This window comes from Megascapheus bottae, chromosome 21 (assembly GCF_031878675.1).
Source record: "Megascapheus bottae isolate mThoBot1 chromosome 21, mThoBot2.hap1, whole genome shotgun sequence".
Classification (NCBI taxonomy): Eukaryota; Metazoa; Chordata; class Mammalia; order Rodentia; family Geomyidae; genus Megascapheus; species Megascapheus bottae.
This window is the reverse complement of record NC_143529.1, coordinates 29,832,008-30,391,677: the sequence shown is the minus strand read 5'-3', so window position 1 is coordinate 30,391,677 and position 559,670 is coordinate 29,832,008. Positions and strand designations below refer to the sequence as shown.

The following is a 559,670-nucleotide window of genomic DNA, read 5'->3' as shown; positions in this document are numbered from 1 at the left end:
CTTTTAGGCCTTGGGTGCATCTGGTGGGCGTTCATTAAAATGTCAAAATACGGGACAGCAGGAAGGGAGGCTGTGTTGGCAGGATGCATTTGAAAGTCTGACTCTGAACAGAAAAAAACACATTTGTAGGACACTTCATAAGGATTCCTGCACAGAGTCCACGATCCAGACTGCAAATGCTTCGACTAAAAGGCTCAGTTGAGATGGGTAGCTACTTTTACAGACTGCTGATTTGTAATTATTTACAAGTACTGTTTTGCTTATTAAAAAAAAGTGAAAATCAGTTTGATGATAGATGAAGTGATACTTCCTATCCTGGTCCATCCATCAGCTAATTCCCAGAGGTCTGCACATGTAAAACAAGACTTACTTCAAATCAAAAATTATTTTTTGTTGTGTGGAAGAGGAGGACTGTAGGAAGATTAAATCCACAGAAAGAATACTCTGGAACATGGGTAGACACTATGCTTGCAAAATGATTTAATCTCTAAGTTTCACAAATGGTTTAGCAAAAGATTTCCTAAGAAAATTGGGAAATGGTCCCACCCCTTTTTGGAATATTTTAAAAACTCTTGCTTTTCTTGAAAAAATATGACTTACTTTTAAAAAATCTCAAGATTATATTTGTAAGAAAATTTTAGCTATGGGTCATTTTACCACATATAAAATCCTATGGGCTTATACTTGAGATACAATCACTGGGAACAAATGACATTTAGTGTTCTTGGACCTATCCAGATAAAACCATTTGTAATACACACTTATCTTCTGTGTTACACTTGTGACAAAATACATACATGATTGCATATGGAGTGCTATTAGTGTCTGAAGACAAAAGATTATCAAATTTGATGAACATCTGCACAATAAATATTTCAGAAATTTCCAGAAGTACTGAAAGATCGCAGTATTTAAGTATTTATTTGTTCTTATGTGCAACTGAGAAATGTGTGGGAGCATGCATACAACACACACATATTCATGTGTGTTTGTGAATTAACTTTACATAAGAGAAAGATATCTAATGTCAATACTAATTTTTTTCATATATTTTTATTGTAATTAATAGAAGGGTTACATGATATTTGCCAGATAGATGGTGCATTAATTCAAAAAAATATTTCATCTGTTTTTCTTTGTCTGATAACTAGCTTGATCAATTAAAAGATAAAACTGATGATGCTTCATGTTCTTAAGTGATACAGCATAAATATATTTCAATAATTTCTTAATGATTTTCTCTGTGTTGAAAAGGGCTGAATGAAAATATTAAAATGTTGAAAGTGCACAGACCAGAGCAAAATTGAATCTGTTTTCTAAAAGCAAGCACTTTGTTTCAACTATGCACATCAGATTTACTATGGAGTTAGCTGTACATATTTTGCTTTAACGTCTTATCTGATCAGAAATATACTCAGATTTTTCTGAGTTCCCACTTCACTGAAAACTTACTTTCTCTATAAAATGTTAACTATACTTTCAAAGAAAAATCCACAAAATAATAAAACACAATCAACTATGATAGCAACTCATGACTTTACTTATATAATTATTCATGTCCAAGTTATGCTATTTTCTTTACCTTTTGAACAAACACATGGAGCTGCTAATCACCTGAATCTTTATGGCTTTATCAAGTCAAGTGCTCATAAGAAATGTCAAGTAAATTATGTTAGTCATTAGCATATTTTCTATGTTCACAGATCTTCCTGTGACAGAATTAAATCAGATTATACAGGACATCAAATCCATGAGCATGTGACCATTACAAAGCAAAATATTTCACAATGCTTCTCTCTACCTATTTGTCAACTAACTTAATGAATTATTCTCCCATAAGATTTTAGTTTGTTTGTGTAACTGTGTCCTTTGTCATCTTCTTCTTCCAAGTTTGTACCATTAATTATGAAATCTATGGCAGAGCTTGTCTGACACACATAAAATTGATGGTTTTCCTTTCTTATATTAACATGATCTACCAATTTATTAGGAAAAAATAAATGAGACAGTTGTGATTAGAAATGGTCACCTCAGGTCACTTGAGTAATTATTAATGAAGGTAGTAACTGAGACATGCCTTTTAATTAAAATAAAGGAGTATGTTCACCAGCCAAATATCAATTTCTTCCTTACTTGTTTCATTCACTGAGTCATGCATTTGTGTTTTTTAATATTATTTTAAATTAGCAATGATGAGTCAAGTTAATATACAACATGTATGCCGTATTGGGGAAGAAATAAAAGAATATGTCTTTCTACTTTAAGTAAAAAGCACCTCGATAAATATTGAAACTGATAACCTCACTGGGGTAAATGTTTATCGAGTTTACCAGTCCTTTTGAAAGCTCATTCCTGTGCAGTTTACTAAACAGTCAATTGTTTTAACCAAGATCGGTCACCTCACTTTCACCCTCTTCCTTTCACCAAGTTGTAGTTTAAGCAACCAATTCCCAACCCCCAGTTGCACAATAGCGTCAGTGTTACTGTGATATCCAAGACTGTTATGAAACTCTCCAAGCCAAATTAATTGCAAGGAAACTTCATTTTGTGCTTTAAAGTGTCCCGTGTGCCATCAAGCCTTCTAAGAGGAGGTTCAGTTAATAGAGAGGGAGATTATGACTCCAGAAGACAATTACAGGGTGTCAGGACTGCTGGACCAGAGTGGCTTGCAATGACTTCTACTTTCATCTCCAGGCATCTGTGGGTGAGGGCACTAGATGAAAAGCTAGGCATCGTGTCTATAATTTATATTGCCACAGCATTCCATCCTGGCCACATGCTTCAGTCGTAGGGCACACACACTTCTTTTGTTTGTTCAGATGAGTTTCCGAAGCCTTCAAATATGTACTCTTCTTACTATGAAAGAGAGTTTTCATGCTTTTTTTTTTTTTAATGAAAATTGTGACTTAGTATGTGGCTCGGTGTTGGCTTTTACTTGTTTTTTTGTTTGCTTTGGAATATAATCTCTGATTTTCAAGCACACTCTTATTTTTTGACTTGACACATTCTGGTTTAAATCTGTTTTTTTTCTCATGTTTTTGACATTTTTTAAGGAAAATGCTCGTGTATAAAACGGGCCAGTGCTTCTCTCCCAAGGCCATTGCAGGACATAGTTTTAAATACATTGGCAGAATGCTTTTTTTGGAAAGAAGTGACTGCATTGAGGTTACTAACTGACTTTTCTTTATTAGAACATTTCAACTACAACTATTACTACTCTTGTTTTTGTCCACCCTAACCCTGATTATTCTTTTTCTATTTTCATTGTAGGTTCTATGTCATTAGGAAATGGAGTCTTCCATTTATTTGTCATCTCTGAACACATTTTGTCATCTTACTCTGTGTGTGTGTGTGTGTGTGTGTGTGTGTGTGTGTGTGTGTGTGTGATACTGGGAGTTGTATTCAGATCCTTCTCTTCACTAGACAAATGTCTACCAGCCATGCTCCCAGTCCTTCTGGTTTATTTTGTTTTTGAGGTATGGTTTCCCTAAATTATCTTTATTCCCCTGGAAACTGTGATCATCCTATCTTTACCTCCCAAGTAGCTAAGATTACAGATATATGTTACTTACTATATCTATTCTTTACTTTGTTTTCACAGAAGAAAAATCTTGGAAATTTCCTTTTAGATAATCTAATTCAGTATCCCATATTTTTGACTCAAAGAAATGGACTCACCAAAAGTTCACATCCTTTAAAGGAAGAGCTAGGGAAGTAGATGAGACAAACATCTCATTCTTTAGGCTGGATTAATTCTTAAGACTTTTTACTGCATAACCACTCCCTCATTTGTCTAACCAGTATCCTAACAGAATATCCTAAACAGATTATGGGATAAGGGTCTATGCAGCCATAAAATCTTTAGTTCATTACTAAAACCAATTTTGAAATCTTTTTTCTTACAGTAACTGTAAAGAGTTAAAACTTCATATGAAAACACAGCAGATACTTTGATACTATAGTTTGTGATCTGTAAATGTATAGCTTAAAGTTGGAGGCTAAGTAGACAAGGCTAATTGAGTCATTAACAACTCAGAAACTAAACATACTCATTAATAAAACAAACAAAAATTAGAGTTGTATTTTTCCCCACTCTGTTCTTTTTTGTTTTTTTTGCCAGTCCTGGGCTTGAGCTCAGGGCATGAGCCCTGTCCTTGGACTTTCTCAAGACTAGAGCTCTACCACTTGAGCCTCAGCACCACTTCCGGCTTTTTTCTATCTATGTGGTACCGAGGAATTGAACCCTGGTCTTCGTGTATGCTAGGCAAGCACTCTACCACTAGGCCAAACTCCTGGCCCCTCCCCACTCTGTTCTAATCTTTGGTTTATTTTAGATTTAGTGGAACAATTGTTTCCTGAAAAAAGCTCAAAACAAAGCTTTTATGTAGAGTAAAATACATGTAAATTTCCAAGTGTGATCTGAGTACGAAATACTCTCTTGGAAATCATTAAAACAGTAAGGAATAGATTGGAGCTATGTGATAAGATAGGATGGTAGCTAATGTGGCATAGAAATGTTTCTTCAAAAACCCATGTCTCTGTGCTCTGGGTCTGGGTTAGAAATTAGAATAGCCTTCTTGGATGCTCCAAGTGCAATCCTTTATGATTATACCATATCCTGCATGTTATTACCCTCAGTTCAGTACATCCTACATGGCCTAACTGTAAAGGTGTGTCAAGAAAATGAATCTAATAGCTCACCAAGCTCAATCCATTAGAAATAGACAAAGCATGCTCAGGTAATCTGATTCTGTCCCACCGGGACAGTTACTCCTTGGCTTGTCCAGATATAATGAAACCTAAGTCAAGCTCTCCTCTGCACTCTTCCTTATACATAGGGCTGAGAAAATGATTTGTGCATTATGATTTGTGAGTATGTTTGTAATGAATTTTGGCTTTGCTTTACTGCAATTGAGCTATTTTCAACTGAAGGGAATTATAAGTGTGTGTGTGTGTGTGTGTGTGTGTGTGTGTGTGTGTGTGTGTGTGCCGGTCTTAACTAATGTCCTGGGGACTATTACTGAGTTTATTTTCTCACGGTTATCACTACCACTTGAGCCACTGCTCCACTTACGGCATTTTTGGTAGTTTCACAAAGACAAGCGTCTCCTAAATTGTTTGGAATATGAGATGAAATACTTTATTATCCTGTTCCATTCCTTGTTCAGCCAGAAAACGTATTTCTACTGTTAAAAAGGCACAGACAAGACTTTCCTTGGAAGACTTGTTCTCCATTTTGACCTGCCAGAGATTGGTAATGTTACTTTGACTGCAATCACTGCCTTTGTTTAATGGTAGTGGAAAGAGACATGAGGTACAAGCAAAACCAAGCATATCAAAAGAATGAAGCTATAAGTGTGTGTGTGCACAATATTCTCTTTGAACGTAGTGATTGGAAGTTTGGCCTGGTAGGCAAGTAGCCCAATTGATTAACCGTGACTCTATTAGAACACTGACTCATGACATATTCAACCACACAGCAGATAATTTCCTTGGGCCAGCCCTGCTTCACTCATCTATGGTTTAACATGAAGATCCTATCTTCCTTTGATCTTCTTGCAAGCATTTCAAAGAAGATAATACCCCATGAACCAGCAGAGCCAGCTAGTCTGCTATCAAAATATGTCCCCAGTTGCCATGATTTATTGTGAAGCCATTCTAACAATACTGTACCAACAGGGTCTGAGATATCACTTTGTAATTTGCACCTTGGCCTACAGAAGACAATAGAATGTAGTCCCCATTCAGTACAATTGAAGGAGGAAGTTCTCGGGAGCAAGCCACAGACTTCAGTCAATGATCAACACCCTCACAAACATAGCTAAGGAGAACTCGATGTGATTGCCAGTTTCCACTTCTGATTTTAATGTAGACATAGATTGCTATCTTTAGAAACAGAAGTTGAACAGAGTTCGAGATGGAGAATTCTTGTCTGTGATTCACACTTGTAAAGGGAGATACCTGCTGGAGGAGTGGGAAAAGTAGAACCCAACTTGTGGCGAGGTCAGCGAAGCCTTGCTCACATAATGAGAGCATGTAAGACCGTGCAGACTGGTCCTTACTCAGTAAGTCAAAATGAGTGAGCAGGGTCGGGAGTTTGGCCTAGTGGTAGAGTGCTTGCCTAGCATGCACGAAGACCTGGGTTCAATTCCTCGGTACCACATACATAGAAAAAAAGCCAGAAGTGCTGTGGAGGCTCAAGTGGTAGAACTTTAGCTTTGAGAAAGTCCAAGGACAGTGGTCAGGCCCTGAGCTCAAGCCCAGGACTGGCAAAAAAAAATGAGTGAGCGTGCTTTGGCATTGCCTAGGTATGGGTGACATGGGAAGGAGCATCTCAGGAAATGATTGTGGCTTGGAAGGACCCAGAAAAGGTAGAGGGGACATGAGATCAGCACAACCAAGAGAGGACACAGCCTTCTCTAAGGAGATATATAATCAACATTGTTCTGCATTGGTATTCATTTTAGAGTCACTAAATTCAATGTCCATAAAAATCAATGTCTAATTTCATAGAGTGAGTGCTAAAGTATAGGTCCTGCTTTGAATTTAAACCATCCTGTGCCTTAGTGGACTCATTTCTCTTGCATATATTTCTTTGTATGTATGTCTCATGTTATCAGATGAGATCATGTAACTTGCTTGATTTGTCTTCATCATCAAGTCAAAAATTTAAATTTTCTCATATTTTATAAATATGTAGCTCTTCAGAGAATCCTCACATGACCTGTGCAGTAATGGAATTTATGCAGTATCTGCAAGTTTGTTATCAAAATTAATTGCCGGTACTTTTTCCTTTTCTCTTTTTCTGCAGGTTCTGGACTTGAATTCAGGGTCTGGGCACTGTCCCTGAGACTTTTCCGCTCTCGAGGATGTCTGATTATTAATAGTTCAATACATTTTCATCAACAAATACTTTCCTCTTCCATTTTGCATACATTCATCTATTTTTATCCCTACATTCTCGATGCTTGATCTTCTTTCCTCTGATCACAGGGCATTTAGAGGTAGTACTAAGGTTTGAACTCAGGGCTTTGCCCTTACTCTGCTTATTTTGGGGGAATGGTGTACTACTCTTCCTAGGCCAGATTGGACTACAATACTTGTATTTAGTCTTCCTTCCACAGTTGGAAAGACAGATGTTGCCACCACACCCAATGCTTTTCTATGAAGCTGAAAACTCAGAAACAGTTTGTCTAGGTTGACATGGAATTAGGATCCTTTTAGTGTCAGCCTTCTGGGTAGATGGATGACATAAGTAAACCACTGTACCCTGCCAGGCACAAGTGCTTTGGCACCAAATTCTCTGGCTTTCTTTCATTTTCACTATTATTGATCTCAGCCTTTGCTCTGAAATTTGGGAGCTCTATCGAAGTTACCCTTTCATGTCTCTCGTTTGCAGGCAATATCAAGAAGAGCTGCATTCTGCTTCAATCCCCCAATTTAATTATAGTGTACTTTTGCTTTTTGTTTAAGTTATTTTATTATGTTTACTTTCATATGAAAAATTTGTGAGTCTAAATTTTTATAGCATCTTTTTTTCTCTTGATTTTAGCAAGCATAACTTCTAGTAATATGTGGGGACTGTTCTGAAAATGATTTAGGCATTATAGTTCATAATTTTCTAAAGGTTTCATTTCCTATGAGTATTGTAGGTATAGTATATTTTGTCTTGTTCTGTGGGTTTTCAAAATGAACTGTAAATACAAATTAGATATAAATATAGATGTGGATCTTTGCTTTAAGGAAAGTCTAGATAAAGGTTCAGATTTGACCTGGACAAGGAATCATATCACAAAGACTGGTCATTTTTGGTGGCTTTGATTCATGCCACATGTTTAGGCAAGTTTTTTCCTCAGCTGTTCGTTTTCAGGATATTTTCATGGGCTTTGTTATTCCTTCCAGGCTGCTTCTTCCTTCCAATTCTATTCTCTTTGCTCTTTTATGCAAGTCTTGACAGAAAACACAAACAAAGCCTTACTCCTCTATGTGCTGGGCATTGAATGTTTTCTCCTCTTCCATTTATTCTTGGGTTCTCCAAACAGTATCCATCTCCTGAAGTGTTTTCCCATAGGAAAGAGAATCTGTGAAAATAGTGCTCTGTTATTCATCCGCTTCCCTAACTGCAAAATTTGCAGCTGCATATTAGATATCTGAAAGGCAGGGTGGTATAATGTGAGTCAATAGAAACTGCAGAAACAACATAAATTCAAGAATGGCAAAGATCTATTCCGTTTTCTGCCTACCATAAACATTTGCATTCCAAGCCACAGGACAGAATGGAAAGAGTAAAAAAATACCATTCTATTATTTCCTGTTTCCATTTTTATTTGTTTGAAAACCAGTATATTCTCTCAATTATGTTTATCTGCCTTATAATTAGTGTGAGGTCCTTAAAAATCCTAACAGTGGCCTCACTGGCACTTTTTCATGGCCTTGTTGGCAGTTGAATTGTCAGGGAAAGATCACTTTGTAGAACTGGACGTCTATACTTCAATAACAATCCTTCACAAGCTAAGTAGACACTTGGAATATGTGTTCTCCAAGACAAAGGAGCAGGAAAGCAAGTGATGACTTTGGAACTAATATTTCACTACCCCCCAGCTCTTCTTCCTGAATAAGCAACAGCTACCTGAATGAGATAGAGACTGCTACCTCACAGTGGAGCTAGGTGGCATAATAAAATGCACGTGACTCTATTTAAACGAGACCCTAGAAGCTCCAATTAAGAAGGTGCTACTCTGTCCGTCTCCTCCCCTGAGTCTTAACCTGCATCCCTGGGCTGAAGAACTGATGAAGAAGCGCTAACAAGACTGAGCAAGACAGAAAGCCCTGCACATTTAACAGTCAGTGGAGACTCAGACACACAGCATGAACAGGTATATTGCCAGTCAGCTGTTCATAAAGGGTTTGGAAGGCCATTATTATCCTGCTGCTAGGAGTGAGCCTAGGTGTTAGAGGAAGAAGAGTGACATTTGGAAAAATCCATTGACTGAAAAGTGACAAAAGAGGGAGCTCAATGCCTGGGAAAATTCCCAAGACACAAAAGAATCATAGAGTAATCAGTCACTGTATCAATTGTTTCAATAAGAAAGAATCCAAGATAAAATAGGGTTTTCATTATTTTTCCCCCAGTGAAATTATTCACAGATAATACAAACACATTGGCATATAGCTTGATTTTACTCAGAGGATATTATTTTAAAAATTCACCAGAAGAGTGTTTCAAGAAGCACAAATATTATAATGAAGCTTTTAGCTATGAAACATTATTTAGTACAGTAACCAAAGATTTTCATATTGTTCATATGTCAACAAATTGTGCATTGTACAGATAGTGAATAGTGAGACATCATATAAAACACCATGAGGAAATTATATACATATGTATCTTTTATAAATTAAATACAAAAGCATATTTCAAAAGAAATTATGATATGCTATTCATAAAGTATAAATATGTATTCTCTACATATACTTCTATATATACTCACACATATAAACATATACATGCCTACATTTGAATGAGTATTTGGCAGGTACAAAATAGTATTTTCAATATATTATTGCTAGCCTAGGATTTGGGATCGTTGGAAGCATAATTATAGTGGCTTAATTTAGCATTATCTACAGTTTCCTTGCTAAGCGTTATACATGAGAAAATAAATAGGAATACATAGTCCTTTGTAAATAAATAAAATGGATTTGTGCCTTTGAGTGTCTCATAATGTGTAAGAGCAAAAGGCATTTCTTATTATTTTTTACACAACATTCTGGCTATTTATCCTTTATATTTTCATATGACATTCATATGCCTTTGCATTTTCTGAAAATTCTCTTGTTTTTTTAATTAAAAAAATAATAATCATTTTCCTCATTTAGGAAAAATTAGATTTTTTTGTCTTTTTATGTGTACTCAAAAAACCAAAGCTCTCCACACAAGTTTAACATAAAACTGTGTTAATTATGTTAAATTTATTCCATTAGCATTTTTATGTTCATTTATTTCGTTTGCTTTTACAATGAAAACTTATTTTCCTTATGCTCTGGAGACTGTGGGTTATTAGATCAGAATATTAGCAGATCTTTCTCCATTCTTTTATTTTTCTCCTCCCTCCTCTCCCCACCTCAGCTTCTAGATGATCACTATCTCTCTGTATTCTCTTTGGTAAGTAACCTTGGTGTCTCTCTGTATACCTACATTTCTTTTGTATTTTTTTTCAAAACTCAACTATGTTGATTACCTGCATAGAAATTGCATATATTTCCATATATTTAAGGTATCCTACTTTACAACCTGATATTTTGATATCTGCATATTGTGAAGTGAATATGACATACCAATTAATATGTCTATCACTTTACATGTTTACCATTTGCTCTTATTTTGTGTGTGTGTGTGTGTGTGTGTGTGTGTGTGTGTGTGTGTGTCTGTCTGTCTGTCTATCTGTTAGGAATATTTAAGATCTACTTTCTTAACAAAAATAAAGATTCCCATTTTATTATTTTGTTTATTATGTCTAAATTTTTGGTTATCAGAACAGAATTTTAAATGTTGAAAATATGTTTCTGACATCTGTTCAAATAATTTTTAAAGTAGTATCAAAATGCCATAACTGTTTTACAGTTGCATTGATTGATTCTTTAAATAGTAACTACGTGCAATAATATATTTCATTCTATTACCTTATAGGAGAATGCTCAATGAAGGATGTAAGAAAGCATACATTTACTTTTTCTGACTTTAGTGAAAATATATGTATATTATTTTAGATTTGGTGGCTGGAAGCCTTTTACAGAGTCTCATCAGTTTATTCTTTGTAATTTACTCTTTCTTTTTTGAACATTGAACCATTACTATGCCTGGAAAGTTATCTGAGGTTTAACTGTACTCGCTGCATTGATTACAATGTAGGTGCTAGAAAGTGAGTATATGTGCTGGTCACCAGAGGCTCCCATTGAAAAGGCTTGGTCCTTGGGTCAGGAGGTGCTGTTGGATGGACCTTTACCAGATGAGGCTTTATGGGAGAGACCACTGTGAGTTTGCCTTTCAAAGGGATTGCAGGGCCAGCTAATCCTCTCTCACTTCTGTTTTTTGGATCGTGATGATGTGAGTTGTGAGTCCTGTGCAGCATCATGTGTTCTTGGAATGTTGTGTCTTCTGTACCAAAGGCCCCAAATAAGGAGCATGCTGTATTGGTTTACTAAAGGCTCAATAACAATTCCTAGAAACTGGTTGAGTTTAACAAGAAAAATGTATTGTCTCACTGTTGTGGAAACTAGAAAGATATCAGCAGGATCATGGCTCACTGAAGACACTAGAAAAAAAAAGTTTTCTAGTTTTAGTTCCTAGCTCTAGTATGTCATTTCCTTTTAGAAGTGTAACTCTTGTACTCATGTGTTGTGAGAGTGTGTGTGTGTGTGTGTGTGTGTGTGTGTGTGTTCTAGTGCTCCTGATTTATAAGGATATGAATTATGCTGGATTGAGCCCACCCTAAGCATTCCAGTTCTTTTTTTTAATGATTCTGTAGGAAGGCATGTCAAAATCCCATGACATTCCACAGGTCTAGGCTACAACATCACTTATCTAAGAGCGAGCAAAGACACAATTCAACCCATGACATTTATTTCTCATTTTAGAAAAGAACTTTTGTTGATAAACAAAATGCCATTAAAAATCACAATGAATGTAGATAGCTTTTCAGTTACTAAGAGATAATTTTTGCTTTGAAACTTTTTTGAGTAAGCTTCTCTAGAGTTCACACACCTTGTGACCTTATAGTTCTTGCTTATGATGTGATAATTTTACTCAAAAACATAATTGAACTCTATCTCACCTTATACCAGCTCTCAGTTGATGGAAACCATTTGTGGACTAAAACTACATTTTACACTTTAACACATCACATTTTTATCAGGAACTCATATAAATTAGAAATTGCTCTCTCCTTTTCTTAAGATGGAAGCTCACTTGGTAAAGAGCACATTTTTAAGTTTTTTTTCAAGATGAACTTTTTATCTTCATATATTTTTATTGTAATTAATAGAAAGGTTACATTATATTCACCAGATAGAAGGTGCATTACTTCACAAACATTGATACCCTTTCTCATGTCTTGGTTCTCATTTCCCTCCCCCTCCCCCCACTATCTTGATTTCCCCCTTCTCTTTCCTATTTCCTAATTAAGCATATATAAAATATATCAGATAACAAGGTGAAACACTGTAGCAATATGAGATAATCAAGGGATAGCAAAAGAGATGAGAGATAACACAGTACATTAAGGACAATACTCGCTCATTATATGGCTTTTGTTTCTATATCTTGGAGGTCCTTTTATTTAGTGTCATACTATATGGCCTTATGTATCTACATTTTGTTCTATTGTGAATCTCTGCTAGGAGAGCCCAAAGTTTCTACTGATTATGACAAATGAGGAAAACCATTGAGCCTAAGTTCCTTTGAGTCTGGCTTACTTCACTTAATATGATTTTTTCTAAGTCTTTCCATTTCCTAACAAATGGGGTGATGTCATTCTTTCTGACAGCAGCATAGAATTCCATTGTGTATTAATACCACAACTTGTTGATCCACTCATCAACTGAGGGACATCTAGGTTGGTTCCATATCTTTACTATGGTAAATAGTGCTGCAATGAACATCATTGTGCTAGTGGATTTAGTGTGTCCTTGTTTCTGGACAATTGGGTAAATGCCCAGTAGTGGAATTGCTAGGTCATAGGGGAGCTCTATGTTTAGTCTTTTGAGGAACTGTCATACTGCTTTCCATAGTGGTTGAAGGAGTTTGCACTCCCACCAACAGTATAGTAATGATCCCTCCTGGCCACATCCCCTCCAGCATCTGTTATTTTTAGATTTTTAAGTTTTTAAATTCACTTCTTCCTTATTATTTGCAGTGAGAAAAATTCCTATGTATTTAATTATTTATTTAGGTGAGCATGGGACTTGAACTCTAGACCTGAGCACTATCCCTAAGCTCTTCAGCTCGAGGCTAGTACTCTACTACTTGAGCCACAGTGCCAATACTGATTTCCTAGTAGTTCATTGGAGATAACAGTCTCACAGTCTTTTGGTCCTGGGCTGGCACTGAACCATCATCCTCAGATCTCAGCCTCCTGAGTAGCTAGGTTTACAGGCATGAGTCACCAGCACCCGATTTAGAAGCATTTCTTTTTATGAGCTACAATGGCACCTTCTCCTTTATCCTCATTGCAAAAGAAAAGGATAAATTGAAATATGTAAGTAAGCAGTCTCCTATTTTCTCTCAGATTCTATGCTTCAACCTACAAAGCTTGATTTAATTCTTTCAAGAAAATTGCTCATAAACAATCTTGGGTCATGTTTTCCTTTGAAGACGTGAGACAACTTGATGATTCAGCCCATCTTTCACATATTTGGAAATCATTATTATTGAACATCACCTTTGTGATGGGCAATCAGTAATTTCTGTATAAAGTGAACTAAGTTCCTTCTGTCATCCTACTGGAAAATTGACATAAGAGATGATGAACCACGTACATACAATAATGGGCATCATGGAAAATACTAAAAAGGATCCTGGGAAAGGGTGTCACTAATTCAGAGATAAGATTTTGCGTCTTTGACATGAAATTTGAAGAGTCAAGTTAAGATCCTGACACCTTCACATTAAAATAACAATGTAGTCAATGGATTTGACTAAGCATGCACTAGATTCTGCTTTGCTTTCTCTGCTTGTCATGATCCTCTTTCCCAGAGTAAAATACACAAGAGTCTATACACACAGACACTTGTGCATGCAAGTGTCTTTTTTAGTGATGCAATGTTAATAACCAGATGATGCCATGAATTATTGTCATTGTGTGTGCTTGTGGCAGAAAATTCCTTACATAAATGTGTGTATAATGATGTACTGCTCATACTTTAAAAGAAAATTATGGGCATCAAAATAAAGGAGTCTGATATTTAAAATCAGCTGTATATTTTTCAGCATTTGACCCTTAAGAAGATCAGTCTTGATCTCAATGTTTCAGATGATAAAATACTGCCTGCATGCCTTTGATGGATTCTGGAAACAAACATGAATATCAGTGTGTTTTGAAACAAATGCACAAAGGCATACTCACAATCACAATAACCAAGCTCCTTGAAGCAGCAACTCCTGCATAAGCTGTTTGTGGCTGATCAATTCTGCCCTCAGTCTCAACAGACAGAATGCCCTGGCAAGCCAAAAACATCCAGGGAGCAAGAAGCACGAACCAAAATCTACTGATTTATTCCAGGAGAGAATAACTTAATTTGTCATCATGCCTTTCAGTCTCTCAAGGCGCCCACAGATCACAGTAGGAGACAAATACAGCTCTCCACAACATTATGCCCTTAGGATCACTCAAAGGAGAGCAAGTCTCTCCCACACCCTCAGCTTCCGGGCCAATGTATTTAAGGAATATTATGGGTATGAATAATGTCCTCCCTCAGATCTCAAAGCCAGTACGTTGGATTTGAATCTCTAGAACTTGTCATGCGTTTACTTCTAACTATAGGGAAGTTGATCCAACTCTCTTTTTAAGAAAGATCTAAAAGTGTTCATGGTCTTAGTAATAATTGTTAATTCCCTCTCCAAAGTGAGCTGTTCTCCGCAGTGGGTCCTGAGGAAACCAGGCTATATTTAGGTAACAGTGAGTCATCATTTCTGGCTTCCCCTGGCTTCTGAAATGGAATATGCTAGAAAGAGCAGGCAAATCTTAGGCTTGAACTCAGCTAGGTTCTGCTCAGTCTTTTTTGGTTTTATGTTTTGTCAGCCCTGGGGCTTGAACTTGGGGCCTGAGTGCTGTCCTTGTGCTTCAAAGCTCAAGATTAGCACACTACCACTTTGATCCACAGTACAACTGCTGATTTTCTGATCGTTAATTGGAGAGAAGAGCTCTTTCTCTCAAGGCTAGTACTCTACCATTTCTCTGTTGGTTAATGCGAGTTAAGAATCTTAAAGATTTTTTTCTGCCCAGGCTGGCTTTGAACCACAATCTTTGGATCTCATTCTCCTGAGCAGATAGAATTACACATATGAGCCACTGGTATATTTTTTTTTCCTAGGGCCTGGACTCTGTCCTTGAGCTTTCTCAAGGATAGAGCTCTACCACCTGAGCAATAGCATCACTTCCGGCTTTTTTTTCTGTATATGTGGTACTGAGGAACTGAACCCAGGGCTTCATGCATGCTAAGAAAGCAATCTACCATTAGGTCATCCTCCCAGCCCCTGTGCCGAGTCTTTTTAATGTCAAGAAACGGGCAATTCCATCTTCAGTAGGCTATTTGAAGGTTCTCCTTCACCTTGTTAATCACGTATCTAAATTTTACTGAATTTTTGAATGTCTCTATTCCATCTAGAGGAACAGATACTGTTGTTATTCTTGTTTTAGGTGAAAAGTAGTGCATGCCCTGTGCAAGTCTTATGTGAAGGGAACACAAGAGGTCCAACAGCAGACCAGGTGGACTAAGCTATGATTAGCACAGGGATGGAGGCAATAAATGAGCTACAAAATCCAGGTTAGTTTTAAGAGGGCCTGAATGAACAGACAAGGCAACCCTCATAAAGAAGAAAGGAAACATGTTCTCCAACTATAATAGTCAAACGGTCACATGGCAAGATGCTACCGATGTCATTGAGTAATATAAACAAGATGAATCCAACAACATGAATCTGTAGTTTGGGTGACTTAAAAAACAGACTACTTTGTCAGGCCAGAATTAGGAAATAGTCCTTTCGATAGAAAAGAACAAAGACTGGAGTTGTGACAGAGGATTCAATGAAAAGAAGGAAAGTAGACACTAGCCATGTAAAGAAATATGGCTCAGCATAAAAAAGGGTCACTTAACTGCAGGAAAACAGAACTTTGCCTTGGTTTAAGTGTGCTGCTGTGTAGACAAGCGATGACATAGGAGCCTAATTATTTCCCTCACGGCCAAAGCTTAAGCTCTAGGAAGAAGTTTGTCTTCCAGATTTAAGTGTAGATAATCCCAGATTTTGGCTTGTAGCTTATAGTATAATTATTTTTTAAGGTCGAGAGTAAATATCTTTAGGATAGAGTATTCATCACAACATGCCATAACATGTGGCTTAAATAATACCAAATTACATTCTCTCAATTCTGGAGGCCAAAAGTCAGAACTCAGGGTGTTGGCAGAGAGAGCTAGTCTCTTTTGAGATGGGTAGATTTTCATCTTCTGTCTGTGATGTCTTTACATGGTCCTAATCTCTGTGTTTGTCTGTCTTAAAGTCTTCTTTAAAGAACACCAGTCTGCTTATAGTTTATTCTACTAAGATAATTTTAAGTCAACTTATCTATGAAAGGCCTTTCCTCTAAACTCAATCACATTTTAAAGTACTGGAGTTACTTCTTTGGCCATAATACCTTGAACATGTCCAATCTCACTTGAGGAACTGAAACGCGGATATCAGCATGAGAAGTTTAGATGGAAACAGAGCTGTCCATAACATCTGATATAAGTTTATTAAAAACCAAAGATGGTTGAGGATTAAAGGCTGTAATAGAATAACTCAAGTATAATTAACCATGAAATAATTTCTTCTTTGGGTAGGAGTAGCTAGCTCCAAACTATTTACTAGTCTGACTTGTTCAAGAAAGTTAATTTCCAAGGGAATTTTTCAGTAACTTAGCCAAAATCAGATAGTGATATATTACTGAGATGATGCACTTTAAGCAAAACCTTTTTTAGGACTATTTTGAAATTTCCTTTATAGAATGTAAACATTGATATAGAAGAGTATGCAAGTCTTAGCAAATGCACCAAACTTTATTCTCCATTTTATGAAGGCAATGAAGTAGAATACAAAGCAGAAAGAGCAGGGAAAATTATTGAAATAAGAACTGAATGGTGTTGGTGGCCCTGAGGGTATAGATGCACCTTTTCCTAGGTATATATGGGTGATCACATCACTTTGAAGTCTGCTTGTTACAACTTGACTCTTTTTCTCCCTGAAGAACAAGAATAATTTCCTTTACACGAAGTATTTCCTAAGAAGAAAGGCTAAATCTCCAGTGTTTGAGATGGGACATAAGGTATCTCAAAACAAGTTTGGAAAAAAATTAACTACATTTTGGCTTTTATCGATTCTAAGTATAACTTACCAGCATTCTCTTCAGCGTATGTTTAAGCCCATGTGTATCTCAATGAAAATCGAATCCATATGTTTCTGATTCATTTACACTTAGCTCATCAAAATATTGTTTTGCAAGAGCTATTTGAAGTCCAAAAAAGCTTTGAAAAGCTTTTTTTCTTAGAAATAGGAAATCAGTTTTTGCCAAGTGTAAACAAACACATTCCTCTACTCCCTGTGCTCATGTTTTAATTGGAAATTTAGAAGACAGAAGGTTACAGAGCTCTCTAAACCTGTCCAAAAGCAAATCCATTTGTTAGACAGTATTGCTCTGAACTAAACTCCTATTTTTATCATTTCTTAAACACATTTCTGTTCATTTCTCCTATAACTGGTCTTAATGTACTATGTGAAGTTATTTCTTTTCTCTTTCTTTTTCCCAAGGGTAAGTGGTACAAAAACATGAGAAGGGGTATCAATGTTCAAGAAGTAATGCAGCCAGTACTTGTAACTGCAACTCCTTTATACGTTACCCTGACAACAAAATACACTTAAAAAGATTTACCACATTTCAAACTTAGTTTTTGTTTAATTTTCTTTCTGAATGTTTATTAGTTTCTAAAGAAATAGTTTCTGCAAAGAGAACATTGTACATAGGCATTTTCTCAACAGTGTTAAAGAGAATTGTACTCACTTTTGTTTTTCTCATAAACCTGTGAATCAGGTACATAACAATGTCCCTGTCATGTACATTTAATTTAAACATGTCTATATGAATGCCATTTAGTTGATTATTTACTTGTTAATGTTCTCTTTATAATTAGCTAAATCATGGTGACAGACTCCAAATCAAACTAGAGTATGAAGAACCTGAGACTTCAGCCTAAAATAAGATTCCTGCATCATGAACACATGATCTATTACTATTCAGCTTTCAGAAACATCACATCTGAGCCACACCAATAAAATTTGTTTTCAGAGGGAGTACTACCTAGCTATCATCTTAAATATTTAAGTTACACCTGGTAATAATTCTCCTGCCAGAAATGTTTTAAGTTTATCCCCAATTTCTTCGCTATTTCACCATTTCTTAATGCTTCTACCTTTCTTTTCATCTGAACCATGGCAAGACTTGAGGGGACATACCAAGTCTTTATGATACTCCCAAAATTTATATAATTTCCAATATTCCTCTGCATATTGGAGAGAGAGGTCTTATTCAATATCCACTACTTTCCAAGTAGTTTTCTGCAACACAATCTACCTGATAAATCATCTTTCTCTGTCTGTCTCTCCCTCTCTCCTCTGAATATGTTATATATCCATTGTGGTTTTACACACACACACACACACACACACACACACACACACATACACAAATACAATGTGTATATCTTTCTAGAAAATCTTGACTAATACAGATCTGTTCAAGACAACTTAGAAATATTTTTTGAAATTCACATTACTGCTTAGAGTAACATGTCACTGAGACAGCAGAGACGATTTTATGTTTAAAACAACTCAGTAATTGCCTATTAATCCCAAGCAATGATGTAACAATGTCTACAAAGACTATATGCGTCAGTAGTTGTATGTGGCCATACGTTGTTCTTCCAGGCAGTGTGCTGTGGATAGGCTCTGGAAAGGTTATAATATTTTTCCATTATCACATTGTCACACAAAACATGTCAGACTCTAATTACACAGAAATAACAGACTAAAGGTCTGGGAGATAATATATAAAGAAGGGATATTTGACCCCTCTCATATTTTGATATTTTGGTAAACATTACCTGTGACTGGTTATGAATAATTTTTCTTTCTCCCCTTCCACCGCCACTACCGCCTCCTCCTCTTCTTCCTCCTCCTCCTCCATATTGGTACTGGGGCTTGAACTCAGGACTGGGCACTATTAGGTTTTTAGCTCAAGGATAGTACTCTATCATTCAATGAGCTGCTCCACTTCATCTTTTTGGTGGTTCATTGGAGATAAGAATCTCATGGAAGGGGCTGGGAGTTTGGCCTAGTGGTAAGAGTGCTTGCCTAGCATGCACGAAGACCAGGGTTCAATTCCTCAGCATTCCACATACATAGAAAAAGCCAGAAGTGGTGCTGTGGCTCAAGTGGTAGAGTGCTAGCCTTGAGAAAGCCCAAGTACAGCGCTCAGGCCCTGAGCTCAAGCCACAGGACTGGCAAAAAAAAAAAAAAAAGAATCTCATGGAAATTTTAGCCTAGGCTGCTTTTAAACAGCATTCCTCATATTTCAGTCTCCTGTGTAGAAAGGCTCACAGGCTAGGATCATGAGTTACTGGCCTGCCTACAAATGATCAATTGGTTGTAATGTGTCAGGGATTTTAGTCCTCAGTCCCTCCCGACCCACAGGAAGGTTAGAGAGAACACACCCGGACCAGGACAACCCAGGAAAGGAGAGGGCCGACTGACCACCCACACCCAGCCCTCCCTTGCCGGAAGTCAACCAGACACGTCATGGAGACCGGTTAAGGCAGGAACTCATTTATTGAGGAAGTCCATTCAGCTAATATAGGATGCAGGAGCCTATCAGCACAAAGGTGGGCAGGGCCAGGGAGGTCCATGTGTTTACTCTCACTATAGGTCTCAGGAGAGACTGATAAAACAATAACACATTTGTACCCAATGGTAATCAAGTCTCAGTAGAAAGTTATTCACAATACTGACAATATAGCTCAAAGTTCATAGGCATTGTGTCATACAACAACTTATTTCTTTGTGTGGTTATCTTACTCAGTGATGCAGATTCATGGGCTAGCCTGACCCTGCACTTGGCTCCCAACATCTCCCCTGTCTTTATTTTGAAAGAAGCCAATCAGCCTGTCTTAGGTTGGGTGGACTGCTGACTCTGCCTTACCTGTCATGGGGAATTCCTTTAGATCTAGCTGAAGGCCCTGTCTTAGGTTGGTCAGAGCAGCATCCTCTCATACCCGTCCTTGGCGGCGATTCCTCTCAAAGGAAACTCATTTATCTGGAGCCTGATTTTATGGAGTTGATCTGCAAGGTTTAATAACGAATTTTGCAAGATTTCCATCACAAAGGTAGGCAAATAATAATTATAAACAACATTCCCATACCAACAAAGGCCATCAGCATGCCTTTGAAGTTGTTCAAGGAAGCAACATAGTGCTGAGACTGTTCAAACAGCTTTTTGGCGGTCTGTATTATCACAACGTCAAGTGATGGCACCTGTTCAAATCCAATGATTTGCCTATGGAGCTGAACACAAATCTAGAGATACGTTTGTATGATGCCAAATTCCATTTCTCTGGGGATCTGAAAGTAAATGAGGCTAGGATTTTCTAGGCAGGCATAGAAGACTTGAACCTGTAATCATTCTCCACAAGTGCAGTCTCTAGTCTTATATATCTGTTACTACTGTTTCTTATGTCTCTAATTTATCCTGTCTCACTTTCCAAAATATGACTCTGGTCCCTTCATTTTATGGGGTTGATGGGTGAAGATCCATCTTCTGTAACTTCTTCAAGCTGATTCAGGGGCATTGTATCTATAGTTAGCTAGGGACCCTAAAAAGCTAAGCCTATTTTACCAAAGGGTTGCCAGGATTACATATCATGAGCAAAATTTTACTCCAAACTGGAGAGCATAAAAACATTTAACAACTGTGAGACACTGGAAACATTCAAACCTAATCACTTTATTGAAGTTTAGACTTACTTAGATTTACCCAATTGCCTTTGTGTTTCACGTATAAATTTATCCATTATTTTACATAGCATGCTGACAATTTAACCTTGAGCATGTTCACTCACACCCATTCACACACACATTCATACTCAAAGATCTTAAAGCTTGCAAAATTAATATCGGCTGATCATGTTCAGGAAGTTTTAATGTGAAGAGAGTTTTGCCCATCTTATTCTTGCAGGTGAGAACCAAGTTTTAAAACAAAGCTTTCTAACAAGTCAACTTAACTGAAATTTATTTTTCCAGAGTTTGTTCAGACATTGGAGGCTGGGCTCTGCTCTTTCTATAAAGGTGGCAAGATCCTTGGTAGCCTTTTGAGTAATTCCTGCTACTGGAGGCTCGGAGGGGCCTTCTTCCAATTTTTTCCATGCAGCCAGTCCCAAAGCCTGCACCTGTTCTTGGTAGGGAGCAGGAATAGTAGCCTGCTGGGGGCCTGTGGAAAATGCATCACTGGATCCTGATAGCATCCCATAAGTCACAGGGACCAGGGCATCAACAGCTTGGTTCCTCTCCGCCTGGGCATGGCACTGGTCATTAAAAAAAAAGCACACCATTTGAGGTTCAGGGGGCCAGGGAGCACAGCCTTGGTTAGATTTTCCCAGTCCTGGGTAGTACACTGCTGAGAGTGGAGAAGGTCGGGTAGATGCCGAGGGAGGGTCCTCTCCCAGGTTAATCTCGGTCCTTCTCACCAGGTGCTCTCTGCAGTCCCAGGCGGTTGAATTAAAAAAGATTGGCCGCCATTAACCAGGGAGTGGAGCGCATTAAGGCCTCCCAGACCTTCTGAGCCTGAGGAGGCGAGATCTCCAAACCTCGGCTTTTAAGCATATATCTCGATGCCTTGAGCGCCGGGTCCTCATCTTGGTGTGAGATTGCCCCATCTTTTCGGGGAGACCCTTCCTCATAACTCGCTTGGCTCAACTTGCTGACGGTTTCACCACGTTGGGAGCCAGATATTGGGGTTTTTAGTCCTGGGTTCCTCCAGACCTGCAGGAGGGAGAGAGAGAACATGCCCGACCAGGACGAGCCAAGAAAGGAGAGGGAGGACTGAACACCCGCACCCAGCTCCCCCCCCCCCCCCCCCCCCCCCCCCCCCCCCCCCCGCACACAATCAGACATGTCAGAAAGACCCATCAAGGCAGGAGCTCCATTCAGCTAATGTAGTGTGCAGGATCCTATCAGCACAAAGGTGGGCAGGGCGGGGGAGGTCCACGTGTTTACTCTCACTAAAGGTCTCAGCAGAGAGTGATGAAGCAATAACACATTATTCATACCCAATGGTAATCAAGTCTCAGCAGAAAGTGATTCACAATACCGAGGATATAGCTCAAAGTTCATAGGCATTGTGTCATACAACAGCTTATTTCTTTGTGTCTTACTCAGTGAGTCTCCAAAGGACCAGGTGACCATAGAAATAAGGAGGAAGACATATTTCAAAAGGTTAGCATCATATCCCACTGAGAGGGAAGATTCCTGAATTCATCATCAATGTACATTTTGTCATTTAAGCTTGCACAGTATCAGCATCGTCGGGATCTCGGCATGAGAACATGAACAGTTTATGACTGGAGATGGGCTGTTATTTTGTCTACCGCAGGGTCGAAAGAAGGAAGGAAGGAAGGAAGGAAGGAAGGAAGGAAGGAAGGAAGAGAGGAAGGGAGGAAGGGAGGGAGGGAGGGAGGAAGGAAGGAAGGGAGGGAGGTAGAGAGAGGGAGGGGAAAGAAAAAAGGAATCACATTTGCCTAAAATAATAAGCAGAGAGGAGGGACAAATGAACGGATTGTGGAAATCTTTGTAAAGTAGTGCAGACATGCATCACTTGGATTGCTTTGGTATGGAGAGCGTGGCAGTGGACTTTTCAAACACGATGCTAAAATTTCCATGTTGGGCCACTGAAGGATTCAGGAGGACTCAGGAGGATAGTGAAGGGATCCTCTGCCTTCTTTGCTCTTGAAGCCCAGAGTTTGATTGATTCTACCACTCTTCTCACAATTGTCTTTCTTTGGAATACACACATTTGCAGGGAACTCTTGATGTCTACAAGGATAGAGTTCTACACCACCTTGTGTCAAGGAAAAGCCCAACATGCAATGGTCAGTATTCTTCTCTACATGCTTTGTCCCATAACACCTCCATCAATTTCTGATCTAAACTGGGGCATTTCTCTATATGCCTTGACATAGTAATCCTAGCTAATGCCAATATCTGTCACCAAGTCAACATCTATTTCAGAAGTCCCCTTGGCTCCTAAATTCATTTGTGATCTAAATTATATTCATCCTGTTTTTGTCTGATTCTCAAATATGATATATATCATAGAGAATGTGATATAAAAACTATTATTCCCATGAAATATATAGTCATTCATCTATGAATATATACATACACATACATGTGTTTAAGTGGATATATACTACATAAATCAGGATAATGTATTAGAATGTGGTTGCTGCAAATAACAGTGACAATATGCTATTAACATAAGAAGTGACTCGAAAACAGTATAGTGGTGTGAATGTGAACATGAGGAGGACGGCGACCCACTCAGAATGGAAGGAAATGATGGTCTGAGAATCAACTTATCTCTAACAATCTCTCCAATTCAATTATGTATTTAAACTAAACAAAAATGTTCCTCTTCTGGGTGACTGCTTTTCTAAATCTTAGGCCATTTGCTTGTAGCATAGTTTCCTTCAACTTTGTGTCCCCGAGTATTAACCTCATTCACCAGATTTGTAATTACCAGTGAAATACCAGTGTAAGGCATGGTGAATATGACTATTTTATGTACATGTGTATGTATTTGTGTATGTACCTATATGTTCTCATACATATGAATGTATGAGAGATAGTGTGTGCATTATGTATGGCTGTCACAAAGACTCTTAAGTATATAGATAATGGAAGTTTGTACTTCAACCTACACTCTAACTTGAACTCTGTTAAGGAAATACATACGCCGGCTGGAAGTTAAAATTCTTCATTCCTGGTAGATTGTCTACCCTCTTTCACCTCTTACATCCTGCTGAATCAACACTTGAGTTTCTGTTAAAGAGTCTAGGTGAGGATCAAGGATCTTGACAGGTGTCAACATGAAAAGGATTGAGAAAGTGCAAAGGCATCAAGGTATCACTTAATAATGGATGAGGAGTAGGAATGAAGGACAGAGCAATTGTAGTCAGCTTATTTTAGTTACAGATTTTAACTGTCTGCGGTCCTCATGAGAAGAAACCCTGGGCGATCAGTCAGTCCATCCCTCTGCCTCTGGCCAGCAGAGCCACACCTCAGTAATTCCAGACAGATGAAACTGGGCGGCAGTCAGAATGACTCCAACACTGAAGACTTTCCAAACACTAACACTTGAATCACAAGTGACTCACTCGTGGCCTTCAGAGTCAGGGTGCTATTGCCACGCGTGGCTTCATTAGCACCTTTTAAACCAAGTTCTATTTTACGGTATTTCCCACTGCTGCTTAAAGGAATGGGGAAAGCCTGAGCTATAAATGATTTTGTTTTTTAAGATATTTAAAGGAATAACGGAGACACACGATGCTGGCAGAAATGACAAGAGTGAGACTACAAATTAAGAGATGAACAATATAAAAAATACCCAGCTGTTGAATAAAACCCATGTTATTTTTAAAAAATGAATGAAGTACATTTCTGTTAGTAAGCCTTGAAAGAGCCTAATAAATAATATTCTTGTTTTTAAGACAAAAGAACATGAAAAATGAGATAATTTAAGCCAAGGAGGAAGCAATATTTCTCATTTGTTTTTTCTTGTTTCTTATATATGCTCGTGGCATTTAGTCTTACTATTTAAATAAATGGGTATTGTCTTTCACAAGCAGTTTCTTCTTTTTAGAGAAATCGATCAGAAAGTTCAGAGTGCAGAGATTTCTCTTGTAACCAGTCACAGCTTCCAGAATGGCATTGTCAGTGTTGGGATTTAAGTTTTAGGTAGTGGCATGTCACTATTATTCTAATTTGAAATTAATTCTTCAATTACACTTGATATGGAGCATCTTCTCATTCAAATATTTGCTCTCTGTATGTCTTTTTTGGTGCAATGTGCATTCAGGATAACTTTCTCAATCATTTATCCTTTATTTTCTCACGGATAACAGTGGTATGTAGGTCTTTTCTGTTTCCTAAGGTATTAGGCTGAGAAGCTTTCTATAGTTAAGGTATCATCTATGGGTATGTTTTTCTGGACTTTTTCAGCCTATCTCTTTTTTAGCAGGAATAGACTGTCCAGAAGGATGGATTTAATTTTTTTCCCCTTCATGTATCAGTCTTAGATTAAATCCAGTAAATTAACTTTGGTAAAGTAACTTCTCTTGTAGGTGTTGTTAAGAAAACTAGTAAAACTTTTGCTTGAAAAAGAAAGGAATGTGAATGGAAAATTTTCCCTTTTTGTCTTACTTAATAAATTAATATATTTTATTCACTCTGTTTTTCCTTCCTGAGTACTTTTAGATTTGCAACAAAAAGCTTCATATTGTGTATAGTATTGTAGTCATCTAATGCCAACACTCTGGTATCTCAAAGCAGAGGGATCATAAGTTCAGGTTAACCTGGGTTACCTAGCAAGACTTTGCCTAAAGAAAAATATAAGGGAAACTCATTTATTAAATAATAAAGAAACTTCTATTTTCAGAAGGATTTAAACAAAAACTCTGTTCTGTGGTTTATGTTCATTTAAATCTGTTCCAGACATTTTGATACGCTAACTTTTGTGCCTTGGTTAACCGAAATAATTTCCCAAAAGTGAGTATAACTGGATAAAAATAAAAAGATGTTGTGTTGCATTATGCAAAAAAAAAAAACTTTTGCTTGAGAGGTAGTCCCTGAGTTGATGATTTGACATGAAGTTTTTAAACTTCATCGAGTGGTGTGAAAGTGATAATTTTTAGAAGAAACAATGATGCAGATTTGGGATCTCTTCCCAGGCCAGGGATGTGATGAAGGGTACTTTGCTTGTCCTGGTCAGTGGCAGAGCCAGCACTGTGCCCAGGGCACTGAACCAAAGGCAATGTCCCACACTCCCGTGTGCTGTGGTGCCAAGCTAGGATTTCTGGTATGTTACAGGGTTGTACTTGAATCTTAATTTAAGACAGTTTTTCATTTATGATGGCTTTATTGGGTGATAGTTCTATCATAAACCCAGGACCATACAATTTCAAAGAATTCCTTTTCCTCAAACCCTGCAGGAAGCCTAAGATTTTTCTCGGATCTTCTCTGTAGGGTTCCTGGAGGTACAACTCACACAGTAGTAGAGACCCAATAAGATAGCTCCTCTCTGTTTTCGGGTTTTTTTTTTTTTTTTTTTTTTTGCCATTGGGGCTTCAACTCCAGTCCTGAGTGCTGTCCTTGGACTTTCTCAAGGCTAGAGCTCTACCACTTGAGCCACAGCACCACTTTTGCCTTTTTCTATGTATGTGGTACCGAGGAATTGAACCCAGGTCTTAGTGCATGCTTGGCAAGCGCTCTACCACTAGGCAAAACTCCTGGCCCACCTCTTTGTTATTTTTAACTCTCAGACTTATCCACATCAAGATATCAGCAATGTGCCAATTACAGGTGAGGTTATCTGGCCTTAAAACTGATTCCCTCAATGTTTCTGTTTCTGGGAAAGCCAGGGTGCTGTGTATCTGCCTTTCTCCACTTATAAGGGCAACACTTTGCTCTGAGACCTCACTTCTTGGACAGATCTTAACCTAGATTTTAGTTCTCAGTGTGTTCAATCATCTTTTTGCTTGAGAATAAGTATGGTGACCACTTTGTCATGATAAGTCTGGAATCTGGATTGTCCAAAATATTTGTTTGCAGTGTTCATGATATACACTCTCTTTGGTGATCCACTGCTTTTGTTTATGCTCTCCAACTCATTCTAGTTGTTTTTTAAAATCATTTTATCAAATTTACTATTTTGGTCTTTAATTACTTGTCTTTAAATTGTTTTAAAAGTGATACACAAAACATAAAGTCTATATTTACTTACAAACTATATCACACTTATATGTTCTTTTGATGCTTGTATGCATTGGGTAATATGCAACCCAGATTTAATACATGTAAATTCAAACCTTTTTAATTTCTATGTGGTAAAAGCACTCAAAGGCTCTTCTGGTAGCTTTTAAAAATCCACAAGATGTTATGTTTATCTATAGTCATAAAGACTATATTATCATCATTTGGCATTGCACTTTGTCAGTCAACATTGTCAAAATATAATTAAATCAAATCCCCAGACCATCTCACAATAATATACTTTCTGAGTACACTTTAATATCATCAGATGTTAATAAATTTATCTGTGCTTCAAATCCTTTCAGAAATAGACGCTCAAACCACACAGGACATTAAAACTAAGTATACTAAGGAAACTGAATTATTGAATTTGTAAGTTTTAGTAACATCGTAATGATAAGGTAGAGAAATGGGTAAATTATACTAATTTCCTGTCCAGTTATAATCTTAATATTTCTATAGTTGATCACTTGATTATTTTTCTACTAGTTGAATTATGTTTTCAAAGATTTGCCCTTGACTGGAACTAGCAGAAAGTGCTTATGAATCATGTCCACGATGACATACTTGTCTACCCCTGTTGCCACTTGTAAATGGCTTTAAATTTTCAGCAATCACATCTTTCTTTTGGTCTAACTGTCACTTGTACATCAGCACTGTATCTTCCTGCAACCTGTTTTCTGCCCTGGAATTTCACAGTTCTACAGGAGCTTATACACTTCACCAGGGACTATCACCATTATGACAAGGATTTTCCCTCTCCTGGCTTGTCTTTCCATTTGTAATGAGAAAGAAGTACTCCACCTTGAGGAAAAAAGAAAAGAAAAAGCACATAATAAGGAAATTAAAAGTTACTAATTAGATGATTTAAGAAACAAATAAATGTAAATGAAGTATTTCATCATTCATTGTCCCCTATTTAAGCTGTTAACAGTTCCCATTTAAGCCTTCAAAGTGACAAAAACATCTTTTATCAAAATGACTAACAGCATGTTTTAGACTATGCAAAATGTATGCTACTATAAAGCAATCACTGACTTTTGAATGATGTGAATATGTCAGGAGCTGAGATGTTACAGGGGTATTTCAAATGGATTTATGAATTAGTACAAATTATTTACACTACAGGTTTTAAAAGCTGATGCAATAATATTTGAACCTGTGATTTCTCTTAATTATTATATGGAGATTAAATAAGCCAAGAGCTGAATTATAGGACAACTGAAGTTGGAGAAATATGTACATGCTACGGTAAAAGAAAAAATTAAAAGATAATACCATCAGTTAAAACTTGAATGCCGGGTGCTGGTAGTTCGTGCCTGTATTCCTAGTTAGTTAAGAGGCTGAGAGCTGAGAGTAGCAGTTCAATATCAGCCCGAGCAGCAATGTGTGGTTCTTATCTCCAATTAACCACCAGAAAATCAGAAGTAGCAATGTGACTCAAAATGGTAAGGCGCTAGCCTTGAGTTCAAAGAGCTCAGGAAAAGCACCCAGGCCACAAGGTCAAGCTCAACCACCACCACCAACAACAACAACAAAAAGTAAGCAAATGAAAAAAAATCACTGGATTAATAGAAATATTCATTTTCTACAGTTTAAGAAATAGTATTGAATATGACTCTAATATTGGAAAAAAGCTATTGGGGTGTGTGTGTATGTGTGTGTGTGTGTGTGTGTGTGAGAGAGAGAGAGAGAGAGAGAGAGAGAGAGAGAGAGAGAGAGAGAGAGAGAGAGAGAGAGAGAGAGAGAGAGAGGAACATCTATAAGACAGGCATTTGATTTTAAACAAATTAGGGATCATGAAGATAAAGTTTGTACCCTAGAGTTTTGCCGCAGAGGAACTGACACAATGATCCCATTGATTGCTGAATCTAACTGCTGTGTAGGGATCACTTTGGTCTGCAGAAGTTCAAAGGCTCCCCGTAAATGAAAACTTCATTCTTGAAGTGAACAAATAAGTCTTTCTACTAAGACAGACTCCATCAGAAGCATTTGGCACTGCTAACTTGGAGTCATTTGGTTCAGCACTGAGTAAGTGGTAAGCCAGATCTCCCCAGGAGCTATGGTTTGGACTTTTAGAAAAGCAAAATGAAATGACTCTGCCTCCCTGTTAGCACGTTTTGTTGTCCTGACCCACACACATACCACACACTCAACAGTCTGTAAAGGCGAGTGAAAGGTCCCTCTGTCCCACTTAGACTATGCCCATTGTCTAAATCACCTCAGCTTGCTCCGCATACATCTGAAATGCCACTGCACCATTCAGTCTTTTTGATAATAATAGTGTTAGTGCTTACTCAATACTCACTCCATATCAGTATTTCCAGTGCTTTGTAGATATTGGCTCTTTAATTCCTTAGTAGACAGTTCTATGAGGTCAGAGCTATTATTCTCACCCTTTCATTGAGGGGACATGTCCTGTTACCTACACTATACAGATAGGTTCACCACTGCAGCAAGAAGTTATGTAGATCCCACTGCAAGTATGAGAACAGAGAAGTGACAGAGGTAAGCTTTGATACTGGTGTTTTGTCTTTAGAGTAACTCTTCTGACCACTGCAACCATAAATCTTCATGATCTTGATACTAATCTCTGCTGGTTGGTGACCTCTCTATGAGTTCCAATTTTGCTTTAAAGCAATTGATTTGGCTGAAATGTTCTTTTCTTGTTTGAAGTTCCATTCAAAAATCTTTCTCATGGAATCATTCTGGCATTTTTTTTTACATTGACAATCACTTGAGTATGAAAGTGTGTGTGTGTGTGTGTGTGTGTGTGTGTGTATTTTACCATGGTAGATACATGTGAGGCTGTGAACATTGGATCTTGAGAAGTTACCTTTATTTTTATTTTGCTAGCCCTAGGGGCTTGAATTGGGCTTTCTCAAGGCTAGCACTCTACCACTTGAGCCAATCACCACTTCTGGCTTTTTCTGTTTATGTAGCACCAAGGAATGAAACCCAGGGTTTCATGCATGCTAGGCAAGCATTCTACCACTAAGTCATACTCTTGGCCTAAGAAGTTATCTTTAAAAATACTAAGAACTAATAAACAGCAAACAAAAATATCAATGTAAATCCATCCTTCCAAAGTCTCTAGAGTAAGAGAAGGTAAGCATTTCAGTTCTATTTTGACAGTGTTTACCTGTCAATGCAAGAAAACTGCCAATTTCATCTGTGTCTGTAGTCAAAGATTAAGCAGAAATTGTGGAAGAAAGTTTTTCCCTGGTGTGATAGTTTGGAAAGTGTGCACCTCTAGCATTCACATTGAAACTGCATGATCACTGACTGTGACAGTATTAGTAGGTGAGGTTTTTAGGAGGTGATTCAATTATGGATGAGATTGTTGACCTTGGAAAAGAAGTGTCAGATAGCTGTTGATCCCTTCCTCATAGGAGGCTACAGCATCACCCCTTTCTGAGACTCAGCATAAAGGCTCTATTTTTTAATGCATTTCGGGTTCTCATCAGACACCCACATGTGCCAGCACCATGGTCCTGGCCTTCTAGTCTTTAGGACTTGAAAAATAAATTTCTGTTCTTCATAAAGGATCTAGTCATAGGTATTTTGTTACAGCTGCATGAATGGACTGAGGAACAGAGAGAAAGTGATTTGAGACTCTGAATAGTTGACTAGGAGTACATGATAGGAAATTTGTTAACTACTATCAACTGCAAGAATTACATTGCTTTATATTTGTAATTCACTAGACATGTGGAAATTCAAATCCTAATAGAAGGAAGAAAATGCTAGAAAAATTGTATCAACCAGCTAGAGCATGTTATATCCACCATATCTATTTCCTTCTTTGAGCTTAAGTGACGATAAAACAAAGGAAACCATATGATGATATAGATCATGTAAAATGTTGAAAACAGGATGCTAGTATTTGTAATTAATTGTTATAAGTGATTCAAAGCCAGAATATACATAGAGAATTTTCATTTGGCATTGGATGGGTGTAATTAGCCATTTATTAAACTATCTTGACACATAGTTAAGGTACTATTCTAGGTATTTTGTGTTTCATTACAAATTTAGTTTTTATATGAGCTTGATAGTCTTGATTACCTTCATCTTAAAGGAGACAAAATAGTAAATGGGTGGAAAATCAAGATTTGCATCCAGGTAGCACAATGGTCATTCTTTACTTTTAAATTTGTTTTCCTGATGAGAGCTGACACTGATAGTGAAGGGAATAATTTTTTCTCCATGCTTTATGTTTGCATAGAAAAGGCAATGTGTGCATTTGTTATCAGCATTTCCAAATTTTTTGCGCTTCTCCACCTCCAGTTGAGGGATGGCATTGCACAGTTGCTTATTGCTGAGAATGTCAGTGGTACTGGATTGTAAAAGCAGGGCCTTTTTCTTACTTGGTTTTGATGGTTGATGCTCTACCTCTGGAGCCATGGCTCCGTCCTGGCTTTTGGGTGGTTAATTGGAAATGGTTCTCATGGACTTTTCTATCCAGGCTGGATTCAAATTGCCCTCCTTAGATCTCAGTCTCTTGAATAGACTGCATTGCAACCCAGTGGCATGAGCCATTGGCTTCTGGCTTGACAATCTCATCTGTCAAAAAAATGTAACTTGCCCCAGATGCTAACTGCTTTGGTTTTGGCTACATGGATTACCATATGAAGGTTTGTATGCACGTACACCATGAGTGTGACTGGGAAGTCTTACTTCGACATGGAATCACTTGTCTATTTTTTTTTTTTTGCCAGTCCTGGGCTTGAGCTCAGGGCCTGAGCACTGTCCTTGGACTTTCTCAAGGCTAGAGCTCTACCACTTGAGCCTCAGCACCACTTCTGGCTTTTATCTATGTATGTGGTACCGAGGAATCGAACCCGGGTCTTCATGCATGCTAGGCAAGCACTTTAACCACTAGGCCAAACTCCCGGCCCAACAAGTGGTACTTCTGAATAAGAACTTGAATGCAAGAAAACACACTGCCTTTCTAGTTCCTCGTGTAAGTACTCAGCATGTTAAATATGACCAGCTTGCTCCACAAACTTACTTGTTTACTTCTCTTGACTGTTTTTCTGATTTGAGATTCTTCTAGTTCTCTCATGGAGATTTTAGATTTAGAGTTTTAGGATTTTTATCCTCTTATAGGCAAAGGTTTTGTAGGGCTTTCTTCTACAAAGATCCCTTTCACAAAATTGCATCTTTAGCATGGAGCTGCCATGAAGAAAGAATTTTTGTCCAAGACTGGGCAAGAATTCTGGAGGATATGGCACTATGGTCAAGAAACCTAAAACATCCCACAATGCTTCCATTTTCACTGTTTATCAGATATACACTAGTAGATACCTTATTCTTCTACAATATAAACAAAAATGTTATAACTCAGCTATCAAACCATTTATCCATGTTTTCCTTACGTTCTTTTATAAGGGAGGCTTGAGTCTTGATTCAGTGAATAAAACAGAATTCAAGGAATCATGGTATCTGATTCTAGAGAAGCTCCAACTAGAGGTCCCTCTAGGAGAAGCATCATTGTAGACATGAACTTGAGCTATCGCACACAGCCTTGTTTAATGCTCCATTGTCACCATCTTGAATTTATCAATTCTTTTTGAACAGAGTCTCAGTATTTTCCTTGTGTAGTTGGCCCTAAAATCTGTCCTGCAGTTTCTGAGTGCAGTCTCTGACTCCTTGTATTCAAGAGGAAACAGCATTCCTGCTATGATAAGTGGATTTTCCAGTGGCTGTATAGGTGATACAGAGAGTAATTGCCTTGATAGGCCATTTGATGATGGAGTTTCTCAATGGACTCTTTTGTGATTTATATAAATGATATTTATCTTTTCACTACACATCTGAGTCACGATTAATTGCAATTCTAAGTTAATACAAAGAAGTATAACTGATGTTTTAAAGAAGATAAAAGCAATAAAAGTTTTCATGAAATTTAATTAAATGTCATTTTTAGGAACTGTAAGAATACTACATAATCTGATATTGAATCTGGACTTTAGCACTTTAGTACTTGAGAGTAAAATGGCTGGTGCTGAAATAGTACCTAGGCCCAGTACACAATTTTCAGCTCTTGAAATAAATTGCAAAGTTCTATTTTCTCTATGCTGTTTTCTGAGACAGAAAATTTTGGGTTTTTTTTGAGAATGTATAGTATAAATCAATATTAATAATTTTATAGAAGCCCTCCGTGTCTTGGTTGCTCCAGTATTTTAAAGAATTTCAAGTATTAATACAATCTATTGTATTATGCTCTTTTAAAATAAAACTTTAGGGAATCATGATTAATATGAAAAGTGTGAAAGAATCAGTTAGACATTTTCACAGTTCTCTTCTAAGATTCCTTCCAAACCATCAAGTTAAAGATAAACTATGAATAATACCATATTGCCTTGTGTATGTACTCTATAGGTGTTTTCTTTGTTAGTTTTCCAGTCCTGGTTCTTGAACTAAGAGCCTGAGTACTGTACCTAAGATTTTTGCTCAAGGGTAGTACTCTACCACTTGAACCACAGATCCACTTCCGGCCTTTTGGTTGTAAATTAGCCTCATTGACTTTCCTTTCTCACCTAGTGTCAAATGGTGCTCCTCCAATCTCAGCCTCTAGGATTACAGATATGAGCAAGGGGCACCTAGCTCATTCTATAGTATTTTTAAGATTTTATATATATATATATATATAGTTTTGGTTGCTTTGTATTATATATTTCTCTCTCTCTCTCTCTCTCTCTCTCTCTCTCTCTCTCTCTCTCTCTCTCTCTCTCTCTCTCTCTCTGTGTGTGTGTGTGTGTGTGTGTGTGGTACTAGGGTTGGAATTCAAGCCAGTTTGATAAGCTGCCATTCTGGCAATTCTATTATGAGAGCCACATCCCCAGCACTTGTTGGTATGAATTATTTTTCTGAATACATATTTCATTCTTCCCCCAAACCTTTCTACCTATGCTTTTCTCATAGCTGGGATTATAATCAGGAAACCACCCAGCTCAGACCCCCAGTGACTCCTTTTCAGCTCATTCTATTTCTAGTCTCTATGTATGACAAATGTTTATTTTTTTAAATTGTTTCCTTCTTTCTTCTCTTCCAGTGAGCCTTATCCTTTTGGCAAATTCTTCTCCCAACCATGTTTCTAAGACTTAATTTTGGTCTCCCAGAAAGAAGAAGAAGGTTTGACTTTCACTGGATGCTTGCACTTGTAATCCTGGTCACTTTGAAGGCTGAGAGCAGAGAATCGTGGTTCAGACCTAGCCAACATCCTGGCATGAGTGTGTGTGTGTGGGGGGGGTGTATCCCTGTCCCTGTGGTATTTTTTATCTTTATTTGCTCAAAACTAGCATTCTACCATTTGAATTACAACTCAGTTTTTTCGGTGGTTAATTGGAGATAAGAGTCTCATGGACTTTTTCTGCCCAGGCAGATTTGAACCGGGATCCTCAGATCTTAGCCTCCTGAGCAGGTAGGATTACAGATAGGATCTGCTGCCCCTGGTTTCCAAACTTTTAGTGAATAACACATCACTGCCTATGCTTTCTATTCCAACGTCTCCTAAGCTTTTTTTCTCACCTAGCTGAATAAAATGATTGGTTTGAATTATTAGCTTCTCATTATAAATTAGATAAAGATTGTCCCAGTAAACGTTCTTTACAGTGCCTTTTATTTTAGATGCATTTGATTTAAGAGTTGTTAGTTGCTTTCTGTCATTTTAGATAACATGGTTATATACAGCTCTGGGGCATTATATATTTCTTATTAAATATAGTTTGAGATCAAATTATTACTTTACTTGCTTTGAGTGTCTTATTTTTCACACATGGTGCTTTTCAACAGTGCTAATGCAAGATTTGTATGACGATGCTCTTGTCAAAGTCTGGTGCTTACATCTTTCATCATCCCTTAGCTGGCTCTATGGGGAGGCATTAGAGGGAAGTACAGCATTGGGTTAATTTACCTCACTCCACTTAGAAGGTCGAAGTATTTCTGCAAGAAATGTTCATTCAATTGGCATACTGAAGACCCATAGCCCAGAGACTCATAGCATCGAGTGTTGTTATGGATATTGCCATGGAAACCACTGGAGGAAAGCTGAAGTGTCTTGTATCTCTTCCCAAGTCCACAGGAGTGAAGCATGTCTGAGGTTGTGATGTTCTCTTAATTCTTGCCATGGATGCTGTGTGGTAGGGTTTCCAACAGGGCCCGGGCCCTTTGGCAGCTAGAACACCCATGCTCACCATGCTCTTGCAGAGTTGCATTTTGCATCTTCCTCCAGAAAGAAGTTAAGGGCAAGTTGAAAAATCTCATAAACCTGAATGTTATTTCAAAAAAGAAGAGACAAACAAAAAGAAAATATTGTGTTTGGGGAAGTGTTGAACACAAATTATTTTCCCCAATCTGCACAGTACTAGAATATCCATCTCCCCCCAAAATAAATAACAAGTGTGCAGTAGGGATATTTAGAAGATTGTCTGAGATAGACCCGATCAGGTTGATCTAATAAGTGCTTAAAGGAGTATACAAGATGAGATGGACTTACTACTTTGTGATTCCTTTTGTTTTTAAAAGTTTGTAAGTAATATTGGTTGTTATATTATCCTGTTAAAACTGTAAAAAGTGAACTCACAAAGATTCCTGAACTAATAACCAGACTTGATTTAAAATATTCTCCACAGCTAAATACTTCAGCAAAATAAGTCTCCTCAGCTGGCACGGTGGCTCACACCTGTAATCCTAGCTATTCAGGAGGCTGGGTACAAAAGGACCTGAAACTCTTATCTCCAATTAATCTCCAGAAAACCAGAAGTGGGGCATGGCTCAAGGGTAGGGTGGTAGTCTTGAGCTGAAGAGCACAGAAACAATGCCCAGGCCAAGTTCAAGCCCAATGAGCCACAAAAAAAAAAAAAAAGTCTCCTCAAAACGGTAACATTTTGAAGCTTGGGAAGAGATCAACTTTATTTTCACTCACATGCCACAGGAAGAAAAAAAAAAACCTAATCAATTCTGTTCTTTTCTTATTCTTCCTCAAAACATATGCACATATATACACACATATATACTTTTAGGTATATATACATACATATATATTCATATATATACATGAAAGTTTTTAAATATATATACATGTATATATATTTAACATTTGAAATTATCCAGGCTCACACAAACAAGTAAATATTTCTATTTTATCTGGATACAACATTTAACCAAGTTTAATCACACATATTTGACATTATTAAATAATTACAAAGATAAGTAAGTTTAGAGTAAGGTTTAAAGCTACTTAATTCTGAGAAAGAAGTATAGTTATTTTATTTTATAATTACATATTATATCTTGCTTTAGTCTAACATCTTACATACTGAATATTACATAAATGTCTATAGATAAGGGGCAGATCCATTTAAATGGATATTTGTATGATCTCACACGGTATCTCTAGTGAGGTTGATTAATCATTGATCATTATGTTCTTTATTTAAAGCCTGGTCAAAATTTTTGGAGAAGTAAGAAACAATTTAATCAGATATTGATTGTGTATTTGCCCTCAGCCGTTGGTGTTAGAATGAATTTTCTGAGCTTTTCCTCAGGACTGCATTCTTATAGATAACCTGGCTCATTACTTTTTCTTATGACTCCAATGATACTGCTCTGTTCTTGAGGAACGTGTTTTGAATGGTATATTTCTTTTGCTTACATTTTAGCTGTTTGATCTAAATAAATAACTTCTGGCAACCTTGAGCCTCTTAATAAATTTAATAGGAATTTATACAATGGTTTCCTGCTTCTAAATGTCACATAAAAAGTTAGGCCTCCTAGTAAATTTTTCAACTTTTAATGTGTAATAAAAGAGTGTCAAGCTTCTTGAACATAGATCCAGTGTTGTGCTAATGGTGTAAAATAGGGAGAGTGAGCTCATGTCAGTTGTCCCGAATGGAGGTATGAGTAGTTATGGTGGTTTGTATCAGGAATCAGTTGCTTAAAACACCTTTAAAAGTAGTGCTTTCTTTAAAAAAATTAGAGGTTTATAGCAGAAATTATAGTGGTGCCAACCAGAAGCTCAGTGAATATAGCTTAGGAAATCTGTTAGATTATACAGCCAAAGTCAACTTAGAAACATTCTCAAGCAAACTGAGCTCTTTCCGTAGAAGCAAACATTTTCCTATCTGTGTTTTTGCTCTTGGAGCATTCACTCTGTTTGTAAACATTAATTAATACAAACAAAAAATCTTTCTGAATTTGATTTATGGCTCTATTTCTTTATGATGTTTAAACTAGTGAAAGTGAAATGGTATTTTCCATAAGTTTCACTGGTGTGGGCTACTATAGAAGAGATTGCCAAGTGAAGAAATAACCAAAAGGCCAATAAATTATAAATCAAAAAAACTATGGCACAGTTTTTCCAGCTTTTCTGTCTGAACTGAAGTGTTGTTTTTGTTTCATTTTGTTTTGTTTTACAGGCTAGTTTTCCATTGTAGTTAGCAAGGATACAAATTAATAGAATTTACTAGAGAACCTAACTGAAAAGCTTTCTGGCGTCTGGAATTTAGATAAGTATTGCAGAGCACACTTTTTTCTATTGCAGTATCTATTCACTTCTTCTCAGTAAGTATTGGATATCTTTATACCTGCTATTGTTCTATACGAAGAGGATTCAAAAAGAGTAGAATAAGCAAAGGTCAATTTTCGAGAAATTTGTCTTCTGGTGAGTTTAGTCAGAAACAAGTAAGTCAGTGAACCATTATAATCTGTGATTAATGCAGTGACAACACTGAAAAGGAGAGATAGAAGAGATAGAAGCATAAGAAGCAATAGGGAAAACCCATCTGGAGATGAAGCATTTCAAGTGAAGCTTGAAAGCCAATGCAAGTCAAAAGAAGTCAGGTAAGAAAAGATAATAATAGGGCAGAAATCCAAGGGAAAAGTTTTGTAGAAGAGCAAACAGCAAGTGCAAAGGCCCAGTGGTAAACAGGTCCTGACCACATTTCTCAAAGAAGGAAGCTAGGGTTGTTGGGACAGAGTGAACACTGAAGAGTGGATTACGAGATGAGGTTGGCTGATTTGACTTAGATCAGGGCCTACTGGGCTCCTCACAAACACGAAAAGAGATTTTTATATTATTCTAAGTGTTTTGAAAAGCCTTTGATGGTTTTGAAGCTAAGGGAAAAGAGGAGTAAAAGAGCATTGACTGAACACTTAAAAAATTGAATTACCAGCTAGGCAATGGTGGTTAATGCCTGTAATTCTAGCTATGCAGAAGGCTGAGATCTCAGGATTGTGGTTCAAAGCCAACAAGTTATCTCCAATTAACTACCACAAAACATGGAAATGGCCCTGTGGATCAATGTGGTAGAGCTTTAGCCTTGAGGTGAAGAGCTCAGGGATAGTGCCCAGACTCAGAGTCCAATCCCCATGAGCAACAATAAATAAATAAATGAATAATTTTACCCTAGTAGTGGTGTGTTCTGGTTTACATTTGTGATCCTAGTTATTCTGGGCTCTGAAGTTTTAAAGGGCAAGTACTGATGACTAATTATCCCTGTGGGACCTTGCTTCATTTACTACCTGTTAACAGGTTCACAGCAGAGTTGTTTCTGGTCCAGAACAAAGATCCATAGAATTCCTGAAATCTTTCTTCTTATCCCTCGAACTTTGCATGTAGTTTTCTTCAGTTGCATGGGAACAGACAAGTAAGATGCATAGCTAATTTTTAATACTTTCTGTATGAATTTTCATAATAGTATTGGATAGAGCTACAGTGTATGTAACACAAATGTTTATCAGCTGATGAATGGTTAAAGTGTGGTATGTCCATACAATATGAAAGGTATTTAGTACTAATGAAAGTTGTCAAACATATACACACAGACATTTTATGATACTATGTAGATGAAATATCTAAAACTGGCAAATACACAGTGAAAAGCTAGATTTGCGTATCTTCAGAACTGGAGGTAGGAATTGATATGATGCTGAAAAAGATGATAGAGGGAGAAATGTTTTAAAATAAAATTATACTGTTAGGTGTACATCTTGTGTATAATATAAGAACCATTGAGTTGAACATGCAACACAAGCAAATCTTATGGCATATGGCTTATATTAAAATAAAACTTTAAAACAATTCTACATAAGTAGGTTATTTCTAAGAACAGAAAAGCACATTTACATCCTAAATGTATAATGATTAACTCATATTGTTATCTATTAACTATCATATTAACTTAATAATTGGTAATTATTGCCCTAAGTTAGATATCAAATTCCATGTATAAATTTCAGGGTTCAAGCTCTTTTGCAATGCTGATATACATATCAAAGTAAATTCAGTATTATAGGAATATTGGAATTATATAAGATATCGTGGTTTGTTCTTTAGGTTTGTCATTAGATGAGAGTTTGACCACATAAATTCAGTCACATGTATTTTCTAATTCAGATAGAATGGCCAATAGTTTTCAGAACATGCTTTTGATACAATTCAACAGTCATTGAATTGTTAGATTATTATGGATCTGTATTTTAAAAGGACCACCCCAACATGCCAAACATGTACAAATGCATGCATGGATGCATACATACATATACACATATACCAGTGCCATAAAAGTAAATTAGCCTGCTTTAATGATTTAGCATAATATGGACCTGGTAAAAGTTCAATGCAACAAATAAAGGCCCTTTGAGCTGGGGGGTTGGTGATTCATACCTGTAATGGTAGCTACTCAAAAGGCGAGGATCTGGATCACAGTTCAAAGTCAGCCTGGGCAGGAAAGTCCTTGGGGCTCTTATCTCTAATTAACCACCAAAACACAGAGAGTCTTATGGCTCAAGTAATAAGAGTATTAGCCTTAAAACAAGAAAAGCTCAGAGACGGTTCCCAGGTTCTGAGTTCAAACCGCAGGAGCAGCCACACACACACACACACACACACACACACACACACACACACACACACACACACACACACTCAGAGAGTTTCCTATTACACTCTGTTTTCCATCCAGGTATGTTTAGGTGACACAGCATGGTAACTGATCTTCCTGTTCCACATTATAAAATCATGACCTTCCCAGTCGGGGAGATTCTCTCTTCATAGTGGAGGAGTCTGTACTACACAGGAGACACTGTCCCCAGAGGAAATCCCACTTACTTCCCACAGAGATCTCCCTGGCAGGAAAGTCTGAAGACCCTGTCTCAGGATTCAAATCCTAAGGCTTTCCTTCTAATAGAGATCCTCTAGCATGAGGCAAAACCTGTTCCAGGGCTCAGCACATGAAGGAACCCTTGCCCCAAACACAAGAAGCCACTGGAGGAGTGCATTCCTGCTTGCTGCAGGCTCTACCCAGCCAGCCTGGCTTCTCTGTCTGTGCCAGTGACTGGAACATCCCCCCTTTCAACCCCCCTTCCCCACGCAAGGCCCCAGGGCCTCAATGGAGAGAGCCCAGATTTCAGTCTTCCTGGACCTAGTCCTGTATCAGGAACAAGCCACTTGACGAATATTGTACGTTGTCTAAAACTATTTGTTTATATAATTTTTCAGAGTTCAATGAGGTCGTTTTTGTCATCCTCACTGTGCTTTCTGTATTTTCCAAAGATCTGCCAGCTTTCAACAACACCCTCTTTCTTCCAGTTGGAAATGGAAACAAGTTCTCTGTAGGAATTTTCCACTTAGCAGTTCTCACTTCCCTGGTGGAGGCCTCAGCACTCCAGCTTGCAATGCAGTATTTCTTTCCACTGTATTTTAACATTTTTCAGCCAGCACAATGAGTTGTATTCAGTCATTTCAGTTCCCCACACACACTCCATATGCATTTTCTCCTCTTTCTCTCTCTCTCTCTCTCTCTGTCTTGCTCTCTCTCTCCCTCACCCTGCCTCCTTCCTATCTTTCTCTACAACTTTCTCTTTCTGTCTCTCTACTCCTCTATCTGCCTCTCTCTCCCTTTCCCTCTGTCCTTCTCCTGCCTTGTCTTCCTTCCATTTCTTTTTCCCTCTTCCTCCCTCTCTCCTCCCTCCTTACCTCTCAGTCTCTTTCCTCCTATCTTTCTTTTCCCTCCTTGTCTGTTTCTGAAGCTCTGTCTCTCCCTCCTTCAACTCCTGTCTCTTTCTTCTCCTGTCTTACTCCTTGTGTCCTCCCTCTCCTATGTCTTTCTCTTACAATGCCTACTTTTGAGCAGTTTCAGGAAAACAACAAAAGCTTCTAAGTGACATTACATTTTATTAGATTTGTTACTGTCAGGGAATCATCACAATCCTTGGGGTTTACCCCCGATTATCCTGTCCCATCACATAATTTTCCCATTTTTTTAGTTTCCTTCATAGCCCTGATAAACAAGTGAAAGACGAAAACCGCATGCTCCATATACTTGGCTGCCAATGGTTTGCTTTTTTGCAAATTATTTCCTTTGAACAGTATTTACAAACTATACATCACCGCCTGACACGATGATAAGAGGGAACCCAGATTGCTCATAATCTCCACTGTAAACAAGGAAGAAGACGAGCTTGCACATGTGTTCTGAGCCCAGTCTGCAAGCAGCCACGTGTACACATGTACACAGTCCTGGATGCTGAGCTGGGAGACACTCCCAACAACAGACTGCAGCCCCATCCCAATTTAATGCAAGTGCTGGGGAACCCACAGGCCTATCCCAAATCCCTAATGCTTGAAGGAGAATGGAGAAATTTGGGAGGGGGTTTATTCCACAAAGGATTGCATCCACAGTCAAACAATGCTTGCCTTCTCTAAAGTAAAGGGCAGATACTGGGAGTAACTCTTCTTGGCCAGCAGAGGCAGAGGGTGGAGGGGGAGGGGAGGAGCCTCCCCCTTCTGGCTGGGTGGTAGCTTTTCAGACAGTGAAGGCCCAGGGGGTCACACGAGCACAGGAGGGGGTGTCTCCAAAGGAAGTGAGATTCTGCAGAGAGGGAGGGAGGAGGAAGAGAGGGGCTTGCTCTAGCTGGATGGGTGGGCCACAGGGGGGTGGATGCAAAAGAAGAAATAGATTGATGCACTGCAGGACACCTAGGGTATTTCTTTCAGGGGGCATTACTTCCACTTTTAGGCAGGAACAAGAGCTGGGAGGGAAAAAAACGGCAGCAAGGGCTGACAGCTCTGGGTGATCAAAGGGACAGCATGAATGTCTTGCTCTGCCAGCCATTTATTACAAAGGGTGGCCATGCTGGTGGGGGAGAAGGATTAAGATCAAATGGAAAGAGGCCAGCCTGGTTTCTTTAGGCAGGGGAAGAAAACAGGCACGTTTCTCTTCTCACGTGTGTTTTAATGTGTTCTTGTGTTTAAAAAATACTGTTCCCTCCAAGATCCACTAATTCCCCTAGAAGTCCCTCTCTCTCTCTCTCTCTCTCTCTCACACACACACACACACACACACACACACACACACAATCTGTGTGCTAACCTTGCACATAGAATGGAAGGAGATATGACACTTTCTGAATGTGGCTGCTCTTCTTTGCTTAGTGAACGTTCACAGTTCTCACCGGACAATGGCACAGACACTGGAGGACTCCGGGGCATTGTTATGAGCCCATGGCCCCCAAGGTCGACAGAGCTAACTTTGGTGGTTCTGATTGTCCTCAGAAAACATGCTTACAGCACTGCAGGAATCTGGAGAGTGCTTCCTTTTCTATGCCTATCAGGCAAGATGAGATGATGCTCCTCATTAGTGCAGGAGATAGGTGTTGGGGTCCAAGCATGGAGCAGGTCTGATTGTGGGGAAAGAATTGAAGTACTTTGCCATCATTTCCACAGGTGTTGGTCTGATGTGAGAAAGGTTGGAAGGTGCTGACCAGGGTAGACAGGGCAGTCTCTTCAGTTAATGAGCTAGGATTCTTGTGTTTAGAAACACAATGAAGCCTAATGGGTTTGAGATCCTTTCCTGGGATCACAAACTCCTCTTAACTAGGAATCAGTTACACATACATGCATACATACATACATACATACATACATACATACATGCATGCATGCATGCATGCATACATACATACATACATACATACATACATACATACATAGTACTCATGTACCCACACCCAGACAACTCAATCAACTTTTATTTTTGTTAGTTGTAGAGCTTGAACTTGGGGCCTAGGTGTTGACCCTGAACTAGTTTCCCCTCAAGGCTAGTGCTGTACCACTTCCAGCCATAGCTCCACTTCCTAAATCAACTTTTACCACCTTGGGAGGGGAGGGGTTTGGGTGGAAGGGAAAGTGGGAGAAAAACTTGGAAGGGGTAACAATGTCCAAGAAGAAATGTACTCATTACTGTCACTACTGTATGTAATCCTAATAATAAAATTAAATTTTAGAAAGTTGTAGGACAGTAAGAACAGCAAGCAAATGATATTACCCATATTCACCGTTTGAAATGAACCATGAAAATTACCTATGAGTTCGTATTTCACTAGTGATCTCTTTATGCTATCTTTGTTTGCATGGATATATACGCGCAAGAAATGTATGTAAACTCAATCATGCCATACACATCGACACATGCACCTGTATCATTCTATGAGTTAATTGTTTTGCACTTTTGTGAGTAGACATCTTTAGATCTTTAGGACCTAGGTATCTATTACATTCTTTTGACTAAGGCAAACTTCTTGTTCTCTTACTATTTTATTGATAGATACTTAGGCAAGTTCTAGTTTCTACTGGTATTGTAAGTAATGCTGAAGCTAACAATCGTAGATACACTGTTTTCATTGGCACATTATAGTAATTTTTATAAGTTAGATTGGATCAGAATTGACAGGCAAATGAGCATATATAAGTTTATTAAATTATTTTAAAAGGAAACCATTTTTATTCGTATAAACCTTATCATCATTTGGAAAAGGTGTTGACATCTGGGGAAATAAATTCCAATTTTGTACACTAATTTTCAATAACTACTACTGAGGTTAAACAAATTTTACTAATCTTGGCTTTTAATTTTTCTGCCTGATCATACCTTTGTTCCATTCTTGTTTAGGATTTCTGTTTTTCTTTATGATTCCAGTGACTACTTTATGTGCAATGAGAATATTTGTCTTTTGTTCTCTTGAAGCCAGGTGCTAGTGGCTCATGCCTATAGTTCTCGATACTCAGGAGGCTGAGATCTGAGAAGCTGTGGCTCAAGTGGAAGAACATGAACGTTGAACAATGAAAGCTCAGAGACAGGCCTTGAGTTCAAGCCCAGTACTGTCACCATCCAAGAACAAACAGATGAAAACAACTTCTGGATGCTTACATTTAACATGGAGGATGGACATTTCACCAAAGGTACACTTATCCATTCATCTATCCATCCATCCACATCTGTCTTCTTATCTCTCTGCCTACTTGCCTGCCTGTCTGTCTATGGTGCTAGTCCTGAGGCTTGGACTCAGTGTTGCATTGTCCTTTAGCTTTTTCACTCAAGGCTGGTTTTCTGTTCCTTGAGCCAAACTTCTACATCTAGCTTTGGCTTTTTGCTTGTTAATTAGAGATAAGAGTCTCATGATCTTTCCTGCCTGGGCTTTTTCCAACTTGGAATATTTAGATCTCAGCCTCCTCAATAAAACACCAAAACCTGGCCTATATTTAAAATTTTGTGCACACAAATCAGTCAATTTATTTTTGGTACTTAGATTGTGTCCTAATTAAAACTAAATAGAAAACATGCATTTTTGTATCCTAGAGAAATAATTAGTCTTCCAGGTGAGGTTTGATCTTTATGACTGGAATTCACTCCTTAAGACTCTCTAAACTATCAACTAAGTTATTAACTGTCCAAAAATGATTTGATGGCTTTAAAAGTATTGTATAATAAAGGAAATACACACTCTGTATTCTTTTGTCCCCTTTGTTAAACCACTTTCATTATATTGGCCTTTTGCATGAGCGCGTGCATGTGTGTGTGTGTGTGTGTGTGTGTGCATATGTGTGTGTGCATATATGCACACGTGCATGCCAGTACTAGGGCTTTAAATGAGAGCCAGATCGCCACATCTGACTTTTTACTGGTTAGAGTCATGGGTTCTTTTCTGCTTCGAATGGCTTTCAACCAGACACCATGTAGCTAAGATTACAGGTCTGAGCCACAAGCACCTATCTCTCTCCCCACTCTATTAACACAAGATTTTGGCTGTAGATTGGCCCCAACTCTATGAATGACATTTAGGACAAGAAAAGTATCAAAATAATGGCTGATCAAATAGAAGTCTGCAAGCTTTCTTGTGTTTTGGGAAAAGTAAAAGCATTCAAAGCTTCTTTACTCTTGGGGTTCTGTGAGATAAGCCATTCATGAAAATTATGAATGATGGTGTCATCTTTCTAGGAAGAGATCAGACACTGGCCTCCCCCATAAAATGGAAAACAAAGTATCTTTGATGGGAACAATGTCTCCTTTGAGGAAGAGTTCCATGTTCACAACATGGTTTGTTTCCTCTCCTGCAGTCTATCTGCTGCTGGCCAGGGATAATTAGTCAGAAAATATTTTAGCCATGAAATTTTGCTTTCTACATAAAATGAACATTTTTAGACTCTTTGTAGACAATGTGAGTAACATGCTCAAGACTACAACTTGGAGGTTATTCTTTTGGGGGCCTTTCTGAGAGTAGTGCTAGAAGTCAGCATATCTTACTTAACCAGGGACTGCTGTGTACTTTGGTTTCTTTCTGCCTTTTTCTCTCTTTCCTTCTCATATGGGACAAATGAATAAATGAACGCATCATTAGACATGGATCCCATTTCTATACTTTAGACCTCTATAATCTTCCTAAACACAATACTGTAATTTCCAAATCTTTTTTGTTTCCCCTCCTAATTTGCTCTAAATATTCTTGTCAGAGTGTGTCATTTTACCTCTACCCAAACGTCGCATCTCCATATCCACACTTGGTGTTGGATTTTATAACATTTGTTGCCTACCTACCTTTGCCAGACCATCATTTTCTAATCTGCTCTCCTTTTCCTCTTCTGTGGTCTGCCCAACCTTCCATATCCCTATCATATGTTCTTCACACAGTAAATTAAATTCTCTCTTCCTTTCACTCTTGCTTTTAATTCCTTTAAAAATTAACTCTCAGAGATGAGAGATATATTATCTGCTGTCCCTTGGTTATCTCATATTGTCACAGTATCTCACTTTGTTACCTGATATATCGGATATATTTGTATTTGGTTATTTGAAATTGGATAGGGAAGGGGGGAAAACAAGATGAGGGGTGGGAGGGAGGGAAATGGGGACCAAGACATGTGAAAGGGTATCAATGTATGGGAATTAATGCACCTTCTATCTGGCAAATATCATGTAACCCTTCTATTAATTACAATAAAAAATATATGAAAAAAATTAACTCTAAGGAATTGTACAAAGGAGTTTCCTGTCAACAAATCAGTGTATGAATATAATGCATCATGATCAATTTCACCCTTTCAGCATTCTTATCCATTCTTCCCCTAGCTACTCCTTCCTTCACTTTTCTAAATTTCATAGGATATAAATTGAAATTTTTACTGCATTCCCTCTCCCTTTTCTACTCTTCAAAATTCAAATTAGCAGTCTTTCTTCCACGAATTCCTCTCTTCAATATCAACCCAAGTAATGGCTCCCTCTTCCAGTTGTTGCAAGCTTTTGGTTTCATCTGTGATTTTTGGGGGGTCTTCAGTGTTCCCCCAAAGGCCTATCCATTAAAGATTTGATCCCGCTGGGCATTATTACAAGGTAGTGCAGACTTGTGGAGGTGGAGTGGAGTGAGGAGCTTGAACCACTGAGAGCTTATCTTCTGGGGATTGTGGGTTGAGAACCTCTCGCTCTCTTCTCTGTTTCTGGTCCCTGGCCATGACCTGACCAGTTCTCCTTTACTATGTGAGCTTGTGAAAACATGTCATTCTACAGGCCCAAAATAACTGGGCAATCCAGTTATCATCTGAAACTTCATAAACTGTGAGATAGCATGAACTTTTAAGTTTTGTTTCATTTTTTAAATCTCAGGTATTTTTTTGTATAGTAACACAAAGCTGACTACCATACCATGTCAAATATTAGATCAGACTTACTGAAACTAACATGTCTACTATTAGATAAATAATGATAATAATTATTATTATTCTATAGTGTTAAGTATTAGCCAGGCACTTGTGATTCAAATCTATAATGTTAGTTCTTCATGAAGCTGAGATCAAAGTTCAAAGACAGCTCAAGAGTCCATGAAACTCTTATCTACAAATAACTCATAAAAAGGATGAAATAATAGTAGGAGTTACTCAAGTATTAGAGCACTGAATGGGAGTAAGCAAGCTGAGCCAGAGCAGGAGTCCCTGAGACCAAGCTTAGTAGTGTCATGCACATGTGCGCACACACACACACACACACACACACACACACACACATATACACACAGAATTACATACATAAAGGAATATAAAAAGCCAATGCTTTTTAATATTGTGACACTAGACACTTGAATAATTGATAATATTCACTCAAATGAATGTTTCTTTTAAAAAGAACCTCATTTCTCCATCTACTAAGTACAAGTTTAGAGAAGAGAAATACAAATTCAGTTTTCTGTCTTAAAACTAAATTGCAAGATTTCTTAGTGGAAATAGAATTCTAGAACAAACGATCTTCTAACTGACGCAAACGATATACTGGAGAGGAAACCTGAAGATCTGAGGTTAAACCTCTGGTTGGTATTTTATGAGATCTAGGCAGCGTACAGACCTATTTTCTCAGTCTCAATCACCTCATCAGTAAATAGCAGGCCTTATACCATACAACTTTATTTTTATCATTAAATGAAGTAGTGTGTTTAAAATTGCTTCACAAACTATAAATAACAGGCAAATAGGAAACAGCTGTCTTGATTTAAGTCAGAAACTAAAACCAAAAATGAGAATGGGGCAGCCTCCAACCCTGCACCAATCCAGCGCAGCTTTGATTGTCTCATGGATAATTTCCTATTGTACTAGTCTCATGATAGATGCTTTGAGCAACTCAGGGACAGTGTCATAGAGAAAAACAGAATCGTGAGTCCTTCTGAAAGTTTCATGAGGAACAACAACAAGAAGATATCAATTCAGAGAGAAGAATTAAGGCACAAATTGAGTTTTGAGGTCTTAGTGTCTTGGTGGAAAGGACAGAAGTCTTAAAAGAGAAAGCCTGTAAAGATTACATATAAAGAAGTCTAGGAACAGACAGATGAGGGCAGAGTATCTCTGATTTCAATGTGGGCTCCCAGGCCCCTCTGAATTTTATTAATACTTTATTTCTAACTCAGTAGCTCTGGAGGAGTTTCTGATTCCCCTCCCTCCCATTCTCAGAGGATTCTATCATTGCTGGTGTGTGCATCACACTTGCCTTGTGAAGAGAATGGATATGGAATCACTCTGGATGGTGTCAGCATGTTGAGAAATGACATCTTGTGCCAGAATTGTGAGTTAGTGTTAAGGATTTCATTACCTAGTAGAAAGTGTACATGATAAAATATCCAGTTATCAGAAATGTCCCAAAAGTGAAGAATAATGAAGGTGGCTCAACAAGTACAGGGTCAGCCTTGAGTCAAAAAGCCAAGTGAAAGTTGAGACCATGAGTTCCAGTGTCAGTACACACACACACACACACACACACACACACACACACACACACACACACACACACACACACAGAGTCAAGAAAGCAAGCTCTGGTGGTGATGATAAAAGAGAAATTTGGTCCATCAGAAATGAACATATACTCACTTGATAAAGGCACAGTCATTAAAGAAAGTTTCCTTCTACGGGTGGGTTAGGTTTCAGGTTAAGCAAACAAAATTTTAGAATATTGGATAGAGTTTTGAGAACTTTGGAAAGTTTGTGGAGAGAGGTAATATGGTATAGGTGTCTTAGATGAAGAAAGCTGCAATAAAATGTTCATAAAAGAGTGACAGAAGATATGGAATCACCTAACTAGACTTCTGGAGTGGGTACAGAGGTGGGGACAGAGATGTATCTCCACCTAATACTCACGCCACAGCTGCTAGGGTTCTTGGGTGTTGACTGATCTCAGTTGACTCCTTTTTGGGCAATTTTCCTAATTTGGTGAAAAGTTACTTTGTCACTGGTGAGTGTGTTTGTGTGTGTGTGTGTGTGTGTGTGTGTGCATGAGCATGTGGGTGAATGTGTGAATATGCGGAGAGTGAGAAAAACAGAGAGAGAAAGCAAGAGAGAGCATTACAAAGACTATTCTTTCCATAAACCTTCCTGAATGTGGATTTATCTCCTTGCTAAGTATCATGATTTACTTCATTTTCCATTGATACCTGATAAATTGCCTCATTTTTTTTATCAAAATCGTCTAATGCAGGTAACTAGATCGTAGATGCAAAGGAAAATGTAAAATGTCTAAAATTAAGTGTAGATGCAATGAGACAACAAATATAAAATGACACTCTCTATGCTTGTAATATAACTTTTGCCATATTTGTTGTTGGAAAGTTAGTTTAAATTTAAACAAGTGCTTTGACATTCTGATACATGTATCTTAAATGATAATATAAGAAAAACGTATTTATTGTGAATATATGCATGCATGCTATATGACTACTATTATATATAATGTATATGTGTGCATGCACATGTATACACACATGTATATATGCACATGCACACATATAAAGGCCCATCTATGGGCATGACTGGTGGCAGTTGACCTAAAGAACTTCAGTGATGTGCATTTGCCCTTCCTAATACAAATGCTCCTCAGAAGAAGTTTTGGAAGATTCTACAACCCTCCGGTGCCTTTCGCAGGATCCAAAGAGCCTACTAGAGGATAACCTATATTCACAGAATTCAAAGGTTTGTTAAATCTTTGCAAGATTAAATAAAATACATGGAGATGACTTCAAGCTTCCTGGGAAAGTAAATGATATATAAACCGGTATGGAATCATGAGCAGGCACTGACTGAGCAGAGAGAGATGTAAGAAGTAGTGGACCAGATGTGTCATGCATCCAAGGTGCTAATATTTACTGTAATACTTAATATTGCTTAATCTCACTGCATCTTAATAAAAATATTTTGTGATATGTTAATAAAAATGTTTTGTGATAAGTTTAGGTCATTGAAGTAACCTGCATATATGTTGCTTCCCTAACTGGAGGGACCCAGAATCTCACTCCGCCATGGTGACTGAGATGGCATTCTTTTCTCTTTATCTTAAAGTAATCCAAAGGACAAGCAAATAAACCATTAGTGTAGGAGCAATGACAAGTTGTCACCATCACCAAGATGGCAAATTCTCAGGAGAAGAAAATGGTCATTATGAGAGAGACATGATTTTTAAAGTATATCAAGAATACTCTGTCACAGGAGATAGCATCTGTTCAGAAACTTGAGTGGAAAACAAAACACGAGTCTTGTTGATTTCTGGGAAAGTATACCTAGAAGGTACCAACAGGTTCAGTTTTCTGAGGCTAGTGATGCCTTGTCTCTGAGGAACAAGTCGAAAGGCTTTGGAACTCATGAAGATGAAGATAAAGGGAAGCTGAGGCAGATACTTGCGAGTGATTGTCAACTCTCATGAAGTAGAAGTCTACTGCAGGGGTCTCAACACAGAAGACCCTTTATCTGTGTTGGGTGTTCATGAAGTCCTTCAATTCTCAAGTGAGAAAAATCATTAGGGGAAAGAGTGGGAGCAGGGAGGATAATGAGAAACAATGGAGTAACCCACATGAAAGATGCTGGCAGGAAGAGTGGTAATGGGGTGATGCGACCTGGGACTTGAGGAGAAGAAAGCCTGCTTGAGGCAGTAGAGAAACAGATTGGTCATTTTAGTGACTTCTTTCTGAATTGGATCTGTTCAGGCGACAAATGAGGGGAAATTCTTATTCCCCTGCAGAACTGCAGACACGTGTACTAGTGCTGAGCATAAACCAGGTGTGCAACAAATAATTTAGGTATGAGTAGATGAATCAGTGCTGGGTTTGGGTGTGTGATAATTATTAGTGACAGTCAGCTGGGGCACAGTGGCTCATGCCTGTAGACTTAGCTACTCAGGAGGCTGAGATCGGAGGATCGAGGTTCAAAGCCATCCCGGGCAGTAGTGTCCTTGAGACTCTGATCTCCAATTAACCACTAGGAAACCAGGAGTGGCTCTGTGGCTCAAGGGCTAAGGCGGTAGCCTTAAGCTGAAGAGCTCAGGGACAAGGCCCAGGCCCAGTGTTCAAGTCCCACGATGGACAAAAAAAAAATAGTGTTATTTATTTATTTATTTATTTGGTATTTTTTAACGTATTTATTTTTTTTAATTTTTTTTCATTGTAATTAGTAAAAGGGTTACATGATTTTTGCCAGACAGAAGGTGCATTAATTCACATACATTGATACCCTTTCACATGTCTTGGTACCCATTACCCTCCCCCCCACACCCCCCACCCGTCTTGGTTTTCCCCCCTTCCCTATCAAATTTCAAACAACCAAATACAAATAAATTCAATATGTCAGATAACAAAGTGAGATACTATAACAATATGAGATAACCAAGGGACAGCAAAGGAGATGAGAGACAACATAGTACATATTTATTTATAAGTGGAAGATACAACCTATCTTACTTGTAAATGTACTTTGAAATTAAAAGAAATTCAAGTATTCTTACACTTGTCAATATACCAAAGTTATTAGAATAAAGCTATATAGATAGAAATCTGAACAATATGTATGCATAACTGTATGCTGACATTTTAGTATTATCCATAGCAAATGTACAAGTGTTAAAATATCTTTAAATCAATATTAACCGCAGTAGATTTCTGCTAAAATCTCTCAGGACAGTCTTTTCTTTTTATTCATTCTAGATTGAGAAGTTGTCTTTTGATTCTCCTGTTTCTGCTTCTTTGGGTTTTGGGTTTTTTTTGCTTTTTGTTTTCTTTTTTGCCAGTCCTGGGCCTTGAACTCAGGGCCTGGGCACTGTCGTTGGGCTTTTTCAAAGCTAGAGCTCTACCACTTGAGCCACAGCACCATTTATGCTTTTTTCTATGTATGTGGTACCAAGGAATCAAACCGAGGTCCTTGTGCATGCTAGGCAAGCACTCTACCACTAGACCAAACTCCCAGCCTTTTTTTTTTTTTTTTACTGTTGATGTTTGTTTATTTTTAAATATAGTATTGAGAATGGAACTCAGGGCCTTTCACATGCTAGACCAGTACTCTACCTCTGAGCTACATCCTTACTCTTCTTCTGATATTTTATATTTTCATATTGCAAAAGAATATCTATATTTCTATGGTCACATAAACAGCATTAATTTAAATTGAGACAATATTTTTTCTCAATATGTATGGGTATATAGTCTTATTTCAAGGCATTATATATATATATATATCTTTACTTGCTATTTTAAATGGTATTTTATATACACTTGTATATATTTTTGAGTTAGTGAAGGGTGAAGGTTCTGGACTTATGAATATTTACAAATATATTTTGATTCACCTCACATATCTTTTAGATAAAGAGAAATCATTAAGATTGTATGGAAGTCTATTGTCTTTAAAACCTGCTGAATAGTTGTCTTTATTCTGGAATCTATAGCTTCCTCAGCCTCTACAGTGGAGATAACTGCTACATGTTTTCAGTTCTACTGGGCTTTTATGTGATGATGATATTTAATATCCATGTGCAATTTGAGTACATATGAAGACTTTTGTACTTTCCCCCATCTTTTTGTAATGAAAAGCATAGTTACTCAGGGAAATTCAAATAAAGCATTGCAGTTCTCTCTAGAAGAACAAATCATGCCAGATATTAGTAAAGATTACCTACAAAAGTCCATAATAGTGATTTGGGCTGGGAAGTAAATGTGGGGCCTACCATGATTTCTCAGCTCTTCCAATGGGTAGGGAAAGCAGACAGCAAACCTATATGAAATGAGAGTGATTATGCTGTAGATGAATGTGATTATATTTAGTATGTAAACCAGATTTATCCCATGAGCCATAATTTGTTGATCCATAAGTCACACAGTTTATTGGTAACACATACATAATTTTAGTACAGCTATTTGAATTTATGTAAATTAATATATACATAAATATATGTATTTGTGATTTCCATTTCCACAAAGATCTTTATATAATTATTTTTCTTTAATTTTGATTAATCATCTATGACACAAAAACATTTGAATTCGAGTAAGTTGTGATTATACACTTGGTGATAGATTTCTTAAGCGAGAGATGGAAAGAAAGAGAGAAAGAGGAGAGGGGGGAGAGGGAGAGAGAGAGAGAACACTCAATGGAAATCAATTATCCAGGGGTGCTGTCCCTAAAAGTCACAAAGGTAACTCAACAGGACTTCGTGCAGGACATAGACAGACCAGCTGGACTTCTGTTGAGTTAAAAATCTATTTTGTGGCAGGAGTTTCCTGATGTACTGACTTAGAACATATCCCTGAGAATAATTAACATTACAAATAACAGTGAGAATTTCTCTGCGTCTTCTGTTTTACTTTATATCTCAGGAGATAAAGAATCCCATAGATGACTTGTTTTCCTGTCCTTGCTTCCGATTTGGAATAATCTTATTATGAGCCCACATGTAGTGAAGTTGAATTGAATTACGTATGTTACAGTTTGTATAATGTCAAAGGCATTCCAATTTGTATCAGTGAAAAAGAAAGCGTCATCTCCATGTTGCCCACAGTGGAAGAGAAGAAATAAGAGACTGAGAGGACCTTGTATAGTGGTGGTAAGTCATCAACCTGGAGACCGTGCATCATTGGTCAGCCACGGATAAGTTGAAACACATTCATCACTCTTCCATAGCTCCTGCATGCTTCTACAGTATCTTTCAAACTCTTCAGGCTTGTACTTTCTATAACAATGACTTCTACTAGTCTTACAGAGCTACTGCTATTTGCAACCACATCATAGTATGAGTCAAAGACATGCAAGACAGGCATCACTGCTGAAAATGAACCCAGCGGGATGACCCTTTTGTGCTCCTTAAAAGGTACTGATTCAAGAAAGGCATGTCTTAAAGATCTTTATACTTGAATGCAGATGACATTCCATCTGCCCCCACCCCTTCCACTTTCTCCCTTTACTCTTCACTGTAATTTTCTTGTGGCAAAATAAAAGAACTTGATTCCTCTTGTAAACTGCATAATTGGGTTTAATATAGAGATGTGCTATTTTTAGGGTTGCATGGTAACCAGAGTTATACACGGAGTGCTTAGAAATTGTCTGTGGATAGGCTCGTTAATGGACAGAATCAGGACCCTATTTCATTCCATTTAAACCAGAGTAATTAAAATCAAAATAATCACCACAGCAGTACCAAGCATTGTTACCTTTTTAAGGTTATTTTGGCAATAGTGTTCTCTGGTGAGCTTCTCAGTAAACGCTTGTAGTGACTTCCTCTATGTCTGGACTTCTCTTAGATCTGTTCCCTTATGGTATGCCTTTTATCATGATCACATTAGTTTAAAATAGTTAAGAAGAGTCTGTGTCAAAGAGACTCCTAAACCTAATCCAGTTTGCTAGGTGTTTAGAAAAGAAAACAGAAGATTAAGTTGAGTTAATCTCCAAGGTAGGTCATAAAATATGCATTTAAAAACAATGTTTTAAACCTGAATTTTATAATAAATAGATACTAATACATGTGTGGTTTCTGCAGAGTGGGTAATCTAGAATACTTATCTATAATTTAAAGAGTATTATTCTTTTTTGTAAGTCTGAAAGTGAATATTACTAGTCTCAATAGAACAAACACCTGATATCATCATTATTATTATTTTTAAGAAAAGAGTTGAATGTTTCAATCATGATCTATATTTTGTTAGGTAAAATTCCCTATTTCTAAATATGAGTTTCCTTTTACTTAAATTCCTTACTGCAAATTTCTAGGATTAGAATATAAACTGCAGACTAATACAATGACTCTGTCCCATTGATTTATAATATTTTCACTTACCAGATCGCCATTAAAATGGTTCAATTAGTTTTCTTTGTTTTACTATTTTTTATGATTGAAATTAAGAAAAACATAACATTACAAGAGTAGCATGACAAGAAGAATGTATGCTGTGTGTTTGGTCACTTAGCTTCAAATATTTAGTTCCTTTCCATTTATTCTGTATCTATAGTTACTTTTTTTGTGTGTGGGAGTTGTACTCTGGGCCTAGACACTGTCCCTAAGTTCTTCAGCTCAAGGCTACTGCCCTACTCCTTAAGCCATGGCATCACTTCCTGTTTTTTAGTAGTTAATTGGAGATAAGAGTATCATGGTTTTTAGTGCCCGGGCTGGCTTTGAACCGCAACCCTCACATCTCAGCCTCCTGAGTAGCTAGGATTACAGGTGTGAGCCACTGTGGTTGGCCATAGTGACATATTTCTGAAAATAAATTGCATCAACAGTATATTTATTTAGGGAACATATTTCCTTCTTGACATGTTCACAAGGTTACATATGCCTCGTTCTGCATAGAGGATAATTCTTAGGGGATTTGTTTTGCACTTTACTATGGAAATTTCTATATATATATGCCTCTGTTTAGAATGGTTTGAATTGACTTTTGGAAGGATAAATGCTTGGAAGACACTAGAAATTTATTTATCTTCATCTGTTTGCATACTCCATCCAAAGGTTGTGTAATAACAATTGATATTTACATGTATATGTTATATTGGATGCATATCTATGCATATATACAAACAAACATTTCTTAGTGGCTCGATAAATTTTACTTTAACATGAATCTTATATCTATGAATGATCAAATGTTTATTTATAGAGCAAGAATGAGAGAGAGATAAAGAAGGAAGAGGAAGAACACGAAAAATAAGAACACGAAGAAGGAAGAGGAGGTTCTTTCATATTAATGATAAGTTAAGTTCACTCTATCAGTGCAAATAAATTAACATTAAGAAGCAGGTCTTCCAATATCTTTTATGCTGTTCTAACTAGGAGAATGACAATAAACCACTTGAGCATTCCTAGGTAATACTACCCTGTGAATATCCCCAAACACACTTTTGTTCATAGTCTATCCTGATTTTGTAATCTTCATGTAGAGAAAGTGACCATTTTATTGCAGAACAATTTTCTTGTAAATTATACAAGAAAATATTTGATACATATTAAAATCAAATGGATTTACAATGACTATGATTATGAATGACTGTAATTCATTCTTCCCCAGCTAATTCCAAAAGACTGCATAGCAATCTTAGCAATTTCCCATCTCTAATTTTCTCATAATGGTATTTAGCAAGATAAAGAACTCTAAGTATGTGTTCAGTATGAGGCCCTTGTCTGATACATAACTGGTAAAATTCTTTTTCCATTCTGTGAGCTTTATATTATCTTGTTAGCTATATCAGTTACCATTCAGAAACTTTTCAGTTTGATGCAGTACCATTTATGCAGTCTTTTGATTGATTGTGATTCTGATTTTTACTTAGTAAGTTTGAACCGAGGATTAGGAGCCCAAGTGTTTGCCCTGCTACTTCCTATAATATTTTTATGGTATCCTGCCTTACATTGAAGTCTTTGATCTATATAGAATCGGGTGCAGGGTGATATATAAGCATCTGATTTCAGTTTTCTGCATGTGGGTAGCCAATTTTGCCAGCACCATTTGTTGAAAAGGCTTTTCTTCCAATCTGTGTGGGTGACTTATCAAATAGTAGGTATCTATAGGATTGTGAATGTATTTTTGGATCTTCTGTTCAGTTGGACCTCAGTCTTGTGGCAGTATCAAGCTTTTTTTTTTTTTAAATTTCTACAGCTTTCTAATAGAATTTAAATTTGATATTGATATTCTTCCAACACTATTCTTCCTACTAAGGATATTTTTTTTTCCATTCTGGATCTTTTTCTCATTCCATATGAATTTGTGGTCTACTTTCTCTATTTCAGTGAAGGGTATTGTTGGGTTTTTGATGGGTAGTACATTGAATTTGTAAATTACTTCGGGCAATATTCCCATTTTGGTGACATTAACTCTTCTATTCCAGGAACATAGGCTAACAGTTTCTATAATTCACCTGCCACTTGGTGTTTTGTTGAATTTACTGTGCTTTCATCTGTATGAGAATATCTGAAATAATTTTAAATCTTGAAACTTGATATGTTGTTCATCCTAACATCTAGATATTTAATAATGATTTTTACCTATGATCTGGCTATGAAGAAAAAAGTGAACTTCAAATTGTTCTTTATTTACATGTCCTCTCTTATTTTTCCCTTGATTACCCCAAGAATTCCTTTGTTCTTGGTAAAGTATCTTTGATACTTATGAATCTTTTAGATATGAGCTTCACCAACCCAGGTAAGATCTCCTGATACTTATTCTCTACATTTTCAGATTATACCTTGAAGGATTCACAAGTCAAATCTCATTACAGCAATTACTATAGAAATGAAGTTATATATCAGCATATATGTCATCCATTTACTGTATGATTTTATACAATGCTAAAAGTATTATCAAGTTATGAGGGCCAGATTTATATATGAACAAGTAACAAAGTATACATTGAATTCATGGAAGTTTCTCTGTTCTATATTTCTCAACACTTTATGATTTAAAAAAACATCAATCAATTCTTGAGAAATGTCCATGAATTAACTTTGTACTTTGTTATCTTTAAGTAATTATGAATTAACTTTGTTATCTTTAAGCAATTATACAAAGTAACTTGTCATTTAATAAAGCAGATTATGAATATAATATATCTTGACTGACATCTATATTCTACTCTACCCTGAATATTCCTGATCTGTTTTATCTTGGGGACTAAGCAGGTCATGCCTGGTGGGTAGATGGATGGGGGGGAATTCTTCATTGGTTATTATTGGCTGTTTTGAATGAGCTACGTAAGAAGCAGAAAATCTAATCTTAAGAAAATCGAGGAAATAAACAGTGGGAAAGAGTAGTGATTAGTCCAGTGAGAGCAGAACTCTAAACATGAAACTTTAAGTGTGACCTTAGAAATTAGCAGAATCCTCCAGAAGAGCATTGGTCTTCCCAAAGTGTACATTGGAGTGTGCATCCAATATGCTTAAATATTCCCGGCCAGAGTAATTTAGTGGCGGGAATTAACTGCTGTGTGACAAAGAGTGACTCTGGGGTAAGATAGCCTGGGGCTACTCGAGTTTTCATGGGTCTTCATGTGTATCCATGTTTGTGAGCTATTTGTCCACCAGGATCCACCCAGTAACCCAGGACTCTTAGAAATGAAGACCAATAGATACGAATATGGGTTATAGGTTATATTGATGAAGGAAAAAGGGAGAAACCAAATTGGTGGCAATATGGAATCAAGATGTTAACAAAAATTTCCAAGCTTTCTGTATCTCAGACCAGGGTAGATTCACTTTTATATTACCTCTCCATATTGAACTATGAGGTAGAATTTACTATTTATTACCTGTGGCTTAATGGAGCACAGCAAGAAACAGGGATTTGCAACACTTAGAACTTGAGGCCCTGTGTCAAGAGCTGGACTTGGGCACAGGAAATGTGATTGTTGTGGGCCTATCTGTTGGAAACTAGAGCCATGGAAAAGGAAAGACAGCTGTCTGTAACTCTGCCTCAAAAAAGCAATACTCTACTGATAGATAACTCCTTCAGCTAAATATAGCCATGAAGAAGAAATAAAAGAAAAAGTCCCAACTATTTAGGAGGAAGATATTGTTAAATAGTAAATTTGAAGCAAGTCTAGGCAGTAGTAGAATGGGATCCCCCCAAACAAAATACAAATAAAATGCACTCAGATGTTAAGACTGCTTGGTATTAAGTATGAAGCCTGGCGTTTAACCACCAAAAAAAATGAACAAACGAACAAATGAATAAAAGAGAGAGAGAGGAAGGAATGAGATAAGAAAGGAAGAATAAAATGAAAAGACATATTAGAGAGGAGAAAGGAAGGTAAAGAAAGGGCTACCGAGAAGAAGAATATTAAGGAAAAAGAAAGGAAAAAGAAACAAGGAGAGTGAGAAAAAGGAAGAAAGAAACAAATGAAGAGAAGTAAATTCAATGTGTGAGCTTAATACATTTGTTTGCAGGCTATCAAATATGCTTTCACATGTACATGCAAGCAAATATATCATAAAACCAAAAGGAATTCTCATGCACAGACATTACAACCTGATTTAATACTTAATACACAATGGATACTCTCCAATGACACCAGAAAATAATTAAAACAAATTCATATATCTTTTTGCATGGCTACATCCTGATTATTAATAAAACTTTTATTGCAGTGGCATATTATCCTTTTCCCTTGTTTAAGTCATTTCCCCCCTCTTTTTTTTGCTTTCTACTGAGAGAAGCAGAGAGGTAAAATCATTTTTAAGTTCTCAGCATTTAATCACTGGTGAATGTATGAAATATCTATAACATCTGCTTTCCCTTTTATTGAAAGCTTCCAAGTACTGAATTTTTTTCCCAGCAAACATCTTTACAACTAGATTGCATAATGTACACTGTGATGTTCAAACAAATAATTAGCATCGGCATAGGGCCTTCATCACTTAGCACTTGGAATCTTGATTCCTTTGTAGTTTCCTGTTGAAAATGATACACGGCATTAGGACAAGTTAGCAATCAGAGCACGACCAAGGTCACTTGAAGGTTTCTTTGATGCGGATGTTCCTCATCTGAAGCTAAAATAATTCTGACCCTTCTAAGTGTGTATTACTTTTCTCACAAGTGGAGGGAACACGTTGATGTCTTTAATTCATAGAATCTTTTGTACTGATGGGAAATTTAGAGGCTAACAGGGAAATGTGTATGCAAAAAGAGAGCACATCTCAGTCTGTTTAATGTCTTTGAACTCCTTTTGCTGTCTTTTTTGTATTTTCATCTTCTCATTTAAAATTATTTCTCTCCAAAAATGTTTCTATATTTTTTCTAACTATTTCTATTATAAAATTATGCTTTGTACAGATTTGCAAGTGTTTTAGCTCTGTCTAATGCTACCTTTGTGAAAGGGTAAAGACCCCCAAATTTGTATCCTTTTTTGTATCCTTTGGTATCTTTTTTTGTATCCTTATCATACATATATATTATCATATATATGTATATATATGAAGCTCATTAAAAAAGAAAGAAAATCACAGCTACATTTACAGAAACATTTACCTTAAATAAAATGAAGGAGCTGGTGAAGTACCATGTATAAAATGATATAGAAGGCACTATCATATATGTTATTATCTGACCATATTAGTGTGTAACACATGTATGTATATGCTTTTCAATTTGCCAGAGCTGAAGTCATAACCAGAAGAGTTGCACTGAAAATATAGACACATCAATTTTTTAAATGATGATTTCTGCAGGCAACATTTCATCTCCCTCTCTTCCTAAAAGTCAGACATTCAGAGAGCAACACATCTGGGGAATGCAGAAATAACCCCACAGAAGTAGGCTGTGGTCAAAGTGTTAATGCAAAAGACAATAGCTTTCCAGGCTTATTTATTTTGCCAAGGAACTGTTCTCAGAGACTTCATCCATCTGGTTTCTGGAAGTCAAATTGCTTACAGTAAGTTTGGAGCCGGCAGAAGGAAGCAGCAAATGGAACACTAAGTAGAACAGATTTCCCGAAACACCTCATTAGGTATCCTGGGAGTCTGTACAATGTCTAGGCACTAAGTCCCAGAGATCAGGATGATAGTGCCACCAAGGAAGGTGCCAGGAAGCCCTGTGGAATATGTCATCAGGAGTCCTGGATATCTAAAACATGTTTTATTGAAAGGTGAGGGAAGTAGGGGAAAGAACTGGAAACATTGGCTCCTGGCTACAGTGAGAATGTTTGCTTTTTCCTTGGGGAATCAGTAAAGAGAAGAAAGTAACTTTATTTTTTTTCCAGGCAACAAATCTGAACGTAGCATACGCCTCTCAGTCATTTTATTCTCAAGTATCGTTCCCCTAATTATTCTTCAAGAAGGCTACTGTGTGGAGCCATAAAACCCACAGTCAGTTTTTATGTCTTGTTTTGCCTGTGCCTGTGTAGTGAGCGGCAGCCGGCCCCTCGGCAGCAAAGCTGGGCTCTCTGGGTCTGCATCTCATCTGGGTCAGCAGTCCTCCAGAGGAGGGATGTTCAACCAGAGCATGCTGCTTGCTTTTTAATGAGAATGTAGATCAATGTTGTCCTTGTATAAAGAAAGTGTTTTCATACAAGGACTTGGACTCCAAGATAGGACAAGATTGAAGTTTTCAGGGACTTCTTGTCTTTAGATAGCTAAACTGAATTTGAATTTTAGGTTAAATGTTTGATTTTGTTAAGTGGTTACTGCTTATCCTACTCTAGTTGAAGATACAATAAAAATGTAATGTTACATTTCTCTGAGAGAGAAAGGCATTGAGATCCTCTGCTCAAACTGTATTACTGGGTTTAGGGTAATGGCAGTCATGGATGGTGGAGTTAGAATTGCTGGTAGCTTTGTTGCATTCACCATTCTTTGGTAGCAGACGGAAGCAGAGAACCTGTTAACTGTGGATGCTGCCGTTACCTTGGTGATACCATGACAGCTCCACTCAGTCACTGCCAGAAACTAAGTTTATGTTCAAAGGAACAATTATTGTACCAACTGCAAAGGCTTACATATGTGATTGAGTCATCATTCAGTGTCTTACCACGTGAGAACAGAAATGAACATTATACACTGCTACCTATTGGGAGCATGGAAGGTCCACAAATTCTAGAGATGAAGGGAACAAAAAGAACAGTTTAGTGCACTGACTTATTTATGGATGAGAGAGGCCCACAGGCTAAATAATTTCTGAAAATTTGAATTGCATTCTAATATCATTCATTAGTGCATTCTAATAAGATTCCTGGGATCTTGAGCTCCGGGATGGCATTCAGCCAAGTCTTTTGTTCCTTCATTTTTTGGTAAACTATTTAGTAATATTATAATATTGATAAAGTGAAATAAAATAAATGCAGATCAATTATAGCATACCATCTTTTCTGAAACTGTTCTCATTATAAAATTATTCACAGTATGTTTTAGAGAAAATATAAGACATTACAGTAGCTTTAGCTGGGGTAATTAGGCTATTTCATTTCTCCTTCAGACATTTTTCTGAATCTCCAAATACTTTCAGTGATAGTATTTGGAGTCATGATTTCTTCATAAAGTTCAGGCCCTCTGAGTTTTTCTATCTAAATAAAAATGACTCTTGACAAGCCTACTGTCTAAAGTTTTATGGCTTCATTTTCAATGAATATCTTATTTATTATTCCAAATCCTTGGCCCTGAATATCCAGTTTTAATCCCTTAAAGATACTAACCAAATCATATTTTCTCTGAACTTTTTTGTAAAGATGACCTTGATACTAATAAAAAAATCCCCATCTTTTAATTTCATCCTGATTGTGATCTTTGATGACAGATGAGTTCATTGCATTCTTCAATGTGTGAATGAAAAAAAATAATACTACCAAGATACTGTGAAATTTGCCACGATTTTTTAGTCAGTGGGGTTATTTAACAACTGACACAGTAAAAGCTTGATATCTTAATCCAGCCTCCTCCATTTTAACATACGGATGAAGATCTATTTTACTGTGCATCATTTTCTGGGTAGTAGGGGATCATCTTTGTGACCCAGGTCTGACCAGGGATCCCAGTCGCCATCCATGCTGACTTTACGAGAGCACCACCCTCTCTGGAGATGCCCTTACTTGCTAAGAAAAGCAATCCTGACTACTGGTTAGGTGTTGTTTACTTTACAGCCCAAAGCTATATGGTTCATCAGCCAAAGGAAATGCCTACCTTATTTTACTACATCTCACTCATTCTTGCTTTGAGGCTACTTTGAAAATCCCTTAGTTCTAACCTGATTGGAAACCAGGAGGGGGTGGGCATATTTCAATATGAGAGGGCTTTAAAAGTCAGCAGATTAATTTGTTTCTCTTATCCAGCTGTGCAATTCACCCCCTACTTCTGCTTTGAGCTGTAATTAAATACATGTTTTTATAATAAAAGTAATCTTTTCCTGGTGCATCCCCAGCTGCAAATGGTGACCCAGTTTCCCTTGATGAATCACGATGGTCACATGCACATGAAATGAGCTTCACTCCCGCTTCCCACTCCCAGATGCTGGAGAGAATCTCGCCACTGAATTTAAGTCTAGCCCTTGTGAAGAACTGGAGGGAGGGTTTAATTTGTTAGCACTCTTTGAAATGCTTGCTTCCTTGGTTTATAGAAAGGAATAACATGCAAACTGCCACCAAAGACAGGGATGAAGTCATTCTCACTTGATATGGTGATGTGAAACTGAACCTAGGAGAATAGCTGGCTACTGAGTGGATGAAACTTGTTTAACAGGTGTGAGCACACAATTCCGCTAAGAAAATACTGGCTAATGAGATTGTGTGTGATGTGTTTTCAAATTGTCTGAAGACCCACCAAGAAGTGTTCTTCATCCTCTTTGTCGCCACTAGAAATTATACTTTAGTTCAAATCTTCATTAAGTCACCACCATACTTTACTTACAAAGTCCCTCTAAATGACACCCCAAATTCTTTGTAGAGTCCTCCCCTGCCCCGTTATTTTCCAGAGAAATCTTTGAAACATGTAAATAATAGCATCTTATTCCAAAGACTTATTCCAAACAATGACATCTTATTCTAAAGACTTTACACCAGCTCTCTTTTTCTTTTTTCTTTCATTCTTATTTTCTTTTTCCTTTTCTTTCTTTCTTTTCTTTTCTATTTTTTTTTTTTTTGTGGTTCATGGGGCTTGAACTCAGCCTGGGCATTGTCCCTGAGCAATTCAACTCAAGGCTACCACCCTAACCCTGGGCCTGGGTGTTGTTTCTGAGCTTTTCAGCTCAAGACTACCACCTTACCCTTGAGCCAAGTCCCACTTCCTGTTTTCTACAGATTAATTGGAGAGGAGTCTCAGGTCCTTTTGAACCTTGATCCTCAGATCTCAGCCTCCTGAATAGCTAGGATTACAGGTACGATCCACCTTGCCCAGGATCTCTTTTTCTTTCTTTCTTATTTCTTTTTTTTTTTTTCATAAACTGCAAGAAGATAGCTCTTAGGAAACAATGTCCTTGATTTGATGGTGTTCAATACTGATTGTCTTAATGAGCATGGTGTAGTTAATTCCTAGGTGGTTTCTCAATCTCTCTTGTAGCTGGAGAAGGGAGTTGGGTAACTACAAGCTTGCATATGAGTCAATGGGATTCAACAGAGGATGCCCTCCAATCTGGATCCTCCATCATCTTTGGCTAGAATTTGGGAGCCACGTGATGAATACGACAGAATTAGCATCAGCCTGATCTTTAAATGATGGTGTGAGGTACAGTGCCTCTGCCTATTGTACATTGGAACCCTATTGGACCATTATGTAAATGAAAGATGCTGAAATTTGAAAGCTTATTTGTCACAGCCAGTGATGCTATGCTATGATAAATAATACAAACCCTGTGTTGCCATAAACAAATCACTCCCTTTCTTTCTCTGTAGATCATGCATCCCTCCACTGTATTTCCTGTTACTCTTTCTGTTGCTTTGCCTACACACTCAAGTAGAATATGAACTCCAGGCCACAAAGCACTTGACAGCACGTTGACAACTATATATTCAGAAAACGAGGGTAGTGCTTGGTTAGAAAATTTGAGTGTATCATTTTTCTAGTGAATTTCTACTGCATATATGAAATGCATCTTATTTCTGTAGGAAAACTGATTCGCTCAATGTATTAATTTTATTTGTTAAAATTATTTATCTTCATTTATCATTAAAAATTCTTACAAAGTTTTGAACATGTCATTTGAAATATGATATAAAATCAATGTTAAAAAATTCATTAATAAAAAAATTCTTACAAAGATGTTGGATGCTGGTTGCTCAAGTCTGTAATCACAGCTAATCTGGAGGAAGAGAACTGAGGATCATGGTCTGAAGCTGGCCCAGGGAGAAAATTTTGTGAGACTCTTACCTCCAACTAGACTCAAATATCAGAGGGGAGGTACAGGTCAAGTGGGTTCCATCCTTGAGTGTAAAAGTGAAGGAACAATTACCTTGGCCCTGAATTCATGCCCTCAACCCCAAAATTCTTATAAAGAGATCCCTGTGCACAAAATTATCTTTTAAACTTTACCTTTTACTTCTACTATGTCAGCACAAGAATGCTTTATGACTTGCCCAGGTTTTCTTAAAATATATTATTAATTTTTGCATATTCTGAGAAGATACAGTGACACCTCATGGTAACTTTCCTAATAATTAAAATGATGCTGATTATACTTTCAGGTACTTATTTGATCTTTGTATGCCTTTTTTGAGATTAAGTCCTTCTCATGGTGTTGGGTTTGTTGTTGTTGTTGTCCATGTTCCATTTTAAATTTGCCTTTATATTGTTAGACCTTAAGAACTATTTTTAAATTCTGGATTGTGGACCACTTTCAGATATGTGGTTTGTAAATATTTCATCCCTTTCTGTAATTAGTTCTTCAATTCCATGGCCATGTCTTCCCATATACAGAGAAGTTAAATTTTACTGAAGTGAGTCTTTGGATTGCTCATGCAGTTTGTGTCACATCTAAGAAATAATTTCCTGATCAAGATCATGAGATACACATTGTTTCTAATTCTTTTAAAATTCTAGATTTTTCCATTAAACTATTTGATCCTTTTTGGAGTGAATCATATATGGTATGAGGAAGTTGACCCAAATTCATTCTTCAGCATATAGTTATTTAATTTCCTGGAACCATTTGTTGAAAAGGCTAGTCTTTCTCCATTGAATCATCCGGGTGCCTTTTGTGTTCTCTCAAAAATGGTATGTTGAAATCCAAACTTCCCAGTACTTCAGAATTTTACTGGAAATATCCTTTATTGCCACATCAAACACTCAGGTATTTGCTGAACAAATATTCCATAGTATTCTTTGACTATTTACTGTTATAACTGTACTCTCCCCCTCATGGTGCTAACATCATGTGCCTTTATCTTCATCTGACATTTTCTTGTAGGGACACCAGCCACATTGGCTTAAGGGTTGTCCAATGTTCTTGTAATCTTGTTTTAACTAATTGCATGTCATATAACCACTTTTCCAAAATAGGAGGTACAAATTTCATTATAAGCGCCACTTGGCTGGTATCTTATGGGCTTTACTCATTTCAAATTATGGAATTTCCCTTGTTATTTCTTCTTTGCCCATTTTCTTGTCCCTTGTTTTTTTTAACCAGTGTGTAATTTAATTTCTACATAATTAGTGAAGATTCATTTCATTATGGTTTAGAGGACACATTGTGGTTTAAAGTACACTTTGTACATTTTCATGTCTTTAAAATGCATTCTGACACATGGTCAATTCTGAAAAAAAATGTTACATATGTACTTGAAAACAATGTCTGAAAAACACATCTTTGCATTCTATTTTGTCTATTGAATATTATGTACATTGTCTACTTGTTACTTTAAAATTTATTTGTTGATTTACCAAATGTAGTTATTCTGTCCCTTATAGAAAGTAGAATGGTCAAACCAATGATTTCAGTGGAATTCTCTACTTCTCCCTTTCATTTTTCCATTATAAAATGTTCTTACTTCAGTACTTCACTTTATTTTGCAAAGTGCATTTTGCATGAAGTTATAGTCCCTTCATTTTGGTTATCATTTGCCTGGTGCATATTTTATTCTTTTGCTTTCAACTAGCTTATGTGCTGAAGTTTAAGGAATATCTTAGACACAGCATATTGTGGGATCCAATTTATTTAAATCCATTCTACCAACTTCTGTCATAATTGAAGAATTTAGTTAAATAACAGTTCATTGGAGTTATGTTTTGAACATGTCATTTTTTTGTTATCTTTTTTTCATTTTTGACTGTTCAGTTTCCCCTCTTTCTTGGTTCTATAATTCTTTCCTATCATATTATTTTAATTTTCTTACTTTATGATATAGCATTTAATTACTAGTGGTTGGGATAAGCTTTAACATCTGATTAAGAATTTTATTTAAAAAATCATATTAAGTGAAGTAAGTCAGACTCAAAGGAACATAGGCTCAAGGTTTCCCTTTTTGTCATAATTAGTACAAACCTTGGTCCTAGCAGAAGATTACTCTGGGCAAAACCTATATACATAAAGCCATATAGGATGAAGCTAAATGAAAGGACCTCTAGGATATGGAAACAAGAGCCATATAATGTGTGATTGTTGTTCTTAATGTACATGTTATTTCTTATCTCTTTTGTTGTCCCTTGGTTATTCTCATATTGTTACAGTATCTTTCCTTGTTATGTGATATATTGTACATGTGCTTGTTTGTTTATTTGAAATAGGATAGGAAAGGGGGAAAAACAAGATGAGGAGACGGAGTTGCAGAAGGGAAATAGGGACAAAAACATGAGAAGGGGTATCAAGATTTGTGAAGTAATACACCTTCTATCTGGCAAATATAATGTAACCATTCTATTAATTACAATAAAATAAATAAATAAAAGAATTTTATTCCAAAGGGAAACAAAATATTGATATTTTTCATCTTACTTTATATAATAGCACAAATAACATCATTATATACGACATTTAGAGTTATGATACAATTGTCATGTTACATTTAGTAACCATTTACTAAAAAGCAGAAAACACAAAGATACACATATATTGCATTCTATATCCATATAATTACAATTTTAACTGTGGTTTACTCCTTTATGTCAATGTAGTTGTGTGTTATAGTCTCATGTTCTTTTTTTTGACTTCAAGGACAGCCAAATATGAAAGTTCAAGCCTTTGAGGGGCCGGGAGTTTGGCCTAGTGGTTAAAGTGCTTGCCTAGCATGCATGAAGACCCGGGTTCGATTCCTCAGTACCACATATATAGAAAAAAGCCGGAAGTGGTGCTGAGGCTCCAGTGGTAGAGCTCTAGCCTTGAGAAAGTCCAAGGACAGTGCTCAGGCCCTAAGCTCAAGCCCCGGATTGGCAAAAAAAAAAAAAAAAAAAAAAAGAAAGTTCAAGCCTTTGAGACCGTGCTCAGAGATACACGTGGCCTGTATCTGAACCTAGCTCTCCAGACTTCTAGGAATATGTCTGAACTTTTCATAGACTTTATAGGCATCTCAATCTGTAGCTCTCCCTTTAAAGGTTTTTGCTTATGTTTTTAACATTTTTATTGTTATTATAAAGGGGTTATTACAGAGGGGTTATAGTTACATGTCAGGCAATGAACACATTTCCTTTTGGACAATGCCACCCCATCCCTCACTCTCTCCCAGTTTTTCTCTCTTGCGCCTACACACAAGTTATATAGTTCATTTTCAACATAGTATCCAGTGAGTACCATCCTTTGTCTTTCCTTTGTAAGATTTTTTTTTTGCTTTGATATATCATTTACCTTAACTTTCATCCATTGCCTTTGGCAGTCAATTTAAAAGAAATGATAAATACCCCATCCTCAGAAACAGTTAACAGTGTAGGAATTCATGTTTTTACTAGACACAAACTTTCTCAATGGAGATTTCTCAGAAGCTACTGATAGTAACCATTGTTTGGGAATAAGGTCTGTTCTCTCTAACATGTCAGGAATATAGACTGTTTATTTTCAAGACCACTGCTGAACTAGGGAACAGGGAGAAAGCTAGGGTTATGAGGGGAGTGACAGTCTGTGGCTGTTATTGATTTTCATCTGGTCCTTTTGTTTTGTTTTCACTAAACTGTGCCCTGGTTGCTGTAAGCCTTCAGTTAATTCCGGGAGTCCTCCAACAAAAAAACAAAAAACAAAAATCAATGCTTGGCAACTTTTGCTAGTTTATTTCACTGTTTTCAGGAAGCAATGAAGTTTCACAGATCCTTACTCTTCTATTTTCACCAACCTTCCGATGACATCCTGTGTTTTATAGAACACAGACCTATTGTGTTATGTTGCTTGTGGTCATTATATTAATAACAAAAGCTGTCCACAATGTAAAAAGTAAGTCTTTACATTATATGCATAAGCTTAGCTGTCACAATTATTACCTTTCTTGTTAAAAAGGATTTTAAGTATGTTCCAGTTTCTCATAGCTACTTTATCATTTATACACTACTTACACTTTTGTTACAAATAGTGAAAATTGTGTAATGCTGTTTACTAGTTTATGAACTATGATTTCATTTGAGCCCATTGATTGGGATATATTCTAGAAATATCAAAACAATATTACTGTTGGGAACATTTCAATTAATTTAAATGTCAAGCTAATCTTATGGTAATGGATGAAAAGTCCCAGGATGATAATCATAGTTAAAATTAACTCACGCTGTTATGTTAAGATTCAACTAGAACAAAAACTACTGCCAATACCTTAGGAATAAAGTAAGTATATAAATAGGTATAGAATGATAGTGGAAAGAACTAAAATGCATAGAACGTTTGCTTATGTCCACCTAATTTTTTTTAATTGTATTGCTTAACTAGCCAGCTGCATATTCAACAGCTCTCATTTTTTTTCTGGGGCATAATATTTCAAATAGCTAGGGACAAAACTAATTGCTTGCTCTCAGTGAATACAATAGAGTCTGAAGGGCAAATTGAGAGTGACACTATGAAAAATGGAGAACACTAGTAAGCTTCAGAGTGAAACTGGGGTGCAACATAGACTCATTCTCAATCCCATACTCCAAGAATTCTGTATGATTTCTACCAGTTTAGTCAATTCTTTATGTAGTGGAACATAATCTTGCTTTTAAGATACCCACAAATAAAAGCACTTTTCAGTAAGGAGGAAAAGATTTGCAAATTTCAATAGCAGTTCCTTCAGTGATCAAGATATGTCTCACCTAAATTCAGAGTCACTCAGAAACATATGACTAAATCATTTACACTGTCAAGTTATTTTTTTATGCCTCCAATTGGTAGATCACTTCACTTTCTTGCATAACCATATATATATATCCATTATAGTACAATCACATTATAATATGTCATATATGTGTATATATGTATGTATATACATATATATGCATACACTATAATATACATATATGTATACACACATATGTGCGTGTATATACCATGTGTGTATATGTACTTTTAAATTCAAATTCATAAAAAGTAGAAATATTATTTCATGATCCTGACTCAATGAATTTTCACAGGGTTAGGATGGAAAGGAACAGAATTTGGTAAAAGAAGTACTAGAGATACTTGAGCAAAACTGTGGATGGAAAAACTGAAGTCATGTATTTAATGTGATTCCTCAGAAATAAAATTGAGATGATCTACTGATTGAGCTGAAGTAATGGAGGGTCTGAGGAGAAACAAAATAAGTAGAAGCCAAGTTGAATATGAAAATATTAATGGGTTCCTTGGAAATAATAATATACGAAGTTATCATTCACTTACCTAAAAACAACTTCTCACATGATCGTAAACATCAGTGATTATTTGATTTAGATTTTCTCAGGAATATGAGATAGGCAGCTTACTTTATTATAGAACAAGCAATTTCAATTTCACTATCATATTACTAACTATCATTTTATATGGGATTTTTGTTATACATTAGATAAACATTTATTGTTTTTAAGAGAAGGTCAAGATTTTTTAGTGACAAAAGGGAAGCAGAGGGAAACTAGCAAGATTTAAAGAAAAAAATGAAGGACAGTCTTAGAAAAATTTCTCAAATATTTAATTTCTAGTTTAACATGGTAAGAGAGTATATGTATAGAAATTAACATTCAAAGATCTGCATACCACCTCTCAGACACAGGACCAGATGCAGGGTGGACTCTTTCTGGATGTTGTAGTCAGAAAGAATGTGGATCTTCTAGCTGCTTGCCAGCAAAGATCAGCCTCTGCTGGTTAGGAGGGATGCCCTCTTATAAGGCCATAATAATATGACGCTAAATATAAGGACCTCCAGGATAAAGAAACAAAAGCCATATAATGTTATTGTTGTCCTTAACTACTATATTATCTCTCATCTCTTTTACTGTCCCTTGGTTATCTCATATTGCTACAACATTTCACCTTGTTATCTGATATATTTTATATATGCTTAATTGGTTATTTGAAATAGGAGAGGGAAGGGGGGAAATCAAGTTGTGCGGGGGTGGGGGGGTGAGGGAGGGAAATGGGGACCATGACATGAGAAAGGGTATCAATATTTGTGAAGTAATGTACCTTCTATCTGGTGAATATAATGTAACCCTTCTAGTAATTACAATAAAAATACATGCAAAAAAGAAATTAACATTCAATTAAATATTGACACAGCTAAAACTCTCTCATTTGGGGCTACCTATTAAAAGTGTATATTATATAATTGTTCTTCATTTATTTGCTTGTGTAGCTAAGATACACATTTCTAATTTTTTGACTCTGCAATTTCAGTGTCTCTAATTACTGTTTTTGCCATATCAGTCTTGATGTTTGTAGCTATTAACTCTAGACGAACAGTATCAAGGAGATAACTGTTAGGAAATTCTTAGTTTAGTAACTTCCTAGTGATTAAAATAGAAGGAATGGCATATCAGCTAATCACTCATTTATATAGACATTAGCAAAGATTTCTCATTCTGGACACAGCATGTTGATCTCTTGAGGTCCTATTTATTTGTTTTGAGGCATCTTCTTCCTTCATTGTTCCTTTTTCTGTTTATCCTCATATGTCTTCTATATAGAGGAGACATGGCTACCACAGACAATTTTCTTTTTTTCTTTTTTGCGAATTTTCTTCTCTTTTTTCCTATAATGCAGATATCCATCCAAATAACCTTTTATAAACGGTGTGTAGTATATTTACTTTCAGTTTAGAGAACGCAAAGCCTCTCAAATCCTTCTACAGTGCCTTGTTTCCATTCAAGTATTTCCATTAAGGGTATCAATGTTTGTGAAGTAATGCACCTTCTATTGGGTGAATATAGTATAACTGTTCTATTCTTTACAATAAAAATATGAAAAAAGAATATAATAAAGTAATGTAATAAATCAAAGATTTTTTAAAATATTCAATTGGAGACTAAAATTTAGATATAGCCGAGGGAAAGAACTGAGAAAGCACCTATTTTATCCTGTCACCAAATGTATATTAGTCTAGTGGAAAGGCTTAACCATCAATAACTTCAGTCAATTTTATATTATTTCCCTATGCTTTTTCTAATGAAACATTCTCAAAGAACTACCATGTCAATCCTCTTGGGATTATGTCATATCTTCATCATTCTGCCTTGATTTCTTAGTCTATTTTATTTTATTCTACAGTCTTGCATCCTCCCTCACTTTCCCAATTCCATCTCCTTTTCAAAGTAATTACTTTTCAGAATCATTGTTGCAATATGTTATCCCTCAAGAAAATCATCCATGTGATGATGGTGGTAATAACTGTATAAGTAATGTTGGTAATTATATTAGTATCTAGTGTTGCATAAAATGTCTGAAAACAACAGACATTTAGTATACCACTTTCTGTAGATTAGTGATACAAGCACAGGTTGTAATCAAAGAACCACCAATGGCTTCAATCTCATATAAAATTTTGACTAGGGAAGATGGTTTGTTTCTAAGCTAAAGCCACATTATTAGTGATAGGATTTAACACATGCGCTGTGGATTTCCTAAGTCTTAATCATTCAGTTTCTCACTAACTTGAACCTCTCCAAAGAACCGTTTGTAACTTGGAACCTGATTTGTTCAAAGCTAGCAAAAGGGAAGCAATAATTATGCTTCTCTGTATACCTCCAAACCAGTATTTGAATTGCAGAAATAGTTGCTATCTGTTTTTTAATGGAGTTGGTATGAGGATTCATACATTAACATATGCACACACAAGATATTACCTATTGTCTCTTGGAAGTATCTTAGGATCTATAAAATATTTCAGTCATTTAGAAAATCACTTCTTTAACTCTCTTGAGTTTTGGTAGCTTTTGAAAATCAGTTATAAATAAAATTTGACTTATTGTGCCATTTTAGTCCACAAACTTATTTACTGGGTTCATAATTTATAGCTTCTTATTCTGAATAACATGATAGAATCCTGTAGCAGAGAGGTCATAGTGAGTAGATAGTAGCTGGAAAGGCCACATTTCTGCACACCAAACCAAACTAACTAAATTCAACAAGTCAGCATGATCTCTGTTATGATTTAGTGTTGTTATTTTTGCTTAGCCAAGTATCTCAGCAGAGACCATACCACCAATATCCTGGCATTAATTTTGACCTTTCTTATTGGTCATCAGTGTTTACTCTATTAGGCTCTGATAGCAGAATGTAGCTGGAGATGTTACATATGTTGCAATATGGGGAATGGGAAACATGGCAAATTTAAGGTTGCACCTGCTATGAAATATTTAGTCACCACTGACTACTAATTTAGTTGCAGTTACACAGCTGTACTTCTATTTGTGAATATGTATATAGTAAAATGAGATGAGGCAATGGACAAAACTTAGATAAAATATATCATGTATCATTTCCTATTTCCTGTTTGCATTATTACATGCCTCCAAATATAAATAACATCCATCAAAACACAAGTGGATATGATTTGATTCTTAGAACCGTGACATTCTCTGAAACTATCAAAAGATAAGAGAAAACACTGACTACAGTGTAATGGATGGACAAATGTCAATAATATTGCATAAATTTTCACATCAATACTATTGGCTCAATAGATGCATGGAAAAATAAGCATAAATCAATAAATAACCTATGCAGAAAGATTAGAATCTGTGTATGCTGAGATTAATTTTATATCATTTTTAAATTCGGAAAGCTTAATTTTTAACAACTTCTAACATCATAAAATGATATCTAAGAGATTTGAGATTTGAGGATCCTTGTTGGAAGCTAGCCCAAGGAGACAAATCTGAGACATTCATCTCCAATTACCCACCAAAAAGCTGGAAGTGAAAATGTGACTGAAATGGCAGGAAACCAGTCTTGAGCAAAAAAGCTAAGAAAGAACAAGAGGCTTGAATCAAGCCCCAGCAACAGAAAAGGAGAGAGAGGGGAGAGAGACAGTGAGAAGAGAGACAGAGACAGAGACAGAGAGAGAATTCCATTAATTACTGGCTGCAATATGCTAGAGATTGTCAAAGAATAAAATATTAAAAATACAATTATAGTTTACAAAAACCAGTTCTAACTCACCCAGTAACAACAACAGCAGCCTCAATTATGAATGTCATTTTCTTCCTTGTCATAGCCAATAACACGTTGAACTTATTTATGGGCCTCAAAGTTCTGAGTTTTCCTATTCTTTTCCCCTGCAATGAGCTGTAATGAATTGGCTCAAGCAGATGCCATGTGCTTGATACATCTCATGACCAGACTTGAAGGATAATTATGAAAACAAGGGAGATAATAGTTTAGTAATCTAGTCATGGGTAATGAGTCTACACTGGATTTGAGTAGTGGAACTCTGTTATTTTCACTTCAGGAATTTACTTAATAACTATTTATTTTTCACTAACCATAGATCAAGGAAGATCTGAGGTGCTAAATTCCAGCAACATGTAAATCATTCTTCATTGTCCAGATTTTTACATGCCAGGACATAAAGAAGAGAAAAAATTACAGCTTATTGTGCAAACATAAATGCTCTGAGCCATTAGAAATAATAATGGAATAGGTGGAGTTACCTGTATACATATATATATATATATATATATATATATATACATATAGTTACTTTCTGATAGCATGACTAGTACCTTCCTCCATGAGAAGGAGATTCTTGAACAGACTGTAACCATGTGAGAACCTGGCTCATGTGGTTATACGAAAGAGAACTCTCAGAGGAAGGGAGAATAAGTATGACTTCTAGTGGAGGTGGAAAGAAGCATGTCAGGTAGAGTAGGAGACTGTGCATGAAAGAACATGACTAAGATTTACTGGTCTGTGATTTTGTGAAGTAGACTTATCAGGTTATTTTAAGAGTTTAAGATCTCATTCACTGGCCTGGGTCACCTTGGAGCAGAGATGTGGATCTTCTTTTTATTTGCTTGAAAAGAAACAGAAATATGAAAAGTGCTAAAAAGAGAGGGTGGAAAGTTAAGAAGAAAACACAAGGCTGTGACATTCCAAACTTTTCTCACACTAACAATTCCAAACTTCCTCTAAATATGTAAGATATGCAAAGATATGGCACTTACAGTCTAGTTTAATAGAGTCAGACAATACTTTTCTGCGTAAGGAAAGGGATTAGTCAGTTAGTAGTCCAAACTCAAAGATTTAGAATTTAGAATTTAGCTCTACCTCTTTGGAATAAATTCTGGAATTTATAAATAGATTTGTAGGAATCATATCATATGGGAAGTATCTATGTGGATTGTAGAATTTATAATTCAATTTTTGTGTGCTCAGAAATTTCCCATATTCTTAGGAGAATGCCTACTTCGTTACTCAGTGCAGGTTTCAAAAATTTTACCATCACATTTTATGTCTTCTTATTTGGATTAGGCCACTAAAAGTTCCATATGTTCCTAGATTTTTTTTTTTACAAGATTGGCATAAACTCTAAGATATGGCCAGTCTTCAAATTTCTGTTGGGTTGAAAAACAACAAGATTTTTGTGTACAAGTTTATAGACTTTTATCTTGAAACTATAATGTACCTTTTCAGTCTCTGTAGGTCCCAGAAATAAGATAGGAGAAAAATGAATAAAAGAAGGCTATTATTTACAATTTAATTCTTAGATAACTTCAAGATAATCAGGACTTGAATTTTTGGTTATTTGAGGCAACATTTATTTATTTTTTCTTATAGTTTAACTTGACTAAATTTAGATTCTATCAGTTTAATGAAAATCACTGAGCAAATACAGAAAAACAGAACAAAATGCTGAAATATTTCTTAGGAGATTCAGAGCTAGAGAGAAATACATTTGAAACAGCCTTGGAGCCACAAGACTATTGTAAAAGCAGTTTTTGTCAACCATGTTAAAGTACATTAACCATTAGCAAATGAAGCAAATGATACCCAGATCTACCCTACAGACATTTGATAATAAAAAAAAATCATTCTCGGAGAGTTAGAGGCAAGACTCCTTAGAAAAGTAAAGTAGAATTTATTCCACTAGAGATTAAGTAGTATTATCTATTCATGACATCGAGACAGGTTAGTCAATGGTGTTCATAGGAAGAAATGGTGGCTGAAATAAAGGATAGGCACCTTTCCAAGATGCTGTAGGATCTCACAAGGAGGAGCAAAATGGACTATTCTTTGTTAGTAGTAGGGTTTGTGGAACATAACGCCAGAAATGAGAGCGAGAATAACTAGAAAAAACGGAAAAGTAGAGTGATGGGAATGAATTAAACATATGAAGCATAAGAAAAAATGATTTACTAATATGGATGTGAGATGGAAGAAAAATAAAAATACATACAGAAAAAAGTAATGGACAAGCTAAGAGAAGGTTAGTGGTGCTATAACACATACACACAGAGATACGAGTAAGAAAGAGAGAGAAGGAGAAGAAAACAAAAGTTCTGACAGAGTAATGTTCAGACATTTTAAAATCTAGTCTACTTATAGGACAACTCTTTCTTTATATCTGCCATCCAAGCATAATTACAGCTTCTTCTGTAAGAGCATTGGAAAAAGAAACATTTTGAGCTTGGGATATAGCTCAAGGTCTTGGTTCAAAAGCAGGCATTAAAACTAAACTAACAGAAAAAAAACACTAAGGAATAGAAATACTTCCAATGAGCACTTTTTAGAATGAATATCATTTGGTTTAAAACTTGAATTTGTAAGTGAGAACTTTCTTACAAATATCTAGAGTCTATCATAAAGTATACTTAAAAAGTGAAAGTCTTAGCTAGGTGCCAGTGGCTCACATGTGTAATCCTAGCTACTCAGGAGGCTAAGATCTGAGGATATTGGCTCAAAGCCAGCTTGGGCACAAAAGTCTGTGAGACTCTTATCTCCAATTAACCACCAGAAAACCAGAAGTGATACTGTGGCTTATGGGGTAGAGCACTAGTCTTTAGGTGAAGAGTACAGGGACAGCATCCAGGCCCAGAGTTCAAGCCCATGAAAAAAACAAAAACAAAAAAAAAAAAAAAGAAAAAAGAAAGAAAAGTGAAAGGATTTTAAAATGCATGGCATTAATAAATGTATTATTTTATCAATTTTAATTATTTTGAACTCAGTGTACTACAAGGGTTTTGATTTTTTGAATATAATTGCTTCTTAAAATAGTTTTTATTTGCCAATAATCTGAGTATTTATTCCTTTAAGACTATGCTATGATACTTTTCATCTTAAGAACTTTAATCTTAAAATACCATATATAATCAAATTTATAGGTAATTGGTATAATTTTCCCAATATAAAACTGCTTTCAGGGGCCGGGAGTTTGGCCTAGTGGTTAAAGTGCTTGCCTAGCATGCACGAAGACCCCAATTCAATTCCTTGGTACCACATACATAGAAAAAAGCCAGAAGTGGTGCTACGGCTCAAGTGGTAGAGCTCTAGCCTTGAGAAAGTCCAAGGGCAGTGCTCAGGCCCTTAGCTCAAACCCAGGACTGGCAAAAAATAAATAAATAAATAAATAAATAAAACTGCTTTCATATTTTGTTTCAATTGTTCATAGGAGAAAGATAAGCTCTATTAAGTGTATTCTACTTAATTCTGCATTTCATTTACATGTACAAGAAGCCAAAACCAGTCTAAATATTTTTTTCTTAATTGCTGTAAGAATAGAGTTTTATTATATACTCAAGAAAACTGAGGTCCAGAAAGCTGAAAAATTAGCTTAATATTAACACTACTTAATGTAAAAATGATGAGATTTCAACTCATTGATTCAATATAATTCTCCATTTCCAGTTGCCTCTTCTCACCTAGGTAAAATAAATAATAGACAGATCAATAAATAAGACCCAAAGCCAAGAATATGAAAAGTAACTAACTTCATGTGTGGCTTCCAACTAAATATCTATTTTAATTAAAATTAATTCTCTTTATTTGGACCTTTCCTCTGCTATACCAAGCACGTAGTTATTTCCAGATGTTAATTGGTATAGTTTGAACATTGAAGAAAATCAAAATTAAATGCTTAATAATGCATTATGATCTATCCCAATTAACTAATTGAACAATAAACATAATCTCAAATGACTAATTAAATGAAATTTTATACTAAGCCCTGCTTTCCATTGCTTAGCTCCCTACCAGGGGTTTTATGACTTTTACATTTGTCCAGTAGGCTTCTTGTTCTTAAAAATCTTTTGAGACATAATAGGCTATTTTGCCTTGTTAAATATTGTTTTCCCTACAGATTTCTTAGCAGGCTTGCAAGGAATCTGTCTTCACTGTCCTTCCTAAGTATTTGGGCTCAATACAGTGAATAAAGAATTTCTGCTGGCAGTTTGCTGAGTGTGACTGCTCCACAAAATAAACTGAAGAATGCTTGCTGTAGTAAAGCTTTTTCATGACTGTTTGTCATCCTTAGATATGTGGAAGGCTCTTTAAGCTTTGGTGACTGAGGTTGTTATTCTTGACACAGTGTTAGAATGTTGTAAACATGAAATTTTATACAATAATGGAGCTGAAATTGGACCCAAGTGATGGTGAAAGCTTACTGGTTGGCTTGAGCTAAAGCATTACCCAATATACAACACAGAAGTACCAATTCCAAGAATTTCATAGTGTAGGATAAAAGAAAGTATATGAGAAAAATAAACATAAAATGCCATAAACCTGAGCCTACATAGCAAAAGGCCTAACACTAAAGTAGAGCCCTGCTTGGAGTGTCACATTTACAATCTGAGTCAGTATTAAATAACATTCTCGTCCCGTGACCCACTCCATCTACGTGGCAAACTTTATGCTTTGAAGTTTCAAAAAACTTGCTTTCCATGATTTGTTTGTCTTCAATTAGAGATTTGTGAGTTTGGAAGGACCTCACAGGAGAATGCAGTTTATTTTTCAGGTACCCAGCAGAGTTGCTTCTAAGCAAACCTGAGCATGGGGAGCTTGAGGTATGTTCTATTTCATTATGGACTTATACCCTGTTTTCACAAAATACAATCCGCAAAGGAATCTCATTTCCAATAAAAATTTCCCTTATACCCCATGCTTACATTTCCACTGCCATTTACCTTTTGCTAGGAGTTAAAACCAGTTGGTTATTTGTGTTCCTTGTAGCACTTTCTTAGCCACTTCAGAAATAGTTCCCGATTATTTTATTCTAATACAGCCATTACAGACATGTTAGTATTCTATTACAGCACTCACAAGTGAGCTCATCCATCCAGATGGAGACAGAAATTTATTATCTTCCTGTTTTGCAAGTTAGAAATTTGACATGGGTCTCACTGGGCTAAAATCATGGCGTCAGGAGGGCTGCATTCCTCTCTGGAGCCTCTGAGAATGAGTTCACTTCCTTGCCATTTACAGCTTCTAAAGTCCATTTGCATTCCTTGGCTTAAGGCTGGATGTTGAGTTCTCTCTTCAGTGTCATCAATGGCAAGTGGAGTCTTTTTCACATAGTATCCATGTCATACCGAGTCTCATATGTCTGACTTTCCCATGGTTAATTATCCTTGTGAATGCATAAGAACATCAGGAATATCAGGACAATTACTGTTTTAAGATCATCAGATTAGCAACTTGAATTCCATGTGCAATCTTAATTCCTTTTTGCAGCATAATGTAATATATTTACAGGTTTATAAGGCTTAGGATATGAACACCTCTTTTTTTCTTTTTTTTTGTTAGGTAAGGCATTATTTTACCTTATAAGATGACTAGAAATGCATTCTAGCTTCATAAAATGCCATATAAGCATGCATACAAACACACATACATACTCAGCCATAAGCTTAAAATATGATTTTAAAAAGTATATATTCCACAGGTTTTTATTTGTTCAGTTTTAGAATGACAATATTCCCATTCAGGGGAGATTTGACACCAAAAATAGAAAGCACTAAGGATTTTGCTATGTGAATGTGTCCCCATTTATGCCATTAACTCAAAGCTTTCCAATGAGAGAACATGACAAGATATCAAGAGATCAACACACATCTCTTCATACTCAAAGCAAAGCAACTCAGAGTGACAAATACAAATTCAAACTTCCTCTTTAACTTTTCTATAGCTCATACAAATAAAAAAGTTTCCTAAATGATTTTTTTCCTCAAAAAATTATTCTCACAAGAGGAAAATATATTTTCAAAATGCACTACTTTTAACTTTGCTGATAGAATATAGTGGTGTTACTATAAAAATTTAATTCTGTTAGAGTCCCCAGGGACTGCTAGCATGGTGGATTTCTCTTGGCTGTATTTGTCATTTCCTGTGATTCAGAAATGGGACACTCAGATGTTACAAAGGGTTCTCTTTGTATTCCTGACAATTATAATACCCTGTAAATCAGAAAATACAGGCTGCTATAAAATGTGGACAAAAGAAGCCTGTTTATACAGGTCAAGAGATTCTTTCTATGGGACAACAAACTTCCTATGGCCAACAAATATTTGAAGTACTTACTTTGGAGAGTTATCTATTTGAACCTTCGATGGTCATATTCTTCCTTTTCCCTTCTTGGGTTTTATATCAGCTTCTTAAAAGTTTTCTGAATTAAATTTAGTGCCATGCCAAAGCATAAATACTCAGATATTAGAAGTCAGTGATGGGGATTTTTGTAAAGCTAAACATATATATAGTTATATTCAATAATTGTAGATTGTGATGAAATAAAAATAATTGCAAAGATCTAAGAGGCTTAAAACCCTATCAGTTTATTTTGTGGTCATATAAAGTCCTTGATTTATACCCCAGGCAATTGCCTATGCCAGGATTTGAGGACTGGTTTTCATTCGAAGGAAATCTCCCCATTACAGTCTCAATCTTCCACAGTAGTCCTAGAGAGAGAATGCTGGAAGATATACACTGAAATAAACAGAGCCCTGGTCACAAGCATTCCATCAAACAGTTGTGCACTATTACAGAGTGAAGACAGAAAAAAAGCAGTACTTGTGGGAACCTGAAAAGGAATAAGAAGTGTATATTCCGTAGCTCTGCCACACTTGTCAGAAAGATAAATTTAGTAAGTTCATCTATATTTCCTATGTTTTTAAAAAGTTTTATATTTCATCACATATGATAAAATTGCTGTCTTAAAGAACAAATTTCAATATATCCATTGCATCTATTTTCCTTCCTAAAAATGTCATAGGCCATTCTTCTATGATTTGTAGAAATATATCTCAGTGTAATTTATAACCTATAAAGAATTTTATCGATTTAGTGAATTGTCTATTCACTGCTCATTTAATATATCAAAACAACAACTGGCAGGATTTATACATACACACACACACACACACACACACACACACACACACACTCACACCACTACTAATCCCAGTAACCATGTGAGCAAACAAATGTGACATTTATATCTGAATATCGTCTTTAATAAAACAATACCAATTGAGGTTTTCAGATCAGGTTCATATTGAATGCAACATGAATGTCTGTGTATAGGAATGGGAATTACGTTTTTCTGAAACATCTTTTCTATTTATACTTTTTTATTGTAATTGATAGGAAGGATAGAAAGTGCATTACTTAACAATTATTGCTGCCCCTTTCTATTTATACTTACAATCATTCACAAAACAAAAATGTACTGAGGGTGATTCTAAGTTCTACCATTAAATTATTTTATTCTTAGGTTGTTTCTTTCCAATTAAAGTTATATGTTTTATCCCAGAAAATGAGTTAAAATAATTTATCTTATCTTATGTTTGGGTTTAGCCGCAAACAGGTCTCTTGAGACTAACAATGTAAATTACCACACATGGAGTACATATCATGCATAGTGATTTGTTGGTCAGGGTTCCAAATCATTTATCTTTTCAAATTTCAAATGTTTTCAAATTTAAAATTGCTCTTCTCTGAGATGTACAGTCTCACAGTTTCCTTCATGGCCTATACTGAAGTAGAATACTGGACCCAAGGCCTCTTTGTGTTCAAATGCTCTGGGATATTGGTGCCATAAGCCTGGGGGTCTCGAGAATTTTCCTGGGTAGCATGAAGAGCAGGCCTGGGAACCCTGTGTTCCAATTATCCCTTCCAATCTCTAAGCATTACTAATCTCTCAACATTATTTTAACCGTATTTTCTTGCTGGGGTAACATATAGAGGGATTATAGTTGCGGTCATCTGGTAATGTGTACATTCCTTCTTGAACATTGATACCCCTTCACATGTTTTTCTCCTACTTCCACTTCCCTCAAACCTCCCCATCAACTTCAGCATTATTTCATAGCAGCACCTTTTGAGTCTATTTTCCTTAAGACTTCTCCAAGGCTATGTCGCAATAGTGAGTATAAGGCGGTTCTCTCAAGTTAACACTGCAATACTCTTTATTCTCTTTTCCCCGGGTTCTCTCTAGTGAACACTGCAATACTTTTTACTCTCCTTTTCCTGATTTTCATCTCTCTTGAGTGTTTCCTAATTCCAGATCGATATTGTAACTTAGAAAAACACTATCAGATTTCCACCCCTTGGTCTCCACTTGTCTATCTAACCACTAAGTAATGCCTATTAGAGTATTACCAGAGAAGCCTTTTCCTCTCTAACATGCATGTTTTGTGAACACGTTTAATCATCTTCGCCATGAAAAAGAAATAGACATAGAGTAACAAAATACTTACTTGTCTCCTTAAGTGCTTGTCTGTAATTTAGTTTAATGACTGCTATACTTTCTTGTGGTTTCTCCAGACCTCTTAGATCATTTGTATTGATTTAACCATTTGGTTTGTCTCAGTAACAAACAACCACATAAAACACAGAGTGGAGAAAGGAACTTTCCTGAAGTGGAAAAATCACATTTATCAGTGTAACAGCACTTTTGATTCTGGGTAACATCTAGGAAACTATTTTTCCTTGACGAACACATAAAAGAAAGGCAAGCTTTATCATTGCTTATTTAATTTTTTTAGTATCACCTAAAACATTTATTTACGATAAAACTTGTTTGAAGTTATTTACCCTAGTAATTCACTGTTTGCTCAAAGTGGCTTGTTATTTTTAGTTGCAATATAAAAGAGTAAAGGAAAAGCAAGTAAATAGATGAATGTGAGAAACTGGTTAACAGAAGGAACCTGCAGATTACCAGGTGTTCTGGAATAAATGCTTTTGTAAATAAGACAAATATTTGCTTATTCTGATATAAAAAATAACTGTCTTAGTTCTTAGTGTTGACCATGATATTGATTGAACTTATTTCCTTTTTTGACACATTTGCCATTTTAGCTTAATTAACTAGGTAACTCAAATCCAGGGGAACTGGAATTGCAAATCACAGAGAGCTTGTCATTTAATGTACTCAAGCGCTTCGTTGCAACTTATTACCCATGACAGGTTTTTCATTACATTTTTAAGGGGTTGAAATATTAAAGCATTCATTTGGATCCAGGTATCTAGTTGAAAAATGAAGCTGACTATCAATCATGAATAATCCCCACAGGACTGTAAGGAGAAGATAGGGTCAGAAAATAGGATTCGGGGGAAATTTAGAGTATTTTATGCATATTGAGTACATGCAAAAATAACAGGGAAACATGAGGTTAAAAAATTATCCCGTGTTTATTGAAGTTAGATAGGAAACTATTGGTGGTCAATGGAAATCATTAGGGCCATTTGTGATATTTTGAGTTAAAGATCTATGGCTAGAAGGATCACTATGTTTTGCCAGACACGTACCAAGAATTCTGTTAGGAAGTGAAAATGAGTGAAATTTAGGACTTAGATTCAGAGGACAAAAACTTCCATTAGGGGAGAAAGAGATAGAGAGAACTCCCCAGGTTTGAACAAATAGGGCCCTTTATTTTTACCAAATCGGGATTTTGTTGGTCTCACTAAAATCCAATTGGTTACTATTGTCCTAATCAAAATTTTAGTAGAAAGGCAATTTTGTGTACTTGAAAAAATCTATCAAAAAAAAATCAGTTTGCAAGAAGTTTTGTAGATTGGCCGAAAATTTAGGTACAATACAAGTGAGTTTATCATCCAGGAAATACGGTTCTTTTGTTGTATATCCTGGTAAATTATTGTTTTGAAACTGTAAGTCCTACTGACAAAAGCAACACATTCTTCCCCCAACCCCAAAGGAAAAACATCAGAGAAGAAGGAATTGTTATTACTTTAATGACAGTTTTCTGTACACTGATGAGGATATTGTATACTATTTATCCTTAATTAGACCAAGGAAAGTCAATCTTTTTATTTCCGCTTTTGGAGCTAATATAGATGTGTGATGAGTTCATTAAAATATTCAGAAACTAACCTGGTAGAATCACTCAAGTCAGGCACCAGAAAGGAGGCAATGCAACAGATATAACTAATGCCATCTAGCACAATGGGCGGTTCTGAGCTTTCCTGGGAGATGGACGCTGGGCAGCAGAACATCACCCTTGAGAATGACTTAAGATAGCTCTCTGTCACAGATGTCATAAGGTGCTTTGAACTCTAACATATCCCTCTGTGGAACTATGTCAATTGAAAGTAAAATATACAAATGTTTATGTCTTTGTTGTGTGCGGGAGTGCTTTTGGGATATAATCCCCCTGCCTTCAGCTTAAGTAGCTTCGATATTAGTAGTCCTGCACTATTATTAGCTAAACATTTCTTTCAAAGTGATTAAATTAAGAAGTTGGCTTAAGGTTTATTGGTAGGGATAGTTCATTCTCTATATAGTATTTAAATGTAATAATAGCATTTAGAGTGTTACACAAAGAGAAGTTGAATGAGACAACTAGCTTCAAGGTCTATGTAATTTCTTCCTGCCTTTCTTTTCTTCTCTCCAGTCTTAGTGGACAAATTTTGTCCACTTTGGCTGAAAATCATCATTTCACTTCTGCTCAGCTATTGACCACTTTCTTCCTATGATTGCTCTATACTTTAGCTTTGTAATCTTTCCCTGAAGTTTATGAAGAGATGATTCCTCCAGCAAAATTCATCATCTCAATTTTACTTCTTTTTCTTAAAAGGCAAATCTATAAAGAAAAGGAATCTCAGAAGCAGATGAGATTTGCTTTGCTATCTATATCACAAAGGAAAGAGCTGACATTCTGGGATTGTATATCTAGCAACACACACACACACACACACACACACACACACACACACCAGAAATAAAATGGAAATCAAGACATTTCTAGTAAGTAAACCTAAGAATATTTTGCCAGTAAATCAATCCTTAAGAAATGTCTAAAAAAAAGGTTCCTTAGAGCCTGGACCAAAGCCTTGAGAAAGCCCAAGGGAAGTGCTCAGACCCTGAGTTCAAGCCCTAGGACTGACAAAAAATTTCCCTAAATAGAACATAAATGATAGCAGAGAACATTTGGAACTTCAGAAATGAAAGAAGAACATGAGGATATGTAAAACAGGATGATCGTATTTTCACAACATATAACAGTGTGGTTTACTACACAAAATCATTACCACCAGAAATGAAACAAAAAGGAACTTCATTGTAGAAATAGTTAATAAAAGTTTACTGTATTCACTGAATAGTGAAGAATATTAAAAGTGTAGAAGACATTACATTTAAAAGTAGAACAACTGAATTAGAATGACCTGAGCACCTTTAAAAAATGAAAATACATTAGCCAAAAGTACCAGAGCAAAAGGAAATCGGAGTACATATTGTGTCAACTACATGTCTGGATTCTAGAGAAAAAAAATCCCACTTTTGCTTAAAGTTTGAATTCTAAGAAGTGAGCGTATAAATCTATCTTGTTTTCAGTGTAAATTGTTTAAATATTTCAATGAAAAGACAATTACTTCATTTGATTTCAGCATAGGACTCACAATCTACCAAGGACTGGTAGGTATGAAAGGAAGAAAAATCTATTTGTGGTTAAAGCAAAGGGCAGATAGGGTGGTGGTTTGGGTTATTGCTGAAATGAATATTTGATCATAATCAACATATTTCTAGCCAGAGAAGAGGGCAGTGATAAGCAAATGGGTGGCCTAAGCAGAAGGAAAAAAAATAAGATTTCCCCCAGGGACCTTGGGAACAGATTGCATGGAGGATTCTTTATGGGGAAGACCACCCATGAGCAGAATGATGGAAATTGCAAAAGAACAGGTGTCCCATTGCTTTATCTTTCTGCCCCTCTGTGATCAAGCATGACAGTATTGCTAATAACTCAGACTGGCACAGAATCAGGACAGCAGGGTAGCAGAGTGCCTCCCACCTGAAAAGTTAGCAGTTTGCAAGATGTATCAAACACCATCACCAGAGCTACAGCAGTGGAGAGGACATCAAGAGACAATCTCTGGCAGAGAAATCTCCTGAGAACGGGCAGGAGAAATTCCAAATTTCTACAGGAACAAAGGAATAATTACACCCTTAGTGGTATGAAGAGTTTATGTGTGGGTCCAAATTTTCATGTGATGTAAATGGGGCTAAAAAGTAAATTGTGGATATCTTGTCAATGTGAGCTATGTCTATTACCAAAGACAAACATTTACCTTCAAATGGCTGCAAATACAATACTAAATCCAATGTAAATGGCTTGCATACTTACATTGCATCTTATACAATGAGCTCTGCACTGTACTCTGAATAATGATGCTTAAAAATTCAGCAAATTCAGCCAACCATTCACCATGGAAAGTCAGTCCTCTTCCTCAATGAATAAAGAACAAACTGTATTTTTAAAAGTATACCAAGGTGTCAACAAAATGTTATTTTGCACTGCTGTTAAAAATCAGTCTGCAGTTTAAAAAAAGGTCTAAAATTATAAAATAGAGTGTGCCTCTCAAGCTCATTTTAAGATTCTTATTCAGCAATAGCAGAAATTCCCTAAAAATACCAAGAATTAAAAACAAAAACACCAAAAGAGGAATAAATATACTCTGAGGCTTTAGAATTATAGTTAGTCTGGGTGTTACTGGATAAGCTTTGATTCTCAAAGCGTGTCCATTTGTTTGAAATACACAGTCCAGAACTGACACCTGAAATAACAGATAGTGACACTCTTCAGTATAAACCTCTGGAAGCAAAGAATTGCTGAGAGAGGATAGGAAGACAGCTTTGGGTGACCTACTCCCAGCAGCCCCGAATGCCTGGCAGCTTGCAGAGTAGGAAATTTCTGCTTGTTTTTTTTTTCATATATTTTTATTGTAATTAATATAAGGGTTACGTTATATTTGCCATATAGAAGGTTCATTAATTCACATATATTAATACCATTTCTCATGTCTTGGTCCCCATTTCCCTCCCCCAACCCCCACCCCTCATCTTGTTTTCCCCCCTTCCCTATCCAATTTCAAATAACCAAATACAAATATATCCAATATATCAGATAACAAAGTGAGATACTGTAACAATATGAGATAACCAAGGGACAGCAAAAGAGATGAGAGACAACATAGTACATTAAGGACAACAATCACTCATTATATGGCTTTCGTTTCTATATCCTAGAGATCCTTTCATTTAGCATCACACTATATGGCCTTATGCATCTAGGTTTTGCTGTACTGCAAATCTCTGCTAGGAGAGCCCAAGGTTTCTACTGATTATGACAAATGAGGGAAACCATTGATCCTATGTTCCTTTGAGTCTGGCTTACTTCACTTAATATGATTTTTTTCTAAGTCTTTCCATTTCCTTACAAATCGGTGATGTTGTTCTTTCTGACAGCAGCATAGAATTCCATTGTGTACAAATACCACAACTTGTTGATCCACTCATCAACTGAGGGACATCTGGGTTGGTTCCCTATCTTTGCTATGGTAAATAGTGCTGCAATGAACATCATTGTGCTAGTGGATTTAGTATGTCCTTGTTTCAGGACAATTGGGTAAATGCCCAGTAGTGGAATTGCTGGGTCATAGGGGAGCTCTATGTTTAGTCTTTTGAGGAACTGTCATACTGCTTTCCATAGTGGTTGAATGAGTTTGCACTCACACCAACAGTGTAGTAGTGATCCCTCTTGGCCATATCCCCTCCAGCATCTGTTGTCATTAGTTTTCTTGATCCTGGCCATTCTAACTGGAGTGAGGTGGAATCTTAGAATTGTTTTGATTTGCATTTCTTTTATGACCAGAGATGTTGAGCATTTCTTCATGTGTCTATAGGCCATTTTTGTTTCTTCTTCAGAGAAGACTCTTTTTATGTCTTTGGCCCATCTTTGAATGGGATGGTTGTTACTTTGGAGATTAGTTTTGGAGTGATTCAATTTTTTGAGCTATTGATATATTTTAGATACGAGGCCTTTGTCCGTTGTATGGTTGGTGAAGATCTTTAAAGAAATAGAAGAGGCAATCCAAAATTTCATATGGAATAATTAAAGACCCCGTATAGCAAAAACACATCTTAGCAGAGAGAACAATGCAAGAGGAATTTCAATACCAAACTTTAGACTCTATTACATAGCTATAATTATCTAAACAGCTTGGTACTGGCACAAGAACAGTCCTGAAGACCAATGGAATAGAACTGAGGACCCAGATATTAAACCACAGACCTATGGCCACCTAATCTTTGACAAGGGAGCCAAAAAAAGTAGAATGGAAGAATGACAGCCTCTTCAACAAGTGGTGCTGGCAGAACTGGTTTATCACCTGCAGAAAACTAATGTTGGATCCTTCTTTGTCACCCTGCACTAGAATTAACTCCGAATGGATCAAAGACCTGGAGGTAAAAGCTGACACACTGAAAACTTTACAAGAAGGAATAGGAGATACACTAGGCCTCCTTGGCACAGGTAGAAACTTTCTTAATAAGGCCCAAGAATCACAGCAAATCAGAGAAAGGCTGGATAAGTGGGACTGCATTAAACTGCAGAACTTTTGTATGGCAAAGGACATAGCTAGTAAATTAATTAGGAAGCCTACAGAATGGGAGAAGATCTGCTTGCTTTACTGTATACGATTTCCAAAGCTCTTGAAGAACTTCTAGCAGTAAGATGGAGATTAAAATTAGAGAAAAGCCATTTTATTGTCAATGTAGGAAAGTTTTACGATATAATTCTTGGTAGGTTTGAGTTGGTTGTACAGTTGAGTTGAGTTTATTAATGTACAAAGTATCTTATTCTGAGTTTCCATCATGGAAACTCAGATAGATGAGTTATTCCTCATATTTCTAAAGGCTGAGCAATACAGGATTCATCAAGGAATTGACAGATTTAGTCTCTGGTGAAGCCTGTTCTTTACAGATGAAACTTTCTAGCTGTATCCACACATAAAGCAAAAGGAGCAAATGAATTACCTTGGGCTTCTTCTGATGGTGCTCATTCAACTCACGATGGCTCTGTCTGGAGGTCATAACAACCTCCCCCAGAGTTCTCACCTCTTAATATAACCGACTTGTGAGCCCATGTTTCAACATAGGAATTTGACAGGAACTGAGCACTAATATAGCTCAAGGCCTAAGTGCAAAGGTATATTTAAAGAAGTGAAGTAAGTACCCTTCTAGTGAAAGAGTTTTGGGGCAGTGCCCTGTATGCCCTGAGCAGGGCCTAAAGTCCAGATATGTTATTATGGGTAGATGACACTCAGAGAATGGTTATGTCAGGACATAAGCAAGTTCAGGAAATTCTCAGGTCACTTCTGGAAGATTCGTCTAGCATCTGGAAAGACCAACTGTTGTAAAGCATGGAAACAATTTAAAAACAGAGCTATGCGCAGATAAATCCTTTAAGTGTTTTGTTTTGTTTGAAGGACCTCAAAAATTCAGGACCATAACTCAAGACAATGAAGACAGAGTAGCTTTGCTAAGCACCTCTTTCTAACTCCAGGAATTTGGGTACTCTTTAATACACAAATGAATAATATTAAAAAACTCTACACTTTTCCCACATTTCAAGGAAAATATACTGAAATATACTGACAATATAGCATTGTGTACACAAAAGAAAAGTTAATGTTTTGGTAAACACATAATATGTCCACCTTTGTTTTTCAGTAGGAAGGAGCAGTTGAGTTCAGATATGGGCTCTACTAGGGGTGAGTATAAACCACCAAAGTCCCTTCTGATCATTAGGTATATCGCACAAAACACATATAATGCTTCTGATTATCTGCTCACAACTCATCTGCCTGTATTGATAATTTTGTATGGCACATGATAATTAAATAAATAATAAATAAATAAATAAATAAATTTCCAAATGGCACTAGGTATAAAAAATGCTTCAAGTTTTTCATTTCTTCACTTCAGGTGATGTGAGTGGTTCTCTTCATGAATGAGAATGAATAGGTACAAAAAAAGGTGTTACCAGTTCTCGGCTTGAACTCAGGGCCTGGGCACTTTCCTTGGACACTTTTGCTCAAAGCTAGAGCTCTGCCACTTGAGCCACAGTGCTACTTCGGGCTTTTTCTGTGTATGTGGTACCAAGAAATCAAACCCAGGGCTTCGTGCTTGCAAAGCAAGCACTCCTCTTCCAATCTACAAACACTTTGAGATGGGAAAAGATGGGAATATTATTAGACTTCCAGAACGATCCAGCAGAAGTAGTAAGCCCAATAGAAAATGACTTTGAATATTTTGCCTTTTTCCCTTTGATGAGAATTTATGTCCCAAGGAACTCTTTGCTGGATGTGTGACAAGTTTCCAACGGGATGAATCTTTAAAATAGAGCTCTTTTGAATAATCACACAATTAAACATTCCTAAAAAAGCCATTTTTACAGTTTTACCATCTCATTTTTCTTGTCTGCCAACACACACACACACACACACACACACACACACACACACACACACTGATACACACCCATAACAGTTTCATTCCAAGCAAGGAATTAAATTGGAAATTAAGTGTCTAAGCATATTTTTCCAGTATATTTATATATTAAGCCATGAAATCTGGTCTGTGACATTCACACTACACGTGTGAGTGGTTACTCCACTCGCTATAAATCAGTCTCACGCTGTCTGCTGTTTGATTCGAAGCCGCATGATGGAAGGTATATTGTTCTGCTAGGGATGCCATAAGAGAATACCATACTGGGTGGTTTGAACAGTAGGAATTTATTTTCTTAACAGTTTTAGAAGTCAAAGATGGATGTGGCAGAAACTAGTTTGTAAAGGAAGCTTCTTGTCCTGGATTGCAGACAAATTCCTGTGTCCTCCTATGACCTTTTCTCTCTCCATGTGTGTATGTAGGGAGAGAGGCAGGGAGCCCACAATTGTGACTTCACTTAAAGTAAGTTATTGCCTAAAAGGCATTATCTTCAAATGTAGTTACGATGAGTCATTCTGACTAAACCTAAATTTAGGGGAGACAATTCAATTCATACCAAACAACAACACACCTCTCTGGAGACAGGTTGCTGTAAACTCAGTAAGTTCCACAGAGCCAGGCTCCCAAGAAACTCAGAAAGCTATCAGAAAAATGGAGATTCTATCTCAGAAACTCCTCAGTAGGTATTTAGTATGAAATACAGTCTCAGAGAGATGGGGAACAGCTATTATTTAGAGAAAACTACTAAACAATTTTTTAGTTCTGTATTTTTCTCATTTTTATGAGCATAGATGAATTCCACAATAAAGCATCATTGTGATCTTTCTATGAATGCATGTAAGGTGCACTTTTCCATGACCACAGAATAGTGAGACAGATACCACATGGACCAAAGTCTACATCGCTGAGAGGAGAAATAAATACTGTGAATCAACTTTTATACAGAAAGAAAGAGAAATCATTTTAATTAAACAAGACAAGTATTTTGCTATTAGAAATACAGAACTATGTAAACTTGTAGAGCTGGTTATAAAAAAAGAATGTATTGGTTCTGCTGTTGGATCCCCTAAAATCTGATCTGTGTTTAGTCTAGTGGATTTAAACTGGAGACTTTGTCCATATGGGGCTACATCATTGTACTGTAATCACCTCAGAAGGAAGGGACAGAATCTTAATATTGCTTAATATTAAGTCTCTCAAAGCATTCTTTTTAAGGTGAATATTTCTATTGTAGAATTATATCAAATTTTATTTCAGTTTGTTTGAGGTGATAACCATTAGGAGCTACATTCAGTTAGACTTGAAGTTGATGTAATTGTGTCATACAAGAATTGGAGTCCTAAATCCATGTTAAGTGTGAAACTCTTTCAGTCCTTAACTGTTTCACATATCCTTTCTTTCTGTCTGTCTTTCTGTCTTTCTTTCTTTCTGTCTTTCTGTCTTTCTTTCTTTCTTTCTTTCTTTCTTTCTTTCTTTCTTTCTTTCTTTCTTTCTTTCTTGTCAGTCATGGGACTTAAACTCTGGACCTGGACATTTCAGGGCATTTCAGCTCAAGGCTAATGCCACAGTGCCACTTTCGGTTTTCTGGTGATTAATTGGAGATAAGAGTCTCTCAGACTTTTTAGTGCACCAACTAGCTTTGAGTTGTGATCCTCAGATCTCAGCCTCCTGAGTTACTAGGATTACAGGCTGAGCCACCACACCCAGCCTCATTATTTATTTTTAAAGAGGCAATCTAGTTATCATTAAACAGATTCTTCTATGTATATTAATAATTTTATCTCCGAGACTTTATCTTTAGTCTTATGAGCTATGGCAATAATTTCAAATCACCCTTTCCAGTAAGATTTATTTGGATTGGGAATGGGGCTTATTGGTAGAGTGCTTGCCTGGCATGCATGAAGCCCTGCCTTCTATTCCTCAGTACCACATAAACAGAAAAGGCCAGAAGTGGTGTTGTGGTTCATGTGGTAGAAGGCTACCCTTGAACCAAAGAAGCTCAAGGCCAGTGCTCAGACCCTGAGTTCAAGTCCCAGGACTGGAAACAGAAAAAATGATGATTTATAAGCTAATTTTATGGAGCATGTAAAGAAATATGTCAAATAATGAAAATGGTAAGATTTTATTTCTAAGGATTTTCTATTGCATAGAAGGTATACACTGACATATGCGAGCAGTTTCTCTTTGAACTCGACTTAACAAAATCCCAGAGATGGACTGATAAACAATAGGAATTTATTTCTTGCCATCTGGAGGCCGAAGTGGAAGTGCTGATTGGATCCTAATGTGAGCCTCTTCATGGATGCAGTCAGGAAAGTTCTTCTACATGGCTGTAACAGGCAAGATGGTTTCTTGTACTTTCATGGCAAAGGCAGTGATTCTCTTTATCATAACCATCCTCATGATCTCAGCACCTCACAAACGTCCCACCTTTTGATTTTGTTATGTTGGTAGTAGTGATTTCAACATACAAACTTAAGGAAAGTAAGTATTTTCCCTATTTCAAGTAACAGCACTTTTTTTCTGACACTTTGCTTTGACGTAGCTCAGTTAGCTTATTGGCCAGACCACTTCATTTACTGTAAGTAGGCCAGTCATACTAATATCTAAGCCTAGGTACTATTGCACTATTCTGTATTTACCAAGGCTTTTCCATGCTTGATGATACAGCTCTGATGACAGATTCATTGAAAATTCCAAATAAAACTCAGGCACTTTTCTTCAAACATATGTAAAATCACCTATTTGAGAGTAAAAAACATGTCACAAGAAGAATCTTTGTAAGAACAGATGCCAACTGTGCATTTTCCTCTGTCAAACTCATACAGTAAATGAAACTTTCAGAATTATTTGTAAGGAAGCTATGCCTCATACCGTAGGTGATCTCCACCCAGATTTTGTGGCCTTACTTGAAATCAGAGGTGGGCATGGGAGAGAACTGTGAGAGAAAAGGAGCATTTATTTGCCTCCATAAACACACGTTCATTTAGTGTGTATGCTTGAGCTGCCTCCATTCCCACCTCTGAAGATGTGATCAAACACAACAGATTGCATGTTTTACAAAAACCACGCACATTTGAAGCCATTTCTTACTAGCAGTTGGTGAAAGTTGTTCAGCTTTCATGTGTAATGTATTATCTGATTCACTTCACTGACAGGCCCATCCAGTCTCTGTATCAGATTTATAGGAATCGTGAGGAAATACTCAGAATGAATCGATTTAAATGCAATGTGGAAGAAAAAGCCATCTTTGTGTGAAATCCAGATTTTTATGAATGTGCTTTGTTTCCTGTGAGCTGAAATCCCACTGATAAATATATCATTAAGCATACAGAAGTCACAGAGAACATTCAAAGCTTTAACAGGAAGACCGCCTGAAATAATTCTGTGCTGATAAACAACACTGCAGGCAAGTTTGTGGCAAATTTTGATAAACCACAATGTTTTTAAAGACTCACAGAAAACCTTGTAAACGGTATGACGCCGGTAGTGGCTATGAGTTCTTGGGGGGTATGAGGAGAGTATTTTCAGAGTTGGACATTTTGCCATGGTTAACAAAGTTGTCTCAGTAAGCAGTGAGAAGGTGCACACTTGAAGAATGTTCCCGTTCTGGTGGGTGGCAAGCCAAGGCAGATAGGAACTGCTCAGTCAAACAAGGTTGTGATTCTTCCTCATGGCTACTTTCACAGATTGGATTGTTAGGGGAGAACTTCAGGGGAAAAATGTTTGAAAGAATGATAAATGTGGTCTCCAATTAAGTGGAATAGACTTTCTCATCAATCCTGTTCTTTTACACATCTTACTTTACCAGTAACATGGAAGTAAATCCAAGGTATACATTGATTGTATTTCAGTTGACATATAAAATATTCTTAAGATAATCTAACTCCCAAAAAGGGAAGAAAAACTTATATTGAGAATTTAAGTTTAGAGAAGATGTAGGTTGGATGGGAGAGACAAAGCAAATAGAGGAATGTGCTTAGTTTCCTATGGTCATTGGAATGATTGAAAAAAAAATCACGTCGTAAGTTTTGGCATTCAGAATGCAGAGCCCGATGAGGATCAGTGACCTATGACAAACAACATTGTCTCCTTTGGTCACTAAGTAGAAATTTGGGGGGGGGGGGCGGAAAAATGAGTAAGTTCTGGCCGGGAGTTTGGCCTTATAGTTGAGTGCTTGCCTAGCATGCATGAAGACCTGGGTTGGATTCCATGGTACCACATACATAGAAAGGGCCAAAAATGGTGCTGTGGCTCAAATGGTAGAACCCAAGCATTGAGAAAGCCCAAGGACAGTGCTCAAGCCCTGAGTTCAAACCCCATGACAAGCAAAAAAAGAACAAAAGAAAAATGAGCGAGTTCCTTAATAATTGTTATTCTTTGTAATTACACCAAGATCCTTTAGATTTCCTCTACAAAATCTTTCATGAAGTCTGTATTTCTTAAAGGCAATTTTATTGTATGGGGCTCTCAGATGCTGGAAATGGAGGAAGACTGACATTCACTCCAAGTTTGGGGCAGGACCAGTGCACAAGGGCCCAGGCGCCCACTTGGGAACAGTGAACATCCTTTTCTCTAGTAGACAGGTTCTCACAACCAGCTAACTTCAATCCTTACCTCCAGTTGTGGTTGTCAAACAATGGCAGGTAAAATATGCATGATGAACACATGTACCTGTAGATGTATGAAAAGGAAGGACATGCTGTGAGAACAGAGATGTCACCAGGAAAACATGGTGGCATTTGGCATTTACTTTAAAGAATTCTCCAGAGCTCAGGATAGGAAGTCTGCTTTCATCTCAGATGCTTTATGTATTCTGCTGATAAGTGGGGATGCATCTCCAGAGAACCACATGGGAAAGATATATGGAGTAATTAAGCTTCCTGGAAATATATTTACACAAGAATGCAAATTTACAGTGAGAAATAAAATGATAAGCACATTGACAAGGCACTTATGTTAGTATTCTTTTCCCATGAGCACATCTTTGCAGAAATTCATATGGAAAGGGAAGGGATTTTATGTTTGAAAGCAAAGTCAAGAGGTCTTGCTGGTATTTCCAATGTTGAATAGCCTCTGACTCAAACATTCTCAGGGGGCCATCTTGACATCTCAGATGCACTTGCCATTCAACCCTGGAGTTCAGCTTTCTTTTCTAAGCAGTTCCTATGCTATGTTTTCTAGGTAAATAAATGTTGACTGGCATAAAGACTCTTCCTCTGCTCTGACACTGTTGTAATGCATCTAGTGCAGTGTTTAACACACTGCGACCTATTATGTTTACTTAAACTGTAGACAATTTGAAACAGTGACCAAACATGTCTAGTTTCCATGATCCTAGCAGGTGGCAGAGTCCCTAACGCATTTGCAGGTATTTAACTAATGATTTTGAATGAACTGAGAATGAAATGACTAAATAATAATATACATATACAGGTATCTTTTATGCATTTCTATTTTTCATTTTCCTGTGCTATTGAGAGATTTGCATGCCTTGTTTGCATGCTGAGAAAGTTTGTGTCTATCAGATTCTGCAAACATGCATAGTGCCTTCTTCAAAGAACATTCTGCGTTAGTAGAGTGAATTTTTCTTTCAAAACAAACCCACTACAACCTATATATCCTAGTTATATGATAGATTTTTAATGATTTAAAATGAACCATGGCTCATTAGAAATCTATTTTGTAGATCTATTTAAAAATACCAATGCTAGTTGAGAATCTTTCTTTTTTTCTCCATATAGTTTTATTGTAATTAAAAGAAAGGTCACATTATATTCACCAGGTAGGAAGTGTATTACTTCACATACATTGATACCCTTTCTTATGCCCTGGTCCCCATTTTCCTCCTCAACCACCGCCCCTCATCTTGTTTTCCCCCCTTCACTAGCCAATTTCAAATAACCAACTAAGCATATATATGACATATCCGATAGCAAGGTGAAATCGTGTAACAATATCAGAGAATATTTCTTTTTATATATCCTAAGTTTCTTAACATTTCAAAGTTTGCATACAGTAATTATTTTGCTTCTGACTCCTTGTAGCTTTGCAGAGTATTTGTTAGTCACAACTTATAAAATAAAAACTGAGGGAAAACAGTTTCTCTGTTGTCTTTTACTATTGTTTGTATAAAACATTCAGTTCTGTAATACCTATATTATACCGCATAAAATATACGTAAATGTAAGATTCATATATCTACATAACACACAAATACACACATATAATCATGCTAGCTTGATCATATTATAAGGAGAACTTAGAATAACCAAGCAGTATACAAAGTTACAGTCCAAGTCTCTAAATGGAGCCTTGAAAGTTTTGTTTTCTTTTTTTTTTTTAATCTATGGTCACAAGCAAATGAGGTATATACAGTCACTGACTTTAAGATGAATTTTATCTAAGACACTACCCTTCACATGAGAGGTGCTGCCTTGCCATGCTATGTTAAGTGTGGCACCTGAAAATGCCTCAAATATTATTTTTTCTTTTTTTGCCAGTCCTGGGCTTGAGCTCAGGGCCTGAGCACTGTCCTTGGACTTTCTCAAGGCTAGAACTCTACCACTTGAGCCTCAGCACCACTTCCAGCTTCTTTTTATTCTATGTATGTGGTACCGAGGAATTGAACCCAGGTCTTCGTGCATGCTAGGCAAACACTTTACCACTAGGCCAAACTCCGGCCCTCATATATTATTTTTCTAAAAAGAGACATATTTTAGAAAAGGGAGATGTGTTTGCATAAATAAGTAAAAATTTACCTGAGTGCAGTTGGGATGAACATGCTTTGAGGTAGATTACCATTCAAGGTAGTGAAAAATTAAGGCAATTTCAGATTAATACAAAGAGCTTAGGACTCACAGACCTTCACTGCGAAAAACCACTAAAGACACAAAAATTGAATGATGAGTGTGATGTAAGAATGTGAAATAAAGATGATAAGAAAATTGCTAATCTAAATGAGAATTTTCCAGAGCAGAAACAGTAACTAAAATCAAATAGTTAAAAATAAACTAGTGGTAATAATGGACTTAAATAAAAGTGTCTGAATAAATCAAATAAAGGTTGAAAGACGAACTTATCTTTTATAAAAATGAAATGCTCTTTTTGATTTGAAAAATCTAGCTATAAATTTTATAGAATATACAGCAGATGGAACATTTTCCAAAATAGACCACATTTAGGGCATAAAACAAACCTGGGAAGATTCAGAAACACTGAAATTATTCCCTGCAATCTCTCATACCACAGGGCATCAAATTAGAACTGAATACCCACCTCTACCAACGAAAACCCTGTAACTCATGGAGATTGAACAACACATGTTGAATCACCAATGGGTCATCGAAGAGATCAGAACAGAAATCCAACAGTTTATGAAATTTAACAAAAAGTAGCACACAAAATACCAGCCCCTTTGGGACATGGCAAAGGCAGTACTCAGAGGAAAATTTATAGCTCTGAGTGCCTACAATAACAAATTGGAAAAATCGCAAACCAAAAATTTAATGTGTCACCTTAAGGTCCTGGAAAAAGAGCAACAAACCAACCCTAATCCAAGTAGAAGGAAGTAAAATATTAAAAAGCAAAGCAGAATTAAATGAATTGGAGGTAAAAAAAAAACTACAGAAAGAACAACAAAACAAGGAGTTGGTTCTTTGAAAAAATTAATAAAATTGACAGACCCTTAGCAAATCTTACCAAAAAGAGAAGAGAGCATACTGAAATAAACAAAATCACAGACGAAAATGGTAATATCACAACAGAAATTACCAAGATCCAGAGTATCATGAGGGAATACTTCTCAAAACTTTACACCAACAAATTTGAGAATCTAGAAGAAATGGATGAATTCATAGCCAATATTAACCTACCCACACTGAACCAATAAGAACTAACACAACTAAACAGGCCTATTTCAAGCCCTGAAATAAAAATGGCAATAAGAGACCTTCCACCTTAGAAAAGCCCAGGGCCAGATGGATTCACAGCTGAATTCTATAAGGTCTTCCAAGTAGAGCTCATGCCAATACTCAAACTCTTCAACGAAATTGAAAATTAAGGCTCTTTACCAAACTCATTCTATGAAGCCAGTATAACCCTCATCCCCAAACCAGACAGAGATTCATCAAAGAAAGAAAACTATAGAACCATTTCTTTGATGAACATCGTTGCAAAACTTCTCAACAAAATACTGGCCAACTGTCTACAACAACTCATCAAAAAAAATTATACACTATGATCAAACAGGATTCATCACAGGGAGGCAAAGCTGGTTCAACATACGCAAATCAAATAATATAATTCAACACATCAGCAGGAGCAAGGACAAAAATCACATGATTGTCTCAATAGATGCAGAAAAGGCATTTGACAAGATCCAACACACCATTATGCAAAAAGATCTGGAGAAACTATGAATCCATGGAACATTCCACAGTATAATAAAGGCTGTGTATGACAAACCCACAGCTAGTATTATACTTAATGGTGAAAAGCTAAAGCCATTCCCTCTAAAATCAGGAATGAAAAAAGAATGCCCACTCCTCTTTAACATAGTATTAGAATTCCTAGCCAGAGCAATAAGGCAAGAAGCAAGCATAAAGGGGATCCAAATAGGGAAAGAGGAAGTAAAACTTTCCCTCTTTGCAGATGACATGATCCTGTATTTAAAGAATCCTATAGACTCCAATCCCAAGCTCCTTGAGCTGATTCAAAACTTTGGAAGGGTAGCAGGGTATAAAATTAACCCTCCAAAATCAACTGCCTTCCTCTATGCCAACAGTGAGAGAAATGAAGCAACAATCAGGAAAGCAACTCCATTTGCAATAGCCTCAAAGAAAATAAAGTACCTAGGAATTAACTAAGGATGTAAAGGACCTTTTTGATGAAAACTTTAAAATCCTGAAAAAGGAAATTAAAGCAGAACTGAGAAAATTGCAAAACTCCCCATGCTCCTGGATTGGAAGAATCAACATTGTGAAAATGACAATCTTGCCAAGGGCTATCTACAAATTTAACACAATGCCCATCAATATCCCAATGTCATTCTTTAAAGAAATAGAAGAGGCAATCCAAAATTTCATATGGAATAATAAAAGACCCCGTATAGCAAAAACACTTCTTAGCAGAAAGAACAGAGCAGGAGGAATTTCAATACCAAACTTTAGACTCTATTACAGAGCTATGATTATCAAAACAGTTTGGTACTGGCACAAGAACAGGCCTGAAGACCAATGGAATAGAACTGAGGACCCAGATATTAAACCACAGACTTATGGCCACCTAATCTTTGACAAGGGAGCCAAAAAAAGTAGAATGGAAAAAAGACAGCCTCTTCAACCAGTGGTGCTGGCAGAACTGGTTAAGAACATGGAGAAAACTAATGTTAGATCCTTTATCACCCTGCACTAGAATTAACTGCAAATGGATCAAAGACCTGGAGGTAAAAGCTGACACACTGAAAACTCTACAGGAAGGAATAGGAGATACACTAGGACTCCTTGGCACAGGTCCAAACTTTCTTAATAAGGACCAAGAATCACAACAAATCAGAGAAAGACTGGATAAGTGGGACTGCATTAAACTGCAGAGCTTTTGTATAGCAAAGTACATAGCTAGTAAATTAATTAGGAAGCCTACAGAATGGGAGAAGATCTTCACCAACCGTACAACAGACAAAGGCCTCATATCTAAAATATATCAACAGCTCAAAAACTTGAATCACTCCAAAACTAATCTCCAAAGTAACAACTATCCCATTAAAAGAGGGGCCTATAGACACATGAAGAAATGCTCAACATCTCTGGTCATAAAAGAAATGCAAATCAAGACAACTCTAAGATTCCACCTCACTCCAGTTAGAATGGCCAGGATCAAGAAAACTAATAAGAACAGATGCTGGAGGGGATGTGGCAAGGAGGGATCACTACTACACTGTTGGTGGGAGTGCAAACTCATTCAACCACTGTGGAAAGCAGTATGACAGTTCCTCAAAAGACTAAACATAGAGCTCCTCTATGATCCACCAATTCCACTACCCAATCATCCAGAAACAAGGACATACTAAATCCACCAGCACAACAATGTCCATTGCAGCACTATTTACCATAGCAAAGATATGGAACCAACCCAGATGTCCCTCAGTTGATGAGTAGATCAAGAAGATGTGGTATTTGTACACAATGGAATTCTCTGCTGCTGTCAGAAAGAATGACATTTGTTAGGAAATGGAAAGACTTAGAAAAAATCATTTTAAATGAAGTAAGCCAGACTCTAAGGAACATAGGCTCAATGGTTTCCCTCATTTGTCATAATCAGTAGAAGCCTTGGTCTCTCCCAGCAGAGATTTGCAATAGAGCAAAACCTTGATACATAAGGCCATATAGTGTGATGCTAAATGAAAGGGCATCTAGGATACAGAAACAAAAGCCATATAATGAGTGATTGTTTTCTTTAATGTACTATGTTATCTCTCATCTCTTTTGCTGTCCCTTGGTTATGTAATATTGTTACAGTATCTCACTTTGATATCTGATATATTTGATATATTTGCATTTGGTTATTTGAAATTGGATAGGGAAGGGGGAAAACAAGATGAGGGGTGGGGGTTGGGGGAGGGAAATGGGGACCAAGACATGTGAAAGTGTATCAATGTATGGGAATTAATGCACCTTCTATCTGGCAAATATAATGTAACCCCTCTATTAATTACAATAAAAATATATGAAAAAAAGAATGTACATTTAAGTAAATTAACCTACAAAGATAAATTGCAAAATGGTGAAAGGAATATATAAAACAGAGCTCATGAACTAATATTAATGATGCATAAAATAAACTTCATTATGGATGAAAATCTTAATGATAATAGGAATAACTTGCCAGAAAAATATAGCTTTTGAATTTGTACACAAGTTGAATCTAAAATTTTCAAATCTAAATTAACAGAGCTAGAAAAAAAATAAAATATTTAATGTCAGCAGAGATAATGATGTAAATGTCAAAATCTTAGGAGATTATATAGGGAATTATTAATATAGATCATTAGTTCAAAGCACTACAATGAGTTTTATTTGAAGGAAACATCAAATTTATGTGTAAGTTTAAAGAGAAAATGCCCCCATACATGTATGGAATATCTACCATGATACTTTAAAATATCATTTGCAGAGACATAGTAATGAAACATCAAGGTTCATAAGGATGTAGAAGCTTGGAAAGGCATGATAAATATGTCTGATTTAAAAGAATATTAAAGCTAACTCACCTAAACATTAGACAGCACATTATTCTTAAATCTATATAACACCTTTGCAAAATTCAGATGAGTCCTAGATTCTGAAATTAGTCTCAATGAAATGTATTGAATTTTATTAGAAGAAAGACTTTTTTCAATGAGTGAAGAAAGTGAGGGGGGTCTAAGATACTTCAAGTTTCCCTTGAAGGAAATATTGGGCAATGAATAAATGTCAGTTAGAGCATTGGTCACGTTATGTGTTTTATGAAGCCATGGTGGCGTGGCTCATTTCTGTACTTTTGCATCTGCAGTGAGGGATTATCACAGTCTCTTCTGTTCACTCCTCATCCTTTTGGGAATTTGCAGAGGCTAGCAGTCATCTGTACAAAGGCCATTCAATACATATTCATCAAGGCAGGTGGCATGTTTGAAGAGAACAGGCATTGACAGGCACTGGAGATCACACTCGATGCTGTAACTTTGGAAAGAGCCTAGATCCCAAGATTCTTCTCTCATAACATTAGATTTTTTTTTACATATAGTAAGAGATCAGAAAGGTCCTGGATACCTCTGAAACAATATTCTTTTTGGATGAGCCAAATGCTTATCTTCACCTCCGCTCTAGATGAGAAAAATGAAGGGCGAATACATGAAAAATGAATCAGAGAAAGAAAAGAATCACAGATAATAGAAGTCATTAAAACTGAAATTATTAAGTATTTATTCAATGATTTTTCTTTAGATGATCCTTTCTTCCTATGGAGACTTTTAGAAGGGGACCTGCTATAAGAACAGGTAATTTTGAGCCAGGAGTGGTGACTTATATCTGTAATCCTAGCTATTCAGGCGTCTGAGTTCTGAGGATCCCAGTTCAAAGATAGCCCGGGCACTAAAAATTACAAGAGACTCTTCTTTCTAATTAATCACTAGAAAACCGGAAGTGGATCTGTGACTCAAGGGGTAGGGCAATAGCTTTGAGCTGAAGAGCACAGGGACAACACCCAGGTCCAGAGTTCAAACTCCATGACCTCCCCCCCCCACACAAAGGACAGATCTCTTTTTTTTAATTTAATAATTCAGATGATATCTGATCTCTAGTATGATCCAATATTGGTTATTACACAGCATGCCGCACTTTTCATCATCAACACTTGCCAACAGCAGTTGTTGGTGATTCAACCACTCTACTAAGAAGCCTACGCAATTTGCTCCAGATCTCATTGGAAATAAGTTCAATGAACATCTTCTGATAAGATGGCAGTGAAAAGACTTAGTCATCATCGAGATTTCTTTACTACAAGGTCTCAGGTTGGAATGACTCTGACAGTTATGGGTAAAACCAGCTAGATGGTATTTGAACAAACACCTTGCTGTCTATGAACTTCTCCATATCATATATCCAACATGAGAGCATCAGGATGCTTGAACCTCCTATACGGATCCAAAACTTCAACTATGAGGGGACAGAGGAGAGTGGAGAGAGGAGATTAAAGACCAGATAAAAGTTGGCAGAAACTAAAATCCCAAATCACATGCCATCTCTTCTGTAAATCCTTCTCATGATCAAATGGAGAAAATTTGGGCTCCACAGGCTGAGGACTGTGAATGTCATATTTTAAGAGCTGAGTTTTGAGACTGTCAACTGCTGTATTCATAATTCATTTATCTTAACTGGACACCCAGCTTTGGTCACCAGAGAGGCTAGAAACGAGGAGAACCAAACATCTGGGTTGAGTCAAACTGTCCATTACATCAATACGACCTAAGAAAAACTTCTGAAGAGATCAATTCTCTTCATTCAAGAACTAGCAGGCTCCATACAATCTATGGTGAGAGATATGCCATTTTGTCATGTTTGTATTTTACTCTGGCTGCCAGGAAGTCCATAGCCAACTCTGAAACTTAACCACAGTGGCCATGTTACTCCATCACAAACATTAGCATACTATGTTTCTCTGTTTTTGAGATTCCTCATTCATGTTTTTTAGCTACATTCCACACTCTGGTAAAAGCTTCCTGAAAGCCTTTGGAATGGCATACAGATAAGAAATGGCAAGTAAATAAGTTCAATAGATAAACCAATGTAAATTGGAGTATTATTCACTAACAGAACAAAGCACAACTTAGATAAATTTTCAGGGTGTTATTTTGCATGGCAAAGGCCACTGAGCTCATGGTCCATCCCATTGCATTTGTATGTAAGTGTTTCTGTTAGAAGGAGAGGTAAGAGGCTGTTAGGGACTAAGACTGTAGAGAGAAAGGCTGCCATGGGGGTAATTCCTAAGGGGTAGAGGAGGGAGACCTTTGGGGTGTTAGGACAACTCTACTTTGTAATTTTGGTGGTTGTTATAATTATCTGCATATCATAGGTAACATAGAAACACCTAGTTTATATAAATCTCATTTTATCAGTTTCTATAATATACTATCATTACATAAGGTATAATAATGTGTATATAAGATACCAATATTAATGACAAGGACATGAAGGATACATAAGCTGCTCTTTATTAACCTTGCATTTTTATATAAATCTATAAATATTACACAATTAAGAAATGTTAAAAATTCCTGAGTCCTTCCTATACTCACACATGTTCTGCCTCCCTCCTTAGCAAAGACCCCAGTGGAGAAATACAGTAGTTAATTACACTTGAGAGTATAAAGGATATATCCACCCCTTCTGGTCTACTTTTCTGTGAAGAAAAGAAAAATCTATCCTAAACATTCTATTTAAAGTCACTAGAAACCAGGTGCAGGTGGCTCACACCAACTCTAATCCTAGTTATTCAGGAAGCTGAGATATGAGATATCAAGGTTCGAAGCCAGCCGGGGAAGGAAACTCTGTGAGACTCTTATCTCCAATAAGCTACTCAAAAAAGCCAGAAGTGATGCAGGTATGGTTCGAGTGGTAGACCACTGGTTTAGAGCAAAAGAAGATCAGAGAGAGTGGACAGGGCCAGAGTCTAACCCCCAGGAGAGGCAAATAATAAATTAATTAATTTATTAAAAATTTTAAAGGTCACTGGGGTAAATATTGCGAGCTTCATGTACATGACTAAGCTTCATCTCCACAAGCAAGCTAGATGTGTTGTTACATCTGTAGTCCCAGCTACTTGAGAGGTGGAAGTAAGAGAACTATAGTCTGAGAGCTAGTCTGGGCTAACCTGAAAAGCAAACTAAGTGCAAAAAGGCTTGACATTGCAAAAGGAGGGGCACAATATTTGCCTAGCAAGCAGGATGCCCTGACAGTCCCAGTACCACCAAATAAAATCAAATATCCACCCACAAAACATTCAGGACACATATGTGAAAGCAGAATCAGAAAAGCTGAGGGGAGGAGTGGGTTCGCACAGATGGAAGAGAAGGATGAGAGGGGTGACACCAAGATGCAGTGCACGCGCAAACGAGCCTGCAGATTTGAAATCCAACTAAGTTAATCAAGTGAGGGGAAAAGGCCACCCTGGGAATTCAGGGACAATTCATATCCTTTCAATGACACCTCAAATAGTGGTAACTTCTTAAAAACTAGTCATTAATGAACAAATGACCACTTATCCAACACTGGAGAGATTCTAGTATGCACATGAACAGCTGGAAGCCTCCAAGGGAGCTCAGAATGCTTGTTTCATCCAGGCAGCAGCACCAAGCCCAGGCCCCTGGCAAGAAGGACAACAGGTACATGTAGACATGGATGCTTCTGAAATAAGACAGAGGCTGGGGTGAAACCTTATTCCCCACTTGAGAAAGTTGAAATGATGGGCAGGGTAGAATGATCAGTTTGTCTCTCATTGGGCTCCCATGGTTTCAATGACTGGAATTACTTCAAACCAGAATTTCATCTCCATTAGGACAGGTGACATGAGGGTACGGCATCACCATATCACTGTGAAGCTGCCCTGACTATGCCCAACAACTCTCCTGACAGTTTGGCACCACAACTCAAAGTTTCTGAGGACAGCAGGTAGAGCAGAGGACTGACTCACCAGTTTCAGAGCAACAGATTCTTTTAGAAACTGCTCAGTGGCACAGCAAAGCAGATGTTAGCCAGTTTCCATTTCAAAAGATCAGGCTTCAAAGACAGAACTGTGTTTCTCAAAATGCAGCCCTCAGGCCCCAGAGATTCCCCAGTATTAAATATAAATCCTGGAAGTGGAAACCAGAAAGCTGCATTATTGCTCTTATCAAGGAATCACTGATTGATGATAGGGGAAAATAACAGATGGGTCTCAAACCTGTCTGGATTGAATCAAAGTTATCTGGTAGCACAAACCTAGGAGAGATTTGAGGTCCTTACCCCCATCCTGCAGAAATCAGAAGTCTAGAAAGAGCTAGAAGGGAGGGACACAGAGAAGAAGGGGCAAGGGTGATGAAACTTCTAAAAGGTCATTGGTTTTTGTGTGGCATGGTGTGTGTGGCATTGCTAGATTTTGAAAAATCTCTGAAGTCCACATGGCTCAAAAAATTAATAATGTAATTCTAGAAGTCCACATTTGTTTCCTTAGATACAAAACATTGCACAAACAAATTGGTTGCAATTTTGAGGCTATGATTTCACAATGTCTTGATTAAACTATGGGGCCTTTTAAGAAGAAGAAAGTGGGCTGGTAGCATTTGTAGGTTTTTCCAAGTACCACACGTAAAAATGATAAGGTAGCCTGAGTGTTATGATCTTTACCACTGATTCTTCCGATTCTGAAAATATTTGCATATTTAATTTGCATAACTTTCTCCTCATGATCTCAGAGCCTTCTTTTTTAGCTTTCCAGAGACCCAAACCTAAACAAAACAAAAAGGAAAAGAAAAAAAAATCAAGCAATAAGCATTAACATTTAGCTTTTGAGTAAAGTAAGCCTTTGGCAAAGTTGAGGCAAGTTCCAAGGCCAAATCAGTGACAAGAATTACTTTCATAAACAATGAGGTTTTCTTAAATAGACCATCCTTGCCAAACTCTTCCCACTTTGAATTGAGTGAGCTAACTTTGAGGCTCAAAGGGAAAGATAACTGAGCTGAAAGACTCAAAGCAAGCAAGCAAACAAGCAAGCAAGCAAGAAAGCAAGCAAGCAGGAAAGTGCCAGTGATTCACTGGGTATTCTCAAAGGGTGAGGTCATATATTTTCCCCAGGAATAGTTATCTCCATTTTCACCGTGACTACATCATCCATTTTATTTGGGATTATTTTGTTTGGGTGTCAGGGATATTTGCTCCTGTGACCACCCTCCTCCCTACATAGAAACATCTATGAAATCATCTACAAACAGGAGACACTGCCTGCTTTGAAGCAGAGATCCTCAGAGTTGTTCTGCTGTGTCCTTGACTTGAAGGGAACTTTCATTTGTTTCTCTACTTGTTGTCTTAGATTCTGTTTTCATAAGGAGGCCACATGATATTGTGGTCTTTATTTGGTATGTAGTTAATAAATACTGTGTTGAACTCTAAGGAACTGCTTCTCCTGAAATACATTGGCCATGCCTGAGATGACAATTTGTTCTAAGCCAAATGTTTATAGTGGGGTGTGTGTGTGTGTGTATGTGTGTGTGTGTGTGTGTTTGTGTATTTATATTGATATTAAAAAACTGAAAATATTAGTATACTAAAAAGTATTGGCATGCTTATTTTGTTAGCTATTTTTTAAACTTATAGAGCACTTGTAGTTTTTTCCCTTTCTTAATATGGAATAAGGAAAATGAGAAAAATGTAAACGATCATAATGATCTGTTCCAAAGAAGAAATTTAGATCCTGGAATCCTCCAGTGTCAACTGGATGTTAGCACTAGAGCCACTCCTATTATTTTATAGGTCTGAATTCCTAATATTATAAAGATTAAAGTATCTGATTTATTACCCTAGATGAAACATCAAAAATATTCGATGACAAAATCTGTACCTAAATGCACTTCCTTCTTTCCTTACTTTTTTTCAATATATTTTCAGGGATTTATTGCATTTTATTTAGCTGTGAAATCCTGAGAAACATCTCCATTGTCATTAAGTAATTACAAAAGTGAATTTTTTTGTAGAGAGGTAATATTTATTTCTCTACCATTCATACCAAAACATAGAATTTCTAAGCCGTGTATTTCCAGATCTTTTTCCCAAGTGATAGTCGAATATATGTATGTATATGTGTATATATATTTATTATTAATGTGTTATGTAAAGGAAATACCATTTCAGAAGTAATGAGTATATATGTATATATATGTGTGTGTGTATGTATTCACACACACACACACACACACACACACACATATATGGACAGTATCACTCCTTACTTTACTTTCCCAGTTTCCCCTTTCCATCCCTGCCCACAAGTAACATTGGTCATTTTCCACATCCTGAATCATATGATTGCATTTGTTCACCCTTCCTCCCTCGCTTTCTGCACCCCATTTTACCACCTTCCAAAACAAAAGAAAAAAACCTAAAACAAAACCTAACACTATCACCAATAACAACAATAACAACAACAACAAAAAGATGTATCTTTTAGGATATTGTTTCAATAAATGGGATTATAAAAGTCCATAGAAGATACACCTTGGTGTTCCTCTCCTAAGGGTAACTTTATTTTATTCTGAGTGAGAGTGAGTGAATGCCTAGTGTCCTGTACAGTTTACCATGTGAAGTTTTGAACTATGTTTTTAGATACACTATCTCCTTGTACTGTATAATTGCTGTTTAGGGAGATGGCTTTAGATATTTTCAAAAATGGATGGCTTAAACTAATTGAATTTAAGGGAACTGGTTTTCCCACATCTGTGCACCAGCCTTTTTGCTTTACTCCATGATCCATGTAGAAACCTACCTAAGAACACCTAAGGGACATCGCCACTGTTTACCCTTTCTTCTTTGTTTTCCCCCAGGGGCATGGCAAAGAACATACAATAGCTCAAATTGGCAATGTTGGACATGCTGGCTCACATCTGTAATCCTAGCTACTCTGGAGTTGAAGATCAGCAAGATCCCTTCTGAGGCCTTCACATGAAAAATGTTAGCAAGATCTCATCTCAGCAAGTATAAATAAGTTGGTGTGATAGTGAATGTCTATGAGTTCAACTATTCAGAAAGCATAAATGGGAGAATCCTGTCTAGCCAGGCCCAAACACAAAGAACAAGAATGTGTTTGACAAATAATTGGAGCACAAAGGATTGAGGCATATGGCTAAAGTTGTAGAGTGCTTGGCTCTCTCCTCAAATTCCAGCATTGCCAGAGAGAAACGGAGAGCAGGAAGAAGAAGAAGAAGAAGAAGAAGAAGAAGAAGAAGAAGAAGAAGAAGAAGAAGAAGAAGAAGAAGAAGAAGAAGAGGAGGAGGAGGAGGAGGAGGAGGAGGAGGAGGAGGAGGAGGAGGAGGAGGAGGAGGAGGAGGAGGAGGAGGAGGAGGAAGAAGAAGAAGAGGAAGAAGAAGAGGAAGAAGAAGAAGAAGAAGAAGAAGAAGAAGAAGAAGAAGAAGAAGAAGAGGAGGAGGAGGAGGAGGAGAGGAGGAGGAGGAGGAGGAGGAGGAGGAGGAGGAGGAGGAGGAAGAAGAAGAGGAAGAAGAAGAAGAAGAAGAAGAAGAAGAAGAAGAAGAAGAAGAAGAAGAAGAAGAAGAAGAGGAGGAGGAGGAGGAGGAAGAGGAGGAGGAGGAGGAGGAGGAGGAGGAAGAAGAAGAAGAAGAAGAAGAAGAAGAAGAAGAAGAAGAAGAAGAAGGAGAAGGAGAAGGAGAAGGAGAAGGAGAAGGAGAAGGAGAAGGAGAAGGAGAAGGAGAAGGAGGAGAAGAGGAGGAGGAGGAGAAGGAGGAGAAGAGGAGGAGGGAGGAGAGGGGGGAAGAGGAGTAGAGGGGGAAGAGGAGGGGGAGGGGGATGATATGATGGGGAGGAGTGGGGACAGAGTGGGAGGAGGGGGAGTAAGAGGAGGTGGCAGCAACAGCAGGTATTATCTTTATCAAATTACCAAGTCATGGGTAGTGTATATTATGCTTTCTTGCCCAGAAATCTACCTTCTCTAACTGATGATAGTCTATATTGATCTATATGTGTACATATATGTATATGTATGAAAGAGGAATATATCATATTTAATATAGATAAATATATTTATGAAATAGAAATTGACTATTAGAATTAGAATTATATCTGAGCACCCTTCTTGGATCCTACTTTGTACAGCCAAATAATAAATACTTCACCATACCAATTTATTTTTCTCTATTATCTACAACTTAAGTATACTTATATATACACACATAAATACCTAGCGATTTTTATATTTAATGTTTTTAAAACATAGTCAAGATGCTTGAGAAGGAGTGAGGGGAGGGAAACGGGGACAAAACATGAGAAGGGGTATCAATGTGGGAGAAGTAACATATTCACCACCTGACCAATGTAACTGTGATCCCTCTATACGTTACTCTGATAATAAAAAATAGAGCCATTGTAATGTGTAGTACTTTTAAGCTTTCTTTGAATATGTTTACCATCTTTAAGTAGTTGTTCAAAGGAGTTGCCATTCACCAAGGTAGTTTATGAGTACAGTGATCTTGATCAATGTCATCCTTTCAACATGCTTACCCACTGCTCCCAACTTATCTTAATTACCTCATATTGATGGTGATACATAGAGGGATTACAGTTACATCAGTAAGGTAATGAGTACAGTATGTATTAGGATTGTTTTTACCGTTTAACAAAACACTGTATGTATGTAATGCATCTTCATCAGTGTCCTCACTTTAACATCTTCAATCCCTGCAGCCTATCTTTTTCCTTTTATTTCTTAATTATGTGTATACCATGGATTCTTACTTGCAATCTCTCCCTCTCCCCCTTCATGCTTCTATTCCTCCCTCCAGCCCCACAGTACATGCGATGTGCAGTTTTAAGAAGGAGATTTTATTATGTCAAAGAGAATGTGATGACAGAGTGGTAAAATCAGTGGCGTTGCAAAATGCCAGTGATCTCAACAGACTCATACACAACAAAATTCGTTTTAGAATCTTTAGTTGTTAGTCAGTTCAAGCCAATCTTACTTCATGTAGAGAGCAAGCAGTGCTTTCCTCATTGTTCTACTCATTTTTGATCCAATGAGTTTAATTTAATGTCTCTCTTAAATTTCAGATTGTATCTGTGGTATAAATATATCTATTAACATTTATTATTGTGATTATGATTGCATTTGCAATACATAGAAGTTTAATTGACCCAACATGATTTACTATTCTATTGATTTTCCAAGTACAATAATAGCACCTCCTATTTAAAAAGTGTTCTGCAAGGACTAAATCTGAAAATTGAAACTAAGAGAAGGTAAGTAAATTATCCAAAATCATAATGTATTCAAAATTTAGTCCTTTCTGCTTTTAATGGCAAATACATTCTCCTGCATTTTTGTATATGACATCTCCTTGGGTTATTCCAGTTGCCCTGTTAACAGGATGTGAGAAGTGAGAAGTAAATGTGAATGGAAGAACATGGCCTCTGAAGCTACAAGAACAGATTGTATCGTGGGAGAGAAGGAGCACAGGGTGGGGACATGTTTATCCTGCTTACATCTCAGATCTACACTGCACATACTCATGTTTGATGGACACATCAAGACAGCAAAGATGGATACATTTTCACTGAACTATAAAGTTGGGCATTTCCAGATGAGATGGAGTTAAGATAAAGGATACCAAATTCGGCATCAGGATGAACAAGTTATCCTTGTAAGGTAGCAATTTTAAGAAGCACTGCTTTCCTTTTGCATCATTCTAATCTCTCTCTCCCTGGCCCGTCTCTCTCTCTCTCCTCTCTCTCTCTCTCTCTCTCTCTCTCTCTCTCTCTCTCTCTCTCTCTCTCTCTCTCTCTCTCTCTCTGTCTGTCTCACCATTGACTTCTTTCACTGACTCATTGAACATTTTTACGCTAGTGCCTTATTTCTCTTTTTTTTTCTTATTTCTCTTAAGTCATCATATCAGATAGATCTTTACCATCTTTTCATCTTTTTGTCCCCCCACTCCCATGGATGTGACCCATACTGCTATACCTATTCCTTGAACTGGCTAGTTGTCAGTCAAACTCAATTCAGTCAAATGATGTTGAAGTTGCAATCACTAATTACAATAACTTTAACATTTCATTGGGTATCTGAGATCAGTAAACTAAGAACTGTTCTGAATGTCCTCAAATATCAAGAGTTGGTCTTTCCTACTGACATAAACTAGACATCCTCAAGTAAAATAAGAACCATTCCAATGGGACACTGCTCTCCCACAGTGGATGACGATGAAATTGCTTTTACAATAGTTAGAGGAAGAGGAAGCTGGACAAGGAGGATGACTTCATCTTAAGAAGATCCTTTTAAGCTTGGTCCACAACTTCACAGATAATTAAATAGTGATGATTCTTCATAAAATACTTTAAAACATGAATGTGAACATTTTAATGTATGTAACTTATATTACCTAAACTGATCAAGTCAGATGAACTAAAAGTCAATTGGTCAAAAATTAAATAAAAGCAGATGCAATATGAACCATACAAGGTTTTCACTTTGATTTTGTTTTGATTTTTTTCCAAGTGATTCATTACACAATGGATTTGAGGTTCTTACATTCTCCAAGCTATACTGGTGCCATATCAAGATGATTGGAAAAAGTCATAAAATAAATACACTAAAGTTTAGCACAACAAGGGCAAAAATAACTTTTAAAGAAGCAAGAGAAAAGGCAGAGTCTGCTCATCTTTCATTCGTATGCCAACTCAACACATTAGTACCAACTACCTGCCTTCACCAAAACAATAAGAATCAGAAGGGAATAAGAGGTATTTTTTGTTCCAACTTTTTGTTGTATTAGAGCTCAAATTCAGATCCTTGTGTGAGTGTTGTACCTATAGATCTTTTGCTTTTTAGTTCAATTTTACAGAATATTTCCCTTTCCCTAAACTTGTCTTCTCAGACCACATTCCTCCCATATTTGTTTTTATAAGTATATGGGGCTACAGATAGGGGCCGCCACACCCAGATTTCATAATCTTTTGAGTAGAAAGAAGCTCAGCAGACCTAATGTACTCCATTCACTACATTCTATAGCATCTGAAGTAGTTTGAATAACACTTGAATTAGGGTATTAATTCTGGGGCTGGTGTGTAGCTCCCTGGCAAAATACTTGTTTAACAAGTGCAATATCCTGGGCTTGATTCCCTGTAACAAAAATAAAAAGAGAAAAAAAATTATAGTTAGAATATTATTTCTAAACTATTTCCATAGTTTCTTTTCTCACATTCCCACATAAACTAAATAGTATTAGAGTGCATGCATATATAATACATATGATACGGTATAATTTTAGAGTGGGGAAAACTTTTACTAAGAAGAACATTTCTGATAGAATTATTTCTCCTTATTTATGCTCAAAAATGTTTACACGCCTTATTTTTTAGCCCTCTGTAAAAATATTTCCTGTCCCTCCAAGATATCAAACTGTTACTTTTGTTTTTGGTTTAGCTCATGAAATCTTTCCCCTCTCCCCAGGGATACATCTTCATTATTTTTCTCGCATAAACCATATCCAAAAGAAAAAGCAATACGTTGAATTCCAGACTTCACTTACTGGAATATAAGGAATAGGAATTATTTTTGAAGTGGAAAAAGCTGTTAAGATGAGCTGATGACTATTATCTTTAAAGACCACTTTCCCAACATCAAGGGTCACACCTGGAAGCTGTACATCATCACCACAAAGGTGGGACTCCTTGCAATGTGGCTCTTCAGGATGACTAATACAAAGTTGCTTTTCTCATAAATCTGCCTATTCTACCACCATCTGTTATTTGCATTTTTCCAGAGAAGTAAAAAAAAAAAAAAAACACTGCTGGAATGTTTTGATCCAACTGCAGCTAAATCCACATGATTTACTCTCAGTTCCCAAGATGACATGCTAGCCAAACCTATAGTTTGCATCAGAATGTCTTCTACAATGAGAATTCTAGGTGAGACATCTAGAGGCCAAAGGTGGAACTGCTTGAGAATCCAATTACAGGAAAATTTCTGCTTTTCATCCATTTTGAGCTAAAGGAAATGCATTCCAACAGTCTGCATAGTCTCACGGAATGACCAACTTGTGCTCAACTCATGAAAACTTACGTAGTTGAATTTCTGGTAATGCAATCCTTTGAACTGAACATTTTGAGGAGTTTTCAATGCACTATTTGAATGATTTATGTATTTTGCACAGCAGCAGTACAAAAGAAGATGCCTTTTACTGTCCCAATGAAAATACATATGCGCTTAAAGAACATATAACACATTATATCTGCACATGGACAGATATTTGCATTTGGAAGAATGCAAGGTAACACCCAGTGACAATATAGAAAATGTGTTTGCATTAAAAAGCAACATAAATAAAAAAATAAGCAACAAAATTATCCAACCTACAGTAAATAAAGCATTCTAACAAACCCTATACAGTATTGAAAAGTCCTCATGAACTTAAAATCCTAGCACAAAGACAGAAATTTTTAAAACAATGATTACAAGGTAATACATGTGCTAAAATATGGGATGTGCTATGAAGAAAATCAAAATATACACATAAGAAACCACATATATTCACTGACTGGGTGTTTTTGCAAGGTATCATTCAATAAAAGCAATACCTCACAAACAAAGTCTAAGGAGATAAAGAATTTTGTTCTGTATAACCGGTAAGTATGTGGTAAAGATCACATTAGTCAGAATGGAATGTAAGTCAGTTCATTTTTATCAAATTCAGTGGGCTTTGATTAAGATTAGGAAATAAGCAAAGGAAAATATTCTACCTGGTTTACAAATGCTAAGAGGGAAATGAAGTTACTGATTTTTTTTCAGGAACTTGTACCTCTAAGGTTAAATAAAGTAATATTGTAATCATAAACAATTGAATCTTTTGATACTCTAAAATCAATAAAGCACTATCTCTCTCACATGTTCTTTGTGCTCTCAATGTTGTTCATGATTCTATTTCATTTCATATCTTCATTTGTCAATACCAAATTAATAGAAACTTCTTGCTAATGAGCTTCTAAAAAAAAAGGAGAAAAAACTGTTAGGCAAGCTACAGACTGGTGTTTGAGTCTTTGCTCAAACACTATTATACATCATCTCTTCTTCAAGGGATGCCTTTACTTATCTGAAGAGTCCCAGTAAGAATGGGCATTCAATTTGAGAATGCAGTAAGAATCATCTGCCACAAATGTAGATTTCATGTTTCAGATATGGTGACTTATAGGGCAAGAGTATTTTAATGAATGGAACACAAGAGCTCCTGGCAATTTCTCAGACTTAATTCTTGACTTATAGTTGTTTATTCATCTGGCTTGCATTTACTTTCTCCTAATAATTTCACACGCACACATTTTCATCACGGGGGAATCTTTGCTGTCCATACGTTGTATATGGGTCCTAGCTCTATCTTAGAGCCAAATGCCCATGTATAAAAGGAATATATCTCAACACAGTAAAGAATAAAGACCAGAATCAGTAGCAGACATGCAGCTAATATCCAACTGAAAGGGGAAAAGATCTGGATCAGGACATGAATACCACTTTCACTACCCCAATTAAACATGGTGCTGGAGGTCCTAGACAGAACAATGGGGCTGACAATGAAGAAATCCGAGTTGAACTTATGTGTTGATAGCAACGATGTTAGAAAAATCTAACAAATATATATACAAATTAGAACCAATAAATGTAGTAACATTGCAGGGTTAAAAAATCAATATCCAAAATAATATTTCTTCACACTAATTAAAAGTAACTGAACAAGAAATATAGTCATCACATTCACAAGAGTACCAAAAAATACCTGGGAAAAAATGCAATCAAGGCAGCAAAAATCTCTACAATGAAATCTATAAGCCATTGGTTAATTAAATTGGAAAAGACATACACACACACACACACACACACACAAATGGAAGGACATTTCAGATACATGGATCAGAAGAATCATTTTTTATGAGACTGTCCATATTCTGCAGTATTTTCTACTGTATCATTGTCATTCTTATCAAATAACAAAGAGATTCTTTATGAAAACAATTCTGTCTGAAATTCATATGGAAACAAAACCAATGCTGGACATAAAATCCAAGTTTAGAGACAAAAATACATGACTTTAAAACATAATACCCCTGGGCCAGGAGTTTGGCTTAGTGGTAGAGTGCTTGCCTAGCATGCATGAAGACCCGGGTTTGATTCCTTGGTACCACATACATAGAAAAAAAAGCTGGAAGTGGTGTTGAGGCTAAAGTGGTAGAGCTTTAGCTTTGAGAAAGCCCAAGGACAGTGCTCAAACCCTGAGTTGAAGGTCCAAGACTGGCAAAAAAAAACAAACACAAACAAACAAACAAATGAAAGCATACTACCCCTGAGTGTAGTGATATGCACTTATAACCAGCACTTGAGTGGCTGAAGCTAAAGGACTAAATGTTTGGGGCCAGCATGGCTACATAAAAACTTGAAGGCTAGCTGAGCTACACAGGGGCATCCTGTGTCATGAAGCCAAAACCTGAAAGCAGCAACAACAGCCATAACAACTTACCCTACATTCACCCACATGTTATCACACACACACACACACACACACACACACACACACACACACACACACACATTTCATAAGACTATAACATCCAAACATCATATCTTGGCACATAAGCAGGCCAACACAGACTGAAGAACCAAGAATAAATATCCATATTTATAGTCAACTAATTGTTAATAAAGATACCACAATATTACATTGGAGAAGGTGAAGTTGTGGGTGTTTTTGTTCAATAAATAGAACTGGGAAAATTGATGTCCCAAAGAGAAGAATGAAACTAGGCCATTGTCATTTACCATATATCAAAGTCAACTCAAAATGGCTTAAAACTTAAGAGCAATAGCTGAAACTTTGAAACAAGAAGAAAGCACAAAAACAACATAGAAAAAAGAAGATTCAGGATGATGTGACAGGAAATGTTTTGGTTTTATTTTATATAAGACTGAAACTCTTAATCATCTTACTAAAAATAGATTTATGTGTAGCCACAAAGTTCCTTCACAGCAAAGTAAGTAATCAGAATAAAGAAAAAACCTAGGGAATGTATCTACAAAGCATTCATCTGGCAAGAAAGCAATATTCCTAACAGATGAGAAAGCCAACAACCTTAGTAACAACAACAAACTGGGGTAACAGTGTTCGAGAAGTAATGTACTCACTACCTTACAAATATAACTGTAACCCCTCTAGATAGCACCCTGACAATATTTTTTAAAAGTGAGAAAATTATCTGAACAGATTTTTTTTCTCTAAGAAATGTATAAACAACCAACACATGTAAGACAAAATGTTCAGCAATATTACCAGAGAACTGCAAACCGAAGTCACAGAGAAATACCATTTTACCCAGGTAAATGATGAATATTAGAAAAAATGGGCAATAGATGGAAAAGACAAAAAAATGCCGATAAAGATCTGGAGAGTGTGGAGCTCTTGCATGGACTATGAGAATATAAATTAGTGTAGCTACTATGAGAAATGTTATGGACATTGCTCAAATATTTAAAATACAGCATAGCTAGGTGCGGCAGCTCACACCTGTAATCCTAGCTACTGAGGAGGCTGACATCTGAGGGTCAAGGTTCAAAAGGACCTAAGACTCTTATCTCCAATTAACCTCTAGAAAATGGGAAGTGGAGGTTGGCTTAAGGGTAGGTCAGTAGCCTTGATCTGAAGAACTCAGGGACAACCCCCAGGCCCAGGGATAGGGTGGCAGCCTTAAGCTGAAGAGCTCAGGGACAGCTCCCTAGCTGAGTTCAAGCCTCTTGACCCTCCCTGCCCCAAAATAAAACATAAAATATTACAACCATATGATCTAATAATTACACCACTGGCTATCTATCCATAGGAAAATGGCAGAGATGCCTGCCTTCTCGTGGTTATTGAAGCACTATTCACAAAAAAAAAAAATAAGGTGTGGAATACACTTAACTGACTACCCATGGATGAACAGGAAATACAACTAGAAGCTTTGATACACATTGGAATATTATTTGGCCATAAAAAGAGTGTCAGTTTGCCATTTGTGGCAACGTGATTAAGCTCATGGAACATTATGTTGAGACTCAGAAAGACAAGTAGCACATGTTTTCTCTCAGATGTGTGTGTTTCTCTCAAGGAATTAGAGCAGATAGTGGTGAGTATTCTAGAAATCATAGATTGAGGCATAGAAAGAGATTGGGTGTTGGGTGCAGAAATTCCATTGGGAAGGAGGAAATCCATTCTACAGATCTGTATTATATTAGTGCGACTGTTGTTAACACTAAACTATCGCAGGCTTCAAAGGAGCTAAACCAAAACATTGTGAATATCATCAACAGTAAAAAACAGTAAATATTTGAGATGAGCTAAATGACCTTTATTTGCTCATTGCTCATTATACATATGTATTGAAACAGTAGTGTACCTCATGATATGCATATAATTTTTGTGTTGATTAAAAGTAAAAATTACTTAAAGAGAATGTCACATTTAATGATGCTTCAGCCAAGCATCACTCTCATTGTCTTGGCCACAAAATTCAGGATAAAAGTGGGTCTAATCAGAGCAACTCTCCATGGTTTTGGGGAGCCTTGATTAGACAGAAATAAAAGAGGCCTTATCTTTCTTTTTAGATTTGGATCTTAAAGAAAATAAAGCAAAAGGTGCTGTAGTTGGGGTGATGATGATAACAGTAGTGATAATGGTGGTGGTGGTGGGGACAATGGTAATGGAATTGGTGGTGACAATTACGGTGGTGGTGATGATGATAATGATGACCACAGTCACAAGCAAAGAAAACCATTCAAAATAATGAGGGCTGTATAGTAATGTGACACTCAAAAATAGGATTAATCATGTCATGAAAATTATGTTTCCCCCTCACTGACAATCACATTTGTTATCACAATGTTGGTGTGGTGGAATAAGGATTCAGATTTAGGTTTACTCCATTCTAGAGTGTGAGCCCTAGAGTTTGGGCTCCTCACCTTTGCCTAATAAGGCTTCTTTTTCTCCTTCTCCTTCTCCTCCTTCTCCTTCCCCTTCCCCTTCCCTCCCTTCCCCTCCCCTCCCCTCTCTCTCCCCTCCTCCTCCTCCTCCTCTTTCTCCTCCTTCTTCTTGCATTTCACACATGCACTACTTTAGGACAGCACTTTGAGCAAAAGGAAGGAGCCTGGCCCAGCTGTCTCTTCCCTGGGAATTCTGTACCTATGGTCTTCAGGGAATTATGATAATTCTCATGAGCAGAGGGACCAATATCTTACCCAAACTATTCAGCGCAACTGCGAAGCCAAGAGTAGTTCCAGGGCAATCTAAACCCCATAGTAGGTGGGAAACTTCTCCCACGGGTGGCAGACAGCCTTATTAATGACCCTGGATCCACTTACCTACAGCTGTTAGTTATGGCTTCCACTCTGAGCCAGATGAATTAGAAACTAACTAGCAGTGGATGCTCTACCAAAGAATCCGGACTCAATTTTTGTTTCCTACAACCTAAGGAAAATGACTGGCAAAATATCTCCATGTTCTCTGAAGTGATAAAAGTGGGATTAGAATACCTGTTCCATTGTATGCTACCTAAGAATTTGTTGTTGACATTCTTTCCAGTGTCTGATGCACTGACGGTAAGATATTCCAAGGGTAGAGAGAGTGCACGGAGAGTTTGGAATTTAGTATTTCTCTTTTGATATATTGTCTTAAAAAATCCTGATAAATGTAACTTTAGCCCTTCTCTATAGCACCCTGACAATAAAATACAATAAAAAAATTAAAAAGAATCCAATACATATCCTACAAAATGAAGAGTGAGGGAAAGGGTGGGTAGGGGAGGAGTGGGTAACAATGTTGAAAGGGGTGACAATTAACAAAATGCATTGCATTCATAAACTCTCATTAAATGGCATCTCTGCTACACAACTAATGATAGTAGTAACATACATTTAATATAAAAAAACCCTTGAAATAATCTTGTGTTATTTGCATCATAGCATTCTAGTTAGCATTTTGAAAGAAAAAGTGCATTTGTTAGCTTAAGAATCTTGTCAAGATTTACTATCAGTGCTGTCATGGAGACTTGCAGTGTTTGCTTTTCTCTGAGAAGATAGTGATGGCAAACAAACCCCATCTTTTTGGTGATCATTTCTCACAAGGAGTCACCTTGTACATTAATTGCAGAAACATGGCGTCTTTGAAATTTGAGTGTTCTTATTTTTATATGATCCTGCTTTGCTATTATGGAATTGTTTCAGCTCAGTGTTGGCCTGTGGGCTTTTTGAGTGGTGATGGAACAGCTGGTACATGACAAGTTGCCAGAGTTAACAGCCGCCCGTCACACTCCATTGCTCATGGAGACACCAATGATGAACGCAATCTCAGCTTTAAATGCACCCATTTTTTTTCCACTTCGAAAATTGTCCTCATGACTTAGAGCTGTTGGACAGAAAAGCAGATATTCACAGTAACCTGTACCTGCGTCTCCATTTCTTCAATGCTTTGCTTATATCAGCTTTTTGTCATAACCAAATTTCAAAAGTGAATCAAAAATGTAGATTTCCTAGAGTAGCATATAGTGGATGAAGCATACTTCGGGAAAATAAGGCAAATTTACAGACAGTTTCCAAGGAAATGAACATTTGATAAGTCAAAAAGTACTATATTTCTGCTTAATGAAGGAGACATAATGTCAGGAGTTTGAGAAGAGAAATAAAAATTCCAATGATGAGTTGTACTATTACATTTGTCATCACAATTAAATCAAATATGCCTATACGTTATAGCTTAAATCAAATCACCAAATATGACTTGTTCATAATTTTAATTTAAGATTGAAGTTGATGGTTTGGAGAGGGTGAATTAATGGTTTTATTTCAAGAAACAACACATAAATATGTCATGTGAAGCAAAGCATCCTTTTAATCAACTTGCTTATATTATTATTTTTTCATATGTGTATACAAAGTTTCATAATCATATTTACCCCAGTCCACTTTCTTTAAATTTGTCTTATGAAAAGTTAAAATGTGTCGTATTCAGTGATTTAGCAATCTCTCAGTTACTTCTTAAGGAAATGTAGCTATTCCAAAAGTATACATAGTTAGGAAGGAAGAGGAAATCAACTCATATCCAACAAGCACAGGAAAAGACAGCACAAGCAAAAGTAGCACACCAAGAATCACAGGAGTGTGTGCTTAAACTAATAAAAAGCAAACTCTCCCCAGAGGACATAATAGCCAGGGTCATTACAATGCTTAGTAACAGAGCGTCAAAATGAGAGGTTGTCCAAGATCACAGAGTATATAAATCAAAGCACAAGAAAGCAGACCACATTTCCTGTAGCTAACCCAGTGCTCTTTCCACGTTAATCAAAACTTCAAAACATGACCAACACAGTGCACCCTCATTAGGTAAATTCCATTCGCATGAAGTCATGTGAGCCTCGCTTTAATAGTGCTTCATGCATACCAGGTATGGAAATATGAGATCGTTTTCAGAGATTAAAAACACTGATCTCTCCGGCAAGGTCTAGAGGAAAATATAGAAATGTATCTTCTGAGACAGATCCTTTCCTTTCTTTCCCTCTCTCTCTAAACCATTTCTACAGAACCCAGCTAATAAATCCTTCCTCAGTGTCCCTAACTTTCACTGTACGATTTAGAACCACATTCTCCTCTCTCCTTTCCCCAAGAAGACATTTTTTTTCTTTTTTGGTCATCTGTGGGGCTTGAACTCAGGACATAAGCACTGCCCCTAAGATTTTTTGTGCTCAAAGCTCATGCCCTATCAATTGGGCCACTGCACCAATTCTGGTTTTTGAGTGGTTAATTGAGGAGTCTTATGGGGACTTTTCTGCCCAGGCTGGTTTCGAACTTTGATCCTCAGATATCAGCCTCCTGAGTAGCTAGGATTATAGGTTTGAACCACAGGGCCTGGTGAAGAGATCTTTTCTGAAAACCAATTTTTTTTTTGCCAGTCCTGGATTTGAGCTCAGGGCCTGAGCACTGTCCTTGGACTTTCTCAAGGCTAGAGCTCTACCACTTGAGCCACAGCACCACTTGCAGCTTTTTTCTATGTATGTGGTACCAAGGAATCAAACCCGGATCTTCGTGCATGATAGGCAAGCACTCTACCACTAGGCCAAACTCCTGGCCCTGCAAACCTATTTATTATTACTAAGTAGTTGTGCAAAGGGTTTTAGTTCCAGGAATTAGGCTATGAGCACAGTGCATTTTGGTCAGTGTCTCTCCTTCCATCATTTACCTCCTTTTGATAAAACCTATCCCATCCCTACCCCAAGTTACAGAGTTCCATTTTACACAGCTCATGGATCTAAGCTATCATTTAACATTTTGCTCTACTCTGGCATCCCTAGTCACAGATAGAAGCAGAAATTCATCAACTAGTGCTTCTGTACAGCCCCAGTCAGGCACAGCATCATGAAACCCACCGAAGAACTAGTTGAAGAAGAAGGAATGGGAATACCATGTAAGAGGGGAATGTATTCCAAGTTCACTGTGCACACATACAACAACATCCCAATGAAATGCCCTCATATTCCGTAGGTGCATGAACTCAAATAAAAATGAAACACAATAGCACAATATAAAATAAATGAAATCAAAGCTTCTTATTCCAATCAGAATGAGCAAAGGAGAAGAGAAAGTCACTGCAGTGACTGTCCTTAGTATAGGCAAGAGAGGGTTCAACATGTTAAAAAAAAAAAAGAGAAAAAAAGGAGGTTAGCAATTTACGGGAGATCTTTATTCTATCCTAATAATTTTTTGTTAGCCCACAGAAGTGCAAAGTAAGTCTTATACACTAGACTGCCAATTGTTTTCTTTTGGTTCTTTATTTTTACAAAATTTTGTGTTTATTGTTTTTAATTGGATCCCCCAATGGAATATTTAATTATGTAGGAGCAGATTTCATGGAAGGAAGGATAAAAGGAGGGAAAAAAGGAAAGAAGGAAGGAGGAGAGAGAGAAAGAGATAGGAGGAAGGGAGGGCAATGGGAGGAAGCACATCAAAATCCCAAAGTAAGTCTGCTGGAGCTATATTTCTAGAGAAAATCCTGTGTTCCACTATAAAACTAGCGTTTTCCATCATGTTTTATTAAATGATTAAATGTTTTCATACTGAAGAATATTCTGGATAGTCACGTGAAGAGAAATCAAAACCAAGTTACATCTCTAGTTGGAGGTGCCTATCCTTACTGAGAAATAAGTTCCTTGTCATGTGTCTAGGTGTAATGCCAAAGGAATTTCAACAAGAATCAAGTACTCTTAAGCACCATGATTACTGACATTTTCTGCCAAATGCTTAAACAAATCATATTTTCATATACATTCCCACACTCACACATCCTTTGGAGATAGTAATCATGTCATCTGGGTTTACATAAAGTACATTGCATCTTTTGAAGGGTCAGGTAAGCACGTCACATTTGATAAATAGATATGAAAACAGTATACTACCCATCCGTAAAATAGGAATGCTTCAAATTTTTATTCATTACGAAAGAGAGTAAAATTAAGGTCAACTGTTAAGATTCATGTAACAGAATATCTTACAAATTATGCCAAAGTTATTATTCTTTGTTTATTTATTCATTTGCTCCTGTTTTGGACTCGGGGTGTTGAGGCTAGAGTTAGCCTCCTTGCAAGGCTAACACTCTACCGCTTGAGCAACACATCCAGACTAGCTTTTTTGCTGCTTATTTTGAAGATGGAGATTTGTGGTTTTTACTGCTTGAGCTAATGCTGAGCTATGATCCTCTGGACCCCATGCCCCTGAAATCCCTGTAGCTAAGATGTACAGACATGAGTCACCCATGTCTGGACTAAAACCATGCAGTTATTTTTTTAACCCACAGTAATGTTTTCAGAAATAATTCCATCAGCTTTCCTAGCATCTTTATAAAACAGACAATGTTTTATATAGGAAATGGTTAGGTTCTGCTTTTATTTGTTTAATGACTATGACTTACCTAAGTAACGTAGGCCAAATAATATAGTATCACCCACTAAAATCATACAAACTCTTTTCAACCCATAGACGATGAATACAAAGCTATTGTAGGTCAAATGGATTCTTAAGTTAATGCTTGGTGAAGAAAACACATTGATATAATTAACTGGGGTTGGGCCGGGAGTTTAACCTAGTGGTAGAATGTTTGTCTAGCATGTATGAAGACCCGGGTTCAATTCCTTGGCACAACACACATAATAAAAAGCCAGAAGTGGTGCTGTGGCTCAAGTGGTAGAGCTCTAGCCTTGAGAAAACCCAAGAACTGTGCTCAGCCACTGAGTTCAAGGCCCAGGGCTAGCAAAAAAATAAATAAATAACTGGGGTTCTGATCAGGTGCACACTCAGGTGTGATGGAAGGGGGGAGAGAGCTGTGATGATACACTCAGGTGTGATGGGACACACGAAGGTGGTTATTGTTTATAGGGTACTGTGTATAGTCCATTGAAACTTTCTTCCCCTGGGAGAAAAGTATGTGGACTGAATTAAATTTTAGGTTATAGGAAAACATTTTCTAAGCATGTAACTTTTTAGTCTTTTCCTGTCCACCCATGTAGTGCTCTCTTATCCATGAACTACCATTCATTCAGTTATTCACCCAGTAGTTATGAAATATCCACCCAAACTACAAAGCTGATATTGTAGTTGGGAATAGAAAGAGGAAATAGGTTTAGAGATGAGTAGAGGGGCTGGGAGTTTGGCCTAGTGGTAAGAGTGCTTGCCTAGCATGCATGAAGACCAGGGTTCGATTCCTCAGCACTCCACATACATAGAAAAAGCCAGAAGTGGTGCTGTGGCTCAAGTGGTAGAGTGCTAGCCTTGAGAAAGCCCAAGGACAACACTCGGGCCCTGAGCTCAAGCCACAGGACTGGCAAAAAAAAAAATAGAGATGAGTAGAATGTCAGATTTCAATGAGAAAGGGGGAAAACCACCACTCCCTATACTAAGTATTTCCAGAAGTGGGGGGTGGGGGAAAGAGGGCTTTGCATTTTAAATCACGTGCTGGAAAAGCTGGCTTAAGGAGTGATATTAGCACAGAGGTCTGAAGCACATAAATACTCTCCTCTTCAAGAGGAAAGACTTTCAGTCGGAGAAGAAACACAATACAAGTTCCTGGGGCAATTATGAAATCCGAAAATTTAAGGAGCTATGTCCATTGCAGCATTGTTTACCATAACCAGATGCCCTTCAGTGGATGAATGGATCAAAAAATGTGGTATATATACACAAAGGAATTGTACTCAATTTCATTAAAAATAACATTGTAAGGAAACAAAGATTGAGAGAAAATTATATTAAGTGAAGTAATACAGGCCCAGAGAAACACAGGTTGCATGATATCCCTCACTTACGGTAACTAGAATGTGTCTATAAATCTACAAGTAAACACACCGGATGATAAAAGAAAAAGTATTCACTGAAGAATGACTTTGTGAATGAAGCATTCACAAAGTGAGTCCACAGGAGGATTTTCTAAGGAAAGGATCTAGAAGGCACAATAATATGTGTGTCTGACCATATAAAATGATATTTATTGAAATGAACTTCAGGAAATGTAAACAAGGGATTATATTTTCCGTGTTGCTGCCTTTGTTTTCTTTTCCTTTTGTCTTGTTTGTTAAGTTTTCTGTCTTTGGAAGGGTCAGGAGAGCACAGAAATGGAGGGACAAGGGATGAACAAAGGCAGCAGTGGTCCTCTGTGGACACATTGTAAAATAAATGATACAATTGTGGGGTGGGAAATGGAGGGAAAAACTGGGAGAGTGGAGAAGGGTGACACAGTTAAAAATATATTCATTCTCTGAGTTATGTAACTGTAATCCCTTTGTGCATCACCTCTATAGTAACAACAAAATATATTAATTCAATAAAGAAAATAAAGAAAATAGAAAATTGAAGGAGCTCCAGAGAAGTCCAAGAGTGTGGCTAGGATATGAGGGTAATGGAATAGTGAACAAACTGGAGTGTGTGTGTGTGTGTGTGTGTGTGTGTGTGTGTGTGTGTGCGAGAGAGAGAGAGAGAGAGAGAGAGAGAGAGAGAGAGAGAGAGAGAGAGAGAGAGAGAGAGAGAGAATCCACATGCAAGTAGACATGTGCATACATGCACAGTAAGACCATGTCTCTATCAAGGGAAACACCAGCAAAATTTAGTCTAGGTCATTTCCTTCTTAGTCACATTTTTGCTGCTGTTTGAAATTTATTGTACATTTGAGTCCCGAGAATATAGTAAAGTATTTCTGCACTTCCAGCTTTGTTCCAATAATCTATCTAATCTGAAAGATTACTCCTCTCTGTAGTATGCGTATGTGCAAAATGGGAGAGAGAAGACAAATGTTTGTAAGAGTTTTTCCATTCCAAACCCACTATTAAGACATTTTTCATGCTTTTACCTTCCACAAATTACAGTCATTACTAGGCCAGCATGACATTCCTGCTTAATGACCTGGGTGTCTGAAAGATACAATGGCATAGTGATACATATTTATGGAGGGAAATTACAAACTCATATTGCTCTACATCTAAGTTCATGAAGCTACAATGTTTGGAAAAGAAACCAGTCAATAAAGAAAATGAAAGGTATATACTTATAAAGGTTAACTTTATCTCACCTAAGCCTCAAAATAGTAATAAAGTTACACATTTGAATGTGAATGCATAAAAGTGCATTCGATTGAAATGGGCTTTGTGCAAGCCCAAGTAGACACCTCTTAGACTGTAGTGACTCTGTTAAGAACAACTCACTTGTCCTCAGAATTGCTCAACCCAGAATCTCAGTGGTGGCATGCTTGCTGGTCACTGACTGCCTGCAACACACAGTATTCTCTCAACTACACACCTGCTGCTCTGTCCGTCACAGGGTTAACATGGGGATATTTTCCCTCCTCCTTTGATGAATAAAATTAATATATTTTCATAATATTTTATTAGCATAACTTAATTGTTCAAAAGGATTTTATGGTGATGATACATGCATAGGTATTACCTATCGATATCATGTTTTTAAAGATAGATATCCACTTCATTTAAAAAGTTTTCATGACTTTGTTATGTTTTCATATATACAATTATTGTTTTAATTATTCAATTTTCAAATGTATGTAATGAGCAATAATATTTACCCTAATAGCCTGCTCCTTTCTGTTTCACTGCCTCCCTGCATTCCTTCTAAAATCACATTTCACTATTACAATTTATTCATTTATCTGTTTCTAGTACTAGCATTTGAACTCGAGTCCTCATGCTTGCTTGGCTTACTTGATAAACGGGCACTTTACCATTTGAACAATTCCTCCAGCACTGTTTTTTTGCTAATTATTTTGGGAGGAGTCTTCTAGATTTTCTGCCCCCTCTGGCTTTCCGCTATGGAAATCAAAGTTCTCAGATTTCTGAGTTGCTAGTTACATTCATGAGCCACAAACACCAATTAGTCTTACTAAGCTTGGCTTATTTAGGTTAATATGATTATTTCTCTTCCATACATTTTCTGCACACGGTGTAAGTTCAATTTCCTTTCTTGCTGAATAATATATGTAGTATGCACATACCAACTTTTATTTATCTGATTACCAGTGGTTGGTATCTTGGCTGATTTCTCATTTTGGCTTTATGATGAATAGTGCTATAAACATGGATGTGAAGATTTCTTTATTATATGTTGACTTACATTCTTTTGATACAAGCTCATGAATAGTTTATCAAGGTTGTATGGTAGTTCAGTTCTGACTTTTCTAAGTGACCTCCACACTGATTTCTATAGTGGTTACACTAGTTTACATTTGTATATGAGATTTCCTTTTCCTAACATCAGTATATTAGAGTTCACGTTTTTCTACATCGTCACTAGCATTTGTTGTTATTTTCAGACTGATATACATCGGACTGGGTTGAGCTGGAATCTCAGTGGCATCTTATTTGTGTTCCCTTTATAACTAATGATATTGAAATTTTATTCCTTATTTATTTTCCAGTTGTACTAGTTGAGAAACCGTGAATCTTGACAAAAGACAATGTTATGCATGTACGCACACATCCACAGACCCACAAATAAGTGCATGAAAAATTGCCATGCTTATTTCAATGCTAACTTCTATGGTATGAAATTGGTATCAGTACTGGAAAAACTAAGTGAAGGTATAGAGGTTTCTCAGTATTATAATCTCATGTAAATCTACAACCACTCTCAAAGAAAATTTTAATAAAACTTAAATGTTAGAACGAAATATTGACAAATATTGTTGAATCAGGTAGATATGACAGAGCCCAATTTAGATGATACATTTTAGCATTCTATGTAGATATCTTTTAATTTGCCAGCCAATGTGTCTTAAATTTAAGCAGAAATACTATTTGCATAATAAGAGGTAGTATTTTCCTTTTCCTTGTCCATATATTACATGAAGGAAATGGGTTTACTTGCAATAAATATTTTCTTATTGACTTTTGAACTGTTTGGTCTAGATCACTAATTAGACATTTATACTTTGGAGTTTTATTTTTCAATATATCCTCACAGGGAGAAATGATGAGTACAAATAAAAACTATGTTTACAAGCTTGATTTGAGTTCACCTCCTCAAAAGCAGAACATATCAGTGACCTAAAAGGATGAAAAACAATGCATTTTTACATGCTAAAGCCACACACAAAGTGCTCATCATCTGATTTCAGGAAAGGGGGCCTACTGATAGAGAAATAATTTGTAAATCATAATGATTCATTTTATGTGCCAACATAACTGGAGCACAGGATTCCCAGATCGTTAGATAACATCAGTCAGATAATATACTGTTTACAAACATTCTGGGTAAGGTTAGCATTTGGTTTAAGAGATCAAAGCTGTTTTTCCTTCACTGTTCATGAATGTGTACCAAATAATAAAACAAACAAGAGGGCTGGACTAGAAAGGTCAAAAGAAAGCAGAAAATAGATGTCCTTGATGCCTGAAAGGATGGGTGCTGCAAGGATGCACAGGAGAGGAATGAAACAATAGGACCAGAGGCTTCCAAAGCAGATTCACTGCGGCTCTGGGGTTTCAAGAGGCCGCAAGTCAGTAGAGGGGTCCAAAGAAGGCACGGAGGGAGAGCTGACAACAAGAAGAAGAGTGCAATGGAGAGCTAAATGTCACAGCATAAGGCATTCCCATTCCCTGTACTCAGCCTGCAGAATGGTTTCACCACAGAGTCCCGCCAGGGAAGGTTGCTCCATCTGTGCCTGAATATCATGATCTTTCTAAGTGAGTGTCAGGTGCCAGGGGATTTCTTTCTGCTGAGCATCACATCTGGATTGGAGGATTAGCATGTGCTTATCTGTCACCATGAAGGGATGTGAGTACCAACAGATCCTTTGTGACTTCTTAGCCTTTCAGTTGGGATGTTTACGCTGCCAGGGGAGAAAGCTCCTTCAGGTCCACCTGTAGCACACTAAGAGGTGAGAAGTGCCTTTATCAGTCTCCTTGAGTACTGAGAACCTGGCAGGGGTTTTGCAGAAAATGGAAGGAACACCGGCTTGGAAAGACGAGGGGAGAATGCTCTGATACGTGGCCACAAAGCATACTTCCTTTGTTCATTTAAGGAAAATTAAACTTTCCTATTGTGCTCCTATGTCTGAAGAGTGACTGGGATGCAGGCAACAGCAAAAAGTGTCCAAGGACAGTGCCCAGGGTCTGAGTTCAAGCCCCAGGGCTGGCCAAAAAAAATCAATTTCTATGTCAGAGTGTGACTTCATCTTTTATTTTTAAAATTCTCTTTTACTGTAAAAGTTATACACAGAGGGATTACACTTACGTAAATAAGGTGATGAGTACATTTCTCATTGAACATTGTTACCAACTCCCTCATTTTTCTCATTCCCGCCCCCAAGTTGTAAAATTCATTTCCAACATAGTATCCTGTGAATATCTCTGTTGCACTGATTCACTTTTGGTCTTTTGTCTCACAATTTTGTTATTTACCTTTCCTACTCTAAATCAGTTAAATTTATACAAGTTTGGGTACAAAAATTAAAAAAATATTGACAACAGGGAATAAATTTCACAGGTTACTTGAAAAAGAAAAAAGGAAAAGAACCTCTTGTTTCCATATCTTGGAGTTCATGTAGCATAGCATTCTTTTATATGGTCATATGTATATAGCTATTGAGCTATTGTGATCCTCTACCAGAACTATACTAGACATATACTAATTATTACCAATGAGGGAAGCCATGGAACCTGGGTTTCTTTGGGTTTGGCTTACTTTGCTTAATATGCTTTTTTCCAAGTGTTTCCATTTCCTTGAAAATGGAGCAATGTCATTCTTTCTGATGGAAGCATGGAATTTTATTCTGCATATATACCATATTTACTTATCCATTCATGTCAGGGCGTGGTTTCATCTTCTATTTGTACTTTAAGTTCCAAGTTCCAGAATAACTTTCTTGAGAAAAGTGCTAGTTATATAGAATCAATGGCTCCTTGCTTTTTAGTGTATGCTGGAAGTACTGGCACCCTTCTTTCAGCAGCAAAATGCACAAAGGGAAAACCTGCATTTTGTTTATCTTCTGATCCTTGTGTTATAACAACAGTGCATACACAAAATCACCCAGTGCAATGTGTAGTTGTAAAGATGTGATTGATTTTGTATATATGCATATATGCATGTTTACTAAGAATTCTTTCATAACCCTTCCTTGGTGGAGCACATCACTTCATTTAATTCATAAATCTTACTCTAGAAATGTGTCTCCACTGAAAAATATTAATCTCAGGACATAAATTGAAACTTCCAGTTTTTTATATAGATTAAAAATACTCTTAACAAGTTTATAAACCAACTGTATTTCCCATTGCTGATTTTTTTTTTTGAGGAGTAGGGATGGTTCCAGGAACAGAACTCAGTGCCTTATGCTCTTCTTAAGAATTTTGCCTGCCAGCTGGCCTTGTATCATTTGAGCCATGGCAATTGTTAGGTATTTTGATGGTTAACTACAGATAGGTCTCCTGGACTTTTCTGCCTTGTCTGGTTTCAAACTTGGACCTTCAGATATCAGCCTACTACTAGTTACTCAATAGCTGAAGTGAATCCTGTTTCTGAGACAACCATTACCACCTCCTCCTCTTCTTCCACCTCCTCCTCCTCTTCCACCTCCTCTTCCTCTTCCTCCTCTTCTTCTTCCTCCTCCTCCTCCTGCTTTCCCACCTCCGCCTCCTTCTTCTTCTGTTGTCTTTCTTCTTTTGTCTTCTCTTTCTTCTTCTCCCTTTCTTCTCTTATTTTCTTCCATTCCCCCTTCTCCTCATCCTTCTTTTTCTGATCTTTCATCTTATCCCTTGCAATTTTTTTAAACTAGTCTTCATCTTTCTGTTGTACAAAAGGAATCTAACACTTGATGAAGTAGAGAAGATTACTTTGGCTCATGGATCTAAAACTAAAAGTCCAGGAACATGTGTGAGCATCTGAATAGCTTTTAGTGAGGACCTCAGAGAAAAAGTGTAGCAAGATCCTGGGGAAGAGCAGCATAAGGGACAGACTCAATACTAACCAACTCCAACTGCAATAGCTAATTCACTTCAGAGAGAACTTCCATAATTATCTCAATGGCTTAATCATCTTTTGAAGGACCCATTTCTAAAATACCATTATGAGTCAGATTTCCACATGAATTTTAATGGATACAAGCTATGCCCAATCTATAGCAGAAACCACATAGATTATTTTAAGTGGTCAAGTTATATTGTCTTATTCTTAGAAAAAAATGTGGATTACTTTACAGGATATAATGGGAAATGTTGATGACTGAGAAAAACATAAAGTTATCAAATGACAATCCATTCTACCAAAAAAAAATAAAGAGCAAAACTGGGACTTTCTGAGAAATAGCTTGTAATATTCACCTTAGAATAAATCAGTATTACAACCAGGACACAGACAAGGCCAAACCATAACCACACACAGGACTATTCTTCACCAGCTAGAGTAATTGGTTGCTGTTTTTCTTTTTTTTATTATTTAGAAAATACTTTATTAGTTTCTGTACTCAAACCCATGTAAATAAGACCTTATATATTTAATATAGTGTGTTTACCCCCGTATAAATGAAAAGAATTAAGTTTAATGTTCCTAGACCAATATGGCTCTTAATTTCTGTACAATGCCAACTCAATATGGTAAACTGGGATACTTTTTCCAAAGTTGAGAGCACAGCTAAAGTTTCCAAAAATTCAAATTATATATGTATATATATTTGTGTTTATATAAAAGATCAATAATAGCAGTATGTTTTGCATTGATAGCAGCAACAGCTTTTCCAGGTTCTGCAGTCATCGGAACAAAATTAGACATTGAGCACACTCCATTAACAAAAAGAAAAAGATAAAAAACAAAACCCCAGAAAAATGTGAAGTTCTGTTACTGTTGTGGTACCTAGCACCATTTTTTATTAGCTTCTCAATCATCATCTGAAAAGAAAACATTCTGATAAAGCACAGTCAAGGACTCTGACATGGCTTTATGCCATTTTAGTATATATTTATTAAGACAACCAGTTACAAACTAGGCCCATTACTTGGCAATTCCTAATTGGATGTGCTTCTCCCACCCCTAATTCCTCCCTAAAATCATCCAATATTATGATTCTCAAACCCATAAAGCTTCTCCCCATAATCCATGTTAGTTCTGTCAAGTTTCTTCTGAAATGTCCTCTTCATGGCTTTGGCCAGAAAATTATAGGAAGGATCCTGGTGGACACAGATGGTATGTGACTAGACGCACAGAGAAAATTTTTTTGTGAGTCATGGGGTTGAAATCGGCCTGGGAGGTGTCCTTGAGCTCTTCAGCTCAAGGCTATCACCTAATTCCTGGACCTGGGCATTGTCCCTGAACTCTTCAGATCAAGGCTACTGCCCTGTTCTTGAGCCAACATCCACTTCCCATTTTCTAGAGGTTAATTGGAGATAAGAGCCTCTGGTTGCTTTGTTTCTGGGCTGGCCTTGAACCTTGATCCTCTGATCTCAGCCTCCTGATTAGCTAGGATTACAGGCATGAGCCACCATAGCCGACCACACAAAGAAATTCCTGATCATAGAGAATAATAACCATCTTTTTCATTAAGTTAATTCTTGTCACTACTGTATCTCTTTGATGATGGCATGATAATCATGGATATTGTTTGGAAGTAAAACAAGAAGCAGATCAAAGAAATAGTACATGAGATATTTAAGAGACATTGTCATCTTTCCAAAATACAGCTTTATATCTATTTTTTGACCATTTATCTTTGTAAATCTCAATTCCCCAAAAATCTGTTTCCCTAATACTTCCTCTCTCTCTCCTCTCTCCTCTCTCTCTCTCCTCTCTCCTCTCTCTCTCTCCTCTCTCCTCTCTCTCCTCTCTCCCCTCTCTCTCTCTCTCCTCTCTCCTCTCCTCTCTCCTCTCTCTCCTCTCTCTCTCTCTCTCTCTCTCTCTCTCTCTCTCTCTCCTCTCCTCTCTCCTCTCTCTCTCTCTCTCTCTCTCACTCTCTCTCTCTGTCTCTCTCTCTCTGTCTGTCTGTCTCTCTCTCTCTGTCTGTCTGTCTGTCTCTCTCTCTCTCTCTCTCTCTCTCTCTCTCTCTCTCTCTCTCTCTCTCTCTCTCTCTTTCTTCCTCCATCTCCTCCTCTTCCTCCTCCTATTCCTCCTCTTCCTTCTCCACTTCTTTCTTTTTGGTGTCAGTTTTAGGGCTTGAACTCATGCCTGAGTGCTGTTCCTGACCTCTTTTTCTCAAGGATAGCAGTCTACTATTTTGAGCGCGCGCGCTCTCTCTCTCTGTCTCTCTCTGTCTCTGTCTCTGTCTCTGTCTCTCTCTGTATGCGTGTGTGTCTGTCTCTCTGTCTCTTTCTCTCTGTCTCTCTCTCTGTCTCTCTTTCTCTCTCTCTCTGCTCCATTGGAGATTTAAGTCTCACAGACTTTCCTTTCCAGATTGCTTTCAGACCAATCCTCAGATCTCACCTCCTGAATAGCTAGATTTACAGGCATAAGCCACCAATACTTGGCTATATACTTTCTTCTTGGGTGATATAAAGCATTCTCTAACTTCCAATTTCATTACCACTTCCTTGTATGTTGAATGTTTCATTACATCTATAATTCATATAAACTGGGAAACCAACTCCAGTTAGAACATTCATAGAACTCATGTTTTTATGTTCTCTTCTACACATTCACAGATATGAATGAAATCAAGTATTAAATGAAGTATGAATTAACTCATATTACTTTTTGAATTAGGAGCCTTTGCATTTGCAAGTCAGTACAATTTTTATGATTCTTTCTTTTCCCATATGTATGTAGTACCAAAGAATCAAACCCGGGTCTTCATGCATGCTAGGCAAGTACTCTACCACTAGGCCAAACTCCCGGTCCTAATTTTTATGATTCTTTCTCAATGCAATTTCTTGAACACAGGACTGATCAATATATATTTATATAGAGAAAATATATATTTATGTATATTATGGAATATTTTTCCATGAGGCCAAGCTCTCAACTCAAGTAGCAAATAATCTAGGGTTCCCGGTTACCATTTGGACATTAGATTCATTACTAGACTATTGTAGGTTCCCAAGTATTTCAAGGAGGGAAATCTGCTTAATCAGGCTGAATTACAAACCTAATACCACATTACAAAGGAAAACTTTCTAAAAAAAAAAAGCAGTTCCAACGGTCTAAAGAATATCTAATATGCAGTATTTTGTTTGTATGGGTTTTTTTTAATTCAGGAATATTAGTAGAGAAAGAACTGCTGGGTCAACAAAAATCTACAGTATCTGTTTTCTTGAGAAAATTAGGAAAGCCAAAATGTTCTTTCTCTTTTCACCCTAACCACTCTGTTAGCTTGAAATAAGTGACACTGAAACACAGAAAATTTCCATTATCTTTGGTCAAACTCCAGCAACTCTCATCAAAACCACATGGCCCAGAACAAAGCAAACCTCCTAATTCTAAATTGTTCTGTGACTGTGAAGTTGCAGCTTCCTTTTGTGTCATTCCACTGTGGATGATGCTCACATCATGAAGATTGGCCTGGGTAGCTCCCTAGCTCCTTAGCAACAGATACACACCACAGTGTATGAGGGAACTCATCCTGCAGATGGTGAATCCTAACTATTTGTTTATTTTTACTGGTTTCAAACTGAGAGTCAAGAGATATTTTTTGACCTTGATCAGAAAGGAAAGAATAAAACCTAAAGAAATCAGACTGACCAGTATATAATTACTATCATTTGAGACCCTTAACCTATCATTTTTGATCCAGGGATCTATTTTTAAAGTGTACAAATTAGATCAAATCATGGTGCAATGTGTACTTGGATATGGTGAGGAGATACAAGATCCCTTTTCAAGGTAACACAGTCTTTTTTATATAACTTTATCAAATAGGGCTTGTTCCGATTATGAATCATTTTAAAAATTTGGTGATCTCATAGCATGGACACTCTGCAAGGAGTTGTAGACAGCTTTACATAGACAAATCCAACATGGTTTATGACATCAATATTTGAAAAATACCTCTAAGTAGTATACACGGCAACACTCATAGCATCAAGTTGTAAATTTTAACTGGTGTTGCCGATTGAGTATTCCAAATTGTATCACCTAGGGTATCATCCCATAGAAAAACCTTTAGATTTTATGATTATTGAAGCATTAACACTTGGCTATCTTAACACAGATTTTCTTTATATCTTTTGTTTTGTTTTATTTTTCCCCTCTCTTCTTTTTTGTTTTAAGTATCTTTGGCACAGGCATTTCAGTTTACTATCATGCTGGGAATAACTTCAAGTTGAAAGACAACCTCAGCAAAGTTTACAAAGGCAAAGAGATGGTTCAAAGAACAGAGAGTCCTAAGTCACGTGCTAATAGGAAACGAGCAAGACATCTTTGCACAGTGCAAAAATAAAAGGTGAGTCTTAAACATGGTGCATGGGGGAGATGAGTGTGTGGGTATGTCTATGCGTGCGTGCGTGTGTATGTGTGTGTATTTGTTGTATGCAGACTTGAGGCTTGAACTCAAGACGGGTGCTGTCCTTGATCTTTTATATTTAAGGCTAATATACTGCTACTAGAGCCACAGCTATTCTTCCAACTTCTTTGGAAGGTGAAAGAGTCTCATGGACTTTCCTTCCCTGTATGGAAATGAACTGCAGTCCCCACATCTTAGCCTCCTGAATAGCTAGGACTCCAAGAATGTGCCACTGTTGCCTGACTTGGACTTAACTTTTTTGACAAATAATGTCATTAAAAACTTTTAAAGAATACTTTCACATGTTCAGAAAACTTGAGAACACCAAGATACCACATATTTACACTCCATTTTCCATTTTATTAACATCTAAAGTTAGTAAAATACATTTCACAAGTATGGCAATCATACTGATATACAGATATGAACCAAAGATCTTACTCTATTCAAATCGTTCCATTTTTGGCTGATGTCAGTTTTCTATGAAATGCTATCTATAATACCAGACACTAATACTTGATTGGCCCATCTTCTCAACTTCTCCTTTTCACCAATAATGTCTAGGACTTTCTTTGTTTCTGATGACCTTGTCAGTTTAGGGGGAGCATTGTCCAGTTACTTTCTGTGTAGGATACTCAGGTGGGATTGGTCTGTTGTTTTGCTCATGATTAGACTGGAGCCTTGGAGAACAAAGACCATTAAGACAAAGTGATCACTGAATAGCAACTTGAGTGTTAATCTTAGTCACTGTCTGAGGCAGAGAAGGTCAAGTTTTAGTTGCGCTACTCATAGGAGACTAGAGAATTACAAGTAGTAAATGGAAGTTATGGATTTCTAGTTGTTGAGTTTGGAAGTCTGAGATCAGAGGGTCAGCTCTGGGTTTCTTCCTGCATCATCACCAGAGGACAAGTGTATATTTGTGTGTGTTTGTATACGTGTACGTGTTACAGAGAGAGAATGACAGAGGGAGGGAAGAGAGAATCTTAGACCAACTTATCCTTATCTAAGAACCCACTGCTACATTAATGGTATTGTCTCCTGGCCTAAGCAATTTTTTTGTCATTATTGAAGCTTGAACTCAGGAGTTTGTACTTCCTAGGAAGAAAATTCTCCTACTTCAGTCATGTTTCTAGCCTTTTACATGTGGATTCTTTTTTGAGATAGGATGGTATCTTCCTATCAGTGCATCCCTTTGTAGCCAGGATGAAAGGAATGTACCTCCATCCAGCTTTCCCCAAAATGCATGATATCCTGTGAACTCTTGTGCCCAGGGCTAGGCTAGAATGTGAACTATCTAGATCTCAGCTTCCCACATACCTGGATGACATTCATGAACCATCATGTCTTGGCTGAGAGGTGGGCTCATACAATTTTGGCCTGACCTACAAACATAATCTTAGTTATTTTAGCTTCATATGTGGCTAGAATTATATATAAACCAGATCCACCCGTATCCAGATGCCTAATCACTTCTGAAATGCCCCTTGGAAACAAATTTCTACCACATGAGTTTAAGAGGATACATTTAATCCATAACATGCTTATCTTTTTACATTTATTCTCCCTGCATTCTGGGAAGTCACTATGTGCAGATTTATTTAAAAGACATGTAGAAAAATCTGCATTAATTATTTGTAATTATTTTGCACAGCTTTATTTTTTTCCTATCTATCTATCTATCTATCTATCTATCTATCCATATGTAATATACTCCAGGTCAATATTGTATACTTTCAGACCAATATTAAGTATTTCCAGACTCATTCCTGGAATCAATGCCTTCTCTAAAAGGCCCTGAGTCTTTTTGTCAGACTCCAACATATGAGCAATAAGGTATGTCTATTTCAATTGAGATGAAATCTAGGTCCTCTTATTTAGAAGGGCAAAGGAATATATAAATGTATCCTAACTCATATATTTAAAATATATTTTACTTCTGCTTTTCAATATTCCAACATACACAGATATTGTAACTTATCCATGGGTTCTATGTAAAATGGATTTCAGTATACTGAAATACGCTTCCATAAATAGTATACACTTTTATATCTCTGTATTTATATTAAGTTAATCATATGTTTGACTAGTGTTTCAAATTTCAACTAATAACCACATGCATCATGGAAGTTTTTGCTTCCCATGAAGCACTCTGAAAGAGTAAATATTTAGGTATGGTAATGCACCCTGTCACTCCAGCTACATGAGACCTGGAAATATGAGACTTGCAATCTAGGCAAGGTGACTTGGAGAGTAAACATGAGACTCTATTTCCAAAATAACAGAAGCAAAGTGACTCCAGAATATAGTGCAAGTGATAGGTGCTTACCTAGCAAACACAAGCCCTGAGTTCAACCTTGACTATTTCCATATTTAAAAAAGTTACTGAATATCTAAACATTTGATCATTTTGGAATTACCTAAGTCTTACAAAATTCTACTGTGATCTAGCAACATTTCTGTGTACTGTTCTTGCACTGTTTTAGAGGTGTGTGTATGGTCAGGAATGGAGCCTATATAAATATCCCAGGGAACATGGACTCATCCCATGTGAGCCTGAGAAAAAGCAGGTAATTTGTAATCGTTGGAATGCTCAATAAATGTGAATTGAATGAGAGTAATTTTTATCTACCTGTTTTTCACAGAGGACTGTTGAACTCTCCAAGACTACCATTGTATGGATCTAGCACTCCTGTTCTATCCATTTTTTTGTCATACTATTTGATTTTTCTCTTTCAGATTTAGCTTTATATGTTTAAAATTGCTATGGTCCATTTGGAAAATTAACAAGTTTGTCATTATCCCTAAAAGGTACTTAAGCCTGCTTGTATTTGTTGCTCTGAAGATGGTTTTACTAAATTTAATATTGCTACTAGACCTTCTGTTTGATTATCATTAGCAAAAAGATATTTTTTAATCTGTGACTACACACTAAACAGCCTGTGTTTTAGGTATTGTAAGTCTGCTTCTCCAATCTCTGCCCTTTGTTTCCAATCTCTCCCTTCATTAACATAGAATGTCTGTTAATAGAGCATACTAACTATGTCAATGCAGCTATTGATCCTGATGTGTACTGGAGGAAGACCCATTACACATAAAGGTAGCATAATTCATCTCTTTTTCATGTAGTAGTTGAAAACAAGTATAATTTAGAATGTAAATAGGCTAAAAGATTTTTGAAGCAGGTAATATTATCAGATGCCTCAAAGTTTAAAAAATTCAGTAATTATTCATATAAAATGAGAGAACATTTTTGAGCTGTTGATATATTTTAGATATGGGGCCTTTGTCCATTGTATGGTTGGTGAAGATCTTCTCCCACTCTGTAGGCTTCCTAATTAGTTTACTAGCTATGTCCTTTGCCGTACAAAAGCTCTGCAGTTTAATGCAGTCCCACTTATCCAGCCTTTCTCTGATTTGTTGTGATTCTTGGTCCTTATTAAGAAAGTTTCGACCTGTGCCAAGGAGGCCTAGTGTATCTCCTATTCCTTCCTGTAAAGTTTTCAGTGTGTCAGCTTTTACCTCCAGGTCTTTGATCCATTTGGAGTTAATTCTAGTGCAAGGTGACAAAGAAGGATCCAGCTTCAGTTTTCTGCAGGTGCTTAACCAGTTCTGCCAGCACCACTTGTTGAAGAGGCTGTCTTTCTTCCACTCTATTTTTTTGGCTCCCTTGTCAAAGGTTAGGTGGCCATAGGTCTGTGGTTTACTAATCTCCAAAGTAACAACCATTCCATTAAAAGATGGGCCAAAGACTTAAAGAGAGTCTTCTCTGACGAAGAAACAAAAATGGCTCAACATCTCTGGCCAGAAAAGAAATGCAAATTAAAACACCTCTAAGATTCCACCTCACTCCAGTTAGAATGGCCAGGATCAAGAAAACTAATAACAACAGATTCTGGAGGGGATGTGGCCAGGAGGGATCACTACTACACTGTTGGTGGGAGTGCAAACTCGTTCAACCACTATGGAAAGCAGTTTATCAATTCCTCAAAAGACTAAACATAGAGCTCCCCTATGACCCAGCAATTCCACTACTTGGCATTTACCCAATCATCCAGAAACAAAGACATACTAAATCCACTAGCACAATGATGTTCACTGCAGCACCATTTAACATAGCAAAGACATGGAACCAACCCAGATGTCTCTCAGTTGATGAGTGGATCAACAAGATGTGGTATTTGTACTCAATGGAATTCTCTGCTGCTGTCAGAAAGAATGACATCGACCCATTTGTTAGGAAATGGAAAGACTTAGAAAAAATCATTTTAAATGAAGTAAGCCAGACTCAAAGGAACATAGGCTCAATGGTTTCCCTCATTTGTCATAATCAGTAGAAGCCTTGGTCTCTCCTAGCAGAGATTTGCAATAGAGCAAAACCTAGATACATAAGGCCATAGTGTGACACTAAATGAAAGGGCCTCTAGGATACAGAAACAAAAACCATATAATGAGTGATTGTTGTCCTTAATGTACTATGTTATTGCTCATCTCTTTTGCTATCCATTAGTAATCTCATATTGTTACAGTATCTCACTTTGCTATCTGATATATCGGATATATTTGTATTTGGTTATTTGAAATTGGATAGGCAAGGGGGAAAACAAGATGAGAGGTGGGGGTGGGGGTGAGGGAAATGGGGATCAAGACATGAGAAAGGGTATCAATGTATGCGAATTAATGCACCTCCTCTGGCAAATATAATGTAACCCTTCTATTAATTACAATCAAAATATATGAAAAAAATGAGAAAATAGAAAATTAATTTGACTGGATAAAGATTAACCCTACCCCAAACCTGGGAAATCCAATCATTATGTTTGATGCTTTCCCTGTCATCTGAGAAGCAGGGAATTTGTAGTAGTCACTCTCATAACAGCTGTTGAGCACAGTAAAAGATATGCTAGTCAAAAAAAAAGAAAGAAATGTAGTTAAGCAAGGAATAAATAAAAGACTGCATGTGCAGATTGTCTATGTTAAAAAAAATAAAAAAACTAACAAAAAATATTCTACCACTAACCAGTCTAGCACATTTCCAAGAACAATATAAACATTTAAAAAGTCTGTATTCTGATGTTCTAGCAGACTATGTAGTAAGCAAAAAATAAAATATAATACTATTTATAATACTTTAGCATAAACCTAATGATGGGACTGTATAGGAATTCTATGATGAAAATTACAAAACACTGCTGAGAAAATCAAACATAATAAATAAGTGAAAGAAATTTCATTTTTATGTATGCTGGTAGTTAATTTTCCTCAAGCCTTTACAGAAATTTAAAGTAAATCCTATAAAATCTCAGCTGTCTTACAAATATAAAAGAGTTGGTTCACAAATTTATATAGATAAGGTGAAAAGAATAAATATGGTCAAAATACTTTATGTCTCAGTGTGAAGAATAGAACAATAAAGCTTGTTGAGATTGGTTTGGGAAGGAGGAGGGTTAATGGGAAGGGGCAAAGGATGGGATGAGCCCAATCCAGCTACCTCATATGCATATGTGAACATACAAAAATAAAACCCCTTTGTTCAGTCACTTGATGTTAATAGGAATGTGGGGAAACTTTACAAAGAATTTAAATAGCAAACAAGATTTCTAACACGAAAAATAATAAAACTCATCATTTTACCCAAATTAAAACTTAATATATTGCTAGTTATCAAAATTGTACATTTGTGGGAAGGTAGACATATGGATCAACAGAACAGAAGAGCACATCCAAAAATAGTTTTATGCAAACATGCCCAATTAATTTTTGACAAAAAAGGAAAAGCAAATCAACAAAAGATGGGTAGTTTCTCAGATCAACAATGTTGGAGGGAATTGGTGATTATAGATAAATGTGGACTTCATTCATTATACAAATTTAAAGGTCAATCTTTTGAATAAAAATTAGCTATATTGTGGCATTAAGTTAAAATTTTAAACTAAAACTACAAGAATATCACTGTTCTAAAACAATATTTTCATATCCTAAAGTGTGGTGAAATGTTCTTAGAAACTAGCAGAATTACCACACATAAAAGAAAAATAATTAATATGATTTCACTTAATCTGATTTAGTGAAGTAAGCCAGACCCAAAGGAACATAGGCTCAATGATGTCCCTCAGTTGTCATAATTAGTATAAACTTTGGATTCTCCTAGCAGAGGTTTACAATAGGGCAAAATCTAGATACATAAGGCCATCTAGGATGAGGCTAAATGAAAGGACCTCCAAGATATAGAAAGAAGAGCCACATAAAGTGTGACAAGGTGTTCTTAATGTACTATGTTATTTCTGATCACTTCCGTTGTCCCTTGGTTATCTCATATTGTTACAGTATCTTACCTTGTTATCTGATATTGTCTATATGTTTATTTGAAACAGGATAAGGAAGGGGGAAAACAAGATGGGGGAGGTGATGGGGTAGGGAAATGGCGACAAAATCATGAGAAGGGTAGCAATGATTGTTAAGGAATGCACATTCTTCTAGCAAATATAATGTAAGCCTTCTATTAATTACAATAAAAATTTTAAAAAAGAAAAACAATTAGCAAAATTTATCATATTCAAAATATTATTTTGTGAAAGAAGTAAAAGACAAGCAACAGCTGGTAAGAAAAAAGTATTTGTCCACTATAAAACTGGCATATGACTAGTATCTAGGGTAAGTAAAAAAACAAAAAATATTAACAAAAATTTTTAAAAATCCAATTAGAAAACAGGTAATGGTTACAGTGAAAAAAAAAGCACACAAGGAAATATTTAGCCATTTGGGAAATGAGAGATCATAATATACCTAATAGGAGGCATAGATGGAGAGAGAGAGAAGAAAGAAAGAGAGAGAAAGAGAGAGCGGGGGACAGGAAAGGAGGGAAGGAGGGAGGGAATTATTTTGGAAATTATTTGAAAGCCACTCAATTCACACAAACACTTTGCAAGTATTTGTCAGTTGTTTTTATCTGGTCATGGGGCTTGAACTCTGGGCCTGAACATGATGGTCCCTGGGCTCTTTAGCTCTAGGCCAGCACTCTACCTTTTGAGCCACACAAACACTTCAGGTTTTTCTGGTAGTTAATTGGAGATAAGAAGTCTCTCGGACTTGGAACAGTGATCCTCAGATCTCAGGCTCCTGAGTAGCTAGAATTACAGGCATTAGCTATGGACACCCAGCTTGAAAGTCTTTATTCGAAGAAGTTGACAGCAGGAGCATCTAAATCTAAAATGTCTTTTACAAGATGAACATTTAAATCATGGTTGCACTTCATACCACAGAAAAAAGAGCAGAATATGGATCCTAACACTATTTGCATGAGCTAGACCTCAAGGTTGATTTGCTGTGTGACAATGGAGAGTCCCAGAATGTCACCTGCTCCGTGATTCCAGTAACACAATAATCACGGTATGCAATGAAGTTGTAGACACCTTTGTACGGATTGCTTATGCTTGCAGAACACATTTATTCATGAGCATTAAATGCTTCATTAGCCAATAGTCTGCTGAGAAAAGGAAAGAAAAAAACAGTTATTAAAGCAGAATTCCCATTCATAAACGTCATCCATTCTAGCTGGTCATACATAAAATGAGCTAATGTAGCTACATATAATATGTGCACTAGAGAAAGGTGCCATGAGTGATGTAAAATAGAGGGAGGGTTAAAGTTGAGGAGCACCTTATAGGTAATGTAACTGGAGAAAGCTTATTTGATAAAAGAAGAAAAATAATTGACCTGAGCCTTGAAAGAAATGGTCAGGATAATTTTCAGGGATGAGCTGTTTGGGGCAATGTGTGTGGAAAGACCCTGGACACAGAAAGGAGTAAAGAAAATTATTTGCCCAAACTGTGAGCATACATTTTGATATTAAAGCTAAAAACGAGTGTAATGAGCACTTGGATTCTGGCTACCTCATAAGGACTTTGGATTCACACAAAGTTGGAATTGCCTCAAAGATTTGAGAAAAAATGGAAAGAGTTAAGCTGAGAAAAGCAAGAAAAAATACGTCATCCACAAGTCTATATCATTTTGGGTGAAGGAGAATATAAAAATTTGATTTTTAAATTCCTCATAATTTGAGTATTATTAATATTATCCCCATCAAATGTCATGCTGTATCAATATTTAAGGAATTTGGCAGAAAGTTTCTTTGCAAGAATATTAGTGTGTAAATAGTTCTAACCTTTCATAGTCATCCACTCATCAAATATTTTATATATATATATATATATCCCTCATTTTCCCTGTACTATAACTCTTTGATTCATCTGTTTGTTATGTATTCATGAAGCCTGTCCTATTAGATTTCACCCTACTCCTCCCCCCCCCACCGCCATGCATTGTATAGCTTGAACTCAGGGCCTGGGTCATATCCCTGATCTTTTAAACTCAAGGCCAGTATTCTACCGCTTTGGGCCACAGTGCCACTTCTTGTGGGATTAATTGCAGACAAGACTCTCATACATTGTTTCCCGGGGTGGCTTGGATCTCAGCCTCCTTGGTAGCTGGGATTGTAGACCTGAGCCACCAGAGTCCAGCAGCTTCATTCGTGTTTACTTAATCCTTTTGTAACAGGTTGGGACTCAGTTTTTCAAGGGGCAGGCTGTGATGTGTGGGTCACAGACGAGCCCTTGTATGCATGAGCCAGCATCTCATGCATCTAATTCATAGGTATTCCTTCTGGGCTACATGCATTGAAAAGGAAGGTTCCCCTTGAAGCTGGGACTTCTTTTGTCTACATCAAAATGTATATTACTCTCTGATTGCTGTCCTACCAGCTCCCTTCACATTACTCTTACATTTGAACGCACTGGAAAGAGTCCATCATTTAAACAGGACCTCCACCCCTTTTTTTTTGCTAGTCCTGGGCTATGAACTCAGGGCCTGGGAACTATCCTTGGACAATTTTGCTCAAGGCTAGCACTCTGCCATTTGAGCCACAACACCACTTCCGGCTTTTTCTGATTCGATGATACTGAGGAATTGAACCTAGTGCTTCATGCATGCTCTTGGCCCCATAAACAGCCATTATAACTAGTTTTTCCTCACACTTAGCTTTTCACATAGTCTGGTTACTCAAAACATGCAAGGATTTAGCCTACTGCTAAATAAAATTAAAACTGAATTGAAAAATTGCCAATTAAATATTCCAAGAGTGTATATTCTGTGCAAACTTGATATCATGTTAAGAAATATAAACTTCACATTTCAGAAAAAAATGTATGCATATGTGTATAACTTATATATATATATATATAAGCCATATACACATTTATATGGACATACATGTAACTTTGTAATAACTAAGTTAGTGAAATAACTTATTTAATAGTTGTATCTTAGAGTCCCCTATAAAACTTATTTACATCTTACTATTTCATTGTATTGCATTGTATTGTATTTTTTGCCAGTCCTGGAGCTTAAAATTAGGGCCTGGACACTGTCCTTGGGCTTTTTCAAGGCTATCACTCTACCACTTGAGCCACAACACCACTCCCAGCTTTTTCTGTGTATATGGTACTGAGGAATCAAACCCAGGGCTTTGTGCATGATAGGCAAGCACTCTATCACTAGGCCATGCTCCCGGCCCCACATCTTGCTATCTTTTAGTAATTAAGTAGGATATATACCTGTACATCAGGCACGGTGGCTCACATGTGTATTCATAGCTACTCAGGTGGCTGACATATAAGGATTGCAGTTTGAAGCCAGCTCAGGCAGGAAAGTCCATGAGACACTTATCTCTAATAAACTACTCAGAAAAAGCCAGAAGTGGCTCTGTGGCTCAAGTGGAAGAGTGCTAGCCTTGAGCACATACACACTCTGGGACTGTACCCAGGCCCTGAGTTCAAGCCCCCCAGAACTGGCAAAATAAATGTACCTGTAATGAGAAAGTGGCTGGCCAGTTGTTCATCAACCTAACCCTTCCTCTTTCTCTTACTTAATTACAGTGCATACTACATATAAAGTAGGTGCTGTGGTCTTTAAATGAGATAGTGCATACAAAATGCATTAACCTTTAATAAATTTCAAATAGCTAAACCAAGAGAATCCAGTTTAGTTGTAGAGAAAGAAAACACATTATATCCATGTCTTTCCCAAAAAATTATTAGGATTTCCTTGTCTAAATAAATTTGACTAATTGGTTTTTCTGATTTTCCATTTGCAATCAAGTGTTGAGCTTAAGACTGTTTCTACAAGTTGGATAGTCGATGTATCAAATAAACAGACTTATTCATGCTTTTCAAATGTGTATAAGAATTGTAGGATCTATTCTCAAAACTTTCGGTATTTTCAAAAGCAGTGATAACCAATCTTTACATTTTTCCTAGGCAACAAACAGGTCCATGTAGAGATAGATAACATCATTACTAGGATAATAATAGATTTGAAAATAAATCCTAAGTATGTAATCCTGAACTTTTACTCTTTAAATTTACATCATGATTATTGAATTTTAAAGAGAAAATAAATTCTAGTACAACCACTCTGGAAGGCAATTTGGAGGTTCCTCAAAAAACTAAAAATAGTCCTTTTCCTACAATCCAGCCATACTACACCTAGGCGTCTACCCTGAGCATCAAAATCCAGGATATGATAAGGACACCTGCAAAGCCATGTTCATCGCTGCACTATTCACAATAGCCAAGTGATGGAAACAACCCAGATGCCCCGCTACAGATGAATGGATACAAAAAATGTCGTACATATATTCAATGGAATTCTACATAGCCACAAGACAAGATAAGATAATGGCATTCCCTGGGAAGTGGATGAAATTAGAATGAATCATGTTGAGTGAGAGAAGTCAAGACCAAAGGAACAAAAGGCACATGGTCTCCTTGATATATGAATATTAGAGCCAAACAGTACAAGAGGGATGACTCAGTACTCAGGTACTCAAGGTCATTGGCATGAACTTGGAGATTTAAATATAACTATATAGACATATAAATCTATGATGGGATATATATTCTATAGACATATTGATTATTATATAGATAAGTATGTATCTGTGACATACAAACTCTCAGCTTAATTCTAATTTTGTTCTTAAATTTATGTGCCCGTGATTGCATATAGAGATTCCGTTCCTGAATAATTGTTTGTTAAACTTGACATTTGAGATATGAAGTAAAAGAAGTCAGTGTCGGTCGCTGCCTGCCGCAATAACGTGTCACTTCGGAGGCAGACTGGGAATGATCACAGACTCAAACAGCTATAAGCAGAGGATTTTTTTCTCTCTCCTTCCTTCTCACTCTGCCTTTCTTCCTGTTTTTCCTCTCCCATAAATCCTCCACTATTTATATCCTTAAGCAGCCAATCACAATAAAGGTCATCTGCACACCCAGCAAGCATACATGGAAAAATCTAGAGATCACGCTCTATCCACGAGCACGGAAGGAACAAATCAACCAATGCAAAGAGACTTCCTGGTAAGCAAGTACTGACTCATTGGTGAGCTGCCAGGTGCCATCTTATAATCTTACTTCCTCTGGAGGCTGAAAGCAATGTCTCCAACAAGTGTCAATAAAATCTTTTAATAAAAACAAAAGAAGATAAATCATGCCCTCTCCAAATTTTAACTTGCATCTTTGTTCAGATTTAAAATGAAAAGTACTAGAATGTTCATATCTTTTAATAAAAGATAAACCTTTATATAGAATACAGTTGTGAATTCAGTGTGCTTTATGAGGGTCACACAGGGTACTATTTGATTCCTTAAGGACAGTGCATTCCTCCAAAGGTCACAGTGACATGGACAAAGCGTCCTGAATGACTAATAGAGAAATCGTGGGTTCCTCGTGAAGATTCTTCAGTGTAAACTGCTAGATCTGACACTGAAATTCAAAACAAAATCTCTTTCTGTTTGGGAACAATTAAAAATATTTGCTTTGTTTCCCCACAATCCGTCACCCCAGACCCACCCTAACCTATGCTTTCTAGAACTACTAAGAGCTAATCTCTCATCTTTGAGAGTTGCATTAAAACATTCAGTCATTTGTGCTGTAATTTTCTGGATAATTAAGCAAACAAGTAAACAAACCTAAGAAAGAATGAAGTCAAAATTATTTTAACTGTTAATGGATTTCATTTTAAAGAGAACAATATTTTAAAATTTAGACTTCACAGGAGAGTAAGAAGCCTTTGGTCTTTTTCCTTATTCTCAGGTAATTATAATATGTTTGAAAGTATATAACTATACTCTGTATACATGATAGCTGTGTTTGTATAAATAGGCATATAGGTCTAGGGTTTGATAATCATTTTAAAGGAAAGTAGGACAATTTGGTAGACCTACTTAGGATTTTTCTCATTCAATAATATCTATGAAAGTCTCTCAAAGTTAGCAAGCATCTATTAGGATACCAAAAGGAAGGGAGAGGTAAAGGAGATTCAGATTGATAGGAAGAAATGATCAATTAAATTATTTAGAGTTACTGAGTGAATAGCCATAGAGAACAGCCTCTAGGTGGGTGAGGGAATGAATGAATAAGTGACTGAATGAGGTATTAAAGTCAGAGTCTTAATATTTGGTGGGCAAATGATCTAACACGAGCTACATGCCTACACCTTGTTGCTTTAGTTTGCCTTTGAGTCTTGCAGTTTTGCCCCAGTTGGCCTCTTACCATGATCTTTGTACCTCTGCCCAGTTATGTTTAGCCATGCTTACCTCATTTTTTTCTTTGTTGCTGTTGTTGTTTTATGAGACAAGATATTGCTCATGGTTTGTCCAGCTGGTCTTGAATTGTGATTCTCCTCACTGGGCCTCCTAAGTGGTTGAGATCCAGCACACTGGACCAGGGGTGGACTGCTACAAACAACAAGCCTCCCCCAGTGAATTGTCCTTACTGTCTCTCCCACTATCCATTAGTATACTGAGGAACTAGTAGCTTCAATTGTTTGTGCTTTCAGTATTTGCATAACTTTCTGGAATATGCATGTCTCAGAACATCTCTCTCTACAAGCTCCAATCTGTTCTTAGAGAGAATTTGCTCATAGGTAGTTTGAGTGGTTTTCTCTTGATAATTTTTGAATCCTGAACAAACCAGCCTCCCCTGCAATTATCTGAGTATCCTTTGAGTATCCTTGTTACAGAATTTATTTTTTAGACTGGCAGATGTCTTTTCTAGCTATTATTTTGTCTGAGTTTAGTTCACTGTCCAAGAAACACATTTGGTTTTGAGTATGTCTATGGGGTAAGACACAGAGCATAGGACACACCAGAACAGAAAGAGGAAGGCAGTGTGTCACTCACAGATGCATGGAAATGGAGAATACTAGCTCTTGGGAGACTCAGCCAGCTAGTAGAAAACCAGAAAGAGGGGGAGAGCTAGAGGTTGAGGAGGGGGGAGGAGGGAGGAAGACAAGAACGAGTAAAAAGGAGATGGAATGAGAAAGCAGGCAAAGACCTTCATTGGCTTGTAGGATATTAATAAACAGTTTCCTAAAAATCTTGTAATCCCAGTCACTCAAGAGGCTAAGACCTAGAGGATTACAGTTTGAAAACAGCCAGCCAGAAAAGTCTATGACACTCCACCTCCAATTATTCAGAGAAAAAGAAAGAAAAAAAGGCCAGTCTGGGACTATAACTCAAAGGATCGACCATTCACAAACAAGTAAGTAAAGTGAGCTCAAGACTCTTAGTTCAAGCTGTAGTTCTAGTAAAAACTAAAAAGATTAACAAATGTCAAGTTGGAGTCAGGGCTCAAGTAGTAGAACATAAGCTGAGCAAGAAAGATCAACAGGCCAGCTGAGCAAGCACAAATACTGCCCCCAAAATTTTTAAAAAGCATAAGAAGGAAAAGAAATAAAAGTTGTGTTCATAAGCCAGGTGGTAGTGGCTCACACCTGTAAACCTACTTGGTCAGGAAGCTTAGCCCTGGACTATTTTGATTTGAATGTAAACTATGCAGAAAGGTCCTTGAGACTCCATTTCTAATTAGCCAGCAAAATACCAGACTAGAGTTATGGCTCAACTAGTAGAGCACCAGCTAGAGTAAGAAAGCCGACTAGGAACATGAAGCCCTGAGTTGGCACTGGAACAAAAAAAGAGCAGTTTTCACACAGAAGAATTTTAATTATATTAATATGTTTGCATCTTAAAATATTTTCTGGTTTTCCAAATAAAATATATTTGTAGTGCATTAAAATTTATAAAATAATTACAATGGGGAAATCGTTATTTTGGAAAGGATTTCCATTTTCTTACTATTATAATTATCCATTTAACAAATCCTATATCAGTTTCATGTAGCTATTAGGTAATATTTCTTTGAATTTTATTTATTTTTTATTATCTTTATGTAGTTGTATGCATGGATTTCTATTTAACAAGATTCTAAGTACAATGTAAGGAATGATGTGTGTGTGTGTGTGTGTGTGTGTGTGTGTGTGTGTGTGTGTGTACACATGTGTGTGCTGGTCCTGCTGATTGAACTCAGGGCCTGGGTGCTATTCCTGAGCTTTTCCCACTTGAGACTTGTGCTGTACTACTTGAGACACAGATCTACTCATGGCTTTTTGATGGCTAATTGAAGATAAGGCTAATTGAAGCCCAGGCTGGCTTTGAACAACAATCCTCAGATTTAAGCCTTCTTAGTGGGTAGAAATACAGTTGTGCTCCACCAGTACCCAGCTTAATTTTTCACTATTTTTTTTCTTTCTGTTTTAATTTTCAGCTCGGGGCACTGAGTTTGCTTCCTTGGCTACTGCTATATCACTTGAGCTCCAGATTTTTCTGCCGAGATTGGGTTCAAGCTGTGATCTTCTGAATCTCAGCTTCCAAGTGGCTAGGAATACAGGTAATAACCACCAGTGCCTGGTTTACTAGGCAGTAACATTTTGGTATGTTCACATACATGACTATACATATGCTGGATGTACATTATTAATGTGTTTTATAAAATATAAACTCTTCATTACCGTTACACACATATATGTACACAATTACATATGATAAAGTAAAAAAGCAGGTTATATTTTCTCCCATTGCTTTTGACATTTTTTTCCGTGGGTCATGGGGCTTGAACTCTGGGCCTGGGCACTGTCCCTGAGCTCCTCTGCTCAAGACTGCTTCCCTATCCTTAGCCACAGCTCCACTTCCCTCTGCCATTGCTTTTGAAGATTATTAGTAAACACATCTCCTTAACATTGAAGTATAATATCTCAGTCAGATCTCGGTCCTTTTTAATATTATCCAATACTTTCCTGTTTCAGGCTCAATTTATCACCAAGAGTTTTAAAAGAATTCTAATTTAGAGCATTCTGTGTTCATCTCCCTGAATTCGTTTAGTCGTTTTATCAACCCATGATTTTAATGTTGTATCTTTATTCATTTCCGCTTTGAAAATACTGCGATGCATAGAAACATACACCTGATTAGGCACTTGCAGAAGTAAACAAGGTTGAACTAATTATCACTTGAGAGGTGCCCCCGTGGTAGTGATCCTGGGACTCCTTCAGCATGAGGAAGCTGACTGACTGCTACTTTCTTGCCTATGACATGGACCTCGTTGGAAGGATGCACTGTGAAATGCAAACAGGAACTGTAGTCCAGCACCATCCTTACATGCTCTGCTAGGTTTGATCCTGGGTATAGTCATCAAAAAAGCAAGTTAATTGACGAAAAGAACTTTTCATTACCAAATTTTAAACACAATGACTTTTCTATGTACCTTTTTATTATTTTTTCTAAGTATAACATGAACCTTTTTAAAAAATGATAACAATTAAGAGCAGCAGAACTGGGCCAGGAGTGTGACCTAGCAGTAGAGTGCTTGCCTAACATACACAAAGCCCTGGGTTCGATTCTTTGGTACCACATACATAGAAAAAGCTGGAGGTGGGGCTGTGGCTCTGGTGGTATAGTACTAACCTTGAGGAAGCCCAAGGACAGTCCTCAGGCCTGGAGTTCAAGGCCAGGACTGGCTGAGAAAAGAAGATAAGAGAACACCAGTATCAAATGTTTGGGGGAAAGGAAGAAGGTGTGGAAAAGAGAAAGAAACAGAGTGCGTTGATTTGACCAAAGTACTATATATATGACTGTGTGAAAATCCTTTGAAAAATTACTATACACTTAAAATAAAGACCATCAGCTTCAACAGTATTTCAAAATATAAATATTTGAATTTGATGATACACTATTGAATAGACAATGTAAATTCTTACAGTTCATCTAGAGGAAAAAATTCATACATAACCACATCTATCTGTAATTTGTAAGTCAAACATCAGTGTCCCATGCATGTAATCCTAGCTACTCAGGAGGCTGAGATCTGAAGAAACACTTCAAAATTAGCCCTAGCAGATAAGACCCTGTGAGATTCTTATCTCCAATTAACCACTCAAACACTAAGTGAAGCAGCAGCTCCAAATGGTAGAGCACTAGCCTTGAGCAAAAGATCTCAGGGACAGAGCGCAGGCCCCCAATTGAAACACCACAATTGAAATAAATAAGTAAATGAATAAAATTTAAAATATATCTACAGAAAAAATAGTCTAATAGCCTAGAGAAGATATCCATACTTCATTAACTGAACAAATACGTACTGTCAGTGATAATGCCTCAATCTATTATTCTTCCCTTTGCCAAGCATTTTTAAAAATTTCTCTCAGTGAGGTAAAACCTCCAATTATCCACTGCTTGCTGTCAGGAAAATACAGTATGTTAATGATCCTGCAGGCTGCCATATGTGGTAAGAAGAATTTTTTCATAGGATTTAGACCATAGAAGAGAACCTCTTTGTGAAAATATCCATGAAATAGGGGAAAATCTTCTTGGTGGGAAGCTGGGCTATTCGAGAAGACTGGGTAATAGGTACTAAGAGATAGTAAGAGAGTGGAAATATGTGTCTCATGATCAGAAGAGGTACCTGGGGTATTATAAATTGATGCAGTAAAATCTTTTTGGAAAGCAATTTGGCAACTTGTCTGAAAGGCTATAAAAAGCTTTATACCTTTTGACCCAGTAATATCTCCCTTGAGAATTGGTTCTAAGAACATAATTCAAAAAAGAACATGTGTTTTTGCAAAAATTATTAATTATATGATTAATTTTACCAATGAAAACATAGAAACAAAGAAAACATCCAACAATAGGGTAGTAAATTATGAGATAATGAATAAAATTATTGGCTAACTGTTTCCATTATAACTATGAAGACTAAAACCACATGGAAATACATACAATGGATTTAAGAAAAATAAAATCTATGAAATTGAAAGAATTGAATGATTAAGTGTTTTAAAAAGGGAATTGAACTTGGTTTAAAATTTCACAAGACTTGGAAGAAAATAGAGTTGAATGATGATAGAATTTGGGATGATACTGGGTTTCTTATGACATACTGAGTCTTAATACTATTAGAATGCTACCATCAATTAGAAAAGAAGTCTTTACATAGTCTTACTAATTTTAGTTCTTGTCAGTATTCATGGCATTATTTTAAAACTTGCCATCTCTTGTTAGGTCACTTTAAATTATACTTGGGGCTCATGCCTGTAATTCTACCTACTCAGGAGGCTGAGATCTGAGGATCTCGGTTCAAAACCAGCCCAGATACTAAAAAGTCTATCAGACTCTTATCTCCAATTAATCACCTAAAAATAGAAAGTGGCACTGTGGCTCAAGAGGTAGGGTGGTAGCCTTTAGCTGAATAGCTCAGAGACAATACTCAGGCCAAGGGGTAGGGTGGTGGTCTTGAGCTGAAGAGCTCCGGGACAGTGCTCAGGCCCCCCAGAGTTCAAGTCCCATGACTGACCAAACATATATACATATATGTATATATGTATATATGTATATATGTGTGTATTTCAATTTAGAATGCACCTATTAGGTTTTTTTCTTACTGCATATATAAAACTAATAGCTTAAATTGTTCCTTATTTTTTTTTCTGTTGGATAATTTGTTTAAGTTCCTTACTGGATAACTGGATAAAGATTTTAGCACTTTTCATTTTCAAAATGCATTCTGTGAGCCAGGTGGCTAATGACTGTAATTCTAGATGCTAAGGAGGCTGAGATCTGAGGAAAGCAGTTCAAAACCAGCCAGGGCAAGAAAGTTCATATGAGGCTTATCTACAATTAACCACCAAAAAGCTGGAAATGAAGCTGTGGCTCATGTGGTTCATGTGGTAAAACACTACCCTGGAGCAAAATACACTCAGGGACAGCATCTGGGCCCTGAGTTCAAGCCCCAAGAACGGCACAAAAAATTCATTCTATGCTATCATGAATAGTGTGTGTGTGTGTGTGTGTGTGTGTGTGTGTGTGTGTGTGTGTGTGTGTGTGCATGTGCGAGTATACATATGTAATGTTTTTATGGAATTTTTTGAACATATAATATTGAACATATAGTGCACATAATATAAATTTTAAAGAAAGAAAGAGATGTCAAAGCTGCTTATGTTGTAGAGGCTAACACCTCTTTCGTATGTCTAAGGTACAGGTAGTCATCTTCGGTAATCATCAAACATCTTAAGCACACTGAGCTTACCTTTCCATTGTATTCTGGGCACAAAGATTCTGTATACACACTTCTCATCAATGGATTTCTTGGGGGAGAATTCTTGAAGGCTCTTTGAATCTTCTCTGTGATTTCTTTTTCTAAAACTTAAAATTCAGTTCAAAAATTAAAATCTTAAACCCTTTATCTCTCTTATAATCTTATGATGAAATTTTCTTCAGAAAAGAAACCTAGCATTTTTATTTCCCCTTAGTATGGGAACTTACCCTTGTGTTAATTCATACTTTTAATGAGGTGGATATATAAGGCATTGTTATTCTGAGTGTATGAAAGTGTGCTGGTTCACCATGTTAATAAAGCAAAAACAGAAAGCAAAAGGAAAACAAAAAGTCTTCCAAATACTTTCTAAAGTAAGCAGTACACTTACAAATTTTTCAAAATGGGTTTCAAGGAAAACCCAACAAAACACGTATTTAAAATAATCTGTGCCGTCAGCATCCTGAACCAGAAGCAATATGGTAAGTCAAAGGATGCTGAAATTCTGTTCTCATTCCAGTCACAATGACAGTTACAAGAAAGGAAGTCACAAAAGTACTGACCAGGATGAGGGACAGAAAGAAGCCTTAACATACTGTTGGTGGAAATGTAAATTAATATCAATTGCAATGATAATAATATGAGATGACTGTGAAAGGGAGACTGTAGAGGACAGACCACCAGAGAAAGAAAGGAGGAAAGTATGCTGGGAGTGATAACAAATGAAGCAAAATGTTAAGGAAACCCACTAAAACTTAGTAAAACAAAGGTATGGGAGGGGGAGACCTTTTAGGAAAGACTAACATAGATGAAGTGAATTTGGCCAATTTCTCCTGAAAAAAGGAAAGCATATAAAGAAAAGGAAATATTAATATAGAGCATGAAAAAGTACAATGTAAGCTCTACACAGGATTAGAGTCAAGTGGGGATAGATCATGCCCACACTATCGTTACAACACTCTGTGTGTGTGTGTGTGTGTGTGTGTGTGTGTGTGTTTAGGGGTGTGAAAAGATGTTTTATCCTCACAATAGATTAGGAGATTAAAAATATCCAGTCTAATTAGTGGTATTTAATTCTGTTCAGTGACTGGTTCAGAGGCTCAATATCTTTCTCCTTCTCTTAAGAAGCTTCTTAGAAGTAATAGTAATCTCAGTCTCACAAGAGCATATTGTTTATTAGGACTTCATCAAGGGTTCATGAGTAGGACCTAGAGATACATTGTTAAAGGAAAATATAGAAATACATTAAAAACTAGAAAAACAATGGGGAGAAATATTAGAGGTTGTTTTATGTAAGGAGAAAATTTCCACTGCAATCAGAATGGGCTGATAATGTCAGAATTTTGCATTTTATGAAAGCTCCAGAAATCTAGATTGTGGAACACATTTCATATAGTAGTCTAACACCTCAGCAAATCCTGTCAAATCTATCTCTAAAATACCTGTCAAGTATCCTCCCACACATTTTAATACACTGACAGATTCTTTGATCGACATGCCAGTTGATTCCAAATCTTGGCTATTGTGGATGGTTCTGCAATAAACATTTATGTGCAGCACTTTATTGATAGAACGATTTCATCGCCCTGGATATATACCCAGCAGTGCTACTGTTGTGTCATAAGCATTTTATGCTGATCAAAAATGAAAAATAGTTTAATTATGCAAAACAAAGTAAATGATATGCGGTTGGAGGCATGGCTTAGTTGGTAGAGTGCTAGCCAATGAGAGAAAGCAGCATGTACTGAGTTTAAGTTCAGCTGGAAGCTTCCTTCTACTTCATTTAATACCTGTCTGAGTCATCTCACAGCTTCGAGTAGTATCCTTTCATATATAATTCAGACAGCCTCCAGAGTAACTTTTAAACTAAAGTTATTATTCCTCCCTACACTCCACACAGCAATTAATGAGGACTCAATCATGGAAACTGAGGCATTCTAGCATTATAAGAGTAATGAACATATTGGAAATAGACTTTCCTAAATGTCTAAGGGGGTGTAGTGTGAAGGCATCTAGAAACTAAAAGAAAAGAAAAAAAATATCACTGGATTATGACCTCAAACCCTGATGAAACTAAATTAAAATCCAGTATGTGTGTGTGTGTGTGTTTGAAGTTTTTATTTTTAGATGAAGTCTCAAGTTATATACTTCCCATTATACATTTATTAACATAGTTAAATATATTGGCATGGCTTGAGTCAGTATAATAGTTATTCACAGAAGAAACTTCAGTCCTGAGACCAAGTCAAATGATATTGTAACTCTGGCCTGCTAGATAAGCAGCACCCTTTCCAGACTTCAGCACCCACACAGTCCGTTTCCAGCAGGGAGTATGTTTCACATCTCAAGACAAGTGACCAGAGTATTCATTATCTTCTGAAAGCATTATCTCTTGACAGAGACATTCAGAGCATTAATGTAGAAAATAAGTTGAAACTAGAAAATTAATTTCAAACACGGAACACATCAAGCCATAGCCCCTTTGTCAGAAACATGCTTATCCTATTGTATCTACTTAGATTTTATGAAACTCTCTTATTAATAAACTACAAAGTGTCACACCATCTAACCTCAAGCAGTCCACACTGAAGAAAACGTATTCTCCCTTGTTTTTATGACTTATTTCTTAACGTTACTCATGAGTAAGAAATCCCACCCAATCCTTAGAGGCCAAGATTATAACTTGTTGAAGAGCAGAGATCATAATGAGGCAAACTTTGAAACAACTAGAGTGGATAGAAATTCATACCATTTACAGCTGCCGTTCCTTGTTCTATATTCAGCGGGGAGGCTCCTGATGCAAAATGTGTACACGATACATATTTGTTGAATAATCGATCAATTGGAACGAAAGAGAAATAACCGGATGACTATGTGGATAAAGTAGTGCATGGAATTTGGAGCTCTGCTGCCTGATCTGAGAGGGCCGTGATAGAACACCGGAGCAGGGCACTTTCCATCCCTAAGACAACAATGGAGTGCTATCTCAGGAAGCACGATCCATCTGGCAGAGGACTCATTAGCCATTTTCACCGAAGTATACTAGATTCAGGCAGTTTCCTTTTTGTATATTCTAATTCTTGCAATGTTCGATGCTTGGTCTGAACACATACACTTTCTTTTCAACCGAAGGGCCATAACAAACAAAGCTCAGGATGCTGCACATGATCTGTTGTCTTGCTTTCCATGATAGCAGTGGTGGTTGCTTCCTGCAGTTGAGAACAGCCCTGTCCATCAGACGCACAAACAGCTCGTGTTCGAGGCAGTTATTTTTCTTAATGCTTATCCTCAGCAAAAAAAAAAAAAAAATCAAGAGCAAGGAAAATAGTTGTGATGCAAGAACAAAGGTTGGTACCTCTCAGATTGGTGAGAACTAAATTAAGTTCTCATCTTGTCTCTATCACCACTGCAAATAGAAAACATATCGGGGAGATCTAATGTCTTTGGACATTAAATTACAAGCATGTCAGATTTTATAACTGATTATAATTCATTTCAAAACAACACAGGGATTTCTCCACCACTAAATAATTGGTGCTGTTTATTGTGAATGAGAAATGGAAAGACAAAGGAAATGTCAATCGTAGAGATAATGTGGAACACACACACACACACACACACACACACACACACATTTATGTGTGCCAAGCTGTATAACTACATCAGAAGTTCTTTGTAGACAAAATTGCAATGAAGTCAAGATAAGAGCATAGTAAAAAAAAAAAAAAACCTGTCTCCTGGTGTTCCTCAGAATAAAGAAAATAGCAATGCGAATAACAGGTATTCTATGTTTTTATTTTAATGTAGAAACCTTTGTCTTCTTTCTCCTTGTCCCCTTGTCCTTCCTTTGCTTTATCTCTTCTCTCCTCTTCCCCTTATATCATTTTCTTCAGCTATAAGCTGTATAACTGGTTACTTTCTGTCTCAATCCACTTTTTTCTCCACTGCTAATAATCTTGCCTTATATTTTCCAACAGAGATCCCTTAACTTGCTTTTCTTATTATCTAGAATTTTCCTCCCCAAGATATTTGTCTCATCAACAATATGATAAATGATTCTTCATTATATTTAACACAAAACTAGGGGCAATTGTCAACTAGACTGGGATGAAGACTGATTTCTCTAGTTTTGCAATATGTTGGCTTGGTACTTAACTTAAAACTTAATGTGCTACTCATTAGATACTGTGTAAAATGTGCATCTTGTGTGGAGGGATGGAGGGAAAACCTGAGAGAAAGCAGGGGAAGGGGAGATATGGTTCAAAAAGAATTGGACTCATTACCTGACTCGTGTAACTACAACCCCTTTGTATATCACCTCTATAATAACAATACAAAATTTTTCTTTTATATATTGTATATACCTTTATGTGTTTATTTGGAACAGAGAAGGGAGGGGATGGGAATGTGGCTTAGTGGTACAGTGCTTGCCTAGCATGCGTGAAGCCCGGGGTTCAATCCCTCAGAACTGCATTAACAGAGACAGAAGTAGTGCTGTGGTTCAAGTGGTAGAGTGCTATCCTTGAGCAAAAAAGCTCATAGACAGTGCCCAGGCCCTGAGTTTAAGTCACAGGACTAACAAAACAAAAATAAACAAAAAAAGAAATAGAGAAGGGAAAGGGAAAAACAAGATGATTGGGAGGGAGTGAGGGGAGCGAAAGTGGTAGAAAAACACGGGAAATGTATCAATGTTCAAGAAGAAATGTACCCACTACCCGATGAATGTAATCGTAAGCCCTTTGTACATCACCCTGATAATAAAATACAATAAAAACTTTAAAATATTTATTTAAAAAGAACTTAATGTATAGGTACTGATCTATATATCTATCTATAATAAAGATATACTATCTATGTAACTATTATCTATAATGTCTAATATTATCTATAACATTATACATAGTATCTATAACATCTATAAGGTTTATAGATTTATAGATAAGATAGATGCAAACAATATATCTATATGTTTAAGAGGCCAGTTCTACAATTATATCTTTATCCTTATTAGCCACTACACCATACATAGTAATTCTTGATGCTATTCATCTTCCTCATATTAACTCCAGAGTCTGTAATTTTGATATTAATTTATTTGATACATATCCATTGTATATCTTCTCTTGTAGGCCAAAGTTTACTATGCTGGTACTGAACCTGAAATCAGGGCATGGATACTGTCCAATAAATCTTTTGCTTAAGGCTCCCTCCACCACTTGTGCCCCACCTCCACTTCTAGATTTTTAGGTGGAACATTGGAGTTAGTTTCTCACAGATGTTCCTGCCCAAGGCTGTCTTCGAACCAAGGTCTTATGATCTCAGCCTCCCAAATAACTCTCATTTCAGGTATAAGTCACTGATTCCCGTTTAGGCCAAAGTTTCTTAAGTGATGTGTGTATTTCTGCCTTGTCCTAAGCATCTAATTCAATGTCTGTGAACATGTTTAGTGGCTGATTCATAGAAAGCTTTCTATTAATCCCTGCTGGACAAACAAAAACAGCATATGGCTAAATCACCATAGGCAATTTCCCTGAACATGTTCACTTGCCTTGTACATTATCAGAGCCCTCATTATTATTGGGTAAAATAGCAACCAGTCCTTAAATACCAGTCTAACCATCTTTTCTGTCATATGACATTTTCTTAGTTATTCTCTCTGTCCCTCTTTGTCTCTGTCTGTCTCTGTCTCTGTCTGTCTCTCTGTCTCTCTGTCTCTCTCTGTCTCTCTCTGTCTCTGTCTCTCTCTCTCTCTCTCTCTCTCTCTCTCTCTCTCTCTCTCTCTCTCTCTCTCTCTCTCTCTCTCTCTCTCTCTCTCTCTCTCTCTCTCTCTCTCTCTCTCTGTCTCGCAGGTAATGGGGCTTGAACTCAGCCTGGGTGCTGTCCCTGAACTCTTCAGGTCAAGGCTACTGCCTTACCCTTGAGTCAAGCTCTACTTCCCATTTCCTAGAGGTTACTTGGAGGTAAAAGTCTCAGGTCCTTTTGAGCCTGGGCTGGCTTTGAACCTTGATCCTCAGATCTCAGCCTCCTGAGTAGCTAGGATTACAGGCATGAGCCACTGTGCCCAGCAGACATTTTCTTAGTTCTATGATTGAATCTATTCTTTACTTTTAGGTTTTTGATGAAAATTCAAATGTGTCAATAAAATACAGCTTACCAACTACCACCTTGTATCATTGACATAATGATGAGGCCATAATGGACATGTGAAAGGTGGGTAAACAGGTGAGTAGACACAGCCAAAGCTGCAGCAAAATTGTGGCTAGATAGAAGATCCTTATAGACTGTTTTCAATAAGATTAATAAGAGTGGAGTTCAAGTGGACTTTGACATAATTTCTGTTCTGCCTCCTCAGTGCCTCCCTTATTCTAGACAATTGTGTTGGACATTTTTGAACAATTTGCAGTCTCCTGTTGAAGTGTTCTCTACTCTCTCTGATGACCTAAAAGGCCTCTCAAATACTCATAGACATAACCCAGAAGTGAAGAATGGATGGGAACTACTAATACTCCTGAGAGCAATTTCTAACATTTAAGGAATGAAACTCTCTGAGAAAGTACTCTAGATTTTCCTCTATCATTATAGGGACAATTGTGAAGCATTATGCTATAATATCTGGACCATAATTACCCTTCTGTAAACATTAATTAATTAAGTTAATAAGTAACTTAATATATGCCTGATTGCATACAATTTTTATAGCTCTTATCTCTATGTGAGGCTTATTAACCATGTAGTTGTCTAGCAACAGGAAATCCAATATAATTTAATACATTCAGATAAACAACCTTGGTGAAATTCCTGGAAATTTGCTTTTACTTTCTGTTTTATTTCCAACTGCACTTTTCTAAGAATGTTAAAAAAAGAGATGGTGTGATATGTATTGACTCCCAATTGGGATGTTGAATTTCTTTCCCAGAATACTTAAGGAATTTTAACTATATAATTTTCCAACATGCTTTCATGAAAACTATTTAGAAAAAACAAATTTATTTCTGTGAAGTATCTTTATATGAGTGTAAGTCTGAATCAATGGCTGTGACTACAAAACGGCTGAAGTACACAGCTACCAGTGACTAATTGGATAAGGCTCAGCTTTATATTTCCAAGCTTTCAACTTTTGGGCTTCTCCACATGATTAACTGTTCAGTTTATCTATCGATTCTTCTCTTCTTTCTTGACCTATCTAATATTTACTACCGGGGAAAGAAAGAAAGAAAACAAACAATGAACCAATCACATCACTGTCATGCACGTGGTAATCTATGATAGAGTCAAAAATTGAAGCCAAGTATATAAGTTTCAATCCAATACATTTCATTAAGATTTTAAAAATTCAACATTCTTCAAATTAGATAAAGCTTAAAACATTCAATAAGAATCTACTTTAATTAGATTACTAGAAGTAACTCACCTCTCTGTAGCTTTACAGTATCATTCATGACACATATTCAAAAGATGAAAACATTAATTATATATCAAAAGGACAGTGTTATGAAATACTGTGCCTTTTTAATGCTTTTTGTTGTTGTTGCTTCTTTTTCTTTTCTTTTTTGTCAGTTTTGGGTATAAATTCACAGCCTGGGCACTGTCCCTTAGCTATTCTCTCTCTCAAGCCTAGGGTTCTACCATTTTGAGCCACAGCTCCACTTTCCAGTTTTTGAGTGATTACTTAGAGAAAAGAGTCTGACAAGGACTTTCATTCCCAGGCCCACTTGAAACCACAATCCTCAGATCCCAGCATCCTGAGGAGTCAGGGTTACAGGCCTAAGCCACTGGTGCCCAGCCAACACTGAACTTTCTAACACAGCGTTCAGTGCAAAACATGAGAGAGCTTGAGGTAGCATCTTCCTAGATGGACTCACTCAATATCCACTACCTGTGTCTCCTGAAGACACAAGAGGTGGTTAAGACCCCACCTCCAATTAAGAAGTTGGTGACTTCAAGGAAGAAGTGAGGAGCATATTTTCTTTGTAATTTGGTCTTCGATAGGCTTCTTGGTGAAACTCACTCTGGTGAGTTTTTCTTAAATTCCTCTTTACATTTCCAATTATTCATGCTGTATTTTATCGTGTGTTATTAGATGGTCTTCCAACACACCAATACATCTTTCCTTCCAAGTTTACCAACTACCTAAAGGCAGAAAATCAGTCTTAATATTCTGTATAACTGCAGACCCTAGACCCATCACACTCTGTTAGTGGAAGTTCAACTTCAGAAATGTGTGTCAAATAAGTACAGTGATTAATTTGGTAAATAATGAAAGGTTAATGTCAGCAAACACACTCAGTGTTTTCCAGTACTGTAATATCCTCACAGAACTTTATTAAATTTCAAAATTTCTACAGGTAAAATAAGAACATAATAGGATCAACTTCCCTTTTGCAAATCTTCCTGAGAAATGAAGACTGAGCTATATATGTGTATATATGTCTATATATATATATATAAAACATTTTACAATTTTTCTATTGTTTCTTTAGTCTTGCCATTTAGTTTCTCTGGTAACATGCAGGAAGCATATGATCAGATATCTAGAAGTCTTTGCAGGAAAGACTGAATGGTAAGCATTTGCATTACCTTTTAGAAAAACTATCACCCCCATCCAGGCTGAAGCTGGCAGGCTTTCTCATGTGGTCAACATATGACTAGGCTATCAGAAACAAAAGAAACAGCTGTGTTCAAATCTCCCCATATTGAGAGTTCTTTGATCTTTATTTGGATGAATGTAATATCCCCAGAGGAACTAAAAAAATTCTGCTTCATAAATACCTGGAACATCTGGTGTAAGCCACCTTCTTTTAAACCACTTAAGTAAAATCGTGCAGAAAAACTAGAATGAATATCATTTATCATCTAGATTGTGTGGGGAAATCTTTACACGACCATTAAATTATTGCATTCTAGTTTCAACATTCATTATAATAAAAACTGCAAAATGTTATGAATATATTTATCTATTCACATTTACTTTTGCCTCTTAGATAAAATCATTACACCCAATTCTCAACTTGAATTTGCAGAAATATTTTGTGCTTATAAAATTGGCTTTGGACAGTACAATAAAAGACTTGCTTGTTTTATAATACTTATGTATCATAATATTACACTGTACAAATGCCAATTTCATATTATTTATGTACTTGATACTATCTACCAAAATTTTGGTCCTTTATATTATTCATATCTCTCTGTACAGTGTGAATCAAAGTATAAAATCTTTGCTTTTCTGTATATTAATCTGTGTAAAACTTGAATATCAGATCTAGGCACCAGTGGCTCATGCCTATAATTTTAACTACTTAGGAGGCTGTGATCTTAGGAATGAGGTTGAAGTCAACCTAGGGAGTAAAGTCCATGAGACTCTTATCTACCAAAAAATCAGAAGTGGAGCTGTGGTATGAAGTGATATTGTCCTAGCCTTAGGCAAAAGAAATCCCAAAGACAGGGTCATGTCTTGAATTAAAGCTCCAGAGCTGACAAGAAAGAAAGAAAGTGCCAGTATTTAACAATGCTATTAAACTAAGCATGTTGAGACAAGATATTTTCACAATTGTCAACAATAGATTGTAAGGGCAAAATTCCACTGGCTACAGCTTGAGCAGTAAGGATCCTTGAGTCAGAATCATAGAAATGACTCATATAATGTAGGTACTGAATAAATTATCTGTAGAAAGACTAAATATGAGTACATGTTCCTATGTTTGCTAAGGTATAGTTTCCACAAAGTTATTATTGCACAAAATATGAAATGTGACCAAACAGATGAATAGAAAATCACTTCTGATTATAATTGGATTCTTTTCATTTTGCATTAGATGGGAATGATAGATAGTAAATTGCTCTCATTAAGCATTTTGAAAAGGTTAGTAATGTATTATTTAAGCTTTCCAAATATGCTAACTCAAAAGCCTGGTTTGTCAAAACACCAGACAGGATTTAGCTTTGTGAATACAGTCCATGCAGGGTATCTTGCCATGGAGGAAACATGCAACAGAGCAGATGAGACTGGTGAGTATTCTGGGGGTTAGAACATGGAAGGCCTCTCTCTTCTTCCTTCTCCATATCAGACTGTCTGGCCATGTGTCTCTGCCTGGTCATTATCTCCCAAGTACTTTTTGAAACATATCCATTGTATACATGACGGTTTCCAGGAAGCCATATGGTATAAATTGTGTCTTTATTGATTATACACAGTGTTTAAACAGGGATAGCCTATTAAAACATTCCATAGATATGGACTCTAGGAAATATTATTGCTCTGTTTACCTGGAGGTCTAGTTTTCATACTGAGAAGGCAATTGGATAGATTATCTGAATACTTTCTTTTCTCAGTGCTTTCCCCCCACCAAACAGAATAAATAGATTGTGGACTGGTTCCTTCCTATATGTAGACTAAAACTCAATAAAATGTACCTATCAAATACTAAAAATCTGTATAAATGGTATGGCCATGGCCATTGAGATACATAAGCATTTCCCAATTCTTGGAAGAGTGATTTCCTACTGGTTTAACTTTTATGCTGTACCTTTTGGTAGAGTGCCATCCCACAGTAAACCTGGTTCTGGCCATGTCACCTGCTTTATAGTGAGAACACCTATGGCAGACTGAGGCTTAAGGGTCCATCGTTTTTCCATTCTCATGGATCCCTGTCATATGAACTTGTTTTGACTATTTTTCTAATGATGATGACACCACATGAAGAAAAAAACATTTCATCATCTCTGAGGCCATCTTAAATCAGCAATGAAAGTCAAGAACAAGGTATTTAGTCGAGATCAAGAGAACTACGTGACCAGAGAAAGGGAGAAAGGAGAGACAGAGGAAGAGAGAGAAAGTGAGGGAAGAGGAGAATGGACAGAAAGAGAGACATCTCAGAGTTGTTTTGATTTGCATTTCTTTTATGGCCAGAGATGTCGAGCATTTTTTCATGTGTCTACAGGCCATTCCTATTTCCTCTTCAGAGAAGTCTCTCTTTAAGGCTTTGGCCAGTCTTTTAATGGGATGTTGTTTCTTAGAAGACTTGTTTTGGAGAGATTCAATTTTTTAACTGTAGATCTATTTTAGATATGAGGCTTTTGTTGTATGGCTACTGAAGATCTTCTCCCACTCTGGGCTTTCTATTTAGCTTGCTAGCTATGTCCTTTGCCATATGCACACTCTACAGTTTAATACAGTCCTATTTGTCCAAATTATCTTTAATTTGTTGTTCTGGGTCTTTTTAAAGAAATTTTTGACCTGTGCCAAGAAGATCTACTGTATCTCCTATTCCTTCTTGTAAAATTTTCATGGTATTTGCTTTTATCTCGAGGTCTTTGATCCATTTGGAATTAATCCTGGTGCAGGGTGACATAGAAGGGTCTAACTTTATTTTTCTGTGGGTGCTTAACCAGTTCTGCCAGCACCACTTGTTGAAGAGGCTGTCTTTCTTCCATTCTATTTTTTTAGCTCCCTTATCAAAAATTAAGTGGCCATAGGCCCGTGGGTTGATTTGTGGGTCTTAGGTTCTATTTCATTGGTCCTCAGACCTGTTCTTGTGCCTGTACCAAGCTGTTTTGGTTACTATAGCTCTGCAATAGAGTCTAAAGTTTGGTATTGAAATTCCTCCTGTGCTGTTCTTTCTGCTAAGGATTGTTTTGCTATGCAGGGTCTTTTATTATTTCATATAAAATTTTGGATTGCTTCTTCTATTTCCTTAAAGAATGGCATTGGGATATTGATGACTATTGCATTGAATTTGTAGATAGCCCTTGGCAAGATTATCATTTTCACAATGTTAATTCTTCCAATCCAGGAACATGGGAGGTTTTTCCATTTCTTCAGGTGTGCTTTAATTTCCCTTTTCAGGTTTTTAAAGTTTTCATCATAAAGATCCTTTACATTCTTAGTTAAGTTAATTCCTTGGTACTTTATTTTCTTTGAGGTTATTGCAAAAGGAGTTGTTTTCTTGACTTCTTGTTCCTCCCGTTATTGGCTTACAGGAAAGCAATTGATTTTTGAGGGTTAATTTTATACTCTGCCACTTTGCCAAAGTTTCAAATCAGCTCAAGTAATGTGGAAACAGAGTCTATAGGGATTTTTTTTTTAAAGACAGAATCATGTCATCTGCAAAGAGGGAAAGTTTTCACTTCCTCTTTCCCTATTTGGATCCCTTTATGCCTGCTTCTTGCCTTATTGCTCTGGCTAGGAATTCTAATACTATATTAAAGAGGAATAAAGCGAGTGGATAACCTTGTCTTGCTCCTATTTTAGAGGAAATTGCTTTAGCATTTCGCCATTCAGTATAATGCTAGTTGTAGATTTCTTATGCACTGCCTTTATTTATTTTTAAGAATACTCTCCTTTGGTCTCACTGGATGTGAATGCCTGTAGTCTTATATAATTTATCATGTTCCAGTGTATTTTAGATCTAGCTTCTGCAGAGAAGACATGTGATATTTTCTCCTGAGCTTAGTTACTTCAGTTAACATGATTTGTTGAAAGTCCATCCATGTCCCTGCAAATGACATATTATTCTTTCTAATGACTGTATAAAATTCCATTGTGCATATGTAGCACTTTTTTTTTAGATCCAGTCATCTATTTAGGGCATGTGGACTGCTTCTATAACTTGAATGTTGTGACTAGTACAGCACTGGTCAGGGATGTGCAAGTGTCCTGGCTTGATGTTCTGAGTGGATGGCCACAGTGGGATGGCTGGGTCAAAAGGCACACTTATGCTTAGTTTTTTTTTTGAGGTACCTCCAAGACTGTACAGAGTGGTTGTGCTAGTTTACATTGAGTTTTACTTTTGTGTGAAAGTGGGGTATATGTGTATGTGCTTGTCTCAAGCCTTGGTGCTATACTTGAGCATTTTTTCTTGTTCTTCTCAAGGCTCTTCAACTTGAATCACAACTCCATTTATGATTCTTTTTGGTCATTATTTGGAGATAAGAGTCTCATGGATTTTCCTTCCAGGATGGCTTCAAGCTGTAATCCTCAGAGCTCAGCCTCCTGAGTATATAGAATATAAGTAGCTGGTCAGCTAACACATATTGGTTTATTTTTAATTGACGTACATGTACCTGATTATGGTACAAATCATACTCCCATAAATATATACACTATGCAATGATCAAATCAGAGTTACTATATACATTATACTACCTTAACATGAACATTCCCTTAGAAGATACATAATGCTTCTGTCTGTACTTCCTGTCCTCTGTTGATCAAATTATTTTTGCAACATCTCCACTAATGTTAAATATGTATCTCAGAATGAATGTGTGCAGCATTCCTCTCCTTATTTATCATCGAAAGTTAACTCAGTAAAGCTTCCATCTTTCAACAATGGAATTCCCATGTTCTCATCTTATCATCCTCTTTTTCTCTCCTCCTCTTCATTTTTTTCTCATTCTTTTCCTTCTTCTCTTCTTCCTTCTTTTTTCCTCCTATTCATCATTTTTCACTCTTTTGAGATTTTATTTTTATATTCTTTCAGTTAAGTGTTATTTCTGCAGTTATTCTCACAGTTGCTTCTTTCTTTTCTTCATGTTATTAGTTCAGCTGTTAACCTCCACTATAACTTTTCTTCCAAATTTTAAAATTAAACTCCTCAGTATAGCCCATTGCTTTCTTTTATGCAAAGATTTTATTTCTTTCATTCCCTTTGGTGTCTTAAAATTACAATATTCAAAGTCAATTATTTATAATTGGTCCCAGACAAGAAAGCCTAGAAACATTTGAAAAGATTTTATATGATTTCTGACCAAGTAGTTCCTAGGTCTAAACCCAATACTTTTCTAAAGAAGGTAGTTTGTGATTTCTATGCCATTTTAATTTTTTTTTTTACAAAAAATGAAGTTATTTCATTCTATTTTTAAAAAATATCACTGGATAGTAAATTTGGAATTTTTAAAATAATATAAAACTGTTCTTTGATCCTTGGATGGTTTCATAGTTACTGCCCAGAAACCTTAGCAGCCTGAATCACAATACAGATGGGATAAACCACAGGAGATTTCTAAGGCAAAGTACAGTTAGCATAAAAAAGAATAATAAAATGATAAGAAGAAAAATAAAAAGATGATTATATTGGAAACTGATGTCATTATTAATAGACTAATATAATAAAATGTCAATAAAATTTGGATCTTAAAAATGTCAGTTTATAGAAATGCATCCTTTGATGTGATTCAATTTTGGTCCTCTGTGCATTCATTGATAGGCATCTGGGCTGATTTCATATGTTGGCTGTGGTGAACTGTGCTACAATGGACATGGTTGTGTTGGTGGCATTACTTATTGGACAAATGCCCAGGAATGGAACTGCTGGATCACAGGGTAGTTTTGTTTAGGTCTTTGAGGAACCTCCATACTGCTTTCAGCGTGATTGAACTAGTTTACATTCCCCTCAACAGGTATTAGAGCTAACTTTTAATAGTTAAAGCTTTTTGCCCATATGATTTGAATCTCATCTCTCTTCAGTAATTACTTATTATTCCTGGTCTTGTATTTTCCAACTATACTGATATTCCTTAGTTCTATGAAAAATCTCAATCATTAGCTACTCCAGATCCACCAGTCAGCTACTCTCTCTTCCCTCTTCTCATACTCTTATTCAAAGGTCCCTTTTCCAGAAGACCATGAACTGCTCAGATACTTTTACACATCCAGAAAAAAAATGGTTTCTGGTGATTAACGATGAAGCACTTTATAATCTTTCTTTGTTAGCACTTATTTAATATGAATACAATTATTTTTAAAGACTGCAGTTCCTTCTTCACTGAAAATTTCATAATGATAGTAATGACTATATATATTCACTCCTTCATTGTTGGTATCTAATAAACAGTATAGCATAATAGTCATGAAGATCAAGCAAAAAAATTTAATTCTGAACTTATTTGAAAATCTATACCTTAGTGAAAAGCTATGCCTTAGTGATTTAATTATGGAAACATTGAATCATTTATATATATATATTATAATATCTAAATGGACATATTTTTCCCAACTATAATTAAAATTTTTATGTATGACCATATGGATTCTTGAGTTTCCATGCAAGCACCATGGTCCAGAGATGCAGTTTCCTTTCTGTGTTAGTTCTTATTGTTGTGATGTAACAACTGAAGACAGAAATCTATTTATTTACTTGCTTGTTATATTTTTGTGCTAGTACTGGGGCTTAAACAATCTATTGAAATTAGAATGACTCCTGATTTCCAAATATTCTTCTCAATTATTTTTCAAAATGTTTAACTTATTCTCAAATTTTTGTTCTCTCATATCCGGCACCAATGGCTCCTATCCATAATCTTAGTTACTCAAGAGGCTGAAATGTAATATCAGAAATGTGTAGATTTATATTCAAAGCTAGCACAGGCATACAAATACCAGGCTTTTATCTCCACCCACAGGCCAAAAAGCTGGAGGCCGTGGCTTACTTAATGAAGTGTCACTTCTGAGCAAAGAATAAAGCAAAAATACAAAGTCCTGAACAGTAAACCAGTGTTGGCATCGAAAAAAAGTGTTCTATTTTCTTCTGTATCACTCTCCTTTCAGTAATTTGTTTATTTTCACTGTTCTTTATCTCGCTTCAGTATCAGATGAATGGGAACCAGTGGAGGAATTTAAATTTGAGTTCTGATTTTAATGCACCTTCTGATTTACTGGTGACATTCTAATTAATCACTATTTTCTCCATCCCAAATTTAGCTACTTGAAGATAGAGATGCTAAGGAAGTAGAGAGCATGTCATCTCACTAGACGACAGAGCATATCAACTGTGGGACAGTTGTGTCTTTGATGTGAAATTAGTGTCCTTTCTGTAACTGCCTCAGCAAGTCTATAAACTGGAAAATACTTTTGTTACCAACAGCCTGTGTCCCCAAATGGATCACGTTATTATCAATCTGAAATGGAGGTTAGCTGCTACGAGAAAGGAAATATCACAAAGTAGCCTTGCCTATGCCTCTCTATGTAATCCAAGATCTCAGCTGTAACTTATAGGTCATGGAGAAGAGATAGTCAATGGTCCTTTCATTTGGTGTACACAACTCCCAAGATGGATATAGAGATTGATCCATTCTGGTCGTGGAAGCAGCGATGAATAAATCCATCTATGTCCTCAAGGTAAATATGAGTGAAAGGTTTTTCTCTAGCAATTCAGAGAAAGTTGAGGTACTGGTAGAGTTTGTTTCTTTCATAGGCTAGTTGGTGAAGGATAGGGATTTGCTCACCTAGAGGAAGAAAGAAGTTTATATCTTGGTCTTAAAATGAAAAAGATAAAGTGCTCTTAAGCAGAAATGTAAAAGGAGGTAAGTGAGCAACTTAAATGCACCATGAATGGATCTCCAGGATATGGAAAATAGAGCTTTGTTTTGTGTGATTGTTGTTCTTAATGTACTCTTCTCTTTGGTTGCACTTTTGTTAATCTCATATTGTTACTGTATCTGACTTTCTTACCTGGCATTATTGTATATATGTTTATTTGTTTATTTGAAATAGGAAAGGGAAGGCAGAAAGAAAGATGATTGGGAGGGTGTGGGGGAATGGAAATGGGGACAAAAACATGAGAAAGTGTATCAATGTGTGAGAAGTAATGTATCTACTATCTGTCGAATATAACTGTAACCCCACTATACATTACAATTTAAAAAATGCAGCTAATGTAATTGTAAAAAAAAAATACAACATGGAAGGGCCAGGAGTTTGGCCTAGTGGTTAAAGTGCTTGCCTAGCATGCACGAAGACCCGGGTTCGATTCCTTGGTGCCACATACATAGAAAAAAGCCGGAAATGGTGCTGAGGCTCAAGTGGTAGAGCTCTAGCCTTGAGAAAGTCCAAGGACATTGCTCAGGCCCTGAGCTCAAGCCCAGGACTGGCAAACAAAAAACAAAACAAACAAAAAAAAACAAGAAGCTCTGGTCCTTGGCCTAGTGGTAGAGTGCTTACCTAGCAAGCATAAAGACCAGGGTTTGATTCCTCTGTACCACATACATAGAAAAAAGCCAGAAGTGATGCTGAGACTCAAGTGGTAGAGCTTTAGCCTTGAGAAAGTCCAAGGACAGTGCTTAGACCCTGAGGTCAAGCCCAGGACTGGCAAAAAAAAAAAAAAGAATCTTCGGTCCTTTTGTGCCTGGGTTGACTCCATCTGAGTAGCTAGGATTATAGGCATGAGCCTTTGTGCCCGGCTTCCCTTGAGGTTTTTTTTTATTTTTTTTCTCAAGGCTACTGTATACCACTTGAGCCCCAGGTCCACTTCAGTTTTCTTTTTTTAATTTACTTTATTGTTATTATATAGGTGATGTACAGCGGGATTGCAATTACATGAGTCAGCTACTGAGCACGTTTCTTTCAATGGTGTCCAATAAGCTCTACAGCTGCAGTTATTCTAGTTTTTTCTTTGAGGTCTAGGCCCTAACCCCACACCCTCCCAAAAATATATTCATGAATACACATTTCTTTCCATTATGTTTTGTGCATTATGCTTTTATTTTTTTCTATTTTTGTCAATTGGAGATCAGATTTCCATGGACTTTCCTGTCCAGACAGGATCTGAACCATGATGCAAGATCTCAGCCTCCTGAGTAGCTAGGATTATAGGCATGAGCTGTCTATACCTGCCAATAATTATTATTTAATTATAAACCATTTTTGGTTAACGATTTCTTTAGAATGTGTGAGAATACATTTGCTGAGATTTGGTGATGACAGTCGTTACTCTCACGGTTGCTAAATACAGAAAACAGGTGTTCTTCATGCAAGTGTCGCTGCTGTCTAAAGATCTTCACTCTTTCTACTAAAATAACAACCTCAATTCTGAAACTATAATTCATATTTACAAAGTTATTATTTGAACTTCTTTGTCTTTTTGTTAACACTGCTTTGGAAAAAATGATGTGTGCCTGAATCAACATGAATGAATCAATAAATAGTTCAGTGGAAAAATATCAGAACAAATATTGTGTGATTTTTAAACAGATAGCATTATGTAAGTCAATATTTTAATATGAATGAAACCTCAAATCATGCCACTTTGCTCAAAGCTCTTTCAACAGATGGTTAGCATTTCCACCATTTCTGAATAGAGCACACAGAAGGTTCTTTGGTTTCTATGTTATGTAGGGCATGTACATGGGCGTGGGATGGTTGTAACTTAGTCCTCAAATAATAATAACCTAAGCATATAGTTTATCTGTCTCTCAAAAAATTGTCCTGCCATGAGTGTGATCTTACATGGTAACTCCATGATGCATATTTCAATCCAGTTAATTATCCCCCCAAATCTTGGGTAGTATCACATTTCCCACAAACCAAAGCTGTACACAGATACATCACCAGGAAACCAAAGTTAAAGGAAGACTGTGTACTTCCTTGAAATAGTGTGATTATGGTGTCCTAGTTAAGAATTGACTAAAGCAGACTTACCATTCTCTGAGAGAGGTGGTCAAGTGTTTTCTTCTCTCAACAGTCATCAGAACCAAAAAGAATCTGAGGCCTGGGTCTCAAGTGAGGGCATTCCAGATTTGTGACCCACTGTTAACACTGAGTGCAGGACAAGGTGTTGGGAGACACTAGTCAATCTCAAGCCCACACATCAGCATGGAAACACAATGAACTACTAAATCACAATGTAGGAATACGCCATATATTCAGTATATTAAATACCTGTACTCGAGTAGAAAGCCTATCAGCACATCTAGGGCCCTCAGAGATGCTGTACTTGTACCTCTATCAGACAAGTTGTTAAATGGATGGCACTAGGCTATTTTATAACATCATTTACTATGTGGAGAAGTCGATTCATCGTCTAGCAGGCAACATTTGTGTCTGCCACGTGCTGAACTCTTTATGCATGGGTCGTATTAGCACAGAGAAGTGATAACCTTTAAAAGTAAGAGACTTAGCTGATCTGACAACTGTAGCAAGCTGCCCCCACAGTGAAGTAAAAATATTTTAATGGAAAGCACAATAATTGATCAAAGAGACATGCAGCCCTCCTGGGTCTGTAGTGAGGCTTTTCCAAGATTTTAAATCTGCTATAAAACTCTAATGGACACGCAGTGGGGGCACTTTGAACAATTTATTTCACTTTAAGTGAATTCCAGAACTTTAGATTACCAGTGAAACCTAGTCATTTGCTGCATTGCCCGGAATTTTCTGGTTCTGATTACTTTATGGAGTATATTCAAGTTTGTCGTCATTAGTGATTTCACAATAAGCAGCAAATAGCTAACAGATATATCTTTGAAGAACTCCACCTACAAGTAAAGGTCATTTTCTGGAAGGGTCTGAATCGTATCACCTACACACATTTTTAATTTTTGGTTTAACTTCTTAATACTGTCTTTTTCTGCTCTAAGAGAGACTCAAAACATCCTTTATGTTTGTACAGATCTGTATGTTACCTAGATACTAATAATGCTTATGCACACTGATACCCAGTGACAAATATCTACCAACTGAATAGAATCTTGCAATGATAAGAGATCTCTAGGGCCGGGAGTTTGGCCTAGTGGTTAAAGTGCTTGCCTAGCATGCATGAAGACCTGGGTTCGATTCCTCGGTACCACATACATAGAAAAAAAAAAGCTGGAAGTGGTGCTGAGGCTCAAGTGGTAGAGTTCTAGCCTTGAGAAAGTCCAAGGACAGTGATCAGGCCCTGAGCTCAAGCCCAGGACTGGCATAATATAACTTCTGCCAATTAGCCTTCTTAAATATGCAGCAGTTCCTAATTGAATCTTGTCCAGATTGTGGAATAGAGCTGCCATTGTTGTTGTTTTTCTAAATGCTGCTTGCTAAATAGAAAAAGTATAATTTTGTTAAAAATGAAATTAGAAGCCCAATCATCAAGCATTTGGGGGCATTTTAGGTCTAAAAATTGCATTGCGCCAATAAGAAATGACACTTTGCCTTGCGTATTTAAATTTCAGAAGCATTCAGTTTCTTAAGGACAATCTATTGAACTTTTATATAAAATGAATATTCCAGTGATACCTGCTCTGTTAAATCCATGTCTAACATCTGATAGACACAAAGGACCTTTAATCATTTTAAATTTCAATCATGGATGCCCATAAATTCACTTTCTGTTTTGTTTGTTTGTTTGTTTTTGCTGTTGTTATTCCTGGGACATGAACTCAGGGCCTGGGCACTGTCTCTGAACTTCTTTTGCTCAAGGATGTGCTCTACCACTTGAGCCACGGGGCCATTTCAGGCTTTTTTGTTTCGGTGGTACTGAGGAATCAAACCCAGGGCTTCATACATGCGAGGCAAACACTCTACCACTAAGCTACCTTACCATCTACCATGAACTCACTTATTTATTTTAAGATTACATTGATAAATTCAGTAAGCTGCTGCTAGGGATTATAAGCTACGAGTAGAATATTTGCTTTTCAAGTAGGAGGCCTAAATATGGCTCCCAAAGAAAATAAAAAGATTTACAATAGAGCAAAGCACAGATACATACGGCCATAAAGTATGATGCTAAATGAAAGGACCTTCAGGATATAGAAACAAAAGTCATATAATGGGTGGTTGTTGTCCTTAATGTACTACGTTATCTCTCATCTCTTTTGCTGTCCCTTGGTTATCATATATTGTTACAGCATTTCACCTTGTTATTTGATATATTATATATATGTGTGTGTGTGTTTTTCAATTTATTTTTTATTGTAAATAATAAAAGGGTTACATGATATTTGCCAGATAGAAGGTGCATTAATTCACATATGTTGATACCCTTTCACATGTCTTGGTCCCCATTACCCTCCCCTCCACCTCCCCACCCCCCGTCTTGGTTTTCCCCCCTTCCCTATCCAATTTCAAATAACCAAATACAAATAAATCCAATATATCAGATAACAAAGTGAGATACTGTAACAATATGAGATAACCAAGGGCCAGCAAAAGAGATGAGAGCTAGCATAGTACATTAAGGACAACAATCATTCATTGTATGGCTTTTGTTTCAATATCCTGGAGGTCTTTTCAATTAGCTTCATACTATATGGCCTTATGTATCAAGGTTTTGCTCTATTGCAGATCTCTGCTAGTAGAGCCCAAGGTTTCTAATGATTATGACAAATGAGGGGAACCATTGAGCCTAATTTCCTTTGAGTCTGGCTTCCTTCACTTAATATGATTTTTTCTAAGACTTTCCATTTCCTAACAAATGGGGCGATGTCGTTTTTTCTGACAGCAGCATAGAATTCCATTGTGTACAAATACCACATCTTGTTGATCCACTCATCAACTGAGGGACATCTAGGTTAGTTCCCTATTTTTGCTATGGTGAATAGTGCTGCAATGAACATTGTTGTGGTAGTGGATTTAGTATGCCTTTGTTTCTGGATGGTTGGGTAAATGCCAAGTAGTGGAATTGTTGGGTCAGGAGAGCCCAAGGTTCCTACTGATTATGACAAATGAGAGAAACCTTTGAGCCTATGTTCCTTTGAGTCTGGCTCACTTCACTTAATATGATTTTTTCTAAGTTTTTCCATTTCTTAACAAATGGGACAATGTCGTTCTTTCTGACAGCCGCATAGAATTCCATTGTGTATAAATACCACATCTTGTTGATCCACTCATCAATTGAGGGGCATCTGGGTTGGTTCCATATATTTGCTATGATGTACTATGTTATCTCTCATCTCTTTTACTGTCCCTTGGCTATCTCATCTTGCTACAGTATTTCACATTGTTATCTGATATATTGTATATATGCCTATTTGGTTATTTGAAATCAGACAGGGTAGGGGGTAAAACAAGATGAGGGGTGGGGATGGTGGGAGGGAAATGGGGACCAAGTCATGAGAAAGGGTATCAATGTATGTAATACACCCTCTATCTGGTGAATATAATGTAACCTTTCCATTAATTACAATAAAAATATATGAAAAAAGAAAAAAGAAAATAAAAAGAAAAAATGTATATGGTAAAATTTGGTCACTGAAAAAATATTCAGTGTGCTGGAATGCAATGAATGTACATAATTTTGTAATTATTCTCAGGATCAAAGTTTTGAACCACTCCCAGAAACTTTCTTACCTACAATCAGAATTAAACTGCCCCTGTTCATACTCAGTATCTGAAAAATATGGATGTATGTTCTGTCACAGACATTTTGCTATTTGTCTGGCTTCTTTTGCATAGCATAAAATTGGTTCTTACACTTGATATGTTATTGGAAAAGCCAATTTTATTTTTCAAGAGTTAAAAACGTAAAGCAGTCTTCCTTTTGCAAACTTAACAAACATAATGAATCCTTTTAGTAGTATCATATTTAACATTAAATTTGGAAACAGAAAAACCATGAAAGACTCAGAAAAATTTAAAGATGGCTCATTCATGAAGTAAGACGAATTTTATCCTTTTTTGGGAAGCTCTATTTCTTTAGCTGCTTGTAGTTTGCTTCTAAGCTTTATCCTACCAATAACTCTGATTTCGTCACTTATTTCATTTTCAGAGACTATTGATGATTTGTGTTAACACATTTGACAAATGAGGAAAGAGAATTTGGGTAGTGATATACTTACTAAATAAATCCAGTAGCTACTAAAGAGTAGAATATAGTCAAGAATGTAGCTCCTTATGAGTATTTCATCAATGTTGTCTGACTCTCCAATTTGTTGATGTTTGTAACTCACAGGGTAAAATAACCATCATTCTGCAGCATGGCATAACAAAACATATTCCCTATCTGGTTACAAAAGTATTGCTGATATCCTTAATTTACATTAATATCTAATGAACTTCAAAGGCATCAAACACTTATCAGTAACAGATAATTAACAAAATTATGCTCTCTAGTTCTAGCAATATTTCACAAATAACCTTCAACAAAATTATTTCAATAAATTGTTTTAATTTGATGTGAGCTAGAAGCAATTATAATTCTGACTTCACCTTAAACATCTTTGGGAAACATATTAAAATCCAATCATGAAATAATAATTCAAGGACCATGAAAGAGACTGAAATGAACATCAAAGTAAGGGTGAATTTTAGAAGAATAAGGAGATCTTTCAGCACTTCAAAACAGGTTTGAATAATCAAAGTAATTTTTACCTTAGTTTTTACCCTCAACTATTTTTTCTTTGGTAATATTTTAAAACGTTAAAAATGTCAGCAATATAAATACTAAAAAATTGTGGTAACTTAGAAAATTAAATAATAGGACACAACTAAACAGTGAGCATGGCAACTAAACAGTGAGCATGGCAACTAAACAGTGAAAACAGCAATCTTTCCAAGGGCTATCTACAAATTCAACACAATACCCATCAATATCCCAATGTCATTCTTTAAGGAAATAGAAGAGGCAATCTAAAATTTCAGATGGAATAATAAAAGAACCAATATAGCAAAAAAACAATTCTTAGCAGAAAGAACAGCACAGGAGGAATTTCAATACCAAACTTTAGACTCTATTACAGAGCTATAGTGACCAAAACAGCTTGGTACTGGCACAAGAACAGGCCTAAAGACCAATGGAATAAAACTGAGGGCCCAGATATAAATCCACAAATGGCCACCTAATCTTTGATAAGGGAGCCAAAAAAATAGAATGGAAGAAAGACAGCCTCTTCAACAAGTGGTGCTGGCAGAACTGGTTAGGCACATGCAGAAAACTAAAGTTGGGTCCTTCTTTGTAAAACTGCACCAGGATTAATTTCAAATGGATCCAAGGCCTCGAGGTAAAAGCAGATACACTGGAAACTTTACAAGAAGGAATAGGAGATACACTAGGTCTCGTTTGCACAGGTCAAAAGTTTCTTAATAAACTCCCAGAAACACAGCAGATTAAAGAAAATTTGGACAAATAGGACTGCAATAAATTGTAGAGCATCCATATGGCAAAGAACATAGCAAGCAAGTTAAATAGAAAGCCCACAGAGAGGGAGAAGATCTTCACTTGCCATACAACAAGGCCTCATAACTAAAAGATATCAACAGCTAAAAAAATCACAATAAGTGTAAATAAATTATAACTTTATTTAACTCTTTATGTAGTAGTCATATAATTATATATAATTATTAAATATACATATATATTCAAATCTATAATTGTGAATACACTTTTATAATAGAGTTATTTCTCTTGAATTAACATTACCTGTTATAGGATGTATATAATTATATATTAATTGTATGTAGTTAAAGATATAATTTTATGTTTAAATTATGAAAAGTGAAAGAAATATTATGAAAGAAGGAAAAATAGATATGTAGATTGATAGAATGATAAAAAAATGGATAGGGTTATGATAAGTTAAGTATAGAAACAGTAAGAAAAAATGAAAATTTGGTGTGTATGAGAGCACTCAAAACTCTTTTCTCAGCTTCTCTGTAAATTTAAATATATTTTAAAATTAAAAGCTCATTTTAAAGCTTCCAAAATGTAATTTTAAAAGAAATGATTACATGTGCTTTATGCACATTATTTATGTAAATAGCACTACACAATAGGATTATTTTTGGTGAGGAAATAGATCTGATGATCTATCAAGTAAACACATTTTTAAACTGTGTCCTCTGATATTGAGAAGCGTTTGTTATTATCTTCTTGGTTCATTCTTTGATAAATATTTCAGAGGAAAAATGATATATGGTTTATATTTTACTGCAAACCTTTTAATGTCTGTTAGTTTAGTTTGAGAAATGTTATTCAAAGACATCCCTTGCACTAAAGTCTGTGAGACTCTTATCTCTTATTAACCACCAGAAAACTGGAAGTGGCACTTTGACTCAAGTGGAAGAGCTTCTACCCTTGAACTAGGCCTAGAGTTCAAGTTCCATGACCAACCACATTTTTTTTTTAAAAAGGTGCTAAATTCATGGACTGTACGAAAAGTTGCTCTAAACTTGGCACTGTGGCTCATGCCTGTAATTCTAGCTACTCGAGAGGCTGAGATGTGAGGATCAGGGTTCAAAAACCAGCCTGGGCACAGAAGGACCTGAGACTCTTATTGCCAATTAACCTGTAGAAAATGGGAAGTGGGGTAGGGGGTTAGCCTTGAGCTGAAGAGCTCAGGGACGGCACCCAGGCAGAGTTCAAGCCCCATCACACACACACACACATACACACACACACACACACACACACACACACACACACACGCACTGCTCTAGAATTCTACTTTTAAAAAAGACATGGAAAAAATCATATTAAGTGAAGTAAGCCATTCCCAAAAGAGAATAGACCCTATGGTTTCCCTCTTTTGTAATAATTAGTACTCATTTAGGCTTCTTCTAGCAGAGGGCCACAATAGCTCAAAAGCTATGTACATAAGGTCATACAGGATGAGACTAAACAAAATGAATTCTAGGTTAATGAAACAAGAGGTTTATCTTTGTGATTGCTGTTCTTAATATACTATTAAAGTTATTTCTTTTCTCTCTTTTTTTTTCACATGGCTAATATCATGAGGTTACCGTATCTGAATTTCTATACTGATATACTGTATACACACTTGTTTGTTTATTTGAAGTAGGAAAAGGAAGAGGGGATAAAAAGATGACTGGGAAGGTGGGGAGAGGACAAAAACATGAGAAGGGGTATCAAGTTTTGAGCAATAATATACCCACCAGCTGACAAATGTAACTGTAATGTAACCCCTCTGTACATTATCCTGACAGTAAAATACAATGAAAAATTCAAAATAACCCCCCCCAAAATTAAATAAAATTAACTATTGGGTTTTAAACTGATCTTGCTGGGCAAACACCTTACCACTTGACCTATGCAATCAGTATAATAATTTTGTAGATTGTCTACATAAAAAAATCAATACTCAGGCCATTGTATCTATGGTTATTTGTAACTTTTATAGTTAACAACTTTACAACCCTACAACTTTTTATAACTTACACTGGTTTAAATTCCCCCTTGTTTCTTTAAAGCTTATTCTTTTATTTGAAATGATGTTGGGATATTTTATAATTAATACATAGAAAAGCAAGCATTTTATTAAAGTGTAACTTCCATATAGTTAATGCACCTTCGATATACAGAAAAATATTTCCATTTTTAAAAATGTGAACACATTCATTTTTCAAACATGCCGTAATAACAAGTCCACATATATACTGACTAATATGACAGATATTAAAATCAGCTCCTTTAAACTAAAAACTTATGTATAATGAAATTACATAGTTTATATTATGAACTACAATGATTTTTTGCTTTATCCCAAAGTTTCAGATCATACGTAAGTGTGTATGTATAGCTTACTTGCAAACATTTCATTGCAAAAGAAAAAGAGATTAAAGAAAGAAATTCTAGGCAAGCCTGAATATTTGCCTATTTTAGAGTATGTACAGTATATTTTTTGTCTCACAGGGCTATTCTATTGTGGGCTAATGAGAAAATATGAGCCACAAATATCTACTTGCAACCAGTTGTAGTGATCTGTGCACAGTGGGGTACCTTTTCAAATTGAGAATAAATACAAAAAAAACTTTTTGTAATCTCAGGAAGCAGATAAGGAAGTATTAAAATAGCTCTGGAAATAATGTATTACTAGAATTCCAAATAACAATTTCTATACTGTCAAATGAAAATCGTTTATTTCAGGAATTAACAAGCTGAAGAGACATTTCAATAATTTTAATGGCTATGCCTAAGAATAACCAAAGCAATTGTTGATCTCATTTTAGGAAGTACTGGAACATATCTCTGGCATAGAGAAATTTTCTTCCTATTAAAATTGATGAACTAAGTAAGTTCCAAAATTCAGAAGGCGCAGATGCTGCTCTTTTTAGGTCATAATGGAAGGTGTGAAAATTAACTAAAAAACTATAACTTCTATGTGGATGCATTGTGTGTGTGTGTGTGTGTGTGTGTGTGTGTGTGTGTGTGTGTGTGTGATGGGGCTTGAACTCGGCCTAGATGCTGTCCCTGAGCTCTTCAGCTCAAGGCTACTGCCCTACCTTTGAGCCAAGCCCCACTTCCCTTTTCCTAGAAGTTAATTGATGATAAGAGTCTCAGGTTCTTTTGTGCCTGGGCTAGCTTTGAACCTTGATCCTCAGATGTCAGCCTCGTGAGTAGCTAGGTTTACAGGTGTGAGCCACCACGCCCAGCATGTATTTTTTACTATTTCAGAAAACTGACCATACAGCATGTTTTTTCTAAGTAGCATAGATATGGTAAATTTAGTGTGAATTATTTATTTTCCTCTAAAGGAAAGGAGGAAGGGAGGAAGGAAGAAAGAAAGAGAGGGGAGAGAGAGAAAAGAAGGAAAGAAAGGAGGAAGAGAAGGGTAGAAAGAAGGAAAGATACAATGAACATTTTCTGTAACAGATATATACTACTATCTGTGTGTAAACATCAGTAACTAAAAGTAGAACATCAGCCTGAAATTCAGCAGTGAGCACAGCTCTCTGCTATGGAAACCTGGCTGTCATTCTCTATCTTGAATGAAAGAATTCTGGTGCTCTAGAGATGCACAGATTCCTTCAGTAACATGATCTGCTTTGCCTGAAAGCTTATGACCCTCAATTAAGAGCAGACTCTGCTATGGCTCACAAATATATTCAAAAATAAGATCATCTCAAAATGAAGACTAGAAAGATACAGAGAAATGATGGACAGTCCTTTGAAATCTTAAAAATATATTTTGAGCCAGGTGCAAGTGACTCACACCTGTAATCCTAGCTACTCAGGAGGCTGAGATCTGAGGGTCACATTTCAAAGCTAGCCTGGGCAAGAAAATCCATGATACTCATCTCCAATTAATCTCCCAAAATGCCAGAGGTGGATCTGTGGGTCAAGTAGTCGAGTGCTAGCTTTGGGCAACAGAATTCAGTAACAACACCTGAGACCTGAGTTCAAGCTCCAGGAACAGCATCTAAGAAAAAGAAAGGAAGGAAGGGAGGGAGAATTTTTGAAAGGAAGGAAAGAGAGGAAGGAAGGAAGGAAGGAAGGAAGGAAGGAAGGAAGGAAGGAAGGAAGGAAGGAAGGAAGGAAGGTTTTTCACATAGACATCACAAAAGCTATTCATGTCCGCATTATTACCATTCAGGAAGTATGAATTTGAGCTTGGAGAACCAGAGGACTTGTCCATAGGCATTGTAGTCAAGGGAGACATGCATGGAATTCTTTGTTTCTGACTGCAAATTCTGCATTCATTCAGTTCTCCAAATCGGATCTTCCAAAAATTGAGATAATACATAGAAACAGCACTGAAAGCGACTGTGCTCCTCCTGAGTCTCTTCTGGCAGCTACTGTATGACTCTCTTATCTCTGCTTTGTGGTGCAGATGGATGTACCTGGGCAGATGTGTGCTGAACACTTTAGTCACAAAGCCAACACTATGTTCTGGAAGAGACAGTCTGTGCATCACACAGAGTAAAACGTGTGAGGGAGTTAGGAGAGAAATGGAGTGATAAATCAAAGGAGTGGTTGACCAAAACATGTAAAGAAAGATTTTAGTGTGTTGATGTTTAGGTGAAAGGAAGAGAAATTTCAACTTCTGTCACCATGCACACAGTACATCCTGTAGCACTCAGCAGACAAAGTGGCGGATGGGGCACTGTGAATGTACACAGTAGTCAGTGAATAACGGTCATTTATCAGATGCTTTGAGCTAGAATCCCACCTCAGCCATTCTGCCCGATGATCTGAGGCAAGTCATTTACCTCCTCTAATCCTCAGAACCTGTATCCATATAACTGGGGGTGATTGTAAAATCTGATTTACCTAAGACATTGAAGTTCTATGAAAATTAAATATGAGATTGTTTCTGTAAACACTGCATGTTCCATAGAGTTGATTTATTTCTGATGGATGTGGAAGATACTCAGCATTGACTAGTAATTATAATACCATTTCAAGTGAGAGTGGTTCAGATTTCCAATGTTCAGCCAAAACCTATTTTTACAGAGTTTATCTGCTGAATTATAAAAAGAGATTTTTATACATAGACATATATACAAACTTACTATAAAAAATCAGTTCTCAAAGAACATTATGTGAGGTATAAATTCTTGTACTGATCATTTTCTGTCAAGCTTATATTGATAACCTTTTATTACTTTCCATGTTCCTACTTTCTTTTTTTTATACTGCTGCTTTTATTTTTTTCATATATTTTTATTGTAATTAATAGAAGGGTTACATGATATTTGCCAGATAGATGGTGCATTAATTCCCACACATTGATACCCTTTCACATGTCTTGGTCCCCATTTCCCTCCCCCCTACCCCCACCCCTCGTCTTGTTTTCCCCCCTTCCCTATCCAATTTCAAGTAACCAAATACAAATATATCCAATATATCAGGTAACAAAGTGAGATACTGTAACAATATGAGATAACCAAGGGACAGCAAAAGAGATGAGAGATAACATAGTACCTTAAGAACAACAATCATTCATTATATGGCTTATGTTTCTATATTCTAGAGATCCTTTCATTTAGCATCCTACTATATGGCCTTTTGTATCAAGGTTTTGGTCTATTGCAAACCTCTGCTAGGAGAGACCAAGATTTCTACTGATTATGACAAATGAGGGAAACCATTGAGCCTAAGTTCCTTTGAGTCTGGCTTACTTCACTTAATATGATCTTTTCTAAGTCTTTCCATTTCCTAACAAATGGGGCCTACTTTCTTAATTTCTAATATGATGATTAAGATCACAAATTGGGATTATTGGAATTTCACGTAAATAATTCTAACTAGGAATTAATGGACTTGAAGGAGTTTGTCAACAGTGAGAAATTAGGCAAATAATCAAAACAAATCATATCTAATTTAGAAGCTGGGAGGCTGGTTTTAAAAATCAATTCTTTAGGCAGGACATGGTAGTATACACATATCTGTAATCTCAACGTTCAGAGGGTTGGTGCCAAATAGAAAGTTTGTTGGCTACTATAACTTTATATCATGTCTGAAGTCAGCCTGACCTATATATTGAGATCTTTAAAAAGAAAAAGAAAAAAAATGAGTTGTATTCTGATGGATAGACTGCCAGTGCTGATTTTCAGGCTGAAAGATCATCACCATCATAAATATTATTCCATTTATATGACGCACTGCCTCTTCAAACTGGCAACACAAAGTGCTAACACATCTAGGACCGAGTTGTGATGTGTATTAAGGAAGACAAGGGACATGTGGTCTGATAGGTCAAGAAGCACTAACAGGGGAATACAAGACTTTTCTGAAGGAGATTCTATGCCAAAGTATGCTATTCAGTTTGAGGGCAGCAGTCCTATGCTATTTACCTTCATGAACCAACACCTCATGTGCACAGGAAAAGATGACAGACCTGTAACTCACAGAGCAGAACAATGTGAAACTTATGGCCTTTGGCAAAACTGGTGATACACACACACACACACACACACACACACACACACACACACCACATAGTCTCACCCATGGCATTTTTCCCTGGATTTGTAAATAAGGTCAAGGAAGGATTATGACAGAAACTACTACACAAGGAGAAGGAACTTCCCAACAAAGGAATTATTTTTATTTCCTATTCCTTCATATAGTAGAGTAATGTCCCCCTCACACTCCAAAGAGAGATCAGTATCCTAGCTCAAGAATCATGAGTGTAGTAGTCTTAATTGATAAACAAGAGTCTTCAGTTTAAATAAGTAAGAGTAGTGACATGAAGTGTCAACCTCAGTTATCTTCATGGTCTTCAATCAAATGACAAGTGTTCTCAGAAGAGAAAAAATGGATCAAACAGGCCATAGACAGCTTCAGAGGAGGCGATGTGACCACAGAGGCAGAGACTGGAGTGACACAGCCACAACTGAAGGAGTGGCAACAACCACCACAACCTGGAAAAGACAAGGAAATGATTTTTTCCCCTAGAGGCTCAAGTGGGAGGTCAGCTGTTCTGGCATGGTGAACTTGCATTCCTGGCCTCCAGAGCTCTGAGGGAATGCATTTCTGTTTCTTTGAGCCATCCAGTGTATGGTACTTAGTTCCAGTAACCACAGGAAACTAACACAGGGGCTCATTCAATGGCAGTGTCAATGCATTCTTGTGCTTAAAGAAGAGCTTCACTCCCAGAGTTTACCATTCCCTTATTCTATAGCAGGAGAATTGTAAACCGGTGTTGGTTTTGCTCTTTTGTTTTGCTTAGGACATGGCTGCTTGATTCACGAAGGTGACATTTGAAAAGGAGACATTTGAAATGACTGTCATAATCATAGTGCCCACACACACAAACACACACACTCCACATTTATTTCTGAATCCATTCCTACTGACATTGTGGATACTTTATGCCTCAAAATCTGTCAGTGTAAAGTACTAGCCTTAATACTCCACCTGGTAGATATGGAATCACATGGTCTTGCAACCACTGAGACTATACAAGTTATTTTTCATCAGTAATGAGTTCTTAACCTTTCTCCCATCTCATCTCTTCTCCTTTTTGAGAACATGCTAGTTACTGAAGAAGTAATGTTTCTGGCTCATCATTTTTATCCCTCTTAATAGTATTATGGCTCCATTCACTTTTTGAATACAGTTAGGGATAGGTAGCTAACTTGGCTAGGATATTAGATGTAGAAAATAGTGACTGGGATGAAGGTGAAGATACTGGGAACAAGGACTCAGCCCCAATCACCGCTCCTGTACCACTCAGACCCTACAGCAAGGCAGAAGTCAAACCCTCCCACTTGGTGTTTGTGTTCTGAGGTGGGAGTTGAGGTAACCAACCACAATGGAACTTATCTTCCAAGGAGAACGACCCAATCAGGTCTTTGATGGCTCATGGCCACCATGGAGCTCATCAAACCAAAGCTGTGATTCACCAGGAGGGAGAGAAAGGGGCACCACGAAACTGGTGGGGCTCAGAAGGGATTGCAAATGCCTGGCTCTAGTTTTCCCTTCTCCTCAGAGAATCCTGCTTTTCTCTCTTTCCTTTAAATAAACTTAACTCTGTTTAGTTTCCTGCCCTTGTAATTCTTTAACTGGGAGGAAAAAAGCAAACTTGACTCTATTGATTACATTCATTTTTTTTCTACGAAGAGGGGTTAAGTAATGATTCTGGGAAATCACTCTCTCTTCCTGGGCTTTTAAAAGGGAACAGAGAGTAGTGTACATTTGCCAGGTTTAGTCCTTGACTGTGTACCAAAAAAGTGAGTTGGGATTGATGTGGAAATACTTTGAAGTAACACAGAATAGCTTGGATGCCATGATTAAAGAGGACTTGTTTACAAAACAAACTTCCAGATTATAGGAACATGTCCTCCGTGATTCTTTAGGCCTTTGATTCAATGCACTGGGACCTTTTCTTCCTCCCATAGGGGAAGCTGTCCCAGACCACAATAGAGAGAGTTTAGCAGATAATCTTGCCAACAAGCCATCCAGGATACAATTAGTGGGAAACAAACTTCATTCTTTAAAGAGCAGGTGGAGAATTGAATGCGAACAAAATCAGGTTTTGGCCCTATCTCCCTTTTCTCTGACCATTCATAACTTTTGAAAACATCTAATTAAAGAGAAGACTTCCTATTTTTCATCTTAGGTCTATAAATATGACAGTACCAATCAGAGATTTTTTTGAGCAGGTGATGAAAGTACATTTTCTAACCAAAGAAAAGAGCCTTTGCGTGTTAGGGAGTTAAGACTTCCTCCTTGACTTCTGTTATTTTGAGGATTTTACTTTTTGAAGAATATACTTATGACAACCACACTCTTCATTCTTGAGGTACACAATTTTTCAAATTTGTTCTTAGATAGCACCAAGAAGGCTGCTGAGCTCAGCCTGTGTATCCAGCCCTTCACTCTGCTGCAGTATGAAATTGTAGAAGCACCTGATTTAAAAGCTGATAAATTAATGAAACGAAGACTTTAGGCTTTTTTTTCCCACCTGACTTGCTTTTTTGTTCCATCTTGGTTCCTCCTCACAGCTTAACCAAAATGGAATTTGGCAAAAGCTATGAAGAAGTGAATGGCCATAATTCCTATCATCACATATGAAATGATTGTCGAAGCTGTCACATCCTGTCTTTCCTCTTCCTTTAAACCTAAACACACCCCTGTACTTATTCTCCATTGAATTAATATTTTCCTTCCCTTTTGACCATGGAACATTTTACCTGCCTAGGGCTCTTTCGAACTCTAGAACACAGGGTGTTCAAAGTGACCATTCTCTTTGCAGCCCCCACCCTGAAAAACTTATAGCTGGAATGCCATAAGTGGTTGTCAAAAGTAAATCAATATGTTAAGTTTAAATGTTAAATAATAACAGTATTCATGAATGATAGGCAAGCAAAATTTACTGAAATACATTGTATACAATAAAAATCTCTCTTGTATAGTTAATGTATGCTAATAAAAGTCTATCTTTATTCAAATATATATATGTGTATATACATGAGACTGTTTACTTATAATTTTAGAAAATTTAGAAAGAAATTTTAGTTTTGTTAAGGTTCCATGACAATTAAGGTGTTGCTAACCTGACCTATTCTGAGCCTGATTTGTCATTTCTTTCAATATGCATAGCCTGACAATTTTCTAAACTTTTAACTTCAATTTCATTTTATTTAACAGTAGCATCCTTTTGTCCTATTTGACACCATTTCTCCAGGACCAACTCCAGTAGTTGGCATCTTAATTTCAGCTACATATCCAATTTTATGGCTTAGAAGTTTCATCTCCCACAAAACACTTGAGCATCTTCACAATTCAGTCGACTCCCTTGGGAGTTCTTAACAGCAATCTCCCTTCCTGCAGTCTTTAACTGCACTAGCCTCCTCCTATTCTTCTATCAATATTCTGTTCATAATCCTTAGATATTTTCTTAGAAGACTGTGGTTTTCTACTTGGCCTTCTTCTTCTGTGACATGAAGAGGTAGAGGTGGAATACTATCAGAAAATGTTCTCATCTCCCCCAAATTCCTGTTAAACTCCCAGTGGGATGACATTAAGTAATGGAGACATTGGTTTGTGATTAAGTTATGAAGAGTCTGCTTCATCTTCATCTTTCTTTTCTGTGAGAATGAGCAAGAACAGGCTATGGGTGGGTCAGGAAGTAAATCTTTCTTGCACATTGTATCATCCAGCACCTTGATCTAATTCTTTCCAAGCTTTAGAACTGTAAAAATAAAATAAAAAAACTCTGCTGTTTTTTTGTAATATAGTATTCTCTTGTAGCAGCCAGAAATTATTAAGATAGTGCTTTCTGATATATTAAAATTGACTCTGCCCCTACATATGTTTTTATTTCAAATAATTGCCAAAATAAGAATTTCTGTAAGGAATGAAGTTTCAATATATTCTTATTTCTTTTCTCTCCAGAATTAAAAGTATATTTCTCAAGCATCTTATTAACTAGAATTTTTAGAAGTTATAGAAACAAATGAGATAAAGTATTGTTAATACTGGAGGAATTGTGGTGAGAATAGTAGCAAATCTTTCAATATATTTCTGTTTTTCTTTTTATAATTTGCACATAGGTGCATAAAATAATAGGACTATTTTGCCTGCTCTTCCTATCTCCTCTCTTCCTTTCTCTAATTTGCCTTTAGTTTAGTTATACTCCCCCATATTATTCTGCTTTTTTAAATGACATGCATAATCATAATTAATATAATGCAAACAAAAGTATGCATTTTGGTTACATAAAGGTCATTGCTATACAAAAACCATCGGAGGTAGTGGAGAAAGTTTAATATTTTGTGCACATCTATGGTAACAACTGGCAACTCTGAAACACTTAAACTGCCATTTGAGAAACCATGGAAGTAATGCTTAATTGTATTTTATGTTTTTCATTTTAATTTAAAAACACATGGCTCATGAATATATAGGATATGACCAGTGTAAATAAGGAAATTCATTTTCATTTTCTCTATTTAAATTTAACTGGATACACATGAACATTAGTTACCATATCGGATATATGGCTTGGAGCTCTCTTCCCAGCTTTTTTTCTTTTTCTGCCAAGCTGACAATAGATCAGTCACTCAAAGGCCAGTGTAATGGCAGCTTATCAATTTGTCAGTCACCTCAATTCATCTGGTAAGAGGACTAAAAATACCTCCCACCAAGTTACAAAGCAAAGATTTCTTACACAAAATTTTGCCCAGAATCTCTCTTTTCCTAATTTTCACACCAAAATTCTGACTGCAATGAGAACTTCAAAGGTCAAAGAAGGGCTAATTTCTCACGATTGCAGCTGTGAGAGGAAATACCGATATGAATGCCAGATATTACATGCCTGCAACCAGATGAGAAGAGACAGGGAATCAAAGTAACACTAATAGAAAAACTTTGTTTAGCTAGATATGGAAAAAAGAATTAATGTCAAATGGATACTCCAAAGTAGGTAGGAATCTTACCATATAGCCAACAGATATGTTTTTAATCCTTCACTGGTGATTATTTTTCTACAAGAAAATAATATGGGAAATTCAATATTTTTAAGGATGTTAACTTTTTTTGTTTTCTTTCTTTCCAGAAGACAAATCTAATATTTGAGCTTTCTGTAAGTCATAAGGCTTTGGAACGGGACCTATTACATTTGAAATCTCAAAGACTTTCCAGATTTCCTATTTTCTTTGATATCATTAATCATTTATTTAAACCAAAACTGAAATTAAATTTGTAGGCTTTCCATAAGTATAAAGAAATGATTTGATTATAAAAGAATGCAACTCACCACAGAGGATACAGCCCTCAGACCAATTAGTTTTCAATCCATTCTATCCTATCTTAGCAGATGTGACCCAGCTGTGAACTATGCTTCAGAGATTTGTTTTGCGAAATGCAAACATATTTTGCAAAAATAAATACCTTTGTAAATCATTTTTATGATGACTACCTTTTCTTTCAGTTGATCTTCAGAACAGCAAGTAATAGAAATGGAGCCTCTAGCTATCATAGAATATAATGAATCTCTAGGGGCAAACAGTGAAATCATAACCACAGAGGCCTGCTCCCTCCACTCTGAATTGTGTGTAATCTATGTAATAGAATCCTGTGGGATCAAGACAAATAGCGTGTGTGTATATGTGTGTGTCTCATTTTCAAATGTTTAGTTATATTATAAATAACACAGTATGAGAAATTTTTTAAAGACCTAAAATACAAACCAAGAAAAGATAGGAATCCCAAAAGTTCTAGAACTGTTACAGCATGTGAAGGAGTCTCTCCTAAATCCGCATCTGCCTAATTGATCTCCCAAGCTGAGACACTTGTATTGAAAAATGAATGTTGGTGTAATACTTTAGTGATCCTTCCACATGATGGAAGCAATGGAAGTTTCCCTTCTTCCATCCACAGTTAACTCCTGCTCATGATCCTCTAGTACCCAATCATCATTATTTTTTCAAAGATTGTTCAATGTCTCTGGGTTTTGAGACTACAACTCTTGAGTGGTCTTTGACTTTTCTTCTTTACATTCCTGAAATATTTACAATCATTCTCATTACACTTATTGACCACTATTATTCATAGTATACTTATTCATCACTATTATTTCCTATGTATTAGTTTTATTTCTATAATTAGACTACAAGTTCCTATCAACACATAGAAATCTCTCTAGGGCCTAAAACAAAACCTTGTTACTGTACAAGAGTTACTGAATAAGCCATACACTTTTTATTTAGGTAATATAATTTCACAGCTCCATTTAGATATTTCTTTTCTAATCAAAGCAAAGATGTTGATATAGATATTAGTAGATCAATTGACCAGTCATAAAGTTTTATTTATTGACACTAATTGAAATGCACAGTACATAATCTTTCTAGCTGGAAAAGATGCCATGAAGATGGCAGAAGACTGGAGAGAAACATGATGGGCACATGAGATGTGGCTACCAGCTACTAAGTACCTAGTACCAATTATCTCATGATAGAACATGGTCTCGGAGAGTTGGCTATGTTCCATTACTATTACCTCTTCTGTCAGATTTTCTTTATTGATTGCCGTTCTTCTGCTTGTTACTTCAGTCTTCTGACCACTATTACTCTGATCTATAAAAAGGAAGTAATGACATCTCTCTTTTCTATTTTCCATCCGATAGCTGCTGTAAAAATTCAATTACTTAACGTTTAGCACATTATCTGACAAGTTTCAAAAGCTGAAAACAATGTTAGCTATAATTATTTTTGTGCAGATTTTGGTGTTTCAGCACTAATGTGAAAGGTCCATGAGGATTCTATCAGCCTTTCATCTCTGGGATCTACCAGCATGATTGCTCATGCATGGGCCAAAGTAGCTGTTAATACAATGTCATGTCTGCCTTCCAGATTTAGGTTCTAATGACAGTAAAGAACCTTTCCTACCAAAATATTACCTTCAAATTTGGGGGCCTTTTTTTACCCACAAGCTATATTTGACATGTATAGGGACATATGTGGACTTGATTTAGATGCTAATGTGTGAGCTAAAAACACAATTCTATTTTAAGGAATAGATAGAAGGCTTGGGTGTTACATTTAACCTTATCCATCACAGAGGAAAATCCAACCATCAACCATTTAATAAGTTATAATGCTCTTCTAATTGCCTGAGATAAAAGGTCAAACTCATGTTAGGTAATACAATAATGCGATACTCAAGTACTTACATTGTAATTTTTAATTTATGGGCTTATTCACTTTTATAAGAATTTACATTGATGATAATTGTAATTTATTCAGTGAAATCTGCTATTACAAAAATCACATAACATAGTAAAAACAGCTACACAGTCTCATTTTTGCAAATGTTGTAAAAAAAAACATAAAATTAGACAAAAACTTTGATTAAAGAAACCCAAAGCTGAAGATACAAACTTTTTTTCATATATTTTTTATTGTAATTAATAGAAGGGTTACATGGTATTTGCCAGATAGATGGTGCATTAATTCCCATACATTGATACCCTTTCACATGTCTTGGTCCCCATTTCCCTCCCCGCCACCCCTACCCCTCATCTTGTTTTCCCCCCTTCCCTATCCAATTTCAAATAACCAAATACAAATATATCCGATATATCAGGTAATAAAATGAGATACTGTAACAATATGAGGTAACCAAGGGACAGCAAAAGAGATGAGAGATAACATAGTACCTTAAGAACAACAATCATTCATTATATGACTTATGTTTCTATATCCTAGAGATCCTTTCATTTAGCATCCTACTATATGGCCTTTTGTATCAAGGTTTTGCTCTATTGCAAATCTGTGCTAGGAGAGCCCAAGGTTTCTACTGATTATGACAAATGAGGGAAACCATTGAGCCTAAGTTCCTTTGAGTCTGGCTTACTTCACTTAATATGATTTTTTCAAAGTCTTTCCATTTCCTAACAAATGGGGCAATGTTGTTCTTTCTGACAGCAGCATAGAATTCCATTGTGTACAAATACCACAACTTGTTGATCCACTCATCAACTGAAGGACATCTGGGTTGGTTCCATATCTTTGCTATGGTAAATAGTGCTTCAATGGACATTGTTGTGCTGGTGGATTTAGTATGTCCTTGTTTCTGGATGATTGGGTAAATGCCTAGTAGTGGAATTGCTGGGTCATAGGGGAGCTCTATGTTTAGTCTTTTGAGGAACTGCCATACTGCTTTCCATAGTGGTTGAACGAGTTTGCGCTCCCACCAACAGTGTAGTAGTAGTCCCGCCTGGCCACATCCCCTCCAGTATCTGTTGTTATTAGTTTTCTTGATCTTGGCCATTCTAACTGGAGTGAGGTGGAATCTTAGAATTGTTTTGATTTGCATTTCTTTTATGACCAGAGATGTTGAGCATTTCTTCATGTGTCTATAGGCCATTTTTATTTCTTCTTCAGAGAAGACTCTCTTTAAGTCTTTGGCCCATTTTTTAATGGGATTGTTGTTACTTTTGAGATTAGTTTTGGACTGATTCAATTTTTTGAGCTGTTGATATATTTTAGATATGAGGCCCTCAAAAGCCATATAATGAATGATTGTTGTCCTTAATGTACTATGTTATCTTTCATCTCCTTTGCTGTCTCTTGGGTATCTCATATTGTTACAGTATCTCACTCTGTTATCTGGTATATTGAATTTATTTGTATTTGGTTATTTTAAATATGATAGGGAAGGGGGGAAAACCAAGATGGGGGGGTGGGTGGTGGGTGGGGGGGGAGGGTGATGGGTACAAGACATGTGAAAGGGTATCAATGTATGTGAGTTAATGCACCTTCTATCTGGCAAATATCATGTAACCCTTTTATTAATTACAATAAAAAATTATAAAAAAAAAGATATGAGGCCCCTGTCTGTTGTGTGGTTGGTGAAGATCTTCTCTCACTCTGTTATCTGGTATATTGAATTTATTTGTATTTGGTTATTTTAAATATGATAGGGAAGGGGGGAAAACCAAGATGGGGGGGTGGGTGGTGGGTGGGGGGGAGGGTGATGGGTACAAGACATGTGAAAGGGTATCAATGTATGTGAATTAATGCACCTTCTATCTGGCAAATATCATGTAACCCTTTTATTAATTACAATAAAAAATTATAAAAAAAAGATATGAGGCCCTTGTCTGTTGTGTGGTTGGTGAAGATCTTCTCCCACTCTGTAGGTTTCCTAATTAGTTTACTAGGAGATACACTAGACCTCCTTGATACACAAACTTTTTGTACAAAAATACACTGAAGTACCATTTATTGGAAAAATCAGATGCAAGACACATAAATAAGATATTTGAACATACAGGACAAGCCTTTTGATATCTAGAGTCAAGAGATCAAGGGGTAACTGTATGTAATAGTTTTAAATATAGTATTATTGTTACTATTAAAGTGTTTTATGGAGGGACTATCATATCACAATTCAGGTAATGCAAGCATTCCTCTTTTTTGACAATGTCACCACTTCCTTTGTTTAACCTCAGCCTCCTCCTCCCATCCATTCCTGCAAGTTGCATGGTTCATTTTCAACATATTTGTACTGGATACCATGACTGCATTTGTTCACAAGGAGCACAAAGTAACAGACTTGAAATCATTTAGGAAATCTACAACTAACTGCTTGCTGAGCTCATTGTTTCTGCTCACCACAAAGACAGGTACCAGATCCTAAAACAAAGATTTTACTATTAAAAAGGAACCTACAGAGCAATTGAACCAAACTCCTTATAATAAAGCAAATCTCATCACATGAAAGGGAATGTGTCACTGTAGTATGAGGAATTATTTTATTCCCTTCTACAAATATGTTAGAGAGGATACCACCTACAGTTTACTACAGTTTTTCTAACCCGACTTCTCTATGAAGCTGGCCAGTCAAAACACAAAGTTATGGGAATGCGACTTTCAGACACACCACTAGTGTGGAGAGACAAACACTATTCTTGATGTACTATCATAACATAGACAAGGTTTCCATAACAGAAAACATCCAGTTGGTCTGGTTTATTATCAATGAGGTTCTATTATTGAGGGATAAGTTTGACTAAATTCATGTTCGGCTCAGTAACCAAATGTGTTCCTGACCATTCCATTAGATTCCAAAGAAAACAACTCAAGGCAGAAAATTACTCTGAACTGCAGTTACAGATTTCCAAAATTTTAAACATAAGAATTGCATGAAGAAAATTTTGACTTTTTGAGAAACTGAGTATTTGGCTTTATGAAAACCTGAAAATCATTCATGGCTGATTATCTTCCCTTAGAGTTAGGAGATGTAAACTATTCCTGACCTCCAGATCCTCTGATTCTCCTCTGAAATTTTTGGCATTAAATTAGAAGTGCTGGCTAGTGGTTGGTCTTCAATTCCTATTTTACTGGGCTCACTGAGGTACCAATTGAAGAGAAGGTAAGAATGATGGATTCTAGAATATTTTTTTAGTAAAAAGAGCTCTGTGTCTTTTGACTTTAGTTAAAATTTAAGAGACATAAAACTAGAATGTTTTTGTACATCTTCCATCAAATATAAAACTGTTAATACAGTTAAGAAAAATTTTAAATCTTAAAAGATGCATTTTGGGCTGGGAGTTTGGCCTGTTGGTAGAGTGCTTGCCTAGCATGCACTAAGACCTGGGTTTGATTCCTCAATACCCCATACATAGAAAACCCTAAAGTAGCAGAATCTTTAACTTTCACTTCTTAATCCCATCATTTTCTATTGTAACATGCATTCTCCTCAGTTACTTAAGGTTCTACAGTCAGCACAAAGGTTCAAAATTCTAATCTACCATGGACAGTTTTTCTTTATAACTGCCTGTACTGCAGTAGAGCATAGTTTGTACTCTACAGGAGTAATAAACACATTGAGATCCATTAAAGTTCTTTGAGAGAGTTCCTCCACAATTCCACAGGACCTGTTAATATAAATTTACCTTAATGGAGTTTTGGACATAAAAAAAATTTAATTTTCAGAGACAGACTTCAGGGCATAGCCTACATTACAGAATATTGATCACACAATTTCCCCTTAAAATGTGTTATCTATAAGCCAAGTGCCCATCGCTTATGCCTGTAATCCTAGCTATTCAGGAGGCTATGATCTGAAGATCACAGTTCAAAGCAAATTCAAGTATGGAAGTCTATGAGATTCTTTTTTTTTTTTTTTTTACCAGTCCTGGGCTTGAGCTCAGGGCCTGAACATTGTCCTTGGACTTTCTCAAGGCTAGAGCTCTACCACTTGAACCTCAGCACCACTTCCGGCTTTTTTCTATGTATGTGGTGCCGAGGAATCGAACCCGGGTCTTCATGCATGCTAGGCAAGCACTTTAACCACTAGGCCAAACTCCCGGCCCCTCTATGAGATTCTTATCTCCAATTAACCACTAGAAAACTGAAAGTGGTGCTGTGGCTCAAAGTGGTATAGCACTATCCTTGAGCTGAACTGCTCAGGGACAGTGCCTAGGAACAGAGTTCAAGCCCCACAACCAACCAAAAAAACCAAAAAATTGTGTTATCTATGATTCCTGTATAGCGGTGAGTTCTTCCAAGTATGTACTAAATAAATGTCATGCAATTGAAAACATGAATACCTGAGTAAATGAAAAAAACATCTACTTCAATGATTATTGACTGAAAAGTTAAATTTGCTGAGGTTCAGAAAAGTTGATAATAGAGATGAGAGAAAAAAATGTCTGTTTCTGAATTGTTTTTTTCCCCAGAGTCTGTCTCAACAAAGATTTTCATAGTGAATGCGTATTTATGTCATCACATTCAGAGCTCAGCTTCCTCAATCTAAACCTCAAATAGGCAAGAGAATCCCATTGTTTGCTGATTGAAGTTCTGACTCATTTCATTCACCCTAAGATATTATCATTCAGAAAACCACATAACTATCCCAGAAATCTATTTTTCTTAACAGGACAGAGAATTCTGATGGATGTGCACTTGCATCACACTCTAACACTATTAGAGACACATACACTAAGCTAAGCAAGTTATTGCCCTAATGTCTATAATAAAAGTCCTTCCCCTTCAAATCAGATACATTTATATACAAGACAAAACACACAGTAATTGAACAGTGGCATTAGGAAATTAACCAAACTAAGGAGGAAAGAAAAGTAAAAGAAATAACTGCAAAAGACTACACTACAATAACCTCTTGTTTGTACTTCTTGAAGTCCATTTGTTAAGTGTCATTTACACGGTTATATGTACATATCTATTGAGCTATTGTGATTCTCTGCTGAGTACTTTCTAAACATAAGCTAGTTATGACAAATGAGACAGACCATGGCAGCCTGTTTTTTGGGGTCTGGCTTACTTCACTTAATATGATTTTCTCCAAGTCTTCAATTTCCTTATGAATGGGGCAATGTCATTCTTTCTGGTGGAAGCATAGAATTCCATTAGATATATGTATATGTATATATATATACCACCTTTTCTTGATTCATGCTTCTAATGAGGAGCATCTGGATTGATTCTATATCTTTGCTATGGTAAATAATGCTGCAATGAACACTTTGCATTATATATATATATGTTTATCTGAATTGAGGAAGGAAAGGGGAATTACTGAAATGGTGAAACAACATATGAAACAAGTGACTGTGTTACTCATTGTATATAATACTAGAAATGAACTTTACAGCTAGGGGCCAGGGAGAGAAGTTGGGGGTGAGGAGGGAGACGGGAGAAAATGAAGGTGGGGTAGCATTGTTCAAAAAGAAATGAACTCATTACCTTACTTTTGTAGCTCTAACCCCTTACAATAAAAATAGATAGATAGATAGATAGATAGATAGATAGATAGATAGATAGATAAATGTCTTACCCTTACACTGTTAAATCATGTGCTGCTCTTATGAACCTTAGGAATGGCTGTCACTGTCCAGTGAAACTACTAGTTGACTAGTAGTTCAGCCAGTTAGCAATGATAGCTTCACCCTAGCAAGTTTTTCGAAACATATTTTGTCGCATAGATATCCACAAAATGTAATACTCCCAATTTTTGCAGTGACTTTCTGCCATAATAAATCTTGAACAAAACTTGCCAGGCCTAGGAAAGTCGAGATGAGTTGGGAAGGAATAGATACCATTTGAAATATTCTCCCTGTTGATTCTAATGACCATTAAAATTTTACTTGGATTCTTGCTCTGAATTAAGATTTAGCATATGCTTTTAATATTCATAGGAGTTTTCCTCTTTTCAAGCTTTTCTATTCCCTTCAATGCCCTACTTAAATTATGCTGCTTCTGCAAACTCATTTCTTATTCATACCTCTGAAATTATTCTAGCCATTTATGCTCCTAAGCACTCTGTTCAAAACCCTGAACAGCATAGTGTATATCGGAATCTTTTGTTTACATGGACATTTCCTACACTAGCAGAAATCCTATTGTATTCATCTTCACATCATCAGTTTGTCTCTCTTTGCATCGCCCAAAATAAACTGTCAATAAATATTCATGGAGAAGTGGAAAGCAAAAAAGCAGGTGCAGGCAAATGTCTTGTTACTGATGTGAAGAAATCAAAATACACTTTTTACCAAACATATACATACACACACGTGCACGTACACACACACACACACGCACACACACACACACACACATACACACCTACATAACTGGATGGAAGATTTCTTCTGACTCTAGTCATCAAGAACTTTGTCTTTTACTAAACTTAAATATTTGTTTGTCTTTTATGTTTTCCATTTTGAACATTACATTTTTAAAATTATAGCAGCTTTGAATTAAAATGAAATTCAGATACATTATATATTTTTAATGATCTGAGGCATCCAACACATAATGACATTTGGCAAAAGAAATATAGTTTCAGGGGCCGGGAGTTTGGCCTAGTGGTAGAGTGCTTGCCTAGCATGCACGTAGGCCTGGGTTCGATTCCTCCATACACCATACATAGTGGTGCTAAAGCTCAAGTGGTAGAGCTCTAGCTTTGAGAAAGTCCAAGGGCAGTACTCAGGCCCTGAGCTCAAGCCCAGGACTGGCAAAAAAAACAAACAAACCAAAAAACCCCAGAAATATAGTTTCAGAGTGTTATTTTAAACCAGGAGATGTGGGAGTATTATTCTGTGTGTATATATGTGGTATAGGGGATGGAACTTAGGCCCTTGCTCTGGTTAGCAGCCCTACAGAATATTTTACAAATAACATCAAAAAATAAAAATAAAACCTTCTCGAACTCATTCACTTGTGGGTACTTTCCTGCTCACCATATAAGAGGTTTGCAAATCTGTATTGATTAAAGCCGGCAAATGAAGGGTGTTTATTTTGATTGATTTTGATCTGGCTATGGTAATGGAATACTGAAGTAACCACTTGTTTCTCTATTGGCCCTTAAAATCAATTGCAGGGCACTGAGGCCATTATTCCCCCCCTTGTAAACAAAGATCCTTTGATTTTAAAAGGATGTCCTATATGTTAAAGATGAAGAACAATGCCAGTGCACTTAAAGAGAATATGACAGCATTTGACTGTTTTGATTGGCTGATTGCTATGCAATTGACACTGGCTCAGCTGTACTTGTTTTAGGAGAGCAATAAGAACAGTTCAATTCCTATATCCACAATGGTTCCTGCTGAGACATCAGGTCATGATATATGAGTTTAAACTCATTTCAAAGAAATGTGAATTCTGTGAATTATCATCACCCGAGTGTCTTGGACTTCTATAATCCTTTTCCCTCCCTGTGTGCTCCTTGGCAGAAGTTAAAGAATGTCATGGTTTTGAGGAATCCGGTTTTAGCCTCTTACAGTCTAACCAACCTTCAATCACCCAGGTTCAGTGGTACTTACTAGGTTCTTGCAAAACAGGGTTGTTCTTTTTCTGGGGAGATCGTTTATAATTATATCCAAAGAACAATGCTCAGAGTCTATTTTAAAAAAAGAAAAAAAGGAAGTACAGGTCAAGATTAAAGCTTATAACTCCCATGAAGTCTCCACTCAAAATGTTCTAAGTTTAAAGCCTTTTCATTATATCTCAGAAAGTAAAGGCCAATGGTTTCTGCTCTTCAACAAATAATGAAGAATTCAGGGCTGAAAACTGAAAATTCAAACATGAATATGTTAAACTCTACATTTTTAAATAGGGATAAAAACCAATCTCAACAATAAGTCATGTGTTTGTGAGAAGAGTTGTCAATAAGTGATGTATTTGCATATTAGTGTGTGACCTACCCATTAATAAAAATAAAAAAAACAAGGCAGGCCTGGAGTGTGGCCTAATGGTAGAGTGCTTGCCTAGCATACACAAAGCTCTGGGTTCTCTTCCTCAGCACTACATATACAGAAAAAGTCCGAAGTGCTGCTATGGCTCAAGTGATAGAGTACTAGCTTTGAGAAAGTTCATAGATAGTACCCAGGCCCTAAGTTCAAGTCCAGGACTGGAAAAAAATAAAAATGCTCTTAAATACTACAGAGATGTTCCTTTCCAATTGTTTAAGGAACTATCTCATTCATTGTTGCATTTTATTTTGCCAATGGCCTTAGGATACAGGTACTTAATTGATTTTGTTGTCTCTGAATTTCCCATTCATCATTTATATACCAATACTTTGCATTGTAGAAATTAACAAATTTAATTTATGTAACAGATACATAAAGAAATTAAATTTAAAATTAAAATTAAATTTAAGATTTGTCCTCAATATAAAATAACAATTTGGATTTTCAAATTATTTGTGACTATATATATACATACATACATGCATGTATATATGCATATATGTATATATATACATACAGATGTATATATATGCATTTGTTTCATGTTTACCCTTACATTTTTTTTTTGCCAGTCCTGGGCTTGAGCTCAGAGCCTGAGCACTGTCCTTGGGCTTTCTTAAGACTAGTGCTCTATCACTTGAGCCTCAGCACCACTTCAGCTTTTTTTTTTTTCTATGTATGTGGTACTGAGGAATCGAACTAGGGTCTTCATGAATGCTAGGCAAGCACTTTACCACCAGGTCAAACTCCCAGCCCCTACCCTTACATTTTTAATTGCTTGAAAAACATTTGAATAAATGAATGGAGAAAAGGCCACAATCCCACTCAAACAAGACCAAGTAGATCTAGATAAATGTGATGGGTAAACCCAGGCTGCAGGCAAACAAAACTGAACAGGCTGATGGTACACCAAACACCAGTATGCACAAAAGAAGGCCTTACAAGATCCTGAGAAGCCACAGTTCCAGTCAGGAATCATAATTTGCAGAAACCGTGAGGTTGTCAGTGTGCGTTGCTATAAATGGCTCCATTTGTGGTATCTTCTGCAGAACATGGAACACTTATTCAGAGATCTCACATTGTTTTTTTGCTTTTGTTTCTTACGTTATGTTCATTCACCACATAAGATTTCAATAAAGTCTCATTGATGAATATTAACTGCACATGACATTCTGCATACATGGAATATGTTTTCGGAGTATATTTCCAGAAGCAAGACCTTGTATTAAATATGTACTCAGTATGTTGTGAAGATAAAAATACCTGTCTCAAAGTACATAATTCTATGCACCTTCTAACACTATGTGAGATTTTTCTTTCCCCAGTAGCATTTTATTGTTCTTATTTCTGTTTTTACAAATGTTATTCTATTTTACAATTTTATTCTTTTTACAGTGTGAATATCCTAACATCCTGACAAATCCAATTTATATTGATAAATGGTATAAATTATATTGACAAATTGATATCTCAAATTACATACATAAGGCCATACAGTCACTCAAAAGATCTAAAATAGCTAAGTGACTGACATACCATTCTGTTCTTGACAGATATGAGTAAATCTATCTGGTCTGTTGGATCCTGCATGCCTTCAAATGAGAGCCTTACTATTTTATGAAACTATTGTCACTTTTAATAGCAATATAAGGAGAAATACCAAGCAATGTGTTTCATGTTGGACAAAAAAACAATTTTAGTGAGCCTTTTCGCTAAGAATGTAAAAATGCAGTGTATTTTCAGTGCACTTATCTTTTAAACTCCCAGAAAAGAGAGAACAAAAGATTTTTGGGTAAACTCCCAGAATTACTAATATGATAAGAATCTTGAGCACAAAGATAACATCTGTTATAACACATCACCCTGCACACAAAGTATTTCTTCCCCTTTCATGCTATTTTTAATTGTATAAATCGCATTTTTTTCTGATTTAAGTGAGAGAAGATCTTCTGTTTGCAAAACAGAAGAAAATATGTCTGGACCACATGTATCTTTTTTCATAATAGAGAAAATGATTGAAAAATTATTAGAAGAGAGATAAGATGGCAGTGCAAAAACATTACCCGTTACACTTTATAAGACAATAGTGTAATAGAAGAGGCCCTGTTGTTGGAAAAGTAGAATTGAGGAAGAGCAATGACCCCCCTGATATGACAGAACAGAATCAGACAAGAGAGCCTTTAAGTCCATATATTCAGAGAACTGCATCCACGTTTTATCTTGAGAGAGGGGCTTCTTGATCAAGACAGAGGTGCTCAAGGTGTCACATGAAATTAGTGACAAGCAAGCAGGTATTGGGATGCAAGCACAAACAGGTGCTTGGAAGCCAAGGAAAAACCTGTAACAAGGAAGCTCTGAGGTGCTCAGAAAGTATAAAGGTAGGAAACTGCCACGGGAGCTGTGCATAGGGAGGGTCAGGTCTCAACTCAAATGAGCTGAGAGAACTCTGTGGAGGCTTAAGAAGCATCTAGATGATCTCAATGAGTCAGCAGCCCATTCCTCCATGTAGGGGCATCATCAAGATAGGAGGGTTATCTCTAGAAACTGAGCAGCTATTCTCTGCTCGTAACTCAGATTACACAGCGATTAGTTCATATTACCAGGCAACAAGCAGCCTGAAGCCAAAGAGACTGAAATTGAGCCACTGCTTCAGGTGCTTGGAAATCAAGGAAAAGTCAATTCTACAAAGTAAAGCCATTTGTGACCACTAAATCAGTATTAGTCAAAGATATATTGCAGAGAGAAGTGAAAGATAAACATAATTGTTGAAGTACAGAAGAAAATAAATCTTACAAGTTGATAAGCAAGTAAAGAACAGGAAAGAATCAAATGCAACCAAACAACAAACTGGCAGGAAATTCTCCATAATTTTCATTGATAACACTAAATAGCCTTGATTTTTACTGTCTATTCCAAAGACAGAATGATGAGTTTGAGCACAAAACAACTTGTGACTGACCATTTTTGCCTACTAGAAATACATCTTAATATTGATTTTAAGTAAAAAAAAAGTGGGAAATTATGTACACACACATCAAGCAAACTGACTACCACACCGAGCAAATGTAGCTATACTTATATCTGAAAAAGTAAACTTCAAACCAAAATTTAGGAAGGAAAGCCCTTTAGGTTCTCTCCATTGTGTTGAATTCTGGTGTGGGAAGGAGTACATGGGTTCTTAGGTGTACAGAGGCATGCAAATTCGTGAATCAAGGACTGCTCCTCTCCCTCAAAATATAATTAACTTCCACACTATATTTGTTACTTTGGGTGATAGGATTTAAACTCAGAGCCTGGGCCTTGTCCTTGAGCTCTTTTGGCTCAAGGCTTGTACTCACTCTATTACTTTGAGCCTGAATACCACTGCTGGTTTTCTGGTAGTTAATTGAAGATGAGTTTCACAGGCTTTCCTGTTTGGATTGGCTTTGAACTGTGATCTTCATATCTGGGTGTCCTGAATAGCTAGGACTGCAGGCGGGTACCACCAATGTCTATCTCCTCCACACTTTTCATAAATTAAGAACATATGTAAGTTAAAAACATATATTGTTAAAACATATATTGTTTTCAGAGAAGGGATCATTTTTCAATTTTTCAGCCTCTTTTATAGCTGGTTCATGATTTTAGACATAGAATTAGGTAGGTTGTTCCTCTTCATTTATTCTTCCTTAATTAAGGTAGAAATAAAAAAGTGAGACTTGAAGCAATTTTTAACTCGCAGAAGTTAATTGAAATAGTTATACTGTTATATTGCAATCCTTATTGTAATTACTTAGCTTAATACAGAAATGTGAGGTATGAGAGGGTAAGAAAATGTATAATGATGATAATGATGATGAGGATGAAGACAGCATACCATGAACTGAAGCCTCTGATGGAAAGTTTTACAAGATAAAATGAAAGATAAATACATGATTTCATGTGTTTATTATGAATAAGCAAATTTTACAGCCAGCTTCTTGATTATATACAGTATATATATACATTATAAAATCAAGTTTTAGCAAATAAATAATATATATTTAAAAAAAATTATCTCAGGAAAGCAAGGATGGCTGAATCTCAAGTGATTGATGAATGACCATATATTGAAAAATCTGAAAAACAAAGATTTTAAAAAGATATGTTATGTTAGGGCTGGGAGTTTAGCCGAGTGGTAGAGTGCTTACCTAGCTTGCACGAAGACCTGGGTTAGATTCCTCGGTACCACATACATAGAAAGAAAAGCCAGAAATGGTGCTGTGGCTCAAGTGGTAGAGCTCTAGCCTTGCGAAAGCTCAAGGGCAGTGCGCAGGCTCTGAGTTCAAGGCCCAGGACTGCCAAACAAAGAAAAGACATGTAAAAGAAGAGCAAGATAAGAAGTTAGAGGCATCCCCTGATGTGACTTCACTAGAGGGGACATAGAGGATACTGTTCTACCTCAAAAAAAGAGAGTGAGAGGATTTGGAATCATGAAATCAGTAGCCTGGATAGCAAAAAGCATGGAGAACACAGGTAACAGAGAAAGGTAGCAAACACTGGTAACAGAAAGGTAGCAAACATTGGAAACAGAGAAAGGTAGCAGACACTTCAGTTTCTGAGAGGGAAAGCTAAAGGCACACTCCTAGGCAAAATTAGATCACTATAATAAACTTGCAATTTAGTTGCTTGCATGCATATTATTGTGGACTCACCAACTGGTGAATTAGGAGATAGCAGGACTAAGGCTTGGCCACTTAAATCCTGTGACTACCTAAAACTTGTCTCTGCCATCTCCCAGCTCACAATTTGGTGAAGTGATGACTAGGATCTAAAAAAAAAAAAATGAGGCTTGTAGGGTGTCTCTGTCTCTCCATCCTCCCCTAGCCTGTGTAGAACTCTGGGCTCCGTTTGCTTCTCTCATCCTCATATGTTCAGTGGTCACTCCTAGGCTTGATTGAATGTTTTCTACCCCTTACGTCAAAAACACAGATGCCTGTGGAGCAAGTGGAAACTGGACCAGCTCACAGATTTTTGAGACCCGAATGGATCAATATATACAAAGAAGGAAATTTCTATACTTTAAGTGGCTCAGTAGATCCAATCCCTTCCATAAAAAACTCCAGCTAACTTTCCTTGGACTGTGCAGTTACAGAGATTAGGCCTAGTGCCAGGAACATATGGGGAAATATTTGACTATTTAACCATGTGTTATTGGATGTTATTCAGACACAGTATATAATTCTGTCCGCTGCTTTGTTCTACCTGACCACAGAGAATATTTTAACTGAAGATTGTAGTTTAAACTTAAATAACATGGCTTAATATGCATAATCTCAAAGAAATATGGAAAAAGGCAACATGCCTCTTCCAAATCACAACAAATATATAGTAACAAGTTCTAATGATAGTAATGTGGGATAAGTTACAAAGAATTCAAAACAATTACCATGAGAATTATCAATTAAATCAAAGAGAAAATAAATTCATGAATAAATTGCCAAGAAATACCGAAATACTAAAGAAAGGGCCAAATGAAAGAAATCAATGCAGGATATAATAGAGGAATTCAATACAGATACAAATTCTGGGGGGAAAAAAACGCTGAAATTCCAACATAAGTAGTTTAAGTCAAAAAGAAACCTCCAGTCTCTATACTAGAATAGTACAAAGTGATAAAAGTACAAAGACTCAAAGAAAAAGTAGATTCAATAGAACATGCTAGTGTAGTTAAAGACTTATGGATCATCCAGGGGCCAGTGGATCACACCTGTAATCCTAGCTACCCAGGAGACTGAGAGCTCAGAGTTGTGGGATGGAAGCCAGCTTAGACAAGAAAAGTCTTTTTTTTTTTTTGCCAGTCCTGGGCTTGAGCTCAGGGCCTGAGCACTGTCCTTGGACTTTCTTAAGGCTAGAGCTCTACCAACAGAGCCTCGGCACCACTTCTGGCTTTTTTCTATATACTTGGTACCAAGGAATCGAACCCCGGTCTTTGTGCATGCTAGGCAAGCACTCTACCACTAGGCCAAACTCCCAGCCAAGAAAAGTATTTTTCCCAATTAACCAGTAAAAACTCAGGAGTGGAGCTGTGGCTCATGCAGCTGGTAGAACAACTGGCTTGAGGAAGAAAAGCTCAGGGGCAGTGCCCATGTCCTTACTTCAAGCCCCAGGACAAGCAAAACACACACACACACACACACACACACACACACACACACACACACACACACAAATCATGATTATGAAAGCTCTTAAGAGATCTGTAAAATACCAAACTATGAATGATAGGCATAGAAGAATAATTAATAATAGGCATAGAAGAATAGATCTATGCTAGGTATACAGAGAATTTTTTAAGTTATTTTAAACATATATTTCATTTTTTTGTAGAGGTAATATAAAAGGTTACAGTTACATGAGTACATTTCATTTAACCATGTCTCCCCTTCCCTTGCTCTCTCCCAATTTTCCCTCCCATCTCCACCCACAATATGTATAGCTTATTTTTTACAGTGTCTAGTGAGTACCATTATTGTATTTGTACATCCATTGTTATACCTTTTAAGAACCCTCCTTTGAATAAACAGACAAGACAAAAGAGTTTTGAACAAGTTTACATTCCCACCAACAGTGTAGTAGAATGTAGTAGAGTTCCCTTTTGGCCACATCCACGCCAACATCTGTTATTGTTAGTTTTTCTTGATAATGGCCATTTTAACAGGGGTGAGGTAGACTCTCGATGCTGTTTTGCATTACATTTCTTTTATGGCCAGAGTTTCTCAAAATAGAAAAAGTAATCCTACCATTAATTGGAAATAAAAAAGATCAGGAATAGCAGAAATCATTCCGAATAAGAAGGGCCATACTAACATAATCACAATATCTTTGTTTCAATAATTTTTATTTTATTGTTAGCATGATGTATAGATGGGTTACAGTTATATTCGTAAGGTAGTGAGTACATTACTTCTTGAACATTGTTACCCTTCCCATGTTTTTCTCCCACTCTCCCTTCCCCTCAAACTCTCTCTACCTCCCAGACTAGAAAGTTCATTTCCAACATATCTTGTTAAATAGCTATTAAATTGGTTCACCCATTGTCCTATTTCTCAGGAACTTTTTTCCCTTTTCCCTTCCACAATTCAAACAAATAAATGTATATACAATCATAATATCTTATTTCAAGCTATACTACAGAGCCATAGTATTAGACCAGCATGACAGTGGCCACATACACACATACAAAGGGCAATGAAATAGAATTGAATAGCTATGATTTTCAGCAAAGATTCTCACCCCCCAAAAATGTTAGAAAAATATGGTGTACTATTGACTCTAGCTCTGTCATATATAATCTTCAGTATACTGAGACATAAATGTTCTATTCCTGATTACTTCATGTATCCTGACCAAAGTAATATTTATCTGCTGAGTTGACTATATTGTTTTTATCTTTGTTCTTATTTTTATTAGTCATTTCCTTTACTGATGTTGAACCATTCTTTTGTTCCTGAAATGTAGCCAATCTGAACATCCTGTGGTAAATTCAGTTTACAATATTTTATTAGACTTTTATTTTACCTATGTTCATCAAGAAAACTGTCCTATAAGTTGCTTTCTTAAGGCCAGGCTTTTCCCACCTAAGCCACAACATCATTTCCAGTTTTTTCAGTGTATGTTGTACCCTGGGCTTTGTGCATGCTAGGCAAGCACTCTACTGTTAAGCCACATTCCCAGATCTTTTTCTTTTTTAATTCTGGCATAATAAGCCATCTTGGGCTTTTCTTGGGCTTTTCTTATTGTCTGGGAGACTTGTCTTAATGAGAGTCTGTATCCTGGGTGATTTGCTGATGCTCTCTGATGTTTGGTTTTAGATTAGCCACATTTACAGATCTCAGTGTAGGATTGAGACCTTTGATGACTTTCAGTGACCTGGTGGATTTTTGTTACTGGTGATAATCAATTGAGTTCTGTATAATTCCAGGATTTTAGGGTTCTTACAAATAGAAACAAAAGGCAGATTCCTTAACTCTAACCACCTATGGGTTTTAAACCAACAGGGTTGGCTCTAGGTAGGAAATCTGCCTTTGAAGAAGCTGGGATAGTTCTGATATGAACAGTTTGAAGATAACTGATAGCATGTCCTTGAGAAGGAAGCCATGACAGTGCAGAATGGAATACTGTTTCCTTCATTGGTCCTGAAATCATTCTGTAATGTTCCTCGTAAGATGGTGACTTCTAACCCTCATGTTGTCCCAACAAATCAGTCAAGCCAGATTTGTATCTTAAGCAAGGAAAAGGAAATGCAACTATTAGGTAGTTAGGGACAGAATGTGGCAGACATGTGGCTCATCTTGATGCTTCTTGTTGTTCTAGTACCTGGGTTCCTGCTCAAATGTGTTTGTGTTGTCTTTTTTTTTTTCTATCAGGATCTTTCAACCAATAAAGAGAGCCAGGATGATACAGGCACAAGACTCCAAGCTATCAATATAATGCCCAAGGAAGGAGATAGGATATCCCCAGGCTAATAAAAACAAACAACACTAACTAAAACTAAGAGATTTCTATTGGACCCTTTCGTCTACTTTTCCTTCTAGGCTTTTTAAATAAACTTTCTCTCTCTGCTTTAAACAGTTTCCTGCCTTCTAATTCTTTAATGGGTGGAGAACAAAGTGAAATCATACCCCTGGATGAAATCACTAGTGCCATCATAACTAAGTGCCAGACACTGGGAATTTTACAAAGCACAAGTTTATTCTCTAATGCTAGTTGTGAAGGCTAAAGTTCACAATCAGGATGTTTTCAAGGTCCTGATCCTTCCTAAGTAAGCATCTAGGGCAGGGAGGATGCTTCCTGCCTATTCCAGTTTCGACAGACCCACACATCTCTGGCTTGTGGTGACATGAAACCACCTCAACTTCAGTCTTCACTGAATGGTATTCCTCTTTGTCTGTTTCTGAGCTCCTGCTCTTCTGAGGACAGCAATCACAGTCACAGTGGATTAAGGGCCCACCCTGGTAGATAGAGTATGACCTCATCTTAAGTAATTATTATCTGCAATGATAACCATTTCCAAATAAGGTCATATTCTGAGGTTCCTAGAAGCACATGGAGTTTGGAAGGGACACTATTTAATCTAGTATACAAGAATTGAAATATTTTATGAAGTATTACACTGAAATAACAGTCATTTGTTCATAAAGAAAATGAGCAAAAGTCCCATCTCCCCAAAATGTTTTGACTTCACTATAGTTATCTTTAATTCCTGTGATGTTTCTTTTTTAAAAAGTTGTTTTCCCATTGTCTGTTTGTCAGGACACATGGCCATCATTCACTTTGGAATTACCTCATTACTCTGCAAGATTTGGCATGTCCTCATGAACAGGAGATTGTTTCAATAACATGTCTGTGTGTACTTGTACATGGGGAAAACAGAATAAAAATCCTCTGGGGAACCAACGCTCTTTTATTGTTTGGTTGCCAAAAGCAAACAAAAAAATCTTTTGCAATTGAGAGAAATGACCTATGAGGGGCTGAGAAATAAATCTCCATGATCTCTACTTTTTTAAAAAAATCATTCAAGGCAGAGAATTATTACTTGTTGGCCCTCACAAAGTAAGAAACTGATTTGCAAAAATACACAAAAAAGTAATTTTTGCTTTATGTCACAAAAGGAGACTTGAGATTCCAGACCAGTTTCATGTCTTGTAGCAAACATATTGCATTGGCTATGGATAACACCAGTCTCAAAGGTTCAAATTCTCAGTGACACAATTTTTAAGGAAGAAAGATGTATCATGCTGCAGAATACCAGTAACAAATAAAGGCTCTGATCCTCCACCTTGTCTCACTCCCACATAACCTTATACATTTCCTTTAAAACAATAAAGTTGATTTTATGTTTGTTTACTTGTTAGAATGACTGCAGTGGTTTTAGATTTCCATAAAACAAACTGATGCTTTTGCTCTCCAAGCATGTATCTCTTGTGTAAACTTCGGTAGAGTTCTCAGGACCTCAGCTCACTCAGAATATCTCAGTTGTTCTGTGTATCCAACATCACCATAATAAATTCAGCCACAGAAGCCTAAAACAATTGCCCAGAAAGTAATTTGGGAGGAAGAGGAGGAGTGCTCTCTTTGCAGAGATAGGAGAAGCACAGCCACGATTCAAAATTTATAGGAAAAGGGCTATGCCCATACAAATTAGTCTCAACTATAATTGATCAACCTGAAATATCATCATAATGTTTTCCATGTTAGGTTTAATAGTCATGATTCCTGAAACTATCTCTTCATAGGCAAGTATTTTCCATTTGTGAGTAAGAGAAGGTGACTCAAAATGTGAATGATTGCTTTCATAAATCTTCTGCCAAGATTTTGAAAATGTCGTTGGATATGGGTTATATTAATTTACCCTGCCATTGAAATTATGTACATATTTAGTTATAGTCAAAGAGAAAATAATCGTTGAGCAGATATGAATATGTTCCATGTACCTTAGTGTGGTCTACAAAAGAGTCTCTGCCAATTCTAACTTTATACATTTAGTACATTAAATTCATGAGTGCATGTATGAAAACTGAGATATATTAAAACGCTTTGGTACAATTTAATGGGATAGTCATATTTGTTTCTAGAATAGGGGGTTCTTAAGCCTTGTTGTATCCTAAAATCAACTGTGGATACTGCTCAGAATTGCTAATGGATTCCTTTATAGGAATAGGTTATTGATAGAATAAGATGGATACATGAGATACCCAGTTCCAGAGATTCTAGTTCAGTTGTGAACCAGGTGAGTCAAGGAAAACCTTAGACTCTCCTTAGGTAAGTCCAATGCTAGAAAAAAAACCATAACAATGTACTATGTGAAGTTATTTATTTTTTTCTCTATATGTTGGAAATGAATTTTGCAACTTGGGAGAGGAGGATTGGGCAGAGGAAAAGTGGGAGAAAAATAAGGGAGAGGGAACAATGTTTGAGAAGAATATACTCACTGCCTTACATATGTAAATGTCACCCCTCTGTACATCACCCTGACAATAAAATTAAATGCACATATTATATATGCATTTACATGTATATAACTTCAGTTGGGCACTGGTGTCCTACATGTTTAATCCTAGCTATTCGAGAGGTAAGATCTGAGGCTCACAGTTCATAAACAAACAGGCAAGGATATCTATGAGACTGTTATCTCCAATTAACCACCCAAAACAGGTGAAAGTGGAGCTGTGGCTCAAGCAATAGTGTCTTAGCCTTGAGCAAAAACAGCTCAAAGATAGTGGTTAGACCCTGAGTGCAAGCCCCATTACCAATACACACACACACACACACACACACACACACACACACACACACACACACATTTTACTATGTTCATTTCAAATCCTTCTTGATTTATGGTGGTCTCTGGGTAATGACAATGGTACTCTACAAAACTCGTGTACTCCATGATAATATGCTTTTGGTATAATTGACACAAACTTGTGGTAAGTTTGATGTAATTAATCCAAATAACAGGAATTTTCAGTAAAGAGGAAAGATATATTATCTACTATTTTAAACATACTACTACTCCCTTCATTTCCCTTTCACTGTAGTATGAGACATGGAATACATTTTTCTCTCAGGACTAGAGCACAGTGCAGGCATCAGCTGATACATCATTATGTAATGACATAATTCTTCTTCATAGATGAGGAGCATAAAAATGTAACTTCTGTGCATCATCTTACATCAGCTTTTTTCTACTAAGGCCTAACCCCCTGCCTCCTCCATTTACCTTAGTCTTCATTTAAGGTTAGCTATTAACATTGCAGGGTGAATGGGATGGAAAATGATGGTTGGTTAATCCCACATTATGTATTGAAAATCTTGTTGGTGTGTTGACCTCACAGACAGGAAACCTGTGTTGTCACCTAGATATTCTCTGAGAAAAGACTTATTTTGCCCTTATTTTACTTGACACTCTACTAATTGGATCTGAATTTTTTTTCAGGGAGTGTCTCACTATGAAGTTGAGGCTGGTGTCAAACTTTCAACATAGCCTACCCCTGCATTGAACTTAATGATCTTCCTTCCTCAGCCTCCTGAGTACTGGGATTTTAAGTGACACTATACCTGGCTTTTGAAGTTCTTCATAATTTTATCTTAACTTTGTATTCTATAAATAATATCCAATAGGATAGACATAGAACATATATACAAACCAATGAAAAAACAGACTCTGTACCTATATACTTGGAAGTGAAGACTTACAGGCTCCAACCCAGGAGCTGAACCAGCTTTGGTGGTTCTGCCATGCTGCTGTTATTTCTGCTTATAATATCCTTTACATTAGCCAATTGATCTTCCATTTCCAAATTACTGGAAGAAATGAACCAGGACTTAAATAAACTACTATCTCTTCAATGAAGACTTTTCCAAGTCTTGCAACCAAACTCTTGGAATTACCTTCAGTTCCAACACTAACCTCTCTCCCAACGTGGATCATAGATAGCATGATTAGTCACCGATACCTTAGACCTTATGAAACCATAAATCCCTGTAGGAAAGGATTCCTCTACTCCTGACATTTAGTCGGCATAGGGCTTACCATGTTATTCCCTCCTGGTCAGTGTTTATCTGATGAAAGCAGCCAGCACTTACTAGCAGCATGTTTCCAGCTAACTGGAGGTGAAAGTGGTCATGCCCGCATCTGTACTCAGAACAGCTCAGTGTATTGGGGGATTCTTAGCCTTTCCAGCTGTCCACCAACACACAGCCTTAGCCACAACAATGAACCCTTCCTTTTCATCTTCCATCTTCTTTTTTTCTTCCTTGAACCTTATTCTCATTTTCTTTTATAAAAACTTAAATTCTCTAAAATCCACTGGGGAGTTGGTTTGTAGCAGTTGATTGAGTTTAATATTGCAATGTTTACTTTCTGGATTTTTGTTGAGTGTTTAAATCCAGGTGTTTACAATCTGGGTTTCTTCTTTTGTAATTCTGTTTTTGTTCACAAGTGTGTTTTCTGAGGCAGCTGGTGGCACATATATAAACAAAATCAAAATATTTGTTTAAATTTTTCTAAGGTTGTGCATCTACTGGACCTACTGACAGAATATGTTTATCCTAAGACTGACTGTGAATGATGCAATCAAGATTGTATTGCTTGGGAAATTTTAAACAATTGAAGTAGGAGATACTGAATGGCATTAGCCATTAGGGGTATTTGCTACACTTATTGTACAAATCACGGGGGTTGTCACTGAATAAAGTTTGAATTGTATTGATAAGAGATAGTCCACTTTATTAGGAACCTATTACATATTACACATCTCATAAAATATACTTTTTAGTTTTGGATGTTTATAAAACCAAGTACAAATTTGAGGACCAAACTGTAAATTATTTAGACATAGAACATCTAGTATATTCTCTAACTGATTTATCTTATGTGAGTTAAAACTTAAATTTTTAAGTTAGTTAAAATTTCAATCCTCCTTTAAGGAAAAAATATTTGGCTCAATAGACAGATGGGGAAGGGCACAAACTCAGAGAAAGGGTATGTGCAGGCCCGAGTGAGCATGGAGGAGTGTTTCTTGACCACTGTCTGAACTCAGCACACCCATTAACTTCATGTATCATGAGCCAAAGCAGTCTGGTGCAGAATGAAAGGGACATGGCTTGTGTCTGTGAGAGGGTCTCGACATTTAATAAACAATTGCAAAGCTCTGCCAAAAATTTGCATCTGGGAATAAAGATATGAAGAAAAGTTTTGAAATGACATGGAAATCTGGGCTGGAAGGAGTTGATGTAATATGGAAATCTAAATGAGGGTAGCAGATAAAGAAAATAAAGAGAGGGGTGTGTGTGTGTGTGTGTGTGTGTGTGTGTGTGTGTGTGTGTGTGTAAAGCAAGTTTGTAGATTAGAAACAGAGGATTGGGGGAATATACAAGATTGGACCTAAGGCAGAGGCTGAGGCCCATGGGTCAGTTATTATGTGACACATCATAGAAAGCCCTTAATTCTCAGTGTTCATGTAGGCTAGGCCATGCAATTAGCCAGAACTGGAAAAGTTTCTGTGGCTACAGAATGAGAAAGAGCACGGAGAAAAGAGGACAAAAGAGGTCTCTCTACCACCATTGTTCCTCTAAAGGGCAGAAGAGACTCTGAACACATCCAAATGTATTTTGTCAACACTATCACTAAATATATCACGTTTATTTCTTTATGTACATACAATATCAACATTTCCCTTCTAATGTTCTAGAAATGGTCTGCACTCACTAGTTATTGGTGAGAAAATGTCCGCACCTACAGTCTAAATGCAACTCTAGGGACTTCAAGGCCAAGGTTTTGTAAGGTCACACAGCTGTTTAGCAGAAGGTCTTTGTCCTATAGGCCATGGCCCCAGAATAAAAACAAAATAACTTAGATCTTCGTGTTCCTTTGTTAGCCTGTGGAGTCTGGCAACAGTGCACAAGGGTAGGGCAGTCAGGTTCAAGAAGCATCCTTATGTGTCAAGGAATGTATGGAGATAGAAGCCAGCTAAGAACTTGATGAGCCTTTGTAGATTCTCACTGTGGGAGTGCATATCTCTGGGACTGCGTATTTGTGCTTCTTGCTAATGAAAACCACCTGAGTGGAAGAAACACAGAAGTCCTTTCCTAATTGAAAGCAGTTTTGGAATCTAAACACTGTGATTGATCCACTCCCACCATCCCTAATGAAGTACATGGCGTTTTCCCAGCATATGGAACAAATAGAGGATGCATGATAAGGTTCTGCTAAGCTAACGGTCAATGTCAGGCTGATCAGGAAGGAAGCAACTCAGCCCTTATTCTGGATGGTGTGGATAGGAAGCCAGCCTGCCTGTGATTAATTACTAAAAATGCTGATAATTTTAACATAGGGACTCTTACCGTAGCATGATTGAGTTTTGTGGCATTAACATTCTACACCCAGAAAATAATTGCCAGATAACATTCTACACTCACAAAATAATTGCCAGATTTTTCTACTGGGCTGTTTCTTTCTGCTTGTATCATGTGTGGCACATGAAAAGCCTCTATCTTTGTGAGGTCTGGAGACATCAAGATAAGTGACACGTGGATCTTGTCTTTAAAGTGCTCTGGAAATAATAGCAAACACAAACTGGAAAGAGAGTAGGGAATTTGTTAAACTGAGGTACAGAAGAAAGATTTGAATACTCTGGCTCAACAAAGTAGGCATCTATTATCTTCTCCGTGTCACTCTCCTTGGATAAATGGCCTTATTTGAAATAGCTGTCCTTGCACTTCGTCTAGGCTCCATTTGCAAGAATCAGAAGAGTTTAGAGAAAAGGAATAGAACAAAAGTCTATATTTCTTTTCTTCTAGTGCACAGCTATCAGTACTGTTAGAATCCCTGAGCTTCTACATCTAATCCAGCAGGCTTCAATTCCTTTCATTCTTAAAAACTGAAGAGTAGCATTCATAAACTAAACTGGAAAAAAGTTATGCCAACAGAAAGTAAATTTAAATTGTTGTCTTAACATATCATTGACTGCAAGACTTTTGCTCAACGTTGGAGCAACCTTAATCCCTAATTTAACTCTTTACAGAACTTTATTTGTATATTTATATTGATCACTATATATACACAGAACAAGCAAATGAAATGATAGTCTTCTACTTAAATCAATATGTGTATGTATTAATCACCATGGGAACAAAATTGGAAATGAGTATCCACTCACAACAGTAAAGGAAATGTGCAAATATGGCTTATATACATTACTTAGAAGTTTCATATAAATGAAAATATTGATGTGCAAGTCCACATTAATATGTAGCATATGGGTATGTGTGTTATGTGTTTATTCTATTTTTTAATTAATGCCACAATTCTCTTGGCCCCCTGACCTTATGTAAACACCACGTCCTATACACATAAATAAATATGAAGCATTTATCATTACTTCAGTCATAGCATCTTGTTTAAATCTAATTGTCTATTTAGGTACAACCTATGTGTGCCTACATTTATCTCCTGTTTTAATCCCAAATCTGTCCTACTGAGTCATGTCCTTATGTTTTGGGACCTAGGAAATGGAAGATATAAGAACTGATCAATGCTTTTCCTGTACTCTTCACATTAGGAAGGTTCCCCCTTAAAAATAACCCCTATCTTCAAGGAAAGAGCTTTTAGTGCATGTCTCTCTTCAGCTAATTCAAGAAGTGCTCCTGAAGGAAGCTAATACAGAGATTGACCAAAAGCAAAGCTGACGAAGATGCTAGCAGGTCATTGTATTAGACATCTGCCCTGCGGTCTGTCTTATTTTGTATAACTGTCTGCCTGATTTGTGCCAATATGATTAATTTCCACAACATTCCCTCTGTTACAAACTGTCTTCCTTTCTTTCCTTTAATTTTTACCCGTCAGTGCTTACCCAGGAAAGCACCAGCATTTTCCATGCCAGTGACAGAATGATTCATTTCCCAGAGATGTTTAGACCTCATTTATCACAAAGAAAAGAAAGCTTTGGAATTACTTCTACACACTCACCTCTTTTCCCATTCCCAACGTTTAATTGCTCATTGACAGTTTCAGAGAACTATCCTTCACCAAAGATTAGGTTGAGGGAAGACAGGGGAGTTAAAAGGAACATATATGACTTATCCTTTATTAAGGAATAATAAACTAATGTAACAATGCAAATGTATACGCCTCTGTGTGTGTGTGTGTGTGTGTGTGTGTGTGTGTGTGTGTGTGTGTGGTGATGGAGATAAACAGGCAACTATTTTCTTGGATAAGGGGAATCCAAATTGAATTAATTATCTTAAAAAGCATTGTTCACCCAACAGACCTTGTGGTGTTAAATTGACCCTGATGGTGCTGGAATAAACTCTGTCTTTAGAATATGCTAACATTAAAGTAGCCAATTCCTCCCTGCTATTGACTCTTGAAGTAAAAACATGTGGGAAAGTTATGTTTCAAACTTTTTTTATTGACACTTATCACATCCTCCCTGTAAACCAAGCTTTCTCCAACCAAGGAGTAAATCAAATTTCCTAAAGGATTAGAAGCACTTTTTCTATTTTAGATCTTAAATGTCCCCTAAAGGCCCAGTTAATCAAGCTAAATTCAAGGTTTACCTTCTAAAGCAACCCTTATAGAAACTGCGAAAATTATTTGTTGAGTCAGCATTCTTGGGTTTATGTGGAGAAATGGACACTTGAATGTAATTCCTATACCTGGTAAGTCCTAAAACTCCTGCCTTATAAATCTTGACTAAAATTCTCAATCCCATTTCATTTGTCCTTCTCTAATTCCTCATTCATTCTGGTTAATAAGTGTAGAAAATGAGTGTCATTATCTTCTGTTATTTGTTCGAAACCATATTTTCATTTGAATGACCTTCTTCCTCCAAGGCAAGAAAATGATAGAGGTCAATGGTCAGTGTGATAGAAGCCTCTCTCTAAGTACCAGATGAATCGAACTGTATGTGTCAGAGAAATCGATGAGGGTGGCCTTGCTGTAAGCCTTCGTCTCCTTGGCAGCAATCCCATCAGTTTATCTGTGCTTATATTTTAATGACTCATATTCTCCTTCTGCCTTGTCCCATGAATCATTTGGAAGAATTTCTGCTGATTTGAAACATCACATAGCAAAAGGGGCAGGTATGAGGTTGCACGCATGGGCATTTTGACAGGAGCAGATGCAAAGTCCCATCTATTCAATTTTTCTTAAGGCCTTTCAGAATGACAAAATGCTGCAATGTCTTCCATTTAAAGTTACAGCACTGAGTTTTTTCTTCATTATTTAATATCAGTGGTAACTTTTAAAATTTCCAAAGAACAAAATGATAGAATAACAAATATAGACAGGTAAACTAGGATTATAAGATGTTGTACTTTGGGGAGAGAAAGAGCAGAAGGCAAAATGGGAGAAAAACATGAGGAGGGGTAACACTGTTCAAGAAGTAATGTGCTCACTACCTTATGAATGTAACTGTAACCCTCTATACATCAACCTGACAATGAAAACATATTCTCTGGATATGAAACCTATTAAAGGTATATGCAAAGAATGCAAGATATGAATACCTTTGATCAAGGAGTCACGGAAAAGGTAAAAAGATAGAATTCTTCAGATAAATGTAAGACTAAATTACAGACATGTTATTATTTGTCAAGTCCTTTTGCTTGAAACATGAAATATTTTATCTTCCCACACTAAAACCCTAATTATAACCCAAACAGTCCCTCACAACCCCAGATGGAGGGGCAAGGTCTAGAAGAGAGGCAGAAAAATACATATAAAATGCAGAATTTTTCAACCCACCAGGTATAGAATCGTTCAATGTAAAGAAGTATACCTTTCGAAAGTTCTTTTTTTTTTTTTTTTTGAGCGGGTGAAGGTGTCATGGGGCTTGAACTCTGGGCCTGGGTGCTGTCCATGACCTCTTCAGCTCAAGGCTACCACCTTCCCCTTGAGCCACAGCCTTACTTCCTGTTTCCTAGTGGTTAATTGGAGATAAGAGTCTCTCAGTCTTTAGTGCCTGGGCTGGCTTTGAACCCTGATCCTCAGATCTTAGTCTTCTGAGTAACAAGGATTACAGGCTTGAGCCACTGTGCCCAGATACCTTTTGAAAGTTCTATGTTAAATGCAACAAAGCCAGATTTTTCTCCTGCTGGGAGAGTAAAATTGAGACTATCTGCCTTTGTGCTTATTACTTCAGCATGACTGGTCATCAGAATCAGATGGCTCTTAGTTGGCAGCGCTGTCTGAGCACTGTAAGATGTCTGGCAACCTCTCTAGCCTCTATCTACTGATGTCAGCACTGCTCTGTACATCCTCACTTTGAACAATGTGTCATTGTAATGTCAAATCTTACCAGAAGATTCTCCCTCCTGAGAATCATGGGTCTCAGTGGACTGCATCTGCCCATGTGTGACCCTCTGTGAGAAGTTACTCAGCTTCTCTCTAGTGCCTATTGCCGCCCTGTGGAAACCTGCTTTCCAACACACTTGTCACTTCAGTATTCATGGCTGTGGAACCACAGCTTGTATCTCTCATCTCCTTTTTTAAGCAAAATTTCTCATGAAAAGTTAGACAGTGTGGCAAAACACCACTAATCCTGTTTACTCACGAGGCTGAGAACTGGTAGAACAAATTTCTGCCAGGGAAAATCTCTGTGAGATCTCCATCTCCGATCAACCAGAAAAAATGCCAGACTGAGGGTATGGTTCAAGTGGTTAAGTGCCAATTAAGAGCATAAAAACCAAGTGACAGTATGAGGCCCTTGGTAAGGTTATGTGCTTGATACCAGGACAGACAGAAACATACACACACACACACACACACACACAAACACACACACACACACACTCAAACACACACACACACACACACACACACTCGTGCATGCACATTAGACATTTGTAGCTATAATTCAACACAATATGTAGAACATATTAATATTGAAAACCTGATATCACAATAAATTCAGTGTATAGATCAACTTCTCCATTGAGAACTCCTCATATTCTATCTTCCTCCTTTGTCTCTGATACTGCGTTGTGGTATGGGTTTTTATTTCAATCTCTTCTTTGGCTCACTCTTCTCAGACTCCCAGTGATGTGTTATCTCTGTGTTTTCTTGGTACCACTATGCAGGCCATTTCAAGCTGCTGTATCTACCTTTATGAGATGTACACAGATGACAGGTGATAGGTGGTGAGTCTATCAATAGACAATAGATAGATGATACACATACATACATAATAGGAATCTATTTGAAAATATTCATGGCTGCTTATCACATTCAAAGCAAACCAATTTTATTGAAAACAAATAAGTAAAGGGAATGCCTCCAAATTTGTATTGTGCCAATAAAATTATCACAATGTTTTCTCAACATATCTTAGGCAAATATTCTAGAAGACATCCATTTTCCTTCAAGGAAAGCCCAGGATTTAAGGAACCAGGGGCAGTTGATCTTTGTATATAATGGAATAAATAGGTAAGCTTTTCTTCCTTTCTTTTCTTTCTGTGTTGAATGTGAACCCACAATATTTCCAGTTTAAGTCAACAATAAAAACAAAGGCAATTTTAATGAGGCAATTCAAGGAAACAAGAAGAAGATATGGTTGTCGATGTAATAAAGGCAAAACCACTATAGGTACTGAGATTAATCCTCACTGTGCAAAAGTCTAGTTGGCATTTAGACCCCTTGCACATAAATCAGGCCATGAGACCATATGAATGCTTTCCAATACTTTCCTTCTTCTTGCCAGTATCCAAAAGCATCTCCTCTGTCCCTGTCTGTTGGACCTCAGCTTTAGACTACACTAGGAAAACAGGGCAGAACCTCATACAGGAGAACTACTGAGAAAATGCAAATAACTGAGAAAATGCAAATAACTTGTCCTTCTGAATCACAGAATAGATGCTACGGATGTTTCCATCTACGAAGAAGTTTTCCTACTCAGATGAAGTATCGCAGAACACAAAGCATTGTTGGGCTAGAATTCATTGCCTGAACTTGAAGGAACGTGCTGATGAATGAGACTGTGCATTTTCACCAGCAGTACTGCACCATTTCATTGAGAAACATGAAACTGCTCCTTTTCATAACTGGGGTTTTATTTCTGGACTCACATCACAAACTTTATATTACATCGAGAAAATATTGGGAAACTTCTGGTACTATAATAAAACGTTCAAGAACTGAGGTCTGGTTGGCAATGTGTGATATGGCATGTGACAAATGAAACTGAAAATTAAATGGCTTTATTTTGCACTACACCTATGATAAATCTTTTAAGGCTAGGTTTAATGAGATTACTCAGGTTTTATTGCATCTTAAGTATTGTTTTATTTGAAAGGCTGCAGGACCAGACTGGAAGAACTCCCTGTTCAAAATGACAAAATGCATTCCCAACCTGAGTCTAGAAGGATGCCAGGGGAGGGATTAGTAGGTGAAGATCTGCAGGATGGTCTCATAACTATGCTCATTTTATACTTATCTTCCCATTGGCAGATTACTTGAGTTGAAAGCCCAGATGTTCTCTTATCACTGTTGGAGAGAAGTCAAAACTATACCCAAGAGAATGTCACAAGCAAGCTTTATCTCAAAATAGTTCACAATTCAGCCAAACATTTTTCCATATATGATTGTGCATACGTGCATTTATGTGTATGCAACATACATGCACAATTATATATGCCTATGTATATATGTATGTACATCTATTTATGTATACGTATTGCATACTTACTTCACTCTTGTAGACATAACATTGTTTAGATTATGTGAAATCTGGGAAAGGAACACAAATCAATATCCTGTTCATCTTTATATCAGAAGTCAAGCCTTCCTGCTCCTAATAATTTCCCCCAATGCTCCTATCCACCTGTAACACATGATCACACCAGAGTATTAAGTGTTGCCAAAATGTATTCATGGTAGCTCTCATGGTGCAGGGTTGGGCACACACCTTTGCCTCCTGTACTCCTCTTCCTGCATAGTTCCACATCCCAATGACCACTGACTGAAGATCTTTCTCTTCGCGCATCTCCTGTTCTCATCCTCTAATATGTGCCATCAGATCCCAGTATTGAACTTACTATGTTTAATGGGAGGAATAAGAAAACTGAATATGCTCTATAAATCCTTCATCATCTCCTAGATATCCTGACACTTTTACCTTTTTTCCCTCAGTAGGCTTTCCTGCCATGAAGAAAATTGCTTCATTAATTTTTCAAGAACATTACTATTGTCCTCTCACCCATCTCTCGTGTAGCTCACAAACGCCATCTTAAAAGTAAAACAAAAATTTAAAATCCAAGTATGTAGTTATTCTTCTAAGTAAACCTTTCCATGAATAGAACCTAGAATCAGAGCCTTGGCTTTCTCATGTCCACATTATTTCTCTACATGCAAACGACACATGAATTATTTTCCTAGTTAAGCCATGGAAAAATCTAAATCATGGAATGACTTCTGTGTGGCTTCTAACAGCAGAGATGGGAATCAAATCTTTTGCCAAAACAGTTTCTAGCTTGTACTATAGTCAATGTGGACTAGGTAAAAGATTCTTGATTTGCCCTGATTTCTTTGCTCTATCTTGTATGGTTCAACCATTGTTTTGTAGTTCAGTTGATTCCCTGCAGGAATGTTTCACACTTTTTCCTCAGGCTGAATATGTTGTTTTATGCTACTGGTGCCTCAATATGTTACATTATATTATAATAGAAAGTTATATGGAGATGCATTTATTCCATTTAATATGTTGTTTGTTTCTCAGGTAACTATATGCTATATCTTTGATGTGTTCCTTTCATTGCACAGTGGAAGCAAATCATGTTCTTGTTTTATTCAATTTTGTGTTTTTCCCTGGCTAAAAATTAGTGAGCATTCCTTATCAATGAAGTATGAATTATAGGCTAAATGCAGGGAATATTTTCCCAGGGCCACAGAATCCTTTCATGTTGCAGATCCACATTTCAGACAATGTGAATCTTGGAGAAAAAGCCACTTTGAGTGTTTTTCAAACAATCCCCATCCAAGGCCAGAATATCCTGACATGTTCACACTTGGAATTTTGTCAAACACGTACTCATAACTGGATTTTTGCCATACCTGTCTCATTTGTTATCTGGAGGATGATTTAAATTATTTGATATTCTACAAATCAAATGTAAGTGAAATTATGAAATGTGTACCCAGTGAATTCCAATAAACATTTTTTCTCAAACAGGTACAGGCAAGATCTTTATTCTCAAAACCTATGGAAACTGAACAATCAGGGTGTTCTGTGGAAACTAACAAAGTTTTAATCATATTTCTTTTTATCTAAATATCTTCATGGAGAAAAAAGTGTATTCTAACATGTGATCCTAACACCAAGAATTTTCCCCCTAATATATGTCACAAGCACATCTCCAATTATCAAATATGTAAGTATCCTAAAGTGAATAATTATAGGTATAATTATATTTATTGTTTCATTTTATGATGAACTTAGGTCATTTTAATAATAGATCTTATTCTAATCCTATTATTAATATTCAGCTGTCTTATAATGGCATAGTTTTCCTGAATCCATTATCATACTGAAGTAGCTACATAATCCATCTTTACATCATTTGCATATTTTTAAATTAGAAATGGATAGTCAATTTAAACTATTATAAGTCAAATGGGAAAGGAAACAGCATAATATTAGAAGGAACATATAACATTAGAAGGAGAGGATATGGAACCAAGAGAAACCTGGATGCTGACTGAGTTGACAATCTAGAGCAGATAGACGAAGACTTTCAATGCACTGAGTTATGAATTGCTTCTGATTACTATCAAGATCTACATATACCTTTTATTATGGGAAGCAGAAGCTAAAGAATTTATAAAGTCTTAGTCCATAGACAATTTATCCTACTTTGGCTTGAATTTTGCCCATTTGGAAATCATTGACTCTCAGTAATTGTCCTGTTCTTTCTTTCTTTCTTTCTTCCTTCCTTCCTTCCTTCCTTCCTTCCTTCCTTCCTTCCTTCCTTCCTTTCTTTCTTTCTTTCTTCATTTTTTCTTTATGTTGTCGGTTGTGGGGATTTTTAAAAATTGTAATGTATAGAGGGGTTACAGTCACATTCACCAGATAGTAGGTGCATTACTTCTCACACATTGATACCCCTTCTCATGTTTTTTCCCTGTTGTGGGGGAAGGGTGCTTTAACTTGGGTTTGGATACTGTCCCTGAGCTTTTTTGACAGGCTAGCTCTCTATCATTTTGAGTGCCAGTACCACTTCTGATTTTCGAGTGGTTGACTAGAGTTAAGAGTCTGGTGGGTACTTTTCTACCCAGGCTGGCTTCCGAGCACAATCCTTAGATCTCAGCCTCCTGAGTGACTAGGATTGCAAGTGTGAGCTACCATCACTCAGCTCTAATGATTTCTTCTATCAGCCAGTAAGCCTTCAAATTCATATAATTTATCTTTTGTCCAACAACAATTAACTATGCACCAGTTACTCCAAAGAATATGACATATGCTCAGGACATATAAATTTTCTCTTTGTAAACATGGAGTATCAAAAATACATGTGAATTAAAGATATGATTATTGCTCTCAATGTAGAATACAGTCTACTTAATTGTCAAGATTAAGTTAAACTATTCTCTAAATTTAAAAAAGCCCAAAGATTCTTGTTCACTTATACTGGAGAACCTGTGAGAATTTTTAGAACCTAAACCAATTCCTAAACCTGCTTTAGTGTACAGTCATTCCTCAATTTCTATAGAGATTTGAAGATAACCTATACATATCTTTCCATATGCTTGATGACCACTCCAGATTAGTTAATTATACAACCTAGTACAAAGCAAATGGAAGTACATACCTGTCATACTGCATGTCTAAGAAACAGTGACAAAAGTCTGTAGAGACATGAGTTTTGCTAAGTATTTTCCCTTCAGAGTTAGTTGAATCCTTGATTCCCAACCCAAAGATACTGAGAAACAAACTGTAAAAAAAAACGTTATGGTCTAGGTAGAATAGACCTAAAATATTAACTGCCATATACCTCAGAAACAAGAAATAAATGTTAAAATTCTTTTTGACATTGTAATCTTATGTATGCATGGGGACTATTGGTTTTGACAGATTTAATCACTCAGTCTTTGACGTATTCTTCTTCAATTGACTTAGAGAAGGTATCTGGTTTTTAATACTATTAAAATGTCACAATTTTCCTGTTCTAGCAATTAAATTGCTATAGTATTTCCTTATATGAGAGGCTCTTTAATTGAAATGAGCTGAACTCATTTCCATTTCTAAGCAGAAGCTACTTTCCACAGCATCAACCCCATTCCAGTGTTCTCAGTCTCAAGCTGGAAGACACTGATCCACAACTGAAGCTTCTGGTGAATTACTACCAATATCATTTTTATTTTGAAAAATGGAGGGAGAAAATAAAAGAAAAACCAGAAACCAGAGCCACTTCATATATTCTTCAAACTTGTGTTTAATTTTCCTGGTTGGTCCTGAAGTTACAATCCAACCCATTTATTGAGGTTTTCCCTACGGAGATTTGTTCCTGCTCTTGTTGTATTCCAGCCAGTATTATTCAACGCAGTCACATACCTGCTTCAGATTGTCTTAGACAGAGTGTACATTGCTCTCTAATGATCTGCCTTTCCAGCATCCATGTAAAAGTGATGAGACTAAAGGCTTTTTGCAGCTCCTGGGGAGCTGGGAACTTTTGTACTGTTACTCAAATAACAACATCCGAAGACTATTCTGGAGATGAATGCCTTTAATAAAATAAATAAGCTTTCCATGGTGAATTATAATTGATAAAATACAGCACACAGTTTGTAATCTCAAACTTTGTATATAAATCTCATCTAATCTAAGAATGCCCAGAAGTTTTAATTCCAAAGTGAGACAGCTGGCAGTTAAATAGGAGTTAAATCTCTGTGTTAAATATGAGTTCTTGAGTTTGGAAACAACTTGTATTAATTAATCCATTCTTTTAGCCATTCATATATGAAGTCACTCCACAAATAGGTAAGTAGGAACAATTCTGGGTTAAACTATATTTTAATCAGAGTGAAAAATAGGAAGGAAAAGATTAGTCTTTGTTTCAACATATTAGCCTTACATATCAAAGATTATAGATAAATACATAGATAACCGGGTTTTAATTTTTAATGGTAATGTTTCTATAAAGCTGCTTTTGAGGCTGGGAACATGGATTAGTGGTAGAGCACTTTTCTAATAAGCATAAGGCCCTGGGTTTGATTCCTTGGTACCACATACATAGAAAAAGCTGAAGTGGTGCCATGGTTCAAGTGGTAGAATGCTAGCCTTGAGAAAGCTCAAGGGCAGTCCTCAGGACCTGAATTCAAGCCCCAGGACAGGCCAAATAAATAAATAAATAAATAAATTTCTTTTTTATTTCAGGTAATGTCTTCCAGAGATACTTAAAAAGAACCCATTATGACAGCTTCCTTCATTTTAGATAACCTATAGTAAATGTTGTTCATTATAATTCTAATTTCTCCACTCAGAAAGCATTCCCATCTGCCATTTTTTTGTGCCAGTCCTGGGCTTGAGGTCAGGGCCTAAGCACTGTGCTTGGACTTTCTCAAGGCTAGAGTTCTACCACTTGAGCCTCAGCACCAATTCCAGCTTTTTTCTATACATGTGGTATCAAGGAATCAAACCCAGACCTTTGTGCATGCTAGGCAAGCACTCTACCACTAAGCCAAACTCCCAACCCCCACCTGCCATTTTTAACAACTGACTCATAGCCTCAAACTGACCATGAGAAGGAACTGCCCACCATAATGTATATGAATACATATAAATTTTTCAAGTTCAAGAGTTCCTTGCATTCTTTGTTTATGAGGCACTACTTGGAGAATTCTCTTCACTTTGCTCTTTATTTGTTCCTCTTCTATCTCCTGTTTTTTTTCCCTGGCTTTATACTCACCCTGAGGGGAACCCATTGCATACTGTTACACAAGCTTTCATTCTGATTCCCTTTAGATAGTGGAATATAGTGGTATGTTCCTCCATGGGTTTAGATAATGGGCTTATTGTTACTCTTCAATAAAACAATGTCTACTTTCTTCTCACACTCAAAGTGGGTGATTTAGTAAAGATTTCCACAACTTCTGCAAGATTAAATCTAAGCATTATGCAGAGAACCTATATTAAAACCAGTGAAAAATCAGGGTAACCAGTTAAGTAACATGGTGCATGCATGTAATTTGAGTAATTAACAATGGAGAATTTTATGCATCACTTTGATTGGATCATAAGGTACCCACATAAGAGATCAAATATTATTCTTGGTGTTCCTTTGAGGTTAGTTTTAGATGGCATTAAATATATTAAAATATATTTTCCTTGTTATGGTTGGGGCCTTAAGTAAAACAACTCCAAACTTATTTCAAATAAAAGGGAATTCTTCCACTTCATTTGTTTTCAAGCTGAAACTTCTTTCCTCCTTTCTTTGGACTCATGTAGAACATGAGTTTTCACGGTGTCTCTCCTGCCTGACTTTGGATTAGGGTTGCAAACATGGCATTCTTGTGTCTGTCATCTTAACTTGGGCATGAAAAAACTCACTGGCTCCTTATACAGATAGACTGTTGGTTTTGTCACACTGGAGGATCTTGGCTAATTGAGTTTCTACTCAAAGGGTTTTCCACACAAAAATGTACATCCTTATCATTTTCAGCATGACGCCCTGTGCCATCAGATATACTAAAATGACACCTCGGTATGGGAAAAAATGAGTTACAGAAAATGAATGGGTTTTACAACTGGATATGAATGCAAATCCTAACTCTGCTAGTAAGTATAGGGGGCTGTTAATACCAAACCAACAGCAGACGAGTTAAGACTTATTTATTTTAACCTTTAGTAGCTGTTCCAAGAGTTTTCAATGTAACATAGCAAGTGTATGAGAACAAATAATTTTGTGCTTTCATAATTTTGTGCCTTCATAATTCTACTTCATCTTTCCCAAAGCCTTTATCTCCTCAAAGAAGTTCTTAAGAATGGAGAAATGATCCTATTATTGTTAACACCCATGAGTATGTGTGTGTGTGAGTGTGTGTGTGTGCATTTGCATGTATGTGCATGCGCATATAATGAATGCTCCTGAGAAGAATCAGTCCAAAATGGTTACATTCCTAATTCATTTTAAGAAGTGAGAAGGCCATAGGGGAAAAACAAAAACAAAACTAACTGCTAAAGTTCTGTAGAAAATTACATTTTGGTCTGATAAGGCTAAAAGATTATATGTCGTTCATCTGGGAACAGCTAATCCCACCTGGACTTCTTCAGGGAAACATAAATATTTCATGTTCCATATAGGGTACAGATAGGAATCTACACAAATATTTCTTATGAAGAGAAAGACACAGGTACCTTTTTTTTTATTATGTTATTCAGGTCTTAACAAAATGTTCCATGTCTGAAGGTGTAACAAAATTGAGAATTTGAGGTGCTTTTTTTTTTTTTTTTTTTTTTTTTTTTTGCTAGTCCTGGGCTTGAGCTCAGTGCCCGAGCACTGTCCTTGGGCTTTCTCAAGGCTAGAGCTCTACCACTTGAGCCTTAGCACCACTTCCGGCTTTTTTCTATGTATGTGGCACAGAGGCAACAAACCCAGGTCTTCGTGCATGCTAGGCAAGCACTCTACCACTAGGCCAAACTCCCGGCCCTTGAGGTGATTTTAAAAGCAGTTTTTAATCAACTAAATAATATATTGATATACTTCTTCTCTCTCTCTCTCTCTCTCTCTCTATATATATATATATAGTGGTTGTTGTTGCTGGTGGTGGTGGTCATGGGTCTTGGTCTTTGGGCCTGGGCGCTGTCCCTGAGCTCTTCAGCTCAAGGCTAGCACTCTACCACTTGAGCCATAGCGTCACTTTCAGTTTTCTGGGAGATAACTGGAGCTAAGAGTCTCATGGACTTTCATGCCTGGGCTGGCTTTGAAATGAAAGCCTCAGATCCTACCCCAAGTAGATAGGATTACAGGTGTGAGCCACTGGCACCTGGCTATTTTTTATTATATTTAGGTAGTTGTACCAATGGTGCTTCCATTCAACAAAATAGTTTAAAATGTATCTTGATCAGTGCCACCTTTTCCATTGTTCTCCTCTAATGTCCCAACCCTCAAGTTGCAAGGCTCCATTTTCACCTATGTTGATTGAACAGAATACTTGCATTCATCCACCCGCCTCCATTTTTTTTTTTAACTTATCCAGGAAATACAGGCTTTCCACCCTGGACTTCCCAGTGGAGAGTCCTTTCCCAAGCTGGTCTCTATCCTTTCTTCGGCCCCAGTACTTCTGTATTGCCCTTGCCTTTAAGTTCCCAGTACCATTTTTCCTCCTCTTCCTCCCCCTCCGTTTATTTACTCTACTTCATTTCCCCACACATACTGACAAAACATGTTTTGGCTTCCTGCTTGATGTTTAGCATGAACGGTTTTTGTTCTTCTATCCATTACGAGGGATGGCTTTGTTGGATACAGTGGTCTACTTCGGCAGTTGTTGTCCCTCAGACCTTCGATTGTCTTTTCCAGGGCCCTACTGTGGACTTAGTGTTTGCTTTGAGAAATCTGTGTTCTCCTGGGCCTTGTAAATCACTTCCCTATTTAAGTTTGCTGTCTATTATTTCCTTGCTTGTGCATTTACTGTGTTAACAACAATGTGTCTCAGAGTAGTTTTTCTCTAGTCTTGTCTGTTTGGGTTTTTGAAAGAGCCAGTGAATATAACTCTACTGAGTTGGAGGAAATTTTCTGCTATTATTTGATTGAATGGATTCTGAGTGCATTTAGCTTTTATTTTCTCTTCTTCATCTATTCTCATCATACTTAGAGTTGATCTTTTGGCAGACCCACAAGACTTGCCACTCCTTTGGTAACTTCTGAGTAATTGTGCAATGACTTTGACTATTTGATCTAGTTCTTTTGCTTTATCCTCTAGGCTCTTCAATTTCTAGGCTCTCAATTGAGCATTTTATTGGGTGGTTTAGTATTTCACAGTTCCCATTTCCTTACTGAATACGTCTCTGATATCTGGCATTTACATCTTTAGTTCAATTAGCTGTTTTACAACTACATTTTAATCTGAATTAATGGTATATTAAGTAAAAATAACAGAATATCTCTCAAAGAAACAGCATACTTTCTTGTGAGTAGTTTCTATGTCTCAAAATATGTCTACATACATGAATATATATGCATATAAAATTGCATATCTTTGGTAGACTATCAAGTAAACTATTAAATATACATAGATCCATGTAACTTTTCAATTACAATGTGATTAAATAGAAATACCAGAATCCCATGGAAACTGTGAATAAATACGCAAAGAAGGAATGTCGCCAGTGGAAAACCCTGGTCATGTGACTGCTTAGAATTAGTGTGTTTGACCTTCGGTGTAATTCTGTCAAAAGAGAGGAATGATTGTATGACGGTACTTGGCTTATTGCTGCCTCATATCCCAAATATGTTGCCAAAAGGATTTACCTTACTGCTTCCCATTATCCTGCTATCTACCTCTTAGAAGGTGCCCTTCTGACCTACGAAGGGTATTTAAGATGTTTAGGCTTTATCATGTCTGTGGATTAAACTCATTTCTTGCCATGTTGTTTGTCTTTAAAGGTTAAGTATTTAATATAAAAATACTAGACATGAAAGATCACTACAGAGACATTTCCTTGTCCGTCACCCCAGTGTCTACTGGATGGACCTGTAATGAATACATAGCCACCTATTTTTCCTGGAAAACTTCGTATTCCACATGTTCCTTCATTTCTAGTATTTCAAAAAATCTTCCATTTGCATTGCTTTTGAGGCTATGCATGGCCTTATCAATTAAAGATGCATTGAGTGGAAGTCAACATTGGAATATTTTACCTGTCATTTTCAGATAGGATCTATAGGAGCTGTATGGAAATCTCTGCACTGTCTCTTCTGGTGGTGACACAGTATAACGCTTTATACTGTTGAATTTTCCTAAGGGAAAACACAAAGTAGACAGCTCAGCTGGTTTCTGAGAGCTTTGTGTTCTTCTCCAAGAGTTTCCTAGGTCCTATATAAACATAACATGCATTTCCCAGCTCATATAAATATTGTTTGTGCATATTTTTCAGTGCATCCTTTCCCCTAAGTAATTTCTTCTTTTTCACATATACGATACGGTGGAAATATATCCACTTGCAAATGTATTTTACAAATATACTCATGATAAATTTTATGTTATGTCAGTTTTTACAATCGCTGCCAAACTGGTCCTTTACCAATACTGAAACAATATATAGGTCTCACATACACACTGACTCATAATGTAGCCAATATGGCATATGAAAATCAGTCATTTAAATTAGGCATTATTTGATGAGATGTAAAGAACCAAGTGATGTTGGATTTACATATTTTAATATTTAATTTGACCCTCCTTTTGTGTGTGTTGTTTGAATCTACTCTATTGAATTGCCTAGTGATATTGTGAATGCAAGTCCTCTTACTTTGCCTTTTACCCTTATATGTTCAATGTTCTCACATTGGGTATGTTATACATGGTGCCAGTAATTTCTATTGGACAATCTTTTGCTTTTTAATTTGTTGTGTCTTTGATTACATATTTTTCATATTCTTACAATAAAATATCAATTTTCTTCACAGATATGTACTGAAGAACTAGTTTCCTTTAATAACTCTTCCTCCAGTCAGAATAGTATTAAAATGAATTCCAACTTGTGATAACTTGTCTGTTAAAAAATCATACTGTTTGAGGGGGGAAGCTTATTCTATGTTACCGTTAAATACACTATTATTTATTTCAGTAGCTAGGATCAACTCAGGTTAAAATTAGATTTCTGATTTTAATGACTCAGAAATTACACACACATTCTTTTTTGTATAATCTTTTCCTTCCAATAGATTGGCATATAACATTCATTCCTTGTGTATTCCTGGTACTTTCTGTGCTATATTGTTATTTTGCTGTCTCTTAACCTGTCATTTCTATATACACACATAAGCACTTGAACAGTAACCTCAAGTCAACTGACTTCTCTTGCTGTGTTTAAGGAATCTTTGGAAACTATTTGCCTGAGCACCATTACTCAAAGCAGAATGCATGGAATTATTGCTATCATTTGGGGAAATTTTAGAAGTGTAAAACTAGGAGCTATACTTCTGGTGATTTTAGGAGTGGAAGACCATGAATTTGTTTCAACAGATATTCTGATGACTTGTGTTCCTTGAAGTGTTAAAGAAACTTTGCTTTGGGCCAAAATGTTTTCAACAGGCAGCACATTTAATTCTTATTGGAAGAACCTTATTCACCACTAACATCTAGATCTTAGTCTTAGACATTCTGAGCTTATCAGCTGAGGATGAGGATCAACTTTCCCTTTTGCCTTCTCATCTTACTCTTTGATCTTCCTCTTTTATTTCCCTGAACTCTCAAGAGTTTAAAATATGAAACTGGCACTGAGAGATCTAGAGCAGGAAACCAACTCTGTATTGTATATTGAAAGTTACATCATTTCTCCCAGCAATAACATTTTATACACAAAGAAAAATATAAGTACTCCCCTTTTCATCTTTCTCTTTAGCAAAATTACTTGATGTTTAAAAGTAAATGACTGGAGAAAGAAAGATTTTCATTAAATCAATTCCCTGTGATTGGTCACTATTTGCATATCATAGAATCTGTCTGGAGATGCCAAATTCCAGACTTTACCGAACCAGAATCTCTATGCTAACAAGATCATCATATTTTGAGATACAAAGAAAAAAACACATTGTGTTTATTTTCCAATGTGGTTCCATCTGGAATCCTCTAGGATATGTGGGAACACTGCTGAGGCCTTTATACTTACCTCAGGTTGCTTTCTATACCAGAGTACATTTTGTAATTGTTCACACGATGTTTCTGGACTTCTCTAAAGGAAATTCATTGATTGGTGTGATGCAGAGTTTCTTTTCTAAAATTTTCTTCTAATCTCCTGGTCTGTCACATTGCCTGCTGGCCACACCTGCAAATTAGGGAGAATCCCCCAAAACACTCCTTGTAGTAACAGGATGGACATTGTTCTGTCATCACCTCTGGAGGGTTTTACTAGAGTCTGAGATCACAAAACTGAAATCAGTGAGGGTTTAGATGGGGAGGGAGACAATAATTTAATATATGGTGATGAACCTGACATGTATAGATGTTCAAAGTCTTAACACCAGGGGGATGGTAATTGGTTATTTGTCCACCTATGCAGCAAGTAACATATTGAACATGTAGGTTGCTAGAGGACTGAGGTCAAACAGTGACTCATTTCATATCGGTTCACTTTAAGAAGTAAACATGAGAGAGAACATAGTACATTAAGGACAACAATCACTCATTATATGGCTTTTGTCTCTGTATCCTAGAGGCCCTTTCATTTAGAATCATACTATATGGCCTTATGTATCTAGGTTTTGCTCTATTGCAAATCTCTGCTAGGAGAGCCCAAGGTTTCTACTGATATGACAAATGAGGGAAACCATTGAGCCTATGTTGCTTTGAGTCTGGCTTACTTCACTTAATATGAGTTTTCTAAGTCTTTCCATTGTTATCTGATATATTGGATATATTTGTATTTGGTTACTTGAAACTGGATAGAGAAGGGGGGAAAACAAGATGAGGGGTGGGGGTTGGGGGGAGGGAAATGGGGACCAAGACATGAGAAATGGTATTAATGTATGTGAATTAATGCACCTTCTATCTGGCTAATATAATGTAACCCTTCTACTAATTACAATAAAAATATATGAAAAAGAGAAGTAAACATGAAAATAATTAGTGAAAATTATGCTTTTCTAATTGGTTATCTTGAAATTGAATATTTGTATGAAGATATAAGTGGTTGATAAGTCATTAAGGCATACTATATTCTTATATACATGTATGGATATATAATAAGATCACTGACTTCCTAATTCTTCTCATGTATTTCAGATGCTCAATATACATTATGTATTGCTATCCCAGTAGCATTAAGCATACTGACTCCTTATTTATTTTAATCAAGGTTAATGCTAAAATATGAAAGAATAAATGATTATATTTTTAATAGGATTCCATTAAGTGTCATGCTTATATAAATAGCTTTAGGATTGTTGGATTTTATCCTTTAATATTTCCAGCATACAAAAAAATACACTGAGTTTTTTTTACTAGGATTAAATGGATACAGAAAAAAAGATAAAAGCTTCCTCTTACATGGACTATTTTGAGGGAGATATTAAGTAGGTGTTAAAGACAATTGGGGGTACATAGTTAAGAGTCCAGTATCTCAGTATGAACTAGAACCTACTCTCCATCATACAAGTACCCTGATAGAACCATAGAAGCTGTAAAAGATGCAGATATCTTTTGAAAAAGAGTTCCTTTACATTTGTTTCTTGATGACTATATATATGGAACAACAGTCAATGAGTTTAAACTATTGCTTTTATTATAAGTACACGGGAGCACAAATAAATAAGCACAAAAGTATCATAAAATATTGTCAATGCACTAAAGAAATCAATCTGTTTTCAAACAACATCTGGTTACTTCAGTAGTATCAAAGTACATATATAATTACATGTTACCTAAAAAATCAAGTACAAAAATTAAGAGACATTAAAACATCAATGTTTATATTATTATGTATATAGAAATGGCTAATAACACATGAAGAGAGAAATCTGTTACCTAATGCTTATTTTCGCAACTTTTCAGGCACATACCTGACATTTCTAATGAGTAATGAAAATTCAATATGACATTCAGATTTTCAGATACAGTAAACATGTTATGGTGGAATGAATGTTGAATGGATTTTCTTTAAAAACCCTGTCTTTGAAAAATTAGTGCCATTATTCACTAGAAAACATATTATTTTATAACATTTTTCATAGCTATTTGTTTCAATTGTTTGAAAGAGCAAGAAAGTAAACATATAATTGCTAAATACGTAAACACATTTTTAGTGCAAGATAACAAGACCTGTGACTTTACTGTGCTTTGTCTTTTAATAATCACAGGGCACTTTACACAAATTGCTACACTATGAATGTGAAGGAATTCCAAACAAAAGAAGTGCATACCAAACACTTTCATATATATTATATACAGTATGTGTTTTGTGTGAGGGTGTTTACATGTGTCCATGACGAAGCTTTCAGGGTGAGCAAACCCAGTAATAATCAGAAACAATCAAACATGAGGATCTTCACATATGCTTGGTTGACGTAAATCAAACAATAGTTCTTTAACATTATTTCCCCTTCAATTTGAAACAATGTAATATTTAAAGAGAAATGGAGTTAAACACTTTAATTTTCAATATTGCACAGATTTTGCTAATAGATCCACATATTGTTGAATTCGCTAATTACATATACTGATAATTGATTCAAATATTGAAGGGCTTTAGATCATCCAATCCTCAAGCCATAATATTCAAGTGTTATCATCATGATTTCTGTAGTTAGCAGTGTGTGTACATACGGAGTTTTCATATAAACATATTTTATGCTTAGTCATTAAAATTGACGTCTTTCACTATTTTATATTGATTGTAAACTTAATCCAAAAAAAGGAAAATGCTGTGTTTAATGCTGTAAGAGCTGTCAGACTTAGGGAATTGTTTTTCTTCCTAAAAACAATTGGCTAGGGGCCGGAGTTTGGCCCAGTGGTATAATGCCTATCTAGTATGCACAAAGACTTGGGTTTGATTCTTCGATACCACATGCAAAGAAAAAAGCCGGAAACGGTGCTGTGGCTCAGGTAGTAGAGATCTAGCCTTGAGAAAGCCCAACCAAGGACAGTGCTCAGGCCCTGATCCTAAGCCCAGGACTGGCAAAAAAAAAAAAATTGGCTATATTTTGAATGGAGTAGTGATTGCATAATTTAGCTCCTTGAAGACAAGAACTACACATCAATGTTTCATTTCAAATTCATTAGAAATTTTGTTAAATGACTGATACACTAGTTGTTCAGTGATGAACTATTAAAGAAAGGATAGGTTGGGAACTCTTTGTCCACTTTCTACAGTCAGTAATCCAGTCTCCCCTACTAGGAAAGATGCAGTGAGAAAACCATATATAATATGTGCACCATATTAATTGTATTTCCATTTAAATTTAGGTCAGAATTAATAATAAACTGCTAGTCTATTCTAATTATGCTATTGGCAACTGTGAATTATCTCATCTCAGATTATTTACTGCTTAAGAGGGATTCTTTTCTTATTTCACATGTATTCTTAGTTGATTTATAAGCACTGCTTTAGGAAACTCTAACATGTAAGTGATGTAGGAATTATATTTATAGGTGAACTCTTCTGGTGTCCTGATTTATTCATTAGAACAATAATCCAATAGAGTAACCTGGTTTTATTAATTTTGTCTGAAACTTGTTAAAAGTTGTCAAGCTGAATTCTGTGTGTAGGCAAGAATTAATCCTACACAAAAAAAGTGGTGAGAGAAAATTTTCATAACTTTTTTTTTCTAGAGACAGTCAAAAAAACCTTTATCACTATTTTGAAAAGTGAAATGGTATCCAGTTGTAGCCCAATAATCTCTCTGTATTAGAATTAGTCCTCATTAAATTACAATTATAATTACAGAATGTTTTGTTGCATGCTTCCAGTTATTTTAATTGGATGATGCAAATCCATTGCTTCTTCTACTTAACAGGGTAGAAATTCTGTGTCTAGATCAAGTCCAACTATAATGCCTCAGATGATGCTGCCTTCTGAGGCATTGGAGAAAATGTGGTATCTCATTCTTCCATAATACCCAAATAAATTTGTTTCTTCTCTGCTAAGAAGTATAAAAGTTGTGCTGACAGCCAGTAAAGCTCTGTTTCTAGAAGTTTTGCTCTGAAAAGACCATTTTAATAGGTATGTGCTCTTTTGACCAGATAACCATGTCACTGTATGATTTGTTCTTTGGCACTGTTGGAAATATGAGCTTTATGTCCTGACTAAATTCATACATCGTACATCATAGTGTCCTGATTTATTACTGACAGAGAGACAACTAAAGTTCCTTATTCTCCAGATAGGGAAATACTACAAAAAAGAGGATAGTGACTATTGCCAAAGTGGACAATTTTATAATAGACAGGCACAGAGTAACAGTTCCCAAATCATATCTAAGAGCAGCCACCTGTTCGGGTATGATAAATATTTCCTTTGTAGGAAAACATTTGCAGGAACAAATGAAAATGGTTGCTAAAGGTCAAGCTTTTTGATCCATTACTACCTCAAAATATAGTACACCTGCAAAAAAAGAAACACAATAAGTAATTGCATGAACTGTGGCAGTCACAAAATAAGAAGTAAGAATTCAACATGCCATTTCAGTGCCTCTGTTTCCTCCTAGAAAAGTGGCCAGGATGAAAACTTAATTTCTGCCTACTTCAGAGACAAGTAAGGAAGATAGCATCTGAGAAACACACTTGTTACTTAGGTGACATATAGAGATGTGACCAAAATATGAATTTCTAGAGAGGGCTGTCATTACCCCCTGCTGAGCCTGCAGACAAATCTTGGTAACAAGATCATAAAGATGTAGAGAATCCATGACTTGTGTTCGATTGACTGGCTTGAGTTTATCTGGTCATGGTAGCTTCAATAAGGAAAACACCATTTATTTTAAATAAGATTTGATCTTAGAATGCTTTCATGTCTCCATTATGCTCCATTGATTGTTGTGTTTGAAATGTTATCACTTGCTGGTGAATTAGGGCAATAGAAGTGACTTAATTTACTTAAGATCCCTCTGTGGTCTCCTGTGTTTTAGACTTCTGCTTTTTCACCAACTTGTTATACAAGCAAGTTCTAAAACATCAGTAAGCAATTTTGTGTAAATTCTTCCACTGTGTATTCACTCACACATACACACCACATACCACACACCACACACACACACACACACACACACACACACACACACACACACGTACACATGCTCCCACTTATCTTTTCCTTATTTTTTTCAGAATTACAACTGGACATCAAAATATACATCAATTATAAAACATTAAAAAATTACATTATAACATTTTAAAGGCTCTTGAAAGGAACTATTATCGATAAAGCATTGCTAAGTTCTTTTTTATTAATATAGATTACAAAAATTCCCTAACTCCTGTAATATTTGGTTTTATTGAGCAGCAGAGAACTATTGCTGTCAATACCCTTACAAGGACAACTACTATGACAAGAACTTCAATCACACACGTTGTCTCTCAGAAATATAATACTAAATCCATTATTAATGAAGAACCACATACTGTCAGTTTTAGGAAGCATAAATAGTCATTTCAATATACAAAATATATGTGATAGTTTCCTTTTCATTTATCCGTGGCAATCTTTATATTCAACTACCAAGTTACTTTTTAAAAGATATATAGGATTCTTTAAAAACTTAAATTTCACCACCACATAAAGTTAATTCCACCCTCTTCCATCTATCCCCTGCATTTCCTGTTTCTTCCTTAAAACAATATAAAATAAAGAAATGGTCATAATTCTTTGGTCATGGTGTCATAATTAGTAAGAATGGATGGGATGGTCATACACAGAAGATTATGACCCCAAAATATCATGTGTAGCTCGATGAAAATGAATGATCAATAAGATTCCATCACATGGACTGCACATTGTGAGAAAAACTGGCATGTAGTCTACTGAGATATGCAAGCTGGTCTAGTTGAAGGTTGATTTGTCATTTTTTAAGGAAAAAAATTCATACACATGAAATGTTTCTGGGAACAAATCAAACATGATGGTGGTGGCTGCCATGCCATGGGTCTCACGTTTGTGAAGCAGTCACACTCTTGGAGCTTCTGATTCCTTATTCTTCCCTTTGTCACAGTGAACCCTGGTCTCCTCCAATCAGGTCCGTGATACAAGGACACACCTCCCCAAGTCATTTCTAAAAGAAATGGGCTGGGCTGAGCAGTCCAACACCCTACTGGTTCTCCCTCTCTGGTCTCAGACTAACCATGATTAAGTATAAACATGAAGCTATTGAAGACAAATTCTTACAAATCCTCTGTAGCAAAAATATTGGTGTGGATGCAAGAGCATCCAAAGAAATGTTACGCTTGCATTCATTTCCTGGCAAATCCTTGAAAACTTAGAAAATACAGCAGAATCTTTTAAATGATATTTAACTTACAATGCTAGCACCAGATCATATCATATGTGGCTGAATATGAACTCTTGTACAGGTACCAAATGTGGTCAGAAAGAAACAAACAAAACTACAACAAGAAAAAAACCATTTTAAATCCAAAAAGTAACAATAAAAGGCATCCAAGGATTACATATAAAAGAGATAACATATTGGCTGTATCGTAAACACTTGATATTTCTAGAACTTAAATACGTAAAAGTATGTATTATGTCAGTTACCCACTCATAAACTCATAAAATATGTACAAAGTTAATATCTTCTGGATTCAAAATAATCCGAGATAGATAGTTTACCCTCGTGGCAAGAACATACACGTTGTCTTGAAGTGCTGCAGGAAGGTCAGTTTCCTGCAGCTTTCTACTCTGGCAGAGAAAATACGTCACAATGAATTACCATTGGATGGACTCAGCTTCCTACTTCGTCTTGGGCAATGAGGAGCTGGAAGCCATGCTGTGTGTACTCATATGGCCGTATCCCAGAACACCGTGTGCTGTTTAGAATATGGTGGAGGGCTGCACTTCTTGGCACCTGCATTCTTCTTCCAGCTGGGCAGGATAGGCATGCTTTCCTGTTTGCAAAGGCCCTTTTCCGTTTTCTGTCTAGCCTTTATTTCCTGGCACAAGCAACGCTTTTTCTCAATCATCTCAAGCATTGTATGGTCTCCATGAAACCACGGCATGCATGCCACCTAGCAGAAAAGAAAGAGTGAATACAGAAGGGAAAAAATGGAACAAAAGTGTATGTTTGCACTCCTACTACTCATTTAGAAGTCAGCTACTTCACTTACTTTGGACTTTCCTAGAATGTACTGAGAAACAGTAATTCTTACAAAGCAAAACTGAGAGCATAAAAACTCTAATTAAACTTTGTAGTTAATGAATGTCTTTGATAAGCCTTTGAGAGTAAACCCATCTGATTATAAAATCTACAATGTGAAAACAAAAATGTTTGTCTTTGTAAATAGCTTATCAAATAGTCACCCTTTATTTTCATGTTAGTCAACCAATTGGTCTTAATATGTCTCCATTCCATTTCTTTCAGTGTGGACTCACATCGATGTGGAAGCTTGTATTTAATCATTTGAACAAATTTGCTCTATGAGTTAAAGGTTTACAATCGTTCACATGAAGTCACAAATTTGGATGTGACAAATTTTTAAGATGGACAGTCAAAGCAAATATTTATTAAATTCTCACTCTATAATGAGCCTCATTGTAAGCAGTTTGCAAAGTTTAACTTGTTACAACAGTGATGCTCAAAAAAAAAGATAGAGCATTGCCCATGGTGATAGATAAAAGATTTAAGGAAATTTTATAATTTCTACAAATACATAGAGACAACAAACAACAGAGTCAATATTTAAGCATGAACTGATTTGTAATATTTTCTCTTGATGCAAATAACTGGGATAGACTGGAAAGACAAATGAATCCAAACACTTGTAACAGACAGACAAGGAAACTAAGACGCCAACAAGCTATCTCACTTCAAGACAAACAGGGAGGTTTTGATAAGTAGAGTTATTTTGATTCTGAGACATTTTAGCTAACCATCAAGATCAAAAGCTAGGAAGCATTAATTAACATCCTAGATGTGTCAAATTTCCATTTTCACTCAAATTCTTTGTCTCATTTTCATAAAGGATTTAATTGATAATACCTTGCATTTAACAGTTCATATGAGATTGAAATGGGCTAGTGTAAGTCAGCTCATTTCAAAATAAGAAAAACACTGTCCAACAACACTGTTCTAATACTGAAAAACATCTATACTCTGCCAGATATGTGCAAAGAGCTACATCCAGTGGTGATTAATCCTCTCAGATGCACTTAGAATTACGAGTTACCTCCCCAGTAAAAGTAGAAAAACATGTTTCAAGAAAAAGTACATGCCATTCACAGGAAACAAGTGATGCTGGGTCCCTCTGACTCTCAAATCAGACAACCTTTTCACTACAGCCCACTCTGTCTTCTGAATTTCACTCTGAAATTGTAGTACTATTTATTTTTACATGCATTGCTATTCATTTTATTTTATTTTTTGTCAGTCCTGGGCTTTGAACTCAGGGCCTGAGCACTGTCATTGGGCTTTCTCAAGGCTAGAGCTCTTCACTTGAGCCACAGCACCACTTCTGGCTTTTTCTATGTGTGTGGTACCGAGGAATCAAACCTGGGTCTTTGTGCATGCTAGGCAAGCACTCTACCACTAGGCCAAACTCCCGGCTTTGCATTGCTATTTCTATATTCTATGCAAATCCACATATATGTATGATTCTTACCCTTGATCATATTTAATTTGTATTTGGTTATGGTATCAAAACATAAGATCTTGGACAACTAACTTGTACATGCTTCACTTGTACAAAATACCTTAAAAATGGGCAGTTTATAGATAGGTGCCTTGTTATGTGATCTAGTCCCTATCTTAAGACCTTGGCTCAGGATGTTCATATTTTCAATAAAATTTCAGCTGTTTGTTGAAGTAATCCATTGAGCAGATTTGGGTCACAAAAGGAGAGCACCAGCTGCTTAGCCGTATTTCCAAAGGCTTACGATATTTTATAACATAATAATCAATGCAATAAAAATACATTAACTCTCTTTTGGTAGGAATATAAGCAAAATTTATTGAGTGACCGTAAACTCTCATAATGCACTTTATAACACATAATCCCCACAAGGAAGTCCTTATTCTCGTTTATCTCAGGAGAGCAAACATAGAGAACAGAGTGAAGGCTCTTAGCAAAAGTTGTCTGAATTTTCTGAATTGAGCAGATTTAGTCGATACTGTAAAAAGCCCTCCAGTTTGCTTCTAAGGCTTTTGCTTTTTACACAACTCATTTTAGTTGGGAAATCTCCAATCTTCTTTAGGGCATAAACATTTCTTATAGATTTATTTGCACATTTGCTTTTGATTTACTTGTCTACATAAACATTGAATCATTTATTACCTAATTTTCCTTGATGTATTTATGATGTGAACCAGTATGTCCAACTACAAAAGTTGTTCAGGAATGTTTCAACAGCAGTCACTAGTATCAGCAATGTATTTGGCAGTGGCCATAACATTTTCTTGTATTATCTAAGATTAACTTGTGTTATATAGAAAGTAAGAAATGTGTGTCCTAGGTCTATGTGCTAATTGATTATAAATTAATGAATTATTTTTAACTTAAAAATAGAGGCAAAAGAACAAAGGATATGCATGCTTCTCACATTTTTCTTTTAAAACAGTTTTATGTCCATTTGATGGATAAAATGCTTTGTAACCTCACTAGAAAATCATCATCTTTTATTTGGACTAATTGCAGGTTAACTCTCTCATTTCAGTTCCCAGATGCATCATCAATAACAAGGCATTGCCCAATACATGAAATCCCACGAGAATACATTTCCCAGTGCACAAAAGAGCACTAGATAATGGGAGATAGTTGAAGTACAGACTGTTGGAAGGTTGCCAATTAAACTTTTAGAAAGAATTGAATATATTCACTAAAATGTGGAACATACAATATTTTCATATTATGTCTGCCGGTTTTTTTCCTTATGGAATTATCCAAGTAAATTATTTCTACATAAATGTAAAATGAATAAATAAATACAGAACGTGGTTCATTCATGAAAAGATAAATCTACTTGCATATATAGTCTAAAGAGGATATGTTTGGGTGTAGATCTTTTTTTTTAGTGCTCAAATTGGAATTCAGTGTTACTACTATGTTAATATGTGTGCTCCAATCTCCCCAAAATGTGACTTAATATTATTTTCAGGCTGATATGGAGACATCATGTGTTCATTCAATGTGTTCATTCAATATTTTGGCAATTATATGTAGTGTGTTAAAACACCTTCCATAAAGATTTCATCATTTTTCTTATTTCTATTTTATTAGAAGATTCTCCATACCTCACTCAATGAAAAAGTCCATTCCATCTTCCCCAATAGTTAAAATAAATTTGATGATAAACTATTACAAGGAATTTTAAACAAACTAGGACATATATTCTTCTAGTTCTCTTATCAAGTGATTTGTTATTAAGTAGTCCAGATGCTATATACTACAAATTGAAAACTCATTATAAAACATTTATTCAGTTATCATGAATACATATCTCTTGGATAAGATTTTTCTAGTAGCATGATTCATCAGACACAACTGAATTGAATAGTAAGTTCATGGAAATAAAATCAAATGAAGGAGTTGGATCATATGTCTCCATGTCTGTGTGCCCCACAGTCACTCCCAGTCAGTACATACAGAAAAGGAGGGAACAGGCTTACAGAGGAGAATCCTCTAGGACCTGATCCAGTGTAGTCTTTTAAGTCAATAGCAATAAGAGACCTTCTGTATTCAGATTATCCTGTTTCACAATAAATTACTGTTTTCCTGTACAGATTTACTCTCAACAAAAAGGAAGTGGGGGCCGGAAGTTTGGCCTAGAGTGCTTGTCTAGCATGCACAAAGGCTCAGGTTCGATTCCTTGGTATCACAAACATAGAAAACAGCAGGAAGTGGAGCTGAGGCTCAAGTGGTAGAGCTCTAGCCTTGAGAAAGTCCAAGGACAGTGATCAGGCTCTGAGTTCAAGCCCAGGACTGGCAAAAAAAAAAAAAGAAGAAGTGGAAGTTGCAAATGATCTCTGGACTTCCTTTTGAATTCACAGCAAGATTTTTAGTAGGAGAAGAATTGTGATCATGAAAAAAAAGACAGTCGATGAAAAGGCAAGAAGGTATCATTCCAAACTGTCTTCTTCATGGAAGGAGCAAGAGACCTAGACTCATGTCCTACCTAGCCTTCCAGGCCCTGAGTTCAGCTATCTGTTGTTGCTACTGATCAAATTCTTCCTCTCCCAAATGAGTGGGTAAAGATGCTGATTTTTATTCATGACACATAGTGGAAATAATAGACTTGCATGTAAGCTCTATGATTTTTAATACATAATTTCAAAATGGTAATGATAAGCAAGGGTTAGCCACTATCAGCCTCTTTCCAGATAAAACCAACCGCCTATCTTGTATAGCTGATAAGCAAGATAGTTTGTGATGTTTTTTGGACAATTCAAAAAATCGAATGGAAAACAGTTGATAACAGACACACAAAAATTGTATGAAATCTAAATGGCAGTGTATATAAATAAAAATTTGTTGGCACACAAACATGCTTATTTGTTGGCATACTGTCTATGATCTGGAGGTCAGGAGTTGAGATAGAAATCTTGAGAGTCACAAAGCCTAAAATCTTTATAATCTGGTACTTTACAGAAAAAGGAAAGAATAATATGAGGACTCTGAGATACCATGAGACATAAAAATTCCACTACCTGAGCTGGTCATACAGGTGCATGCCTACAACCCTAGTTACACAGACATGAAATCTGGAGAAAGAGGGACAAGATCAACCCAGGTAAAAGTACACAGAGACCCTATCTGACAAACAATTGCAAAGCAGAATTACTAGAGACCAGTATTCTGCTTGAGTTGTAGAATATTAGCCTTGAAAATGTGAGGCCTAGTACAGAAAAATATTGTAACTCATTATTAGGATGGATGTAATATCTAAAGTTGAAGTATATTGCATGCGAAGTCCATAAATACCGGAAAATTTCTTGCATTTTTAGTAGCCCAAGTTAACGGTGAACTTTGTAATATTATCATTTTTATGTACATGTTCTGGTAGTGGGGCTTGAATGCCGGGCCTTGTTCTCTCAGCATGGCTGGTGCTGTAACCATTTAAGGCAGGCCTCTGCTTTCAACTTTTTGCTGACTAATGATAAAAGTGGCACAGTTTGATCTACCTGGACTGATTTCAAACCACAATCCTGTAACCTAGTATTGCATCATCATCCTCATCATCATCATCATCATCATCATCATCACCATCATATTGTATGTGTTAGTCCTTGAAATCAGAACCTGAGCACTGTTCCTGAGCTTTCTTGCTCAAATGCTAATGCTTCTATTAGTTGAGACACAGCTCCACTTCTGGCTTTTTGATGGTTAATTGAGGAATTATATGGACTTTCTATCCAAGGCTGGCAGTAATTGAACTACAACCCACACATCTCAGCCTCCTGAGTAGCTAGGATTACAGGTGTGAGCCACCAGCTACCAGCTTAAAAACACTATTTTGTGTGGAGGAATTAAAAAAGAAAACTTGTAAACTTGTAAACCTATTTTTATCATCATACATGGTTATTTAATCAAAGTCTTGCTGTTTTGGCCTCATACTTTCTGAAATATGCATTCAACTAAGCAATTGGTCATTTGACTCTTTAAATAAATGTCTATTAGAATCCTTTAGCAGAATATGGAAAAGGAATAATGTCATTTCTGGCACTATAAAATATCTATAAAAACAAAATTAAGGGGGCCGGGAGTTTGGCCTAGTGGTAGACTGCTTGCCTAGCATGCATGAAGACCCGGGTTCGATTCCTCGGTACCACATACATAGAAAAAAGCCGGAAGTGGTGCTGAGGCTCAAGTGCTAGAGCTCTAGCCTTGAGAAAGTCCAAGGACAGTGCTCAGGCCCTGAACTCAAGCTCAGGACTGGCAAAAAAAAAATTAAGAACATTGATTCACACGAATTTATAATATTTTTCTATACATGTTATATAAAGGTTGACCTATTAGGTAGACTGTAAATTATGAGAACCAGATTACTTTAGAGGTATTAGTTGGGCATAGTGACACTATATTTTGAAACTCCATCCTTAAGAAAAAAAGTAGAGTATTGGAGCCAAAGGTATATAATCTGATTGATATTCTCCAGATAAGATATTTCATACTAGTCCAATCTCTTTTTAAACTACCCTTAATAGTTTCTTAGTTTCCTGGGATGTGTACAGCACTCAAATGATTCTATCTGAAAACTTTGTCTTGAAATGTTCTCTCCAAATTCTAGTGAGTTATATTTCTTGTGTCTTTTTCTTTCCTATAATTTGAAACAAAGTTATCAACTTCTCAAAGTATAGATGGGAATGTAACTCCAAAATAATTATTGGAATTGGTCTAGGGAAGGAAGAGTTTTATATTGCCTGATTGTAAATACTCATTCAAATATTCACCTATAAAATTGCTTAGTTCTCAAAACATGTGATATTCTCCTCAGAGTGAAGAAAAAAAGGTTTTCTTTGAATGTCTACAGCTAGCTCTGTTTCTGTTATATAATAATTTACATTTTAGAAGTATTTAAAGTTGGCTCAACATCACAATAGTTTTACTCTGTGTTTAAAAGATACAATCAAGGCTGGGTACTGATACCTCTAATTCGAGCTACTCAGGACACAGACATCTGAGGACTGAGGTTTGAAGTCAGTCCAGGTAAAAGAGTCTGTGTAATTTTTAACTTCAATAAACCAAAATGCCAGAAATGGAGCTGTGGATCAAGAAGTAGAGCACCAGTTTTGAGCAAAACAAACCTGGAGGGACAGCTCCCAGGCCCCGAGTTCAAAAACCAGTATCAGCACCAAAAATAAATTAAATAAAACACAATCTAACAAGCGGTTTTTCAGTTATTTCTAAGCACAACTTTATATTAATGCAAGCAGAGAAAAATTTCAATATCATTGGCTTGAATTTGATCCTGAGCCTCTAATTTTTTTTGATGATGTCCAACATATAAGAGCTTTCTCTTTTGTGTTTTAGAAAAGCAAGAATCAAACATTTTACAGAAAGATGAATCTAACCTTTCAGTTTCCTGGGGTTGTTCACTTGAGATTTTTTTAAAAATTTCAACTTTAATTCTGATCTACCTACTGTATGTTTCTTTAATTATTCCCCTATAATTTTCTTTCATTTATCATCATGTTGACTCAGAATATGAATTTTATGAGAGAATTAGGCAAGTCTTCACCTGAGGAGTGTACTGGAATTTCTGTAGTTTTTCCCATGTCTAAGATTAGATTTGATATATGGACATGTTGACAAAATGAAAGCTGCTTTCCAGTGGAAAAAAAAATCAAAGGTCTGAATTACCTTCTACCTAGTGGTAGACTGCTTGCCTAGCATGTAGGAAGACACAGGTTCAATTCTTCGGTACCACATATATAGAAAAAAAAAGCCAGAAATGGCTTGAGCTGTGGCTCCAGTGGAAGAGTAAAAAGCCTAAGGACAGTGCTCAGGCCCTGAGTTCAAGCCCCAGGACTGGTAAAAAAAATATATATATATAATATATACATAATATATATTATATATACAAGATTATATAAGTGTGTATATATACATATATATATATATAAATCTCCTAGGATTTATAAATCACAGAAGGCACCTAACCTGGAAGTCACTCTCAACTCCATACGTGTCATTCATTACGTGTTGTTCTATAGCCAAGAACAACAGGCTCTGGGGCTCATTAGTGACCCTTTGGCTTATGTTGAATGAAAACCCAAGGTTCTATAAGCCTTCACCTGGCTCTAGGTTTGGATGATGTCAGGCAAAGACAGCCATGGTTTTGTCAGGTTTCCCTGGGCACTCTTATGAAGAGAGAGTCAAATGGATTATGGGATGAAAGATCATAAAAAGTTTTCTCCAGTCAAGAAAAAAAAAATAAAGTCACCCATTTCCACTCTGTTCATTCATACCAAGGTTAGCACATAAATAATAAATAGAAATTTGGGAAAAAGAATTAGACAGATCATTTTTGAGCTATTTATTGCAAATATATTTCACTCATGCATTTATGCATGTACATGTATGTATATTTACACATATGTATAGCTATCACACACTTGTGACTCATTGTGGCCTACTTTTTCTCATAAGGATGGAGTTGCAAAATGATGTGTCACCATGCCCAACTAATTGCTCTAAAGTAATACTAGAACCTGGTTCTCATAATTTACAGTCTACCTAATGAGTCAATTAGTTATGTTTTTTGAAAACTAAAATTACAAGAACATTACAGAAGAACCTGTGTGTTTACAGAATCACCTAAGAAAATATAGTGAAAAAGTTACTATGTTCCATAGATAGAGATCCTTGATTTAGGTAAAGTTATGTGCACCAAATGTTATTCAATAATTTTGGAAAAGTTCTAGAACAAGTTGGAAAATTATATTCACATTTGGTCATGCGACTTCAGAGTGGAAGTTTGTTACCATCTAAATAATAGTTATGACAACATCAATAATAGAGCAGTGCTGCTAATCCTGATTTATTTCATATAACCATATTTCAGGCGCTCTTTGGTCACAAGGCATGAAACAATTTTTTAAGCTTAATAACTCTTATAAATGCTTTATTGCTATTTTTAGATAATAAAGTAAGAGTTAAAATTGTCACAAGACTGATGTAACATAATATGTCTATTATAAGGCAAAGTTAGGATGAGAATTTACAGCACTAAGTTTACAAATGCTAAAATTTTATCACACTAAATTCACTATCAGTTATTAAAGTCTATGAGTTATTAAAGTTGTCGATACTGGCAAAACTCTCACACATACAAAAAACGATACAGAAATTAGATTAAGTAAAAATCAGTAAAATCTATAGGATTTAAGACCTATCAGAACTTTGAAGAAGAGACAAAACTTTGTGGCTTTATTTTAAAGTTTCTTAATTGTCACTGCTCTCATATTTTCAGTTTAGCAAGGTACTGTGCGCCTGAACTACTGTACTTCATTGGGGCAAAGTACTGCGCTGTCCTGTGCAAGATGGTAAATCTCACTGGCACCTAGCTCATGAGAGAAAGTTTGCTCACAAAGAAATTCATTTTATGTTACCTAAGTATAGCTCCTTTTCAACTCATTTCCAATATACTTACTCACTGGCAGTACCTCTAAGTACTCAGGTATTGAAAAGGAAGACGCTCTGAAAGTGGTTTTCTTATGCTCCACTTCACTCATTTCAACGACCCCTTTCTCCCAGTCTCATGGTGGTGATACTTGTATGTACACTTACACTAATCCATATGGACTCACAATTATGGTGAGATATTAGTGTCTCAATGTACCCAAACATACAAGCAGATGCACTGGCATGCTCTGGGCGAGTGACATCACAAGGACAGAAGTCCAGGGACGGATGTCTTACTGCCTCAAGCCATCATTTACACACTGAGGACTAGGAGAAAACGGGAATGAGGAAGTTACCTGGCCAATTTAGGTGATCTACCCCAAATTACAATTAAATAAAAGAAGTTCTAGGATGCTATTGGACAATAAGGTGAAATAGAGACAGCAATTATTTACTATATCTTTCAAAAGCCTAGAAGGAAGGCTAGTGCATGCTTCAAATGTCACGAGAAACATCATAAGTGACCGAAGGTATAGATAAGTTCAATGGACCTAATATTATAAATTGCATGTATATATTGAGATGGGATAGCAATCCATTATTATTGTGTGCCTTTTGTTTTCCTAGCAATCATTTTAAAAATAAGTTAAAAACAAAATTTAGAAAACAATAAAATGTCCAAGTGTAGGAAATGCATCACATTTTCATCTAACAAGATGGCAAGTAAATGCAAAGCCAGTGTGCACGAAGAGATTGCACATGCAATATCTCAGAACAAATGCAAAGTGCAAATTGTTAAGTGTGCGTATTTGCATGGTTGGCCTCTTGTCTCCAGTGGAAGATGATGGTCAGACACACAGCAGACTAAGCTATCCTGTGGTCAAAAATGAGTAGCAGGCGTGAGCATGTCATACACATCCATGAAGCAATCATGCAGGTGAGATGCAGGCAAGCATGTTGTTCTTTGAGGAACATTTCAAGTACATAACTATATAAATCAAGAATGCCCACATAAGGGAAAGACCATGGCTTTCAGTAATGGTAGCACATGAGAAGTAATTTAATTTCTAACTGTCTAGAAATGGTTTTGAAGTTCTGATGCACTGAAATCTGCATAAAGTTGTGAAGGACATCTAATGTAAACATCAACAGTCTTGGAGAAAATAGATTCACATGTGCCAATGTGAGATGAGGCTTTTTTTTGCCACATCAACAGAGAACCATGTGATAACCTTTTAAGATACACAATATGTGATTTTCTAATTTTATTATTACAAACTGTTTGGTCTCAGAAAGTAAACATGGTTATAGACAAACTATGAGGTAGGTTTTCCAAACATGCAGACACAAAATATGTCTCAGCAATTAAACTTGATCATGACTACAGAGATGTCAGCTGTCAATTGATAAAGCTAATGGCTTATAACAAAAACAGCAAAACTCTGAGGGTTCAGAGTTAATTTATATGTTTCTAAATGAGCAAAGAAAGCATGTAAGAGATATTCTCCCAAGTTACAAGTAGAATTACAAAGGGAAATGTAATCACAACCAATTATTGATATTTTCATTAAGTGTAATCCTGTCATCACTTACATTAGATTACAAGTTTCATTTCAATATAAAATATTGCATTTAATGAACATGGACAACCACAGACACATGGGTTTATCTAAAAAAAAGAATATCAAGGCTAGATATAGACCCTGAAGTAACAAACAATTAATATTAATAGTCACCACAATGACTGCATTGTTAATTCTTATAATTTTGAATTGAGGGAGGAAATACATGTATTTTTTCTCTCCCTAGAATGTAATGCCCCACACTGGAGAGCATTTGTGGGGAAAATCACTATATTTGTTTGTACTGCAGGCTAGAAAGGATTGAAAAGTCCAAATTGTGAAATTTAAGAGTCAAAGAAAAGTTTTATATTAACTCAACATATTTAAAACAATGTTGAGCTAACGTAGAAAATAAATGACTAAATCAAAAGACTATAGAGTGAACAGAGTTCAGCATGAGTTAATAACCTAGCTTGTCTTCACACTCCCTAATATTTTCCTTCTTCCTTTCTTTTCCTATATCTCTTCTGCTCTATGTTCCCTTTGCTTACTGTCTAGAAGACAAGCATCTATCTAGTAGACATTCTTCAAAGCAGCTGAATATGAGATTCACTCAATATGAGAAAGACATCAAGACAGGGACTGCCACTCAAACTTTGTTTGGAAGTCTTCACGTCCAATTCAACAACTGACAGTTATTAGTTACTGACCTGGTTGTCATAAGGGTAATGTGTTTGCTTGAGTACACATGAACGTTCCTTATTAAATGGTGATTAAGGTTTTTGGTACTAAGCCTGCTAGTTTAAAATAGTCCCTAAATTAATACTTACAGACAACTTCTAAAGTTTTGACAGAAACTCTTTTAGCCTGAACATTGCTGAAAGTTTTACAAAGAAAAAAAAACCCTCTGTGATCCAGGCCCCCTCTCAGTAACAATTCTCAAAGGATTGCCTACAATGATATTCTGTTCCATATATCAGGCCCAGAAGATGATTCAAAGCTGAAATGCAACCGTGAACTAATGCTGAAAAGTATTCAGGGATCTTCCTTTTATACAGCACTGCTATTCTAGTTCAAAATCCACCTCTGCTTTTCATGGCACCCAGTCCTGAATCCTTCAGAAAGAGGAGCATGACAATAATACTGGAAGCCACAGGAAGAGAACAGTTTTCATCAAGTATACATGATGTATTTATATACACCAATGTATATACTTATGACATCTATGGAACACACACACACACACACATACACATTCATGCTTAACCATGCCAATGGCATTCACAGTCAAGTCATTGAATCTACATATCCTAGACTGCTATTCAAACCTATGGGCCTTTTGAATACATCTTCCTTTCTGATTTCATTCTCTAAAAGAAAGCTATTTCTCTGCTAGGAGGAGTGTGTGCTCTCTATAGCTCATGGAAGTTCACATCACTTCTGACCCAAATTGAATGATCAATGCTTTTGAGCAAGACTGGTACAACTCCTTTCAAGATGAACCCTTCTTGACTCTCTTCCCATTTCTAAGCATTTGAAAAGGTGGCCAATGAAAGTTTGCAATGTCATGCTTTCATAAACTTGATGATGAGAAATCTGTCCCTTCAGAGCGCACCAAGACCCAGGCTCATCGACTAGTCTAGAATGAAATAAGTGGGGAGAATGGACAATCAGGACAAGGGAGTAGACAGAGCTTGTGGATGGATTCCTCCTCGATCGGCTTTATGTGGCCAATATTATGATGCTCACAAGAGAGATGAAGAATGGAGGATCTGAAAGCAAGAACTGGCCAAGTTTGAGCAAAAAAAAAATAATAATGGGATGAAAATCTGAACCCAATGACATTAACTGTCCAGCCCATAGTCTGAAGCATCCCATCAGGGGCTTTCGCAGCTGTGTGAGGATTATGAGGTCAGGAACATGTTCCACTGGGCACACGTCTCCCACCGTTCCTGAGAGAGGTCATGTAGAGTTTTGATTTGCTTCTCTGCTGTTTGTCAGGGTTTGTTCCTTGCTTTGTTTTGTTTCTTTCTTACCACCTCACAAGTTAATAAGAAACTCACATGGAATAGTTACATTATTTGAATAAAATAATATAATAAGAACTCCACTACAGAGTCTGCCTCACTCATGTCCCTCTCTGAAGATTAGAGCTCACAGGCAAAGCAGAAAATTCTAGATACTTCAAGAACTCCCCCCGTCTCTGCACCACTGCTGAAATCTTTATGAGTGAGTGTGTATATATATATATATATATGTAAATAATAATGATAGCTTTCTAATGACATACTTCTTGAAAATATATGTGGTCTCAAAGCAATTTTAGCTGTGTGCCTATCTTGAAAAGTCAGATAAAAAAATCACCCATGTGTCATTTTCTTTTTTTACCCCTAGCCTTAACTAATTTTCTTATATGGTTATGTCCAGATTTAAATGATTTAAAAATGATATTAAAAAGGTATTTTTCAATGATCTATACACTATTTAAAAATGTGCAGATGGAATGACACACAAAATAATTGAAGAACTCTATATATGTGTATAACATATTATATACTAAATGTAAAACAAATATAATAAAATGTACAATAAGCATATTACATGTTTGCTATATGCTAGGTATAATGTATTATATAAGAAATAATAAATAACGTATGCTATATGTATAAATGCGCATGAATAGGGGTTTTGGAATTCACAATAGCCCACTCTTTGTGATATCTAATTCTCAGGGAATACAATTCTAGTGCAGAAGATATTGAGGAAGATGTAGACTGCATCATTGCTCCATTTTATTAGACAGATATATTTGTCTTGATCACAATTTGGCTGTATGAGTTCTCTAAGAATATCACAGCTGTATAATAAGGCTATAGAAATATCAGATGTCATATCTGTCATTTTAAGATTACTTTAAGGTACCATGATGAAAAAACACTTTAGTGAACATCTTATATGGTTTTTTGAAAAATCAAGGTACTATCTGTACCATATACCTATATATATAATTGGCCTGTATTGTACATTTAGCTATATGAAACAAAACATCTCACTTGCTAGTGTCAATTTCTTCTAGGACCATGATTTCTTATTAAATGCTGATATAAATATTTTCTTTCCTACCTCTTTCTCAGAAATAAAGCATTGTTCAAGAGTGAGGAAAAGCAACTATAATTGTGTCCATACTTGCTATGCTAAACTATTTTTTTCCTGAGCAACAATTTGTCGAGTTTCTCATGCAGTACATTTAATAACTTTTTCTTTTCTGGAACAGGCATAAAATAATGTATTCATTGCCCTTTGAGGATTGAACAATGATACGAAACCCAATGACGTTGTCAGTGCATTTTATCTCTAGTTACCATTATCCTCTACTCTGTAGGACTATAATTACAGCTCTTTTTAATTGCTACCATTTTTCAGATAAGGCACCTGAGTCAGAGAGGTTAAATAATTTGTCCATGGAACTCAGCAAAGAGATAATTGAGCCAGGATTAAGCCCACAGCCTTCACACATCTGCACATTTCCATTTAATCTTACTACTTGGTGAGCAATGTATTTCATAAATTAAAACGCTCTAACCAGAATTCCTCTGGGCCCCCTCAAGAGTCTATCTTACACCTCCTCATGAAATTCTAACAAATATCACATGTGGGGGGAGAAGCACACTGAAATTTCTCTCCTCCCTAGAAAATTGTAGAAAAAGATCAGAAAGTTGACTTCCAAAGATCTGAGAATTAATTTTTTCTAAATTTTGAAGAGAGCAAAAGGAACTTTTTCAATATCAAAAAGAAATGAATTGCAAAAAATCACTAATATGATATGCATTATGAAATAATGTTTTGCAATGATTAGAGAAGGTAGTAAAATACAGTTTGCTATTCATTTTGCTACAAAAAATCCTATCATTTCTTTCATCTGAGCACATAAAACTGGATTTCTGCCTCTCACTTTTCTGACCCATAATCTCTATTGGGAATATAGTTTCTAAATTGTGCCCTGTTTTTGAGTTCCCTGAATTCTGTTGACCTTTTCACACTTGGCAAACTTCAGCCAATCTTCCTCACACCCCTAAGTGACCTTCTCTCCTACCTCATCCAGGAAACCCCATGAGAACGCGCCAATACATCAGATTCCAGGCAAGTAATGAAATGTATGTTCTGCTTTTCAACTGACTAGTGACAGATACTGAGAGGCCTTCTGATCTCAAATTGCCTAAGGAGAAAACCCAGAAGAGTTCACGATCATAGGATCATGCTGCGAGGCTAAAGAAGCCTGGCCTTGATTCACTTTTTTCTGCATTTCTGGTGTACGTAATGCACCACAGAGCACACAGCCACTTTTAAACACAAACTCATCACAGCTCCAAACAGCAATACAAACATAGCTGTTTCTTGTCAATTATCCAGTCACACTGGCCCTTTCCGCAACCCAAAAGAGCTCCTAGGTCAAACTATACTAAATTCATCAAAGAGCAACTAACAAAACTCAAACTAATTTTAAGTTAGCTTCACCAAGCAATTCATTTGCGAAAGCCAGAATATATATATATATATATATATATGTATATATATATATCTTCTTCAATGTGGCATGACACCACAACACATTTTAGACACTCCAAAAAAGAACAACACCCTCTCACAGCAAACTCTCTGTGCGTTAGACTCTTGAAAAGGCCATATTGCTTCATCAAAATCTTGCAACGAGAAGGGAAAGGTTTTCATTTACCTTTTTTTTTTTAACTTCTTTTCTCTGCCCAGCTGCTCTCCTGGAAGAAAGCTAATGACTGCAACTCTCTTACAGATCCACTGAGGAGAATTGGGACTGTAAGCTGTGCAGGTTCACCTGACTTCCTCAGCTCTGAATGGAAATGCTACTCACCACGTGCAGAATTGTTGAGCTTCAGTCTCTCAGCCCAGCTGGGCCAGGAGAGAGAGTTTACTTGCAATTGTGCCCAACACAAAGGGGAAACAGAAGTGTTGGTGGTGACAACAGAGAAGCCCAAAGCTCTTTTCAACCTCCTGCTAGAGAGCAGTGGGTAGGAGGCTGGACTGTGGAGCCACTCTTCTTGATGTATTTTTCAAAGGAGACTTAGCCTTTTGAATGTCCTGCAGGTCTCATAATGGCTCATTAGTGCTCAAATCCTATTGCTCCATGGGATCCATGATCACTAATTCGATTCACCGGTTGCCAAAATAAGGAGCCCATCAACTATCACTGTCTGCAACAAAAGCCTGCTTCATCGTGGATGCACAGAATAATGCAAGGGTTGCATCTGCTTTTCCGGAAAAAAAAATAGTCAAAAGGAATGTGAAGAGATTGATTTTAATCCGAATCTGTATCATTCCCAAAGGAAGATATAAATTATGGCTATTGCTTCCAAAATGAGTGCTAAAAATCTATTTTTTAAAATAACATACTGAGAGCATTTAATGTCCCAGGAAGGAAATAAAGTGAGGCAATACTACCACTTAGTGGACATATCCATGTATTACAACTAGCAAGGCTTTTTTTTTTTTTAACTAGAAGGGCTTCTTATAAAAATATACTTAAATTCAACAAGAAATGTACTCAAATACACTTTACATCACCTTTACAATAAAACAAAATGAAAGCTAAGTAAAATGTACTTAGAGCTTAAAAATTAACTCCCACCTCCCCTTCAAAAAAAAATCCTTCAAGAAGACAACAACCTCATCAATAAGTAGGCTAAAGACTTAGAGAGAGACTTCTCTGAAGAGGCAATTAGAGTGGCCAATAGACATATGAAGAAACACTTGATATCTCTGGCCATAAAGGAAATGTAAATCAAAACAACATTGAGATTCCACCTTAAACCAGTTAGACTGGCCATGATCAACATAATAACAACAACAGATACTGGCAGGGATGTGACCAAAAGGGAACACTATTACACTGATGCTGGGAGTGAAAACTTGTTCAACCACTCTGGAAAACACTACAGGTGTTCCTCAAAAGACTAAATATAAGAGCATCCCTATGACCTAGGAATCCCACTCCTGGGCATTAACCCAAATGATCACAAACAAGGCTACCCCAAAGTTACCAGTACAACCATGCTCATTGCAGCACTGTTCACCCTAGCTAAGATATGGAGTCAACCCAGATGCCCCTCAGTGAATGAATCGATCAAGAAAAGAATTTAGGGAATCCCGTTGTACAGCCTAGCCATCCCCCATTTCCCCTTTGATGGACATGAGAGATACATACTGTCATCTTTCTTCTTTAGGCTCTATGTACAAGATCAAGGTCATGGTGGCTAAACCATAGTTTGGGGCAGAGGAATCTGTGACCTATCCATAATTTTTCTCCACATAGGAACAGCCAATGCTGAGTCTAATTCTTTGATCAAATTATACAAAGCCAGTTTCTTCATTTGAAGAAAATGAGGAAAATCTCTGTGTCCTTTGGATAGTTTCATACTAATTCAACTTTTTTTTATTGTTCCAGTCTTGGAGGTTGCACTCAGGGCCTAAGCACTACCCCTGACCTTTGTTACTCAAGGCTAGTGCTCTGTCCTTTGAGCAAAAGCCCACATCTGGATTGTTGGTGGCTATTTAAGAGTTAAAAGTCTCACAGACTTTCTGTCAGGGCTGACTTTGAGCCACAAGCCTCAGATGTTGGCCTTCTGAGTAGCTAGGTTTACAAGTATGATTCACAGTTTTTTTGTTTTTTGTATTGTAAAAGAACATTCTAAAGCAAATAGAGAATTTTGAATAATATTATCTGTCAATATAATCCATTCATCCTGTGCATGCCATGGGTCTATTACACAGAAATGAAATAAAAAATTTTCTTTTATTCTTTACCAGCCTTGGTTTAGCACTGTTATGCCTTGTTGAAGTTTCTGATTTGATGACTACATTAGCATTTTCTCTATTTTGACACACTATTTGTTGCTTTTGTGTTTACTCTACCACTTCCCAATGGCTCTAGCTCCAAAATACAAACAAATGGAGTTCTTTCCAGTACCTTCTCTATGTTTCTTTCCTTTACCCATTAAATGATTATCATTTTGTTATGACTGTTAATGGCAATTAAAATATGGACTTCTATTTTTATTTTGGAATCTGGTTTACATTTTAGAATATTTAGTCAGTGGGAATGTTTGTTCTCATTTGTCCATGAGAGTGACCTCCTGAAGGATGAAATAGACCTTAAGAAGTTTCATTTGTGGTAAGTAAAGATGCAGTGTGAAGACACTTATTTTAGGGTCTTTAACTACAAAGCATCACAGCTTCATTTGCAATCTGCATTTCACAATGACTTCTCACCTCTTCTCTAAATAGGAAGAGATAGACTCATGGGAAGTAATAACAGCAGCCACTCCATAAGTGTATGTGCCACATGCTGTATCACAGCAGGGAGACAACAAAATGATCATTTCTCTAAGACCTTACTAGGAATCAAAGCTGGGCCAGGCACTTGTTCTATAATTGATTAGTGTTTATATTTATCCTCAATGTTTATGCACTATATCTATGATTACTATATACATAACTAATAAATACATAACCTATTGTAAATCAGAATCTGGAAACCAAAATCATTTAGAGCAGAAGATGGTTTCCATTTTGGTGGTTGTTGTTGTTTCTTTATCTGTGTATAAGCATTCCTTTGAACTCGTGGGATGGTTGCTGGTCCACGGTTTCTAGCCATCCTTGTCAGCTTTGGAGACTGTCTGCTAGTGCTGATGGGCTGCCTGGGAAATTGGCATCCTGCGAGCACCTGCTGCTTCAGATCTAGCCACTTCCCTCAAATGTATAGATTTAGATGTGAGGGAAGAGGAGGGGGAGAGTCAGGATGAGGGAAGGGGTTCTTGAGGTCCCCAACTCCTGGCCAGTCCTGTGCTCCACACAGGACTTTATGCCCAGCTATGAAATTCTGTATAGTTCCCTCATCCTTGCTAATAAAAGAAACAAGAGCCAGGCTTGATGGTATGTGTCCACAATCACAGGTATTCTATGTTTACATAGGATAATTGCAGTTCAAAGCCAGGCCAGGCAAAAGGTCATAGTGAGAAATGAATGGGCTGGGATGGTAGCCTAACAGTACAGTGCATACGCAGAAAAAGTCGGAAGCTCAGGTGGGAGAACGCTAACCTGGAGCAGAAAGTGTCCAAGGGCAGTGCCTAGGTTCTGAGGTTAAGCCTCAGGACTGGCAAAACAAATACATAAATAAGGAAAAAATAAATAAATAATTCTCCGCACAGCTCTGACCTTCAAGGAGCCACACTGAGAAAGCTGATAGTGCTACAGAGAGGCAGACATTATTTCAGTTTAGTAGACTCACAGCTAGCATTTGTTGGTGACTTAGAGTTCAAGTTTTGCCTATGTATTGGGAATTGACTGTAGAAAAGTATGTTTAGAAATACTAAAGGCATGTAATAAGTGGAAAGAAATGTAATAAACTCCATCTAGTAGTAAGTGCTCAGTCTGGTGGTCAATGCCAAATCATGTAATAAATGCTAATTCATGTAATAAATGCTAAGCCGTGTAATGAGTGCTAAGTAACATATAATAAGTGCTAAGCCATGTAATAAGTGCTAAGCCATGCAATAAATGGTAAGTCATGTAATAAAAGCTAAGACAGCCAACAGGCAGGTTGCCATGTATTTGAGGCAACTTCTCAGCAAATCTAGGTTAGAGTAGAAAAACATGAAAGAAAAGAATGAAGTTTTTATAACTGTGTCTAAGATTCTCTAAACAGGAAATCTAAATAAAGCTTAGTAGAGTTTAATATTGTGTGAATTTGTGAGAATTTTTAAGGGTAAAAATGCAATATTGATGCTTTATTCAGTGGAAAAGGCTTTACAGTCATATCTGCTCTCAGGGACACTGAAGGTCTTAGTTCATGCCAACAGGGTCAATATCCTATCCCAAATCTATAATTATATCATGTAAATATATAATATCCTTCTAGAATGGCTCCCATGATATATATTTTCTCCTTAAAAAATACCCGCTTTAACAATAACCCAGTGTTTTGGAATAGGCTTAAAAAATATTTTAGCGTGGTGCAGTAGCTCATGCCTGTAATCTTAGCTACTCAGGAGGATGAGATCTGAGAATCAGGGCTCAAAGCCAGCCTGGCTCACTAAAATCCATAAGACTCTTATCTCCAATTAACCACTAGAAAACTGGAAGTGGCACTGTGGCTCAAGGGGTAAGGAGGTAGCTGAAGAGCTCAGGGACAGCGCCCAGACCCAGAAACTATTCAGAAAAGACCAAAGCAATGCTGTGACTCAAGTGGTAGAGCACTAGGCTTGAGTAAAAGAAGCTTACGAACAAGCACGGAGACCTAGAGTTCAAGCCCCAGGACTGGCAAAAAAAAAAAAAAAAAGGCAGGGGGGGGGCGAGGGAGGATTCTAGTGTGGAGTGAACCTGAAGGCTGCTTGCATTTTGTTCTCTAACTTTTCTTTTTTAATTTTTTTGTGGTCATAGGGCTTGAACTCGGCCTGGGCATTATCCCTGAGCTCTTCAGCTCAAGGCTAGTGCCCTACTCTTAAGCCAAGCCCCACTTCCCATTTTCTAGAGGTAAACTGGAGATAGCAATAGCAGGTCTTTTTGTACCCGGGCTGGCTTTGAACCTTGATCACAGATCTCATCCTCCTGAGTAGCTAGGATTATAGGTGTGAGGCCACTGTGCCCAGGTTCTCTAGCTTTTCTTATCCATGACAAGCAACATATTGAGTTATTAACTAATTAACTGTATTAAGGCACCATTCGTGATAACTAGAAGCCCAACTGTAGAGCCAAAAGGTCTCTATCCATTGTGGCTGCTTTACAGGAACATGTTTATCTGCTATTTAGTCATTCAGTGTGCACTGAGATAACCAGAGATTTCTAAGTTGCAAAGACTAAAAGAAATATTTCTTGGAAAAAAATGAAGACATTAGAGCCACAGTGAAATACAAAAACCTCTCACTTTCTCTAATGTTCAGTGCAAATCTACAATTAAAAATCTCTGATAGGAAAGGAAATTACTTCACCTGACTCTTCCCAGATTTATTTTCCAGATAAGAAAACAGAGGACAGCATCTCTCAATGTCCCTCCTTGATACAGAAAAAAGATCCATTTATAATTATGATCTGTAAGTCAGAGAGGAGAGGGCAGAAGTGTGTCGGGGACAGCACACTTGATTCCAGACTGAAAGGGTGAGTCAGAATTTGCCAATGGCTCAGCTCCAGGGTGGAGATGCCAAGAAGAAAGAGATGGGGAAGTTCTGGAGGCATTCCTGGAAAATTCCACCATGAGCAGGAGCTTAGTCAGTGCTGGGCACAAGAAGTCGGTAGATAGATGTGGCCAGGGATGGGAAATGAAAGCTAAGCCCAAAGACCTGCTTGCACAGAACCTTAGTATTCACATCGTTCTTTTTTCCATCCACTCTGCAGGCCATGCATAGTCCTTCCAGAATTTTCTACAAGGCAGGTCCATACACCATAATATTGTTGTTGGTTGAAGTACAGGCTGGAAGTGAAAGATGTACCCAAGACTGGGGCTGAAGAAATTGCATGGTGTTCTTGCGCAACAGATTGGGATTAAAGGGAAAGAAAGACACATGAAAAAGCTTTGGTGTGACCTCTGGTTCTCAGAAGTCCTTAAAAGCAAGAGACAGTGCCCTACTGTGTACAAACAAGGAGAGGTGGTATTCTACTGCATACAAACAGAGTGTTGAAAAGAAGCTACCTGTGGAACAAGTGACTGAAAGAAGCATTTGCATTTGACTACAAGGATGTGGAAATCAAAGCTCCCAGGAGTCTCGCAAGGCCTGGAGAGGTACGGCAGCTCGTGGGAGGACCTTTTGTGTTACACAAGTCGTAGCTCTAATAGGCTCCTCTCTACAGTGCTCCCTCACTGACATATGACTTAAGCTCCCTGGGCTTCTTCAGAAAAGCTTTCTGCCTTTCATAGGCCAAAGTGACAGGGTGTGTAGGATTATTCTTGATACATATATATACATATATATATATATAATATAGTCATTCAAATTAAGTCCTCACTTTCTAAGAACAAAGTCAGTCAATATAGCATGCCAAATATTAAATATTTTCTCTGTCAAACTATCTGACCACCAGGTATTCTTTGTAAGGCAACGTTTGCTTTTGAAAACAAATGCTTTGGGCCAGAAGTTTGGCCTAGTGGTAGAGTGCTTTCTTAGCATGCACGAAGCCCTGGGTTCAATTCTATTGAACCACATACATAGAAAAGGCCAAAAATGAGGCTGTGGCTTAAGTAGTGGAGATCTAGCCTTGAGAAAGCCCAAGGACAGTGCCCAGGCTTTGAGTTCAAGCACCAGGACTGGCAAAAAAAAAAAGTTGAAAACAAATGCTTTGAACTAATAATACAGCAGAAAGAGTCTATCCTAGCACTTTGTCCAGTCATAGGATTTCTGGGGACAGCAAGAAATCGATAAGCCTTAGTTTTATATGTGGTTGGCTAAATCTGCATACTCTAGCAGCTGGCATTTCCTAGTCCAGGTATGTAATTGTATTTTCTTCCTTTCTTTCTCTTTCTCCTCCTCCTCCTCCTCCTCCTCCTCCTCCTCCTCCTCCTCCTCCTCCTCCTCCTCCTCTTCCTCCTCCTCCTCCTCCTTCTTCTTCTTCTTCTTCTCTCTCTCTCTCTCTCTCTCTCTCTCTCTCTCTCTCTCTCTCTCTCTCTCTCTCTCTCCCCTTCCTTCCTTCCTTTCTTCCTTCCTTCCTTCCTTCCTTCCTTCCTTGATTACGGGGCTTGAACTCAGGGCCTGGTCACTGTCCCTGAGCTCTTCAGCTCAAAGCTACGGCTCTACCACTTGGAGGCACAGCACCATTTCTGTTTTTTTCTGTGATAAGTTTGAGGTAAGAATCTCATCAACTTTCCTGCTCAGGCTGGCTTTGAACTCTGATCCTCAGAATTCAGCCTCCTAAATAGCTAGGATTACAGATGTTAGCCACCAGCACTAGGCAGTATTTCCTCCTTCACATAGGGAAAGGGTTTGTAGTGCTCAAGGATTTGTTTTCAAAAGCACAAACACTCACATATTTGTGCACACACACTTGAGACACTCTTATCAGTACATTCCCTTTCTCAAAATGAGCCAGTCCACAATCTGCAAGAGAATTGTACAGCTATCAAAGGAGGTTCTTCCATTCTTCTCATTCATTCTTGAATATTTCATCATGAGGTTACTTTCTGTTTAGTTGAAATCCTAGCTAAAGCCACTATTTCCTAGAAAATTCTTAGTCTAGAAAAGTCAGAAAGCAACAAAATCTGGGCAATGAGAGTAAATAAGTAATTAGAGGAATGGAAGGGAAGGAAGGAAGTGAATCCAGAGAGGAAATAAATACTTCAGGAGAGAGCTGTGTCTGAGGCAGAAATTCAGTGGATTGTTGCCTAGGTTTGTACCACATTCATATGCCACTTACCAGCTTAAAACATTCATCAAGTAACAGAAACCCTTTAGCCTCAGTTTCCCCATGAATAGAAATACTATGTTCGATGCATATGATAATTCAACCTACTGACAGTGTGGCAAGCACATGAAAAGCCCTGGAAATACAGCATTTTGGAAGTTTATTCTATGTGAGTGAGATGCCTTAAACCCGAAACTTGATGTTTGCTGTCAACACACACACACACACACACACACACACACACACACACACACACACACACACAGTGTTGCCCCACACAAAGGCTAGGTAGTAAAATTAAGATCTCTAATGCTTCCGTAGTAAGACACACATCATTTGGAAGAATTTTCTATTATTCTGAGTGAAATGTCATGTAGCGGTAAGCCTATATGCACCCAGTGTAAACTCTTCCATACAACCACCTGTAACTTTTTTACCCATAAAGTAGAAAGATGGCTTGCTTCGGGTAGAAATAATAATCCGTATGTTTTAAACTGTTAAGGAAAAACACAACAAAAATCAAGAAGGGATTATTCCTTTGGACAATAAATCTGTTTCTTCTCTTTTTATTTCTAATTTACAATAGAAGAGTCATGATCTTCCCTGGGGACTGAAGCAAGGAAAGTTATTCAGAACTCATGTAAGATGTCCTCAATCCTAATGAACAGTTATAGAGCTCAGAGATCACTGGATAGAACTCACCATTTTTCCTCCAAAATACGTCCAAAGGACGTATTTAAAGGGGAGATAAACAGTACATCTTCTCTGTCTTAAACTAGTTTGTTTAATAATTTTGAAAAATGCCAGTTACAGCTTGCAATCTGCACTTCTGGCACTAGGGGGCGAAATGAACTCATTTACTATATTACTCTCTCCCAGCTGAATTGGCCAGACTCCTCCGGAGTCTTAACATTCACTCTGACAGTTAAATCCACATATATTTACAATGCACATGCTTACAGTTAAGAAAACAAGACATTTAAAACGGCCACCTGGGGAGGCTGTACGTAAACGCTGATGTTGGCAGAATAAAAGATGTCCTGCGTCCCTGGCTCTTTTCTTCTGATGATTATAGATGATTATGCCCTCCTGTTTAGAGACAGTATTTCCTTGCACGTGTTCATACTTCAGTTCAAATAGGAGAGTCATGGCATTTGAGGCAGATGAGTTGGGATTTCTAAGGTATACGTAGTTGGTTTCTCCTTGCTTTGAATGAAAATCACACGTAGAACTTACAAGGTAAGAAGAAGCAGGGGAAAAACTCAGCCAGACACGTGATCCCTTTTGTATGGTACAAATGCTGAGTATCTGATTTCTCATCTGACAGAGAAGAGATAATGGATAAAATCAGATCCAGCGATCACCGAAGTCAGAGTGGGAAAAGCCCATCTTCTCCATAGGCAAAATGGAAAGGCATTGTCTATAGAGAATTTAAAGTCAGTAATATAATTAATCATAAATCTGTCTCCTTTCATTTTGAACCATCAATTCCATACAAGATTTTTTTTTATAACCACAATAGACTGAATTACAAGCCAGACCCTCTGGGGTCTGTCTTTTTTGAAGCATCACAGACTAGAATTTTTCTCCTCAGAATTTTCAAACATGTTAAAAACTTGGATTATTATTTTATTTAAAGAAAAATCTATATGGAAAAGGGAAAGGAATGAATATTTTTCAGCAAGTCATGTATGACGAAATCTTTACATGAAACAACCTAGTGTCTCATTAACCCCTAAGAAATATAATACAAGGCAAATAATCCCCCCTCCCTGAAATTGTACAGATAAGAAAAAAATGTAAAGTCACTAATTTGTAGAATTAGGTTTTAAAATAAATTTTGGCCTTCTCTAAATGTTCGGTTTTTATCCAGCTGAGTAGATTATAGTCACTGACATCTAGTAAGCAGAATAACAAGGAGTACAACACTCTAGCTCCTCAGGTGTCAGCGTGTGAGGGGGGCAGGGAGAATAATTGGATCCTATATATGATGAAGCAGGAGCAATCCCAGCATGCCCGTGCCAAGCCTGCACTCAACCTACCACATGAGAGAAGACAATTAATGGCTCCTCATTGTCATTGCCCCAACCATGCCCTAAGACTCTTGAATGACTTTCTGCCTTGTTCAGCATTAGAGAGTGCTGGAGTTACACTTGGTGCTTCTTTACATAGCCCTAGGTTTCCTTGAGGGCCTTGGCCTCTTAGGCTAATGATGTAAAAAGGATAAATAAGAATGGAGGGAGGCAATGTCAGGTGGTGGACACCTGCAGAACCCATGGACCTAATCTCTTTCCCTACTTGTCAGTCAGTTCAGCAATTCCTAGGGAACTCTCTTGTTTATTCTTTTGTATTCAAGAGAATGGATCTGAGACGTCTAGTCTTTAGGTGATGCCCACACATGCTATTGCTTGAACTGTACTGAATTTCACTCACACACCGGCGGCTCACACCTGTAACTCTAACTACCCAGGAGGCTGAGATCTGAGGATCCAGGTTTGAAGTCAGTCCCAGGAGAAAGTCTATGAGACTTTTTATCTCCAATTAACCTGCAAACCCAGGAGTGAAGATGTGGCTCAACTGGCAAAATGCCAACTGTGTGAAAAAGTTATAGGAAAGCTGTCTAGGCCTAAGTTCAAACTCTAGTACTGTCACAAAAAAGTACAGAATCTAATAGACATACAGTGGATAAATAATATACCAAATATTCTCAAGCCATATGACAGTTTTTTGTAAACATTATCTGAATTACTGCTTCCTGAATTCCTTGTAGAAATGTAGAAATCAAACAATCCTAGCATTCATTTAGATTTAGCTGTTGCTTGCAAGTAATATCAAATCTTTGGCTTTCTCTAAATATGACATTAATCAAAGTACATGAAGAGCTACACCAAAAATGTAAAGTCTCACATTTGTATAAACCAGTCTGGCAGGACTGTGAATTAACAGCTAATAAAGGCTTTTCTTACCTGCATTGCTTTGAAATAGCCAAAGCAGAGCCTGTGGCAATATGGTTACTGGAATTCTTATTTATAATATGTACTTATTCCTCATTCCATATAGAACTTAGATCTAATTTTCAATAATATTATAATAAACTGGGCACCAGTGGTTCATGCCTATAATCTTAGTTATTTAGGAAGCTGAGATCTGAGGATGATTGTTCAGGCCTTACAGGACAGGGAAATCTGTAAGATTCTTAACAAAGTTAAGAGGAACATAGACGTTCAATATTATCCCTGATTTGGTTTGTCTCTTTCTACCAGTTGGATTGGAGATTTAACTAAATGAGTTCACACTCAACAAGCTCATGTTATCTGGGGTTCCCATAAGTACAGAGTGGATGAGTTGGATTTATCTTCCATGTCCTAATTTTTTGTTTCATTTTGTATTCATTCTTCTGTGGATTGAACTTATGGTTTGGGTGCTGTCCCTGAGCATTTAGGATAGAGATCTACCACTTGAGCCACAGTTTCACTTTATAGCCCCAAATATCCATCTATTTGATTTTTCATTGTTTTTACCTTCCTGCTCTCTAGGTATCTACAGATGTTTAGGAGGCAATATCCTGACTATCAGCCATATACAGTGAAGCCCAGAAGCCAAAGAGATGCTGAGAAAGCAGAGGGGATCTCCTCAAAGCTTTCAGGGAAAGTGCTATAAGGGCTTTGTGACAAGTTGGCACAGACTGCTGACCTGAAGGCACTAAGGACAGAAAAACAGGAGCAAAATCAGATTAAGGCTACAAGGAGAAAGACAAGTATAGCTGGAGCTATTATGTCAATAGAAGGTTAATGAGACTACCTCACTGTGCCAGACACTGGAAGAATGTCTTCGAACTAGACACCCTCCATGTCAAGGAACTCAAACTTAAGTTTTTGACCTTGGACTTCTTCTCTCTTGACCTCTAATCTCTATTTAGAGTGCTTATCCTTCTTTAAAACAAAGCAAGATGACTTAGAAAACAATTTTGACAGATGCAGAAACACAAGCTAGATGCACATCAAGCTATAGTGAGACCAAATAGTGTATTGCTGTTGCTGGTTTTTTTTTTTACTATCCACAATGGCTGGCTGAATGCTGATGTACACTGAGCCCTGGAGCTCCCAAAGGGTGTGGGAGAATCATTTTTCCCTAGAGCAGCTGGTCAAGGGGGGTGGTCACGTTGATCATGCTCAGGTCATCATCCAAAATCTGGATTCGCAGAGCTTGAGGGAGAGGCTAGAGGGCTGCTGGCACGAACAATATTTGATAAGTAACCCTGAGGGGACATATAGAGAGATCCTGGGCTTACCATGAATAGCAGATCTGAAGGATTCAGAAGAGACTGGGTAAGTTCTTTCCTGTGGGGTAAGGACACAGGTATCATGGCACCAGATGGCAACAGAACAAAAGAGGGTGACTCAAAAAGTCCAGATGCTGCTTGGGTATTTCTGAGGAAAATGAAGGCTGTGAGGGTGTGAAATATCTGTTGAGAGGAAATGATGCATAATCTTCACTGACCCAATGTCTAATCAAATGTGATCAGAGATCCTCCAAGAGGAATGGAAGAATAATAAAGGAAGGTTTCTATGAAACAACTGAGCAATTTCTGAGGTGTGTGTATTCATGAGTGAGTGAAAGTGTGAGTGTGAGACTCTGTGTGTATGTGTGTGTGTGTGTACATGTGCAGTGGGGTATGTTGTTTGTTTCTTTTTTCTCCTGCTTTCCAAGAAAAACTAACTCAAATAAACATTTCCTAGGAACACGCTTCCAAGGAGATATTCTCTATCTACAGACATGTCCTGGGTGCTACACTCCAGTTTTAGTTTTTGGTGCCTCTACTGGGGCCTGAACACAGGGCTACGTGTTCTTGCTTGGTTACTTTGGTCAAGCCTGGTGTCTACCACTTGAGCCATACCCCTACTTCCTAGCTGCTCCAATATTCGAGGAAGAAGCTTGGCTTGGGCAACAGTTGCTACTTTGCCACCAGTCCTAGCAAGAGTCTAGCTGGTCCTATCCACTGAAGAGGAATCCAAGGCTCAGCCAGAGATAGGACACACAGGAACCCCCTCCTGTTGTCCCCAAAGCACTCACAGCTCTGTCTTGCAAGTACTCTCTTCTCCTTTTCAAGCCCAGACGGAACAAAGGGGAAGTGGCATATGCCTTCATTGGAGACTCAGTTCTATATCTAGGAAATTAACTCTCTAAGGTAGGCACATTAATCTGATTTCCAATGATTTACATTATGATAAGTGTTGAGGCATGTGATTGCTCACTATAAATTTACAGATAAAAAAGGTGTTCCTTACATGTCATTTATTTTACTCATGTAAATTAAGAAAGGGTTAAACCTAACCTTTCTCTTGATGTGTCATGGAATAATAGGAACTGTGGAATAAAGCCTATGTGCTTAAAGACTTGGGCCTTTCTCCATAGTTTCCCACTGTGAAGTTCCAGTCAGAGAAAAGGGTCGATGTATACATATCTTAGCCCTGTGACAGTTACCTGAAGCCAAAAGAAAGTAAAACTGTACCAACTCAGTCAAACATTATCTTTGCCTTCTTTTTCTCTGACACAAGTGGTGCAGGTGGGCTGTCAATTGGCCTCAGAATAGTTGAGGGTGGTCAGTGACTACTGATTCTTGGCTCTCAGGATAGGAGCAGCCAGCAGAGTAGCCTCCTCTCTACTGAAGCATTGTCTAACTCTTCTGGCTGCCTCCACAAGTATCACTTCTCAGAAAGCTGAGCTATGGTACCATGCAGTAAATGAATAGGAGCTGAAAAAATAGAAATGTAGGATATGGGCAAGACTACAGAAACACATGGGCCCTCCTGTTAGCAGTGGAATGTCCTTTCAATGTGGCTGGAAAGGTCAAAGTCTTCTTAAATAAGGTTCCTCAACAGACAAGTACTCCAGAAATTGTTCTAGAGGTTAGTGACTGTTTCTGTTTGTTTGAAACAGATTACAATGTTGTTCTAATATCTCTCTGTCTTCTAGTGAGAAGTATGGGTTTTCATAACTCAGGAGTCTAAACAATGGGGAAATGGCTTCAGAACTGAGCAGGATAGTTGTTTGATACTAATGTTCGATAAGGCTGAACATTCCCTGTCCTAGCTGGCATCTGAGTGTCCACTCCCTTATTCAGGAGCGAATGTCCTCATTAGCTTACATTTCCAGGCTCAACATGGCACCGTGCTGGTTGTAAATGAAAGAGTCAGCTTGCTCAAGAGGCATGGATATCAGGAGCCTTCACAAAGCTCTGTTCTCTTACAGAGAGCATCCAAGCCATGCTCACCCCTTCATCTGCAGGGCACAGGAATAAAGCGTGCTCTACAACTCCTCAAAAACCACCAAGACGAAGTCTAGAAAGCCACAATGTAATTAACGTTCTCTGGCACATGCCCAACTATGATCTGCTGTGAGGTAGAATTTTTATCCATAGGTAAGGAAACACATACAAATGGTGTGAGAGATTTTTCATTTGTTTTTGCACATTGCCATCTTTTGAAGAAGTACAACCCTCCAAGTTAGCAAAGAGTAGGTAGGAAGGAGGAAGTCTTAAATCTGGAAGTTCACACTAGAGCTCAGCTTTCACAGAGAGTTGAAAGATCTTAGAAGAACTAGACATAAAGTTAATTAGGAAAAACCTCAAAGGAGGGTACCATAACCAAACCATTTCTGAGATACTGAGAGGAATGTAATGTGCAAGCGATGGTATGAATATAATCCTCTGACAACAAACAAACAAACAAAAAACTTTCTCCTTCCTGAAGCACTTGATTTTGTCACTAACAGGGTCCAAATTCAGGTCTTGAATTTGTCTGGCGGTGTGCTGACATTTGAATCACCCCTCTAGTCCAGCCTTATCTGGTTATCTTGTAAATGGGTTCTCCAGGACATTTCACCCCAGGATAGCTTTGAACTTTAAGCTGCCAACTCTCAGGTACAGTTCTAAGCCAGGTGTGAGCCACTGGCACTCAGTTCTCCCAGTATTTTCAACCTCTATACTTACTAATACAATGTTCTGGAATTGCTAGGATGGTGGGTTATTTCAGTGCTTGATTTATCAGTGTCTTACTCTTTATATGACTTTATCTCCTAAGTGTTTAAGATGGCCCTTGTTAGATAGAAAGGCCATTCCTGTTTAAATGAAGACATAAGAAATCCTAAAGGACACGAGAGGTGCCCTTGAGAGAAACTACTGTGTGTGTACATGCCTCATTTATTCATAAATCAAACAGTGCATATTTAAGCCAGGTAAAACTACCAAGAACAACGTCCCTCATTATTTAAAAAAGTGCCATTATTCTGCTTAGTTATGTTTTAAAAATAGCCTGACATTTAAAATAATTGATGAATATGTAATTTGCTAATCAGTAATAGGCAGTTCCCAGGGAGACAATCATCATTAGTTTTATAATTTGCTGTTTCAGAGGAGTTTCTTGAATGCAAAGATTAAAGCCAGGAGGCAGAGAGAAATCACTCTAAAATGACATTATCCTATTAAACACCCATAATACTAAACAGCAACAACATTTAAACCTCAAAAATGAAGCCAATGTATTGACAAGCCATTGGGCGAGTTACAGATAGGACACTTACATGTAGTGATTTTCTCCATACTAAATTCCACATTCACAATCATGTACTCAGATGAACATAGCATAACATACTATACTGTAAAGAACTAAATTATATTTTAGCTTTTGCTTTTATTTCTTGTCACCTTTCTCCAAGTGTTAATAGAGATCCCATTCACCATGCACGAACACTCACATTCTCTTTCCGAGAACATTTCTGATTTTGTTGGTATATAGAGAAAAGTCATTTATTAAAAAATTGCCTTATTAACCTACAACTTTTGGTAAATATCTAGATTATCTAGTCAGTCAAGTTGTCTCTATGGCCTAAGGAGGAAAAGTAAGAAATGCTAGCTGCCTTATTCAATCCAAATGAGTTGATATTTGAATATTTATAAGGATATCAATATTCACAGTATCTTACAAACATGCTCCAAGCTAAATAAAAATAAACTGCCAGAAATGTTACAGTACCATAGGAGAAGAGCTAAAAGATATGTACAAATTCATTGACAACATCTTTGTAAGTAATATGGACAACACATTTAAAAATAAATTTACATAAAACACAGTAGATAAATTTATCAAATGTTGATAAATTTTTAGAGACAGTATAAAAGTACACAAAATATGGAAGAGAGAAAGGAGGGCTTTTTTTAAGAAAAAATAGCCACTATGCCGATACGGAGAATACATTGCTATGTTCATATTACACAATGATGGAAACCAGACAAAACAATTTGGTAACAAACAGCAAAGAAAGTTTTGCCAGTCAGAAGAAGGAAAGACATTCCTTTGGGGATGGAAACACACAGACTGGACTCATCCCCCACCCATAAACACAGAGAAAAAAAAACAAAAGCAAATGCAAGAGTTGTCTACAGCAACACATGACAGACAGAGGTGAGAAGCGATTGGCACGTAGCATCACAGGGAGTCAATCACGATTGGCTAACGATGGTGGTACCTGGCTCTGTTGCAGGTCGCTGGCTTGCCGGAAGGGAGGACCCGATGGAGGAGGCACACCAGATGTAGAAGCAGATCGACCCAGCTTGCAGCTGACTTTAGGTTCTGTGGACAAGGCAGGAAGACAAGGCATTTGCTGAGCAACTTCGACAATGAGGAAAGGACTGTGGGTCTCCATCATTGCTGTGTAATGTATTCTGGGAACATGTAAAATGCTTCTGGTGCTTGCTAATAATTTACTCATAAATAAACATTGTAACAACTGACTTTTTTTCATTTTTATTCTTCATTGTAATGTATAGAGGGGTTAAAGTTACATTCGCCAGATAGTAGGTGCATTACTTCTCACACATTGATCCCCTTCTCATGTTTTTCCCCATTTCCCTCCCCCCCCCAAGCCCCTCCCAATCATCTGGTGTCCCTCCCTTCCCTTCTGACTATTTCAAAGGTATTTCTTCATAGAGTAGGCTCTGGGGAATGCAAATGCATACCCTTGTCATTTTACCCACTTCAGGGTTCGTTTCTATGTTATGATTATTGGAACAATCATGTTCCATTAGGGCAGAAAGCAAGTAAACCAAATCAGTTTGATATTTTATCTTCATCTGTGGTACATAGATTCCTACATCCTAAAGTGTCTTATCTAAGCTTCTTCAAATTTGTTCCTTCTTCCCTCCCTCCCTCCCTTCAGTCACTCCTTCTTTCCCTCCCTCCTATTTCCCCTCCACCATTCCTGTTTCTTTCCCTCCCTCACTCCCTCTCTGCCTTCCTCCCCTTATGTTCTTTTCTTTCTCTTCCCTTCTCCCTTCCTTCCTTCCTTCCTTCCTTCCTTCCTTCCATTCCTTCCTACCTTCCTATTTTCTTCCTTCCATGACTACACCCATCAGGTTTTCAATGTAACATGTTTTAGTTTATGTTTAATGGATTTAAATATGGCAAACATTTTAAGACCATTGTTGTGTTGCAAATATTGACAGTACACATATTATTTTCCAAGGACTTGCTTTAAGAGAGCACATCGTCTATCAGAAATACACATCTCAAACAATAAATAAGCTGTCTGTACACTGGGCTCTCCTCACTTTCTAACACTGAAAATCCAGATGCAGCTCCTTTCCAGTGTCTTAGATCCTCCTCTGCTTTCCTCACAGACAGCAGACATATATGCACCACTTCCAGAACAAATCTGGTGCATTTCTGAGTCCTTCCGCTATTAAGTTAGACCTACTCACAGTTTGCTTACTCATTGTGATGGCTATTATATTCACATCAGCCATGTTTCAGAAACTTCCTGGACGTTCTCTCACAATCTCCCTGCTTAAAACCAACCAAACAAATTCCAGTTGTTCCATATCTAATATCATAAAAAAGTTTAAACTCTGCAATCATGCACCCTTGGGTTAGGTATAATCTGCAAGGTAAACAATCAAATCTCTGCTCTCAGAATCCATCACTCCAAGTTATTCTCTTGATCAACTTTTGGCATGCTGAAACTTCCTTGTATACTAATATGCAATTCAGGGTTGATTTCTACTATGAAGCCTCTCATCTTTTTTTAAAGATTTTATTAACATTGATTTTTACATCATATTTCAAATGTCATGTTTAACAAACAAGTATGCAATCTATATACAATCACTGGCACATAGATTTTGGAACATAATTAAAATTAAGCTGAAGGTTTGTATGTCACAGATATATATCAATCTATATAACATGTCTATAGAGTATATATCCCATTATATATTTTTATGTCTATGTAGTTATGTTTATATCTCTAAGACCAGCAGCCTCTCATCTTCATGTCCTCTTTCTCTATTCCCCCACACTGCTGTGGTGTGTGTGTAGTGCTTACTCAATTTCCTGTGGTTCTGAACGTGTTTTTGTTTGTTTGTTTTTGTTTTTCTGGAACCACACAGCAGTGCTTTACTTTCACTAAAGACATTCACAGTAATCTAGCATAGGTCAACACAACTTATACAAGCAGAGGCAATCAAGCAACCTCATCTGGATTCAAGTTCTGGCTTTCCTTCTTCTTGAAGGACTGTTTCTTATCTAGGCGCTCACTTTAGAAAGCCCTCCCTTACTTCTGTATAAGTGATGCAACAATCTGCACACCCATTCCCAAAACTACCACTGGATTCTCTCTGAGGCTGTTTATATATGATATGATGACATAGATCCAGTACAGCATTTGGCAATTAACCTTATTCATCAGTAGAAAAGAAAGGCATAAAGGCCTAAAGGCCTCTCATTATATAGAGTAGTAGTGTTCATTGGAATCGTGGTGGACAAGTGTTTGGGATGAGCAAGTACTTCCACAGATCCTAGCTTAGATTAATGCCTTTAACCACACAGAGGGAGACAGTTCAGTTCCTTTGCTTATCAGAAGATGCCACATCATGTTCATAGACTGTAAGGTTTTTATCAAATTTATGCAGAAGTTTTTATCTGATGAAAAGAGGTTATCAGACAAACTCACGGGCTTTTTATGTGGCCTGTTGTGCCTAAGGATTAAGTCCACTTGCTGAGTTTTCAGGGAGACCCTGACTCTCTAAGTATCACCTTTCAAATGCAGCCAGGGGTATTTCAAGATGTGCAGACTGAGCCTCAGGGAAAGCCAAACAAACTCACAATGTTGTCATGACTTGGGAAGCTTGTGCTGTCTTCCTGGATGCCAGTCCAGATAAATCTCTAGGCTTGTGAGGCTCCTCAGCATTGTCAGATAAACCATGAGCTAAAAGCACTCATGGACCAGCTCTACTGTCAATCACAGAGAACCTGGAAATTCCATACTAGCATGCTCACACAGGCAAGTTATAGACCTAGATTATTGCCATATTATATATATATAACATATACATACACGGGGAGATATGTGTCTACACACAGACACAGAGAACACAGTAACATTTATGTGTAATAGGGTCATACAGTCGGAACATCCTTTTTTAATTGTGGGATTTTTTTCTTTCTTTTTGACTTTTGCAGTGCCATAGGACATATACCTCAAATGCATTTGGAATTTATTGTGGTGTTTGAGTGACCAGGATGAAGTTTATACAAATTCTCATGTAGTTGCATCCACTAAAGTTTCTTTGGCCAAAAGGACTCTAGGGAGGAAAAGCCAATGAACCTTAAGAAAAGATCCAAAGGAGGACTGAGCTCCCTGATGAGTCCCTAGACATGTGACATCAAAGTTTAACTCCCTAGCTCACAATGTAGTCTTCTCTCAGACTCAAACAGTGAGATGTTTTAGGACCATGACACGGAATTCATAAGTGAATTTTAATACAAAATTTTCCTAGGCATGTGGAGGGCCCCAAATCAATAATGAACCAAGAATCTGTCTATCCATTCCTGAGACTGTCTAGAAAGAAATACAAGGTAAATCTTTCCTTCCTTAAGAAAAACCCATTTCATCAAGAGGTGATTATGAAGCTATAAAACACCTGCTCTTCATATAGCTAAGAAAGTTTTCTTGTGAATACTAACAATAATATTCTAGAAACAAAATATGCTGCAGTGAAGATCTCAGTGTATAAATATTAATAAAAAGAAAAAACAAGAGCAATAGTTGATATGGAAACAGACAGAGAAATGGAGACAGGGAGGAAGTAAGACAAAAGTAAAATGGAAATAGGAAGAGAGGGAAGATGGAAGAGAGGGAAAGAGGGAAGGAAAGTCATTTCTTTTTTTTTTGCCAGTCCTAGGCTTGGTCTCAGGGCCTGAGCACTCTCCTTGGACTTTCTCAAGGCTAGCACTCTACCACTTGAGCCTCAGCACCACTTCCGGCTTTTTGCTATGTATATGGTACCAAGGAATTGAACCTGGGTCTTCGTGCATGCTAGGCAAGCACTCTACCACTAGGCCAAACTCCCAGCCCAAGTCATTTCTTTTGACTCCTGTGATGTTTCTAGATTCATGTCTAGTCATCATTCTTTTTATTAATTGTGTGTTCATTGAGCTATGTTTACTTATGACTTCTATTTCATTTTTAATGGATGCAACCATTCAGTTCTTTGTTTATGATATGTTTTTTTTAACATAGCCATGTCCCGTCTGTCCTTAGTGGTTATAGTGAATGTCTGTTTATGTTTATGTTCCTCCTATTGTTATAGGGTGGCCTCCAAGGTGACTGCTATTTTGCTAGGCTCTCTGCTTTTGGAAAGCACATGAATGACTTTTTTATCTTAGTATCTGCACAGTCATAAGAGATCAGTGCATTTTCACCAGAAACAAAATAACCCACTTTCATCCTGCATCACAGAAACAAATCAGTCAAAATTGGGGTAGATCTAGCTGTACTTCACCCATTTGTTTTTGTTTTGAATGCAACATATGTTTTTAGTGTATTATCGGAGGTAGAGAATGTTTCTCTTGGTGAGTCATAGTGTCGACAGCTTCTAAATAATGACTCAGAGCTGCACAGGAATAAGGGTGGCCCACATATGACAAACTTTAATCTGCAGAAAGGCATTTTTCAAAATGACACATATATAAGTTAAGATGAAATGGTACCTGATTAAAAAGCAGAGGAGTAGTTATGTATACTTTAGACCCAATTAAACAAATTTTTGTTCCAAAAACTTGTTACTCACAAATTTCCAAAAACAAAATCCTTCTATACCTACTGAGCTAGCACCTAGGTCAAGAAAGAAGTTAAATCATGAGAACCTGACATTATCAGACATTTCTGTGGAGGTTTTAGAGATGTTTCTTACCCTGTGCCTTCCTTTTAAATGCTCTTTCTGAACAAATTTTGAGAAGCCTCTGAAATTTAAGAACAGCAAAAAAAGTGAACCCAAGTTCTGACTTCAAGCTAGGACCCATTCCTTGACAATGGGCAAGGAGGAAAACAACTATTCCAAATGCCTTGTCGCCACCTAAGCTAATATCCTGCCTATCTTAAGGATTGGAACTCCTAGGTAATCATTTAGGCACATTAATAAAAATATTCTAGCCACAGTTGGAGACAAATGCCCTGTAAGAAACAAAGAAGGAAAACTAATTATCACAAATATAACTAACATGTTAAGATAGTCTCATACACTATACTAAATGCTTTTTTTCTTTTGCTTTATAGACATGGAAGGTACTTCTTTTATTTTTACCATTTTGCTTGGAAATCATTGAAATATGACTAATTCCATTAATTCATCATCAGCTATGAGTTCTGCAAGATAATCATATGCACACTGAGACATTCTTTCATTTTTCTTCCCTGTTTCATTGGTGCAGAATCTCTGTGCAGCCCAGGGTGAGCTTAAACTCACAAGCCCTCTGCTTCAGCTCCTCATTAGCCTGGATTACAGACATGCACCACTGTATCTGGCCCTCAGAAATTCTTAAAGTATTGACAATCTAGTCTAGAAAGGATTCTCAATTGCTGCGGCATGATTGAGACCATAAACCATTAAGTCCACCTGATCAGACCAATTCCTACTAATGTTTAACGTTAGTATAGTAATTTCTAGATATTTTTGCTATTCTTTTACTGTGAAATATTTTATAGAATTTTGAGTAGATGATAGGATTATATATGATGAGTATAGTACAAAAGTGATACATCGATTGGGCACTGGTGGCTCACTGCTGTAATCTTAGCTACTCAGGAGGCTGAGATCTGAGGTTCAAAGCCAGCCCAGGCAGGAAAGATCATGAGATTCTTCAATTAATCATCAGAAAACAGGAGGTGGTGCTGTGGCTCAAGGGATAGGGTGCTAACCTTGAACCAAAGAGCTCAGGGACAGCATCCAGGCCCAGAGTTCAAACCCTATGACTGATAAAAGACCCCGTATAGCAAAAACACTTCTTAGCAGAAAGAACAGTGCAGGAGGAATTTCAATACCAAACTTTAGACTCTATTACAGAGCAATAATTATCAAACCAGCTTGGTATTGGCACAAGAACAGGCATGAAGACCAATGGAATAGAACTGAGGACCCAGATATTAAACCACAGACCTATGGCCACCTAATCTTTGACAGGGGAGCCAAAAAAATAGAATGGAAGAAAGACAGCCTCTTCAACAAGTTGTGCTGGCAGAACTGGTTAAGCACCTGCAGAAAACTAAAGTTGGATCCTTCTTTGTCACCCTGCACTAGAATTAACTCCAAATGGATCAAAGACCTGGAGGTAAAAGCTGACACACTGAAAACTTTACAAGAAGGAGTAGGAGATACACTAGGCCTCCTTGGCACAGGTCGAAACTTTGTTAATAAAGACCAAGAAACACAACAAATCAGAGAAAGGCTGGATAAGTGGGACTGCATTAAACTGCAGAGCTTTTGTATGGCAAAGGACATAGCTAGTAAATTAGTTAGGAAGCCTACAGAGTGGGAGAAGATCTTCCCAACCATACAACAGACAAAGGCCTCATAGCTAAAATATATCAACAGCTCAAAAAATTAAATCACTCCAAAACTAATCTCCAAAGTAACAACCATCCCATTAAAAAATGGGCCAAAGACTTAAAGAGAGTCTTCTCTGAAGAAGAAACAAAAATGGCCTATAGACACATGAAGAAATGCTCGACATCTCTGGTCATAAAAGAAATGCAAATCAAAACAATGCTAAGATTCCACCTCACTCCAGCTAGAATGGCCAGGATCAGGAAAACTAATAACAACAGATGCTGGAGGGGATGTGGCCAGGAGGGATCACTGCTACACTGCTGGTGGGAGTGCAAACTCGTTCAACCACTATGGAAAGCAGTATGGCACTGCCTCAAAAGGCTAAACATAGAGCTTCCCTATGACCCAACAATTCCACTACTTGGCATTTACCCAACCATCCAGAAACTAGGGCATACTAAATCCACTAGCACATCAATGTTCATCGCAGCATTATTCACCATTGCAAAGATATGGAACCAACCTAGATGTCCCTCAGTTGATGAATGGATCCACAAGATGTGGTATTTGTACACAATGGAATTCTATGCTGCTGTCAGAAAAAACGACGTCGCCCCATTTGTTAGGAAATAGAAAGACTTAGAAAAAATCATATTAAGCGAAGTAAGCCAGACTCAAAGGAACTTAGGCTCAATGGTTTCCCTCATTCATCATAACCAGTAGAAACCTTGGGCTCTAATAGCAAAGATTTGCAATAGAGCAAAAACTTGATACATAAGGCCATATAGTATGAAGCTAATTGAATGGACCTCTAGGATATTGAAACAAAAGCCATATAATGAATGATTGCTGTCCTTAAGGTGCTATGTTATCTCTCATCTCTTTTGCTGTTCCTTTGTTATCTCATATTGTCACAATATCTCACTTTGTTATCTGATATATTGGATACATTTGTATTTGGTTACTTGAAATTGGACAGGGAAGGGGGGAAAATCAAGAGGGGGGGTGGGAGGGAGGGTAATGGGGACCAAGACATGTGGAAGGGTATCAATGAATGTGAATTAATGCACCTTCTATCTGGCAAATATCATGTAACCCTTTTATTAAATACAATAAAAAATACTTAAAAAAAGAAAGTGATATATTGGATCTGATAATCATTGATCACCTTGTGACTATTGAGAAAGGAATGAAAGAAAAAAAAAAAAGCCATGAGGACTGGAATCTATCCTAGCACAGAAGCTTTGAATGACTTCCCTCTCCTGTAGCTAGGAGCTGAAGTCCTAACGGAGAGATGATGGAGCTCACCTCTTCCGGGGATTCTGGGACAACAGCTTAGACACTGTCACCACACTGTTAAAAACAAGCTTTCACTACACCTTCCACCTGTTCTCCCTCCCATCCCCTTATCTTTTGGTATGCCGGTTCTGGGCCTTGAATTCAGGGCCTGAGCTCTGCCTCTGAGCTTCTGTGCTCAAGGCTAATGCTTTACTCCTTGAGCCACAACTCCACTTCCGGCATCTCAGTAGAGATAAAAGTCTCATTGGCTTTCCTGACCTGGCTAGCTTTGAACTGCGATCCTCAGATCTCAGCTTCCCGAGTGGCTAGAATTATAGGTGGAAGTAGCCCTGCTCCCAGTAGATGTCTATTTCTATGATTACTTTTTCTTTTTGTTAAATGTGCTGAGATGTTGAGGACTGGGAGAATTAACTGCCTGGTGGACAAAGGTCAGTTTTTCTAGGAACCTGGTTGGCCTTGAATGAAGGAGAGTGAGCCACCCAGCTAGCCAATTGGGCTAGCCACAGCAGCAACAGCTGCTCTGAACACTGCCTGGGTACCCTGAAGAAAGCTGTGTGCAAACCACCACTTCCTGGTGCAGCACAACTCTGGTTCCTGAAGGCACCATCTCGGCAGACAACTTTGCACCAGACCCTTGGTCATGAAGGTCTGGGTGGACTCTTAATAATCGGGGAGCCATTGTCACCTGGGGCTAGAGAGAGAAGCACTTCCCTGCTGGGCCAGCAGAAATCCTGTGGCCTATGCAAACTCAATCCATCACTTTTGTAAGTGCTTTGGTTAGCAGAAGGTGTCTGCCACCCCATTTCCAACTTTACAAGCAGATTTACAAGATGTGAGCAGCTGGGAGATGTCCTCTAGGATTGTTCTCTGGTATTACTCCAGTGCTGTTATTACTTTTATTGTTATTATTATTACTACTGTTAGCAGAGGAGCTGAATTGGTAACACAAAGTAAATCAAGAGAAACAGCAGTGATGGATGGCAACAGCAGCAGCTAGAGCCAGTCCTGTGGCACCTGCAGGTGAGGGTGGGAGGCCATGAGAGACTTGCTGCTACCGATCCCAACCCCAAAACATGAGAAGGCTCTGTGACTTCCCATTGCAGTCCCATCCTTTGGGAGAGGGGAGCAACAGTACTTGTCAATACAGGGTGTCATCTGTCATCTGCCATGGATCACTCAGGGTTACAAAACAAAACAAAGTAACATGAAAGGCCCAGAATAACTGGAGGAATTTCTCCTGGACTACCCACAATTTCTATCTGAATAGAACAATTGGGACCCCTACAAATGATGTTTGACAATAGCATTTCTGAAGGGTCACATAATAAAACCAATGAGTAATTCCTCTGCTGGGAGCTGGTGGTTCACATCTGTATGTTCTAACTGCTGAGGAGGCTGAGATCTGAGGATCATGGTTCAAAGTCAATCCTAGAAGGAAACGTCTAAAGATTCTTATCTCTAATTGACCAGCAAAAAGCCAGAGGTGGAGCTCATGTGGAGAAACGATAGCTTTGAACAAAAGAAGCTCAGAGACAATGTCCAGGCCCTGAGTTCAAGCCTCATGATTGGCACACAGAAATAAATAAATAAAAGATTAATTCTTCTTGGAATTCTGATGAGGACCTAAAGTTCAGAGTAATGTAGAGGGCAGTTTGTGATCCCGTGAAGGACTAAGAAAATGATAGAAGCAATTGATGGAGAAAAAAAAATCATACACATTCTGGGTTGGGAGTTCCCACTGTTACCCTTCTTATGATCTGAAAGGAGAGATTATCTCTTGTGGGCCTCGTTCTTCTGTGGGGAGAATGCACATCACACTTCCTGTTAAGGATACTCTTCAATGCATGCCTAGCTTCTTATATATCCCTATAATGTAGTGCACCATTCATTTAAAAAAAATTGAAAGTCTCTTTTATGGTAATATAAAATTTCTAAAATGCATTTAGGTTCTCTATTCCTTTAGCTGAATCTAAAACATACTTTTATTTTCAAAAGGTATTTATTTCACATTAAAAGTAAACGAAGTACTATCATGCCAAATAAGGTACTTCATCTATTTAACAAGTAAAATACAATCTTTGGTTGTCTTCAAAATTGCTACATAAGGAAAATCTATCAACCAACATGTCAAAAACTCAAAACAGGTATATGAAGATGTGTATATGGATTGAATGAATATTACTGCAGCAGGAACTGTACTTTGTGTGATAGCAGAGATGCAGTAATGAAACTAAGGAGACAAAACCTGATGTTAGAAAGTAACACACAGCAATAATCATTTGAACTGCTTAAAATTGTGGTGTGTTTCACTAAGAAATCACAAAATCAGAAGGAAGTAGCAGACAAATTATGTATGGCATTCAGTTTGCTCATGTTGGGGAGGGAAATGGAGACAAAAACATGAGAAGGGGTATCAATTTGTGAGAAGGAATGTACCTACTACCTGGCAAATGTAACTGTAACCTTCTATACATTACCCCAACAATAAAAAATAAATTAATAAATACTATTGAACTTAGAAAAAAACTAGTCATAATGGAAATGGGCAACACTTGCTCTCATGTCACTAGTTTCTGTACTTTCCTAAGGTGAAATCACCTTGAATGAAAGTACAAGCATTCAGAAAGATGGCAGTCCTCATTGAGCGTATGTCTTGTTTCCATGACCACATTCTACCTGTTGCCACTTGACACACAAATATACTAAAGAAGGCCTGGCTAGGAATTTGACTAATCCAAGACCATATGATCAAATCCCTCATGGCAAAAACTTCAGACCATTCTCCAATGATGGCTCTTCTTTTGTAATAGAAGTTCTGGGGTTTCTAAGACTCTTTGGGATAAAAACTCCATTATAAAATACTGAAAATGATAAGATGCCATTTACCTTTTCTCATTATGTTGACCAATGAACTGCAAGTCTCAGAGCAGTGGCTGCCTCCCTCCGCTGTAACCTCAGCACATTACTCAGTGGTCACAATATTTCCACCATCCTGTTCACGTGGGAGGTTGACAGACACTTTCCTGAGAATTAATGAAATAATCTGTCCTTTCAATGAAGATAACTAACACCAGTTGTTGTCAATTAAAAATATATATTAGGCCTCAACACAAAGTTAAAGTTTTGAAAACTCGTCTCTATCACTATGAGCCTGTGAGCATCCCAATGCTTAAGGCTTTCCTTAGAAGCACTCACTGGTAAATAGCATCAGGGAATGGGATATATTGGTTTTTACAACGACACGTGTCAAGATATGTAAGATCTTCATGACTCAGTGAATCGATATATTTTTTTCTAACTGCATATTATAAACCATGCCAGTGTAAATTACATTTGATTTTTCAAGATAAATCAATGGATTTAATATAACAAAGTGTGGTGAAATTATTGATAGGCAACTAGGATTGAAATTAACCTTTATAGACTACTATTTTCTGAGATTTTGAAAGATTAAAGAAGAGACACCATTATATAAAAACTCATTTAATACTTCTCTGTATATATTCATATTTCATATATGTATTAGCCAAATCATCACATAGCAATTGATTTCATTTGAAGCAGATGAGAGAAGCTATTTTTGTTTTCTGAAACTAGTTATCCATGAAAGTTTCCAACCATAGAACAACTTCAATTTGCTCATTATTTGTTACAGCTTTGAAAAGTATAGTTATTTGTGTTGACATATAATGCATTTATTATTATTATTATTATTAATGGACAAGTATATTTTAACTTTTATAATTTTAATTTCAGATAACCTGAATAATTTTAGAGTTACTTCATAAAAAGTATTTTGGAGTTTGCAATAATTTTAAGAAGAATATAAGTTGTAAATCTAGAGTTGAGAATTGCAGTTTATATACACTAACTCTATTTTAAATTTATGAAGTTCTCTTAAAGTAATAAATTGTATACACTTGTTGATTGAATATTTTATAAATAATCAGAACAAAAGAATATTTCACACTAATGCATAACACACATGGCAAAACCTGTGCAAAACTTTAAGGATTTTAGGAGCTACTATCTGAGAGTGAGGCTGTAGATATTTTTATTATATAAAGTACAGGGAAGTTAATACCTTGCAGGGAGACTAAAGGAAATTTTCAAGGCATCTTTCAATCACCTGAAAGAAGCAAGCTCTAAGTCTGTTGCTGATACTTCAGTACTAATAAGTGAAATATCTTGAACTAATTCAGTAAACTCTTGAAAACACATTTTATTGACCACAAGCAAGTTTACTGAGGTCATTGTTTTATTCTTCATTGTTAATTGGCATTTTGTGTTTTGTTTTTGTAAGCACTGTGACAGAGAAAGCAAAATACAAATTTGATACTTTCCAAAGGTTCCTAAAACCATTGAGGGATGTGTCAGTGGTAGGTAATTTCAGAAGCACAGAATTTATTTAGAAATAAACTTCAGGAGTATTAATGGTCATGTGTCATATTGGCCTATCCAAAAATAATCACCTGTCACACTTGCTATCCAGAATCCATTGTTAAAAAGTAATTTTGGAAATAAGTTGGCAATTCCCTGGAGAAAGGAATCTCTATCCACTGCAGGCCCTAAGAGCCAGTGCTCTGTGCTACCACGTGACTCCAGTGTGGCCTCTCCCTCTCACTCATTGGTCCATTTGCTTGGACCTCTGTGACCTTCTGTGTGTTCACAAGTGAAATAGGAAGAATCGAGGCGGTGGGTTCATAAAATGACTGTAGTCATTAAATCAAATAATCATTGCAATGACTTTGCCGTGGCAATCAACATGTAATAAGACCTCAAGTCACATTTTCTATCTGTATTATTGAAAAGTAAATTTTACACCTCAATTATTTTGCTTGTAAATCCAAACGTGTCCCTTGCAGGGGCACACACGGCCATCTTCACAGACACTCCCACCTAGAGCTGCCTTTGATGGACAGTCTCACTATTTGTAGATCTCTCTCTCACCGAGGGAGTCTGGTATCACCCCACCACATAGTCCCACAGCTCCTTCCTTCCATCCTCCCGTTCCTTCCTTATTAAACTCTAGGCTCTTACAGTACAGAAGCTGTGCCCACGGCTTCTTCCTTTGATTTCCTAAGTAACATGATAATTACTGATTTCTCACAAAGACTCATTAAGTATCTGCTGAATGGATTCTTTTGAAACAGATTTTAAAGAACAGTCAGTCTGGAGGATGACTTTGTAGTACATATTTATAATGAAATATATATATATATATATATAATTTTTTTGCCAGCCCTGGGCTTGAGCTCAGGGCCTGAGCACTGTCCTTGGACTTTCTCAAAGCTAGAGCTCTACCACTTGAGCCTCAGCACCACTTCTGGCTTTTTTTTTCCATGTATGTGATACTGAGGAAATGAACCCAGTTCTTCGTGCATGCAAGACAAGCACTCTACCACTAGGCCAAACTCCCTGCCCGTGAAATATTTTTTAAAAATAATTTTTACAATAGTTTTAAACATAAGCATTTCTTGATCTTCCCTATGTGTTATGCAAGGGAAAAAAAGTACTGAAGTACATTCATCAGTCTTTAGGGGGAGAAGAGAGGGAAGGGAGAGAATGAGAAAGAGAGAGAGAGAGAGGAAGAGACATGCACAGAGTTGGGATTGCAGCAATTGCATTTCATGTCCTAGACAGTAGATGGCAGTAAAAACATTGATAGTATTCCAGAGGGTTACAAAGCTCCCAGAACCAGTCTCTGTAAATGCCTAGCATGTCAGGCAGGGCCTTCTGTTTTGTAATGTCTTCAGTGGCTTTTCACAGGAACAGTAAAGGGCATTCTCTGTAAGTGAAGTCAATCCACAGGGACTTCCCATCGAAAGCCAACAGCTACACAACAGTAGTGTCAAAAGCTGAGCCCCCAGAGAGCCCAGGGAGAAACCAGGACATCATGGATGGCACACAGCATTAATGATTTATACAGAGACAAGATGAAGCCACTTCTGCTTATACCTGCCTGCCTAATTATTCTCTAAAGGATCAAATAAGTAGAGGTAGCTGGAAATTCAGATGCTTCTTAATAAGAATAAAACTACTGACAATTTGATTTTTTATAAAAGCATTCAAAATATTTATATAGGATGCACTATCATGTTTTGTGCTTGTGTTTAACAGAAATTAACTTATATATGCAAACACACGTAAGAGGGAGAGAAATTTCTCTTAAATAATTAACTGACTGGAGATCTGATGTAATAAAACTCTATTTTAAAACCCATAAACAGCTCTGCACACACGTACACACACACACACACACACACACACACACACACACACACACAGAGTTAATATGACCCACTTACTTGATTTCAATCTGCTTCCATAACTGTGGTTTTCTACAAAATAATGGGAATAGGAATTGAAATGGTTTGAGGGAAATTCAGCAAAATTATTGGGAAACAAAGATCACTGTCTGTTTTTACTGCATCAGATACAGTAATATTCCTTGAAGTATCAAATCCCTGGTGTCGCTGTCCTGGAAGAGAGTGTATCATTCATCACCACATTGCCCGCTGTTCCCACAGTGGGATTCCAGGAGTAAATGATACAATTAAGAGAAGCCTACCTAATGTCAGTTTGTGTGTGTGCGTGTGTGTGTGTGTGAAGAAAATAACCAAAACACATGTGAGGCATAGCTTCCCAGATACCCAAGAGCAAATTTTGGCTACACTAACACAACCCAGTTATAAATATCTTCCTATTAGTTATAGAAACACAGACACTGTATAAGCCAAAGAGCAAGGAACACATTTCTTTGGATTTATGCAGCCTGTTATTTAGGGCAGTGTACTTATCTCCATAATTCTGTTTCCTCTGGTTTAAGAGGATAATAAATTAGCTGTTTCTGATTGCATAAGCTCTGGGTTTAAATCCATAAAAGGCTTCCTATCACTTTAGGTAACATTCAAATGACACATGCCTCAGCTCCATGCTGGCTTCCTTTAGCTCCTCTCCAGTGTGTGTCCTCATATCCCAGGGACATGACCTTAATACTGCTTCCTTTGCTGTATCCTGAGATCTCCAGATCATTAGATGGCCAGGTATCACCTTTGAAATAGAAGTTTTATGTCCTCTCTTTAGTGACTTTTTTCAGATTGTAATTACAGCTTTACTTACACTGATCTAAAGAAGACTGGTGACTATGTGAATGGATGAACACTGAAGAATTCTAAGGGCATAGAGTTGGAAATTGGGGAACACAACCTAATAAAATAATGGAACAAGAGCTATGCTGAGGTGGAGTGGAGCCAGGGCAGATGCTTGAAATCCATTCCTTGGTTTGAAGGTACTACTTAACAGATTTTGGATGATATGCTTGACTTCTTGTCTTGAACCTTGAGTTACCACTGGAAAATTTCACAAAGGGACAGCTATCCATCACTGCTGACATGGTGAAATACAAATGTAACACTCTTAAATAGTTAATACATGATTTTCATGTGTAATGCCTTATTCCCAGTGGTTCATCTATAATGTCAAATTCAGTTTAAAAAATTATCTCAGGGCCAGGAGTTTGGCCTAGTGGTAGAGTGCTTGCCTAACATGCATGAAAACCTGGGTTCGATTCTTTGGTACCACATGCATAGAAAAAAGATGGAAGTGGTGCTGTGATTCAAGTGGTAGAGTGCCCAAGGACAGTGCTCAGGCCCTGAGTTCAAGCCCCAGAATGGGCAAAAAAAATTATCTCAATCAGATTGCATATTTTCAATAAGCTTAGAGCAAATTTTGCCACTATCCCAGGTTCTGTTAATTTTTTAACGTCCCAAGTCTTTATTTATTTGCGTAGTTGTTTTTGTTTTAATTTTTGCTTTTTATTTTGGTGGAACTGAGTTTTGAACTCAGGATCTGTGCTTGCTAGACAGGAGCTCTAACATTGATTTTTACAACATATTTCAAATGTCATGTATAACAAACAAGTATTCAAGAAGGAAATGTCATGTATAACAAACAAGTATTCAAGAAGGAAGTCTCTATATACAATCACTGACACATAAGGTTCTCTTTTCTTTAAACTGGAATATTATGTTTTCACTTGAATACATATGACCTTACATGCAATCAGAAAACTGTTATTCTTCTCTCTCCAGAAATGAAGTCTTACCCTCTCTGGTAACTAGATCCTTCTTTTGTCTGTTTGTTTTAGTTTTTACTTTTGTTCTTTACATAAATCTTAGGATTTTTTTCTTTTTTACTATTAATAAGTATTATTCTTTTTTCTTTTTTTTACTATTCAGTTTCTACAATTAACATTAATCAAACCTTTGGGCATTATTTCAAGAAAATGCTTTTCTCTGGCCCAGTTTGAGTACATGCTTGGAACAGAGAGCTGGACTTTGCTTTCATCTCCTGTCCTTGTTCTTCCTGCTCTGAATCCAGTCCGCCTCGATGATGATGTCTTACACCAGGGCAGAAGGAGAAAGGACAAAAAGAGATGAGACCCAGGAAATGTTTTTGACAGACCAAGGTTGAGATGACATCTCTGATTCTCTCTGTCTGTCCTACAGGTTTGGCAATGAAATTCTCCCTTCTTGGGATGTTTTCCGAGTGCCTGACTCTCACTGGAGAGTTCATGTCTTTTTTTTTTTAAAGTAGTTCCATCCACAATACATTGAATTGCAAATCAGATCAGTTAGATGTTATGATAGTTAAGAACAATCTCTGCAAAGTATTTGGGGAGAGGAGTGGTTCTTAAATGTCAGAGATTTCATGTCTTTGACACGAATTCGGTCTTTCCTTGATTGCCCTCTGGGAACAGGGAAATTTGTTCCATGAAAAATTGCCACATGCACATACCATGAGCAAGTATGCAATCATGCATACACACAGCCATGTGTGTGCACATGTACGCATACACATACACACAATCTATCCAAAATCCCTCATAATATCTACTCTCTGCTTCAAGCCTAGGCTAGAGATGAGGGTTCAGTTAAGGACCCCAGTATTTGTTTCGTTCACCACTTTTGCAAGTTCTCTTTCTGTGGTCTTGGCTTTTGGGCTTGGGTGTGAGAGTAATTATCTCTTGGCATTTTGTAATGAGCCTTTTGCATTTTATACCATTTATTTACATTCAAACTCTATTAAGACACACTTCTGCTACTGAAATGGATAATTCACTCCCAGTGTTTCCTTTATGGTTCATACTCAAAACTGTACCACCAGAGTCATGAGAAATACAAAGCGTGTCGTTTCTTTGGTGGGTACAAATTCCAGCTAGCAGAAGCCACAGATTTCCTCTGAGAAATAAGTGGGGCCATTGGGAATAGAATGTCTCCAAATGAGAAGCTCTCTAAATGAGACTCCTGTTCTGTGTTTGCTACTCGATTTCAAAAAGGGAGAGAATTAAACTCTACAGTGGGAAAACAGTGAGCAGAACCAAGCGGCGGGATCTGACAAATGTTCCCGTAGGAAGTAATCAGGCACCCGATCAGAACTGGGAAGCAAAGCAGTAGAGCAGCCTGGAGGGCCATAGACACCATGCTCCCAAATGTCTGGGACTCAAGTGCAACCAGACAGGAAGTCAGTCAAACACCCTACAGGGAAATGCAAATTACAGCAAGCACTTGAACTCTTCCAGCCTGGTCTGGTGTTCTCAATCCCTATCAATATACTGGCTGTAACTGATAAAAATTGATAATTCAACACAAAGCTCTGAAAAATGAGATAAGGATGACAAGGTCATGGCCCTGGACTTTCATTCTTAAGTATACTTTTAGCAAGGCATGTGCATGTGTTCAACTAATCTGTTATTATTCTGCATCATTACTTATTTGAAGGAAATGCAAAATTCAAATAAAGCATGATACCTTTGTCTGTTACTCATGTTCAAACTACGTTCTAGCCCCGAACCTTATTTCTAACTTTGCTTATAGGTCAACTGGATGGTTTTATCCTCTCTTAGCTAGACTCACTGTACATTTGAAGTCAGCTACCATTCCATTAATTGGTCTGTTAATTGTTATAATAATATCATTATTATTTATATTTAAGTAGTAGCACAAAGGGGTTCAATTCAACACAGTAATGCAGGAATACAATGTGTCTTGACCATTGTTTTCTCTGCATTTCTTGCTGTGCTTTCTCATGTGTGTCCAGGCTGCCTGGCTGTAGTCTGGGCCCGCTCAGGGATCTCCATGTGTGTTTCTTCCTCTCATACCCTAAGCAGCCACTGCTTATGCAGAAGTAGCAGCATTGAAAGAAGTGAGAGCACTCATCCCACCGAGGCTAGAGCTCAGCCTGTACAGTCTCTTCTCTCCCATTTGTCAATCACAAGTGACAAGGCCAATCTAGATTCGAGGGATGGAAAGCGAACCTTACTACTTGATGAGGAACTAGGAAAATACTCTGCTGAGGACTGGAATATAGGGAGGGGAGATTACTTGGGAACCTGAAGCTCCAGCATCCTAGACGAGTCTATCCACATGAAGGAAAGAAAGAAAACAATATATAGCTTGTAAATTATGAAGATGTGTTAAATGCTATAACAAACTCTTTCGAAAAGGATATATTTTCCCCATATTTTTACACATGAGCTACAGTCATAATCTTTTCCCTCCTACTTTTCTGGCTACTATTTTTCATGCCCGTTTCCAATTGCACACTACATGTTTGTCTCAAGAAGCCTCTTATATTACCTTCTCCTTTCCTAGAGGATGATACAGTTGTGTTCATTTACTTTTTACACCCAGAACTTTCCTCAATGTCCTTCAGAAGAAATTCAGTTTTTCAGAATTAGCATAATATAAGGGAGTTTCACTGTGATGATTTCATATATGCATAGCATATTCTCCAAGAAGCTCACAACTCCCTTTATATTTCCATTGAACCCACTCCACCCAGTTTTTCAGTGTTTATATATAGATATATAAATATGTTTATGTAATATACACATATATACACATAGATAACAAATATCACAGAATTAATATACAATATATTACAGAATATATTATATATGTACATATATTATATGAAATATGTGCTATATTATATACGCAACTATTTTTACTTTTTGCCTCACTATTGCTTCCAATTAATGCTTCCTATATCCCTCATGGTCTGTCATATTTCTCTGTGCTTCCTCCATCTCTTGAACTATCCTTGGACAGAGCAGTTGCTAAACAAATTTTTGTTTTTTAAGAAAGAATGAATGGAAAGTAAACGCATTGGGTGGTAAGCACAGGGTTACAAGTACATTAACTGAAGTTTAGTGGAATCTACGGAAAGCACAAAAAGTACAATTCTTTAAGAAGACTAAATCAAACTCCCACAAAATAAATACCAAAAAAATGGGTATCTGCAAGAGTGGAGGTAATGCCAAGGGAAGAGGGGTAGGAGAATGGAGCATGTGAGGGAGAGAATGCAGACAAAAATACATTGTGCAAACCACAAGGGAGGGATTGAGTGGAAAGGGGTTGAATCTGCTGGAGTGATGGTCAGATAAAGATGCATTGTACACATACTTTGTTAAATGGCCAAAACAATTCAATGCAAAACTGAAAGTTAAATAAGGGAAAGGGTGGGTTGGGAGAAATGGGAGAAATGAGAATGTTGAAAATGGTGGCATTGTTCAAGACACACTGTGTTTATAAACTGCTTTGTTGAAAGGCAACCCTTTGTGCAAGTATTTAGAGAATACAAATATTTTTTTAAATGAGCTATAGCTAGGTGAAAGTCAAATTTAGGTATTTCTTTTAAAAGATGGTTATGTTGTGGCCATCAGTATTCTTACCTGATTCCCATACTGATATCAATTTAGGTTTAGATCTCATTCACTGCTGCCAATCAAAACAGAAGCCATCAGAGATTAAGATTACCATTGTCTCATTGTGTATAATGCAGCAACCAAATGTTAAAGTTGGGCCCCTAGAAATGTTTCCAGATTCTCCTACAAATTCAGATTGAAGAAAATCCAAAAATGGTCATCAATGTTGCCTACAGTTTTTGCAGAGAAATTCACAAAGACTGCTACACTAAAACAGATCATCAGAGCTGTCACCTGGGCAAAGATCTTGTGTGCCATTTGCTTTTTGCCAATCTTTCCAAACAGAAGGCAAAACAGAGACCTCCAGTTAAATTAATCAATCAGAGAATCTCATCTCCCAACCATTTTATACAGTGGATATATGAGAAATATCTATACCTTTTAAAAATGTGTTCTCGTAGTGACTTGTGCCTTTGACCTTAGCGAGTTTAGGTAACAGTTGTCTTGTATAGTTTAAGTTGTTACCATCAAGGTATCCATTCATGGCTATTGTTGCCAAGCATGGCACGCACACACACACACACACACACACACACACCTGTGTGTATATATATGTATATATATTAGATATATATATGTATATATATTAAAGTTTACTGGGAATTATTCTAGGTGCTGATATGCAGCTCAAGGCCACCGTTTGACTCTCTGTTGCTGGCCTCTTCCATGCTTCTGTAAATTCAAGACTCTTCTTGAGTCAGAAGTCTAGATAATGAATGGGAGCTTCAGAAAGTATATCAGCCCTTAGCCAGTTGTGCTAGCATTAACAAGGACAGTATGTTTCAATTATTTTAAAGTATCTTTCTTCTAGTGACATTGCTTACAAACATGGTATTCAAACATACTCAGATTCAGTATAGTTACATTCCTAAATTTAATGTTGTTACTTATATTAAATGTCTTCCTTATCTCCACATCTTAACAGTAATATCCTGGTCATTTTCTCTAGTGTCCAGTAGAACAAGTAGAACAAGACTCATGAGTACAAATACATTTTGAATCATAGTTTGGAGAAGTGGATAAAGTGTGTATTAGACAAGAGATCAAAATTTTGTTTCCCTCCAAACAAGCTATTCTGGTGTTTGTTGCTGTTCTGTTGTTTTACAGGAGTTGATTTGCTTCACATTGCTTTGCTTTGATTTGAGGTACTGAGGTTTGAACCTGAGGTTTTCACACTTTCGAATCACACACTATACCACTTGAGCCACATCTCTGACATTTATTTATCTGGTTATTTCTGAAACTGGACTTCATTATTTGCCCAGGTCCGCTGATTCTACAATTGTCTTATTTATGCTGTCTCCCATAGCCTAAATGACAGGCATATATCACCATGCTCAGCTTGATCTGTTGAGTCAGGGACTCTCACAGACTCTTTATGCTGGGACAATGCAGAAACCATAATCTTGCCAGATTCAGCCCCCCATGCCACTGGGATTGACAGGCACAAGTCACTGATGTTTTGCATATATTGAGGATTTTTTTTTGTATTGGTGGTTGTAGGGAATTTTGTTGTTTATAGTGTTATATTTCTGGCCTTATTTCTAATTATTTCAAGGCCAAGTTCAAAGATCACTTCTCCTGAAAATCTTTACCACCCTAAACTCCTGATTTTCTTTGCTCTATTGTAAAGACAACTGGAAATATCCCAAGAATCATAGGAATAAGTAGTACGTATTTGAAATGTATTTTTCCCAAACCACATACAGTAGTTCAAACATACCTATGAGTTAGATATTACTATCAATATATTTATAAAAATACTCTTTCCATCCAGATGTGATTGTAGATGTTATTAGTAATATTTTTTATCACATAGCTTGAAGACACGAAAGGACTTGCCCAATATTTTCACTAAAAATTTACAAAATCATAATTTTTCCCAGATTTGCTGATTGCCCAAACCCCATACCTAATCCTTGTATTATACATACATGTATTTTTAATTATCATAAAATTTATGCTACAAATGAAATATACAGGAAATATCATTTTCCTTAAAATAAAGTTAACCCTATATCCAATTTTTACTTGCCTGAACTTGTGAGCACATAATTCCCCCCGTTGAATATGCATGACAAAAATCATAAGAAGTGGTAGAAAATGCTTGCTGGCAACAGGGCACAAAAAAATCCAGAACTCTACAGCAGAGTAGCATATACAAGAATATATAAGTAGACATTTCCCACAAGGCACAAAGATCCCCTTGAAGCACAAAATTTCCTATTTCCCAACATGCAACCATAATTCCTCAAGTGCAGCCTCATTAGAAGCCACAAGCAAACTCTATCTAACTGTCTTCTCTCCATCCAGAGAGCTTAACGTTTGCCAAGATGCTGTGAAGGATTCAGCTGTGGGTATTCAAGTTTCATGGAATTCAATCCTCTGTTCTGTTGTAAAATCAAAAATGTCCTTCTCTGCCTGGTCCTGTAAGATGAGACACCTCTCTCTCTTATTCACTCCTCCCCAAGTAGAGGTTTCTCAGATGACCTTAACTTCTAGAAAGCAAAAGTTAGGTGAATGAAGTCTCTTGTCAATCCTGATGATTTCTTTGAAACTCAGCTTGGCTCTGCTCAGAATCAAATCCATATCTATACCTAAAGTCATGACTGAGTTAGAAATCTTGAAGTAAAAAAGGTTGACCCCAGAAAAGCTGAGGACATTTTGAAGATTCTTTTTCCTCCCTTACTTGTAGGGTTTTAATTTTAACCTATACTTTTCTTTCCCCTTTCTCTTTCTCTCTCTCTCCTCTTTTCCTTTCCCTCTCTGCCATCTTCCCTCACCTATTCCTCTCTCATTCTCTTTCTCTCACTACCACTTTGCTGATAATCAAACATGGAAGTATTTCCACAAATGCTTTATCACTAAGGCTAGTCATTGTGATTTTCTTGCCAGAAGAAATCTGTTTATTTTCTTTGTCCCCTACGAAAAGCTGTTACTTATCCTCGTCTGATAACAGCTACGGTTTCTAAGAACAAATGACAACCTTGATTTAAGATGAAATGTTTTCTATTAACCCCTCCATCATTTTGTGCCAGCACCAACATTTTGTTGTTAGGATGATTTGAAATGTAAACAATATTATAGTGAAAATAATATATTTAATTATAGCCTGTTTGATGTGTTTTCAATATAGCTATTGCATAATGAGTGCAAGGAATATCTCCCAGAGGTAGACTACATTTTATTCATTCTACTGTGCAAATGTGTGTGTATGATTGTGCATCCTCACCTAAGAAATCATAACAGAGTTTGGTTTGGTAAGAGCTGTGAAGGAATTAATTGATTCAGTCATTGAAATCTGAGGTTTTGTTATTACCACCTGTACTTGCATAATTTCCCTAGCTTCTGCTATTATTTCCACAAGTGTTTAGGTCCCAGTTCTCCACTGTCTCCAGGAATCACCCTCTGGAGAATCTCTGATTTACTAAATAACCGTAACTTTAATAAACCACAGCAGCCACCAAATGGCAATGTTAATTAGAACTGAGATCTCCTGACATGCGTGCTCCACTCCAGCAATCTCTCCATCCCTCAAAAGAGCCATTACCAGCAACCATTGCAAGTGACTCAACTGCTTTTGGTAAAGAGTTGCCTGTGACTGGCTAAAGATTTTATGTGAATGTGTGTGTGTGAGGGTGTGTGTGTGTGTGTGTATTTGATAGGAGAAAGAGGAAGAGGGAAACCAAGAGAGAAACCCAACAAGCAAAGCCAGCTAGTCAGAGAAAGCGGGGGGGGGGGGAGAGGGGGGAGGGAGAGGGGGGAGCAGGGAAGGATGGAGGGAGTGGGGAGAGAGAAGGAGAGGGAGAGGTTCCTTGAGTAGGGAAGATGACAAAAGGAAAGGGACATATACATGGTAGAACATTCATCTCTGTATATGTGGTGATGGAGTAGGGCTACAGATGACTTATCTGGGGGTTGGGGGGAATTGCTAGATCCAAGGCCCAGAAACAAAGACACAATAATGAAGTTTGAAGATGAAGGAGACACCATCAATATTGATTCTTTCTCTTCTGTTCTAAAACAGCAGATCTAGAATGTTCTATTCATAAACTGTTTTGTTAAATGGCAACTCCTTTGCACAACTATTCAAATATAACATTTTTGTGTTTTTGGCCAGTCCTGGGGCTTGAACCCAGGACCTGAGCACTTCCCCTGGGCTTTCTCAAGACTATACCTCTACCACTTGAGCACCACTTTGAGGTTTTTCTTTGTATATGCTACTGAGGAATCAAACCGGGGTCTTCTTGCATGGTATGCAAGCACTCTACCCGTAGGCCAAACTCTCAGCCCTCAAAGATAATATCTTTTTGAAACGCTACCCACAATAAAAAATATTAAAAAAGCAAAAAAACGTATATTCTCTAACCTTGAGTGAATTCAGATCCTCAAATTTATAAATATTTACCCTAAGGGCCTATGGTATACCTTCAAGGTATTTTTCTTCAGAAAAATAAGAACTGATAACAGAACAGGTTTTCCTTTTCTTTTTTCCCCATGAAAAAGTGAGGGAATGACAAACTCAAGGCCCAAGTAATAGCATCGCTCATGTGAATTACATTACCAGCTAAGAAAGCCTGATTTGCACTGGTAATGTGACCCTCTAGTTGCCTCTAAAATTGGGTTTTCTTTTAATATTGCTATAAAAATTCCAGGACCAAATTGTTGACCAAAATCCTCTCTTCTTCCACTTTCATATAATACTCTTTCAAAACCTAAACTGGAGACTCTGAGTCTAAAAATATTTATGTCATTCCTTCTGGTCAGCAGGCAATTGTGTCATCTCCATTAATCTCCCCGAATCCTCTGAATTTGATCCACATTGTGGAATATCTCTATTCCCCAAAGTCCCATCTCAATTTTCTTCTCCTTTTGCTTTTAAAATTTGCTCTTGTTGTTATTGGTTGTGGGACTTGAACTCAGAGGCTGCACACTGTCCCTGAACTCTTCAGCTCAAGGTTACAGCCCTACCCCTAGAGCCACAGCACCACTTCCAGTTTTTTTGGTGGTTAATTGGAGAGAAGAGTCTCACGGGCTTTTGTTCCTGGGCTGGCTCAGATCTCAGCTTCCTAAGTAGCTAGGATTACAGATGTGAGCCACTGACACCCCACTAGATTTTTTTTAGGCTCATTTAGTCTACAGTTGTTTCTATTCCAAAGACCTCTACACTCTCAATCTCCAGTTCCACAAAATTTCATTAATGCCAGACCTAAAATTCCAGATAGTCTACTGGCTTCTCAATTAGATGTGGCAGAGAACTTCCAGTGAAACAAAGACAAAATTTAAGTCTCAACTTTCCCTGGTAATCCTTACTCCATGTCTCATATGCACGATCAGCATTGGATTTCCTGGCCCTCAAGCTTAGCACCTTTGACAAAGTTATCTTTAAGTTACCTAGGATGTAAGCCAAATAAATATTTCTCCAGATTTAAAGAAATGAGTATGAAATGTTCACCTCATCATGTTCAAAATTTACCCAAGATAGAGCTGCTAATGCTGATTGTTCCCTGAAATATCACTGCACTCTCATTTCTGCAAATCTATAGTTTTCTTTGGTGGACAGAAGGCCATCTTTTTGATTTATAGGCAAGGATACCTCTTGATAAATCCATAGAAACCCCATCCCTCTTTGTTCAGTGGTTTGCTACAGAGACATGTTTCCAGTGAGATGAAGGGAGAAAAAATACTGGATCACTGTGTACCTAACTGGTTGGCTGCAGGTCACGGCATCATATTCACTGCTAGTACAGAAGAATTAGAAGCAGAAGAGACTCACTGGACCTTGGGGACCTCTGTGAGCATCTACAAAACACCTAAAGCTGCCTTCTTCTAGACTTGATGGAGAGAAGTAATAAATGTCATCATTGTGTCAGACAGCATCAATCACAGCTTTTAGCTGTAGTTATTTCTAGTTAATATACAAGGCCTCACATTTGATCACCCCTAACACTTGCAACTTCTCTCCTCAGTTCCCCCCACCCTTCACACCAAACATACTGAGTTGCCTCCTGTAGATGTTGAGGATTCATTCATCCAGAAAGCAGATGTTTTTCTTCTCAGTTTTCCTACTTAGAAATTTACTATGCTTCAAATTGTAGTTCAAAAGTTATCCCTTCTCACAATGATTAGTTTATTGACCAAAAGTCCCTAGTTCCTCATTTAAAAAACTCATAATCTTTCAGGCAGCATTCACTGATTTCTCTTTTATGTATGTCATACTTTTTGTATGACATGGATAATTTTATGTGCCAACTTAACTGGGAGAAGGGATATACAGATAGCAAAGTATTATTTTAGGTGTGTCTATGAAGGTATTTCTGAAAGAGACCAATATTTAATTAAATAGATTACAGGAAGAAAATTACTCTCACCAGTATGAGTGAGAAACATCTGGAACAGTGAGGCCTCGCCAGAACCTAGAGGAGGACAGAGAAGGAATTCACTATCTCTTCTTGAGCTTGCACATTTATCTTCTACTGCCCTTGGTACTGGTGGTTGATCCTACTGAACTAAGACTATGACTTGTGTCACTAAACATGAACATGGAATAAATTCAATCACTGGATTCCCTGATCTTGTAAACAGCAGATCATAGAGTTTTGAAGTTCTCAAACCTATTTTAAACTACTCACAATGAATCTCTATGTGCAAATAGTTCTCCCCCCGTCTCTTTCTCTCTTTCTCTCTCTCTCCCCCATCTATCTATATTCTATCCCACTACTTTTATTTCTTGATGGTACCTTGACTAAAGCACACAATGTATTTTATTAACTGTCTCTCCTGTGCTAATTTTATGCCAAAAACATGGATATTTTATTCCTCATTAAATTCAAACACCACTAAAATGTGTGTTACAGGCACCTAACTAATACCTCTAATTCTTATAAATATACCCATGGTCACCATTTATAACATTACCCAGAGATCTTATATAGAACTTGTACAAATTCATATTAGAAACTACTAAGAAGCCCAAAACTAATATGACATTAACAATCAAGTGATTGGTATGTGTGTGGGTTAGCTATATCTTCTGATGGATAGAATAAATATTTCCTTTATATATGCCTATAGGAAATTATGCTAGAGCATAATGTGTCTTCTAAAATTTCTGCTAAATGCACTTAATGTTTCTTCTGCTGGACTGAAATGTATGCTGTAAGATTGGGTCGGCCTAGGCTACATGATACAAATCTATCACCAGAGGGTTAAGTTGCAGTTGAACTCTGTGGATACTTTCCTAGAAAAGTATCTTCCATGCTTCCTCTCTCCAATTGAAGTCACTCATTCTGTTAAAATTCCCCCTCCCCACCCTTGTTTCTGCCAGTAAAGTGAGTACAGGTTAAAATGTTGTAAACTGCTTTCCAACATGACTATCAATGGTGAGAACACTACAGGACTGGTCTTTTTCCTCAGAGCCCTCACAATAGTGCAGAATAGGAGGTTTCTCAATTCTTGGTTGTTTATTTCAATTGACAGCTCTCTATGAGTTCAGCCTGTAGACTAATCAGTTCAAAACAAACATGCTGATGTTAAACATGATGCTTAATAATATTTATCTATTGCCTATATGAAATTGCATGGCATATTTTAATTTCAAGATGTGAAATTTAGAGGTGCATTCATTATGTTTTTCTCCTTTGATGATAAGAAACTTAGCATGAGAAACAGGATGCTACCTGATGCTCAGTAACTGATATCTCAGTTTACTACTTCAGATGATTCAAATTACTCAAACTGTCTTTTTTCTCTACTACCTTCAGACCATCTTTGATATATTTTGGTTTCCCATTTGAAATTTTACCAACTGCCTGAAATATTTTGTAAAAATTCAACCAGCATAAACATAAAGTCTGCCAAATGAATAAATGAATATGGCCTTATCTGAGGTTGCTGATACTTTTGAAAGCCCTCAGTACAAAAATCTTCAAAATTATCACGTTATCTCACTGCTCCAAGAAGTGCACAGTCATACCAGAGTACAGTCCAAAATATTGTTGCACTTATGTGAAGAGCTAGTTATGTACTTTCTCTAAGCGGAGACAGATTCATCAGAGAGGTCTGCTCTCTTAAGGGTTCCCGGCATGAAACCAATTTCTAGATTTCCAAGGCAATCCTACTTACCAGAACCATGGTTCCCTGCCAACAAGGTGGGGCTCACTGAGCATCTTCCCATCCTGCTGGTGACCACGGGCGGCCCCGGAGTCCCGTCCCATTCCTGAGCTTTGGCAGGCTCTCTGGAGGAAGATGTCCCATGGTGCACTCTCTCTTTGCTGTCCAACTTTGGTAAGGGCTCCGTGCTGTGGCTGCGGATTTTCAGTTCCTCTGTGGATTCTGCATATGAAACAAATTACTTTGTGTTAAATGAAAGTCACAAGAGTCAAATTGTTTCCAAATGCCTTTTAGAAAATTAGAACAATTATTTTTTCTAAAACATTTTCAATGGATAGCTTAACATCTAGGCTTGGGTTAGAGAGGGTAATGTTTAAACATACTAGGGACACAAATCCCATGAGAGCATTTTGTTTTTGTCCCCTGCAATGTTGAGGTCAATGGAAACACTGTTTTCTCTTTAGAAAAGGAATAACTCAGTAAGTCTTGAGCCTTGTTTGATTTTTTCTGTGTTTATCTTTAAAGGATTTGTTGTTAAGATATAGTTCACCTTTATCCTCTCTGAACATCTTTCATTGACTTTATTCCCCACACCAAATGAATGATACTGTATGTGCTAAAATCACCTCATACTTCTAGTCAGCTAATTTAACGACATATTTTAGCCCTTGACAATGTATCCATTACTCACTTATCTTATGTTCAGTTCTTTTATTTGACTGATCATTAACCTTCTTGTGTTTTATTCTAGGTCTAAGTTCATATCTGTGTCATTTATGCCTTTTGTTCCTTTGTGCATGCCTTGCATATTGCTCATGTCCAAGACTTACCTTTCTTGTTTGCTTTCCACTTTTTCTGTAATTTTACGATTCAGGATTCATGTTGTAGTGATTTCTAAACATTTTATCTGAAGTGTAAACTGTTCTTGTCGGCCTTAAATTCATTACCCAGTGGATGTCCCGTAATGGCATCAATTTAACATTTCAGATACTGAACTGATAACAATTCCTCCTAAAGTAACGGTTTGTTAAACCAACAACCCATCCTAGAACTTCATTTCTCCCTTTGACTTGATACTTCCTAAGGCCATCAGTCAGAAGACAGTACTTCTGAAAATCCTAACTCTCCTTCCTTTCTCTTCTACGTTGGACCATGTTTCCTTTAATTCAATCAAATTCCTTTAGTTCAATGAAATCATGCCCTTTGAATTTTTGCAGTATGTCCTCAGGCTTCTGTTTTTGAGGTCCCCAAACTGCAAGGTGTTTGTATATCAATGTCATCTATTTAATGTAAGTGTGATTGTTGTATACCAATGGAAAAAGTACTTCCAGAAGCCTCTTGTTACAGAGTAACACAAGCTTCACACTATTGTTCCCATCTTGCTTTTTTTTCTTCTCTAGTTTCATCCCTTTCTAATGACTGCTGTACTCACAGGATAGTGCCAGTACCTTGACTTTCTACCTCTTACCTTACCCAAGGTAAACAATGCTGTCTTCAACTACTACCTTCTCTGTTGTTCACCTTAAGACTTCTTTGCACACACAACTAACTGTATCCAATTCTGATTACCGAACAGAGTGACCCTAGAAACTACCCAATTGTAGGCACTTGATAATTCTTACTTATTAAATATGTAAATTGACATTTTCCCTTTCTTTCTGTCTGCCATTCTAGGGAGTCTAAAATTAACCCCTTTCTAACCAAGCTGGTCATCCCTCCCATCTCCTATCTTTCTCTGAAGCAGAAGGTGGAGCTGTCTGTCTAACAAAACAGAGCTGTGGCACTAGTCAATGTAGATTAAGCAGCTGAGACCACCAATAGTCTTCAGAGCACAGGTCCTTAGCATTTCTCCCAAAGGGAGACACACTCACTAAGGAGGCAGACAGTATAATCTTGAGTCTGGATGAACATGATCTTCTCATGTATGTGGCAAACTAGATAAAAATTTCCTATTTCCCTTTCCTCAAAATCCTACTTTCATTGTTTGTGAATTGGGAACATGTACAGAGATAACATTTCCTCACAGTAACTCGATATAAGTGGCCCCTAAGGGTTCTCTGCTGTCTCATGACTGTTAGGTAAAGGTCACCTCTTCAATGCCCTTGACTCAGAGCATCTGTATGTGTGTATGCTACATCCTTAACAACTCTGAGTTCCTTGAAGGCAAGCTCTGCTTTGTTGTTGGTGTTCTTGTTCTTTTTAACAATTTGATTTCCTAGCATCTAGTATATTGTTACAAAGGTATTTTGCTTTATTTATTTATTCAATAGCTTTCTCTGTTCCCCTAGCATCTTCCTGGAATGTACAGGAAATACAAAGGAATCACATCCTTACTTGCTTTTGCTTATTCTAGCTATTCCTTCCTCGGGGGCACAGTCCCTTCCATCTCTTGGATGCCATGCACTTATAGAAATACCTGCCATGATAATAGCATATCATGAGGTGATCTGAGGCCAAGAAGACAGCCAGATCACAGTCTCAGAAACATCTCAACTTCCTGAGTGACCCTGTTCATAAACTGAAATTCAAATGACTCTCAAATATGAGAACTAAAGATATTTTTAAGGTAATACATTCTAGCTTAATTGTGAGATTGGCAGGATTTAATGTCTTTCAGTGCACTGAGCCAAATGAAACGAAATCAGTATCAGAAAATAACAGCATAGCAATATATCCAAAATTTCAAAGAAAATGCAGCAATAGGTCTTCAAAGTCATGGTCTCACAACCTAAGGGTTCGTCTGCTTCACCTACTTTGTCTTCCATATTTTAACCAAAACTGAAATAGTGCTTGCTTTAGAACCTGCATTTATATTTTTTTCTTCCATGATATAAATTAAGAATTTCCTTCTGTTTTCTTTGTTCATTTGTCAAACACAGAAAATTCTTTTCTATTGAAATTGTAACTAACTAAAAAGAAGCTCTCAAACTTAAGCTGGACCCCAATTTTTTATATATATATAAATTGTTTTGAGGGGTTTTTTGCATATCTGAAATGCAGGGATACATGTCAAAGCAGCTCACCCAAGTCAGTGTTTTTATTCTCATTCAAATTACAAGGATGTACAAGTCAGAAATTAGTAGAGTGTCATTTAGACCTCAAAACTCAACTACATAAAAGCCCAAAAAACTCTGAAAATAAAAAGAAGCATTGTTTTCTTTTTTTTCTTGTTTCTTTGTTTTCAAGTGTCTTCCCCCATTTGGCAGGTATACTTAGAGAAACATGAACAAAAGAATTGAGGAAATTGTAGGACTCAGACTTGTGCCTTTGGCATTGATGTCTAGCTCTTTAATAGAGGAATAGATGAAAAACTGGAAAGCCTATCATAAATGTATTGCTGGACATTTTATTTGTAAATTATTCATGTTTACCCACATAGATGTTCAAGAACTGCATCACAATCAAATTTTTTTTCTATCTCAAATAAATGCAAAAGTTCACAAAACAGTGGTTGAAAGGACCATGGAGAATCATATAAAGTGAAGTAAACCAGACCCAAAGAAGCATAGGCTCCATGGTTTCTCTCATTTGCAACAATTAGTAAAAATGTAGGATTCTTCTAACAGAGGATCATAATAGTTCAAAGACTATGTACATAGACCCATATAGGAGGAGGCTAAGCGAAATGAACTCCAAGATATGGAAACAAGAAGTTTATCTTTGTGATTGTTATTCTTAATGTACCTAGTGAAGCTATTTCCTTTCTCTTCTTTTTGCCTTATCTCATGTTGTTACTGTATCTGAATGTGATACCAGGTATATTGCATATATATTTATTTGTTTATTTGAAAAAGGGAACTTAGGGGAAAATAAGATGTGTGGGAGGGGTGGAGGAGGGAAATTGGAAGAAAAACATAGGAAGGAGTAATAATATTAAAGAAGTAATGTACCCAATACTTGATGAAGGTAACTGTAACCCCTCTGTATATCACCATAATAATAAGTAAAGGACCATGGGGATGAGAAAGATGCCATTAAGAAATGCTAAATTTGGGTGCCAGTGGCTCATACCAGTGATTCTATCTAGTCTTGAGGCTGATACCTGGAAATTGTGGTTAAAAGCCAGCTCAAGCAGAAAAACAATGGAGGTTTTTTTTATTTCCTCCAACAGGACAGTGAAGTACTGGACTAGAGACATACATCAGGTGGTAGAGTGCCAACAGAGTCAGAAAGCCAAGTTCCTTAGTACTACAACACACACACACACACACACACACACACACACACACACCAACTGAAAGCTCAAAGAAATCTTATCCATTTCTATATAGCTCAATGTTGCTTTAAAGTGAGCTGAAAAGAAAACTGATCTTAGTAGCACTCAAAATAAGATGTCCACAAGATTAATCTCACACAATAGGTAGCAGTTAGCTAAGAGTCACTGAGAAATGTAAAAGGAACCTAAAATATCAGATGAGATCTTACAGTCTCTGGGGATAAACTTTGCAAGGAATGGCATAATGATGACATTTTTGAGCATCTCATCCATCTAGGAATTAAAAACCTCAGGAGGGCCAACAACAGATCTCAGAACAATAGATTTTTACCTTACCCGCCTAGACCAGTACACCATGACTTAGAGGTTAAGCATAATTCAGTAAAGCTCCTTTGCTCTTTGACTTTTCTCCATGGGATAGTCCTGGGAAGGACTTAATGCTCTGAGTCCCTTACATCCCAATAAAAACTACAGCCAGGGTAAAATCAATGTCATCCTAACAGCCTTTCTTTGCACTTCCACTACATTGTGATCTTGTCTGCATTCTTCTCTCATTGGACACAGGACTAAGGGGACAGGGCGGCTGACTTCCTCATAATATTACACAGGGGAGTGCATTTTTGTATGGAATCTCAGCTTCTCAGTTTTCCAAGTTACAGCACTGGCTGATTGGCTGATTTCTCACAGTACTGCATGTGTAAACTATGCTTCTCACGCTCTTTTTATCAAATCCATGAGCACACATTGACTATTGCTGTAAAATCAGATTCCCTCATTAAAATTTGATCTCAAAGGTCTTGTGAACAAACACACACACACACATATATATAATATCTATTGTATGTATATAATATGTATATGTTATATACTTATATGTCTATCATGTATATTATCTGTATATAGTACATACAGCTCAAAGTACTGTTCAAGTGGTAGAGTGCCAACCATGAGTAAAAAATCTGATCAAGTGAGTGAGGGTCTAACTTCAAGACACAACACACATCAGCATACATACACAGACACAGACACAGACACAGACACAGACACAGCCTTTGGATATCACTAACTGCACCAGCTCCTCCAAATCCAAGGTTGTGTCGATGTGAACATGATGGTCTTCCTCACTGCGTGAGAAACTCTAGGATGTGGGTGTTCTAACCTCATTGAGAAAATTATCTCAATGTTGAACCTCTCTAATCATTGAAAAGCACTTAAGTAGCTCCCTGCCAACTATCATTTCTTAGTTGCTGATACATATGTTAGTCTATTTATATCCAGCACGTTCGACTTTAGATTATCTTTAAGATAGGGTCTCATTCTTGTTCCACATCCTCTTCCACAGGAGGGCCTGGATCCTCCTGTGTTTCCCCTCCACAGAGCAGGAGCTACAGACAGGGACCTCCCAATATATTTTTTTTATACAGGGCTGGCCTTGAAATGTGATAATTCCCATCTCTACCAGCTAAGATTACAAGCATAAGCCATTAAATCTGCAACTGAAATTCATTCCTTATAGTGAACCATAAGGAATGCGGTGCCACATTTTCACAGGATAGAAGGTGAAGGAGGAAGAGCTCACAGAGGAGTTCAAGTCCCACAACCGACAGAAAAAAAACATAATAAATAATGTAAAAAGTGAAAGTATCTAAATAAACTGGCATTCCTTACTGAGTGTTCAATTCAGTATTTGAAAATATGATGATTCCAGGAACTATCTACCAAATATAAAATTGATGACCTTCTGGGTGATCATTCAATTAGTTTATATATTTTGTTCATGTTAATTTAATTATGATAGTACAACTCAATCCTTTTCCAATTACTTCCTGTAGGAACAGGGTTGGAATATAAGAGGAAAGAAGGGTCAAAGATGACTTTATATAGAACAGGGGCACAGTTGTATTTATCACCTTTAATTCTCTAGTCACCTTTCATTATTTCTTTCTTTCTTCCTCTTTCTTTCTTCCTCCCTTCCTTTCTTTCTTCCTTTTTAAATCTGGGCCTGGGTGCTGTCCCTGAGCTCTTCAGCTCAAGGGTACCACTCTACCAGTCAAGCCACAGTAACGCTTCCAGTTTTCTGGTGTGTAACTGGAGATAAGAGTCTCATGAGTTTCCCTGCCTGGGCTGGTTTTGAACTTCAACCCTCTGATCTCAGCCTCCTTCGTAGTTGGGATTACAGGTGTAAGCCACTGGAAGCTGGCTTCTAGTTGTAGTTCTTTAAATGCATAACACTGTGCCCACAACTAAGAACAATGTAAACAAAATGTAAAACACAGTCTATCCTTCCCAGAAAACGCTAGCCAAGTTATGTGCTAACAGATAATATATGAATCAAATGCAGAAACATCTAACACAATCAAAGAGCACAGCCAATTATTTCAATTGAGAGATAAAGAAAAGCACACTTTTAAGCTCCTGACTAAGGTTATTCTCATGTTGAAAGGAAAGCTTTATGAGAGAAAGAATGAGATCTGAATTCATATAGAAAGGAAGAGACACTTATTCTGAGTTGAGGCTCATTTTCCAAACTCACTTATTTCTAGTCTCATGAATTCCACAGAACTCAAGGTACTACCATGTCCCCTTTGAACTGTTATGAAGACCAAAACCCATCATTTTCAAAGTCATACAGACCTGGATACTAAAATATGGAAGAATGAAGTATTTGTTAGTATATTTTCATTCTCAATACTTTTTTAGAATTTACATCCAATGTAGGCAGACATAGCAAGTGAGGATTATTTTTATATAAAATTCAAAAGCAATCAACTGTTCAATGACAGGATAATCTGTTTTTTTGTTAAGGAACTTCATTGTGTGGTATTAATCTGATTCAGTGAGAGAAAGCAAGGTTATCTTGAAAATTCATTAACAAACTATTTTGAACCTAGAGTCAATTCCCTGCATATTAAAAATGGAACATAATTATGGAAAGTGTCCTTATTGTTCAATAATCCTTTATACTTGAAAATAGTGCATAAAAATGCAAATTTAAGCCTATAATTTGCCACATTAAATATTTATGCCCACTGTTTTTAGAGGCCTGTCATGGAAATGGTGGGCTTTTAGTCCTTTTCCACTGAAGACCTGACAGTTCTCAAGTTCAGTCACATCCTCCTCACTTCAACTCTTCCCATTGATAGAAAAAAAAATGGATACAAATCTCCTATGGGGAAAATAGAATTTATTTCACTGTACAAACAGGATTATAGGGTGGAAAACTCTTAATAACTTCATCAGACCTGAATGATCCCTGCACGTGTATGGTGTTGATCTTTGGACAAATTTCACAATTATACACCAAAATCTATACAAGATCGGCCACTAAAATCAACCTAAAATAAGGCACAAGGAAGAAAAATAGCATAAAGTCAGCATCGCTAGAAAAGCTAGAGCCTCTTCTCTTGAAAAAGGAAGGCTTCAAGGACTCAAGCCAAGGTAACCTGAGATTTCCTCTCTCCATTGTTCAGTCATTGTAATGCCAACTAGAATCTGTCAAAATACAATTGTGTGTGTGTGTGTGTATGTGTGTGTGTGTGTGTGTGTGTGTTGGTCCTAGGACTTGAACTCAGCGTGAAGGCACTGTCCCAGAGATTCTTTTGCTCAAAACTAGCATTCTACCATTTGATCCACAACTCCACTGTCTTTTTGGTGGCTAACTGAACATTAGAGTCTAACGGAGTTTTTTGCCCAGGCTAGCTACACACATAGATCCTCAGATCTGAGCATCCTGAGTAGCTAGAATTATAGGCATGAGCCTTTGGTGCCTAGACTAAGGTCTTAGGTTTTCACTATTCATGGTTCTGCCATTATCTGTGACAATGAATAGCTGTGGTGCTTTCTCTGCCTTTCTATATCTTGAATGAAGGATTTAGACCATATAATATCCTAGATGTTTTCTAGAGATGAAATTTATGGGAAAAAGACAAAGAAGAAAATATTTAAATGTAAAATTCTTAATTTCCTTCTCTTCAAATGAAATTCTTGTCAGCTTATATATATATTATGGAAGTTAGGTCTCATCTAAGTTTTTTCCTCTTTAACTCCAATGCGCTTAATGTTACAAAACTGGCTTCTTGGGCTTTTTTCAAAGCAGTTAATGATATCTTGCCAGAGAACAGAAAAGGGGTGTTTTTCCATATTGAGTATCTTTAGGTAATGCTAATACCAGAGACAGTGGCACACCCAAACAAAGCACAGAAGAAACCATGCCAAGTCTTAAGAGGGGTAACAATGGTACAATCAGAATAAAGTCCTAAGGTTTTAATTTGAGTTGCCCTTTTATGAGAAATTCAAAAGGATTTGGCTCCAAGAGAGGAAGCTCTGCTTACTAAAGCTATGGGGAGAATGAAGATCAATTATCTATGAATGCCAGGACTTCGAATTTACCCTTTTCTCCTATAAGAAAAAAAAGTGGAATTCTATCAACTCTTAACCATTTCTCTTTCCATCTAGTTTTTAAGTGATGATGTTAGAATAACCCTTTCAACTATAGAAGAGAAACAATGACTAGAAAAGTTGGGAAAGTAGTGTATGAAAATGACATTTTATAGACTACGAAGACTTTCATCATATAGAATATTTTTGTGTATCCTCAAGATAGAGTTACAACATGTAGGAAATCATTAGTAAATATTTGTGGATCTAATTTCTCATTGCATATCTTCCTTTGATTAGAAATGATCTAGATACTTGAAGATGTAAAATGGGCACTAATAATACAGTATATGTTTTATATCAGCAGCTTGGAAAACAAGGAACGCTAGTCCATATATCTGAGCCATAGCATAAGATGGTAGAATAATTATGTACAGTTGTCTTTGGAGTCATCAGCCCCCGGCTACCAGCAAAAAGTTTTCTGCTAATTAATTCTGAGACCTTAAGAAAATCCTTTCCCTTTGAAGTAGACATTTTTGTGTATCTGTAAATGAATCAGTTAAGACTAAAATCTTCAATTCTCGGATTCTAATAAGTGCAATAATCAATTTGGTATTAGATGTACTTGTTCCTGATTGTATAATCTTCACTTGGAAAGCATTCAAGAAAAGTAATCATGTTCAAATCACAATTAAAGGAGATTGCTCAAAACTGGGCTTTGGTATCAACTTATAAATGCTTCTGTTGTTTCTAAAGTATCAGAAACATTATTGTGAAACATTACTATGAAAAATTATGGTTTGAATTATTAATTTTGTAGTTCACCCAAATCTTTTCTTACTGTGAATTTCCTAATTTTTAGATGAAATTATCTTATTACCCTCTTGCCCTAAAGAAAATTAAAAAATAAAAATAATATAGGGCTTATTATCACATATAATATGTATGTATGTTAAAATGCATTGAACTGAAAACCTATGTTACAAGTGGAAAAATGAGTAATTCTTGTATGTTTGCACATGATCTCATTGTTTATTTCAGTCATGATCCCCCACACCTCCCCTAATTTATGACTAAGGAAGGATTAGGCTGCTAAAACTAAGAAGCAACCAGTGTTGAATTTTGATTCCTTCCAGTTACATTCTTTAACAAGGCTGTCTTACAAATGAAAACAACAATCTGTACTTTAGGAAAGATATTAATTTCTGCTTTATCAATAGCAGTCATTAGATAGTAAGAAGTCATTGACCTTAGATAGCCAAAAAAAATCTAACATTTTTCAACATATTCTGTCTTGTATACATGGGATAATTTTAAAGGTCAAAGTTCCCTCTTTTAATTGTTGAAGTGGGAGGTGTGTGAGTAGGTGGGTTTATGCACAGGTGCAAACAACTTTAATTAAGACTCAAATCATTTTAGCAGACAGATGAAAATATGCTTCAATGTCTAAAAGAATGAAGAGACATTCAGGCACTAAAAATATTAATGCATGAGCAGAAAAAATATAATTTCCATCCTTCCTGAAAGATGTCATTTTGAAAATACATTCATAAATGTTTTTGAGCCAAATACAAAGTGCTAGGAAGAATAACTCTTTCTTTATTCAGGGTAATAAGAATATTTTAGTTTCTATCAAAGCAAATTTAAAATGTCACACTATTGGAATCACAGTTAGTAATAGCCACATTTGAGCAGGATAAAGATGTCATACGTATTAAAATTTCATAAGAAAACCAAGGCAAAGGTATTAACCTTTTTAGTATAATATATTGATGAGTGCAGTCATAAATACACAATTCTATATTTCTTACGGATTACACTTTACTGACTTTCCAGAAAATACAGCTAGAGAGAGTAATATTTGTGAACAATTGAAGCTAAAATAGAATTTGTCATAATATTTCAGGTGGGGAAATAAACACAAATAATTTGAAGGGAGGTGCACTACATTTTACTTTTGTCTGCAAAATGACATTTTAAAAGGAATTATTTAAGAAGAGAAAATCAAGTTAGGCAAAAAAATCATTAGGAATACACTTCAGATTATAATGGTCTTTTGTTGTTCTTGCTTTCATTTTTTACCTCTTGTTTTTTGCCAGTCCAGGGCTTGAGCTCAGGGCCTAAGCACTGTCCTTGGAATTTCTCAAGGCTAGAGCTCTACCACTTGAGCCTCAGCACCACTTCTGGCTTTTTTCTATGTATGTGGTACCAAGGAATTGAACCCAGGTCTTCGTGCATGCTACGCAAAGCACTCTACCACTAGGCCAAACTCCCGGGCCTGCTTTTATTTTTAATGTGACATTTTTCTCAAGCAATCAGGCATCTTGTATTTAAGTTTGTATGTGACTCAAGGGAATTATAATTATTAGTATATGATTATTTCTAATACCAAGTAAAGTGTTTACTTGTCTCTAACTATAATTCATAGTCTAAGAATGAATAGTGAGGAAGACTCTGGTCTTATTCTTGACTTGTTCTCATGGAGGTCAGCGGAAATAACAGAGTTCTGCTGGACCATTTTCATTTTTGCAACATCTTTTCTACTTTTCTTCTATTTTTTTTGTAAAATTTTTCTTTCTGGGTTAATGACTGTTATCTATTGTCTGAATGATTGTCATCATTTTTCATTAAAACTATGACTTTCACATGCAAACAAAATACATGAAACCTGTGGTACAACACACACCAGGAACAATCATTGTTTACTTGTTATATGATGTTTATATGAGTTGCACTTTTTAAAATAAAAACCCAGAATCTAGATTAGGTGTTACTTCAGATTTCTAATATTGTTACTTTTTAATTCCTGGTGTATACTGTTTAATAAATCATCTGATTGATATCAGACTTGCTTGTGGCAACATTTTCTGACTGATAAGACTTTAGAGGGTTCCAACACCTATTTTATGTTATGCTCACAGGCTAAGAAAGGCTAGCAAAAAAAGGAAGAAAAATCAAAAAGAAAAGTGAATGAGTGAAAAGAGAGTAAAATATAAGCAATGTTTGCAATGCAAATTTTTCAAAGTGGGGTTATAATAAAGCCCCAAATGGCAAACATCCATTTCCTGAGAACCACTAGATGCAGCCTGCTGGAACCGAGGTGCAAACATCTAGAACTCAGTGTGTGTCAGTCTAAATGACTGTTGAACCAGAAATGTTCACTGTTGGGCCTCTTTCTGAAATGGTCCATTCTATGTTTTCCTGTCTCCTTTAATACTGATGTCTTCATAACAGTTCTTTTGGTTGTCATGTATTTCTTTAGAAAGTACTTTTGAGGGACCGGGAGTTTGGCCTAGTGGTTAAAGTGCTTGCCTAGCATGCATGAATACCCGGGTTCGATTCCTCGGTACCACATACATACAAAAAAGCCGGAAGTGGTGCTGAGGCTCAAGTGGTAGAGCTCTAGCCTTGAGAAAGTCCAAGGACAGTGCTCTGGCCCTGAGCTCAAGCCCAGGACTGGCAAAAAAAAAAAAAAAAAAAAGAAAGTACTTTTGACATTATTGATTAACACTGATCTTCACTACAAGTTTTAGCTTTTATTGTCTGAAACTTCAAAATAAGGATTTCAGCGCCTAGAATAGGGCCAGAAACAGTAAATGTTCTCTAAATATTCATTGACTCAAGATCTGAAAGGGTTTATAAACATCCTTAAAGTGCTTGTGTAATTTTTTTTTCAGTCCTGTGGCTTCAATTCAGGGTCTGGGCTCAAGAAGAATTCTTGACTTTATTTGAGATGCTTGAGTCTCTTTTCCTTGTGATGAACAGATGGCTCGCTTATATGTCAACCTGCACCAGAATTAATTCCAAATGGATCAAAGACCCTAGGGTAAAGCAGATAGCCTCAAAACTCTGCAGGAAGGAATAGGAGATACACTAGGACACAAATAATAATAATAATAATAATAATAATAGGAAATGAAAATGGCCTATAGACACATGCAGAAATGCTCAACATCTCTGGCTATAAAAGAAATGCAAATCAAAACAACTTTGAGATTCTACCTAACTCCAGTTAGAATGGCCTTGACCAAGAAATCTAATAAGAGATGCTGGCAGGAATGTGGCCAGGAGGGATCACTACTACACTTCTGGTGGGAATGTAAACTCATTCAACCTCTCTGGAAAGAAGTTTGGCCATTCCCCTAAACATAGAGCTCCCCTGTGATCCAGCAATCCCACTCCTCAGCATTTACCCAAATGTCCAGAAATAAGGACAGCACAAAGATGTTCATTTCACCATTATTTACCATAACTAAGACATGGCATCAACTTAGGTGTCCCTCAGTGGATGAATGGATCAAGAAGATGTGATATTTATACACAACAGAATTCTATGCTGCCATCAGAAAGAATGACATTGCCCCATTTGGAAGGAAATGGAAAGACTTGGAAAAAATTGTATTAAGTGAAATAAGCCAGTCCCAAAGGAACAAAGGCTCCATGGTTTCCCTCATTTGTAATAATTAGCACACATTTAGGATTCTACTAACAAAGGATAACAGTAGCTCAAAAGCTGTGGAAATAAGGTCATACAGGATGAGTCTAAACAAAATGAACTCTAGGTTAATGATTTGTGATTGCTGTTCTTAATGTACTATGTCATTTCTTTTCTCTTTTTTTCCCATTTATGGTTAATCTCATGAGGTTACTGTCTCTGAATTTGTCTACTAGTATACTATATATACACTAATTTGTTTATTTGAAATAAGGAAGGGAAGGGGGAAAACAAGATGACTGGGGGAGGAAAGGGGGCCAAAACTTGAAGAGGGTATCAAGGTTTGAGAAGTAATGTATCCACTACCTGACGAATGTAACTGTAACCCCTCTTTTATTAGATTTCTTGATAAATTATATTTTATTGTCAGGATGAAGTGAAAGTGGCACTGTGGCTCAAGGGATAGGGCCTTGAGCCAAAGAGTTCAGGGACAATACCCAGGCCCGGAGTTCAAGCCCCAGGATAGAAGGAGGGAGGAATGGAGATAGAATAGAGGCAGGGATAGGAGACAGACAGACAGGGAGGGAGGGAAGAAAGAATACTTGAAGCCCTGGAAAGCACATTTCACATCAACATGGCTTATGAACTGACTTTCTTAAATGTCAGCTACTCGAGTTTTTGAAGTTCACCATTGATTTCATGGGAAGTAGGTCAGAAATGCTTTTAACTGGAGAAGCCTCATGCCACACGTTTCATTTAACTGTGAAGAGTGAACATTAAAAATGGATGTGCAAAGCAAACCTCTGCTCAATTAGCATCGGGATAAAGACTTACTAGAAAGCCATGGAAGTAACACAAAGATAAGAAAATTAGCCAAATATTTCCATACTGCTCACATATCTCTGGTCTTTCCCTTACAATATTCTAGTTATTCTAGATGGCTACTTGTCATCTGGCTGTTTGTGCCAGCGAATCTGTTTTTAGAAGATGTATATCATTTCTTCTGTCTTTGTGTGGTTGCACACATGTCTTTTGTTGTTGTGGTGGTGGTGGTGGTTTTTTTTTTTTTTTTGCTCCTGGGGTTTGAACACTGGGCCTGGGCATTATCCCTGAGCTCTTCAGCTCAAGGCTACCATCCTATCCCTTGAGCCACAGGCCCACTTCCCATTTTCTAGTGATTAACTGGAGATAAGCATCTCATGTTATTTAGGGCCTGTGTTCACTTTGAACCATGATCCTCAGATCTGAGCCTCCTGAGTAGCTTGGATTATAGGCATGAGCTACCTCTCTCTGCATAGTGTATGTGTGTGTGTCTGTGTGTGTGTATATACATGCTTTCAAGTAAAAGTTCAGTGACTATGATTTTTTTATTATTCTACTTTTTACTCATGCTAATGGTAACTTTTGTTTTGTTTTGTTTTTTTACATCTTAAGTAATCATGTTAATGGGAAATAAGATCCTATTTTTCTTTTAAACCTCTTCCCTCTATATACTAAGTACTTACTGTACAAAGTGTTCAAGTTGTTTTGGCTTCCACCTAATAATTAGGATATTACTTAATATTGTCTCAAAAGCAAATGTTTTATTTTAAAGGCTAAATCATCTGTAACCAGAAAATCAAAATATTCAGTACATGAGAGAAAAGCATCAACAATAGGGTGGTAATCATTTTCTCTCCTTTGTGAGTAAATCACATTTCCCACTCACGTTGTCAGGGTGCTCTGCACGTGGTGTAATGCGTCTCGTTTCTCAAAGTGATTCTTTGCAGGGAAAAGGGGATTCATCTGTATAATCACGATCAGCCTTCACGTATTAGATTTTGTTCAGCAACCTCAAAGCAGCTTCCTCACAGAGGAACAGAAAGAGAGAGGGCTAAGTCTGCCCCAGTTCTTTATGCTGCTATCTGGCATATGGAAGATTTACTTAACATGTAGGAGCCTTCATCCAACCTCCACTGAAAAGAAAGTTGTGCAAAAACACAACATGGACTCTCTGAAAATGCAGCTTATTTTTTATTTTTGCCTTCTTCAAGTTAAATATTTATTCTTTCCACATGTACCATTAGAGTTGTGTTGCACTTAATATTTAACAAGATATGCTCCTGCATATGATTGCTTTCTGCTTTAAAACACATTGTGAGGTAAATATTTTAAAAGTTAGCCTCAGACAGTCTGGCTGTCCCTAAAAGAATAATTGGTAGATGACCAGTATTTTCTGCTCTAAGATGTTAGACTTCATTTTTCTATTGTATTTTTATCTCTTTCTATTTATGTATGTATGTATGTACATATCTATCTATCTATCTATCTATCTCCCATGGCTGTCTTGATCTATCATCCATTGCTATAATGCATTTGTTTTAAAGCTGACTAAACTAAGAAAAGTTTGAAAACAAACATAGGTGTGGAAAACCGGATAGTTATCACTCTTATTTTCCTGTTTTTAATATTTTATCCTGTGAAAACTAAACTCGGTATCATGTTAGCTGATAATTTTACCACTGACACCATGCAATGTTGATCTTGTGTGCAACATTCATCAGTGAAAATCTGTGTTCTGCTTTTTTTTTCATGTATGGGAATCTAATCCTTTAGATATTTATATTAAACTGTTAACTGCTTTCTCTAATCTGTAATTGTACTAATACTTCTTTTGACTATTAGGCATAAAAATGACCTAAGCTTTCATTTTCTGTTAATAATTCCTGGAACCGATGTTTCTTAACTATCTGAAGCATGGCTGAGCTTGACATGCTGTGCAATACTCACGTTATTATTAATATGTGGTAAACATCATTAATTCTAATGAAGTTTGCTACTTAAAAACTTTGTTGAAAAAGCCAGGGACTAATAGTTCTTGCCTATAACCCTAGCTAATCAGGAGGCTGAGATCTGAGGATCATGGTTCAAAACCCGAGTGGGCAGGAAAGTCTTTTAGCTGTCATTTCCAGTTAACCACGGATAAGCTTAAAGCGGAGCTGTGCTGCAAGTGAGGGGGCACTGGTCTTGAGCAAAGGTAGAGTATGTAAGCCCTGAATTCAAGCCCCAGGATCAGCACAAACAAACATACTATAACAACCAAGTGATGAATGATGAAAGAAAATAGGGTACATATACACCAGAGATTGTTATTCAGCCATAAAGAAAAAGGAACAAATGTCATCTGTAGGAGAAAGGATTGAAGGGGCAATCATGATAATAAACAACACAACCCAAGCTCAAAAAACCAAATATCACATGGTTTTGCTCTCGATCTAAAAGAGGAAGAAGTTTATGATAATGTGATGGTAATGATAGAACATGTAAAAGAGGGGCTATCTGGTAGGAAGTGATCAATGGAAGGGGTAGGGGAAAAGGAAGGGATATTGAACCAATAAAGAGGATGTGATGTTACCCACACACACACACACACACACACACACACCAATACATGAAGCCCACCAAGCCAATACACACACTGACTAATGTATGGTATACACAGGGCTTCCCCTCCACTTTGAGTACTGTTAATTCTTCTGACCAAGCAAATTGCAATTCAAAAAAAATGAATACCAGGAACTTGGAAAATACACAGTCTATGAGGGTGTCCATGAGAGGGGTGCCAATTTAAGAAGAGAAGAAGGGCTGAAACATTCATAATATTCAGTGTGAAAATGACACCAGATAACATATGGGTGGGAATGAGTGGGGTTGGGAGAGGTGGAGAATACTAGAATGAAGACTGACATTGCTCAAGAGGCACTGGGCTCAGAAACTGACATACTGGGTTAAAACCGGGAGTTTGGCCTAGTGGTAGAGTACTTGCTTAGCATGCACAAAGACCAGAGTAAATTTCCTTGCTCCTACGTACTTATAGAAAAAGTCAGAAGTGGTGCTGAAGTGGTAGAGCTCTAGCCTTGAGAAAGCCAAGGACTCAGAGCCGTCACCTGGCTGTGGCGCAGACCTGCCAGCTTCACCCAAGTACCTCCGTGGAGAAGTTTCCACTTCTGCTCCCTGAACAGCATTGGGAAGGAATCCCCACCACCACCAACTGAGAGAAGCGCCATCTTGACTGCTGGCAAAGACCCTGCCAACTAGAACCTGAGAAGTGGTGCTGGCAGTGCCATCATTCAAAAGGGCAAAGGTTTTCCCAGAGGCAGTTTAGCCAGATGTCCACCTCCAGTGCTAGGGGAAGTTCCTCTCCCTGGGTGGGGCCAGCTCCAGGGCTCTTTTTTCTCTGCCCAATCCAGCAAACTGATCAGAAAAATCGCAAAGCCAAAGCACAAGAGAAAAAGACTTTTTGAAGTGTTTGGATCCTGAATTTAGTGGAGACACAAGTTTCATACCCCGTCCCCCCCCCCCCCCACACACAAAAACCAAACTAAAGAATACCCCCCTTTTTTTCCTACCTTTTTTCATTTGCATTTTTTTAGTGTTCTTATTTTTATTTTTTTGCCATTTGAACTCCACCCATTTTTAAATATTATGATTATATCTAGTCCTCTGTTCATCCTTCAACTTTTACAATGCATGAATCTACAGTTAATGGTTGTTGAGCAATACTGTATATCTAGGTGTTCAATTATACTGTAGGTCCAGATGGACTTAAATACAATAAAGATTGGACTGGTAGTGGTATTAGATTAGTCTGTAAGTACACAAAAAGAAAGAGAGAGTGATAATACCAATCAAAATTGTGAACATCTATTGTCTGGCCAGCTGAAGAGCTCTAGGTTGGTTATATCTTAAAAACTGTAATCTTGTGCAATATTAATCTTGATTCCATTTTCAAATGGGCAGAACAAGAAACTCAAGAAAAATGACAAATCAAGGACTAGCATCTCCCACCCAATATAAACAGGCAAAGGAGCAGTCAATGGCAAAACTAGAGGAGAGTCTTCTAAATGCTATACAAATGCAACTGATAGACATGATCGATTAAAAGAAAATATACTGAAAGAGATACGTGAGGAAGCCATATCTAAATGAGATAAAACCATAAAGAAGGTGATATGTGAATGTGAGGAAGCCATAATGGAGGCCATAATAAATGATTTATGTGAACATGAGGAAGGTAGAGAAAGAAAAATGGTCGAATCCATAGAAGCCACAAACAAAAAGCTGAGCGAACTCCAACAAATGTCCAATGAGGTTAAAGCTGCTGAGATAACCACTCAAATGGAAATCAAGGAGTTAAAGAAGTTCATACATGATCTAAAACAAGAGATGCAAGGCATCAAAAATGATCAATTGGAAGGAAGAGAGTTGAAAAATAAAGTAGCAAGTATTGATACTTGGTTAGACAATGCAGAAGACAGAATCTCCGGGGTTGAAGATAATCTAGTTGGTATAGAGAAAAAACAGAAAATGAGTCAAACCAAATCTAGGAAATATGAGAGAATGCTTCAGGAAGTCCAAGATACAATTAGGAGGCCTAATTTAATGCTAATTGGTAGTAAGGAGGGCCTGGAGAAAGAGGTCAATGGTATTGGAAATATACTTTAAGGAACTATCTCAGAGAATTTCCCAAATATCCAGAAGGGCAGACCCATCCAGGTACAAGAAGCTTTTAGTACCCCAAACAGACCTGAGCAGAAAAGGACATCCCATTATAATCCATACAAGATCAAAAGAAACCAAAGGGGGGGTTTAAAAAAAAGAGAGAGACCAAAGAAAGGATACTAAAAGCAGCCAGGGAAAGAAAACAATCACCTACAAAGGAATACCAATCAAGAATAACCACAGATTTCTCAGCAGAGACCATGCAAGCAAGAAGAGATTGGAAGCATATATGTCATGCCCCTAAGACAAATAACTACCAACCAAGAATACTGTACCCAGCTAAGCTCTCATTTATAACTGAAGACACAATAAAAAACCATTCCAAGGAAAAGTTGCAACATTATATAGCAACCAAACCAGTATTACAGAAAATTCTCAAGATGTTCTACACATTGAAAACCAACACAAACCTGATACTGACAAAAAAAAATGGAACCTAAAAATCATACCAGCTAAGTCCTGCAAGAATTGTCAAGCCACAGGCTCTAATGAAAGCTTTTAAAAATGTTAAGAACTTGTAAATACTTTTCAATCCTAACCCTCAATATCAATAGACTTAACTCTCCAATTAATGGCACAGATTGTCTAGTTGGGTCAAAAAGCAAGATCCATCCTTCTGCTCTCTTTAAGAAACACATCTTGCCCAAAAAATCCAACAATTTTTGAAGGTGAGAGACTAGAATAAAGTTTATAAAGCTAACGGCCTCCATAAACAGGCTGGAGTTGCCATTCTCATATCAGATAAAATAGACTTCAAACTAAAATTAGTGAGAAAAGAAAAAGAAGGTCATTACATACTAATAAAGGGATCTCTCCTCCAGGAGGAAATAACCATCCTAAATATCTACACACTTAATCCCAGAGCACCGAACTTCATCAAGAAAACTTTACCTTAACTAACACCAAACATAGATCAAAATACAGTGATTGTTGGTGACTTTAACACACCACTCTCACCTATGACAGATCAACCAGACAAAAACTCAACAGAGAAACCTCAAAATTGAACAAAACTGTATAGACCAACTAGATCTAACAGACATCTGCAAATTACTTCACCCGGCGCCTTCACAATATATGTTTATTTCAGTAGCACATGGAACATTTTCCAAAATAGACCACATTTTAGGGAATAAAACAAACCAGGGCAGATTCAGAAACACTGAAATTATTCCCTGCATTCTCTTAGACCACATGGGCATCAAATTGGAACTGAACACCAGTCTCCACCAAGGAAAACCCTGTAACTCATGGAAATTGAACCACACATTGCTAAATCACCAATGGGTCATCAAGGAGATCAGAATAGAAATTCAACAGTTTATAAAATTTAACAAAAAGGAGCACAAAAATACCAGCTCCTTGGGGACGCAGGAAAGGTAGTACTCAGAGGAAAATTTATAGCTCTGAGTGCTTACATTAATAAAATGGTAAAAGCCCAAACCAACAATTTAATGTCACAACTTGAGCTCTTGGAAAAAGAGCAATAAACCAACCCTAATTTCAGTAGAAGGAAGCAAATTATTAAAATCAAACAGAATTAAATGAATTGGAGTGAAAAAAACCTATAGAAAGAATCAACAAAACAAGGAGTTGGTTCTTTGAAAAAATTAACAAAATTGACAGACCCTTAGCAAATCCTACGAAAAAAGAAGGGAGCACACTCAAATAAACAAAAACAAAGATAAGAATGGTAATATCACGACTGAAATTACCAAGATCCAGAGCATCACGAGGGAATATTTTTCAAATCTTTATGCCAACAAATTTGAGAATCTTGAAGAAATGGATAAATTTCTAGCCAATATTAGCATACCCACACTGAACATGCCTATTTCAAGCACTGAAATAGAAATGGCAATAACATTCCTTACACCCAAGAAAAGCCCAGGGCCAGATGGATTCACAGCTGAATTCTATAAGGTCTTCAAAGCAGAGCTCATACCAATACTCCTCAAGCTCTTCAACGAAATTAAAAACGAAGGCTCTTTGCCAAACTCATTCTACAAAGCCATTATAACCCTCATCCCAAAACCAGACAAAGATTCATAGAAAAAGAGAACTATAGACCTGTTTCTTTGACGAATATTGATGCAAACTTTCTCAACAAAATACTGGCCAACCTCCTTCAACAAGTCATCAATAAAATTATACACTATGATCAAACAAGATTCATCGCAGGGATGCAAAGCTGGTTCAACATACGCAAATCAATTAATATAATTCATCACTTCAACAGGAGCAAGGACAAGAATCACATGATTGTCTCAATAGATGCAGAAAAGGCATTTGACAAGATCCAACACCGGTTCATGCTAAAGCTCTGGAGAAACTAGGAATCCATGGAACATTCCTCAATATAATAAAGGCTGTGTACGACAAACCTACAGCTAGCATTTTACTTAATGGCGAAAAGCTAAAGCCATTCCCTCTAAAATCAGGAACAAGGATGCCCACTCTCTTCACTCCTCTTTAACATAGTATTAGAATTCCTAACCAGAGCAATAAGGCAAGTAGCAAGCATAAAGGGGATCCAAATAAGGAAAGAGGAAGTGAAACTTTCCCTCTTTGCTGATGACATCATTCTGTATTCAAAGAACCCTATAGACTCCACTCCCAAGCTCCTTGAGCTGATTCAAAACTTTGGCAGGTAGCAGGATATAAAATTAATCCTCAAAAACCAAATTCCTTCCTATATGCCAACAATGAGAGGAACAAAGCAATATTCAGGAAAGCAACTCCTTTTGTAATAGCCTCAAAGAAAATAAAGGACCTAGGAATTAACTAAGATTGTAAAGGACCTTTTTGATGAAAACTTTAAAACCCTGAAAAAGGAATTAATTCAGAACCGGAAATGGAAAAACTTTCCATACTCTTGGATTGGAGAAAATAACATCGTGAAAATTACAATCTTAGCAAGGGTTATCTACAAATTCAATGCAATATCCATCAATAACCCAATGTCATTCTTTAAAGAAATAGAAGAGGCAATCCAAAATTTCATGTATAATAATAAATGACCCCATATAGCAAAAACAATTCTTAGTAAAAAGAACAGTGCAGGAGGAATTGCAATACCAAACATTAAATTATTACAGAGCTATAGTGACCAAAACAGCTTGATACTGGCACAAGAACAGGCATGAAGACCAATGGAATAGAACTGAGGACCCAGATATTAACCCACAGACCTATAGCCACCTAATCTTTGATAAGGGAGACAAAAAAAAAATAGAACGGAAGAAAGACAGCCTCTTCAACAAGTGGTGCTGGCAGAACTGGTTAAGCACCAGCAGAAAACTGAAGTTGGATCCTTCTTTGTCACCCTGCACCAGGATTAACTCCAAATGGATCAAAGACATCGACGTAAAAGCAGATACACTCAAAACTTAAGAAGAAGGAATAGGATATATACTAGGTCTCCTTGGAACAGGTCAAAACTTTGTTAATAAGGACCCAGAAACAGAACAAATCAGAGAATGTCTGGATAAGTGGGACATAGCTAGCAAATTAACTAGAAAGCCTACAGAGTGGGAGAATATCTTCATTAACCTTACAGTGGACAAAGGCCTCATATCTAAAATATATCAACAGCTCAAAAAATTGAATCACTCCAAAACTTATCTCTGAAGAAATAATCATCCCATTAAAAGATGGGCCAAAGACTTAAAAAGAGTCTTCTCTGAAGAAGAAATAAGAATGGCCTACAGACACATGAAGAAATGCTCAACATCTCTGGCCATAAAAGAAATGCAACAAAACCTAGATACATAAGGCCTGATAGTATGATCCTTAATGAAAGGACCTCCAGGATATAGAAACAAAAGCCATATAATGAGTGATTGTTGTCCTTATTCTACTACATTATCGCTCATCTTTTTTGCTGTCCCTTGCTTATCTCATATAGTTACAGTATTTCACTTTGTTATCTGATACATTGTATATATGCTTATTGGTTATTTGACACTGGATAGGGAAGAGGGTAAAACAACATGAGTTGTGGGGGGGGGGGGAAATGGGGACCATGACATAAGAAAGGGTATTAATGTATGTGAAGTAATGCACCTTCTATCTGGTGAATATAAGATAACCCTTCTATCAATTACAATAAAAATAATATGGGAAAAAATAAAATAAAATAATAGAATATTGAGGATATCATTGAGGTTGGGAGAGTTGGGGGCACAGAAAGGTTGTAAACAATCAAAATGCATGTTTCTCACAAACATATGTTGAACTGTAACCTCTTGGTACAACAAATAATAATAATCATAATAAAGAAACCAGTGAACAACTAACAAAAAAAAGAAATGCAAATCAAAACTCTAAGATTCCACCTCACTCCAGCTAGAATGGCCATGATCATGAAATCTAATAACAACATATGCTGGAGGGGATGTGGCCAGGAGAGATCACTACTACACTGATGGTGGGAGTGCAATCTCTTTCAACCACTAAGGAAAGCAGTATATCAGTGTTGGTGCCTTATCTCCATCTCTGTGGCCAGTTCATCATGCTGGCTCAGGAGAAAGGGCTTTGGCCAGGCATTCCTCACGTTCCTTGCATACCTCTCTTATCTCTGTGCAGGTGATTTGACTGAGCCCACCCCCCCCCCCCCACACACACACAAAACACAGGTCCTGTCTGCTTTCCTGCACTTGTCCTGCCCAGTACCTAAAATTTTGCCTGGAACCTTAGTGATAGCACCATTGCTCTCTTCCTATTGGCTCGCTTCCCAGGTCCCACCTTCTCTTTCCCCAACAGTATATAACTATGTGCCTGACACAATAAATGAGAGATCTGCTGGGCTCTCATGGCTGACACAGCTCCTGGCTCAGTATGGTTTCTTCCCAGGTAATTGGGGGAGGGCTGGGTCATCAATACTTATCATCTCACTTGGCTCCGGGGGACTTCGGGCTGGCCCTTGGTGTCCCTCCCCACACCCGTATTGCTCCACAGTAGCAACATGGCAGTTCCTCAAAAGTCTAAACATAGAGCTCCCCCATGACCCAGCAATTCCACTCCTTGGCATTTACCCAATCATCCAGAAACAAGGACATATTAAATCCACTAGCACAACAATGTTCATTGCAGCACTATTTACCATAGCAAAGATATGGAACCAAACCAGATGCCCCTCAGTTGATGAGTGGATCAACAAGATGTGGTGTTTATACACAATAGAATTCTATGCAGCTGTCAGAAAGAACTACATCGCTCCATTTGTTAGGAAATGCAAAGACTTAGAAAAGATCATATTAAATGAAGTAAGCCAGACTCAAAGGAACATAGGCTCAATGGTTTCCCTCATTTGTCATAATCAGTAGAAACCTTGGGCTCTCCTAGCAGAGATTTACAATAGAACAAAACCTGTATTCATAAGGCCATATAGTATGATGCTAAATGAAAGGACGTCCAGGATATAGAAACAAAAGCCATATAATGAGTGATTATTGTCCTTAATGTACTATGTTATCTCTCATCTCTTTTGCTGTATAACTTAGTTATCGCATATTGTTACAGTATTTCACCTTATTATCTGATATATTGCATATATGCTTATTTGGTTATTTGAAATAGGATAGGGAAGGGGGAAAACAAGATGAAGGGTGGGGGTGGGGGGAAGGAAATGGGGACCAAGTCATGAGAAAGGGTATCAATGTTTGTGAAGTAATGCACCTTCTATCTGGTGAACATAATGTAACCCTCCTATTAATTACAATAAAAAATATATGGAAAACACAAAAAAGAAAAAAAAACAGGATGAACTTGATCAGAGTATCCTATATACAAGTGAAGAATACCATAATAAAATTTCCTTATACTATTAATGCATGCTAATTTTTTAAATGTTAAATTTAAATCTACAAATAGAAACCTACAGAAAATATATTCATGAGATTCACAGCGATTCATGACAAAATACATAGTCCTTACCCTCAAAAATATCATGAACTTGAATTTAGATGCACCATCATGAACTTAGTGATTTGTTTATGAACCAAACACCGATTAAATGCACAGTTTACACTAGAAAATATTTTAATTGGTGCCCTTAAAAAGACTTCCTAGTTTGGGCTTCTGGGGCACATAACTGTAATTCCAGTTACTCAAATGGTGAAGCTCTGAAAAATCATACTTAGAGACAGCTTGGGGAAAAATACACGAATCCCTTTCCAAAATAACCAGCAAAAACCCAGGCTGGAGGCATCGCTCAATTAGTAGAAAACCGTTTGTTTGACAATGATGAGCAAGTTGAAGGTTTCTAAGTTAAAGGAAAGAAATACTAAGTTGGGGCAGGGACTTTGGCCTAGTGGTAGAGTACTTACACTGCATGTACAAAGCCCTTGGTTTGATTCCTTTTTAACACATACACAAAAAAAGCTAGAAGTGATGGTATGGCTCAAGTCGTAGAGACAGTAGCCTTGACAACACCCAGGCCCAAAGTTCAAGCTCCACTACCATCTAAATTAAAAAAAAAAAAAAGAAAAGAAAAAAATGGAAATATTCACTTGGTGGAATAGGTTTGCATTCTAGCAATTATTTCAGTTCACAAATGCATAATGGTAAACAGATATAATTACTTTTATAAAGGAGTTAGTTTCTTACTTTCTTTTAAAACTACTGTACGCATAGGGATAAGTTTTGAGAGCTAATTCATTTACATAGAAACTAATGATGATTTGACCTCTGTGAAAAGGTCTATGTTTAAATGCTTGATGGCCATATCCTTTATCTTTTCTCTAATGAATGTATATGAAACAGTATGGCCACAGAAATGCAGACAGACAATTCTTCATGCAGCGTAGCTGCTGTATGTTCCAGGACTATATTGATTTCAATGGACAATTTTCTGATTCACAAAAGCTGGCCTTTCTTTATCTAATGGTCAAACATGTCTCCTAGGACTTTCTTCCTCTCACTCTCAGTTGGGGTCCCAAAGCGCTATGTGAATTAAGTCAAGAAGTCCAATACCTGTTTATCTGGTTTCCACTTTGAGAAAGACTGTTACAGGAACCAACATAATGGGAGGGTCCTGCCTTTGTCTTTCTTGTTCTTTTGTCTTGATGAGAAAGCAATGTTTACATCATGATAGAAGAACAAAGAAAGACTGTAAAGAAGAACCATCTGGACAATTGAATTAGGTCTTCAGTAACAGGCTGTCATTTTTTTTATATGATTTTTTTTGTCAGGATGGAGGGAGTCATTTTAGCATCATAGAGAAAAACTCAAAAGCTGGAAGTTGTTTGAGGATTTCCACATCCAGTTATTTACAGGAGCATCAAACAAGAAAGTTGAAGAAGTTAAGTACTTGAATACCTAATATTTTATTTAGAAAAGCAAGAAAGCTAAGTTATTGAAAAGTGATCAGAAACTGTGTGCGATGGTACATATTTGTGTTCCCAGCTGTTCCAGAGATTGAGGATAGAGGTTGGAAGTTGATAGTTAAGCCCTTTCAAACAATAGAGCAACCATACCAAAAACCAAATAAAAGCAAAAGGCTGGTGATCAGGGCTTAAATGTTATGAGTGATTGCCTAGTAAAAACAATGAAGCCACTGAGTGTATTCCCCTATACTAAGAAAATAATAATAATAATTCATCACCTTGCCCATTATTTAATAAACTAATTTATCATAAGTATCAAAGCTTAGTTATTTATGCTAGATCCAAGATAAAAATCATTTGCATGCCATCCAGATTTGCGCTAAACTTCTAGATTTTATATGGATAGAATATAAGCCCCACCAAAAAGAAAATGACCATGACATGACTGATAGGAATCTGCTGGCTTAAACGTAATATTTAATGAATCACAGTTAGCAAAGTGTTGAGAATCTATTACAGCAAACAGAAGTCAGAAAGTCAATCGTCTCTTCCAACTAACCCAAAAGGAAGGAAAGAAATCATTTCTAGTGTATTTCATGTGTGTAAAATTAAATACGATTGAGAGAAGCTTCTTTGTTTTGTTTGGCTTTTTGTTTTCCTCAACAGACCAGTGTAGTTCTCTTTCTGAATTAAAAATGTCTCTATATTTTATAAATCTAAAGCAAGGAAGTTTTAATGGAATGAAGCGCTGATTAAATTGCTGACAAGAAATTGCACTTAAAGATCTAGAAGCTAGACAGTGTAAACACAGGGGATAAACACGTCTGCGTGCATCCATCAAAGACAGCTGTGGTGTGCCCCAGAAAGGTAAGCAATTATTAATGAAATTATGTCTCTTTCAGTGGTTCTACATTACAGTTCTAGGAGCCCCTGAATGAGAAACTGTGTCACATGGATCTTCAAAACCAAGGGATTTTTACTTAGGCTGGATGTAACCTCATTATTCTGAATGGATATTTCTTTAGAATGGATACTCTTTAGAATAATTAAAATGCATTAGGTCATCTATAAATATATATGATTTTAAATGTGTATCAAATCCTGTCAATCATATACAGACACAAGTCTAAAATGGTGCTTAGAAACATAAAGGGAATACCTTTTTAAAAAAATCAGTTTAGTCAGTTTCTAAATCAGTGTGGCAAAAATCCTCATTTCCATTCTGCATACGCTGGGGGTTTACATTGGTGGGTTTTGTTTAGACTTTTGCTAGCCATGGCCATGGAGTTACTACATACAATCTACATATGACCAAGATGCAAGCACGGCTGAAAATAAAAAGTCCATTCACAAGGTGGACTTTTCTAGGTGGCACGTCAGTATTGAGAGTTGGATAGACAGACAAAAGACACCTGTACCTTTAAGTTTTTTGAGGCAATGTGTTCTGCTCTCACATTCTTTAGTTTACATCATTTCATACTACAGAAACCCACTGGGCAGAGGCCCATCACATACCTTTAGACACAGCTCAGTCCCAGTAATCAGAATCCACTGACGCAATGGATGCATTCCAAAGACAGCATGGGAGAATACTGCATATATCTGATGGCTCCTTTCTCAACCAATGACCACTATTAGGTCATCCATGTCATTCAAGCAGTTTTGACCTAATAAAGCAGATATCCTAGAAATGATGGCATGACTTCTTGGAATTTAGAAAACAGATTATAAATTCTAAATCAATAGAGTAGGTCTTGCTTCTTTCAAGCATTTTTGAATCTTTATACACTCTATGAGATATTTTCAGGTGAAATATATGTGTGTGCACATACACAATACATGTATGTATATATACATTTACATATATGCCAACTCCTAAATCATTTTTGTTAGTATCTACATTAACTGTAAGAAGTTATACAAAGCAGTTTACAAGATATAATGCATCTTGTTCGATCCCACCTTTGAACATTCTCACCTATCCTTCTCAAGCCATCCTTCCCTCACTTTTTTTTAGTTTTCTAGTACACACATTGAATTTTTACTGCATTTCCCTCACTTCTCTTCAGTCCTTCAGTTCTCTCCCCTTGACCCCATCCCACCCCTGTCAAGTCATTTCACATGTAATTCCTTAGAAAGGCAAAATCACAATCATCATGCATCCAGGATTCCTGCCCCAAGTCAACATGCTTTTCAGTTATAGGCTGTGATGTCAGATAGTATCTTTAAAATAAGAAATTCAAAATTGTGGACTCTCTTCTCCCTGTTGTTTTTAGCCTACCTAATCCTTGGCAGCACCTGTTTCCAGAGGGAAAAATAAGGTGTTTTAAGTAGCTTAAACACAACATGTTTATTTTTCTAAAAATAGGAAAATAATTATTTCATAGTTCCTAAGACAGTTATGTTTCAAGAAGATGCATTCCAGACATCTTAAATAAAAATCAAAGTACTCTATCCATGTCATAAATAGTAAGTTAAAGTGGCTTTTGGAAGCTAAGTACAGGAAGTTCTTCTATTGAATGTAATACACTTGATTTAGATGAAACACTCGTGACATGTTTGAGTATTTGGTCTGCTGGCCCACAATTGATTGCCAACTTAATATTACAAAGAACAAAAGAATAAAAAAGAGGGTTTCATGGGGCTAGATGCACTTGTCAAAATCGCCTCTAAGAAAGGGAAAAGAGAAGAAGAAACAGACATAGGAATATAAGTGAATTTAAACAGCAGAAGCAGACTGCTTAGCTCTGCTTCCTCAAGCTACCCTGGAGACTATCCCTGCAAAGGTAATAAGAAATTAATGCTGCATCACTGTCATTACAAATGCCCTGGAACACTGATGGCCCTTCCAGGAAGGCCTTTTCTGTCTGGACCACCATTTTACTCCCTGCACTTGTACATAGACATCAGTGAAAATCACAGCGATGATCCTGAATTATTCAGATAGCCAGGGCATATAATAACAGACTCTTCATTTTTTCCTAGAAATTGGAAATTGGCCTGACCACTGTCCATAAACTCTTTCTTTGTTTGAGGCTAGTGTTCTGGCACATTTCCAGCTTTTTGGTGATTAATTGCCAATGCAAGGATCATGGACGTATTTGTCCTTATTAGCTTTGAACCACAATCCTTAGATCTTAGCTTCCTGAGTAGATAAGGTTTAAGGTGTGAGCTATAAGTGCTTGGCTCTAAATCATTTTGAGCCTGTAAAAAGGAGTTTGGCCCCCTGTTGCTCTGTTGTTTTCATGTTGCCTTGGATTATCCACCTTCTGCCACTGGTAAGATGTAGTAGTATGAAGGCCTGGCCAGATGCCAGTGGCATGCTCTAAGACTTCCTAACTTCTAGTAGCATGATCTAAATAAATGTGATTTAAAAAACAAATTTCCCAGTCTCAAGAATTCTAATTTAGCAGTATAAAGTGAATTAAGTTGGAGGAAAGTCATTTTCCCTGTTTACTTTTGTTCTGGAAAGTAATTTCTATGATTCATAACTAGTGATTTATAATAAAATAGCTCCTTCATGGGCCTAGAGTATGGCCTAGTGGCAAAGAGCTCGCCTAGCATGCATGAAGCCCTGAGTTTGATTCCTCAGAATCACATACACAGAAAAGCTAAAAATTATGTTGTGGCTCAAGTAGAAGAGGATTGGCCTTGAGAAAGCTCAAGGACAGTGTCTAGGCCCTCAGTACATAACCTAGATGTTCTACTGTTTCAAGTCAAAAACATAAAGAATAGGTAAAACAAGAACATGTCAAAATAAGAAAAACGAAGATGCTAAGTAGAAAACTGCAATCATTTGCATGTCCAGAGTTTGCTATATACACAAAAAACTCATTAGCATTAACCCATAAGTTGATCATTTCTTGTATGGCTCACATAATCTATCTCTGCACAAATTTCAAAATATTCATAACAAAATAAAAGAAACTTTTAGAGTTACAATCTATAAAATGTCACCATTTACCCATAGGTAATATATAATTAGCATGTTGTAGCAACTGGGGAAAATTTCCTTCATACCAGTTATGTGAGGGCCATATTTAAAATCGAGTGATGCAAAAATGAACTTTATTCACAACCTACGTTTTTATATAAAAGCTCCTTCCTGATAGACTCATTCAGATACAAAAAGCCTTTATAACTCCAAACAGACCAGAACAGAACAGAGCATCCCACCACCAGATTATAATCCACACATGATCAATAAAGACAAAGGAAAGGATCCTAAAAACTGTCAGGGAGAAAAGATTAATTACCTATAAACCAATCAGAGTAACTACAACTTTATCAGCAGAGATCAAGAAAGCAAGAAAAGCCTAGAATGAAGTATGCTACACCCTAAAAACCAACAATTATCAACCAAGAATAGAGAAGAATAGTGTACTCAGTGAAACTCTCCTTCAAAGAAAAATTGAAATATCCTCCATCGAACCAGCCATATCCCACACACATAAAAACAACAAGATAAGGGTAGAAAAACAGCCCCAGATAAATATAGTAAGAAGTGAAGATTCACAGCCCCTAGAAGGTGGGTAACATGGCAGAAACTACCAAACCCTCCTAAGTCCTAACTATCAATATTAAAGGACATAGATAAACTAGTTGGATCAGAAAGCAAGGTCCATATTTCTCCTGTCTTCAAGAGACACATCTTGCCCACAAAAACAAACATTTTCCGAAAGTGAAAGGCTGGAATAAAATCTATCAAGCAAATGGACCCCATAAACAGGTCAGAGTTGTATACAAATATCAGATAAAATGGACTTTAAAGTTAATACGAAGAGACAAAGAAGATATTACATACTAATAAAGGGATCTCTTCTACAGGAAGGATATAACATTTGTAAATAGCTATACACCAAATCCAGAGCACCCAACTTCATCAAGCAAATACTATTTACCCTAAAAATACACACAGATACAAATACATTGATTGGTGTCATTTTTTTTTTTTTGCCAGTCCTGGGCTTGAGCTCAGGGCCTGAACACTGTCCTTGGACTTTCTCAAGGCTAGAGCTCTACCACTTGAGCCTCAGCACCACTTCCGGCTTTTTTCTATGTATGTGGTTCCAAGGAATCGAACCCGGGTCTTCATGCATGCTAGGCAAGCACTTTAACCACTAGGCCAAACTCCCGGCCGATTGGTGGCATTTTTAACACACCATCATTCCTCTGGGTAGTTCAACCTGACAAAACAGAGAAACCTCAGAAATAAACAATTGTGCAGACCAACAAGGTTTAAGAAACATCTACAGATTATTCCACCAGCAGCATCAGAATACATGTTCTCAGCAGTGCATGGAACATTATCCCAAATAGACAACATTTTAGGTCAGAAAGCAAATCATCATAATTAACATCATGAAAACGGCAATACTGCTAAAAGCTATCCACAAATCAGTGCTATACACACCAAAAGCCCAACAACATTCTTCAGTGATACAGAAGAAGCAATCCAAAAATTCATATGGAATAAAAGAAAATCCTGAATAGCAAAAACACTCATTAGCAAGAAGAACAGTACTGGAGGAATATCAGTAACACACTTCAAACAAAGCCATTCAAAGCCACAGTTATGAAAACAGCTTGGTACTGGCACATGAACAGGCCTGAGGACCAATAGAATAAAATTGAAGACCCAGAAATGAACCTACAGACCTATAGGTAGTCAAAAGCACAGGATGGAAGAAAGACAGCCTCTTCAACAAGTGGTACTGGCAGAATTGGCTATACACATGCAGAAACTGAAGTTAGATCCTTTTATAATACCCTGTACCAAAATCAATTCCAAATGGATTAAATACCTCAAAGTAAGACAAGATACCCCAGAAATATTACAGGAAGGGACACTGGAAACTCTAGGGTTCGATGGCACAGGTCAAAACTTCCTAAATAAAGATTCAGAAAACAACATATCAAAGAAAGGCTGGATAAATGGACTTAACTTTCCAATTAAATGGCATTAAATTGAAGAGTTTCTGCACGGCAAAGGCATAGCTTAGCAAGATAAGTGGAAAGCCCATAGACTGGGAGGAGATCTCTACTAGCTATACATCAGGCAAGGGCCTCATATCTAAAATATTCTTAAAGCTCAAAAAATTAACTGCCCTTCAAGAAAAAATCCTCAAAGAAACAACCCCATCAATAACTGGGCTAAAGGCCTAGAGACTTCTTTGAAGAAGAAATACTGACCAATAGACATATAAATAAATGTTTCTAACATCCATGGCCACAAAAGAAATGCAAATCAAATTCCCCCTCACCCCAGGTAGAATTGCCATTATCAAGAAAACGAATAATAGATGCTAGTACGGATGTGGCCAAAAGGGAACTACACTGTGGGTGGGAGTGCAACTTTGTTCAACCACTCCAGAAAGTTGTATGCAGATTCCTCAAAAGACTAAACATAGAGCTTCCCTATGACCCAGAAATCCCACTCCTGGGCATTTGCTCAAATGACCACACCAGCCCACACCAATGCCACCAGCACAACCATGTTCACTGTAGCATTATATACCATAGTTAAGATACAGAACCAACCCAGATGCCCCTCGGTGAATGAATAGATCAAGAAAATGTGGCATATATACACAATGGAATTCTATGCTTCCATCAGAAAGACTGACACCAAGTCAATCACAAGGAACGGAAATAATTACACACAGACATGATGAATTAAACAGCACTCTCAACATTGCACGTTGAGAACAATGGAGGATCACTGTGGATCAATATCTATGTGCATATGACCATATAAAATGATGCTTATAGGGCTGAACTCCAAGAAAATTGAAACAACAGGGTTTTTTATTGCACTGTTTTCAGTTATTTCTTTTTTTTAATTTTATTTTCTTTGCTTTGCTCACTTTGCTGTCATTGTTTTTGATTTCTGTACCCTTTTTCTTTTATATGTTTATGTAATTTTGGGGAAGGAAAGTGGAATCAGAAGTTACAGGGCAAAGGATGAACGAATGCAACAGTGATAGTAAGTTGGAAATGAACTTTACCCCTTGGTTGAGGAGGGATTGTGCGAGAAAATGAAGGAGGGGGGTAACACTGTTCAAAAAGAAATGTATTCCTTACCTTACTTAAATAATTGGAACCCCCTGTACATCAATTTTACAATAAATTCTAAATTTGAAAAATCTTTTGCCTACTGCTCAGTACTAATCAATACTTTTAAATCTCTAAAGCTTAAAATAATTATGTGTCCCTTTTATGGATTATTAAAATATGAGTTTTAGGTTTAGGCTAAATTAGATTAATGTTTAGGTTAAATGATAGCAAGTTTTCAAACCTGGTACCTCAGCTGGGCACTGGTAGCTCATGCCTGAGATCCTAGCCACTCATGAGGCTGAGTTCAGAGGATCATGGTTCAAAGACATCCACTCAGGTAAGGGAAGGACCAGAAAGATCCATCTCCAAAATAAGTCGAAAAAATAGAGCTGAAGGTATGACTCAAATGGAATAGCAAATTCAAGAACCTGAGTTCAATTACCATCTTACCACCAAAATATTGAAATAAATAAATGATGGACTTTAGTAGTGAATTAAAAATCACAGAGGAAAAATAGAGACTGATCTTACTCTTTGAAGTTTAAAATAATTCTTGTAATGTTAAATAATGAATTTCAGAAGTCCTGGCTGCTATTCTACTTCATATCTCACTCTGTTTCAAAGATAAGAAAAAGTGTCTACCAGTCCTATCAAGTAAGAGTGAAAGGGAGATTTACAATATCGTGTTTATGTGAATTTTACCAACTTACTTTGCATGTGGCATTACAGAATACAGAAAAGGATTTCAAAGAACTTCTGTGATTTTTTTCTTTTTAGCATCTGATAGTACATTTTTATTTTCCTCTAGAGTAAAAAGAAAGTAGTGATTTAATTATTCATTTGTACCATTTCCATTTTTCTTCCCTCCCATTTATGTACAGTTAAGTGCCAGGGCTAATGCAAGTCAGGGCAAGCTTGTCCTTAGAAGGATTGGTAAATGCTTAATAACACATGGACAGGAATCTGATCTTTAGCTCCCTGAAATCTACAAAGAGCCTGGATCTCTTTTCCACATACTGTTGTAGAAGCACCCAGAGCTTATTTTGAAGTCAACAGAGGAGTCTGTGACATACAGCACATAGACTACTGGTAACAGATGCATTTCTCCTGAAATAACTCCATTAATCATTTCTTTTACATACAGTTTTTAGAGCTAATTGGTAGATCTGCCAGATGGAGCTGTTAGAGATCTTCTAAAGAAGTCAATAGGTAGAGAGGAAATCTGGAAGTTTCACCAATTCTAAGATGAAACAGCTATATATTTTCAAAGCAAATATGCAGTGTGTATTTTTTCTTTTTGTTAAAACCTTACTTACATGGACCAAGTAATTAGTGTGTGTGTGTGTGTGTGTGTGTGTGTGTGTGTGTGTGTGTGTGTGTAACAGGGTAACAGTAATGTTTGCTTCTGGACATTATCAAACATCCCTGGGGGAAAAATTGTCCTAGTTGCAAACAAGTGTTCTAGAAAGAGGTTTTTCCTAATTCTTAAAGATACAAAATCCACTTTGTGCATATATGTTAAATGTAAGCATGCCTAACGTACTAAAAAAAAAAAAAGCATGGCTTTTTTATTAGGCAAAGAAATACTTGGTATTATTTGAGTGACTAATGTTTTTACAAATCTCTCCAGGAAAAGGGAGGGAAGAATGGAAAAGTATTATCTAAAAGTGCTTATCTAAGAGTGCCCCTGTTATCATCATGAAAAATACTGAGGAATTTTAATTTTTAAAATAATATTCTTACGTAGCGTACAAAGGAGGTGACAAAGCAGTTTATAAATGCATTTTGGTCAACATTCTCACCTACCCATCCTCTAGGCAACCTTTCCCTCACTTTTCTTAATTTTGTAGGATATACATTGAATTCTTGATTACATTTTCCCTTTTCATCATTCATCAACCGCATTCCTCTTGACCACATCCCACTCCTTTGAAGTACCCAGTTTTTGGTGATTATTTTATTGAACTGTGATTTTGACTGCCTAAGGAATTACATTTTTTGAGTTCTCTTTTGAAGCTGCCATATTTCTGTTACTATGTTTGTATACATGTATATACCACCCAATGTATTTGAATTGATAAGATAAATCCAGCTTCCACATGAAAAGGGAAACATGGCATGATTTGTCTTTCTAGGCTTAAGTTGCTTCACTTAATATGATATTTTTGCTTTTGTTTCTATTTCTTTACCAATGGTATAATATAATTATTTCTAATAAATGAGCAAAATTCCACAACTTCTTGACCCATTGAGGGCATTTGAGCTGATTTTGTACCTTGGCTCTATTTTCATTTCAGGAGCTTTCTTTGTGTAATATGACAGAAATAGAAGGAAAGATGAGCTGAGATATGAATGATTGTTAGTTGAAGTACCTAAGGCTTTAATTTTTTTTTCTCTGTGCCAGTATTTGGGGTTTGAATTCAGAGCCTCAAGCTCATGGAATTACTCTACTATTTGAGCCACTCTTGCACATCTGAACGTTTGCTGGCAAGTTGGAGACAGGAATCTCATGGATGTGAGTGTCCTAGCTGGCTTTAAACCTCCATCCTGAGAATTCAGCCTCTTAAACATTTAGGATTATAGGTGTGAGCCACCTAGAATCTGGCTACCTAAGACATTTGGGTTTTTGTGCCAGTTTTGGGACTTGAAGTAAGGGCCTGAGACACAGTCTCTGAGCTTCTCTGCTCAATGGTAGATCTCTATCACTGGAGCCACAGCTCCACCTCCAGTTTTTGCAGTTGTTGTTGTTTTTGGTGCCGAGTTGGAGATTAAGAACGTCACAAACTTTTCAGCCCAGGCTGGCTTTAAACTGCAATCCTCTGATCTCAGCCTTCAGACTATTTAGGATTACAGGTGTGAGCCACCACATTCAGCTTTATTTTATTTTTGTTTATTTATTTTTTGGTCATAGAGCTTGAACTCAGGGCCTAGGCTCTGTCCCTGAGCAGATCTGATCAAGGATAGAGTCTACTATTGGGAGCCACAGCACCATTTCTTTTCTCTCCCTCCCTCTCCCCTCCCCTGTCTCTCTGTCTCTCTCTCTCTTTTTCTGGGTGGTTAACTGGAGATAAGAGTCTAACAGACTTCTCTGCCCCCCCCCCACTGGCTTTAAGTCCGATTCTCAGATCTCAGCCTCCTGAGTAGCTAGGATTACAGCTGTAAACCACCAGCACCTGGTTAAGACCTTCTGAATGTTATTTAATGGTCTGCATACAGAGAAAATGGATCTGGATCTATTTTGACTTCAACATGTACAATTATGAAGTAATTTTTTTAGGGCATACAACAGTCCATTATTGATACAGAGAAATTTGGTCTTTGAAACTCATTGGTGAAAAAGTGTTCACGAAGTTGATGATTTCTTGTAACTTACATATCAACCAATAGACCTAAAAAGGAGTACCATAAAATAAGACATGAATTACAACGTGAAATAGTAAGTCTATATTAGTTCTTTGTGCAGGAAAGAATACTGCAGCATGAATTATGTGGAGAAAATTATTTCCATATTATTCCAATTGTATACTTGGTAAAGATCCTAAGCTATTCAATTGGCTTTCTTTCCTGCAGAGGTTTTTCCTTTCCTATAAGATAAAGTTGTACTAATTAACCATTTTTTTCAGGTAACTATTTAATTTTATCCTCCCAAATAAATTTATTTCCCTGTTTGTTCGTTCCCTTTCATTTTCCAGGACCTTTGTTAAGAATTCTTATTTTACATTTCCTGTTCCCTTAAAGAAAATAGAAGGAAAGAAAGGAAGGAAGAAAGGAGGGGAGGGGAAGAAGAGGGAAAGGGAGAAAGAGGGGAGGGGTGGGAGAACAGGGGTGAAGAGAGGAGGGGAGGGGAGGAGAAAGGAGGGCAGAAGAGGGAAGGAGAGGGGAGAGAAGAGGAGGAGAGGGGAGGGGAGGGAGGCTGGAGGGGAGGGGAGGAGTGGGGAGGGGAGGGGAGGGAGAGGGGAGGGAGACTGGAGGGGAGGGGCAGGGCAGGGCGGGGTCACCTTGGGGAGTCGCCCCGCCCCCCGGGTCCCCAGCCTGCGGGCCGTCGGGGAGCGGGGAGGAGCGCACTTACTGTCGGCGGGCTCCTTGGCCCTCCGGCCGCTGGACGACTTCCTCAGGAGGCTGCGCCCCGAGGTGAAGAGGCTGGTGAGCTCCTCCAGCGGGCTGGTGGGCGTCCTGGAGCGGGAGCCGGCGGGGGCCGCGGAGGCGGCGGCGGCGGGGACCACGCGGGCCCCGTCCTGCGACGACACGGGCCGGGGCGCGGCGTGGGGCGCGGCGGGGCAGCCCCGGGCCAGGCCGCCCGCGTGCACGGCGTCGTAGGGGGGCGGCCGCTTGAGGCTGAGGGGCGTCAGCGCCCGGCCCATGCTCACGGGCGACGGGGAGGCGGAGTGGCTCTTGGGGTAGCCGTGGGGAGACGGGGTTCGGTAGAGGGCGGAGGGGGGCGGCGGGGAGGAGGACAGCGCGGCGGCGGCGGCGGCGCCCGTCGGGTCCCGCTCCGCCCGGGCGTGGGGGGGCAGCGAGGCCGGGGGCAGCGAGGACGGGGACGTGCCCGCCGCCTGCTTCAGGTAGGCCACGTGCTCCAGCACCGGCAGCTTGGTGACCTCCAGCGGGGTGAGCGGGGACTCGTCGGAGTTGGGGGAGCAGTGCGCGGGCGCGGGGGGGAAGACCAGCAGCGGGGGCCGGTGGGAGAGCAGGTTGGGGAAGGGCGGGGGGATGTCGCACAGCGAGCCCCGCGGGGCGGACGCGGCCGTCGAGGGGGACGCGTCGGGCGCGGTGGGCGTGGCGCCCTGCGGGGAGCAGCCGTGGGGCTCCGCGTCGCCGCCCCCGCGGGGGTCGTCGAACAGCGGGTACTTCATCTCCTCGTAGACGGCCTCGCTCTGGTCGTCGTCGTCCCCCGCTGGCCGGAAGTCTCGGAGGATGTTCCCCACCATCTCGATGTACACGGGCTCCTCCTCCTCCCTGTCGGCGTCATCGTCCTCCTCCTCCCCCGCTGCGCCCCCGGGGCTGCCGGCCTGGGAGCACTCCCGGGTCAGGGACGTCCTCCGCGGGGGGCCGCCGTGCCTCTGGATGTACGCCTCGTCGAAAGAGGTGCTCAGCTGGGTGTTGGGGTTCCGCTTGGGCTTGGGAGGAGGGATCTTCTTCGAGTATTCGTCGCTGTGGGGCCTGGGCTTGGTGGACACTGTAAGAAGAGGAGGGGGGATGGGTGAGTGGGGGGAGGGAGGGAGCGAGGGAAGGCATTCCCAAACCTCTCCACCCTGCCCTGCCTGGGAGGGAGAGGTGAGCAACTCTACATCCTCCCCTGCCCCCCCCCCCCAAATCAACCAGGGCCTAGCACCCTTCCTCTAGGAAAATCTGGTGGTCTGATGACAAGACAGAGGTGACAAGACAGAGGTGGCCTTTCATGGGCGTCTTCAGACTGATCATGGCATGAACTGCGCCCTTGCGAATCCATGCATGTCACCCTTGTCCCTTGCTTCAGCGTCTCCTGTGCCTGAGGCCTAGAACTCAGAACCCTGCTAAGTCAAGACCTGAAGACCAATCCTCACCTCTCCTTTGGCTTGTGACCCTGAATAAGGGAAGAACGACCTGAGACTGGGGGCAGATGACCCTCTGGTCACTAGGGTGGCCCATCCTTTCCTTTAGACGCTGCCTCCTCTCTCCTGGGCTTGCCCTTCCTTGCTTGGTTTCTTTGCATTCAAGCTCCAGCCACGTTTCCACTTCTTACTTTCCTACTTTTGGCTAGTTAGTTGGAGATAAGTGTTTAGGAAAGCCGGGTGTTGGTGGCTCCACGCCGCCTGCAATCCTAGCTACTCAGGAGATTGAGATCTGGGGATCACCGTTTGAAGCCAACCTGGGTAGGAAAGTTCTTGAGACTCTTATCTGGAACCACCAGAAAACCAGAAGTGGTGCTGTGGCTCAAAGTGGTAGAGCAGTAGACTTGAGCAAAAATGAACTCAAGGGCCATCCCCAAGACCTCAGTGCAAGCCCCATAAACGTTGAGGCCTTTTTGTCTGGGCTGAATTTGAATGGCCCTCCTCAAATCTTACTCTCCTGAACAGCAAAGATTACCAGCATAAGCCACCAGCGCTCGGCTGCCTAAAAATTTCTAAATGGATGCTTTCATGAACTTCATAAAAATTACCTTGTAGAAATTAAGTAACAAATTCAGGGGGTGGGGGGGAAGAAAGCATCCATTAGTCCAAACGGTCCCCACGTGTCTTTAACTAATGTGGCTGTCAGACATGATCAAATCTTGCTTTCATTTAGGATACAAATTCCTTTGCCTGCTAGACCTACTAAATCTCTGTCATGATTCTATTAAAATATTCCTATAATAGATCTGATAGTTCCTGGGTTTTTGATGCAAAAAAAAATTCTTATGATGCTAGAGAGGTTAATCTCTCAATTTGCAGAGATTGTTGATTATAGTTGTATTTGTCTGTTTCTGTTTACAAGATACCTTGGAAGGAATTTACTTATAGATACATGTTCCACTGACATATCAGAACTCCTCAGAGTTTTAAGAAAGAATAAACCAAAGAATCATGCAAAAGCTTTGAGAATACCTGCTGGAAACTCATAATAGAAAAGAGTTTCAGTGCCTCCCAGTGTCCCTACTGGAAGTCTCCCTTGGACAGAACATAAACACCTGACACCATCCAGTAAGATGGAACAAGTAGGCAAATGTAAACTTCATCATTTAGCGTGCCAGGAAGTTCAGGAGTCTTGTTATTATCCTATTATCTCATTGTGTTGATATATGATTACAACAAATTATCACCATTATGTAATGTGACAAAATGCAGATGGTGGCATACAGTGTAATTTGACAGGACAGCTTATTGGTACAAATCTTGAGGAAGTGATCAGACTTCTCTTTATGATTTTCAGTTCCAGAGCAGTCTGGAACACAAATTAGGAAACATCTATTCTGCTTTTTCCCCCCCATATACTGTAACTTAATGACATACAAGCTTTTCGAAAATCCCCTAAAGGAAAGGAAAGTGGCTGCATGATTCATTAATCACACCTTCAACAAGAGGAAAAACAATTAGTACTCTAGCAGCATGTAATTCATTTTGCTATATATTTCATTTTGCGAGGTAATCAGTGATTTCAAACACACTGTTCCATCATTGTATCCGTGATGATAATTGTACTTGTCAAATAGCTTTCTTTTCCAAATAGCTTTCTGAAGAGAAAATAATAAATGCATCTCAAGGATTCTTTTAATACCTACTACCAAAAAAACCCAAAAACCAAAAAACAAAAAAAAACCAACTGGATGTCATTTTGCCCAAAGGGCAGTTGAGTCTTACATTCATCAAAGCAAAAAGCCTGAAGACATAATGGAGCAAAATGATCTAGATAATTCTTCTTTTGGAGTGTCCAAAGCAACCATCAGTCCTTCTCTCTTCTCTGCACCACCCAACTTGTAATCAGTTTTATTGATTTTACTATAAATAAAACATCAGATTATACCCCAAAGTCTGGGTTGGAATAAACACTTCATGCTGATGAACAAGGTTGCCTTAGTACTGGAAGGGTTTCGAGAACATTAGGATTTAAAAGAACAAAACCTCACTCAGCCAATTCTTCAAAACTTGTTTTCAGTCATCCTCAGCCACAGGTAATCTTCACTAACTCAAATTCTGAGAAAACACTAACCACTGAATGTTGCGTTCTAGAAACTAAGTAGAATTCAGAACAGTTAGAAACTCTGTGAATGAAAATCAGAGCAAGAACCAGCTTTCTGATGTTAACTATTTTTTCTTGATTTGTCATGTAACATTTAGTGAGTGTTAAAATATCATACGTGGTCTTTACAAGCTTACCTATATAATGGAAATTCTAGACTGTTAGGTAATACTGTTCCGTAATTTATTCCATGTTAATCTCAGTTATTGAGAAATAAAAATATATAGAAAATTAATTTGAAAATGTAATTTCTTTATAAGGCACTTAAAATAGTTTTGAGCTTACTGTAAATGCTGAGACATTTCTAATAAAAGACTATGAAAATTGCAATTAAAATGTCCACATTGAACTATATTCAACCACAATAAAATGGTGATTTTTTTTATCTCTGTTAAATGAATTTCAAACTATTTCTAATAAGCCCAAAGATAGAAGCAATAATTCCTGTTCAGCCCCAAAACACAAATTTTGATCCTTAAAATAAAATAATGACAGCATTATCAAATAAGCAGAAAGTGACATTTTTGAAATGAGATCTGTGAGTGCAAAGGTTACATATGGTTTTCAGTCATGCCTAGATGATCTGTCTTTCACGGTTAATTTTGGAAACTCACCAGGTCCTTTGTCAACCTATCCTTCAGAAATACATTTTTCTTATTTTAAAAAATATCTAGCAATGTTCTTAACCTAAGAGGTAAAAGGGAAGCACAGCACAGGTCAGCAGTTTCCATCATGAAAACACTCAGTAACCACAAAGTCCCTGAACTGGAAGGAGTGTTAAAGATTCTCCACCACACAGGGCTTAAATTATCAACAATTTCTTTCTCAAATGAACTTTTAAAGCAAACCTTATCATTTCAATTCTATAACCTTTTGAACAAAGAAAGCAATGGGTGATGATATGTTATCTATTATTTTATACACATTGTCAAGAATCATTCCAAGTTTTATTCTGAACCTATTCTACTGAGAAGTATCATAGGTCTGTATACCAAATAGAAGGTTATGTTGTAAACTGGGAAGTGTATATTTGTTATAGGTAAATAATGTCCACACTGTGTGATTCCAAACAGGCTGGATTTGAAGGTGACAGACACATTTCCCACTTTTAGCAGAATTGTGCTCACAATAACTCTCTTTTCACAACTCACAATTCAAGACTTTGAAGGATATTTTTATTTTCACAGTCACAAAGCCTGCAATACAATCCACATTTTCTTAAAATTAAGATGTTTGTGAAGGAATGCAAATACCCTGAGTTTTTTTAAAGTAGAAAAAGAAAGTGCCAGAATGTACAAGAAGGAGCAGGTTTCAAGCTGCTGTAACAGTGAAAGAAGACTCAAATTCAGGTCTGAATAGAAGAAAACAAAGTAAGGCATGAAACTGCCCTTAAGTGTTTGGTGAATACTAAACATCCTATTCTTTCCTAAAATCTAGCAGCTTTCTCTGTTTTTGAAATGCAGCCAGCTATCATGGAACAAGAAGCTGAACCTCTCAGAGATCACCACATTGTGATGGAGCCTAGGCAAGAGCTGGTGACATGAATTAGAACCATAATCAATAAGGGGAAATAAAATTTTGGCCTAGTGAGGTTGCCCCAGTCACCATGACCCCAGCGGTTTGATTCATACCAGATGACATTTTGAATCAATGAAAGACCATCTCCATTGTGGGCTGTTGAATTCATCTCACAGAATGAGGAACGATATAACTAGGGCTTTGATATCTCTATATTCTGTAACAATTTGTTATGCCCTTATACATCATACCAGATACCAGGAACATGACAGTACAATTTTGTTTGTTAAATGTTATCGTTGGTATCTACATTGAGATATGGTGAAAACTATGCTGTTGCTTTGGCAAAGTGGGAGAAGATGGTTGTATATAGTAATGTCAAAATCTCAAAAGATAGCTAATAAACTTTTAGATCTAACTAAGGGGAGTTCTAGAAGAATGTGAAAGTATAAATTTTCTTGTTTTAGCTGTATGTCATAAAGAATTACAATTAAGAGGTACTGGAAAAGAAAGTGCTTAGTTCTCAAACAGAAAAGAAGGCAAAAAGCCAAGGCAGTATTTCCCTAGATGCTTTCTTTGGGCAGTAAATGACCGAAAAAAAGCCTTGAGGAAAAGCCAAATCAAGATTCTCACCAGTAAAATGTGGCCTTGGGGTTAAAAAAAATTAAAGTTACAGCTCTATGATCATTGTTGAGAACTCAAAGATTTCAGGTCATGAACTTGGGCTTTTAAGAATCTTATAGGTATTTTACAATACTCTAACCACATTCCTAAGTACAAAGTAGACAGTCACAAATGAATTCCTGGTTCTGTCTTCTATCTAATGAAATGGAATATATTTTGATTCATTGAAGATGGCATCAAACTTGAATGTGCCAGAGAAAGTTCAATATTTAAATTGAGAAAACAAAAACCAACAAACAAAAATGAAGGATGTGAGGAGGATGAGAAAATGGCTCATCTACAGAAACCAGTTTGGGTCATTCCTATGGACCTGAAAGGATGGTATGGAAAGCAGAAAAAAATCAAGACCTCCAGAGATCAGAACTGGACTGACTCTTAACTCAAGTCTTCTGTCCTTACTTTGGGGAGAATGGGCCACCTGTGACAAAGTGGAATTCTGTGCTGCTATGGACCAGTAAATTCCATGTTCCTTCCCTTCCCTTGGTTATCACTTTTTTATTTGAGTGATACTATATGTTGTAGATTTCCTGCTCATGAAATGACTGTGTATGTTCATTTTGTTCAGTGTAGATTAGTAAGAAACTACCATAAAGATTCTCTGCCCAAGTCTGTGTACCCAAAGAACCTCATTACATAAGGGCAATATAGAAATAATGAAATTTCAGATCTCTAGCTGATGTACTATGCAATGAAATTTACAGCAACTTAATATCAAAATTTTTACCTACATTGTGTAGATAAAGCCGCAATTTCTTCCTTCCTAGTCTGTATCCTTTCTATTACTAATAGACTTTTGCCTCACTCTGAATCAGAAAAATATTCCTTGTAACTTCCCTTAATCAATAGAATGTGCCAAAAGTAAAATACTAGATTTCAAGATTTTTATGTTGAAATCAATTTATATATAAGACCCCTTAAATCCATATGCTATGAAAAACTCTAATCCTCAGAAATTCCCCTGTAGAAAAAAAATAGATGCCCCAGACATTGGCATTAAATATTTGTTAACATTTCAACTGCCAGTGGAATATAATTCCAATCAGTTTTGTATAGAACAAAGGAACCACCCATATACAGAAAACAGCCTAATAGAGCAATGAGCAATAATAAGCTGTTGTTTTAAGTTGTAGCCTTTTGGGTTGGCTTATTTTACACTAACAAATAACTGACAAAGGTTTTCAAAATTAATTTTTGGTGGATGTGGATATCTTGTACAAAACCTGTCATTTTCATGGTACTAGAGTACACATTGTATCCTGAGAATACAGAAAGCATCCTTGCAGAATATCAAGGAAACAAGATTACTTCTTAAGTATTATAAAATCACCACAGGATGATTCAGCAAACAGATACCAAAAGAGATTACATGCACTCTGGGCCAAGAGACTGGGCTAAAAATGAGAGTCCGTATAACCGACACATATAAAGGAAGAGACACACAGAGTGGAGCTTGCTTGCTCTCAAAAAATGCAAAACTAGTAGAACCTTGGAGTCCATTTTGGTCGCCTCCACTTCTGATCCCTGGATTTCTGGTCACCTGTTAGCTCTATACTGTACAATGGGCTGGACATAGCAAGCTGAAAGAGCCTGAAACTATTAACCTGCCTAATTTTTTATGAATCATTTATTACTTTTCTGATATCAGATTCGCTGAGATCTTTTAATAATTCTGATTTCTGAGATACATGAATATGTGTCTCATTAGGAATAAGCAAAGCAGAATTCTGGCTTTAAGCACTGACTGACTGGTGCTTGGTTACCATGACATTTGATAAGATGAAGTTTCTGGGTTTGTAGACTTGAGGCCATTGCTATTCCAGGGCAATTCTACGCTAGTAACAGTGTTTTATGGAAATCTGTTCAAATCAGAGGTTACCTTTTCCAAGGAAATGCAATCCTCTATTCACAGTGTTTATTCTAACTTTCTAATGTGGTATTTCCATGACAGCATAGTACCTCATTTCCAAATCATTTTCACTGCTTTGGACACAGGAAAGCTATTAGGTGTGACCTACACTTGAATGACCCAGAAGTGGGGGCAGTATGCAGGCACTGCCTTGGCTATAGGAGTTCATGCTGTTGGGGCCCACCTGCCCTTGTATTGCTTACTGCCATGCAGCAGTAGTAGAGAAAAGAACTGGAGGTGGTGTGCCTATGCTGGAGAAAAGCCAATTTTCAGGGGCTTATCCCAGTTGGAGGATGAGTTAAGATACTAGTTTCAATCACATAAAAGAAGTAAAAATTAGAGAATACATAGGAGAAAAATGTCAAAGTACAGTTGAAAGAGATCTAATTCTGTCATCAGAGAGATGGGAATTTTATGTAGCATTTATTCTTAAACCACTCAAGGGGTAGGGTGGTAGCCTTGAGCTGAAGATCTCAGCGACAATGCCCAGGGCCCAGAGTTTAAGTTCCATGACCAACCAAAAACAAAAACAAAAACAAAAACTCAGCAAAATTCCTGCTATTTGCAACGGTCTCAAAACATCTTTCTTTTATTATTTCTGTCTGTACTCTATATCACAAGTTTGTTTCTGCTTCCCCTCTATAAACTTTTGATGCGAGTCTTTCCCTACTGCCCATTATAGATTGGAAATACTGTAAGTTGAAATGTATTTAATACATCTAACCTACCAAACAATGTAGATTAACCAGACCATACCCTGCTGTAGATCCAATGATGTAGATTAACCAGACAGTAAGTACCCTGCTGTAGATCCATCATTTCCCTACAGATGGAATTGCTGATAATGAGCCACTGATCCATCCCTCATGCTGCTAAGCATCACAAGATAGCCTGGGAATGATTGAAAGTTCAAGGTATCTTCTCTACTGAGTGTGTATCAAAATCACACTTTCATAAAGTTAACCATAAGCCAACCAATTGCAACCTGGAATCCATCTGTGGCTGTCTGACTCCTTTGTGTCCTCAGGCCTCAATATATCTGCTCCCTCTCCATAGAAATCCTCCATAAAAAGTCACGGAGTGGGGCCAGGAGTTTGGCCTAGTGGTAGAGTGCTTGCCTAGCATGCATGAAGACCTGGGTTCGATTCCTAGGTACCACATACATAGAAAAAAAAGCCATAAGCGGTGCTGAGGCTCAAGTGGTAGAGCACTAGCCTTGAGAAAGTCCAAGGACAGTGCGCAGGCCCTGAGCTCAAGCCCAGGACTGGCACCAAAAAAAAAAAAAGTCACAGAGGAGTTCATGAATTTACCAGTCCCCTGCTTTCTTCTCAGATTGTTTATGTGAGCTTCTAGGGGACAGGGTCACTATTTGGGTTGGGGGGAAGACGGTCATGGAAATTGAACTCTGGGCCTGGGCACTGCCCCTGAGCACTTCAGCTCAAGGCTACCACCCTAGCCCTGGAGCCACAGCGCCACTTTCAGTTTTCTAGAGGTTAATTGGAGATAAGAGTCTCGTGGACTTTAGTGCTGGGGCTGGCTTTGAGCCATGATCCTCAGATCTCAACCTACTGAGTAGCATAGTGCCACTATTTTTCATTTCACGATTTGATTGGCCTCTCCAGGTCAGCAGTGAGGAGTTCCGTGACAGACTTAATCTTGTCAAATCACTGAGATAATCTGATTGGAAGATGGTATTCATGGTATGTATTTATTCCCTGATGACTTATTGGGAGATCTGTGATACTTTCAGAATAGATGTTTAGGATTTCAATTGCTTCCAAATGACTTAAAGAGCCCTGAGTAATTCTATAATTTTTCATTTCCTCAGGCAAATAAGAAAAGATAAGATGGTTGAGACTTGTGAAAAGTAGCAAAAGAATATATTTTTAAAATCCCAAAAGTATGATTTTAGGCAAGGGATCAATGAAAGATTAGTAAAATTATTCATATAGGTAAATCATGGAGGGTTAAATGTTGTACCTGCCCAAAAGAATATCAGAAATATTAAAAATGTTTATGTTTAAGCTCCTTTTGACTCTGAAAAAAATGAAAGAACAGGAAAAGGGAAAATCTCAGTAGCTTGTACAGTGTATTAAACACTCATGGTCTAATAATGGTTGTGAGCATTACCTCAGTCCATGAATCAAGGTCTCAGATATCATTCCCATGAGAAAAATTTCTTTGTTGATACAAAATTTAATATAGTCATGACATTCAAAACAATGTCACCTACAAGAACATAAGAATCTAAGAGATTCTAAAATTGCATTACAACTCTCATCCTGCCTGTGTAGGAAGCTACATCACCAGGCTTGTGCTTCAGTATAAAGAACTAATACAATGAATGCCGAAGATAGCCTAAATTTTACTTCTGTAATAACAGACCTGTAATTATCCTAGACTTCATTTTCATCCTTTGCTTCTTATTAACATTCTTTAGACATCCTTTACTGACTAAATTATACAAACTCTGTTCCTTTTACTTCCTTGTCTCTCTATATATCCATATGTCTATATACAGATATATATATATATTTGTATCTATCTATCTGTATATCTATAATATACCTAGATCTATCTATCTTTCTCTGTTTCCATCATATTCCCCAAATAAGGCAACTTCTATTCTTCAAGTGCCAATTTGAATGTCACCGCCTTTTCCCATTCCTTATACCTTTCTTCTATAAGAGCTTTCAACTTTTTTCTACCTCTTTACTAAAGGATTCCACTTTCCCAACTCCTCTTTACTATGGGATCCAAGCTTTCCAAGGGGAAAATAAACTCATCATTTTAAAAGCCACAAAAAACCTAACACAGAGACTTGTATCCAATAAGTAATAGGAACTTACACTAAATAACTGTTTACTGCAGAATAAACAACAAATGTATGTTTACAAAATACAAAATATCTTAAATATCTTTCTTTTCTTTCATTCGTTCTTTTTTTTTTTTTTTTGGTCTGTCAGTCATGATGGGGCTTGAACTCTGGGCCTAGGCGCTGTCCCTGAGCTCTTCAGTGCAAGGCTACTACCCTATCACTGGAGCCATTTCCCATTTTCTAGTGGTTAATTGGAGATAAGAGTCTTTCAGTCATTAGTACCCAGGCTGGCTTTGAGCCTTGATCTTCAGTTCTCAGCATCCTGAGTAGCTAGGATTACAGATGTAAGCTACCGCTCCAGCTAAAATGTCTTTTCTTATCCCTTCCCATTTTCTTTTCTCATCTCCACCTTCAATTTTATGAAATAATAATTTATTTTCATAAGTTTAAAACCTAATTTTGAAGAAATCAGCCCCTAAGCTCTTTAAGCCTCTCTGAATTCAAATATTCAATGAATATGCTGGGGTGTATTCATAAAATATTGTCAAGATTAAAAAAAATGCTATGGTTGAAGACTCAGGCATATTGTCTGTGATATCTGAGAAGCTTAATCTATAGAAGCAATAGCATTATCAATTATTTCTACTATAAAATCTCTCTGGCTACATTAAAAACTATAATGAGAACATATGATTTTATATACATTTCACAGTATTTATCACAGAGCTATAAAAATTAATGGTGCCAATAAAAAAGTATCAGTAACTCTGGGAAACTGTAAAGTGAATGACTACCCAAATATAGATTTTAGGTTCATTGAACTGTGAGATCAATATTTTACTTTCCTTCTATATTAGCTTTATATTCCATGAATGTCCATATAATGGGATGACTTTACTTTAAAAAATATAACTTGTAAAAAAAAATCTATTAGGTGTTGGAATATTCTATTATTTCAGTGTTGGCAGTTTAGGTTCCTAGTATAAATTTATTTTTAAAAAGTGCTTTCCATTACATTACTTTTAACTGTAAAACACAATTTAAGTAAAATAAAATGGAGAATGAAGAGTGTACCTATGTGTGTCAGTGCAGAAAACACAAATTTATGCAGTTCCTTTGTTTCCTAATCAAAGACAGAACTCTTATCTTCTGAGAAATGACATTTGATACTTCTTTGCAATGTTTCTCAAACTAAGGAAAATTATAGCTAGATTGCAAACCCATACAGAAAAGATTTCTTTACAAAAATGAGTGGCTCAAACTAAGGACATGATCAAGTTTTCTTTTTTCATTTTTGCCAGTCCTGGCCTTGAATTCAGGACCTAGGCACTGTCATTGGGCTTTCTCAAGACTAGAGCCCCACCACTTGAGCTGCATCACCATTTCTGGCTTTTTCTATATATATGAGGTATTGAGGAATTGAACATGGGTCTTCGTGCCTGCCAGACAGGCACTCTACCACTAGGCCAAACTCTTGGCCAATAATCATGTTTTCTTCCATGAGCCTGTGACAGACATGTGGAGTTTTTGACTTAGGGGATTCAATTTTTAATGTTATCTACTCTGTCATCCTGTGTAATGTACTCCACATGCCTGAGTAGTTGGGTTGGAAAATGGAATGATTTTGTGGCTGTTTTTGTTGTCTTGCATAATTTTTATTTGGTCCCAGTGACTGACTTATTCTAGTAGTTTTGTTTTTACTGCAGTTGTTGATGCTTAGCATCTAACCTCCTTTCCATTTTTATATATTTATTCAGATGATGAAAAGAGTTCATTCCGACCACAGTGGCTTGATCCACATCAGAATCTCTGTAACTATGAAGAGCCTATGTAGACATGTTTTGGAGCTAAGATCTTGGCATTTCCAAAACACAGGAAAAGTGAAGGCACCATTTGTCAATGGAAAAGTATAAGCCTTGATTTTAAGCCCAGTGCTACAGACCTGTGTGATCAGTTTTTGCTTATATTAATTAGAAGCCCTGGGTTGCCAAAGTAATTTCAGAGAAAACTAAATTGTCAGCATCAGTGCCTAGAACTTGTCCCAAGAAGGTTGGACTGAAACAGCGTCTGCTGTCAGGACTGAAGCCCACCTTGCCTTGGGTAGAGGCATGGGGCTAATTCATTCATAATGATGGATCTTGGACAATGATAGAAACTTGTGTTTGGCTTTAGTTTTAAATTTAGATTTTAATTCTTTATGGTAACAATTCATCCAGATGACATTAATTCTGATCCTAAACATTAATAAAGAGAAGGACATTATGGCTTACTCAGACTGTATCATGATGAGATTCTTGTCCTCATATTACTCTTTGTAAGTCTTTCTACCTCCCACATTACATCTTAAATATCTAACTTAGTATCAGATTGTAATTTTAACTTAAAAGTCAAACTTCCATTTATAGACACCAAGATTAATGATAGTTTAAAGCAATTGTTCAATATTTAATTTCAAATATACTTTATAACTCAAATTTGAGAATATACTGTATCTATGTAAAATATGTGTAATTCATATTTGTACAAATATAAAGTTTTATGTACATGTCTCTTTTATATAAAAAATTGTCTGGCTTTTGGTCATTTTTGTAAATATCCCTAATAAAGTTGTAATCATCATATATAATTAATTCTTACCATGTCATAAACACATCTCTCCAACTTGCTTTCAAAGTATTCTGCTATGTTTAGGATGTTCCCTACAAAGACTAATGTGTTGAAGGCTTGGTTACAAGTTCATGGCTCTATTTTAAGATTCTGAAATCCTTTAGAAGTAAAGTGTAGATCTTAATAAGCACCAAGAAACACAACAAATCAGAGAAAGTCTGGATAAGTGGGACTGCATTAAACTGCAGAGCTTCTGTATGGCAAAGGACATAGCTAACAAATTAACTAGAAAGCCTACAGAGTGGGAGAAGATCTTCACTAACCGTACAGAGGACAAAGGCCTCATATCTAAAATATATCAACAGCTAAAAACTTGAATCACTCCAAAACTAATCTCCAAAGAAACAACCATCCCATTAAAAGATGGGCCAAAGACTTAAAGAGAGTCTTCTCTGAAGAAGAAATAAGAATGGCCACATGAAGAAATGCTCGACATCTCTGGCCATAAAAGAAATGCAAATCAAAACAATTCTAAGATTCCACCTCACTCCAGTTAGAATGGCCATGATTAAGAAATCTAATAACAACAGATGCTGGAGGGGATGTGGTCGGGAGGGATCACTACTACACTGTTGGTGGGAGTGCAAACTCGTTCAACCATTATGGAAAGCAGTATGGCAGTTCCTCAAAAGACTAAACATAGAACTCCCCTATGACCCAGCAATTCCACTACTTGGCATTTACCCAATCATCCAGAAACAAGGACATATTAAATCCACTAGCACAACAATGTTCATTGCAGCACTATTCACCAAACAAAGATATGGAACCAACCCAGATGTCCCTCAGTTGATGAGTGGATCAACAAGATGTGGTGTTTATACACAATGGAATTCTATGCTGCAGTCAGAAAGAAGGACATTACCCCATTTGTAAGAAAATGGAAAAACTTAGAAAAAATCATAGTAAGTGAAATAAGCCAGACTCAAAGGAACATAGGCTCAATGGTTTCCCTCATTTGTCATAATCAGTAGAAACCTTGGGCTCTACTAGCAGAGATTTACACTAGAAAAAAACCTAGATACATATAGGCCATATAGGATGACGCTAAATGAAAGGACATCCAGGATATAGAAACAAAAGCCATATATTGAGTGATTGTTGTCCTTAATGTATTATGTTATCTCTCAGCTCTTTTGCTGTCCCTTGATTATCTCATATTGTTACAGTATTTCTCCTGGTTATCTAATATATTGTATATATGTGTATTTGATTATTTGACATCAGATAGGGAAGGGGGGGAAAAAGATGAGGGGCGGGGGTGTGGGGAGGGAAATGGGACCAAGACATGAGAAAGGGTATCAATGTATGTGAAGTAATGCACTGTCTATTTGGTGAATATAATGTAACCCTTCTATTAATTACAATAAAATGTATATAAAAAAGAAAAAGTAAAGAAGTAAAGTGTAGAGGAAGGAGGTTAGGTCACTGCGCTAGCCCAGGAAGCAGGTATCAGGACCCTAATCTCCAATGCCTTTCTTTTTTTGATGCATGCTTTTGCCATGATGTTCACCAGCACAGCATCGCAGTGAGAGAGCCAGGTGACAAGTCTGGAGCCTGTGAAAACACAAGCCAGACTAATTCTGTTTTCTTTTTAAGTTAATTGCCTTAGATATTTTGTCCTAGTGCTAGAAAACTGACTAGCACATTTCATGATTATCAATACAAAGCATATCACGTCTTGTTCTCTTATCCTTTTCTCCAACCAGACATCAGAGAGGTGGCCTTGTCCTTGTTTCATGTTTCTTTCTTTCTTTGTCCCTTTCATTCTCTTTGTTTCTTAGTAATTCAACAGAAACAATATTCTCCAATCAGGATTTTCCTATCAAATGTTCTTTCCCAGCCTCCTTCATTCTCTGCCTCCTTTCCTATTTAACTATTAGGCTTTCGCTTAGTTTTCACTTAGTGATGACTTCCTCAGAAAACCTTTTTGAAAATGATCCCAGCTCATTTGTTATTTATTTATTTACTTTTTTTCCTGTTCACCAGTTTTAGCTACTGCTACTACATGGATGCATATTGTGTTGTTGCTGGAATATCCTTGAGATAAAAAAGAGGGTTTGTCTTCCTAAGTTTTGGGAACCCCAACTCTTAGCTGGATATCTGTTTTAAAATAGAATTAACTTTTTTGGAAAGTTACAAATAACAAGACATAAAGTTCCATACTGCCCTTTCATCCTGAACACATTTTATTACTGACATTTCAGAGATGCAATGAAATAAATAAAAATACCTTATCACAACAGATACCTTATCCAAACAGAAAAATAAGTGACAGTGTAAGGCGTATCACAAGTAAAATAAAAGGCTCAAGGAATACCTACATTAATCTGGCAATTTAGGTGCAGACAAAGCACCACAAAGGAGTGTGGTGCTGTAAATGTACCAGAAGAGAAATCACCCTGAGAAGAGATTAATGGTAATGAGAGCAAGGTCTGAGAAGAAGTCCAGGCTGCTCTGCAGATACAAACCCTCCAGAACAAGCTCCTGAGGAGATTAAGAACAGTACTGCTTCTTCTACTCGCTCTCTCAATGTCCTCAAGCAAATTGATCACCACAATGCTGTTCAAACAGCACAAAGACCCAAACAAGGAAGGGACAAATTGTTCTCAGTCAACAGAAAATTTCGCATTACCTTGGAGATATGAATCCTCTACCATCAAACTCAAGGCCTCAAATTCTTCCACAATCACCCTAGAGTATATAGCGCTCAAGAGCAGAGAATCAAAGCTTGAATAAGTAAAGCCCAGCAAGTGACCTGAAAACAAGAACCAAAAATCTGGAAATCAGGGAATAAAGGACACATTGAATGCAAGGTAACCATCTATTTAGAATGAATAGGAGAGCACGTGTCCTGAATTTCTAGAATTTCTCCTTGTATTTCTGTGAACAGATTTTATTGGGAAGAATTGTTTTCCTCATTTATGTGTCATTTGTCATAGGCCCACGCAAGGCAAGAGCAGAAACTGTTCTTTCCCCTCAGTGAATTTACCATTTAAAGGGGAAACAAAGCACATACAATTTCAAACTATTTACCAGAAAGTGAGACTCACAACTGACAAAACAATAAGGAAAAGCATCAGTGAATCCCAATTGTTCTCCCACTCCTTCCGGCCTACCATCTCCAGCTTGCTCATGAGCTTGTCGCAACATTCTAGTTTTCTGACTTGTACTTGGGATCACAACATTTCAAAAGACCATAAGTGAGACCTTTTGTGAAGGCTTCCTTTTAATCATAATAAGTTCATTGCAGTACTGTGAAGGGGGCAAATGAAAGGCCGTGATCCCCAATTTCAGGGGATCAATGACTCCGCATTTAATAGCAAGATGTGCCACACATGTAAACAAAATGATTTTGCAAACTATTGCAAGAAAATAAATATTATACTATAATGTATCTTGCTGTATGTGTATGTCTATGTTGTGTACAAGTCCTGGAATTCAGGGGCTGAGTGCTGTCCCTAAGCCCCTTTTGATTTGCTCAAAGATAGCATTCTTGCACTTGATCCACAGCCCCACTTCCAGGTGGTGGTAAACTGGAGATAAGGATTTCACAGAATTTCCCCTCCCAAATGATTTTGAACAGTGATCCTTATATCTCAGTCTCCTGACCAGGTAAGTTTATAGGAATAAACCACCAGCATCTAATTTGTATTAATTTTCATACTGCAACAACCCAGATATTTCAGATAACATTCTCTACTTCACTCACAGTAACAGGACTCAGTAAACTCTAACTTTTCCTGTTATTTTTTTTTCCCCAGGTACTTGTTCTATAACAGCCCTCTCTGTCTTCCTTTCTTTTGTGTGCCCAAAGTCTAATCAGCACTGGAATGTAGAAGAAATTTTTACTCGTATGATGAATGGGTGAATACAGTGACACAAAAATATGCGGTATTCTGTTTTATAATGCCGTGTATTCACTAACACTTATTTATTCTTCTTAATTTCAGCTTCTTTCCATCTCCTCCAGGTTCACTCTGTAAAGCCACCCTAGCCACCCCTCTAGCCTACCTATTCCTGCTCTGATCTCAGAGGCTTTGCACATGCCCATTCTCTTTAGCTTATTCCTTCCCTAAATATCAATCTACATGACTTTTATTATTTCTTTCAATTCTGACCTAATCGTTGAGGGTTTCTTCTGACCATCTTATCCAAAATAACCATGCCCCTGTCCTATCTCTTGCCCACTATTCACTCATTTATTTATTTTCTTAGCATTCATCATGAATTGTCACCTTACTTATTGATGTTTACTGGCTCGTCTATCTCTCTTTATGAAATATAAAGCCCATGATGATAGTCACAACTATATTCCCCAAACTTGCAACAGTGTCAGTTGCTTACTATTTGCTCAATGACTATTTGCTGAATTTATGAATTCATGAAAACCTACACACACCCAAAACCCCAATATTATGAAGAAACTTGTTTCACCTGCATCTCTGCCTTCTGTAGTAAATTCATTTATAGAAGCTATAATCAGATAGGTGGATAGTTAAAAATAATCAAAATGAAATAAATGAGATCAAACAGAAACAACTAGAATTAAAGTAATTTTCTCTTCTTATTGTCCACACTTACACACACACACACACACACACACACACACACACACCCTATAGATTTGGTGATCCAAACTATATATATATACAAATTCTGAACACATCATCAATCTCCTTCCAGTTCTTGCTTGCTCAAGATAGTTTCCAATCCAATTGAACCATTATACTCTGTTAAAATATGTCCATTCATCTGAATGCCAATGCAATATTTTATTGGTAGTAAATATAGCACTTAGTTACCCATAGCATAGCCAGAGTTTGATAAAAATATGACTTTTTGAAATAAACCATACATTTTTGTGTTTCTGTTTTTTTCCCTTGGTGTACAACTTAGAATCATGTAGCAAATTTCTTGTAAAATACCTTGATTTTGCCTGGTAGACTGCACTTAAAAGCATGGGAAGTAAGGAGACGTTTGGTAATGCATGAATGGTAAGGAACCTATCCTGCCACATGCTCTGCTACAATGATGTTCTAGCAAAGTGCATGGGACAAGAACCCAGGGACTTAGGGAATCAAGACCATGAATTTATAGAAATCTTGCTACCAATAAATTGTTTCTATCAGGTAATTGGTAGAGAAATGACAAAAAGGATTAATCCAGTAAGGATTAGGGCTAGTGTGTGTGTGTGTGTGTGTGTGTGTGTGTGTGTGTGTGTGTGTGTGTGTGTTAAATGCATCTATTTATGTTGAAAATATTTTATATAACCAAGCAGGTAGGGAATTGCAATTCTTCATCATTTTTCATATTTTTTCTTTCTTTTTTCCAGTCCCAAGGCTTGAACTCAGGGCCGGGACACTGTCCTTGAGCTTTCTCGAGGCTACCACTCTACCACCTGTGCCACAGTTCAAATTCTGGTTTTTCTGTGTATGTGGTTCCAAGGAATTCAACTCAGAGCTTCATGTATGCTAGGCAAGCACACTACCACTAGGCCACACTCCAGGGCCTGGGAGAGTTATTTAACAAAACAAATAAGCCTTGATATTATTGAGGACTGAGTTCATATTGGGAATCCTGAATACTAACCTTGACAAAGTGTCCCTGCATTGATAGGCTTTCTACCAATAAATATGATTTCTTGAGTTAGGCAAAGAGAAGATACTCAAAAATGTGTGAGGTTGGTTCAGGATCAGTATATTAGAAGGTAGGTATACATGGTGAAAGGAAGGTAAATATGCAAGAAATAGTATAGTTGATGATGGAAATCATGGAACCTAAACCAAAGGAAGAAAGGAATTAACTTAGTAAAGATCTCTCTACAAGAAAGAACATAAAAGGCAGGCTACAATTAGATTCATTGAAGATAAAGAACAAGGTAGTAGAACACAAGAGAAATATTAACAGAACCAAGAGGAAATCAAGTTGTGAATAGCAGAATAAACTGCATGAAGTTACTATCTCAGTGCTGGAGAGGTGTGGATCACTACAGATTAGGGATTTAGGAAATGCAAGTAGGTCATTGAAGATTAAAAAAAAAGAAGGTGTTGGGAAATGAGTACACGATCAGACAAAAACATTGTGCATGAAACAAGATCCATTCAACATTGAGAATACACATAATAATGGCAAGATTCAGAGTGAAAGGGTCCCACATACTTCATATTTCATTAATGAAGTATGAAAACCAAGAAAGCTAAGCCAGTGCTGTGAAGCTCCAGAGACCAGACTTGTTTTCTTTGAAGCTGGTATGCTAGGTGCCTAGCCATATGTAGGCTTCATGAATACTAGGTAAGCACTCTACCACTAGACCACACTCCCGACCCCAATTTCATATTTTCAAGTGATTATATTATGGTTTTTGTATATGTATATTGTATATATTCAATTTATATATTTGTATATGATTTTATTAGAATCTTCATGTCACAGTGAGGCTTCATTTTTAAATTTTACAATTATTCTTTTTTAAAAAATTATTTTTATTTATTTATTGCCAGTCCTGGGCCTTGAGCTCACGGCCTGAGAACTGTCCTTGGGCTTTCTCAAGGCTAAAGCTCTACTACTTGAGGCACAGCACCATGTCCAGCTTTTTCTATGTATGTGGTACCAAGGAGACTAACCCAGGTCTTTGTATATGCTAGGTGAGCACTCTACCACTCGGCCAATCTCCTGGCCCTGCAATTATTCTTTTATAAAATTAGATAAAAGATAAAACCTGTCCCCTTTTTTTGCATCATGCATTTCTAATGAGGTTACTATCTTGCTTAAGGAGATAGAGAGAAGCAGAATTTTTTTCTTCAATTTAAATTATATATGGCCAGTAAGTAGATACTCAGTATGTCAATTTTTTTATTGCATTAGAATCTTTTTTTATCTCCTTATAAGAATAATAATAAAATCTTACCTGAAAATCTTTTTCATCCTAACTCAAATATCTAAATGTTTACTCATTTAAAAATTATGTTGGAATTTTTCAAGTTTCTTCCATTTGTGTTGCATTTAACTCCTCCCCACTTCCAATAAATACAAGATCCAATTTGATCATAGACTCCAAGGAGAGAGCCTTTTCATAAATTCATGAGTAATTTCTGATAATTAACAAAGGAGGGAGGTCACTGAATCACAAGTGTCAACCAGCTTCATTCAGCTTTGGAGAGAGTTAACGCCAACATTCTGTACACCACTTCAGGCATCTCAAAGACAATCCTTAGAAATATGACTGCTTTTTTAATTGAGGTCAGACAATGGGAAGCTTTTTCAAACCCCCAGACAGAGCACTTAAAAAAAAATTGGCATTTGTACAGTGCTTTCATTTAAGATCTTCCTTAAAAGCATCCGTTCAGTGATAAATGAGCTATTGGGTTGGCAAGCCTTTTCTTTACTGACACTCGTATTTCACAAAGTCAGGATTATGATTAGAGAAACACAATATCAAAGACAAGGCTCAAATCAGTCCCCAGAGCAAGAGTAGCTGAAATTAGAATTATCACCAGTGTTTCCTCCCAGGTACAATTTGGATTCCATCAAAAGGACAGAAGGGAATGATACACACACACACACACACACACACACACACACACACACACACACGAAAGGGGGGGAGGAGGGAGGAGATAGGGGGAATCGAGGGGGGAAGGGAAAGAGAGAGGAGATGAGGAGAAGGGGGAGAAGAAACAGAGACAGAGAGAGACAAAGTGAGTGAGAGAGGTAGAAGGGAGAGAAAGACAGCCTCTTCCTCTCATAATAATCTGAAAAAAAAAGTGTCTCCAGGTTGTCACAAAACCTCCTTAAGGATGACTCGAATTCCAAAAACCAAGCAGGCAGGAGCTTTCCCTTAAGGTATCACAGAGCACTCAGCCTCCAGTTGTAGGAAGCTGAGTTATGTGATCATGCTGAGAAAACATTTTTGTTTTTTCCTTGCTCATTTCCAGGAATCAGATTAATCTCATTAGTAGAGGCTACAGTCATGCATTTACAGAGAAGCCATGGTAGGCAGAATATGACAACCTCAAAGGCATTTATTTATGTCATACAGCCTGGAACTCATGAACACACCACATAGCCAGGGAGGCATGGCACATGTGCTGTCTTCAGATCTTGAAGTGATCATCTTAGTGTGATTTATTCAACTGAGTTCACTCTAGTCATAGAAACTTTAAAGCAGAGCATCTGTTCTTCAGCTGATGACAGAGAAAGAGAAAATGACTATTCAAGGGAACTCTGAAGACCAAACTTTTAGTACATGATAGAGGAAGTAGAGCGAGAAATGTGTGATGGTAAGAGAATTCTACTAACAACTGTTGGCCTTTGAATATGGTGGAAGAAAATTGTCCATCAAGTATAAATGGCCTTTAGAAACTGAAAAACAGACCATCTTCTATGGTCCCCAGAAAAGAATACAGTCAAGCTGACTGACACTTTGTAATTTGGTAAGACTCATGTCAGACAATAAACATGTGTTGTTTTAATCTGCTCAATTTGTGATAGTTTCTGCAGTAAAGGAAACTATTTCAAAACTACTCATTTTACTACAGCCATTACTGTAGGGACTAATTTGGGCTTTGTGTGATTGTGATTCTCTCATCATGATCTTCTAAGAGAAAAGTCTTACCTACTCCATTGCTCACTGATGACTGAGGGGTACGTACTATCTTTACCGGAAATGTCATCCAAACATCTTAATTGTTGGTTCATGAAGCCAGTCTTTCTGGGACAATGAAAAAACCCTGTTGGAGTGTCATATCATGGAGTCAAACAATCAGTACTTGTATTAGTCCCCTTTTCTATAGTTATAATGCAATACTTGAGGCAGGCTACTTATGAAGGAGATTTACTTAGTCCACAGGTTGGACTAAGATGAAATCCTAGACTGGGCAGTTCCATTGGTTCAGTCTCTCATTGGGGGCTACTGGTAACAGAATCAAAACAGAACTGTGTATGTATTAAAGAGATCACAACTCAAAATAGGAAGCCACAGAGACATGCCCCAGCCCTGCCACCCAGCATTCCAAATGACCTAAACACCTCCTGCTAGGCTTCACCACTTCAACACTCACACTGAGGAATAAACCTCTAAAACGTGAGCCTTGGAAATAAATTATATCAAAACCACAGCAGTAGCAAAAGTAGTACAGACAGTATAACTAGGATAGGAAAAAAATGCTTCCAGACATTTTCCTTGGATCATTTAAATTAGTACTAAAATGCATTAGTCAAAAGTATCCTACCTTATTTATTCAAGTATGCCTTTGTAAGAAAAATAAAAGGCCTTCAAACAATTCAATTCCACCTAATTTTAAAATCATTGGGCAAATTGTAGATCCTGGCAATCAGCCTAGTGTATGCTCTTCAGTTCTTTTTGTATTTACCTGACAATTTAAATAGAATAAATCAATGCCAGAGAAAAACAAAGGCAGAGAGCCAACAGAATTTTTTGGTATGGTGACCCCAACGAGAAATATGTATTTGCTTATATACGCATGGCTGCTTTGTTCTCAGCTTGAATTTTGAGAAAGGTCTTCATGATTACCTTGTTAATGTTTCTTATCCCTTTTTCTTTCTCATTTCCCTATCTGGAATTGTATTTATACTTCAGCTCATGTGTCTCTATTCTCTGCAAAAATACAAGCTCTATGAAACTAGAAATCTCCTTTACCTCATTTATATTACATCACAATTTGTAAGAGATACTTGACACATACTAGACAGATACTAAGGAGCTATTGAAAGGATGGATGAATGAACAAATGGATGATGCATAAGTAATGGAAAATAAGATATTCGATACCTAGGACACAAAGAATTCTTTAAAAAGGAGTGGTATGTTGTAAATCTTCAGAGGATAGGTGTTACCTAGGTGAAGAGAAGCAAGACTTCCAAGCATTTTTCTCCATGAAGATTGTAGTATTAATAAAATGCCAGAGGAAAAAAAGAGATTGGTTTCTGGAGCTCTGGTTCTAGTCTACAAATACTAGAATACAAAGGGAAAGTTGGGATGGTTGCAATTATGGCTCAAACCACCTTTTTTTAGGAAGTGAGACTCATTGCAGCACTATTTACCATAGCAAAGATATGGAACCAACCCAGATGTGTCTCAGTTGATGAGTGGATCAACAAAATGTGGTATTTGTACACAATGGAATTCTATGCTGCTGTGAGAAAGAACGACATCGCCCCATTTGTTAGGAAATGGAAAGACTTAGAAAAAATCATATTAAGTGAAGTAAGCCAGACTCAAAGGAACTTAGGCTCAATGGTTTCCCTCATTTGTCATAATCAGTAGAAACCTTGGGCTCTCCTAGCAGGTATTGGTTTCCCTCATTTGTCATAATCAGTAGAAACCTTGGGCTCTCCTAGCAGGGATTTGCAATAGAGCAAAACCTTGATACATAAGGCTATATAGTATGACGCTAAATGAAAGGACCTCTAGGATATAGAAACAAAAGCCATATAATGAATGATTGTTGTCCTTAATGTACTATATTATCTCTCATCTCTTTTGCTGTCCCTTGGTTATCTCATATTGTTACAGTATCTCACTTTGTTATCTGATATATCGGATATATTTGTATTTGGTTATTTGAAATTGGATAGGGAAGGGGAGATAACAAGATGAGGAGTGGGGGTGGGGGGGAGGGAAATGGGGGCCAAGACATGTGAAAGGATATCATTGTATGTGAATTAATGCACCTTCTAGCAGGTAAATATCATGTAACCCTTCTATTAATTACAATAAAAAATATATAAAAAAAGAGACTGAATTAAAAATGAAATGAAAAATTGGTTTCAAGAACATCACCTGTAATCTGGGATTCTCACTTTAATGAATCCTATGTTCTAAGGGAAACCACTTAACATTCTATATTGCACTGCAATTCTATAATTGACTGGTCAAAGCCTGGAAAGTATGCAATTTGTTATCTGATATTCATTCTTTTTTACACTACCACCACCATGAAGAAATAGGCTACCTCTTTCTCTCTCTCTCTCTTTCTTTCTTTCTTTCTTAACTTGCATTGGTCAATAAAGGTAATATAGATGTGATCAATTCTGTATTAAATAAAATATTAAGTAAATGTGGTTTGATTTGGCCTCTTAAAATCATCCTCACAAAGAAACCACAGCTCAAGCTGTGAGCTGTTTAACCTATACCACAGGTGAGATATTTAGAATATGTACATTTGGACCTGATTAATTGTCTGTGTCAAGCAAAACTAGTGACATGTGAGCCATTGTAATCACCTGCACACCTGAACCACTGTGTGTGTGTGTGTGTGTGTGTGTGTGTGTGTGTGTGTGTGTGTGTGTGTGTGTGTGTGTGTGTATGGCTTGAACTCAGGGCCTGGGAACTGTCTCTGAGCTTTTGTACTCTGGGCTATGGCCCTACCAATTTGAGACACAGCTCCACTTCCCCCAAACTGAAACAATAACAGGACAAAAATCTTGGAAAGAATGATATTATACCATTTGTAAAGAAATTGAAAGACTTGGAAAAATTTATATTAAGTGAAGGAAGCCAGACTCAAAGAAATAGAGGTTGCATGGTTTTCCTTATTTGTGGTCATTCAAATGTGGCTATAATTCTATAAGTAAACACAATGGATGGTAAGAGAAAAAAACCAACAACACAGGGGGACATGATAAATTATATAGGTCTTCTCTAGGCATTCGCACAGAGAGACCAAAGGAGGATCATCTTAAGAGAGGATCACATAAGCACGATAGCTATCTGCATCTGACCATATAAAATAATATTTATCCACATGAACTCCAGAAATGAAACAAGAGCTGAATTGTTTTCCTTTGATGCTTTGCTTTCATTTTCTGTTGTCTTATTTGTTCATTTACGTATCTTTGGGAGGATGGGGGTCAGGGATACAGGAATAATGGGACAAAGGGAGCTAATGCAGCATGATGCTCACAGGATGCTACAGTGAAAATGAATTATATAACTTGTGGGTTGAAGCAAGAAGGAAAAACGGGGAGAGGGGGAGGGGAGGGCTGATATTGTTCAAAAGGACATGTACTCTTGATCTGACTTATGTAAGTATAACCCCTCTGTGTTATCTTAACAATGACAATAAATAAATTTAAAAACAAAGTCTTATGGATTTTTTTCTGCCTAGGCTGGCTTTGAACCATAATCTTCCAATCTTAGCCACCTGAGTATCAGGGATTACAATCAGTGCATCATTATTATAGCAAAAACCTTACTAACAGAGCTAGCTAATGAAGGTACATGCCCTAGGAAAACTTGATTATGAACTGGATAGTGGAATTGTTTACCAATCCATCAAAATCCATCTTTAACTTACCATAGTGTGGACTTGTCCTTAGAAAAAGCTGCAAAATGTGTTGTACCTAGGCTCTAATCCCTAGAAGTGATGCTTCATGGTTGGTTAAGTAGATGGACCATAGTTGTAGACTATTGATGCCTAAAATCAAGTCTATTGTTGTCTTCACTAGGATTAACAGATTTTTAAGTATATCTGATATTTGATTATGACAGCAACTCATGACTATTAGATTAGTAATTCGAATTCTCTAAATAAAAGAGCTGTTTTATCTCCAGTTAACCACAAAAGACTAGAAGTGGAGCTGCAGATCAAGTGTTAGAGCTCTGTCCTTAAGCACAAATACTCAGAAACCCATCTCAGACCCAAAGTTCTAACCCTTGGACTGCCAAAGAAAAAAAAAAAAGAAAGAAAGAAAAGAAAACAGAAATGGAAAGACCTGGAAAAAAGTATGTTAAGTGAAAGAAGTCAGGCCCAGAGAGACATAGGATGCATGTTTTTCCTTATAGGTGGATTTTAGAATTAACTTTTAAATGTAGAAATAAACATTTTGCATGATATGCAAATATACTAACTGAAATATGCTAGATTCAAAGGAGAATTCAAGTAGTGCAATTCCTTAAAAAGGCAAAGTCAAACTTTAATGAAATAAACACCAAGAAGACGATATTTGAGAGGGTGAAATGCAGGGAAAAGGGGTAGATGAATGTAGGGGGAAAGGGAGAGAATGTACCCAAGTTCTTCTATGAAAAAAGAAGAGTGAAGAAAGGAATGGGGGAGGGATAAGTGAGAATGTTAAAACAGGGTGACATTGATAAGAGGTAACTAATAACATCCTCCAGTACCATTATGAACACTACAAACAATACCAAAGGTCACACCCTTGACCTTGCATGTGGATGATGCTTTTGGTCTTCAAAGTAGATGTATAGATTGCTCAATATTTATGCAGTATTAAGAAAGTAGCCTTTTTGTCCTTGATTGCATGCTTAGAAGTTTTGTATAGTACACTTTGGGAATAGAGTCTTGAAAACTAATTTATGCCAGGTAAAAATAATGAAAGAAAACAACTAAATCAAGAAACTAAAATTCACAAGCTTTAGTGCAAGGAAAACATTTGGCTTCCCTAGGCTCTTTTTTTACATTTATTCTTCTAAGTTTTGAGTTGCTCTGGTTAGATGAAGTTGTAAGAAAGCAGGGATTTGTGGAGGGTGATGTGTTTCTGTGTTCCACTACATGTGGAATGTAATTTAGTATGTATTAATAGCAAAAAATAAATAAATAAGACCCAGTATTAAATCACTGCCTTCCCACTTACAAAGGAAAATCATTGAAAGCAATTCATATTATCAAAACTCCCTGTACAGGAGCCATAAAATCAAAGTACTCATTCTGCTGTAAATGTATGCTCCATTGAGGTCAATTAAAGACAAGATTTATGAACACATGCAGTCACTCTGCCTTAAAAAACAGCTTCAAACATCTCCTATAAGAGGCTAGACTGAAGAACAACTCAAAAGCTGGATGCTTACAGAATGCAAAAATATTCTTAACCTCTCCTATAAGAATATGATAGAAATGGTTCAGAAGAATCCTGAAATATAGAGGCTTAGAAAAGATCAAAAGTAGCATCCAAAGGTCATTTAAAGAAATGAAATCTGATGTCTACTTTGCATCCCTACTGAGATTTCCTTTTCCTTATTGGAATGACACACATCAAATATTATTTGACACAAATCATTTATATTCAACTAAAAACTGCATGGGCAAATGACTTTTTATGGCCAGTCAGCAGTGTGCTTTGCTGCCACCTCTAATTAAATTGTATGCTGATCAAGCTTTAAAATTCAACAGCAACTTAGGAAGTATAAGGTTCTATAAAGTTAAGAGCAAACAATACAATCTCATCTTGTAAATCATGTGGAGTGTTTACTACATCGTAAACAAGGCTAGAATGAAAAGACTGATGGTGGACCAATGAAATTGTTCTGTAAGGGTTGTGAATCCCCCTGGAATTCCCTGGGCTTCAAATGCTTGAACTTCTTTCTGCCCTAAAAATGCCTGAAAGCATATTAACTCTTCATGACCATTAGTTTCTGATATTTGGAAGGCTTTGACTCATTTGGACACAAAAAGACAATCACATACTTAGAAAAAAAACATTTAATTTGATCACAGGAACAAACAGATTTAGAGCCTAAGGCAGAAAGGGTAGAAAACAACCTTGTCAAAATAGCAGAAACTTTTCATAACGAACGGATTTAGCAAAAATATTCCAGAGATAAGGAATTTCATGTGCTAGGGTACAGAGGCAGGAAGAAGTTGGATTTGTCTAGAAAAAAATGCAGTAATTTGAGTTTGCTGTGAGCAATAAATGCTGCTGCTGTGGTTCTATGGGCAGGTGAAGTCGTAAGATAAGACATGCTAAATGAATTCATCTTTATCAGGTAAAGGATAAACAGCTGGGTAACATGATCTGATACAATCATGAGAAGAACAGTGCTATAATCAAGGTACTTGAGACAAAACCCTCTCTGTAATAAATAGGGAGGACAGATTTGAAAAGGGGAGTCTGTGTGAAAGCAGAACAATTAGGCATTCTTGGAACATTCCAGGAGGAAGTGTGGATGTTCTGAGATAGGAGAGAAAGAATACCAGTGGATGGAGAGACTGAGCCACAGGGGCCCTAGGGTGTTGAGATCTACTCACTGATAGACTTCAGGACTGAGGTAAGGAGCACCACAGCCCCTTCCCTCCCCCATACACATGGCATTCTGACTGGAAGATATGAAACACGGAGGCAACAATGATGTTGGTGTGGATATGAAGACTGTAAACTCCCAGTCCTATGTGATGAGAGCTGAAGGTCAGAGACTGAGTCAGAGATCTAGAGACGAGGTATGAAGATTTATTCAGTAAAAATTAGAATGAAAGGATAGTATAATCCATGTCCAGAGATACCCTTAGTTAATAACCAAGCAGAATTCTTCTGAGATAGAAGTTAAAGAAAAAAAAAGAGAATAAACAGCAGAGAGAGCCTGCATAAACACCAAAGTACAGAGGGTGAGGAAAGATGGGAGTCAGAGCCAAAGTTCTGCAAAGAAATCCCAAAGGTTACTGATAGATAGCTACCACAGGACTTCAAACCTTGACTGAAGTTCAGGGCACAGTGAGGGTAGAGTGGGATAACAGTATATTGGGTGTGGCTGGGTCATAAGTGAGAGCAAGCACGGATGGAAAACTTCCTAGCAATCACTGCACAAGAAAGGAGAGGGAGAACACAGTGCTTTGAGGGAACCACCCGGTCAGGGATGGAATCTGAGCGGCTCTCATTTCTAACCTGACAGGAGAAACTGACGCAGTAGAAGGATTCTTTCCTGGTCTGAGGCTGAAGGCCCATGCCTGTACTACTCAGGAGTCGGAAACCTGGGAATCAAGGTTGGAAGCCAATCCAGGCACAAAAATCCAAGAAAGTCTATCTCCAATTAAGTAATGAGTAACAGACTGTGGTAGAAGAACAACTGTGTGTGAAAAAGCCAAGCAAGTCATGAGACCTTAAATTCAAACCCCAGTATTGGCACGGAAGGAAGGAAGGAAGGAAGGAAGGAAGGAAGGAAGGAAGGAAGGAAGGAAGGAAGGAAGGCAGGCAGGCAGGCAAAGAAGAGATTCCTACGAGATGGGAAACAGAAATATGAATATGAGGATAGTTTTTTTTCTGTAGTAAGGGTAGTTATTATTTCTTTTTAAAATATATTTTATTGTAATTAATAGAAAGTTACATTATATTCGCCAGATAGAAGGTGAATTACTTCACAAACATTGCTACCCCTTCTCATGTTTTTGTTCCCTCTCCCACCCCCTCCCTCATCTTGTTTTGCCCCCTTCCCTATCCTATTTCGAGTAAACAAATAAACATATATACAATATGATGATAGTTTTTCTTAATAAAAATATATTTTAAAGATTTAGCAAAATGTTAAATGCTTTTTAAAATCAGAAATACTTGAATAAAGACAGCAAGAGGACTTGAAAAGACTGGACTCAGACTAGGTTAACTCTTCAAAACTACTAACTACTGACAGTCCTGAAGAGAAATAGAGGAGAAGTGAAGACTTTGTGGAGAAGAAAGTTGAATTACAAAAGTCACTTAAGGAAGGCTGACATTTTTTTCTCCCATTTCCCCTTTAAAAATGTTATAAGATTTTAATTCAACAAGTTATTATGTTATCACCTAAATGTTTTAGAAATGATGCAAAGAAAGCACAGGTAAATCCTTAGCCAAGGGTTAGGCCATACAAACAGAGTACATGAAGAAAATCAAATAAAGGTTGGGTTTAGCATTCTTTGTCTTTGTTTCATTTGATATCACATGCTTATTTTCCTTCTTTTTCGTTGTTTTTTTGTTTCCTTTTTTTTTTCTGTCAGTCATGGGGCTTGAATTAAAGTCCTGAGTGCTGTCCTGGAGGTTTTTTGCTCAAGGTTCTACCACTTTGAGCTACAATACCACTTCTGGTTTTCTGATGGTTAATCAAGGATAAGTCCCAGGAACTTTCCAGGCTGACCTACCATTGAACTCCAAACCTCAGATCTCAGCCTCCTGAGTAGAAAGGACTGCAGGTGTGAGTCACCAGTGCCAAATTACATGTTTTCTGATATCCATTGAGCCATTATTGAAAATTGATAGTTATTGAAATTGAAGTGTCATAGCTTGGGAATCTATAGTCTCATATTTACTTGTCAAAATGTTACTGGACAAACAGATAGAGATCAGAGGAGTATGAAGCAAAATTTACCACCACCAATCCTAATTGGTAACTTTGGGGAATTCATAGGACAAAAAGATCAGGAGAATATTTGTGGCAGTAAGGATGCTATGCTATAATCAACTGCTAGGGCCACGTGTTTACTGAGGCAAGCCAGCACACTGGTCAGCATGGACGGCAAAATTAAGAAGTCCTCATTGTACTGCAATTTTAATAACTTCAGTGGCAGTGTTTTACTTGGATTTTTACATCCCAGAATTTATGCAGCCTAGATGCTACTAGATCAGAAGTATATTTTCTTATGTCTTTCATGTAAGACTCAAGGCAAAGGAAATGAGCATTTTTTTCTACTTTCAACCTAAAAAATGATCCAGCCTTGTGAAAAAGACATGAGTGAAAAGAAAGGGAAGCAATGTTTTTCCCTATTTACTGAACATTTAGATGATCATGCAATATAGAATATTACATGGAATATTATATATTACATAGAATATTATATAGAATTATAGTTCTTGCATTTCTAATTAACTTTCTATAATGACAAACTACCAATAGGTTGCTCAATGGTTTCTGAGAAAGCAATGTACCCTTATTCTTTGTGAAACTGATTTTGTCAGGACTCTTGTCTATCCCTCAAGATTCCTAGCCTCTGGGACTCCACCATGAACATGTTTTTCCTTCAGTTAAAAGCAGGACTATAAATATGATGAAGGCTCACACCTATAATATAGTTCAGTATATGTTCCACTCCTGGACATATATCAAATATAACACAAACAAGGCCACACTAAAGCTACCACCCAACCATTTTCATTGCAGCATTGTTGACCCATAGCCAATGTACAGAAACAAGCCAGATGTACCACAGTAGACAAATGGATTAAGAAAACATGGTATATACACAATGGAATTCTTTGCTTCCATCAGAAAAAAATAATATTACACCATTCATAAGGAAATGGGAAGACTTAGAAGTGAAGTAAGCCAGACTCAAAGAAATATAGGTTGCATGGTTTTCCTCATTTGTGGTCATTGAAATGTGGCTATAAATCTACAAGTAAGCACAATGGATGGTAAGAGAAAAAAACCACACAGTGGCACATGATAAATTCTAGGGGTCTCTAGGCATTCGCACAGAGAGACACAAGGAGGCTCTTCTTAGGAGAGTATCACATAAGCACTATAGCTCTGTGTATGTGATCATGTCTAATAATATTTATCCAAATGAACTCCAGAAAATGGAACAAGAGTTGTGTTGTTTTTCCTCTGATGCGTTGTTTTCATTTCCTTTTGTCTTTTGGTTCATTTATCTCTCTTTGGAAGGGCAAGAGGGGCCACAAAAATGGTGAGACAAAGAGGAAACAAATGAACCAGTGATGTTCAGTAGACACTGTGTTGAAAACAAACCAACTATACAACCTGTGTGTGGAATTCAGAGAGAAAAACTGGAAGAGCGCGAGAGAAGGGGTGACGTTGCTCAAAAGGAAACGTTCTCTTTATCTGACTTATGTAACTATAACCCCACTGTACAACACCTTCACAATAACAATAAAGGTATTACAAAAAGTAAAGGAGTGCTCCAGCTAGAGCTAATGTTCCTAACTAAGCCAGTTAACTCTTTGCTGACCAACGTGGAGATTTTCCTGTATAAGCCTGTGTTACTCCGGTGAGCTATTTGATAAAGGATCACATCTGCCTGAAGACAGAGCTGTGCCAAGGATTCTCCCATCTTCCTTAAAGGAGCAAGCTGCCATGTCCTCTACTATGGTGAGAAAATGAATACAATTCACATGAGCTGCGCAGAGGACTCCGAGACTCCAACTCCTGCTGGCATTCTGGTTGACAGTCCTAAAAGACCCTGAGTAGACTTCTGGCTAAAGCAAATAAAGAAGACATGTTTCAAGCAAACAAATTCTTGACAATTAACAAATCACCAAAAAAATTGAACTTAATGCCTCGATTAGAGTAGACAGTTAGGTTCTTTGGAGTTGCTGAACTCTCATGGAAGAATCCAACAATGTGGTTCATGAGACTGTTTAGGATTCTAAGAGCAGACACAAATTAGTCCATAACAGTCTTACCACAAGATGCTGGATTAGACCATCAAGGAGAAAGGTAGTTCTTTAGGTAAGACCATAATCATGGCAAGAACTATTTTTTAATGCATTGCATGATTAGATTTGTAAAGTGTCTAAACTCATTAACCTCGGGACATAGATAAGAGAAAATAATAGCATGTGATAGACGTTCAACCCTATTTCCATTTGAGCAGTGCCTGGTTGGAAGATGGATTTTATACTAGGAATCCAACCAGCTTCTGATTCTGCCAATCTCAAAAGAGAGATAGAGGAATATAGGCTTCCATGATCAAAACCCTCCACATCATGAAATCAACAAGAATACAGGTGAGAAGGGAGAGAGAGAGAGAGGAGGTTTCCTGAGCTTGCTTAAGACTTCCTTTGTGCTTTATTACTGTAGTGCTAAATGTGGCTTTGAGCACTTCTGGGAAGCCTGCTGGGAAGGACAAGTGCCACTTGTTATGTGAACAAAAGTACTAAGCAGGCAAGTTGCAGTTAGCTAAAGGAATCAATCATCAGCCACTGGAAAAGCCACTGCTGTCTCCTTTGAAGGCCTAAAGATTGCTGCTGGTTGAGAAAAGAAGGCCCTAGTGTTTTGGGGTTTTTTTCTCCCCCTGGGAAAAAAAAAAAAACGAGACAAGCAAATTCAGAAAAAGCTAAACAGATCCTCAAAAGTCTTACTATTTTCGGTTGTGTGTGTGTGTGTGTATGTGTGTGCGCGCACGCACGCACGTGTTAGTCTTGGGACTTGAACTTGGAGCCTGAGCTCTGTCTCCGAGCTTTTATGCTCAAGACTAGCCACAGCCTCACTTCCATCCTGGTTAATTGAAAATAAGTCTCACAAACTTCTCTGCCCAAGCTGACTCTGTCTGTAAGGCGTTGAGAGTCAATATTATTTGTTACATGCCTCTGACATCCTGTTTTCCCGCTGTCTCTCTAAATGGTAAAAGAGTTCATACTTTAAAGATCCCCTCTGCTTATCTAGGCTATATATGGATTGAGGTGGGCCAGTTGGAAGGTTTTTGCCTTTTATTCTCTCTGTCATTTTCTACAATCCTCAGACCTCCTCAGCCTCCTAAATAGCTAGGATGGCAGAAGTGGGCCATGGAGATCTGGCTGTTTTAACATTTCTTGAGGATCCAACTTTTCATTTATTTTCAAAACATAGCCAAGGAGTTCTAAGAAGTGACTGGCTTTGACAACAGCCTCCAGTATCCAAAAAATAGCCCACCCAACTCTGAATAAACAGGAAAATGAGAACACAGAGCACCTGCTGCTTGCTATATACCAAACCAGGTGTTGTACATGTTGTAAAAATGAGCATTGCCTTACTTGATGGTTAGAACCATCAACTGATGCTTAACTCATTATCACCGATCTAGCAGCTTAAAAATGAACTCCCATTCTCAGTTCACACTTCTGTTATATTAGAAGCCCTGCAAACATTCAGAACTCAAAGTCTGGGTTGTCTGTCTAATGTTTCACAAGCTAGTCAAAGTGACAACCAGTCTGGCTTCCTGAGGGGAAAAGTCATTTTGGAACTCATTTTCTCCCAAGCCTAGGTTCCTGAACTGTTGCTGTCTTTCAGGTAGGGGAGCGCTTGGCACTCTGTCAGGTTTGAGAATCCACATTACTTGCCACATGCCTCTGGCACCATGTTTCTCTACTGTGACTCTCTGAGTAGTAAAAGAAATTATACTTCAAAGATTTTCCCTGCATGTCAGGCTGTCTATGGTGAATGGAATTAGGTCAATTAGAGGATTTTTGCCTTTAGTTTTTTATTTACTTAATTATTTTAAATGGTTAAAATGAACAAAATGAATACTCTTGATAAGTACTTTGGAATGGCTAAATCGAGGTAATTATGTTCATGAATTTTTTCACATCTTTCTTTATTTCTTGGTAAGAACACTTAAAATCTGCTCTCTGAGTTTCAAGAATACAATATTTCTGGGTGTTAATGGCCATACCTATTATACTAACTACTAAGGAGGCTGAGATCTGAGAAACATCATTCTAATCTAGTCTAAGAAAATGAATCTGATCCTTACCCCCAAATTTAAACAGCAAAAAGCCAGAAGTTGAGATAGGGATCAATCATAGAGTGCTAGCCTTAAGCCAAAGAAGCTAAGCAGAAGTGCAAGGTCCTGAGTGCAAGGTCTCAATACCAATACATGAGCATGTGTGTGTGCACACCTGCACACACACAAACACACACACACACACATACACACACACACACAGAGGACAATATATCATGAGTAACATTAGTCAGTATAATACATAATAGTACCCCCATGCATTAAGTTGCAGAGCTTCTATATGGCAAAGGACATAGCTAGAAAGTTAGATAGAAAGCCCACAGAGTGGGAGAAGATCTTCACTGAACATAAACATACAACAGACAAAGGCCTCATATCTAAAATATATCTACAGCTAAAATCACTGAATCTCTCCAACACGAATCTTCAAAGAAACAACCATCCCATTAAAAGATGAGCCAAAGATTTAAAGAGAGACTTCTCTAAAGAAGAAATAAGAATGGCCTATAGTCACGTGAAGACATGCTCGACATCTCTGGCCATAAAAGAAATGTAAATCAAAGCAACTCTAAAATTCCATCTCATTCCAGTTAGAATGGCCATGATTAAGTAATCTAATAACAGATACTGGTGGGAAGTGGCCAGGAGGGATCACTACTACACTGTTGGTGGGAGTGCAAACTCATTCAACCACTATAGAAAGCAGTATGGCAGGGGCTGGGAGTTTGGCCTAGTGGTTAAAGTGCTTGCCTAGCATGAAGACCTGGGTTCAATTCCTTGGTACCACATACATAGGAAAAAAAAGCCAGAAGTGGTGCTGAGGTTCAAGTGGTAGAGCTCTAGCCTTGAGAAAGTCCAAGGACAGTGCTCAGGCCCTGAGCTCAAGCCCAGGACTGGGGGGGGGGGGAAAGAAAGCAGTATGGCAGTTCCTCAAAAGACTAAACATAGAGCTCCCCTATGACCCAGTAATGCCACTACTTGGCATTTATCCAATCATCCAGAAACAAGGACATACTAAAGCCACTAGCACAGCAATGTTCATTGCAGCACTATTTACCACAGCAAAGATATGGAACCAACCCAGATGCCCCTCAGTGGATGACAGAATCAAAAAGATGTGGTATTTATACGCAATGGAATTCTATGCTGCCATCAGAAAGAATGGCATTGCCTCATTTGTAAGGAAATGGGAAGACCTGGAAAAAATCATATTAAGTGAAGTAAGCCAAATCCAAAGGAACATAGTCTCAATGTTTTCCCTCAGTTGTAATAATTTGTACACATCTAGAACTCTCTTAGCAGAAGATTAAAATAGCTCAAATCCTAGTTACATAAGGCCATATAGGATGAGGCCAAATTAATGGACCTCCAGGACATAGAAGCAAGAGCTTAATTATGAGTGACTGTTATTCTTGTGTTGGTCTTTGGTTAATCTCATATTGTAACTGTATCTGACTTTGTTACCTGGCATATTGTATATGTTTATTTGTTCATTTGAAATAGGAAAGGGAAGGGGGGAAAACAAAATGATTAGGAGGGGGTGAGGAGAGAGAAATGAGGAAAAAAACATGAGAAGGGGTATCAATGTGTGAGAAGTAATGCACCTTCTAACTGTCGAATATAACTGTAACCCCTCTACACATTACAATAAAAATAAAAAATGCATGATAGTACCCTATTCTTCCTAATTTAATGTTTATCTCTTGATCAACCTTTCACCAGCCCTTAGTTCCTGAATACCATCATCTAGTTTCTAATTCTAAAAATTCAATGACTTTATTTTTTCCATATATTTTTATTGTAATTAATGGAAGGGTTACATTATATTCACCAGATAGAAGGTGCATTACTTCACAAACATTGATACCTTTTCTCATGTCTTGGTCCCCATTTCTCTCCCCACCCCCCACCCCTCATCTTGTTTTCCCCCTTTCCCTATCCTATTTCAAATAACCAAATAAGTATATATACAATATACCAGATAACAAGGTGAAATATATAACAATATGAGATAATTCATTATATGGCTTTTGTTTCTTTATCCTGGATGTCCTTTCATTTAGCATCATCCTATATGGCCTTATGTATCTAGGTTTTGTTCTATTGTAAATCTCTGCTAGGAGAGCCCAAGGCTGCTACTGATTATGACAAATGAGGGAAACCATTGAATCTATGTTCCTTTGAGTCTGGCTAAAAATTCAATGACTTTATATGCCACATAAGGTCATGTGCTATTTGTCTTTCTGTGATTATCTCATATCCCTTAATATAACATCCTCCAGATTCATCTAAGTTATTGAAAGTTATTTCATAGTGCTGAGAACTATTCCTCTCTCACCAAATATAGTTTTTTCCACCATCAGTTAATGGATACTGGAGTACTCTCTAGAGTACTCAGGGGAGGCATATATCTCTTTAACATGCTGATGTTGTCTCCTAGGGATAAACAACCAATAGCATGATCACTCAATCATATCATAGCTTTATTTTCTATTCTTTGAGAAACCATCATGCTGTTTTCTTAATAGCTGTATCAATTTACAATTTACATTCCCATCAACAGTTTGCAGACTCATTCTTTTCTCCATCCTCACCAGGACTTCTGTCTTTTGTTTTCTTGATAGTGTCTATGTGTACAAGTTTTAAGAACATAAGCTTTTATCTTCTTGTTACCTATATTACCTATTTTTAATTAAAAACTATGAATTTCTGTGCAGCACTAAACCAAAGCTGCATATTATTCAAGATGATTAATAGATGGTGATTGTGTATTTTAAAATATATTTATTTCTTTTTCTAGAGCAATTTGTTTTATTTTAGTTGATAATTTTTACTACCATTATTTTTTTTTCAGAAATCTGAACCTCATGCTTGCTAGGCAAATGTCCTGCTTTAACCACATCCCAATCCCACTTTTTACTTTAGTTGTTTATCACACAGGATTTGGAGGTTTACCATGGTTGTCTTCCAACCTCAATCATCCAGATCTCCACCTGAAGAGTAACTGGGATCACAGGTATGAACCACTTCCCCTTGTCTAGAAATTTTCATTTCCTTGTCCTCATTGACAGCAGTTCATTGGTGTGTCATAGATGGTGAAAAGGGGAAGGTACATTTCATTTCTCACGTCTTTATAATCATCCGAGATGTGAAGAGACAGTCTCATTGGATAACGACTAAAATCAATATTTGCCTCCTGACTTTAAGGACAATCACCTTTGCCTACCTCTAAAGACAGTCCCCTAAGCCTGCTCCTCACAATGTCTACCAACGACATTGTTGGTGAGTGAGGTATGTTTTTCTATGAGAGACAGGGGGTAACTGAGGTGAGGTTTCAAAACCACTTCCTCAGCTGGATCTCACACAAAAGGCAGAGCCTCTGGGGCTGCCTGCTCTTATCTTATTTCATGGAATAATTCTGCAAAATAAGTAGGAAGCACACTGAGCATTAAAAAGAGCAATTAAAATATTTATAGGTTAGTGATTACCAGTTTGTGCTATCAACTGATAAATGTTCAAGGTGTTACTATTGTAGAAGACCTTCACATATCAAAATATAAATATATATATTTTAGTGTGATAGAATTGCAATTTTTAAGCATTGAATTGTGCTTTTTCTTTGTATGTGATCCTTTTTGTGTTTGTTTTTCCTTTTCTACTTTTTCTAATTCTGAAGAACCATCTTGCTGTAAGTCCAGTTCTTTATCCACAGGGAATGCTTAATCCTCTGCTTAAACAGAAGCCAGTTTCCATGGAAATCATTCTAATACCACTGAATCAATATTTTGATTTTGCTGGCATTTACTGTAATATGAAAAGACGGGCAAAGATTTATAAAAGTCACTTTTATCTATATTATACTGTTGATTGCTACAAAAATTGTAAGGAAAACATATGTTCTATTATAAACTCCAGTTAGGATTACCAAGAACTTAAGATTCATCTATATATTTACATAATTTTGGCTTTAAATATATGCATGCACATTTTGGACTCAAAAGTTTGATTCCCTATCTCAGATTAGAGTCCTAATTTTATCCTATTATTATTCAGGCAATAATGTGTTACAAGTAATTTGAATATGTCTAGTTTTATAATTCCCCTTTCCTCCATTGTTCCAAAGAGAATGTAAACTTTATATACACAATCACTTTTCTATAGCCTGCTACTTATGCATCAGTCCTAATGCTCATTCAGTTCATCTGAGACTCTCATAGAAACCACCAGAGCTTTGGGCTTGCCACTGGGCCTGGGAGTGCCTGCAGACGAGAACTTCTGAATCTCCTCTCCCTTAGGTGTTTCTGTTTTTACATTTGTTTTTGAATCATTCCAGAATTCACTCAGACCCTAATCATTCAAGGATCATTCTTTTTCCTTTTTTTTTTTTTTTTTTGGTCAGTCATGGGACTTGAACTCTGGGCCTCGGTGCTGTCCTTGAGCTCTTCAGTTCAAGGATACTGCCCTACCCCCTGAACCACAGTGCCACTTCCGATTTTCTGGTGATTAATTGGAGATAAAGAGTCTTTGTACTTTTTAGTGCCTGGGCTGGCTTTGAACTGCAATACTCAGATCTCAGCCTCCTGAGTAGTTACAATTACAGGTGTGAGCCACCACATACAGCTTCAGGGATCATTCTTATAGGATGGTGTAGTTTCTGTTGGTAGAAAGGGTGATGTCTGGAGATGGGATCATGAAGTGTAAAGAGGATGGACTGAGTGTATCTTTGCCAGAAAAAAAAAACACACTTAAGGACATCATTTAAAATGTACGAAAGTCATGTCTATTAAGTATTTTGATATATTTATCAATAAACTAAACATCTATGTTGCTTTATAAACCATTGCTATGTTGTTTGTGTTTCAAATCAAGGACATGCCTGTAATCCTGACCATGAGAAAAAGAATCTAACTTACACGCTAAAAGTGTACAGAAACAATAGTCACACTAAAAAACACAAAGACATATACGTAACACACACACATGAGAGCATACACACACACACACACACACACACACACATACAAACTGTGGTACTATTACTTTTACCTCAACAAATTGGAATCAATGTATTTGAAATATGGAAAAAATGCCTATCATATATACTATTATTTGTTAAAAATGGGATGTCCTTGACAAATTGAAAGCCATGGAAATGAATAATAGAATAAATGAAACTATAAAACAGGAAACTCCATTTGCTATGATTTCATTTTGCAAATGTACACATTCATAAAATCACTCCCATGTTCACTACCCTACATGATTCACAGAATGTTTTCATACATATATACATTCATATATATACATGTGTAGATATTTGCACATATATGTATATACATATTGGCATATTGTATATACATGTATATATTATAAGATATGAGTAGGAGGAGAGTTGTTTTTGAAGAATTAATGGATTGCTCTAACTCCAGACATTTATTAGTATTATTTAATAATACACAGAAACTATTATCTTTTGGCTAAAGTCACTTGAGCACCAGAAAGAGAGAAGGGAGGAGGATGAAAGGGGAAACAGCATATTCATCTTGGCACCTTGTCTCCTGGACTACATTTGAGCTTCTGTATAAAGATTAAGGACTGAAATCAAGGAAGATTTAATGAGGAAATTGGTGCCCAGGTAGCAAAGAATTCTGCTAAGCTGAGGAAAGGACCTTCTGGCTTCCATTTCTACTACTCCAGAGGCCATGGAATCTTCCGTTGAAAAGTTAGTAATGAGCAGAGATAGAATGGGTATGGTAGAACTTTGTTCTCAAATTCAATATTGGTAACATTTTGAACACTAAGGTGTTTTTTTACATCTGATATTTAAAAATCTGACTGGCCTTTTGTAGTGGCCTCTATAAGTCTACTTTTGGACTGACTACACACATCCATAGAAGTAAAATCTTGAAACCTTGGCCCCAATGTGATGGTAAATGGAGTTGTAGTCTTTGAGAGTTAATAAAGTCTTTAGAAAGGAACCCTACTAAAGGGAATTATCACTCTTAAACTCCCTTCCCCCCCTCTCTCTTCAACCTTGTCCTACCATAATATAAGGATAAAAGGAAGACATCCCTGTAGAAGTGAATTCTGGTTCTCAGGAAGCCATGAGTCTATGAGAACATGTTACAGCATCATACACTGAGACAGGTTATAAACCTCATGGAAGACTACTTTTTCCATGTAGTCCTCAGGAATAGCTCAGAAAGGCTAACATCTCATTTATTCAAATAAAGGCTAAGTTGGTGAGATTCTCAGTTAATATTACCTAACTTGTTTATATTCGTAGGCTAGTAAGGAGGCTGAGGTATATCTGACTTGTATATTTCATAACTAAGAGAAAATATAGGTCAAACAAACACAATGGCTCTCATCTGTAATCCTAGCTACGCAGGAGGCTGAGATCTGAGGATCAAGGTTCAAAACCAACCTGGACACAAAAGGACCTGAGACTCTTATCTCCAATGAAAACGGGAAGTGGGGCTTGGCTCAAGGGTAGGGCAGTAGCCTTGAGCTGAAGAGCTCAGGTACAGCACCCAGGCTGAGTCCAAGCCCCATGACCCACAAAAAAGGGATGGGGGGAGGAAGGAAGGAAGAAAGAATGAAAGAAAGATGAGATATGAATTAGGGATGGACAGATTGACTATAGACACATACATGCATCCGTTCACATTTACTGGAAAGAACCACTGTTAAAAATGATTGTTTCAAAAAGATATAATTGCAATTTCTCAGTATTTTCCTACATTAACACATGCTTCTCTTAATTATACAAGTAGTATAAAAATACCTAGAATATACTTGCTAGTTTTATTTCTAGGTAAAATTTTTTGAAAGGGCCAAGCTTTAGGTGGGTAATACAGTTTACTTAGTGCCTTCCATTCATGATGCATGAATTAAAAACAGTCCTCTGTGTGTCATTCATCGTCACACTGACAATTAACCTGTTCCCTGAGTTGTCTTTTCTGGGACTTCTGGGTTGGAGAATGGATCCGCTGGCCAGAGAAAGCAGGCCCCATGCAAGACTTTACCTTCCACCCTCTCCAGGCCTTTCCCACTCTTACTGGCTGCTGCAGTGTTGACTGTCTCTGAGGAGGTGCTCAGCTTGGTGCTGGGGTCACGCTTGGGTTTGGGTGGGGGTTGCCTCCTGGAGCCACAGCTGCTGTCATCCTCTGTACCCCCAACGGAGTGCAGGGACTGAGACCTCACGGTGAAGCCACTGGAACAAGGATGGGGAAGACGGTCCTGAGGAGCAGGCATTGTCATGAATCCCATGCGGAAATGTTTGCCTGTGTAGCTTGAGTCCTGGCCTCGCCCCACGTCTCCACCTATGCTGTAGGAGAAAGCAGATCTTTTGTGAAGAGGAAAAAGTAGATCTAGGATCTACATCTGCACGTATATGGGCCTGTTCCTTACAGGATAAACTTCAAATGTTAAGTGTCGACTTTGAAGAAACATCCATTTTACAACAGGCTGCTTTTTAAGACATCCTCAAGTAGCCTGCAAGCATTTGTGCTTATGCATAAAAATATGAAAGTAAAGCAAAAGTAAGTATACTATCATCAGAAATCTTAGCACATAATTCTAGGTATCTTGATTAGCCAGTTATGCTACGTATTGCTAAAGGGGGAAAATAACTGCTCAACACATGTTGCTTTGGTTGTTTTCCTTTGAGGTGATACTTACCAGGGGCTTAATAAAAATTAACAGGGAATGGTGACAACAGCGCCTAGTGGATGGAAAATAGGCCACTGAGTTCAAGTATCCTCTTTTTCATGACTTCATGAAACCTTTCCTTAATTTATTTGCTAGATAATCGTGTAGGAAATAGAATAAAACCACAGCAAAACTGCTGTTGCCAATCATTGGACAGAAGGGGAGGGAAGGGAAGTGGAGGGGAGGAGAGGGGAGGGGAGGGAAGGGAAGAGAGGCGAAGGGAAGGCATGAGAAGAAAGGGGAAAGGAAGAATAAAGAGAAGGGAAGGCATGAAAGGGAAAGTAAAGGAGAAGAAAGGAACAAATAAATACATTGTAAAGCTTGTGAAGGAATTATTAACTTTTGTGTTGTCTAAATATCTTCAAATACATTAGAAGTTTAGTGTTACTGACAAGCAAGCCTTAGAGAATAGAACCATAACATCTAGTAAAATGCAAATGTCAACTCCTCCTGAGTTAATTCTATTTCATTACTGATAGACAAAATTTCTAATTTAATATATTTAACTTCTTAGTCACTTAGGAAAGTTTGAAAAACTATTTTAAAAGAGAAATGCCTCTAAGACTGTATTTAGGAAATGGTTCTTGGGTCTCTTTCTATGCTATTTACTAATGGTGATTATAAAGGAAAGGACTAGGAGGGCATTTGAACTGCAAAAAGGGAGATTTTTTTTCTAGACCTTTATCATTTATCAAGTCCATTTGCCAGGAGAAAATTAGTAACAAAAATCCTCCTAGCTACTAAGGAAGCTGAGATCTGAGGATCACTGTTCAAAGCCAGCTTGGGCACAAAAAAAGTCCATGAGACTCTTATCTCCAATTAATAACCAGAAAACCAGAAGTGGTGCTGTGGCTCAAGGGGTAGGGAGGTAGCCTTGAGCTTAGGGACAATGCCCAGGCCCAGAGTTCAAGTCCCACAACTAACCAAAAAAAAAAAAATCCTTACGAATCATGTGAATGAATTTTTCAGACATGTATAAATGGGGAAAACATGAATGTATGAAAGCTTTTGATTCTGCCTTTGTAGATAGATTTCATTTGACACTTTTTAATCTAAATATTTGGCTTCCTCTGCCTTTGTGACATGGTATTAAAGAAAGAAATTTAAGACTCTCTTCATTGTGTTTTTTATATGAGTACAATGTTTCCCACAAGCTTAAAATTCCAGTAGGAACAATAACAGGGAAATAAGCTGTTTTCCCTTCTCAACTCGAGAGTTATCCCAATTATAGGTCCTTCATGGATAAAAGCAGAAAAGAGTCAACAAGATCATTAGACTTTGATCCTGGCATTTAATTTTATGATCTCTTATCAGTAAATCCAACTTTTTCAATCTTTCACTTTTTTCTGAATTGATGAGTTGATGTTTGGACATTAAATATGTCACTTTTGCTATAAATGGGGCTGGAAGTTCAATGAATGGAGCAGAGAGATGGATAACCAGGTGCGAGGAGCATGAATGAAATCAAAGCAATGGCTAAGTGGGAGTGTTCACATCAGAGTAGTAAGCAACTTGCAATGTTTCTATGCAATTCTGTGTCTATGTCAAGTAAAGATCAATCATTACAAAAAGGAGAAGCTTACTCAAATGAGCAGTTCAGAGAAAATGGTGTAAGAATTTAAGGAAGTATGGAGCAAAGGAGGGGAACTGCAGTGTTGATGGTAAGAGGAGCTTTCTCCTTTCATTGTGATGATTCTGGCCTTAAAGATTGTCTCACAGACAATGAGAGAAGTGATTTCGTTTGATTCTGCTTTCAATTATTTTTCGTGCACATGCCTTTTCCTCTTTTCTGTGCTATCACTGAACAATAGGTAACTGAAGGATTTAGACTGTTATCCCATACCACCTGGGGAGATCCTGCATGCATTAATGCACACAGGTATTTATAAGAGAACTCCTAGAAAATAATTGTACCAGCGATTTTTTGTTACTATTGACCTAAATAGGTCCTGCACCTCTTCCCTGACAGATATTTAGCTCTGCAGATCCATTTTTATTAGTACAAAACACTATCATCTGACTCTATCTGCCTTTGTTCATAAATGTACTCTCTCTCTCTCTCTCACACACACACACACACACACACACACACACACACACACACACACGAAAGAGAGAGAGAGAGAGAGAGAGAGAGAGAGAGAGAGAGAGAGAGAGAATTGAATGTGTGCTTCAAACAATAGCAAGTTTAAGTACAAGTTCAGTTTGACCAGTCTAGAAATATTAGATGAACAAATGAGGATACAAAAGAGTTGATGTACAAAAGCCACTGCTCAAGTCAAGGCCAAAGGTAAGCAGTAAAAATGGTGGCTTATTTAGATTCAAGGGAGCAGGAAAGATGAGTCCAATGCAAACTGAACTTTGTGGAATAAAGCCTACAGTTTCTAAATGTGGTAGAAGATTGTGGAGTTTTTGAAATATGCAGATTACAGGATCCCATAATGATTTATACCTGTTGAATCAGAAACACTGAGGTGTGGCCAATGAGTTTCTTTTACAAACATTATCCATATGTTGCTGATGCTATTAATGGAGAGCCCCCAGAAACATTAATACAATAAAGTCATTGTTAAGAAAACATCTGTTCAAAACATTCAGAAGATACAGCTATCAAGTAACATGTCAACAGATAAGGACATCTGCAGTGCTTCAGTCAGATTTTTTTCTAGGTGATCATTAGGAAACAAGCTTCAGGCTCTAGTGTTTCATTATACCATGGATTTATTTCCTGCTTTTAATTGTTGTGTGGTATGTCCCACAGTTGTAAGTCTGTTCCACATGTTGGATTTATTCTAGGGTCTAATCTAAATGGGAGTGTGTTATTTTTATGTCACAGAGAGAAAATCATGACTGAACTACACAATAAAACTTCTGCTCAGCTGTGACACATATTCTGTCATTCATCCACTGACTACAACCAGTTTGAAACCCAATATATTCAGTTGGTTGGATATATTCTTCTCCAAAAGGAGAGTCTTTAAAGTGACAGGACTACATATGAGCATGAATTCTCCTTTTGGAGAATGGTAGCAGCCATGGTGGCACTGACAAAAATTTTTATTCTAGAGGAAACAAAAAGAAATTATGATGACTGATAAAACAACCAATAACCATTTCAGAGACTTTGTATTTCCAGTGTTATGATTTGAATGTGTTCACACACACACACACACACACACACACACACACACACACAGAGACACAAAATAAATCTGGGTTGGAAACTTGATTCCCTCACAAGTATATTTGGAGGAAGGACCTGAGGAGCTTACTTTTGTGAGTGGATTCATCCAGATTATAAAAGACCTTAAATCTTCAATGTAAGCCTGTTGGTCATTTTCATCATGTAATAACTTTTATTGTATTCTCAGGAAGTATGAAGATTGGATGCAGTCCTTTGATTTTGAATTTCTCCATCTCCAAAATCAGTGGAGCCAAATCAAATTCTACTGTTTTTCAATAACTCTGGTTGTTTTATAGTCATAAAAACTTACTTGACAAACTATAATCCTGGGCTCTGCTTCATTAAAAGTCTTAATCCCATTTAGAATAGCTCATTCTTGAAAACAGAGCAATTGTACACACTAGGGGCGGAAGTATGAATTTGCACTCTTCTTATAAAAAGAAGTCCAGGTGAGAAGGGGCATCACCATGGTGGAAGAGATTACTGGTGCTCAGCAACAGCAGCAGCTACAGCTTCCCTCACAGGGAAGCTGAAAGAAATATGTATGGCAGTGGAGTAACCTTCTTCAGTGCCTTGAACATCTACCCAGTTGTGACTTTTAAAGGTCATAGAACCCCACTGGTCCAAGAAGGGAATGTGGTTACCAGGGCTCCCACTTCTGATGAGGGATCATGCCCACCAGCAGTAGATGTATTTGTGTAGGTGAGGAGAAGTTGGAATGATGGAGGAGGGGAATACTGAGTATCAGCTGCAGCATCCATGCAAATTACTGGAGTGGGGACTACATTTTAGCACATTAACTGCACTCTTCTGTTTCCTCTCAGTTGGAGTTGGATGGAAACCAATAAACAGCTAGTCTCCAAAGATACAGGAACCCATCAACTGCATCCTAGGGGATCAGCCATGGAGATACAGGGCTCACTTTGCCCTGGAGAGAAAATCATGTCTGAGAAGAGCAATCAGTTGCCAGTTGCAGCTGTACTCTTCAAAAATCTACTACAGCCTTTATAGAAAGCCTGTGCTATCCTTACACAACTCCTAGCTGAAAGGTAGGTATAAAAAATATCACAACTGGCAATTTCTCCCCTGTGGAGCAAGATGTGTTTGGTATCAGAGTCATAAGCTCTTTCTGTCCAATCAGATTTCCTTTCCTCAGTCCTATTACAGATTCCAGACCTGTGCTGTAACTTAAGGCTTGTCTACCATTCCAGATATCTTCTTTTGTACTTCCCCGGCTGGCATCCCCTGTATTCCTTTCACCATCTAACTCCAAGTCTAATTGTTCTCCAATTATACTTGGTCTAATATTCAAGGGAGAAATGATACAATGTGTGAATTTTAAAACAGCAGGAAAGGGAAAATCTAAAAAGAAGTGTGAGACCCCAGAGAAAAGGGATGTCTGTGGAAATAGGTCAGTGTCCATCATCAGACTGAGCATTTCACATGCACTTGGGGAGTCAGGAATCAACTCTACTGTGGGAATACTTGGCACAAACTGAAAGTTACGTGGGCAGAGGAAAGCAGAGTCTTTTTGCAATAATACTCCAACACTTAAGATAGATTAAGCCTGACACATCTCATGTTATAAAAATAAAAACAAGTTTCATAATCCTGAATTTAAACAAGTATGCTTATTCTCACTCAATGAAAGTAATGTTGGGATAATAAGTTGTTTATTATTGAGACTTTTCCATTTTACAGCATGAAAAAGGAAAATATTGCTGAAATCAAAGTTAGACATAGGTTTTGAGAAGCAATTCATGATATATTTGTTCATTTCTTTTCAAATCAAGTTATTGGCTAATATACAATTTGTTCACTATAATCATTAATTATAGGCTCTATCCTCAGATCATTAATTTAGCAGCTACAAATTAGAACACTACTGAATGCCTCAGGACAATTTCTTACTTGTTAAATAGTTATATAAACCTCATCAAACTGTCAATATTCCTTCATAGCACATATGAAACAGTTTGTTCAGAGATTTTTGGTTTGTTTTTGTTTTGTTCCAGTCCTCGGTCTTGAACACAGGGCTTAGATGCTGTCCCTGAGCATCTTTGTGCTCAAATCTAGAACTGTACTACTTAAGCCACAGTGCCACTTCCAGCTTTTTCTAAGTAGTTGAATGGAGATAAGAGTATCATGGATTTGCCGGGCATGGTGGCTCACGTCTGTAATCTTAGCTACACAGGAGGCTGAGATCTGAAGATCAAGGTTCAAAGCCAGCCACAGCACAAAAGGACCTTAGACTCTTATCTCCAACTCTCCTCTAGAAAACAGGAAGTGGGCTTGGCTCCAGGGTAGGGCTGTAGCCTTGAGCTGAAGAACCCTTGGAAAGCACCCAGACCACATTCAAGCCCCATGTTCCACAAACAAAAACAAAAACAAAAACAAAACCAGTTTTATGGACTTTCCTACCTGGCTGACTTTGAACTGTGATTCTCATATTTCAGTCTCCTGAGTAGCTAGGATTACAGGTGTGAGCCACCAGTATCTAGCTACTTCAGAGTTTGATATGTAACATGTAGCCACTAATTTTAGTTTACAAAGGTTGCTTATGTTTAAGCTTTGAATATGGTTAAGAAAATAACCACACAGAAGTCTGCACCTGTAAAGCAAGGCATATGGTACCACAGAACAGAACCTCAAAAAAGAATTCACACAAAGAAACATTTTTTAAGCTCATACTTAACTCCAAGTGTTAAGATAAGCTAGACAAATATAGCCTTTGCCTTCTAATCTTTCTTAAATACTTACTCCATTCTTTCAAGACCTCCATTGACCAGGATTAATAAAGGGACAAAATAACAGCTCTGAAACTCTACAAAAAATAATGAACAGGGAGTGCCTCACTGTCTTAAAAATCTCATGTGTCTTCTGAGAACAATTTTGTTTCAGAAATAAGAAACAGCCCTGGAGAAGATGTGAAATAAGGTGACAAGTCATCTTGAAAAGGTGACAGAGATACTGTGTCTGTGTGCAATTTTGAACCAAACACACCAGTAGCTTGTAGTAAAGCCTTAGGAAGCCAATGGGGGAGAAAACAAAACAAAATCTATAGTGGACAGAAGAGGCCACACCTTTCAAGTTCATCCAGGATCTGGGACACAGATTAGTGGTTACCTTGATGGAACATTTGTTTCTGCAGTGATTTTGTACAGATGAGCTCAAAATCCCTTTGCTGACAACTGATTCATATCCTTTACATTTTTACCCTGGAAAACGTTTTTATATAAATTTTTCAAGGAGGCACACTTATCTGATATAAAAAAGGCACTTTCAACAATAAAGTGAGGTGGCACATACATGTGAGAAGGAAATAGAGGCTCCATTTGTAAAGGAAAAGATGAAGTTGTCTGCAAGCACGTTTAAGGCAGTCAGCGCTTGCACCCTGGAATCTTTCCTGTTAGCCCTTTTATAAAATATAATTAACACTGACTTTACTCATTAAATGAAAGTATCACTAGGAGAGTCTATGGGTGATACTAGCTCTCTCTTTCTCTTTTTTAAATTCATGAATCTCAATATGGGCCTACGTCACCAACTGAGAAACATCTCCAATCCACCAACCTTGGGGACTCCTGCTTCAGAATGTCCTCTCTTTGGGATAAACATCCAGATAAGCCCATGTATCCTTAAGAGAGTCAAGCATAGAGCCCAGAAGCCATACCATTACATATTTTCCTCCTTTGATAGGTAATACTTTTCAACTCAGTGTGCCATTTTCAGGACAATGTTCGTTACAAGTGGCAGGGGGATGTTGTTATGGAATATCACACTACTATCATCTCACCCTGGGCCTCTGGTCCAGAAGTTCTTCCCATTCATTCACTTTCAGCTTCACGAGAAACTGTCTTCTTTCCTATATCCCACCTGGTGGTTATTTACACTGGTTGTGTAAAACAAAAAGCAAAAATGAAAGCCAGTCCACTTTGGAGACAGCCCAATAGTGAGCCCAGTTAGATAATGCTGTGGACATAGGCCAGTTTATCTTCCTTTATCAGACGACCCTGTCAAATGAAAGATCCTCCTGGTTACCAGTTTCATTTGAGACTGCCAAATGTCTCTGGTCATGTGTATGGAGTGAACCTCAAGCACTACGTGGAAGGTGCACTGGTTTGGAGCCCAACCTATGCTCGACATTATGAGGGGAAATTTGTAGGATCAGGTCTTATGCCATTGTACAAGACCAAGCTATAGTGTTGCCTGCAAGTAGAAATAATCCCAAGACTCTTCAGGTACATCAAATTCTAGTTTGTACAAAACAATTGTGGGTAGGTTTTATGTTTGTATTGGGAAAATCCCTGAATAAGGCAATAAAATGCTCTCTAGAGAGCCATCTCCTCATAAAAACTACTGGCTGATGTGTCAAGAAAGATCTGGTGTCAGAGAAGAATAAAAAAGGACATGAATGTCTTCCATTCATTTATTATTTAGAAATATATTTTTGTGATAGCATTCTGAATGGAAATAATTAACTACCTCATGCATTTGTTTTATGAAGTTTTGATATCATATAGTACACTTGAATGCAGAAAGTTGGCTCCAGTGAAATATTTTCTCCCAAATTGTTAGCTCACTATTAGCTTTATTGTCTTCCCTCAGCCCCACTTTTGAGCAATAATCTCCAGATTTCTTGCCTTAGGATCATTTGTTTCACCACTCCATATCCTTTATGATATCTGTTTTCTACTTTTATGCTCCTAATAGCTGAACAATTAATTTTCAGATATCAATTGCCTGTGTCTGGACTTTTACTGATGCTTCTTGAATGTTAAGTCCAAGTGTTAAAATATAATTTTATATTCCTTTTTATTAAGGACAACAATCACACATTATATGGCTTTTGTTTCTATATCCTGGAAGTCCTTTCATTTAGCTTCATCCTATATGGCCTTATGTATCTAGGTTTTGCTCTATTGTAAACCTCTGCTAGGAGAGCCCAAGGTTTCTACTGATTATGACAAATTAGGGAAACCATTGAGCCTATGTTCCTTTGAGTCTGGCTTACTTCACTTAATATGATTTTTTCTAAGTCTTTCCATTTCCTTACAAATGGAATGATGTCATTCTTTCTGATTGCAACATTGTGTATAAATACCACATATTGTTGATCCAATCATCAACTGAGGGGCATCTGATTAAACATTATTATTAAACATCAAATGTCCTTGACAAGATATTTTAACTATGCCTAGAATTCAGTATCCTAAAAGAATGAGAAACATATAACCATTTACTCAGTAGCTGGATAGGAAAAAAATGATATACTTTCTAATCTTCACTTAATCTTATCCTTATCTTGGGAAAATTCTCAGTTTGCATTTGTTTGTTGGAATACATTGACCTGATATAAGACATTTTAAAATCTCCAAAGGGTGGATGATACAAATTGAGATGCTAAAGACTGAATGTTTATTTTCCCCCCTATTTCTAGTTTGAATCCCCACCTAGAGGTGGATGTTATTTACAGGTGTTCCTTTGGAAGATAACTAAATCAGAGCAGATCTTTCAGAAGTGAAATTAGCACCTTTTCGAGGGACATCTCACAGAGATTCCTTACCCCGCCTGCTGCATGAATACACAGAAAGAAGATGGTCGTCTATTGTTCAGGAAGCAGTCCATCCACAAGCATTGTGTATGCTGGAGCCATGATTGTGGATTTCTCAACCTCTAGAATCATGCAAAACAAGTGCCCATAGTTCATAAACCACTTAATCTAATCAACACCTGAGTAGTCTAAGACCAAAGCCAATACTATTTTTTAGGCCTCCTTCCTGGCTTGCCGTGTCATTCTGTATCAACCTTTCTGTTCAAGCTGAAGAACAGTCCTTTCAGTAATAAATCTTCACTTCAAAATACCAGGAAAGAAAACATGTTCCAACAAATAAAATATTTTGCTTATTTTATAAATGGATTTTGACAGTAATCATTATGCTATATACTTCTAAATATAAATCAGAAGAAGAAGAAGAAGAAGAAGAAGAAGAAGAAGAAGAAGAAGAAGAAGAAGAAACTAAAGTAAACAATTTATCATTTGTGCCATAATGATGTGCTAGAAATTATATAAAGAAAGTTGGAAAAATCTATTCATTGGAATTTATAGTTATCTCTATGAAACCCCATAAAATTTCAAGAATTTTATGAAAGTTAGAGCTTAGGATAATCTTGAGTAAGGAGAAATGCTTGGAAAATAAAACCACCTCATTTTACCACAAAGGGTATGGGGTTGTTCAGCCAACAAAAAAAGTAGGATGGCTAGATCAGGTGGTAGAGATACATTTTTTAAACCTCTATCAAAATGATTTTTTCATGTCTGAGTTTATAAAGATTCAGGACTGAAATGTAATATTTATTAAGGCCAGAACCAATTCTGTGGAACATCTATAGGAGACTTAATTTTACTTAAATTATGACAAGTCATTTTGAGATTAACATGTGTTATTAGCTATGGGACATTGTAATGTAAAATTAAAATGTGTCTTATTTATATATGCAAATGACATTTCCTGACCCCTTGAAGTACTATGGCTTGAAGAACAGAAAAGTATATGGAAAATAACTGAAATCATAATATTCAGTTTCAGTTTAGAACCTAGTTTATAGAAGTTCACACTGTGGGAGAGCACTTCCAAAAATTCAGCCAAAGAAGGGGAAGTTCTGGAAAATGTATTTTATTTGTGTCTTCAAAACTGACATAAGCTTTGAATATGATTTGAGAACCTGCCAAGTTTAGCTAACCATATGTGATTATTTTCTTTTCTAATCTAGAAGGAGAAGCTAGAAATAAGAGTGTTAACGTCCAATGCACTTGAACTTCCTGGGTAGAAGAGGCTAACTGAAACTCCTGGAATAATAGACTGAAATTTCTAACAATATTATTTTTAAGTAAGACAAAAATCACTGTTGAAGAATTTAATTCAGTTACTCACTAGTTGCTGACACTAGTGTCTGACTTTTGGCTGGGCAGAGAGGAAAGGCAAATAAGTGGTCAGTGTCAGGGAAAGAATGACAGACTGATACTGGCATGGATGTAACTCTTGTGATCAGATTTTCTCTTAAGGGGAAGCAGGAGACTACAACGGAAGACATTTGGGGGCCTGTAACCACTGACAAGAGCTGGGGAATCCCAGGGAGGAAGTGATTTTTCAGCTGAGGTATAACATGAACTTCATCAGATGACGGAGAAGCACAGAGAGAAGACCAAGACGTTGACAGAGTCTGAAAGAATTGAGAAATGAGATAGGAATATTCAGGCAGAACTCAATAAGATCTCTTGTATTTCCAGTTTGAGCTTGCCTCAAACTAGGCAACTGATAAGTAGCCATTAAATAAATGAATATATACTTTCAAGAATAATGTGTGGGCTTCTTAAGTGACTGGATGGGTGGTGGCACTATTTAATGATATTCTGCTTGGTTTCTTCATTTCTTTCCATTATCATTGGCTTGATTTATGATGAAGAAAGGAAAACTCTGCAAATACCTAGACAGTTAATTATCTCTCTCTTTTACAAGACAGTAATTTGAATGCAGGGTTCAGCTTAATCCCCCCTCTTCATCTCTCCTGCCCTGCTTTGGTTTGGGAAGATGTGTGTCATTCAGCTGAGTTAAAGCCATTGCCTCTTGGCTCATCTTTCTACCCAGCCAGACTTATCCTTTTCAATGCAGATTTGTTCATGTCACTGATTTAAACCCTTTATGAACTTTTCTAGTCCTTTGGGCTAAAACTTCAAATTTTTATGTGATGTATGAGGTATTTTTACTATCTAGATGTCAACGCTCATCTGTACACTTTCCCCCCTTCTTAATCTTAAAATCCCACAAAATGGCAAATTCCCTCAATAGTTGTCCAGGTTGTTGACTAAAAGACAGAATTTAAGACCCACCCCGTGTCAAAAATGATGGGGACTCCTAAGGACAGGAAGACAGGCTAAGTCAGTCTAACTTCTCACAAAGGCATTAAGTCAGATTTTGCTCTGACTAAACGGTATCCCTATAGATCATAGGATTCAGTTTTCTTTGAGGAAACTTTCCAGGTAGGTTTTCACCAGGCTGAGCTCAAGGTCTCACTTTGGTCTGTCATAAATTAGGTGATAATTTACCTTCTTAACTTATATATGATAAAGAGCTATTTCCCCCTATCCCAATGGCCAATTTGAAAACTTAGCATTATCAATCTTCAATGACCAGATCCCTAGATTGGATTATATTCTGTGCTAGGTTTTTCCATCTAACTTAAAAGCTATGGATTCTGACAAGGCAAGATTCTGCCCACACACTTACATTCTAGAGAAAGAACTGGATGCTAGGGAGAGTTTTATTTTGTCTTAAACCTTATGCAGTTAGAAACTAGCCTTCAAGAGTGAATACACACTTTCTTGGTGGTGACAACATAATAAACAAAATCCTGGATTCAAAGAAAAAGAAAAAAGCAGTGCAGAAGATGATATGTTCTTCGGTACAATTTCTGTAGATTTCTTATCTGAAATGTTCTATGCCAATAATGTACCTCAAAATTTTCTGGAAGATAATTATACCACCACTTGGGTGTTTCCATTATTGCTACTGCTTTGTGTGAAAAACTAGAAAAAATATGAATTCTACTTTCTAGAATTGGGATTCTATATAGTTTGGCAGACAAGAATGAGTATGACCCAAACATATTTCTGTCTTCATTTTTCAGAGCCAGAAAGAAAAGTTTTCTTGGAATTTATAAAGTTCCCAATTACAATGCCAGACATTTGCTGACCTTCTAGAGATGGCATGATTTGCCTTGCCAAACAAAATCACACGTCTGGAATGAAAACATGTTAATGTCAGCTCTGTCTTAAGCATAAAACTATATTCATCTTCCCAAACACTTATAGTTCTGATCATGGTGTCTTAAGACTTAAGGGATACTCTAAATTATTGGATAAAAATCATCTCTAACTACTAAAACAGTATTTGGGGATTTAGAGAATTTACATAAACATTTACTATGTCTTTCTTTTCTGTTACAGTCTTAACTATTGTGGATAACCCTTTGAACAATTCCCATAAGCATGATTTCAGTTCCAAGTAATCTTTCCATGAATCAGTTTCTCTGTATCTCTTGTCAAGATTCTACCACCAAAGAACCATGTAAAATAATTGTCTTAAAAGTAACCTCTTATACTGGGAGAATAGTAGCTGGGTACTAGAGTGCTCTCCTAGCATGCACAAAGCCCTAGGTTCGATTCCTAGGTACTACATACACAAGAAAAGCCAGAAGTGGTGCTATGGCTCAAGTGGCAGAGCACTAGCCTTGAGCAAAAGTTGTTCAAGGACAGTGCCCAGGGCCTGGCCAAAAAAAAGTGACCTCATTATGTGTGTGTGTGTGTGTGTGTGTGTGTGTGTGTGTGTGTGTGTGTAGGTAGATAATAAACTACTAAAGGGTCAAAACCCTCTAGAAATTTGGCCTCAAAAGGATAACTCTAGAAAGCAAAAACATGTTCTAGTAGAAATCTGGTCTGCAAGTGAAGTGATACAATAAATAATACATCACCTAGAATTTCCCAGGATCTAAGATCTAAATAGCCAAGAGCCAAGGCAATCTTTTTCCAGGAATTACTTCCAAAGAAAAGAAAAAAAAGACATTCTTGCCCCCCCCCACACACAACCAAATACATCCACACAACATACACATTTCCTCTCCATATAGGAAGCTCTGCTTTTCTAACTGAGTAAACACTTAGTGAATTCATTTTCCGGATAGATTCATTCATTCATCTATCAAATGGAGTAATAGTAACATATTTAATAATCCCTCAAGGTATTTGTGAAATTAAAATGAGTTGTAAAACCAGGTCAGGTTTTACTTCTGCAGTGCTTTTTATACTTAACAACAAAAAGCATTTCACAAATCCTTCTGTTACTGAGAACTATACAGCCTCTCATTTGTAAAGTCCATTAAAAAATCATGCCCATAATTCTGAAATCTAGGCCTTTACCCTTACCATCAGAGTGACATGTAAATGTCAATGACGGGAAAGACCACTTCCAAGCCAAATGTTCATTCATGAATACATTAGTTACTCTAAGTGCAGTGCCCAATGTGCCATCTTTATGCACAACAGGTTGCATATCTGCTTAATGCACTCAAATGTAATGATGTGATAGATTGAATTATAGATGTCGTAGACTGCCAGGCCCTACTTGGAAGCTAGAGATGCCTGGCTCCCGGTTTCCTAGCCTGCCTTTCCCAGAACAAGACATTTTGCCTTATTGGTTTCCTTTAGACACAATTGAATCTCACTCTCTGTCAGTGAAAGCACTTGGATTATTGGCTTTATTCTGGAGCCATGAACAGATCCAGGGTCTGGTGTCAAAATTTGCCTTTGATCAGATCTCATCTTATCCTACACATCTTTATTCCAAATTAAAAGCTTTTTATCACAACAGATTAGCCACAGTTTTAATGCCCACAGTGCATAGCAAGAAACAATTTTCCCAGTCTAATAGATGCAGTCTCTTACTTACTATAATGTTTATCACTTGTTTTTTTTTAATACAGAACAGTACAAAGAATTGATGATGCTATATAACAGAGAAACATTCCTCTAAAGGAACCATGGAAAGGAGATTTCATGTTTGCCTTGTCGCAAAGGGGCTTTCTTTCTTACAATAGCAGTTTCACTAAAGGACAATGAGTCTCCTGTTTTTTTTTTTTTTAATTTTTTTCTTTTCTTTTCTTTTAACAAGGTTGTATATGAAGATGTTCTCATTGCTTTGGTTTTGATTTTATTTTCCACATCTAAATTGTCATTTGAAAATGTTGGTTTCAGTTTTCTCTTTAGAGTGATTGCAAATTTGGAAATAGAGGATTTGAGGATCACTAAAAGTTTCCATCTTTGTGACCCATTGCACTTAGAAAAAGAGAGATTAAATATTTTAAGTAGCTTAATTTAGTTATTAACGTGGTATTAAATATGTATTTCTTGGAAAACAATTCTGAAAACACTTCTCAGAGATAATATTTTTATTTCCTATCCTAACCACTATTCTTTTATTTGTAATGGAAGCTTTTACTTATTATAACTGTATTCTCTATCACATCCATCTGAAACATCTGTATCACTGACTTCCAGCCTTGTTTTCCCAGCTCATTTCTTCCGAACAACTTTCCCTTGCCTATGGCATTCATTGAAGCCTTCTCTTCACTGCTCCTCCAATCTCTTTGTGTTTATCAATTACTATAAATCCTTGTCTTTCCACATGCAGGTGACATATTTTGATTTTTTGTCAGTTACAGTACTTGAACTCTGGGCCTAGGCCTGAGCTCTGAGTTGTCCCTGAACTTTTCAGCTCAAGGCTACTGCCCTACCCCTTGAGCCCCAACACCACTTCCAGTGTTTTGTTGGTTAATTGGAGATAAGAGTCTTATGGACTTCAATATCTGGCCTGGCTTTGAACCACCATCTCAGATCTCAGCCTCCTGAGTAGCTAGGATTACAGGCATGAGCCACTATACTTGGCTAGGTGACATATTTTTTTATGATTGAAAATTATAAGGTAGCAGTGTACTAATTTTAATTTTCTGATTTTGGTAATTATTTTGTACTTATGTAAGAGAATGTTTCTTTCACTAGAAAGTATTTAGGGATAAAAAGATAAGAACATGACACCTGAAATTTATTTTCAAATGGTTTAGTAAAAATTTAGATACTGGGGGAGATGGGAGAAAATTATGAAAGTAATGACATTAATCGATAAGCATTGTACTCACAAACTGACATGCTGAATCAAAACCCCTCTTGTACAACTACTTAAGGAGAGTAGTAAGGAAACCATGAAAAAAATAAAATGTTGTTGCTCTCAGTTGCAACATTAATTTTGTTTGTATGTGTGTTTCGACAGGAAACAAATGTGTCAATTAAGCAACACATTGACCATTTCTGAATCTGGGAAAAGTGTATATCCATTTTTTTATTTTAATATTTATTTGAGAAGTTCAACCATTTAGCATCTCCCCTTGACACTGATGTCCTTGAACTCGGTGTTAATGGGATGGGTGCAGAGGTTTCAAATGCAGAGGTCACAGTCAGCCAATGTGAAGTTCCTGCAGCTGAGATTGTCACTGTCACATGCACAGAAGACCTCTGCCACCAGCCAGATTTGTGTTAGAGCCACCGCCTTCCAAAGCCTTGCCAAGTCAGCTACTGAGAATCCATTTCAATGAAAACATGTCCATGCTCAGACACTCAAATAGCATTTCCCTTCACTATTTCATCATGTGGAAACATTACATGACTGATTACCAAGTGTAACTAACGCTTGGTTACTTGTACTAATAGCTGAATCCTAATCATTCCGTCAGAAAATAAGGCATTCTCTCCTCAAAGTTTGGAGAGTGACTGATTTACCCCGATGCTTCAAAGAAAACTGAGTAATGGGGAAGCGAAAATCAAGTATTTAGATGGATGGGATGGAAGGAGGGGTGAGTGAGCGCGTATTACATTCTTCTGGCAGTAGTTAGCATTTCCACTTCTTTCATTCGTCTCCTTAGGATGTAAAGTAATTGCATCCTCTAGTAGATTCCACCCTGTTCCTATTGAAGATAACTCTTCTCTACTACTAAATCTTGAGAAGTGCAACTAGCATACTTCCATTTCTTGTCATGATTTTAGGACATCTCATTTCATAATTTTCAGTTTTTGTTCCCAAATACATTTTTTCTTGTTTCATTATATTTAATAGTTGTACAAAGGAATTTCAATTCAGCATGTACTTTTTAATTACAATGTAACTTGATTAATGTCACCTCTTCTATCCACCTCCCCTTATCGATCGTAACTCAACTTTTATTTCTTTTTAAGATGGATTCTTGGGGCCAGGTCTGTGGCATACTGGTGGAGTGCCTGCCTAACATTCATGAAGTCATTGGTTCGATTCCTCGGTACCACATACAGAGAAAAAGCCGGAAATGGTGCTGTGGCTCAAATGGTAAAGCTCTAGCCTTGAGAAAGCCCTAGGATAGTGACCAGGCCCTGAGTTAAAGCCCCAGGACAGGCAAAAAAAGATGGAGTATTGCCATATTGTCCAGGCTGCACTCAATGGACTGATGGACTCACATAATTCTCCTGCCTCAGTTGAGTGCTGGAATCTCTGAAACATTCCCAACCCAAATAAAGTAAACACAGTGAAGAGTTAGTGTTAACCCCAACAGGATGCAAAGTAGCCCTGACCATTTAGAATGTTATTTCAACAAGACAATTGGCCTATTAATATTCTGTTATAAATTATTAAAATATGTAAAGATGTGACTTTTACAAAACAATGGAGTGACACAGAACTATGAATTAATTCAACATGATATGCAAATAAGATGGGGTTACAATTTTTTTCAGACTTTACGTAAAGTGAGCGATTTTTGGTTAGTATTACTAATTTTTGCTATGATAGGCAGGAAAAGCAGGTATAAAGTGCTATATGTATTTCTCTCATATTATACTTCATAGTGCTATGGAGTCTTCTCACATGGATGGAGTTCACAAACTCTGCAAACACTCACCAATCTGTCTCACCTCTCCATGCCCCCTCTCAATTTCTACAATGGTCTTAATGACAAAGGCACACAACATTCTCCCATAAAATTCCATCAAGTTTAGGAAAGACAAATACACCAAAACACACCTCCAGATTATCAATGCATGAGGTAGTCTTACATGCAAATCATTCCCTTTTAAACCTCTCTCACATTTCTAGCATCTAATGTTCTGTGAGTAATAGAATGACATACCTGATATCTCTCAAAAGCCAGGACAGGGTCAGGAACAGAAATAAATGGTGAATTGGGAGATGATGATGGATAAAGCAACACTGGTGACCACCTCAGGGTAAAGTGCAAGTGACTGACCCTGCATGGGTGGAGAGGACTTGCTATGACTAATTGCCTAAAGGCAACTGATTCATTCTGGCCATTGTAAGTCATCTTCAAAGTCAAACAAAGCAATACTTCCCACTTCCCTGCGGAGATATAAGGCTATTCATAGTAAGTCAGGTGACAGAAACTTTGGTTCACATCCAGTTTTGTGGCAACAGAGCCATTGAGTAATTTGTCTAGCTCAATGAAAGACAATGATCTATCACATTCTCTCCCATTAAGAGAACTGCCAATATTCTCACTGACTTAGATTTAAAAAAATATGTGTCTTCAGAGTGCAGAGTACTTTCATATATTATATGGCATGTTGCAAAAGACAAATTCCCAGTTTTACAAATTCAGTACCTGTGTACATGAAGAATATCAAACCAGCAAGGAATGTGCAGAGCTGGAAGTAAAGGGAAATGTAGACCTTCATTCAGGGTCATTTTAAGGAATGTGGCTTGGAGTGGCTCAAGAAGTCATTGGAGACATTTTATTTATTTTTATTTATAATTCTAATTTGGCAGAGCTGCTGGTATGCATCTTTCCAGATGAAAGAGGACACTGTGAAGGTGTATATACAACAGAAAACAGCAAATACTACTGACCAGTTTAGTCTGTGGTAGTCACTCTGTACACACAAGATAATCACATCTATGAGCATATTTTACATTCCAGCACCCGTTGATAACCTCTATACCAGCTTAGGATTCTTGTTGAGATAGTAAACAGCAGCATCTCTAGTTACTCATATGCTATGAAAAAAATGCCTTTTTTGTCAGTCCTGGGACTTGAACTCAGGACCCATGCACTTTCCTTGGGCTTTCTCAAGATGAGAGCTCTACCACTTGAGCCACAACACTACTTGTGGCTTTTACTATGTATGTGGTACTGAGGAAATGAACCTAGGTCTTTGTGCCTGCTAGGCAAGCACTCTACCCCTAGGCCAAACTCCCAGCCCCCCACAAATGCCTTTTAAATATACTTCAAAAAATAATTTTATCATCAAGTGATGTTTTGAAATTCTAAAACATTCCTTTACAATTTCTAAATTTCATCAGAGCCTACTTTATATTAGGCAAAGGAGGACAAGACAAAGCACCACAGAAACAATGCCTAAAGTCTCAAAGCCTCATGCATTAATTAAAAATAAATTGACTTTTCACACAGCTTGTCTGTCACAACGTCCTTGTGAATATTAAGAATAGTATGGGTATAGGAAGGAATAAATGCAATAGGATCTATATAACACAGAATCAGATCTGGGCTTTTCCACTTCTAGGACAATCTAACTCTTTGTAGTATCCCAATTGGTTACGTTGAACACAGGACTAGATATCTCAGATGCTTGATATAAGGTGTGGGGCAGGTCACATCAGGGAAATGGAAACCTATGCTGTAGAAAAAGAGGCCTACCTAGTGGCCAAGTGCTGATTTCCTGGTTTGGGACCCAACCTGCCTGTCAACTGTTTGGAAGGCGTGGCTGTGGTTTGTGATGTAAAGTAAGGCTACCTCTGGGATTGGCCCTGAACACACTCGCCCTCTAGGACAGCACCTGATTCCCCTTCTTTACCTACCTCCCACTGCCCTGCCCACCTTTGTGCTGATTGGCTCCTGCATCGCTAAATGTAGTTCCTCAATAAACGAGTTCCTGCCTTGATGGGTCTCCCTGACTTGTCTGATTGTCCTCTGACATGGGAGGGCTGGGGGCTGTCAGCCTCTCTGGGCTGGTCCTGGTCTAGGTGTGTTCTCTTTATCCCTCTTGCAGGTCGGGAGGGACAAAAGACTAAAAACCCTGACAATAAGGGTTCAGTAAAATGCAAATATTAAGTTACTCATAATAATAGTGACATTGATACAATCATGGTCATCTATGTTTAAGGTTGTATCAAAAAATGAACTATTTCTAAGTGTTCCTATGAATAAGAAATTATTGCTCTGTTTTGTAAAAGTAAACATGAATTATAAAGGACCTACCTTGTCCTACTATGTCTTCTCATGGTTTAAAACTGAGCTTGCTCTAAATAAGTCTAGTTTATCTCCACTGATTTATGGTGGGGCATCTTAAGTTTATTCTAAAAGAAAAATCTATACAGTCTTGGAAAATAAATATAATACTGTATGATTTATAGATAAACAAGAATGAAATTTTTTAAAGAACAGTAGCTCTAATGGTCCCGACTCAGAGGTTATAAATAATTAACAGCAAAGGAATATCCACTGTAGTCATATGTGGGCCTGTGATGACTGACTGACTGGATTTTTCTTTCCATATACCAGTAAACATGACACTTAGCCACTCAGGGACAACTCTCTTCCTTGACCTCTTCCACTCTGGTTCTCCACTTGTCTAATACTCATTTGATCCATGCCATTTCCCTTCTTTAATTCTATTCATCATCTTTTATTTCCACAGCCAATTTCCAAGTCTCTACTGCTGACTAACATTTAGCTGTTTAGCTGAAGAATAACAAAATAAGGGAAGTAAGAAAATGGTTAGAGCAGGAGTGTTAATAGCCTGACAATCTTTTATTGCTTTAGAGGAAGTGTTATGTAAGCAATGCTTTGATGAAGAGGAGGAGACTTCCGAAGATCATAGCTGGCCTGGAAATGTCTCCTGCCAAAAGTCAAGGATGTAAGCAACTTCAGTGACTTGAAGTGGCTGGCTGTCATTACAGAGTAAAAGTCCCACACCCAGTGTGCTAGAGAGAAGTCACCTGAAACAGATAGTTTCACAATCCTAGTGCTTCAGGAGGAGAAAGCTATGTACTATCCAAAGACAAATACTTGTAGCCAAAAAAAAAAAAATACAGAGGTTGTGCTAAGAGAAAGTTTAAACCAGTGACTAAAGGTGGAAGTCGTTATACAAGTTCCCATTCATGTTCTAGTTTGTCTTAGACTCCTCAACATTTCTTTCACCAAGGATACTTTACAAGTACTTTTGCAAAAGCAACCAAAGGGATGTATGAACAGCAATGAGGAAAAAAAAATCTCCCAATTTCCTCCAACATGGCTTTTCCTTTCATTATTAACCTGCACTTTAGCTTAGTAAATGAATTGAAAAGTTTCTCAAAGGGATAATGAGTATGAGTCTCATGTATCACAGCAAGGGAAGTCAAACAAAAGTCTTTATGTTTTAAGTAATTAAAAGACTACCTTTGGGAAACTACTGCATGCTGAAATAAAGCATACAAAGAAATAGGATGCGATGGAATAGAAATTGAGTCTTTGGGCAAGAAGATTCCCAAAATCTCTAGGGTATTTGGCTTGATGTTTCTTGGAGCATACAGAAAGAAATTCCTTTCATGGACTGAGTATGAGTTAAAGGAATCTCATCAAGTCATTTTAAAAACTGAGATAAGATAGCCCAGAAGGCCTCTCAAGTGAACCTCTGGTTGAGGAACAAAAGGCAAATATGTATTCTGAACATATAAGAACCTGTTACAGTTGTCAGCATTTCTCAAACAACCCTGTGTCCGAGAGCTATTAATGTCATCTGGGAAACAGAATTGTATTATAGTGCCTTTCACCCATGCTTCATGTTGGATTTAATTTGAGAGATTATTTAAAAACTTCTAGTCCTTGTGATCCATCACCAAAGAGACCTATTATTTGGTCTAGGTTAGAGCTCTAGGGCAGTGATATTCAGACAGGGCTTTGCATGAGGACAGGCAATATGGAAAGTCCTTACAGCTACTTCTGTATTTGCAAGATGAAGCCATCCTGCCGTGCTAACATGTCCAGATCTGCATGACCCTATATTGCTGGGGAAAGTTGGAAATTTCAAAACAGGGAAATTACTTGTATGTTCTCCTTTTATTCTTTAAAACAGGAAAACTATAATGTATTGTTTTTTATTTTATGGATAATCTCCCAATAAATGGTAAGACTTAGAAATGAAGGAATTTGTAACACATGAGGAAAACATCTACACAAATATAAGTGTGGTGTGCAGGCAGTGAAATAAATGGAATGTGAGTAAGACTTTATGTCATCGGACATTGAATCATTTTTATGAATAAAACAAAAACATTTCTTCCCCGTGGAGTCTTGACAATGCTGTGCTAAAACCACTCATTTCCTTACCTAGGTGGCATATTCCTGTGTATTGTATGGTTCTGAGCTAGCTTATTCTTTTATTTAAATATTTTTATAGTAATTAATAGAAGGGTCACATTATATTTACTAGATAGTAAGTGCATGACTTCACATACATTGATACACTTTCTCATGTCTTGGTCCCCATTTCCCTGCCCCCACTCCCGCCGCTCATCTGGTTTTCCCCTCTTCACTATCCTATTTCAAATAACCAAATAAGCATATATACAATATATCAGATAACAAGGTGAAATACTATAACAATATGAGATAACCAAGGGACAGCAAAAGAGATGAGAGATAACATAGTACATTAAGGACAACGATCACTCATTATATGGCTTTTGTTTCTATATCCTGGATGTCCTCTCATTTAGTGTCATTCTATATGGCCTTATGTATCTAGGTTTTGATCTATTGTAAATCTCTGCTAGGAAAGCCCAAGGTTCCTACTGATAAGGACAAATGAGGGAAACCATTGAGCCTATGTTCCTTGAGTCTGGCTTACTTCACTTAATATGATTTTTTCTGTCTTTTCATTTCCTTACAAATGGGGCAATGTCATTCTTTCTGACAGCAGCATAGAATTCCATTGTGTATAAATACCACATCTTGTTGATCCACTCATCAACTGAGGGACATCTGGGTTGGTTCCATATCTTTGCTATGGTAAATAGTGCTGCAATGAACATTGTTGTGCTAGTGGATTTAGTATGCCCTAGTTTCTGGATGGTTGGGTAAATGCCAAGTAGTGGAATTGCTGGGTCATAGGGGAGCTCTATGTTTAGTTTTATGAGGAACTTCCATACTGCTTTCCATAGTGGTTGAATGAATTTGCACTCCCACCAACAGTGTAGTAGTGATCCCTCCTGGTCACATCCCCTCCATGAGTTAGCTTATGCTTTCAGGGAAGTCCTCGTTTCCATATAACTGATCCTGCACATGCTGACCCGTTTAGTGAAATCCATCTCACGACACTTGTCTCTTGGAGTTCTGTTGGTGTTTCTTGTAGAAACTAAAATCAGTATCCACTGGAGAGGAAGCAAGAGCCTGAATTCTAAGAAATTGTGTGTGGGGGGGGGGAGGAACAGGATAAAAGTCATATAAAGAAATAAAGCTGAAATCATTAAGTTAACATGATTGGCCTACAAAGTGAGCAGCCCTAACTGTTGTTTTTCTTTTTTTTTCTCTCAAGTTAAATCAACAAAATCTGTTCTTTATATTTTTAAAAGGCTAAGGAGCATCATTCTTTCCTAGCACTTGTGATTTCATTTGGAAGATGTTGTCAATCATGTGTTTTCCACAATGAAGATCCCCCCCCCCGGTCAATCATTTCTCTAAGCAGCATCAGGATTATTCACTGAAAATACATAAATTCTGATTGAACCATTATGAAGGTTGTAGGAGATGGTCAAAGAAAGCTTGGGAGGACTAAAGGAGCCTTGTAAACGTTGAGCCTGAACTTTATTCTAAAACCAATGGAACCTTTCCTTTCCTCTTGTGCAACCTGCTAGCCACTGCTATTAACAGTTGTGGCATCGTATACATAGGTAAATGTGTGTTACCTCAGAAACTTTTTATTTAGGAGCAAATGGACCAAATGAGACTAGTACTCATACCTCAAATAGTATAATTCCTTAAAATGGTGAAGTCAAACTTCATTAAAATGAAACACCAGGAAGTGGGTACTCAAAAGAGATGGGTAGAGTCGAGGGGAAGGGTTGACAAATGAAGAGGAGAATGCAGTCAAGAATCCAGTGTATATACCAATAAATTAAAAGGAATGAGGGAAGAAATGGGTAGTGGAGGGATGGGTGAGAATGTTGAAAGGGAAGACATTGATCAAGATATCGTGTATTCATAAACTGCTTAGTGAAATGGTTCTCCTACAATTTTGGTTAACTTAACTGGAAGTGCCCTTTCCATGAAAATATTTACACAGTATCTGTAACCAGGAATCATCACAGCTCAGACGTGGTTAGCGACATGGTGAATGCTATCAGATAGTCTTCCCAAAGTGAAGGACCAAGGGAGGTTAAGCTGGGAAAAAAAGAAAAGTTGAAGTAGGAGCAAGAGAGTAACCTAACAGAATCTGCCCTGGAGCTACTCACCTCCAAAATGGGCCCCAGTGAATTTCTTCTTTTATACTTTAAAATAGTCATGATTGCTTTGACTATAAGACAATGAATTTAGATGAGCCTTGCACAATATAAACCCAGAGGTTATTTCAAAGGTTATTTATGAGAGGCAAATAGGTCCCAGGAGCAAGTCAGTGGCTTTTGGCAGCAGAGATCACTTCTCTCTAATACCATAAGCCTAGCTCAGTAGCAGCGAGGCTGAGTGTCTGTGCCTGCTTGCTTATGTCTGCACAATCCTTCAGAGAATTCTGGGCAGCATCAGAGCTGGGAACATTTACCACCCACAGAAACACTAATCGCTGGCAGTTTTCTTTGCAGCTCATCTACTTTCACAGTTCCCACCCTTGGCTATTCTTTCAAAGTGGGCTATTTTCAGGAGCACAGGAGGGCTGAACATAATCTTAGCTTTGTCAAATATTTCATTTCTGATTTATATTCCAAGAAGAACAATAAACTATTTCAAGATTTGGGGTCTTCTTTAGAATGGTTGTCCTAAAGTAACAGCAGGGGGGGAAAACTTTTTTTTTTTTTACCAGTCCTGGGCTTGAGCTCAGGGCTTGAGCACTGTCCTTGGACTTTCTCAAGGCTAGAGCTCTACCACTTGAGCCTCAGCACCACTTCTGGCTTTTTTCTACGTATGTGGTACCAAGGAATCGAACCCGGGTTTTTGTGCATGCTAGGCAAGCACTTTAACCACTAGGCCAAACTCCCGGCCCATGGGGGGGGGGAAACTTACAAGAGATGTTGGCCACCCTGTGAGCTTTGCACTAAAGCAGGCTTGTCACAAAGAAAGGTGATAAAATCCATGTTGTAGGGGACTCATACATTCTCAACCAAACCAATGGTGCTGACATTTCCTTCCCCCTCACCTGGATATTTGACAATGACTGTGGATTCTTTTTATTAAATAATCTTACTTGTTTGCATTTCTATTTCTTTATTTTTATGTATGGAAATTAAACTCAGGACCTCACATTTTCTAGATAAGTACTCTACCATTTGAGCCATGCCTCTAGTCCATTAGTTGAATTGTTTTCCAAATAAGGCCTTGTACTTATTTTTTGCTTGGGTTAGACTCAAATCCTGTTTCTCCTGATCTCCATCTCCAATGCTTGTAGGACTACAGGCCTGAGCCACAATGACACTTGTTCTAGAAATGTTTCTTATAATTACAACTCAGCCACTAGCAGCTCTGGAGAACAGGCCACAGATGCTTCTAAACAACATTCCTAAATACACCAGAAAGACGTTCCCAGCCCCAGACTTTGAAACTTTGCAAGATTAAGACACATCCTTTCCTGTTTTACTGGAGTTGTTCATTCATTTGAGCAACTGGGAAAATATCCACATGCCTCCCTCTTAGTGTTGTCCTGAATTGTGTGATTGTGGGAATCAATATGAGGAAGCTAATCTATGTATATTCTTTGAACTGAACCAGCAAATACTCACTGGCTCCTCCTGGCCTCTGTCTGCCTTCTATATAATCCTCTGCAGAGATTAAAATGCCAGACATGAAAGAAATAAAAGTAATTTGAGAGACATTGACTCATGCTTTCCAAGTAATCCTTCCAAATCGTTCTGTTGTGTCACAAAGAATAGGACATGTTGACTTAGGAAGGAAGTTACTGCATGTTTGGATAGCCAACGATCAATTCTTATGAGCACCTCCATGCCATTCTGAGTGAGTCAGAGAACCTCAAAATCACCACTGGATGCCTTCCGGGAGGCCTAGAGGTTCCATTACTAGCCGGCTCCTTGAAGATGCTCATGTGGCTGCTTGGAGACCACACTCTAGAAATGGTATGCCTGAGGCCAATCAAGGTTAGTTCTGAAGCAAGTATTGAAGCCAGTAGATAAGCGGAATTTTAGAGTAGGGACCACAGAGAACTCTACCTCTCATTCCACTGGTGAGGAAATCCAAAATTAAAGCCAGGCAATCTTAAGCAAGAGGACTGTGGTAGTGAGAGCAAATGGGAAATGTAGGCAGGGCAATTTCTTATTTCATGGATTAGTTAAGCTGAGTAGTTTTGGTAAGTAATTTCTCATTCTTAGACCTTCACTTATAATAGAAAAAATGTTTGCCTTGCCGATTTCACAGTATTATGGAAATTATTAAATGAGATTTAATAAAGTGATAAATGAGATCTTAGAAGTAGAGGCCAATTAGTGTAAGAATGCCAGTCACTCAGTCTTTTGCCTGAAACCACAGATATAAGGGACCAAGTTACTTATACGGCCCTTAGCTAAATACTATAATTCACTTGAGATTTATTAGCTGAGAAATCATCATTGGAACATCCCCCTAACTACATTCTGACAGGATGTATTCTGCTTTCAGAGCTAAGGAAACAGAGCAAAGTGGACAAAGACGTGCAATTGCTGCTGGCTTCTCAAAACACTTACCAAATTTCTCTTACAGCAGCAGCATGGTGGAATGGCTCATGTAGCTCTCAGCTAAACATATGGTTTTATTCATATGTTGTAATTATTGACTATGATAGAGGAAGAACTGATCTTCATAATTTCTTGAAAATCACAACCTCAAAATACCTCTTGCAAATGTGAATTCCTCAATTTACAAAGGTTGCATTTATATATGCTTATATAACATTTAGAAACAAATTATATATACATATATCTTCATCACTTGTCTTTCTGTTTAAATGAAAGAGACTTGAGCCCTAAGAACATTTGAAATAATTTAAGGTATAATAAAGGAGTTTTCTTTGCCTAAGATACAAGGAAAGCTGTAACACTTACCGGGATTTAGTAATTATATAGTTGAGTCCTTTTTGAGGGGACTCAACTATAAGAAAATTTCTTTTTAAGTTATCCTTATGAAATTCAAAAGGTATTCCTATGTTGGACATGAAGTTAAATGTAGAGGTCATTTCTTCATATCCCTTTATTCACATTATTATTGTAAAACTGCATGTGGTGAGTGTGTTTGTGTGTGTGTGTGTGTGTGTGTGTGTGTGTGTAGGTGTATGCATATGAATCATTTTCTTGTAAAAGTGACTCATCAAAATTACAAGTAATTTTAAATGAATATACATTTTGATCAATATTTTACGGTGTTTGCAATTTCAACCAATAGCTCTCAAACTCAGTTTAAAGTCAACCCTTTTCCTTTCTAAAGTTTCTATTTAAATCAGGATAAACACTTTGGATAACAGAAATCTTATTTTTCCCAAATTTTTACATTTTTAAAATTTATTTTGTGCCAGGCTTGAGGTAGGATTAACTCAGGGCCTTGGCACAGCTTTTATTCTCAGGGATACCATTCTATCACTTGAGCCACAGCTCTGTTTCAGCTTTTTGGGTTCTTAATTGGAGATAAGAGTCTTTCAGACTTTTCTACCCATGCTACCTATGGAACTGTAATCAGAAGATATCAGCCTCCTGAGTAGCTTTGATTACAGGCATAAACGATACCCAACCTAAAATTTATCTTTTGACCTTCAGAATGTTGAACATGTTTGCCATATAGATGTAAACAGACATTAAGTAGCTATCCTCCACAGCTCTTATTTATTATCATTTCAATTCTTTATGATAAGAACACTGACCTAAGATCTACCCTCTTAGCCAGTTTTTCAGTGCCTGATCTAGCATTGCTAATTGCAGACATTATGCTGTAACTTAATTCTTGAAATAGTTCAAAATAAGACAGATTTCATCATAGTCATCCTCTACATTTAAATTACCAGAGCTGAAAATCTCCACAGGTTCTCTGCAGCAATGTGTTTATTAGAAAACACAAGGCACACTCTTCTCAGAAGGGGATAAAGTATTTACCAGCTGTCTGAAGAAGTCCTGAACAGTCCCTGAGACAATGGATCCACAGGCTTCACCCTCCCTCTATTTCGCATTTTCTCCATTTCTTTCCTTCTGCCGTTTTGCCCATTTGGAGCGAGACTGCACACTTGTTTACCTAAGTCATTTGCTAGGATAGGGCTGATTGGGGAGCAGAGCCACCTAGGGAATCCAGCTAAGGGACCTGGAGGAGGGAACCTGATGAGCCACATGAGGAAGGAGGAGGTGGCAATGGAAAGAACTGGCGGTGAGGCAGCAAGAACATAAAATAACCTTCTGGAAAGTCCACAGTTCTGCTTCAAGGATGAAAAGAGAATGAAAAAAAGTCTACCCATGAGTATTGCAGTACTACTCAAGGCCCTCTTTCCACTGAAATCGTGCATGTATCCATCCTTAATGGCTTAATCACCTTTTCATGGTGATTAAACTTTGCTCAAATAATGAAGCAGGTAAAATATGTTATCCTGATTGTATAATATATAATGTTGGCAAACAAACGTGAGACGAGGAGAAACTTCAAAGGAACAAGCAAGAAATTGAGATATGACCACTTACATACACTACACTAACATGCAGAATTATATTTTCAGTTCTTAATGATTTGGGATCAGCTTTCATAAACATTTATCAACACACAGTTCAAGGAGAGAGCCACAAAAATTGTCTAAAGTTTTATAGTCCAAAGTAGATAGATTTTTTTTTTTGTCTGTCGTGGGGCTTGAACTCTGGGCCTGGGAGATGTCCCTGAGCTCTTCAGCTCAAGGCTATTACTTCGCCACTTGAGCCACAGCCCCACTTGCTGTTTTCTAGTGATTAATTAGAGATAAGAATCTCGTGGTCTTTAGTGCCTGGGCTGGTTCTGAACCACAATCCTCAGATCTCAGCCTCCTGAGTAGGTAGAATTACAGGTGTGAGCTACTGTGCCAGCACATGTTTGAATGCTTACTGAATCTTTTCCCTAAAATTTCAGGTTTGAGAAGCTAAAAAAAAAAAAAAAACCAAAACGCTTAATTTAGAAAAATCACTACCAGAATTTATTTTTAAGGGAATAAACACAATAGGAAGAAGATTCTCATTGTGCTTTCATTGTATGAGTGAGAGATTTTAGTCTTTCTCTTTGTCTCTCTCACACACACTCATAAAAGTTAAGATATTTATTTTATTCTATTCTTTTTAAAAGTCAAAGTGACTCAAAGTCACAGCACATAGAAGACCTAAAAATGAAATGAAGTCATAAAACTGTGCAAGCTAGTGAGATCCGTCTATGATTTTCATTTAGCTTCTAACCACGGCAAATTTGTTCAAACGGGACTTAACAAGTTACGATTATCAGCCTATCAGTTATGAAACAGCTAAATTTACCATCACTATGAATCTGATACTAATTTATATGAAAATGAGAAATATTTTATTTTACTAAAACAGCTTAGTTGTTTTTCTTTGAAAAGCCAAGTTGATCTCAACTAGTACCGTGCGTGGCTCAGTATATTCAAGTATGCCAACATGATATACTTAGTAAATGACCTCAGAGAGAACACTTAATGAAAAAAAATCCAGGCAATTTGAACCAAACTAAATGACCCTTTGGGATGGTTTAAAGTCTTTGCTCTTTATACATATCGGAAGTCCCTTAATAAAACTGCGTATCGTGCCAAAAAAACCCCCAACAAATTTCTATGGGTACTCATAATCCAGCCAAAGTAATAACCTATAATAGCTTTTCTGAATCTCTTCCAATGCAATAAAATAATACTTCAAGTTCCAAGTACAAATTTTTCCCTTTGGTTTTTCAAAATTCAACAGAAATAACCAAAGATATTTTTCTTTCACAGTCACCTTGTATGTATTTTAGTATCATAAGGATTTCCTTAAGAGTAGATTTCAGAAGCTTCAGAGGTTAAATTTAGCTAGGTAGTTAGCATATGGAAGACATCTTAGATTTTTTTTTAGAATGTGTAATTTCATCAAATTTTCCCCAATGTAATTTCCGATCCCCATCCTGTTTGCTACAAAGTATATTTCTGAATGCAAAATGTTATTCCATTTCCATTTTCCTCTACTTCATTTCTAGTCAATCTCAAAGGAAAAAGAGATTATATATTAAGAAATTTTAGTTCTTTAGCTTGCCTGCTGATAAGCAGTGGATTTTACCAATGATGTAACCCTGGTACACATTAAAGCACTCAAAGTATGAATCACTGTTTAAGTAATTATTTCAAAAATTTATAATCAGGCTTGGCAGTAGTTTTTAGCAGTCAAAGACATTTTAAATTATTAAGTAAATTATTTTCTCAAGTTCCAAACTTGTTAGAGGAAAAGTTTGAGACTCAGTAGAAAATACAAATATTCTAAACACGAATGAATATAGAGAAATTCTATAAGTCAAGACAAAAGGTGTAAAGGTGCAATAGGAAGAAAGATATTGAGATTATAGTGTATGTATAAGTTCTGAATTTTTAACAGAGAAACAAAAGAAATGTTTATCCATAATTGGAAGCACAGGATGGACACAGAGGGCTCAAAGCTTGAGACAAGGGGGCTTTAGAGAATATTTTGTAGATGATGGGACAGAGAAGGAATGTGTATTCTTGGTAGGACAGGTGCAGTTAGAGGGAATGGTGCAGGAAGGGAAATGATGTGATGGAATGTTGAGGAACAGGATTCAGATTTGGTGAAAGGACAAGGGTTCTGTGTGATTGGCATAGAAGGTCTGTAATAAACCTGAGGCTAAACCAAGGAAGATTTTGATATTAAAAAAGTCAAATACAACAATGAGAATATTTAATCAAGAGAAGTATAGAAAGAAAACGTTTGTGAAGATGACTAAAAAATTGTTTCATATGACTGAAATCATGAGAGAATAATGTGGTTGTATTTCTTATGTAGTTATGTTTACAGGCTTAAACAAGTTGCTTAAAAGGGTGTTGCAATACATTTTCCAGGTGTTAAGTTTCCATATTAATGCTTACATTTTGAGTAAATAATCTTCCTATATTTTTATAATATCTTGAACAGAGATTTATGTTCTTTTATCCCTATTTTTTCATTAAATAATTTCATTGTTGCTCTTTTGAAATTTTAGAATAACTCCTGTTCAATGGGTTGAAGACTTTGGAGAATGATTATCAATCTTTAAAAATGCCCTTAAATAACATTTTTATATGTAATTCACCATCACTCAGGGTTCAGGCTATCCATGTTCCTCTTATAACTGTTTGTTCTAGATAGGTACTCAGCACACCCCTCCTTCAGGACAAATAACCATTACATTCAATCTCTGGTGTTATCCAAATTCAATCTGATAGCCCAAGATTGAATTTCTTAGACTATTTATCATCTCCGTTGCATGTGCAAAATAAATCATATATATTTGAATTACTATATATTTATGCACATAATTAAAATATGTAAGTATATATATTTATATATTTGTACTAATGACTTATGCCCTGTAAATGCCTTTAGGATTAAGTTAAAGTGTTCCAGGCTGATACTAAGCTCTGGTGGCTCATGCCTATAAACCTATTTTTTTTAAGAGGCTAAGATTTGAGAATCTAGCTTAAAATCAGATCAGCAGAAAAGTCTATGAAGGTCCAATAAAGCAGCAAAAGAGCTGGACTGAGGGCATGGTTTATGCAGTAGATTGCCAGCCATGAATGTAAAAGTTGAGTGAATCAGTCTTCAAACTGCTGAACAGGATGTGAACTACATATGATAGGTAATGTATTATGTAACCTTTTCAAAACATGTTTCTTCAAACTATAGGTAGGTGTGTGCCAAAGCTGATTTAGACAGGCTAGTAAACACCAATTGTTAAAATTCTAAGAGTTTCTGAAACTATAGCCATTTAAAAATATTACACTATATAAACTGATGATCATCAAATTATACCAGAAAAAAAGATAACATACACAAATTTTAACACTCCTTGATTTTAAAACTCATTTTTCTGTTGCTTGAATTTTCTTAAGTCTGAGGGACGTATATGTAATGCTATATAATGATACATAAATGTATTTTCCATGATATGCTTGGGGCCACTTGTTACTGCAACGGAATCATCTAAGTCATGTTCACGCCAACAAAATTCACAAACACTATAATGGCTTGATTTAGGAAGATTATGGAGAGAAAACGATAATATAGATCAAACTTAAAGTAGGTCACAAAGTATACACTTGCATATAAATCTGTTTTGAGGTGTGTTAAACATTTGCCAGCACACTGCTGAGTAAAGAAACAAATCATAGAATGTCCACACAATGAGAAGGAAAACCTAACATAATCTTGATGTAGAAAAATACCCAGACAAGTATTGAAAGTTATCTTCTTTAAAAAAAAAAAAGATTTTCAGTTAGCCCTTTAGCCTATAATCCAAGTTTACTCTGCTTCTATGTTCACCTTTCTAACGCCAAAAAATTATGAGTTATTCCATTAATAGGTTAAGACCTTCCTTATTTTTTGGAAATTATCTAATTTCTGTGAATCTGGAAACTGTCCAGGCTTCTATTGCTTTTGCTATAAAATGAAGAACTTATATCCTGTGAGACTTCACGTTCTTCAGAACTATTATCTGAAGAGAATGTAGTTCCTTGAAACCCAGAAATAAGTGCACTTCTGGTATTTACTGGGAAATGGCATCAGATTTGCAAATATACATGCCAAGTCTGGAGTAAGGCACTTGAATTTTGAAAAAAAAAAGTACTGGCTTACCCTCTACTTCTATGTAGTCAGGACTCAGTATCTAAATAATATCTGAAAAGCTTCATTAATCACATATGTAATTAATTTATTCAAGTAGCAGGTCTCACAGCTAAATGACAAAAATTTCCATCTAGACTTCTGCCAATGGTATACACACAGAAACATGCCAAAATATTATTATTAATTGTCAGATGTAGGCAGAATTGTTTTATTTTCCACTCTGTGGTTGTGAACTTTTACTCATCATGTTTAAATCAAAGGAGAGTTAATTTCACTTATCTTCCTGGGTTTTGTACTGAGATTAACTGACATTATAGCAAAGAATTAAGTGCCATCAGGACAGCTGGAACACTGTGGGGTCCCTCAGAGAGAGAATGCCCATCGCCAGTGCACTGTTTGGTTTGGCTCAGAACTTGGTTGGTTACATTAAAAAGCTGAAAAATATTTGGATTGGATAAGTACATTTATTATAATGTTAAAGCCCAACAATAGTGTATTTACTTACTCATTTCCAATTTTTTCCTTATAAGACATCCTCTCCATCTCACTCAAGCTAGGCATAGTGAGGCACATTATGATACAGGCAATGGGGGAAGCATAGGAAGGAGGACCACAATCCGAGGCCCTAACCCTGGCAAAAACATGATACCATCATTGAAAATTGAGCAAAGCATCAGAAATATTAGGACCATGGCTTGAGTGATAGAGTGCTTGCAAGGCCAGCACAAGACCCTGTGTTAACTACCCACATCATGGCCCAAAACAATCAAAAAAATAAGTTTCCACCATAAGCATATATGCATTGAATATTGAGAAAAAATATCAATAATAAGGTACTGATCTATCTGAAAATGGAGTATCATGCCAGATATTACAGCTGATTTGAGGGAGGAAATTCAACAGTTATATACACGTATGAATATATTATATAATACTGGATATCATATATTACATTTATATTAATTTTATAATATATTTATTGTATATTTATATTCAGAAACTCAGAATCTTCTGAAACAGGTGATATTTTGAAAAACAAATGAGTAATGGTGTATTTTAAAAGAGATATTCCACTTAATTTCTTTTTTTTTTTTTTTGCCAGTCCTGGGCTTGAGCTCAGGGCCTGAGCACTGTCCTTGGACTTTTCTCAAGGCTAGAGCTCTACCACTTGAGCCTGAGCACCACTTCCGGCTATTTTGTATGTATGTGGTACTGAGGAATTGAACCCGGGTCTTCGTGCATGCTAAGCAAGCACTTTAACCACTAGGCCAAACTCCAGGCCCATCCACTTAATTTCTTTCCATGAGTGTTTCCATGTGAGCCAAAATTTAAAAATATAATTTCTATTCGAATATAAATGTGTCTCAACCTGACAAAGTTTGCTGGGCATTTTTTACTAATAGCCCTCAGTGAACATATTCTAATTATTTGTTCTTCATTTGGTTATTCAGGACTGTAATTAAAGAGCATGGATATTGTACCATGTTTGAAAATAGACTGATGTCTTTAGGGATTATTTAATGTTGAATGCCTCTTGCCTCTACTCATCTGTTACAGAGTGCATGAACAGTACTTTATCCTAGAGCCCAGAGGGGCTCTACTCTCTTTATGCAGTCCTACCCTGTAATTTTCAGCATCTTATTTGCTTCCAATTGAACAATCCTAGGAAACAGTGATATTTCCACAGAGAAGTGGACAAGCAGCCAAATGAGTCTGGGCTATTTGAGAGGCATGCACAATTCTCAGAGTTCAGGACCTCAAATCTGACTAATTAAAAAATGAATAATTTATTCTACTGAGGAGAGAGCAGAGAGAAATGGCTACAACGAGTTCAAATTCTACACTTATCTCTTCATAGACAAGTATCAGGCCAATCCTTTCCTCTCCTTAGTGCTTGCTTCATGCATTAATAGGGGATGCATGGTTTCCCTTATATATGCAAAGGTAGATTTTGATGATAAATCCATAAGTAAATATGCTGGCTGATATACAAGTGAATGCAAACATCTGAACTGAAATACAGTAGATTCAATGGGGAACGCATATAGTGTAATTCCTTAGACAGGCAAAGTTAATTCTCAGGAAAATAAAACACTAGGATGAAGTTATTTACTCAAAAGGAGTGGGGTGGAGTAAGGGGAAAAGGGATGGACAGATGAAGACGAGGGATGAAAGTGGGACGAATTCAGATAAAGAATGAAATGTGTGTATCCTACAAAGTTAAGAAGGATGTCTTTGTCACCCTGCACCATGATTAACTTCAAATGGATCAAAGACCTCGAGGTAAAAGCAGATACACTGAAAACTTTATAAGAAGGAATAGGAGATACGCGAGGTCTCCTTGGAACAGGTCGAAACTTTCTTAATAAGGACCCAGAAACACAAGTCAGAGAAAGTCTGGATAAGTGGTACTGCATTAAACTGCAGAGCTTCTGTATGGCAAAGGACATAGCTAGCAAATTAACTAGAAAGCCTACAGAATAGGAGAAGATCTTCAGTGACCACACAAAGGACAAAAGCCTCATATCTAAAATATATCAACAGCTCAAAAAATTGAATCACTCCAAAACTTATCTCCAAAGAAACAACATCCCATTAAAAGAGGGGCCAAAGTTTTAAAAAGAGTCTTTTCTGAAGAAGAAATAAGAATAGCCTATGGACACATGAAGAAATGCTCAACATCTCTGGCCATAAAAGAAATGCAAATCAAAACAACTCTAAGATTCAACCTCACTACAGTTAAAATGGCCAGGATCAAGAAATCTACTAACAACACATGCTGAAGGGGATGTGGCCAGAAGAGAACACTACTACACTGTTGGTGGGAGTGCAAACTCGTTCAACCACTATGGAAAGCAGTATGGAAGTTCCTCAAAAAACTAAACATAGAACTCCCCTATGACCCAGCAATTCCACTACTAGGTATTTACCCAATCGTCCAGAAAGAAGGACATACTAAATCCACTAGCACAACAATGTTCATTGCAGCACTATTTTACCATAGCAAAAATATGGAACCAACCCAGATGTCCCTCAGTTGATGAGTGGATCAACAAGTTGTGGTATTTATACACAATGGAATTCTATGCTGCTATCAGAAAGAATGACATCGTCTCATTTGTAAGGAAATGAAAAGACTTAGAAAAAATCATTTTAAGTGAAGTAAGCCAGACTCAAAGGAACTTAGGCTCAATGGTTTCCCTCATTTGTCCTTATCAGTAGAAACCTTGGGCTCTCCTAGCAGAGATTTACAATAGAGCAAAACCTAGATATATAAGGCCATATAGTATGACTCTAAAAGAAAGGACCCCCAGGTTATAGAAACAAATCCATATAATGAGTGACTGTTGTCCTTAATGTACTATGTTATCTCTCATTTCTTTTGCTGTCCCTTGGTTATCTCATATTGTTACAGTATTTCACCTTGTTATCTGATATATTATATATTTGCATGCGTATTTGTTTATTTGAAATTGGATAGGGAAGGGAGGAAAAGAAGATGAGGGGCAGGGGTGGTCGGAGGGAAATGGGGAACAAGACATGAGAAAAGGTATCAATGTTTGTGAAGTAATGTACCTTGTATCTGGTGAATATAATGTGACCCTTCTATTAATTACAATAAAAATATATGAAAAAAAGTTAAGAAGGATGAGGAAGTGAGTGGGTAGAAGAGGCATGAGTAAGAAGATTGAAGGGGGGTCAGTGATCAAAACATATTATATTCATAATCTGCTTTGTTAATTGGCAACTTCCTTATAAAACTACATAAAGATAAGTAAAAATTATTATAAAGAACAATAATATCACTTTGTGAATGTCTTAGTGGAATTAGTGTCGTAATCCCACACATGCACTGCAGAGAATGGAAAGCACACATTCAGTGCAAGTCATTGCTATTCATTTTGACCTACATGTACATTTTATGTGCTCAAATGGACACTATGTAATCTTGGAGTAGATATGATGCTATTGCACAATATGATAGTGGGTTTCATGGAGCATTTCAGCTCTTGCAGGGAGGAGTTGAAGGTGCCTTTTGGCAAATGGAACCCGGGGCCACTCCTGGCCTTGTCAATTCACGTTTCTATTTGTGAGCATCTCACTCTTTTTCAGTTTGTCTGCTCTGTGTAAAATAAGGTAATGAGAATTTCAAATGGGGCTTGTGGCGGTACATAAGACAAAGCCTATAAGAAACACACTTCACTCAAGGCAGTAACCCTGCAAAAAATACACAACAAATATGTGCCTACAGCAACACAGCCCTGCCTGTGTGTATATACAGAGTTTCCTCCAAAGCCATTTCTATTCATGTAGTAATACATGTTCAATTAGTGACCTTTCCTACACACTAGACTAAGTTAAATCACTCTAAGAGATGTTTAAATACAACCATATCACCATTTTTCTTATTTATGGAGGATGAAAAAAAGCATTAAGTGGGAACACTTTCTAAAACATTCATCTTTTAAAATCTCAGGAAGTATTATTTCAAGAAATGCAAAAACAGCATGCACCTAGACTTTTACCCATGCCTTCTTCTCAATCTCCAGTGATAACTCTTCTTCTACACTCTTTTAACACTCCCTTAAAATTTCAGTTTACTCTTTTCCTGTTTGTGTTTGCTGCATTGTTACTGGTTTTCCTTTGATTCTCTGTAGTTTATACATGATATATCTAGGTATATTGTTGTTGATGTTTTTTTGTTTTAGTATTTATTCTGGTCAGTGTTCTCTGAGATTCTTGGAGATATGCTTTGGTATTTTATCATAATTTGGGGAAAACTATCACGCCTTATAGTTTTAAATATTACCTTCTAAAAGTCCTATTAAATATATATATTATGCCTTTTGTAATTATCTCAGTTTTTTCTCTTTATTTTATTCTATTTACTTAAAAGTTCTTCATTACCTTTTAGTTGCATAAGGGCTTCCAGTTCAACATGACAGTTCATAAGTATAAAGTATTGTCATCTATGTCACCAGTTTTAGGGGTTTCTATTTATGGATCCTCAAGACATGCCTAGCTTACCAATAAATCCATCAAAAGCAGATTTCATTTGTGTTAGTTTTTGATCTCTAATATATCTGTTTATTCTCTCTTAAAACAAATCGCCAAAATAAGTTGTTTGTGGGTAGTGGTGGAAGGGTAAGTGGGAGAAAAACATGAGAAGGGGTACTGATGTTCAAGAAATAATGTATCTACTACCTGATGGATGTAACTGCAACCCCTCAATATGTCACCTTGACAATAAAGTACAATAAAAATAAAAAAAAATAAATAAAATCTCAGGAAGTTTCCTTAGTCCTTTATCAGAGTAATATAGCAAAGGCCAAGGTCATTCAAGATCACGAAATAGATAGGATTTCTAAGCAGCAAGAAAATTAAAAATACACCTAAACTTCCCTGGATCCCATGTGTTTATATGTATAAATATACATATGTGTTTACACACAGATATGCACAGATATGAATAGCTGTCCACAATTGACTTTAAAATGGACAGTTCCATTGTTGAGGGCAAACCAGGTGCATAGTACATTCAGTGAGGCAGACATGATTCGGTTAGACAGGTTAAATAGACACTAGTGGCTGATGTCTGTTAAATTTTCACAAACAATAGAAGCTGGTTTAAATCTCTCTTCCTTAATCTGAAGGTCAAGTCTCGGTGCTGCTTTAACTTAACTTGAGAGCAAATTTTCAAAACTCAAGATGCATGTTGATAACAACTTCGTGTCATTTTTAGCATTATCATCTGAAAAGACATATTTCATGAAAAATTCATGTGAGGTTATGCATATGTAACATCTTACATAATAATTTTTATAGTCCTGAATTTCAGGCCACAGCTATTTCATATTTTCTACTTTTGCTTTTATTTTTTCTAATCACAGCCTGAAGAAGTGATTACTAATATTTTATAAAGTCAATCAGGCTGTACGTATTTTGTAGGCAAGGGGAATTTCTCAGTAAATATATGCGGAACCCCCATAGGATGTGCTGACTCCATTTGCTTTCCATTCACCAGAAGTACTGAGCAAACTAATTCTCAAGCATGACACAATTTTAGAAAGACCAACAAAAATTCAAAAGAGCCTGTTCCTTCCACTCCAAATTATTCTGTCCCCAAATTTGGGGCTTCAAATTGTTCCAATGAATAGGTCAATGTGATATCTACTTTGAATTTACTTTTATTTCTAGTAATTAGGAGAATGTATGCACATATGATTGCATGTATTATAAAAATGAGCAGAAGGGGAGAAAACAGAAAAAGACAATTTTTATATAGTAATCTTTCAAGACCAGTGTTTTACTAGATCTCTTATTTCAGGTGTACACACACACACACACACATACACACACACACACACCATACCTAAATAGGTTATAAGCTTAAGAAAATATACCACATTTTCTAAAGTTTCTGGAACATACCATATTCTAATTGGAAAATTCAGAAGGTAATAATTTGCCTCTAATATGGGGTCTAACAGATAAGACGACTGCAATCTATTTTAATATGAAGAGCCCTGCTAAAAATTACTTGTTACTTAACACTGTTTTCTTTGTGTTGGCTTACCAGAATCAGTTTGGAAGCTACTACCTCTTCAACTGATGGAGAAATCCATAATAGCAAATCCATCAATCAAATACATAATCCTAACTATGACATTCACAGGCCACATGGAAATAATATCACAGCAACGAGGTAAGAACTTTGTCCTTTGTTCTTCACTTGCCTATTTCTCCCTTCCTCCCTCCTCCCTCTCTCATTCTCTGTCTGTCTGTCTGTCTGTCTGTCTGTCTGTCTGTCTGTCTCTCTCTCTTTCTCCCCCCCCTCTTATTTTGTCTCATTTCTCTTCCATTACTCAGGTACATGTTCTTCCAGTCTGGGAATAACTGCAATGGGTGTCACTGCTAGTTTAATGTTCTACAAAGGCCTCTTTTATCAAATCTCTTTACTTTGATGATTTTCTGTTGTCTATATCTCCATCTCTTGCCTATCATTCAATTGTAACTTTAATCTAGAATATATGGCCCATTTCAAGGGTAATCAGCAATTTTAATGATCTTCTGGTCCTTCCTCTTGCTGTTTCCTTGTGCCTTCATCTTTTCTTACTGGGTGGACTTTGATTCCATATTAATTGCCTATGGCTGGTATAGAAACTATCACAAATGGGTAGCTTAGAAGAACAAGACTTGGTTCTCTGACAGCTCTAGAGGCTAGAAATTTATTATTATGGGGTCAACAGAAGCATACTCTTCCTGGAGGCCCTATAGGGGAATTGCATAGTTCTGTATTACATACATACTTGATTGTATACTTTACTTCCTGTGTACTGGTAACTCCTGTAGACACATCAATTCCATCTCTGACTGAGTCTATATCACTATGTGTCCTTTATGTCTCATTCCCTATTATAAGGAAATTAGTCAGATTAGGGCTCACCTAATGTACAATGATCTTATACTAACTTGATTATATCTCTAAATACTCTTTTTTTTCCAGTAATACATTCATAGGTACTAAGGTTACTTTAACATATCCTTATGTGGGACAGGTTTTTAACTTATAATATTCCCTTTAAAAAAGATAAAAATGCTCATCTCTTAGGTTTAATTTCTCCATCTTAACTCTAACAATAAATACATTCTTATTTCTTCATCTCAGTTGTTTATGAATATCCAAATTGTGACTGATTCATTGGAACTGAACCTATAGCCCTCAGGACATGGTAGAGTGGTTAGCACATAGAAGGAATTTAATAAAAACTTGTTAATTAAGCAATCATACTGAATAAGTGAGTGAAATTATACTATATAATTCAAATATTTTATACATTAAGACAATGTGCTTTAAAAAATGAATTACTCCTCTAATACAATTGTAAAGGACCTTGTTTCCCTTGTTTCATGATATACTCACAGAGAAGTGTGGACATTGAACATAAATGATTATCTGAAAAAAAATTTTGTGCTAAAATTATGTGCTAATTCACTGGCATAGAAAAGTATAATTGGAAAGCAGTAGTGTCCTTTGATAGTTTATCAGAAATATTGAAAAATACACAAAGAAACCTGAAAGGGTATTTCAGGCAGGAAAAGAGGCCATGGAGATTAAAGTAATGGCACGAAGATTGGGTGATTAATGTTTTGCTCACATCAAACACAAACTCTGTTAATATTATAAAAGACTCCAGATAGGTTGCTGACCAGAATTGTTTACATACCATCCTGAAATATCTTTAGACTTCAAGTTTTGTTTTTTTTTGAAAGTAGGCAGCTCTCTCCATTTCTATATTTAAGTCTATATGAAGTGCTAAAGTAAATTTTAAACAGGAAGATCCTCAGAGCAACTCGGCAGTCTCCCTCCTCACTTGGCGTAACTCCTAATCAGTTTCACCATGGGAAGCAGATCAAGGCTCACACCTGGGGTTTTAAATATGACACAGAATGTTTGAAATGAGAGAATTAAAGCATTTCCATCTTTCTATTAATATTTGCAGTTAGACTTTTTTTGCTCCAAGTAGCCATGAAATGCTGTTTCTTTTTAAAAAATATAAATAACAACCTTTACTGTAAAAATTTCAAGGTCATTTGTGATTATATGTTTACAAAATTATGTTCAGTGAGGAAGATAATAAGTCAATGCAATAAAAAGATGAATATAGCTAAAATAAGTATATCTGAGTATGATAAATCATTTTTGTTTCCTTTTCAAAATGTATTTTTTATTTTCTTTAGGAATTGGTACAAAGGAGTTGCCGTTCAATAGAGCATTATATGAATGTAGTGACTCTTGATCACAAACAAGGACATACTAAAGCTGCCACTGCAGCATGATTATTGCAGCATTATTTACCATAGCCAAAATATGGAATCAGCCCATGTACTTTTCAATGGATTAATGGGTTAAAAAAAATGTCACATACACACACACACACACACACACACACACACACACACACACACACACACACACAATGGAATTCCACTAATCTTCCAGAAAAAAAACAACAACATCAAGTTGTTCGTATATAAATAGAAAGACTTGAAGAAAACTATGTTAAGAGAAGTAAGCCAGATCTAGAGAAACACAGATTGCATGAAATTCCTCATTATTAGGAACTAGAATGTGCCTCTAAATCTAAAAGTAAGCAAATGTTCATTTGTTTTATTCTGGAAGATTTAACAGTGACTATGTTACCAATAGAATATTAGCAAAATAATATGCACACATAAGTATGTATGTATGGATGTGTGCTTATGTGCCTATATTGTATATAATATATGCATATATTGCATATATGTACAATCATATACATAGACATATATGTGTGTGTGTGCACACATATACATGCAATGCTCTGCAAATGTAGTAGGGAAGCAAAGCAACCTCTGTCAAGAAGCATAAATCTTCTGCAAATATTTGAGAAAATATTCAACTTGTTGTGGTTTGATACAACAAAAAGAGAGCTAGCTCCTCCCAAAGGTTGTAAACACTCAAGCCCTTAAAGTGGACAACATTTGCATTGTAAATTAAGGGAACCACATGGTGCCTTCAATTGTAGGTAAGTTTTAATATGCCTGCTGATTACTTCTTCAGTGTGAGGTTATTTTGTGCATAAGAAATGCCTGAATACTAGAGAATAGAGCATTGGAAGAACCACACAAAGGACTAAAGTGATTGAGTGTGGAAGAGAATGTTCACTGATGGTTGCTGAAAAGAGAATTTAACTTTTCGTTTTCAGAAATGCATGCATGGAACCAGGCATAGTTTTCTGCAAAGCCTGCAAGTACACAGAGTTGTTTTGGAATGTGTATAAAACTGGAAAATACCCAGTGATAGAAATTCATTCATGAGTTTGCCCTCAAAGCTAAAACTAAAACAGGAATATAAGAGCTCCAAGGTTGATAGAATGTATAAATGAGATTCTCTCAGTGAGGTTCTGGTTCATGTATATTGAGAATCCAATTTTAGACAGTAATCCCACAGTGTCAGCCACTGAAGAAAATCAGATGCAAAGGATAACTTCACTCTCCCTGCCTCTTACCCTTTTGCTCATGGAAATAGTTGTTTTCCACTTTGATGTAGTTAAAAGTATGGCTTTCCATACTATTATTCCAAAATGAAATGGAAATACTGATAATTTTTGCCCACTAATTGGATGTTAAGCAACATCTCTTGAGCTAGAAATGGTAGCTCATGCCTGTCATCCTAGCCTTTGGAAGGCTAAGGCAGAAAGATCGTGAATTGTGGACAGCCTGAGCTATATAACAGGCCCTGCCTCCAAAACACAAACAAAACTATAAAAGCACCTCAACCTCTACTGAGATTGCTGCACAAATTCCATTCTAAGCAAGGCAGTAAAGAGAGAGAATAGCAAAACTGAAAGCTAGGTATCAGGTGGCCTGATTCCCTGCACACGTTTGATCATCACCTAGGGTTGTTTTTTTTTTCTTTTTGTGGGTCATGGGGCTTGAACTCTGGGCCTGGGAACTGTCCCTGAGCTCTTCATCTCAAGGCTACTGCCCTACCCCTGGGACTGAGCATTGACCCATGCTCTTCAGCTCAAGGCTACAATCCTAGCACTTGAGCTACAGCCCCAATTCCCATTTTCTAATGACTAATTGGAGATGAGTCTCATATTATTTAATGCCCTTGATGACTTTAAATCACGATCCTCAGATCTCAGGCTCCTGAATAGATAGGGTTACAGGCATGAGCCACTGTGCTCAGCCACCTAGACCTTTTCCCTTGATTAAATGAGAGCATTTCTCTGTCACATTGCTCACTTATTTTCCTTTGTAAACCATTTATGGCATGGAAACATATTTTTTAATCTAGAAGAAATAACTAATGCTGTCCTCTAGGGCTGTGTATTTTATAAGAATCAGAAATATCCATTTCCTTATGAATGACTCAACATCATTCCTTCTGATAGAAGCATAGAATTCCATTGTATATATATAGCATATTTTCTTGATATATTCATCCACTCAGGGGCACTTGGATTGATCACCAATCTTGACCATAGTAAAAAGTGCTGTAGTGAACATGGTTGTTCTGGTAGCTTTATTGTGACTTGGTTGACCATGATAAATTCAGCAGGACTCTTAAACATTCACACAATGAGACCAAAAGAGGACATTTTTTTTCCAAAAGAGGATCTTTATAGGAGAGGATCACATGTGCTCAATAGCTACGTACATATATGGTTACATAAAATGATGCTTATAGAAATGAACTCTTCCAAGAAATGGAAATAAGAGGATTTCCCCCTTTTTGACAGTTTCTTTTTTTTCAACCTTTTGCCTTGTAAGTAAGCTTATCTTATTTAGTGAATGTACTGACCGATTTAAGGAGGTCATTCTTCTCTAATCACCTCTCTCTACCTATCCTTCTTACCTCCTTCTTCCCTGGTTGTTCCTCACACAAGTCACATTTCTACTTCTCCTGGGTTGTCTGAGTTCGAATGTCCTGATACAGACCATGAACAAATAGGAGCCAGATAATTATAGGCACATCAAAATGTATGAATCACTGAGACTGGCTGGATGAAAAAAATCAAAATCAATAGATTTCAATATTCATATGATGTTCTGTTATGCTACTGGAACACGATGGGACATTTTTGTAAAAGGTGCCAAATGAAGCTATTGGAAGATGTTTTAAATTTATATTCTGATCTAATAGGATTAAGCATTACTGAAAATACCTGTGTCTAACATGCATGCTTTGCATGCTAGTATGCTTTGTTCAGTTCATTCACAATTGCAACGTCAGGTGTTTTAGTGTGGGTCATGGGGAATCATATTTCTTTGGCACAGGCCAGGAAATGTATGATCTAATAAGATCAAGAAGATAAATAGCAGACCTGTTTCTTCTTTGACCCATACATAACATCATCCAAGTTACAATCACTTATTGAAATGGAAGAATTGGAAATTGGAGCCATCTAATCTGGGTGGGCATGTTTGCTCAGAAAATAGGTAAAATTTATTAAAACACCAAGCAAGGATGGACTCAGGCCTTGGGATCATGGGAGGAAGAAAGAGGCCTACAGAAAACACATAGTAAAAATCTGTTAAGAATGAGAAGGAAAAAGACAATTACCTCCTTCATCTCCACTCTTTAACTACAAATATTATTTTTACAACTTAAACATTGAACTTTTTCTTCCTGAGTTTTGTAGCAATAAATGCAACATGTATTTATTTAGAAATAGATGTAGAATAGATAATCTAAAGTATTAAACTTATTAAAAAGGCTTCATGAAAATATGCATAGAAATATGCATACCATACATCTTTATTAGTACAAGTTTACTTAAATAGATATATGTTAACATGATGTATACAGATTTCAGGGAGGAATCACTGTCTAATTAGAATCAAGCATTTTTGGATTTGCATTTCTAATTAATTAGTATTGATGTTGTAACACCCACATTTAATTATACTTCACTCTATGGCAGAAGAAAACCTGTGGTTTCACACAAATAAACATAAAAAGTCAAAGTATATCAATTATTGTCTCAATGTGTAACTTTTATGTTAATAACTTTCAATCTATAATAATTGTTGCTATTATCAATATTTCATAGCAGAAAGTTTTTGACTAATATGTCTACTTGGTATTTAATTATCTACTAAGACCATGAAATTTGCCTTTATCAATGAACTTTTTCCAATCTTCAGTCTATATGGAATAATGGAATTGTAGGCGTATCCTTGTAAGTAAAAGGATCATTGGATTCTATTGTCCCTAGCATCATTCCTCCAAAAAAAAATGTTATTGAAACTACAAAGCAAGATGCAAGGCAGAGACATCTGGGGCCCAAAGATGACAAATGAAGGTGACATGGATTCCCATTTCCCTAAACATAGCAAGAAACCAATTTATCTTTCAGAACATTGCAGGACAGAGTCCTGTGCATTACATTCTGCATAGCAATACTGGTGCTATATACATAAGGGAAGTTATGTTCCCAGTTCCCTGACATTGTTCAGCACAGGTGTAATGTGGACCAGAATTCAAGATAGCCCAGGTAGGGAATGCTACCTGTAGAACACATGGGAAATTTACATCCAACATTTGCACAGGGGCAACTACCCTTTAAGCAGGCCATTTGCATGAGGAAGACAATGGATCAATTCCTACCATGCCCATGTGGAAATGGTTATCGATGATTTCTTTGATAATCATTTTGTGCGAATGAACTAATGTCTTTGTGAGTTACAAGGCAGGATGGATTTGTGTCACTTAGCACAAAACACAGTGAATTCATGACATAGAAGCTCCATTTTCATCCTCTATTTTGTACATTTCAGTTTTCAGTTCCAAAGAGATGATTTACTGTAGAAAAATGTCTTTCATCTCTGGCAATATTGTATCAGAAAGCAAGTAAATAAATAAACATAGATAATTCTTTCCATTTGGAAAAACATTAGAGAGCCTAGAAATACTAAGATTAAATATGAATTAACTTCTACTTCTCAGTAAAAGACTATATACATATTCTAAATGTGACTTCACTGAATGAATCTGTCAATTAAATGAAATATATGTAAGAAATATAAGGTCATATAGTATTATGCTAAATGAAAGGATCTCTAGGATATAGAAACATAAGCCATATAATGAATGATTGTTGTTCTTAAGGTACTATGTTATCTCTCATCTCTTTTGCTGTCCCTTGGTTATCTCATATTGTTACAGTATCTCACTTGGTTACCTGATATATCGGATATATTTGTATTTGGTTATTTGAAATTGGATAGGGAAGGGGAGAAAACAAGATGAGGGGTGGGGGTGGGGAGGAGGGAAATGGGGACCAAGACATGTGAAAGGGTATCAATGTATGGGAATTAGTGCACCATCTATCTGGCAAATATCATGTAACCCTTCTATTAATTACAATAAAAATATATGAAAAAAGAAATATATGTAAGAAAAATGGCAGATCATAAGTTCAATGCTGTAAGAATAATTTTATTGAAGTAAATTCATTGATCTTCAACTTACCAATGATATAGACAATAGCTAAATATATTAATTGATCAAAGATCAGGTTCTTAGTTAATTATTTATTATCTATAAGGATAATTGTTATCATTTTGGAATATCTTAAATGTTAATGTAGATGTGATAAACAGTTTGTATCCAAAAATATCGTCAGCTCTTTGATTTAGCTAACTGATTGGTTAGACTCTATTTTACACCTGAAGTTTGCGTAAGAGTAGACATTTTCATCCTGAATCTTTTCACCCATGTAAATTATTACTTTCCAGTTTCAACCAACTACTACACACTGTCTGACCAAGGCATAAATAGGAGAGAAGAATTCACACATCAATCCTTATTAAAGAAGGTATTGGTAACATTTTAATGTATGTCGGCTGGTCATTTAATTTAAATTGCAAAGCATAGAAATAATTAGATGGAAGTGTAGATTAACCTGAAGACATGATTGGCCAATTAGTAAAGGAAGCTATTACTTGTTACTTATCAGATGTCTAATGTTTTTAAAGAAAAACATACCGTGTCCATGTCAGGTGGAAAAGTTAGTAGGTTAGGCATTTGGGGGAGCAAACTTGAGCACCTTGACTCTAAGCATAGTCCCAACCCTATTTTCAGCAATACATTTGAGTGAGAAGACAGTTATGTCATGCCTACTTCTACAGGATTAAAAGTACATTAACATATATTTATATAAAATGTAATATCATGAATCTGGAGTATAGATTCTGATCTGTATTTAGAAATACTAAACAAAGCTGAGATTTCCTTCATCTTCATTTACTTGGTGGTGCTATGTTATGATTCTGGTTCTCACACATTCTTTGCTTGATTACTCAGCTGACACTCTCCTACTTGAGTCATGGCCTCAGCTCATTTTTTTTTTCATTATGTTTGGATATAGAGTTCTTCAGACTTTTCAGCCCACAGTAGGCCTAGAACCTCTGACTCTCAGCCTCTGATTAGTAGAAATGGATGACTTATCAACACCCAATTATATATATATATATCTATATACTTTTCCCTTAGATGATCTTTTAACCAAATCATTTTACACATTATTTTTCCTTAAATATGAATGAAAATTAGGCCACTACACATAAGTAAGCAACTAAAGAAAAATGAGAGAGAATTAATGTCCAACAAATTAGTTGCCAAAAAAGTCTTAGAAATGACTCCAAATTATTTTGCCTGATCAAATATTTTTGTAGTAAAAAACAATATATGTGAGCATTTTTTTCCACTATCTATCTTTTGGAGGAAGGAAAGCTGTTGTTTTCCCCTTGTGATGATTAATTTAGTAAAGCAAATGTTTCATTAAAGCACTGTCTTTTTCCTACCTACCTACTAAATGACCTTTGGTTTTGATTAACATAATAATGAATTGCATTTATCTCCATGTACTCCTAACTACACTCTTGGGGCCAATAAAATGGCATATGGCATAATTGGGTCATCTGTTCAATCATAAATATTATTAGCTGAACACATACAGCCTGGTGGAAATTGATATGAGCATTTCTTGTTCTCTGGATTCTGGGTTAGGATATTTCAATATTCCATGTTTTAGATTCAATTATATTCAGATTTTCCTTTTTTTGTAATGACATGTATGCTGCTTATTTCTGTAGTTCTAGGTTGATTCTCAAAGATAATCACATGTAAAATTATGGAATAACTCCAATGTGGCATATTTTTGCTTTTACAAGCAATGGAATATTTCATTTTAACAAAACATTCCAGTAGAGTTGTCTATGTTTTAACAGTAAGCATTACTAAACTTTCAAGTAGCCAATTTGGTAACTCTTTCAAAGAATAGTGGCCATTATATCAGGTATTTTCCTTCAAGGATAGTGTAGGAAAGCAAAGGGTAGATATTCATTTATTCTAGAAAGCATTTGACAAGTTCCTGGTGTATAATAGGGGTTTGTAAATGTACACTGAATCAATAAGGAGAGAAACTAAATAATGGAAGGCAAAAGGTGACACAAGAATCAAAGTCAAGTCTGTGTTGTGGGCCTCAGAGTAGAGCCAGGTCACTAGTCAGGACACCTGTAATTTAGCTGTGACACGGAGACAACCTGAAAAAGTACCAATGAGAAATGGTTCTTCACATGTAGAAAACTCTGGGAAAGAGTGACTAATATTCATTCTTTTGGACATTTCTCACTGGTTAGTAACAGCTTTTAAAGAGTAAGATGAACACATTTTTAATTACTTGGTACATTCATACGAAAATATGTTTGTGACCAATTTTGTTCTTCTGAGGACGTTTCACAAACAAAAATCAAAGTGAATAGTTTACATTCAAAGACCAACCAGACTAGTGAATGGATATGGTAATTATTTCACTCCAATGCTCTAGCAATCCTGAACTATACATACGGTTCCTATCACAAAAATGACTCTATCACAAAACTCTGAAACTTATTTCCTAATGATAGGGTTATATTAACTAACACTAACATTTGAAGAGCTTTTCAATAATTTTAGAAAAGTTTAGTGACCGCTCAATCTTTTAGCAAAGTAATTAGTCAGTAGCATCTCCAATATTTCTACCCCATAGCATTTTGACTACAGAGGGGAGACCATGATTTTAGGAAAGAACAGCATGAGAAAAGCTACCAACTCATCAGTGTTTTCTATTTCTTCTTAAAATTCATATCCCTGTTGCATCTTCTTGACACAAAATCTCATTAGATATATAAAAAATAAGTGAGATACCAGAGGATCATTCTTGTCACTCCTGCTATTTCGTTAGGAAATGAAATCTGATGATTATAACTCAAAACTTGGGCAGGAAATCCTGGAAACTTATCTCCAATTAACTAGCGAAAAGCCATAGTGAAGGTGTGTCTCAAGGAGCAGAATGCTAGTCTTGAGCACAAAAAGCTTATGGACAGAGAAATGGGGACAAAAACATGAAAACGGATATCAATGTGTGAGAAGTAATGGACCTACCACCTGACGAATGTAACTGTAACCCTTCTATACATTACCCCGACAATAAAAACAGAAGTTCATAGTCTAGCACACAGGCTTTGAGTTCAAGCCCCAGGATCCCCACAAAAGCAAAATCATCACCATCATCATCATCATCATCGCCATAATCATCACAGGACTGGGAAATATAATATGAGAATTCTCATTTGATGTGCTCTTGTCTTCTTGAGTATAAGATCATAGAGATTTATACCTCAGTTTCTGAGCAAATCATCTGATCAAATACCAACAGAATCATATGATTAATTACAAGGCAATCTTCACCAGATTATGCAGGGACAGACAAGGATTTCCATTCATGGTTTCTTGAGTTGTTTAATATTGTTATCTTGAATATAAGGGGCAATGTATAGGTAAGAATACAAATTTCAAGGTAGATACAGGTGAGAGTTGAACAATTTGATGTGTGATGTACAGCCAGAGTTAAAATAATTATTCAGCAAAGGACAAGTGTACTAACAAATAGCCACCAACAGAAACTTAGCTCCTTATGGTTCTGAAGTAGGAAGTCTAAAACTGGACATCCCTAAAACTATGGCAGTAGGCCAGGAATTTGGCCTAGTGGTAGAGTGCTTTCCTAGCATACACAAAGACCTAGGTTCATTTCCTCGGTACCACATACATAGAAAAAAGCCAAAAGAATGCTGAGGCTCAAATGGTAGAGCTCTAGCCTTGAGAAAGTCCAAGGACAGTGTTCAGGCCCTGAGCTCAAGCCCAGACTGGCAAAAAAAAAAAACCCAAACCAAAACAAAACCAGAAAAACAAACAAATGAAAAAAAAAACAACTATGGCAGTAGTGGATTTTTTTTTCCTGGAGGCTCAGGAAAATCTGTTAACTTGCCTTCTCCAACAAGCTGCCTACAGTCTGGTTCCTGATCCCACCCCCACTTCATCTTTGAAATCAGCAATCTGACATCCTCTTCACTACTAACTGATCCTTGGAATGATTTCAAGATTACACGCGTAACCCGGGATAATCTCCATACTTGGCAGTCAGCTAATTAGAAAACTTTATTTCATGTGTAATCTCAGCTTCCCCATACTCTGTGCCCACCATAACACAATCACAAGTCTGGAGATTATGATGTGAGTCATTATTCAGTCTACCAAGCTACTATCACCACCAAAACTGAATTTGTTCAACACTAGAGCAAATTTGTAAATTTTGCTCAACAAAAGGTTATCACTGAGATTTATTGCAAAAAATGGACTGAATTCTTAATATTTTACTTCATAATGAAGAATAGTCTAAAATTTGATAGAAACATTAACAGGGTTGAACTACAATATGTAGTTCTACTTTTCCATGTATTTCTGTGGTTATTATATTCCAAAGAAGAATTTAATATTGTTCAAGAAAGCATCCCTTGGTAGCTTACAGAACACAAAAGAATTTTGAGGTCAATTCCCCTAAATGGGGGTATCTACAAAATCCCTAGCCAATGTGATAGCACTGTAAATTCTGAGAAGCAAGGATGATACAAAGAAGAAGAAAGCAGCCCCTTACTTAAAATAAACATTTGTATTAGCTGTCAATATGTTACCCTGTTTTTTTTTAACTATTTGAAAGGCCTTCACTAATGTTGTGGTGCATGAAATTAACAGCTTTCATAATCATAGTTTTATTTGTGCAATGATGAATAAACATTTATATATCAAATCACTGGTAGAATTTTAATCTCTGAAGCCAGAAGAAGCTTTATATTCTGAGCTACATGGAGAATTTGCTTGCACTTGAAAATGAATATTCAGATGTAACCATAAGGTTTGTCTTGCTTAATTACCGAACTAAGCATGCTACTTAAACACGAAGGTCTCAAAATTTTATAAGGTTGATTATGTGTACATTTAGGAATCCCTAAATAGGAATTTTGCAACTCTACCTCTCAAGGCCAAGAATAAACAGGTAGGTTTTAGACAAACACTCAATTGAGGGTAAAGTATGGGTATGTATGTGTGTGTTTGTGTATGTGTGTGAAAGAGAGATGTTACTGCCTTTTAACATTAACTTGGAAGGAAAACAAATAAAAATGAACAATTACAAAAGACATTTTAGGCTCTCTTGGGTTGTTTAGCTTAGAACAAACCAAATTAAGGGGTAACAATGCAAGTTATCTTGAATTATTAGAGGGGTTATCCAAGAAAAGTAGAATTATGAGTGTATAATGAAGCCCCCAGGAGACAAACTGATGCCTATGTAAAGAGGCTATAGCGAGAGAGTTTTCTTTTTCCCCAAGAAACAATTTCTGTTCATTAAAAAAAAACTATATAATGATAAGATAGGCTGCTTTGGGAATTAATGAAATATCAGCTATTTTCATTGGTGTTTAGCTTCAGAGTAAGCATTTGAAATGAACACTGCATAGAATATCCCAACTTCCTCCTTCATCAAGAGAACCTTGATCCAGCACCACCTGGGTGTCTGCAAAGTACTACTGCAGTCTAACACCTATCCTCTGTTCCTAACACATTAAGACGGGCACTGCACTTGTCTCCACTTACAACACAGTGTGAGAGATGTTCAGGTCTTAAATTATGCAAGTGATGGGTGACAGAAGGTGAATTTGAATTCAAAGATCATCACAGACTTATGAATAGATTTCCATCCCCATCTTCCTTTCAATTGCCCTATACCTCCTGGTAATAAGTGCTTAACAGATTATTACTCTCATTTTAAAGAAAGAAACCTTCTATATGGGCCTTCCAAGTCATTTAATATTTAGTAGTAACAGCTTGTGCATGTATGTGTTTACTGGTAGAGGAGAATGTAAGATGTTAGCACTATCAACAGAGTAGTTATAGAATTTTGATTCATATCAACTTATGAATAACAGAGTTTGGAAACTAAGAAAGGTTATCTGGTCCATTATTTTTTAATTTAATTTAATTTAATTGTAAAGTTGGTCTATTATATTTAGCTAACATCTTTTGGTGTTTTTAATGCTCAGAAACTTAGAATTAGCTAGCAACTCTTCAGCAGTTATAAATTGGTCCACCTGTTACTTTATATTACAATTTCAGTAATGGTTTCTGTAAAGAATATGTCATCTGCTGGGTCTGGTAAATGCATTCAACCTGTAATATATGCACATAGTTTTCAAGAAAGCATAGCAATAATTTTTCCTTCTACATTATTCTTATAGGTAATGATGGTATTGGCATTGTGCCAGATCTAAATCACCTAAATTATCACAGGGTCATAAAAAAGAAAGAAAATCCAACTGTTCCCTTAGCTGCAATAATAGTAATAATAATAATAATAATCTCTATAAAAATTTCTCTATAAAAAGGTTTGTTTCTGTTCCCCCTTATATATTCCAAGACAGCAAAAATATAAGTATTGAAACCTCAAGCACATTTAGAACCAAATAAATGTTTTTGTCATGTACCATGGGTATAAACAGATGGTGAACAGAGTTCCTTACTCTCATGACTCCAGGCAGGTACACTGGGGCTTCTGCCCAAAGCCTTCCACATTTTGTTCACTTGTCCTCTCTGTTGCCATGGAGAGACTCTCCCCATACCCGTCCCCTTCTTTCCTTTCAAATCCTGCTCATTTCTCTCCTTTCTGTTACAGCCTGAAGTTGATTTTTTATAAAATTTGTTTTTGTGATGTTTTTCGATTTGCTATGATTTGTCTTTCACAAGGCTCCCTTGAACATAAAATGTACTTTCTCATCTATTGTCATTGTGTTTGTGTGTGGTGGGGCTGTATGTGTGCGTGGTCCGGAGGCTTGAACTCAGGGCCTGGGTACTATCCCTGAAAAACTGTGTTCAAGTTTAGGGCTCTACCACTTGAGACATAGCTCTCTGCTTTTCTGCTTTCTGCTGTTTCATTGGAGATGATTCTCCTGGGCTTTCCTGCCCAGCTGGTTTCTACCTGCAGTCCTCAGATCTCAACTTCCTGAGTAGTTAGGATTACAGACTTGAGCCCAGCAGCAAGTCAAGAGTATTCTAAGAGCATCTAAACCTGTTTCTACATGGGCATTTTCTGGTCATAGCAGTTGGTTTAAGGAAGGCCAGAAGCCATTCTTTCTTATTGACTCTCAAACTAGGAGGTTTTCAACACCTGTTGGACCCTGAGAAATAGGAAGTACCAGATATGGAGAAAAACACAGTCCTCAGAATCGGAGATGAAGACAGTGGACTGCCAGGCAGTTGGCAGTTTTATAAGCACTCGATGTGTGTAAATACTAATCTGTGTGTCATAGTACTCCTTCCATTTTTAAAATTAAGGGAAGTGAGACATATAGTGTTAAGGAGTGACAAAAGGACACAGTTATGACAGTTACAAAGTGGCAGAGTTGTGGTTTGAAACTGAGGTGTGACTCCCACAAATGAGTTCTTCAGCAGTAGCTCCTCTGCCTCTTCAGATGCCACCATTTGTAATTAAAGCCAGTTCTTTTTTTAGCTGTGATTTTCATTTGAGGTTAAAAAATTGCACTAGACCATTTTGGATGAAACTGGTCCTGCTGGGTGGGTAACCCTAATATATGTGAGACTGAGCTCCAGAGGACTATGGTTCAAAGCCAGTCTTAGTAGAAAAAAATTTATGTGAGACCCCCATCTCCAAAATAACCAGAAAAATACCAGTGAGCGTGGCTCAAGTGGTAGTGTGTCAGCTGTGAGCTAGAAAGCATCATTGTTCCTTATGTGCTAGGTTATTTCTTTTCTCTTTTTTTCCCCTAATGGTAGATCTCATGTGATTACTGTATCTGACTTTGTTCCTTAGTATATTGTATGTATATTTATTTGTTTATTTGAAATAGGGAAGGGAAGGGGGAAAACAAGATAATTGACAGGGGCAGGAGAGGGAAATGGGGACAAAAACATGAGAAGGGGTAGCAAAATGTGAGAAGTAATACACTCACTACCTGACAAATGTAACTGTAACCCCTCTATATATTATCCCAATAATAAAATAAAATAAAAAAGAAAGCAATGACGATGGCCCTGAATTCAAGTTCAGGTATTAAAAAAAGAAAGAAGAAAGAAAGAAACAAAAGGAAAAGTAAAAATAAGCCATGTGCTCATGGATCATGCCTATAATCCTAGCTACTCAGGAGGTGATTGTAGCACAAAGGCAGCCTGAGAAGGGAAGTCTGTGAGACTCAAGAACCACCCCCCCCATACACACACCACACCACTACCAAAAGCATATGTTATGTTTCTCTCTTCATATTTACTACCTTTACAAACATAATAAAGCAATGTGGGGTTTTTTTTTTGCAGTTGAGAATTTTCTCCTGAAGCCACATCTTAAGACTGAGAACATTTCTAATCATTCAAGCTATGAAACTGCTCCCTGATCTACAGTTTTCTAACCTACGTCAAGTGACATTCTTGCTGGACAATGTCAAAATTTTGGCTACTTGTGTTTGTCATTTTTACCCAAATTAAATATTCTTAATATAGGGATTAAGACCATGGATTATCCTTTGTTATTCTTTCGCATCCCCCAACTATGAAATGATATCTAATGAATATTTACTGAGTCAAATAACCAAAGCTACTTATAATCCTTAATGGGAAAAAAGTATGTGTATGGCTTAAGTTCTTTGAATGGGAAAAATTTTTCCTTTCCTTGGGTACAAAGGCAGAAGAGGAATTATATTTCACAATCAAATGCACTTGTAAGAGACTTGTCTAGATTTTGTTTTGCTTTGTATTACAGGTATTAACTGATATCATAATATAGCTTCCATCACATTAGCTTTTGCTATATTAAGAATTAGCTTGCTTGTATCTTAAGTTACTTAGTCAAGTGTTCCTAGGAGACAGGGTCTTGTATCTCTTTTACTGATGAATTCTTCATATTTGCATAGTACATAGTTAAGGAGAGTTAGAGTCTAAGATAAGTCATCATTATGGAGTTAACATGTGAACGTTTCACTGTAATGTGCCTTTACATATACTTGAACATCACATGTTTCTGTGGTGTCTTTGTGGTCACAGGAATGTCAACAAGTAGGAACTCAGAAACACATATTTCTGAACTTTTAACCTTTCTTCCTCATTAAGAACATAAGCATTCTTTTGTGTGGAATAATTCAAGATGGAATCGGGCTGTTAAAATGAAGACATTGTTTACTGGCCCCTAGGAGTTTGCCGTACGCTCTTCTCCCACCAGAGCGGGTGTAGATCTCAACCACGACCACGAGGGTAATGAACAGAAACGAAGCTCACAGTTTGCAAACTGATTTGAAAATTAACAACCTAAACTTAGAACTCACTCACTGAATCCCTGCTGGCTCATATTGATTGTGGAGCATGACAAAAACAATAGTTTGTCACCATTCAGTGCTTCTCAGTAGTGATGCTAATTTGAAAGTTGTGGAAGTTGATGCTTAAAACTGTTCATGCTTCCGCAGAGCACTAGTGATATTCAACTCTGGATGTGTTGTGTGCCCACCCACAGGTAAACACACACTAGTGTGGTTCCACAAACATCTATCATTCACACCTTAATATGAAAGACTGAAGACTACTTGATCTCCATGGTTCTTTATAAATCAACGTGTAAAGAATATTTCATTATATTCATTCATTATATTTCATTAAATGACCTGAAATCCTTCTCCACCCACCCACAGATTATTTCTTTTTTTTTAAATATATTTTTAAAATTTCCTTCAAGTAGTTGTATTTTATTGTCCTGGTAATATGTAGAGTGGTTACAGTTACTACATTGTCTTTTTATTGATGTCACCCCTTTCAACATTCTCACCCATCTTACCCACCCCAATCCTTCCCTCACTTCACTTAATTTTTAGGTTATGTGTTTCATATTTTGACATAAAAACAAAGCTATTCCTGTACACAATACATCTTGATCTGTGTCACCCCTTCAACATCCTCACCCCTTCTTTCACCCACCCCTTCCCTTACTTTTTCAGTCCTGTGGCATACCCAATGCACTGTTGATTGCATTCTACTTATCTCCCCTATTCATCCTTTTTCCCTTCTTTCATTGCTCCCCCACCTTAAAAATCATCCATTTCCTGGTACTTATTTTGTTAGGCTTTGACTTAGTCTTTCTCAAGAATTACATGATTTTCACTCTGAATAAAGACTATTACATTTCAGTTAATTAGTTTATAACCACCGAGTGCTGCCCAGTATGTTTACTTGTCTACAAGTAAATAGACACAAGTTATAGGTACATTAAAGGCCCGCAAGTAAGGGAAACCAAGCAAATTGTGTTTCTCTGGGTTTAGCCTACTTCACTTACTATAGTTTTTCCAAGGCTTTCCTTTTCCTTAATAATTGTACAATGCCATTCTGTCTGACAGATGAGTAAAATTCACTGTGTGTAGACACATTTCTTATTGCATCATTAATTACCATAGCCAAGAAATGGAATCAGCCCATATGTCCCTTGATAGGCTAGTCGATCAAGAAAATGTAGTAAATATTCACTTAATATTTTTAATTAAATAACTCTTGTTATCTATAATTCCTCTGGTCTTCTTTAAGCCCAAAGTTCCCCAATCATAACTACATCTCTTTCATTCCATCTGTAATGTTATTGATAATTATCATTAAATTATAGCTCTTGAACTCAAAAGCAGGAGGTAGTGTGATAATTGGATGAGATTCTATTTCTCCACTTGGCCTACTGCCTCTCTCTTTGGCTTCCTTCGCACATGCTTCCTTTACTATGATTCCCTCAAGCTGCCTCTCTTACCAGGCCCTGGGATTCTGTTTTTGCCAGCAGAGCTAGGAAGGCCAATCCCAGATGGCAACATGCTAAGAGAGCTTCTGAGGTTCATATACTTTTCGATCACAAGTTCAGTTTTCCTACATTCTACTACAAATGGAATCCCCACCTGAATTCTTTTTAAACTGAGGATCAGTTCCAAGAACATCAGGAACATCCACAGAAAAATGAATTTGTTCAAACAGCTCTTCAGAATTGCTGTAGCTATTTTCAGAATCTTCTGCTGTAATATTTGGTCAGAGAGTTATATCTTCAAATTGCTTACATTATTGAATTAAGCATAAATGAGTCAGTGAAATGATGAAGCCATTGATTTTACCATTACCAGTCATTTCCAAGTCCTTGCGTTTTAGTGCTCTGAGTACCATAGATTTATTATAGTTGATCTTTTAGCCTCTTTAATCCAATCATTTTGTCTGATACTTTTAATCCATTGTATGCTAATTTAAAGCATTTGACAAGCACTAAGTTTCATATATACTCGACATTATCTTCATTCAAATTTCCTTATCATTAGATAGTCCCTAGAGTTAGGATTTTAACTCAAATTATTTGTTTCATAGGCAATTCCTATTGTCTTAATATATAACTCTCTAGGTGTATGTGATAGAGCTGTTGTATACTTTGTATTAGTAAGTGCAATGTTTTAAAATTCATCTATTGTCTAGCTCTGATGATTGATAGATACTACATTACAGTAAAGGGAAAATAAAGACAAAAGTGTTTCACAAAACTTCAGAGGAGTTGAAATGAGTTATAGAAACAAAACAAAAGGGTACTCACTGAATGTGAATGATTCCACATATGCTATAAAAGCAAGGGTGGATTATACTTCTTTTGGACTCTTGACACCCTGGAAATTCTTCTAGATCAAAGACAGGTGAGCCATCTGTTGACATGGCATCATGAGACAGAATATAATCAGTTTGGGTTCTTCCACTCCACCTGAGGCTATAGATCTGGTATTCCTTGTGAGACTAAAATGCGTAAGTGTTGGTTTCTCCATGGGGAAGATAAAGTCCTGCATCTCACTTGAGCTCTCTGGATGTACTGAGAGGACTCAGAGCTAATGCCACTCTGATCTTGCTTTTGTTGTCTGTGTGAATGGCAAACTGTCTAAACCCAGTGAGGCTCATTTCTCTCCTCACTAGACAAACTGAACAGCTGCAAAATTAATCCTTATGGCCCTGTTAATCACCTAACTGCCATGTTCAGATGGTTTTACCACTTACCACAGAAATTTCAACTGCCTTGCAGTATATAATGTTTTTAATAAATCAGTAGTGCATAACTGGATTTTACAATGAATTTTGAGCCACTAAAATGGATTACCATTTGTAGGTACTACAGTAGAGGGACTTCCTCTTTTGACTTTATTTGGGGTGTGCATCCTCCTCTATGTTGCTGTATGATGTTAACTTTAACAATGTCATCTTTTTAACTCAGCTTTTTACCTGAGTGGTAACGCAATCATAACTTTCATTCTTTAATATCTCATGAAACAATTGACACCAGAGTAGATTATTTATTTAGGCAATCTAGACTCAATTCTGTGGATTACATACATGAGAATAATTAAAATAGCATATTCCTAGTTAGGTTCATAGTGAGAATATTGATATTTTCATTCCACATCTTCCATGCTGATAAGGAAAGAGTAAAAGTAGTGGTCCAAGGTTTCCAGTATATCTTCCTTTAACTATAGTATCCATAACAAAAACAAGTGGCATCTATCAACATGTTATTGCACATATTACTAACATTTCCAAAGTAGAATAGAGAAACACTTGAGTGTCCGACGTACTTTGTTGTTCTAGCAAGTACAATAAAACAGCAAACAAGTAATAAGGAAGTAGAATTATTCCAGTTACCCCTGAACAACAATGAATGGAGTGATCTCAGAAATCCAATTTGCCTTTCTCACCATAGCTTAAATAACAAATGCTGCAGTGATACTCTGAGCAAATGCTGCAGACACTATGTTGAAAATTAAATGAACTATACAACTTGTAGGTGAGGGGGGTCAGAGGTAAAAACTGAGAAAACCATGGAAGTGGTGACACTGTTAAAAAACAATTGTACTCATTACCTGATTTATGTAACTTTAACCCCTCTTTACATAATTTTTTACAATAAAATGATAGATAGATTCTCCAAAACCTTCATTGGCAATAAGAAAACCATATCTCACAGCACAATCTCTCCAGGCAAATTGAATGACTATACCTGGTTGTTTTAATTTTGATCCTTACCTTGTACATTGTCAATGAGTATTAAAATACTTTAATAAATCACATATTTCAGGAATACATAGGCTTTTCTCCAAGTCTCTATGGAAAGATTTTATATTTCAATACACTCTGGTAGTATTAAACTTTGTATGCCCACTATAATCAGTTCAGATACAAATGACATGTGTTAAAAGAAAAGAAATAAACAAACGTCAAATGAACATAATCTCTAGTGAACAGCTTATAATTTACCTTTCATGATTCTTCCGTGTTGGTATAGGAAGCATTAGACCAATGCTGAGCATTAGACCAATGCCACATTGAGGAGAGGAAATAAATCTCTCAGAGCAATCAATATCTTCTATAATAATTCTTTCTTATTTGTTGGTATGTGAATATATGCCATTTCAGCCTTGTAAAATAATCCCAAGTGTATCTGAAAAATACTGCAGCGTAGCAGGCAATTATCACTACATAATTCATTCAGTGTAGGAAGGTCCAAAAATGTATTAGAGGGTATTAGTTTGACACAAGACCACATAAAAGAACATGAAAAGCTTCAGGCTAGCCAAAAATTGCATCTGGGCAAATATTTGAAAATGTATATGAGTCTTTGGTCAGTCACCCTTGCTTTTGAGTCTGAGCAATCATCTTGTAAACTTTAATAGAACAAAAGCAGAGGGAAACAACCTATGTACATTCTGAGGTTGTTTTGTTATGAGCAAGAAAGTATACTATTCAGATTATGCTTACACAGTTTTGAAACCATACAGACATTCCTCTCTTTGCTTTTCTTGCCTGATGCTCACTTCCATTAGGGAGTAAGCTTGTTCCTTTCCTGGATAGGGTCTAAGTTCTTGGATACTCTGTCTTTATTAGAGTTAGGGCAGACAAGAGTTAGCTAGTCCTTTTAAACTTACAATAATCTTCACAAAGTTGTGCAAAGGAATTGTCTTTTAACAAAGCAGTATATGAATGTGATACATCTTGATCAATGCCACCCCTTGGTCTCTGATCAAATAAACATTTGATTATTGTAGGCACGTGAAGCTATCTGTCTTTCTCATTAAAATCTCAACTTGAATGTCAACTTGATGCGCTGACATTCAGGTCCTGTTGTTTCATTCTTTCCTGTGTCCCTGTTGCATTTCTGGGTCCTGGTTGATTTTCAGAACATTTTCTCAGTGGCACTCACTAGTTATGACTTTTGGGTTCTTAACTACTTTTAATCAATCATCATCTTTTGACAAGATAAGTTGAATTCTCTTTATCTAATCTCTAACCAAATAATGTGTTCTTGACACACAGTCTGGGTTCTTGACTGAGTCTTACTAATCGCCCATCCCTCATTCACTCTAGTCTTAGATTCAGTTTGTGGTCCTAGCTCCCTGCCCTGTGTCTCCAAATAATTGCATCATAGAGTTCTAGTCATGTATGTGCTTTTTCAATATCTTTCACTACTTGTGATACTTTCATTAAAATGTAATATTGTATCAGTAAACTGGCTCTATAGTTTGTTTTTAAAAGAAATACATGTATGATTTAAAAAAAAACTGTAGCTGCTTTATAAAATACCATGTCTGAGAAAGGTCAGTTAATTGTCAGTACCACTATCACATAAAGAATTGTGGAAAGTATGTGTGCCTACTGTAGAGATATACATCTAGTCTTAAAGAAGAATTGAGAATATCATATAGGAATTATCTTTAATTGCAAATACTGGGCCCCTGTCTGACTAAACATCAGTGTGGACTTCCATCACATTTTCTGAACTTAAGTCCACTCAGACTTACTAATGTCCCTCTTTATAACAACTTACTTGGCAGGATCAACCCATTGACATGCCAATTTGAAGAGAGATGCAAGTAAGTCATGAGCAAAAGGGACATTTGGGAAAGGTATAACACCAGATCAATCATAAACACCAACTGATTGCATTTATAATCTAAAAATCCTTGAAAAATTCTGGTACATAATTTGAAGCACATACACATTTACATTGTAGAATTGTCACTAAAATTTTTCTAAGGAACATATAGAAAGCCAGGAGGTCACTATCTCAGTGAGGCCTGACACTTAGCCAGATGCATCTTCACGAGGTGGCTTGGTACCAGGTTTGGTAAATTCAACCCAGCAAAGGGCAAAAATCTTCTTACTATGAGTTTTCTCCTAGAAGCAAACCCATATTTTTAGTTGGAAACCTAGGCTACAATCAACACTCAAATATTGAAGCTCGAGATGTGATTCAAAGCCTCCAGCACTCAAGTGAAGGATATTGTCCTTCCAGAACTTTCAGACCTAACACATTGATACACAAGAGTGAATGTGTGCCTCAGGATGAGGTCAGATTACCCTGAATCCCATAAACTGGTGTGAAAATAAAGCTAATAACCCCATGACCCTTCCACCAAGCAAAGCAAAAAAAATTGTAATACATATTTGCAATGAAAACTAGAACTACCAATGAAGAATACTGCTTTCTACTCCCACACTGTTTAAGTGATCACCAGATGGGAGCCAAGTTGCCACTGCAATGAGGGATTGTATTTGTTTTACATCACCTTGACCAAAAAATTGAGAAAGTCAACTTAACAGAATGAAAATATATATCTTTGTTCATGTACAGAGGCGTTACAGTTACATAAGTAAGGTAATAAGCACATTTCTTGTTGAACAGTATTACCTCCTCCCTCATTTTCTTCCAGTTCTCCTCCTCATCAAGTTGTAAGGTTCATTTGTTCAACATAGTGTCTTATGAGGATCACTGTTGTATTGGTTAACCTTTTGTCTCACCAATTTTTTAATTCCCATTCCTTTGCCCAAATCATATAAACATATGTATAATATGTATATATATGTCATATATACATATTATACATATATATATATGACACAGGGAACCAAATTCAAAAACAGTGACAACAGGGACACTTATTCATCATTTTAAAGGTTTCTGTTCATTGTTTCTGGACTGTGGTAAGACAGCTCATCATGGTGGAAGGAGGTGATAGTGTATAGCTTCTTACCCTATCATGGTCACAAAGTCAAGAGAAAAGAGGCTTACTGTAAGATACACCAAACATAACCCCTCCATACACACAGAAACCTACTTTAATGACTAGATGTCATCTCTACAAATTTCTACCACCTCTAATTAATGCCATCAAATTATAAAATAATTTATGGATTAGTTCCTTAATCAGCCAGAGCTCTCATGATCCAATCATCTTTCACTGATAGAACCTACCATGACATGAATGAGCTTCTGTACCACAAAAATACAATGTTCAGAAAATCAGGAATGAAATAATTCCCTTTTCCTGTAAAGAGTTCGGTAGAAATCTAAGTAGCAAAATAAGCAATTTGGAGATTTGCTTTCCCTTCTTAGCTGACCTCAGATTTTAATATTTCAATGGGTGATATCAGCATTTTCTTTTATGTTCTAAGTGTTATGAACTTCTGTAGGCAATCAACTATTCTTTTTTTGCAAGTCCTGGGCTTGAACTCGGGCCTTAGCACTATCCTTGGATTTCCTCAAGGCTAGAGCTGTACCACTTGAGCATCGGCATGACTTCTGGCTTTTTTCTATGTATGTAGTACCAAGGAATCGAACATGGGTCTTCATGCATGCTAGGTATGCACTCCACCACCAGGCCAAATTCTCCACCCCTAATCAACTATTCTTATCATCATATTCCACTGGTTTTGAACAAATGTGAATTTTTTCAGTCAGTTTAAGGTCAACACATACAGGTTATTTGACACTTCATGAGGATTTCTTGGCTCAGAACACATGAATGTTGACTTTAAACATTGTCAGACAAAACCTTTATCATCTTTATTTCAATGGCTACAGTCTTGGCTCCGAATGCTTTAATACGTGACTCTGGTTACTTTATTGATAATAACCTACATTTATGGAGTGTTTATGGAACACTAGCCCCTGAAGTACATAGGTGTGGGTGGCATGGTATTAATAGCTTTGACAGTTTATGGTAAATGGAGATTTGGGTTAAAAAAACTGATCCATGATTACCTAATTATTCTGTAATGTGGCTGGTTGCTAAAGCAAGACCATCATACTGTTGGATCAGAATGTTATTCTGTTTAAATTTTACTTTGAGCACATTACTTAAAAAAATGACAACCTGAGATTCACATTGTGCCTTTTCTTCATTCATTATTTGAGTTTGTTTTTAGTATTATAAGCATTTGTTCTGTCTTTCTTAGTTGTGTCTGTTCAGTGTTGTAATATGGATGCATGCCTGGGGAAATACAGGCTGTTGACTAGGTATAGTTGCATAGGAAAGGTCGCTGACTTGCAGAGCTTCATATGTGTATGTTTAGACACACAAGAATTCTCCCTGGTTTACAGCAGTTCTCACTAATCCAATACCTCGGCCTAGAATGCTGAGTACATGCACAGGGTATGGTAGTAACACATTTGCATGAGAAGGGGGATGCAGTTAGAAGATATCATCCATATAAATGTATATCCTATATCTTATATATACACTCACATATATGTATGACAACCGATTCATGACAGAGATCATGATCTACATAACTCAGAGAAGGCAACATGGAACATCTATGTTCCTGAACACCACCTTTAAGAAGTTCACACCATGGAGTGGAGACTATAAGCAGCCACATTTTTCTTGGTATCTTGCATAGGAGGAGTGCCTCATCTACCATTTACTAAAATCACTCAAACTCAGTAGGTTCTCAGAGTTCTGGAAAAAACTGTCTATAAACTGTCTATATCCATGAGGAAGGAACTAAAGTGTTTTGAAAAAGCTGAAGTAGAACATTGTGAAAATGACAATCTTGCCAAGGGCTATCTACAAATTCAACGCAATACCCATCAATATCCCAATGTCATTTTTTAAAGAAATAGAAGAGGCAATCCAAAATTTCATATGGAATAATAAAAGACCCCGTATAGCAAAAACACTTCTTAGCAGAAAGAACAGCGCTGGAGGAATTTCAATTCCAAACTCTAGACTCTATTACATGGCTATAATTATCAAAACTGCTTGGTACTGGCATAAGAACAGGCCTGAAGACCAATGGAATAGAACTGAGGACCCAGATATTAAACCACAGACCTATGGCCACCTAATCTTTGACAAGGGAGCCAAAAAAATAGAATGGAAGAAAGACAGCCTCTTCAACAAGTGGTGCTGGCAGAACTGGTTAAGCACCTGCAGAAAACTAAAGGTGGATCCTTCTTTGTCACCTTGCACTAGAATTAACTCCAAATGGATCAAAGACCTGGAGGTAAATGCTGACACACTGAAAACTTTACAAGAAGGAATAGGAGACACAGTAGGCCTCCTTGGCACAGGTCCAAACTTTCTTAATAAGGACCAAGAATCACAACAAATCAGAGAAAGGCTGGATAAGTGGGACTGCATTAAACTGCAGAGTTTTTGTATGGCAAAGGACATAGCTAGTAAATTAATTAGGAAGCCTACAGAGTGGGAGAAGATCTTCACCAACCAAACAACGGACAAAGGCCTCATATCTAAAATATATCAACAGCTCAAAAAATTGAATCACTCCAAAACTAATCTCCAAAGTAACAACTATCCCATTAAAAGATGGGCCAAAGACTTAAAGAGAGTCTTCTCTGAAGAAGAAACAAAAATGGCCTATAGACACATGAAGAAATGCTCAACATCTCTGGTCATAAAAGAAATGCAAATCAAAACAACTCTAAGATTCCACCTCACTCCAGTTAGAATAGCCAGGATCAGGAAAAGGAATAATAACAGATGCTGGAGGGGATGTGGCCAGGAGGGATCACTACTACACTGTTGGTGGGAGTGCAAACTCATTCAACCATTATGGAAAGCAGTCTGGCAGTTCCTCAAAAGACTAAACATAGAGCTCCCGTATGACCTAGCAATTCCACTACTTGGCATTTACCCAACCATCCAGAATCTAGGGCATACTAAATCCACTAGCACAATGATGTTCATTGCAGCATTATTCACCATAGCAAAGATATGGAACCAACCTAGATGTCCCTCAGTTGATGAGTGGATCAATAAGTTGTGGTATTTGTACACAATGGAATTCTATGCTGCTGTCAGAAAGAATGACATCGACCCATTTGTTAGGAAATGGAAAGACTTAGAAAAAATCATATTAAGTGAAGTAAGTCAGACTCAAAGGAACTTAGGCTCAGTGGTTTCCCTCATTGGCCATAATCAGTAAAAACATTGGGCTCTCATAGCAGAGATTTGCAATAGAGCAAAACCTAGATATATAAGGCCATATAGTATGAAGCTAATTGGAAGGACCTCCAGGATATTGAAACAAAAGCCATATAATGAATGACTGTTGTCCTTAATGTACTATGTTATCTCTCATCTCCTTTGCTGTCCCTTGGGTATCTCATATTGTTAAAGTATCTCACTTTGTTATCTGATATATTGAATTTATTTGTATTTTGTTATTTGAAATTTGATAGGGAAGGGGGGAAAACCAAGACGGGGGGGGGTAGGGGGGAGAGTAATCGGTACCAAGCATGTGAAAGGGTATCAATGTATGTGAATTAATGCACCTTCTATCTGGCAAATATCATGTAACCCTTTTATTAATTACAATAAAAAATATATTAAAAAAAGCTGAAGTAGATCAACACAACTACCCTAGATATGGTTTTGTCACTCCAACAATAATGTCCTCTTTCCAAATGTTCTGTCATTCTCCAAGTCTGTGCCTTACCTCATGCATTTCAGTCTGTTCACTTTCCTCTGTGACCTGGCCCTAACTTCACACCATTGCTTGGATTCAAATCATTCTCCTTTATGCTCTGTAACCACATTAATCCTTGTCTACATACTGGAGTGCTTTGCTGAAGATTTACAAATACTCCTCAACTTTCAGTGGTCACAGGTCTCCTTTCTATGTAGGCAGCTGTTCTGTGGTGTCATTCTGCTGAGATTTGAACCCAACACCATTATATTCCAGAATCTGCATGATTCATTTCGCATCATTTATCCAGCATTGTTTGAATTCATCTGCAAATGATTTCATGGTGTCAAACTTTCCTACAACCTCAAATGGAACCTCTTCTCTTTTTTCTCCATATATTCTTTATTGTAATTGTATTCACCAGATAGAAGGTGCATTACTTAATAAACATTGATACCCTTTCTCATGTCTTGGTCCCCATTTCCCTTCCCCACCCCTCCCCCTCATCTTGTTTTCTCCCCTTCTCTATCCTATTTCAAATAACCAAATAAGCATATATATATAATTAGTCTACACAATGTGTTTGCTGTTTTGGCACTGGAATCAGCATTTCTCTGCCTGTATAATGCTACGGCTAGGCACTTAGTGCACCAGCTTCACAGAAAACAAGGCTGATCCCTGGAGCTTTACAGCACTGGCTTAGCTTTCCTCCTTTTCATACTTCACTAATGAAAAATGAAGTACATAAGACCATTTTGCTGTGAATCTTGCCATTATTATGTGTGTTTTCGGTGTTGAATGGATCCTGTTTCATACAATATGTTTTGTCTTAACTTGTACTCATTTCCCAACATCTTCTTTTTTATCTTCAATGACCTAACTCCATTGCCCAAACTCCTATTCTACAGTGATCCATACTCCCCAGCATTGAGATAGTAACTTCACATATTTTATTCTGCTTGATTTCCTCTTTGTTCTGATAATATTTCTCTTGTGTTCTACTACCTTGTTAAAGCTTCAATGAAACTAATTGTAGACTGTCTTTTCCGTTCTCTCTTGTAGAGAGATCTTTACTAAGTAATTCCTTTCTTCCTATGGCTTAGGTTCCATCATCAACTACATCATTTTTTGCATATTTACCTTCCTTCCTAATATACTGTTCCTGAAACCACATTAAACACTTATTTGTGAGTGTCTTCTCTTTGCCTAACCCAAGAAATCATGCATGTTGGTAGAAAGCCCATCAATGCAGGGACACTTTGTCAAAGTTATGTATTCAGGATTCTCAAGATGAAGTCAGTCCTAAGTAATGTCAAGGCTCATTTGCTTTGTTAAATAATTCTCCCAAGGCCTGGAGTATGGCCTAGTGGTAGTGTGCTTGCCTAGCATTCAAGAAGTTCTGTGTTCAGGGAGGCAAAGTTGGTTCAACATACGCAAATCAATTAATATAATTCAACACATCAACAGGATTAAGGACAAAAATCACATGATAGTCCCAATAGATGCAGAAAAGGCATTTGAAAAGATCCAGCACCCCATTACACAAAAAGATCTGGAGAAACTAGAAATCCACAGAACATTCCTCAGTATAATAAAGGCTGTGTATGACAAACCCACAGCCAGCATTATACTTAATGGCAAAAAGCTAAAGCCATTCCCTCTAAAATCAGGAACAAAACAAGGATGCCCACTCCACTCCTCTTTAACATAGTATTAGAATTCCTAGCAGAGCAATAAGGCAATAAGCAAGCATAAAGGGGATCCAAATAGGGAAAGAGGAAGTAAAATTTTCCCTCTTTGCAGATGACATGATTCTGTATTTAAATAATCCTATAGACTCCACTCCCAAGCTCCTTGAGCTGATTCAAAACTTTGGCAAAGTAGCAGGGTATAAAATTAACCCTCAAAAATCAACTGCCTTCCTCTACGCCAACAGTGAGAGGAACGAGGCAACAATCGGAAAAGCAACTCCTTTTACAATAGCCCCAAAGAAAATAAAGTAACTACGGATTATCTTAACTAAGAATATAAAGGACCTTTCTTTTTTTGCCAGTCCTGGGCTTGAGTTCAGGGCCTGAGCACTGTCTTTGGACTTTCTCAAGGCTAGAGCTCTATCACTTGAGCCTCAGCACCACTTCTAGCATTTTTCTATGTATGTGGTGCTGAGGAATTGAACCCAGCACTCTACCACTAGGCCAACCTCCCGGCCCCGTAAAGGATCTTTTTTGATGAAAACTTTAAAACACTGAAAAAGGAAATTAAAGCAGAACTGAGGAAATGGAAAAAAAACCCATGCTCTTCGATTGGAAGAAGCAACATTATAAAAATGACAATCTTGCCAAGGGCTATCTACAAATTCAACGCAATACCCACCAATATCCCAATGTCATTCTTTAAAGAAATAGAAGAGGCAGTCCAAAATTTCATATGGAATAATAAAAGACACTGTCTAGCAAAAACACTTCTTATCAGAAAGAACAGCACAAGAAGAATTTTAATACCAAACTTTAGACTCTATTACAGAGCTATAATAATCAAAACAACTTAGTACTGGCACAAGAACAGGCCTGAAGACCAACGGAATAGAACTGAGGACCCAGATATTAAACCACAGACCTATGGCCACCTAATCTTTGACAAGGGAGCCAAAAAAATAGAATGGAAGAAAGACAGCCTCTTCAACAAGTGGTGCTGGCAGAACTGGTTAAGCACCTGCAGAAAACTAAAGGTGGATCCTTCTTTGTCACTCTGCACTAGAATTAACTCCAAATGGACCAAAGATCTCGAGGTAAAAGCCGACACACTGAACACTTAACAAGAAGGAATAGGAGACACACTAAGCCTCCTTGGCACAGGTCAAAACTTTCTCAATAAGGACCAAGAATCACAACAAATCAGAGAAAGGCTGGATAAGTGGGACTGCATTAAACTGCAGAGCTTCTGTATGGCAAAGGACATAGCTAGTAAATTAATTAGGAAGCCTGCAGCATGGCAGAAGATTTCACTAACCATACAATGGACAAAAGCCTCATATCTAAAATATATCAACAGCTCAAAAAATTGAATCACTCCAAAACTAATCTCCAAAGTAACAACTATCCCATTAAAAGATGGGCCAAAGACTTAAAGAGAGTCTTCTCTGAAGAAGAAACAAAAATGGCCTATAGACACTTGAAGAAATGCTCAACATCTCTGGTCATAAAAGAAATGCAAATCAAAACAACTCTAAGATTCCACCTCACTCCAGTTATAATGGCCAAGATCAAGAAAACTAATAACAATAGATGCTGGAGGGGATGTGGCCAGGAGGGATCACTACTACACTGTTGGTGGGAGTGCAAACTCATTCAACCACTATGGAAAGCAGTATGGCAGTTCCTCAAAAGACTAAACATAGAGCTCCCCTATGACCTAGCAATTCCACCACTTGGCATTTACCTAACCGACCAGAAACAAGGGCATAGTAAATCCACTAGCACAATGATGTTCACTGCAGCAGTGTTTACCAAAGCAAAGATATGGAACCAACCCAGATGTCCCTCAGTTGATGAGTGGATCAACAAGATGTATTTATACACAATGGAGTTCTATGCTGCTGTCAGAAAGAACAACATCGCCCCATTTTTAAGGAAATGGAAAGACTTAGAAAAAATCATACTAAGTGAAGTAAGCCAGACTCAAAGGAACATAGGCTCAATGGTTTCCCTCATTTGTCATAATCAGTAGAAATCTGGGCTCTCCTAGCAGAGATTTACAATAGAACAAAAGCTAGATACATAAGGCCATATAGTATGACGCTAAATGAAAGGACCTCTAGGATATAGAAACAAAAGCCACATAATGAGTGATTGTTGTCCTTAATGTACTATGTTATCTCTCATCTCTTTTGCTGTACCTTGGTTATGTCATATTGTTACAGTATTTCACTTTTTCTGATATATTGGATATATGCGTATTTGTTTATTTGAAATTGGATAGGGAAGGGAGGAAAACAAGATGAGGGGTGGGGTTGGGGGGTAGGGAAATGGGGACCAAAACATGAGAAAATGTATCAATGTATGTGAAGCAATGTACCTTCTATCTTATGAATATAATGTGACCCTTCTATTAATTACAATAAAAATATATAAAAAAGAAATGTACTCACTACCTTATGTACGTAACTATAATCCCTCTGTACATCATACTAACAATAAAATTAAATTAAAGAAAAAAAAGAACAAAATCACAAGAAATTTATGGAGTCTTCACAATTAAAAAAAAAAGAAGAAGCTCTGTGTTCAATTCCTTGGAACCACATACCCAGAAAATCCAGAACGGATACTACGGCCTATGTGGTATAGTGCTAGCCTTGAGAAAGCTCAAGGACAGTGCCCAGGCCCTGAGTTCAGGCTCCAGTACTGACCAAAAAAGCTCTCTCTCATTCTACATACCAGAGAAGTCAAATTTTTTCCACCATTGTCAACCCATAAGCTGTCACCATCCTACACTCTAATTTGAGTCACAGGACTACTTCCAAGATGGCTGGTGGTTAGTTGAAGATAAGAGTCCTGTGGCCTTTCAGGATAACTTTGAAACATGATCATCAGATCTCAGCCTCCTGAGTAGCTAGTATTACAGGCATAAGCCACTGTGCCGGGCTTCAGTGTCTTTTAATAGTGACACACAATGGTGTACATCACATGACCTCTGCTCTCTTCTCCAGTACCCCTCACTAGTCCCAGACACTCTTGAACATTTTAACTATAAATAGGTTATGTTGGGATCACTGACTATGTTTCTCCCTTTGACCTAGAATATATTCTTTTCCCAATTTTATGTTGCATAACTTGAAGTCATAATACAAGTTGTAATTTACATACTGATTCTCCAAGAAAACTTTCTGATTTTGACATATAAGTCCTTTCAAAACATGTTTATTTCACCAATAGAATTCTAGGTGCAGAAAAATGATCTGCTGAATTTATTAGTAGTAGATGGATGACTAAATCATTTAGATTATATTCTTGTTCTATCTTTGTACTTCTGAGGGTATCACTTGAAGTACATATTACATCTTTAATTCTTAATTCTTTCATTTAAAAATTGAGAACCATATTATATAAATTACCTACTGAACATTCTGATCTTTTTATATCCACAAATTAAACCAACACAAAGTCCCATATAAAAGCACCAGTCATTTGTTAATAATTTTTATATCATTGCCAAAGAGAGTTTTTAAATCCCAGTCAAGAACTTGGAAGATGAGTTGCCACTGCAATGTCATAGCAGACGCAATGCAGTGTGAAGAATAGGAGGATGTGTCTATCTGTGATAAAGCTAAGGCATTTATCAGCATTTGTGACCACAGTCTGCTCAGACTACTGTAATACCATTGTAAATGTACCCAGATTTATTAATGAGTTCTTAGTGTGATGACTTTTCAGGTGAAACTCATCTATACACAGTGAAATTAAACTTTCAGATATAACCAATAGAAATTGTAACTGCAAGGCTTTTAGTACTGGTATGGAAATGCTAAAGTATCCAGGTGACAAAATCCAAGATCAGATATGAGACTAGATTTTAGGGCATACTTCATAATGGACACTTTTGGCATAAAATAGCAAGAGAACAATCAGGATCTAACCTGTAGTAATTCAAATGATATGAGCTATGCATTTCAGGATGGGGGGAGGGAAAGAGACATTATTGTCAGTCCAGAGAAGTCTCACCATCAATTAGTCCATGAGCATTTAAATTGAAATCTGTAGCCTTAATTTGTTTACAGACTATGAACTAAAATAATGCAGAAATGAAGTGTAGGGATCTAGAATCTGATAGAATTAGATTTGATTCTATTTATGAAATTAGAAGTGGGTTGACATAGGGTGCCTAATTTAGTCTCTAACCCTCATCTTCCTCATCTGAAAAAATCATAGAAGCATGAAAACAAAAAAAGAAAAATACATGTAGTCCAGTAGTTAAAGCAAGGGAAAGATCTCACTTAGATTTGCAAGCACATGGACTCCATGTGGCTAAAGGCCCTTGCTTCCTTAAAGGAATCCAAATATTACCATAGGTTGTGATTTTACTCTGTTTAGCAGGCAGATAGAGAACAAAATGGAACAACATAATCAATAAGCTATGAGTTCTGAGAGCAGAGAAGGTAACCACGAAATCCCCATATTAGAGTACGATGTGAAAATTTTTATTTATAGACTAACAGACTGATTATCTTCTCGTTCACATGATAGTTCCCATTAGTTCTTCTGTTTAGATTTTAGCACACGGAAACAAACTCCTTTTCCCCATCAAATACTGAGTCTTCATGACTTGCTCCATATATCCAGGAAGCTTTCTCAACTGTCATGGAAGGAAAGAGATCTTGAGAATTTATCTGCCATACCACCATATCCTGCACTTAGTCTAGGAAACTATATACTAAATAAGATTTTTCTAATGTCTATTCCTTAGGCTTGATATAGTTTGCTGAGTTGTAGTATATATTTCACAACTCAGCTCATTTTTTTTCTTGCACACCTCATTCCATTTGACAATATGTAGAATGATGTTTTGTTTAAGCAGAAGAAAATGTTTTCAGAGGGCCCAAAACAGGCAGAATTGATATTAGAACTAGAAATACAGTAGGATACCCCAATATCATTTGTGATTACAATAGATGTAGAGGCAGGAAACCATAGCTAGGTTATAGAATTGAGAAAGAGACCAGCTTGTGGCTTGCAATTGTGTTGAGACTTTAAGGATCTTATACCAACAATTTATGTCTGGGGTGAGTTCAATTGCAAGCTGTTCTGAACTGAATTGTGCCACCCTCAAGTTCATGTGTTAAAGTCATAACTCTTGATCCTTCAGAATATGACCTTATTGAGATATGGGGATTTTGAAGGCACAATTGGTTAAGGTGAGGAGACAGTAAAATAGATTATACTCAAAAACAATCTGACTAATGTCCTGATGAGAAATTTAGACAGACACACAAGAAGCACAGGATGCAAAGATATCATAGAGTTATATTTAAAGAAACGTGGGGTGTAAAGATCCCCAGCAAAGCACTCTCAGCTGGGGAGGACACACAGAACAGATTGTCCCTCACATTCCTCAGAAAGAAGCAACACTGTCACTGATAGTGAAATTTTACCCTCCAGAACTGTAAGCCAATACTTTCCCATGGATTAAGTCAACTGGATTATAGCATTTCGTTATGGTATCCTTGGAAACCAGTTAAGTTTGGGACTAAGCATTGCTTTACCTTTGTTCCATAGGAAAAATGCGAGAAAACAACAGAGACGCTAACAGATGAACAAATTTAGTTTGCAGGTGTTAAATTGATGTTATAAAATAAAAGGGCTAGAGAAGAGAAGTTCAGTAAGCTGTATACACCATAGTCTTTAAATTCTTTACTAATATCGAGTATTTTCCTACAGTTAATATGTTTACCTGAGTGAACTGAATGAGTGTATCAGAATTTGTGTGTATATGTGTGAGAAATGAGACCAAAAGAGTTACTGCTATCAACAGTCATCATTCTACGACGCTGAAGTGGATACTTTATAGAGAAATTAGTGAAAAAAAGAAACAAAATATTTAAATAAGTAGGAATTATGTACAACTTATGTGCTTAACTAAAATTAAATCCACTAAGTAGGCCATGACTACAGGTGCAAGGGAATATTTTAATATTTGACCAATTAAGTGAAAATTAAAAAATAAAATCCATTTTAGCAGGTCAATTTTTTAAAACTAAATCCATTCATTCTAACTACTTGTTTTGGAAACAAATTTAAACTGATACTTAAAACATTATTTGACTGATCAAAATTTTTTATTTCAACTCATTCTCTCTTTTATTGAAAACACACAGAGTTGAGTTTGTGGAGATCTATATCTTTTGTCTCTTTGCATGGGTCATTCTATCTTACCTAATCTTTACTTTCTTTTGTATTGAATAAAGTTCAATATCGCTGACAGTTAGTGAACAATGCCTTGGTTTGGCTTGCTTTCAGTGCTTATTTGATTATTGGAGATCTTTGAGGGCAAATGCAAAATCTGTGGGTTGTAAATTAGAAGAAATGTCATAAAACCAGAGATCTGGGCTAGTGAACAAATCATAAATTATGACAAAGTTTGAATCAAGATACAAACAGAATAGTATGGTGAGATAAAATAACTTTGCCTCTTCCAGAATTGTCTCAGTGCACATCCAGCAAATCACACAACAGTTTTCGAGAACATAACATTCTGTCCAGCAAAGGATGGTTACATTGCTGGTATCTGCTGCAGATAGAAAAGGGTCGTCATAGCTGAAGGATCTCAAGTTGTTGTATTCATTTTCCATATGGAGTGTGTATGTGTGTATATAGCCATGAACCATCTAAAGCAATGGCAGCATGTAGGGCTCTATTATGAAATAATAGTGTATAATCTTCAGATGAGTAAGTACTTGAAGTTTTGAGTTACTAAAATATAGTAACTGGTGCTTTATAGCACATCCAGCTTCATGCTATCTTACAGTATATCTCAATGTCTATTCATAATTCTGGCACAAAATAGCAGTCAGTATGGCTGGAAAATTTGTGTATTTGCAAAAAAAAATGACATTTTCCCATTCTGAAAACCCAAAGAATTAGATTTTTCAAAATTTTCTTTCCTCATTTATTCTCCACATGGTCAACTGCACATACTGGAAATACAGCCTAATAAAACAGCTGATTCTTTAATACATCAGCTGTTTGACAGTAACAATCTTTAAATCATTTATTCAAAACACTTTAAAGTCTCTGAAAGACCTCTCACACACTTACTAATGGAACTTTCTTATTCTACTCTCACCAAGCATACTAAAATATTTTAACATAGCTCACCTATATAGTCTATATAATTTTAAAATATTTTAAACTGTCTGAAAATATTTGGATTTTATGATTTATATGCCATGGACTATAGTTTTTCAGTACATACTTGTGATCAAAGATTTGGTAAAAGTAAAATGTCTAACGTTAATATTGTTTTCAGAAGAAATGGCTTTTTGTAGCATTAAATGACTCATGAAGTTGATCTCATTACTCATCATAGACGGGATTAGATTTGTTAAATTTTTATTTATTTGTTATCTCTAGTCATACTACAGAGTTGTCATTTAACAAAGCCATTAATAATTACATGCATACTGATCAATGCCATCTCTTTCAAATGTTCTCAGCGTTTCCTCTTACCCTCTCCTTCCTTAATCCTCTTGAATTTTGTAGGATATGCATTGAATTCTTAACCCCATTCTGCCACATCCTTCTCTTCATTGAATTTTATTTCACAACTGTATATTGCTAATCTCAAATATTCTTTTAGGCAAAAAGGTACTTCTATACCCGTAGTGCTAGAAATGTTTTTTCTACACTTAATAATGACTGCAGAAGAAATTTCAAATGCTCGATCAATAACTATTTCCATACACAGCTAAACCTTCCCTTTTCTAGCTTTCTTTGAAGCTCTAAGCTTGAGGAAAGGAGGTACAAGAAAATGAGGAAGTCTGGAGGTAAAACATCATAAAATACCACTCTGAACTCTTCATGTTTCAACTGTCACAGCTGAGAAAAAGGAAGGAGCCTTGTAACTATTGAAGTCAAGGCTATATTTCTCTGTATTGCAATTAAAGTGGCATATCAAATGATATTCTGGAAGGTATTTTCCCTACTCAGGATGCTGAGTTCTGATGATCGCATTTCATAGCTAGCCCAGGAATGTCCATGTGACTCTTATCTCTACTAAACTACTCAGAAAAAGCTGCAAGTGGCACTGTGGCTTAAGTGGTAGAGCACTAGCCTTGAGCACAAAAAGGCTCAGAGACAGCATACAGGCCCTCAGTTCAACCCCCAGGACCAGCAAAAAATATTATATATTATATTTAACATAGACAATTATGATTCATAATGTAATACATTATATAAAGCATATATTAATATATTATGTAGTTGTATACATTATATGTATACCATAGTATATATTATATAATATATAAATGTAGTACATTTCAAACATGTATGGTTAGATTATATTACACATGTATATATTATATATTAATATAATATATAGCACATATATAATGCATAATATATTATGTCATACATAATATAACTATAATATATTACATGCACATGTGCATATAAAATGCATACATAACACACATATAGTATATAAGTACACATTTATGAATATGTAGTATATACATGACATATGCATATATACCATGCATATATGTACATGTATATATGCATAAATATGCATCTGTATGTATATACACAAATATATGTATTTGATACATACATTCATTTATATGATGGTGTTTAAATTATCTTTTCTAGTAAACAAATCTGAACTCTATATATCACATAGTATTAATGTACATAAAATATCCATGAGTAGTGTCAGAAGCCAAAACTTTTAAAACTTATAAGTGATATAGGCATACATACACAAAATACATGTTAGAGACATTTTTTTGTTATCACACATTGGGTTTGCTCAGGAATAGGAGCAATACTTATGTGGTCAATACTTCTGTCTGACTCCTCAAGACTTCTTCTTAGTGGATACAACATGGCCTGCCTTATAAATGCACTTCTTAATGCACAAATGCATTTGCAAATGAGTTCCTGGAACATACTAATTACATTTGGTTCTGGATCATTTCCAAGGTGGTTACAAGTAAACAAGCTTATTTCAGAGAGAGAGGAGAGAGATGGTGGAGTTACTGTAGAGTCAGACAATTATTCAGTGGCTGCTAACTAAAACCATTTGCACATAAATGTGATTAGCTAGGAAAAAGCATTGGAGTCTGATTGACTGACATAGAAAATTATAAATGGATTCCCTTGAAGTTCAAAGCTTTTCCACAAATCACAGGATCCATTACTTACTCCAGAGTTGCCTGTTGGTAAAATCTTCTGCCTTTTGGTTCTGGAAGCTAAACTTGAAAAACTGAATCTCAGTAAGAAAGCAAAAATGGAAGTTTGTTACTTAAAACGATGTGTAAACAGAACAGTTTAAAGAATGTTGAGAAAAATAGGACCCCGCTATGTCCACAATGTACGATCTTTTAACCATGATGTGTTTAACTGAAAAATCTGCTATCTGAAATAGCCTTTAAAGAAATAAGCAATCACCATGTCCAAGAGGTGGAAGTGATTTTTTTTTCATCAAAGAGTTAAATACACATGTTTATTTTGACATTGTTTTGGTTTCAGAGGATCAGTACCCTAGTTTGAGGAATCAATTTGAAAAGGTTCAGATTTCTGAAGTGTTGTCTGCTAAGTAAAATCCTCAACTTTGGTTTCTTTATGGATAGGGTAGAGATGGTGGTAGTAACTACTTCCTGTTACATAGATTTCTGGGCTGAGCTAACACCTGCGTCTCACATTGTATGGTGTGATGCCATTAACCCATCACAACAGAAGCTTCTGGAAGGAGCTAGAAGCAGGAGTGAACATTTGATGAATGAGTAATTTTTTTATTTACCAAATAAACTCGATGCTATCAAAATAATGACTAAACAAGAAAGATGTCTTTGTGAATTTGAAGAGAAACATATACAAATCTTGTGTCGATCTCATAAATTGATGCTATGGAATTATCTGGCTTTCAACCCCCCACCCCCATCTCTGCCATGTCTTGTGAGATTCAGGTTCCAAGACAATGGTGGAGAAACAAATAAAAAAGAATGACCTGAATGTTGCAAAAACATTTGCTTCCCATTGTAGAGATTCTAATGGAAACAAGATTTGAGAAAAATCTAACGCAAACAGCTTTGATCGATTGCCATCTCTATCTAAAGAATAAGTATCAGAAAGAGGGATAGAGGAGAAAGAATGAAATACCACCTCCTCGCCATCGCCAGTACCAAAAGAGGAGAACCAATCAGAAAAAAGAAATCTCACAGGAGCCATAATAACATAGAGTATCAGTTTACACTGAGGCATCTACCTGGCAAAGGCTACTGACTACAGGCAAAATCATGTGACCAGGAGTGCCTGTGAGTGTGTGTGTGTGTGTGTGTGTGTGTGTGTGTGTGTGTGTGTGTGTGTGTGTGTGTAAGAGTCCACAGGTCTTTCTGGCTCCAGACTACTTGTTAACCATGTGATGCTCAGGATGCCATGGCAAGTACATAGTGTGTAATTGCTTTTTTCAGATTCGATCCTCCATCATTCATGCACCTTAATTCAAAATAATACTAAAAGGCTACCAGTGCATTAGCAAGCATTATGAGACTTGGGTTAAACATTCAGCACTTACGCATGGACTCACTTTACCTTCTGTAAACAAACACATTATATACAGGTATTATTTTCCTTGGAATACAGTTTACCATAAAACAAGTCAATGGATTGTTAACATACAGCAAAAATGTAGTAACCAAAGACTCATTCTTTCCTCTGGCTGAGTTAAATCTTGTGGTAATAATATTTTTTAACAATTGAAGTATTAGAAAATGATGTAATAATTCTTCAAAATATGAGCCTGCAAAATATGCTAGTGGTTCTAGACATTTCAATAGTGAGTTTGGTTTTTTTGGAAGCCTGAAGACAACATTATAATATGACCTAAAACCTGCCCTGAAGCCCAGATCTTTGAGTTTGGCTTTCTGAATACACAGACAAACACTTGGCTAGCCATGGTGTCACAAAATACTGTATCTGGACAATAAATTTAGAATCCCATGGAAGTTTCCTTTGTGGTTTGCTTTAAGCTAAGTTTTATTGAAATAGAAGCAACTGAATATTTAGACTATTGCTTATCCCCAAATATTATCCTTGGAATAATTCATTCCTCCGCATTATTTTTTTCCTAAATCTCTTTTCTTTCTCTATTCTTTGGAGTCAGATATATCTGAGCAATATCCCAAACTCTGCCACTCACTTATTCTTGCAGTCTCTAAAACCTAGCTAGCCAAGACTATCTATCTCAAGAAAACATCTCTGAATTATGTAACTACAGTCTGTGAAGAATTTCAGGTACCAAGCTAAGGTCAGATACCCTGCATAGTTCTCTCTTTCCTTCTTACTCTATGCAGCATCTTGAATGCTAGATGTACTAAAACCTCAGAAATTCTCTCATGTGTTCTTGGCTTATTATTGTGCATCTGTAGCATCCATCAAACAGGGCACTGCCATGACCTTGCTTTCTCAAAAACCACATATGTGTCATTGCTCTTGTATTATTAATTAATAAATTCTTTAATAAAAAAGCAAAAAAACCCACATACATGAAAAGCAAGACATACAAAACCCATCTGAAGAATTCATCTGGGTGTGGTAATTAGGTCACTAAATGGAATGGTTACACTACCAGGTGTAAGAAGCCCTCTATGCTCTGGTAATTTCTTTTGAAGATAGTGTCTCCCTTTATCCAGACTAGCCTAGATTCACCTATTTACTCTTCTCATCATAGTTGTAAGGACAAGCACAATTTCACAGTGCTGAGCATTTTCTGATAAGACAGGGATCTCATGTGTACAATTGCTTAATTATGTCAACCTACTGAACAGAGAGGATTATAGACATGAGCCAACCTTGGAACCATGTATTTTCTCACCCTTGACTTCATTTCTTTCTGAAAACTTTCCTTTTGGCTAGGCACTGGTGGCTCACACCTGTAATCCTAGATACACAGGAGGCTGAGATCTGAGGACCACAGTTTGAAGCCAGCCCACCCAGAAAAGTCCTTGAGACTCTTATATCCAATAAAAACTACTCAGAAAAAAGTCAGAAATGGTGATGGTGGCTCAAGTGGTAGAGTACCAACCTTGAGCACAAAAAGGCTCAGGGACAGCATAGGCCCCGAGTACAAGCCTCAGGATCAGTAAAACAAACGAAACTATCCTTTAGAGTCAGGCATACTTGAACTCTAGCCTAGATGTGGGCTCCGAAACAGAATGTGAGTAGCTATAACAGAAATACTTTAAAATATTTTTGCCAGTCCTGAACCTTGAATTCAGGGCCTGAGCACTGTTCTTGGGCTTTCACAAGGCTAGAGCTCTATCACTTGAGCCTCAGCACCACTTCTGGCTTTTTTCTATGTATGTGGTACCCCCTTTTTAATTTTTTTAATGTATTTTATTGTCAGGATAACATATAGAGGGCCTACAGTTACATTTGCCAGGTAGTGGGTACATTGCTTCTTGAACATTGGTAGAATACAAAACCGAAAACACTGTCTTAAATTGTTTGTTGGCCCTTTGAATAGAAGTTACCTGAATAGAAAAGAGAAGGGCTGCTGGCTGAATATGCTCACAACCAATATATTAAATCTTCTTTCTAGGATCCACCTTGATTATTTATCAAGACAAAATTAACTATCCAACAGAATTTTGGAGCTTTAGACTCTCTCCACCAGCTGTCCCACTCCTTTCTCTGGTTAGGCTTTAATTCTGTAGGTTAAAATAACTTTTCTGGACTTGGTGTCTCTGCTCCACAGCAGAGGGATGTCAATTGTCTTTTTTTTTTTGGGCCAGTCCTGGGCTTAAGCTCAGGGCCTGAGGACTGTCCTTGGACTTTCTCAAGGCTAGAACTCTACCACTTGAGCCTTAGCACCACTTCTGGCTTTTTCTAAGTATATGGTAGCAAGGAATCGAACCCGGGTCTTTGTGCATGCTAGGCAAGCACTCTACCACTAGGCCAAACTCCCAACCCGTCAATTGTCTTTTTCCTCCTGAGTCTGAAGCTCCAAAACTCTGCTGGGATGGTCTTGTAAACCTTTTTTTTCCCCCTTTGGAAATGAAGGAGAGATATTTATGATTTTAAAAATCTTCATTTTTGTTCCAGGCATTTTGGATTTGTCATCATCCTTCAATGTTAGATTGTTAATTTTGCCTTGGTAATTAAAAAAAAATCTAAAAGTAAAATGACTGAATTGTGGCTGAAGTGGTAAAGTGTTTGCCTTACATGCACAAGTTTCTGATTTCAATCCCCAATACCTCCAGAAAGCTGGGGTGGGGGAAGTGAAATAAAAGGAACGGGCATGAACCGGACACCTACTCCCTATTTAACAAAATCTTTCAGATTCGGATTAATATGAAATATTACCCAGTTGGGAAAAGTGGTTCCTCTTGGTCATATGACAAGTTATTGTTAAATTCAAAAAGGTGAGACTGGTTCCGTGGTAGCACTGACTTAAGTCAATATTTCAAAAATTTTGTAGAACATAGAAACACCTTACAAATATACTTTTTTCCTCCTAATCTTGTCATCAATTGGAAATTAGACCATTATTCATGTATTAAATTAGTATAATTTTATTATTTGAAAAAATATTTGACTTTGAAATTCTGTTCATTAAAATGCTCCTTGCATATAATCTAAATCTCAAGAAAATCTCAAAGCAAAACATTTATTTCTGTTGGTTACTCTCTATAGAACAACTCCTTTCTATATACCAAAGAGCATTTACATCTTAAGAGGTTATCTACCACATAGGGAAGTGCACTTTCATTCTGAAACTTGAGAAGAGACAGTCCTCTTTAAATTTGCCATTCCAATGCTGTGTCAAGAATTTAATTGTAGCATGAAATTAACCGGTTATAAAATACTGTCCCTGTGCCCTTGCCTTCCAAAGGAATGTGTACTAAATAATTTGCTTAATGGCTTCTAACACAAGACCTCAATTTAATAACCAAAGTGCCCTTACTCATTGGATGAATTCCTGGTGAGAAATGTTCTGTGTGTAATCCATCAAAACATTAATGGAACACACATACGAACACACACACACACACACACGCACACAGGAAAGCACACATGCATGAACACACAAATGTAAATAAAAGCTCTGATATACCAAGAGGAAAAATTTGGAGCAGACCTTTATGGTAGATGACTATTATCTTTTGAATGAATGCACCTGTTTTGTTAGTGTATAGCTGTGTTTGCCACCGTGATTCAGTTAAGGGAGAGCATGGGACTGTTCTATACGTGAGAGTTCTGTGAACCTTGCGAAGTCCTTGTCTTATGAACATTGACTCTTTTAAAACATCTATTTCTATAGTTCTCAGTGCCAGACATTTGGCTCCATTGAAGCTATATTGAAGTTATGGCTAATGAGCATTGGTTTACATGCACAACTTTTACAATAATGGAAATAGAGACAAAATGTTTTTGGGGTTTTTTTTGTTTGCTTGTTTGTTTTTTTGCTTTGTAAAATGTCAAGGGATTCTTCTTATATTTACTCCTTAGAAACGTTTTGCAAACAAACATTGTCAAAGACTAATGAAGTGGGTAAGGTTTGGTTGTATGGTAATGTGACAACTAGTCTAAGACCTCTGTTCCCTCTGCATTTTAATCTGAATTTTTAGTCAAAATTATTTTCACTGCCAGGCACAGTGGCTCATGCCTGTAATCCTAGTTGCTCAGGGAGCTGAGATCTGAGGATCTTGATTCAAAGCCAGTTTGGGCACTAAAGACTGTGAGACTCTTATCTTCAATTAATCACTAGAAAACAGGAAGTGGAGCTGTGGCTCTAGGAGTAGGGCAGTAGCCTTGAGCTGAAGAGATCAGGGATAGTGCCCAGGCTCAGAGTTCAAGCCGCATGACCGACAAAAAAATTATTTCCACTCAATGCTTTGGTTTTTGGGGGGCTTAGGCACCCAGGAGGGCTGATGCCTATGGAGAAATGTAAAATAAAAATTAAAAAAAGAAAAAAATTATTTGAAGGATTCCTATACCCTTAATTTGACGACTTTTTTCACTTTTGTGCTTTAAAAAGAATAACTTATTGAGTTGTCCATCTATGTACCTATGGTATATAAACTGAAGGTATTTAAATATAAAGATTAGATAAAATATATATAATGTATTTTCAAAATCAAATGCTACAAAACTTGTCTATTAATTTTTAAGCTGCAAAATGTCAAAGACTTTTAACACACTCAAGTGATCTCTCATGCTATTCATATGATAATTGACTTTCCTTAAATATGAAAATTAGGGTTTCAATAATATAAATTAACACTGTAGAATATTTTTAAAGGTATGTAAATTAGGTAGTTGATTAACTTGAATTACTTTTACAGGAGAAGAAATATAATTTGATAAGAAAACTTTAATTATAATTAGTTCATTGGCTTGTTAACATTTTTAACATTAAACTTTCCTTGGTCCATTTTTTTTCACTCTACCTTGTGAATATGAAAATGATGAGGTGTAATGCTCTCTTCTTTCCAAAGTTCAGCTATGTATACAGCTAGATGAAATAAAATGTTGGCTTCAATCAATCTCAACTTGATCTTAAAGGTAAGATAGCATATCTCATCAAGTAACTAATGCCTGAGTTATGCCCAAAGGAAAAGAATATCTCCCAATCTTCCCCTTAGAAAACTTTACTGAGGGTGCTGGTGGATGTGGCTCAAATGGCAGAGCACTGGCTTAGCATGGTGAAGACTATAATGATAGTGCCTTCAGGATTCATTTAGTAGAATGATGTTTTATTCACCAAATTGCTCAAGGAGTTACAACTTGTAAATGTCTCTATTCCATACTATTTCTCATCTATTAAAATTCACTACAGCCTTGTCAGAAACTAACGAGAGATGCTAGTTTCCTGTAGGGAGCATTGTGTTCTGTCAGGTTGATAATCAATATATCTGTTCACTAAATGAGGGTTTGATCCATATGACTGAGATAGCAAAGCATGCATCCATTATTGAAAGTCATTATTTAAAATAAATACGTTCACTGTCTAGGAGTATCAAGAAGCAACAGCAGGGATTTGTTCATTCTTCTTTATGTTCAATAAGATCATTTCATTTTTTTTCCTCCAGGTTATCTCTCCTACATTAGTTCATACATGCCGTCAAACCTGAATTGAACTTTTCATTCAGCTCTGGGGTGACAGAGGTCATTCTGTCTTCATGTTAACTAAATCACAGTCTGTCTCAAACCCAGATTGCCAATTGTGCTGAATTAAAGATAGGGGTTCTTTGCTAAAGGCAACGCACACAGGAGACTGTTGATGCCTTTAAGCTGACTTTTCTTTAGAATTCTAAGTCGCATTGAAATGGAAAGACTTGAAATGATGGGTTCACTGCATTAATGACAAATCCACAAATGGCATTCCTTCTTAAAATCCAATACCAAACTAATCTTTCATTCCTCTACTTTAATGAAATCATATTATAACTGCACAGGCTTAGTGTTTCCACCTCGTTTCAAAATGCTCTGTTACATGTACAATATCTCTTTGGAGACTTTTAATCTTATAAGAAGTGACCAAATACTTTCCCTTTGACTAAGGATTCAAAAGCAGGTGCTTTTATGTTCAAGTCATATGTGAAATGGATGGACATCTTTAGGGGAATCAGAGGTATCAGCCTAAACCAGACACTCAAAAAGGCATCTTTGTATCAAGTCTTCACAAAGAATCAGTTTACCATAAATTGCTCAGGTCAACTTGGCTTTGGAAATGATATCTGTCATGGTACACATGATTAAATAGAACTGTTTGTGGAAAAAAAAACAGACCAAGACACTGAAATTAAAATATTCATGGAAGTATCTATTTGTTGTGTTTAGCCTTCCCTCATATAGTCCTTTTGTTAGTTTCTTGCTTTCCTAAAAAATGGATATATATCTGCACTATAGCAATGCTCTACAGAGCAGTTTTCCTATACTGTAAAGCCACACTTCTTCTATTTATTTTTAGCTGACACACTTGGCCATGATATTTAGTTGGATTATTCTCTGCCAGCCTATTTTTGGTAGATTGAATCACAGCACCTTGTCTGTTGCTTTTCTCTCTCGTTATCCACCCTGTTATTGTATTATTTTGCTGTTGTCTGAGATGTTCATTCAGACAGACATAATCACTCATTTCCAACACCTATGTAGTCCACACTAACTCTGAAAAAAATTGGTAGGGAAAATGTAGCATAGCAAACATTGCTAGTATTGTGATCTGAGTGGTAGCCAACAAACATGTAGAGGAAAATTTATCCACCTGAATTGGAATAGACTTAACTAATGTACATGGCAGATTGACTGATTGTTTGGCTTTAGTGGACGTATTCTTTATTAATGAGATTCAGTATGATTTGCTCACAAGGCTTTTACTGGGCAGTCAGTCCTTCCTTCCCCGTCACTTTATCCTAGTTAATCTCTTAGACTATGTACCCTGTTTTGAACATATTTTTTCTCTTCTGTCTTTATTTTAAACAATTGAGGACTAACTGAAACAAACAAAGACAATATTAAAACATAAACAGAATTGAAAAGGACTATAAAGTATGGGAACCCGGAAAATGAATTAAAATCCTAGAAAATATTTACCTAGTAATATTACACAGAAGAGAAGTAACCCAACAACAAAATATGACCTTTGGAAGAAATAGTTTCTGGAAATGAATGTGTTTGTACTAAGAGGTTGTAAAGAATCATAGGAAATTTCTTCCAGACTTAAATGCTATTTTCACTGATTCATTTGGAGTTGCGAGGATTTGGGAACTTCAAATAGAAGAAAAGTCATAAACCATATGTCTCTTAGCTCTTTGTTTCAATATTCATTGATTATGGTATTGTTCATAACCATTTGAAAAGAAATATAAAGATGAATTATTTCAGGTCCTAGTCTCATGCTGAACAAGTATTCCTTACTATATAATGTTGAATTTAGTGTGATAGGGAGACCAAAAGAAAATATTTCCCCTTCTTCTTACACTCACTATAGATAGTTTCCTACCATTTGTCTTTTAGATTATTCTAGCTAGTATTATTCATTTATTGTGAATCAGAAAACATCATTCCTCTCCTATAGAAACTAATGTCTAATGAAAATAAGCAATGTCACTCATTTTGTCACTCATTTAAAAACAGGGTTACACAGCACTATGACTGTGAAGAATTAGGAAGTATAAATAAAATGACCAGAAAACAAAATATAATCAATAAAAATGAATGTGAAAAATCCTTAAAAAATAGGGTTACAATTGTATGTTATAAACAGACAGCCGAACATGTTTTTAATTGTAAGTGAAATGACAACAAACATGCCCATAAGTTAAGATTTCATTCTGGAAGATTACTAAGAGTTCAAGTTTCCCCCATGGAAGTCTGCATCCCTTTGTAAAAGAGCTGGACATGCTTGGGTTATAATTACTGCATCATGAAGGATGAGACAGAAATAAGTCTTTCCCTGGCAAAGGGCAGCTGGATTCCATCCGGCCGTCCTTCCCAGCATCTCCAAAATCATACAATGGAATTTACAGCATGATGCTAAACATGAGTCTTTCTCTAGCACAGAAATCAAACTATAAAGAATCCACAAAATGTTAGATATTTAGCTCTGGTATGTAGTAGATAGTCATTTTATCTCCATGATTCATTATTTATAATTTTCTTTGCCCCAAAATGCTACAGTAGTTTCATGAGTACATTTCATAGAGTGGAAATGTTAATATTAATCCTATCAGAATAGAAAATTTTTAATATGTTTCCTTTAAAATGCCTAGAACTTCATTAGCCAATTACATTATAAATGTCACATGCTTTACCATGTTCTCTTGGCAAAAACCATGTTTGTGATACTGAATGAATCAAATGCAGTTCTTTTATAGACACTTTTGTGGCTTACTTAGAGATAGGTTCTCACAGGTTTGTCTGCCTAGGCTTTGAAATTTTGATCCTCAGCTCTCAGCTTCCTGAGTAACAAGGAATACAGGAGCAATTGGTAGCAAGAGCTACCAATGCTGAGTTCCTTTTCCTTTTTTTTTTTTTGCCAGACCTGGGCTTGGGCTCAGGGCCTGAGCACTGTCCCTGGATTTTTTCTCAAGGCTAGGGCTCTACCACCTGAGTCACAGCACCACTTCTGGCTTTTTGCTATGTATGTGGTACCGAGGAATCGAACCCGGGTCTTCATGCATGCTAGGCAAGCACTCTACCACTAGGCCAAACTCCCGGCCCTCCTTTTCCTTTCTTACATAGGATTCTACACTAGATAAATAGAACCTTCTAAACAAGGTACCGTAGGTCATTATGGCACCATGTCTCATTGTGTGATGAAGAGCAAGTTAGAAATAGTCACTGCCAACACAGAAATAGAAATAATGCTAATAATGTTATTACTTACCAGATCAAACTTTCTACATATTGCCTATGCTACTGGTAAATGCATTACACAAGTGGTGTTATAAGCAAATATTACCAATGAACCCCACCATTGAATCTACTGTTAACAGAGATTTTAATTTTTCACAATCTTTACCTCGTGTAGGCTCACTTCTTTCTTTTATGTTGTTTCTTAAGTTTCAGGTCTGAGACTGTTAGCTCTGAACTAAACTGGAAATGCCCTAAGACTATCAGAATCAAGATCACTCATGAATCTACTAACGGCACAAAGCCATAGTCCTCCAGGCAATTGTTCATTTGCTCTGATGAATACACATGCTTCCCCTCCATTTGCTATTGAAGTTTCAGTGCCCCAAGCAGAGAATGTTCTAGAGATGTGCTGTATGCATTGTGTTGTCTATTTAAAAATTGCTAAGAGGATGGATCCTGTCTTTAAAAAATAAAAGCTCTCCTCAAATGTATGCATGCGACATCATTTTATGACAATATTTGAAATTTCTCTATAGTTTTTCAAACTCATGCTTAAAAATTATCCAAAATGAGCCAAAAATTGTAATATTGTTAAATCTTCATAAAACTGATAGTCACCTCAGACTTAAAGTTTCTTTCAAACTGCTTCGGCTGTCTTCCCCATATCAGTTATAGAAATGCTGTCTGTAAATGTTTCTCTCACAGCCCACCTCCAATCTGTTACCATTCTATTAATTCTACCTTGAAAATTACCTCCAATTCCATGATATCCCAGCACTTCCAGTGCTGCAATTGGGATCTAAGCCACAGTCTTCCCTTGTCCTAGATGTTTCTACAACTACAGGAGTAGTAACTACGTATGCCTTTGTTATCTCACAGAACAATCAGAATGATCAACCTTCAAATTATAGAACTTAGAATTACAATATTTCTCTTCATACACTTCAGTGGCATCTTATTTCATCCCAGGTTCACCTTGAGCTAAAATCAAGGCACTGTAGGTAATTTCCCTGGCCCTACAAGATTGGCCATCATTGTCTCTGACCTGATCACCTAACGCTAATCATCTCCACATCACGCTTCTGCTTTGTTCTAGCCACACCGCCACTACATGCCAAGAGTACTTCCATCCACAATGCTTCTGTTGGTGTTCCTATTTCCTGGCAGTCTGTTGCCACAGAATGCAGTGTTTTCTCCCCTACTTGTGACATCTTGCCACTACAATGTGACATTTTCCACAAGACCCCCTTAGCAATTGACTTTCTTTTGTAAAGATGATTTGCACAGGGGTTACAGTTACCTAAGTCAGGTAATGAGCATATTTCCATCCAAACAGTGTCACCACTCGTCATTCTCTCCATTTTTCCCTTCCCTACCCCTCGTCAAAGTTGTATAGTTCATTTCCAACATAATGTCTAGTGCGGGTCACTCTTCAGTTGGTTCACACTTTGTTTCACTGTTTCTGTGCTTCCTTGCCACTCCCCAAATCAGATAGGAATATACAAGACAAAGGGTATAGAAATCAAAAACTGCAACAGAAGGGAATAAACCAAAGAAAAAGGGAAAGAGGGAAAAGGAGGAAAAACACAAACAGTACAAGAAAAACAAACCTCTTGCTTCCATTTCTTGGAATTCATTTCTATAAGCATCAAGTTATATGATCGCACATAGCCGTTGACCCTTTGGATTCCTCTCCTAAGAACAGCCTTCTTTGTTCTCAATAGTCTGCAAAGTTTCTCTCATTTGTAAGAATTATAATGTGCCGATAAACTACAAGTTAAACCCAATGAATAGTGAAAGACAAATAATTGCACCTGGACATGATTAATTCATTAACTGACTTTGAATTGTACCTTCTTCATGCCCTAGCACCCAATTTACCTATTCAATTTTCTCCATACAGCTTGCCACATTGTAACTTACTCTGTACTTACATCTATCCTCACTGCCATTACTAGATCATAAAACCCAATTTTACTGTTTTGTCACTGCTTTATTCTAGGCACCTAGAGCAGTGTCTGACCTAATACAGGCTCAAGAAATACTTAAGGAGATACTTCACATAGAAATCAAATAGCTATGCAAGACACATAAACATCACCTAACAGAAAATTAAGTTTCCTCAGTAATGCTCTCTATTCAGTGCAGAACCACTTCATTTCTTATTCCAACATCAGAAAATATGCTGAGTGGTGTACTTAGCTCCAAATCAGAGGCGAAGTGCAATTTACTAATTAAAATAATGGATCTTAAATGCTGGTCTTTCATTAAGAAAAAAAAAAAACATTTTCCTTGGACATCCAGCTGAAAGTGATTTCCTTTCAAGAAAAAGAAAATAAAATATCCTTTTTCTTATTTCTTCTGCATCTTGGTAGGTGAGCAGCACTCCTATTTGTATTTGCAATACATGAGTACTCTATGTATATATATATGCATATATACACATATACATATATACACACATATATATACATATGTATATATTACATCTATACATGTACATGTATATATTACATATATACATATATACTATATATATTACATATATATCTTAATTAGTTGATTCATAAACTTTGCTCCATAATAATTAGAGAAAGATATACTTTGATATTCATTAAGAGCATTAAGTCTCAGCGCTAGCACATTTTGTTTTGTTTCCAAAATTTCAGGAAGGCCATCTTATATACAAGACTGAGAAAGAAAACCCACCTATGATCTAAGCAGCATGAGAAAATATACTTATACAAAAACTCATACCCCAAGTATTTATAAGCATCTCTTCAGATCTGACACCCCTTCCAAAGGAAACAATACCTTCAGTTTTCAAGTGAAGTTCTTGACAGTTGTTCCGTTGTCTCGGGGTTGGTACTTGGAAGGTCCATTCCTTGCTGTGACTACTCTTGCACTGGAGCACTTAGCTCTCATGCTCACTAACTGCCCATATGGCACTCTGTCCTGAAAATCCCTTTCTCTTGCTAACATCTGTCTGTTTATTTCAGATATAGGCCAGCCCCTGAGCTTCTTAAAACAGGAAGCCAATGCTAGTTGGTACAGGACATAATTAATGCAAAATACCTGAAATGTATGTCATGCTGGAAAAGGTATGTAAAGAGATTCTGGGGGATGGTTTAACTTCAATGTGACCCTCGGGGGACCCTTCTTGTGATCTTTAATCTGTGTTAGTAGATGACAGAGAAACCCTGGGTCATGGCTGATACAAATATGAACACAATGTAAGTTGTAAACTGATGATTTCTGAAATTTGTACTAATCATCTGAGGACAGTAGGTGACTTCTGGAAGCAATGAACCCCCAAAACCAATGTCATCTGACTCACAAAGAATTGTCCTTAGGTATACACTGAACAACATTGAGTCTCCACACAAGCATTAAAAATGCATAGGAGACTTTTAAAAATTTAATTGACTTAGAACAAACTGTAAATCTAGCTTAATAAAAAGGAGTCGGTGAGAGAAGATCAAGGGATGTTATTGAATTTTTCTCTTCTATTCCTACACTTCTATAAATTAAAAGGAAAAAAAAACTCTGCAAGAGTTTGATATTCTAACCCAAATTGACACCATGTCTAAATATCTTGTTTAGCTTTAACTAAATCGATCTGGATGCACAGTTTTAGCACAGAAACAAGGAAAGCGGCCCAGTGCAGTGGCACAGTGGCTCATGTTTGTGATCTTACTCAGGAGGCTGAAATCTAAGGATTGAGGTTCAAAGCCAGCCTGGGCACTAAAAGGTCCATGAAACTCTTTTCTCCAATTAATCACCAGAAAAACAGAAATGGGGCTTTGGATTAGGGGCTAAGGTGGTAGCCTTGAGCAGAAGAGCTCAGGGACAGCACTCAGGCCCTGAGTTCAAGCCCCACGACCACCCCCACCCCCCCAAAAAAAGAAAAGAAAACAAAGAAGGAAAGCAGCTTGTGGTCTTCTGGAATTATTACTAGGAAAGTGGTTGGAATTAATCACAAATGCAAGAGGAAGGTGAAATTAGAGAGTTGTTATTATTATGATACTGTTTAATCTTGCCCCCTATCAACACATTAACCTTGTTTTGCTCTGCCTAAGCACTAACTCCTACAGCAAAATTAGGTCAGAAGCTCACATCAGATCAGATCAACAGACTCCCATCAGCCAAACCCTGACACTGCTGCTTTGATTGCTTCTACAGGCTATGGCTGAGGGCTTTTGTCCTGTGCTTCTCCATAGCACAAGAGTGATAACTAACAAGGGGGATTCCTATGCTAGCTGCAGATCACTTCAGACTATGTGTAAACTGTTCCTTTTTCTGATCTTTTTTCATTTAACTTTCTTCACTTGTGTGATAAGATTTTAATATGCTTCGATATACAAATAAAGGTGTTCTTTTTGTATAGTCCTCCAGTGAAAACAAATCCAGTGAGATGAGTTACTTGTGACCAAAGAAGTGATTCACATTTTCCTGGGTTTGTGTATCATTCGCTAAAATGCACATCATCTCAGCTATTCAGGTGGCTGAGATCGGAGGATTTCAGTTCAAAGTCAGTCAAGCCAAGAAAGTCTGTGAGACTTTTTTCTCCAATGAAGCAACTCGCTCAAAAAAAAAAAAGAAAGAAGAAAACCAAAAAAACAAACAAATAAAAAAAACTTGGAAATGGAGCTGTGGTGCCAGCGGCAGTGCTAGAGCACTAACTTTGCAAAAAAAAAAAAAAAAAAAAAAAAAGCTTAGAGACAGTGCCCTGGCCATGAGTTTAAGCCCCAGGACTGGCACCAAAAATCATCATAATTAAAAATAAAATGAACCTCAGTATACGTTCTTTTTGCCATAAAGTGTCCTATCACAAGTTATGTGTATGATTCCATGCAATAGCTAATAAAGAGAATTCATGTGGAGTGAATCTCCAGCTCTGTGGTCCTGAAAAGCCTTTGTTCTTGTAAGGCATGTGAGTGATGTGCTGGTGTTTTCGCTAAAAGGTGGCACCCAAGGTTCCGATGAAACAAAAATGTATAGATCCTTATGTTCAGACCTGTGTATAAATTTTTGTGCACACATATACCTTATACAGCTGTACGTAAAAGTAGCTGATATTAGGTAAGCCTGTGTCAACTGATTTTTTTCTTTTTATCACTTGTACATTTGGAACTTTTGTTTGATTAAAGTTGCATTTGCTAAGTGTGTGAATGAAAACATCTCTCTATTAAGAGCTCCCTGTGTAATTAAGTATTTTGATGATCTTTTAGAATATTCACCAACTCACACCTCATTAGAACAAGCATTTGTTTGGGGGACAACAAAGGGCTAGTAACAAGAAAAGAAATTTTTATTTATATTTTTACTTTATTTCATATCCATAAATTTTGGTGAGGTTTTTTTTTTGGTTCTCTTTGGATTGTGGAAATTCTGAAACTCTAAAGTATAAAAAGCTTTCATGTGCACCTACTATTATGCAATAGTATTTTTTTTACAGAGCTGTAGGTAATCCAATTCCATTTTGTACTGTCATTTTAAAAGAGGAAATATAACCTCGTATAGATCCCTGGAGGGTATCCGCAGGGAATAGGGACATTGCTAATCAACCTAAGTAGTCCTTTGTGTCAGAACCACTTTGCTAAAATCCAGAGTTGTCTTCCAGACTCACAGTGTTTGGGGGAAAATTTCACTAACGTTGCATCTGTTTCATTAGGATTACAAAAGCCCCTTCCTATCATAGAAATTATGCTCAGAAAAATACGAACTGGGAATAAATTTTCTTGATGCTTTTTAATTGGAAAGGTATCTTTTATGATGTCTTTTAAAGGCTATGACTCATAGAAAAATAAAAAAGAAACATTTGCTTAAAGGAAATCCTAGAACCCAATTGCAACCTGATTGGGATTGAGATGTATATGAATTTGATGGTTCTTTTTGTTGGAGGTGGTGGTTGTTGCTGTTGTTATTCCTTGTGCTTGAACTGAGGGCCTGACCTGGCACTGACCTTGGGCTTTCTCAGGGTTAGAGCTCTACCACTTGAGCCACAGCACCACTTTTAGCTTTTCCTATCTATGTGATACCTAGGAACAGCACCCAGGACTTGTGCATGCTAGGCAAGCACTCTACCACTAGGCCACACTCCTGGCCCATTTTGATTGTTTTTATTGTCTGAATTTCTATATTTGATGGCCAAACTAAATAATTGTCTGTAAATAGTGAATCTCCAAGGAAAACAGAAGTTCAGAGGTACCTGCAGCTTCTTCCTTACAGAATCCATTCTTGACAGTCCCTTACTGAGTTCTTATTGGTGCATCCTTGACTCACATGGTGTTTTAATACATTGATTCAGTACCCTTTCCCTTTCCCTGTGACAAATTAGGATTTTGCAACGTATCCAGGCTGAACTCGTTGGAAGCTATAGATTTTGCATGCCTGTTTTCCCATGACCATTTTAATTTTTAAAAAAATTCATTTAACAACACTTGGACAAAACCATTAGAATTTAAAATAGCAGAAAAGAGGAGCCACTGAAAGAACTATTTCATTAGGCTTTTTTTTTCTTGAAGCAGTTGTTCCTTGAAGCAGTTAAGGAAAACAGGAACAACATCACTTTTTATTTATTTAGTATGTTTCTACACAGCAAACCTTTAAAGGAAAATACCAGGTGAGAAGTAGATGTGAAAGTACATTAGACTGAAGAGTGATAGAAGACTCAAGTTGCTTTAAAAATAAGGAACAGGGCTCAATCTTGGATCATTGAGAAAGCCAGGCATCTATTCCTTTGCTACGAGCTCAATGTTTTAAGCTTCTGAGCTTCAGCACAAAAGGCATTTCAGCAGCACATGTGTGATCCAGAAGGTCAATCATATGAAATCCTATTTCCATTTTTTAAAAGCAATCTTTGGCTGCCTGCACATTTCTGAAATTGCAACTGGCATATTTCACAGAGAATTATCATCAATGCCTTTTCAAGGTCAAACATGTTTTATCTTAAGAGCTTCAACATTTATACCCTATACATTAAATCACAGTATACATTTATGTGGGCATTCATCACACACAGTTAATCATTTTAATTAATTAGACTATGTTCTTTAATGCCCTAGTGTATTTTTTTCCACTTGACATACATCACATGGTAAAAATATTGAAATGTGTGTTAAATGTACATGTGGCTATTCTGTGTTTGTCACCATCTCTGAACCATCCTCCCCACTCCCTAAACACATGAATGATTAGAATTTTGCTATAGATTTTCTTAAACTACTAAAGACATATTTCTTCTTGGGAAAGTTGGAGCAATTCCCTCCAAAATTGTACTCTGAAAAGAGAATATATGGCTATTAATGTCTATACATTGTTAGAACCCCTGTGCACTGGACATAATATAAAAAAACACTGTGCTTGGCCAGATGCTAATGTCTCATGCTTATAATTCCAGCTATCATTGAGGATGAAATCAGAGGATCACAATTTGAAGCCAGTGAGGAAACAAAAATGTGAGTGGAACTCTTATCTCCAATTAACCAGTGAAATGCTGAAGTGGAGGTGTGGCTGAATGAGTCAAAAAAGCCAAGTGAGCACTCACGGCACTGTGTTCAAGCTCCAATATCAGCATATATATGTGTACACACCACCTTGTCCCCGCCAAATAAATACTAACTCTGTGTTTGGACATAACTTTGGTGCTAAGGCTGGTTCCATAGAGACAGCACCCATTGCCATCCTGACACAAGACAATAAGATAGGGCTTCCATTTCCTCTCATCCAGTCATGTCTTGTCTAGTTTTTACTTTTCTATTTCTAACTTGCTCTCTCAACAAAATCCAGAGACATGTCTGTTGTCGTGTTTTTGAAAAAAAAATATTAGGGAAGTTTCAACCATGTTGGAGGCTCTATTACTATTCTAGTATATTTACCTACTGGCAATTAGCCATCCAAAGAATGACAGGGAAGGGGAACGATAAAGAAGAACTGTTGAAAGAAGCAAGACCCAGGCCAAATCTTTCAGTTCCAGCATGACAGAAGGACAAAATGCTACTTATGATATGATTGCCTTTTTCGCCATACACAGTGTATCACACAACTGACTGCCGCCAGTAGCTGTCCTTGGCCACGCATCTAAGTGACTACCTGTAATTATTGAGCTTGAAAACTGCAGACTCAAAGCTCAAATGCTCACCAGAAACTGAAGTCAATCAGAAGAATTCCACAGAAAATTATTAATACATAATAGGAATGAATATAATATTGTTTTTAAGTATATAGTTGTCAAAATGCTTACCATCTACATATTTACCCCAAAGCATGAACTCCTAAATCCATGGTCTAGGGGCTGGGAGTTTGGCCTAGTGGTAGAGCGCTTGCCTAGCATGCACTAAGACCCGGGTTCGATTCCTCGGTACCACACACATAGCAAAAAGCCGGAAGTGGTGCTGAGGCTCAAGTGGTAGAGTGCTAGCCTTGAGAAAGTCCAAGGACAGTGCTCAAGCCCTGAGCCCAAGCCCAGGATTGGCAAAAAAAAAAGACTACTAAAAAAGACTACTAAATCCATGTTCTAAAATATTGTTTTCTTGTTTTATTTATCTCTGTCATACAAAATAACTTTCCATTGAATTGTTGCATAGGGTGACATTATCTGTTTTTTAATAAAACTTAATAGTTCATAAGAATGCATTCTTTGTCTTTAATCTCACAAGTCACAGAGAATAAGCAACAGTACAAAATAGATGAAAAATCTATGATGAGCTGTCAAAATGTCCAGTTATCCAGCTAATTGTTATGAAATAATGTCCCACATTTGGACCTAAAAATAGATTACAATCCCAACAATAAAAATAGATTGCAATGAAAAAATCAGAACCATATCAAACCCAACATGTGTCCACCTGTATCACCAGAAAGTAGGAGCACACACACACACACACACACACACACACACAAACACACTGAAAACACTGCCACACTTCCTTTGAAAAACCAAAAGATATTTACCCTCTTTAGATGTTCATGCTCAAGTGCATTTAACCTCCATTTTGAGGGCTGCAATCTAGGACTGATTAGCTTGCAGCTGGCTTAGATTTTGCATCATAAAATTAATTTTGGTTGAGCAAACCTGGAGCACTTGGTGTCAAACAAAAGACTTAATAACCATTCGACTCTGCACAGAAAGTAAAACTCAAGATTCCACCTGCTTACTGCCTCACAAGCCTGTGATTATTGATGAATTTAGGTCAGATTGTAGAAAGATGATGAACTTTATTTAAGGTCAGAACTATAAGCAGCAGCCATTGGTGAGTAATCAGACTTTGGCTATTAAACTTTATATATTTCTTTGTGCTTTAGCCAAGGCGTTGAGGATGAGCCTTTATTTGCAGGAAATTAAATTCTTTCCCCAGCCCATCTGTAATCCCATATGCACAACACACAAAGAAGTAACTTTTTTAAAGCTAAAACAAGGATCCCTGAAGCCCCTCTAGAGTTCAGAGGCTGTCTTTTCCTTACCAAGTCTACAGGAATCTGACAAGTTCCTACTTGGCCCAATGATCACATCAGAGCCTCAATCCCACACGTAGGTTTGATCAAGTATGAAAGGCTCATTGGTTTAATCCATACTTACCGCTTTATTGCTTCTTCTTGTCTTCGGCGTTTTTCACTCTTCTCTTTCAGATAGGCCATGTTTGTTTCATTTCTCAAACGATCATTCTCTCGAGCGATATCAGATGCGTTCTGAATTACCAGGCCATCATATGCCTTCATCCCCATATCCTCGATGTACTGGAGAAAGCTTTCCAGAGGGTCAAGGTCAAGGTGAGCGTTCATCATCTTGGAAGGTATCATGTAGAAGGTCACGTCCTGCCAAGCGAAAACACATTGTAGACCTTTACCTACAGCAAGGTGACGGCTCTTCTCTTTAATATGGTGTCAGTTGAAATCTCCAGAGTTAGTAGTGTGGTTAGGATGAATATGGTCCTGCTGAGTTATAATATTTGAATTTTTGTAAGCAACAGATTTTAAAAAAGCCCTTTAATGAAGATCGTTATGGAAAATAATAATCAAAGGGGATTGTGTTTTATTCAAAATTTTATGTGTCTTTCCGTGATTACTGCTGTACTGTGTATGACTGGTGCAGATTTACACATTTTAATTTAGATTCTCTTTTTGAGGAAAATGTCTCACTAGATATTACAGGACCCCAAAGTACTTGAAGAAATATTAAATGGTTATTACCTGAACATTAAAACTCCCTCAAAGCAGCAACATGATTAGAGAAGCAAAAGGCAAAAGTTCTTGTTGTGAAAAAGAATATGAAAGTCCAGTGGAAGTGCATGTGGAAATAAATATTTGGCTTTATAATTAATTGTGATTTTGTTTCATAAAAATATGCTCTTCTATCAAGATTAACAGATACATGTTTGATCTATTTTTCATTGGCATGAAGAATCTTCTGTACATCTAAAATGAGTGATAAAATTATTTTTAAACTCATTTGTATTCTATGTATATGGAAACAAGAGGTTTGTCTTTGTGATTGTTGTTCTTAATGTACCATGTGAAGTTATTTCTTTTCTCTTTTTTCCCCTTATGATGTCTCTTGTTATTACTTACTGTATCTGACTTCATTTCCTGGTATGTTGCATATACATTTATTTGTTTATTTGAAATAAGGAAAGGAAGGGGGAAACAAGATGATTGGGAGGGGGTGGGAGAAGGGAATGTGGGAGGAAAACATGAAACCTGATATTAATGGTATCGTTCTATACCTTGCAATAACACAAAACTTACAGATAATCAGGACAACAAAAGTTCTGAGCAGACTGGTAGTTCTAGTAGTGAGAACTTGTTTTATCATTGCTACATGGAGATTTAAAAAGTCAGGCCAGAGAAATAATTCTTGATAAATCAAAACTAGTTAAAAAAAGTTTAGACAAAATGTACGCACATGAGAGTATATCTAACTCTGAACTATAAAATGGAGTCAGTACACACTCCTACCACTGTTGATGGGACAATTAAAAAGGGCATCAATATAAAGGCATCTGAATACAGTTTAAAACTTGAATGCCCATAGAGGTATGTAACATGAAATAAAATGTGGCAAGAAGACGGGCAAGCATAGTAATGGTGAGTGGATATGAGTGAATGGGTGGGTGGATGAATGGATGGTTGGATGAATACATGAATGGATGGAGGGATAGGCAAGCCACGAAAATTGTTATGCATTGAAGTGGAAGTTTCCAAACCATTGATTATGATCATATGACTTAAAGAAATTATGCTTTCAAAAATAAAAACAAAATCAAAGTAAAATTAATCGCAGAAATGCAATCTTTCTCTCCTAACTTAATAAAGCTTTCTGTTTTTAATTGCACGTTCTGTCAGAAAGAAAATTGTAATAGCTGAACCAGATAGGAAAAGGAAAAACATTTAATATTAGGGAAAATAATAGTTGAAAGTGATAAAGCTCTGCTTCTAGGACTAAACTAAGTTAATATAGGAATTATGTGTTACTAGGCATGGTGGCTCACACCTGCTACAAGTAGCTTAAGGCCACTCTGGGCTAGGTCTGAGATGAACACATTCCCAGGGTTCATAGAATATCCCTCTTCATACAAACAGAGAAAAAAAGATCCACATTATCATGCACCATTCACTTTCTTCAAAAACTCAGAAATGTATTTTGTGGGGCGGGAGCATGGCCTAGTGTTTGAATGCTCACCCAGCATGCCCCGGATTCAATTCCTTGATGCCATATACAGAGACAAAAACTGGAAGTGGTTCTGTGGCTCATGTGGTAGAGTGTTAGCCTTGAGAAAGTCAAAGGACAGTGTCTAGGTCCTGAACTCAAGCCCCAGGAATGACAAAAAAATGTATTATGAAAATAAACTGTTGAATGTAAAGTCCTAGGATTTTGTTTTTCAATTGTAAATCATTATCATTCTGATTTTTATAAGAGTCATACTTCATGTTCCAAGGTGTAGATATGGAAATTTTATTACACAGCAGAGTTCATTGGCATTTCAGATGTCAGCCCATGATTGAAACTCAATGCATTTAAGAATCTCTACAATCCAAGAAATCTTTGATATTGGAGACTTAGAAAGAGTTGTTGTTGATATAATTTTGGTATGTTAAATTTTTTATTATGCCTTGTTTTTAAGCTCTAGTGGGTTTGAGATTAAATGGTCTTTTAATTCCACCTACCTAATATAACTGAAGTGTATTTTAATATTGGTCCATCAGATTAGATTTTTCAGTGGTGGACACACAAAGGGAAAAGAAATTACTGCTACAAATGAACTTTATTTAGGTGGAAAGGGATGAAAGAACCATAGTTAAAATATTGGGCCAGGAGTTTGGCCAAGTGGTAGAGTGCTTACCTAGCATGCACAAAGACCCTGGTTTATTTCGTGGTACCACATACATAGAAAAAAAAGCTGGAAGTGGTGCTGAGGCTCAAGTGGTAGAGCTCTAGCCTTGAGAAAGTCCAAGGACAGTGCTCAGCCTCTGAGCTCAAGCCCAGGACTGGCAAAAAAAGTATTACCATTATGGGGAGTTTACTCCCATGGAGAGCATTAGCATTAGGCGTGATTGGGTTAAAAGCAAACAACTTTATGGCAATTTTGCCTAAACTAGCCAAGTCAGTAGTCAAGGATATTAAAGATAATGCCTCAGGCTAGAGATTTTTTCACCAATCTGTCCTCTAGCAAAAGTCTGTATGTCTATTTCTAAGTGACTTGAAGCATTGTGATCCAAAGGTTTTTTTCAATTTTCCCTGAAGTTTATTAATTTGGAAATTCAACTCAAATGATATTAATGATTAGGCTTGAGTTTACATAGCTAATTATTAATGAGATTTGTTTTTGATTGCTGGATATTAATTAATTTGGAATCACATTTCAAATTGGCTGAAGTTTAAATTGCTTCTGTTCTAAGTCATATTTATGCTACGAAAAGTTAGGCTTTTAAAGAAAAGTTGTGTCTTTGTTCATCGTGTTGTCCTGTGCTTCTGGATCAGTCACTTCTTCCATCATTTTATTTTCCATCCTAATTGTTCCTTACCCCCCCAAACTTTCTCACACACACACACACACACACAGAGAGAGAGAGAGAGAGAGAGAGAGAGAGAGAGAGAGAGAGAGAGAGAGAGAGAGAGAGAATTCTATTTGTTCACTGTTCCCTTTTTAATTCACACACTCTTCTCAGTTCTGGTATTCATTTTGTTTAACTATTGGTTGTCACACTTTTTTCCTGCTAAAAAGAATTATTTTAAAAGAGAGTCAGCCATGAGATGTAGTGAAAGTTTCACAGGATGAAAATGAGGCAAATATTTGGGTACTTGGGCATGTCTCCTGGTTCTAGAAATACATTTCATTTTATTAGTCATTACTGAGTATCTGTTATGATCCAGGCCAAGACCAAATTATAGCATTGGTGCCATTCTATAGTGGAAGAGCTAAGAAGTGAAACAATTTCATAGTGTATGATTACAACCCTGATTATATCACCTACCCTTCTTTTTCATATTTGTTTGACTATAAGCAAGGAATATTTTTAGCAAATATATATCTTCAAAAATAGGATAAGAACCTGCCAATGTTGCAATGTCACAATATTTTTGCTTACTTGTCCATATGCAATTTATGATGTGGAGAATCTCTGATACCATCTTGTAAGGGCACAGATGAAAAGTATTGTAGTGTGGCCAGAACGTATCAACTAAGGAGCTTCTGGATCTCTTGTGTAAGTTAATTAGCATCTTTGACCTCCAGTCTTTATGTTCTTAAAAAGTGGTGATTGAAATAGACATGTCATTTGGACTCAGAAAATGCATATGTATGGTCAATAAACCAGAAGATAATGGTTACTCATCCCATTAATATGATCAGAATTAAAAAATCAGTGTTTAAATATTTATATTTAATACCATTAAAATATATGTGAATGGTTATATTAAATAATTAATATCTCCCCAATTTTTCTGAATGAGCAAGATCATATTTGAACTCACGACCTCACATGCCTGATTAGCATTTTCATTCAAGGATACCATCATACCTCCAATTTTGCTGGTTAGCTAGAGAAAAGAGTCTCAGATTTGTTTGCCTGGACTGATTTTGAGCCTTGATCTTCAGATCTCAGCCTCCCTGAGTAGTTAGGATTAGAAGCAGGAGACATCACGGGATACCCAGCTAAAATAACTTCTTGACCAAAATAACTACTTTGGAATAGATAACTGAAATCTTTGAGACAGTTCAACTTCCTCAAAAATAGATATGTAAATACAGGCTAAGTTAGTTGTTCATGCATTTTCCCACTAACAAAAAACTGGTTCTGAACACTTCTTATCTATTTCTTCCACTGTTCACATCTGGGGCACCAAATCCTCAGAATGTATGGTTTCAAGCTAAAAAAAATATTCCATAGGCAACTGAGCCATAGTTCAAATACACAGGAAACATATTTGTGGCCTCACAGAAGATAACTTTGTTCACTATCTACAGGTATGTTTGATGCAATGAGAAAATGTAATCAAGTCATAACATGAATTTCTTTGTCTTTCAGAAATGCACATCTGTGTTGAATGAGGTAGATCCTATAACATCAAAATCTGGCTAATGAATATTAAATCAAACTCATTTCTGCTCCTTGAATGACAGTCCTGTACATGAGTCCTTTACAAAAGCTTGTCTTCAGAACCTCATTCCTCCATTGGCACCTTAGGAGCCCCCATTCATTGAGAGGAAAATAAAGACATCTTCCTGTAACATCTTTCAATATATCTCAGTAAGAATCCGCTTCAAGACCTGTAATGGGTTTCTAGGGGAGAGACTAGAGAGTGAGTAAAGTTGAAGTGGAACTTTTGCTTTCCAGTGGCATTCCTTTTATTCAACTAATGTATCACTACATCCAGTTTTATAAGAGACAATGAGGAAGAGAGAGATGATGATGATGATGATGATGATGATGATGATGATGATGATGATGTTCTAGCCTCACATCTACTACCTACCATCCTGAAACTTTGGTTAAAAGTTGGTATCTGTGCTCATCATTTGAAAAGCAATTCAATTTTCATTAAAATGCATGGTACTAATCCAAATAATGGAATATCACCGGTAAACGACATTCTTGGAATTTATTTCCCACAGTTAAATTCAAATGAGGAATTCTTTTGGGAAAGTAGCGGACAAGGGATTCAGAATCCCCATGCAATCAGCGAATAGTTATAGATCCCCCATTTACACCCATTTTTCCACTGTGGTATCCTGTATTCTCTAGTAACTCCTTTTGCCTAATTTTTAGATTACTGCCTCTAAAATCACAATCAGTTCTATAAAAGCCACCAATGCTAGCTTAAATACAACTGGATGACTAATTATAAAAATACTTGATATAATATGGTGATATGTCTCAAAGTTTTGAATTTTGGATTCATTCAACTCAACTGAGAGGAAACAATTTAAACTGGGAGAATATTTATCATGTTGAAATTACTGTACACAGCTTCATATGTTACACTTTTTTATGTGCAAAATCATTATCATGCCTTACCAATGCTAAAACTAGAACTGAAAGCAATATTAATTTTTCCTATAATTTCTTACAGAAATAAAACTACTTCTAATACACATGGGGAACATTAAGCAGGTATGTCCAAGTGGGATCCATAGACACATAAAATATGTGTTGGTTTTCTTTTTTTTCCTTTTCCAGTAGCTACTCTGCTTATCCAAGTGTCTGGAGAAGATAAAAAAAACTCTACAACAGAAAACTAGGGACAATTTTTCAGAAATAGATGTATGCAAGAAAAAAATCTAAGGTCACACATTTATTTGGATTATTCATTTTTTCAGTTAAAATATCAGTTTACAGAGGGCATTTAAGGTGGGTGCAAATAAGCTAGATGGATATTCAGAATGCCTACTTCCCTTCAGGATACATATAAATATTTTGTTTTTCATTTGCTTAAAATTCACAATGAGATTTTCCATTAGAATAATTTCATAGCATGTCTTACCAAACCACTCCACCTCCACAGTAGTGGCTGAGAGGAGTGTGACACTGATTTGTCAGGCACAGCCTATAGTGACCTTGCACCTTCATTCACTCAAAAGTATTTTCTACATGCCCACTACACATCTGAGTAAAGTATTCCACAATCTTCATGAGTAATCATTGCTTTGTAATTCTGAGGTACTTATGGAAAGTTTCTGGAATAGAATCATTCTCCAATTACTTTGTGTTTTCAGTATAGAAAGTTGTGACCAGTACATGAACCAGAATTATTTCCACCTTCTCGAAATAATAGAGCACAAAAGCTCTGTTTTGGAAGAGAATTTCTTCTCAGTATGTCAGCTTCCATGGGAAGCTTTCTAAGTTTGAGATCACAATAGTCCTTGCAAGGTAATCCTTTAAATGAAACTTATTTTGTGTCATTTTTATTATGATATTTGTGATAAGCAGGGGGAACATATTACAAAAACAGGAATTGCTTTCCAGAAGAATGTCTGGATATTTAACTGTTTATCCAGGGATACTTTTTCTTGCTCTTCACTTGTAAGTGGAAAAGCTTTTGAGTTTCTAACATTGATATGTTTCTGAGGTTTTCAAATGACACCTGTATTAGCAGAGTAAAGACATTATTAGATGTTGAGTTACTAAGATTCTGATTTCATACTCCAGTGATTACACCTTACCTTATATAGAGAACCTAGTAGTATTGATTCAATATAAGTTTCCCAAGAAAATTTCAACTATATTTAATGTGTGATAAATTTATACATCTTTCACTTTATTTACATTCATTTAGGGCAGTTAAAAGACACATTGTGTATGAAAATGTGTTTAAACCAGGATTCATACATGCATACACACACATACACATACACATGCACATAAAACTTATGCATAAGGAATTGGTAGTTAAAATTTGCTAACTTCTGGTAGTAAGACCAAATCAATACCATAATTAGTCTGGTTATAACCCATATCATATGCAAGTCAAATTGTTTTTCTGATAAACCAAAAGAATATAATCTATTAAACAGTCCTATGATTTCACTTTTTATATTCAAAATCCTATGCCAGCCCCACAAATGGTTGTGTTCATTTCTGTCATTTTCTGTGTCACTCTAATGCAGATGTGCTGCCCCAAATGGGAAATTGTGCAGCTACAAGCAAGACAGCTTTCTGGAGAGACTACAAAGACACTGATTGCCTTTTCCTCGGAAAGATCACTTTGCAGCTAGTTTTTCTGTACTATCTTTTTCCCCCAAATAGCTAAAATTGACATAGATCATGTAGATGTAGTAGCACTGCAAATTAAGTATTTTCCTTAAGTTTGTATAGTCATCCTGTCTGAAGATGCCAAGGTCTGAAGAGATTGCAACTCCCAACTTACATTAGAAGCTCATGCAAAGTGCCAGTGGATGCTTGAAGCAATTGGTCCCAGATGCTTACAAGGCAATATTTTCAAAGTATATACAGTTTAACAAATTGATGATCACAGTTACAATGGAAACCATCTAATAGAATTGAGTGCTTTTCTAAACAATAACTGACCTTTGCTTTTTTACTTTTTACTCATCTTCACTCTCTACTCTACATAACATATTTCAAATTGTTGGACCTCCCTTTAGTGCCTTGTGAAGATTGCAGTATTTTCTGAGATTTGTCTTCATTAATTGTCTGAATTGTTACTGCTCTTCACAGTCTTTCCTTCTTTGATGAGTTTGGTAACATGCTTTTACCCATAAAACAACATAATTTCTTTTTTAGCAATTTTATTTATTTATTTCTACTGTAAAGGTAATGTACTGAGGGAACACCATAATTTCTACATAAGGAGCTACCTTATTTTTTTTCATTCACTTATACAGTTTGCTCTTGGCCATATAAAAGTAAACAGCACCAAAAATTGTGAAGAGTTAAGAAAGGAGTTAATTTTCCCACTTGCTCTATATTTATTATTCCACAATACTTAGGAAAACTTTTGGAATTTCAAAATGAGAAAAATTGAAGCATGCTACCTTCTTTAGCTGGATGTCCTTATTGTTCAATATATTTAGAAAATATGTAGTGCTAAACAACTTTAATAGTTCCCAAAGAGCAATGAGAATCAATGACATTGTTAAAGGCAACTCTTCTGGGTACAGAACATCTACACTTCTGATATGTGAAATACTACAATGTAGTAAGGGAAATTAGGAAGGAGATGCTTCGATAGAACAGGGCATGCTCCAAGAAAAACAAGTTTGCCCAAAGTTCCCCAGGAGATGGGCATTGTGATGACAGTAAGCAAAGCTAGATGTGATTGATAAATATTAAAACGTATGTTTTTCAAACAGTTTTATGTCTAACTAGTCAGAAAGAAGCCATTTCAGCTTTGTTGTATCACCAGTACTCTGGCTTTTTGTGGGAGTGTGTCTTTTTTTTTCTCTCAGTGCAAAACTGGGCTCTCACTGCTGACTGTTGTAAAATATTTATGGTATGGAATAGTGGATAAATATCTAGGTTGCACAACATGAATGCTAATTAATACTCTGGAAATATTTTCAGGGATTTTAATAATTCAATATGGCTTATTTTACTAATGAAAAAAATCTAATTTAACCATTTCCATGGTAATGGAACTAAATGGGTAAGGGAGTAAAAATAGCCTGAGGCTTCCTCTCGACCTGAATGCCATGCTTGTGGCATTAATTCTGCTCCACCTAATAAAAACATGCAAACTTCAGCATTAAGTATCTGTAACTAAAACCCATTCCATGCCATCATGAGATTGCTCGATCTACTTGGTGTTGGATTCATTGAGCATGCTTAGAATATCTGAAAAAAAATGAAATACATACCAAAAAAATGTAAGTCCCCAGAGAGAGCTAAGTGCAATAATGAGAAGGTGACTGGAGTCTGTCAGAGCCCTCTCTCTCTCTCAGCTGATCGCAGGGCAGCTCCCGAGGAGCAAATCCAGCACCATAAGAAACAGACTTGTACTTCAGCTCAGGGTTTCTTCAATTAAAGTGCATTGTATCTGCATGGGGAAAGTGTCGAATCCCAGATTCTTCATCATTAGAGATCAGAGCATTCTTGCTGTTCTTCCTATCGGATAAAATAGCCTTTAAAGTTTGCAAGGAAGATGCCAGAGCAGAAGACAGGTGCTCGCTTCCTGGCAGCGACATTCAGAGGAAAGAGGGCATCGCTAATGGGTGGGGATGAGCACACAGCCCCTCTCCTTCCAGGTCCAGCGGGGAAGAAATTGAATGATTTTACCCACTTGGCTAGACAGATGATTCCAAGACCCGAAGCAATCAGCAGGCTCACTAGAGTACCTCATTTGATTCTATTCTGGGTAGACAAAAATTTAACGATTACAAAAAAAAAAATTAGAAACATCCTTTCTAACTGTCCCTTTTTTTCCAAAAAAAAAAAAGATGCTCTTTCTCATTGCCACTTATACACAGAAGGGTTGGAGCAGCCTAGCTTGTGTGTGGCATCGTCCCTCCCCCGCGACAACTAGCTCTCTCTCTCTCTCTCTCTCTCTCTCTCTCTCTCTCTCTCTCTCTCTCTCTCTCTCTCTCTCTCTCTCTCTCTCTCTCTCTCTCTCTCTCTCTCTCTCTCTCTCTCTCTCTCTCCCCCCCCCTTCTCCCTGCTCCTGGCTCCCTCCCTCCCTGCTTCTCTCTCTCCTCTCCAGCTGCCTTAGTCTGTTGATGCTGTTGCTGATTAATCAGGGATTCTGAAACAAAGAACCTACCTTCGGAAAGAAGCAGTCATCTCTCCTCTGCTTCTGCCATCCGTCTGCTTGGAACGGCAAAGCTGCCAGCTTCCTAGCACCTTGGAGAGCTCCTGCTCCCCGGGCCCATTGGAACAGGGAGAAGAAGCAACTGAAGAAATGACAAGAAACCAGAAAACAGCATCTGTCTACTTTGAATTTGGGCTGTGGGTGGGGAGGGGGCTTCCATTCTCTTGAGAGACTCACATTCCGGCCAACAGAACCTCTCTTTTATCTGAACTGACAAAAATGATAAAAGAGTGGCAAACACCACCACCCCCCTCTTTTTTTAACATCTGCTAAGTAGCACTAATTCTGTCGTTTTGGAAAAGAAAAATACAAATCCATCAAAAATCTCTACTCTTACTACTAAAAATGTTCAAGTTGTAGCTTGTTTACCGCTGGCGGGGCTAATAAAAATGAGCAACAACTTAAATGGAATATCCGGATCTCAGTTTGAGAGCCTTATTTGATATCAATTTTGGTTCTCCCCCCCCTCCCCCTGCACAGCCCAGCCATGCACAGAATTACTGCTGACGTACTTCATGCTGCTGCTTGGGGAAAGAGGGGAGGAGCCTTTTTAACCTCATCAAAACAGCTTCGTGCCACCTGCTCCTATGGCATGAGAATAAAACTAGCCCACTTGGAAAGAACAAACACCGTGTACATGTATATGGAACAAAGGTCTCACTCAGAGAGCATGTTTTTTTTTTCTTTTTAACTAAAATAAATGTAATATAATGGTGCCATATGTGCCCTTAACTCCTACAAACGCACTGCTGAAATTATTTAAAGTCATTCTATTTTCTGCTTTTCTTAAAGACTCTCCTCATTCTGTTCTTAGTGTTCTGCTAAATATAGACATTTGGTCCATGTTATATGTCACAAGTTATAGATATGTGTGTGAATGTTTGTGTCCATACATGCACAAAATTGCATGTATATATGTGTGCATATAGATATATATACATACATTCAAAAATTTTAATCAAGCCTGCTTTTCCACAGAAGAAATAGTAAAAAAAAATTGAGTTTAAATATAAGTTTGCACTGTGATAGAAGAAACAATAAGCAATAATTTGGGTTAAAATAATTTGCTTAATTTAGGTTAAAATATCAATTCTAAGAAGGAAATTCTGAGAGGTTTTTTTTTCCACATCATTTCCCCAGAAAATCTTATTTTAAATGACCTTTGCTTTGCAAGCTGATTCTCCTAAGAATTAAACATCTAGACCTATAACTAATTTCTTAGAAAAATATGTTCAGTATAAAAAGTAGTTCTTCTTGCCTCAACAGACCATAAAAATAGGAACCTTAAGTTTATGTTCCTAACTCTTAAATGCCATCTGGGATTGTGCTGTGATTTTTGTCAAATTTGTTTCTTTAGCATGTAAGTCTCTTGGGGAAGATAAAATCAACACATTACATTACTCTAAGGTCTGACAGACTCTGAAGTGTGTTTCTAATGCTCATTACTTATTCCCTCATCTTTTCATTCCTAATTTTCATTCAAAGTGGAATTTTTGCTTAATGTTATCAAATACTCTGGAAGATCTAGAATATTAGGTAGAGCCAAAGAAGGAGGAAAATATAAACAAAGAAAAGTCTCCTTCCCACTCTCTTCCCCCTTCCTTCTCTTTTCCTTCTTTCATAAAAAGTTACTAAAATTTACCACATTGCAAAAAATATATTCCTCAAATAATACCTGCACTTTATCAACAGCCATTAGACTGTCATCGAGAGTTTTATCATGTTTAATATTTTTTAACCGTACTGGGTATTGAACTCAGGGCTTCATTGAACTCAGGGCCTGGTGCTCTCATGGAAATCCTCTAATGCTTGAGCCACTGTCCCAATCTCTTTCATTCTTGGTTGTTTTTCAGCCAGGGTATCACCCAGGCTCATTAGACTACAACCCTAGGTGCACACCACTGGTGCACAGGAATAAGTTATGCCTTTAACCATATCCCCAAATGTCCACCTTCCAAGAAGATTGGATTATAGGCTTGCGCCACCATGCTAGCTGTCAGTTTCTAATCCATGAGTGTCTCACAGACGTTACCTTTCCTATGGTCAAGGGCCAAATTTATGGTTTACGGGGCAACTGTAGGACAGATACTTTAGGAAATAATTAATTTTAATTGGGTTGAGATGGTTAGATTTTGAGCTATGGCAAACTTTGAATAAACAAGTAGTTAACTTATTTCTGCACATGGGGATAATAACATACAGATAAAGAAAATGACTTGTTTCTAGCCTCACACACAGTAGTTCATTAGTGTTAGGAACCAAGGTCACGGTGTGTTCTGCAAGTCACACAGGTGGCCACCACCATGACTTTCTTTTAACCTTGGCTTTATGTACTAGAGTAATTCCAAGCCCAGGAAGGAGAGCCTGACTCAGAGTTGCTAAGTATGAAGAGGACTTGGTGAGTTTTACCACAAAAGCTACAAGCATAAAATAATTTTATTACTAAAGAATATATATAGTAATATTTCTATGTGAGCCTATTCTTCATATGCATGTGATATATATTTATATTTTCTATCTATCTATCTATCTATCTATCTATCTATCTATCTATCTATCTGTCTGTCTATCTATCTATCCATCTACCTATATTTGTCCTTTTACTCCTTACCTTGCATCCCATTGTTCTCTCTCACTCCGAATCCTCCCTTCCTACTTCGACCCTTTCTTCATCTCGCCTACCTAATTCCCTTCTTTTCTCATCTCCTTTACTTACTTATCTCTCTCCTTCCCTTCATATCCTAGAACAGGATGTAGGAGCCATAATTGTTACCTTTATCCCAGGCTGCATTGCCTGCTAACTGGATAGTTCCTTCTCTGGAGGCATCCCATGCTAGATTCAATGACACCTGTCGGGGATGAGGGCTTAGAACTGCTTCTTCAGGTCCCACTAAGTAAAGCAGAAGAGGATCCCCAGTCATCTTAGAAGCAAATGCAGAACCCATTATCTACTCATTTCAGTAATACCTGAAGAAAAATATGTTAAGCAAAATTAAAATTGGAAATCCTTATACCTCTCTTCTGAGGTATAATAAAGAAGAAAAAAATTCAAGTCATACTACTATGATGGATTATTGCGTGTGTCTCATCATAAAGAATGAATGTTTATCTCTAGGAAATCAGTCATTTTGAGGCTGCCTAGCTGTCTATTTCTAGTAAGTCAGGGTAAGTGTGGCTTTTTCTGCTACACTGATTAAAGGAATTGATGTCTTAGTGGGAGGGGTTAAACAGGTTTATTGTATGAAGTCAGAGAGGAGAGATAGAACCCTTGATGTGATTCTTAGACTATAAATCAGCCAGATGCTAAGGGGTACTTTTGGAATAAAACTGATGCAAATTAGAAGAGAGTCAACAGGCTACATCTAGTTATTTAAATTTTAAAGGGTTTATGCAAATACAGGAAGAAGTACTCTCTAAACTATTCTATAATTTAGCATTTCTAGTTTTATTTATTTATTTATTAGTGATCTCTAATCTTTCTATTATTCACATCTGGCTTATGGGGGTGGCTCCTCTGTTATAATTAAATTATTTCACTAGAGAAAATGATAATCTGCTTCCTATCCAATCAGAATGGCTAAGCTTTCTGGTAACAGCATGAGATAAAAATCTTGGTACAAAGAGAGCCATATGTTCCTCATGGTTCTCATATATGTCATCAGAGGTACACATACAACTTAGAGGTTGTATAACAGCAGATGACCATATGGATGCTTTAGGACCCACAGTTCTCAGTGACAAAAACATAGATTTATGGGCTAATTAGATACACAAATTGACCTTTGTAGTCAATGAACAATGAATGACAAGAAACCTACGAATAGATACAAATGTCCTTTATATTTGTTGTCCAGAAATATTTACTTGTGATGATTTCTGAAATATATAAACACATTTATCACTATAGTGAAAGGAAGGTTTTAAATGTTACTGAAAAGTGACCTGCACATCTAATGAATCAGAGAGCCCCCTCTAATGAAATAGTTCCTTTCTTTGAATGGATGATGTTGTCCTCAAGTTTTGAAGCCCATAGTTTTCTTACTGATTTGCCACAGCAAAAAAGTGAGTGTTGGATCTCTAGGTTAGCAATACCAAATAAATAATCATCAAATAAAATCGAGTTTTTTTCATATTCTGCTCTATAAGTCTTTCAGTTTTTATATTGCTTATCTGAAAGTCCTTTAAGGAATAAAATTTCTTCTTAGTTTTCTGTGTCACTTGCTGAATAGTGAGCCAACTTTCACCCACTATTTGAATTTCTAATTTTTATTTAATTTTCTTGCCAAGGTGGCATACATATGGGTAATAGTTACATACATAAGGTAGTAAGTACATTTCTTTGTTGAACACTGTTACCCCCTCCCTCATTTTTCCCCTACTTTCCCTCCCTTTTAATCCCCACCCCCAAGTTGCAAATTTCTTTTCCAATATACTATCTTGGAGTGTATTGCTGTTACCTTAGTTCACCCTTTGTCCTCTGCCTTGCAATTTTGTTGTTCCCTTTCCCTTTCCTAATTCAGATAAACACATACAATACAGAAGATACCAAAATCAAATACAGTGACTACAGGAGTTAAACCAAAGGGAAAAAATAATGAAATAAAAAAGAAATTAATTTACATGGTACATTTAAAACAATAACTACAAACTTCCTATTTCCATATCTTGGAGTTTGTTTCGATTAGCATCAACTTATATGGTTATATGTGGTATTGAGCTATCGTGAACCTCTGCTAGGATTATCCTGGATGTATATTATTACAAATGAGAGAAATGATGTAGTCTTTGGTTTTTTTGGGTGTGGCTTACTTCACTTAATATGATTGTTTCCAAATTTTCCCATTCCTTACAAATGGGTGATGTAATTCTTTTTGACAGAAGCATAGAATTCCACTGCGTGTGTGTGTGTGTGTGTGTGTGTGTGTGTGACTGTGTGTGTGTGTGTGTGTGTGTATGTGTGTGTGTGTGTTCCTTTTTTTTTGATCCATTCATCTACTGAGGAACACCTAAATTGGTTCCATCTTAGCTATGGTAGATAATACTGCAATGAGCACCTCCATATGGCTTCCCAGAGTGGTTGAACAAGCTTACTCTCCCATCAAAAGGTCAGATCCTCTGAGATTCCACCTCATCCCAGGTAGAATGGCCATTGTCAGGAAATGTTTGAACTTCTAAATCCTCAAATGCTGTACCATATCTTAATAGGACATTATAATATTATCCAAGTTCACATAGAATTAATAAATATTTGAAAATATTTGGCTGAAATTAGGGAGAATAGTGGAAGAATCAAAGAAAAGCTGCAGGGTACAATTTATTTTCCTCCAAGACTATTTTTCTAACTTCATTTAGTAAATCCAAGTTTAGTTATAGAGAAAAAGAAGGAAATCATGAGAAGCTAATCCCTTAAAAAAAGATCTTCACATGATTTAAAAACAAGTCAAGTGAGAAAAATTAATAAACTCATGATTATCATTCTCACTGCCCTTTCCCCCAGGTTTTTCTAATTCTAAGTTGATTAAAATTTAAAGTATTTTTAGATAGAGTTTCAGTTGCTTGTACTCTCTAGAACCTCTTACCTATGTGTCCATCTCACCATCACTTTCGATTGGCAGTGGATGGAGATTCACCTGGAACAGCATCTCATCAATATTATTACTTATATAAACATCAACAACTATTGCATTTTTTGAGATTCAGTATATTCTTTTGGACAATTGAAATAGTGTCTCTCTTTTCATGTTGTGATAATTAAATGAGTTAATATTTGCAATGTGCAAGTCCTTAGCTCCCATTTCCTGGTTTTATCATTTTTCATGTATTTTAATTATGCATTATTACATTAATAATACATTTAGTTGTGAATTTATTGGTAAGCTTTGCTGGTATAATAAAAATTCTAAGAGAGAAAGAAACTTGATTTTTTAAAAAATTGTCTAGTTTATAATCCCAAGAATCCAGAAGGTTTCTTTGGAAAACAGAAGGCCCTCAGGAAATACATAAGTAACCATAGTTATTTGCTTTTTATGGGGAATTTTGGTGGGTGTTGAGGCTCCTGCAGACCCAGCCTTATTTCTAACCACCAAATGAAGCTCTATTTTTACAAAAGGAACTTCAGGGCTCAGAGAAGTATATCATGGAGTGGGCCACAGGCGTTCATGTGTCAGGCAGGCATGTATCTGTATAGGTGATCTACAATGGAAATATCCTTTCCCAATTGATCATCCATTCAGGACTACCCTCACTTCTGAAATTCTGGCTTTTTATTTCCTTCCTCACTTACTCTCTGACTATATCAGAATGTTACTAAATACCCATGCCAAATATTTGTGCCAATGCACATGTGGGTTCTGACTTTACATCATCAAGTAACTTCATAGATTTTTTTTTCACCATTAAGTTAATCTCTCACAAGCAAAGTAAAAGTTTCTTTCTAACTCCCTAATTTTTGTGGCCCATTCTTCATAAGCATCTCGACAGCAGCATCAACAAAATGACAGAATTGAGACATAGAGGGGGCAGTTTATTACTTTATAGGTATGAAAAACTCTTTTTTTTGGTCTTTACATTTATTACTAGAAATATTTGGCTCTTTTTAATGGTATTACTGTTATTATATAATAAGTTTAAGTAGTAACTAATTTCAACACACCATTTTGGTCTTCCTACTAAAATAATGCCCCTTTTTCTTCCTAAGAAAGAAATAATGAAGGCATGATCAAAAAATATGGCTGATTTAGGCTTATTAGATGTAGATGATTACTTGCTTATGAGTTTGTGAGTACACTGGCAAAAACTAGGTTGAAAATCAAACCATTAAATTAAATTTTTAAAAAGGAAAGATAGATAATATAATTTCAGTTTATGTCTGAAGCTAAACAAAAATATCTACCATGTATCACAATGGACTTTTTTTGGGGGGGGTGCAGATGGGAAAGGGTCAGTCTTGGGGCTTGAACTCTGGATCTGGGTGCTGTCTGTGAGCTTCATTATTGAAAGATTCGCACTCTACCACTTGACCTACAGTACCACTTCTGGTTTGGGGGTGTTTATTGGAGAAAGCAGGCTCATGGAATTTCCTGCCCTGGCTGACTTTGAGCTGCAATCTTTAGATCTCAGCTTCCTGAGTATCTAGGATTACAGGTGTGAAAAAATAGTGTCCAGTTACAACATATGTTTTAATGATAAGTTTTTTTAACATAATGATTATAGAAAACATCTCTCTTTGAACATACTGTATAGTATAAAATATAAACAAAATATGTGCTTTACAAATGAGTGGACACTTTATAACACATGACTCTCACTGTCTGAGCTCAGTTTTACAGTCATCTCTACAGGAAACAGCAGTTCATAATATAAGACAGACTCGATAGCAATGTGGAAGTACACAAAGCCTATCGTGCCAGCACGATAAAAAGGTCATAATGAATGAATAACCAGAATGTAGAAATGCTTGTGCAAAACTGCACTGTTTTTGCTGTCTAATAGGAGTAAAACTAAGAACCACTTAGTGAAAATAACCCCCAGTGGAAAAAGGCTTAGAGTTCAAACAACCAGGAATCTATCCACTAGCACACATGAGAAGAAAAGGTAGAACCATGTGCAGCAGGAACAACACATGATTTGGCCATTATGCCTGGTGAGGAAGCTAGCACTAGAATAAGCCAAAATCTATCTCCACTGCCAGTCTTCAAACTCACCTCTATGTCTTTATTCTGGAATGTGTAGGACACAAAGAAATGTTTGATTGAGTCTTTTCCTTCCCTTGTAAGTGTGTTTCTCACATCCCTGGACATCCTTATAAAAGATGAATCATAGATTCTCTGGATTTACTGCACCAGTCCATTTGACTGGAATCCAAAGTTCATCTTCAACAAATTGAACATAATGTTGTGCATTTACACATACTTCTTCAAATGTCCTTGCATTTGATATGTCAGTGTTCCATCTGAGGGGTGTCTTATATCTGACCTGAATTTTAAGTCATCATGGAATGCTGGGGAGCGAAATATGATAGCAATTCCAACTTTGATTTCTGTAAACATGTCCAAAACACCTCTATTTTTAAAGATTTTGTTTTTCCTTCTTTTTATGCCAGAGATGAATTAATATGGAATAGAATGTCAAAGGGATCAAAGAATAGAGAGAAAGCCTTGTCTTAGGGAATGAAATAAACTGCTAGATTTATAAAAAAAAAAGACCAAAATGAAAGTACCTAAGATTATGGTTGCCATAAAACTTGAGAGAATAGCAATGTTAATACAGAATATCAGCACAAGCAAACATAGTCACTGGAGGTAAGCCAAGGTGAACCACTGACTTCAAAAGGGTGGAAGCAAAGAAGGAATAAAAGAAGTATTTTCCAAAAGAGACAGGATTTTAGAAAACATCCTTCATAGAAAAAGGAAACCCTGATACTGAAAATAAGGCTTTCATAACAAGTATTTTCATAACAGAGTTGACTAATTAAAAGTAAAGCCAGTTTCATTTAACATATTTTTTCAGACATATCCATATGTTGAATTGAAGCCCTTTTGTAAATTTAAAGAATATATATGTGTATACGTATATGTGTGTATATTTATATGTATATATGTACATATATATGTGTATATGTCTACATATATATGCATATGTACATAGCCAAGCCAATCTAGGTTATTTTTCCCATCATATTCTGTTTTGCTTAAAAGTTTAATAAGTATTATTTGTAAGTGAACTCAGAAACCTGTTTAATTTTCAGAGAAGAATGTTGTTTCCCTAATTTAGAAAGAAAACCTGGGGCCGGGAGTTTGGCCTAGTGGTGAGAGTGTTTGCCTAGCATGCAGGAAGACCTGGGCTCCTTGTTACCACATACATAGAAAAAAGCCGGAAATAGTGCTGTGGTTCCAGTGATAGAGCTCCAGCCTTGAGAATCTCAAGGACAGTGCTCAGGCCCCGAGTTCAAAGCCCAGGACTGGCAAAAAAGAAAAAGAAAACCTGTATATCTCAATGCTTCTCATAAAAGGATAAAAAATAATGCTCAGTATCCTGTTCATTGAGTAACTACCCACTGGATGAAAACTGGGACATTAAAAGCAGACAATAACTTCCTACAGTGCATAAAAAGAATCCTAATTATCTCATAGTGGATCCTCTGTTCCAAGCACCCACTGAACACCTGGGAGCAGGTGAGTTATTCAGTAAAACCTGACCCAATATTCTTTTCAATTGTGCCACTCAGTCCATGTAAACAGCAGAAACAAGCAAGTCTCATCCAGGTATTTGAATCTAAGGTATTTCAGAAATAGTCATCGGCCTAGGAATTATCACTCATGTGGCCAAGATGTTTAACAACATCGTTGCCTACAGATTATTTTCATCATGTCCACCTAAATACCTTTCACATTTAAAATCTGATGACTAATCCTCTATTTTGCTTCCTGTTGTATGTTTTACTGGGAGAGGATGGCTGCTACACAGCTAAATTGGAAGCCTGAGTATTTTTAGTGCTTGGTGAAAAGACTTACATAAAGAACAACTCTATCCACCCTATTGGGATTTTCTTATGTAAAAAGCCTGGCATGCATGGAAGGTATTATTATGACTGTAAAAGCTCCTCACACTACAATCATGGGAAAAGCAGTGCTTATGGAGAATACCATGCGGTTGCATGGCAACTGAATCCTAGTGGAGTTAGTTAGCATGCAGAGAAGATATTATGAGGCCAGGCAAAGAGTGCCCACAGCACAAGCAGGTAACCACACACCTGTTACCCAAGAGCATTTGCTCTGGTAAGAGCATTGGAAAAAAAAGTGCAGCTTTGTTTCCTTGGTGCCAAGACAGAATGCCAGTTAGGATGCTTTGCTTGGCAGCTTCCTAGCCTTCCTTTCATTGTGTAAAAGGAGAAAAAAAAACAAATCACACAACATAAAGTGTCAGCAACAGTTAAATATCCACAGAAACAGTCTTGTGCCAAATCCAGATGTTACTAGGAATGTGACTGTACTCTAACAACCCCTCACATCAGCTTCGTCTCTCAAGGTCTTCTGTAGTTAACAAATACAAGACATAAGTGGTTTTTTGTTGGGAAATTACTGTGTTAGAGCCCATCAGCACTCCTTTTTATGAAATGTATCCTGTGGTAACTACTTTTTCCTCCACTGATCCGTGTGTCCTGGAGAATGAATCCATCTGCCATACAACAAGGCCCGCAAGCCACATCAACCAGCTTCCTTTTCTTGGTAACAGGAGATGGGTTCCTGCTTGAGCATATGACGAAGCCATACAGTGACAGAACATTGTGGAATGCTGAGCTCTCATTCCTTAGGGCTGGCTTAGAATGTAGGTGACTCACCAGAAAAGTGTGGTGATCACATTTCCTCCTGTGGACACATCTTTCCCAGAGAGAAGCCAATACAGAGGAATGTCCTGGAATGCCTAGTCACAAGGTATGAATGATAGAATTCCACCTACATCATTCAAAAACCTGGATTCAACAAGGACAACATCATCTTCAGACATTAGTAATAGATATATCTTTGTCTTTGGATTTAAACCTAGCTTGGACGAATTTTCTCCTTAGTTTGCAATGAGAAACCTCACTACTAAGTTTTAGGCTGATTTGGGGCTTTAATAAATATTTTCCCATTAGATAGCTGTGTAATTTTGAGAAAGTTAAATATCATTTAGAGTCTCTAGGGGTTTGGGGTTGGTGTTTTAAGAATTGAGCACAACTTTGGTGCTGCTGGCTCATGCCTACAATGCTAGCTACTTAGAAGGTTGAGATCAGTGGGATCATAGGTTGAAGCTAGCTCCGGCAAAATGTTTTGGCACATTTGGTAGGGACTTCAAAAACAGCCAGATAGGGTGACATGCAGAAAGTTGAGATTGGTAGGATTAAAGTTTCAGTCCAATGCAGGCAAAAAAGTTTGTGAAATCCTATCTCAAATGTAAGAAGCTGGGAGTGACTGGCCTGTGCCAGCTATGGCAAAAAATATGAAATAGAAGGTTTACTAAACAGGGATGAGGACATTGAAGGAAACCTTATCTAAAAAGTAGCCAGAGCCAAAAGGACGGGAGGCATGAGTTGAATGGTGTAGCCCTTGTCTTAGCAAATGCAAAGCCTGAGTTCAAATCCAGTTCTTCCAAAAGGAAAAGTGAGCACAATAATTAATGGTATATTCAGACATTCAGAGAGCTGGATCCTTCATTTCTGTTTTCTGAACCACTCATTCTGGGGTTCCCTTAACCTAAGACAAACTAGTTGGATTTTAAACTGTTTAAGGAAGCTGTAGAATATCATTTTGGTCCAGCGGTTTGAATAATCCTCCTCCTATATAGCACAAAGCTCAATCCTCCTTGCTGAAATAGTTGACATAATCTTTGCCCTTAAGGTCCATCCTGAAAAGCTCTCTGTGGAAGGCTTTGCGCTCTGTCATGCAAAAAATTTTCTTATAAAAACAAAGCAGAAGGTACAAGGATGTGTGTTTGGAAGAGAGTGAGATAAGAGAAAAAAATACAGAAGCACAAACCCCAAATTAACCTCTCATTATATTGTCCCCACAAAATAGGTAATATTCTGAGTTGTCACAAGAGTCACCGCACCAAGTCAAAGCTTCCTCAGTTGTGAAGGCCTTGATGTTTCATTCATTTTTCTCGGTGTTTGTGAGCCAGAAGAAATGCTCTACAGTTCTCTTGATCAAATATTCCATTCAAACACTTAAGTATCTCTATTTTTACAGCTTAGTAGCCATTAGGGGGAAGTATTTTTATTTATTATTCTAAGACATTCACAGTGACTAAAATTCATGCAAATATTGGGCATTCAGTCAAAATGTTCCTCTTAGGAGTTTTTGACAATACTCTGGAATGATACTTCACCATAGTTTGGGATCCTAGATATTAAGCTAGTTCCTAAGGATGCTGTAGTTTATCTTTAGAAAAGTCCTAGGAGGAGAGGGGCTTTGATTAGTCGGGTTTTAAGAAAAGGAAATCGGGCTTTCAAATTTACTAACTTGTTTAATAGTTGAGCTAGACCAGGGGAGGACAGGTGCCTAAATAGGAATCTCCTGATTCAGGAGTAGGGGAACATTATGCTCATCTAACATGACATTAATTATATTCCTTCCCCAAGCAAAAACTTTGTGCTTGATAGCCAGTCTGGAGCTGAAAACCCAGAGTGTATACTACTCAGAAGGCTTCAGGGAGAGATAAGAGCAATAGTTTGTTAAATATGCTTCCAGTTGACGTTTAGAGTATGCATCACGTGACACACAATGCCACAACCTTTTCCTAATCATGAAAAGCTTTCTAGAATAGCTGAAGCTTGAGCAGAACCATAGGAGATAAAAACAATGTCCAGCAATATAGAAAAGGTATTGAAAAGGTTTTCATTATGCATGTTGATCATCTTCGCAGAGGTATTTCTATATATGCACACAATGTGCATTGATATGTCTCTCTACATTTCTTCTGCTTATGACAGTCCCTTCAAATCACTATTCTACTTTTACGTGTTTTTAAGTTTCCATACATGAGAGTGAACACGTGATAATTGTACTTCTATGTCTAACTTATTCATCTGAACGTAATATCCTTCATTTCCCTTCCTGTGGCAGAAATGACCTAATTTTGCTACATAATATAAATCGGGTGCAGGATAAAACTTAACAAACGAACGGATCTGGTGGCTGTTTTGAATTTTCTTCCAAAATTTCACAACAAATTTAGCATTATAAAAGCTTTGTGAATATTTCCATATAATGCAGAGTCAACAACAGGCTGTTGGCTCCTGGAGGGTCTATATTCCCCAGACATAATGCTCCACTGGGTAGATGAAAGCTGATTGTTGAAGCCCCTTAGTCAGATAACAATAATAAAAAAGAAAAGTCTGGAACAGAGTTCTGTTACCTGTTTACTTACCTCAAGTAATAACCTTCCTTCAGTCCACTGCAGATTAACCTAGATATGCTTTTTAAAAATACACACATTTCCCCTTTGTTGGAAGGTGAAGAAGACATGACTCTACTTTTAATCCTGTGTTCCCAATCCCATAATTTACAGACCAGGCTTTCAAATAACTGCCAAAAATGTAGGCATAATAATGAGTTTGCAACCTGAGATGTTCCTATTTAGTGTTTTGAACAGAAGCCCCTATGATTTCAGTTAAAAATTCTGTCAAAAAGAAGTTAAAAAAAATAAAAGCAGAGCCCAGCAGACAGGGTGGAGCTGAAATAAATATGTATGCCACACTCTGCTTCAAGGGGAGACAAGGTTGTCTCTATTCAAGGGGAGAATTGGCTCTGTTACAATTCAAACATATCATAAAAATGCTTAATGATGCATTTTCACTCGCCTTGCCCATCAAAATCCCCACGTGCCTGATCTTACAATTGCAATCCTAATGGACCTGAGTTTGGAGAGAGATTTATTACCAAATTAATGGGGAAATGGTCATATACTGATAATACTTATAATATATTGAGCATTTATAATGCACTGAGACCTGTGTGAAATATTTTGTATGCATCTGCTCAACTCTCAAGTATTTCAAAAGAGCAGATTTTAGCAGTCTCCATTTTACAGACAAGGAAGTGAATTCTAGCTCATCATATGGCTATGTATTGGCTTAATAAAGAAATATGCTAGGTGCCAATGGCATGCACCTGTAATCCCAGCTACTCAGGAGGTTGATATCTGAGGATCGCAGTCAGCCTGAGCAGGAAAGCCTGTGAGCTTTGAATCTCCAATAAGCCCCCAAAAGTCAGAAGTGGTGCTGTGGCTCAAATGGTAGAACACTCACCTTGAGCAAAAATAAGCCCAGGGATATTACCCAAGGCCAGCGTTCAAGCCCTAGGACCAACAAAAACAAAAACAAAACAAAAAGTGTGGTTAAATAAAAACACTCATCATCTTCAGTGATATTTCTCTTGCTAAAACAATCAACAGTAAGACAATTCCCATCAGCTTTCCATCTTAAACATGATACCAAGAGATTTGCTGAAATGTCAGGGAAGCATTTATTGCCTTTTCCCCTCTCCCACCCCTCCAACTATAAGGCATTGAACTGAAAGCTTTGTGATTGCTAGATAAGTACTTCTCCATGCTTTTTCTCTGGTAGCTCAACTAACCGTATAAGCTCCTCTGAAACCACAATCTTCCTACCTCCACCTCCCACATAGCTGGAATTACAGGCATGTGTCCACATCCCTAGTATCTTGGAAACATTGAATTTTTTAAGTAATAGTTTGGATCCCTTCCTCAGTAGCTGCACCAGGGGATGGATGAAAGGGAAGACAACCTGGCTGACCCTAATTATAGTTTCCTTTAGTCCTGAAATCCATCCCACGATGGTGGCTGGGATTAGGAGCTCTTCATCTCAATAATGTGTTCACTGAGGTTTTAGACACTCACTTAAAATCTGAAATACCTCCCTAAACTTATATGGAAATGGATTCCTGGACCCCACTGTGTGGTAGCATTATAATTAACAAGCTGTTTTAACCTGCATTTCAATAAGTCAAACTCTTCAGATTACAAGTACAGTAGTATTTTCACACCAAAAGGAATGAAACAAACAGCTGTATCTATTGCATGTGCATCATGATAATCAAGAAACCGGGGAAATAGAAAATTTAGCATATGGAAAAAACTAAAGTAAATTAATAGAGCATATAGTGTTCTCAGTTGTTTTGGACAGCAGGTGGTTAGAAAAAGGGGGAAGAAATCTGGAATCAGCATACTATATTTGACATTATTATTACCATGTTTCGCAGAGCACTGACTTTCTTTTTAAGTGAATCAAACCTGGAACTAATTTTGACAGCTTGGATTCGAACTACTAGGTGATGTAAATTCTGTGAGAACAGAGACTCCATTTCACTCACTATAGTGAAACAGTACCATCAATTAAAAATAAATTAAAGTATTAGTCTAGTGAAGTAATATGAATAAGTCAAAAGATTTTCTCCATTTCATTTTGATTTAGAAATAAAAGAAAAACACAGAGATAGCTTGAATATAATAGTTTGGACATTGCTTTTCTTTTTCTTTTTATTATTGCAAGATTTAACCTGGACAAATTCAAGCTCTATACCTTATAAGAGAAATGTAAAACAGTACACAAACACCTCTATCTCCTTGTTACTCAAGTCCTCACATTGTTTTTATTAAGCATGGGTGTGAGTTTCATTAAAAATTAACATTTCCATCATATTTAACAGTTTTTATTCATGAAAAATAAATAATCCATTTTCAGTAACCACATTTGCAAGATCCTTCTTTCTTAACCAAGAGAAAAGAAACTGAAAAATGCACCTATGATTTTCCTAAAATACTTTCTTAGCCTAAGTATTTGACATTAATTTGTACCTTCAATCACTTCATGTAGCAACTTAACTTTTACATACGAATTAGTTGAATTAGGCTGAAAGCATTGTTTAATTTCTGATGGAAATATAAAAAGTCTGTGGGAATGCCAGGTTGAAAAGGCAACTTGGTAGATATTAAGGGGGGAACCAGACAATTCAAACACTTTGGGAGACAAACATTCATTTTAGTGACTAAGTTGAAAATACCGTCTACCAAAGTCTCCTCTGATCCTTTCATTTCTATCTCCATCCCTTAAGCTCCAAAGATTACAGACACCCTGGAGGAATGAAGGAAATCAAGATTCCTTTCAAGTTCTTTCTTCATTTTCCTTTCACATATTAGCCCAAAACCTGGGCTGAGAAAAGAAATACTAAATTTCTGCCATTAGAAAATTCAAAGTGGGTGAATAAAATCAGCTTAAATCTACCTGCATGGGGCAAGAAAATACAGATACACAGTTGTCATTGCCATAGCACGCTGCAAATTTAGGTGTCACTCGAAGATATGCTCATCCCTATGATATTGATTTATGGAGCTCGTCTCTATCAGCAAGATCATCTTAATGGCAAGTGACAGAAAACATCAACCCAAATCAGTTTAAACAACACTTGGTCTTATTACAATCCTGTAGGAGGCAATCCTCAATGGATCCCCAGTGCTTCAGAAGCAAGGGCTTTTAAGCGTGGTTTTCACAGGAAGCACTCTTTGAAGATACCATGGCTTCCTTTAATACAACAAACAGGTGATTTAATGCACAGAAAAATAAAAATATCATGTCCCCTCATAAGCAAAAATAAGAATAATTACCACCTTTTGTAAAGATTTGGGTTCCCCAATCCAAGAGAGTTCCTGCTCTATATGCTGTATGTAAAGCAACCATAGTGAAAGCCTGAATCACATGCTTCTCTTCATGATCTACTTTCAGGAACTAAGGACTCAGGGAAACACCGCAAATGATAATAAGCTGACAATTACTAATGGGTTTCAGAATTAAATAAACATCTCAGTTTGTAAGACAGGTAAGTTTCCAGATGTATCCCCGGTCCTGAGACTGTCATAAAAGAACAAAATTAGAGCAGACTCAGATTTTCCAAGCTCTTGAAGTACTTCTCCATTATTTTCTTGTTATGCCTTGCTATGATATGTTGTTTTAACATTAATATGGCAGTGAGATGGCTGTAAAGGGACCAGAAGAATCACCAAACTAAGAAAAGTGCCTACCCAAAATGAGAGCTGTTGTATTTCTGTATAGTGTTAAGGAGAAAAAAAAGAAGGTCCTCCCAGAAGTTTGGCTTCACAGTCCCTGAGCTGGTCACTTCCTGTTTTTATGTTTTTATGTTTTATTCATAAACCAAAATAAAAACAGCAGGGAAATAACTTATTGGTCAGCACAGGAGCTGGAGAAAGTCACATATTCTTTCTAATCAAGTGAAAGTCAGAGAGAGACAAAGAATGTGAATTTAGCTGGCTAAGAGCTCCTGAGCGGCTACAGTTTGGGAATGGAGAAGACAGAGATACTTCTGAGCAGAAATGCCATGCTCTGATTTAATTGGGATTGGAATGGTTTGGGTTATGACAAAATTTCTCCCCTTCTCTCCAGCAATAGCTTTGAACATTAACTATGAATTGGTCTTACTTTAATATTAGTATATAGGTTTTAAAGTTTTTATTTCCCACAACAGGGAGCTATTTATGGAAGATTGGAAGTGACATTTAATTAGTAACTTTTTGAAACAAAGAGGAAATGGTTAAAGAGAAATATTTCAAAAATACACCATAGTGATTAATAAAATAGAAAGGCAATAATTTGTGTCCAACTGGAATAAATGTACAGTTAAAGGTTTAGCTAATTTATCTAGGTCAGCAAAACAAGAATATGTAGGTAGGAGCTTAAAATTAGAAAAATAAAAAAGCCCTGAAAAGTTCTAGTTATTATTATAATTTTACAAAGAAATCTAACATCTATTCAGCAACTTTTCCAGGGAATTCACCTTAATCTTATTTCTCTACTGTTACAATTTTTATTATCATATATTAGTTGCACAAAGAAGTTTCATTGTGATATTTCTGTACGTGCCTACAAAGTACCCTTATAAAATTCACATCTTCTATAACTCCTACTCATGTTCTTGTCCTGCTTCCTAAAACAGTTCTAACCAGTTTTATTGTACTGTTCTCATATATATATGCAAAGTCCTTCAACCATATTTACCCTTCTTCACCTTATTCTTTCACCCTCTTGCATCCTGCAAACAAATAGAACCTGTTTTTCATTCTTATCCTTTGAAAAGATGGCTTGGACACACACATATATAATTATTTGCCTTTCTATGTATAAACAGAAAATTTGCAGATACATTTTGTCTTGTTCTCACAGTAATTTGCCTCGGTAAAGCTAAAGTAGATGTGGTTTGTAATGGCCTATCTGCCAACATGACTTAAATCCTGTGTCCATATGGTTGCTGAAACCTGCTCTGTGTTTGTCGACCAAGTTGTTTCTATGTGAGAGTAACAATTGAATTGTTATACTGATTAGAGCAGATTTCCCTTATTAATGAGTGTCCCATATGATCAATTAAAGATGATTCAAATCAAAAGGCTGAATAAGAGTGACCTCTTCACATCTAGTTATTTGAACTGAGACTTGGGTCTTTTCCAACCTTCAGATTCAGATTGAAACATCAGCTCTTCATGGGTAACCAGCCAGGTGGGTTTTGGACTGAAACATACACTGTGGGTTCTCCTGGTTCTCAGGACTTTGAACTCAAGCTGGAATGTAAACATTAGCTTCTCCAGGGCTCTAATTTACCAACTGTTAAGTGAAGTATTTGAATCTCCTCAATTGTCTATGAGTTTTCCACAACTGTCTGATCAGTTCCTAATCAAAAAGAGAGAGAGAGAGCAGTACATACAACATGAACACATCTGTGCGTATGGATATATCTTTATATGTGTATGCTATAAAGATGGCTTCTTTGTCATTTCTATCACTAATTAACCCAATAATAGAATAATCAGCATCCTACAACTACGTTGAATGTGGTAGACACTACCTAAAAACTACATCTATTTCTAATAATTTAACAATTTGTTCAAATTAACCAACAGTTAAGATTCTGTTCCTCAGTTATACTAGCACATTTCTAGTGCTCAGTAGCTAGTGGCTACAACTCTGGATAACATAAAAGCCCAACATAAGATTAAATAATCAGAATGTTCCTTTTTATGACTGAGCTATTCAAAGTAAATTTTTATTCTATTGGCAACTGAGCTTGTTTAGAAGAGCTGAAGTTGGGAATTAGGATGGTATAGATTCTGGCATATATAAAATGCTTCAGTCATATCTGAATTCTTCCCTCGTCTTTAACACATTGTTCTTGTGTTCTCTTGCCTAATCTTTTGCATCTGTTCTCTGTATAACTCAAGCTGTTACTCCCTTCTCAGAAGTACTTAATTTATACTTTTATATAGCCTAATTGTTCTCTTGTGGACAGTCAAGAACCTATCCTTCCACATTCTTATGGAACCTTTTCCTTTAGCTTTTCCCAGCTCCATATTTGTAGCCCTCTGCAAATTGTGAAAGGAAAAAGGCTTCTATGGGTCTTATTAAGTATTATGTTTCAGATTCTAAAACAATGACACATACACAATGCTTCACTTTGAAAAATAATAAATTGATAAGTAAATTCAATAAAGAAGTAAGAAGTGGATGAAAAATGAAAGAGTACCTGGGCAAATCAACTTTATTCAGTGAATCATTATATTTTGAGCGGAGACCATGAAATCCCTATGTGGATATCAGATACCCCGTCTACTTTTCAGTGTCTCTGGGTTGTTCATCAGAAGAAGGTCTCAGGTTTTGTGGCTGCTAAGGTAGTAGCAGAAGCATAGGTATGGTTGGATCAAAATGAGTGTAAGGATTCCAAGCAGCTCTATCTGCACACTCTACTGAGGATCTGTTCTAGAGACATCAATTTTGTGATACATTTCCAGCTCCCGGAAGACTTGTCACTGATCCAGCAGTTCTGGTGAGGAGAGTTCTCTTTTCCCTATGGTGCCTGCAAAATTCAGTGTGAGCCCATCTTTGGGAAAGTGTAGACTACTTCACAGAGTGAGGTATGCAACGCACAGTATGCAATATCCTATTGTTCTGACTTATAGCACTAAGATCCTGCAGTCAGGATTGGACTTGACTCCAACTAAACCGCAAAGACTGAATGATGAGCAACAAATGAATGATGACCTCAGAAGCAAAGCTGGGTCTGCTTAGTAGAAGAGAGACCTACCAAAATGAATTCTGTGTCATGTGTGATTTGCTTTTAGGGAGGCACCAGCTTCAATATAAAGATATCGCGGTTCTGCCTTTATTTTTCCTATGATATTCTCTTACATGCTACTGCTTCCTTCCTTTTTGTTTCCATATAACAAGCAGATAAATTAGAAAGTGGAAACAAATTCCATTCAATGGCAGCTTCTCTTAAACTCTCTAATCATCACTTGTCACATACTGTCATCAATGATACCTCCCTTCTCTCATCTACTATTGCTCACTTACTAGGGTCACCTATTGAACTTCAGGAGGATTCCCTCAGTTATTTCCCCTTTCTCATAGAACAATGTTCCAATCAAATTTCTTTCCTCTCTTTTTTCTGATGGTACTCATCAGATTCCCTCCAAATACATTTTTCTTCTCTGCAAGTGGTACTGAATGTTCAGGTGTGATTTAAGGGCATTGAGTCACATGGTTAAGGGTATTCCTCTTTATTACTATATCATTTACAGGGACATGTGTGAACCTAGAATGAATCATGTTAAGTGAAGTAAGTTAAGCTCAGAGAGACATTTTTCTTCTTCACATGTAGAAGCAAGATCTAAAATACACCAGGACACACACCAGGATCTAAAACACACACACACACACACACACACACACACACACACACACACGACATAAACTATACAGGTCTTTAGGCATTTACACAGTGAGTCAAAAGGAAGATATTCCTAGGAAAGGAACACAAAGACACAAGAGCTATGTGCACAGAATCATGCAAAATAATATTTATAGAAATGAACTCTGAAAAATAGAAACAAGAGTTTTTCTTTTTTCTGTTTTTGTTTTCTTTTCTTTTCATTCTAAACTGAACTGCTTAAAATACGGAAGTATAACTATTCCATGATGCAAAGGTTGGTATAATTTGAAATAATTACAAGTCTTAGAAAGTACAGGAAACCTCCATTCAAGCCTTAACTGGTTGCTTTTATTTATTGCATCAGTTGCTACCTAACACTAACAGATTCTTAAGTTTCCAAACTTCGTTAGGTCAGAGACAGTGAATCAAACTCAGTACCTGAAAGTTTTGCCTATTGGCTAGTGTTCTACCAACTGAGCCACATGTCAAAATCCAACTCCTCAAGTTTTATTCAATATAACTATGCTGTAAACTCCCAAATTATTAAAGAATGTGTTTCAGCATACAGTAAATATAAAAGTTTTTATACATCAATATTTTATGGATGTGAATGTTAACATCAGGTTGTATTTTATTGAATTGGTATGCAAGCACAGCCTCAATTTATTCAACTTCTACAATGCAAGAAAATTAACAGGGTAAGATTCCTTCACACCAAAATCTTATTGTCAGTGTGATATGGAGAGGAAACCACATTTTCTAAGTTACAAAATAACTACTCAGGAATACCACTGTGGTCCTGAAACAAATAAGCAATCAAACCAGAGATTTCCCTGAAATGAAGGCAGGCAATCATAACTTGAATTGATTAATCATGGATCAGGCCCACAGCCCTTGGAATAGGTGCAATCTGATCATCTTATTTGTAAGAACATCTTCAAATTCATAGTAGCAATAATCTTTCCCTGGGAACAGCAGAGATGACACACATTAGACTCTGAACAAACATTTACTTAGACTCAATAAAAATGAACTAACCAAATGGTGCATTACTAACTAAATACCTTGGTTGCTTATAGGAGTTTAGTTTCATTTGTGTTTCACTAAGAAGAGAGGATAATAGACTTTATAATGAAAGTTGACTGTATCTATGCTTACATTTACTCTTATTTAAAAGAAATGTTTTCATGTTATGTACCATCCTGACTAGACTAAAGCAGTAAATTATGAAGACTAATAACAAAACTAACTATAGTAATTGTTACATTGGAAAGAAGAAACAAAAGAGAGAAAATAAAACTAATCAATACTTCTCCAACTGAGGCATTGTTTATTAACAAATATACTCTTTCAAACATTACCTGAAACAGGTGACATGTTTCCAAATACTTCATTCTGGATTTATTTTGACTTTAAGACATAAGGCTAAAAACTCCAGGCAACTCTGTGAAATTAATTCAGTTTACCACCCAAATTTTAAAGGAAAATTGTTCAGTGCAAAATTACTTTGACATGGTAAAAATATGGGCCATATATTGAAACTAAATATAAAAAGGCAAGGTATGTTGATTTCCTTAAATAACTAGGGTTATAATAATTCTACAAATGACAGTATCCATTCAATGCTAAAGCCTATATATCAGATTTCAATTTGGATTTTAAAGACTTACTGATAAAATTCGCATTTGTAGTGTAAATTGATTAAAAGAACTTGCAAATCTAAATTCTAGATATGCCTCAACTATGGTTTGGTGTTTGCTTGTTTTAAGAAGCTTTGACGATGCGAATTAGACACTAGTGGATTGCACCAGCAATCTTAGCTACTTTAAGAGACTGAAATTGAGGTTATTATGTTAGTCTGGACAAAAAAAGGGTTTAAGCAAACACTTCTCAAATAAGGATTAAATAATGTCACTCACCTGTCATTGAAACTACCAGAAAACCTACCAAAAAATCTATCATAGACAAATCACATCTAAGGTATAAATGGGGATAGACATCGAGACCATATATCCGAACAAGTAGGCAAAATTGAGGGTTGAAGGTGTTGTAGACTTGGAAAAGTGCCTGCTGAACAGGCACCCTGAGTTCAAACAGTACTAGTAGGAAAAATAAATTAACAGTTATTTTCAGTAGGAGAGATTATTAATTAGCATATGCAACATCAACAAGTCCAATTAAGCTTTTCAGCTTAAGGTTCCCACCCTACCCTGAGCCAAGCCCCACTTCCCATCTTGTAGAGGTTAATTGGAGAGAAGAGTCTCAGGTCCTTTTGTGCCCAGGTTAGCTTTGAATATTGATCCTCAAATCTCAGCCTCCTGAGTAGCCACCCATGCCCAGTAAAACCAATATTTTTCCATATATTATTTATTGCAATTATTACAAGGGTTACATTATATTCACCAAATAGAAGGTGCATTACTTCACAAACATTGATGCCCTTTCTCATGTCTTGGTCTCCATTTCCCTCCCTCTACCCCCAACCCTCATCTTGTTTTCCCCCCTTCCCTATCCTATTTCAAATAACCAAATAAGCATATGTCAAATATATCAGATAACAAGGTGAAATACTGTAACAATATGAAATAACCAAGGGATGGCAAAAGAGATGAGAGGTAACATAGTACATTAAGGATAACCATCACTCATTATATGGCTTTTGTTTCTATATCCTGGAGGTCCTTTCATTTAGGGTCATACTATATGGCCTTATGTGTCTAGGTTTTCTTCTATTGTAAATATCCGCTAGAAGAGCCCAGGGTTCTACTGATTGTGACAAATAAGGGAAACCATTGAGCCTATGTTCCTTTGAGTCTGGCTTACTTCACTTAATATGATTTTTTTCTGTCTTTCCATATCCTTACAAATGAGGCAATGTCCTTCTTTCTGACAGCAGCATAGAATTCCATTGTGTATAAATACCACATCTTGTTGATCCACTCATCAGCTGAGTGGATCTTTTAATGGGATGGTGGTTTCTTTGGAGATTAGTTTTGGAGTGATTCAATTTTATAAGCTGTTGATATATTTTAGATATAAGGCCTTTGTGTGTTGTATGGTTAATGAAGATCTCCCACTCTGTAGGCTTTCTAGTTAGTTTGCTAGCTATGTCCTTTGCATACAGAAGCTCTGCAGTTTAATGCAGTCACACTTATCCAGACATTCTCTGATTTGTTGTGTTTCTTGGTCCTTATTAACAAAGTTTCAACTTGTGCCAAGGAGACCTAGTGTATCTTCTATTCCTTCTTGTAAAGTTTCCAGTGTATCTGCTTTTACCTCGAGGTCTTTGATCCATTTGGAGTTAATCCTGGTGCATAGTGACAAAGAAGGATCCGACTTTAGTCTTCTGCAGGTGCTTAACCAGTTCTGCCAGCACCACTTGTTGAAGACGCTGTCTTTCTTCCATTCTATTTTTTGGTTCCCTTATCAAAGATTAGGTGGCCATAGGTCTGTGGTTTAATATCTGGGTCCTCAGTTCTATTCCATTGGTCATCAGGCCTGTTCTTGTGGCAATACAAATCAGTTTTGTTCACTATAGCTCTGTAATTGAGTCTAAAGTTTGATATTGCAATTCCTCCTGCACTGTTCTTTTTACTAAGAATTGTTTTTGCTATATGGGGTCATTTATTATTCCATATGAAATTTTGGATTGTCTCTTCTATTTCTTTAAAGAATGACATTGGGATATTTATGGGTATTTCACTGAATTTGTAGATAGCCCTTGGCAAGATTGCCATTTTCCAATCCAGGAGCATGGGAGGTTTTTCCATTTCCTCAGTTCTGCTTTAATTTCCTTATTCATGGTTTTAAAGTTTTCCTCAAAAAGGTCCTTTACATCCTTGTTTAAGGTAATTCCTAGGTACTTTATTTTCTTTGTGGCTATTGCAAAAGGAGTTGCTTTCCTGATTGTTGCCTCGTTCCTCTCACTGTTGGCCTAGAGGAAGACAGTTGATTTTTGAGGGTTAATTTTATACCCTGCTACATTGCCAAAGATTTGAATCAGCTAAAGGAGCATGGGAGTAGAGTCTATAGGATACTTTAAATACAGAATCATGTCATCTGCAAAGAGGGAGAGTTTCACTTCTTCTTTCCCTATTTGCATCCACTTTATGCTTGTGTCTTGCCTTATTGCTCTGGCTAGGAATTCTAATACTATGTTAAAGAGGAGTGGAGAGGGTGAGCATCCTTGTTTTGTTCCTGTTTTAGCGGGGATGACTTTAGCTTTTTGCCATTAAGTACAATGCTAGCTGTGGGTTTGTCATACACAGCCTTATTATACTGAGGAATGTTCCGTGGATTCCTGGTTTCTCCAGATCTTTTAGCGTAAAGGGGTGTTGGATCTTGTCAAATGCCTTTTCTGCATCTATTGAGACAATCATGTGATTCTTGTCCTTGCTCCTGTTGATATGTTGAATTATATTAATTGACTTGCATATGTTGAAAAAACATATTCCTGTGATGAATCTTGTTTGATCATAGTGTATAATTTTTTGATGAGTTGCTGAAGACAGTTGGCCAGTATTTTGTTGAGAAGTTTTGCATCAATATTTATTAAAGATATGGATCTATAGTTCTCTTTCTTTGCTGAATTTCTGTCTTGTTTTGGGATGACGGTTATAGTGGCTTCATAGAATGAGTTTGTCAAAAAGCCTTCATTTTCAATTTCGTTGACAAGCTTAAAGCGTATTGGTGTGAGCTCTGCTTTGAAGACCTTATAGAATTCAGTTATGAATCCATCTGGCCCTGGGCTTTTCTTGGATGGGAGGTCTCTTATTGCCATTTTTATTTCAGTGCTTGAAATAGGTCTGTTTAGTTGTATTAGGTCTTCTTGTGAAACCAGTATTTTAATTTTAGAAAAAATTCATTTCAATTGCAGTATATTGAAACAAATATACTTGTGAATTTAACATTGTAAACCACCCCAAAACTAGAATTCCATCTTATATAGCTGGATCAGAATACTGTAAAGATTCAAAATTTGGTAATTAATGCTGTGAAAATAATTTGGCAAATATACTACAAAAGTCATTAGGACATTTTTACTAATTAAAGGGAAAGTATGAATATGAAAGTAAAAGTTAAGTCAAAGTCATTCTGTAATAACATTTGAATGAAAAAGCTCATAACATACTCCTATTGCATTTAAAATTTTAATATAAATTGAAATGAACATGTGCAAATATGGATTTCTATCATTCTCTCTCCATATGTATGTGTGTATATGTGTGTGTGTATTTGTGTGTATGTGTATGTATGTGTGTGTGACATCTACAGTCAAAATTCCATATATTTTCATATTAATTTTCCTTTATTGTTTCTGGACTCATGAGACAGAGATCTAAGGCAATATTTTGAAGAACAAATAAAAGAGAAAATGCTAAAGGCAAAAGAAGGAAGGGAAAATATGAAACAGTACTCTAACATAATCTTGAGTAGTCAGCCAATGAAAATAGGGTCCTTAGAAGACTAATATGAAATTGTTTAATAGGAACAATATGCTCCAAAGATTCTATTCTCATCTAAAACTATCTTGGAATGGGATAACGCTTGAAACTTGGCCTCACCCAGTGGTATTCCAAAATAATTCAGTGGCTTAGTTATGTAAGATTTGGCTAAGCTTCTTTTTATATACCATTTTGCATGGTGACAATAATCTAGAAATTTAATACTGGTAAATAACTCAAAATTATTCCACGAAATGCTACAAATGATGTAATGTTTGTAGTGAAAAGAAAATTAGCCTGCAATTTGTTGTATTTATGGATGCGCCTGTTATTGATTGTATTCCCAGATTGTACTGCTGTGGGTTGTACTTCTGAATACTTCACCATTGCCTGCATCATCAGAGATAATTCATTTGCATTCAATGAGGTGCAGTTCTCTGATCTGAAAAATGAAGGGCTAAATGCAATATTTTGTAGTCCCTTTCCTAATATAAAGAGAACTCTCTGAAATTTTAAGGATTTCACACTCAATATTTTTTAGATAAATGATTTGTATTACCACTAATAAATATTAAAATTAGTATGTTTCATCTTTATTCAGAAGAGACATAATAAAGTATTAAATCAAACCTTAATATCCTTAATGTAGATTATATTATCAGTTCAGTAATTAATAAAGCAAACTCTTCAATCAGAGTGAAATCCAACAACCAGTATTATTATCTTAGCAAAGTGTCAACATCTAGAATAACTACATATTCAAAAAGTGACAAGATTAAATGATTGGTTTGCATCAAATATAAAATAAAACATATTTATATAGATCCTCCCAGAAAGATCATTCTTCAAGCAAGGACAGCTTTAAAAGTTGATGTTTTCCAGATAATAATGTTAATGGCTTTCTCCCTGTTTCTGTCTCCCATCCAAAACTAATGAAAGAAAAGTCATTTAAACAACACATTTTTTATTTCTGTCCAAATACTGATAAAAATCTTTAATAAACTCCACTTGGAAATTGAGGGAAATGATTTGTTCTGACTTTCTAAATTATCCAAAGTCTAAAATATCTGATAAAGCACTACAATTTTGAAAAGAAAAGATAGTTTCAAGAAAGCCTAAATATAAAATATAATGAAAATATACATTGGGTATTTACACATATATAGTGCTCATATATTAATTTGTAGTTTATATAAGTTTGTGTGTACATATAATATTCTAATAATACTTAAAATATCATCCGTAATCGTGAAATGGGAGTTACATGGCACATGTGTTCAAGCATCTTGCTCTTTTTTTTTTTTTGCCAGTCCTGGGCTTGAGCTCAGGGCCTGAGCACTGTCCTTGGACTTTCTCAAGCCTAGAGCTCTACCACTTGAGCCTCAGCACCACTTCCAGCTTTTTTCTATGTATGTAGTACTGAGGAATAAAACCCGGGTCTTCGTGCATGCTAGGCAAGCACTCTACCACTAGGCCAAACTCCCTGCCCCGCATCTTGCTCTTTTTAAACCCCAGGGCTTTGAGCATAAAAGATGTTCAGCACATGCTGTAAAATATTAAATCAACCAAATCCCAATATTATCCTTTTAATTAATGCATATTGATTTAATATTTATGGTATTGCTTATGCTTATCTAAACAGTGTCTTCTCAGGTTATTTTTAAATTTTTTGGTAGTAAATCCAGGTAATTTCAACATCACAGATTTGTTTCATCTTAAAATATTGATTATGAAGGTTTTTTTATTGCCCAGAGAATTTCTGAAACTTTTTATTCTATGTACTAATTGGTATAATATTAGCAGTTAATGAAAACCTAAACCTCAGCAAAGCAGGCTCTCTGTTAATTCTCATGTTATCTAGCAATTCCTGGAAAAATACAAAAACTTTCATTGTTCTTTTTTATTGTATTTTATTGTTAGGGTAACATATAGAGGGTTTACAGTTAACATTGGTCAGGTATTGGATATATTATTTGTTGAACATTATTAATGCCCTTTCTCAGATTTTTGTCCCACTTTCTCTCATCCCACCCCTTCTCAATCATCCTGTTTTTCCCTTTCCCTTCCTAACTTCAAATAAACACATAAATGTATATACATTATACCAGGTAACAAAGTCAGATACAGTAACAACATGAGATAATCATTAGAAGAATAAAATAAATAACTTCATATAGTACATTAAGAATAACAATCACAAAGATAAACCTCTTTTTTCCATATCCTAGAGTTTATTTTCAAGGCAAAACTAAAGCAAGTCACTCCTTGTAGGGATAGAAAGGTGAGTGATGCGGTAATAAGCTAGTTTCTGAGGTGCACAGTAAATAAGATGCTGGTAGAATTGGACCTGGAATGGGGAAGGGAAGTCATACAATAATGAGAATTCCTACCATGCTTCCAAGAGGCAAATTCTCCTGTTGTCCCAAATTAACCCTCAAGATCCAATGACTTGAATTTAGTGTCTTTTTCATGACCTATTTTTAAATAAGATAATTTGAAATTTCTTCCCTACTCTAAATGGAACTGTCAACTAACTTATAGCAAAAAGGAATCTATTCTAGAATTACAAGGTAAACAAACTATGTTATATAATTATGTGTTCTTACAGATTGAATTCTTGATTCTATGCTTCCTAAACCCTAAGCTCTGTGAGATGAGACTGGGACATCAGGAGGCAGTTATCAAATGTTAACATTAATATTCTACTCACCATACTCCCTCTTATCTGAACAGAATGATTAAGTGACCTGCATAATTTATTAAGATTAAATGTGACATCAAAATAGAGTAGTAAGCATAATCAAATAAATAATAGAATCTCATAATGAAAGATAGGTTTGGTATTTGGAAGGATGTTGTAGCCTTAGAAGGACAAGTTCTTTAACACAGTCCTTCTCCAATGTTACCTTAAGCCACATTCCAAAAACATGTGTGTTAATGTAGTGTTTAGAAGAAAATTACTTTGTTACCTGAATGTGAACACTCTCTATTATTGTAACTTTCTTTTTTGATGCATATTTTCATTACTAATCTATCTACAGATGGAAGTATATGTTTTTGAGTCTCTAGAGAGGTGCAAAGAAACAGTGTGCTCCAAGATACTGTTTTAGAAGTAAACAAGAGATAGAAAGATGTTTGATCGGGTGATTTTTTTGCAAAACCTCTTATTTCATTAACAAATCTTTTTCATTTGAACTCATACTGCAGTGTGTGCTAAATAGTTCTCCTGAAAATAGCTATTATAAGTATATCATCATAGTTCCTGCTATTAGCAGGGATGAAAGGAAAAGCTTAATTGGGAAAAGAATCTAAAAAGATTTTTGGTGATATTAAAAACATAAAGCACAAAAACTAAGTAGTTTTCCTAAGTAATTCATTATGAAACCAAAAGTATCTCATTTAGGCTTATGTTCAACATAATAGGTTAGATAGTCATATGACCAGCTCTATTAAAATAAAAGAAGTAAGAAGTCACTTGTCTTTGATTTTCTGGAATTTTCCCCCTAAAAACCATGTTATCAACTGGCCCCAGTGACTCACACCTCTAATCTTAGCTATTTGAAAGGTGGAATTTGAGAGAATCACAGGTCACAGCAACCCTAATGCCTGTAAGATCTCTTTCAGTCAACAACTGGGAGCAGAGGCAAACCTGCTTCCTAGTTATTTACGAAACTAAAATCAAACAAAGTATAGTCCTACTACAGTCTGGGCTGAAAAGTCCACAAGAGGAAAGGAAAACAATATTGGATTGTTTACAACCACAATTTTGTGTCTCTATGGGCCAACGGCAGATATAGGTCTTCAGCAAGGAAAAGTACCTTAGGGGAGACAAAGTTTAAGCAGACAGAGTCTAATGGAAATTAAAAAAAAAAAACTGGTGAATCTTAAAACTCCAAGAGGAGAAAAACCAAAACAAATATTTACTCAAAGAAAGCCTACATGACCAGTTGGCACAGCCATGACAGGTGCTTTTGCCATGTTGGGAGCTGGAGGTGTGGTGATAATACACAAGACCTACGTGATTTGTGTTTAATTCCTCCCCCCCCCTTTTTTTTTCTTCTCACCTCTTGGCAGGTCCTGCACAGCCAATGTATCCATGGGACAATACAACTCTACAGTAAAATGCAAACCTGGTTTGGGAAAGAGAGAGAAGAATGGAAGTTTTCATCTGTGCACTAAAACGGATAGTTCAAGGACACAAGAGGTCAAACCCACACAACAAGAAAGTGGCCACACAAACAGAACAAAGTGCATGTTCAGGGCCCATCTGACAAAGGTAACTTACCATGCTCCATTCTCCCCAAATCCCTTATCCCTTTTATTCATGCTCAACTATTATGTACCTGTATCCATCAGGTTCCATTCGCTAAGTCACCATCTTCCTTCTTTATCTCTTCCATTCTGTTTTTCCTAATAGCCTAGTTCTTACGGTTCTATAGAATGACTGAATTTAATCATGTTACCTATAGTATCTTGTTCTATGTAAATACTCCACTGGGTTTTTAACTGGAAAAGTTACTGGTGCTGGAATATATCTTACAGCAGCAGCATGAAGTGGTTCAGCTCAGGGTACATCCAGTCCAGACTGAGAATTAAGAAAATAACTTACCAGTAACACTTTGGTCAACTAAAAAACCCAAACCAGTTCTCAAATAAGTTAAAGTGCAGCAGAGAAACATAAGAAATAGGAGAAAGCCAAGAAATACAGTACCTCCAGAAGTAATAATTATACCATGAACTAAAATGACAGTGAAGTAGAGGAAGTTCATATAATGTGCTACATCCTGCCTCTCCATAATGGAATACAACTAAAGTTAATGCATGGCACTTAAATTAAGTCTACTAGAAATAGTTTGCTGGTTTAGCACGCATCCAGCAACAAGTTGTGAGAGGTAGACTAAACCGTAGGGATATTAACTTTTAATTAGATCTTAGAAAAAGTTACAGCGAGTATCTCAATGGATTGTTGAGTGAATGGAAGTATAGCAGGCAAATGCACAATTGCATTTAGTAGCTATATTTAAACTCAGTCCTAGTAATTATTTGTGAAGAGTAGGAATTCGATAGCTCTTCCTATGACCTTGAACAAATTGTCTAATTACTTATGTTAAATGTTTTTCCAGGCTATAAACCAGAGTGGAAACTATTTTCCCTTTACTGGCGTCAAAGAATAATATGTTGTAATGTAGAATAAACATTCTAAAATTTGCCTATAACATTTTGACACTAATAGGAAAACATTTTGATGAAAACTAATGCTGTGTGGCTATTTGTGCGGCAACTCAAAGTGTTGAAAATATCTTCCCTCTTTATTCACAAGGAAGAGCTCAGTTTCTGCAAATCCCAATAGTTATTAGTTCTCATGTACCTAATATGAAACTTTTTTGTGTATGACAACCCTTATATACTATACTTTTTTATACTCTCACTTATGAGTAGACAGCCATCTAATTTAGTATCATTAGCAACTACCACTTCAATTTACATATTTCTTTCAAACAGTTATGATGTTAACATTGTTACTATAATGGCATTAAATTCAGGCTTTTGTTAAAGATAATTTTATTGGGGAGATACGGAGCACTGTTGCACCATGCTAAACAAAGAGCCACTTAGAGCAAGTTGCAAAGAATGGGAATGGCCTTCTTGGGGTTGTATTCAAGCTGGACACCAAGACATTTCAGAAACACAGGAGTCACAGGACAATCATTTCTTTGGTTCTTTGAAGTCAGCACTAGTAATATTTATATTCCTACTGTTATATTTAAGAAAAGTTTCTGAGTCACTTGTTTTGGAATCACAATAATTACTGCAAACTAACGACCCCATAGACTCTGTGATTGGCAATACTAACTTTAGGAAAACTGAAAATCTTATGGGCGATTTTAGGAAATACACATTGTGCAAGCAACATAGAGGTATACAGTTAATCTTAATCCAAAATGCAAAGTGTAAATGGCTCATTCGCCATAGAGATGATTGAGAAGGTACAGATTGGGAAGTTTAAAGGGCAGGTGCTATATGAATTTGATTATGAAATAAGAACTCATCAGTGGAGAATGAGAAGAAATTACTCAAAGAGAAAGTTATATATGTTTGCTAAGGCATTTGAAAGTGCTAAACATCGAAATAAAATTCTTTCAGGAAGGCAGGGATTGTAGCAGAGAATGAATTTTAAAAACATATGGAGTTTCAGGGCCGAGAGTTTAGCCCAGTGGTAGAGTGATTGCCTAGCATGCACAAAGACCTAGGTTCAATTCCTTGGTACCACATACATAGAAAAAAGCCAGAAATGGTGCTGTTGTTCAAGTGGGAGAGCTCTGGCTTTGAGAAAGCTCAAGGACAGTGCCCAGGCCCTGAGTTCAAGCCCCAGGATCGGCAAAAAAGAACCCACATACACCCTGAATCCTATACAAAATAAAAACAAAAGTATTTTCTGTTTTCCCTCTAATTAAAAGAGTCTGAAGTTGATCCTGAAGACACATAAATGAGGACTTGGGTCAGCATAAAATTTAACTTGAGGAATTCATTTCATTGATTAATCAGTCTTTTGTAAGCCAGACTGTTGTATTAAGAAAACTTCAGTCCAGTCCTAATATCTAGGTTGCAAACCATTTTAATAGAAATTATGAACTTCTGCTGCAAGAAATATGCATACAAAGTTTCAAATAGTATGGATGTATATAGTAGTTTGGAGATGGATTTTGCTTCCTTTTATGAGAAGTTTACTGTCACAATAACATATCTCTTCTAAAGTGAAAGTATACAGCTATAATAAAGATGCAACTTACTAAATTATCCAGCATAACATTAGTGTTCTCTAAACTTTCTGATTATGCTTAACTAATTGAGAAAAATTCTTTAAAGCATCTTCTTAGTATAGTTGCATTTATCTAACATTTTTACCTGACTTTCAGTTAATTTAGCAATAATTAAGTGGCTGAAATAGTGGAGTCTTTACCCAGAAATGATTAACAAGGCTGTAAGCTTTGCTGCTAGAAAACATTTCTAAATAATTTGTCTTTTGTGAATCATAATTAATCATTGTTGATGTCGATTTTGTGCTCAAACGTAAACCATGAGTATCAATTTACTTTGATATAGAAATATTTAAATATAGATATTAGAACAAAAGAAAAATATCATGTGATATGACCTCAGAAAAGTGTAATCTTTAAGGGATATTAACTTTGCTTGTGTGAACTTGTTTGATTACTCCTAAATACAAAAATCATAAAATTAAGGTTTTATATTATCACCTCTATGTTGAATGATAGATGAAGCTTTGCTCAGTGAATGAAGGAGTCTTTGTTTAAACCACTTGACTATCAATTGGTTAAATATTTGACCATTATTCATTTTACTGACAACTGTTCACAATTTCCCCAAGGCTTACAATATACAATTGTTAATAGTTATTGAGCAGTTTCAAGGATTTAGGCACTAAACACACTCTGTGCATTAAGGCCCTCTTGTATATAGAGGTTTACCTTCTCTTAATATGTCACCTGGCCTTTAATGCATTAAACATGTATAAGATATGAAGTCAGTCTCACTTATGCATTCAGTCAAGTTCTATTTTTTATTTGTCCTTGTGCACCAGGAAATATACTATCTGCTTGAGATGAATATACATAAAGGGATTGAAAAATAGGAAGAATGTGGCCACTACTTTCATCATCTTTCTATAAAGAAAGGCACTAAATAGTTAATTACTAATGCAACTTCTAAGATAATTAGGAAAACAGGCTTTGGAGTACACAGTACAGACACAGGATTAATTTTAAGAGTAAACCAATTTCATTGGATAGGGAAGAGGGGAAAACAAGGTGAGGGATGGGGGTAGGGGGGAGGGAAATGGGGATTAAGACATATGAAAGGGTATCAATGTATGTGAATTAATGCACTTCCTATCTGGCAAATATCATGTAACCCTTCAATTAATTACAATAAAAAATATGAAAAAGAGTAAACCAATTTCATTACTTGTAGCTCCTAGCATTAGTTATTTTTCAGACTTATTGTTGGGATCACACATTCTCTCTATCAAAGTTGTACCTTTTATCACTACCTGTCAGATGAAGCCTCAAAATGATCATCAAAGCAATTTGGAAATATTTGCTTTACTATAAGGCCATTGTGTGGGGTGTGGGGATTTTAATTAAAACTTTATATGCAAGAAATTCAAGAAACATTTTATTTCTAAATCTGAAAAGGAAATGGTTTTTTTCAAACATTTTCCAAGCATTATCTATGTTACATTTTTTTGCATCCTAATCTATACACAACTGGAAATTAAAGGCATGGTGGGTCAATGTTTTAATAGATTTCTCATGAGGAAAAAAGTTTATGTGGCTCCTTCATAAGAATTTTTATTGTGACTTAACTTCAAGAGGATGTGATATGGAAAGTAAAGTGAATTTTCTCACTATGCAAAAGTAGTAATAAAATGAAGGTGACATTATTACTTCTTATCTATCTGCTAGGCTTCATTATTCATCTCTCTTTTGTCATTTCCCACTCTCATTATCCATTGCTCTTTCCTTGAGTGTCTCTGATACTTAACAATGGTTTAATTAGTATAGTTACCCAGAATAATACAGAGGACAAAATGTTTTTTTTTGTAAAGGATATTTAATTTTCCAGTGTTGGCCCTAAAGCAAATTTGTCTAAATGACTATTTGGATTATAACTACAAGTTTGATCTCAGCTCTAAACCAATGCATTGGTGCCAATATGTTGGGGTCTTTCATCAACTTGGTGTGAGATAGAACATACAGCAATAGCCTGGAGTTTAGCCTAGTGGTAGGGTGCTTGCCTAGCATGCACAAAGACCCAGGTTCAATTCCTTGGTACCACATACATAGAAAAAGACAGAAGTGGTGTTGGGGTTCAAGTGGTAGAACTCTGGCTTTAAGAAAGCCCAAAGACAGTGCTCAGGCCCTGAGTTCAAGCCCCAGGACAGACAAAAAACCCCACGTACACCCAAGAAGATGGAGACATCTACCTTCCTCACTTCCTCTTCAAGCACAGACTCTCTTCTTTCCCTTTTATATTGTGACACTGACTAATTTATAGCAGCTTGAAGTTGACCTCAAAGAAAAAGATCTTCCTTTGTGTTTTTCTTTGATCACTGGAACAGCTATAAACTAAAACACTTTGCCAGTCTTTATATCTGGGCACCCAGGGACAGACTGTCAGTCAAATGGTAACCTTTATTTAGAACCAGGATGCATGTAGAATATTGGTCTGCAGCTCTTAGTTAATATAGAAGCCCTAGAGTGAATGAAAGTAATCACTTACAGGATGAATCTATGACTTATGTGAAGGAGTTTATCCCTGCCACAGATTTCCCATTGAACTTTATTCTTCACCCTCTAAATTTGATAGAATTGTCTATGACATGATTTTATAATTTACCTGCTGAATACATGTCACCTAGAGAAGTCAATACTAATGAAAACAATTCCTTACAGAATGAAACAGCATCTTCACACCCTGGAGAAAATAGATTCTTTTGACAAAGACCATTGCACTTAAAGTTTCAACATGTTTACATTTTTTGCTTTGCTTTTTAACAGCTAACTCTATGGCATAACTACAGGCATCTGTAAAGGAAATATTTGAGATGTCTAAAGATATATATATAAATATATGCATACATGCATATACCTATACATCTATTCTATATCTACATTTGTATCTATATATTATTCCAACATGTGAAGAGATAATCTTAGATTAGGGAATGATGACAAAGGGTTTCGCTCTGAAGTTATGAAAAGTGAGTATGATGATATAACTTTATGAACATATTATAATCTAGTGAACAATGGCCTTTAATTAGGTAATTTGAGTTATTGGCAGTTATACTTCAATAAAGCTAATTTTAAAACGACAACCATAACAACCTCTTTCTACATCTGTTGAGTTTTTGTTAGAAAATAGAGCAAATCACCATCTTGCTTCTTTCTTGATTGTATTTTTACAGTTTACAAAATTGTTTACTTATGTTTCTTCACTAACATAAAACAAAAAAGGCTTTGCAAGCTAAGGTTTCAAAAGTATGAATCCAATATTATCCAACATACTTATTTTAATGAAACCCAACCTTTTTAATTTTCTACATGCATTCAATTACCCAAAATGCAGATATAACATATACTTGTTCTCATTACTCTGTGTTAGGAAAGTACCATTTTGTTCTGCTGTGTCTCTAGTCTATGCATGTGTATTACTAAGGGTTTTCCTTTCTTCATCTTTTTCCCAAATAATTCTCAGACAATGCAATTACTCAAGTATTAAGCTTAAGAATGCTACTGAAAACTACTATGTAAGGACTATTGTTCCACAAGTCCACAAGATTTTTGAAAAGATACTGTACATATTATTCCTAAATATATCATAGGAAGGGCAAGTGTTCTATTATTTACTTGCTTTCCTCCATTCCCAAATGGCCCAAAAGAAAAATATAATAGGTCATGAGAAAGGTATATATAGAACTATAACAAGACTTAAATAAACTAAGCTTAAATAATATTATAGTTCTGGTAAAGGGAATGATTAAGAAGAAGCACTTATAGCTACTGGGTTATATAGCTATAGGACAAAAAAAACTGAATCATAGCCTTCATTTCCCCAAAGCAACTTCCTATTCCAAATTTCTTTCTGTAATGTCTTCTGTTGTAATGCAAATTCCTGTACATAAAGAACATGTAACATTATTTTTGTAAGTTCTTTTGAATTTGTAGTTTTCCCACAAGTTTGAAAGTCAGAAATTCAGGTGACTCCACACCTAGTTGGACACCCTAATATTAATAAAAACATAGAATAAAAAGAACACATTAATCTCAGAAATATCTTAATCTAGACCTTCATATTTGAACTCTGTCACCTTAGATCACCAGAGCCAGTGTTCCTTGTGTCAGATCAATATTTAGACTGATGAGCAGAGATTGACAAAGATGGAACTCTCTCAGTTTTGACATATATATCCTGATAAATTTAGAAGATGTTGCTTCACTAATCATCAAAGCTCTCACACTGCTGCCTTTTACATCTCATCCCTTAAAGTGAAGTAGATCTAGGAGCTTCATCTCATAACTTACACTCCAGCTTAGCTTTTTTTCCTCAAGGCTTGTGCTCTACCACTTTGTCTGTAGTTCCAGTTCTAGCTTTTTTGGCTATTTTATTTGAAGAGTCTCTCAAATGTGTCTGACTGACTTGACCTTGACCCTCAGCTTCAGATCTCAGCCTCGTTGGTAGCTATTTTATTGCCTTAAAGCCACTGGTTTCTGGCTTCCTCAAACTCTGTAGTTAATCTCTAGCAATAGTCTTGTTTTTGTTTTTTGCTTCATTTATTTGTAAAAATTTTCTCATGGAATCAATTACAGTATCCAAATTTTCTTCAATCTTGCTCTTCAGTCTTGTTACTCAAATGCCAGGAACCAAAATGTTAGTTAAGCACTGCTCTGTAGATGTTTTCCATGTATGTCTGAAACTTAACTCTCCACTCTCCCCTGTCACCTAGAGAACCTCCTATCCTAGCTACTACTTCTTTTCACAGACTATTACCATATGCTCAATTTCCTGTGTTCAAAGAGCTAACATTATCTTAATCATCATTTTTCTTACTTTCCCATATCCAACTAATCTGTCTTTTAATAATATTTTCATTGCATAACCATATAAAGTTTTCAGTTTCTCCACACAAATCTGTATTTTTCTCTGACTGCTGGAAACATCAACTAATTTCCATTTCTCTGAATTATTACAATTTATATATCCTATTTGGTTAGCTAATTTCAGAGTGTGTTAGTATTTTTTTCTTAAGTATGAGTTGAGGTCTTTGATGGCTTAATAATAACAACAGTGCTTCCTACTCAATGGGAATGATTCCAGACTGGTTATACTCATTACCCATTTCTGATTTCTTGTCCTTCTCCTTCCTATTAGTCAAAATATGAAGTTAGAAATCCTGATAATGGATGGTAATTGGCCCATTTTTGTTAATGAAGGAGAAAAAGACTAAATTCATGCTTCTCTTAAGTTTTATTATGTCTTTTTCTATGTCTTTACCTCTTTTTTATGTCTAGCCATCTAGACATAATGTATGTATGTATCTTTTTCTTTACAGATATAGATTTATAATATGTAGACATATAGATGTGTAATTTACATAAACAGCCAGTCTACTAATACAGCTAATAGATATGTGTTAAATAACCATTCAAGTTGTCATTCAAGAAATACAACCCTAGGCTGGGAGTTTGGCCTAGTGGTTGAGTGCTTGCCTAGCATGCACGAAGACCCGGGTTTGATTCTTCGGTACCACATACATAGAAAAAAGCCAGAAGTGGTGATGAGGCTCAAGTGGTAGAGCTCTAGCCTTGAGAAAGTCCAAGAACAGTGCTCAGACCCTGAGCTCCAGCCCAGTACTGGCAATAAAGAAATACAACCCTAAAACTGAGTCAAAAGTTAAAATAGGTGCGGTTTAAGCAAAATCATGACAAAAAATTATTTCAATATGAATACATTTTAACAATTACTAAGAAAAATAACAACAGGAAAATCATCACTCTACAATGGAGAAAAACTGTAAGTACTGTCTTAACTAAGTCATCTGAACTAGTGTCACCCATCACTGGTCACTTTGATGCTAGCGATTTCTGTACCTTTCATTTAATCATTTCCAGCTCAGTTTGACTTAATTCTGCAAAAATAACTAACTTTAACTTCTCAGAAATATTGAAGTAAAAAAAGAAATAAGTCTGGCAATCACAGCCAAGGATTATATACACTCACTACTTACTTGAGAATTGTTACTAACACTGTTGAGAAATTGTACAAAATAGCTAGATGTTATTTAAAGTTGATGACATTAAAATGAAATTGTTAGTTAAGAAAAGCCTAAAGAATATTAAAAATTGAATGAAACATAATAATGAAGATTACATCCTGACTCCAGAAAAGAATTTGTGACGATAAACATTATAGACACATGTATAGAATGTGAAGACTGACTGCAGATAAATATTGATAATATAATAATATCAATGTTAAATTTTCTTGCTTTGGTGCTTGGGTATAAGAGCAGGTGCTTTTTCTTAGGAGAGACTGTATGTGGAAGAGAGGAAAAGAATATACCTGTCGCTTACACTCCAGTAATTTTATGAAAAGGCAAACAAAGGCAAACAATAGATAGACAAGATAAGTAAACAGAGGAATGATTCAGACATTCAATCTTTAAAATTTATCAGCTCAAGTAAATGCATATATGAATTCTTTATGCAGTTCTTCTAAGTTTTCTGTAAGTTTTCAATTATGTAAAAATGTTTTAGAATACTGAATTTAACCGTGAACTGAAAATTCATAAAATAATTACAGGATTGTTCTAATTTTGTCACTTGTTTTCAGAGTCAAAGATGTTTTGAAAAAAAAACAATACAGGTACACCGTTTAATAACTAGCAGAAGGACAATTAAGAAAACATATGGAAGCTGTTTTTCAACATGAGATATTAGATCCGTTGGAAATTTCTCTCTGCAAGCAACTCCTTGCACACTTTAATATATCAACATTAAAAATCTTTATTTTGATCAAAACCATATTTGCAATTGTTTCAGTACTCTACTATGAAATCAGTTATGTAGATTGTCACAGGGACAACTGTCAAAATTCAGTATTTGTAGAAGTTAAATTATTTGAACCCTAACTTTCTTTTTGCAGTAAAAGTGACAACTATGTAATGACTCACCTCTTTTATTCTGTTATCATGTCTCACTCAAGTTGACGTTGTTACCTTTTCCATATAAATATTTATGTATTTATATCATTGGCATAGAAATATCATGCAGTCTCTTCATAGCAATTGTTACGTTACCCATTATTTTGTTAGGAAATGTAAGCTACCAATGTTATAGGGCTCAAAAATGATGACATATTGTTCTACACAAAAAAATAGTACCATACAGAAAATATATTGCAATCTTGCAAAAGTTTAGAATTTTGGCTCAAGTGATAAAATGTCAGCTTATCAAATTGAATTACTGAGTTCAAACTCCAGTACCAAAATATCCCAAATACTAAAGTCTGCATAAAATCATACAAGCTCACAATTTCTTTTTTTTCTTTTTCAAAACATAGTTACTTACATTTAACAACAATTCTATATTAAAGTAATTATAATCTCTTCCCCACCAATAACTCTCCTCCACTTCATTACCGAATGATATGGTCGTGACTTAGAATTGCCCTTAAGTTTGTGCAAATGAAAACTTCATTTTTACTCATGTATAAGAGCACTATAGAGAGAATATTATTCTGTGTACATTACCTTCAGTACATTTTTATTTTCACCTATTTCTTTTTCCCTTTCTTATTTTCTTGTAATATTCAATTACCATATTTACATATTTTCCACACCTATGTATTTTACATATAGAATGGATACCACCAAAAGTGTTTTGTTGCCATCAGAATTGGTAGTTATGAATAAATTGGTAGCATAAACTTTAGTACACTATTTATACTTTCGGTTTTTTTGGAACCTTTGTTTGAAAATACTAAAAACAGAAGCCAAACAGTTCAATAAGACAAGCGAAGAGCACATTTTCTTTTGGATACTGTCACCCCTGCCCTCACTCTCTCCCCAGTTTTCCCCTCACATCCAACCCACAAGTTATTTATTTTCAACCCAGTGTCTAGTGTCCATTGCTGCACCTTTTTACCCTTTGTCCCTCCATTTCTCTGCCTCCTCTTCTCCTCTAAAAGGCACATGGATAAACAAACAAGACAAAACAACAAGAAAACCAAACTAGCATACACACACACACACACACACACACACACACACACACACACACACACACACACAAAACCCTTCTTTGTATTTCCTGGAGTTCATTTTGATAGGTGTTATTTTGTATGATCAGATTCACATAGGCATTAGGCCTTTCTGTTCCTCTCCTTTGGTCTCACTGTGTGTGAATGCCTAGAGTCCTACGTAAATGATTATGTCCCAGAGTATTTTAGTTCTACCTTCCTCATATTAGAGTGAGTATGTATCATTTGTCTTTTTGAGACTGGCTTCCCTCACTAAACATGATTTGCTGTAGCCCATCAATTTCCCTGAAAATTATTGGTGTTATTATTTATTTTTTTGTCAGTTGAGGGGCTTGAACTCTGGGCCTGGGTGTTGTCCCTGAGCTCTTCAGCTCAAGAGTACCACCCTATCCCTTGGACTACAGCATCATTTCTGGTTTTCTGGTCGTTAAATTGAAGAGAAGAGTCTCATGGTATTTAGTGCCCCAGCTGGCTTTGAACCATGATCCTCACATCTCAGCCTCCTGAGTAGCAAGGATTACAAGTGTGAGCCACGACTCCCAGCAAAGTTCATAATGGCTGTGTAAAATTCCATTGTGTATAGGAACTACATTTTTTTTTTTGGATCCAGGGCATCCAGTCTGTTTCCCAAACTTGGCTCTTATGAATAGTGCAGCAATGAGCATAGATGGGCAAGTATTTTTATGTGTGTGTGCTTTTTGTCAAATTTTGTTTTTATAATATCCTGGTTCGTGATGTTCTGGGTAGATGCCCAGCAATGGTATGGCTGGGTCATAGGGAAAATTTGTGTTCAGTTTTTTGAGGAAGCCCCCCGACTGCTGTCCAGATGGGTGTTTTAGTTTGCGTATCTACCAGCAGTGCAATAAGGTTCCTTTTCCTCACATCCCACCAGCAGTCATTCAAATTCATGACACTGGCCAATCTAACTGGGGTGAGCAGGAATCTCAGAGTTGTTTTGATTCGCATTTCCTTCATGGCCAGGATGATGAGAATTCTTTGCCATTCTTAACTCTTCTTCTGAGAAGTCTCTCCTTAGTTCCTTTGCTCATTTGGTGATTTGTTTTTAGATTTACAAGGGGTTTTCTTCTTGAGTTCCTTCTATAGATATTGGGGCTTTATATAATATATTTCTGATAAAGGTCTTCCAGTCTGGTGACGGTCTTTCTACTTTAGTAACTATGTTAAGCTTTCTGTGAGATGAGGCAGCTGATTTTAAACTTCGTTATGTAAAACATACCTAACATTCCAAGCTGAGTTTCTTTGTAATTATAGTAATATTGTCTGTTAAGCTATTTAGGGGGAAAGTTTGCCAAATTTTTATATTTTTCTTCTTTACTTTTCCATGGCTATTTTGCCAGGTTCTAAGTATTTTTTTTTTGTTTTCATCTAGTTGTCTCTCTAAAGTTTCTAATTGTTTCTATAAAAGCAACTATTTTTCACCTCATTTATTTATAATTTGTGTAAATGTTAATTACATCATAATCAAAGCAACCACAACAAATAGCAGAAGCGTGTTTGTTAGCAACTTGCCACTAGTAACTAAGTGCTTACTGCTAGGATGAAAACTGTACATAACTAGCTAGATCAAAATTGTTTGTTGATGGAGCAATTCAAGTGCTTTCTCCACATTTTTAGGAGGAATTAAGAAAGTAGATGGATTTGACTAATTGATTATGTGATAAGTGGTTAAAATAATAAACTTACATGTATTTAAAATCTTTGTTCTATGTCAATAAAATTATTCAATATAAATTCATCACCAACTTGCTTATATCATTTAATCTTAAATGACACGTAATTGGGACTTTTCTAAAACAAAAACAGGTTGATTTAAAACATTCATTCCCACTATTTCCCATTCATTCTTTCTGTCTAAATCTTAGGTGTGCCATCTACGGAAGACAATGTAGAGAAACAGTAGAAAAGTAGGAAGGCCTCTCCACATCTCCAGAGTTTGGTATGGTCTCATTTCTCAACACTCAAGTCTCAAGAATGGAGCACTCTAGCTGGGCGAGGTGGCTCATGCCTGTAATCCTAAGTACACAGGAGGCTGAGATCTGAGGAGAACAGTACAAAGTCAGCCCAGGCATTGAAGACAGCAATACTCTTATCTCCAGCTAACCACTAGAAAACCGGAAGTGGTGCTGTGTCTCTAGGGGTAGAGCAATAGTCTTGAGCTGAAGAGCTCAGGGACATTACCCAGGCCCAGGGGTAGGGCAGTAGCCTTGAGCTGAAGAGATCAGGGATAGTGCTCAGGCTCAGAGTTCAAGCCCTACCACCGCCCGACCCCCCAAAAAAGAAAAAAATAATAATGGAGCACTATAATTCACTGCATATGTAGATTTCATTATGTCCATTGTGGATTACTTCTAGTTAACATGATTTAAGAAGAGAATCTCCAGCAACACACATTCCTACCTAAGTCCAATTTAAAATGATTTTCTTCTCTATTACTTTACTGCATTTTTATTGTTATTATGAAGGTGATAAAAGGAGTGGTTGCAATTGCATAAATCAGCTACAAAGTACATATTACCCCTTCCCTTGCTCTCTCCCAGTTTTTTCCTTCCCATCACACCCACAAGTTCTATAGTTAATTTTTACATAGTATCTAGTGAGTACCACTACTGCATTTGTTCATCCTTTGTCCTTCCATGTCTGTGCCCCACTTATCTTTCCAAAGACAGACAAATGAAGAATCATGACAGAAAGAAAAGAAAACAAAAACAGTAAGAAAGAAAATAAAACATCATTTCCACTTGCTGTGGTTCATTTTGATTTAGATGTTCAGATGATGTTGTCATTGCGCTTCACTGAAGCTCTTCTAAGAGTATCCTCACTGTGTGTGAATACCTGATACCTGGAGGCCTGCATTACTTGTCATGTTCCAGTGTATTTTAGATCTAGCTTCCACATATGAGAGAAAACATGCTGTAAGTCTTTCTGAGCTTGGCTTGCCTCATTTAACATGGTTTTTGTTATAGGTCTATCCATTTCCCTTCAAATGACAATGTTTTTTTTTTTTAATGTATGTGGTACCAAGGAATCGAACCCAGGTCTTCTTGCATGCTAGGCAAGCACTCTACCACTAGGCCAAACTCCCAGCTGACAATGTTCTTTTTAATGGCTGTGTAAAATTCTTTGGGTGTAGATACCACATTTTCCGAAGTCATTAATCTGGTATATGGCATTTGAGCTATTTTATGTATGTGTGTGTGGGGGGGGGTGAGCCATGAGGCGTGTACTTGGCCTGGGCACTGTCCCTGAGCTCTTCAGCTCAAGGCTAGCGCCCTACCCCTGACCCTGGGCACTATCCCTGAGCTCTTCAGCTCAAGGGTAAGGTGGAAGCCTTGAGCCAAGCCCCACTTCCCGTTTTCTAGAGGTTAACTGGAGATAAGAATCTCAGGTTCTTCTGTGCCTGGGCTGGCTTTGAACCTTGATCTTCTGATCTCAGTCTCTTGAGTAGGATTATAGGTGTGAGCCACCTCACCCAGCTCGCATCTGAGCTATTTGTATAGCTTGGTTATTGTATTGTTAATAGTACAGCAATGAATGTGGATGCTCAAGTGCCTTTATCATATCCTGGCTGGTGATGTTCTGGGTAGATGTCCAGGAGTGATATGGTTGGGTCACAGAGAAGATCTATTTAGTTTTAGGAACCTCAAAAAACTAGTTAAGATCTTCTCCTAGTCTGTTACTGTCTTTCTAGTTTAGTGACTATATCCTTTGCTGCGCATAAACTTTTGTTTGATGTAATCCCTTTGTTACCTCTATCTATTATCTGCTTTGTCCTTTGAACTGTTTTCACAAAGTTTCTGCCTAAGCCTATGAGTCCAGAGTTTATCCTACTCTTTCTTGCAGCAATTTCACAGTTTCAGGTCTGATGTTGATCTACTTTGAGTTGATATTTGTGCCTGGTGACAAATAAGGATCCATTTTCAGTTTTCTGCAAAATGATACCCTATTTTCCCAGCACCAATTATTGAAGGGATTATCTTTTTTCACTGTATTTCTTTGGCTCTTTATCAAATATCAGGTAACTGAAAATATGTGTTTTTTTTCTGAGTCTCTAGTCTTTCCATTCATCTATAGGTCTATTATGCCAATCTTAAACCATTTTTGCTATTATACCTCTGTAGTAGAGCTTGAAGTTTGAGAGTGTGATAACACAATTGCTTAGAATTTCCTTGACTATTTGAGGTCTTTTGTTCTTCCTGTGAACCTTTGGTTTGTTTTCTCCATCTTGGTAAAGTACTTCATTGGAATTTTGATGGAAATTTCATTAAATTTATAGATCATATTTGGCAGTATGACCACTATTTTTTTCAGTACTATACACAGCTAGGTCAGCCTTAGTTAAAGGAAGCTCATTTATTGATACTTTGCATAAACTCTTCAATGATGGCTATTTGTTCATGAGTCTTCCCATTGAATGATGTATAGTGGCTAAGGAAAGGCACTAATTAACTTCTGCAAAATATACCATCTTTTGTAGGATTACTAAAATCTTCCTCTGATAAGGTCACCCTTTGGTGAGCAATCATACAGAATGTGAATATCTTCTATTTTCGTATGATTAGTGAGGTCTACATGCATATCTGTTTTCTATATTCCTTATCACCAATTTTTAGTCATATACCTTTGAATTGCTAACCATCTAGCCAAACCATCAGCTACAGTCACATGTGCAGACATTTTTCTGTCTAGGCAAAAATGAACAACCAGGTGCTTTGCAAAGGACTGCCCCCCTAGAAAGGTTTCTTTCTACCATTGTTTTTCAGAACAATCCAGAAATTGTGGTAATATTAAAGCTTTCTGCTTTCAAGCAATGCTCTATTATATGAAATCATCTATAAACCAGGACCCAGTTTTCTCTTTTTCTGATTAATAACTCTGGGAAAGCTCTTCACGTGGAGCCATAGATACTCAGGCAAAAAGATGGCAGTAGACAGACATAAGGAGAAGGGGCAGAGTCCATGTCTTTCTGTAACTTATTTGTGCCTCAGGTCCAGCTCAGGCACATACATGTCCCACCTGTGTCACCATGGAGTGCTGCTGGACATGCCTAAGTCTACAGCATAGTGGGCCAGATAATCACAGGTTAATGGTAGACAGCTCAAGTCACACAATAATTTGTTGCTCTATGTTTTAACATTCGATGTTTGAAGACATACTAGTCCCACAGTTATTGGCAGATACAACCCCATTCACACACCCAAATCCCTTAAATGAATGGAAAGCTGGATCACTACTATGCTTTTTCAGCAAAAATGTATGTCTTGTTTTGTACTGGCAAATGGAAAACACAATTATTTATTGTCCACAAGATAATGACTGAGTCATACTTTTAAGTGTCATTTAATTTAAATACTGTGAATACTAAAACTCTCCTAAGCCAAAATTCAAAATAAAACATTGTAGGAAATATTTATTTGCAAACAAACTATTCTAAAAGTAATGGATACTAGGGTTCCTGTTTACCTGTCCAACAGGAGCTTTGTGAAAAGTCCACTTAGTCCCTGTAATGAAAATGTCAACACTAAGCACAAAACCGCCTGGCTGGTCAGCAGGGTGAAAAGGAAATACAGGCTTGGTTTAATTCATTCCTCTGAAATGACAATTGACAATGTTTTATTGAACTCAGTCCACACTCAAAAGTATAACTGATGTCAGCTCAAATGCTCAGTCAACAGCCAACGACAAACACTGAATCTGCTGCTTTTGGCTCTGTTTGGGTTTCAGGTGCAGGAACCCCTGCCATATGGTATCCTCCAGGGAAAGTTTCCGTTGTGGTGTTTGTATTGTATTTCTATTGTGTATCTTTGTATGTATGTGTGTGCGCATGCTACTTTTAAATATTGTAAAGATTCTTCATTCGCTGAGAAAACGAGGATAAGGCAATCCACTTTGCCTATAACTACTACAGACTATCAATGACTCGGTGCTACTAAAATTACACAGAATATTAGACAAATGAGAGTTCCTCTTCATCAATGCATTCACTTGCCTTTGACATCTTGTTTTCTTTGCACCACCAAATGGCTGTGCATTTATAATTAATCAATTGACACTGTATTATTAATTTAAAATTTTCAAGACATTTTACAACACATCAATATACTTTTCCAAGTTTTACATCCAAAAAATTCATTGTATTGTCAGTTCCTGTGACAGATATATATATACACATATTATATATATATAAATGTGTATATATACATATGTACATATAATTTTTAAATTGTAAATCTTTTGGATTAAATTATGAATGAATGTATGAATAAATTAATGCTTAAGAAAGAAGTCATTGTTTAAGTAAAATCATGAATTTCTCCACTGTGGTAACTGTATTCATTACTAAAATTAATAGATTTGAAACACTATAAGCTTTGTTTATATGATTATAATACTGTTTAATGAAGTGCTGTCAGTTGAAGATGTCTCACATTTTGTTTTCAGAAAACAAAATTCTTACAGTCAAGGAACAAATTTTGTGTTCAACAGGAAAACACATGAAATAACTGTTGATAATTCGTATCAAAATATAGTTATTAAGGATAAGTAATATAGGACTAAAAAGCAGAGGATAAAAAATAAATTCCAAGAGACGGAATAAAGGAGGTGGAACTTAATGTAATTTGGTAGATTTCATATAGAAAAATTAGTTATCAGACATTTCCCAGGTACAAATAATAGGATGAAGAAAACCAAAGAATTGAAGATTGGCTGAACTATTGGTGATTACAGAATCTAGTTAAAACTACAGCAGAGCAGAGAATATTTTCAGATACTTAAACTTCCAGTGTTTGTGAAAGTCTGGGTTTTTAGGCCTTCAGATTTACTGCAGTAGGGAAAGGATGCCAATAAAACTTGAGGTTGTACTTCAGTCTCTGACAGTATCCGACTAAACCATGATTGTGGGTTCATTAGGGACTCTCCAGTTTGATTTGTTTCTGCTATGGAAAGACACTGTAAATTTTTTATCTCATAAAATGTTTCATAAAAATAAAAGAAAGTATGGTTTTGAATGGCTGACAGTAAACTGTTTTTAAAATGAGCATTAGAAGGAAGTCAGCACCTAGTAAGCATGTAAAATGCATTTACACTGAAGAAATTGCATTGGCTCACAGGCAACCATTGTTGAGCCTTAGTGAGTCACAAACAAATGCTCAAATTTTGGAATCCTAACTCTTGTCTATACCTATGTTTTTCTGCAAGCATCATTGTAAGATAATTACAAACATATCCCTTATATAAATAAACTAATTGACCCCAATATTCTATAGAAAGATGTTAAGTTGTGTCTGCCAGATACCTCTGAAAGACAACTTTTACTAATAAAATCACTAGTTACAGATTCTTCCTATCATTACTCCTAACTTTCAAGAGTTCAAAGATTAGTGACATAGTTTCATCTATGTCTAAATCTTTTTGCTCTCCTACATCTCATTATCTAAAAGATGAATGAAAGATTTGTGATGATTCAACATGCAACTCCTGAAAGGACTTTGGCTTGAGTCACTAAAAATCATTTTCAAATTACATTGAGCTGAACTCCTAAACACTATGACATCTTCCTGAGATGTCACACACTCCTCCAGCAGTTATCAATGTCTATGTTTCAAATAAATATCCTAACTTATAAACAAAAAGAGCAACCTGACTAAATGGCCTGTGAGTGTTACAGAAAAGGGATTCTAACCGATTGGGAAGTCAATGCAGAGCGCATCTCTCCAGTGTGATTTGTTGAATGGTCCTTTGAAGGGTCAAGCGGGGGTTTTCCTTTTTATTTCATTCGGGCTATGGAGTTTGACCTTCGGAGGGCTGAGTCTCACTTCTTGCTAATCTTGCCTCCTAGATACACATTCATTCTGCATTTCCTTGGAACACAGAAATCATGCTGTTAAACTGTGACAGGCTTATGATGAGGTATTTGAGCAATCATTTGTACTCCATCTGAAGCTTTTCCCTAGTAGATACCCAATCCTTTCAAGCATTGATTCTCAGCCCAGGCGTGTTCTGGAATGTTCCCTGGGGGAGCTTTTGAACCATTCAGAGGCCAGCCCACTGCCTCATGCGCATTAAATGGGAACCTCCAGCCTTTGGACCACAACATAGCACTTTCTGAATAACTTCCCAGGAGAGAGCAGTAGGCTACCTAGGCTGTGAACTGCTGTGGCAAAATGTGTGTTATTTCCTCCCATCCTTGTCTAAGGCTTCTGAGGGGCAATATTACGTTTCCCAGTCTGTGGATTTTCCATTTGGAAGTTGGAGTGGGTAAGCCTTATGTGCCTCTAATTTGTAGAGGATTTTATGGTATGATGCTCCATTCAGTATTCCTCCAAGTTATCTTAACTCAATTTTACTTTACTGAACACTGCAGAGAATCAAGGGAAATTTGCTTGTGACTAGCATAAACTGTCATTTATCTTTGGCATATGAGAGAAACTTCAGGCAAATGTTTTAACTGAAATATATAGTAAATCCAAGAAAGAACTCAACGAGTGTAATTCTTTAAAGAGGCAAAGTCAAAGTTTAGAAAAATAAAACACACCAGGAAGTGGGTATTTGAAAGGGGTGAGATTGGGCTCAAGGGTAAAAGGGCAGAAGAGTGAAGAAGGGAAATACAGACAAGAATCCAATGCAGTACATACTACAGAATTTAGAAGAGTGAGGGAATGTGTGGGCAGGGGAGGGATAAGTGAGAATGTTGAAAGGCATAACATAGATTCTGAAATATCTCAAAAGATTTAGCAACTATAGTTTTGTTTCATATAACATGTATAAAGTTAAGAGCGACTTCAACTGTCCTGCAAGTGTATTGTTTTCCTTTTCCTTGTATGTGGATCCTTCCCATGGCCTCCTTTGCCAAAACATCTTCCCAGCTACCAAGCTCTTTCCCAAACCCCAAGTTACTAATTTCAAGTAACTCAAATGTAGTTTCTCTGGTGTATGCAATTTCTACTGCTTCACGTTTTACTTCTACATTTCATCTTCTATCATCTTTTCTTTTTGGAGAGCCTCTGTGTGTCCATCTTGCAACTAAAAATGAGATCAGAAACTTTTAAATAATATTCTGCTCCATTTCTGCCCACCAACTCTTTTTGTATTGAAATGTTTCACATTGTCAGACTTCTTCATCTTGATGCTGTTTTGGGTCACTTAAGGGTGGTCACTGTATATAGTTCTCTGAGGAAGTTTAAGCAGAGATCGCATGGTCCACAGAGCCTAAAATTATATTGTGCAGACTTTACAGAAATGATTACTGAATGCTCTAGAATTGAAGCACATTGTTCTTTTTTGTCTTTTGTTTTTCAGTCATGGGGCTTGAACTCTGAACCTAGACTCTGTCCCTGAGCTTCTCAGCTCAAGGCTATCACTTGAGCCACAGCACCTCATTGTTCTTCCCACATTGTTCTTTTATATTATAAAATGTTAGTGTTTTAAGTGTTCAGAATCATAGGGTTTTTGCTCATGTCCTACATTAATCATGCATTCTATTATCTTCTCCTGCCCTAGTCCATGATTCTACTCCTCTTTTATAATAGATCCCTCTCTTTCTTTCTACTCAATCAAATCATTTTGACATTTTATTTCTTATCAGATACTCTAACTGGCACAATGGGGATAAAAGGAAAATGTGTTTATGGAAAGCATTTATGTTTTGTATTCAAAGCACCAACTCGTTGAATATAATATGAAACTTTCATGTATTCAAATATGCAAAGCTAGGCCACTGGTGAAAAGCAATAACATGTTATTCCATCATAAATGGGCATTGCATGAACAAGTGTGTTCATAGTTGCCAGAGTCTAATCAGCTACTTGGGGTGGGATATTGCTCAAGTTAATACACTGTGTCTTTAATTCTCCATTGGTGCCCTAAAAATCAGAATGGTATAGAATTTACAGGCTGTGGAGACATTAAACTAAGGAGCATCCATGAAGTACTCTCCAGGGCCTGTGGTACACTGAGCTCTCTGAACAATTCTTGAACAATTTTTTGGACAGTTAAAAGTTTAAGAAAATAAATATTGGGCAAGGAGAGTAGCCTAATAGTTGAGTGCTCCCAAGCATGCACGGAGCCCTAGGTTCAATTCCTCGGTAGCACATACACAGAAAAAGCTGGAAGTGGTGCTGCGGCTCAAGAGGTAGAGTGCTAGCTTTGAGAAAGTGCAAGGACAGTGCCCAGGACCTGAGTTCAAACCTCAGGAGTGGCAAAAAGAAAAAGAAAGAAAATAATAATAATATTAAGAAGCTTCAGCATGTTTTGGATGAGACAAGTTAGTAGCAGAGAGATGGATAAATGGAAAGGGAACCGTGTATAAATACAGTAATAATACTCTGTATATATGTGAAAAATGAAGTGGGAAATGATGGGGTTTGTTGGGAAAGAGGTAGATAGGAGAAGGAAGAATTGCTTAAGAGTGATTGGTCAATATGTATTGAAACACAATCGTGTATACATTTAAAAATTAAAAAGGGGATGGGAGTTTGGCCTAGTGACAGAGTACTTGCCTAGCATGCGCAAAGACCCAGGTTCAATTCCTCAGTACCACATACATAGAAAAAAGACAGAAGTGGTGCTGAAGCTCAAGTGGTAGAGCTCTAGCCTTGAGAAAGTCCAAGGACAATGCTCAGGCCCTGAGCTCAAGCCCAGGACTGACAAAAATAAATAAACAAACAAATAAATAAATAATCTCAGTGTCGTTCTTTCCCTACCACTCTCATCTCAACTTACCATGGACTATAAATTACTAACTAGTTAAGATTCCCAGATTTCCTTCTATTCCATTCCATGCCATTGATTTCTATTCCATTGCTTTCCATTCCATTTCATTCTATTCTAGTCTAATATTCTTAATAGTCTCCCATTCTAGACTATGAGTCTCAATTTTTTCTACTCTATTCCAGTCCTTCATCCTTTTCTATTTTCTTCTGATTTCACTCCTTCTGGCAGAAGTTTAATCATGCTGATGCATCCTCCAGGGTCATCACCTCTCCGCACACTGCCAGCATGATTTGTCTGTGCATGTGACCATCTAATTGTTCTCCCTTCTTTCAAAATGCAAACAAACAAAATTTCCATTTTCATTGTTTCTTGGGAGTGATGAGATGGATGCAAACTGGCTGGCACAGATGTCTTTGCATGGCAAAAATATCAGAATGTCTTCTCAACTAGCAACTCTCTTGCTTTACCCCCTCCCTCACGATACCAGGTTTATTTTGTAATAACCTAGATTTTCTAGCAAATTCTTCAACACTTTTCCTTTCCTGGCCCACATATATTTGTCTATGCCTGCACCAGGTGGAATATAAAATTGTGGCACACTTTTGAGCACACAATTTTCTAAGTGTGTTACTCGCACAGCATTGTTGAGATGTACAGATTGGTCCATGCCAATGACCATGATTTATGACATCAACTAACTTCAAAATATTCATTTTTCATTCTGTGTAAACTCTCTATTCTTTTCTTTAAAAAAAAATCTTCTCTTTGGAAGTGAAATCTCACTTTAGCTGTTAACTATTCTCCAAAGCCCTTAAACATAGAACAATCTGTAGTGTGGTGTCACATGACAAGTCCAGGAGATATAAGAGTTTCAGTAAGGTGGGCTCAGAGGAACAATGCCATTTGGAAGGCAAAGACAGTGGAAAACACTGGGGACACATCTTCATTGGTATTGGTTTCATTTACCGAAAGTTCTTACTGCTCTTCCTTTATGCTTTCTGTTAATGGTTGAATAAAGATGTTGCGGCTATTGACTCTTCTTACAATACAGTGGTACTTTTAATTTTCCCAGCTATCTCTACCTTCCAGAATAAAAATGAGCCCTATATATTCTTGCATAACCTATTCATGGTTCTCGCTCAGTTTCATGAAGCTCTAGGCAGACACGAAGAATTGGAGCAGCAGTTAATGAAATGGACATTTCCTACAATAACATACTTTGGAATCTTCTTAGTGAACTTAGTAGGAATCATTTTAGAAGTTTGGCATTTTCTATTACCAGAAACAGAGGTTCTAACTATCAGTTAATAGCATGTACAACTATTTTAGTAATTAGGTTGTAATACTCTTAAACAAATAGGTCACTTTAATACCCCAAGTCAATGATCCATTCAGCCAAGTAAGTGCCATCATTTGCTACTACAAAGAAAACTTCACAGTTCATTCACTTCAATCTTGATAATGGCTCCATTTCTCTTATTGTAATTAAATTATAATTAAGCAAGCCTGTATAAAATTTAAATTTGATATGTGCATAATTTAGAAACTAGAAATTGTAAGTTATAAAATTCTGAGAAAATAGGTAACTTCTTTCATCACTTCAAACTGGGCCACTAAAAGATCTGTTCATTCTAAATGGCAATCTAAGACCCAATATAAGAGGCAGTTAAAAGATTCTATTTTGAGGCCCACTAATTAACTAAAATCAGAGAGAAAAAAAGCTTGGCAGCCCTTCTTCCACATTGCATGTGTCTTTGTTCTATGGTGATTTTCCTGCAGTCACTTTACACTCATCTTGGAACTCAGGAAGAAGAAGATTGAGGGAGATATATTATGACAAGGGATAGAACTGCCCCTAAGGAGCAATAGAGTCTTCTCAGGGTGAACCACCTACCAAGCAACTACGACTTGTCTACTTTGACAAGTGACAACAACAGTAACATCTTTTGCCAACCCCCTCCCAAAACAAGAAATAAAAAAATGATCAACCCTCCCCCACTTCAAACAGAACTGGTTGATAATTATGCAGATCTCCCTATTTGTCCACAGTTCTTCATTTATAAAACTTAAAGCTCATATCCATAATCAAGAAACAACTGAAGATATCCTGTGATGCTGCCTTTCTATGGCTGTCAACACCATAGAAAAACACCTCTTCCCTGTGCCCTTTGCCATGTTACTTTATTTACCAGTGGGGATGAATGTGACGTGTAAAACACACATGGGGTCTGGGGCCCCAAACCTCTGATTTCAACCAAACCCTCATGTTTTCCCTTTGCAGATGAGGACACTGAATCTTAAGGAACTTAAATATTGGTCTAAAGTGTACAGAGATATGAAGCTCAAGGTCATGATTTGACATGCATTCTTTATAACGTATCTGGTATCTAATTGTTATCTGATATCTGATTGTTTCTCTCTTAATTTTGCAGCTGTAATTTTCTCCGAGATATTTTGGGTATATAGATTCTTTACAAAATTATTTGGCAAGTTAAAAAGAATTCTTTAATTCTTCAAAGAACTTAAACTTGCCAATGTGCCAATTTATGTCATAAAATTATTGTGATATTAAATGGTAGATTAGACATAAAATACTGAATATGGCTCAGCACTTATAAATTCTCAATAATATGATGATGATAATGATGGTGATGCTGGTGTAATCGTGGTGAGGATTTAGTCTCAAGTGCTCATTATTTGATGATTTAATAAGAAACTGGCTTGCAGAAATCAAATGTCAAGGATTTACAAGAAAATTGCTTATTCTTATTCATCTATGGGGCTTACTCAGAGATTGCTTGATAATACATTATGAATAGTATAAGATATATCTTTTATTGTAATTACAGTCCTATTCAACAGATAGAAGGTGCATTACTTCACATACATTGATACCCCTCTCATGTTCTTGTCCCCATTTCCCTCCCTTCTATCCCCTCCCCTCATTTTGTTTCCCCCTTCCCTTTCCTATTTCAAATAAATAATTGTATATACAATATACCAGATAACAAGGTAAGATACTGTAACAATATGAGAATAAGCAAGGGACAACAAAAGAGATGAGAAATAACATAGTACATTAAGAACAATATCTTGACATGCAAATGAAAAGAATTTTTTTTAAAAAAGGTGGCCTTCTGTCCTAGGTACAAGACAACACATTGCCTTGCTGTTTTCTGTGTGCTCTGAAAAACAACAGCAGCAGCACTAGAGAGCTAGCTAAAAAGCACAGTCTCGGGCTGCTCCCAGACATATATAATTAAAATCTCAGTATTAGAAAATTCCCAGTGACCTATAATCTCATTAAAGAGGAGAGCCACTGACGCAACATTCCGTCTAAAACAAAACAAAGCTTGATGAGATACAACACAGAGGGAGATACCAGAGCCCACAAACTGTCTGCAAAATTATGTGTGAGGCTTTGTATGAGGCTAAATGCAACACTATGTTAAAAGCACCTGCTAGTGTACTCAATTTAACTATCATAAGAATGAAGAAAATCAAGACAATATTAAACCATCTATGGCTAAAGACAAAAAAAAATGAGAGCAGGGACAGGACTGTAGCGTAGTGGTAAAGTGCTCACCTAGCATGCACAGAGCCCTAGGTTCAAGTCTTCAGTACCACATACACAGAAAAAACCAGAAGTGGTGCTGTGGCTCAAATGGCAGAGTACTAGCCTTGAGCAGAAAATGTCCTAGGACAGTGCCCAGGCCCTGAGTTTAAGCAACAAGATTGGAAAAAAAAAAAGAAAATAAAACAAAAGAATGGGAGCAAATGTACACGGCCCTAACTGTTCATCTTTCAAATCAAATGAAAATAAAAAAAAAAACTTACAGAGAGCAAACTTTAAGAGCAGTTGTGAAATATCTATGCTTAGTTCTCAAAAAATTATATTAATTTAGGTTTGATGGTTCATGATCATAATTCTGGTTACTTGGGAGGCAGAGATTGAGAGGCCAGTCTAATAAAAAAAAAGTAAGACTTCATTTCAACAAATAGGATTGACAAAATGATCCCCTTCAATCCCAGCTATACAGAAGGCTTTAGGAGGATCATGGTTAGAGGTGAGCAAGGACCTTACCTGAGAAATAACTAAGATATCTCAAGCAAAAAAGACTGACTCAAGTGGTGGAGCGTGGAGTGTACCTAGCAAGTACAAAGCTAGGAGTCCAAACTCATGTACTTCGCAGGCTTTGCATCATAATATACACACCTAAATATATGTATTGTATTTGTAATGCCCTGACTCGATGCATAATGTTAATAATACTTCCCAGGGACAGATTATTTTTTGCAGGGAAGACAAATGTGATTCAAAAGTGTAGTTTGGATTTTGTTCACTAGCCCTGGCTAGCCCCTTAATTGGCAAACATATCATATCATATCATATCATATCAAGTCAGATTGTGTTGTGAATGAATATTTTTCATTGAGGGAGTAAGGAATTAGCTTGATGTTAATATTAATTTCATTCTAAATCACAGTGGACTATTGATGAAATGAGTACTTTCTTAATGTTTTAACAACTTTCAAGTAAAACTGAAGTAAATCCAGATGGGTTTGAAGGAAGCCTGTATCATACCAAAAGGTAAAAGAATGCAAGAAAGTGATGCCTGTGGGTTCTGGAGAGTTTATCTTCTCTCCAGAAAACTGAAGTCATTTTGTTTTACAAATGGACTTTAACTTTCATTTTCTATGTTCGTAAGTTCATAATGTAAGGATGACCAGTGGTGAATAGAGTAGATTTGAAAACAAATTTTTTTCATATATTTTATTGTAATTAATAGAAGGGTTACATTATATTCACCAGATAGAAGGAGCATTGCTTCACAAACATTGATACCCCTTCTCATGTTTTGATCCCCATTTCCTCCCCTTACCCCCGTCCCTCATCTTGTTTTCCTCTAATATCATGTGATAAATCTGAGTCCATGAGAACCACAACCCTTTGTAGAGCTAGGAAAGAGATGCTTTCTAAATGAAGATGGACGCTTTCTTCCCTTACCATAACCCTGCCTGTGTCCATCTGCCATCACAAAACGAAAACAGGGGCTTTCATGTTTGCTTTCGTTGGATTTGTAAATGAGATATGAATGTTCCTGAGACTCTGTGATCACCAGATGCTCCAAGGGTAGACTGGAGATAATGGGATAATATTATTACAATTTTTCCAGGACACATATTTCTCCCCATGTAAATAATGATAATATCATCTTCATCTAATTGGTTCCCTGAAAATCATAAGGCAATTACAAATTAGTGCCTGTAATTGTCAGATTCCAGTCTGCATTTTTTTCATTACTCAGTTTTGGTTTTTAAGGATTTGATGTGTAGTTAGGACAGGAAGGTTAGGGTCTAATTTGGGACACCTATGCTAGGTTATTGATGGATGAAATCTCAATTCATATAGATAGATTAATTTGGGTTACTGAAAATTATATTGACCTTTCCTTTCAAGTTACAAGGAAGGATAATTTGTGACTGCTCATAAATATCTAAGATATAATTTTTCATTATTATTGCAACCTGTCTTTCCATTATTATCAGTCCACCATGTGGAGTGTAAGGAATCAATTGCACATCCAGATTTTGGGTTTGAGTATACTACGTCTGAGAACCCTCCTAAGACCTTATTAAATTGCCTGAAGTAAGAGCCTTTATTCTAACACATAAGCCAAATAGTGAAGCACTCTACATGTAGTTGAGAGCTCATCAGGCTCTCTTCCATTCATTCATCCATAATCAAGGACTACATGAATCTCCTTATTCCAATTTTAAGGTTAATCTTCATCCATTGTCTTCCATCCTTAATAATGTATTCCGCTCCTTTATTATATTCTTCTCTCTCTCTCTCTCTCTCTCTCTCTCTCTCTCTCTCTCTCTCTCTCTCTCTCTCAAGTATTTTGTTTTAGCTAATCTTGAAAAAAAAATTGAAACGGTCCCTGACCTTAATATTATAATAAATTCTACAAACATTGTCATTAACAACCATAGATTTTGAAATTTATACATAGGTACATATATAAAATGCACATATTATATGTAATAAAATTTGCTTCATGTTATATAACATTTTCTTTTCCCATTCATCTATAATAAGTTATAAAAATGTATTTTTAGTTCATTTCCTAACTCACTTGCAAACATATTATACCTAATTATTGCCAATGACAATTATTGTTCTACCTTTTATCTGTTTCTTTCACCCCTTATATTCACTAATTAACATTGCTTCCTTGTATTTTGTTATACACTGTCACTTGAGTTCTAAAAGTATGAAAGGCTATGAGACATAATTTCTATCCTTGAAAAAACTTAGAAGCAGGGTAAGGTAATAGAATCAAATTACAAACTATATTAAGTTATTGAGTTGAACAGTGTGAAGCAATGAATTTTCGGCAGTGATGAGGGGGATAAGATCAATGTTCTCCTAGGAGATTTGAGCTTGACCCTCAGGTCAGGGGAAGGCTGTCTGAGGAATGCTATTTCAGCTGAGGGCTAAATGATGGTTACTCTAAGAATTTTCTCGGCAATGAACAAGAAGGTGTCCTAATTTATCCAAAATATAGAGGATATATGTATATACATGTACACATATATGCAAAGAATATCTGAGAATAAGTAGAGAGGTAAATGGCAGCAAATTTAAATGTGAAATGTGACTGTAAAGTATGGGGGGTCAATTAGATGGTGAAGTTTATTTACTTCTAACCTATTCTTGCCCAGAACAGAACCAAAAGACACCTTCTCTTCTCTAGACACGTCTTCCTTTGTCCTCGGGGTTGCTAAGGGCCTGAATATGTGTGATTCACTAGTCCTTTCGCATCTCCAGGGATCCTGATCCTGAAATCCACATCCTACTTTGCTAAGAGTAGATTTTGTTCTCACCACTGCCAACCTCGCAGGGAGCCATCTCTTTCACTAATGATGGTAACTGCAAGAAGAAGTAGGTAACAGGATAAAAGAGCTTTTCATGACTCCATCTTGGCCCTCCCAATGCAGGAAATTCAACCAAACAACTCCTGCAGACCTCCACCCCCACATCCTCACTGTCTTCTGTTATGGCATCTTTTCTTTTGTTTTGCAACTCATGCGCCTTGCCCTCATCCTCCCCTCCTGGCTTCACCACTCCTGACATTCCTTGAACTCTCATTATAAAGACATTTTGAATTGTGCATCTTGTTACCTCCTAATGCACCTTAGACTTATTTTATGTATGTCACCGACCTGTCATGTAGTCCTAATTACTATTTATCTGATATGCAAATAGTATATTTTGCTCCTCTTCTCTATTCCTTATTTCTTTTCTCCTTGAATTGTTTTTTTTTTTCTGTTACTATTTGGTTTTACTCCCTTAGCGACATTTTAAGTTTTTTAAGCATAGTAATAACAGTAAAAGTTAAAGGGGCTATTACTCATGACTGCCATATGAAATAGAACCTTCCTTTTCCCATTTATTCACTTTCTGAACATCTTCCTCCTTATATTCTCCCATTTCCTGATATCAATGAAAAACAATCAATATAACTTCGAAATCTAGAAAGTTCCTGGCCCTATTTTAAGCAGCAAGGAGGAAAAAAAGTATAGTAATGGCATAGTTAGTTTAGAATGAGTCTCCAGATTAAATAAATTGTATTTGGACACACTCTAAGGATACCTCCAGAATCATATCTATATACAAAAACATTATTGGCAGAAGGCAACACAGAGAGTCTCCTGCTGCAAGAAATAGACACAGAAAGCATGATCTGGGAATGCATCATCAGGACAAGCTCAGGTTCACTGCTTTCTTTAATGTCTTTCTCAAAGACTTTACTCCCTGCCTTAATGGTGCCAAATGGTTGAAGGAATTTTGAAATCCTCATGAATACAGGTTACTTCCTTTTTTGCCAACTATTTTTTCTTTTCTTGAGTCTAGCACTCTACCATTTGGGTCACAGTTCTATTTCAGGCCTCACAGTCTCTCCCTCCCCTGGATGGCTTTAAATCTATGATCCTCAGACCTCAGCCCGGAATAGCAAGGATTACAGGCATGAGCACTGACAACCAGCTGACAGGTTGTTTCTCAGCTCGCCTGAAATTTCAATAAGCAGTTAATAGTTTATATGGGAATCCTAAGACTGATTATTAAAGAGTCCGATTTTAGGATTCCAGATGTCACAGTTACTATTTTTTTCCAGAAGATATATAATGCAATCAAATAAAAACTGTTTAAATGTAGATGTCTGGCAGAACCAGATAGGTATTTGGAATGAGAGAAATCATAGATGGGTAAGATTCCAGTGCTGTCACTCATTGTGAAACACAGGATTGCACTTGGCTTTTCTAAAGACTGTATTGAATCAATTTTCACCTTGCAATCTCTTAGACCTACTTGAGAAACTGTGTACTTTCCTTCCTTCTTTAATCATGATTACCTACAATAATACAAGGTACATTTAATACATGAATTAATCACTATAGAGATGAACAGAAGAAAATGGGCTTCTGTTTATATACTTATTAACCTTTTATTCTAAGATGTTCAAAATCAGCTACAACATGAAGCAGACAAAAGTCTTTCTTCATATAACCTTCCTGCTTTTTTTATGATGAAAGAGTCCTTTTGCAATTCTGTTGTTTTGGCTTGTTTATTTATTTCTATTCTATACCCATCAATGGAAACCAGCTGTTTGATGTGTGTGCTTGATTTGCACCTGTTTTTGTCTACAAAATATATGCTATCCTGTGTATCTTCTATGTAGTATATTATTTTTCTTTGTTTTCTAGTGCTGCATTTTTTAACATGTATCCATTTTGTTGTATTGATCTATCCTGCATTAATTTCCTGTTGCTGCTGCAAAGAATTAAATACAACAGCTTCAAACAACACAAATTTATTCTTGAAGTTCAGATTTATAAATCCATCCATATATATATACAAATATTTATTCTTGAAGTTCAGATTTATATATCCATACATATATACACATATACAAATATTTAATAGGCAAAACACTCTAAAGCAGACCTGATGGTAAACACTTATGGAGTAATCTTTGGAAGTACTTTGTCATTTCAGAATTTCCAGTAAATTATGTGATTATGCATATGTGTCTATTATATATTCATATGCACATATTATATACCATATTCAGCATAAAATATGTATAATATATAGAATGTCTGTCTTTGGGCTTTTTCTTTTAGATAGTGTGTGTATATATAGGACAAGCTGACCTCAAACTTATCATACTTTTGCCTCATTTTCCCCAGTGCTGGGATTACAGGACTATATATTTTCTCTGAGCACTAACCCTATATTTTAAAGCCAAAATCATTCAGGACTGAGTCTGTCTTTATATTGGGGGGGGCCCTACTCTAAGTTTAATTTACTCTAGCAAGCAAAAATGGCCTATTTCCTTAGCCTTGGCTCAGGCTGGCATGGTTGATTATTTGCAGGACTTTGTTTTAGCTATTTATAAATGCAAACTTTTAACAACATCAATGAGGGTATCAGCTTACATCAGAATAAGCACACAGCCAATGATACACTTTGGCAGCCTATGTCATCTTTGTCCATGAATTAAGTGCAACTTCCATAGCATGTATATTCCATATACCCACAGGTTTCAGGCATTTGCATTTCCTTTATTATCTTAGGGTAAAAGACAAAAACTTAAATTCAACAAGTTCATTTCTCCATATCACTTTTGATCCCTGTTGTTATTTATAAGGCCATTTTATGCATAGATTATAAAACCATAGTAGGCAAGTAAAATATCAATAAACTTAATTTGGAGCCATTCTTTGCTCATCTTTACACTCTGAATGCTTGCTTTCACTATGAGCTTCCATAATGTTGATAAAAGTGGTAATAGTAACAGTAGCGACAGTAGTGACAGAAGGAATAATGTTAGTAATTATGGAGTAATCTGGATTAGCAGTAGTAGCAGAACCCCTAATATGAATATGAACATTAGTATTCAAGGTAATATTAGTAGTAATGTCAGTAGGGACAGTGGTAGAAATGGAAGTGGCAGTAACAGCAGTGGTGGCAGTAGTAGTAACAGCAACAGTAAGAGAAATGGTAGAAATACAAGTAATAACTGTGATCAGAATTAGTAGCAGCAGCAGCAGTGGTGATAGGACAGTAGTATCAGTAGTAAGAATAGCAGTAGTCATAGAAATAGTGGGAATAGTAGTAATATTAATAGTGGTAGGAATAGTAGGCACAGCAGCCATCATATTCATAGTATTAATAGTATTAATAGTGATGGTTAATAGTAATAATAGTATTAATAGGGGTGGTAGAACCAGTAGTGACAGCAGTGGTAATAAGAGCAATAGTAGTAACAATATTTGCATAAACAATAGTAGTAGCAGTAGGAATACTAGTAATAGGAACAGTTAAAGTAGTAGAAGTTATTTTCTCCAAAGTCTAAGCTTTATCACTAATTTGTGTCCCTATTCCTTAATAATTAATTATTTTCAGAGCCTCTTCTATTTCAGAACAATCAGAAAGTAGGAAGAAACAAGATTCTGGAAGCAATGAGAAGTGCTACTAGACCAGAACACTGCTGTCCTAGCTCTTCAATGCTTTCCTAAAATCTTGTAGGAAGGTGGAATATCTATAGAAAACACATGCTTAGCATTAGGCAGAAAACATTGAGGAAACAAGCCTTGAACTAATTGCATCTCGGCCATGTGTCTCTTTTATTGTGGGGATAAAGATAAATATAGGATTACAGTGTTCCTCAAAAAATTCTGCTGTTTTACTCAGTGGTTTCTCTTTTGTTTCCGCTCCTGTTTGGCTTTGTCATTCACTAGTCATATACGCAATAAAATATTGTAGGTATGGATAGAGTAGACTCCTGTAGGGAGGAAAAGATGGTTGACTCTTTAAGATAAGACCTAAGTACCCCTAAAATAATAGGTCAAAGAAATGTAGCCAACTTTCCATGCTTTATAAGTACAGAGCTAGTAGTGCTTACATTTCATCCTTCTGTTGTTTCATTGCTCTCAGGTATTTTTGCATATTCCATCACATTTGATGATTTTTCATTCTTTTTCCTCAGTAGGATACACATTCAGCCTGGAGAGTTTGTAAGTAGATGATGCTGTTAGAGAAGCTGAGGCCATATGGACAGAGTAGATTAGTTATCAGGTTGTGATTTGCTTCAAGGAGACACCAGGCCAGCACAGCCAGGAGTCATATATGCAGGGTAAAATAAAGTGTCTTTATGTTTAAAAGAAGTGACAATTTAAATCCTTAACAGTTCCTACTACGCTACATTCCTGACAGTACCTTTCTATACCTTCCTTCAGAAAAAAGCCAGATTCTCTATAGGAGTCAACATATACACTATTTGTCTTTGTGAGCCTGTGTTATTTCACTCTATATGACAACTTCTAGTTGCACCCACTTTCTTATAAATGACTTCATGTCATTGTGTACACACACCAGCAAATACAAGTACATAAATCCAAGAGACAAAATAGTAGATCACAGGCAATCTCTCAGTGAGGACTTCCAAATCAAAGATGCATACTAAAATAAGCTTACAGATCAGAGGGCTATCCAATTAAGAAGAAAAGTATTGGTTAGGATATCACAAGGACAGAAGAGTAGAGGAGTTTTAGAAAAGACAACACCCCAAAGTGGTCTTAATGTCCATTACATTAAAAAAGAAGACTGGAAGCTGGGTACTGGTAGCTTACATTTGTGATCCTACCCACATTGGAGGATAAGATTTGAGGATCAATGTTCAAAGTCAGTCCAAGTAGACAAATTTGAAAGACTCTTACCGCTAACTACCCAGCAAAATGCAGGAAGTAGAGATATGGCTCTGTGGTAGAAAGCAAGCCTGGAGTGAATAAACTGGCTAGGCCACTCCTGACACTGTGTTGTGTTTTAATATCTAGTGGAGGGGCACCGTTGGTTCACGCCTGTAATCCTCGCTACTCAGGAAGCTGAGATCTGAGGGTCCACAGTTCAAAGTTGACACAAAAGTCTACGAGACTCATCTCCAGTCAACCATCAGAAAACTGGATGAGGCACTGTGTTCTCAAGTGGTAGAGTACTAGCCTTGAGCTGAACTGTGCAGAGATAGCACTCAAGCCCTGAGTTCAAGCCCCACAACTGACAATAAAATAAATTTAAAAAACAGTGAGCAGGTGGCTTCCAGGAGTTCTGCACTTTGACTGTTGAATACACTGAAATCTCACAATCATGTTCAGCTATATTTGGCTCTAAGGAAATATTAAAAAGGGAAAGATACAATGTGAAAGTAACAGGCAACTCCTTACATTTTGATATCCAATTTGCGAAATGATTCAATACATTGTTCTTTTCAGAACTTCCCTCGGTAACACCTACAGACTAGGTGATATTCAGGACTACAGACAGAAAGAGTGACAAATGGTTTCCTGGGATGTTGAGGTAAAATCACTTCTGATCAACACAGCTTCTCAAATGGAATGTAGGATCATTAAAACTGCTTGTTACTAATTAAGCCAAGAATTAGACAAAACAGTTTTCAAATGAACTCATTTTGTTTTAGTGCTAAAGACCAATTTATAGTAAAGTACATTTATACCCAAAACTGGGAATATTCTGTTTGAGACAGTATTGGTACATAACTGTAAATATTTGACAAAAGTTTTTTTTATGATAAAAAACACAATAAAGCTGAGTTTAAAAGTTACACATTTACAGCTACTATCTTTGTGGTTTCCGTTTTTTAACTACTAAAATATGAAGTGTTATTATAGTGAATTACTTGTTTGTGTTCCTAACAGGCACTTTTCTGATCAGGAAGTAAAGACTAAATTTCTTACTTGATAACTGAAGACTAAATCCCAAGGACACTGATTTAGATTCAGTGGTTAATGTTTTCCTTGCGGATAATCAATGATGACAGAGTGTTCTGTTATTACCAAAAAAATCCTCATAAAAACTGCTGTAAAAAGCTATATTAAAAAACCTAACGGAACTACTATGTCAGTAAAACTTATTATACATATTTTACATAGTATGGTTAAGGATAAACTTACCATTATTTGCTGTAAAAGTCTAAATGATTGATTAAGATATTCATTGGCTGTCTTAGAATTGCACATTACTTTCTTATCGATAGAGTGCAAAGCCTCTCCTCCATTATATTCAATACCTGAAAGAACATAAAATTTTAGGAGCTGAACAGGATATTATACAACTCAGTCTGTTATTACTGATTTAGTAGACAAAGGAGCACAGGAGATTTCAGTGGCGGTTGTTGGAATTCTAAGAATTATTAAAATACATTCATGGTCCTGAGCCTTTGGGCATTTGCTGTGTGCAGTGTGCTGAACTGCTAACTCTCATGTTCTCTCTTCCACTGCTGAGGCTATCTGTGATTAGAATTCACAGTCAGCTGAAATTAAAAAACAAAAATAACAGAAACCCAACTGATCAACAAAAACTTAGGACAGAAAAATCTGCACAGACCTGAAGCTAGACAGGATGAATTAAAACATATTTGTAGAGTTAAAATGCATTGTCTTTACTCATGGCAATCCTATAGTTATGCTATTATTACATTGAAAAACTTTTAAAATGATTACATGAATAATCTCACTGAAAAACAAGAAAAGAAGAATGGGTAGAAGAAATGGAGGATGGGAAGTAGGAAGGAAGGGAGGAGAGGAAGGGAGGGAGGGAGGAAAAAGTGATTCAAATTTTGGAAAGAAAAAAGTCAGTCATATTTTAGCATTGGTCACTAGATATGTGTAAATTCAAAAACAACTCTTATAAAATGATGTTAGAATGGTGCAAAACAATGAACACATTTCTTTTGCTTTTCTTTTTTTTTTTTACCAGTCCTGGGCTTGAGCACAGGGCCCGTGCACTGTCATTGGGCTTTCTCAAGGCTAGAGCTCTACCACTCGAGCCTCTGCACCACTTGCAGTTTTTGTTTTTCTGTATATGTGATACCGAGGAATCGAATCTGGGTCTTCGTGCATGCTAGGTAAGCACTCTACCACTAGGCCAAACTCCCAGCCTTCTTGTGCTATTTATCTTTCTTTTTTTAAGTTATTCTTTTGTTTAGTACTTGCTGTTCTTCTGTAGTGCTAGAGTTTAGCTGAATTCTAATGCAAGATGAATCATTTATAATTTATTTAAATTTCTATACTTCAAATGTCTCACAGTTACATTCCTATAGAAAAGATTCTTATACCTCTGAGCATAAAACCAATTTCCAAAATATAGAAAATCTAGCTGGGCGGGGTACTGTGGCTTATATGGTAGAGCTCTAGCCTTGAGAAAACCCAAGGACAGTCCTCAAGCCCTGAGTTCAAGTCCTGGGATTGGCCAAAAAAAAATCTCTATGTCCTTCTCAAACTCTGATTTATGGCATCTTAAATTATCCCTTTAATTTGCATCTTCAACTCATGCAGTGAGTTTCTGAGTTTTAACTCTCCAAAACCTGCTTTCTAAATCTTATCATGTTTCATAATAACCTGAAGAATTTTGTATAACACACATTGCTTGGCTCCATTAACACATGGGGCTTAAGAACATGAATTTCTGGTGAGCAATGGTAATTGCTAAAAGAGGATTAATGCTTCATGTCCAAGAATGATTCAGAAGATCAAAGCCTTGCAATAATTCCAGGAATCTAGTCTACATTATCTGAAGAAAATTTTCTGACTTCAGTGGACACTGTTTCATTAAACCCAAAGTATCAGGTAACATTCAATGCTCGCAAATTTCATTGAAATTTAAACATGCTTTACATTAAATTCTAAGCATCTAAGAACTAAGTGAGAAACTACTTGTGTCTGCTGAAGCACCAACATGTACAGAAGTTCTCTAAATACCAGCTTTATTTCCATTTTGTTTGCAGACTAAGAGTTATACATATATAGCCACATTACAAATTCTTGGGAAACTGAATAATGTGTTTCAACATCAATACACACATTTAAAAAAAATCAGTAAAGCTGGGTATTGGTTGCTCATGCCTGTACTCATAGTTACTCAGGAAGCTGAGATCTGAGGATCATGGTTCAAAGCCAGCCTAGACAGAAAAGTCTCTGTGAAACTCTTATCTACAATTAATCATTCAAAAACTAGAAGTGGGGCTGGGAGGTTGGCCTAGTAGTAAAGTGCTTACCTAGCGTGCACCAAGACCCAGGTTTGATTCCTCGATATCACATGCATAGAAAAAGCCCAAAGTGGTGCTGAGACTCAAGTGGTAGAGCTCTAGCCTTGAGAAATCCCAAGGACAGTGCTTAGACCCTGAGCTCAAGCCCAGGACTGGCAAAAAGAAAGAAAGAAAGAAAGAAAGAAAGAAAGAAAGAAAGAAAGAAAGAAAGAAAGAAAGAAAGAAAGAAAGAGAGAGAGAGAGAGAGAGAGAAAGAGAGAAAGAGAGAAAGAGAGAAAGAGAGAAAGAGAGAGAGAGAGAGAGAGACAGAGACAGAGAGAGAGACAGAGACAGAGATACAGAGACAGAGAGAAAGAAAGAAAGAAAAAAAGAAAGAAAGAAAGAAAGAAAAAAAGAAAGAAAGAAAAAAAGAAAGAAAGAAAGAAAGAAAGAAAGAAAGAAAGAAAGGAAAAGAAAAGAAAAAAAAACCAGAAGTGGCACTGTGGCTCAAAGTGCTAAAGCACTAGCCTTGAGCACAAAGAGCTCAAGGACAGTGCCCAAGCAATGTAATGATAATGAGTTGATTCAAAGACACTTAAAGTATTTGAATTATTACTTAGAAATGGTATTTACTTCCAATTTATCTAATGAATAGGCAACTTTTCTGCATTGATTTCTTTCATTTCAACTCCAAATTAGTTTATATAAATGTACACTTGTAACCCAACGCCTTCTTTGGCCAAAGTGGAATAAAGAAAAATTAGACATATTAATGACCAAATTTACTGGCTATTAAAAATCACAAAAAATGAAATTCCTGGCAAGCAAGTACATGTTCAGGAATAAACAAGTGTTCCATGCTCCCAGTAATTGCTGACACTAGTAAGCTGCAGGGCCGTGCCAGTGATGCTGTGGCTCCAACAATCTGTTCATTTTGGTACTCTCCACAATCAATGGCTTGAAATCACTCATATGGCACTTGTCACTGAGCATGAAAATGACAGAAGTTAGCACACTAGCAAAGCCATCATCCATTCATTTTCTTTCTTGAAACATATTGTGTTTGGCTTTTGTAACCTAGCTCTTACTCCTGATTCATTTTTCTACTTTATTACTTAAATCAAAGCAAAACAGCTAAAATCAGCAAGTGCTTTTACTTGATCAATAATATATGGCTTTTGAAAGTCTAAGCAGTGGAACTTAGGATTTAAGAAAGGTCAATAACTGAGCTGGCTAGGATTGTAGATGTGGAATCGTGTGTCTTCTGTGATCATGACAAATAGAAAAAACTTAAGTTGGGGATAATTCTCATTAGGAGTTGTGAAGACTTCAAAATGTCTTTTCTAGTTAAGCAAACAAAATACTGCAAAATATATACTTTCCTTTCATATATTGGACCTATGGTTTTCACTTTTTACCTAAGACTTATAAGCTACTTGAAATTCCATTTGTGTCCAGAAAATGAACAACCTTACTCTTTCAGTTCCAGGACAGTACAAATATGATGAAAAAGGAGATAAAGTGAGTTTGAAAATACTTTCAAAATAGTACAGCTGCTATCTTTTGTCTCTGGGTCATAAAACACTACATATAGCACTATTTTTCTGATGTATATATATATATATATAATGTGTGTGTATGTGTGTATGTGTGTGTGTGTGTGTTTACAGTTGGATACACAGGAGCTCAGTCAAATTTAGAATCACACAGTGGGAGATTCAGGAGAAGAGAACAGAAGATCTGGTTCTCAGTTAGTGGCCAGAATCATTAGTGTTGCTCTAAATACATTCTTCTCCTTGGCTTGTCAGAGAACAGTGACCCTAGAAATTGAAGACAGAGAAGATGAAAGAAATCTGAGAAAAAGAGAAAGAGGAAATGAGGGATGGTTATTGACCTACTTTGGTTTTATTTTTGTGTTCATTGGGAAATGTTATGAATCAATCTGGCCTAGACAATAAAGAACATGAGCCACAAGCATCACAAACATATATATACACACATACTCTAACACAGTAATGCATACACAAACCACACACACACTATAGAGAAGAGAGAAAAACAAACAATAATGTTTCTTTTTCTCCTTCACCCAAAGCTCCCATCATATTGAATATTTTCTAACTTGAAAATGATTAAAAAGTAAATTCACTTCAAAAAATAAATGAAGGTTCAGTTTCAACTCAAAAAGCTGTACTTACTATTAACTGAAAATTTCATCAACATGTGCCTTTATATCTTTTTGTTTTTCTGTATTATAATTTTATATTAGGGTCACATATATATATGACCTTATTACTTTAAGTTTCCTTCAATGCCATAAATATATAGCTCAGCTTTCTGGTGGTATGAGTTCAGACAAATGTAAATATGGTTGAGTACTGAATTGATAGATTTATGTATAGGAATTTGGAAAACCAAAATGTATTACAAATAGCAATAAGTTGAGGAATCATAGTCACAAATAAATATGTGCAGAAAAAGTAAAAAAGGAAATGAAAGGCTGTTAGATAACCCAAGAATGCAAATGGGTCCAGGAATTAAGTTGTATTGAAAACCCTAGCACATGACACTTTTGATATTCACCAGAAATCAAAATGAACATTCATGAGATTTGAGTTGACAAAAATAAATGAAGAATATTTAAATTGAATGTATCTGTACATATGTATATTCCTATAGACACACATATAATTGTTTATATATAAACAGTAGTATACATATATGTATGTTTATACATATATATGTATATTTATATATTCTTGTTTACCCTCTAGCTATGCTTACTCATCAGACATATTCCAGGCAGGAAATTAAAATAGATTCATCTGTTCATCTTCTTCAATTCTAAAATATCAGTAAAAGTCATATACCTGGCACAAGAACAGTATTAAAACCAGATTTCTCTACAATAGCAATGGATAGTCACTTAAGATCCAAAAGCTTGTTAGTTTCCAAGCTCAAGCTTGAACTGTTTTTGCTGTTTTTTTAAATTTGATGCATATATGTTTTCTCTACTAGGCTTCTATTTGAGAGTGAGGTTATTTTCATTCATGGTTGTGTATTGCGTATTTTCTCCCAATAAGATTAACTGCTATTTATAAAACACCTATTATGCCTTATCTATTTTCATATTTTATTTCAATTCCTTGCATTCTAGAAGTCTATTATCCTTTTGTTCTTCAGAGGACGCAATAGAACAAACTTCTGGGACAAAACCACAGTGGCTGAGACTTTGCCAGTTGATTTTTCATGGATGGAGGCCATCGCATCTCCTCAAAGCATTCTGAACTGAGTGCAGTTGATTCACATAACCATAACATACTCCAAGTGTTTAGCTAACACAAACTGGAATGCTAACTGCCCAGAAAATGCGTGACATTTCCTCTCTCCACAAAGATTAGTATCATCTCAAATGGTAAAGGGACTCATTGAAAATCAGTCACAGTAGATCCTTTGTTCATTTTTGTGATGAGTTCCGTCTTTCTGCATATATATATACATATATAACTTTAAAAACCCAGCATCCTGCTACTGTAATGCATCCCAAAATAGAGCCAATGATAACAAAACAAAAGCATTCAGGGAAAAATAAAGGAAATGGAGAGAGATTGGATTCTTCTCAATTAGAGCTTTCTATTTTCAACACCCTATCTTCACAGCAGGTGATTTCTAGTCCCTTAATTCTAGTGTCTTTTTTCCTTCTCCCATTGACCCTATTAGTCATCTGATAACGCAAAAGATGTTCCGTGTAATATATCTTTCTCTGGACACTCCTTGCACTCTGAGCAAATTAAGACAGTTCCCTTTACATCATTGTTTACTGTGGGAATAATAAGCTAAGGAGCTCAACATGCATTTTATGTACTGTACGGAATAAATCATTTGCAAGTGATATGATGTACATATCTGTCTTTTCTGACAAGTGAGTTGTTTGCTGTGCTGCCAACTGGAAATAACACTAAAAGCACATGATGATTTAAGAGGTTGAATGCTTCATGCACTAGCCTGGCCATAGTTGATGGATCGACAGAGGCTAAAAGACAGCTTGGAATATCTGCATATTTATATTGCCCTATGAAGATAAGGCCAAAAATGTTTTAAATAAACTATTATGCATTTCATTTATCCTTGATATATAACAAGTTTAATAAACAATTTACTCATAGGTTTTAGCCTAAACCATGAAAGCTCATCCAGTTTCCCCTATATTTTTTATTTTTTATTGAAATTAATAGAAGGGTTACAGTTATATTTGCCAGATAGAAGGTGCATTACTTCACAAACATTGATACTCCTCATGTTTTTGACCCCATTTCCCCTATATTTTAACACAGAGCAGCAAAAATGTTCTGGCCTGAAGCAGATGAATGATAGAAAGATAAGAAACAACCAAAAAAGCGCAAAACTCCACACCCTCTCAGAAGCAGCCCCACGTTAGGTAGAAAGAGGCTGAAAAGGGAAGCTACATAGCCTAATTTCCACATTAGGGACTACATTTGCTCTAGCACGTCCTCTGCTGGCTGACGGAAGAAGCAGTTCTTGGCCAGTCATGCTAATGAACAGCAGCAACTCACTGTTTAGCATATTTGGTACCCATTGTGACAAGTCTAAGAGTAGCCTAGGGTAAAAGTATTAGAATTTTACTAGAAAATTCTCCCCTCTTCTTCACATGTCCCCTAATCTTGAATCTCACTCCATGTTTATTTCTAATTTAATCAGAAACTCAAGTCGATATTGTTAGCGTCTTTTTCCTGCCTTCCTCCATTCCTTCCTTCCTTCCATCCATTCTTCTGTCTTTTCTTCCTTTATCTGTGATGTTTAAGAAGCCACACGAATAACTGATCAGTCACTCTGCATTAATTAACTGTGCAATGTACAAGCACCCTCTGCTAGTCCTGGAGAGAAGATTTAATGCATTTATCACATTTCAATTATCTGATGTCCACTACAACCAGCATTCAGTGAGTAGAAACTGTGTTAAGCAGATATTTGTTATGAATATTACAACGTCCTCCTTGCTGTGCAGAACTTTCATTCTGTGGTAAATAGATAAATAAATGATTTTTAACTAGAATGATTCATATATACTTGGGGTTTGTTGTATTACAATGTTGAAGACAGATATTTTAGCTTCAAAAATAGATAAATGACCAAGGAAAAGAACCACAGAAAGGGTAAAGAAGGTGAAAATAAAATAACTGGCTATCACTTCATAGAAATCATAGAAATTGAATGGTGCAAGAAGGGAAGAAAAGGGGCTGTAACAGGTTTCAGTTGTCTGTTCTGTATGGGGGCAGCAGCTCAGTGGATGAATGGATGGAAAAATGTGTGTGCGTATATGTATATATATATATGCAGTAGAATTGTAGTCATTCATCAGAAATAATGATGCTGTGCCATTCATAAAGCTCAGGTTGCTATCACAACATAGACTACGTGACTAATAATTGTAGATATTCACTCCTCAGAATGAATCCTGGTTGCTGAAAGTCCTAGATCCTGGAGAACGCTGTTGAGATTCTCAATGAGGTTATAAACCTCTCTTTGTATTCTCATTTGGCAGAGTCAGGGTTAGGGAGGTTTCTGGGGTCCCCTTGATAAATGACTTCACCTATTCCCGAGGAATCCTCATGATCTAATTATTTCTGACCATTTCACCTCTCAACATCAGTTCAATGTATTGTAGGGTTTCAATGTGTGAATTAGATAAATGAGGACTACAAGCATTCCCTCCACAACATGAGCACTCAAATGTATCCATTTAGGCCAGGTACCAGAGAACAATGCCTGTAATCCTAGCTACTCAAAAGGCTGAGATTTGAGGAATGCAGTTGGAAGACAGTCCTGGTAAGGAAGTCTGTGAGACTCTAATTTCCAATCAATCACCAAACAAGCCTGAAGTGGACCTATGGCTCAAATGGTAGAATGCCAGCCCTGACTACAAAAGCTCAGGGACAGTACCCAGATCCAGAGTTCAAGCCCCAGAACCAGCACACACAATAAATTAAAACATTGTTTGTTTAATTAGCTGGCTGGCTGACTATCTAGTTACTTACATTTTAATGGTTACAGTTAAGGCAATGAGAAATAGTCACATTACTACAGTTCAAAGATACTATCGTCATTGATTTATAAATATGAAATTTTTCCTAGGTAAAGAAAAGGAGTTTAAACAGATATTAGAATCTTCAGTTAAGTAAATGGAACAATTGGGGATCTTTGATGAAGACAGACAGAGGAAGTAAGGTCATGAGACTCAAAAGAAATAAGAGTCCCCCAGATTCTCCTAGACTTACACAATTTTAAAAAATTGAACTGGACCAATGTTTACTGTTCCTAATATTACACCAGATGTTCAGATGGGAGTGAGAACTTGATAATGAGAAAGGTAAATCTTCATATGAAATACATATATATATATGCTTCTTAAACATACAGTGAAAATTAAATGTGTAGTAGAACTAGAAGAATAAATTATCTTAACATTTTGTTCTATGGAGAAAGCTTATGCCTTTGAACATTGCTAAGGTACAGAGCACAGAGACATATGTTTGTCATTACCTATGATGATTTCTGATTAAAGGAAAAACACATAATGCTTTTTATCAAAGAAGGTTTAAAAAAGTATAGTATTTGTTTCTAGATGCGTGCTGGTATCCATGAGGTAAGCATTTATCACATTGAATTAAATCTCAATGACTATTCTTCCCTTTGGAAGATTTTTTTAGTGGGTTATAGCTTCTATTAGTTTTAATGAACATTTTACTTTTGAATTGATTTTGATGTGGTTTACTTGGTCATGGTTATTCCTCTCTCATTTTTTTTCTCCTCCAGGTGGAAAGGCACAAGATGAAGAAAATTTTGAAGTAGCTGTTTTCTTTATAGGACTAGCTAAATGGCTACCCTTTTAGCCATCTTGCAGTGTCAGTTCCTATAAATTTGTAATACACCAAGCTCTCAGTTAACTCTTGGGCATATTAGAAAAACAATACCTGTTTTCAGTCATACTCTTGACTAGATTCATTCTGCACTTGATACATGAGCTCTTTCTCTACTCTGCCATCCCAAGTTCATAAGCTACTTGAGGCCATCACTTCACAGCACTACTGCTGCTTGCCCCTTCACAACTACAAATTCTAGTCCTCCAACTAGACTTTACCTTGCAAACATCCTCCAGGCACAGATCAGTCAAGCACAAGGTCACCTGGGTCCTTTGATTCCTGCTCAGTTGTTTGTTGTCAGTGAGAAGCAGGAACACAAGCCTGTGGACCTTTGTGTCTTACCCTGGTAACAGTTCTGTCCATTGCTCTTTCTCCCTGTCCTCTACCAAGCCCCAAAGGCTCACATCCAAGAGAAACATCGTTCTTCCCTAATCCAACTTTTACTCAGGGCAAAGCATTTTTACCTCTCTCAAACAGAATTTTCCCTCTTACTTGCATCTCCAGAAGATTATTTATGAAAATTATGGAAATAATAACATGGAAAAAAATCTAAGACTGAGCCAAGAAAGCATACAAAAGAACTTTTGTTTCAAAAGCACACATGCTAAAATGCAAACGGCATGGAGAAGATCAGCTTGGCCCTGTGCAAGAGGAACAAGCACATTTGGAAAGTGCTTAGTATTTGAAATAAAAGAAAACAGAAGAAATCATTACTTAGAGTCATTTATCAAGGATGCAATTCTAGAGACATGAAAATAATTAAGTACTAATAGACTAGATTTCCTGCTAACTTATTGTGCATTTATTGTACCTTAGGAATAACAATATGAAGTTAAATGTCAATGATACTTTCCATTAAAAATTATTCTAAGTTTTGAACTTAGGATTTTTGCCACTAATACTGATTTAAGGTATTTTATCAAACGGTAACTTGTCAGTTATGATGAGAGATGCATGCTGTTATCTGCACTTATATTTTGAAATACATAAATAGTACAAAAAATAATTACCTACATATTTTGCAAATAAATAAAACAAGAACCTATCTCTGCCACATTAATTTCAGATAAATTACCCAACAGCATGTTTTCAAAAGCTGGTTTAATTATAGATGGATATCTCACGGATCTGGAAGGTGGATGATATTAAGAATGACAGTGATAGGTAAAACAACAGGGGAAGTAGATATAGTATTTTAAATTATCACATTTAAATTTATAATGATGCAAGAAGTCAAGTCCCAATGAGACAATGCATTCATAGAAAAGCTAATGAAAATGAATAAAATTTTAGTTAAAATGTATTACGGATGCAAAATATTATCTTCTGACACACACCTATGATGTCTTACACCACACTACTATACCATATCACTATCAGAGAACACTGCATTTCAGTGAAACTGAAACACTTTCAAATTCCATCCATCTCCTTGGCACTGCTGCTGTATCACACCAAGATCCTGGCTCTGCTTGTCACCATTGCTTACGTTTTAGCACCTCCTTCTCTTGGCTTGTCTTGAATCTTGAGTCTTTCTGAGTTATGATATGGCATTTCTGATGTAGAATCACCAAAACTAAAGTTTTATTAGGCAGCATGCCCTCCTTTGTTTCAGGGCTAAAAGTCATGTGCCAACTGCTTGATTTTTTAAATTTATGTCTTAAATTGTCTTTGCTGAAAACTAAAACCACAGAATTCCCATTCACATATTCTATAATCTATCGAATGGATTTGCTTATATGCTTATTTTTATACACGGGGTATGGCTATTATGTTGCTACTAAAATTCAGTGTAAGCCATGGAGATCGCCAGTATCAAGTGCTTCTCTCTTCTCTCTCTTCTTCTCCCCCTCTCTCTCAACTGTGTGTTCATATGTGTAGAAACTGTTGTTTTTATAACAGTAGCATCTAACCTATCTGAATTTTAACATACTACAAAAGAAACAAATTATGAAGCTGATCTCATTCTCATTCTCAGGACACCAATTATGGAAATATTTTCAGAACCACTAAATCTTTCCCAGGCAGTTTTCCAGGGAAATGAAATTCCTCCCAGTTAAAGATTTCAACATGATAGTTCATTGGTGACAGCCATACAGCACAGGGACTCATTGCTGCTTGATCCATTGGACATCTGCCAAGATATTTTGGTATCTTGAGGGAGGAGAGGAAATGTCACCATGTTATCACTGCATAAACTATGAAATAATTGTATTGATCCTGGAATAAATATATTAACTTGTTTCTTTGGATTAGCCAAAGATTTGTGGGATTAAAATGAAAGCAATTTCTATTCTAAAAGTGTGTCATGCTGACTTCAACGTCTCAGTATAACTAATGTCTACCTTTAACTTAGTTTCAATGTATAGAGCTTATTGATCATACATTTAGGTGTTTTTTTAATTGACATGACAAAATTATATGATTGGAGTGGCTTTCTGAGATTAGAAATGTGTCAAGAAATCTTTGATGCTACATGTCAAATAAAAAAATTAAGAAATGACTGGAAAGAGTAAGCTCTG

General features: G+C 36.8%; 1 protein-coding gene across 2 annotated transcripts; it reads right to left on the bottom strand.

The window, feature by feature from the left end:
- Positions 1 to 233,830: 233,830 nt before the first annotated feature.
- On the bottom strand, positions 233,831 to 483,464 carry Nyap2 (neuronal tyrosine-phosphorylated phosphoinositide-3-kinase adaptor 2). 2 transcript variants are annotated; one of them, XM_090354917.1, is made up of 7 exons: positions 482,865 to 483,464; positions 473,630 to 473,865; positions 376,779 to 377,080; positions 335,350 to 336,456; positions 298,340 to 298,549; positions 270,792 to 270,895; positions 233,831 to 239,238 (listed from the first exon to the last, which is right to left on the bottom strand). In XM_090354917.1, the coding sequence occupies exons 2-7, from the start codon at positions 473,848 to 473,850 to the stop codon at positions 239,011 to 239,013; spliced, it is 2,172 nt and encodes a 723-aa protein (XP_090211043.1). In that variant the 5' UTR covers positions 473,851 to 473,865; positions 482,865 to 483,464; the 3' UTR covers positions 233,831 to 239,010. The 2 variants fall into 2 exon arrangements, with proteins under 2 accessions (XP_090211043.1, XP_090211044.1); XM_090354918.1 differs by having other exon boundaries at positions 376,812 to 377,080.
- Positions 483,465 to 559,670: the final 76,206 nt, after the last annotated feature.

Bases quoted from the DNA above. Each gene is read 5' to 3' on its own strand.
- Nyap2 (XM_090354917.1), bottom strand. From the start codon at position 473,850: ATGATACCTTCCAAGATGATGAACGCTCACCTTGACCTTGACCCTCTG. The intron at 377,081-473,629 runs GTAAGTATGGAT...TTTCTCCTACAG, and splicing joins CAAGAAGAAGCAATAAAGCG to CATAGGTGGAGACGTGGGGC. The intron at 239,239-270,791 runs GTACCACCATCG...CTTTTCTGCTAG, and splicing joins GCGACCTGCAACAGAGCCAG to GTGGCATGCATGCCGTGGTT.